Source organism: Phoca vitulina, unplaced genomic scaffold (genome assembly GCF_004348235.1).
Source record: "Phoca vitulina isolate PV1807 unplaced genomic scaffold, GSC_HSeal_1.0 scaffold5, whole genome shotgun sequence".
Taxonomy (NCBI): domain Eukaryota; kingdom Metazoa; phylum Chordata; class Mammalia; order Carnivora; family Phocidae; genus Phoca; species Phoca vitulina.
In genome coordinates, this window is record NW_022589708.1 from 58,162,499 (window position 1) to 58,705,008 (window position 542,510).

At 38.3% G+C, this 542,510-nt stretch overlaps 5 protein-coding genes, 2 long non-coding RNA genes and 1 other non-coding gene across 19 annotated transcripts; 6 read left to right on the forward strand and 2 right to left on the reverse strand.

Annotated features, from left to right (window-relative positions):
• Positions 1-2,816: 2,816 nt before the first annotated feature.
• Positions 2,817-2,920, forward strand: LOC116631866. Its single transcript, XR_004299304.1, has one exon. It is a non-coding gene; the product is annotated as a U6 spliceosomal RNA (small nuclear RNA).
• Positions 2,921-5,985: 3,065 nt separating this feature from the next.
• On the forward strand, positions 5,986-44,747 carry LOC116631656. Its single transcript, XR_004299230.1, has 3 exons — positions 5,986-6,055; positions 33,137-33,311; positions 44,548-44,747. It is a non-coding gene; the product is annotated as an uncharacterized LOC116631656 (long non-coding RNA).
• A 30,796-nt stretch (positions 44,748-75,543) lies between these two features.
• FNDC3A (fibronectin type III domain containing 3A) lies at positions 75,544-229,052 on the forward strand. 3 transcript variants are annotated; one of them, XM_032403045.1, is made up of 26 exons: positions 75,544-75,806; positions 96,514-96,651; positions 116,820-116,895; positions 155,439-155,515; positions 166,022-166,262; positions 170,561-170,830; positions 172,388-172,446; positions 181,277-181,434; positions 190,223-190,282; positions 191,512-191,650; positions 195,241-195,294; positions 198,432-198,556; positions 198,919-199,093; positions 200,648-200,734; positions 207,795-207,933; positions 208,582-208,650; positions 209,696-209,814; positions 211,597-211,702; positions 211,790-211,965; positions 214,311-214,424; positions 215,133-215,282; positions 215,384-215,667; positions 215,766-215,978; positions 218,428-218,594; positions 219,803-219,930; positions 227,144-229,052. In XM_032403045.1, the coding sequence occupies exons 2-26, from the start codon at positions 96,553-96,555 to the stop codon at positions 227,456-227,458; spliced, it is 3,600 nt and encodes a 1,199-aa protein (XP_032258936.1). In that variant the 5' UTR covers positions 75,544-75,806; positions 96,514-96,552; the 3' UTR covers positions 227,459-229,052. The 3 variants fall into 3 exon arrangements, with proteins under 3 accessions (XP_032258936.1, XP_032258937.1, XP_032258938.1); XM_032403046.1 differs by lacking the exon at positions 75,544-75,806 and adding an exon at positions 76,295-76,499; XM_032403047.1 differs by lacking the exons at positions 75,544-75,806; positions 96,514-96,651; positions 116,820-116,895 and adding an exon at positions 150,985-151,094.
• A 14,225-nt stretch (positions 229,053-243,277) lies between these two features.
• MLNR (motilin receptor) lies at positions 243,278-245,373 on the forward strand. Its single transcript, XM_032402491.1, has 2 exons — positions 243,278-244,151; positions 244,921-245,373. The coding sequence occupies exons 1-2, from the start codon at positions 243,278-243,280 to the stop codon at positions 245,307-245,309; spliced, it is 1,263 nt and encodes a 420-aa protein (XP_032258382.1). The 3' UTR covers positions 245,310-245,373.
• A 9,617-nt stretch (positions 245,374-254,990) lies between these two features.
• Positions 254,991-266,560, reverse strand: LOC116631659. 2 transcript variants are annotated; one of them, XR_004299232.1, is made up of 3 exons: positions 266,467-266,549; positions 257,763-258,445; positions 254,991-257,310 (listed from the first exon to the last, which is right to left on the reverse strand). It is a non-coding gene; the product is annotated as an uncharacterized LOC116631659 (long non-coding RNA). The 2 variants fall into 2 exon arrangements; XR_004299231.1 differs by having other exon boundaries at positions 254,992-257,310; positions 257,763-258,398; positions 266,467-266,560.
• Positions 266,561-266,589: 29 nt separating this feature from the next.
• CDADC1 (cytidine and dCMP deaminase domain containing 1) lies at positions 266,590-310,427 on the forward strand. The gene is made up of 10 exons (XM_032403048.1): positions 266,590-266,775; positions 267,514-267,611; positions 274,397-274,471; positions 285,440-285,617; positions 291,727-292,296; positions 297,605-297,654; positions 300,916-301,085; positions 302,879-303,068; positions 306,792-306,852; positions 308,522-310,427. The coding sequence occupies exons 1-10, from the start codon at positions 266,694-266,696 to the stop codon at positions 308,593-308,595; spliced, it is 1,548 nt and encodes a 515-aa protein (XP_032258939.1). The 5' UTR covers positions 266,590-266,693; the 3' UTR covers positions 308,596-310,427.
• Positions 310,428-334,544: 24,117 nt separating this feature from the next.
• Positions 334,545-445,088, reverse strand: CAB39L (calcium binding protein 39 like). 7 transcript variants are annotated; one of them, XM_032403055.1, is made up of 14 exons: positions 443,449-445,009; positions 436,672-436,824; positions 435,963-436,038; positions 414,309-414,446; positions 411,433-411,548; positions 407,007-407,203; positions 394,950-395,091; positions 391,269-391,433; positions 376,048-376,166; positions 364,916-365,084; positions 358,047-358,106; positions 355,578-355,643; positions 346,774-346,917; positions 334,545-336,622 (listed from the first exon to the last, which is right to left on the reverse strand). In XM_032403055.1, exons 7-14 carry the CDS (start codon positions 395,058-395,060, stop codon positions 336,443-336,445), a joined length of 1,014 nt encoding a protein of 337 aa, XP_032258946.1. In that variant the 5' UTR covers positions 395,061-395,091; positions 407,007-407,203; positions 411,433-411,548; positions 414,309-414,446; positions 435,963-436,038; positions 436,672-436,824; positions 443,449-445,009; the 3' UTR covers positions 334,545-336,442. The 7 variants fall into 7 exon arrangements, with proteins under 7 accessions (XP_032258946.1, XP_032258943.1, XP_032258947.1 ...); XM_032403052.1 differs by having other exon boundaries at positions 414,309-414,494; XM_032403056.1 differs by lacking the exon at positions 414,309-414,446.
• A 75-nt stretch (positions 445,089-445,163) lies between these two features.
• Positions 445,164-532,320, forward strand: LOC116631660 (histone-lysine N-methyltransferase SETDB2-like). Of its 3 annotated transcripts, XM_032403051.1 has the most exons (22): positions 445,164-445,835; positions 447,127-447,222; positions 450,691-451,066; positions 457,748-457,873; positions 459,124-459,189; positions 462,239-462,335; positions 476,658-477,221; positions 487,614-487,730; positions 488,475-488,644; positions 490,734-490,950; positions 491,454-491,553; positions 492,988-493,081; positions 510,291-510,412; positions 514,951-515,058; positions 521,668-521,801; positions 525,045-525,088; positions 525,282-525,353; positions 527,058-527,113; positions 527,773-527,839; positions 528,470-528,601; positions 529,627-529,698; positions 531,247-532,316. In XM_032403051.1, the coding sequence occupies exons 3-22, from the start codon at positions 451,051-451,053 to the stop codon at positions 531,423-531,425; spliced, it is 2,553 nt and encodes an 850-aa protein (XP_032258942.1). In that variant the 5' UTR covers positions 445,164-445,835; positions 447,127-447,222; positions 450,691-451,050; the 3' UTR covers positions 531,426-532,316. The 3 variants fall into 3 exon arrangements, with proteins under 3 accessions (XP_032258942.1, XP_032258940.1, XP_032258941.1); XM_032403049.1 differs by lacking the exons at positions 447,127-447,222; positions 510,291-510,412; positions 514,951-515,058; ... (6 more) ...; positions 529,627-529,698; positions 531,247-532,316 and adding exons at positions 495,795-496,135; positions 498,380-498,468; positions 499,062-501,332; XM_032403050.1 differs by lacking the exons at positions 445,164-445,835; positions 447,127-447,222; positions 450,691-451,066; ... (7 more) ...; positions 491,454-491,553; positions 492,988-493,081 and adding an exon at positions 502,559-502,784 and having other exon boundaries at positions 531,247-532,320.
• Positions 532,321-542,510: the final 10,190 nt, after the last annotated feature.

Consider the following 542,510-nt stretch of genomic DNA (forward strand, 5'->3'; position numbering starts at 1 on the left):
AAGACATGGGGATGGAATGTACAGCATAGGGAACATTGTCCATAATATTGTACATCTTTGTATGGTGACAGATTTTGTACTGTATATAAATATCAAATCACTATGTTGTACACCTGAAATGAATACAATATTGTATATCAGTTATTCTTCAATTTTTTAAAAAAAAAGTGATAATGAAGAATTCAGTTGAATGAGAAAATTTGATTCAGATATGACTTGAAGAAATGTAAACCCGTAAGAATCATGAGAGATATTTCAAGGCTGCTAGGACACCACCCACCCATAAGTAGGATAGGAACTTGAACCATTTTCATTTAAAAATTATAGAGGAACAGATGAACCAATAACATTGAAGGACTTGAGAAATCACAAAGGGTTGACATCTACTCAAAGGACCCCTAATGTGATGCAGCAGCGCCCTCTCCGTCCCCCATCTTGCATTCCCCCTGCAGGAGCAATATTCACAATGGCAAGAGGAGGGACATTTCCAACTTCTTGTGGTAGGAACAACCATTGCTTTGTAAGAATGTGAGCTGGAAACAAAACATTGGTGCAAGACCAAGGATGCCCTTTCACTGCCTAAACGTTACCATTGGACGTGCTGCTGTCCGCAGAAGATCAGGAGCAGCTCACATGTTCAGAATCCATTGTTCAGTTTCCACAGACCCAGCAATCATCATCCAAGTTGGACACCGTCAGATTGGTGAGAAGCCCTTCTGGGAGCAGTGGAAAGGAGGTCCTGTAACTTGGACTGGAAAGTCCATGCGAGACATCTTAAAACTTTCCCCACACTTTCATCTCAAGTAATGGACAATGCCAATGTGAATCTATTGCTCTCCTCTGACTTGGTGGGTCAAGCTCTGTCTTAACAAGGCCTGTTTTAACCATACCCCGTACTATATCAGACTCCTCTTTCCTAAGACTCTCATTGCATTTTCTGAGCAGTGACCCTGCATGATCCCATACTAAAACAAAAACAAAAACAAAAACAAAAACAAAACAAAACTCAGATCCGGATAACAAAATCATAGAACCTGTCTCTGAATAATTGCAAACATGCACAAAGTGGACTCAACAGTATACTTCATAAGGGCAGAAACTTTGGGGTGTGTCTGATTCACCATTGTCTCCCAGGATCTAGCACAGTGCCTGACAAATAGTAGGTCCTCCGTGACTCGGTCTCTTTACTGTTTCTAGATGTCAGGTTTCATTTGTGTGGTCTGGTCTCCAGTCTTCAAGCACCACACTTTAATCCATCCAGGCAGCTGGCCGCCTCTGTCTCACTGAAGACTTCCAGGACAAGAGGCTCTACAGCTTCCCCAGGCTGCTGAGTCACCTTCCTATCAGGAAATTGTTTCTGCCTTAGCTAAATAGGTAAGCAATTTTCTTTCTATTTCAGACAGAGAACCTAAGTTTAAAAAAAGATTAAGTGAATAGCTCAAGGTTATACACAAACTCTGGCCCAGTTAGGAATAGAACCCAAGTGGTTCCTGACATTCAATCCTATAGTTTCAATCCTGTTCCTTTTGCCATAGAACCTATCTTTATAATTTATAGATATTGTTCCCAAATTGCTCACTGGAAATTCTGCCTAAATGTTGAAGGTAAAATGGCTTCATGCATCCAATATAGAGAGAATATATATAAGAAGAAATTTTTCCCACGTGAGGAATGAATCACTGTAAAGAACATTTGTTCAGTTGTTTCATTATAAAATAAGAGCATTCCTCCCGGCTGCCACAAAATTCAAATGCTCCATTTTGTTACTAAACAATCCTTTTAACACCAAGCCAAAAATAAGTCACAATGTTCAGGCAAACATCTTGCAAGCCAAATAAGAGAACTTGTGCCAAATTTATCAGAGTTAGAGGGAAATTGTGTTGGATCTGTCTGCCTCTGAGAAACTTTCTATTAGATCACCAGTCAATAGGGTACCAGCATCTGCTGATGCCGAGTGAAAGACATGAGTAATAACAGACAGCTTTAGAAAATACATTTTTCTTCCATAGTTAGCAATGCATGACTCACTAGAACTCTCCAGACACTATACTGCATGAATGACTCAAAATTCTACCAAGGACAGAGCACAATCAGTTCTCTCTTCCTACACTAGGATTTCTTGTCTCAATTATCACTCATTTGTTAGCTTACTTTAAAGGCAGAGAGTCTTGGTTCACTCTCCTTCCTTTTTTAAAAACAGTGGTACATATAAAAATAAATATTGAAGTGCTGCTGGAAAACAGAGACTAAACATCAGAATGAATACTGAAAGCAAACTTCAACTGACCTAACTCCCACCATTTGCAAGGCCACATTGGAAAATGACCATGGTTAATTTCCTTCTTGAACATTGACCAATGACTAGAGATTATTGCAATAGGGGAAGTGCCTTATGGTTACAGACAAATGACCTGCCCATCCAGATCTTCAGTAGCCCATGGTAGTATCAAAGATATTTTGAAAAATAGTTTAGTAGTTAGTCTCTGTGGCAGAAGTCTTGATTTCCCTCAAACAACTATTCTCTTTGGCTCTTTCCTTTCCGTTCCATCTGGCATTCCAACTCCAGATTGATTTTCCTAAAAGTTTTTTCGGATTATGACAATAGCTTAGCATGATGACAAAGACCACAGATCTTGGAATTAGACATTTGACTTCAAATCCTGGATTCATCAATTAATTTTTAACTTACCTATGCCTCAGTTTCTCATCTGTGACATGGAGTTCATAAGATACTTGCATAATTTTGTTTTAACTTTGTGTTAAAATGAGTATATAAGTATATATAAAAAATTTTTTAAAAATTAAAAAATAAATGAGTATATAAGAGCAGCACATATATTAAAATTGGAATGATAAGAGAAGATTAGCATGGCCCCTGCACAAGGATGACATGCAAATTCATGAAGCATTCCATATTTTTAAAAAAATGAGTATGTAAGAAAATAGAGCATCCGTGGCAAAGAGCATAGACTCTAGAGTCAGACCTGGAATCAAAATCCTGATTCTGCCATTGAACTGCCTATAAATTATACTAGTTATCCAACACTGTGTAATAAGTCACCCCAAAACTTTCTGGATTATGACAGCAATAATTATTTTTTATCTTCCACAGTTTCTGTAAGTCAGAAATTTGGGAGTTGTTTGGCTAGGTCTCTGAAGAGGTTGCAGTCAGATGTTGGCTAAGGTCACAGCTGGCTAAAGACTAGACTGGGGCTGGGAAATCTACTTCCAAGACAGCTCCCTCACATGGAAAGTTGGTGCAGGCTTTTGGCAGGAATCTTCAGTTTCCTTCCATGTGGGCTCCATAAGATCCTTGAGTGTCCTGATGACATTGCAACTGGCTTACTCCAGAATGAGTGATCCAAGAGGGAAAAGCCGAGGCTGTAAAGCTTTTATGACCTTGCCTTGGAAGTTACATACCATCACCTCTGCTGTATTCCATTGGTCACATGGCCAGCCCTGACTCAATATGAGAAGGGACTGCACAAGGGCACAAACATCAGGAGGTAAGAATTGCTGGCAGTTACCTTGGAAAATAACCACCACAAAGAACTCAGACAAAGCTTTTTAAGCCTTAGTCTCCAATTTGCCTCCTATAGACAATATACTTCTCTCATAAGGTTGCATATAAGAATTGGATGAGATGATGCATGTAAAATACTTGTTATGAGCACTGAGTAACATATAGAACCGTTGAATCACTATATTATACATCTAAAACTAAGATAACACTGTATGATAAGTACACTTGAATTAAAAATAAATTTAAACAATTTTTAAGTAAAAAATACATATTTAAAGTACGTGGTACAACATCAGTATTCAAAAACATTACTTAGTATTACTATAAGCCAGTAGTAGTTAAATTATTCCAGGGACAGTCCTGAGGAAGAAAATGTTATTCTGGGGAGTAGCTAGAGCTATAAACTCCCTCCTTCCTCCCCCCATTCTTACTTTTGGTGGACTTCATTTTCTCTCATATATATTAGGCCTCCTCATAAGATTTTCACTTGAGGAAAGGATTCCCCAGCTTAAAAAAAAAGTAAACCACTGCTGTAAGTCATATTTATTTCAAATATTAGGAATTTTATGATAGATAAATATGTATATATGTATGAATATACACACATATATGTATATATGTATATACAATAGACAAATACATATATAAATATGTGTATATCTATATATATAGAGAGAAATTTAGATAAAGAGAGAGATGAAATTTCCATATAGATAGCATTACCTAGCTAATAGAGCTATAATGTGCCTGGAAAGCAGAGAATATCAGATTGAAAAGCCCATAAGAGACCACCTTACTCTAATGTTAAAAACCTTAAGACTGTTAAGCCACTCATTTTCCACAGCAATCACATGGAAGTGTTGATTTGAGGCTCCCAGATGAACAGATTGAGTAAATTCCTGCATATTCTGAAGGTTCATCCATTCACCATTACATTTATTCAAGCATCTATTTTGGGCATGCTCTGTTCTAACTGCCGGGTATAAGCAGTGAACAAGATAGATAGAGTCCCACCTTCTCCTATTGTGAAGGAGAAACATGGACAAAACAAATAAATGAACACCACAATTTCAGGCACTGGTAAGTGCTATGATAATAACAAAACACAGCAATGTGGTAAAGTGAAGAGTAAGGGGGCTGATTTAAGAAGGGTGGTCAAGAGAGTCTTCTACAAGGAGATGATATTTGAACTGAGACAGGAGCAATGAGAAGGAACCAGCTGTATCAGGAACTGAGAGAGGAATCTGTAGAAACATGGCACCTTGGGAAGATGGAGCCATCAGGCAGCCTCATTCCAACGGAATTCATTAAACTCACTCACTATTCGTTAAAGTCTTTGACATTTTGTTTGAAGACCTGTGTGCCTTTGATGCTTCATCTGCATAAGGACATTTGGCTAAAGTTGCTGAACAGAGCCAGTATTTCTGGCAAAAAAAATCAATGGAACTGCCAATAGATGGTGTGGCTGAAACTGATGCCTCCAAGTTAAAAACTAGGCCTGAATTGGGGCCATTCTAAAAATATTCTAGACTATCTGTAAGATCAAATAAAACCTATGAAAATAGAAACAGTAGAATGAAGACCAAATTATTCAAAAGATAACCTATATATTCTTGTCTACTTTTCCCCAAACTTTCAACCTTATTTTTCACCACCAGCTGATACACTCAGAATGTTGGGGTTGGGGGAGACAAAGGGAAGAAAGAAAGAAATGGGATGCATAAGTCTGCAGGAGAAAAGGAGTAGATTACAAGGTAAAATCAAACTATGTTAGAGTTGAAAGAGACCCTAGACATGGTCCTATCTAATCCCCTCACGTTATACATGACCAAACTAAGCCTCAAAGAAATTAAGCAACTTCCCCAAAGTACACAGTCAATGGCTTTTGGAGCTCCCCACATGCCAATGGAGGTGGCAGGAGTGTGTGTGTGGGGGGAGCAATCCCTTACTTTCCATACAGGCTCATCTTCATATAGGGTGAGGAAGAACCTCTCCATCCTGAATTCAGGGAGTGCTCCACCCACACCCCCTTCCCAGCAGGTAAGATGCCTTAATTTCCAAGAATCTCCTTCTGGAACCTCTTGTGCCTGGAATAGCAATAATGATAGATTCCTTTTACCAAGCACCTTTCTTATACTATTTTTAGTCAATTCTTGCCTTGCTCATTTCTTTTCTATCTTCCTTTCTTCTTTCCACAGATATCTATTGAGTGCCAGGGATATACTAATAAACAAGATGGGTACAGGCCCTGTTTTATGGAGCTAAGAGCGTAGGAGGAAAATAAACCATCAAACAAGGCTCCAAAACAAGCGCTATACAGTAGTCCCCCCTTATCTGCTGCTTTGCTCTCTGTGGTTTCAGTTCCCCGCAGTTTCAGTTCCTGGCAGTCAACCTCAGTTAGGAAGCGGAAGATCCTCCTGACATACTGTCTGGTCAAGAATAGCCTAACACCATCACAATGCCAACATCATTCTCCTCACTTCATCTCCTCACGTAGGCATTTGATTGTCTTGCAGCATCACAAGAAGAAGGGTGAGTACAGCACACTAAGATATTTTGAGAGAAAGAGCCCATATTTACTAGCTTTTATTATAGTATACTGTTATAATTGTTGTATTTTATTGTTAGTTATTGCTGTTAATTTCTTACTATGTCTAATTTATAAATTAAACTTCAGCATAAGTGTGTGTGTATAGGGGAAAAATAGCATATATAGGGTTCAGTACTATCTGTGGTTTCAGGCATCCACTGGGGGTCTCGACACATATCCCCCATGAAGGGGGTCAGGGAGAATCCTGTACTTGGAGAAGTATGGGGCATTATGGAAATGCTGAGCAGGAGCAACTAGCCTGGTTCAGAGGAGGGTGGCAAGGAGGGAAGGTTCCCAGTAGAAATGGCATTTAAGCAAAAGACAGTAAAGGATGGGATAAGGGAACTGCGCTTTCGAAGGCCGAGTGGAAAGCACACCCATGGCACATCTCAACCACTTAAAGCAGCTCAGTGAGGTTGTGATATAAGACACAAGAGGGCACGTGGCAGGAGGTGAGAGCCCTAGACAGAACGGTATCAGTAGTGTGGTAACAGCAAGGATGGAGAGACAGTTAAAGGATGGCATTCCCAGGACACGGTGATGAACTGAAAATGGAGGGGGGCAGAAGCTAAAGTCACGATACTGCCCCAGCTTCCAGCTTATGGCGTAGCCAAAAGGGATGCCTATTATCCAGGAAAACTGCAGGAAGAGTAATGTTTTGTTTAATTGGAGGCAGGGGTGGAGATGAGTTTGGTTTTGGACAAAATGAATTTGAGTTGTCCCTAAAACACCTCCATAGTGTCCAAGGGCAGTTGAACATAAGGATAGGGACCTCAGGAGAGAGTTCTGGGCTGAAAGGTGGATTCATGAGTCATCAACATATTACTTCCTGCTTTTAGATGATGAATCTGAGACCCAGAGAAGTGAAGAAACATGCCCAGGGTCATACTAGCAGGTGCAGAGCAGAGATTTCAACCCTCGTCTTCCCAATCCCCGTAGCTGTGTCCTTCCCAGGGAGACTCGCAGCTGTAGTTATATGCTTGATGAGGAGTGGTAGAAAGGTGTTGCAGCAGAACCATGCTCTTTAATTTCCATTTCTAGACTATTTAGGGACATACAAATATATCTCATGTGTGTGGCCATAGACATTCTTCAGCTGGTGCAGCCACCAAATTGCCTACTGACGAGCAACCAGCTACTCATGCTTGTCCTTTGGATAAATTTCCAAGAAATCTCTGTTAAACTGAGAGAAATCAAATCACGTCCCCTGAAAATTCCCTTCCTTGCTCCCGTAAGCTACCCAAGAGTATAATGTGTCAGGCGTGTCCCTCTTTGACAGCTACCTTGGGCCCCCTGCCTGTTTTCTGCGCTACCCAAGGAGTCTGTGTGGGATTCCTTTGACCCTTCTCTCTTGCATCTAGAACTCATCTCCAATATCCATCCTTCATAAAAGCTTTCCCTGACTGCCTTCCCCCAGTTATCAGTGGTACTGTGCATGGACTTTCCCTTCGTGGTGCTTCTCCCAGTTCATTATTTTACTATACAGTTCTATTATTTGGTTCACGCCTGCCTCCTCAGCTAAATACTCACCATTTTATCTAAGTGTTTATCCCAAGTTGCCAAGAGTGCCTGGACATAGTAGGAGGTACTCAATAGATAATTGTACATTGGATGGGTGGATTGCTATTCTCTGCCCCCAGATTTCCTACTTTATGCCTCTTTCTCTCTCATATTGACTGTGGCCTTTTGAAAATGAAGGGGAGAAATTTTAAGCTTGTTGAACAGGCCCTGTGTGTCTAACAACGGCCGTTATTCCATGTTCCAGTTTTTAAAAAAATAATTAATGGGTACAAGAACTGGCAACGAGAGGGGAAATAAAGGTGGATGTGAAAGAGGTTAAGGGAGGCACTTGTTTTGGCTTCACGGTAGACAAAAGTAATTTATATGTCTTTTCTTCATCCACACACCATTCGGTTTCAGAAATCGGAGTCAAACTAAGCACTAATAAGTGTGATGTTCACAGGTAGTAATGAAATTTTTAAAAGCGCTTCTCCCCCCCGCACCCCGTCAACTAATTTATTTTAAAGCTCTTATTGAAAATGACTTACCCTAGGTTTTAAAACTCCAAAGTTCCCAAATCTTTTTACCTCTGGCATTTCTGTGAAAACCAAAGATGAGAATGAGAGCGATTCTGAGCCGGGAAAAACATCCAAAGCAAATACAAATGGGCTGTCTGTCCTTACATGTGGTTCTACGAGGGACATGCTCAAAAAGGGCTTGTCGACATTTCTGCTCAGCTGTGTTGAATTCCACTGACAGGAACTGAGGACAAGAGGCGGTATAGAGATCCAGAGATGGAAAGAACATTCAAGTAGGTGACAGAAAAATAGAATTCCAGTTTTCAGCTCCACCATGTAATAGTCATTTGACAAAGGGTTCACTTCTTCTGTGTCCAAGATTCAGGAACTATAAAATGGCAATGATGGATCTTTGGCTCAGGAAGGCAGACTGGGCACATGTCCTTACCTCACTCTATTCCCAGACATCCCATTGATCAACAATAAAGATGTATGAGAGGGGACACATCCGTACCAGCACTCACAATTGTAGGCTTTGAAATGGCTTGTGTTGAGAAAGGAAGTCACAGTCCAGGACCCACACAGAAGATTGCAACAGTGGGTGTGGATACCAGAGGAGAATAAATTTTTCTTTTTAATTTTGTAACCATTGGTATGGTTGGAGTGTTTTCTGTCCTCCACGTGTATCGCTTTTCTTTCGTAATACTAATAAAAATGGCAATAAGAATACTTTCTGGCCCATTCCATCAAGTAATTAAGAGGATTAATTAAAATAATTAAAATGATGTATAGGAACACTTTGAAAATCTTTAAGCGCTAAGATAAATGTGGAGTATTGTTAAGTGGGCAGTCTTAGGCAGTTGAAGATTGGGGAAGGAACGTAGCGCTTTCCTTGATCAAGCTCTATTTTTAAGGTGCCAAGATCCAAATTAAAAAGGAAGGTGTCTCTAAAACGCCGACTGTAAAGTATCTAAGGGAATAAATGTGCTGAGAGAAAGTATTTGGAAGAATGACAAGAAGAAAATTTAAATAATAAGTGTCGCAATAGAACTATTGGTTTCCACCAAATTCTTTTTCTAGACCAAAAACTCTGTGAAGAACTGAACAGCAACAGAGGTGCTATCATCTTAGAAAATTCCACAGCAAAATCATTTCTTGTTAAAATAGAGCCTTATCGTGTCCTTATGTCTGAAACCATTTCCAAATGCTTTTGTAAACAGTCTCATAATTAGCATCCCAAACATTTTAGAGTACTGTGTTTTCGTAACTTCTTAATTAGACAGATAGATGTGAACAATCAATAGTCCTGTTAGGGTATTGAAATAAAATTGTTGGTTCATGCATCTGTCTCCTTTGTAGGTGTAGGTGCTCAATGAAGGTTTGCTAAATGAATAAATGGTTGAAAGAACATTTTCTAAAAGCTTTTTTATTATCCAGAGTATGCCCTTGGTTTGTCCATGATAAGGAGGACATACTCTTCAGATACTCTGTCGGGTGCCTGACTTCTCAGAGATTCATCTAGAAAATGAAAATAATGGTATGTACCTAAGAGAGGTGTGATAACAATTTACTGATCTAATGTATGCAAAGCTCTGGGCACATAGTGAATTTTCATTTAATGTTTGTTGTTGTTGTTATTATCATTATTATTACTAGCAACTGCTATTACTAAGAGCCCACTATGTGCAGTCACTGCCCACAGAGCTGATCAATAAAAATAAGAAGACTAGGACCTCACAGTCCAGCAGGGGAAGTAAACAAGGTGCTGGGTCACCCTCCTGCACGTCTCTCCCTCCGTGTGCCTCGTGGACAAGCTCCTCTAAAAAACTATTCCTATTAGCTACCCTACAACCCAGCAATTGCACTACTGGGTATTTACCCCAAAGATACAAATGTAGGGATCCAAAGGGGTATGTGCACCCCAATGTTTATAGCAGCAATGTCCACAATAGCCAAACTATGAAAAGAGCCAAGATGTCCATCAACAGATGAATGGATAAAGAAGATGTGGTCCATATATACAATGGAATATTATGCAGCCATCAAAAAACAAAAATCTTGCCATTTGCAACAACGTGGATGGAACTGGAGGGTATTATGCTGAGCGAAATAAGTCAATCAGAGAAAGACATGTATCACATGACCTCACTGATATGAGGAATTCTTAATCTCAGGAAACAAACTGAGGGTTGCTGGAGTGGTGGGGGGTGGGAGGGATGGGGTGGCTGGGTGATAGACATTGGGGAGGGTAGGTGCTATGGTGAGCACTGTGAATTGTGTAAGACTGTTGAATCACAGACCTGTACCTCTGAAACAAATAATACATTATATGTTAAAAAAAAAAAAAAAGATAGTAGGAAGGGAAAAATGAAGGAGGGGAATCAGAGGGGGAGACGAACCATGAGAGACTATGGACTCTGAGAAACAAACTGAGAGTTCCAGAGGGGAGGAGGGGGGATGGATTAGCCTGGTGATGGGTATTAAAGAGGGCACATATTGAATGGAGCACTGGGTGTTATGCACAAACAATGAATCATGGAACACTACATCCAAAACTAATGATGTAATGTATGGTGATTAACATAACATAATAAAATTTAAAAAAAAAAAACTATTCCTATTGGGCAAATGTTCCCTCGTGGATACTTACTAGGCTGCTGGCCAGTAAGAGAGGATAAACATGATAAGAGGGTGAGTTACATAAGTACTTGCACTGAATTCTTTGCAAAATCCTTTTCTCCCCTTTAAATGTATTAAGGAACAAAAAAACAAAAAGCCTTATTTATCTCTGTTCCCTCTAGTTCCTAGCATGTGTGTCCCATAGAGTACTAAATGAATATTGGTTGTGTGGCCCTAAGTTAGTCACGGCAGTGGACTGAACAATGGAGAACAATCTAGTAAGTGGTGGTAAAGGAGGTTTGGGTCTCAGTAATTCACAATGAAAATAGCAATGGAAATCCCACGGGCCCGAGGGAGTCCTGGTCTTACCATTGGCTCAGAAGTTCAGATTCTACCAGCCCCAAACTGCCCCTTAACAAAGAGGCCGGGAGCAGGTCCTCACTTAAATGATCAGCATTAGTATCATGTGGCCCTTCCATCCTGGCTCCCACACACCAGACCTGAGAGTCGGTGACCAAGTCTGAGCCTATGCAAATGAGCAGGGAAGTGACCCCATGGGTTATGACCTCTAGTGAAGATACCACTTTCAGGATCTCCAGGAAAAGATGAAGAAAAGACCCACCTCCACGCCCACAGCTTGTACATTGCCTCCCGTCTGGGAGCCACAGGTTTACATTCTTTGGCATGTGTGATATGGCAGGAATAGTGACATCTTCCTACTGGCATCTCTTCAGTTCTGCCCTTCTGCTGATTGCATGGTAAATATTTTCTCTCTATTCTTCCCCCATCATTTTCTTGAACTCGAATTTTGTTTTTTAAAGTGGGAGAATAACACACACAAAAGATGGCAATAGGTTGACATTTTATACCTAGATTCAGTCTCTTACGTCACAGATGTTTCAGCTGTAGAATGCTTTTTATTTGGGAAAGAAAGATTTGAAAGACTGCATGAGAAATTGAGTGGGCAAAAATTCTGTGGCTCTGTGACATACAGAGCGTGCATCAGTATATCCTTTCTCGTGAGTTCGTTTTGCAGCTAGGCATGGGATTGAATATGATCATATTCTCCACGTTTCTGGTTGGTATACTTCGTTCAGACCCTAACACACAGCACAGTATCAACGTCTGCTGATTTTCCAGCACCCCCACTGATTAAACAGCAAGGATCATTTTTCCTGGCCCTGTAATGATTTTGCAGTAAAGGGCAGAATTGATTTCGGAGCTATGACTCAGGGCTTGGTAAAATATTGGCCAAGAAGTGGGTGTAGGCAGCCATGGCATTCTGGAGATTTCTGTACCTTGTTAGCAGCTAAAAAAACTCATGTAACCAATTATGCTAATTTAAAGAAAACGTCTATGTTATTTGACTACTTACAGCTTTCTTCTTAGGAATCTTTAAAAGATTGTGCTAATTTAGTTTGTTACAGTAGTTTACTATTTTAATACTCTTCATTCAGCCATTTTGTGAGGAAGAAAGCGGGCTGGTATAATTAATAAGGCCTTTGGTTTTGCAAGCCTACTATGTATCTGTCACTGTATAGGGACAAACAAAAGAAACATAGTAATTAACTCAGGCCTTCCAGGATGTATAGTCTACCTTGAGGGGCTGGAAGCAGCTTGTCCCTTAAGCAAAACCCTCCGAAGAATGGTCAAGGTGGCCATTGACCACCAGAGCTCAAGAATGAAGGTGACTGTGTGTCCTATGGTGTAGAAGGGGATCATGTAGTGGAGAAGAAGCTTCTCCAGCCGAACACAAGTCATGCTGGGTCACCCAGACCACTGGGGCTTCAGCCACAGGCATCTATTACTGTGACCTCCCTGGATGAGCAGGAGACTGGAGAGAGCGTTTTGCTGCAGAGCCCCTGGCCCCTGGCTCCCCCTTTCTTCAATCCTGTGGATGGAGCAAATGCTTTTCAGCTTTGGGTTGCAACACTGGATATAATTCAGGAACAATAAGTTGCTCTTTCCCCTCACCTCACTACCCACCTGTGAAGCTCCAAACATAGCATTGAAGAGCCTCAGTGACCTGGCCCCAGCCTGCCTATCCAGATATTCATCCCTCCGCATCCTTGCATGCCTCCAAACCAGCTTCTTGACACCTGTCCTGTGTCTGCTTAACCCTATGCTTTCAGACTCACTGTCCTCTCTACCCAGAAGAGCCGTCCTTACCATCTTGCCCTGTTGAAATCACACCTATCCTCAAAACCCAGCTTCAGTACTCTTTGTTCACAAAAGTTTCCCTGGGCCTCTCAGCCCCAGACTGCCTGGCTGAAAATAATCTCACTCCAACTATTCCAATAGCATTTTGCTTGTAGCATTTATTACACTCTTCACATTATACCTTGACAAATTCTCCGCGAACATCCTTCTCTCCCCACCAAACTCTTCGAGGAGCAAGGAAATGCACTTTTCATCTCTGCCTACCCCCGATTTCTTTGCATGTTTCTCCCATTGAGTACTGAGTAAGTATCTGTTGCATGGCCCATTAAATTAGTCAAGGCAAGAGCCTAAGCAATGGGAAACAATCCAGAAAGAGGTGGTAAAGGAGGCTCTGGTTTTCAGCAGCATGTTCAGAAGTGGTCATGCCAAGGCTTTAATTATTCATTCTAATTTAAGATGTGCTTGCCAGCATCTTTCCCATTAGCAATGATTCTTTTACATAAAAAAATGGTAGTTAAATGTAAACATGGCTTTGAAAATGCTTTAAATTTTCATTTGAAGCTAAACATTGAACTGTCTGGTTGAATGCGATCCTTCCTCTTGAACATGACTCTGCTCCCGGCAGCAGACTCCTGCTCAGCAATGTGCCCACCACAGCCCCAAGCTTGGAGATGGGCAGGAACAAGGCTCAGGCTTGTACCTCTCTGGGTCCTGCCAGCTAACTGCTTGGGGTAAGAAGTAAAGATGGTTAAAAAAGGTTTTAAAAAGCTATTTTTTAAAAAGGCAAAATGTAAGTAGTAATGATTTTCAGTAATATTCAATAAAACCATAAAACCTTGCAAGGAATTAATAGAGCTGGATGGCAGACTATTTGAGGTTACAACAGCACCTTTAAAAAAAAAAAAGTGTAACTACTTTAAGTAGCAATCTTTCTAAAGTTAATTATAAACTACTTTCTAAGACAGAGCACACTGAACTGAATTTACTCTCCTTTGTAAATAACCTGTCATCATCACTATAAACATCAGTGCAGTTAGTTAACTGTGTAGAGCTGACCAAGGCATGCCAACTTTTTGCATTTTCACTCACTATTCCTGGACAGCTGTGACTAGAGCTGCCGAGCCCGCAGCTGGTTTTTCTGGCTCCTTCCGTACTTCCAGCATACTAGCCCTTTCTTACTACTCCTAGTAAATCTGCCTGAAAGAGCCCCTCACTTCAGAGCCTTTCCCTACTCCCATCCCATATGACTGCCTCTGAATTGCTTTGTTATAACAATGCCCATAATACCCAGAAAGAAGCTCTGACGGAGATTCCTCAATAAACAGAGAAACTTTGTGACAAAATTTTTGGCTACTCAGATTCCTTTGTTCACTGGTTTTTGGTGTTCAGATGACTGGAATCCAAGCTAACTGGAATCTGGATAGGAAAAGCTTACATTGACATTATTAGTCAGGTTAATGTATCTCATGATAAATGAGAAACGAAATTCTTTGTTTGGTAATTCTTGATGATGTTCTTTTAGTACTCAGAAATCTTTTTTAAGAAGAAAAGTTTAGGTGCTGTTCCCTCTGCCTGAAAAGTTCTCTCTTTTTCTACCTGGCAAAATTCTACTTATCTTTTAAGACCAAAACCTAAGTGTCATCTTCTTTGGGATATCTTCCTTGATTCTCCCTGGCAAAATTAACTTTTCTACCCTTCATACTCCCAAAGAGTAGAAGTATTTGAACAAGTAGACTGTGAGCTATTTGAGATCAAGAAGTGTATTTTATTCATCTTTGGACACCCGGGACCTAATATAAGCACTGATATTCAGTGCTTAAAATATTTGTGAATGAATGTGTGTATTTTAGAATATTCCATTTCGTGGCCATTTTAAGGTGTGACAAAGATGTATAAATAGTTCAGAAGGGTACCAGGACAAATAAGTGTGAAAGGGAAATGGGCAATAAAGTCAGGAAATAAAGAAGGAAAAAGAGAATACACGAATAATGGGGAGGGATATGTTGAGGAGCACCAGATCTGACAGGTTCTAGAGCATTAGATTTCCCACTCTTAGTGACTTCCATTTGTTTAAGCCAAACATTTCTGACTCTAGTTCCTTTCTTGCCTGTCCTTTGAGATGCTAATTAGCTTCCATAAAATTGTTTATAATCTTTAATTTTTCCTAACCTTAACTCCTAAAGCTTCAAGGCTATCTATCCCTCACTTCTACTCTCGTGACTCAGAGTACCGAGTCTTTTAACCCAGTCCTTCTGGGTTATCACCAGAATAATATGGTCTGACTGCAGGAAACATTTCTGTACTTAGAATATTTCAGATGGGATGAGAGGAAGAAATTGCTTAAGGACTTGTGGCTTATCCTTGATCAGAAGAAATTTGTTGTTACCATCACCAGAGGAAATAAGTCTCACATAATTCTTTGGACTATATTCAGTGTTGAACAAGGTACCCCTTTGGGAAGCCCAGGTGGCTCAGTCCGTTAAGCATTGGACTCTTGATTTTGGCTCAGGTCATGATCTCTGGGTCGTGAGATCGAGCCCCACATCAGATTCTGCATTGGGCATGGAGCCTGCTTGAGATTCTCTCTCCTTCTCCCTCTGCCCCTCCCCCCACGCTTGCCTGCTCTCTCTCTCTTTCTCTCTCTCTCTCTAAAAAAAAAAAAAAAGAAAGCTACTAACATCTAGGAACCTTTAAAAAGAAAAGTTACCCCTTTGCTTGAGGAAAGGATAGAAAGGAAGAGGGTGGGGATGAAGTTGCAAAGAGCTTATTTCATATGATCTATAAAATCAAAAAGCAAACAGCAAGGAGTCACAGATAGCAATCTGGGATTTAAAGAAAGAAAATATCAAACTTACGAATTCCATGGTTTCAAAACTAATTTATTCACCATGAGCCAATCTTACCATTCATTAGCTTCACCCCAGAGACAAGACTGAATGTCAGCTATTTTCCTGACCTATAAATAATAGGCGCCACATGCTTGGAAATGAAACTTAGTTAGGACATAATAACAAAGTGAATCAATATGATTGTTACAAAGCTAAGAAAAAATAACAGGCTAAGTCCTGAATCTTTGGGGAGAGAAAGATTCTCATTCCCTGCTCTTTATGGAAAAAAAATTTTTGACAGGAAAATTGATAAATTATCCTTTAGCAGCACTCAGTTTGAACCAAAAAATAGTCCAAGAATGAACAATAAAAATTCATACTCAATCATGTGTTTAACCTGAATGAAGAGCTGGGAGCAATGATATTACCTCATGGGTTAATTAATGATGACGGTGTGCGGGTGGGTATGACAAGACAGTTCTTGGCTATGGGATGTGAGTAGAATGTGTGCCCTTTCCAGGCCTGACCCTAAAAAGCTTACCGTGCACATTCCTCCACGTCCTTTCTTCATTTCTACTCATGGGGATGAAGATGACTGGTGACTTGGAAGCCACTTGTTCACGATGGCATGAGCCCCTGAATGACTGCATGGAGTAGAGCCCCCACCAACCAAACTGGAATCTGCATTCTGAGCTGTTACATGAGCAGCGCCTGACCTTCTAGTTCTCTATGTCATTGCATTTTGGAGTTTTATTTGTTAGAGAAGGCTATATTGATGCGTGTGTGTGTGTATGTACTATATATATACATATATATTCCACTTTTATTTCATCTTTTAAATTTTTTCAAACAAAAATAATACAAGCTCATTAAAAAATGTAAATACAGGTAAGTCAAAACAGAGGAAATAAAAATCTGTAATTACTCAACATAATGAGATATACTAAATAAAACAAGCATCACACTTTATTGACCATTTTGTAGGATACTTTTTTCACTTAAAAATATCATGAACATCTTCCTTCTGTGTCGTTAAGCAGTATTCTGCCACATAATTTTTAATCGATGCATGATAGAAGTTACACAGATCCTTGGAAAATAACAGTCAAATGAATAGAATTATTTCTGTTCACAAACCATTGAACCTAGAATATCTCTAGGCAACAGTTGTTCTCAAGATGCCTAGATCCTGGATTAATAGGTGACACTTGGAAAGATTTTATTTGGTTCTGGTACATGACTATTGAACCATTTGATGTTATGGTAGAAATTAAGGTACTGTAACAACAACAACAAAAATCTTTGTCAGAATGCAGGAAATATTCCTGTCATCAGAATCCTTCAGATGGAGTAGGAGGGAGTAGTTGTTTAGAGACCATGACTTATCCTTGATCAGAAGAAATTTGGTAGCACAGTCTGGCAAATCCATGCCAGTTTGGCAGCTCTGCAGTCCCCCACAGGAAGAAGGGAAGTCCAGGGTAAGCAATTTTTGATAGAAGTTGCAAACATCCCTTCTGCTCATATGTCCTTGTTTAGAGTTCAGTTTCATGGCCAAATCTAGTTTCAAGGGCATCTGGAAAATGAAGTCCAAGCAGAGCAGCCTTGGATTCACTAAAAACTCCATGATATGGAAGAAGGAGAGAACAAATGGGGGTTTGGGGCGGGGGGGGCGTAGCAATCTGCCACATCCTCCAAAATTAGTTTGAGAAAAGGAGCTCCACCTCAGTGGCTTTCTAATAGCGACTCCCACCTTGGCTAATTATTAAGCTGTCTGACGTAAGACTGTTACTTAACCTCAGTTTGCAAAATGGAGACATTAAAATTCACACATTTGTTATGGGGATTAAATAATTTAGTTTATACAAAGTGCTTATAAAATGTTGCCTATAGGGGCGCCTGGGTGGCTCAGATGGTTAAGCGTCTGCCTTCGGCTCAGGTCATGATCCCAGGGTCCTGGGATCGAGCCCCACATCGGGCTCCCAACTCAGCGGGGAGTCTGCTTCTCCCTCTCCCTCTGCCTCTCCCCCTGCTTGTGCTCTCTCTGTCTCTCTCTCTCTTAAATGAATAAATAAAATCTTAAAAAAAAAAAAAATGTTGCCTATAATTAGCTTATATCCAGAACCAACAGTAAATGGATAGCACATGGCCAGAAGAGAAAAGTGAACATAACACAGCAAGGAAGCAATCCCTGAACCACACTGAATATGCTGTGGTGGTTAGAAGCCTAACTCTGGAGCCAGACTGCCCAGATGTGCCACTGTGCCTCAGTTTCACCATCTGGAAAGTGGGAATTATCATTAGTATCTACCTCACAGGGCTGTTGTGACGATTACAGAGGAGTTAATGTGGGAAGTGTGTCGCACAGAGCCTAGCACATAGTAAGCATTACATAAATGTTAGCTTCTACCCATCTTTAGTGTTGCCAAAGAAAAATGATATTCGCATATTCACCTGAGTTCTTGCAGGTGACTTACACCACCACACATGCTGACAATCACACTAAATATCACACCGTTTTCTGTTCTCATTTCCGAGTACTAAGCTCTCTGTGCTTTCCAAAATCGGTAGACTGGTATTTTACAGCATGGGATGTGGGAATACATCCATCACCCAAACGGGACAGGAATCACATCTGCACCCAACTTCATTTCCTTTAGGAGAGTCATGCGTATTCCCATACATCTTCCTTGGCTCCGTAATACAGGCTTCCGAATGAATGAAAGTGTTCTTTCAGGTAATACATTTCCCAAAGAATGTCCCTGTTGATTCTGAGACTTTGGGATTGAAAGATATTTTCAGAATCCAGAATTGAATTAGGCTTTGTCTTTCTTTTCTATTATTTTTATTCACTGCATTCTTGAATAATGCCAGATATGTGCTGGAAAAGCGCTTCAGGATGATGACTATATTTTTGCATGATGACTATATTTTTGCTGCAATTAAACTTATCCATATAAATTAATGATGATTTGTAATCAGAAAAAAAAAATCAAGATGGCAAGAACACCTCCCTGAAAGTCGGATTCTTTCAATCTATTTCGTCTCTGATAAAAGTGATTAGTTTGGTTCGCTTTTGTGGAGGATTGCTTTTCTAGAAAAGGCGCCATAAGTCAAAATTATGTAAGCTGGAAACTATTTTTCCACAGATTTAAAGTCACATTAGGGTATTAAATTCCTAATCAAATGTTCAATGTCTAACTTTTTATCAAAACAGACCTAAAAACTATATTTAGTCAATTAGGAATTATATACCTAATATATGCTACAAAATATTTAATGTCATGTACCAAATTTTATCTTCTGCATAATTTCTGCCTTCCTTCATTGCGTAAATCTAAAGGTGAAAGAATTCAGAAGGGCTCTTTCTTTTCTACATTTTATTCTGAAACAATTTTAGACTTGCAAAAAAGTTGCAAAAATATGATTTGTATCCCTTTCATTTAGTTTCTCCTGATCTTATTATTTTACATAACTACAGTACAATTGTTAAAATCAGAAAATTAACATTAACATGATAAGACTAAGTAACCTCCAGATCTTATTTTAATCTTACCTGTTGTTCTACTATTGTTGTTTTTCTGGTCCAGGATCCAATCCAAGATCCCATATTATATTTGGTTGTCCTGTTTCCTAGTCTCTTCAGTTTGGGACAGCTCCTCAGTCTTTTGTGAACAGGATAGGCCAGTTATTTTGCAGAGTATCTCTCAGTTAGAATTTGTCTAATTTTTTTTCTCATGATTAGTTGAGATTATGCATTTTTGGCAAGAACCCCACAGAAGTTCAACCATCTCAGTGCATCCCAGCAAGAAGTAGATGATATCTGTTTTATCATGGTGAGGTTGATTTTGATCCCTTGGTCACAGGGATGTCTGCCAGGTTTCTACTCTAGAAAGTTACTATTTTCCACTTATAATTAAGAATATCTTGAGGGGGATATATTTTAAAATTATACACATACCTGTTTCTCATGATAGCTGCAACCACTAATTTTGGCATCCATGGATGACACCTGTTACAACTATTATAGTGGTGTTTGAGAAAGAGTGATTTTTCTATTTCCATCATTCTTTCTACGTTTTTAAATTGGTATTCCACTGTAAGGAAGTACAGTCCTTTCTCTCTCTTATTACTCTTCAGTTATTTATTTACATTAATATAGACCCTTGGATATTTATTTTATGCTATGGGTCATTTATTATTTTGTTGGTGGTGTCATTATTTATTTTCTTGTTCAAAGTGTCTCATATTTGGCCATAGGGAGCTCCAGAAGGGCATAAGTGTTTCACAACTGTCTCTAAGGAGACTTACAGAAGAAACCTAAAGCCACCTGAGGGTTTTTGAAAAAACTGCTCAGAAGATGTGTTTTGTCATTCTCTTATTCATTGTACAAATTTCCTGTAGCAAGCACTGTATTAAAGATGAAGCTTTGGAATCTGTTCAAAGCTGCCTGAAGGACATTCACTTACGTGTTTACCACCATAGATCCAAGAAGTATTAATGTGGGTAAATATCCTTTGGAGTTTCTCCATTCTAACATACAAAATCACTTTCATCCGTTTTGGGAAGTCAAATTCTCCCGTAGATGAAGGAGTGTCCAGTAACACTTCTTGTTCCTCTCTCCAAGTTATCACTATAAGCTCCTCCCCAAAGGGAAGGAGCGCCGCCAATCTGATTAGAGACTGAATACTGATTGGGCTGTGTCTTACTACTGCGCAAGCTCGCTGTGCCTCATGAAAGACACAGCTGCACCCTGCTTCTTCCCTTGCTGCTCCTGTGGTGTGAGCTAGTCTGCAAGGCTTGCCTCTGGAGCAAGACCTCTCTCAGGTCTATTCTTTTCTATTCTAGATAACCACAGACTCTGCCTTTCTATTGTTGAGGAGAAATGAAATAAAAGCTTTGTTGGAGCTTCCCAGCCTAAGCCACATTCAAAGATACAGCTTTTTACTGGAAACCCCTGTTCTGGAGAGTATTCGGTGCTTATTCCTCTGTTAATAAGCAGTACTTTGTCTTTCTTTGGGCAATTGCCTGAGCAATGCAGGCTCTGGGGAAGAAGTGTGATGAGGGGGAAAAAGCAAGCTCCATATCCCAACATCCGTGAACAGACACATAATTACCCTGTACTGCCCCCTTTCTCGTCCCTCCAGTCCCTTGCTCAGCACAGATTACCACCCTGACAAGCCTCACTGATAGTGCACATGCATTAGCCAATCCGAACAGAGAAGGAAAACTCACTGCGTGGTCTGTGGCCCAGCCTCGTGGGAATTATCTGCTAAAAGTGCAGATTTCCGAGCCCTGCCCCAAATGGACGAATCAGGATGGTAGGTTCCAGGAGTCTACATTTTTTTTTTAAGATTTTATTTATTTATTTATTTATTTGAGAGAGAGAGAGTGCGCAAGCGAGGGGAGAGGCAGAGAGAGAACTTCTGAGCCCGATACGGGGCTCAATCCCAGGACCCTGGGATCATGACCTGAGCCGAAATCAAGAGCCAGCCGTTTAAACAACTAAGCCACCCAGGCGCCCCCAGAAGTCTATATTTTTTAAAAGCAGATGCCCAAAAGACTTCCATGTATGTTAACTTTGAGAATCATAGTTCTGTTGGTAGGGCTTAAATTTAAATCATCTTTTTGAGAACAGGTGGTCCGGTCAGTACTGGTCTCCCCTGCCTGTCTTCCTTCTTGCTAACCAGTCTGGGCTCATCCCTGTTCTTTATGTAGCTTCCCAATGTGTAGTATTCCCTACCTCCAGTGTAAATTTGTCTAAAAGACTAGATTTCCTAACCAAACCCCTCCCCTTTTTACTACCCTTTCTTGCCCTGCCTCATACTCTACCTGATTCTAGGTTGAAGGCATGACATTAAAACACAAATCTCTTGGGCACCAGATCCTACCCCTCAGTCTGACATGCTGCAGTCTATAAGCAAATCTTCCTGAATCATACCATGCAGACTGCCTGACTCTCAAGCAGTCCACCACTTCATGAATTTCTCCTGTGCATACCCGTAACTCAGTATTTCAGGACACTACCTTCAGATCTGGAATTAGATCCCCTAAACCTTCCTCAATGTACCTGGACAATTCAGGTGCTCCCCCTTCTAAAGGCAACCTCCCTGACATTTCTGTTGCCCCAAACTTTTTTGTCCCTGTTTCAACCTGCTCCCCACCAGATCCATTTGAATGAGATCTCAATCTACTCTTTGTCCTCCCCCCAAGTCTACATAGAAGAAAAAGACCAAACTCTGACATGTGGGATTACTTTCAACCAAGCTTGTTTAAAGCAGGGACCAAGTTACATTATATATTTTTAAATAATCCCATGGTATAATCCCTATAATACCATAGTATAATCCCTTTAATCCCCTTGCCTTTTTCCTACTTCTAGAGGCTCTTTGCATCCCTTGGCTGTGGCCCCTTTCTCTATCCCCAAAATCAGTAGCATCGCACCTTCCAATCTCTCTCTCTCTCTCTCTCTCTCTGACTGATCCTCCTGCCTCTCTCTAATAAAATCTTGGTAATTACATTGATCCACCTGGATAATCCAGGATAATCTCCCCAGCCCAGGATCCTTGACTTACTCACATCTATCTGTAAAGTCTCACTTATCATATAAGGTAACATTCACAGGTTTCAGGGATTAGGACAGGACCTCTTTGAGGGGCTATTTTTTTTTCCTGCCTACCGCAAAGACTTTCAGGACAAACAGCACTGACCCGGCAGCTTTTCTCCACTCAGGTCTGCTCCTAATTTCTCTTGCAATTGAGTGAAAGCAGAACTGACGTGGCACGGTGCCGTCATGCCTTTATGCAGAAGTGTGCTCAGCACAAGCAATGGTCAGAGGAAAAATAAACAAAACACTTTGGGACCTGAAATAAACCCTAAATAAAAGAGTGGATCACATTATCCAGGTCTAACCACCAAAATAAATGAAAACTTAAGCCTTTCTTTAAAAAAAAAAAAATGGTGATGTTAACATTTTATTTTTCTCAGCAAAAATCTCTGCTCTGACATTTTGCTGACATCTGAAGACATCAGTTTTCAGGGAAGCAGATATTAAGACAGAATTGGAGATGCAAATATTTATTGAAGGAGATGCTTGTGAAGGCTTGGGGGACAAGGGAGCAAGGGGAGGCTGGGAGATACTCCAAAAGGAGAGGAGGGAGTATTGTGTAGACAGAGCATTAGCTTCAGTACAGCTTTGGGAAAGTCTCAGCCAGGCCAGCCAACAGGGAGCTCCAGAGAAAAGACTACTCAATGACCAGATTCTAATTCCCCAACTGTGCTTGGTTATTGGCTGGGAGCGACCCAGGGAGAACCTGGCCTTGGTGGGAATGCTGCAGCAGATCCCCAAGGGGTGGCAAAGCTGCAGGCTCTCCGCTAATTACTTCCTTCCTAACAGGGTCTCTCTTGAAGGTAGATTTCAGCGGCCCACCTCCACAACCGCCATAATACCTCACAACCACACGGCTACAATAACCGTGAGAGAAATGTTCCTATTGTCCACTCTATATAGACTCACTGTGTAGTATATAACCCTAATGATATTGTAGCTTCTCTCCTTTAAATAGTTGGATTTTTAAAAATTCAATAAGCTGGTTCTTTTAGAACCTTCCTTGTGAGTTTCTTTGTAAGAGAATTTATTTCCTTCTTAAATGGTTTTGTCTCAGAATATTCCTTTGACATTTGTTATGGTAATGAAGAGGGGTGGGGTGGGAAAAGAAACCAAGAGGAAAATATGAAAATATTGCAATAGAAGAAGGAAATTTTCACTTATTTGAGCTGGGCTGCTTACAGTGTTGCTCCCATGATGGCATCTGAACCATGAGGCCAATGTGCACCCCTACAGATCTATGAGCCTCACAGACTGTCATCCTGACTTCATTGCAGGACTCCGCAAGGCAGCAGGTCCATAGGGATTCCTGGTGAATATGTATTTATGCCCCAGTTTTTTCTAAGGAGGATTTGAGGAAAGGACAAGATTTCAGGATATGAATAACTTTTAAACTGAAATTTGTCTGCGAATGTAAGGTTTTACTGACAATCAGTTTTAAATGGTGCACTTACCTAATGACCAATTTGGAAAGGTGGTTGGACAGAAGCACAGTTTGGGGGAAGCAGGAGGAGTGGTCCCTCCCACCTCCGGCATGTTCCCTGAATTATGACACAGTCCTCCTTTTACAACCTCACTTTGAGCTTGGCAGATTGCCTTGTAGCGGCAGGTGCTCAATACCCATTCACCAAGTTGAGTTCTGTAGGCAAGCTCCTTTTTAAAAATGCTAACCTTAAGATTATGGAAAAACATCAGACAACAGAGTAAAGCACACAGTGAAACATCTAAAGAAAGATCAGGAAACAGAAAAGGGGTCAAAGGATGGGTCTTTTCTGGGGACTTCTCCGTCGGTCCCCAGTGCAGCCTTGTCCCCTTCCCCTACCTTCCAGGTTCCGGGGGTTACTTTGGAAAATGAGACAGGCCAGAGTCAGGGGAGAGCGGCGACTGCAGTGAGAGAGGTGAATGCACAGAGACAAGTCCAGGTGGTCCGAGTAATTGGGAAAGAGGATAATGAGGAAAGATGTAGAAAAAGATGGGGGAAAGAAGGACAAAAGCAACTGCTGACTTGGCAGTTTTGCCTTTGTTTCTATTTGCAACAATCTCCTCTCCCGTTTTGACATACCCCTTTAAATGTCGTTCTTGACTCACCTGGGCAGTACCACCTGGACGCTTAATCCATATTGGTAAAACCAGAAAAGAGAGAGAAGAATAAAACATTGTCGGTCAGAGTCTAGCCAGGAAACAGAATTTAAAACAGAGGGACTTTAATGGATTAAATTGGTTAACAGGTGACGAAGGAGGCTGGGAATTCAACCAGGGAACAGTGAAGCAACCAGTGATTAACAGCAACGGGAAGCTGCCACCACCCCTAGCCTGGAGGGACAAGAGGAGGGGATAGTGTTCCCAGAGACTGGAGCCAGTGGGAACTGCGACCACTCCAGGCCTGTCCTGTGGAGGCTGGAGAGATGCAGCCACTTGTGGAGACACTGTCAGGATAGAGAAGGGAGAAATATCTTGGGTTCTCCTTCCTCCTGTTCTTCTGTCTCCCACCATTGCCTCCCATTGGCCAAATCCAACCAGAACCCCGCTGACGAGAAAGCCTGGGATCAGCCTCTATGATACAGAGCAGGACAGAGAAAGAGAAGGGCAAGCCTGTCTAGGACACACTCAAGCCATGTGTCCTGGTCAGCTCCTATGAGCCACCTAAATAGCTTGTAAGGGAAGAGATTGTCCTGAAGACAGACAAGGACACACAGATTGGAAGTTTCTCATATGATATAGCATCATTTTTCAATAAACTGGCCTCAGATGGAATTGCAAACCTATGAGAGGACTTTTATAAACAATTCGTCTTCTCTAAGTGTACAGATTGTCTTTAGCATGCTTCTTTGAAAGTCTGGTTGTTGATGATTTCATATTATATAATGGTTCATTTGCCAAATAAATATACAAAAGCTCTTTGAAACTATAAATTACAATAACCATATTTTCCAAAGCATGGGGTCTTTCTTTTTTTTTTTTTTTAAGATTTTATCTATTTATTTGAGAGAGATATTGAGAGAACAAGTGGGAAGGGGGACAGAAGGAGAAACAGACTCCCTGCAGAGCAGGGACCCCAACACAGGACTCGATTCCAGGGTCCTGGGATCATGACCTGAGCCAAAGGCAGACGCTTAACCAACTGGGTCACCCAGGTACCCTGCATGGAATTTCAAAGGAATTTTGTGCCTCTTCAGGATTTAAAATAATCTAGAATATTCAAAATATTAGAATTCTCAAGGACAATGAAACAAAATATTTGAAATCATACAGTTCTTGAAAGTTTTAAATTTAAGATCCTTGCTCCAATATTACATTTGCTCCCAACTTCTAAACAGAACACACGATTATAGGAAAATGCATTGCAATCCAGCTCAAACACCAAAACACATCTCTTTCCCCTACAAAACTTGCAGTGGGATTACTCCATCAGTTTACAGATTACTTTTGGAACTGAAGATTCAGGTAGATAAGGAAATATTTACCTTAAACAAACACTATCTTCATCAATGTATGAGGAAATGGGTTAAAAATAGTACCATCATGTGAGTAGCCTTGTCTTACAGTATTGAGTAACACAAGGTCCTTAAAAGGATACTCAAAAACCAGGTCAAAGGACTAACGCTGGTCAAGTCAAGTCATAACTTGGAGTACTGTTAGAAGGATTCACTTTTGTGTCAACAGCCACAGATTCTTGGACTTCTGTCTGAATGGGCATTTCCCTCCTTTTCCCCTGGACCTGGATCCAACTCTGAACATTCAGGATCCCCTTAGCCATTGGAAGTTTTAAACTTCTCAGATTCCTGCTTAATTTGTTTCCTCTGGTTTGGCCCCAATCATGGCTTCATACTCTTGATTCATGGTACCAATTTCATCTCCTCCCTCTCATTCCAACGAACCTCTTTGTTCCTGAGTGAGCTTCCAGCCCCCACCCATCCTGGCTTGGCCCACCCTACCCCACTGTCCCCACAATCAGATGTCTTATATTTGCACAAGTTCAGATAACTTTCCAAGCAAGGGATGACAATGGGGGCAGTGTCATGTGACAAAGCCAACCACTTAGTAGTGACTGCTCAAAATCCACTTTTGGAAAGTATTCTGAGGCTAAACTGCAATGCTATAAATTGAGTTTTGGACCCATTTCCCCTTAATTGGTGGGGAAGGGGGTCCCTACACTTCCAATAAGCAATGCTCCAGACACCTACGATTCAACTAAATTCCGACACCATCTCCCCAGGAATGGCATTAGATCCCACAGGTTAAAGGCTCGGTCCTCCAAGACAGCCCTGCCCCTATGCACTTCAGATGACAGTTGTAAGCCCAGATTGTTACCAGTGCTTCTGACCAACCAACTACAGATTGGAGGTTCCCAAGACCCCCTCCTCAGGTCCCATTAATTTATCAGAGCAGCTCACAGTACTCAGAGAAACATTTTACTTACTAGGTTACTGGTTTATTATAAAAGGATACAACTCGGGAACAGCCTGAAGGAGCAGATGCACACGGAAGGCATGGAGAAAGAGGGAGGAGCTTCCACACTCTGGATGCATCCTCTCCCAGCACCTCCACTTACATGTTCACCAACCTGGAAGCTCTTCAAACCCTATCGTTTTGGGGATTTATGGAAACTTCACTGCATGGACTTGGTTGATGCAATCATTGGCCATTGGTGGTTGAACTCAGTCTCCAGCCCCTTTCCCCTCCCAGGAGGTTGGAGGTCAGAGAGTGGGACTAAAAGTTCCAACCCTCTAATCACATGGTTGCTTCTCCTGGGGATCAGCCCCCATCCTTAGATCACCTCATTAACATAACAAATGACATTTTTGTTGCTCTTATCACTTAGGAAATTCCAAGGATTTTAGGAGCTCCCTGCCAAAAATGGGGAGGAAGACCAAATACATATTTCTCATTATAAATCACAACATCACGGCATACCAAGATTGGCAAGATCTGCCATGCAAAAGGTAGTTTTAGGAATAATGATGATGCCAGCCAGAGCTTCTAAGGTTTGAAGGCTTGCTGTGCATAGGCCCTGGGTGCAAGCCCTTTGCATGCATTCTTATTTAATCCTCATGATAAAGAAAGTGAGGCTCTAGCTGCCTAACTAAGCAACTGCCCATGGTCACACGGTTAGTAAGGGGCAAACCTGAGACTTGAATTCAAGTCCAGAACCCTGGCTCTTAGGTCAAATATACCTTAATATTCTGAATAAGACACTGGAGGGCACCTGTTCCTATGGATGAGGTTGGGAGGAGACTTATCACTCATCCAGGGTCCAGTCATCAGTAAACCATGTGTTTGTCAATCGAAATCTACTCATTCAGAGCTATAATGAAACTGAAGGGAAAAAAAAATCACAGGTTATAATACTTAACCAATGTGGTGGGGCACTGAATAAAGGAGTTTAATGGAAAGATATGGTAAGGGGGCACCTGGGTGGCTCAGTCGGTTAAGCGTCCGACTCTTGATTTAGGCTCAGGTCATGATCTCGGGGTTGTGAGATTGAGCTCTGCATGTGGATCCACATTCAGTGCAGAGCCTGCTTCAGATTCTCTCTCTCCTTCTCCCCCTGCACCCCCACTCCACTCCTGCTCATTCTCTCTCTCTCTAAAAAAAAAAAAAAGAAGAAAGAAAGAAAAGAGAGATGTCATAAGAAAGATTAAGAGGAGAGAATAGCTGGCATCCTTATTTAAATAGAAAAGGGAAAAATGGAGAGGGAAAAAAACCATGAGAGACTTAATTATGGGAAAGAAATTGAGGATTACTGGGAGGTGAGTGGGGGGATGGGGTAACTGGGTGATGGGCATTAAGGAGGGCACATGATGTGATGAGCACTGGGTGTTACATGCAACTGATGATTTAACTGAACTCTCTATTTGAAACTAATGATGTACTATATATCGGCTAATTGACTTTAAATTGAGAAAAGATTAATGCAAGTGTTGAAAACAAAGCACTCATTTTACTCCCTCAATCACTGTACCATGTATTGGACACAGTGAGGCCCTAAAACTTGTGAAGTTTCCCCACTTCAGGTACAGCATTCTCTAAGAGAGAAGTATGGAAAAGGAGCTTCAAGTTGCAACTTACTATCTGCTTACCATCCAGAAATTTCTTTAGCGCTACTCAAACTTTCCAGCACTACATATGGTGCTCAGCCAAGGGCATCTCAACAGAACCCAGAAAGGGTATAAAAGGGTACAAAATCCAAGTCTGGTTCTACACACTAAGCTGTGTGCTCTAGTGAGGGTTCTGTCAGTCTTGGAGGAAGGGTATCTTTTCTCTAACTGGCTCACCCAGGGGGCACATGTTTTTTGAATTCAGGTGATAGCTAACTACTGCCCTGCTTCAAGACTCATTTTTTTTTCTTTGCCTCACCAGATGAGATTTTTGTCTATCCTGTAGTTCCTTAAAGATTTCTCTGGGAATGGAATGAGCTAGAGATGTGGTTTGTTTATGTTGTTACTTTGATTATTTATTAACAGCCTCAGTAAAGAAAAGACCTTGGTAGAATCTCTAGAAATCCTATTGATGTCTCTGAAAAATACATTAAATGGTTACCGATAGGTCAAAAAGATAAGTTGATAGATTCCTAACAGAATTAGGAAGAAACAAGAAAATTTTTGAGTAACTATCTATCTACTCAAGATTACAAAATCCCAGAGAAAGAACCACTCTCTGTTGCAGAGATGCACTTCAATGTCTAACAGCCTTCTTAATAGCAGGGGGTACTAAAAAAATTTCACTAATAATTATGGAGTTTCTACCATATTCAAGGCTCTATGTACCAGGAACACAAAGTCAACAGTCAGCCTTACAGAGATGTGGCCTCACAGTAGACACCCAATGACCATATGAATCAATGACCCAGGTCCTGTTTCAGTCTTTTAAAACACTTACCATACTGCTTTGTTCAAGATAACATTTATTGATTTTGATTGATTGGATCCCTCCTCTCATAATATCCAGTCGAGGTCCAATTACCCTACTCAACAAGTATTAATTGTCCTAAACTATCAAATAACAACATTCCATCATCCTAAAAGGCACCCAGATATGGTACTGAAATGTTTAAAAACAGAGACAGACGGGGCACCTGGGTGGCTCAGTCGGTTAAGCGTCATGATCCCAGATTCCCAGGATTGAGTCCCACATCGGGCTCCTTGATCAGCAGGGAGTCTGCTTCTCCCTCTGCCCTTCACCCCGCTCCTGCTCTCTCTTTTGCTCTCTCTCACATAAATAAAATCATAAGGAAAAAAAAAAAACAACAAAGACAGATGGCTCAACACATTTATTTGATAAGAAGGGACTATCCTTTTCTCTCTCCTTGCTGGTTCTTTATCCCATCATGACAGGACTATAGAAGTCCATGTATGCTTAGGACCAGCTCAACTCCATTTCACGTGCACTGTACTCCCAAGTCCACAAAAATGCTACTAGCAAGTGAAGACCCTCAGTCACAGCAGGAGCAACACTGGTTCTGCAAGAAGCAATCTCAGAAGCCACAACCAAACACGCACAGGACAGACAGGCTGGAGTGAGGTTCATCAGATTTTCACTGGGCTAGTTTAGTTTTAACCGATTTTACTAACACTTGGTCAGCCCACTAATTTTTGGCCTGATGTTCTAAGTTCTTTTTGCTGGATTCCAAATCCATGGTCATGGCTAAAAAAGCTTGTACCAGAAAGACTGGTATTTCCCTGGATACTGCAACCAGAAGGACCTCAACAGTCTTTGCAATGTTGTTTTCCTCCCTGAAGGGAATCATTTTATTCATTCAATAAATAATTGTAAAGCATCCAATTTGTACCTTGAAAAGCAAAGTCAGAGTAGAAGGGATAGACAGATAATATATAAATATAATGTGTAGGAATGCTACAAACAAATATGAAGCAACGTATGAAAGTCAAGGGAGGAAGTCTATTTTAGAAGAGGTTAAGAAGGAAGATCTCTTTGACAATGTGACATTTGAGCAGACAGCTGAAAGAGTGAGAGAGTAAGCCATAAGGCTTTTGGAGGGAAAAAAACATTCCAGGCAAAGAACAGCAGATGCAAAGACCCTGAGGCAAAAGGGGGCTGGTTATGGTCAAGGAACCATAACATCAGGAGGCCAGTAAGAACTAGAGGGGAGTAATGTAGTGAAAGAGCTGTAGGAGGTAACATCAAAGAGGTAATGGAGGGCCAGTGGCTTTTACTTTGAAGAAGAGGGGAAGCAACTGTGGGATTTTGAGAAGAGAAAAGATATAACCTGACTTAGATTTTAAAAGAATCTTTAGGTTTTAAAAGGTTTACAGTGCTGAGAACAGACTGGAACGAGGGGGTGTGGGGAGGTGGCAAGAGTAATAGTAGGACGACCAGTTAGGGAACAATTGCAATAACCCAGGAAAGGGGTCATGGGGGCTTAGACCAGAGTGACAGCAGTTGAGGTAATGAAGTGGTCAAATTCTGAACTTGTTTGGAAGAGGGCACCAGTTGGATTTGCTGATGGATTCGATCTGAGGTGTGAGATGAAGAAAGACTTAAAGATGACTTCATGTTTGGAGCTTGAGCAACTGGAAGGATGGAGAAAGACCAAGTCTGAGGATTGAAATAAGAAGTTAAGTATTGTACGCATTAAGTGTGAAATGCCCATTAGTCATTCCAGGGGAGGTGTTGAATAAGGGAACCAAGAAAGTGGTCGGCTGGAAGCCACTAAAAACCGTTTCAAGGAGAAGGGAGTATTGTTTCCAAACGTTGCTGGAAAGGTAAGTAAAATAAGAACAGAGAATTACTTGGCCTTCAGGTTTCATAATTTATGGGTGATGAATGGCTTTACAAGAACTGTTCCAATAAAGCTGGGGGACAAAAGCCTGACTGAGATGGATTCGAAAAAGAATGGAAGAGAGGGATGTAGAGACAGTGAGTGGAGACAACTCTGCCAAATAATTGCTGGAAGTGGGAGCAGAGAAATGCAGTGATAGTTGGAGGGGGTGTGAAGGTTGCAGGAGGACTATCTCGATGGAGGACACTGACTACTTCACATGCTAACGAGAATGATCTAGTGGAAAGGGGAAAATTGATGGTGCATGAGGGAAGGGGAAGATTTCTGGAGCAATATCTTGGAATAGGAGTGAAGGGATGAGGGCTTTGTGCAGCTGATAGGTTGGTCTCGATAGGAGTTCAGGCGGGGCTCTTATCTTCCCACTCTAAGAATAGATAGGAATCTCTTACTGATAGACTTTGACCCTCTTCCTTTAGCCACCCAAGGCCAACTGGTTTTTTCCTATCTGTCCACAGGAACTCAGACACGTAACCTCCTTTCCCCCCATTTTCCAGCTACTGACCTTGTTGATTTTCCTAGATTTCAACCAGTTTTCTCCATCATGAGTCCCTTGCTTCACTAGTTCATTCACTCAATGAGTATTTCATGTGCCAAGCATTGAGCTGGTTGCTAAAAATACAAGGGTAAGACTCAGTTCCCACCTTCAAAATTCTCACCACCTAGTTAGGGAAGAAAAACAGTAAAACTATAATGATGATAGAGTGTGATGTGTATTAAAATAGAGCCTGAAGCACAGTATAATGAGAGGAACATGGAATAGACCAGAGAAAGCAGCTATTAATTCTATCTTCATGGAGGAGTCAAGCAAGATCTGACAGAGGAGGTGATATTGGTAATTTGAGGGGCACAGAGGTGAATACTGGACCTCAGGGATGAAGAGATGAATTGATTGTTCCTTTCAGACTATGACTCCTTTCTTGTTTTGCTTTCTCCCCTTTATTCCCATTAATTACTCCCATATTCTTCTCCCTCATGAGTATTCACTTTGAGGTATTTGATATTTGTCCTTGAATACATATGCATCCTTGTAAAATTGAGAGTATAATTTTGTGTGTGTACATGTTTATAATTTACATAAATAGCATTATGCCATTGATCTATCCTGTTTTGTACTTTTTTCACTCAACTATGTCTTTTTAAGACCTATCAGTACATCGAAGTCATTGCTTCTAATTGTTGCATGATATTCAGCCACTTATCTTTCATTTCCCTGTAGGACACCATTTGCTTCCAACTCTTCACTACCTCAAACAGTAGTGCCATAAATAGTCCCATACCTGTCCCTCACAGACTTCTACACAGATTTCTCTGGACTACGCACCAAGAAGTGAACTGCAGTGTCAGAAGATCTATGCATCCTTAATTTCACTAAAAACTATCAAGTTTCTCTCCAGAATAGCTGTCACAGTTCAACCCACCAAGAGCACTTAATGGTTCCCATTTCTCCACATCTTTGTCAACACTTGCTATTACCCGTGTTTTTAATTTTCACTGTTGTTTCAATTCGTATTTTTGGGATTATTAATGAGATTGAGCCTCTCTTCGTATACTTGTCATCCAGTTGCCTTTCTACTTCTGTTCATATTCCTTGTCCATTTTTCAATTGTCTTTCTTATTGATTAGCAAATAATAATTCATTGATGGTTTTTGACATTGCAATTGCCTTCTCTTGGTTTGGCATTGGTCTATTAAATCTATCAAAGTGGTCCTATGTTAAATAGATAGTTTTTACATAGTCAAATCTGTCAGATTTTTGCCTCGTGGTTTAGGTGTGTTTGTATCACAAAGATATTCTCTTACATGTTCTTTTATTAAGTTAGTAGATTTATCTTTTACGTCTTTAATCTACCTGGAGGGCACCTTGTCTGTTGAGTAAACTCGGGGTCCAAGAAGGTGACAGCTGAGCTTGAAGAATATCTACCACTTGCATTTGTAGCTCTCCAATTCCCACTGTCCTTAAGTCACTGAACATAACTACCATCCTGGAATTGCAGACCTACCCAGTGAAATTATCTATCAAGAAGGAAGTCAAAGTGAAGACATCTTCCTATGAACAAGAACAGAGAGAATTTGCCACCAGTCAGCCATCATGGAAAGGAATCCTAAAGGATATACTTCAGACCAAAAGAAAGTGATTGCAAATGGAAAAAATGAAGAGCACTGAAAATGGTATATGGTATATATGTGGGTAAATATACATGAGAATCATATAAAACAATAATAATATTATCATGTAATGTTTAAAACAAAGCAAGAATTAAAATATTTAACAATTATATCACACGCCATCCCATGGAGAAGTTTGGATTTTAATCTGAAAGCAGTGGGAAGCCAATGAGTAATATTTCTTTGAAAAATAGCATTTATTCAACAAATATTGGAGCAGCTACTATATACTGAGGCCCACTCTGTGGCTACCTTAGAACAAGACAGACACAAACCTCACCTTCCTATTATGAATAATACTGCTATGAACATTCATGTACAAGTTTTCATGTGGAAGTTTGTTTCCAGTTCCCTTGGGTATACACCTAGGGTCGTGTGGTAACTATGTTTAACCTTTTTGAAGAACTGCTAAAGTGTTCTCCAAAGTATCTGTACCACTTTGCATTCCTACCAGCAGTATATGAGGGTTCAAATTTCTCTACACTTGTACCAACACTTGTTATTTTCCTTCCTTTTCATGACTTGGTATGAAGTATTATCTTGTTATGGTTTGGGGTTTACATTTCCCCAGTGACCAGGGACATTGAGCACCATTTCATGTGCATCTTTTCAACCCACTTATCACCTCAACCATCACCTTGGAATCAAAAGAAATGAGGGAACTAGAGCATCTCCTCTTCAATAATGTAGGAGACTCTGGGCATACCTGTCCCATGTCTCTCCTACACCCAGGAGGAACTTAACTTCTCTTAACAGAAGGAGCTCAGAATTTATGCATTTTGCCAATATGAAACCAAGCATTTTCAGGTTTGGGTCATAGGCTCTGGCTTACATCAAAATCAACCAGTAATATCATTTACTTTATCAGGATTTCTTTGAAAACAGCTTATCCAGAAAGACCCTTAGAAAGGATGCCTCTTTTAACCTCCTTATTTGGCATAGCGAAACCACCTTGTGTTCACAAGAAGGCTTCAGACACAGGAGAATAAACTCAGGCTTTTGTTTTTGTTTTCCTGGGTTGAGCTTAAATGTCAAATATTCTCCATGCAGCAAAAACACTTGCCAGACTATCAGGCTAGCACAGCTAAACTTAAATGTTCACATGTGATTTATTTGGTAGTAGAGTAAATTACACAACTTGTTTATATCAGCCTTGTCAACAGCAAAATGAAGCCATTTACCCAAAAGCCACATTGATAGAGGATGCTTCTGTGGCATAGGACTGAATTCTGACTCAAAGATATCAAGAAACACCATCTGTGTTATGGTTTATGACAATGCTAAAGAAAAAGGCTGTTAGTCTACTTTGGAAATACTAAGCACATTAAGGCCTAAATTTGCTACTGCATTTGATTATTTGAATGCATTTTAAGCATGTCTGCCTTCAAAATGCATTGCAGTTTCAGGGAAAAAAAATATTTTTTTAGGTCTGATTTGTTTTGAATGAGGACAATCATGGGAAAGTTAGACATCAGCCTATTAAAACTTAAGCCAACATTTAGAACAATTTAATTACAGAGAATCCCTGCAATTAGACCCTGTAGGAAAACTTATCCCAACTAAAATGTTTCCATATTTTGTTCCTTATTTTTAAGGCCAACTTCATCAGCCACAAATCTATTATGAATCACTGAATTGGAACAAATGTATGTTAAGTTAAAATGAGAAAGAGCTTCTTTTAACCAGTGAAATATCAATTAGATTTGAATTTTGCCTTTTAAAAAAGTGTTCTCACAAGAAGAGTCAAGATTTTATAAGGAATCAATAGAATGCCAAATGCCTACAAAGCATAGAATAAGGACACAAGTAAATTTTCTGTTTCAACTAAATTCCAAATTACATTTTTCTTTATTATTTTCCCTTACAGTTAAGCCATTCAATCTTACCTTTTTCTGGCTTTCAACGTTTCCATCACTGGGATATGAATTCCAATTCTTTTTTTTATTATTATTATGTTATGTTAATCACCATACATTACATCATTAGTTTTGGACGTAGTGTTCCATGATTCATTGTTTGCGCTCCATTCAATAGGTGCCCTCCTTAATACCCATCACCAGGCTAACCCATCCCCCCACGCCCCTCCCCTCTAAAATCCTCAGTTTGTTTTTCAGAGTCCATCATCTCTCCCTCCGATTTCCCCCCCTCATTTCTCCCTTCCTACTATCTTTTCTTTTCTTTTTTTTTTAACATATAATGTATTATTTGTTTCAGAGGTACAGGTCTATGATTCAACAGTCTTACACAATTCACAGCGTGAATTCCAATTCTTAACAAACAATAGACACAACCTTTTAAAGGCTCTTGTTGTTTTTTTATGATGGATTTCAGAGTAAATAGCTACCCTTACCAAAGTAGTAATTGTTTCTAATGGTTTGTAAATAAATGTTTCTTTAATTCTTTCGTTGCTTTGTTTTCTCATAGACTCAGAGTATTAAGAAAATTGGAGGAAAGAGAGTCAATCATGGGTCAAGTTATGGGACTGTCCCATAACTCCATACCCACCCTTCCATTCTCTGCTTTGCAGTGCCGAGGCCAGGACCCTGCAAACCACATTTCTGCTTTGTTAGCTGCCTCCATGTGAGACTTTGCTAGGAGGCAGCACTAGAGGGAGAGTACAAGGCTGGAGGTTGAAGAAGGGACTTCCACTTCTTGTTTGCCTCCTCGGCTTCTTGCCGGCTTCTGTTCCTGTATCACCCTACACCTTGACGGCTACCGTCCCTGCCGGCAGCAGCACGAGGAGCCGGTTTGCGATCTTGCCAACCCTTGCAGGGGGAACATAATCACACCTCCTCAGACGCACTAGCACCAACTGGCTATGTCCCCACCTCGGAGATCTGGGCGCCAGCCCCACAGGGCTTCCCCTTCCAGTTCAGAGATGACAGAGACAGTCAAGCTGTGCCCCGTTCCCAGAGGTCTTGAGTTCCAGTTCTGGGGGGGTCTCTTCTCCAAACTTTTAAGTTTTGATAAATCCATCTAATTTCTTCTCTTTGATCTCCCAGCCATAGGAATGGTAGCAGTTCCCACAGTTGCTATCTTCGTGATATATTAGTGTTCTCTTTCTGCCTCTTCAGTTACCTAATCAGCAATTTAATACTCCATTAATAATTCTTCATGTTAAATTATCTCTGTGAAAATAACTGGAGGATTTCTGCCTCCTGAGTGGATACCAACTACGCATGAATTAATACCAGGAATAATTCTAAGGGAGAAAAATATGTTTAAAAAATATGATTTGGGGGACTGATTTGGTTGTGTCCTTGGGCTTGAATGCAGTGCTGAACTCCTTGACAATGGAATATGGGATACTAGTCATCCATGTATTGGCATTACAATTAATCACATTATACCTGGGATTGATTATGATGACGTTCTTAACGAATTAAGGACTTTGGAGAAACACATGATTGCTTCACTTTACTGCTCATGGAGTAATGATGACTATAAGGATTGTGACATTGAATGGATTCTTCTGAGTGCACTGGAGCACTTACAGGAAGAAAAGTACAAACTCGGGTCTTTACACACTCACCTTAAATTACAAATTACCAGAGCATTTCTATTACATATCTAAAATAATCTCTTTTTTCTTGTATCCACAGGGCAGATATTATTGAAAACCAAACACAAAATTTAACGCTACAGGTTGCACAATTACAATATAAATTGTTTTCATAACCTCCCTAAGTCTCTCAGATAAACGTTAAGGTATTGATTGGGTGGGAGTGGGACTTGAAACTTGGAATAGGGACATCCACTTGGGTTCAGAGATATTAAGAATCTTAATAACCCCCACATTCAGCCACCACCACCACCAAATCACTCTGAGATTCTCTCGCCAATGGAAAGAGGCTGCCCTGCATGTCTAAGGAGACTATATATTCCTTGCTTGGATACCCTGTAATAACCTCATCTGAGGCAGTTGCCTTACAAGGAGGCACTCATTCTGCTGAAGACTTAGCTTGAATGTTCCTTGCTGCCACCAGGTTCATAATGAAGATCTGTTCTCATCATGCTCAAAGAGGGAAAGTACATAATCTGATTTGGGAGGAAAATGGCTTATAAACTAGAAGAAATGCAAGGGTTGCCAATTATATTGATATAGACCCAGAGAAAATGTGTGAGAATGCAAATGAGAAGGTGGCAGATAAATTCCCTGAAACTTCAGGGACCCACCATCTCAGAAAAGTTTCTGGATTCCAATGACCTAGAATATGCCAAGATATTCTTCCCCTCTAAGAAGAAAAACATCAATTCGTTTACAAAATACACATCAGACTGTCAGTTTTGAATGCAGACCCTGGCAAAAAAGCTCTAAATCCAATCCAGGCTGACGTGCGGGCTACTCTCCCAACTGGGCTTTATAACACAGCATATATAATATTTTTCAACCACACAGACAAGAGAAATATAAGGAAGTGAAATTACAGGCCAATTTTATTCAAAAGCATAGATGCAGAACTTATAAACAAAATTTAGCAAACTCAATCCAGCTGTGTGTAAAGTACTAGCACATAAGCTCCATGAAGGTAATCATCTCTGATTGCTTATTTCCCCATTACTGTATCCCAACACCTTGAACATCACCTAGAGCACAAATGGGCATCAATATATTTTTTAAATGAATGAATGACCAAAATAGGTGTACCCCAGGAACACAAGGGTTGTTTAACACAAGGTAAATCTGCAAATGTATTTCACCACATTAACTGATTATGGAAGAATACACATGTAATCACCTTAATAGATGCAGTAAAAGAATTTGATAAAATCCATTATCCATTCATTTAAAAAAAAAAAACTTCTTAGCAAACTAGAAAACATAATTTAAAAATAGATGCAAGCTATAATAACAAGGAATAAGAAACTTAGGAATAAATCTAATGCAAATCTACAAGAACTTTATGGAGAAATTTTAACATGTTGTTAAGATGATTAAAAAATACTTACGTAAATGAAGAAGTAGTTCCCCAAGCACAATTTTGAGACTAAATATGTTGAAAGTTATTTGTCTTTTTTTTCTCCTGCATATCTTTGCCCTGGAGGACTGTTGGAATTCCCATAAACTTGGAGAGACATAAATGACCCAATTCGATAAAAGTGCGTTAGCGTCTATAAACAATATTTACAAGTTCTACTGTTTTTACCAAGTCTTCGACAGCCCCTCAAAGAATGTATACCACACTCTTGTCCTAGGGGCAGAGGTTCTGGGCTTCATATTATTTCCGCAACCACCAATAGCAGCAGGGGCAATTTATCTGCATGATATTCCTTCTCTTTCCTTCTTCTTCCCCTTTTAAATGTAAAAAGATCTCTCAAGCAAAAAAGGCAAGGGAGGTTATTATGCAAGTAATCACAATAGGGAAAAATTAGAAACTCAACCTGAACCAGAAGTACCTTAATAATAATTGCTAACACTTACTGAGCTCTTATTGTATGCCAGATTTTGCGCTAAGCACTTTACATATATTATCTTATTGAATCTTCACAATAACTCTATGAGTAGGTAATGTTATCCTCCTCATTTTATAGAGACAGAAACTAAGATATAGAAGATTAGTTAACCCAATGTCACACAGCTAATACATTAGTTTCCTAGGGCTATCATAACAACTTATCTCAAACTTGGTGGCTTAAAACACAAATTTATTCTTCTACAATTCTGGAGGCTAGCAGTCCAAAATCCAGTTGCTGGTAGAGGTGGTTCCCTCTGGAGGCTCTGAAGGAGGATCCATTCCATGCCTCTCCTAGCTTCTTGTGGCTGCCTGCAATCCTGGATGTTCTTTGGCTTGGGCTACATAACTCCAATCTCTGCCTCTACCTTCACACACCCTTCTTGTACATCTGTGTCTTCTTCTTTTCTGTCTCTTGTAAGAACACTAGTCGTTAGATTTAGAGTTCACCCTAAGGCAGATAATCTCATCTCAAGAGGCTCACCTTAATTATATCTGCAAAGACTTACTCCAAATAAGGTCACATTCTGAAGTTTCCAATGGACATATCTTTTGGAGGCCACAATTCAACCCACTACAGTTAGTAAATGGTAGAACCAGGGATTCAAACACAGTTCTATTTGACTTTAAGCATTCAATATCTCATCCATTATTCTATACTTCTCTTTTTACTGAGTCTTACATATAATAGATGCTCAGTAAAAGGTAAATGGCCAAACAAGAATTAGAGAATAAATAAGATACTTGGCCAGTCTTGGACTTTGTTGTACTGGAATTTATTCTGTAGTCACTTCTCAGAAGACCACTTCTAAAGAATCACACTGTGCATAGGTACTACTCCTTCTACAAAGATGTCACTAACTTGCCAACTTCCTCCTTGTCATTATCCAGTTTCTCTTTGATCCCTCACAATCTGTTGTTTTAAAAGCAGAAACCAAAAGCAAATTACAAATTCACTCAGGAAAGAATTAAAGGCAGAGGTGTGGTCAGAGAGCGGCACTAATGAGGTGAAATGGTCAGTACTAGGCTTCACTCCCACTGATCAAAAGGCAAAATGAGTGGTCACAGGCCTTTTTCAGTGTCTCTGGTTTTAACTCTCAAGTAAACCTTGGACTGTAACACAAATTCACTTCTCATGTTTTCCAAGAAGTCTCTAGCAGAATTCCTAGAATAAAAAGGTAGCAGGGTCATGGGCTTTTCTTGGTCATTACTGTGATTTGAGCCACAGGATGTTTCTGAGATAGTTAATCTTTCAAGTCTATGTCCCAGAAGTATAGGACATGGAAATAGAAGGATGATGAAAAACAAGATTTCCATCCTAAGTATTTTTTGGATTGAAAGATGTGGTCATATGTATGATGAATAAAACGTATGAGATAAGATTTGCAGTGAATGCTATCAACTCTTTTAAAAATTATTTCTAAAAATTTATGTTAAAAAAGGATTTATATTCAAAACCATTAATCATGTGAGATTACTTTAGTGTTTATATGTTGAGGATGAATGGTGTATTTCCATAGTCAAAAAAATAAAAACCTTTAGAAGTAAATTCAGTGAATGTGTGTTATTATAATCTATAATAAGCCGAGTGCAATCATGTTCTTAAACAATGACAACAGGAAAGGATTTTTTAGATGTACTGCATAAAATTAAATTCTTCTCAAATAGTCTGATTGCCCTCTCACCCCTACAAAAGCAGGGACGTAACAATCACTTTGGCACTTACGACTCCAAACCTAGTTATTGCACCTAGCTCAATGAGAGACCAGGAAAAAGCAAAGAGCAAAGCCTGCCAGTGTGCAGGGCCAAGGTCAAAAATCAATGAGCAGGCAGTGAGTTCAGTCCATGACCTCAATAAAAAGCAAGGCTGAGGGTAAGCAACAAATGTCTGCACAAGGATGCCACTTGGAGTCACCCAGAAGACGCTCGGGGTTCTTTTTGACCCCTCAGTGGTGGATAATCCTTACTTGAGGAAGGGAATACAGGTGGAGAAACAGTTGTAACAGGCATGAAAAGTGGCAAGAGAATGGCTGTGACTTGGGGATCTTTTCAATTGTGTACCAGTAGGACAGCGAGTTTCTGTCCAGAAAAGAGTCGAGCACACAAGACTGAAACTCAAGAGAGAAGCATGGGGGTGCAGATTTCAGAGTTGGCACTGTTTACATGGGACCTGAGTCCTAAACTAGGAATATTGACCAGCAGGCATGTGTAAAGTGGTCTTTGGCAGCTCCAGGTAAAGGAGGCCAAGGTAAGCTAATATCTTCTTCAGTGTGACACTAACTCCCTAATTTGGTAAATGCTGATACTGCTTAAGAAAGCAGATAAGTTAATCCACAGGAGACAACAGAACTGTGCCCTGCATGCTCAGTGCCAGGAATCAAATGCTAAGACCTTTGTTGCTTCAGTAGCTGTTGTTGCTTTAGCCAACCAACCTTGTAACTTCAGATAGTTTGGTAGAAAGATAAGCAATTCCCCCGTAAATGGAATCCAAGTCAACCACCAGTTTAGATAAATCTCAACATTCATTTTCAGGAACAAATTCTTTTATCTGAATTTCAAGAATAGCCATTCCGACACCCACTAAATTTTTTCACTAAATATTTTTTGTTGTTTTGGCAGGTACAGTTATATTTCAATTAAATGTATTATTTATGTTTTCACATAATGGATTTATTTCTTAAGTGAACTTTTTAATTTTGAAATAATTTTGTGCATTCAGAAAAGTTACAAAGATAGTACAGAATTCCCATATACCCCTCTCTCAGTGAACCCTAATGTTAATATTTTACATGAGAGCAGTGCCTTTGTCAAAACTAACCAGCCTTGGTACATTACTAATAACTACACTCCTCGACTTAATTTGGATGTCACCAGTTTTCCTACTAATGTCCTTTTTCTGGTCCAGAATCCCAAGCAAGACACCATGCTGCCTTCAGTCACCTCGTTCTGTGACAGTTTCTAGTCTTACCTTATCTTTCATAACCTTAACAGTTTTGAAGAGTATTGATCAGGCATTTTGTAGAATGTCCTTCAATTTGCATTTATATGACGTTTTCTCATGATTAAGTTAGGATTGTGGATCTTGGGGAAGAATATCACAGAGGTGAAGTGCCCTTCTCATCACATCATATCACGGGGCACACGATCTAAACATGACTTACTGCTGGTGATGTCAACCTTAATCATTTGGTTAAGGTAGCATGGCCAGATTGCTCTGTAAAGTTATTATTTTCCTCCTTCCCACACTCTGTTCTTTGGCAGCGAGTCACCATCCAGTCCACACACAAGGGAAGTAAGTTCCACCTCTTTGAGGGGCAGTAGCTACTTATTTGGAAATCTATAAGGAAGATTAGTCTCTTCTCCCCCATTCATTTGTTTATTCAATCATCTATTTATATCAGTGTGGACTACTGCATATTTATTTTATATTTGGGTTTAATCCAATACGATGTTGTTCTCTTTGTTCTTCAGATTGTTCCAGGTTTGGTCCTAGGTAGCTACTTTAGCATTGGCTCCTGTGCGCCCTTATCTTTTATGTTCTTAGCACTTCATTGCTTTCTTGCACTACAGATGCCCCAAGCTCATCTTATGTTTTCTCTGCTAGAATCACCCACTTTTTAGCCATTTCGTATAAAGGAAACAGTTTGGCAGTTGCTTCAAGTGTTAAACGTATGCTTATCACATGACCTAGGAATTTCCTTCCTGAGAGAATCAAAAATATATTTCTATACAAAAACTTTTACACAAATGCTCATAGCAGCATTACTCATGATAGCTAACAAGTGGAAACAATCCAAATGTCCATCAGCTGACAAATGGATAAACCAAAATGTGGTATACCTATACAATGGAACATTATGCAGTCATGAAAAGGAATGAAGTACTGATACATGCCATAACATGTATAAACTTTGAAAACGTTATACTAAGTGAAAAAAATCAGTCACCAAAGGCCACATATTGTCTGATGCTATTTATATGAAATTTCCAGAATAGGCAAATCCACAAACACAGGAAGTGGGTAAGTAGTTGCAAGGAGCTAGGGGAAGGAGGAACAGGGAGTGACTGCTAGTAGTTATGGGGTTTCTTTGCGGTGATGAGAATTTCTAAAATCAGATAGTGGTGCTAAGTGGCATAATTTTGTGAATATGCTAAAAACTACTGAATTGTACACTTTAAAATGATCAGTTTTAGGGGTGTCTGGGTGGTTCAGTTGGTTAAGCGTCTGACTCTTGATTTCAGTGCAGGCCATGATCTCAGGGTCATGGGATTGAGCCCCACATTAGTCTCCGCACTGGGTGTGGAGCCTGCTTGAGATTCTCTCCCTCTGCCTTTCCCCCTCACATTCTCTCTCTTTCCTTCTCTCATAAATAAATAAACCTTTAAAAAATAATAAAATAAAATTATCAGTTTTATGAAATGTGAATTACATCTCAAAAAAGCTATTACTGAAAAAAAGAAAGAATAGAGTACTTTTTATGATTGTCCTTTGGACACCTAAAGGCCTTCATCAATATATAAATATTCTAACATTTTCAAGCAAATAAATCATTAAAATATTGATTGAACACAACAATAATAATGGCTACTTTTAATTGAGCATGCACTATATACCAATCTGTACCACATAAAATTGCTGACATTTGGCTGTCTTTGAGATACAAAAATGGCAATCTCACATGAGTGAAACTAACTCAAGACTAAGCCCCTGAATGTTTATCATTTGCAACACCAGAAATGTCCTTACCAGCTAGGAAACAGGCCCAGTAAGATTAATTGAGTTGCCTAAGGTCAATGAGTACCTGGTAAAGCCAGAATTCAAATCCAAATCTGCCTATTGCAATGCTGAGCTCATTCTGTTGGCCCAGTGGGATCTCATAGTAAATGGGGCTCTTGAATTTTACACATAATGATTCTATTATCTTCTTTAAAAATTAGCCATTCACATTATACTTGTTTTTAAAGGGGGCAGGGAGAATTGGACCACTCATTTTCAACTTGGAGTAGACTCCTGGTAGAGCTCAAATTAGAGCCCAATTCCTTCTGGGTTAGACTTTTCCATTAAGGTGTTTCTGTAGCTCTCCTATTGCAAATAGTCCTGACATCTCCAGGTCGGCAGGACTCCCACTTTTAAGTCTGTAACTGTTTTCTAGGACAAGAGAGTGAAAGAGAGAACCCAGGAACTTTATGCAAAACAGAGACAGCCAATGATACACAAGTTGGCTAAGACAGTCCAATCTGAAACAACAAACTGCTTTTAATCTTACTCGATTTCTTTCTAATTTCATCTCAGGATTTCTCTACCCTAATCTGGTCTGGCCAAAAATTCCCAATTTGATGTATGAGTGCAAACTTTTAATGACTAGAAGTTTTTCTCCTCTGTCTCCTGCCAGTTAGTTTCCTCTTTATTTGATATTTCTTATCTCTGTATTTCCTCCAATTTTCTCTATTTAAGAATTAGCCTCAAGCCTTCTGTTAGTGTTGGTTGTATAAATGCTGTGAAAATGTTTAGACCATATTATTAAATGTTTATTTATGGGTTGGGTTTTTGTTTGTTTGTTTGTTTGTTTTGGTGGGAGGTGGGGAATTGGCATTTTTCAAGGGGAAGAATACATGGTCTTACAGAGTACAGAGTAAGAACACGTGTGCAGCTGGGAAAAGATAGAAAATAATAGCTCCCCCACCCAACCCCACATTTCCAACCCACACCCTGTTTTATTTGTCTCCTTAGAACTTAACACCATCCGACATAATATTTGTTTATGTTTTTCTCTCCCCACCTTCAGATGAAAACCCCAGGAGGACAGGGTTCTTTGTTCCCTTCTATGGCCCGACTTCTAGAATGGACCTTGGACTATCGGAGCCTCTCAATAAGGATTTGTCAGATCAACAAATGAATTAACAACATAGCCAAAGTAAACACGAAGGAAACAATTGTGTCAAGGAGAATGATAAGCCCTTTCTCTAAGATTTTCTTTAACGTTATTATAATATGGTACTTAACAACAAATAAAAATGAAAGAAAAGAATGCTTCTTATTATATTATATTATTATAATGCGAAGTTCAGATGCTTACAGCCTTTCTGAGACTAGCTGACTGGTTTGAAACATGAAAGGCAGGTAGAGATTAAATGATTTATCTTGGGGAGAGGAGCAAGCATGGGGGTCCCCCCGGGGAAGGATGGCTGGTAAAGAAACAGTGAAAGAAAGAGAAGCTCATCTGACGAGAGTATGGAATCAAGTTTTCCTCCTCCCTCTCTTTCCTTGAAGCATAGCTGATGTCTTTGTCTTAAAATTAATTGCGATAGTTAGAAAAGACACTAATTAAAAACAAATTCTGTTTCAAGCCGTGTGAGTAGATTACAACCCTATTTGAAGGAACCTGTGGCCTTTGGTTGGGGGAAGAAGTGATTCTGAATGGCTGAGGGTGTCAGGCCACATGCTCAGAGCCAATTAGATTTGCTGAATGTCCAAAATTTAGCTACCTATCGTTAAATAATAAGCTTTTTTTTTTCACTAAATAGCCTTACCACCATTTAAAGACAAACTCATTATTATGAAGATTTTTTTTAGTAACTATAACCTGTCATTCACCAAAATGACACCTTAAAAAGTCAATTTCAAGAATCACCTTGGCTGTCATTCAATTTCATAAATCTTTCCAAATCCCTTTAGAGCCAGCCTGACAGCGCAGCCTCACACAATTTAAGATATAAGCCAGCTACACCTGTTGCCTATAAAATGTGGTTTATTATGACAAATACAATTGTAAACCTATATAGCCCAATGCTGCTTTTATAACAAAAAGCAAGCAGTCTTGACTCTTGTATCTGATTCTTAATGGTCGTCTAGAACAACACACAATGTTCAATAACTCTCAATGTGGCTGTTCTTGATTCTGATGGATGGTAAACTGCACTTTTATGAATTGTGGCTTCCCTAAGATAAACTATATCGCCTATAAAATGATTAAAAAGTAAACAAATCTGTCATATGATCTCTTAAAAAGCCTTGCATTTTTCTCAAATAAGAATACAGCATCTCTCTGATACAAGTTTCCTGACCAGATTACAAACATAGTAATTATATCCTGACTCTATAAATCTACCCCCTCTCATTTCAAAAGAATTATATTCATCTCATCTTAAATGCGAGGAAGATCTGCTCTGCACAGTTAAATTGCTGCCATCCTTCTCCCCAGATAGTAATAGTAATTTGCATTTGTTTAACTCCTCACAATTTGCAAATTCCTTACTCATAAAATGGTTTCTTTTACGCTGTGATGGAATACCTATTATTAGCCCCAGTTTTACAGATGAGGGAAATGAGTCTAAGAAGAGTCAAGTAATTTGCAAGAAGTCAGACAATGACCATGCTCCTATCTATTTCAGCCTCTGGAGCTGTCACCAGTTCTCAGCCCTGTCTGGTTTCTGACCAAGGCAGAGAGCAGACATTACATGCATTAGCAACCCCAGGCACTAGCTCGAAGGACCTTGCAGTTGATCTTACTGCGGATCTGAGTCAGTTAGTTCTGAGCCCACCAATGCCCTTGGACCTGCTGCTCATCCCTAACCTTGCCTTAGCGCCATCCCAAAAAGTAGCTTATGTCTCAGTTCTCTTACTGGCACTGGACCTCTAGTGAAAGCCCATTTCTGCTTATCTTGGCTTAAGACCTGAAAACACACCTAGCCTGTGCCAGCTTCATACCTTTAGGAATTGGACCCAAAGCTCTCCTTTAGCTGTTGGCTGGAAACTTGCCCTAATCCATAGAATCCCTCTAAAACTATGACATGATAAGGCTAATGCTCACCTGTACAGAACAAGACATTCTCTGGAGAATCCCACCAAAGTGTTCCAGATACCTGATGAGACCTGGTCCAGGAGAAGCCTGGGGAAAAAGACTAACTACATGAATAGCTCCTGGAAAACAAGTTTCTACCACCAGATACTACTACTATTCTACACCAGAAACAAGTTTCTACTACCAGATAAATATTGAACATATTTATCTTGTTTAAGAGTTGATTACGAAAACCAAAACTTGCTCTCAGTTGTTTCTTGGCAAATAATAGAACCCCATGTTCTTGAGAGATTGCCATCTCTTACTGAGATCCTTCAGACATACATATATAGAGCAGGAAAATCTCTGTATCTGTTAGGATTAGGTGCTGCTATAATATTAGAAAACTCAAATTAGTAGTAGTCAAACTATTAAAAGTTCAGAATTGACACTATAGAGTTGGTATGGAATCCATAAAGTTCTAAGAAACCTAAGTTCCTCCAGCTTTCTGTTCTACCATCCCTAATGTATGGTCTTTGTCCACCTGGATCAAAATGGCTGCTTAAGCTCCAGCCAACACTTCCATATTCCAGCCACTAGCTAGAAGGAAAAGATCAAGAAGGGTGTATTTCAACTTTAAAGACTTCCCAGAAGTCACATATATGACACTTCCACTTATATCCCACTGGCTAATAAGGCAGGCATCCACATCTAGCTGCAAGGGAGACCAAGAGTTAGTCTATATTGCAGGTCACTATGTGTCTTGCTGAAAATTAGGATTCTGTTACTAATCAGAAAAGGTATATGAATACCGGGAGACGAATGGAAGTGTTTTTTTTGCCTTAGTTCCTTCCTCAAACAACTATTAGAACTCCTCCCCAAACAGGTGTATACCTTACTCTTCCTTCCTCCAGGACTCCATGTCTTACCCTAAGATCTCTCTCCTACCCAATTCCTGCATCCTGGGAGCCACAGAGTCGTTCACAAACCAGTGAACTGGAACTCAGTCCCCAGCTGGCTTCAAAAGAATCTCCTGAGGAATCTATTTAAAATATAGATCCTGGGGCCTCAAAATTTGAGATTCTGATTCAGCGCATCTGGAAAAGTGTCCTGAAAGCTGTATCTTAAAAGCAAAAACCAAAAACTATCCAAATGATGCTGGTTAATGCGTGTGTTCAGTTTGCACAAATTAATCAAGTATATAGCTATAATATATGCATTTTTCGCAATTTAAAAAAAGGGGGGTGGTTCATGTTAAAAAATATTTCCAGATGATTCTCTTGCACATCAAGCTCTGGGAGCAGAAGAAAGAGGTTTAACCAGAGCTTGATTCTACCCAGTTCCTGGAGTCAGAAACTTTCCATACATTATTTGCCCTGGCTAGACTGCCATAATTTTTTACACCAACTTGGGGCGACTGGGTGGCTCAGTCGTTAAGCATCTGCCTTCGGCTCAGGTCATGATCCCAGGGTCCTGGGATCGAGCCCCGCATCGGGCTCTCTGCTTGGCCGGGAGCCTGCTTCTCCCTCTCCCACTCCCCCTGCTTGTGTTCCCTCTCTAGCTGTCTCCCTCTCTCTCTGTCAAATAAATAAAATAAAATCTTTTAAAAAAAGATAATTTTTTACACCAACTTTACCGAAGGAAGCATTCATTTGTTCACCTATTAACAACTGAATCTAGGTTTGGGACAGATGAGAGGAGGATATGAGATGAAATATTATCCTATAATTTTTTGGGAAAACCTGAATTTATCCTACTACTTTTCAGCATCTCAGAAGCATTCCAGGCTATGTTTTGTTTATATTTTCCTCTGGTTTCCGATCATTTCCTTGCTTCTCTACTGGCTTCTCCTCTCTGTCTCTGGGTCCACTTATCACTGGGAGAGAAACCAGCAGTCATCACAAAAAGTGGTATAAGTAAGGGAAAGGTCAAATGGACAGGAAAATTAGAGCTGTGGAAAAAAAAACCCCTTCCAACTAACCCAGTCTAGCTCTGCCTGGGTGAGAGATTAATGCAGCTCTTCTTGCCACGTGAAATAACAGGAAAATTGCCAGGGCAAGGCATTACATCAGGGATTCTGAGCTCCACTCCAACTTGAAATGGTAAAGAAGGCACCGTGAGAAGATACAACACAACATAGTGCTGTCTTGGAGGAAAAAATATGCATTAGAAAATCCCCTATAACAGCCAGTATCCTGAGCAAAGATAAAATTATCTCATATTCCACCAAGCCTTGCTTTTCCCATTAAAAATTATGGGTGGAGATGTTTTGAAATACTTGCCTATCTTATCAACCACAAATAAAACATTCACTGCAGTCATAACAGTTTTTACCTTAGATCCATTTTGAAATGTTTGCTGATGGTGCAAACGTTCCTCTCAAAAATGTGCTTGCTTTTAAAACAATGCCAAATGAAACAATTTTCTGTGCATATAGAACATTTTATTTTGAAAATCCTTGCTGATGTATGCAGGGTCTGTGCAATGTCAAGAAACATATTTAATCAAACATCCCTGGGAGAACAGCTTAGTACCATTAGCCTCATTATACAGATAAGAACACTGAGATCTAAATAGGTTAACTAGAGGTTGCAGAATGCTTCGTAACAGCAGAGTGCTCTAAAAATATTATGTGTACAAGGAAGAAAAATGTGATCGCTTGTAGGAAAGGGACCAGAGAAAACAGGTTGGAGGAAGGAGAATTTATATTTCTGTTTTGAAAGCTTTCATGGCTAATGTCAAAAAATACATTGTTCTCCTGAGCCACATACAATTTTCTCATGCAGTATTTTGGGGAATTATGCTACCTCAAGTCCAGAATTCTAGCAAATTAGATGTATATCCATGGCTGTCCTCTGTGAAGTACAAAGTAGTAAGAAAATTCTGGTTATATCATTGCTATCAATATCATGCACAATCAGCACATTGCTGATGATGCCCATGCCACGCAAACCTAATAAATAAGTTGCAGGTACATATCAACTCTTGTTTTCATTCACCAAACATTTATTGAGTAGCAATTCTGGATCAGTCAGTGTGCTAAGCCTGGAGACTTAATGATAAGTAAGATAGCCCCTACCTCCGGTAGCTTAGAATGTAGAAGGAAAAGAACCAAATGTAATCAAATAAGAAGAGGATAAAAAAGAAATATATACAAAGTACCCTGGAAGAACAGAGAAAAGTACAACCTGCTCTGCCTGGAAAAAAACAGCAAAAGAATTAGAGGATGTGATACCGAATAGTGTCTTAAAACAAGGCAAACAAGGTGAAAAACATTCTATGCAGATAGAGTCATACGTGGAAGGGCAAAGAAAGACAAAGGGCATATTACGTGACCTGGGTGTACAAAGTCCAGATGGGAAATGAAGATGGAAGATAAAATGGAGGGCTATATCATCAGTGAGGAGCCAATGAAGGCTCATAAAACAGGGAAGGGACATGATCACACTTGTGTTTTGAAAGATTAGCCTGTGCAGAGAACAGACTGGGGAGGGAGGCACTGGAGGTAAATGGGGCCAGTTAGGAAATCGGAATCTGTGCGGTGGTCCAGGACAAAGATAATGAAGACCCGGAGCCTCTGCAACGGCCGTGAAGCAGCATAGAGGTTGAAAAGTTGTTTGGTGATGGGATCAACATGATTTGGGAACCAGTACTAATGCGGTGACTTGGGTACCACATGGTCCTGGTGTCATTACCTGAGAATTATGGAGCAAAGAGCAGGTGTGGGAGAAGATAACAAGTCAGGATTTTATGTGTGTATGATTTGCTTCCTGAGTAGACAGTGTACAGGAAATATAACTGAATCCTTTATTGATTATCTTGCAATACCTTTACAGTCATTGACTTGAAATGAAGAGCTCTCCAATTCCATCAGTACACGGTAAGTACAGGAGTTCAGTGGCACTTGTTTTGAAGTTTCCTTTTGCTTGCCTTGAGAAAGAGGCTTCCCTCCTTAGGCCCAAACATAAGCCTTGCAGACCTATCTCTTCATTTTATAAAGCCTGTTGGGAAGTCAGGAGAGCAAAGGGGCGTGCAAAATGGGAATTGAAAGAAACAACTCAAGACATGCCTTTCCATCTTTGGGTGCCCAGCTTCTTGTGGAAGATATGGCACATGGGACATGCTCATATATAATAAATGAATAAAGTTGAAATCTCATTATCTTCTGCAAAGATCTGTAGCAAGTCAGTGTGGGAGGTCCCGGTTCTGACCACTGAAAGGAATTGATTAACCAGATTTCGAGATATGGCTTCAAGAGGAAAGGTTCTAACATACTAACTTTGTGACTGACATTGGCCATGGAAGAGTTTAAGCATAAACGTCCCTGGGTAATCACAATCGTGTTTAATAATCTGACCCAGAAGTTACTGTGGCACCCTTGTTTCTGCCTAATGGAAGAGCTGTTTTTAGTTCAGACCCCAATTAAGAAATGATTCTACCCATCCCCACAATGCAGCAAACCACAGCAGCTAGCCAGAACAATTAAAGACAGAAGAGATAGAGAGCCACACAGAGAAGATAACTATTCCCAGGTAATGACTAATAAGTAGTGGAAGGCATTTCATAGATCATAGTGAAGGGAAGTAATTTCATTTGCTTATCATCAAAATAACATACTTAAACTCAGAGGACTCACACAAGCAAGAATTGAGGATTTCTGGCAAATAATAAGTTCGGTTTTTAAATAGAGCTATTTTAATTGCTCATTTGATTAAAGTTTTGAAATTAAACAGCACACCTAGCTGAAGACTTCTGTCTCTCAAAATTATTCAAACCTGCTCTAATTAATGCACTGTCATACTTATCTGTTTCCCTCACTTATGTTCACAAATATAATTTTATATATAAACATGCAAATGTGTTCTTCAAAAGGGAAATTCTCTATTCCCCTCAAATTCCAATTTCTCAGTTTGTTGGACATTCTGTCAAAAACCTAGACCAGCTTCCCTTCTCAAACTGCAGATCTGTGTTTCTCAGTTCACTCTTTTGTTCTTGTTTAAGGAGAAAAAGGATTCATGTACAATTAGACCTTTATTGATTATTGTCATATTACTTACCTCATGGAGAACTCTGTCAAGAATAATATAAATCTATAAACTTCTTCTTGACTTCATCTTGCTTTGGTTTGAGAAAACAAGAGCTGGTTAAGGACAATGCAACATGAACACAATTCCAGTTATTGATCCTTATATGTAGTCTGCATTTTAATATTACTAGTGAAATGGAAAATCCCCTTAGAGTTTGCACAAAAGAATTCAACTTATATTTCAATTATTTGAATGCATGGCTTCTGCTGTCCGCCAATAATGCCTCTGATATTTTTATTTTGTTTTGCTTTATTCTACTTGTTTACTTACTTATTTTACTTAAATATTTCTAGTGCCTGATTATCTTCAGAAAAAAAGACTTCACAGAAGTCTTTGAAACTAAAAGTATCCTTAAAATACATCCTCCAAAAGGTAATTGACTTATATGTCCCGATTTCAAATGAAACGTTAATCCATTTAGTAACTTGAATTACACGGTGAGTTCACCGGAAAGCTATTTTTTTTAAAAAAAGAAATATTCCATGGGAGCGTTATTGAGATTTTTCTTAGCCAAAATTACTTCTGTCATGCTCAGTGGGTTAAAACTTCAGAATTCAGTCCTATATTTGTTCATGGGCCAAAGAGGACACACTCTTTCTTGAAGAAAACATTTTCTCTGGAAGTTGCTTTTGATGCTAAGTCACTCTCACCCCCAACTTTTTCTGTAACTTGTCCGTCTCTCCCAACTACAGAGTGCAACACATGCACTTGAGGTTAACTGATGTTTCTAGACAAGCTCACATAAATGACAAATAATTTTTTGACATAGATTCCATTTATCAAATGTGACTTTAAATATGCCCTTTTAAAAATAGCTTGGCCCATTTCAAATGAATAATGTCATTGCAGACCACCTCCAGAGCTGTGGCTACAAACTCAAGAGAGGAGCTACACACGTAAATGCTTTAGCCTTTTAGAAAGAGATCGTTATTTGGTTCACTGCTACATTCACTTCCATTTATATCTGTTGTAGGCAGGGATTTAGCCCACCAGTTTTACTTTATGAATACACGCAAAATGGTTTTATATTTTTAGTTAGATATTTGATTTGGAAAGAAGTAACTGTGGGGAGGTCTTCATAAGCATCAGTTAAAGAAGAAAGTATCTTTCCTGGAAAAGTGGAGTGTGGTGAAAGGAAATGGTTATCATCCTCACTTCAACCTATTCCTAGAAATGTTTTACCTGAGTATTCTGGCTAGTGGGTTTAAGGAGAAAAAAAGGACTGTTTTAAACTTTGTCCGGGAGAAATAGGAGCCTGGTCATTTCGTCTGGAAATGGAGTCGTTTTACAGCCATTTAGACCTCTAGACACAGAAGTGCTCTGCGGTCCACATCTTTGTTCTCTGTCACAAGGCAGGACCTTGTGCTCAACCAGAGGAGGGAGTGTCTGGATCTCTGTGAACAAAAAGAAGTCATTTATGGCTCAGAGTTTACATAATGCATGTAACCTTCCAGTAGGTCTCTTTGGTCTCACTGAACTGTGACATGTACTGAAATTACATGAAGTCTATCCTCTTGTATGACAAGATGTTTATATCATTAGCAATTTGAGATTAAAAGTACCATCTCGAAAAAATCACTTAGATTCAGTCAACATAAAATAGTATCTATCCATTGCTTCCTATCAGAAAACATTGTGTTAAATCCCACATTTTAAAGGTTTCTGAAACCATAGATTTAGGACCTTTGGATCACTAATTTTTTTCTTTTCTAACTGAGTAATCTTTCCTGTTTATGTTTATCCGGTCATTTACTCATTCATTCAGCAGGTACTTATGGAACCTCTATTATGTGCATAGTTCTGTGTTAGTACTATGTCGTGTTCAAAAGAAGAATGAGAAAAAGCATACTCTATTAAATATTTTAAATGGAATAATACAAAATAAGATTTAGCAGAATGAGTAGGAAAAGGAGTTCAAAAGAGAAAACTATCTGTGTGGGCAGTAATGGTGGAGAGTAGCTTCATTTTTGAGTCATCTTAAAGCAAAAATTGTCAAGTAGCTCCCTTCCACTTCCTTCCTTTCAGCATCCCTGACTCTGGGTCCTCACTGTCCTCCCTTGACCTTCCTCATTCCTCCCTCAGATACGTATCAGCACTACTCCAGTTGGCCCAGGGAACCACACTATGGACTTTTCCTACCAAGCAGGCCACATAAGATCTTTTCCCCTTTCTCCTTTTCCCATAGCTCCTCCGATCTTACCTATCCAGTAGACTGTCTTCTCCTTGGGGTCTTGTTTTCTGCTAGGAAACTCATATATTAATGAAAGGTGTACACTTTCCTAATATCATATGCTTTCGGGGCTAATTCAAGGAAATGGTGGGATAAGGAAATGGTTTGAGCACCAGCTTAGGCAGGATGGTGATAGTAATGTCTTTGACCAGAAGGTCAATCTGTATAGCCATGCGTTCTGCCAAGGCATAGCCCACCGTGACGATCTCTGTGGCAAATTGGCTTCCCTGAAAATAGGGATAGATGAGATGTGGATTGCAACGGATGAGGTATTGATTGCAAAGACTTTACTTGGAGAGTGCTCTCAAGAGATATACCTATAGGGCAGTGAAGAGCCAGTTGAGGGCAAAGGAGCTGACTTGCAGAGCTGTTGCAGTTTGGTAGAAGGTTACCAAAAGGTCAGCCAATCCTTTGAGGAGCCCTGGGGCTGACCCTCAGTGTTGTCCCAAATTGAGGCATGGAAGCTGGACCTTTTATCCTCATATCATCCAGTCATTGGCCGCAAGCTGCCCCTTAGAAGTGGGGGTTCCTGCCCTGCAGCAGAGGGCAATTTCTAGGAAGAAATACAGTGTGAGCTGAGAGCAGCCAATATGCCCAGCAGTTGGGAGATGGAAGTGTTATTCCTGAAGAATCTCACAGGGGACCAAAGTATGAGGGCAAGATTGGGGGAGTATATGTTAGTATTAGGTTTCCCTTAATGCCCAAGTTATTTTTTTTTAAAGATTTTATTTATTTATTTGACAGAGAGAGACACAGCGAGAGAGGGAACACAAGCAGGGGGAGTGGGAGAGGGAGAAGCAGGCTTTCCCGCAGAGCAGGGAGCCCGACGCGGGGCTCGATCCCAGGACCCTGGGATCATGACCTGAGCTGAAGGCAGACGCTTAACGCCTGAGCCACCCAGGCGCCCCAATGCCCAAGTTATTTTTAAAGCCAGATTGCTATACTAACAGTATGGACATTTATATTATTCCTTATACCTACCATCTATTCCTCAAATGATTAGCAGTTAAACATGTATATATATATATATATATATGTTTATATACATATTATGTATATTCTGTATATATAGAGATAGATACATATATTCTGTGATCAATGTACTAAGTTTGATGACTCAATATAGTTGTCTTGATCACCTTAATAGAGCCCCTAGGTGATAGGAACATAGCCTACTCCCTACTAGCCTAAAGGATGCCATCAGGTTCTTGATGACCTTCTTGAGGGATGCAGTGAACTCTTAATTTGAGACTGCTGTTACAGCTGCAAAAATACTAGCATTCAATGAGTTCAGGTTTTTAAACTATGCATTCAGAAGGAAATTATATTTTTATTACCCTTGTAATGAAATAAGAAGCCCAGTCTTTATGGAATCTATACATTTACACACATGGAAGCAAAACAGCCTTCTGAATAACAATGATTTTGCAAACCCTTGCTTCCTCAAGTAATTAAAGATGGAATTTCATGCTTTCAACTTAGTACACGGTCTAAATTTTAATTTATCACAATGTAATCCTAAAAGTGAATCTCACAAAGAGAATAAAGGTCTTCATTTTAGAACAGGTAATTTAACATGATGGCATTTCATTTGAAATATTCAGACTCAACCTTCTACCAAAAATAACCGGTGTTAAATTCAAAACACATCCCACTGGGCCAAAAATTATATCCTCTAATTATACAGTCTAAATTTATGATGGTCTTAGTTGAGTCTCTAATCTGTTTAGACATACTCTTTTTCGAATCATTGTACTTGTGACAGATATTCAAAATTGTTGTTTGGGACTCTTTAACATCATTTTGAAATTTGACTTGTACCCCTCAAAATATCAATCATATCAACTCACAAGCTCTTTGGCCAGTTTAAAGCTGGATGAGTTTGGAATTCTTACTCAGGAGGTTGAAAACTATGGAACATGGCTGGATAAGCATCAAGCATACAATTCATAAAAATTGACTTCATGCACAGGGTCTGATAATTCAATTAATTCAACTGACAATTGTATTAAGACTGCTACTAATTCCCTGAAAAAGAGTCAAAACTTCCCAGTAACTAATCTCTAAAGGTATATTTGATGACTCTTCCAGGAATGGTTATTATACTCAGAGAAATTTACACCACCATATCACAGTTAAAGGACTTGGCACAATGCTTTATGAGACACCAAACTGAACAGCCACATGTTCTTGTATTATCCGCTCAATTTGGGGGAAAGGGCAAGTAGTGCTGCTTATGAGAATATTGTTAAACCCCATTAGCAGAAGCAAACTGGTTCCCCTAAGATTATGTGTACAAACAAACATGCAGGAAAACCCTGTAATAAACGTGTTTATCAGAGCTAAAAGGAAAATTAGAGGTTGGATTCCTGTCTCTCTCCACATGTAGATTTGACTGAAATGTAGTGGTGGGGGCGGTGGGGACATGTAGGAAAGATTAGATGGTTTGGAAATAATTTATCCTTCCCAGTTTAATTGGAAATACTAATAAGGACAGGTCCTTTTGTCTTTCCCTTTGAGCTTTTAAAAGGCAGGATGTTCATAATAATGCTTAATACTTAAATAATACCTTTCTTCTTCAAAGAGTTTTAAATACAGTAACTACCTGCTAGATTCTGTTCCCAGCAGGCCAGGAGAGCCTCTTACCTCAAACCCAACTAAATTGTTGAATGGCCCATGTTAAAGTACAGAACTAGTGGAAAATAGAAAGAAAATAACTGATCCACAATCACCCCATACCATAAGATCATAGAGTGACAGGTTAAAATCCTGAGCCCTCTTATGTCTTTTAAGATCTCCCACATTTTTGAATAAAATTTAATATTCTTTCTTTCCTTCCTACAAAAGAAATTTTTGTTCATTGCAAAAGGCCTAGAAAATATGAGCAAGGGGGAAAAAAAACAGTTTAGTGAATTGCTAATTCACTTCATAGGCTGTGATGGTGGCCCCCTAACCTTTATCAGTTCTTTGTTTTTACAGAGTGCAATGAGTCACAGTGAAATATTGGAAGTTTAAACCTGAAAGCAGTGCTAGCATAACTAGAGAACACAATGAATCTGCAAAGAAATGAATAATAGCAAGGTACTTTTAAATCCAGCAACTTGATTTTTTTTTGTAATTTTAAGTCATCTATTCTTTTTTTATTAACATATCATGTATTATTTGTTTCAGGGGTACAGGTCTGTGATTCATCAGTCCTACAGTAAGTCATCTGTTCTTAAGATGGTTTGGTTTCAATTCTAACAGCCAAAATATTTACTAAAATGTGTTAGTCCAGTCAGAATGGCTAAAATTAACAAGTCAGGAAACAACAGATGTTGGCGGGAATGCAGAGAAAGGGGAACCCTCCTACACTGTTGGTGGGAATGCAAGCTGGTGCAGCCACTTTGGAAAACAGTATGGAGGTTCCTCAGAAAGTTGAAAATAGAGCTACCATACAACCCAGCCATTGCACTACTGGGTATTTACTCCAAAAATACAAATGTAGGGATCCGAAGGGGTACGTGCACCCCGTTGTTTATAGCAGCAATGTCCACAATAGCCAAATTGTGGAAAGAGCCAAGATGTCCATCAACAGATGAATGGATAAAGATGTGGTATATATATACAATGGAATATTATGCAGCCATCAAAGGAATGAAATCTTGCCATTTGCAATGACGTGGATGGAACTGGAGGGTATTATTGCTGAACGAAATAAGTCAATCAGAGAAAGACATGTATCATATGACCTCACTGATATGAGGAATTCTTAACGACTGAGCCACCCAGGCGCCCGCATGATATGAGGAATTCTTAATCTCAGGAAACAAACTGAGGGGCGCTGGAGTAGAGGGGGGTGGGAGGAATGGGGTGGCTGGGTGATAAACATTGGGGAGGGTATGTGCTATGGTGAAGGCTGTGAATTATGTAAGACTGTTTAATCACAGACCTGTACCTCTAAAACAAATAATACATTATATGTTAAAAAAAGAAAAAAAGAAGAAGAAGAAGAAGATAACAGGAGGGTAAGAATGAAGGGGGGGAAATAGGAGGGGAAGACGAACCATGAGAGACTATGGACTCTGAGAAACAAACTGAGGGTTCTAGAGGGGAAGGGGGTGGGGGGATGGGTTAGCCTGGTGATGGGTATTAAAGAGGGCATGTTCTGCATGGAGCACTGGGTGTTATACACAAACAATGAATCATGGAACACTACATCAAAAACTAATGATGTAATGTATGGTGATTAACATAACATAATAATAAAATAAAATAAAATGAAATAAAGTAGGGGTGCCTGGGTGGCTCGGTCATTAAGCGTCTGCCTTTGGCTCAGGTCATGATCCCAGAGTCCTGGGATCGAGCCCCGCGTCGGGCTCCCTGCTCTGCGGGAAAGCCTGCTTCTCCCTCTCCCACTCCCCCTGCTTGTGTTCCCTCTCTCGCTGTGTCTCTCTCTGTCAAATAAATAAATAAAATCTTAAAAAAATAAATAAATAAAATAAAATAAAATAAAATAAATAAAATAAAATAAAATGTGTTAGTCAGGCTTTGCTTATGTTTTTCTTTTGAAACATCATTATTCTTTATTCATATATTTATTCATTCTGCAATTAAGTATTGAGAATATGATGTGTGAACAGTTTTGCACTAGGAGCTGAAGAAAGTATTTAATCAGAGAAAAGCCTGAGAAGCTCGCTTCTTGTTTTCTGAGTTGGATTCATCTGATTTCTTTTTTTTTTTTTTAAGATTTTATTTATTTATTTGAGAGAGAGAGAGTGAGAGAGACAGCACATGAGAGGGGGGAGGGTCAGAGGGAGAAGCAGACTCCCTGCCCAGCAGGGAGCCCGACACGGGACTCGATCCAGGGACTCCAGGATCATGACCTGAGCCGAAGGCAGTCGCTTAACCAACTGAGCCACCCAGGCGCCCCGGATTCATCTGATTTCTAACAGTATATGTAACTAATACCAATATTTGAAAGACAGATTTGAACATGTACTTAGAAAATAAAACCCTTTAAAGATCTCAGATTTCTCTTATTTCATTTATAAATGTAATATTTCACAACAGATTCTGGATCAAGCTAATTTAAAGGTCTATTTTTCATACCACTTAAGCCTTATCTGAACTACACAGAACTGCTTTCTCCCTTGAGAAGCTATTTACAGTACCTCATATTTAATACCTCATGTAATGTAAATTTTACCATGAAGAGAAACACTATATAAATTTGGGGGATAGGAAAAAATGTTGTGCTTATTCCAGATAGAAAGGTGAAGATCGAAGGGAAAAGGGTAAACATGTTCTAACCAGCTAAGTCTGTCCTCCTTTTAAGGCTTTTCCTGGAGATCCCAGCCAATAATTTCTGTTCACATTTCAGAATTGGGACAGGATTGCCCTTTTCCGCAAGGACAACTGGCAAACATAGGTTTTCATTTTGTTTTGTTTTTGTGGCATGTATGTAGGAAGAGGAGAATTCGCGTTAGGTAGGTAACTATCTCTGCCAGAATAACTAATATGGGGCATTTTTTATATATGCAGGTGTACGTATGTGTACACATTCCCAAGAAGCTTGATCTAAGAGAGGAAAAGATAAAATGAGCAAGACTTTTTTTTAAGATTTTATTTATTTATTTGTAAGACAGAGAGCGCACAAGCAGGGGGAGCCAGAGAGGGAGAAGCTGGCTCTCCGTTGAGCAAGGAGCCCCATGTGGGGCTCCATCCCAGGACCCTGAGATCATGACCAGGTGCCCCAAGTAAAATTTTTATGCAGCTAGCGAGGTTTGCATCTACAAGAGATTGGCCTTAGAATTAAGGCTATGAGGGGCGCTTAATTGGCTCAGTTGGTTAAGCGTCTGCCTCAGGTCATGATCCCAGGGTCCCAGGATCAAGCCCCATATCCAGCTCCCTGCTCAGTAGGGAGCCTGCTCTTCCTCTTCCTCTGCCTGCCGCTCTGCCTACTTGTGCTCCTTCTCTCTCTCTCTCTTTGTCAAATAAATAAATAAAACTTAAAAAAAAATTAACGCTATGAGAATTCTCAATGAAAAGAGAACTTATTCATTTTCAATTCAAGTTAACAAGATTGGGGTGGAACCCATGATGGATAGAAATAGTCCCTGCCCTAGAAATCCAAATCAAAACCTCAATGAGATACCACCTCACACCAGTCAGAATGGCTAAAATTAACAAGTCAGGAAATGACAGATGTTGGCGAGGATGCAGAGAAAGGGGAACCCTCTTACACTGTTGGTGGGAATGCAAGCTGGTGCAGCCACTCTGGAGAACAGTATGGAGGTTCCTCAAAAAGTTGAAAATAGAGCTACCATATGACCCAGCAATTGCACTACTGGGTATTTAGCCCAAAGATTCAAATGCAGTGATCCAAAGGGGTATGTGCACCCCAGCGTTTACAGCAGCCATGTCCACAATAGCCAAACTATGGAAAGAACCAAGATGTCCATCAACAGATGAATGGATAAAGAAGTGGTATACACATATATACACAATAGAATATTATGCTGCCATCAAAAAACCGAAATCTTGCCATGTGCAACGACATGGATGGAACTAGAGGGTATTATGCTAAGAGAAATAAGTCAATCAGAGAAAGACATGTATCATATGATCTCACTGATATGAGGAATTCCTAATCTCAGGAAACAAACTGAGGGTTGCTGGAGTGGTGGGAGGGATGGGGTGGCTGGGTGATAGACATTGGGGAGGGTATGTGCTATGGTGAGCGCTGTGAATTGTGTAAGACTGATGAATCACAGACCTGTACCTCTGAAACAAATAATACATCATATGTTTAAAAAAAAGAAGAAGAAGAAGATAGTAGGAAGGGAAAAATGAAGGAGGGGAAATCGGAGGAGGAGACGAACCATGAGAGACTATGGACTCTGAGAAACAAACTGAGGGTTCTAGAGGGGAGGGGGATGGGGGATGGGTTAGCCCGGTGATGGGTATTAAAGAGGGCACGTATTGAATGGAGCACTGGGTGTTATGCGCCAACAATGAATCATGGAACACTACATCAAAAGAAATTAATTAAAAAGAAAAAGAAATAGTCCCTGCCCTCAAGGAATTCAGCCTAGTGATGCAGACGTTTAAATAAATAATTTTAATAGAACATAAATCCCGGTTGCTCTGAGAAAGTATAAAGGAGTATGGGAGGGGTGGGAGAGCTTTGGGAAGGCGTAAAAGTAGAGGAGTCTACATGTGTTCTAGGCTTAACGGATAAGTAAATGTACACTAGGGGAATGAAACAAGGGAAGGACTTTTCAGAGCAATGGAGAAGTAAAATACAATGTGTGTCAGGTGCTGACTGGTGAGAGGCGCATGTATAGCTCAGGTTGCTCGGAGTTTGGTCTATGAATCATATGCATCCCAAATAAGATACCCCTACTAATTCTGATTCATGCTCTTTGGAATTCTGCAGGCCGAAGTTTGAGGACCCCATATCTAGCTTGATGAGAAACTATGTCAAAGAGACTGTCCAGAACCCTATCAATAACTTCTCGCATCCCTATCTTGTACCAGTCCAACTATATTTCTGTAGAAATATAGTTAGCTGTATTTCTGAGTTATGTTGATTTTTTACTCTTTCTCAGACACTTCTCTTGGCCACACCCTCACTGAAGTTCTGGCTCTTTACCTATCCCACCAAGTCAACTTAGTCGGAACAACACAAAGATGTTGAAGCCCTGGGTCTGAGATTTTTATCCGTTACTTGTGTGAAAGACCTCTTTGGTAATCTAGTGAAGCTATGGACCTCCCTTCTAAAAATAATGTTTTTAAATGCATAAAATAATATACATAAAACAAAGCAAACCAACTATATTGAAACACATTTATCAACATTGAAAAAAAATGAAAATAAATTTGCACTACTACTATGCGCTTCTTTCTTAATGCACTAAATAACAAGCAAATATATATATATATAGGCAGAGGTATATTAATATGAAGGTTACTCTTGCTTAGCTTTATTTTTTTTTAAGATTTATTTATTTATTTGAGAGAGCGAGAATGAGAGAGAGAGTACATGAGAGGGGGGAGGGTTAGAGGGAGAAGCAGGCTCCTCGCTGAGCAGGGAGCCCGATGCGGGACTCGATCCAAGGACTCCAGGATCATGACCTGAGCCGAAGGCAGTCGCTTAACCAACTGAGCCACCCAGGCGCCCCATTGCTTAGCTTTAATAAGAGCATTAATGGTGGTCTTTGACAAAGCAACATGTATGTCATATTAAACATAGAAGCATATGTTATTTTTTTTTCCGTCCACATTCATGGACCTCCCCTCTTGAAGTCATATGGGTTTCTGTGGACCCCACATTAAGAACCCCTATCAAGGAGATTATCCTCAAATGGAGCAGTTGTCCTTAAATGGAACAATACTGTGCATCTGGAGGCAATTTGAGTTATCACAATAACTGGGGGGATGCTACTGGCCATTAGAGAGGAGGAGGACCCGGAAAGCTGATAGCCTGCAACGTGCTGAGGAACTCCCATAAAACAAAACATTGTTCTGTCCTACATGACTCTCCAGTGTCTTGCCGTATATACACATAGGTGAAAATCTCCGTAATCAGTCATCTGAACCTAAAGTCTGTCTCCGTTTTACATAGGAACACAAAAATAATACAAGCTGAATTATCCAGGAATGCAACTATGATGCAAATGGAGAGACAATTAAAATCTGTTTTGTTTAAAACTTTAGTAAGGATTGTTCACCACTTTATTTTTTTAAGGTTTTATTTTATTATTTCTTTTAGAGAAAGAGTGTGCGTGGGAAGAAGGGGCAGAGGGAGAGGGTGAGGGAGAGAGAGTCTGAAGCAGACTGCGTTGAGTGCAGAGCCTGACACAGAGCCCAACACAGGGCTCGATCTCAGGACCCTGAGATCAGGACCTGAAGCTAAGAGTCAGACATTTAACCAACTGCACCACCCAGACAGCCCTGTTCACCATTTTAGAAAATTACATCACCAACAGCAAGGCCATGCAAGGAATTTGAGTCTCAAATAACAACACACCTGTACCTTGTATCTATTGTATTCGTGGTGATTCTAGGTAAGGATATGCATATATGGGTACGTGTACACATACTTAGCCTCTTTATTAAGATGTCAAATATAAAGTAAAAGATAAAATAAGTAGTAAGTTAGATAAATAATAAAATGTAAAGTAAAAATACTGATAATATTGAATATGGCTTTACTTCTCCTAAATCCAAACTTCGACGTTATAAGTAGATATACACGTGACACAGCTTCACTATGTCTTCTAGCGTGGTCACGTTCAAACATTTATTTACACATCAAAATGTGCATTATTTTTGATAACTTAATTTCCTTTTACCAATACATTATATAGCAGCTATAGCATTGTATTGATTGCTTAGAAATTTTATATACTGTTACTTCATATATACATAACATACACATACTTCAGGATACAAAGAGGGCATTACAAAATGTTTACCACAGAAAGATGTATCTGGGTCCAATATGGTTAGGAACCATTTAATCCAATCTAAAATCTTCACAAACCTTCCCTAAAAAAGCTACTGGAGTACATGTTTCATTTCACAAGAAGAAAAGTGAACCTAGAAGGAAAGTCTAGGATATGAGAAGTAACAAGGAGCACAGAAATAGCTAAAAAGTATGTTAGTAAATATAAATGAGTATATATTCATATACAAGTATGTTTTTTATGCTTATTTGAACATGTTATTTAAACATACATTAAACCTTTAGATATAACAAAACCAGTAACACAATGCATTTGAGGAAACAAAGGAGTTGTATACACGACATAATAAAGTATACCAAACTGATATTGTGTTCAGCAGGAGGATAGAAATAGAAATAAATAAATAAATAAATCCATTAAAAGAAGAGAACAATAATATATAGTTTCCAAGCCAGCAGAGAAAATTATAGTGCACATGGAACTCTTTATTTAACCATTAGGAAGCAGAAGAGAGGGAGAACACAAAGAAGACGCATGAAAAAGAAAATACAACTAAGAGTGTAGAAGTATGTCTAAATGGATGAGGAATCACAATAAATATAGACAATAGCTATAAAACTATAATAGAGATTATCAGAATGCATAGAAAACAAAGTCTAACTCTATCCTGCTTATATATGACCCACCTAAAATATAACTGTACAGAAAGACTAAAAATAAAGGGAGGAAAAATGATATACGCTAAATCAGACAGAAAAAAACTGTAATTGCAAAAATAAAATGAACCAAAATAGAATTTAAGGTAAAAAGCATTAACAAGATAAAGAGAAACACTGAATAATACTAAGAAAGAATGATTCAGCAAGAAAATATGCCCATCTTTGACATATATACTTAAAAACATAGCCCCCCACAACATAGAAAGCATTACCTTACTGAGTAACTAGGAGAAATGGACAAACTGACAATCTCAGTGGGAGATTTTAGACTGAGAGCTCAAAAAATAAAAATAAAATAAAATAAACTGAAAGCTCAAATTCAAAATGATTAATAAGAATATTAAAGAGTAGAACAACAAAATTAATCAGCTTGATCCAATAAATAGGAATAGACTTGTGTACCAAATAGAAAACATACATTCTGTTCACTACACATTCAATATACATTCTTTTAAAAGCTGACCACATATTATATCACCAAAGAGAGTTCAACAACTTAAAAGAACAGCTATTTTATAAAACATCTTCTCTGCCCATGATAAAAAAAAAAAAAAAAGATTGAAATTTAAGAATAAAATGTAACTTTAGAATGTTTGGAAAGAAAAATCTATATACTCATAAATAACTCTATGGATAATAAAGAAAAGCATAATAGAAATTAAAACACTTGTATAGAACCAAATGGCAATAAATGCATTACACATAAGGCTCTCAGGAAGTACTTGTTGAATGAGTAAATTAGCATCCAGAGCTTTTGACACCCAGGCTGATGGCTTTCCATTGTCATTATGAAGACTACCAAACTGAAGTACATGAAAAACAATCTATAAAAATAAAAGACCAGATAAACTCTAAATAAAAATAGTAATTTTCAACCTGTCAGGCTAAAACTTCAAAAGATACTTAGGAAATCTAATAGAAGAAATGTTTTTAAGGCCTCACTGTAAATGGTATTATTCCTACTACCTATGTGATAAATGGGCCAGGAAGAAATCTTGTTTATAAAATAAGAAAACAAACACAAATTCCAGGAGTAAAATAATAAGAGACCCTTTATTAAGAACACCAGCATTCATTAGCTTACCTAGCTGACAGAAAACCAGACCTTTACATAATACACAGAGTGCCTCCCAAACCTATCAGCTATGAATTTAATGAGCTTAGCTAAAGTCTTCAATAAAGTATGAGCTGATGGAAGAGAGAGATATTTCTTATTTTGTTGTATCTATTTTAATTATTCTCTTGTTAAAGAGGAAAAAAGAAATTACTTGAAAGTATAAAATTGACTGAAAATCCAATCAAACGTTTTATATCCTTTTCCTGAGCAGCAAGCATTTTGTCCTTGTGAAAAGAGACAATTTTCAACACCAGGTATCATTTAAAGGTCTTTGCCAGCATCTTTTTGTTTACTGCCAATGGAAAATTACTGCAATAATCTTTACAGTTCTAGTCTAGAAAAATTTCACCTACGGTATACAAATGTCATTATTAAGGGAAGTTTAAGTGGGCATCTTAAGGATGTCGACTCAGTTCTTTACTTTGTGTTACTTTTGCATTATAGAGACAAACTGTATGCAAAAGGAACAACAAATACCGTCTTCTATTATATAAATACTCACATATTTTCTAATTCATCATTTTACTCTTTCCTCTTATAGACAAAATGTTTGCTTCCTCATAATCAGGCCTTTCATGGAAAAAGTTATCGGATTTGCCTTTTCTTCACATGAGGTGGGTTACTGTTTTTTTAAATCCCCGTTTCCCAAATAAGGTATTGGATTTGAAAGAAAGATAACTAATTTGAACCCCTCTAACTAATTTAAAATCCTTCGCGATTCAGTGGAGTTAAAGCCCTGGTTATAATAGACAATCTACATTCAAAGCACAGGCAGTCCCCAAGTTGCAAATGGGTTATATTCCAAAAGTTAATTTGAAAGTCGGCTGTTTAGAACTTGCAAAGGCATTTTGCCATGGAAACAAAGTTATAAATGACAGTTGAATTTCCAGGCTAGCCCAGGAAAGCCTATCTAACCCATAATGTGTTTAAATCCAATTGCTTCAAGGAGAGGTTTGTAACAGAACATAATAGTCCACTGACAGGCTGATTGGTGGTCCACTTTGCCGAATCTCTCAATTTAGTGTTGTTGGCTTGTCATTTTAATATTTCTTCATTTTATTCCCTAAAGATGTATTAGCCAAATAATAATAATACCTTTCTATAAAAAGTACTTAATTCATTTCTCATGGCCATGTCGATTACTTTAAGACTTTGATTTATCTTAAAGCAAGGAATAAATAAGTATTTTTTTCTCTGTGATAAAAATCCCAGTTTCTTTCTTTAAAAGGTTTTTTTTTTTTTTTTGCTTGATGTGTTTTTTGCTTATCATGAAATTTATGCAAAGTCAAAATTCCTTTCTAATCACTTGGTTTGATGGCAGTAATCCATAAAGGTTTTTCTCTTGTTTTGTTTTAATTTGCTGGTTATTTTAAAAAGCCTTTGATAACAACAGTTATCAAACAACAGTGGCTTGACAAATATCAGTGATGAACTCCATTAATCAACAATACCAAACAGCATTTCACTTTTGCTATTTCACATCTCTGACCCCTGATTGAAGATAAGTGGTTCCTGGGGCGCCTGGGTGGCTCAGTCAGTTAAGCATCTGACTTTCGATTTCAGTTCAGGTCTTGATGTCAGGGTCGTGAGTTCAAGCCCCACATCGAGCTCCAAGCACAACACAGAGCCTACCAAAAAAAAAAACAAAAAAAAAGTGTTTCCTAAATTCCTCACATGTCAACCAAGGTCCTTCTTAATCTGGCCCCAACCCATATTTTCTGCCCTGTATCTTGGTACCTTCCAACTCAAACTTCTGCACAGGCTTATTTCTAACCCCCAGGCACACTTGGCATTTTCCCAATCTCATGCCTTTGTTAGCTATCATTCCCATTAAAGTGCTCTGACCATTCTATTTGAAGCCTATTCTTCAAGGTTCACCTCCAATTTCACCCCTCCTGAACTAACTGGAATAATGGAAAGACTGTGTTGGAGACAAGCTATGAATCTCAGCTCTGCTGCTTTCTTAGCTGTATGTATGTGAACATATGTTTAGCCTCTCAGAACCAAAGCTTCTCATCTATAAAATGAGAGTAGTAGTACTTTGATCACAGTGTTAAAGATTAAATAAAAGAAGTGGAATTTAAAAATCTATAATGCCTGTGTTTGATCATCCCATAACAACTGATTGCTTGCCTTTTTGAACCCCTGTAGCAAATTTTATCTGAGCTATTCATTTCAAATGTTGTATCTCTGGATGTCTTTTTGCATGAGTATAGTGTATCTCCCTCACCAGGTATTTTAAATCTATCTGGTTAAAATCTGTCAATCAAAATCCAGGCAGGATATCAGAAACCATGCAGGTATTTCAAACAGAGGGATTTAATTTAAGGAATTAGTCACACAGATATTGAAAAACGAAGGGGCAAATGGGGGATTCTGGAGGAAGTAGTTAACACCTGCTGGGCTTCAGAGAGCAGAGAACTAAATGAGAAAAACCTAGTTGCTTGGAGGAAGGGGGTCCTCATATAGTTAGTGCTCAGGTCTCTGAAGGAGGTGTTGCATGGCTAGTGATTATGCTAATAAGGGGGCACAGTTGGGTAGCACAGGTAGCCATGAAGGGATGCGGCCCAACCACTGTTAAATATGCCAAAAGACACTGAGGCTATTTTGTAGCTCTTACCTCTTGACAAGAATTACAAATAGGAAGCAGGTCCTGTCTCTCCTTCACCTGCTTTCCAGTCTCTCTCTAGTTACCCCAGCTTCCATTGGCAGATTCTGACTGGAGGGCAGCTGATGAGGGAGTCTGGGGAATGTAGTCTCCAGACCTAGCCCTAGGATCCCAGAACACAGTATAAAAGGATGGACTTGGAGCTGAGAGCAAAAGAGAAATAATCAGCACAAAAAGTAAATTTGTTAAGGTCAGGTCATTTGTTCTTTGTACAGAGCCCTCAATATAAAAGGTAGTCTATAAATGTTTCTTGATTTATTCTCTCCTTTGCTATGTACCCCTCTCTGAAGCATATTTGGATTATCACTTTAGATTCTTACAAGAAAGGAGTTTGCTCTTATTCTATGTTGAGTGTAGTATCAATGTTCAGTAGTACTAAGAAAATTAATATAGTAAATCATTGCATTAAAATCCAAGTCCCTCATCTGAAGTGCTTGGTTGTTTTTGTAGCTGGGGTCACAGCTTGAGCTCAAACCATTTCATTGCCCTAGGATTTGAGCATGTTTAGGCATGTCTACAGAGCTGGTAGAGCAGGCCTATTTAGAGATGAAGGAAAAAAATCTCATCCTAAGTGAAGAGATATATGAAAAGTTTGCTTCAAATTCAATTGCCCAGTGTTAGAGGAAAAAGCTTAGTGGGACATGCTGCCTATTCCATGAATTCATGCCTGAGTCCTAGAGCTGCAAACAAATGCTATATTTATCTGGTTCACTCTGATATACATGGGAATTTGAGAGCTGAAGGCAAAAGCAACAGGAGATAGTGTCCATGGAAAACTGTATCTTGGTACAGGCAGGGATGCCCTTCAAGTCAGGCATTAGTGGTCTTTGCAGAGAGCACTGCCATCAGGGAATTTTGTTGGCTTTGGAAACAATAGAAGAAAACACCTCAATAAGCCAGAGGAGGACAGAAGAAAGACAGTGAATGTCATGGAATTGCTCAGAGGACTAATTCTTGGAGTGCACCTTTACAGATCCCTGGGGATTCTTAGAATCATCTGGAAGAAATTTGACTATGGATGTGAGAAGAGTGTGAGGCTATTCTTTGAGAGTTCTACCACAACACTATTTTTATTCTTAGTCTGCTGTAGCTTGGGAAAATAAACTACATTTAAATTTCCCGTGTTTTAAGTCGTGAGTTTCTACAATTTAAAGCTGAGTATTTGATAAAGGTCATCTTCTGTTATTTTTAAATGAGTTTCTTTATTTTACTTTCTTTTAGCAATGGTAATCACTATTAGTATTTAATTTTAGCTTTTGTCTTTTCAATAGTGCTGGGTTTATATCTTATATGTACAGTATAAAGAAAAAAATAAGATCAAAGTTCAGAAGTGCCTTGGTTTTCAAAAACTTTATACATAAAAATTTGAAATAAATAAAATTAGTATTTTATTTACTTCACTAAAAGTATTCAATTTATAAACAATTTCTCTAGTTTTTCTCATTACTCTAAGTCATTTTCCTTATCTAAAAGATGCTTGCTTTATTTATATACTATGTGTAAAAATTAAAGGCAACTTATCATATAAAAATATTCACATAACAGAGACAGTTAATTTGTCTACTAGTTTTAAAATGCAATTTGGTTTAAATATTTAGTTCTGAAATTTGAGGAATAGCTTTAAGTTCGGTGACAATTTAGATATCTGATTTTTCATTACCTACTTCATTTAAATTTTATTTTTTCCAGATTAAAATCTCATTGTTATGTTACTAATATATTGCTCTGGTTTTGAAATTTGGTTTTTTGAAGAAAAAAAAAAGAAAAAGACATGTAGTTTGGGAATAGTTTTTTCAAATCCCAAGTCATCTTCGGCCTCATTATCCTTATAGATGCCTATCTCCTTCTTCTGTCTTTAAAATTGATTCATATGTCATCTGGTTATGCTGGATAATGATCCTGGTGTGTTCAACCCCAGGGCTGCTATCAGAGCCTCCTAAAGCTGTACAAAACATCAAAGAGCTGTTGACAGTCTAAAAGACAGATATAGAAACCTTATTTTTTCAACCTAGAGAAAATCCTTATAATCTGTCTATTCTTGTAGAGCCCCTCCAGGTCAGGAACCTATTCAATGAGTCCTGGTCAGTAACCAGAGAAGACTTTCCCCTCTGTGGAAGTAAGACTGTCTCTAGGAGCATTACTTTGAAACCATATCATTAACATTGACAAATTTGGACTATTAGGATTATCATTTTGTGATTAAAGAATTCCTTGGTCTTTCCTAATTGGTTTCTCTATAAAGAACAAACAATATAAAAGACTTGAACCACAGAGAAGCAGTTTTTTTGAAAAATTGAGTCAATCCTAATTTAACTCCATGTCACAGAGAAAGAAACCATCTTATTTGTGAAAGGTGATGCTGTTTGAGCTGCTCTAAGATGCTCAAAGTATGGCCCACAGAATACCCTCATCAGAATCTCTTGGAGTTCTTATAAACTAGATTCCTAAATCCAAATCTTGGTGTGGGGGATACATAGTAGAACCACTATATCTTAATTAAGCACCCTGGTTGATTTTTATTCAAGCCAAAGTTTAAGAACTACTTCTCTGGAACAGAGTTCTTCCTTAGTGTGGCAAGTCACTCAAATGGATCTTTTTTATTTTGAAAAGAAAGCTAAAGCTTCCAAGGCTATTCTGGATAAAAATGAGGACAGAAAACAAAGAGCCAAATTGCCCTGAATAATAATAAATTAACAAGAATTTGGGAATTGTCTTCAGGTAGCTTTAAAGGGAGCTTTAAAGGGAGGTGGCTTTAAAGCGTCCCAGAAATTTAGAAAAATGTGGAGAAGATTCTTGTTAGAGGGAAGATCCATAGCAACATAGTAACAGGGTGGGGTCTGAGGAGAATGATGGCCAGTGAGAAATTCCCTCTAGTGGGAATGGCCAATGATCAATGTCAAGTGGCTTCCTATTTTGTGCCATGTTTCCTTTGCTCTTAGGGAAGGAACTGTTCCATCCATGGAGTAAAGCATGGCTGGAAAGGAAAGTGAGGAACGGAGACTGCAACAGAATCAAGAATTTGGTGCAAGACTGACTGTGGCCAAGTTCCTTCCCGTTTATCTTAGGAAATATTGAGGAAGGTTCTGGACTTCCCTTACCTCACCAGGTCACAATTAGCCAGGACAACTAATGATATAGCTATCATTTATTTACTGCGCATCAGACATATACCAGGCATTTTCCATGCATTATGCCATTTAATCCTGCAAAGTAGGCATTTTATCCTCATTTTACAGGTGAAGACATGACTCAGAGAATAATGTGCCCAAGATTAATCAACCAGTCAGTAGTAGAGCTGAGATTTGAGCCCAGATTTACCTGACTGCCCCCACAACACACACATTTTATACCACACTCCTTCTCAGAGACAAAGGGTGAAAAAGCTTCTGACTGCTTTAACTGGTCTACCTCCCGATCAATCGTTTTCACCTCCCTCTCCTCTAATGGATGTATACCACTTCTCCATCTGAAAAGAAGAGCAGTGGCAGTAGTGTTTTCTCTGGCTCTGGCCAGAGTTAGAACCCCCAATGTTGCTCAGAGAATTCAGTCAGCGCAACCCTTCCACCTGGATCTGCTCTCCCATCTCTCTTCCTCACCAAACTTTTTCCCCAAACTTCTTAAAAGACAAGTTTCCACTTGCTCTTTGACTTCTCTATCTCCTTCTTTCTCTTCAACCCACTGTATCTTGTCAAGTGCAGTGACGGGTCTGAGATTTTATGCTCCTTACAAGCTAATAATTTAGCCTGCTACAGTTTCTTGATGCTAGCAGAAGACCTGTGTCTTCTGGGTCAGAAGACTGTATTACATACCACACAGCAAGTAGCACCAGCTTCACGTTCATGGTATCTCCTTTGTCTCCCAGCTTTCACCTCGGGGCAACGTGGTGTGGCCCAGGGGATGCTATATATGCAATGGGTCTGCATCACAGCTGAGGAACACCAAGTTTAGAACTCCCCCAATCTTTTATAATGGGCTGCAAACAAAGCTGTTCAAACTTCACCACAAAAGGAGACATTAACATGCTGGATGGTATAAAAAAAAAAAAAAGTGCCCTCTATTGCAGTAGGAGACACTATTTCTACCTTCCAAGGCTGTCTGTTATACAAACATCCTGGAAAAGACAGATAATCTAGAACAAAAGTTGCTAGTGCCTCTGCTCATGAGACATACAGAAATATGACAGTTCTATGGAGAACTGTCTCCCAACATATTCTTGAATCTCTTCCCATTAATCATACAGAAGATTGCTGTCTTAAAAGTGCTCAGTAATCTCCTTCCTAATTGTATGATTCAACAACCTTCTAGAATCCTAGAAGGGACTTCCAAGAACAAATTCAATCATTTAAGAAGTATTTAGGGGGACCTACTACATGCCAGGCACTGTGTAAGCAAAAATAGGCACAGTCCTCTTCTTTGAGAGAACAATGGAAATATACCTAGTATTCACATATACCAAAATGTTGCAAGTTATGGTGTCATAGAGGGAAAGGTATACCCATTGTAGGAGAGCTGACATCAAGGGGTCTTGAACTCCTCTGGGAAGTCAGAAATGTTTTTCCTTACTCCCATGAGTAAGAGATAAGATGGTTACAAGGGAGAAGACAGGAATGTGCAGAGAGCCTGTGGCTGCTGGAATCACAGCACATTTGAGAAACTAAAAGGAGGTCAGGAAATTTTCTATACAGGAAGCAAGGGGAGAGTGGTAGGAGATGACACTGGAAAAGGCAAGACCCCACGGAGTCTGGTAGGCCACCTTAAGAATTCTAGTCATATCTTACAATAATAAGCTGTTTAAGAGTTTTATATGGAAGTGCCATAGTATTACTTGTTTTTAGAAAGATCATTTTGGCTGCAGGGGCACCTGGGTAGCTCATCGGTTAAGTGTCCAACTCTGGTCTGGATTTTGGCTCAGGTCATGATCTCAGGGTTGTGGAATTGAGCCCGTCAGGCTCTGTGCTGGGTGTGAAGCCCGCTTAGGATTCTCTCTCTCCCTCTCCCTCTGCCCCTCCCCCATTCTCTCTCTCTCTCTCTCTGCCTAAGAAAATAATAATAAAATAACAAATAAAGATCATTTGGGCTGTAAAGAGGAAAATGAATGAAAGGGCTTAGATTTATGCAGTGAGGCCAGATTGGATTGGTGGCAATTGGTAAAAAGTGGACCAGTTTGAGAGCTTTGGAAGATAAAATTGCCAGGACTTGATGCTACAATGAATATGGAAAATAACAGTGAAGGAGATATCAGGGATGACTATTACATGTTTGATTTGAACAACTGGATAGATGAGGAGAAAGGAAAATAAGAAGAGTTTATGAACTCAGTTGGACTAAACTTTGTAGCTGTGAGACATTAAGTAAACATGTTGGTATCAGATTTGAAATTTAGGGGAAGGGTCTGGGCTAGAGACACCTATGTGGAAATTATCAACATATAGATAACTAAAGCCATTGGTGTGGATAATGATGTTTAGGCCAAGAGATTATAATGAAAACAAAAAAGAACCTAAGCTGAATTGTGAGGCAGTCCTATATTTAATAGCTAAGGAGAGGAGAAGGAAACTGCAAAGGAATTAGAGACACAGTACTCAGAAGTGTAGGAAAAAAAGCCAAGAGCATAGGGCCAAACAAGAAGTAATATTCAAATAAATAATTGGTCAAAGTGCTGAGTATTGTTGAGAGTTTAAGAAAGATGATTGAAAATGACCCTTATTTTATTGAGAAGAAAAATGAAGTACTGAGAAGTGACTTGTTCAAAGCTGACGTAAATTCTTGTCCCTTTCTGAATTCCCAGAGATACTGGTGCTTGTGTTAGGGTTATTTATGTGTATGATTCATTCTCTCCACAGGACATAAATTCCCCAGTCCTCACTTGACTCAACCTTCCAGCATTGCATATTGTTGACTACAATCTTTACATCTACTTCAGTGATATTCTGGAATTATGTCTTAGTCTCCTTTGAAATAGCTGTTCCTCTTTGTTGTGCCTATACATGTAGGAATGCCCAGGATACTTTTTAAAAATACAGTTTTTAAAAAATGCCATTTCCTGCTCCCTCTCCCCCACTCAGGCAAAATCTTGAGGGGTAGATTACAAGATTCTAGCTTTTTAAAAAACTCCCAAGTAGGAAGCTTTGGAAATTACTAGCTTAGAGTTAGGTTTGGAAACCACTAGCTTAGTCTCAGACCAACAGAGCTAGGGTAGCAATATGGAGAAGCCACCCAACTTGCCCACACTCTGATAAATACTCATATTTTAAAACAATATACAGTTATGCTTCAGTTATTCAGAGATCAGCTTTCCAGCAATTTTGTCTGGAAGAGGACCAAAACTGGAAGTTAAGGAAAGAAAACACCTCTCATAGGGAAAGAACTTTTGATAGTGAACAGCAAAAAAAAAATCGCAAAATATCACTTGATATAGAGTCACTGTCCTATTTACTGATGGGAAGAAAAGGATTCTCTCGTTAGCTGGCTGTGGCTATAAACATCTGATCAATCATCACCTGGAGCCAGAGAAATGCCATCAAGAAAAAAGAGTAAAAAATAAACAGTAGAGTAGAAAGGATAAGAGGAAGGCTCAGAGTGGATAAAGAGACAGATGAGGAGATGAGAAGCAGTGACAGATTATTAGAAAAGGTGATGAGAACATTCCAAAGAGAAAAAAAGAGATCACCAAAGTAGGGATTCTATATACCTCAGCAATCCCCTGGGACTTCAGCATATGGCCAAGGTATCACGTTTGATGGTCAATCATGGACAAAGACTTTCATTAACCATTGTACTCTTTAAGAATGTAGGAGTAAGTAGATTTTAAGAGGATTTCTGTAGAAGGGTTAAAATAAAAATACTGCTATTTTAAAACGCAGCACAATTAATAAAGTGAAATAAAGCCAGAACAGGGAGCCTGGTTACATTCATCACTGTTTTTGAAGGGACAGTTACTGGGGTCGGACTCTCCGTCCCAAGGACTACCCCCTTCCCAAGACCTTCAGTGGAATCTGCAAAAGTAAGCAGCCCTGGCCAGCCCTCGGGAATTATTGCAGCGCCCCCAATTGCTGGAGGTTTAAAGGAATCTCTGCTCCGTTCACTTGTAAGCTTCGTGCTGTTTGTTGTACAAATTAAGGTAATGGGTTTTCATGCGATTTGGCTGGGAAACAGACCAGGAAACTAACCCCCACGTTTTCAACTGAAGTAATTATCTAAATATTTTTGCTTGCCGTAGAGATCCGGGGCTCTAAGTGTTTAGGATGGAAAATATCCAACCCACTTCGCTTGGCTTCCTATTCCTTGGGGGAGTGTCTTTAAAAGCACCTGCCGGCGTTAAGTTCTTGTGCTTTCAGAAAGAGGCTGACCCCGGCGCGTCTCAGAGGGAGCCTTTTACAATTTGGACTGAGAATTGCGTGAGTGGCTCTAGGAACGTCAATTAACTCCACATTTCCCTAGTGTCGCTCGCAGGCTGGCCGCGCCAGATGCTCAGTCGAAGCTGGCGCAGCCAGGCCTCAGGACAGAGCCTGCAGCCCCGGGAGGGCGGTGGGCGCCCTGGGAGCGGTAAGGGGGCGCTCGGACGCCCAGCGCCAAGGACTCGGCGGGCGACTCGCGCTCCCGGGGAAGACCCGCGGGGCAGCAGGCTCGGGCGCGGGGCGGGAACGCGGGGTCCGGGCCGGCCGGGGGCGCCGTCGGCGAGGCTCGCGCAGCCGCACTGGGCGCGCTGACTCCGGGCTCCTCCTCCCGGCTCCGTAGTAAGCATGGCGGCGGCGGCGTTCGTGGTCCCTCGGGTGAAACAGAAAGCGGGAGCTACGCGGAGAGGGAGTGAAGAGCGGGGCTGAGGCAGCGCCGTCACTGCCGGAAAACCACCCCACCAGTCAGTGCGCCGGCGGCCGCAGCGGCCCCGAGAGCTGGCTCTGCCGTTGAGGTAGAGCGAGAACGATCAGGAACCCGAAGAAGAGGCGCCAGGGTAGCCGCCTTCCTCCGCCTCAGAGCGGCGTGACTCGGAGGTGAGAGCGCGGGCGCTCCCTTCGGGAAAGGCGGGGGAGACCGAGCTGTCCCACTCCCGTCCCGGAGCAGGCGCCACGGAAACCGTTAGGCTGGGTCTGAGGGGCCGGGGCGCCGAGCGGGGCTCGGGCCCGTCGAGGGGCCCGGCCCACCCCGTTCTGTGGGCGCGCTGTGGGCAAGGAAGGGGGGGAGTGGGGCCGGGCACAGGACCCGTCAACTTGTCGGCCACCTGCCGGGCCCGAGTCTCGCCCGGAGGCGCTTGTGGGGGCGCGACCGCGGCCCCGCCACCAGCCCGAGGAGGCGGCGCGGGGGGCGCGGGCGGCCTTCCCTCCGCCCCCCGGCCGGCGGTGAGCGGCGCGGCTCGCGGAGGCTTGGGGGTCGAGTGCGGAGCCCGCCGGAGAAGATCGCCGAGCGGCCGCCGCCGCGCCTTGGGCTTCGGCCGCCGGGCAGCCGCCGAACTTGAACGCTTTTTCTGAAGAGAGTTTCCCCCGTTCATCTTGGGGTTAAAACCTCGAAAACCCGCCCTTGTGTGTTTGATCCTGTTTGGCTGGTGTCAGTACCTGGCCGTTCCTCTACCCGGCTGAGTTAACCACCTGTTCAGTCAGGAGGTTGACTCGAGGCTGCAGTCCTCGCCCTGTTAAACAACCTGGATCTTTGAACTTTTGACACGGCTGTGGAGGGACGCCATGCGTTAGGTAAAGGAAAATGAACAAATAATTTTGTCATACAGTCTGGAGCACAACGGTGGCTGTTGTAATTAAAGTAGTCGTTGATCGTTCCTTTATCAAACTGTTAGCGTTTAAAGCCTTGGGATATTTTTGCGGGGGGGAGGGGGTGTGTAATGGTTACTGGGGTGCTAGGGATCGTGAATTAGAGATTTTCTTTTGTGAAATTTTATGTAAGTTTCTTTGCACACCTTTGTGTCTGAGCATCTTCCAACTAAGAATAATAAGCTTATAAGGTTTTTTTTCTTTTTGCAGTATAATCCTCATATGTGTTCAGTATGAACTTTTAAAACCGAGCAACATAATTATTTCTTACTGTGCTCTCTGTTTTTAGTTCCTGAAACCAAAGTTGGAGTGTTTTTCTGTATTATAAGAATGAAATAACTAAAGTTGAACTGTTACTATACTATTTTACCACCGTGCTATTACCAGCACCAGTGCTAAACATATGCCACTCAGGGGTTGGAGCCATATGTTAGGCAGCAACTAATTGAGATTTGTGGCTAAGGTCTTGTATTTGGATAAATATTTAGTTTTTGTGTATTTGCTAAATCTGTAATTCTTGCCATCGTGTAAGTTTTGTTTAAATCACCTAAAAATATCCCAGAGGAATGACTCCTCTGCCTTTTTGGTGTTTTCTTGGTTGAACTGATTTATCTCAAGTAATGAGATAAAGTGCCTATTGGGACAGATGGTGGGCTTAACAGAAAACAGTGATAAAAAGGATTTTTAACACATCTTTTATAACATAGAACCTAAAATTTGCTTTCAGCTTTTTGGCTCACTGGTAATTCTTGTCATCACTAATAATACTAGTTAGTGGGAAGAAAGGATGATTTAACAGGAAGAAAACTCATTAAAATTTTTGTAAATAACATTCGATTTAAAAATTTTAGCACTGTCCCGGTAAGTTTTACTGTTTTTTTCTTTTTCTTCATAGATCATCTCTCAGTTTTCTTATGTAGGTTGACAGAAATTTTTTTATCCCAGGCTGGTTGACTTTAGCCACCTGTATGCTTTGGAATTAACTCCCTCTTTTTCCTTTTTGTCTCTCCTTTCAAAACCTCAAAATCATTGAATGTTTAGGGAATATAAACATTCTGGTTAACTCTGGCCTCAGTCAGATGTAATTATAAAGGCAGTTTGCTTCTCCCAAATTAATGATATGCATTTAAAAAAACTGATGTTAGGATTATCATTTGGTGTCATCTGTGTCATCACTTCCCCTCATTACCAGGTGAATAGTGGTACCTCAGGTTATGGTTGCATGAATGAATTGGCTAGGGTTACTCTGTCATCAAGAGTAATGACATCGGGGCGCCTGAGTGGCTCAGTTGGTTAAGCGTCTGCCTTCGGCTCAGGTCATGATCCCGGGGTCCTGGGATCGAGCCCCGCGTTGGGCTGCCTGCTCAGCGGAGAGCCTGCTTCTCCCTCTCCCTCTGCCTGCCACTTTGCTTATCTGTGCTCTCTCTCTCTCTGTCAAATAAATAAATAAAATCTTTTTTAAAAAAATTAAAGAGTAATGACATCATTTTGTCATCAGGAGAGCAAGAATATGGCACAACATTTTTTGATTTGAAGGCATTAGTAAATACATTCTGTATATGAAGGATAGTATTAAGTGCTGGAAAAAGTAAAAATGAATAAGATGGAGAGCTGCCTAGATAACATCAGTGTGGTTTTTTTCCCCTTTTAAAAACATTAAAACCAACCAAACAAAACTTAAGCTAATTTTTGTAATTTATTTATATTAATATTTTTCATACTTTGTAAATGTATATACTGTCTTACACTGTAAGACTTTTGAACTAAATTTCAGCCACCGTGAATTGCTACCTAATAAAAATTTGGCTTTTTAAATTTTGCTTTAAAGAGAAATTAACAGTTTACTCTCCGACCTCCCTTTTGCCAGTGCATGAAACAGCTGGATCATTCCAGCTGTTTTGTTTTTTAGGAGATTAAGTTCCATGGATCTTAGTTCCAACTTTACCCTTATTAGCCATATGATCTCAGATTAGTTTTTTTCCATCTTAAATTCCCAGTCATTAAAATTGAGAATAATACCTATCCTGTTTTCCCCACAGAAATATTGTGAGTACCCAAAGAGATGTTGGAAACCATGAAAACAAAGTACCAAATAAGAGCTTACATTAATACTGCTATAATTGGAAGCAATTGGAAGTTTGGGTTTTTGGGGGGTTTTTTGTTTGTTTTTGTTTGTTTGTTTGTTTTAGTAAGACCAGAAATCATGAATTCAAGTTTTATCCTTCAAAGTTCTGCAAATGTGCTTCCAATAAACATTTAGTTTACTCAAAAGTTTTAACTGCTTTTTGGCAAACAATGCATGTAAAATTTTTCTTTCTGTTCTTATTAATCTTTCATTGTGGTCATATCCAATGCCTCTGTTCTTTTTGCAAGGGAATACTGATCTTATATTCCAAGCATCTTCAGCTAGTCTTTTCCAGAGTGGGATAAAAATATGCAAAAGTGAATTCCTTAAGGTTTTCTTTTTTTTCAAGTGGAAGACTATCCCTGTATGTATAGTAATAAGATCCACTTGTTGAACTCTCATTGGTGTTTAGTCCCTGTACTTGGTAATTTTTTAAATCCTATGCAGACATGCCAGATATGTGGTAGTACTTTTATTTTACAGATGAAACTGTTACTTCTGATTGACTTTCATATCTCTCTTCCTTTCTCACTTTTTGAGATCTCTTATGTGCTTAGTTAGAAATAAAAAGTAAATTTGATGTGTACTTTGAAATAAACCCTGATATAAAAGTTACCTAAGTTTAATAAATTAAATTTTATTAATCAGCCTCTATCACAAATATCTGATAGATATTTTCTGTTTTCCTTCTTCAGAATCCACATCTCAATATATATTTGAACAGAATAAGTTAGAAAATTTAGGTGATTTATTATTCAGTTCCCCAGTGAGAAAAAAAATCTTCCTACTTTGGGGGTTCTAAACAGGTGTTCAAGTGCATTTTAAAGTACAGTTAAGACTTCTCTTTAAAAAGTAATGATGTGCTTTCTTTTGCAGAAATAGATGTTATATAAAACAACTACTTTTAAGATTGAACTTGAAGGAGTCGTCATTTACGTCAGAATCAGTTTTTCTTAAGATTTGCTTACATGTTTAAAATGAAAATATTTATAATATGTGATTTCATTATGTTTTCATTTTCTGGATTTTTTTGGTTTGCTTAAGACAGGCATTCTCAGTTTGCAATTTTGTTCTTAAGGCTTGATTTTTTTTCCATGTCATATTTTCATTTGCAATATATACTCTTTTCTTACACTTTAGTTAATAGTTTTTTGCATGTTGGGACCAGCTATTTCCAGTACTTGAGATCAGTAAGTGCATCATTATTCCTCAAATGCCACTGTATGCTAGCAATTATATTTTTTATAAAGACTTATTTATTTATTTTAGGGGGGCGGGACAGAGGGAGAGGATCCAAGCAGACTCCACACTGAGTGCTGAACCTGACATGGGACTCCATCTCAGGATCCTGAGACCATGACCTGAGCCGAAGCCAAGAGTCAGACGCTTAACTGACTATGCTACCCAGGCGCCCCTGCAATTGTATTTTTTTAATCTATTACTTGAACCTTGCTAAAATTGGCCTAATGTGTGTGGTAGAGTAGCCTTTGGAGAAAATGTAGGGGCAGTTTCCCTCTAAGCCATCTTTCAGGCTGCTTCCAGGCTAATATTTTCAAAAACATGAGTTTTATTCATATCATTGCTCAATTTTAGATATTAAAATCATACCACAATTCTGCTGCATCAGTTATAATGTCTTTGGTCTCTGTTTCAAAGTATATAGTCTGTTGATATCCTGTGACTATATCTATTCCCAATTTTGTAGTAGAAAGCATATGTTTTACATTAGGTAGATAGAGGTTTATTTGTTGGCTTCCTCCCTTATTGGTTGTGTATAAACATGCACATATTGCTTTACCTCTATGGGCCTTTGTTTCTTCACTTAAAGAGGGGTAATAATAGGATCTATCTTTTAGAATTGGCTGTTATAAGGATTAAGAGAGCCCATTTAACATGGCAAGTAAACTGCTTGCCATAGAATATTTATATCTAGAACTTTGACAGGTCTAATCACTGTCACCTAGATAACCTATTCTTCTTTCCACCATTCACCATTTTCACCATTTATTCATCTATCATTTGTTAATTCTTTAAACGTCCTACATACTTAAAATATGAACGTCACAAAGATGAATGTTGTACTCCCTTCCCTCTAGTAATTCACAAACTAGGATGAGAGGTAAAGACATATAAACAAATGCATATTTAAAGATAATTAAGGGTAAATAAAATAACCTCTTCTCTTGCCTTTTTTTCGCTTGTGTGAATCCTTCCTGTCATTTAGTACTGAACTGCCATGTTTCTGTAATACCCTCAATATCATGATTGTGTACATATACCATAGCATATATATTTCTTGTCTGTCTCAACTATTAGATTATAAAATTCTTGAGTTGGAACAGTACTGCTGTAGTTGGAAATTTTTTTTTTCTATAAAGGAGCAGATAGTAAATATTTTAAGATATGTGGCTGTATGAACTGTTACAACTACTTAGCTGTGTTGTAGGAGCATTAAAACAGCCATAGATAAGTTATAAACATTGCGTATGACTGTGTTCCAATAAAACTTTACAAAAACAGGCAGGAGGCCGGATTTGGCTCACAGGCCTTAGTTTGGTGCCCCCTGCCATGCTTCATACCCTATGCCTGGCAAATATAAGGCACTTAGTAAATAATAAATTAACATATATTAAATACTTTCTATGTTCTGACTGCTGTTAAAACAACTTTATGTGTATCAGTTTACTTAATCCTTAAAACAACCCTCTGAGGTAGATAATATTGTCATCATTTTAAAAATGAGGAAACTGGAGTAGAAAGAAGTTAAATAACATACCACACAACTAGTTAGTGATTTGGGGGTTTGAACCCAGGCACCTGACTCCAGAGCCTCAGCTTTTAATCATACCACTTCCAATGTTTTGAATCCCAGGAGTATAATATTGATTCAGTATTAGGAAACATATTGACATAATTCACTATATTTACAGATGAAAGAATAAAACTGTATGATTATCTCTTTGATGCTAAAAATATTATTTTCTATAATTCAGTTGTCCCTAATAACTATTAACAAGAAATAACCTAGTAAAGGGTCTCTATCAGAAGGCTGTATTAAATGTCATAGTGAAATATTAGAAGCACTTCCGTAAAAAGATAGGAACAGAACATTTGCCCTAAAGTATCAGCCAATGCATTAAGAAGCAAGAAAAATAACCTCTAAATAAGGGGTGTGTGGGGGATGAGGTGAGATATATCACTGTTAGTATTTGTAGTTGATATGATTACCTACTTAGAAAATACAAGATAGTCAACACAAAATGATTTGAGTCACAAAGAGATTTCAGTAAACCAGCTGGCTATAACTTAGAATATTCATTAGCTTTCTTATACACCAGCAGTAGCCAACTATGAAAAATGAAAAAGTAGAAGCTAAAATTATAAAATACTTAAGAACCTTCTGAAATATGCAACAGCTATATAAAGAAAACTATAAGAAGATCTGAATGGATGGAGAGCATACTATATTCCTGAGTGTGACAACTTAATACCATAAAAATGGCAGTTCTCACCAAATGAGAAAATAGTGTAATCCTAATTAGATTATGGTAGGATTTTAAAATGGAATTTGACAAACTGATATTTCAAGTTTTGAGAAGGTGAAATATATAAGAATGGCCAAGTAAATTTCAAAAAGAAGCTTAACAGTGAGCATACCTATCAAAAATCAAAACATACTATAAAATTACAGTTATTTAAAAAATAAGAATTTGGAGTAGGAATGAGCATGTTGATCATAGGAACAGAATACAGAATTCAGGAGGAACTCCATGGATACAGGAGAATTTCTTGTGTGATAAACTGGTAATGGAAGAGCTACTCTATAAATGGTGTGGGACAATTGGCTATCCAGTTGAGGTAAAGATAATTAGGTACCCACTTCATGGCACTATCAAAACTAAAATCTAGATGGACTAAATATAAGTAAATAAAGTGGCAAAAGTTTTAGAAGTGAATTTTTAAAAACATTTTGGAGTAGAGCAAGCCTTTCTCCTGTCAAGGAGACATCAAACTTAGATGCCATTAAAAAAGGCAAGCAACTGAATTGCCAAATAACAGATTTGACATGTAATAGACAAAGCTAATATTCAAAGTATACAAGGTGTGCTCTCAAATCAGTATGAAAAAAAAAAAAAAAACCTGGTAGAAAATAAAGAATTTAAGTAGGAAATTCATAGAATTAGAAATACAGATAGCCTATAAAGTTTTGAAGAGTTACTCAACCATGCCAGTATTTTGAGAAATTCAAATGAAAACATCAATATGATTTTTTAAAAAACCTTTGTAATAAAATTAACAAAACTGGACAACCTTAATATTACAAGTAAAATTGGAAAGTATACATTTATAAACCATTGAACAAAGTATAAATAGCCTCATCTTTTTGAGGAGAAAAGTTCAGCAGTATCTATCAACTTTAGAAGTGCATACTTCTGAAGAGAAGTATTTCTTTTTTTTTTTTTTTTTTTTTTTTAAAGATTTTTTTTTTTATTTATTTATTTGACAGAGAGAGACACAGCGAGAGAGGGAATACAAGCAGGGGGAGTGGGAGAGGGAGAAGCAGGCTTCCCGCGGAACAGGGAGCCCGATGCGGGGCTCGATCCCAGGACCCCGGGATCATGACCTGAGCCGAAGGCAGACGCTTAACGACTGAGCCACCCAGGCGCCCCGAAGAGAAGTATTTCTGTATAGAGATACTATCATAAGTTCATATAGAATATTACATGGTTATTTCTTGCAGAGGGGGAAATGTATGGAGAAAAATGGAAGCAGTTTCATTGTTGAGCATTAGAATAGTTCAGTTATGGAATGCCCTTGCAGTAGAATATTAGGCAGCCTGGAAAAGAATGAAATAGATAACAAATATACTTCTTTAAGAAAATATTACGGTATTTCACATGAAAAAGAAAGATACTGACTAATACATGTCATTTGCTTTATGTAACAACCAAAAAACGTAGAAAACCTTATATATACCTGGGTAAGTGCAGAGAACAAGTCTGAAAGGGTACCTTCCACAGCGGATAGCTGTAGAAATGGAAGTTGGATTTAGGGACAGGAGGAAGAATTAAAAATGATGACTATACATATGTTCTTAAGTATAAAATGTATAACTTTTGTGATGTAACAAAAATAATAAAACATAAGAGGGTTTGGATTTGGCAATTATGATTAGTCCTTGTTAGAGCCATATCTTCTTGATTATGTCTCTTTCTTCTGTGTAATTTTTAATAACACCTCCCTTCACTCACAAGCTTCCCATTTGGTGTCTAAAGTCATTGGTGCAGGTGGTGCCTGGGTGGCTCAGTCGTTAAGCGTCTGCCTTCGGCTCCCAGGGTCCTGGGATCGAGCCCCGCATCGGGCTCCCCGCTCCGCGGGAAGCCTGCTTCTCCCTCTCCCACTCCCCCTGCTTGTGTTCTCTCTCTTGCTGTGTCTCTCTCTGTCAAAATAAATAAACAAAATCTTTAAAAAATAAATAAATAAAAAAAATAAAGTCATTGGTGCATTTAAAACTAGCACTTTCAGTATAGCATTGGGTCAGAAACTGTTACCATAGGTTAAAGAAGCAAGAATTGGAGATTAGTGATTCTCAACCTTTATAACCATACCTGCAAAACAAGACAATTTTAGTGTACTTTATTTTCTGAATATCTATTATAAAAGCAATTTTTTCAAATGTAAAATTACAGTTTTCAAGTCTCATTTGTCTAGATATTTTTATTTCTCACCCCGTTTCAATATTAGAACCTAATATCTTAAGAAAGTTATTGGTAAATTCTAGGATTGATGTCATCAGCTTGAGCTAAATAAAGGTAGACTAAAAAGAAGGAAAATTTTTGTAAAAAATAAGATGAAGGAAGATGAGCGTGTTTAGAGGCAGTAATATTTAACTCAGGCTTAATAGTAGATTTATAAACAAAGAATCTGGTTATCTCAGAAAGGGCAGTGTTAAAACACTGGGTTCTACAGACAGATCTTTCTTATAGGAAATACAGAAATGTTTCTTGATTTTCTTGTGATGTCTTATGATAAAATTTTCTATTTAGAAGGAAACACGTTAAATATGGTGAAGTTATGGTGAAGCTACTTCAGTAGCTTTTACAGGGGAATGCAAACCCTTCTGTTGTGAACCTAGATGCCAAGGTGTTAATTTTGGTCAGAAAATATTCAGAAACTACAGGTTTTAGTCTTCAAAGTCATTCTGATACCTGTAACCAAGAATTTGAAATTCTAAAAAAGCAAAGTGACTATAATATATAAGCTAGCACATTTTAAAAGGGCAATAAAGTATTTGTAGATGAAAATAGAATTGTCGCAGATGTAATTACCTTGGGCTCTAAAGGTAACCCAAGTGCTCTGAAAACATCAGCTAGAACTGTAAAATAGGATTTAAGACAATGGCACTTAAAAAAAAATTGTTGGCCTTAATTATGTGTACACTCTCTGTCCTTTAACAGATTGGGGTTGATTTCTTAGGAGCAACTCCTGCTCTCAGTTCCCATAGTTTCCTGACTGGATATATCTTTTTGATGTCTTTTTCATCAGGATTGCCTTTGAAGTCTGTTTTAACCAGATTTTCATGTTAGTATTAAGGTGTGATTTCATAGTGGAAGGATGGGGGCTATATCTCCTGACTGCCTAATTAAATTAAGTTATACTTAGTGTGTCTGGCATTGGTGAGTGATGATAATGGCTCTCAACTCCTTCTTTTTTTAAACCTCTGTTCATTTATGTGGGATAAAAGACTGAGACCCACCCATCCTACCCATTCTACTTCTTCTACCTTTCCAGTGGACAAGGAATTAGAAAATAAGATAAGTTATAGTAAATTTATTGCTAATGATCTGTATAGTCACTTACCTTATAAGGAAATATATTTTATATATAAGATATGTATTTGCTTTTATTAGGTTAAACCATATGAAATCATATTATTTTAATATTTTTTACCTTAGAAATGACAATTTCATATGGTTTAACATATTATTGAATTATGCCATATAAACACTGCCCTATGTATAAAAATAAGTTATTGCACTTAGCATGAAAAATATGTTGTAAGTTACTTAGATAACATAAATTCATAAATAGCAGGTCAGTGGTAAAATGTTAATATATAAGCCAAATTGGAAGGTTTATAAATACACCTACTTAAAGAACAAGGTTAAAGTTATAAGCCGAAAATATCATTAATGTATATATGCATCATTGTACACTATTGGGTTAATCAACCTTCAACAAAAACTAAATTGAGTATGGGAATAATAAAGCTAAACATATAGTAATTTATAAATAAAATCTGTTGGACTTGAGAACCATGACCGATTGAAGACACTGCAAAAACGAGGGCAATTGAAAAGAGCACTGATGATAGATAAACAGATAATGAAGTATCCTTCTGCAAATTGTGGGAATCCTAACTGTATTGCATGGCAGCTGAATGTCTTAGTAGTGAATTAGAGGCCCAAGTAATCTTTTGAAATGTATTAATTTTACTTTATACATTCTATTAACAAATTTTATTAACAAATAAGAGCTAACTCTGGAGGTTGCTAGTAAGTAACACTTAGTCTTACACAGAAATAAAAGCTAAAAAATTGTGTCATTTGCCCAAAATATCTGTAAAAAGAATATTGATTTTTCTTTTAGTTCAGGACGTATCAAGAGCACACTGCCATTGGTGAACCCTGGACCATACTTTTAAAAAATCATGCTTTTAAAGCATGGTCATTTGGTTTCTATTTGTAATAAATTCATTCACCTTTCTAGTGTCCATTGGGTACATTAAAAATTAAGAGTGGTGTGGAGCACCTGGGTGGTTCAGTCAGTTAAGCGTCCAACTCTTGGTTTCGGCTCAGGTCATGATCGCAGGGTTGTGAGATGGAGCCCCACGTCAGGCCCTGAGCTGGATGTGGAGCCTGCTTGGAATCTTGGAATCTTCTCTCTGCCTCTCCCTTTGCCCCTCTCCCTCCCTCAAGTGCATGCGTGAGCTCTCTCAAAAAAAAAAATTGAAGAGTAGTGAATTTGTAATGATGTACTATATGTTGGCTAATTGGATTTAAATTTAAAAAAAAAAGTAGTGAATTTAGTTCCCTGTCAAAAGTGAAAGGGACTGGAGGCGCCTGGGTGGCTCATAAACTTCTGCCTTTGGCTCAGGTCATGATCCCAGAGTCCTGGGGCTGCATCAGGCTCTCTGCTCCCCAGGAAGGCTGCTTCTCCCTCTTCCACTCCCCCTGCTTGTGTTCCCTGTCTCGCTGTCTCTCTCTCTCTCAAATAAATAAATAAAATCTTAAAAAAAAAAAAAAATGAAAGGTACTGAGTTTACTCTTCTGCCTGAAACAACTTAAAAAACTAGAAAAAAAATGAAAGAGTGGCACTGAAGATGTTAGATATCGGGCAGTGTAAGGGGGAAAACAACTGTCCTTTATGTCTTAATGAAAGTTCACATTAAGACATAGAAATTTAGGTGAACCAAAGTTAAATTTAACTAATAACCTATTTTTAAGAGTCATTTTTCTGGAGTACAGTTAACATCAGTGTGGTTGAAAGAATTAGTCTTGGGAAAAATACAAAATAATCTAATATCTCATTGTTAAATAAAATCTGTGAAATATTTGTTTTAAGTTTCAGATAAGAAATGACAGGATGATTTCACAGAGTGATTCCCATGATTTTCATCTTAGGAAATTCCACTGCAGGTGACTTAAAGTGCTTTTTTTTAAATCTAAGGTAGTCAAGTTTAAAAAATTTTTTTAAAATCCAAAAATTAAAAAGAAATGAAAGAGGTCTAATTTGGAAAAATACATGAATACATGTTAGGATATTAGTTCGTTAGATGAATATTAATTTGGATAAAGTCCAAGTTCAAGCAAAATTTATTGAAATTTCCTAAAAGGTCATTGAGATGGTCGATAAGCCAAATATGACTGTAGTTGCCTAGGGCTTTTCAAGCTGTTTATTTTTAAATTGAAATTTTGATGAAAGTGGTGTAACCATATTCATATTACAAAAATATTGGGGAAATAGAGGAAAAAATTACTGTAATTACGTCATCTTAATACAGTTACTACTATAATATTTTTACTTAATGTTTTTTCATATGTATACTTTTTTTTCCCAAAGGGTTCTTTTTTAAAAAATATTTTATTTGTCAGAGAAAGAGAGAGAGAGCATAAGCAGGGGGAATGGCAGGGAGAGGGAGAAGCAGGCTCCCCGCCAAGTGGGGAGCCCGATGCAGGACTCAATCCCAGGTTCCCTGGGATCATGACCTGAGCTGAAGGCAGATGCTTAACCTACTGAGCCACCCAGGCATCCCATCATATGTATACTTTCAAGTACTCCCAAATTCTGGATTTAAATATGATACTAAAACTCTTTGGAGTGTATAATAGATTTTAGATATGGACTTAGAATCCTATAATTTAAAGTTTCATTGATTTAGACAAAAGACCAGAAAAATACATTGGATTTTTTTTTTAATCTAAATGTACATATTTTTCCTGTGGATCCCTCACTTACACTATGGCTATAATCCAAGTATGATCCTGCTGTGCATTTTCCCATATGCTTTTTAAACAATTAGAGCTGAAGTTTTAAACCCTAGATGTAGCTCATTATGTCTAGGCTATTGCCTAACAGCAACATCCTTAGAATAAAACAAATTTAAATAGAATGGGTGGATGTGAATGAGGAGTTTGAGTAAGAAAACCTGGCAGAATATTTGAGTAAAGAAACTAATATAGATTCAGAATTATGGTAGTGACTGAGTAAGAAAGTACAGTACTGTATCTAAATCTAATAGTGTTATGGACTGAAGACTGAAGCCCTAATCCCCAATGTGATCATGTTTGGAGGTGGGCCTTTGGGAGTTGTTGAGGTTTATGAAGTCATGAGGGTAGAGCCCCCATTATGGATTAGTGCACTTATAAGAAGAGGAAGAGACCGGAACTTTCTCTGTCTTGGCCATGTGGAGATACAGCAAGAAGGTAGCCATCTGCTGGCCAGGAAGAGGGCCTTCACCAAGAACCCGGTCATGCTGGCACCCCGGTCTTGGACTTACCAGCCTCCAGAACTGTGAAGAATAAATGTATATTGTTTGTTCTAGCAGTCCAAACTGATGGAGGCTGTATTAATAAGTGAGGTCCTACTGTAGTATCTAAAAATGTGGAAGTAGCTTTGGAACTGGGTAATGGGTAGAGGCTGGAAAAGTGTTGAAGTGCATGCTGGAAAAAGCCAAGATTACTTTTAAGGGATTGCTAATGGCAACAGGTGAGAGCTCAGAAAGAAATGAAGAGAACTGGAGAGAAAACGTCCATCTTCTTAAAGAATACATAAATAATCATGAACAGAAAATTGGTAGAAATATGGATGATAAAGGCCATTCTGATGAGGTCTCAGATGGGAGGAACATTGTTATTGGACAGTGGAAAAAAGGTGATCCTTTTTATAAAAGAGCAAAAAAATTGGCTGAGTTGTGTTCATGTTTTAATGTTTTATGGAAGGTAAAACTTGAAAGTGATAAAAGTGAATATTTAGCTGAGGATGTTTCTAAAGCAAAGTGTTGAAGGAGTAGCTTGGTTCCTTCTCACTGCTTATAATAAAATGTGAGAGGAGAGAAATGAAATGAAGGATTTGTTAAGCAAAAAGGGACCAGAATTTAAAGACTTGGAAAATGTTCAGTCTATCCAGACTGTAAAAAATGAGAAAGCATACTCTGAAGAGAATACCAAGAGTATGTTTGACTAGCCAGTTGATAAGGCTTTTAGTGTGGGTGTGAACCATGTACCTAATCAGCATCTCAACAGAAGCCAGGAAGAGAGATGGAATTATACCAGTGAAACAATGCTAGCTGGGACTAAATGAAACAAAATGGAAGGGAATGAAGGCAGGCTGTGAACATGTGTTCTCCCTTCAGGAAAAGGGAAGAAGGACCCCAAAGGTGACTCCTGTCATCAGGACTGCTACTCCCAACACAGGTCCAGAGTGTAGAGGGCAGAGGGTCAGGGCTGCCTCACCTCAGTTTCAAAGGATGGGACCTCTGTTCAGTAGAGCCACATGGGCAGGGCTCCACCAAGCTGGAGGAATGTCTGTCTGTGGGCATGATGCCACCGCCTCATTGGGTCTGGAGGGCAGAGCATGAAACCAAAGAGATTGTTAAGATTGCCTTAAGAAATTCGCCTTGCTAGGTTTTGGACTTGCTTGGGATATGTTACCCCTTTCTTCCTTTTGGAATGGAATATACTGTGCCTGTCTCACCATTGTATTTTGGAAACACACTGTATTTTGGAAGCATGTAACTTACCTGGTTCTACAGGTTTGCAGCTGGAGAGGAATTTGCTTCGGATGAATCTTATTTGGATGAGATTTTAAAGTTTATGTTGAAACCAGTTAAGACTTTTGTGACTGTTGGGTTGGAATGAATGTATTTTGCATGCAAGAAAGACATGGATTTTGGTGGGCCAGGGGCAGAATGTTTGGACTCAGTGTTTGTATCCTTCCAAAATTCATGTTGAAGCCCTACCCCCCCAAATGTGATGGCATTAAGAGGTGGGGCCTTTGGGGAGTAATTAGGCTTAGATGAGGTCATGAGGGAAGAACCCCCATGATGGGGTTAGTGCCCTTATAATTTAAGAAGAATAAGAGAGACGCAAACTCCCTCTGTCTTGGCCATGAGAAGATACAGCAAGAAGGCAGCTCTTGGCACCCAGATCTTGGGCTTCCCAGCCTCAAGAACTGTGAGAAATAAATGTCTGTTGGTTAAGGCACCCAGTGTATGATATTTTGTAGCAGTCAGAGCTAAGTTTGCAAATATTTTTTCCCATTCCATAGGTTGCAGTTTCACTCCATTGAATGTGTACTCTGATGCACTGAAGTTTTCAAGTTTGATGTAGTGCCATATGTCTATTTTTGCTTTTGTGGTCTTTAAAGGCTTTAGGTGTCATATCTAAGAAATCATTGCCAAGTCCAATCTTTTCCCCTGTTTTCTTGGAGCGTTATAGTTTTGGGTCTTATACTTAGTGTTTAATCCATTTTGAGTTAATTTTTGTATATGGTAAAAGAATCCAAGTTCATTCTTTTGCATGTGGATATGCAGTTTTCCTATTCACCATTTGTTAAACAGACTGTCCTTTCTTCATTAAATGGTGTTGGCACCCTTGTTGAAGATCATTTGACTAGACATGTGAAAGTTTATTTCTGGGCTCTCTATTCTTTTCCATTGGTGTATCTGTCTGTTGTTATGCCAATACCACAGTTTTGATTACTGTTGCTTTGTAATATGTTTTAAAATCAGGAAGTTTGAGTCTTCTAACTTTGTTCTTTTTCAAAATTGTTTTAGCTATTTGGAATCCCTTGAGATTCAGTAGGAATTTTAGAATGAATTTTTCTATTTCTGCAAAAAAAAAAAAAAGCCATTGAGATTTTTATAGGGATTGCTTTGGGAAGTCTCAAATTCTTTTTTTTTTTTTTAAAGATTTTATTTATTTTGACAGAGGGAGAACACAGTGAGAGAGGGAGCACAAGCAGAGGGAGTGGGAGAGGGAGAAGCAGGCTCTCTGCTGAGCAGGGAGCCCAATATGGGACTCGATCCCAGGACCCTGGGATCATAACCTGAGCCAAAGGCAGAAGCTTAACGACTGAGCCACCCAGGCGCCCCGGGAAGTCTTGAATTCTTAACAGTATTAAATCTTCTAATCTATGAACACAGGATCTTTCCATTTATTTGTATCTTTTTAAAGTTCTATTAGCAAATTTTTATAGTTTTCAGTATACGAATCTTCCACTTTGGGGGTTAAATTTATTCCTTAGTATTTTATTCTTTTTGATGCTACTTTAAATGGAATTATTTTCTTAATTTCTTTTTTTAGATTGTTCATTGTTAATATATAGAAATGCAACTGATTTTTCTGTGTTCATTTCCTACCATGCACTTTTACTGAATTTACTAGTTCTAACAGCTTTTTAATGGACTCTTTAGGTTTTTCTACATACGAGATCATGTCATGTGTGAACAGAGATGGTTTTACTTCTTCCTTTCCGATTTGGATACCTTTTATTTGTTTTTCATGCCTAATGGCTCTGACTAGGATTTTCAGTACTATGTCCAGTACTGTGAATGGATATGGTTAGAGTCAGCATCCTTGCTTTGTTCCCAGTCTTAGAGGAAAAGCTGATAGTCTTTTACCACAGAGCACGATGTTATTAGCTGTGGGCTTTTCATCTATGGCCTTTATTATGTTGAGGTAGTTTCCTTCTGTTCCTAGTTTGAGTGTTTTCATCATCAAAGGATGTTGGATCTTGTCAAATGTTTTTTTGCATCAATTGAGATGACCATGTGGTCGTGTTAACTTTTAAAAATAATTTTCTTTTTTTTTTTTTTATTTAAAGATTTTTATTTATTTATTTGAGAGAGAGAATGAGACAGAGAGAGCATGAGAGGGTCAGAGGGAGAAGCAGACTCCCTGCCGAGCAGGGAGCCCGATGCGGGACTCGATCCCGGGACTCCAGGATCATGACCTGAGCCGAAGGCGGTCGCTTAACCAACTGAGCCACCCAGGCGCCCCTTAAAAATAATTTTCTTGAAGTAGACACAGAGAAGTATGTATATATCAATATACAGCTCAATTCATAATGGTATTTTCACATAATTATGTGGTAAGAGTGGTAATTATCACGTAACAGCCCCCCAAGTCAAGACATAGAACTGTACCAGCACCCCAGAAACTGCCTTCATGCCTGTCCAAGTTCCCATCCTTCAAAGACAATCACCTATCCTGACTTTTAACACCATAGATTGGTTTTTATTCTGTTTTGAACTTTCTATAAATAAAGTTGTGCTGTATGTATTTTGTCTGTTTTTCACTCACATTGTATTTGTGAAATTTATTTGTGTTGTTTCATGTTCACTAGGTCATTAATTTTCATTGCTGTATAGTAGTCCAGTGGATGAATTAGATAAAATTTACCATTTACTGTCCAGGGACATTTAAGTTGTTTACAGTTTAGGGGCTAGTAAAGAGTAGTGCTGCTATATACACCTTCATGTACTTTTTTTGGTGCATATGTGCATGCATTTTTTTTTTGGTAGACTAGGAGTCTAATAACTGAATCATAACTGGGTCATGGAATATTTATATGTTCAACTTTGGTAAATAATATCAAAGTAGTTTCCAAAGTGATTTTATGAATTTCCACTCTCATTCCATTTGAGTGTGCCAGTTGCCCATAGCCTCCTTGATACTTAATATTGTCAGTCTTTTTTATTTTTATACTCCTAAGGAGTATATGAAGACATTTCATTATGATTTTTAAGTAGCTTTTTCCTAGTAGTTAATGAATTTGAGAATCTTTTCATATGTTTATTGATCTCTTGAATTTCCACTTTTGTGAAGAGCTTATTCAAGTCTCTTGGCATTTTTCTGTTGTTTTTTTTTTAAAATCAATTTGTAGGAGGCCTGTATAAATGTGAACTATGTGCTGTTTTTCAGTTATGTATTTTGAAAATAGCTTCTTTCAGTCTATGGCTTGCCTTTTCATTTTTCTTAAAGATATTAATGAATAGTAGTTCTTAATTTTAATGAAGTTCAGTATTCATTTTTCTTTATGACTTAAGAAATATAATCTGTACCCTGTCTAAAAACTCTTTCTCTCATGGTTATGAAGATATTCTTGTGTATTATCTTTTAGAAACTTTTTTGTTTTACCTTTTACATTCAGATCTGCATTCTACCTGGTGTTAATTTTTTGTAATATTGTCTAATTTGACACTAATTAAAATTTCAGACTTAAAAGTTACAAGAGTAGTATAGAGATATTTAGCTTTTCTTCACCCAGATTTCCCAAATGTTATTAAAATGTTATTTTGTTATATTATTGCTATACAAATAATTAAATATTGATATGTAGATTTTAGATATAAATAGTGATATGATGGAACCATCTTGTATACAAAAGTTGATTGTTAAAAATCAGGAATTTGGGGGCACCTGGGTGGCTCAGTCGTTAAGCTTCTGCCTTTGGCTCAGGTCATGATCCCAGGGATCAAGCCCTGCAGTGGGCTCCCTGTTCCACAGGAAGCCTGCTTCTCCCTCTCCCACTCCCCCTGCTTGTGCTCCCTCTCTCGCTATGTCTCTGTCAAATAAGTAAATAAAATCTTTAAAAAAAAAAAATCAGGAATTTTCAGGTCAGTTTTTAAACCATGATAGCTTGAAATGAGCCATGGGGGGGTATTATTATTCCATGAAAATTTGCAAATCCCCTCTTTTGCATATATATCAAATATTACAGTATTAAAAACAAAATAGATGCATAACTTAAAACAAGTGGGTGTTTGTAGTCACAAGATGAGAATGTAGGAAGTAGAAATAACAGAATTAGAAGAAATTGGTTGAAAGGAAAAGCTGACAGTGTTCTCTACACAGGAGTAGAGGAATTTTTAGGTTTCTAAATGCATCATTTCAGTTGCATGGCTGTAGTTTCTAATTTGCAAGCTTAAATAAAACCTTTGCATATAGTGTGATGGATATATCCATGCAAGAAAGCAATTCATAAATAAACTTCTGATGTGTTAGAGCTTTGAAAAGAATAAAATTAGAGGTAATGCCTTAAGTGGGATGATAATGTTAAAGCATAGCATGTGGCTTCAGATCCAGTTTATAATAATACTGTTCTTAGAATTAACTAGAGGTTCAGAAGAAATTTGTGTTTGTATTTGTAAGCTTCCAGTTCACCTCTTGAAACCAAATTATGGTTGTATCTTCATTACTTTCTAAAATTCAAGTAATAATGGTGGTTGCAGTTTTAGCTAAAGACCTTATGTAAAATATTACAAACAATATAATGACAAAATAAGAAGTACTCAATGGTTGTTATTTTTTTTTTAATTTACTAATTTTACAAAGTGAATTATCTGTAAACGTTCTCTGGTTACTCCTCTTAGCTTCCCTAAATGTTTCTTTGATATGCAAGAGGGAAAATAATGCGTTGACTCTTTCCTGTCTTACAACTTTTTACATATTCACAGAGTGAAATTATTTACTCACTGATTTTTTTTTACTTTTTTTCCTCACTGATTTTATCAGACTTTAATACAGCAATACAGATTAAGCCAGAAGTTAGATTTGCCCCTTTATATATGTTTGTATATATCATGTGTTTATATATATGTATGTATATGTTAAAAACAGTATAAATATATGTATATTATATGTGCATGTAATTATAACATATAATGTGTTTAATGACATGCATTGTTATGAAGTAGTTAAATATAAAATATTATATACCGTGGTCTTCAGTTTAAAATCTCGAGGTAGATAACTGTATTGAATATTTTTTAAAAATCTTACAGCAATTTTTATATATCTAATAGAAATTTGTTTTTAGGTTAAATCAACCTGTATGAGAGTTTCTGCAAAGATTCAAGACTTTAAAATAAATAACATGAATTTAATATCTTACAAAAGTTAAATATCTTGACGCTGCTGAATTTCAGAATCCTACAAGCATCCAAAAATGTTTATAATTTTGCTTTTTAGTATTAACTTGGTAAAATTTATGATTGAGCTCAGTTATGTTCAGCTTTTCTTGTAATTAGCTGACATTTTATTGGTTGATGTTATATATGGTAGATACACCATAATTTGCTTACACCAAGTCTTTTACTTTTTACATGACACTGTGTCAAAGATTTCTAAATGTATATGCTTTTAATCACTGTAATGATTTGGTTTATTTTGAAATAGGTGTCACTTAGAAAAGAATAGTAAAACCAGGACTACAGAAGACCAGTGTCAGAGCTTAAAACTTAAAATTTGAAGGTTTTTATTCTAGTCCTGAGCAAATTTTTCTACCATATTGTCTTGTCTGAGGAATCAATGACAAATCATAATTCATGTGTAGTTTCTAGAGACTGATAAAGGTGATAGAGGAGGGGATTGGGTCTTCGTAATCACCTTCTCTGCTCATAGAAAAAAAATTAGTGGTAGATTTGCTCACTTAGTCATTGCATTTTACTCCCTGTCCCATACTAAATATTATCTAGTATTTAGCTAGAGTTGTGGTAGTTAAATAAATACTGCATAGAGGTGGAAGGGATAAAGAGACAGACATGGAATTTAAATGGAAGCTGCTCATATATTGGTTTTTTTTTTTAATATTTTATTTATTTAGAGAAAGTGTGAGCAGGTAGGGAGGAGCAGTGGGGGAGAAGCAGAGAGGGAAGGAGAAGGAGGGGGAAAGAATCTCAAGCAGACTCCTTGCTGAGCGCAGAGCCTAACACAGGGCAGGATCTCATGACCCTGAGATCCTGACCTGAGCTGAAACCAAGTCAGACACTTAACTGACTGAGCGACCCAGGCACCCAATATATTGGTTTTAATATATCTTAGTTTCCTGTCTACACTGACATACAGTTGGCTAAGCTGTAAGAAAGGTATTTCCTTAAATGGTCTGTTGACAGAAAAAAAGTAGTCAACTAAGTATTGTAAAATTTTCTTTCACAAGAATATCATTTTAGGTTAAAGAATGAGACAATTTTTTTTTTTTTAAAGATTTTATTTATTTGAGAGAGAGAATGAGATAGAGAGAGAGCATGAGAGGGGGGAGGGTCAGAAGGAGAAGCAGACTCCCTGCTGAGCAGGGAGCCCGATGCGGGACTCGATCCCGGGACTCCAGGATCATGACCTGAGCCGAAGGCAGTCGCTTAACCAACTGAGCCACCCAGGCGCCCAAGACTGAGACAAATTTTGAATGTATTATATTTTAATACATTTTTAAGGATGTACACACAGATGGCTATGTATTTTTGTTTTTCAGAATTGGAAGGTTATCCGGTATATTAATGTCTTATTGATAATGGCAGAACACCCACCACTACTGGATACAGCTCAGATTTTAAGTAGTGATATTTCTCTTCTATCTGCCCCTATTGTAAGTGCAGATGGAACACAACAGGTAAGGAAAATGAAATGTTTATTTCTTTATGTCTTGTACACATGTATTTCTTTCAGAAGAGTGCAAAATTTAAAACAGAATGAAACTTCACAATAGTAGGTTCCTGTTAATTCATCTTTTAAACTCCAGTTCAAAATGTTGTTTTGGTTTCATAAAACAATGAAATAATGAGACTTTTTGAAGTTTCTTCTAAAATTTCTCACTAATTAATGTTTAAATATCTTGTATGTATCTTTAGTTGCCACTAAAGTTGTTTTCGTTTTACTTTAGACAATGTATTAGTCCCTGATTGGTTTTTAACTAAGTTTAACCTTGCACTTTAATGATTATTATAAATCATTACTTCAAATCATTATAAAAAAAATATAAATCATTATAAAAAAAATACCATTATAATTCAGTCATGACTGATTTATGTGATTAAATGACTGTCTACATTATACAATAATAAAACTGTGTCTTCTTTTTCTTCCTACTTTTCTCTCCTCACAGACTCCCCCTCCCAAAAGCAAACATGTAATTCCTGAGAGCTGGTATATTTTTTTCTCCAGCCCAGGGCTTTATAAATGTAGTTTTGTAGTTTTTTGACTCCTGATTCCCCCAGTAATGCTGACAGGATGGGAATGATGGGCTTTCATAAATATCTATGATGTACCAAGCAATGTGTTTAATTCTCACAACTGCCCTGTAGAGATTTTAATATTACAGGTGAGGAAGCAAAGACTAAGGACATAATAATAATGAGAAGAAGGAACATTTTGAGTGCTCACTGTGTAAAAAACGTTGTGCTAGGAATTTCATGATCTTATTCTTTCAATAATCCTATGAGGTAGATATACCTGTCCTTGTTTTGCAGATGAAACAAAATGAGTTTTAGACAGTCTCAAGATCACACTCAAAGGTTTTGATCCTAACCAATTATTCCTACCTCCTTGGGAAACTAAGGAAAAAAATATTTTGTTAATTTACAAACTTAGCATCTGTAGTGGACAATTATCATTTGCTTACAAGATTAAAAGGCTACTTTGTTAACTTTGCTATTGAAAAATCAAGAGCAGATGGCTTGGGTTCTGAATTTTGCTGGTTTGTATGAGCATGGCATGAAAAGTATATCTTGGTTTTAATTTTCACATGTGCTCAAATAGCTTTTAGCAGCAAGTTCATTTCACTAAACTTGCTTTTTATGGTCAGAGTTAAGTTTGTTAAGATATATTTTTTTCCTGCAAAAATAATGGATGTGGCAGATATCCGTTTACTTTGAGGCTCTGAGAGTGTCTTGAGTTACCAGTATTTCCTCAGGGCAGTCACTGGTTTCCAGTTTTTTATAACTTAATACATGAAAGAATCTATTAAGCAATTAATTACAGTTCATTGATATAGTTGCTATAGCTGATAGTCTATAAAGGGGAAGACAACAGGCTGAAACAAGACCACGATGCTCCTGACTTACTTCTCTCCTTTCCCAGAAAAGAAGATTCTATTGGTAGAATTTTTCTTGAAACCTTGAGGCCACCAGAGTTAGCATGTTATAGTAGTGGTGTAGATGGATATAGAGAAAGGAGCTGGGAATAGAAGAAGCCACTAGAGCAGGATTTGGAGGATCGGGGTGGGGGGGGCTTATCAGTGGATCTAGGGGATACGTTTTTAGGTAGGGTTTGAAAAACAGGTCAGGAAGTGGAGTGAAGCCTTAGATTCTAACTAGCAGAGTGTGTTGTAATTTGATAGAGAGATAAAGATGAGTAGAAGGAGCGCTGGACTTGACTGATAGATTTAGATTTGATTTGGGTGACCTAACTTGTCTGAATATGTTTGCTTCTCTATAAAATGGAGGTAATAACAGTTTCTTAGAGTGGCTGTAGCTATAAGGGTGAAATGAACCTGAAGGAACTCAATAAATGTTTGCTGAATCTGAATTGAAACACTCAATAAATGTTTAAAAGATTGAGAAACTCTATAGATATGCCAGTCAGAAGTCAGGTCTTAAATCAACAGAGATAGTTATAATGAGCAGTGGGTCAAAAAACTAAGAGATTGTTATGAAGGATACATACTAAAGAGAGTGGACTGATAGCTCTGGTTGAATGTAAGAAACTGAACAAAAATAGGTAACAGAGGTGAGAGGTTAATAAACTTGACAACAGGCAGTTCTTTGTCTTAACTCAGGAACTTACTGGTGTGCCAAGCATGGCCAAGTTAGAGCTTGCCTGTGGATATGTGATACCACCTGGTTGGTGCCTACATGTAGTAGAGAAACAAACTAAAAGTTCTTGACAGAGGGAAGTGTCATGTACATGCATGATACTAAAAATTCAGGATAACAGAGTGTCCCATGTCTTGACTTTTTGGGGAATATTATAGTATTTCTTGGGAATATATTATGGGATGATTTCTGTTCCATCTCTTGAGATCAAATTAATTTTCCTTACATTATCACTTCATCAATATTTTCTGGTTCTATATTTGGTAGTATGTCATATTATATACATGGGCCTTTTGGCTCATAAATTATATAAGAAGAATCCCACCTGACATCATTGCTACTGGTATTGCCTTTAGGGAAGTTGTAATAGACATTTATCATTCATTCTGAGTAGCAACATCTGAACCGTTTTTTGTGTTTGTAGAATCGCCATTCCTCCACCCTTTTTAATTAATAGAATTTATTTTTATAGCAGTTTTAGATTTACAGAAAAATTGAGCAAAGAATTTCTTTCATACCACATCTTCCACACAATTTTCCCTATTAACGTTTTATATTGGTGTGGTACATTTGTTACAATTAACGAGCCAATATTGATAAAAGTTCCACAGTTTACATTAAGGTTCACTCTTGGTATTATACAGTTCTGTGGGTTTTGACAAATGTATAATGTCTTTTATCACCAGTACATTATCATAATGAATAGTTTCACTGCCCTAAAAATCCTCCTGTACTCTACCCATTCCTTTCTCCATCCCCTTTTCCCCAACTGCCTCCCCCACTTGGCAACCACTAACACTTTTACTGTTCCTATACGTTTATCTTTTCCAGAATGTCATTTAGTTGGGTTCATACAGTATGTAGCCTTTTCAGACCAACTTATTTTCACTTAGCAATATGGTCTAGACAGTTTCTTTTTATGGCTTAATATCTCCTTTTTATTACTGGATAATACTTCATTGATGAATATACCAGTTTGTTGATCCATTCACCTATTGAAGGACAGCTTGATTCTTTCCAGTTTTTAGCAATTATAAATAAAGCTGCTTTAAACATTCATATGCAGTTTTTTGGATGGACATAAGTTTTCAACTCAACTGGGTAAATACCTAAGAGCATGACTGCTGGATTGTATGGTAAGGCTATGTTTAACTTTGTTAGAAATTGCCAGACAGTTTTCCAAAATGGCTGTACCATTTCACCTTCTCAAGCATGTGCTTAATTTGAGATTATATCCTTTCCTGATAGAGAAGTTAAAGCATGTGTAAGTGCTTGTGCAGCTCTGTTAGAACCTCCACATCTGTGTTAGGGAATTTGAGCTTCAAGCACCATGAAATTTTCCCAGCTCTCTTCAGTGTTGCCACCATCAAAAGAAAAGTTCAGGTATTTTGGTTTCTTACGTGGTTCAGCAGTTTCCTAATTTAAGTTTACCTTCTCTAATTTCTATTTATTTATCATCCAAAAGGATTGAATGCATTTAAAGTTTGGGTTAAGATCTGTCAAAACTTAGCCTATCGGGCTTTTTTTTTTTCCCCCAGAATCTTCTTCATTTCATTAATCTTTTTGTTACTTTATTTTGTAATTTTCTCCCTTGTATCTGCAGGCTTTTAATTTATGAAGGTGACTGGGTAATAACATGGAGAGGCTAATGCCATTGAACGAATTTTTTTACTTATATTTCCTAAAAGAAGGGGGCACAATATGCTATACCAGACCACGGGGAAAGCTTCAGGTTTTGGTCAGGAGGCAGAGCAAGAGAAAAGCCTAGCCCAAAAACCATTATTGGTGTTATCTGCAGGAAAGGCAAAGCAGGGTAGAGTGACAGCTTAGGATTGGCTAGTTTTAGTAACTGTGGCAGACAAGAAATAACAAGTGTTGGTGAGGATACAGAGTAAAGGGAACTCTTATGCACTGTTGGTAGGAATGTAAATTGGTCCAGCCACTCTGGAAAATAGTCTGGGGGTTCCTCAAAAAATTAAAACTAGAACTACCATATGATCAGCAATTCTACTTCTAGGTATTCATCTGAAAGAAATGAAATAACTAACTCAGAAAGTTATCTGCATCCTCATGTTCATTGCAGCATCATTTACAGTAGCCAAGACATGGAAACAATCTAAGTGTCCATCAGTGGATGAATGGGTAAAGAAGTTATGGTATGTGTGTTTGTACACACACACACACACGTACATACAGTAGAATATTACGCAGTCCTAAAAAAGAAGGAAATCCTGCCATTTGCCGCAAGATGGATGGACCTTGAAGGCATTATGCTAAGTGAACTAAGTCAGAGAAAGACAAATACTGTATAATCTCATTTATATGTAGAATCTTAAAAAAAAAAAAAACTCAGATACCTTCCTTGAATATGTGGTAGAACTTATTCAGTGAAGCCTTTTGGGCCTAGAGTTTTCTCTGACTTAAGTATAGAAATGGTGAAGTAAATCAAACTCATGCTTATTAATACTTTTGTGTTAAGTTTGGAGATGAGTGTTGATATTACTGAGATGGTCTGTATATATTTATTTAAGCAGTATTAAGGTGTTTAAGAAAATTTGAGTTTTATCACATTTATAAGGTTTTTTTAATTATTTTTATTTTTTTTAAGATTTTATTTATTTATTTGAGAGAGAGAGTGAGTGAGAGAGACAGAGCGAGCATGAGCAGAAAAAGAGGCAGAGGGAGGGAGAAGCAGACTCCCCGCCAAGCAGGGAGCCCGATGCGGGGCCCGATCCCAGGACTCCAGGATCATGACCTGAGCTGAAGGCAGATGCTTAACCAACTGAGCCACCCATGCACCCCCACTTATAAGTTTAGTAAGAACTGTTTAAGCACTTAAAATTGTGATAGGCAGTTGAAGTATTTAAAAGAAAATAAATACATTAATCTTACTAATGCAGATTAAAATGTTTAAGGGGAGCAAACCTGGAGAAAGAAAATATTGTAGTAGTAGATAAAATAGAAAACTTGGATTAAGGTCCTATTACTGATGCACAATTTGAGAAATATTAGGGAGGTAGAATTGACCGGAATTGATGAACAACTGGCTGTAGAACAAAACCAAAAGAGGGTAAGAATTTTCCCAGACTCTTTCTTCGAATATTTAGGTGGGTGACAAGGCTATGTCACAAAGGTAAATCTTATCGATCAGGATAGGCAAAGTTATTTCATGGTTACAAATGCCTGTAAACCTCAATAGTTTACCAAAAGGCTTATTGCTCATACTACCTGTCCTTAACAGGCTATCTGTAGCTATACTCCACATAATTTTCACTTGAGACCCAGCCTCTATGTAGAGTGTTGCTGGTATCATGGCAGAGATGATGGTGAACTGCATGCTGACCTCCACCCATGTTTCATTATTCATTGCAAGTCACATGGCCAAACATGCCATCAGAAAGGTGGGGAAGGATAATCTTGCCCTAGGGAGAAGCTGCAAATATTTGGAAAAATAATAAAATCTTCTAGAATAAGGAAAACAGAAGTAGTAGGTTTGGGATTTGAGAGAGTTTGAAAGATCTTCAACTGAATTTGAACTTTGGGGGATATTTAATAGAAATAATAAAAATAATAGCAGCTACCATTTGAGCCCTGGCATTGTGTCAGATACTGAGTCAAGTCCTTTACTGACCAAATGATAAACATTTAGTAAATCTTAGGGGTGAGATTACTGAGACTCTAAAATACTAGCTCACACCTTTGTGACAGTAATTTGGGACCTCAGAATTCTAATCAGACCTTTAATCCAAAAAATTTCATGGCCCAAATTAGTCTTCTGATTGCTCTGTAGCTCTACCTGGCAAACAAAATAGCTGTTTGCTAAATCCTCATTGTTGGAGGTTTTTGGAAAGGTTAGAATTTAAACATTAAACCAATCTCTTCTTTCCCATTAGAATTTGTTTCTGCTGAATGTCTATACCATGCCACTTTCTATGAAGTTACAATAGAAAGTCAAATAAATACTTTTTTAAAATTTCAGTATTAACTATTAACTTTTCCCTAGAGATATAAAAAGCCTTACACACTAGGTATAGATCTGAAAACCTGCTTATATTATCACATTTTTATAAGCACATATTTTTAAAAACTATGATACTAAGCTATGCTGCACTAAAAAAAACAAATCACTTATTCATGTAGTATCTATGTGCAAAATATTGTACTGGTTCTTGTAAGATATAATAAAATCAGACTTATAAATTGGATGTAAATTTTAAGGTAGTCCATTTAAAGAAAAAAAAGTTTCATAAAATATCAAAAAGAGTTCCACAGTATGTAAATAAACTAAAATTTATTTTTATATTTGGCACAAAACAATAAAATAATATTACTGACTAGTACCAATATCATTTCATTTGCTCATTTTTAAAGTATATATCTCTTCCTGTTTTCAAGAAAATAAAAATTGGTGGGGCGCCTGGGTGGCTCAGTCAGTTAAGCATCTGCCTTTGGCTCAGGTCATAATTGCAGGGTCTTGGGATCGAGGCCCTACATCGGGCTCCCTGCTCAGCAGGGGAGTCTGCTTCTCCCTCTGCCCCTGCTCATGCTGTCTCTCTCATTCACTTACTCTCTCATTCTCTCTCTCAAATAAATAAATAAATACAATCTTTAAAAAAAAAAGAGAGAAAAATCGGCAGATTATTTCATCTGAAAAGTAAATAGCAACATGTTTTCATATAATTAAAACTAATATGAGACAATTAGAAATCAAAATATTAAATATTTTGTATTTTAATGAACTGTATATATTTAATTATGTTGTGAAAATTAGGTCCTCAAATTCTAAACGGAACAATATCTTAAATAAAATATAATAGTCATGGAATTTTGGTGGATTCTGTTCTAAAAATAATTGATATTCTGTTAAATTAACTCCTAGATATTCTACAGTTAGAATAATTCCTAACCCTCTCCCTCTAGTTAAGTGACTATAGCTAGTCAACCCCTGTGCCTTAGAATCCTGTAGAAAATGTTGGCTTTTTTTTCTTCTTTTTTTTTTTGAGAGAGAGCGCACATGCGGGGGTTGGGGGGTAGCAGACTCCCTGCTGAACAGGGAGCCCAGAATGGGGCTCCCAGGACCCTGAGAGCATGACCTGAGCCGAAGGCAGATGCTTAGAAAATGTTGACTTTTAAGAAATATAATTTGGGCTGAGGTGAGGAGGAAATAAAGAATAGCTTATAAGCAACATTGAGTAAATTAGGGACATTCAAATGAAAATTATCTACAGAATTCTGAAAATTCTTTAAAATGAATCTGACTATAAACTTCTGTAAGAGATATTAAATGAAAAGTCTTCTTACAAAGACAATTTTTCTCATGATCTTATATTAGCTTAATATAAAGCAAGATTTTTTTAAAGGAAGATTTTTTGTCCAAACTTACAAATATGTACAAATAAAAGTTGTAGTCTACATTTTCAACTCATAACATTTCCCTTTCATTAATAAACTATAGTGATTATATATTCAGAGTACTGTGATATAATCTTATCACCAGATAGAATGCTCAAGATTCATATTCCTGAAATGCTGCATTTGTATGGTTTTTCAAAAAATAATATTTGAAAATGGGAGAAATATACACACACATATAAACATATGACAGAGAAAATATACAAAATATTATAAACAGGGACTGACCCCAGAAGGAAGAGTTTACATTTTACCATATACCCTTTTGTATTGTTTGAATATTTTTTTAATGTTGTGAATTTATTATTTTTTCAATTAAAAAACTCTAACAATTGAAAAAAAAGAAAACATGCAATTTAAAATGTACATATATTTATATTATTTATATATATATTGTATATAAATACATTTATTTATATATATATATCTCACAGGAAAAAAAGCTCTGAACAGATACATACCCCTCTGTTAACAGTGGTTCTTTTCAGGAGAAAGGGATTAGTTGAAAGGTGGAAAGAACAAATTTTGCTTTATCTGAACTGTTTAAAGTTCTAAGAATGCTTTTATTTAAGGCCAACATATATTGGAAGAGTGTATAAATCATTTCTGTGTAGCCTGATTAAAAAAATGAAAATATAGTCACTATAACCACCCGCAGGTCGAGAAACAGAGCTTTACCAGCACCCCCAAGAGACTGCTCCCTGTACCCCTTCCCAAGAAGTACTCCCTCTCTCTCCAGCAATATCCCCATTTTCCTCCTCAAACCAAAGATTGTTTTACCTATTTTTGAATTGCATATAAATAGAATTACACAATATGATTATTTTGTCTCTGGTTTCTTTTGCTCAACAATTGATGTATGAGATTCATCCATGTTACCACCTATAGCATAGGTATTTGCTACATGATAGTTCCATTATATAAATATACATTAATTGCTTCACTGTAGTATTAATGGAAACTTCGATTGTTTTCAGTTTTGCTATCACAAATAATTCTTTATGGACATTCTTGAGCACTTCCTAAGTTTGGGGTTTTTTGGTTTTGATTTTGTTTTTTTGGTGAGGGACATGGGGAGAGTCATCTTTCTGACACAATTTTGAAAATAATTTATTTTAATGAGTTCAGAATTAACCAACTCACACTGTTGTTTTGTTGTTTAGTAATTATTTTAGTAATGGTTCATATTGCCCTCATTTTCTACCTTCCTGAAAATGTAATCAGAAAAAAATATTTTGTTGTCACCATTGATATTTTCTTCCATATTTTAAATTGTCTCTTAAATATCTTCCTCTTGCTTGCTTCACATGGATAGGTAGGAATCATGGTTGTATGACAAATTATAAATCTTTAGATTTAAAATTGATTGGATATGATGGTTAGTTCACAAATCCTGCATGTTGAGGAACTGAAATACAATTCAATTTCACAAGCATTTACTAAGGGAACCACAACTGGATTAAGTCGTATAAGAAATACTAAGTACAAGATATAATTTCTGGCCCTAATGACTTACAATTTGTGTATTACCTCTTGCCCTCCCATTTATATACAGTATTATAACCCAGTATATGGTAAGGGCTGAAAGTGATGTAAAAAGCTTTTCTCATCACTATTGTCTAGGAAATACTAAATTACACTTGAGGGAAGTATTTTCTTTTTCTATTTCAGCATGGCTCTAAATTATCCATTATGCCTTCTTTTTAGGAAATGTGTGAATAAAATACTTATCATTTAACTAGTAAGCATCAATCCCAATGTCTCATTTGTGTCTATAAAACATATTATTGGCCACTTAATAGTCTTCATACCTATGTAATATTGAAACTGGCATTTTAAAGTTAAAAACAGGTGGCTAACTTAACTGGCATGGTAATGACTACTTATTGCATAAAGAAAAGAATTTCACGTTAACTGCGAAGTTGGCCACACACTACCTATATACAGACAAAGTACCCTATCTTCTTGGGGGTAATTCATGAGAGTAAGGCTTTAGGGGAAGAAAGGAGGTTGGAGCTATGTTTTGAAGGAGGGAAATGCAAATTAAAACCTCAGGTTGTAAAATATTAAGAAATCTGATAGTATAGAAAGGCTTGTAGATCAGTGTAATCCCTTACACACTGCTGGCACAACCTTTTTGGAGGAACGATCTGGCAATATTTAATAAAGCTGAAAAAGTGCATATCTAAAATCTAACATATATACTTCTAGATATTTATCCTACAGAAAATCTTACATGTGTATAAGGGCACATTTGCAAGACTGTTTATTGTGTTTTGTAATAATAAAAGATCTGGACATAATATAAATATCCATTAGTAGAGAAATGAATGGAATTTGGAGGATTCATACAATGGGATATTATATACCAATATTCCTTTGCATGGATTATACTATGGATGAATCTCAAAAGTATAATATTGAGTAAAATAGCAAATTAGAAAGGTATATGTAAAACATGATGCCACCAATATAAACTAAAAAACTCACAAAAATGATGGTATATACTAATACTGGATTCAGGCATGCATATTAAGAATATTAAAACAAGGATAAGGGGCACCCGGGTGGCTCAGTCAGTTAAGCATCAGCCTTCAGCTCAGGTCATGATCCCAGGACTTGTCATGATCCCAGAGTCCTGGGATCGAGTCCCATGTCGGGCTCCCTGCTCTGCAGGGAGTCTACTTCTCCCTCTGCCCCTCCCCCCAACTCATTCTCTCCATCTCTCTGTCTCTCTTGCTCACTCTCTAATAAATAAATAAAATCTTAAAAAAAAAAAACGATAAGAAAGATGTATCACAAGTTCAGAAAAAAAAAAAAAGTCTGTAAAACTTAACATGTCTTTCCAAAGGGCATTTGAGGCACTTTGGCAGCATGGTAAATCTGGTTGATTCCAGAAACTGACATAATACTCTCTACTTTTCTGTATGTTTGAAATGAAAGATATAAGCTTAGACATTACAGATAAGATAGTTGATAAAGAGTTTTAAATGCTCTAAGTTTTGGATTTGAGATAATAAGCAATAGGTAATCAGTAAAGTTTACAAGTAGATCAATGGGATGATTTTCCTTGGGGAAAATTTTTCTACTTAACTACACAATTAAGTAGAATGGGGTGGGGAAATACTAAAAAAAAAAACATTGATTGACTTATCTCGCCACCCCACCAGGCACAAAGTAATGAGGATTTAGAGAATACCAACTGTGGAAGTGGAAATAATGGGGAAAACTTGATAATTTTGTTTTTTAGAAAAATAATATGATGAGATTATGGAATTTCCAAACTGAGAGTATAGGAAAAATAGTCCAATTCACATTTTTACACGTGGAAAAACTAAATAAAGTTCACCATTAACTAACTTATCCAAGGTTACACACTTAGTGGCAGAGTTGACCCTAGAATGTGTCTTCTGATCCCTAGAGTAAGTCACTTTGGGTTAAGAAAGGAAGTTGAGTTTAAATTCAAAAATTGAAAACACTTGGTTCTGGGTAAATAGTGATTCAGTTGCTACTAATAAAGCAATTCAGAAATGGTTAGGAATGGCTTATAGGAATGGTTAGTGAATGCTTTTTCAACACTCTTTGCTTGCATTCAGTAAGACTATTCACAAGACAGTAAATGAATCCATATGAAGTAAAGAGCACCAGTAAAAGTAACTACATAGGTGTGCTCAAAAGATAGGGAAGTGTATTTTATTTTTAATTCTTCTGTCTGATTCAAAAGACATACGCAATAAATAATTATATACTATGTTGATTGGCTTATAATGTATAAGGATGTAAATAGTATTAAAGTAATAGCACAAAGGAGGGGGCAAAAAACTGAACTATAGAAGAGCAAAGTTTTTATATATAATTGAAACTGGAATTAATCTCAATTCGATTGTTATAAATTAAGAAGTTAATTGTAATCCCCAGGGCATCTGCTAAGAAAATAAAAAAGAAAGAAATGTAGTAAAAGAAACAGTAAGAGAATTAAAGTGGAGCATGAGAAATGTTTGACACCCCCAAAAAAAAAAAGAAAGAAAAGCAGTATAGAAGAATTGGAGAACAAAAAAGACATTATTACATAGAAGAAAAAGAGCAGAATGGCAGATGTAAACTATACTTAATCAGAAATTCCATTAAATCTAAATGAAGTAAACATGGCAATGAAAAGACAGATTGACATAATGGATAAAAACCCATGATCTGTGTGCTGGATCTATAAGGGACACTCTTTAAATCAAAGACAAAAATAGGTTGAAATTTAAAAGATGGAAGAAGACATACAGTATAAACTCTAGCAAGGTGAATGGTTGTACTTGTATCAGACAAATAGACTTTTTTTTTAAGATTTTATTTGTTTGACAGAGAGAGCGCATGAGCACAGGGGAGGAGCCAGGGGAGAGGGAGAAACAGGCTTCCTGCTGGGAGCCCAGTGCGGAACTCGATCCCAGGACCCTGGGATCATGACCTGAGCTGAAGGCAGACGCTTAACCGACTGAGACACCCAGGCGTCCCAAATAGACTTTTTAAGACAAAAAAATGTTACTAGAGACAAGGACATTTTATAATGGTAAAAGGTTCACTCTGTACCTAACAACTGAGCCCTAAAATACCTGAATTAAAAATTGGCAGAATCGAAGAGAGAAATAGACAATTGAACAATAGTAATTGGAGACTTCAGACTTTCAATGATGAATAGAACAACTAGGCAGAAGATAAGTAAATAGAAGACTGGAACAACACTGTAAAACCTACCAGCTCTAACAGACATCTGTAGAACACTCCATCCAACAGCAGAATCTATAATCTTCTCAAGTGCACATGGATTGCTGTTCACAATAGATTATATGCTAGGCCATAAAACAAGTATCAGTAAATCTTAAAAGACAGAAATAATACAAAGTATATTCTCTAACCAAAATGGAATAAAATTAGAACTCAATAACAGAATAGAATTGGGGAAATTAACAAATATATGGAAATTAAACAGTACATTCCTAAATAACCACTGAAAGAAATCACGAGGAAAATTAGAAAATACTTTTGGATGAATGAAAACAAAAGAGCAACCTACCAAAATTTATGGGATATAGCTAAAGCAGTGCTAAGATGGAAACTTACAGCTTTGAAAGCCTATGTTAACAAAAAAGAAAGATTTCAAATCAATAACCCAACCTTAAGAAACTAGAAAAAAAGGCAAACTAAACCCAAAGCAAGCAAAAGGAAGTAAAGGTTAGAGTGGGAATAAATGAAATAGAGACTAGAAAAATAGAGAAAAATCAACAAAACCAAAAGTTAACTCTTTGATAAGATCACAAAATTGACAACCCTTTAGACAGACTGGAAAGAAGACTCACTTTACTAAAATCAAGAATGAAAGCAGAGACATTACTACAGATCTTATAGATGCAAAAAGGATTATTAGGGAATACTGTGAACAATTATGCAAACAGATAACCTATCTGAACTAGACAAATACCTAGAAAGACACAACTACCAAATTGACTTAAGAAAAATTCTAAAAATCTGAATAGAGCTATAGCAAGTAAAGAGATTGAATTTATAACCAAAAGAATTTCCACGAAGGAAAGCCCAGACCCAGATGCCTCATTGATGAATACCACTAAATGTTTAAAGGAGAATTAGCACCAACCTAAACCAGACAGAGACATAAGAAAACTACAGATCAGTATTCCTTATGAATATAGACACAAGATCTTCAAGATACTAGCAACCCAAACCCAGAAATGTATAGAATGGATTATATACCACAACTAAATGGGTTTTAGTCCAGGAATGCAAAATGGGTTTAGCATACATAAAGCAGTCAGTCTAATACGTGAGTAATAGAAAAGGGGCAAAAACTACATGATCATCTATTTGATAGACTCAGAAAAAGAATTTGGCAAAATTCAAACCCTTTTATGATAAAAATACTCAGTAAACTAGAAACAGAAAGGAATTTCCTCAATCTCATAAAGGGCATCTATTAAAAAAAAAAAAACAACAGCTAACATATTTAATGGTGAAAGACTGAATGCTTTTTCCCTAAGATTGAGAATAAGACATGGATGTCCTGCTCTCAATACTTTTCAACATTATGCTAGAAATTCCAGCTAAGGCAAATAAGCAAGTAAAGGAATTAAAGGCATCCAGATTAGAAAAAGAATAAAACTTTCTTTATTCTCAGGTGACATGATCTTGTAAAAAGAAAATCCTAAAATCCACTTAAAAATTATTAGAATTAATGAGTTCAGCAAGGTTGTAGGATACAAGTTCATTGTAGAAGAATCAGTTGTATTTCTAAACTAGCAATGACTAATCTGAAAATGAAATTAAGAAAACATTTCCATTTATAATAGTATCAAAAAGAATAAAATACGTAGGAAGAAATTTAACAAAAGGTGTATAAGACTTGTACACTGAAAATTGCAAAGCACCATTGAAAGGGGGACTTAAATGGAAAGAAAACTCATGATCATAGAATATTGTTAAGATTGTTAAGGTGGCAGTTAATATTGATAAGATGGCAGCACCATCTAAATTGTCCAGATTCAACACATTACCTGGCAAAATCCCAGCTGAGTATTTGTAGAAATTGACAAGTACATCAGAAATTCATATGGAAATACAAAGGACCCAGAATATCCAACCAGTCTTTAAAAAGAAGAACAAAGTTGCAGGACTCAACATTTTCTAATTTTAAAACTTGCTATAAAGCCACAGTAATCGAGACAGTGTGGTACTGGCATAATGATAGATTTATAGAGAGATCAATGGAGTAGAATTAAGAATTCTGAAATGGGGGCGCCTGCATGGCTCAGTATTAAGCGTCTGCCTTCGGCTCAGGTCATGATCCCAGGGTCCTGGGATCGAGCCCCACATCAGGCTCCCTGCTCCGTGGAGAGCCTGCTTCTCCCTCTCCCACTCCCCCTGCTTGTGTTCCCTCTCTCGCTGTGTCTCTCTCTGTCAAATAAATAAAATCTTTAAAAAAAAAAAAAAAAGTCCTGAGACAAACCCTTATATTTATGGTTAGTTGACTTTCACAAGGATGCCTGATGATGATTCAATGGGGAAAAAATAGTCTTTTTAACAAATGGTTCTGAGATAACTGGATACCCACATGCAAAAGCATGAAGGTGGATGTGTACCTCATACTGTATACAAAAATTAAATCAAGCATCTAAAATAAGCACTGAACTTTAAAACTGTTAAACATAGGGGCAGATCTTCATGAATTAGGCAGTAGTTTCCTAGATAGGATACTAACAACACAAAAGAAAAAGTGAAATATAGTATATTTCATCAAAATTGAAAAATGTTGTATTTCAAGAGGCACTATCAAGAAACTGAAAAGACAGCCCATAAATATTTACAAATCCTATACCTATCTGAAAAGGGGCTCATTCAGAATACATACAGAACTCTTAGAACAGTAAAATGACAACCCAATTAAAAAGTGGGCAAATGTTTTAAATGGTAATTTCTTCAGAAAAATTATAAACATGGCCATTAAGCATATGAAGAGTTGCTCCACATCATTAATCATTAGAGAAATGCAAATCAAAAGCACAATGAGATGCCCAATAGAATGGCTAGAATCAAAAAGTCAGATAATAACAAGTGTTGTCAAGATGTGGAAAAATTGGAATCCTCATACACTGTTGGTGGGAATGTAAACTGGGAATCCACTTTGGAGAATAGTCTGGCAGTTAACTCAATTATTCTTAGTTACTATATGACCAGCAGTTCTGTTCGTAGGTATATACTCAAGAGAAATGAAAACATATGTCCATGTAAAAACTTATACACCACTATTCATCATAGCCAAAAGGTGGAAACAATCCAGATGTCCATCAACAGATGAATGGATAAATGTGATATATTCATACAATGGAATGTTATTGGCATTAGACGTCTAATGCCTGGCAATGTTACCAGGCATTAGACGTGCCTAGCATTTCACTAAAGGATGATAAAGGAAAACTGGCTGGCTGATATATCCTATCAGTAGAGTCTTGTACATGGCATCAAATCTATTATTAGGCATGTAATAAGAGGTGAAAGAAACTGATTAGGGAAGAGAAACATGTTTGAGTATATTTTATAAAGAGTATAGTGAAACTGTCAAGACTGAACTTGATTTCTTAAAGGGGTTAGGGATTGAAGGACCGGCAGTGCATTTGAGATAAGTATAAACCTAAGAGCACAAATCATTAGTTTCTGTGAAATTTGAAGATATTGAAGAATTTCATTGTTAAAGTCCAATAAAGTACTAAGTAATCAATTTATGATACTGTATTTGTAAAATTTGCTCTCTAATATATCCCTTTGCAAATAGAGGCATCAATGATATGAATCACAAAATGATGGATAATTTACCAGGGTTCCTCACCTGTCACACTTCTGAGAGTTACTTTGTAAGATTTCTCTGGTCACTAAATTAGATAATCTATGTTAAGAAGCTGTGCTATTATGATTATGCAGCTTTGTGGCAATATTTTACCTCAGGTAGAATAACTATCATTCATAGTTCTTCTTTTCCTTATCACATTGTACTATTTATAATAAGGTTATGGAAAATTTACACTGTTTGTGCAGATGAATATAAAATGATGTAGGAATCTAGGTAATTTGAAGATACGTGAATTCTGCATTTTGAAGCTGTACAAAATCTTCCTGATTAGTTGCCAGAAATCTGAGTGTGCTTAGAATTCAGGCATGCACCTTTATTACAAAGAGTAGCTCTGGTTTGATGTGTGATGTTGGCAAGTGAAGTGATTTTCAACGGGGTGTGTGTATGAATTTCTCCTAATCAGCCCACATTTTTTTTAGACTTAAAAATAATTTTCTTTATTGGTATAACTCAGTGGCATAACTTGAATCCTATAACTTTCTTTCTCTGCAGTAACAAGAAGGCAGATATTTTTGTCCATTTTGTTTACTACTTTATACCCATTACCTAGAATAGAGTCTCACCTGTAATAAGACCTCAATAAATATTTGTCAAATGAATGAATGACTCCCGGTCCTCACTGTTTATCTATTTAATGCATTAAACAGAAGTTTATTGAAAACCTATTATGAGCCAAACTCCAGGGTATAGCATTTTGTAAGACAAGTCAAGATGTTGGCTTTCAGGGGGTTTTTGTTCCAGTGGAATAGAAACTGCTCAGTAAGCCACTAACCAAATAACTGCACAGAATAATTTCAGTTAGTGGTAAGTGCTAGGTAAAAAATAAAATAGATCGACATGGTAGAAAGTATGTGAGCATACCCTGGAATTTGATGGTCAGGGAAGATTTTTCTAAAAAGATGACATTTGAGATAATAGAGTAATAAGGAGCTAGCCCCCTAAATAAAACCTATGTAGAGAGATAAGTTCCTAGATTTTATAAAATGCATTTTAAAGCCATCTACTTACATAAAGTCTCCCAGGGTTCAAGAATCTTCTTGGGGAAAATAAAAATTCCCTAGCCGGAAAAGGTGACTGACTACTTTTTTCTCTTGAATTTTTTTCTCTTGTTTATCCTTTACTGTGATTTCTATTAAAGCTATTTTCTCATCTTCCAGCGTTTCTTGTGTTGAGTCATTATTTCTGTTCTTATTTTGTTTCCTTTTTTTTTTTTCTTTGAGTTAACTCTGCCTTTTTGCACTTACTTGGACGCTTATTAATTTTCAGTCTTTTCTGTTGTAAGTATTTAAAGGTCTATGTTTTTTGATAAATAAAATTTTGCCTATATTCCAGGTTTTAACGTACAATGTTTTGGTTACATTTCACTGCTATTTTCTGTTTTTTTGTTATGATTTCTTCCTTAACCCACAAATTACTGAAGCTTTTTAAAATTTGCAAATATATTTTTAAATTAGTAATTCTAATTTAACTGTAAATAGAGGACATGCAATATTGATTCTCTCAAGTTTGTAAGACTTGATTTATGATGTTCTTGATAGTCCATTCTTTTCATTTTCATGTCAATTCCATATGTGCTTAAAAAGAATATATATTTTCTAATTGTTAGGTGCAATATTCTTTACATGGCCATTAAATCAAGATTATTGGTGGTGTTGTTAAGATCTTCCATATCCTTGATGATTGTTATGTACTTGTTCTGTTAATCACTGAGAAAGATATTAAAATAGACCACCAAGGGCACCTGGGTGGCTCAGTTGGTTAAGCGACTGCCTTCAGCTCAGGTCATGATCCTGGAGTTCCGGGATCGAGTCCCATATTGGGCTCCCTGCTTGGCAGGGAGTCTGCTTCTCCCTCTGACCGTACCCTCTCTTGTCTTCTCTCTCTCTCTCAAATAAATAAATAAAATAAAATCTTAAAAAAAAAAAATAGACCACCAAAATAGTGGGTTTGGCATTTTCTCTCTGTAGCTTTTTTTTTTTTAAGATTTTATTCATTTGAGAGAGAGAGAGAGAAACCATGAGCGGGGGGAGGGACAGAGGGAGAGGGAGAAGCAGAATCCCCACTAAGTGGGTAGCCGGATATGAGGCTCGATTCCAGGACCCCAAGATCATGACTTGAGCCACCCAGGCACCCCTCTCTGTAACATTTTTAAATCTAATTTTATTTTCTCTCTTTTTAATATGCAAGCTTAGTTCATTTATATTTATTTTATTAATATATTTGGAGTATTTCTAACAATTTATTTTGTGTTTTCCATTAACCCTACTTCTTACCTACTTCTCTTGAAGTGAGGGTCTTTTTTTTTTTTTAAGATCTTATTTATTTATTTATTTATTTGAGAGAGAGAGCACAAGAGGGGGTAGAGTCAGAGGGAGAAGCAGACCCCCCGCTGAGCAGGGAGCCTGACGTGGGACTCGATCCCCAGACTCCGGGATCATGACCTGAGCCGAAGGCAGTCGCTCAACTGACTGAGCCACCCAGGCGCCCGAAGTGAGGGTCTTTCAATCTTTGCCTGAAATATTAACCAAGGAGATGAAAGATCTCTACCCTGAAAACTACAAAACATTGAAAGAAATTGAAGAAGACACAAATAAATGGAAAGGTAGCCCATGTTCGTGGATTGGAAGAATTAGTGTTGTTAAAATAGCCATACTACCTAAAGCCATCTTAAGAATCATTGCAGTCCCTATCAAAATTCCAATGACAATTTTTACAGAGGTAGAAAAAACACTCCGAAAATGTATATGGAACCGCATAAGACCCCAAATGAATATCCAAAGCAACCCTGAAAAAGAATAACAAAGTGAGAGGCATCACACTTCCTGATTTCAAGCTATATTATTAAGCTATAGTAAATCAAAACAGTATGGTTCTGGCACAAAAACAGAAACATAGACCAATGGAAGAGAATTGAGAGCCCAGAAATAAACCCATGCATGTATGGTCAGCTAACATTTGACAAGGGAGGCAAGAACACTCGATGCAGAAAAGACAATCTCTTCAATAAATGGTGCTGGGAAAATTGGATATTCACATGTAAAAGAATGAAACTAGACCCCACACACACACCTTAAACACCACTCAAAATTAACTGGAAATGGATTAAAGAGGAGAAAACTGCATACAAATTGTTCACTTTGGCGTTGTTTATAATAATGGAAAAATTGAAAGCTACCTAAATTCCTTATATGAGAGAATGGATAAGGAGTTTATGGTATGGTCATTTGATGAAGTACTTTGAGTGATTAATAGCATGGAAAAGTCTTTTTTAAAATATTAAACTTCAAAAGATACCAAATTGGAGATCTTATATGTATATTTAAGGGGGAAAATTAAGCCTACGCATAAGGAACAAGACTAAGAAATTTATCAAAATATTAACAGTGTTTATTGTAGGATAGAAGGACTTCAGATTTTTTTTCCAGTTTGCTGTTTTTCAGATGTCATAAAATTAGAATGTATAATCTATATAATGAAAACTACTTAAAAAGGTGGGATTAATTTAACATATTCCCAGATATAATTTGAAATGTCCTACTAATTCAGGTATGCTCATCTCAAGCTCTACTTATCTTTAAAGAATATGAAATACTTAGGGGTGCCTGGGTGCCTCAGTCGTTAATCGTCTGCCTTAAGCTCAGGTCATGAACCTAGGGTCCTGGGATCGAGCCCCACATCGGGCTCCCTGCTCAACAGGAAGCCTGCTTCTCCCTCTCCCACTCCCACTGCTTGTGTTCCCTCTCTCGCTGTCTCTCTCTCTCTGTCAAATAAATAAATAAAATCTTAAATAAATACATAAATACATAAATAAATAAAATGAAATACTTAGCAATAATGAACTAAGCATAGATCTGCCAAATATTCTGTTTGACTCCATCTTTGTTTCAAAGTGAAGTTTATTAACTTTCCAATAAAAGTGTGCCACCGTATTTTTTTATTCCCTTACTTTTGGTTTAAGTCTGACCTCCAGAAAAGTGAAGTAATACTTTTCTAACAAATGTGTAAAATGTGTAATCCCATTTTCATAAGGTTAAATAGCTCACATATATTCTAGCAACATTTAGTATTTTGTTACACTGATTTGCCCTATTTTGATTGTTGTTATTTGCTCTATTATTTTTTTATTTTAATATTTCTTTCTCTCATTTTAAGGTCATTCTGGTACAAGTTAACCCAGGGGAAGCATTTACAATAAGAAGAGAAGATGGACAGTTTCAGTGCATTACAGGTAAGAATGGTAATTTGTTATCCTTTGAGATGACAAAAATTTATGGTACATAAAAGTTTACATGCTTGTGGTTTCTTCCTTTCTTTCTCACTACCACCGCCACACCAACGCACAAACTCTAAATACCTTAGGACTTAATTATTCCAGTATCATCCTCTTTATTCTCTTTTCCCTGGTTTCTTGATTAATCTTACATTCCCCTTCTCAAAAATCTTCAGTGAATCCAGTTCAGGTTCCTTAATCTTTAAAAAAAAATTTATTGCATCTTCCTAGTCTTGCTTTCACTTTCCCTTTAATATTGTGTTCCTTTGTCTTGCTAAGTTGGCTTATTCACTATCTTCTTGAACCTGTCTTGTACTTTCTGTACTATTCTTATCTATAATCTGCCGTTACCTCTACCATCCCTAGCCTATTCAAATCCTACCAATGCTTCAATACTGAGTTCAGATCTTATCTGTAAAAAAAATTTTTGTAAAGTCACTAGCCACCCCCCACCACATTTATGACAAACAAAAATGTTTCCAGAGATTACCGTATGTCCCTGGGGGGTGGTGGGGGCAAAAGCACCCACAGTTTAGAACCACCACCCTCTATGTAGAGAGAAGAGCAAAAAAAGATCACTGACTTTGGTATTAGAGAACCAGAGTTTAAATCCCAACTCTGCTAACTTACTAGTTAGATAGAACTTTTGCATGTTATTTAACCTCTATCAGGTACATTTCTCATCAGTAAAATTCCCTTCCTTATGAATAATATTACACCTCTTAGGATGATTGTGAGGGTTAACTAATATGCATGTAAAGCACTCTAAACCTCACCTAGCATATACAAGGCACTCAGTAAATGGTGGTGAAGGATGTAGTGGTGGTGTTTAATAGAAAGTGACCATTATGTCTCGGGAAACGCCTAACTAATTATTGTGCCATTCATTTAACAAGTAACTACATATTTTCTTGTAATATTTGTTCTAGTTATATTTTTTAAGCCATTTAAATTTTGTATGTTCAACTTGAAATGTTTATTCAGTCTCTCCAACTAAGTCCTAAGCACTTTGAGGGCAAATACCATTTCTTACATTTCTTTGTATCCCCTTCAGTTCTTGGCCTTCCACATATTGGGTACCTAACTAACAGTTGTTGCTTTAATTTGAAAAGAGCATGTTAAGTAGGGTGACCATATGCTTTCTCATCCAAACTGATACTTGTGAGAGTGAAAGAGGACCATAGCAACTACTCCAAGACAACTATTATCAGTCAAGATTGTCCCAGGTAAACCAGGATTTATGGTACCCCTCCATCTTACTGGGACAATCTAATCTATTTAATCAAAGAAGAAATAGAACTTACTCCTTCCAGAGAAGTAATTAGCTCAGTAATTAAAATTAAAACTTTTAGCCTGCCATCCGAATCTTATATGCCTTCTGTTCTCTAAGTCAGTTTAAATCTGTGTATCAATTAAGGTAACTTCACACACAAACACAAATAGGAAGAGTCCACATATTATGAGCTTAAAAGAAACCAGGTAGTAGAATTTATAAGCAGTATAGTAAACTTTGCCTGTCTTTACTTGCCAATTAGGTTTTTATAAAATAATTCCATTTTTATACTGGATAGCTCTTAGAATGTAAGTTTCTAATAGAGCACACATCTTAGGTTTATTTGTACATTTCTTCAAATTGTTCTCAGTAAATATTGTTTATGATGGAAGCATTTTAACTAGTGTAACATTGGCCTTTTCAAACAAATCAGCAAGTGAGGATCCTCATTACTGTTATAGTGTGACTTAAAATACAAAAACCATTAATTGCAGTTGGATAACCAGACTGAATTTTAAATAACTTCTATTTTAAAAGTTAATTTGTAACTGTAATTTGTGAATCTCCTCCCTTATAAAATCAATTAAACTGATTTTTATGTGGTAATTACCCCTTCAGTCAGGATCAAAAAAAAAAAAAAAGGACTAATTTTTAATGTGCCTGTAGTACTAACAGTCTCTTAATAGTAGGAATTGACTACCATGTGAAGGTATTTTTAGGCAGGGACACATTCCTCTGCTTCTGTAGGAAAGGGAGACTCCTCTCTGAATGACAGAGTAGAAGAGTGGAGACTTTATTTTAAAATTACTGGGCAGAGTTTTTAAAAACACAGGATAGGATAAGGGGAACCTGAAAGAAAGTAAAAAGCTCTCTCCTTCTTATGTTTTTGTTTTTTTAAATTAAAAGATAGGATGAAGGTGGAAGGAGTAGTAGTGAACAAGAGACTGGGGTGAAGTTTTTGTAAAGACCAGTGTGCCCCCACTCCAAGCAAGAGAAGACAGGATGAGAAAAGACTAATGACTCCTGGAGCTCATCTTCTCCTTTTCTTCCCCTTTGCTATCACTAGTTTCTGTTATGTGGCAGACATCTTCCTGAACTAGTTCTAGAACTAGGTAAAAGTTAAGAGTAGAAATAGAAGCAGAGGCAACAGATAACAAAGTCTTAAGGGAGGAAAATCATATGCCAGTGAGGCTCAGAGTAAAATAGGATCCTTGGCTCTAAGGCTATCAAGTTAGGAAAACTTTTCCCTTCATAGCCACTGTGACCAGTAAAGAAAACCTCAGTAGCAAAAACCTGAAAACTGAGATAAATCCAGTGTAAATTAGTAAACATTTGAAATAAAGACTATTCTTTTTAAAGGAGTTTTATTATCTGTCAAGAATTTATAAAACAAAAACTAGGTTGACAAATCACAGGGAACTTTAGAGATCTAGATGATCCCCTTATTTAATTGAAGTTCATAATTTGTGAGTTATACCTAGTTATGGGCAGAGCTCAATATAATACTTTTTTTACTATAGCATACTTCTTGGAAAGACAAATTGTTAATTTTTTTTTCTTGAATTTACTGTCTCCTGAGGTATACTCTGCCAGCTATTGGGGATTCAAAGAAAACTAAGACACCGTTCCTGTCATTCAAGAACACAGAGTAGTAGGGAAGAAAGGGGGGAAATTAACAGTTGTATTACAGTATAAAAAGAACTACTACAGATATGCACAGGGTGTTGTGGAAGCATAGGAGGGTTACCGTGATGCAGAGTGTATGTCAGGAAGAAAATCTGTCAAGGAGAAAGTATGTGTGACCTATCTTTAAGGACACTAGCAAATGACAAAAGGATCTCAAGGAAGCATTTTAGACAAAGGAAACAGTGTACAAAAGCAACAGAAGGAAAGAATAGCTTAACTTTTTTGAATAACTGCAAAGAGATCAGAATTGCTAAAAAAAAAAAATTGTATAAAGGGGATATAGATGGAGATGAATCTGAAAATGTAGACAGATCTTGAAATGGCTTGACGGCCATACTAAAACTTTCACTTTATTGCAAAGGTAAGGAAGAGCCATTGAAGGAGATTATGCTGGAGAGTTAACATCTAGTTTACAGTTTGGAAAGATTGGCAATGTCTTTATGATGTACTATATGCTGGCTAACTGAACATAATTTTAAAAATTAATTAAGAAATAAAAATAAAAAGATTGGCGATGTTTTCCTTCCAGTAAAATGGAACAAATATTCTTCTAAATGCAGTGCTGAGCTTCTCTCTCTTCCTTCCACCCCTAAAAAAGAAAAAAGAAGGAAATAAATGGTTAGGAGCCAAAAACAAGACTTTTCAATATTTATTTTTCAAAATATGTTTCATATGTATAATGAAAAGAATATACTTTGTTCATTGGATTTGATCATTTTTTTATTGTTCCATGGCATTTTTTCTGAGTCTTATCCAGGATCTAATGTCTGTCTTCCTTTACTCCTTACCTTATTTCATGTCCTTTTAGATCCTACACCACTCTTAAATATCTAAAAGTATAGTTCCCTGCCTTTTACAACTTTCCAGTTGCCATTCTCCTCATTGGTTAGGTTTATTTATACTGCATGATTCTAACCCATACCTCATTTTTGCCATCCTAAGCCATTACTGCTTTCAGCACAAACACATGATTTCTTTTGAAATCAAAGTATGATCTTGAATCTTTTTTCTGTTAAAAGGTATTTTGACACTGATCTAGCAATTTTTTGTTCTTATGTTTTCTTCGTGAAGTGCTTTAATGGCATTTCAACAGATTGTTTTGTATGTTGATAGATATTATGAAAATTCATCCTTGCCTGGTAATTGTATGTAGGAAAGTAAAAATATATTGAATGAGTAAATCTTCAGGTTTAGTATTAATCTTTGTAATATATGCTAAAGACTGCCCTTCTTAGTTTTGTTTTGTGGGGCAGTATGAAGAATAGAGAATGAGGCAAGTTTTCTGAATTTCGGTTACTAGGAAGGTCCTGGAAGCATATTTCATAGAGTGTATGTGGTAAACTCTTTAAGATCCCTGTTGTAGAGCTGGCTTTTAATGGCGATAAATTGGTACCTATCCATCAGACATCATCTGTTCTGTAAAGTGTTTGCAGAAAAGGTCCTTTTTTCAGTTTTTCTCCTCACCTACTTCTGGATGCCCATACAGAAATAAATGAGGGCAGAAATTACGTTTTACATATGTTTTACATAGAGAGTGTTTAATTAAGTTGAATGAGGAAGAGAAAAAACTAATGTTTCTTGACCACTTTCTACATGCCAAGCAAATGAAATATATGTAGGCAAAAAGTTTTCTCTAAAAACACTCCTTCCTGAAAGGCAGGTATGGCTCACTATTTTTTTTCTTTTATGACTCCTCAAAAAGAATAAGTAGGACTAAAGAATAAGAATTTAATAATTAAATATCTAGTGGCTTTGCATTGTTAGGGAACTTCTACTTTGGTGTGATTCCATGCTACTCTATGCAAAAGAAAGTTATAAAAAAGCGAGAAGAATATACAGACCAGAAGTACCTAAATAATTTTTATATGCTCTGGTCCCTTCAAATTACATATTTTAGGAAGATAAGCAACAATATTGATGATTGTTTAATTTTATTAACCTAATAGGAGAGTAGTTAAGCACATGGTACCTGGCTTTGAGTTCCAGCTCTATCATGTACTATTATATAAATCAGGTATAGTAAGCAATTTAGTGATTATTTTTACATCCTGTCTTACACTTGTTTGTGTAAATAGGGTGTGTGTGTGTGTGTGTCCATCATATAGAATTTGGAACAGAATTAATCATAGAGATTATTATTATACTATGCCTTTTTGGACATACCATTTATATCTGTGCAATCATAGAACCCAAGACCTGCATCAGACATATAACTCCTAATTATGCTGATCATGTATTAACCAGATCTACATTTTAATGATATATTTTGCAACATTGCTTTCACAATTACATTTCAACAACAGTGAAGACCTTATATTCTTCATCCATTCATTCATTCAGTATTCAGTAAAAGACAGAAGTGTGTAAGCTGGCACTCTTTATTTCCTCAAACTTATTTGACAGACTTTCTTATATATCTTTATATATCCTATGTATCTTTAAGATGAAATGAAATTTGGTTACCGGCCCATTGCCAGTAAAGCTTTGTCTTATGTTGTATTATCCAGGACTTTGTCTTCTAGGGCTCTCTTTGACTGACTTTCTTTCTTTTTTCTTTCTTTTAGAAGTCTTTTTTTTAAAGATTTTATTTATTTGAGAGAGACAGAGAGAGAGACAGAGAGAGCACGAGCAAGGGGAGGGGCAGAGGGAGAGGGAGAAGCAGATTCTCCACCGAGCAGGGAGCCTGACTCAGGGCTCTACCCCAGGACCCTGGAATCATGACCTGAACTGAAGATAGATGCTTAACTGACTGAGCCACCCAGGTACCCCTGTCTTTCTTTAGTCAATAGCTTTCACACAAATGGCATGTTTATAAGATTTTCAGGTGTCAGAAAGTTACCAAGGACAATTAATAACAATAAATATCAAGCTCAAGAGATCAGAATATATTGAAAGGATAGGTCAAAACCAAATGGATAAAATGTAATAGGAATAAATACAAAGTTTTACATTTTGGTTTGAAATTTAGCTGCCCCGGCAATGTACAGATGTGTATTAGTCAGAGTTCCTTTTTGAAACGGACTCTTATCTATTAAACACAAAAGGAATTTCTTAAGATGATATTGAGACTCTTCCTCCTCTTTCCTGCATGATAGTTCAGTCCTAAAGCCATTAGGTGGTACAGAACAATATAGACACCTGTCATAGTTCATAGGGTTGCCATAACAGTATACCAGGAACTGGCTGACTTATAAACAACAGAAATTTATTTTTCACTCTTCTGGAGCCTGGAAGTTCAAGATCACAGTGCCAGCATGGTTGGGTTCTGGTGAGAGCCCTCTTTCAGGTTGTAGACTACTGACTTCTTGCTGTATCCTGGAGGAAGGGGCGAGGGAGCTCTCTGGGTTTTCTTTTATAAGAGCACTAATCCCATTTATGAGGGCTCCACTCTCATGATTTCATCATCTCCCAATGGCCCTACCTCCTAATAACATCACATTGGGATTAGGATTTCAACGTATGAGTTTGGGGGGAATACATTTAGTCTATAGCAACACTGCATTGATAGGAGTGGGGGAGATGAGCTGCAGTGCTCCAGAGTGCAATGTCAGAGTGTAAATTGGGTAAGGAGTTCATCACATAGGAGAAGAGCCTAATTCAGAGAGTCAGAACCCAGAGTGAGGAGAGAATTCACACAGCAAGGTGTCCTGGTATAGGGACTCAGAGTCTAAGCAAGCTAATGATTGAGTATCATCAAGAAGGGGTGGCCTGGTGTAAGGTGTAAGAATCTCAGCAGGATAAAGAAGTCACCAATACAGTTGGGCAGCCCAGTGTAGGGAATCAGTGCTAGAATAAGGTGAGAGTACCAACATGTGAAGGCATCCTGATGTAAGGAGTCAGAGCTCAAACAAAGTGAGAGGTCATCTCTGGGGAGGGGTAGGCTGACATGTGTTGTTAGAGCCCCAGTAGGGTCAGACCATTCACATGCTGGAGGTGGTCCTTAGGAGATAGTCAAAGCCTGAGTCAGGTAAAAAAGACATCGATACAGAGAACAGCCTGCTGCTGAGTGTGGAGGACCTCCACAGTGACAGCCTGGCATGGGGTGTCATAGCCCCAGCAAGGTGATGAAAGTGACCATACAGTGGAGGCAATCATCAAGAAAAGTCAGAACCCAAGCAGTGTGAGGGCATTTATGGGATAGGAGGTAACTTGGTTTAAGGTGTCAGAGCTCAAATTGAGGCAAGGAGGATATCTACATGGGAGGTAGGGGGTGGGGTCCAGCAAGGAGAATCAGATCCTGAGCATGGTGAGGAGGGTATCCCTCTGGCATAGTAGGAGATGCAGAGCCGGAGGAAGTCCCCATCCACACGTGGCAGATAGCCTAACATAGGAAATGAGAACCTGAGTGGGGTGAGGAGGGCATCCCCATAGAGGAATAGCCTGGTGTGGATTATCAGAACCCAAGCAGGGTAAGGAGGTAGTCCACATGGTGGACTGAGGGGTAGAATGGCCTGGTATGGGGAGTCAGAGCCCAAATGCGGTAAAAAAAAAGAACATACACAAAAGTGGAGTGGGTAGTCCAGCACAGGGTGTTAGAGCTTGTATGTGATGACATGGAGCCAAGGAGAGAAGGACATCTATGTAGAGGGTGCTGGTGGCGGGGGGGGAGGTGGAGCAGGCTCAACAGGGGGAGTTGGAGCCTGAGTAGGATATGGCCATCTGTGCTGGGAGACAGAGTAGAGTTAGGACAACTTCGCCAGGACAGGAATAGTGGCAGAGATGGAAGATTGATTACATATACAGGGGACTAATTAAAGAAACAGTTATATTAAAAATCATGAGAGCTGGGTTTCTTACTATCTGAGGAGTTTTAGATGTGCAGAAGGAAGAAACTAGAATGAATCCTGGTGGCAACTGAATCAGAAAAATCAGACATTCCTGACTCTGGGTCTGGGGCAGAGAAAGTACAAGAAGAGACTGTGGAACATACTGTTATCCCAAAAAGAAGGAAGTGCTCAAAATGGATGAAGACATGTCAAAAGGACATAGTAACCAACTTGAAGGAGCTTCTGCTAGCATAATTAGGCATATTTGAGCATCAAAATAATGACAAATTGATTAAAGCCCATTGAATAATCTAGGAAACTGTGAGTCCACACAAATAAAAATAAATAAATCAAAAATCTGATGAAAGACTACTTATATAGTTTCAGAGTACCCACAAAATACTTATTGATTGAAGACAAATATATATATATAGAGAGAGAGAGAAACTTTACAGTGGAGAAGCCTGGCAAACACCATCTTAATCAAGTGATCAAATTGTATGTCATCCATAACGGCAGAAATCAATATTGTGTGCTACATAATAATGATGATTTAAGAGGAACATGATGTCCCTTTTGTGATATTTCTGCCACAAATGCATTATCTGAATCTAAACACAAGGAAATAATAGACAAACCCAAATCAAGAGACATTCTACAAAATAGCCCTTAATCTTTGAAAGTGAAGATCATAAAAGTCAAGGAAAGACCGAGAAACTATTCAGCCTGATAGACTAAAGGGACATGCCAACTAAATGCAACATGCGATTCCAAACTAGATGCTTTTGCATCTTATTAAGACAGGTGGTGAATCTTGAATGGGATTTGGAAATTAGGTGGTTTATTAGTTTCCTAGGGCTGCCGTAAGAAACTGGGTGGCTTAAAACAACAGACATTGAATGTCCCAAAGTTCTAGAGGCTAGAAGTCCAAAATGAGGTGTCAGCAGGATTGATTCCTTCTGAGGGAGAATTCATGCCTCTCTCCGACTTGCTGGTGATGACCAGCAATCCTTGTAATTTCTTTGCTCATAAAGGCATTGCTTTAATCTGTTTCCATCGTCACATAGCATTCTCCCTGTCTCTCTGTACCTTCACATGGCCATCTTCACATAAGGATACCATATTGGATTAAGGGGCTATTCTACTCCAACATAACTTCATCTTTCATCTTAACTAATTTTATTTGCAGTGACGCCATTCCCAAATAAAGTATTCTGAGGTACTGGTACTTAAGCATATCTTTTTTAGGAGATACAATTCAATCCATAACAGATAGTAATAAGGTATCAGTGTTAATTTCTTGGTTTTGATGGTTGTGTTGTTATATCAGAGAATGTCCTGGTTTATAGGAAATGCATATACTAAAGTATTCCATAATTTGACGGGTCATCATGTCAGTATCTTTCTTTCAAATGGTTTGGGAAGAAAGTTCTTTGTGCCAGCTGGACATGGAACTTTTTCTTTTGTAAACCTGTAATTGATTCACATTTTTTGAGAATGATTCAGAAAATGATATTCTGTGTCTCATAGAATCTTTGGGAGGACTAGAGAACTAGACTCAAGGCTAAGCTTCAGAAACAATGCCCCCAAACCATGCTGTAAAACTTGTCTGATTAGGAAGGCATCATCAATGCCAAGATTGTACCTGTGCCCTTTCTTCACTAAGAACTCTGTATTACCTGCTTACAGCACAGATGCCACTTCTGCAACAAGAATCTTGTGCTACCCACCTTCTAAGTTATCAGCACCCATAGGACCAGTGGTCTTTACCCTTGCACCAAGGTGACTCCTCCAGCATAAAAAGAGGTTTCATATTCTGTGCACCAAAACAAACAACAGTATCCACTACAGTGCAAGAAAGGAAGACTTAACTTTATGAATAGAACTTGTTTATTTTAGTAGAACTAGAGCTAAATATGAGTCACATATTGAATCTTGTTTGCAAAAGTGAAAACAAATGAAATCTTAGACTGCAAAAACAAAAATATAAGTTCAAAATAGATGGCATATTACTCTGGTTAGATGGTATCCTTTTAACATATTTGAAAGAAGTATTGACAGAGATTGAACCTGGGAGGGTAACAGGAGAGCATAGAGTCAAGAAATTATTCATGTAAAAGACTATAAAAATACTTGAAAGATGTTTAACCTGGAAGAGAGCTATGACTTAAAGATACTGTTCTCTGCACCTTTAGAGGGCAAAATTTAGACTAACAGATGAGAGTTGCAGGGAAGCAAATTTTGACAGGGAAGAACTGTCGAACATTTATGACTCCATAAAAATGGAGTCATTGCTTTATTGTACCTGAGTCCCGTCACTGTATGTGCTCATGCACTGGTTGAGTGGTACTATGAAAGTAATTCTCGCATAGAAAAGAAGATTGATTAGGTAAACTCCAATATGTATTCTAACTAAAGATTCTTTGATTCCAAAATTACTTGTTAATTAAACTGAGATCTCTTTAGTTAATTCTGGGAATGAGTACACCAGCTGAGAGTCTTCAGTTTAACAACTATATCTGTGCATGGGCATATTTCATAGAGTAGTTGAGCTAATGAATGGTTATTCCTCAAAACAGACCTATGAACAGGATGCCAATTAGTTAATTTATTAATCTTCATTCCTAATGAAATAAACACTTGAAAGGGACACTTGCACCAACCTTCTGAATTTTATAAGGGCAGGAACAATGATGCTGTCTTTGTCTCGGTACATAAAACCTTACTTAAGTCAAGGGTTCAGGGATTATTAGCTTCCTTCTATTTGGTTTCCTTAATGATAGGAATTGTCTCTTTTCCATCTCTGATTCTCTGTGCTAAAATAATGCCTTTAAGTTAGTAGGCGTGCTGTCAATATTTATTGAAATTAACTGCTAAAATATTTTTAAGTATATTGGTATACTCGTTTGCCTTGCTAACTACTATATACTAAAAATATACTTTCATACTTAGGGGTATTTAGTGCATCAGAGTCTTCAATATGAACACCAGTTAAGATTGTAGAGTAACAGACATGGTAACTTAAATATGTAAATAGTGAATCAAAGATAATGCCGGGAATCTGATGATTTGACCATCCTGGATTTCTGCTTATTTTCTTACGATCTGATTCCTATGTGTAGAAAAAGTGTCAAGGTGAATTCAAGTTTGTTGAGAAGTATTAACCTTTGCTTTCTCGTATCTCACCTTACTTACATAGGGAAGCCAATAACAGAACAGTCTCAGTGTGTTGACTCTGAGCCCCTTCACCCACTAGAGTTAGTATGTGACATCAAGCTCCCCCTCCCAAGTCCTGCTGTTTTCCTTTTTGCTTCCAAGTGGCTGTGAGCAGCTTCTCAGCAGTTACTGTTATTTTCTCACCATTGTTGCTGCTGATGTTGCTTTCCATTCTGCATGGGAAACCCCAGTGGGGATTATTTGACTCTTGTTTCTTTTACTGTCAACTCATTCAGGAAGTGATTAGCACTGTTTCTCCTGGGGCAGTTATTATTGACACTTCTGTTCCCTTTTTTCTTCTCTTCATGTTGCTGCTGTTCATCACTGCTTTTCTGTTTTTACCTTGTCTCCTCATGCCCTCATCTGACTCTTCCTCCCATTATAGGGTTTTTGAAGTTAAGGGAAGGTTAGTCCCAACCAGTAAGTACCACTCTCCTTTTCTTTGTGTTCTGAGATCATGGTGAGTATGACCAAGTGTCTATCTTCGTTGCAGTTAGTGCGCTCTTTCATATTTGTGATCTCCTTTGCAGAGCATTTTTTAGCAAGTCTCCTACTGATCCAGATGATTTTTGAGGTCTTTAATAAATACAGTGTTTTATTAAATACGTATAAGCCCTGTATCCCATTAATCCCAACTCTTTTACCTAAGAGTTAGTTCTCTGCCCCCTAAAAGTTGGAGTGCCTGGCCTTGTTCTTCTTTGTGCTCTTGTCTGAATCCCTTATGCCCATCAGATCTAATCAAAGCCCAAAGCCCATCTCTCAGGATGTATTTGTGGGGGAGGAAAGAGGAAGATGGAGTTGTCATGCAAGTAGGACTCCTATTTGATTTGCTGTGATATCCTGGAATCCCCAAGACATGTATACAAGCTATACCTCAGCCCCCATGACTCTTGTTAGATATGTCAGGCATTTGATATTAAAAATACCTCTGAAATTTGTTAGAAGTTAAATGTCTATTGTTTTCAATATCCTGGTACAGTTACTATAATTAGCATCATGAAATACTGGACCTATAACTTTTCTTCCTAAATTCACAACATTAGAACTTCAAAGAAATAACAAGGTATGTGAATGAATTAATGGTGCATTATAAAAGGCACAGGTCTGGGAGTAAATCAGCCTGGGTTTTAGGCACATTGGGGTGGAAGTTATAGGAAAACAGATTTAGCTCAGTATGAGGAAGAACTTTGTAATAAACAGAACTGTCAGAAAGGCTCAGGAGTGATCAGTTCTTATCCATCTTTGTAGGTAGTAATGCATATGCTGGCTCTTCACTTGATGGTGCTATTAGAGAGGAGGTTTAATTTGAGTGGATGGTTGGAATTGATGCCTTTTAAGGTTCTACCCAAGTCTAAAATTTTATGATTCTGTAGGTTTGGTCATTATTTTGCACATATGGGAAATGAGGATGGGCAAGTGCAAATTTGATTCAATAAGTTTCCATCAGCTCTCAAGTTTTTAGGTATTTTTAACTCTGCTAATATGCTATATTTTAAATATATTTTAATAATAGATCAATCTTCCAAGAGTTTTTTTATAAGACCACTTACTGTCTTTGGCCCACTGACTTTCCATCACTACAAATCTGACTGAACTTAACCAAGTTCTTTAGGTTCTACGTAAATTATAAATAACTCAAGTAGAAACCATATGTAGTAGATGCTTTCTTTTTTAAGGTTTTATTTATTTATTTATGAAAGAGAGCTCACAGAGGGAGAGGGGGAGGGAGAAGCAGACTCCCTGCTGAGCAGGGAGCCCGATGTGGGTCTCCATCCCAGGACCCTGAGACCACGGGGACTACGGAGACTATGAAGGTAGACGCTTAACCAACTGAGCCACTCAGGCACTCCCCATATGTAGTAGATTCTTATTCCCATATGAGTAGGCATTATTTTACAGTTCAGCAAATTAAACCATGGAAAGTTAGGTCCTTTATGTATTACTTAGAAAATCTTAACCACCCTTAGAAAATGCTCTAAAGCATAGGTGACCATTTTTCCTACTGGTGGAAAATCACATTATTATATTAAAGACTTTGCCCTTTATAATTCCTCCCCCAGGATGAAAAAAACATCAGTTCTAGTAGAGAGGCTTAAAATACTAGTTTTGAAACATTCATGAGTCTTGTTTGTGAAAATGAATCATGGCAGGTCATCCATTCATTAATTCAGCACATTTTAGGTTCAGTGAATGACTATGACTCATCGTGAGTACATTGTGTAATAGTCCCAGGTTGTCCCTAAAACCTATTTAGTGCTACTTTTTGAGAGAAACTTTATTATATATGACTTAGTTAAGAGAAAATTGCAACATTTATGCGAAAAAGGAAAATATCGGCAAATTCAGTTGTCCTCAATTGTTTATGTTCCTAATGAATAAAATATCACTCTTACAGTTATTCTTCTGGAAGTAGAAAATCTAAACCAGTTTAGTGAGTTCTGTTAAAATACGTGACAAAATCTTGATTAAAAATGTTTTAAAAGGTAATGACAAAAGGAAATTAAGACCCAGAAATACAAATAGCTTGTATTAACTTTTCAGTGTTTATAAACATGTTGCATTCTGATACTTTTTATATTGGTTAGTGACTGAAATGGACCTATCAGGATCTATGCCTTCTCTGAACTGGTCTCACAAAATGGTATTTTATTAAATACACAAAAATATGGATGTAAGATGTTTATTTTGGGTACAGTTCTCTCTCCTTCAAGTGACCCTGGTTTTCCTTTTAGGAAAGAAGCCACTTATTAAAAGTAGATTATGAGGTGGAAAATGAGGAAGATAGGAAAACCAGATTGGCTTATGATGGAAAGATTAGGCAATTTTAAAGGCAAGAATGAAAATGAATTTGGATGCTTTAAATAATTAGAGTCAGAAATAGAAGAAGAGCTAAAGAATCATTAAGCAGATTTTAAACTCTTCAGAACGACATCTAGAACAGTTTCAGTTTAGTTTGATTTTTAAAGCTACCTTTTAATATATAAATGGTTGTACAATCAGTATGTCTAAGTAAAAGAAAATGGTAACATGCTTTCATGAGGGAGAGGTAGGTTGGTTTTTAAAAATTAAATGACCATTTAATTTTTTGTTTAAAAATATTTACTACATTCTAGGTAATAGAAAATTAGAAATAATGTGCTTTCTGTAGAAGAAAAATTTTGCTGTCTGGTCTTAATTTCTCAAATACTTGCTTTTCTCTAGATTATAATATGATTGGATTTTTATTAGAATCAAATTTTCATTGACCTTCAGTTAGAATTAGCATCATTACTTATTTGCTTAGGTTAAAGTTAGCCTAACAGACATACTGTCTTTACTGAACATTCAAATTTCTTTAATATCGTAACATTTTTAACCTTTAATATCTGAAACAGTTATGGAAATATGTAATTATAATGAAGTCTATTCCTGGCACTATGTAGGCACTCAGTAAATATTTGTTAATTGAATAAATGACCTCAGTAGATAATTATGTGCATAATTATTATTTTTTTGTACTACCCATATTTTTCCCTGAAATACTTTTTTAAAATCCCATTTCATCATGAAATGACTTGAAAACTGAGGCCAAAGGAATTGTGTTTGGGCTGTATTGATTTTATTTAGCTTTGTACATCTTTGCTTGACTTCAGAATTCTCATAGCATGGGAAAATAATCCACAACGGGTAGTAACCATGGTGATTCATAAAATACCTCTAGAGAATTACTATGTCACACTTTTGTGAAGGTCACCAACAACCTCTGATCTGTATTGCTGATATGAGTGGGCTTGGTTCTCATCAAACTTAACCTCTCCCTCAGGATTTGACAACAGTATATTATTCCCTCCTCCTTGGAACACTCTTCTCTTGACTTTTTCTTTTATAGTTTACATATTCTCCTGATTTTTTTCCTATTTCCCTGGCAACTCCTCCTCAGTCTTTTTTGATATATATTAAGATATGAGTTCGGGGCGCCTGGGTGGCTCAGTCGTTAAGCGTCTGCCTTTGGCTCAGGTCATGATCCCAGGGTCCTGGGATCGAGCTCCGCATCGGGCTCCCTGCTCAGCGGGAAGCCTGCTTCTCCCTCTCCCACTCCCCCTGCTTGTGTTCCCTCTCTCACTGTGTCTCTCTCTGTCAAATAAATAAAATCTTAAAAAAAAAAAAGATAAGAGTTCAAAAGAATGTAGCATATAAGTGAAATAAGCCAGTCACAAGAGGACAAATGCTGTATAATTTCTCTTAGTCAGATTCATAGAGACAGAAAGTAGAATGGTGATTGCTAGGGGACCAGGGGGGAAATGAGGAGTTACTGTTTAATGAGTACAGAGTTTCAGTTTTGTAAGATAACAAAAGTTCTAGAGATGGATGGTGGTAATTATTTTTTTTTTCCCAATGGTGGTAACTATTGCACAACAGTATTCTTAATGCTCTTAAGCTGTGCACTTGAAAATAGTTTAAATAGTTAATTTTATCTATATTCTTGGAATATTATGCAGCCATTAAAAAAAAAAAGCGAAATCTTGCCATTTGCAATGACGTGGATGGAACTAGAGGGTATTATCTAAGGGAAATAAGTCAATCAGAGAAAGACAAGTATCATATGATCTCACTGATATGAGGAATTCTTAATCTCAGGAGACAAACCGAGGGTTGCTGAAGTGGTGGGGGGTGGGAGGGATGGGGTGGCAGGGTGATGGACATTGGGGAGGGTATGTGCTATGGTGAGCGCTATGAATTATGTAAGACTGATGAATCACAGACCTGTACCTCTGAAACAATACATTTATATGTTTAAAAAAAAAAAAAAAAAAGGAAGATAGTAGGAAGGGAAAAATGAAGGGGGGGAGTCGGAGGGGGAGACGAACCATGAGAGACTATGGACTCTAAGAAACAAACTGAGGGTTTTAGAGGGGAGGGGGTAAGGGGATGGGTTAGCCCGGTGATGGGTATTAAGGAGGGCACGTATTGCATGGAGCACTGGGTGTTGTACGCAAACAATGAATCATGGAACACTACATCAAAAACTAATGATGTAATGTATGGTGACTAACATAACATAATAAAATAAAATTTTTAAAAATTTAAAAAAAAAAACAAATACAGAACAATGAAAAAATTTATCTATATTTTAGCCACAAATCTCAAAAAATAAATATTAAAAATTTATTTTCATTTTTACAAAAAAGAAAAAAAGTGTAGAAGATACCTGAAGGCAGAGTTTAAATGATATGGTAGGCAGAATTCTAAGATGGCCCTTAAGGTCAGTGCCCCCTGTTGTACACACCAAATGTAATCCCTGGGACCATGAATATGATGAATTTTACTTCCATAATTAGGTTATATTATACAGTGCAGTTGACTTTCAAGAAAAGAGAGATGATCTGGGCTGAACCTCACCTAATCAGATGAGCCCTTAAAAAGGGACTGGGCTCTTCTAGAAGTAAGAGATTTGGGAAAGGGCCATGTAGCAAGGAATATGGGTGGCCTCAACCTGAGAGTGGCTTCCAGCTGGCAGCCAGCAATGAAATGAGGGTCTTAGTCCTACAGCCATAAGAATCTAATTCTGCCACAACTACATGAGTTTGGAAGACGACTCCAACCTCCAGATGAGAACACACCCTAGCCAACATTTTGATTTTTACTTTGTGAATCCTAAGCAGAGAACCCAGTCACACTATGCCCAGATTTCTGAACTATAGGACTGTGAACTAATAAATGGGTGTTTTTTAAAACCACTAAATTTGTGCTAATGTTTCACAGCAGTTGAAAACTAAGGAAAATAATATGAACTTTTTTTCTCCCATGAATTATAGTTCACAGGTAGGCAGTTCATGCTTTTATGGAGTTCTCTGCCCCAAAGGTAATACAGGGACCCAAGTTACTTCTTTCTTGGTCTGCCATCCCTAGGATATTGTGCTCATCTGCATGAATCAAAATGGCTCACCACCATGTCTACGTCCCAGACAAAGTGGAAAAGGGGAAGAGGAGAGACTTGAGGTATACCCTCTTTCTTTAAAGACACACCCTGGAGATTGTACAGATCACATTCTCATTGGCCATAGCTTATTTGAAAACAATACTGGAAGGTAATGAATAAATGTCACAGAGTACAAAAAATAATAATAAATCTTGAAGGATCTTCCAAAAGTAATTATAATGTTTATTTAAGGGGTGGTAGTGCATGAAATGGGGAACAAGGATGGAATGAAAGTTTCCTCTCTATACTTTTTTAGATTTTTCATTTTTTGAATCTTGTAAATGTACTTCCTATTAAAAATAACATTTTTTTTTTTTAAAGATTTTATTTATTTATTTGAGAGAGAGAGCACAAGAGGGGGGAGCGGGAGAGGGAGAAGCAGACTCCCCGCCGAGCAGGGAGCCCGATGCGGGACTCGATCCCGGGACTCCAGGATCATGACCTGAGCCGAAGGCAGTTGCTTAACCAACTGAGCCACCCAGGCGCCCTAAAAATAACATTTTAAATAAATAAAACAAGGCTGTATATAAGAAACTTCTACCTCCCTTCTTTCTTTTTACTCAAAAAACATTTATTTACCTTTGCTCAGCAACATTTCACCTGTCCCTTTGGGACTGATGTCTCTCTATTCTTATTCTTTGTCCCTCAACAAGATTAGATTTTTGAACTTTTTCACAAGATTTTGGCCCAAAGGAAGCCATGTCAGATATATATATACATGTGTGTGTGTGTGTGTGTGTGTGTGTGTGTGTGTGTGTGTGTGTATGGGATTAAATTACATTAGGTATTTTTAAATGTTTGATATATTCAAATATATATATTTTTTAAGATTTTATTTATTCATGAGAGACAGAGAGAGGGGCAGAGGCAGAGGGAGAAGCAGGCTCCCCGCAGAGCAGGGAGCCCGATGTGGGACTCGATCCCAGGACCCTGGGATCATGACCTGAGCCGAAGGCAGACGCTTAACCGACTGAGCCACCCAGGCATCCCCATTCAAATATATTTTATAGTAATTAATAGTAAAAGGTCATTCCACTTTTCTTGTCATTGCATGTGCACAGTATTGTAACTACATTTTAGGCCATATCAGTTTTTATTGGTGACTATTTATAGCAGAACCTTACAACCATTCAGAAGTTGAGAGCAATTAGTACATTCTGGATTTGAAATATCTATCTTGACAGTTCACTTGCTAATAAGTTGAGAACTAGCTATATGAAGCAGTTACCTCTTAAGTGAGATGGAGATAATGTGATTTGATAAAATCTGCCTAACTAGACGTGTGAACTGGGGAAATTGTAGCCATGTTAGAGAACCGAGCTTCCTAACCAGATTTGATTAAAAATTGTCATGAAAGGGGTGCCTGGGTGGCTCAGTCAGTTAAACGTCTGCCTTCGGCTTAGGTCATGATCCCAGGGTCCTGGGATCGAGCCCCACATCGGGCTCCCTTGCTCAGCGGGAAGCCTGCTTCTCCCTCTCCCACTCCCCCTGCTTGTGTTCCCTGTCTCACTGTGCCTCTCTCTGTCAAATAAATAAATAAATAATCCTTAAAATAAAATAAAAAAATGGTCATGAAAATCCATTTAGGCATGTATTACACCTAACTGAGTAGTTTTATGGTCTTTTAAGAACATTAGTCCCACATTGATTAGGACCCAAATTTATTTACAGAAAGGTCTGTGTCACTTTTGCATGTTTATTTCTACAACTGGCCTTTTTTTCATTACTATGCTAAAAACCAGAAAACCTTGCCTTCTCCCATTTTCTGTAGTATAGAACCCTTAGCCTAAATTTCTAGGCACTCCATCCCTGGTTCCAACCTTTACTTCCAGCTTTACATACAGAAATCGCCCACTCCAAATATTCCAGGATTCATAGATACCTTAGTCTCTACATATTTCTTGCCAATACCCCCTTCATATCTTTGTTCTCGTTGTTTCCTCTTAGAAAAATCACACAGGAGCATGTACACACATATCTATCTTCTCATCTTTTGGAGAAGAAATCTTCATCAATTGGCTTTAATATATTTTTGCTGAACATGATATTAGAGTGAATAACTGTAGGCATAAAAGTGTGTTTTAAACTTGAACCTAGCACAGGGTGTTCTTTAAAAATACCTTTCTGATTGACTGAAAAGCAGAAAGCTTTTTTCCAAGTCATTTTACTGAAAATGTTTACACATTTAACCTTGGTAAACAGATACAGAAAACAATTCAGAATCATTATAAACATTAATACTGATTGTACTGGAGTGTGGATTATTTAGAAAATTGAGTTGATAAATTGCTTACCCTAGATTATAGTTTGGAGGTTCTTTTTAAACTCATTCTTTTATTTAGCAAATTACTGTGAATTTAGTATGTACAGTCACTATTGCAAAACTGAATATTTAGTGATGAGTAAGATAGACCTTATCCCCGCCCCTCGCAAAGTTTACAGTCTCCTAGGGAAGACGAACAGTTAAGGAATTCAGTATAATGAGAGAAGTGCTGTGATGGAAAAGAACAGGAAGGGTGTTACGGAAGCTCATAACAGGAGCACCCAAATCAGTCCTGGGGGTTAGGACACTCAAAGGATGCATTCCATTCTTTACTTTTTACCTCCCCAAGTGGAACATTAAAAATTCTTCTTAATTAGTGGCTTTATTTAATTAAGACTTGAATCTTGAAGGCCATTTATTTGATTATACATTAAGGATATGAACAGAATTAGCTTTTTTTGTAATTAGGAAAAATATTACTTTTAATGAATACATATGCATCAAAAAAATTTTTGGCACATTTCCTTCAAGTGCCTGTCTCCCTGTATGGTAGGATTACAGGAGTTTTTCTTCCTTATACATTCTATATAATTTGGTAATTTTGACTATCAAAATTATCAATTATAATATTGATTATAATATTAATTGCTTAAATAATCATATAAGTGATGTTTTGGCCTCTTTTAAATTATTTAGTCCAACTTTCATTTTTAAAAATTTATAGATTATTTTCTTTAGAGCTGAGGCCTTATGCTCATTAAGGAAAATGGTGAACCATATAATGTATATTGGTGCAGATAAGTGGATGTTTTAATTAGTAAAAACTAAAACATGGGACTACCAAGCTTGTAAGTACATAATAGTCTGACAATTTTTGAAAGTTAAGGGGGTAGAAGAAATGTATAAATTTTATATAATATGGAACTGACTTAAAGAATACTGACATTCAGAAGGACATATAAGAAACCTAGGGCAAAAAAAACTTTAGATGTTGAGGATTTTGTCGACCCCAAAAATGTATCAGTATAAGCCAGACTGTATTTATGGAGGAAGATATATTTGTTTGGATCCTCTCTATTTAGCCAAACCATTCTGTGAAGGGCTGCTAGGGAAAGAAACCAGTATTACTGCAGACCTGCTTTGTGTTCTGCATACATTTTCCTAACCCTATGAAAGAATGTCTTAGAAAGATGCCCTTCCTTATTAAATAAAAACCAGACTAAGTTAGCTTCAGTAGAAAGATATCCTGGTGAGAAGGGCAACTGAATTACAAATACAGAGATTTACCTTAGTTTAACCTTGTAGTAGCTACAACCACAATTTTGGACTCAAGAGAAGTGTTAATTAAGCATTCTAACAAAGGCATAAACCTTTCTAATTTTTGCCCAAAACACAGCTGAGATAAGGCGAGGCTAGGATGTTCAGAGAACATTTATATATAAAGTTATAGAGACTACCATGAATTTACATAACCCTTGTACCATCTGCAGAGAGTAACCCAGGAAACAAAAACATCCTTTTCTTATATGACAACATGTTGAATGTAATTTTTACTATTTCCCTAGATACAGAGAGATGGAAAAATCATTCTCTCTTCCAGCTTATCTAGGACTCATCCTCACAATTCTCATTTCCTCTGTTATTGCAATCAATACAATTTCATTTCTTAGAAAGCCCCTTCCTATGTCTACAGAAGTTTGGCTTGTGCCCTGACTGTGACTGTGGTATTATATGAAGGCACATCCAGACATGTCGCCATTAACCATAAGAGTCATGCAGTAACATAATAATGGTGGTGGTAGATGATTTTCTTGCAGGTATGTATTAATTGCTCTAAGGCTCCAGAGGTTTGCCAGTCATAATTTAAATATAGAATTCTGATCCCAAAACCTGTACACTAACATTTGAAAATGTTGATTGACTTTTAGAGATTAAATTTTAATCAAATCCTGTTTTTATTCTCTATGGATCAACAAAGTTCTCTGTATTCATCATCCCCTCCTGCTTCATTTTATCATATAATCTCTTACCATTTTTGGAAAATCCCTTCATCATTACAATGAAAGATCATCATTTCGATATTGTCACATTTTTAAGCATCTTAGTATATTGGAATTCCTTACCCTTTTGTACTCAGTCTCCCATACCTAGTCACTTGCCAGAACACAAAAGAGAATAACTAAATGCATGTTCTTTTCCTGGAAAGAGAATTTGCCCTAAATCTCTTTTGCTGTCCTGAAGGACAACTCAATTCTTGACAGCCATTTGAGAAACTTAGACCCTGCCTCACAGCTGACTAAGGGAAACGGGCAAGTAATCCACAGTTAAAACAGAGCAAAATATGTACTATGATGGAATTAGGTATGCCCAAATATATGTGGGAGGCCAGAGAAGGAATACCTAACACAGCTTGGAATAGTCGTTGAGTGCTTCCAGGAAAAGTTGATGCATAAAGAAATAGAAAATTTAGCGGGGCGCCTGGGTGGCTCAGTCGTTAAGCGTCTGCCTTCGGCTCAGGTCATGGTCCCAGGGTCCTGGGATCGAGCCCCACATCGGGCTCCCCGCTCAGCGGGAAGCCTGCTTCTCTCTCCCACTCCCCCTGATTGTGTTCCCTCTCTCGCTGTGTCTCTATCAAATAAATAAATAAAATCTTTAAAAAAAAAAAGAAATAGAAAATTTAGCCATGAGGAAAAAAATAGAGAAATATCTTAGAGGCAGAAGGAATCACCTGTGCAAAGGCATAGTGCACAGACATTAGAGGAGACCAAAAAGGTATGATGAGAAAGAGAGATTAGAGAACATTATACATACAGGGGTGTCTGGAAATGAGACTAAAAATGGAAACATAGGCTTTGTTACAAATACCTTCATATGTCATGCCAAAAATTTTAGATTTTGGGATGCCTGGGTGGCTCAGTCAGTTAAGCGTCTGCCTTCGGCTCAGATCATAATCCCAGGGTCCTGGGATCAAGTCCCATATCGGGCACCTTGCTCAGCGGGGAGCCTGTTTCTCCTTCTGCCTCTGCCTGCCACTCCCCTTGCTTGTGCTCTCTCTCTCTCTCTCTGACAAATCAATCAATCAATCAATCAATCTTTAAAAAAATTTTTTTAGGTTTTATCCTGAAAGGAACAGGGAGCCACTGAGGATTTTAAGCAGGGAAGTAACCAAAAAGAATAGTAATGATAATGAGATATGAGGGCTCAATGTAGGGGGTGAGAAGAGACTAGGATCTGTAGATCATTTGGAGGAAGATATACATAGGATATATAAGGAGAGATTTCTTATAGCAGTTAGCTTACATGTTTATGAAGGCCAAGAACTTTTCATGATCTGCCTTCTGCAAGCTAGAGAACCAGAAAAGTTGGTGGTAAAACTCAGTTCAAACCAAAGGCCTGAGAATCAGTGGGCTGATGGTAGTCCCAGATGTCAGAAAAGGAAAAATAAATGGTCTTCTTAAATGTTTAATATGGTTGGGGCGCCTGGGTGGCTCAGTTGATTAAGCCACTGCCTTCGGCTCAGGTCATGATCCCAGCGTCCTGGGATCGAGCCCCACGTCTGGCTCCCTGCTCAGGGGAGAGCCTGCTTCTCCCTCTCTGTCTGCCTGCCGCTCTGCCTACTTGTGCTTTCTCTCTGTCTCTCTGTCAAATAAATAAATAAAATCTTAAAAAAAAAAAAAAAAAAAAATGTTTAATATGGATATTCAACCTAACTCATAAGAAAATGCAAACTAAACTATATTGAGACGCTGTTTTCACCTTTCACTTTGGCAAATATCAAAAGTTTGATAACTACTGATAAGGATGTGTTGAGGACAACATATATTAGTACAAACTCAGATTTGGTAATGTCGAAAATGTAAATTCTCTGATATGGCAGTTCCACTGCTAATAATTTATACTACAGATAATACTAACACATTTATGAAATGATGTTTATACAAAGATACTCAGCATTGTTTGTAATAGTAAAAGGTTGAAAATAACTTGAATGCCTATCAATAGGGGAATAGTTCAATAAATTATGGTACGTTGTTACAGTGAAATACGATGCAGCTATTAAGAAGTGAAGCAGCCCTACATGTGTACCAATATGGAAAGATCTCTAAGCTATATTATTAAGGTGCAGAACAGTGTATATAGTATACTATCATTTGTATTTTTTAAATAAAGATTTCATTTATTTGAGAGAGAGAGAGGGCGCATGAGCAGGGGGAAGTGGCAAGGGGAGAGGGAGAAGCATACTCCCCGCTGAGCAAGAAGCCTGATGCTGGGCTTGATCCCAGGACCCTGAGATCATGACCTAAGCCGAAGGCAGATGTTTAACCAACTGAGCCACCCAGGTACCCCTATCATTTGTATTTTTAAAAGAATATACATATAGTTGCTTTCATATGCATAGACTATCTCCGAAAGGATTTATAAGAAGCAAAGAATGGTTGCTTTGGGGGAGAAACTGTACAGTTGAGAGACAAGGTTGAAAAGGAAGGTCCCAAACCTGCAATCTAAATATCTCCAAAATGTTTTATGACCACAAGCTAAGAGCCTGGGAAAAGCCCCGTCTCCTACCTTTCTCGGCTTAACCTCATCATAAATGATCTACATAAGTAAGACTCTTTACTTCCCAGTCTGGTAATGCTTGAATCTGAAGAGAATGAAAGGGACATGAGGCCTCTATTTCTGTCTTTGCTCTTGTGGGTGTTTTATCCTCTCTTCATAGTCTTTAGCAAGCCATCAACACAGTGAGTTTTTAATCTCCTTTTTCCCATTTAAGATCATGTTATCTGGTGGGGACTTGCCCTGAGAAGGTTGGAATGAGTAGGGTAAAATAGTGGCCAACAGCAAATGATCAAAATTATATAAATCATGACAGAAAAATAAGACCTTATAGTCCAGGTCTTCTCCTGATGAAAGTTGATGTATAGTGAAAAAGCACAGCAGTGTCTTCAGTTATGAAACAGCATTTGGCTTCTGCTATGAAAAATCTAGATTTAAAGATTACCCTCCAAAAAGAATCACAAAGACAACTATTTCAGTAATTTTTATGTCTTCAAATATTTCTTTCAGATGATTAATAGTTTCTAAAAAACAAACCAACCTAAGAATAAGGGAGAACCTGTGCTTTTCTTTTAAAAAAAAAAAAAACAAAACAAAACCAACTTCTCATAGGAAACAACATGAAAGCAAGTGCCCGAGAGCATGGGAAAGGATCCTTGGCATGTTTTCAAGTTAGTCTGATTATGTCAGATTAATGATGATAGAACAAAAGGTTATTAAACTTACCTCCAGCTCTCATCTCCCTTCAGCTTTCCAGTTCTCCTGGAAAGCGATAGTCTTTGAGGAGAAAGAATGTTAGTGTTTAAGCGTAGAGGCTTAATTTCTTCCCAGAAGACCGTACAGGAGGATGTGAACATTCTGTGGCAAGCCTCCAGAGATAAGTTCTGTTCCTGTTAGGGGACAGGAGATCTCTAATTCAAGGTGGGCTAATGCAGGGAGAAGATATTTTGAAACCTCATATATAGTTACTCTAATAAACCATCTTTTCCAATCCGTCTGTAAAAAAAAAAAAATCTATTCAAAAAAATCAATTATTTTGATGTCAGTAAAACTAAAAATAGTGAAAGCCCAAAGAAGATGACAGTGTAAAAGAGACTCTGAGGTAGCAGTAAATTGTGAGGCCACAGAATGTAGTAGTTCTTTGTAGCTCCAAATCTAAATGTAAATGTTATTTGTCAGGCACAACATGTTATATAAAAAGCTTAATAAATGGTGGCATATTCTGCAGAAGATCGGTCTAAAGATTGGCTACAGAGGCCATTTTCCAGATAACTCATGTGGCTGGTAGAACCTTAAGACGTGTTTTAAAAGGTCCAGACCTTAAATTACAGAAGCTGTGAGGAAACTTAAATATAGAATCGATGATGTGGGAAATCTATAATTAAAATTAAAAAGCTTAGCAATTATGTGAAAAGAACCTATCACAACCCTTTTTAACATCAGCAATTCTGATTTAATGCAGTCTGTGCATGTTGGATGACTGGTCTGCTCTGTCATGTGGGCATTTTTTTTTTTCAACCGCTGTGGCCTTAATGTTTGATCCTGACAGGATTTGCGTCATTGATCCATATCACTGCCAGTGTGATGTCAGCATGTGGGTGTGCAGTTATTGAGAGATAGTTAATCTAATGTGCTGCAGTAAAACGCAAGCACTATTTCCTACTAGAATAACAAAGAATGATTCATCATTGTTCACATTAGACTGATACTAAAAATAGTGTTCACAGCCTGCTGCATCTATGTACATTAATGTCACAGCCTTTGTAGCTTTCTAAACAAGAACACTGAAAATAACTTCTTTAGAAATAGGTACTTGATAAATACATCTACTGCAAGTTTTTTATCTGTATACAGTTCAGTTTAGTGCTAAAGATAAACTCTAACCATGATACGTCATTCTACAAACTCTTTCTACTTGGTGTGCTTATCACTAATCTAAATGCTTAGCAAATCTAATTATAGAAATTTTCAATTAGCTGTACACAGATAAATGAAATTACCCATAATTCTGAATCCTACTTAGGCCCCTAATTTAAGCAGTCTACTTTATCCAACCTTAAAAAAGAATAATATATTTTCATGGAAAAAGCCCTTAAACATCTAAGCGGTGAATAATGACCTTGATCTTTTCTCTTTCTTCTGTAGCTCTCTGCCTCATTCTGTTCCCAAATTATGATCACCAACTTGTTAAATTTCTAGACTCAAGTCCTGTGCTAATTGCCTGCCTCAAGTGAACAAATGTTACCAGGTGTTTTGTAGACTTATCAAATAGGCATCTACTATTAATAGGGTGACTTTATTGGTCCCAGTTTGTCTAGGACAGTCCCAGTTTTACATTTGTGTAACCAGTTTAACATTTGTTCCAGACTTTTCATTGTTTAACAGAGTATAATTAGTGGTTCCATTAATATAAGCTGTGATGCATCTAGTCGACTGTCTGCCATTTTGTATTTCCAGCTTCTGCCATGATTTCCTCTAGTAAGCAGTATATCCATCTCTTGTTTTCACTTTAACCTGTGATTAAATCTTATTACACTAACCAAAATATTAAATCTTAAAGGCAACCAGAGTAAATGGCTTCTTTTTTCTGACCCTTACCAGAAGCAAGTCCAAGGATAGCAGTTAAGGTAGTTAGAAGTAAAATAAAGTGTTCTTAGATATAGAGGGCTAGGGTCTGCTAACACCTTCCAGTCTCCTGGTGGTGGTGGCTACTGAAGAAGTATGTGATGCTGCTGCCCCTGCTGGCCACTTGGCATTACGAGGCCACTGGTTGGAGGTGACCAGTGGGAAGCATACAGGTTAGATGAATGTAAAATACATGCAGGAAATAAAATCTAAATATCGCTGCCACAGAATATATGGGGAAAAAAGATCTGAATGGTTTTGTCATTTATTGTATAAATCTATAACTGCTTAATATTGGTAGTGCTTTTTTTTATTTTGCAATAAACCCTTTTGGCAACAGTGAACTAAAAAAAAAATCTAGGGGTGCCTGGGTGGCTTAGTTGCTAAGCGTCTGCCTTAGGCTCAGGTCATGATCCCAGGATCCTGGGATTGAGCCCCGCATCGGGCTCCCTGCTCCACGGGAAGCCTGCTTCTCCCTCTCCCACTCCCCCTGCTTGTGTTCCCTCTCTCGCTGTGTCTCTCTCTGTCAAATAAATAAATAAAATCTTTTTTAAAAATCTAAATTTGGTAAAATATTCAAAAAAAGCATAGAGACAATTCAGTGAGTTTTGTTTGTTAGAATTTTGAAGGTATTATAGTTCCAGTGAAAATATTTGGAGTGAAATATTTACACATTTCAATAAGAAAAAAAAATAGTATTAAAAATATCCTCTACTTAGCAGAATTGGCTCCCAGCTTACCAGATGGCACCTAAGAATCATAGTATTCTCTGAATATAAATATTGTAGTGTTAAAATATTACAGAAAAGAGTCAATTGAAGGTATCAATAGTTTCAAAGTTATTAACCATAAAATATAACGGTTGCAGGCAGTTTTATGAAAAAATTAAAAATGAGACTATATTGAAAAAAAATTTTCGGTCATACACCAGAGATACGGAATTAAGAGACGGATACAGCTAACAGATTGACTAAAATACATGGATGTGTACTAAGAATAATTGTTCCATTAACACTACTTTAATATCCAAATACTCAATATAAAGTAGTCCATAAAATATTCTTTAATATACTTGCATATGTTTTTTAATAAAGCATTTTATTTTTTAACATTTTTAATAGAACTTTTCATGTCCTTCAGTGTAATAAAAGCAATTTGTCAATCAATAAAGAATTATTCCAAATTACGTAATTCTAATGATTTTTAGGCTGTTCTTTCACTTTTAGGCGTGTTCTAGATTGGATGATTAGATAATATGGTTATCCTGCCTCTACTCTATTTTCTCTCTCTTGCATCACCAGAGCTTAACCAGCCTCAAAAACAAATCCTTATTTCTCTTACTACTAAGAGTTATTCCCAAATCCTTGTCTGTAGATTTAGGGACACTTCACCAGTCTAAGAAATGGGAAAAATTAGGATAATGTAGCGGTTTTTCATTAGGCTAAATTTATTTAATTTAAAGACTTTTTTTTAAACTCTGAAGTCCCTTCTGTTTTGAGGTTAAAATACTCTTTATGAATGATGCGATAATATATTAGACTTCCTTCTGTTCTTAATTTCTTCCTTCTTTCCCTTTAATGTCATAATGTAGCCTTATAAAAAGCTCATTACCTTAATGAGTCCCCAGAATTTGTTTAAAATTTTACTGGCACATAAATCAAAACACTTGGGAAATACTGCATCAGAACACAGATATCTCTGTTCTGTTGACCAATCTCTAGCTAATATCTAGCCTCTTCATCCAGCTGCTCTCAACCCCAGTCAATCCAAAAACATACCTGGTTTTAGGATGATCCTCACATTTGCTTTGTATTGGCATGAGCCATGTGAAGTAAAACTTTTATTAAATTGATACCTTAGTTTAATATTCTAAAGAGGGAAATTATAGAAAAAGAAAATGCTATGTGGCCAGATCTGCAAGGTGACTAAGGCCCCTAAAAGGGAAAGAGGAAAAATGTGGGCAAGCAAATCAGAGAGATTTAAAAGAAACAAAGTTTGACTTGTGCCCACAAAGTTATAGGTTCTAATTCTTTGGTCCCCTTATCTTCCTGAGATTATTTGTATATGTCATTGTCAGTTACTCCCCAGCAAGGGAGTCTTCCCATAAAGAACTTGATTAGTTGCAGATGTCATTGACCTTTCCTAGGTCCCTTGACTACATGGACATGCATCAGTTACAGTCTAAGCCGCATGAGCTTAACACATGTTATTTAGATGTTAATCCAGAACCTGTACCCCTAATACTGCCGCAAGAGTCAGGATCACAGTCATAGTCTTTTGAAGAATTGGATATATATTTGTAGAGGAGTAGAATGAGATATATTTCACATCCCCACTCTTAAATTCATGTCTTAATGATTTGAAACCACTGAGCTGAATGAGTCTGCTTCTTAAATTTTCTAATATGCAAATGACCCAGACTGATTACAGTCTAAGAGCAGCCTTAATAAACACTGTTCTTGTTTATTTATTGCCAGAAAGAAGTTTATGAAATGAAAGTCAACTCTTCCAACTTTAATTTGCCTCATAGCTGACAATCCCTTTCTGCAAGTCAGCTGATTCAGCTGTCTTACTATGTTAGCTGTTTATTTTGCAACTGTTTTTGAGGGTATATTGCTTAGAGTTAGACATTTATTGATGCATTACTGAATTTTATATATGACAGAAGTCAGCATTGGGTTATACCTGCTTTAGTTTTTTTCAAGCCAAATAATTGGGGCTATGCTCTATGGCAATTTGAGACACTTGATCTACAGAAGACAAGGACTAACTTGACAGTGTGGTCCTTGATGTCTTAATTTTAATCTTATTTCAGTTCATACAAACCAGAGAGGTTTTATGGCCCAACTGGAGGGCTTAAGACCAGCCTTATTCCTTATTTATATTTTCTATATTAATTTTCCCTTTTCTTCAGTTTGTCAACTATTTTGTTTTGGGTTTTGTTTTGTTACGTTATTTTGAGGGGTTTTTTTTAGCTTTTTTTGTTGCTGTGTGTATCTCTTAAATCTCCTCAAGTTACTTTTGGAACAGGTTTAGGTATTAAGTAACTCACTGTTTTCCATGTGATATCCCTCACTTACTAAAAACTTTGAGAGTCTTCACAAGAGTTTCAGTGAGATACATTTAGGTGCATTTTGCTTTGTTATCATTTTATGTAACTAGCAGATATTTGAGGTGTATTGTATGCGGTCTTCCATCCAAATGTTTGGTGCTTTTCTATTTGTAGTTTATCTTCAAGTGAATTTTGGTATTATTATGCTGCAGTTTTCTCATTCGTTTTAATACAATTTGTAATATTTGTTATATCCTAAACAAGAGAGGCAGCATAATGTAGTGGTGAAGTGAAGAACACAGATTTCAAAGCTAGACCACCCAATTCTTTTGACAGCTTACTAGCTGTGAGACCTTGAAAGTTACTTAATGTCTTTGTATCTTAGTTTTCTTACCTAGAAAATGGAAATAATATCCCACTTCAGAGGGATATTATGCAGATTAAATGAGCTAATACCTGTAAAGCACTTACACCAGTGCCTGGTACCCAATAAGTGCATATAAACAATGTCACCCAAGTGTCACCTAGCGCTTGTATTTACAAATCTACCTGAAAATCAGTAGTTCAAGAATGCTAATAGTTAATCTGTTAAAATGTTACCAGGAAATCCAAACAATTGCTGTGACATGTCAGGCTATTGATTTAAGAGAACCCTCTGCAAAATGTTTGAGACAGTATTGTGAAAATAAAAAGCAGGTGCATTTTAAGTTTGCTAGAATTCTCATATAATCAGGTAAGAAAGGGAAAATGAAGAATATGCTCTTTACTGCATAATGCATTCCTGTAATTGTAACGCTCTTGATGCATCCTTTCTCTTTGTTTATTCCTCTGGGAGAATTGTTTGATGCACATTGTTGAATTAACAAGGTCTTTAGGAAACATGAAATATGTCTATTTTACATTGTCCTTATTATAACTGAAGAATTCTTGAAAGTGTGGACCACATCACTAATCCTGGGCATTAGAACTCTACGGCAACTGTGAGGATAATGAGGGTGGAGAGCTAAATCTTGTTAGAAGAGTTGAAAATAGAGAATGGGACAGAAATAACCAGTAGAGCAAAGAGCTAGTGGAAGACGAAATGGAAATCAGATCAAGAATAGAAGCAACAAGATAGCTTTGACTTAGTGAAGGGACAGTGATTCTTCTGAAGATAGAAGAAAGAGGTGAGAAAAGTTTGCAAATAATATTGAAATAGTTCAATGGGGCGCCCGGGTGGCTCAGTTGTTAAGCGTCTGCCTTCGGCTCAGGTCATGATCCCAGGGTCCTGGGATCAAGCCCCTCATCGGGCTCCCTGCTCAGCGGGAAGCCTGCTTCTCCCTCTCCCACTCCCCCTGCTTGTGTTCCCTCTCTCGCTGTCTCTCTCTGTCAAATAAATAAAATTAAAAAAAAAAAAATACTGAAATAGTTCAAAGTCATGCAGACATATGTGATCGAGGTCAGGTTGGGGGAAGTCTTTAAAGGGTGGTGGAGATCTCTGATAATCACTCAAGAAAACAGGATGGGCTATTAACCAGGAATAAATTTCTGAAAGGATTCCTGAGCAATGCTGATGGCTGAGGTTGGAGGTTGGAGATTGGAGATAACTAAATTTACAAACATGACAGTCTGAGTACCATTTGATTTCTACAGTTCAGATTTAAGAGAAGTTAATTATCTGGTTAAAATTGGGGACTTTGTGGGGAGGGGATGTAAAAGGAAGACTTCCATGGGAAAGGAAATCAGGCAATGAAGGCAGTGTTCAATCAAGAGGAAAGGGAAATCATTATGAGAAAAAACATGTTATAGAAGAAAGAGAAATGGAAGAGATGAAAGATAGATGTGGTGGCCAGAGACTGAAACATGAAAGTCTGAGATTTCAAAGGTGAAGATAGTGGAATTCTAAGTGAGTTCCAGGATGTGTCTTTGAACATGGGTTACTAAAAACAGAATGGAAGAGTTCAAGAAAGTTTGAGGCTAAATTTTTTGAACATTGAAGTCATTGTGCTTATGGACAAGAGTGGGATAGAGGGGAAAAAACTGTGAACATGGTGCCATAGTTCTCAATAAATGAGAACTGAGCATGGCAGCAATGAAAAGGGGTAGAGGGTGATCTACTCATATGACATGATCTCAAGGAAAAAGAAACTTGAGTGTGATACAGGAACAGCAGTGGTAATGGGAAGCAGCCTTGGGGTATCTGGAAACTGCCTCAGGAGAGAATGGGAATCCTCTGCTCCCAGGGGCTGCTAGAAGAATTATCCTGGGGGGAGCCAGATTTCATTTAAAGGAGATATATCAACAGGTCTTCTGTGAAAAGGTTGAGGATATAAGGGAATTTATTTATAATAAGGGAAAAGGTTCTAGTGAGCACAGTGGACAGAATTGAGAAGGCAATCATCAAATTAAAGAAAGAGTTAAGAAATGGAAACATAGCTGTGTGAGAACATGAGCGAAAATGAAGAAGCGGGCTGCTGGGGCTTGCTTTTTGTTTAAGGACTGAAGATCAGAGGCATGGTTAGATTTGCTGAGAGGCTGAGTTCAGCATTTACAAGCAGATTCTATTGTGACCAGGACACACTTTACTCTCAGGCCTTGTTCTTCAGGAGCCTTGCCTTTCTGTAGGAACTTTGAAATTAACAATTACCCTTTGCCACTTTTGAGAATGGTCCTTTAGTGTCTTACTGATGTAGGAAAGAGGTTATTAGGGTTCGAAGCCCACGGCCAAGAAAGAATTCTTGAGACGTCTTTGGTGCAAAAAGGTGATTTTATTAAAGCATGGGGACAGGACCCATGGGCAGAAAGAGCTGCAGTGGGGTCATGAGGAGTGGCCCATTATATACTTTCAAGTTGGGAGGGGGTTAGGGATAGTGTAAGTCTCTAAGGAATTTTGGAAGCAAGGTGTCCAGGACCTTGAGCGGGCTAGCTATTGTTGGGAAAAGGTCATTTATTACTGTCTAATAAAACCTTAGTCATGAGACTCTTCAGGTGTATATCAGTGGGCCACATGCTTGGGAGATGATTGCCAACACGTATCTTGGAGGGTTTAGAGATAAAGGAAGTTTCCAAAGGAATTCTTATACATTAAAGTAGACTTACAGGATGAGGGGGGTCAGATTAGAATTGCCTTTTGCTCTTAGCAAAGTATTAACATCAAGGCAGTTGAGTCCCTAGAGGAATGTCACTATGCCTGTTTCAAGGACTTGTCAGTGGGCTCTAGGTAGTAAGGAAATTTAATAATTTTTCTTCTGCCTTTGTTTCCCACATCATTATCTCCTCTGGGGTGTCTGACGTGTATTTATTGAAACCTGCTGCTCCAGGTTATCTCTCTTGCTAGTTCTTTTCCATATTCTTGGGAGAGTGGGGCTTTGAATATGGTTTACATATTTTTTTTTAAACTATAGCCTTATCATTAGATAATCCTGGCTTTGCCTCATTGTGTGCCGTTGGCAAGTTACTTAACTGCATGCATTCTTCTTCAGTTTCCCTACCTCTAAATGATGCCTACTCACTTATTGTGAGGACTGAGTTAACACATGAAAATCACTCCGAATGGTGCCTGGGACATACTCTGTGATATATAATTATTATTTTTGGAAACAGAGCAATCACACTTCTATTTATAATAATAGCTATCATTTATTGAGTGTGCCAACCAGTATACTCAGTACTTTAAATATATCTAATCTGATTCTCACAACAATGCTGTGACGTTGCCTATTTTAACCTTTTTACATAAGGAAACAGCCTCAGGGATGCCTGGGTGGCTCAGTCAGTTAAGCGGCTGCCTTCCGCCTGGGTCATGATCCCAGAGTCCTGGGATCGAGTCCCACATCGGGCTCCTTGCTCAGCAGGGAACCTGCTTCTCTCTCTCTTCCTCTGCTTGTGCTTTCTCTGTCAAATAAATAAAATCTTTAAAAAAAAAAAAAAAAAGGAAACAGCCTCAAAGAAGAGTAGTAAATTGCCTTGCTAAAAAATATTGAAGCTTTTATTAAAAAATCTTTTGGTGCCAAAATTTATTTTTTTCCACTGTGCAACTTGTAAATATATCACAATCATTATCATTACCTATACATTTGTATTAGCTATTAATAAATTTCCTTAGCTTACATAGCACCATAAAGTAATGAAAAGAGCTTCAAAAGTTCTTACAGTCTTCTTCCCCTCACTTGTAACATCTTTGGTCTCTTTCCTGATCTCCAGGGGAGCTTGGGTAGAGTGCTCTGATCCTGCACTATGGCATGTCTTTTAAGATTTTATGGACATGAGCAAGAATGCCATCCATCAAGCGAATCCTCTAAATTAATAAATGTTATATATATCTTAAACTTTATAAATGAAGTAGCAGGCTGCAAAAACTGAATTAGAAGATAATGCCTATCGTTATATAGGAGGGAAAATGAAAACAAAAATACAGTTTTACATCAAATATGTATTTCTGTGCGTGTATTTTGATGAGCTTTTGGGTTAGTTCACGAGGAAGTCTGAAAGATCGCAAAATTCAAGGCAGCAGCAGTAGAAACCATTTAATCATTTACTATATCCCAAACGCTGGCAGCCTGGCAGCGGGGAATGTTTGCTTGCTTCCCCTTCCCTTTCCGCGGGTCACTGCACGTCACGTGATAAGCATCACGTGACTCGGTCAAAGGATCTTTTCCTCTCACTGCTTTGCAAAAAAAAAAAAAAAAAGCGGAACCGTTCTCCAATTAAAGCTGTTAACGTGTACTACGCTGTTTCCTTGTTGGATTTTGTTCTCTGCTGCTACTGTAAAAACAAAATGAGTGGTAAGATTTGCTGACTGTTTTTGAACATTCTTTTATTTTAAAACATAGAAAGCATTGTATTAATCTAAAGTCATGCCGTGTGTATTTTTTCAATAGATGCCAAATCTATGGCAGTAAAAATATTTTTAAATTGTGGCCATGTAGTTATAAGATTAGACTCTATTTGGAGATGGGCTGATTTTATATTCCATAGACTATTCCTTTCGAGCGCCTTTATTTTACTAGGTTTTTCTTTTTACCACTAAAATCAGAATATTGGCGTCAGATTATTTGGAAGCCATTGTGAAAGCTTGCTTATAAAGAGAATGTGTAGCACGTCAGCGGCCCATTGCATTTTAAGAATTTAAACTCAAATTTGCATTTCATAAAAAAAAACCCTCTTTAAATGTGAACGTGTGCTAATAAAGAAAAAATAAAGAATTTAACTTAGAGTAGATGAAATATCGTCTTTATTAAGTTACTGATGGCCCTTTTTAAGGAATGGAGGTGAGGGGCTTCTCAAATTTCTTAAGACAATTGGTGAATAAGAATTGTTTGCTCTTCTGCAAGGTTTTAGAATAAGAAATATGCCCTTAAAAATGATTTTAATAGCTTTATGTTTTGGGGTAGATTTTGCTTAGATCATGTAGATTATTAAGGAGCTACTGGGTGTACTTACAGTTGTTCAGATAGAGCTACTCCTGTGCCAGATGTGCATTTAATGGTACAATCTGTAACAGATTTGGCTTCTTTACTGGGACAGAATACCCCCCCTCCTTCACTGCATTTACAGGGTTTGTAGTTAATCTTTTAGTATTTTCAATATTTTATTCCAACAATAAAAGTATTGGTGAAACTAAGGGGGTAAACAAACATTTGCATCATTAAGCATGCAGGGTTTTAGGGGTTTCCTGCTGTAGACAGAAATAGCAACTGAAGTGGTGCTGTAAACATTGTAGTTTTCTGAATTGTATTTACTATGTTTATATAATGGGACTTTTATGTGTTCAGTGTTGGATGTTATTTCATACCAGTATTTTACATATTAAATATGGTATCCATGAATTGTCTTTAAAAAAATTAACCATGTACCATTTCTGCCTCAGGATAAGAAAATTTATTTGCTAGAGTGAAATGATTAGTTCCTAGGGAAATGAGTTAATAATTATTCCTGGACTGCAACTAGTAATGTATTTACTGCTAGTTTATTTTAGGTTGGGTTTGTTCTGTTGTTTTCAGTATCACACTTAAGTATAATTAAAGAATACAGTAGAATTTTGTTCTACTAAAATATAAACTATAAAGCAGCTTTCAAAGTATATGGTTTGAATTATAATTATGTAGTATTTATGTATTTATATTTTTAGTAAAAGAAGGGCAATCCAGAGCAGCTGTGTAGTTTTGCAATTTTAAATGTAATCAGCAATAACTTATTTTTAACTCTGGTGGCTGAAAAACAACAAAAACCTATTCTGATGACTTGATGTAAGAATTAAATTTGACAACATGTGAAAGGAACCATGGTCCCTGGCACATTTAGTAGAAGCTCAAAAATATTAATTTCCTTTACTAAGATTACAAATAGGATTTTCGATGAATTCTCATTCTGGTTCCCAGCTAAATTTCACATGTTATGAATAATATCTAAGCCAGTTTCAGGATTCATAAAGCTAGTTTGGTATAGGTTTATATAAACTAGCTAATAGATGTAAACCAGGATTTTCTTAAAACTGTTCTCATTTTCTATTGAGTCCAGCATAGAGAAGTTAAAAGGTAAGTTTTGGATAAATCCTCTCTTGCCTAAAGATATAAAACACCTCACAAGTTTTATTTTGTAATTAATAGGCTAATGTTGGCTTAAATGTAGGAAAATTTTGTTCTTCCTTTCTCTCTTGTTTTTTAAAGATAATGAAGGCTTTAATTTTCCTTAGAATTTAGAGCCTCAAATTACATCAGTTGCCAGTAATGCATAGTATTTTAATGTTTACTAAATATGTTGTAAAGCTCTATCCTTAAATGAAACTGCCTGGTTTTGAATTCTTTTTCTACTAGGGCAAACTTAACTTCTCTAACTTAATTTCCACGTGTGGAAAATGGGGAGTAATAATAATAATACTTACCTACTTGTAGAATGATTAGGAGGAGAAAAAACACAAAAGCCCTAGCATATAGTAAGTTAGTATTAGCTATATATAATTAGCTATTTTAAGAAAATATTCGGAACAACTTCATGTATTTGGTGGGCTTGTCTGGGATGGGAAGAATATTTTGTTGAGAAGTTATTTTTAGGGGCGCCTGGATGGCTCAGTCAGTTAAGTGTCTGCCTTTAGCTCAGGTCATGATCCCAGGGTCCTGGGATGAGTCCCGCATCAGGCTTCCTGCTTAGTGAGGAGTCTGCTTCTTCCTCTCCCTCTGCCTGCACTGCCCCGCTCCCGCTCCCGCTCCCGCTCATGCTCTCGCTCTCTCTGTCAAATAAATAAATAAAATCTTTTTTAAAAAAGAAAAGTTATTTTTATGGTCATATAGCATAATTTGGTAGTCTGCCCCAGCACAGACACACACACATAAGCTCCTTACTTCCTCATACCACTTGAGTCTTTAACCTCTTCTCTCTCTTCCGCTCCGTATCTCTTCTTTCTTTCCTCACTCCCATCACTTTTCTCTCTTCCCCTCCCCTTCTCTTCCTCTGTTCCAGCCCTATTCACTCTCTCTTATCCTTCACCCTTCCCTTTCTCCAGTTGTCTGTCCTCTGTCCCCTCCCCTCCTTTCTTGCCTGTATTTTCTTCTCTTTCTCTTTTCTTCGCTCCCGTCTTCCTTTACCACTGTTTAGCATTTACCCTCCTGCACCCACCTTTTCCTACATTCTCTTTTCTCTTTCCTTCCCTGTGTCTCACCATCTTTCCCCTGCACCCACCACCAACCACTTTTTTGCTTGCTTGTCACTCCTCTCCTTCCTTGAAAAGCGGGTGGCTGTAATCTGGATTTGCTGTAACCTCCATGCTCTTCATTCTGTTTCCTGAAGTATGTACAATGTTACCAGTGAAATTTATTTCTTTTCTGCTCTATGATTAAGCTTTTCCTCTTTTTTTTCTTTTATAACTGATATCCATTATGTGTACTCTGCAGGTTGAAATTCCACATATAAAAGGAACTCTTCCCCCCTTACATTCTTCATTAGACTCTTGGGTACATTTATTCCTAAGAAATGAGTGAGGATCCTTGAGAAGGTTTAATTTCAAGTTATTAAAAACTAATGGGTGAGGGGACAGTGTAGTCTAAAGTTACAAGGAAAAAAGGATTTGAAGGTGAGATGCTTTTTTTAAAAAAAGTTACATAAAGCGAGTAAGATTTTAGTTACTAGAAAAAATAAAACACACCTTCCCAAAATACCTATTTTATCCCACAAACGTTACGAGAGAAGATAAATGAGATAATATTTATAAAAGCTATCTGGAAGGGACGCCTGGGTGGCTCAGTCGGTTAAGCGTCTGCCTTTGGCTCAGGTCGTGATCCCAGGGTCCTGGGATCGAGTTCCGCATCGGGCTCCCTGCTCCGTGGGGAACCTGCTTCTCCCTCTGCCTCTGTCTCTCTCTCTCTCTCTGTCTCTCATGAATAAATAAATAAAATCTTTTAAAAAAAAAAAAAAGCTATCTGGAAAGGATAACAGTAAAAATGAAAAAAAACCTGGAATAAGACAAGGTGAATTTTCCTTTATTTTTTTTCCGGAACTTTTTGGTTTAAGAACCAAAAATTGTTCCTTAGCTAAATATGCATGTATAGTATTTTTCTAACTTTGTTCTCAAGCCCCCACAGACATGACTTACATATTACACGAGAGGCTTTGAACACTAACAAAACAAGTCCCAAATTTCTAACTCTTCTTCTTATTGCTCTTCCCTCTTGACTTTTTTTTCTATTGTTTTTCAGAATTTTGCTTTTTATATCTTTCATTGATTTTATATGCAAAGTTTAGGTTGATTCTCCTCTAGGTCAGTGTTTCTTAATTTGCATAATCATAAGATTCACCAGATATTCTGTAAAGTAAATATACTGACTCAAGACCCCACGGTAAGCATAATAAAGAATCTCTAGGAGAGTTTTAAAAGAGCTCCCCAGGTGACTATTATGATCATCAGATAGGTTAAAAAACACAACTGCAGGTAAAGAACAATCAGTGTACTTTATAAGATAAATTTTTATGTTCTATAACAGATGAATCATCTGAATTTCTTTTCATAGTAATATAGTTACTGTTAATTTGAGCATTTAGTTTAGATGAAGTATTCAAAGTGGAATTCAAATTGTTTTCAACATTAGCTTGCTAACTAATCCTGGATTAACACATCATTTCTGTGATCCATTCAGGTCCTGCTCAGGTTCCAATGATGTCCCCAAATGGTTCTGTGCCTCCTATTTATGTGCCTCCTGGATATGCCCCACAGGTATGTGTTTGTGTTATTTTTCTTTTTATATCTGTATAATAGGGATCATATTATTACTGTTTAATTCAGAAAAAAAATACCATTTCAGTACTGAAGCTTACCCTGTACAGTATATCTTTGGTGTCTGTTTCATGTATTCTAGTACATTCAGTATATTTGGAAAGGAGGAAAAATTAAATTGACAGCATTATCATTTGGCCGTGGCTTTGGGTGTTGAATTATTATAGAAAATTAATCCTAGAGCTTTATTTCCCTGAATATGTGAATAATGTAAGTAATATCTTAAGGTTTAAAGGTGCCTACACTAACATTTTTTAAGTTAATCATTTGCTTGGAAGTAACCCTAGACAATGTTCCATCCATATTCATAAAATGTCTCACAAACACCCATAATAATTATCTGGCACATTGTGGTACATAGAAGAAAATTTAGACTTGTAGACCTGCAGCCCTAAAGGTTGTATCAGTATCTTCTGCTACTGAGATTCTGTGTAGTTTGCACTCATTGCCTCAGATCCTTTTTAGAAATAATTCAGTTTCTTTTTTTAGCACTGAAGTTACACTTGAAATTTTCTTCAGGCCCTCTCTTACTTCCTCCCTGATTATGTCAGAATATTGGTGGGATAGATTCACTGCCCATACTGTGAAGCCCACCACTATGAATGACAGCAAAAGAAAACCATGTTGGTGAGGAGAATAGAAGTAGTGTGAGAATTAGAGTCAGAAAAGCTGGGGGCGCACCTGGGTGGGTCAATCGTTAAGTGTCTGCCTTCGGCTCAGGTCGTGATCCCAGGGTTCTGGGATCGAGCCCTCATCAGGCTCCCTGCTCAGCAGGAAGCCTGCTTCTCCCACTCCCACTCCCCCTGCTTGTGTTCCCTCTCTCGCTGTGTCTCACTCTGTCAAATAAATAATAAAATATTTTAAAAATTAAAATTTAAAAAAATCGTCAGAAAAGCTGAATTCATATCTTATTTCAAGCCCTTGCTGGCTGCATGGCCTTGGACAGATCAACTTCCTTAAGTCTCTGTGTCCTAACCATAAGATGGGATGATAACATGTAAGATAACATTTGAAAGTATTTGTAAGCTTTTCAGAAGCTATCTCTACTTTTGTTTGACATACTGACAGTCTGCATTCTATATTATCCTACTAAATCTGCTCTCTGATATGGACCAAACTCAAAGGCCTTTTTTCCAGCCTTATCCTTTTTGTGACCCCTTAAACATTTGACCCCACTGATAATGATTTACCCAAAATTTCCTTGACATAATGCTGTCCTGATTCTTTCTATTTTTCTTGGTTGCTCCTTCAGACCTTTCTCCACTTACATAAAGACCATATCTGGTCTTTTCTGTAGTGTAGTTCAGTTCAGCAAACATGTACTGAATGTACCATGTACTAAGCTCTGTATTTGGTGCTACTGACAGTTTATTTCAGTGTAACTAAAGAGTATCCTGCTGTTCTCAAATCTAGCAGTACCTTTTATTTTTATGGCAAATTCCTACCCTTCTCATTTCATTCAATCATGACCTTCTGGAAGTAGCTTTCCTTGAATGTTTCCAGGGCCTCTCCTTTGGGTTCTCACGGCACACTATGTATATCCTTCTTTTAATGAATTTCTCACACTGTTTAGTAATTTTTCTCACCTGAGAAGATTATGAACTCTTAACAGTTCTGTACTCAGCAGTGTTCAGCAAATATGTACTGAGCGCTCATATATGTCAGGCAGTCTTCTAGATGATTGTGATATATTTGCGAATGAAAGGCAAAGACATCTGTCTCTCTGTAGTTAACATTCTTGTGGGGAGAAGAAAACAATAAGCATATAATACATGGATAAATTATGTAGTATGTTAGGTGGTAAGCAGTGGGGGTGGAAAAGGAAAGAAAATAGACCTTGGTTACATTTTAAAATAGGGTAGTCAAAATAGGCCTCATTGGAAAAGTGACATTTGAACCAAGTCTTGAAAGATAAGTAGGAGTCTACATGGCCTAATTTCAGTATTGTTGTGTCTCGGGAAATAGACCTGAGGAGATGGAGACAGATGGGGGAATAGACATTTGATGGAGCAGTCAGAACACACACAACACTTATTAGTTAAGCCACCATCTTTTATGGGTGCAGTTCATGGCGCCCAAAACAATACAGTAATAACATCACAGATCACCTTAACCAAATATAATAATAATGCAAATGTATGAGGGACGCCAGGCTGGCTCAGTTGGTAGAACATGGGATTCAGTCTCAAGGTTGTGAGTTCAAGCCCCACATTGGGTATGGAGCCTACTCAAAAAAAAAAAAGAGAGAGAGAGAAGAAAGAAAGAGTTTGAAGTATTGTGAGGATTACCAAAATGTGGACACACAAACAAATGAGCAAATGCTGTTGGAAAATGGCACCAATAGACTTGCTCAACACAAGGTTGCCACAAACTTTCAATTTTTAAAAAATGCAGTATTTGCAAAGCTCAATTAAGCAAAGCACAGTAAAACAAGGTATGCCTATATTCACATGCTCACTTGATGTTTACCTTTTTCCATGGTTTTGTTAATGCTGTTATCTGGGGAATGTTACTCATTTGCTCATTGCTGCCTTTTAAAAATCTACCCATCCTTGAGGACCTAGATCAAGTTATTTGTACCATCTCTTGGTTATATATTATATGCCACCTAGTATTATAATTGTGGGATTTTATGGGATTTTAAGTTCCTTGAGGATAGGAGCTGCCTTTTAATTATTTTTATTCTATGGTAACTCAAATACAGTAGATATTTCATAAATATTTGTCAAATAAGTGAATGAACTTTAGTAGTAATCTCACTAGAAGGATTATGTGAGGCTAGTGGGCTACTATTATCTACCTTAATTTAAGATTAAGACTGTCTCTAAGAAATGTATCATTTTCAAATACACAGGAGTAATCAAGAGACAAAAATGTATAGTCTCATCATTATTGAAATAATTTAAATACCCACTGTGTAAGACTGGATTCTAGCATTTTGACATCACTATTGAAATAACCCCCTATTTCCTAGCATACACAATTTCTCATGTTAGAAAATACTTAAGAATCAGGTTCTGGGGGCGCCTGGGTGGCTCAGTTGTTAAATGTCTGCCTTCGGCTCAGGTCATGATCCCAGGGTCCTGGGATCGAGCCCCGCATCGAGCTCCCTGCTCAGTGGGAAGCCTCCTTCTCCCTCTCCCACTCCCCCTGCTTGTGTTCCCTCTCTCACTGTGTCTCTCTCTGTCAAATAAATAAATAAAATCTTAAAAAAAAAAAGAATCAGGTTCTGGGCATAGCTAAGCACTTAATAATTGTCCAAAACTTGACACATAAGGAAATATAATTATCTTAGCAAATCTAAAAGCTGGGAGTTGAGCCAAATGTTAAGACACGTAGATGGCTATAATAAAGTATAGGTTGTATTTCGCTCAACAGGAACCAAATAGCACAAATACTAAACGTATGAATAGCTATTATCTATGGTCTTCTTTTAGACTTTTATATACTTATCTCACCTTGTGGCAACAGGTTTCCTCACGTCTATCCCTTGCCATATGTATGTGTATCTTTTGGTGAAAGGCAGTGATTTCCCTGTAGCCTTTTAACTACAAAATTACAAACATAATTTTAGACATAACCTTAATGAGTTTTATTTTTGTAGTTTAATAAGAAAAGGAGGTTTGTGAGAGATCGATGTGCCTCAATAGAAGCAGGAATATGTGCCAACTGAACTAAGATATCAAATGGAAAAACAAAAACTATAAAACACAGAAAGCAAATGGTGATAGGAGAAGGAACTTAATTTACTGGCAAATAATACTAACTTATCGTCCCTAAGAACATTGCAGCATAGAATAACATTTCATATTTTAGTGATGAAATTAATGACTTATCAAGAAAAGATTATAGATTGCCTGAATAGTGGGACACCTAAAAAGCAGCATCAAAAGTTCTCTCCTTCTGCCTCTCTTTAAAGGCTCCCCATTTTTTTATGGAATGTGGGTTGTTATGGTGATGAGAGGATACCTAACAGGAAGGGGATTGTAGATCTCATAATGTGGGGAAGGGAGCTATGTCAACTTCAGGAAAAGTCTGAGATTACTCCTTTGAGCTGGACTTGATATTTCACTTTGCCTTTATGTCAGCACACAGCAATGAAGTCAGTACTTTTTTCAAAGATTCTGCATACCAGTCTGATCTGTCTTTTCTGTCAAATGTTTTGGCAGCAATAATGCTGCCCAAAAACATGGGCAGCATTATTGTGTATGTATGTATAGTTAGATATATAAAATAAATATCTGTTGAATGAATGACCAGAAATACCTATATTATTATTTAGTAGCTTAAAGTGGGAATAGTTTTGGGTTCAGGGTGAGGCTATAGAAGTAGGTTGCTAAAAGTTAGGCAGAAGCAAAGGTTGTAAGAATTGAGGAAATCACAGAATTCTAATAGCATGGTGTTGTTAAGAAGGGGGAAAATAATGTGGCATTCCAGTAGAACTAAGGGAATACATTTATTTCTGGTCATATCATTGATTCAGCAGTTTTCTTTGAGCATCTGCCCTATGCTAGGAGTTGTTCCAGGTGTTGGGAAGAAAATGGTAAGCAGAACAGATTTGTCATGGAATGTATATTCTCGTGGAGAACACACACACAACAGAAAATGTAAACACAAACCCCTCTTTCTGTAAGCCCTTTTAATTATGTCTCTGTTCAGTAAAGGAGAAAACAGGGCTTTGCCTAATTAGAAATTGTGTGGCATATGTGGTTAGGTAGACCTATGCTGATAGCCCTATTTAATTCTATTTTACGGTCTTATCTTTGCTTTAATTTTTTTTAACATAACATAAACTAATTTGGATTATATTTTATCTTTTTTTTTCTTTTCACAACTTACTGATTTTATTTTAATCATCACCATTGGTGTACCCTGTTAGTATAAAATTCATTGTCTACACGATTAGCCATTTGTCAGCAGCTGGACTTAGTGGATAGTTTTGAGGCCCCCAGCCTCACTCCTGAAGTTACTGGCTGCTCAGATGGTTACTTGAAGTGGTACAGGTCTGGCTCCTTTTTTTCTTTTTTCTGTTTCCTAGCTTTGTTTTTTTTAATTGTGGTAAAATATACATGACAAAAAATTTACCATTGTAACTTTAAATGTACAGTTCAGTGGCATTAAATATATTCACTGTTGGACTCCCTTCGCTACCATCCATCTACAGAACTCTTCATTTTGCAAAACTGAAACTCTATACAATGACTTCCCATTCTTCCTTCCCCCAGCTTATCTTTGTATTTTAAATGTTCTTTTTCAGTAGAAAAGTGGTTTTAATTTCATAAGTAATTTAGCTGTTTCTTTTTAACCGTTGAGATCTCGCTTGTGTTGTGACATTTAAAAAGATGCTAGAGAAACCGGTACCTGTGGGTTCTATGCCCACAAAGTGGACAGACATGAAATTAAAGCCAAAGTGCAAGAGTTCAAATACTGGCCCCTCCACTTACTGTCTATGTGACCTTAGCAATTTACTTAACATCTGTATGCCTCAGTTTCCCCATCTGAAAAATGTTGATAATAATGCTACCTATTTGTTAGGAGGATTAAATAGTTAATACATGTCTGTTGAGGAACTTACAGTTAAGTTATAGGGTAAGACATATGCATTTGGAAAGTTAACAAATACTACAGTGTTATAAATACCTAACAAGTGATACAGAATAAATGTAATAGAAATGATAGGAAGGAGAGGTCATTAAGATTGTGGTGCCCAGGATAGGGTTCAGTGGAAAGCAATCAAAAGAAACCTTCCACAGACCCGTAGCCCTGGAATCTCTACCAGCATCTGGGGTGACATGCTCTGCAGTCTCATGTCAGCTCACACTTCCTTTTCATCTAGAACGGAGACAGACTTTCCTGCTTCTGTCTAGAGCCAGTGCCCCCAGTGGAGTCTTGGATCCCATTCCCTTTTGCCTGCATTTTTCTGTCTTCTACATCATCAATTTCTTACTGTCTGATGGGTCATTCTCATTATTGTATCAGCATGTTGTCATTGCTCTCACTAAAAAAAACACATTTTTTTTTAAAGAATGTATACACTTTTTTTTTTTAAGATTTTTATGTATTTATTCATGAGAGATGGGGGTGGGGGGGCAGAAAGAGAAGCAGACTCCCAAGGAGCAGGGAGCCCGATGCGGGACTTGATCCCAGGACCCTGGGATCATAACCTGAGCCAAAGGCAGATGCTTAACCATCTGAGCCACCCAGGTGCCCTAAAAACAACACATTTTTAGTTTCTTGACTCCATTACTACCAGTCACCACCTTATTTCCGTATTCCCCTCTGCAGGAATACTTGCTGAAATTGGGCTATTAGCTCTCTAATTCTGCTCCCCACTTTCCTCTCTTAAACGCAGTTAGGGTTTGCCCCTATGTTTACACCAAAACTGTTGTCCTCAAAGTTGCAGTGACTTCCACATTGCTAAATCCAGTGGTCATTTCTTAGTCTTCATCTTACTTGACCTTTCAGTAGTATTTGACAGAGTTGATCCTTCCTCCTTGATACACTTCACCAAACTTCCAGACTCCACACTCTTAGTCTTCTTCCTACCTTACTTGGTTGCCCTTTTCCAGTCTTTTCAGAACTTCAGACTAGTATGTCTAACTGCCTACTCATGTTTCCACTTAGATGTTTTATAGACTTAACCAAATTCACATTCCAGAACCTAAAACTCCAAATCTTTCCCCCCAAAATAACTTACTCTGCCTTATAGCCTTCCCCTTTTACAGTTGGTAGAACACCATCCTTCCATAACTTCTTTTTCTCACTTCTCCAGTGGCAGCATCAGCTAATCTTGTTCTACCTTTAAATATATGCAGAATGTGGACCTCTTTTTACCACGCTGGTCCAAGCCACCACCATTTCTTGCCTAGATACTGCAGTAGCTTCCTGGTTTCCCTGTTTGTTTGTTTGTTTTTTCCCTTGTCCTACAGTCTATTCTCAACTCAACAGTCAGAATAATCCTGTTAAATATAAGGTTATGTCAGGATTTCTCAATCTCAGCACTACAGATATTTTAGGCCCAGTAATTTTTGTTGTAGGGAATTGTCCTCTGTGTTGTAGGGTATTTAGCAGCATCTCTGATCTCTCTACCCACTAGATGCTGGTAGTACCCACCCCCAGTTGTGACAACCAAAAATGTCCCTAGATACTGCCAAATGTCTCGTAGGGGGCAAAATCACCCCTGGCTGGGCACCAGTGACTTATATCACTTTTCTGCCCAAAACCCTGTGATGGTTCCTCCTTTCACTAATGTAAATGCTGAAGTCCAGGTGCTTATTAATAGCTCATATGGTCCTACCTGACCCCACCACTCCCTCTGTCTATTTGACCTTATCTGCTTCTACCTTCTTCTTCCTTATGCTGAACCAGGCACAATGGTTTCCTTCTAAAACTACTTTTATCCGTTAGGGGCTTTATTCTGTTTTCTCTGCCCAGAACACTCTTCCAGAGTTTTACATGGCTAATTCGTTCAGTTACTTCAAGTCTGCTCAAATTTCATTTTGCCAGTAAGGCCTATCCTGGTCATTCTATTTTATACTGCAACCTGTCCCACTCCCACAATACTTCTGATCCCCCTTACCTGTTTTTTTTTCCATGATACTTATCGCCTTGCAACATGCTAAATAATTTACTCTTGTTTTTGTGTTCATTGCCCCTATTAGTATGTTTGTTCCACAAAGACATCACTAACATTTTTTTCTCGCCTAAATTACCAATGTTTCTGTCATTTTTTAAATGAGCAGAGAAGGTAAAGTTAGAGCTAGATATGGAAGGATAGATGAGATTTGCATAGTTGTAGATTAAGGGGAGGCAAAGTGAAAAGAAAGATGTCATAAACTAAAGTCCCAGATACAGAAATGCATAGGTTTGTGTGAAGATAGGTTTTTAGTATACCGGCCTGGCTGGAGTTAAGAGTTCAGAATTTGGTGTAGGAAAAAAATACATGTAGGAAGACAGGTTGGAATAAGACTGAAGGCCAGGTCAGAGAGTATGGACTATAATCCTATCAGAAATGGGAGTCATTTAAGATTTGTGAGTTGGAGAGTTGATAAAGGTGAAAGTAGTATATTGTGACAGACACTGTGGTTTGGCTTACTAAAAATCCATTCCAAACTCCTTCTGATGTCCCTTCCTGTGGGTTAGAGGCTAAAAGCTATAAATAGTTAACAGATTCTCTCTAGCTAGGACTCCAGATATTTCATTTCTGCCAATTATATGCACTTGTTTGAGGCTTGAATTCAGAACTGAGTTTAATGGGGAGAAAGGCAGAATATGAGGCATTTATTTTGCTGGAAGCAAGGCATTATAGTTCTAGAGCTAGTATATAAAAAACTGAATTCATTTGGTCTTCTAGTACAGACAAGTCATCTCATACTCCAGCAGGTAAGGATAGTTGAATAGGGTGTTCAATAGTAACTATAATCTTTCTAAAGCAATAATCATTTAGTTGTAATTTAGGCTTATCTGTACCTAAATAAGTATGTTTTCTGATATACTTACCAAGCATGTATATGTTTATATACAAAATCTGCTATTCCATTTTTTTAAGTTTATTTATTTATGTAATCACTATCCCCAACATGGGGCTTGAACTCACAACCGTGAGATCCAGAGTTGCATGTTTTTCCAACTGAGCCAGCCAGGCACCCCCAAAATTTGCTGTCCTTAAGAATAGTAAAATTTGTTTTTCCTGAAAATAACATGATTTGCCTTTAAGTTAGCACTTAACATTTTAATAATTTTCTGTTTCCTTAAGAGAAGGGTATTATTAGCCATTTGTTAAACCTCAATAGTAATCTTTTAAGTCTAAAAGGTTAAGGGCTCTATTTTAATAGAGGGATTCCTAATTTTGAGTTAAAATCCTATATCCTATTGGGCTTTCCTGTATGTCCTTGCAGCTCCAGTGAGGTTCAAAGGGAATAAATCTGTCATTTTAGGAATTCCTTTCCTGCAGTGTAACCCCTATTTAAAAATGTATAATATCTAGGATTAGGGTTCAGTTTAGGGCTAGAATAATGGTTAAGATTAGGGACCGTGTGGGGGTATGTGCCTGTTATCCTGCAGTTCAGAGACCTCTCCAGAGGAATAATTTTAGGGTTAGGGGTTAGGGTTAAGCATATACCCTCACACTATCCCTAACCCTAACCATTATTCTGTCCCTAAACTGAACCCTAATCCTAGATCTGAGGGACAAAAAGGTTTGGTATATGTATACAATGGAATATTACTCAGCCGTAAAAGTGAATGAAATCTTGCCATGTGCAACACCATGGGTGGAGCTAGAGAGTATTGTGCTAAGTCAAGTAAGTAGAGAAGGACAAATGCCATATGCCTTCACTCATACGTGGAATTTAAGAAACAAAACAAATGAGCGAATGGAAAAAAGGAACAGAGAGGCAAACCAAGAAACGGATAATTATAGAGAACACACTGATGGTTACCAGAGGGGAGGTGGATGGGGGGATGGGTTAAATAGGTGATGGGGATTAGGAGTACACATGTTGTAATGAGCACCGGATGTTGTATGGAAGTGTTGAATCACTATATTTTACACCAGAATCTAATATTACACTGTATGTTAACCAACTGGAATTAAAATAAAAACTTTAAAAAACGTGTAATTTCTAAAACTGAAAGCCACAGATACTTTCCTTAACTGGGACTTAATATATTAGGTGTTTGTCTCCCTTGAAAAGATCTTCAGCTATTAAAATTGTCCTGGTCATGTTCGCAAGAATTTTGTACCTAAACGCAATATATGGTTGATCTTCGGAATCTGGATCCAGTTTTTTCCCCCTTTCTACTTCACAGTTTGTGTTCTTTCTACAGCTTATTTCCCCCCACCCCTATCCATAATATGGAAAAGGGAATTAATTCCTGACCCCATTGTGTTTATTTTTTTTTTTTTTTAAGATTTTATTTATTTATTTGAGAGACCGTGAGAGCATGCGCGCACAAGCAGGGCAAGGGGCAGAGGGAGAGGGAGAAGCAGACTTCCCCTGAGCAGGGAGCCAGACGCATTGTGAGGCTCGATCCCAGGACCCTGAGATCATGACCTGAGCGGAAGGCAGACACTTAATTGACTGAGTCACCTAGGCGCCCCCCTCCCATTGTGTTTAAACCAAAAATTCCTTTGAGTCTCCCTTCTTTTTTAAGGCATCAGCAAATGCACATTAACACAAAGAAATAAATACCTAATATTGTGGCTCATTGTTTATATTATTATTTAGCTAATCTCATCATTGATTTAAGATTTATATTGCATTGTATAACAAAAACTACTTCATGTTGTTCTATACTAATTCATATGTACTTAGTGTATTTAATAAATTCATATTCTGTAAAATTTCTTAATTAACTTCTTATGGTATAAAAATTCTTACTCTAACCTGTATCAAAAGAATTGCTTACATCTTATAGAAAAAATGTTCAATGTTCATTTTGTAGGTTATTGAAGACAATGGTGTTCGAAGAGTTGTTGTGGTTCCTCAGGCACCAGAGTTTCATCCGGGCAGTCACACAGTCATACACCGTTCCCCACATCCTCCTCCTCTGCCTGGTTTCATTCCTGTCCCAACCATGATGCCCCCTCCACCACGCCATATGTACTCACCAGTGACTGGAGCTGGAGACATGACAACACAGTATTTGCCACAGTATCAGTCTTCACAAGTATATGGAGATGTAGGTAAGACATCTAAAAATATTCCTGTCTTACGGAGTTAGTTCTTCTTTACTTGGATATAATAGATGCTTTCCTCCTATTATATAAAAGAAATAACCAAACAATAACAATATCACCATCATGTTCTCTTACCCAAGCGTTATGTTAAGTATTTCATCCTCATGATTACCCCTCAAGGCAAAAAAGTAAACAGAAAATCAAAGAGGGAAAATAACTTATATCATGCAGCAATATTTAGTGGGGACGTGTTCAAACAAGAACTTTTCTTCTCTGTTCTGCCAACTAGACTCTGAGGAAAATTTTCAGCCAGGAATAATCATACTGTTGTTAAATCCTTAAGGTTGTGATGCCAATTACCAAAGTTGCTAGGTTCTGTAAAGGACTGAGTTGGGAGGTGGGGGAGGAAACAAGATATAACCTTGACCCCCAGGGAGTTAATAAATTGTTGGGAAGAAAAGACAACCACACGCACACAAAATAGTAATCTTATTCTTTCCTATGTATTTAAATACCATCTCTATACTGACAGCTCTCAGATTTGTGTCTCCAGCCAAAACCTCACCTCTGAGCTTCAGACTTACATTTCTTTTATTTATTTATTTATTTATTTATTTATTTATTTATTTATTTGACAGAGACAGCGAGAGCAGGAACACAAGCAGGGGGAGTGGGAGAGGGAGAAGCAGGCTTCCCGCTGAGCAGGGAGCCCGATGTGGGACTCGATCCCAGGACTCTGGGATCATGACCTGAGCTGAAGGCAGCCGCTTAACGACTGAGCCACCCAGGCGCCCCCAGACTTACATTTCTAACTGCCTTCTTGATAACCACTTAAATGCCTCGTGCATATCAGTTACTTTGTTTCTAAAACATAAATCTCAATTATGTAACCTGCTTTTCTCTGTCATCTTCATCTTGATAGATGGTACCACTGTCTACTCAGTTTGCTCAAGTGAAAACCACATGATCAAATTTATTCTTCCTTCTTTAACCCCCACATGAGTTGATATCATTTTTATGTTCAGAAGTTTCCAAATTTTATCTACTTTTTTCCACTGCTATTCAAATCTCGTCCCCTGTCAGCTCTTGTCAGGATAACTACAGCAGGAGCTGCCTTCCAGTTGGTTTTCTACTGTCATTCTTGCCCCAGCCATCCAGGCTTAGCCTGAGTAATCATTTAAAATATAAATTTAAAAGATTTAAAAGATTTCAGTAACTTTCATTACATTTAGAATAAAATCCTGAACCTTCTACTAGACCACGTCTGCACTCTTGATATTTGGGAATGGATGAGTGTTTGTGCATTGTAGGATATTCAGGAGAAGCCATGCCCTACCAGATGCCAGTAGCATACAACTCCTACCCACCCTCCCCTATCCTCACCCAGTTGTGACAACTAAAAATATCTCCAGACATTGCCAAATGACCCGTAGGGGCCCAAATTGACCCTGCTTGCAACCCACTGGCCTTGACAAGGCCCTCCCCTGTGGCCTCTGACTGCTTTGTCCCACTTGTCCCACCCCACCCCCCTTCAGTTTTTCAAAACCTCCAAGTTCTTTTTGCCTCAGTGCTCTGCACATGATGTTCTCTCTGCCAGGAATGCTTTTCCCTTTTCCGTGGAAGGCTTCTTTTTTTTTCCTTTAGATTTCAGCTTTCAGAGAGACCCTCTGTGACCTTACCTTATTAGTCTCTCACACCGAAACCGGTTTCTTTCACAGAACTTAACACAATTTGATTTTTTTTAATTCGTATGTCTTTCTCCCTTATTTGACTGTACACCCCCGACAACTAAATCTGTCTTACCTATCACTTGCGCTTAGCAGTACCTATCATTAATGTTTAGTAAACTTACAGAATAACTCTAAATACAGAATTTTAATTATACAGCACAGCCTATAAGTAGTAAATATATATTATGTCATATATCATATATATTTTTCAAATTTACTTCTCTTGGCCAAGTAACACATTGATTCTGTAGGTCTGGGTGGGGTTTGGGTTTCTGCATCTCTGACACTCCCAGGTGAGGCTCATGCAGTGGTCCAGTGAAAACTTGAGTAGCAAGAGTTTATACTACAAATCAGTCTCATCCTTCCATTTTCTTTACTGCTAATTATGACTTATTTTTAAAAAGGTGTTTGAGAAAATTATAAGAAAAAACTTGATGTTATAACTATTGTTATTTCAGGTTGTTAAAACCCATTGTTATTCAGAGGGGATATTAGAATACATGCATATGATTCACAATGTTGTGAAGGAAAGTGAAAAATACAAATCCACAAGAGGTATAAATCTAAAAACTAGCTATCCAGTGATGGAAGACAAGAGTCATCATACTGTGTTTGAGTTTATAAGCCGAAGTGTCTACCACTAGATCCTAATAATTGGCAGTAGTTTTATAACTAGTAGCAGCCTTCATGAAAAGGAAATTCTAGCTTTTTCATATAAATATATGCACAATATGTATATTTGATATAAATGTTCATACAATATGTTGTCTTTTATGTCTAGCTTTTTTTTCATTTGGGCTATTTTTTTAAGGCTTAGTTCAAAAATGTAGCATGATCAGTACTCCATTCCTTCTTATGGCTGAAAAATATTACATTATATGGATATAACTTTGTTTATCCATTTATTAATTGATGGACATTTGAGTTGTTTCCACTTTTTATCCATTATGAATAATGAATAATGTTGCTTTGACAGTTGTAAACAAGTTTTTATGTAGACATGTTTTCACTTCTCCTGAGATATACCTGAGAGTAGAATTGCTGGCTTATATAATAATTCCATGTTTAACTTCTTGAGAAGGTGTAAAAACTGTTTACCCTAGTGACTGCACCATTTTACATTCCCACCAGCAATGTGTGAGGGTTCTAATTTCTCCATATCCTTGCTAAAACTTGTTATTGTCTTTTGATTCTAGCCATCCTGGTGAATGTGAACATGTGTCTCATTGTGGTTTTGATTTGCTTGTTTCTCATTACCGATGTTGAACACCTATTCATTTGCTTTATTAGCTATTTGTATATCTTCTTTGCAGAGATGTCTATTCAGATCCTGTACCCGTTTTTTTAGTTGGGTTATTTGTCTTTTTATTGTTGAGTTGTAAGAGCTCTGATAAATTATGGATTCAAGTCCCATAGCAGATATATGATATACAGATATTTTCTCTTACATTGTCTTTTTATTTTCTCAGTGGTATCCTTTAATGCAAAAAAGAAAAATTTTGGTGAAATCTGATTTTTCTTTGATAGCTTATGCTTTTGGTATCCTAAGAAACTATTATCTAAACCAAAGTTATATATATTTACACCTGTGTTTCCTTCTATGTACTTAATAGTTTTACCTTCTACATTTAGGTCTTTGATTTATTTTAATTTTTGTATATGATGTGAGGTAGGTGTCCAAACTCATTCTTTTATATGTAGATACCCAAATTCCTCTGTTTTTTATTCTAATGTTATTGTACATATCCTTATTATACTAATTTCAAGAATATTGTACTAATTTTCTTAAAACACTGATAAGTTAAAACTTTACTGAGATTTTTGAGCCTTTTTAAAAAATATTTCTCATTACAGATTTTAAATTTAAAATAAAAATAAACTCTGGAACAGGTAATGATATTTATGAAGTTGATTTTATTAAGTGCTGTGTGACTTTTAGTAGAATAAATGCATTCTTCTAAATCACAGCCTTGAGTTTGTGATAACCAGAGATGCAGTGTTTTGTGCCTAGACTCTGTTCTTAGTAAGCAATCCTAATTTCTTTGTATTAACTCCTATAACTTTATTTTTCAGTGATTATTTGGTTTGTTTTTTGTTTTTGTTTTTTGTGGGGGTTTTTTTTGTTTTTTTTTTTGAGTCATAAGGGAATTTAGGCAGGTGGTGGTTTTCTGTTTGCCTACTTTATATGGTTTGAAGTTGAAAGAGATGCTAAAAGTGATGATTACAAAAGAATAAAAGAAAAAGAACTGTACACAGTTCAATTCAGTTCTTACCCTACCTCTGATTATTGTAACATACCACCAAGCTGCTTCTGTGGAGGTTAATAGTTAATTGAAAAAAGATGAAGAAAAGAAATGTCTCTGTAAATTTATTTGATCTATATAATTATAATCAAAAAGCTTGGTTCTGTCAGTAGATGCAGAAACAAATAGCTTTGTTGTGCAGAATTATTTTTTGAAATATTTTGTAATAGTTTTTATACAATATAATGATAGATTTATTTCCTATTCCTTTCTCATGTTATAAATGTATTTGGAGTAAATGACGTTTTAAAATGTTTTTGTTTCTTCCTAGATGCTCACTCTACACATGGAAGGTCCAACTTTAGAGATGAAAGATCTAGTAAAACATATGAACGTTTGCAGAAAAAATTAAAGGATCGCCAAGGAACACAGAAAGATAAAATGAGCAGTCCACCATCATCACCCCAGAAATGCCCTTCTCCCATAAATGAACATAATGGGCTTATAAAAGGGCAGAATGCTAGTGGTGTAAACGTAGGATCAGCAAAGAACAAGTCAGGGAAAGGGAAAGGTGGTGCACAAATTGATACAGAAATAGAAGGTAACTATTTAAAATCCTCAACTATTCCTGTTAGTACGTTTCATTGTTACTTAATCAACTATAAGTATATATTCTTTCAGTTATTTCACCATACCCAGATAAACTGTTTTTTTTTTTTTTAAGATTTTATTTATTTATTTGAGAGAGAGAGAATGAGAGACAGAGAGCATGAGAGGGAGGAGGGTCAGAGGGAGAAGCAGACTCCCTGCCGAGCAGGGAGCCCGATGCGGGACTCGATCCCGGGACTCCAGGATCATGACCTGAGCCGAAGGCAGTCGCTTAACCAACTGAGCCACCCAGGCGCCCCCAGATAAACTGTTTTTAATAACTTTCTAAATGTGAGAAGTTTTAGAACCTAAATTGTTACTAGGGTACTTTTTACAATTTGGGAAAGCTCAATTAGTACTTTCACCTAAATTGCAGATTTTATTAGCTGAGAGAAATTTCTGTTTGAAGGGAAAACCCTGGTAAAGTTCATCCAGATTCATTTTCCTCTCTTTCTGGGCCCTTTGACAAGGCTGTACTGGTTTTTATCGAAACTCTTTATTTCTACCAACTTCTTTATATAGGAGTCCCTGAAAGCACCTCATTATGTCATTCACCAATCTATATACTCTATAGGAATGAGTATTCTTCATTACTTTCTTCAGAAGTTCTTTTCTCTTAAAATCCCCTTATTTCCCTTGGACCTTTCCCCTGACCTGTGACTTCTACCATATGAACTCTGAGAACTGCTTCCTTTTCTCTATAATTTCCATTCCCCACCAATACATTTTAATGCTTTAACAGCCTCATGGTTTGTACATTAACATTTATGTTAACAAAAATGTTCACCCATATTTTTGAGACCTTCTGATCAATCTTTTTCAGTACTGACATTTCACAAGAATTAAGCTAAAGTTACAAATATATCAGTTCAGATATAAGTTATGGTCAAGTCAATTACATTTTTATTTTGGAAACCACAGTTAAGGCCTGCCAAGACACAAGTACTCGGATGCCTGGGTGACTCAGTCAGTTGAACATCCGACTCTCGGTTTTAGCTCAAGTCGTGACCTTGGGGTCGTGGGATCAGGTCCCATGTCAGGCTCCACACTCAGCGAGGAGTCTGCTTGAGATTCCCTCTGCCCCTTCTCCCCTACCCCGTGCGTGCACTGTCTCTCTCTCCCTTTCTCAAATAAATAAGTAAATCTTAAAAAAAAAAAAAAGAATACTCAGTTAACTTGTTCACTGTTAAGAGGTATGAGATTGGGAAATGAGAATTCTGGAGAGTGTTTTTTACAGCTATGAATAAAAATATACTTTCTATAAGAAAAACTTAGTGACTGGTTCAGATATATATAGTGGCATTATAATTAGGGATCACAGTTGAAACAGAAATAGAAACTGAAGCAGAAGAATCCTGAAGAGCTACAAACTGCTGGATATGAACTAAAGTAAAAACTAGGAAATAAAAATCTCAGATTACCAACATAGTTTCAGAAGATATATTGTGGAGAGAGAGGGATGATTATATTTAAGTTCATTTTTAAAATACTTTTTTTTTTTTTTTTGAAGAAAAAGACGAAGAAACTAAAGCTTTTGAAGCACTTCTTTCCAACATTGGCAAACCAGTGGTAAGTATTGCATGTATTTTCTTGACATTTTTTTTTTTTTTGAAAAATTTTTTATTTGTTTGACAGAGACACAGCGAGAGAGGGAACACAGCAGGGGGAGTGGAAGAGGGAGAAGCAGACTCCCCACTGAGCAGGGAGCCCGATGCGGGGCTCCATCCCAGGACCCTTGGATCATGACCTGAGCCGAAGGCAGATGCTTAACAGCTGAGCCACCCAAGCGCCCCTTTCTTGACATTTATATTAAGTATTATTCATTAGGATTTTGGTATATTTTAATTCATGCCATGCTTAAAATTTAACTATATTAGGGGCACCGGGCTGGCTCAGTCAGAAGAGCACGTGACTCTTGATCTTGTGGTCGTGAATTCAAGCCCCACACTGGGTGTAGAGATTACTTAAATTAAAAAAAAAAAAAAAAAACTATAAGAATGTGATAACAATAATGGATCAATGTAGATCTGACAGAAAGATTTGTTAATTGATGAAGCAAAATATTCAATCAAGAATTCATTTTTTAAACTAGGATTTAATGTATACTAAATGACATTGAAAATCATTGGAAGAGACAAAGATATAGTAAATAATGTGCGTATGACTGATTATCAGTTTTTTAAAAATCCATCTGTATGATTTCCATAAAAAATACATTCAGTTAACTCCAGATGCAGCAAGAGTTAAAATACAGAAGAGGTCTATATTCCCCAACCCTTTATCATGCAATAGAAGAAATAAGATCAGCAAAAGGTGAGGCAGCAAACCTGGCTACATAAAATTTTCTGCTTATTTTTTAAATAGCCTAAATGCTATCATCTTAATAGGAAAAATATATGCATCAGACTTGACAAAAGATTGATTTTAAGCGCTCATACAAATTGAACTTTTTAAACCCATTAAGACCCCAAAGTCTTTTTTACTAGTAGTCAGAATTAAACTTCTCTGAAACCATGAGGTCCCATTTCTTAATAAAAAGCTACACAAAAATGTTTTTTGCAGCACTGATATTAATAAAAATAAAACAAAAGAATTCATAAATTGGGATATTTTTACTGGACAGAATATTTTAACCACTTAAAAATATGATTTTGAACACCAAAAACATGCAAAGATGCTTTTGTAGGGAAAAATGCTAGTGATCAAACTATTTAGACATTGTGATTACAGTCTTATAAAGGAAAGACTTTAGAAAAAGGAAAAAACTAGAAGGAAAAACCAAAATGTCACAATTGTTCAGATTAGTCATTTCTCTTTCTCTGCTTTAAGAGCTATAACTTCACTCCATTTTAAAAGTAAGCTAATAGGGCGCCTGGGTGGCTCAGTTGGTTAAGTGACTGCCTTCGGCTCAGGTCATGATCCTGGAGTCCCAGAATCGAATCCTACATTGGGCTCCCTGCTCAGCGGGGAATCTGCTTCTCCCTCTGACCCTCCCCCCTCTCGTGCTCTCTCTCTCTCATTCTTTCTCTCTCAAATAAAATAAAATCTTTAAAAAAATAAAATAAATAAAAATAAAAGTAAACAGATGTGCCAGTGATTAAGATTGAATTTTTATTTTATTATATGTGAACTGTTTTATGGTGAAATATGTAAGTAATACATGAATATAGTGAGTAGAAATAAATTCCTTTTACCCACTCCTCTGATTTGGTCATACCTAACAGTTTAGGTTTCCAGTTTCACTTCATTTGTATGAGTTTGTCCATCAAAGTATATTTTTTCTATTGTCTTTTTATGAAAAAGGGATCATACATACCCTGTTGTTCTGTGGCAGGGTTTTTTTCACTGTGCTGTGCCTTAGCGATCTATGTCATTACATTGTTCTTTCAAGAGCCTCATAGTTATTCATTCAGTCAGTCAAAGTATTGCCATCATGACAACCAATCAAAATATTTATTGAGATCCTATTATATACCAATAAATAGAAAGCAAATATACAAACAAAATCAGGTGTGATAGTATAAAGAGCTTTTACAGAAATAGGGTAATGTGATGCATTCCTGAAGAGAGGGGAATTACATTAAATAGAGCAATTAGGAAAACCTTCTCTGAGCCTCTGAAGAGTTAGAGAAGTTGGAAGGAATGAGACAGGGAAACCAGGAGTAATCCGGGCAAGTTCGCCAGATAGAAAGAACCATCCTCGCGCGCCTGGGTGGCTCAGTCATTAAGCATCTGCCTTCGGCTCAGATCATGATCCCAGTGTCCTGGGATTGAGCCCCGCATTGGGCTCCCTGCTCAGTGGAGAGCCTGCTTCTCCCTCTCCCACTCCCCCTGCTTGTGTTCCCTCTCTCACTGTCTCTCTCTCTGTCAAATAAATGGAAAAAATCTTAAAAAAAAAAAAAAGAAAGAACCATCCTCATTGGAACGTAGTGCAGTGGAGGAAAGAGAAGTACAAGATGTGGTGGAAGCAGACTACAGAACTTCCTTAGGCAGGATAAGCCCATTTATTAAACATTGATAAGCTTATTTGTGGAACATAAGGAATAGCATGGAGGACTTTAGGAGAAGGAAGGGGAAAATGAAGGGGGGGAAATCGGAGGGGGAGATGAACCATGAGGGACTATGGATGCCGAGAAACTGAAGGATTTAGAGGGGCAGGGGGGTGGGGGGATGGGTTAGCCCAGTGATGGGTATTAAGGAGGGCATGTATTGCATGGAGCACTGGGTGTTATACGCAAACAATGAATCATGGAACACTACATCAGAAACTAATGATGTACTGTATGGTGACTAACATAACATAATAAAATTAAATTTAAAAAATGATAAAAATATTTCTTGATTTACAATACAAAACAAAACCTTCTCTCTCTTCTCCACAAAAAAAAAATCCATGGTACAATATCTTGTGCTAAGTTACCCAAAAGATACTTTGCTCTATTTTTGTATGGAAACAGATTAGAAAAGTTGTTACTTTCTTAATACCCTCTCCACAAAAGTTTTAATTTTACCCCATCTTAGGAAGTTTGAGTAAGTCAGTCACTTATCTAATAAACTACTGTGGTCCTACTTCTGACAACCCTAAATAATAGATTTGGAGCTCTGGTTTTCTTTCATTCTAATTTGGGTTCTCTGAAAAAATTGAGCTTATGCATGTAAATTAATGTAAACATACACAGAATTATTTTATAATAGCTAATACAAGTTGACTAGTGTCAGACTGTTCAGAGTACTTTGAAAACATGCATTATTTAATTCCTAGAACAACTTTCTATGTACTCTTTTCCCTATCTTACAGATGACTAAACTGAAGCAAGAGCCTGTTTAATAAGAAATTCAGTCAACATCTTTCCAAGATCTATGTATATCACTAGATTAATAAAAAGAATTTGCAAGCCTTAATAGAACTGATATTTAAATGAAATAATAGTTAATACTAGCAGCATTTACTTGTTACAGTCTATAATATCAAAAGCATAATTTTTCAGGCCATAAATCTTGAAACAGTTCTTTTAAAGAATTTCTTGCCCAGTATTATGAGGAAGATGTAATTTTGTAAAATAAGTCCTGTGTCATAAAAGAAAGTCATGCTGATGGTTTTGTTTTGCTTTGTTTTGTTTCAGTTTGTTTTTATAGTTTGGGTAGCTATAGCTCTTTTACTAAATTGTGAGCTGTGAAGTATAGGTCAGGGTGTCTGTGTGTGTGTGTGTAGTTGTTTTGCATGCTGTAGTTCATTTAGAGCACCAAACTAAATGTATTCACTTACTCCATAAATATTTGACCACTAATAAAATGCCACATGCTGTGCTGAAAGCTGGAGATAGAATGAAAAACAAAGGATAGGCATGGCCCCTGCCCTCAGAACTTAGGTTAGTAGATTAAGTCATGCAATAAATACAAGATTATATCTGTGGAGTGCCAGAACAGAGATATAGTGCTGTAAGAATATATAATAATAGGGGAACTAGGCCTTGACAGGGATGTCAAAAGAAATTTCACTAAGGAAGGATGATGAACTGAAATTTAAAGAAAAAGTAGTAGTTGGGCACTGTGGACCATGGGGGTTAGTGTGGGGACGGTATTGCAGAGACCAACATTTGAAAAGTACTGAACAGGACACATTTGAGGAACCAAAAAAAAAAAGAAGAAAAGCTCACTCATGTAACTCAGGTTGCAGGGTATAGGGGAGAACATGGGCTAGACTTAGCCTCAGCTGCACACTGGGGAGTTGAGTGACCTGGGACAAGTCACTTAACCTTTCTGAATCTGTTTCTTTTTCCATAAAAGAGAGTATAATGGTATTGTATTTCCTAACATACTAGAAATAATTGTATTAGATGGAAGTGTTTATCTTACTATTGCGCTTCTTTGAAAGGCTTCTTTGAAATTGTTTTCAGTCCCATTCTGTCAAAATATATTGACATCTTTATTTTAATAATGCTTAAAATTAAACATGTCTTGCCATTTACTCATTACCTTTTTACTTTCAGAATTTTTATCCCTTTCCTTTTTCTTTTTATGGTCGCTGGAACATCTGACTCTAGGCTTCCTTAGACTCAGCCTACTCTCCCACTTCCTAATCTCCATATCCATACAAGGGGATTGTCATTTCAATAGCTTCCTAGCTAGACTTCATTTAACCTGACAGCTTTACTTCAAGAGTGGTTTTGATCGCTGCCTAACAAAGACCACAGCCTGCCTGAAAAATTAAAATATACTGTATTTTATATATATATGTATAATATAATGCAACCACTTCTTTTTTCATTTTTGCTTACTACCATTTAGTCTTTGTCAGTACTCAGACATATTTTTACATGGTCATGTCTATTTTCAGCTACTGACTAGAAGTGAATTGAGGATGGAAGCGTTGTGTAATGGAAAAGGAACTGAATTATTCAGGTCCTAGTCACTGATGTGAAATGTTGGGGTTCGTGAGCGAACCGTCAAGAAAGAATTCTTGAGACATCTTTGGTGCAAAAAAAGTGGTTTTATTAAAGCACAGGGACAGGACTCCTAGGCAGAAAGAACTGTACTGGGATTGTGAGGAGTGACTGATTATATACTCTCGAGTTGGGAGAGGGTTAGGGATAGCTTAAGTCTCTAAGGAATTTGGAAGTAAGGTTTCCAGACCTGGAGGGGCTAGCTGCTGTTAGGGTAAGGTCATTTACTAATACCTAGTAAAACCATAGTCTTGAGACCTTTCAGATGTTTATCAGTGGGCCATATGTTTGGAGGATGATTGCTAACATATATCTTGGGGAGAGTAGAGATAAAGGTAGTTTCCAAAGGGATTTTCAGATGTTAAAGACTGGATGGAGGTCAGCAGGCTAATGTCAAGCTAAGGTTGCCTTTTGCCTTTAGCAAAGTATTAACATTGAGGCAATTGAGTTCCTGGAGGAAGGTCACTATGGGTGTCCCAAGTACTTATCAAATGGGTTGTCAGTTATAAGGAAGTTTAATTTTTTTTTTTTTTTACTATATTTCTTTTACCTTTGTTCTCCACATCAGTCACTACTAGTTCAGTGACTTCAGAAGTTATTCAAACTTTCTGAATATATTTCTTCTGTAAAATGAAGATAGTTATATCTTTTTGGTCTACTTCAGAGGGTAATTTTAAGAATCAAATGAGATGCATATAAAAGCAGATTTTAGGGGCGCCTGGGTGGCTCAGATGGTTAAGCGTCTGCCTTCGGCTCAGGTCATGATCCCAGGGTCCCGGGATCGAGCCCCACATCGGGCTCCTGGCTAAGCGGGGAGCCTGCTTCTCCCTCTGCCTCTGCCTCTCCCCCTGCTCATGCTCTCTCTCTGTCTCTGTGTCTCAAATGAATAAGTAAAATTTTTTTAAAAAAATAAAAAATAAAAGCAGATTTTACTTCTTAAAGTAGTGTACAAATAGAAGACTCATTTCAGATGATTTCCAAACTATATTTTTTACCCTCATTATTCACCACTTTCTCTAGAACCATATCTCCTAAGACATCCTAAAGAATGTCCAAGTTTGGGGGCGCCTGGATGGCTCAGTCAGTAGAGCGTGCAACTCTTAATCTTAGGGTCGTGAGCACAAGCCCACATTGGCCATAGAGCTTACTTAAAAAAAAATTGGGAAAAAAAAAGAATATCCAAATTTGTATGTTTTGCTAACAACTAGAACTTCATCTAGAAAATCAGTTTCTTTCTTTTTTTTTTTTTTTAAGATTTTATTTAGTCATTTGACAGAGACACAGTGAGAGAGGGAACACAAGCAGAGGGAGTGGGAGAAGGAGAAGCAGGCTTCCCGCAGAGCAGGGAGCGCGATGCGGGGCTCGATCCAGGACCCTGGGATCATGACCTGAGCCGAAGACAGACGCTTAACGACTGAGCCACCCAGGCGCCACCTAGAAAATCAGTTTTCTTAATCTTTTCTAAATTATTTTCTCCATTGTTTCTCTGAAATGAAGAAGGGATTGGATTAAATAGATCCCTTTTGTTTTGTTTCCTTTTAGTATATCCATCAGTTATCAAGTACTCCTCCAGGTTTTCCTGATCATGATATCAATATCATCTTACATTTCCTCTTTACCTTTAATTCTTTAATGCCAAACTGAACTCCAAGCTTTATCAGTTCTTTTACTTCGAATTTCTAGGATCCACTCTTCCCCCGGCTTCCCACATACACAGATAGTTACTACCTCATCTTTACACGAGAGTTTCACAAGTAGGTTTATGGAAATCCACCTCCCTTTTCTTTACAACCCTTTGATAATTCTTTGAAACCAGCACCAGATAACAGCATTTTTAGGCATTATTCAGATTGCATCGATTCTCCATGGCCTCCCTGTCAACTGTTTCATACTGTTGACCGCTTACTATCTCAAAACCATTACCCTTATCTTTCAAGACTTGACGGTCTTCCTCTTTCCTCTGTGATCCTCTTAATGGTCCTTTATGTTTCTCTTTTCCCTTAATCTGTGGTTCTCATGGGAGTGAAATTACTAGAGCGCTTTTCAAAATACACAATCATACATGTTCCTTAGACAACCAGCTTATAAGCATAAGCTTAGGAAAAGAAACTTCTCGTTTCTATAATAATTACCCATTTATTTTCTACCAAATTATATCCCATCCCAAATCCTTTAAAATTTTATTTAAAATTCACATCTCATAAAGTTTTCCACAGCAACCCCAGTGTAATTACTCCTTTTTTGTGCCTTAACATTTATGTGCAAGTAATAAAATACCTTTTTAATAGACTGAGTTGGGATCAAGACTTTTTCTGTAACAGATTTCTAGAAAAGTTGAAATTAGCAGTGTGTCTTAATTTTTTTAACTACGTTTTCTAAATTCAACATTGTATCCTGGAAGTCTAGTTAAATGTTAAAAGTATAGATTAGTTAAAAATTTAGTTAGTAGTATTCTACCATTGTTGGGGCGCCTGGGTGGCTCAGTCGTTAAGCATCTGCCTTCAGCTCAGGTCATGATCTCAGGGTCCTGGGATCGAGCCCCACATCGGGCTCCCTGCTCCACGGGAAGCCTGCTTCTCCCTCTCCCGCTCCCCCTGCTTGTATTCCTTCTCTCGCTGTGTCTCTCTCTGTCAAATAAATAAAATCTTTAAAAAAAAAAAAAAGGTAGTATTCTACCATTGTTAATTTTTTAGTTTTGACAAAAATACATTATTATGTAAGATGTTAACAATAGAGGAAGCTGGGCAACAGGTATACAAGCACTCTGTATACTTACTATCTTCCCAACTTTTCTGTAAATTTAGATTTATTCCAAAATAAAAGCCTTTTTAAAATATTATATTTGGTTAGTTATGGTAAATAAATCATCTCACTCAGCCACTCACTTTTGTAGGTGAGACCTGGGACCCTAAAGGTTTGAGAGTTCAGTATCACCGAGCAAATTAGTGGCAGGTATTTTGCCTTCCTACTTAAGGTCATCTCTACCACCTATACTTTTCATGATGTAGTCAGTACCCACAAAGCCTGATAAAGTAAGCTTCAAAAAGTAGATGCCAGTTAATGCTTTTGGCTGACCTACCTTCAGAGTATTGTTTACTTACTTATTCTCACAGTTTAACACAGTTAGGATAATCTCATAAAATCAAGATACTCGAAAAGTTGTACATATATGTATGTTAACAGTATGTTTGTTTTAAAAAAGAAAAAAACTTGCACAGTTACAGGTTAATAGCCAGATGGACACTGATTAAAACAATCATTTTTAAGCCCATTGTAAATGAAACATAGTACTAAGACTTTTTTAAGGTAGTATGACAGTAAGTAAAATATATTTCTGTGATTTAACAGAAGCAGAATATATACAATAATAGCCTTCTAAATTTATCCAGGCTTTGAGAACTTTGAAAAGGGGAAAATGTCATGCTTGTGTGGAGATCACTTACTCTGCCTAATTCAAGATAGATATTACTAGCTTTTTAATCTTCCAGTCTGTTGGATGAAAAGTGATACCTTGTTTTAATTTATATTTTTTAATTATGAATGCATTTATACATCATTTCTTGCATTATCCATTTATATTTATATTTCTTTGGTCAGTCCATGACCTTTGTTCATCTTTATCTTTTTCTTATTGTAAGACACTTTCTAAATTGAGGCAATGAACCTTTTCAATACGGTACAAGTGGACTTTTTTCCATTCTTTTTTGACTGTACGTGGTGTTTGCACTAACAGTTTTGAATGGCCCATAATGGTCTTTAGATTTTTTATTGAACCCATCTGCCCTTTTATAACAGATTATATCTTGTCTACAAATGGACAGGTTTCTATTTGTAAGCCATTTTTTGTAAGTAGATACAGATATATTTTATTTAATCTTAAAACCTCATTAGATTTTCACTGTTCATTATACACATTACAGTTGTTTCAAAGAGTTTTAAATATTATGTTTTTGCAGGCCTCAGACATCCAGGCAAGGACAGTAGTACTTACCTGGGCACCTCCTTCCAGCTTCATTAATGGCGAAACAAATGAGACTACTGTACCAGAGCTCTATAGTTATGAAATTCTAGTCTCAAGTACTGGAAAAGATGGGAAATACAAAAGTGTTTATGCGTAAGTATTTGTTAGGTTTTACTCCTCCCATTATGTAAGTCAGTGGTTTATCATAAAGAGTTTAATACTAATTTTGTTCTGTTTTTCCCTCTTACTGCTTTTATTTTGAACCTATAAATTGACAAGTGATACTGATTTCAATCTATGTAGTCCACATGCCAGCTGGTACATGTCTGTCTACACTCCCTTGGAATAATTGCTTTCATTGGCCACATTCAGCTTTAGTATTTTTCAGTAGGCTCCCTAGCAGATGTTTCACTCTTCACATATTCCTGAGACATAAATACGAATTGTTGTATGTAGAAGCCCAGAACAGAAGTAGAGAACTGTTAGATTGTAAACTCATGAAATGTAACGCTCCTCTAAGGAGTTGGATTTAATTCTTAATATGTCAGTTGTATTGAATTTGTAAAATGTAATTATATTATATTTGTAAAATGCAATTGTAAATATTGTAAAATGAATTTAGTACCATTGTTTCTCATTTTTATGTTGGTATGTTAATAATCATATTTTGAAAACCTATCATAATTCTCTTTCCTTGGTTCAAAAGTGTTGTTATACACCAAAAGCCTTAGAAAGAGTCAGTGGCTAAAATTGTGACATTTATGACTGACAGTTGTAAAATAATTTTTTATCCTTACTCATGTAGAAGAAGTTGCTTATCTAATGAAAAGTAAAGAGTAAAGTCAATTATTAATAATAATTTAAACACTGGGAAGATTGTAAAGGAAGTGGTTAGTCACTGGAATGATCATAATTAACGTAGAACACTGGACACATCAGTTCTTGGTATCTTTTCAAAAAATAGCTAATAATAAGGAAGAAAGGAAAGTGAAAGTGCTCCAGTATTTATTATCTAGTTACATAAGGTTAGAAAAATATCCTGTCTCCTCCTCTCTATTGAGATTTCCTTGTATTTATTCTATTCATATTTCTTAAAAGAGACAAAGCTACCTACGGGGTAAATAGGTGATAAAGGACCATCAACATAAGGTTTCTTTTTGTGGTAACGGCTGTTTCTAGTTAGATATGGCTGCTTGCTAAGAGGAAGCATTTGTCTCCATTTGCAGCCTGATCAGAGAGCACAAGAGGGACATTAGTCACCTTCTTTACACCAATTAAGGTCTTTCTCTGAGGATGCTACTGCAACTGCCCAGTTCATTAAAGTGTACTTTCCTCAGTGGGACGTGTTTTCTTTCTTATATTTAGTGGTTTTGATTTGAGAAGTGGCGGTGGGGGGGTCCATAAAGTGGAGAGGAGAGAAACTTGGCTGAAGGAAAAGGAACAGAGAATAGTGGTTCTTAAAAAAAGAAGTAGAAAATGGGCTGGGTTTTTTAGCCACATATATAAGTAATAGTTGTATCAATGATTATTTTAAGAAAATGTGTGCTATTATATTTGAAAATGTGAAAATGTAATAGTGCCCATGAATGAAATGCTTTACTTCAAATTATTCACTTTTTTTATGATCTACTCATTAAACTCTTACTATTTTAAGATTCCATTTTATATTCTAACAAAATGCAGAAGTGGCATACTCCTTGCAAAAATTTGGTGGTTTTGCTTTCAGTAATACACAGGTTATTTATCATTTTAATTGTGCAAGATGAATTTTTAAATAATTGAAACTGGTTTCATTTCTTTAATAAGCTAAATATCTTCCCTGACTACACTAAAAAACAAAAAAAAACAAGTCTGGCTTATACCATAATTTGCTTGGGACACCTCATGTTTTTGCTTTTTTGGGTTTTTTTTAATTTAGTGATTCATCACTTATATACAGCACCCAGGTGCTGATCAAAAAAAGTCACCTCCTTAATTCCCATCACCCATTTAGCCCATCCCCCCACCTCCCTCCATCAACCCTCAGTTTGTTCTCTATCCTTAACTCTTATGGTTTGCTTCCCTCTCTCTTTTTCTTTTTTTTTTTCCTTCCCAAATGTTCATCTGTTTTGTTTCTTAAATTCTACATATGAGTGAAATCATATGGTATATGTCTTTCTCTGACTGATTTATTTCACTTAGCATAATACCCTCTATACCTTCTGTTCCATTGATTTATGTGTCTGTTTTTCTACCAGTACCATACTGTCTTAATGACAACAGCTTTGTAGTAGAATTTAAAGTCCAAGGCAAATGGCAAGGTTTCATACTTTTTGATGGCTGAGTAATATGCCATTGTGTGTGTGTGGATGTGGATGTGTGTGTGTGTGTGTGTCTGTCTCTGTCTGTTTGTTGGTCTAACATCTTCTTTATCCATCCATCAGTCGATGGGTATCTGGGCTCTTTCCATAATTTGGCTATTGTTGATAGTGCTGCTATAAACACTAGGTTGCATGTGCCCCTTCGAATCAGTATTTTTGTATCCTTTGGATAAATACCTAGTAGTGCAATTGCTGGGTCATAGGGTTAGTTCTATTTTAACTTTTTTAAGAACCTCCATACTGTTCTCCAGAGTGGCTGCACTAGTTTGCATTGCCACCAACAGTGTAAGAGGGTTCCCCTTTCTCCACATCTTCGACAACATCTGTTGTTTCCTTTGTTGTCAATTTTAGCCATTCTGACAGGTGTGAGGTGGTATCTCATTGTGGTTTTGATTTGTTTCCCTGATGATGAGTGATGTTAAGCATCTTTTCATGTGTCCATTAGCCATCTGGATGTCTTCTTTGGAAAAGTGTATATTCACATCTGCCCATTTGTTAACTGGATTATTTGTTTTGGGGATGTTGAGTTTGATAAGTTCTTTATAGATTTTGGATACTAATCCTTTATCAAATATATCATTTGCAAATATCTTGTCCCATTCCGTAGGCTACCTTTTCGTTTTGTTGATTGTTTCGTTCACTGTGCAGAAGCTTTTTATCTTGATGGAAGTCCCAATAGTTGATGTTTGCTTTTGTTTCCCTTGCCTCCAGTGACGTGTCTAGTAAGAAATTGAGGTCAGAGAGGTTGCTGCCTGTTTTCTCCTAGGATTTTGTTGGTTTCCTATCTCACATTGATGTCTTTCATGCATTTTGAATTTAATTTTGTGTATGGTATAAGAAAGTGATGCAATTTCATTCTTATGCATGTGGCTCTCCAGTTTTTCCAATACCATTTGTTGAAGAGATTCTTTTTTCCATTGAATATTCTTCCCTGCTTTGTGGAAGATGAGTTGAGCATGTAGTCGTTGGGTCCATTTCTGGGTTTCCTCTTCTGTTCCATTGATCTATGTGTCTGTTTTTCTACCAGTACCATACTGTCTTAATGACAATAGCTTTGTGGTAGAATTTAAAGTCCAGAATTGTGATGCCTCTAGCTTTGCTTTTCTTTTTCGGGATTGCTTTAGCTATTTGAGGTCTTTTGTGGTTCCATACAAATTTTAGGATTGTTTGTTCTAGCTCTGTGAAAAATGCTGGAGGTATTTTGATAGGAGTTGAATTAAATGTATAGGTTGCTTTGGACAGTATAGACATTTTAACAGTCTTCTTCCAATCTATGAGCATGGAATGTTTTTTCCATTTCTTTGTGTCCTCTTCAATTTCTTTCATAGTTTTCAGAGTACAGATCTTTTACCTCTTGGGTTAGGTTTATTCCTAGGTATCTTACATTTTTTGGTGCAGTTGTAAATGGGATCAATCCCTTGATTTCTTTTTCTCCTGCTTCATTATTGGTGAATAGAAATGCAAAAACTTTCTGTACATTGATTTTATATTCTGCAGCTTCGCTGAATTCATTTTCAATTTTTTGGTGGAGTCTTTTGGGTTTTCTACATAGAGTATCGTGTCAGATGCAAATAGTGAAAGTTTGACTTCTTCCGATTTGGATGCCTTTTCTTTCTTTTTGTCTGATTGCTGGGGCTAAGACTTCCAGTACCATGTTAAATAGTAATGGAGAGAGTGGACATCCCTGTCTTGTTCAGGACTATAGAGGAAAAGCTCTCAGTTTTTCCCCGTTGAGGATATTAGCTGTGGGTCTTTCATATATGGCCTTTATGATGTTGAGATATGTTCCATCTATACCTACTTTGTTAAGGGTTTTTATCAAGAATGGATGCTGTATTTTGTCACATGCTTTTTCTGCATCTATTGCGAGAATCATATGATTCTTATCCTTCCTTTTATTAACGTGGTGTATCACCTTGATTGGTTTTTTAATATTGAACCACTCCCTGCAGCCCAGGAATAAATCCCACTTGATCATGGATTTCAGTTTTTTCAATGTTGAATTTCTCTTGTTGGGATTTTTTTGCATCCATGTTCATGAGGGGTATTGGCCTGTAATTCTCCTTTTCAGTGGGGCCTTTGGTTTGGGAATCAAGGTAATGCTAGACTCATAGAATGAGTTTGGAAGTTTTCCTTCCATTTCTTTTTTTTTGGAACAGAAATTTGTGAGAATTGGGTATTAACTCTTCTTTAAATGTCTGGTAGAATTCCCTTGGGAAGCCATCTGGCCCTGGGCTTTTGTTTGTTGGGAGATTTTTGGTTACTGATTCAATTTCCTTGCTGGTTATGGGTCTGTTCAAATTCTCTATTTCCTCCTCTTTTAGTTTTGGTAGTTTGTATGTTTCTAGGAATTTGTCCTTTTCTTTGATTGCCTTGTTTGATGGCATATAATTTTTCATAATATTCTCTTATAATTGTATGTGCTGTCAGTTGTGATCTCTCCTGTTTCATTTGTGATTTTATTATTTGGGTCCTTTTCTCTTTTCTTTTTGTAAGTCTGGCCTAGCAGTTTATCAATTTTATTAATTCTTTCAAAGAACCAGCTCTTAGTTTCGTTGATCTGTTCTACTGGGTTTTTTTGTTTGCTTGTTTTTGTATTGTTTATTTCTGCTCTAATTTTTATTATTTTCCTTCTGCTGGCTTTAGGCTTTATCTGCTGTTCCTTTTCTGGCTCTTTTAGGTATAAGGTTAGGTTGTGTATCTGAGACTTTTCTTGCTTTTTGAGGTAGGCCTATATTGCAAGGACCCTCTTAGGTCCTCTTTGGATCACCTTTGCTGCATCCTAAAGGTTTTGGACTGTCATGTTTTCATTTTCATTTCATTTCATTGAAGTTTTTTAATTTCTTCTTTAATTTTCTAGTTAACCCATTTATTCTTTCGTTGGATATTCTTCAACCTCCATGTATTTGTGATCTTTCCAAATTTTTTCTTGTGTTTGACCTCAAGTTTCATAGCACTGTGGTCTGAAAATATGCATGGTATGATCCCAGTCTTTTTGTAACAGCTGAGGCCTGATTTGTGACCCAGTATGTGATGTTTTCTGAAGAATGTTCCATGTGCACTTCAATGTGTATTCTACTGCTTTAGGATGAAATGCTCTGAATGTGTCTGTTAAGTCCATCTGGTCCAGTATGTCATTCAAAGCCCTTGTTTCCTTGTTGATCTTCTGCTTAGATGATCTGTCCCTTTGTAAGTGGGGTGTTAAAGTCCCCTACTATTATTGTAATATCAATGAGTTTCTTTAAGTTTGTTATTGATTTATATATTTGGGTGTTCCCAAGTTGGGGGCAGAAATATTTACAATGTTAGATCTTCTTGATGAATAGACCCCTTAATTATGATATAATGCCCTTCATCTCTTATTACAGTCTTTGGTTCAAAATATTGTTGTTTTGCCATTTTTTTTTTTTTTTTTTTTTTTTTTTTTTTTTTGGTGTCCATTAGCATGATAGATGGTTCTCCATCCCCTCACTTTCAATCTGCAGCTGTCTTAGGTCTAAAATGAGTGTCTTGTAGGCAGCATATAGATGGATCTTACTTTTTTATCCATTCTGGTACCCTATGTCTTTTGATTGGAGCATTTAGTCCATTTACATTCAGAGTGATTATTGATAGATAGGAATTTAGGTGCCATTGGGTTACCTGTAAAGTTGGTGTTCTGGTGATGTTCTCTGTTCCTTTGTAGACTTTGTTGTTTTTGGTCTTTTATTCCCCATTCAAAGAGTCCTCTTTAATATCTCTTGCAGGATTGGTTTAGTGGTCACGAACTCTTTTCGTTTTTGTCTGGCAAATTCTTTATCTCTCCTTCTATTGTGAATGACAGCCTTGCTGGATCAAGTATTCTTGACTGCATTTTTTCCCATTCAGCATGTTGAATATATCCTGCCATTCTCTTCTGGCCTGCTAAATTTCTGTGGACAGGTCACTGCAAACCTGATCTGCTGCAACCCTGTCTGTCTTCCCTTGTAGGTTAAGGACTTTTTTTCCCTTGCTGCTTTTAGGATTCTTTCCTTGTCTGTGTTTTTTGTGAATTTGACTATGATATGCCTTAGTAATGGCTGGCTTTTGTTGAATTTAATGGGAGTTCTCTGTGCTTCTTGGATTTCAATGTCTGTTTCCTTCCCCCAGATTAAGGAAGTTTTCAGCTGTAATTTGCTCAAATAAAACCTTCTGCCCCTTTTTCTTTCTTCTTCTGGGACTCCTGTGATCAAATGTTAGTATGTTTTAAGGGGCCACTGAGTACCCTAACTCTACATTTGTGATCCTATACCTTTATTTCCCTCTTCAGCTTCATTATTTTCCATAATTTTGTCTTCTATGTCTGTATCCTCTGCTTCGTCCATCCTTGTTATCATTGCATCCAGTCGGTTTTGCCTCTTGGTTATAGCATTTTTTATTTTGGCCTGACAAGTTTTTAGTTCTTTTATCTCTGCAGTAAGGGATTCTCTAGTATCTTCTATGCTTTTCTCAAGCCCAGCTAGTGTCCTTATAATTGTTGTTTTAAATTGGTGTTGTTGTTGTTGTTGTTGTTTTAAATTCTTATTCAGGCATCTTATTTATATCTCTATTGATTAAGTCACTGGCTGTTAACTTCTTCCTGTTCTTTCTTTTGGGATGAATTCCTCTGTCTTGTCATTTTGTCTAGGTCACTGTTTTTTGGGGGTGATTTAGTTATACTCCTGCTCCTGAGAGTAATGGCTGTATTAAGAAGAGGTTAAAAAAAAAAGAGGTCCTATACTGTCTTGGGCCTGGTGATTTAGGAGGTGTTTCAGAGTGTGCACTCTGCTGTTTTGTTTTGGCTGCTCCTTCCCTCAGGTCAGTCGTCTGCAGAGTTTCTCCTTGCCTGCAGTGGGTGGTGTTTGGACCTTGTCCACTATATGGCAGGTTTTAACTAGGTGTGTCTTGGTCTGCTTGTTAAAAGAAGCTAGATCCAAGAGGAAGGAAGGGAGGGAGGAGAGAGAGAGAGAGAGAGAAGGAAGGAATGAAGGAAAGAAAGAAAGAAAGGAAAGAGAGAGAGAGAAAGAAAGAAAGGAAAGAGAGAAAGAAAGAAAGAAAGGAAAGAGAGAGAAAGAAAGAAAGGAAAGAGAGAGAAAGAAAGAAAGAAAGGAAAGAGAGAGAGAGAAAGAAAGAAAAAGAAAGAAAGAATAAATAAATAAATAAATAAATAAATAAGATCCTAGATCCTACTTCCCCTAGAGCTGAAGCTTTGCAGCACTCTATGATCAGGACACTTGGTGCGTGTGAGGGGTTTGTTCTGGTCTTCTGGAGGGATGCACCTGCAGGGTACCGGCGGGGCGGGCAGGCGGGAGGGGTTGGTGTAAACAGCTCCAGCCTCCATTATGGGGGCAGGGAGGTGCTGTGTTGCTCAGTGCTGATGGGTGTGGGGGAAATGGTGTTGCCCTGCTCTCCTCCCCGGACTGGGGAGTTCGTGCCTGCCAATCTTCAGGAAGCCCTCTCAGAAGAGTAAACAATCACCCCTCTTGTGTCCCCAGCTTCTGTCAGGTCTCTGCCAGGTGGCACAGTACTCCTGTGTTTTATCTCAGGCACGAGGCTGGGTTTCAAAACTCCCAATTTTATGTACTCTTGCTGATCCTCTAGGGGAGAGTCTCGCCACACTGTGGTCAGTGCCAGTTTGTCCCAGAAACGCAGTCGCACAACTGCACAGTGGTTCAGAGTTTATGGTAAAGTGCAGCAAAAAGCAGCACCAAGGTTTGCTGCCCTCAGCCAGTGTCTGTATTCCCATGCTAGTGAACAGGGATGCACATTGGTGCTGCCAGTTCTTTTGTCCCCGAGAGCAGCCATCCACCATTCCCAAATGTACTCCAAAAAGGGGAACTGTTTTTCCCTGTGTGACCCAGGGGATCCTCAGACCACACTGCCTGCTCCCGGGTCTCTGCATTCCTTCCCCACCAGAGCACCGCTAAGCCTGCCAGGCACAACCCCGACAATGGCACGGACTTGTAAAACTTAAGACTTTGAGCTCTGCTGCTTATAAAAATTTGCCATAGTCAGCCCCTCTCTGAAGATTTTTTTCTTGTGCAGTCCCCTGCCTGCTGCTTCACTTTCTCTCTCTCTCTTTCTCTCTCTCTCTCTCTCACTCCCCTCTCCATGATCAGGTCTTCTGCCCCTCCACAGCACCCACATCTGTTCTCTCCCCAAATCAACTCTCCACAGCTCCTACCTTCCACAAGGTGGCCGTTTTTCTACCCGTAGACATGCAGCTTTGTTCTCTCAGTCCTCAGATTGATTTCTTGGGTGTTTAGAATGATTTGATACTTATCTAGCTGTATTGGAGGGACGAGGCAAGCTTAGGGCCCCCTACTTTCCACCATCTTAATTCCTCTCTGCACCCACTGTGTGGACACCTTTCTGTTTTAAAGTGGTATGCAGGTACATAACTTAAGTTTGGCACATAACCTTATTACACAAATTCCATATTGGTGGAATCTGAATATGGTTACAATTGGTAAAGTAAAAAGCAGTATAATTTCATAAACTGCCACAAACTGAAGTGTACATAATGTAAATCCTCCGGAAATGCTTGTTTATCAGACCGTGAAATGTTCCTTTTTTTACCCCAGAGGAGAAGAAACAAGTGTCACTTTAAATGATCTCAAACCAGCTACAGATTACCATGCAAGGTAAGGAGTTCCTACATGTTGCCGTAATATGATCGAGTAGAGCATAGGTGGTTTTTTTTAATAATTTCATTAAAAGCCTGGAATATAATTTTAAAAACATGAATTTGTGGACTTTGGTTTTGCTTTTGGTACAATTACCAACACAGTCCCAAAAAAAAACCAAAAACATTTAACTAAAATGTTATGTTGAAGGGTCAATCATCCTGTTTGTAGGACCTTGGGATTGGAATGAATATACAGATAATAAGTATAATATGTCTGCATATCTAATTTAACATATGGAAAACTCCCTGCTCTTGAAATTTTCCCAAAACAGAAGCATTAATAATAGTTGGTTTGTACTTAATGTATTTTTACTACATCATGTTCTAGAAAGAGTTTGGGATATTAAATTAAAAATTTCACAGCACTTAGGGGTGCCTGGCTGGCTCAGTCAGTAGAGCATGCAACTCTTGATCTTGGGGTTATGAGTTTAAGCCCCACATTGGGTGTAGAGATTACTTAAAAATAAAATCTTAAAAAAAATTCACAACATTTAACTGAGAAGTAACTTAGATACTGTTTTATTCTGCATAGTTCTATTATAATTTACCTACATTTTACATACTAAAGCCTCCCCAGCTGGGACTCATTAATCTATATTTGGTGAGTCACCTCGATCTGTGGTTGGGATTAATCCTATTAAACTATTAAGTCTTCAATTACACTTTCTGTGGATGAAGCCGAAGTATTGTCCAACTTAGCACTATTCAAACTGTGGACTACAACCATTATTAAATCATGAAATTTTATGAGTTATATTCAGCATTTTTTTAATTAAATAATCAAATGGTATAGAAGGTATCTGTATATTACCCTTAGGGATATTGTTTCAGGACACTTTTCTTTCTTGTGTGTGTGTGTGTGTGTGTGAGCAAGTACATATCACACAGACAGTTGTCACAACTTAAGATGTATTTCTTACTTTGTGTTATAGTCAAAAAAAAAAAAAAGGATGAAAGCCACTGGTCTAGCCTATATTTCTTTTTTTAAGAGCCATCCTTTACTTTGATGCGCATATTTTTTTTTCTTTTAAAGACTTTATTTTTAAGTAATCTCTACACGCAACATGGGGCTTGAAATCCCAACCTAGAGATCAAGAGTCACATATTCTACCAACTGAGTTAGCCAACTAACTGAGTTAGTTACAACAATTCTGCTGATTAAAACTATTTATTTTATCGCCATAGAGTCCAGGCAGAATACAATTCCATGAGGGGCACTCCTTCAGAAGCTGAAAGCTTTACCACCTTAAGCTGTGAACCTGACATACCTAATCCACCCAGGATAGCCAATAGGACCAAAAATTCACTCACTTTGCAATGGAAGGTAAGAATATTCTTTAGAGTATTTTCCAACTGGACATTTACTCCCTCCTCCCCCCACTAGTATTAAATTTCAGTTGTTCTTGTTTGGAGACAAAAAAGAACTTTAAGCTAACTTGTTCTTCTTCTTTATATATATTAAATCTTGAAATAATACTCTTAGTGATTTTTCTTACTATATGTAAATATAGCAGAGAAGACTGATACATAATTAGCAGTCCTTATTATACTGGACATGGGATAACAGAGTCTCAGCAGTGCTTCTCAAGTTCATTACAATGCCTTTATATCCTGAATTTTATCATAAAATGGGGTTCATAATAACTAGACTCATAGTTTTAGAAATATAAATATGATATCTTAAAGCAATATTCCATTACTCTTTTAATAGAATAATATGTATGCTAATATGTAAATGTTTGTGCCCCAGCTGCACAAGAAGATACAATAAAATGGACAGACACCACAGATAGAATTGATAATTCAGATAGCACAGACAGCATTGTCATTGGAGACATGAATTACTGAAATGATACATGAATCTTGGTAAATTTCTGAACAAATTAAGTACAGTCTTTCTCAAATTGCAGAGTAGTTACATTTTGGAAAAATCCAGTAACTTAAAACTATAGAAAAAATACCTTGTAAAATGGAATTAGGTTTTAGGCTCTGATAATTATAAACAGATATTTCACCTACATGAATGTCCAGGAGGACATTCAAAAGTCCTAGAGAAAGAGAAAAATTCTTCTTTGTATTGATTGTCCCACACTGTGCAAAATTGTTAGCATCTTTGATCCCCACCCATAAAAGTCAGCTTTTCCTCCCCCTGCCATTATTGTGATGGTCAGAAACACCCCCAACAAAATTTCTAAACAGCCCCTAGAAGGGAGTACTACCCCTCCTAGCAACCGTTAATTTTTAGTAAGAAAATAACTACTAGTCTTGATTTAATTATCTACTCTTAGGCCAAGAGCAAAACTCAGGGCCTAGCTTTCTTTCTGGAAGCTGGTTTGGGGCTTATTAGTCCCTAGTTCTTCTGAGGATAATTAGATGCTTTATGCAGTTAAAAAGTACTGTTAGCACATGTAAATCAGACAAGTATGTACATACATACATTTTTGTATGTGATAAGTATGACTAATATTATTTCATGTCGCTTAGAGTAGCATTTTATTGGTAGGGCAGTTAAGGTAGCAGCTTAGTGCCCTTCATTTAGTTTGAGATTTCAACAGGGTGTACTGCTCTTTACTCTGAAGATAAAATAACATTGAATTTTGAAATTTGTCTTTAACAATATCCCAACAAGTCTGTAAGATACAAACAGTGCCCTTAGGCCCTAGGTCTCTTAGTTGCCTACACAGGTTACCCAGGCTTATGCTCTTCTAGAAATGGTCCTGTATATGCAGAGTAATAGCATGGTTGGGGAAAGAGATAATCATTTTTACTGTTACTGGGGATAGTATTATATATCTCAGAGTTGTGGGGAGGATTATCAGATAATATCTGTATAGCCCATAGCACAATGCCTGGAACATAATAAGCATGATAACTGTTGTTGCTATTTAATGTTAAAATTGAAGAAAACTGGCTTAATGTAGTTTATGACTTAAATATCAGATCCTTTGACCCTACTGCCTCATATAATCTGAAAGTATTACTTGGGGGTTAACATGGCATGAGAATCATAGCATGGGTGGCAAGTGGGGTAGCAGTTGAGAGAAGTATTTTATCAGCTGACATTGTTTAGAGTTGCCAGTGCACGGTGATGATAAAAAGCTAACTGAAGTTGGTCTTTTACCCTCTTATAATTACTAGTATCCACCAGACCTCTTGTTGCTCAGCTTCTGGAATACTGCTGGGTAGGAACACTGGTTTTGTGTCAGAGCAAATTCAGCTCTGCTCCACTCTTAATGACTGATGTGGGGCAACTTATTTGGGTTCCTTAAAGCCTCCATTTCCTCTTTTGTATAGTTTGGATAATAGTACTACAAAGAGTTGATTTGAGGATTAAATGAGATAAGGTGAAGAACACTTTACACATAATAGTTTCCCCTCTAACTTGGAGAAATGGTCACAGGTTGTTGAAGGTGTCACCATAGCCATGCTTCTTCCAGGGAGTTGAGGAGAATCCATTTCCTTGACTTGAAAAGCCTCACAAAATAAAGTAGAAAAAATTAAGCAAAATAAATGTGCGACCTTAGCAACTAGACTAGAGCAATCTGGAGGCATTAATTATGGGGAAATGTATTTTTATACCACACACTTCTTGCTGAGATTTGCAATCTTCTCCACCTTGGGATTCTCTTCCTTTGCTGTTTGAGTTGAATTTCCCAAGGTTTCTTTTTCTGCCCCATCCATACTGTCATCACTTTTAACTGCCACGCCTGTAACTTACAGAGCAAATTCTGGTCATGTTCACCAGTTAAAAATTACAATTTTTAAGTACATCTGTGTTAATGTTCAACAAATCATTTGGACCTCCATGGTATAAAAGATTCTTTATTAAAAACTTGACCATTCTTGAGTGCTCTTAACATGGTTGGCAGTAGGGGCGCCTGGGTGGCTCAGTCGGTTAAGTGTCTGCTTCGGCTCAGGTCATGATCCTGGAGTCTGGGAATTGAGTCCCCGCATCAGGCTCCCTGCTCAGCGGGGAGTCTGCTTCTCCCTCTCCTCTGCCCCTCCCCCCACTCATGCTCGCTCACTCTCTCTCTTTCACTCCCTCTCTCAAATAAATAAATAAATCTTAAAAAAAAAAAAAAAAACCATGGTTGGCAATATTATATAAAAACCAGATAGAGTCCAGAGAATTATAGGAATTCTCTGGAGAATAATTTTAAAAGTTAAGATTATTTAATTTTGATAAAAGGAGTCTTAGAGTCAGTTGTCTTCAAATGGATGAAGCTATTATAAGGGGAGTAGAGATCCATTGTTCTGCATCTGAAGTGAGGACTAAAGAGGAAACAAGTTGAAATGGTAGAAAATTCAAGTAGAAATAAGGTTGAAATTCTTGACTTCTGGAGTGATTAAATACTAGAATAAAATGCTAAGGGAGACTGAAATTTTCACCACTGAAGATTAACAGATTGTTGAATGAGCAATCTTAGGTAATGGGCACATTGTGTCTAGAAGCAAAGATCCAGACAGTGTGACCTCTTGAAGTTCTTCTAAGCATCCTGGTTCTTTCATTCTCTAGTGTATCACACAGTATTACTTTTAGATTATAAGGTGAATTTTAATGAAAATGACAGGATCGATCCTAGGAACTTAAAGCTGATAAAACCTTCCGACAAAAGGCAAAGTGATTTTTTTAATGGATTATAAAAGTTAAGATCGTTCTTGCTACAAGAGATTGTTCAGTGTTCAGAACAACTTGAACAGACTCTTGCTTTGTTTTCTTTCCTTGCATTTAAAAGGATTGTGGGGTTATATAATATATATATATATATCTGTATTCTCTGTGCAGTTTTTCCAGAGTTAAGCCACAGAGAACATCTGCAACACAATTGATTCCTCAGATTCGATCCTCACACAGTATCTCTTACAAAAGTACTAATTGGTACTTTTTTTTTTTTTTTTGGGTATTTCTTTTAGGCACCTAGTGACAATGGTTCTAAAATCCAAAGCTTTATTTTAGAATGGGATGAGGTAAGTAAATTGAATCTTTTAAATTAGGAGAAAATTACGTGTATATATCCTCAAGCAGAAATAATTTGTTTTAATAGTATTTTCCTCTTTAAAAACATTATGAATGATTTGGTGGTGCATGAGTGAATTAATGGTGTTCTTAGAAAACATTACAGACTGGACCTCCCTATGTTTTGTTTTGTTTTTTGTTTTTGACTTAAACCCCTCAAAGTTTTCACTTGGGTAATTACCTTGATGAAGGAATTTTTTTTTCACATCAGCCTTAAAAGCAAGTGTAACTTTTTACTATGGCTACTTTAACAAATTGCCACAAACCTAATGGTTTAAAACAACACACACTCTCCTATAATTCCGGAAGCCAGAAATCCAATATGGCTCTCACTGGGCCAAAATCAGGGTGTCATTATAGCCATGCTGCTTCCAGGGACTCTAGAGGAGAATCCATTCTCCTGACTTTTCCAGCTTCTGGAGGCTCTTGTCATTACCAGGTCATTACCATGAATCCATGGCTGCATCAGATGGCCTTTTCTACCCCTGCTGCCGTTATCACGTGGCCTTTTTCCCCTTGTCTTCACGTCTTTTTCCCTCTAAAAAGGACACTTGTAATTCCATTTAAGGTCCACTTAGATAATCCAGGATAATCTCTCCATCTAAAGAGCTTTAACTTAATAACATCTGTACAGTCCCTGAATAGAGTAACATTCATAGGTTCCAGGGTTTAGGACTTGGATATCTTTGGGGGCCATTATTCAGCCTACCACAGCAAGCATACTGAGCTTTATTATTTAGTATTTTGTTTTCTGTCATTTATTATGTTCTCTCTTGCCGTACTGCTTATACCACAGCTAAGAGGAGTGGCCAGAGGGAGTAGAAGAAATTCCATTGATAATTTGGGAATTCAGCAGTATATACGCATACCTTGGAGATATTGCAAGTTCAGTTCCAGGCAACCACAATAAAGCAAATATCTCAAAGCAAGTCATAGGAATTTTTTGGTTTCCCAGTGCACATAAAAGTTATATATCACACTGTATTTGTAGTCTATTAAAAGTACAATGGCATTGTTTTAAAAAAAAAAAAAATGTACATACCGTAATTTAAAAATACTTTATTGCTAAAAAATGCTAACCATCATCTGAGCTTTCAGTGAGTCATAATCTTTTTGCTGGTGGAGGGTCTTACCTTGATGATGATGGCTGCAGGCTGATCAGGGTAGTACTTGCTGAAGGTTGGGGTGACTTTGTCAGTTTCTTAAAAAAAAAAAAAAGACAGTGATGAAGTTTGCTGCATCAATTGACTCTTCCTTTCATGAACCATTTCTCTGTAACATGAGATGCTGTTTGATAGCATTTTACCAACACTAAAACTTCTATCACAACTGGAGTCAATCCCCTCAAACCCTGCTGCTGCTTTATCAATTAAGTTTATATAAAATTCTAAATCCTTTGTTGTCATTTCAACAATCTTCACATCATCTTCACCAGGAGTAGATTCTATATCAAGAAACCACTTTCTTTGCTCATCCATAAGAAGCAACTCTTCCTTCATCCACTTAAGTTTTATCATGAGATTGCAGCAATTCAGTCACATCTTCAGGCTCTACTTCTAATTCTAGTTCTCTTGCTGTTTCCACCGCATCTGCTGTTACTCCCTCTACTGAAGTCTTGGAACCCTTGAAGTCATCCACGAGGGTTGGAATCAACTTCTGCCAAACTCCTCTTAATGTCGATATTTTGGCCTCTTCCATGAATCACCGTAACAATATAATAATAATGAAAAAGTTTGAAATATTATGAGAACTACCAAAACGTGACACAGAGTCACAAAGTGAGCAGATGCTATTGGAGAAATGGCACCAGCAGACCTGCTTGATGCAGGTTGCCACAAGCCAGACTTTGTAAAAACACTATCTTTGAAGCACAGTAGATTGAAGTGCAATAAAACAAGGTATGCCTATATTAAAAGAGTAATGAGGCACAAACAAGTAGGTTTATGCCAGAAGTTTTAAGAGAATTTAGAACTAGGAAATCTGTCATAGTAATTTAGACGAAAAAACATGTTGATAAATTATGAAAAGATATTTGATAAAATTTAGCACTTAGTTAAAACTCAAATTAGGGATAGGAAGATAATTCCTTATCTGATAGTTATTTTTGTATTAAGTGAAGTACCATCACTAAACAATAAAAGCATTTCTAGTCAAAGCAGAAACAAGTCAAGGTTGTCAGTTATTCCCACCTTTATTTAACATTAATGCAGTATGATTTGGAACTAAAACAAGAGGTACAGCCAAATAGTGGCTGAGCTGGGGGGCAAAATTATCATTATTTAGAGATGATACAACTTTCTATTTAGAGAACTCAGTAGAATCAACTGTGAACACCATTAAAACAGGAAAGTGTAGTAAAGCAGCCAGATACAGACTGAAGGTTTTCTTTGAAGCAGAAGTCACCCTAAAACCATAATTTACCTCTACGAACACAATAAAGAAAAGTTTGGATGGAGAATAAGAAACTTGTCCATTTTATGTAGCATCCTAAATTTCTAAAACTCTTTAGTTGTCCTGAGCTGCACACTTTTCTCTCTCCCTTTCTTTTGCCTGCAATTGGGTTTTTCTCTCTGCTTATTTTCCTTCATTGTTAAACATAGGCAGTTGTGGTTCCAAAATCTTTATTTTATAGGTAAGCAGCTGTTAAGGTGGAGGTTTGGGGATCAGTTAGGGACCTTTTCTTAAAACTGTTTGTGTAGAACTTTTCATAGATTGAGAAACACTGCCAGTTGTGTATATCAAAGATCACCCTATTTCCACTACTACCACTCTCCCCCCCATAGAGATTGTGGGGTCCATACCTGGAAAGAGTTTATTTTACTAAAGCCAGAGATTTACCAACAGGGTACTTAGTTTAAGAAGGTATACAAAAACACCTACTTTGTAAATTCTGCATTTAATGAACAGTAAGTATCATTTAAAAGATGTGTGTTGTCTCTACTTTCTCTTGAGATCCATGATTCATGTAACAAAGATGACTTTTAATGTACACTAGCTAATATGTTATTATTCATCAAGCAGGAATTAATGTGGATTTATCTTTTTACAATAATGTACGTGATATATAATAATCAGCCATTTTTTTTAGGGAAAAGGAAATGGAGAATTTTGTCAGTGTTATATGGGCTTACAGAAGCAATTTAAAATTACTAAACTGTCACCAGCAATGGGTTGTAAATTTAGACTGTCAGCCAAAAATGAGTATGGCACAAGGTAAGATACATTTTAATGTAAATAATATTTAGTCAGCTTCACTTATATAAATTATGCAGAGTCCAAATTATCCACTAAAAATTCTGCTTTAGTTTATGTTGATATAGTAAAGATGTGTTACTAGCCCAGCAAAAGCTATAAGAGATGTTAGTTACATAAATTGCAGTTTTAAAAGAATACTAATTCACTTTTAGGTTTCTGATCTGGTTATCATAAAAATATTAACTCCAGGATATATTATTTGGATTATAATTAGTTATCAAAAATTGTCACTTTCAAAAAATGTCATTTATCAAATTGAGTTCTTTAGCTATAAAACCAACTCTTTTTCATTCGTTCTTAAAAACCATTTGTTTCAACAGTGGTTTTAGTGAAGAAGTCTTATATTACACTTCAGGCTGTGCCCCTTCTATGCCAGCAAGTCCTGTATTAACTAAGGCTGGTGTTACTTGGTTATCCTTACAATGGAGTAAGCCCTCAGGAACACCATCAGATGAAGGAATTTCTTACATTTTAGAGATGGAGGAAGAAACCTCAGTAAGTATGAATATGTATTTTAAGTAGAGTGTTTAAAACCTATTTCAGGTAACATCAATCCTTATAAGTAAATAGTGCCGCAATAGTTAGATCCTTCCCCAGATCCTTTGAGTCCTTGGTTGGTTATCATTTAGGAGGAATTGGGAGTGAGGAAGAATTCAGTCTTTTATTTTCTTGATGTGTAGGAGGGGGTTTTGTTTTTTATGTGTGTTTGTATACATTTGTGCCTAGAAATAGCATAGACTGCATTTTAAATATATATGTTTTAGAGAAAATAGAGGGGAAGATCACCACAGCCTTTTAGCCTAAGCAGCTCGAAAAAATAAGGAAATAATATGTCCATCTTTTCCAGCTTTGTTCATACACTGCTTTTCCAAGCACCACAGAAGGTATGAAGAGCTTCACATGACACTATATAGTGCTGCCAGAATCAGGTTTTCAGTAGCTTGTCTCCTGTGAGCTAGAACAGAACTAACATGAATTAGAGTGTCTTCTGTTAGTTCTATATAGTTTCATAGCTTTTCAGAGCTACTTTAAAGCCATTTGAGTTAAAAATAGTATTGGTCTACTCCCAGCTATATATCCAGGAGAATTGAAAACACATGTTCATACAGAAATTTGTACATGAATGTTCATAGCATTATTCATAATAGCCAAAAAGTGGAAACAACCCAAATGTCCATTAATTGATGAATGGATAAACAAAGCGTGGTATATCCATACAGTGGAATATCATTGAGCCATATAAAGGAATGGAGTATTGACACATGTAACGACATGAATGTACCTTGAAAACATTATGCTAAGTAAAAGAACCCAGTCACAAAAGACCACATATTATGTAATTCCATTTCTTATGGATATAGGCAAATCCATAGAGACAGAAAGTATATTAGTGGATGAGAAAAGAGGGGAAGTGACTGCTAACCAAAAAATAAAGTACAGGCTTCATTGTCGAATTAGGAATTCAATGATGGTTGCACAACCTTGTGAATACACTATAAATGACTGAATTTCATACTTTAAAATGGGAATTTTACAGTATGTGAATTATATATCAACTTTTAAAAAAAAATTGGTAAAGTAGTGAGGCATTGTCCCTGGAGCTATAAATAGCAATCCAATATCTAAGTGGCATGCCTACCTGCCAGCACAGCCAACCATTTATTTATTTACTTAAGCACAGGGCAAGTTAAATATGTTAAATGGTTATAGTTCTGTTTAGCTCTTGCAACATCTGTCTAGGAAATTCTGTTAGAGATATGCTTACTGATGGTGAAGTTACCATTGACTGACTTTACCGTCAACACAAATATCTTCTCTTCGTTACTGTATTTATGGAGGATGAGTTCTCCATCCCCCTACAAACATTCATTAGCATTTCTGGATCTGTCCATTCAAGATAGAAGTATCAAGGTGAGGATTACACTTAACGGAGCATTAATCACCTTGTACACAGTAGAAGATGAAAAAGACCTGGGTCTTTTTACATGTTTGTTATTCCCCATATTTCTGCTGTTAGACATCTAAGAAAGGCTTATTTTCCCTTTCCAGGGATACGGTTTTAAGCCTAAATATGATGGAGAAGACCTTGCTTACACAGTAAAGAATCTCAGACGTAGTACAAAGTATAAATTTAAGGTAAGCTTTGAAAGCCCTTAAAAGATTTATATGTTGTTCTTGTTGTTGTTCCAGTTGTTTTAAAGCTAAGTACAAACCTTACTCCTTGGTTTTAAATCTAAAATAGTTTTGGCCTTGGGGCGCCTGGGTGGTTCAGTCAGTTGGGCATCCAAATCTTGATTTCGGCTCAGGTTATGATAACAGGATTGTGAGACTGAGCCCTGCATCACGCTCCTCGCACTGGGTGTGGAGCCTGCTTAGGATTCTCTCTCTCCCTCTGCCTCTCTCCACTCATGGTCAGTTGCTCACTCTCTCGCTCGCTCTCAAAAATACATAAAAATTTTAAAAATTAAATTAAAATAGTTTTGGCCTTTCAGTGAGGATTACTGCTTTACTTTCTTACTATGTAACATTGTCAAACTGTATATATATTTAAATTCAAATCAATTTTAATGTTTTATGGGACTTTTATTTGTATAATGTGAACAAACATCTTCTAAAATGTGGATGTTGTTAAACACATTCAGAATATGCTTTTTCGTCCGCGATATCTGAAAAAGTAATGCTTTTATTTTCTAAGTACATTATATCAAATGGTGCACAATTTCAGTTTGTCTCATTACTGGTAGTCACTTGATGAAGATTATTTCTACCATGTTTCTTCACTGTAAGGTTTTCTTTTTCCCTTTGTAATAAGTATTTTGTAAATACTATGTAAACATCTTGGTTTTTGTCAAACTTTCACCTGTTAGTTTTAACACCCGTTGATAATTCTTGCCTGAGTCAATTATTATTGATTAAAGTTGCCAAGTGGTGATTTTTTTAATATTGTCATTCCTTCTACATTTATTAGTTGGCATTATACTATAAAGAAAAGCTTTCTTTTCTCATTTATGTTAGTATGAACTCATGGATTCCTATTTACTGAGTGGGTTATTTTTGTTACTATGATTATCAGTTGTGAGACTCAGATTGTTTCAGATTTAGGAGCCCCTTCAGGCTGGCTTTCAGATCCTTTTGAAATGTGCCCCCCCATCATTCTTTGAGCCTTTCCTTTCTGGCACATGATATTCCAGTCTCATCGTGTACTTTCCCTTCTTCAGCCTTGGGATTGGTTTATTTCTCAAAGCACTTGGGTCCTTTTAGTGGACAATGGTATTTAGAAGCCAAAATCTGGGAATTAAGTATACTTTAATTGCTGTAACAGTTTTGCTACTCCTGGACACCCTCTCAGTGGACAGAGCTATGAACTATATGTATGTATGTATGTTATTTATGTGTGCGTACACACACACAAAATTTATATGCACAAATACATTTACATCTGTATTTCTATGTATATATTTTTTTAAACCATGAGTTTACACCACGTACCTCCAATTTTAATCCAATACCACAGGTTAATTCTAGTTTTCTCCTTTTTCTCATTTCTAGCTCCCTTCGTCATCAGCAAGAAACTTTGCCCCAGTTATGTTCATTATATTTAGTTTGTGGAACAAATTCCTCCCCTCCCATAAAGTTCTATTCAGGGTGTTTGAGTTCCTACTAGGCAAATGCTGCCTGCCTCCAGCCAACCCACCTATCCCCTAGCACAGATACTTGCCTTGTTTTACCCACCTCTTGGCCTTTACACTGAATTATTTCAGGTGTAAAGCAGAGAGACTCTACATGTCATTTATTGCTTGCTTGAGGCATGGAGACTATACATATCATTCTTACTCACTTGAAGCAGTAAGTAGCAAGCTTTGAAAATTCATCTACTATGGAGATTCCTGAAATTCTGTATCTTTCATAGTATAGCCTCCATTCTCAGAGTATTTTAACTCTGACTTGATCAGGGATATACATTGCTAGTTCTTGGAGACAGGGTTTGAATTAGTTAATATACCAGTTAATATAAGCCAGCCTACATTTTTGTGCAGAAGTTTTTCTAAAAATACAACAAAATGCTTATTAGTTGATAAATTCAACATTTGAATTTTCCTGTTAGTGTTTGTTTAATCAAATCATTTCAAATAAATGATAGAAGCCACTGTAAATTGTTTTCACTATTAAAAAGCAAAGATAAATTTTATTCCTTGAGAACCTTAGAAAATTTTTAATAATGAGAAATTTGATTATGGAGAGCATAATAATTATATTTATTATGCTTTGTCTTATATATTAGCTTCATTTTTAAAACTCACGATAACACTGAGTGATTTTAATTTCCAAATAGAGTTTTCATATTTACAAGATTTATAAAATACCTAAGAGTAAGTACATTCATTCGGTTTTCCTCTTATGATGATGTTGGATTATATTTTGCTTCAGTAATGATTATTGTTATGATTATTCAGTAATGATTAGAAAATGATTAACATTTTCTAAGGGGAAAATGTTAAGATCTTTATAATTTGGTAAGTTTATTAAAATTCTTAGAATTCTTCTATCATGTAACACCATGGTGTTATTGCCACATAGAGACAAAAATCTTGTTTACACATATGGGAGTTAAATTTCTCATGATCCACTATTTTAAAAAATTACAAATTTTTATTTAACATTGTTTCACTGTGGCAGTCACATTCAAATTGCAGGGTATATAATCAGAATCTCCAAGGAGACAATAGGTTTTTACAAAAAGTACCCCCAAGTAACTAGAGAGGGGATAGGAAAATAGTGTCTCTAAACAACCTTGTAACAAATCACTGGCTTATAAGAAGGGATTATATAAAGGCTTATTAAATAATAATTTTTTTTAAAGATTTTATTTATTTATTTGACAGAGACACAGCAAAAGAGGGAACACAAGCAGGGGGAATGGGAGAGGGAGAAGCAGGCTTCCTGCTGAGCAGGGAGCCCGATGCGGGACTCGATTCCCAAGACCCTGAGATCATGACCTGAGCCGAAGGCAGATGCTTAACGACTGAGCCACCCAGGTGCCCCTAAATAATAAATTTAAATAGTCATAAGAACCCCCAAGTTCTTATCACCAGTAGTTCCCCAAGTGTGATCACCAGACCATTCTATCAGCATTACCTGGGAACTTGTTAGAAATGTAAATTTTCGCGGGGCGCCTGGGTGGCTCAGTCGTTGAGCTTCTGCGTTCGGCTCAGATCATGATTCCAGGGTCCTGGGATGGAGCCCCGCATCTTGTTGAGCATCTGCCTTCGGCTCAGGTCATGATCCCGGGGTCCTGGAATCGAGCCCCACATCGAGCTCCCTGCTCCGCGGGGGGCCTGCTTCTCCCTCTTGCATTCCCCCTGCTTGTATTCCCTCTCTCGCTGTGTCTCTTTCTGTCAAATACGTAAATAAAATCTTTAAAAAAAAAAAAAAAAGAAATGTAAATTTTCTGGGCCCCTCAGTTCTACTGAATCAAAAATTCCGGGATAAGACCTAGCAATCTGTGTTTCAGCAGACTCTCCAAGTGAGTCTGAGCCTTGCTGAAATTTGAGAACCACTGATCTAGAGGAGGAAAAAAATATTAGGAAATAGAAAATGATGAGTGTGTGAAGTCTTCTAGAGGCTCAGACATTTTGAATCTGACTTATGCGGGGTGCCAGGTGAGAGGCTTTTGAATTAAATCCTATTGCTGTCTCAGTCTTTCTTTTCTAGTTTGACATTGCAGACTCCTCTTTCAAGCAAACCATATCAAAATAAAGTCTTAACACTAAAGAAATATTAGAATACTAAGAAAAAGCAGCAAAATATTATAACCCAGAAAGCAGTGACTAGATAGTGTATTACTGTTTGTAAAGAAACAATAAGGATATGATTAACATAAAATTCTAATATGACCAAGTTTACCAAATGCCAAAGTTCTAGTTTCTACACTACAGACAATCCTAGGACACTCAAAATACTAAAAAGTTGGAACAATGAAAAAATTTAAAGGATAAAAGAAAAAGAAAAGCATAAGAAAGCAGCCAAAATTCTTAAAATCGTTTAAAATTCAGAGTGGTGTTAACAAGCATACAATGCTGATTCCATCAAATGGTTCATTGGAAGCTGGGCTAAGACCTGTTGTCCAAATTTAAAATTATAATTATTATTAATTATAATATTTCTTATTATTAAAGGCTTCAGAGGCTAGTGGCCAGTCCCTATGACTCTGGGCCACTAGGAGGTTGATGTCTTATTTCCTAAAGTTCCTAAAAAGTGTTTTTTCAAGCAGCAAGGCTTCTAAAGATCAAGTTCTGAGTACCTTGAGCTGAGAACCCTTAAATACTTTCACTGCGGCTTGTTACTTATTTTTGAGGTCTTTTTACAGGTGGAGAGAAATCAATCAGTTAGTATCTGGATCCATCAACTTCTCTTATCTTCCATCTTTGAAATTCACTTATACACTTATATGTCAGGATCAATGAAAAAGTACATAAACATGTTCCCTTCCTCCTCCTCATCTTGTCCAGTGTCATTTTATGATGTCTTCCTTTTTCCTTTGCCCTAATCTAAGTGTGCCCAAGTTAGTCCTAAGTTCTTATTATGTCCCTTTCTCCTTTGGATACATCATCTCTTTGCCTTCTATCAGGTATCATTTTTGTTTTGAAGAATACTAAATGTCCAAATCTGTTCTGTGCTGTTATCAGTCTGTTCTCTTACCTTCTAATTAGCTTCTAAGTTCTATTTTATACCTAGATTAATCTTTCTGAAATACAGCTTTCCCTCTAAAAAATTTCCTTAGTTTCACATAAGATTTTTTATATTCTGACGCATTTAGTTTTAAAACTTTTAAACTTAAACCTTACTTGAATTGGCTATCTCACCAGGTTGATTATTTTTCCCTGAGCAGAGCTCACTATTTACTATTCGTTTCTGCTCTATACCCAGGGCTTTCTGTTCTCTCTCTTACCCAAGCTTGCCCTTTTACTGCTCTTGCCCATGAAGACCCCGTAACACTTCCAATCGCCTTTTCAAAAAAGGACCATTTTATGCCTTAGTAATCTTTCTTCTATTGCCTAAATCTTTTGATTAGTATCTTGCCTGTTTTCTGCATAAAGATTCTAAACTTGTTGAAGATAAAGAGTGCACCACATCTGGAGTTCCTAGCACAGTGCTCCCTCTGTGGTGGGGAACTGAATGAATGTTTTTTATTATTTATAAAATTGTGGGGGTGGGGAGATAACCATATGGCTTTATAACCTTTATGGCTAACTGAAGTAAAAGGAGGCAGTGCCAAAATATATAGTCTTAAAAATATAGTTAGTGGATCTTTCTGGCTTTTAGGGAGTCTGTTCTTACTTTAATAGTTTCTTCTAGTTTTAGGTTTAAGTAAACACTGTGTACCACATTGAGAAGTGTTTTGACCCTCTTTGTAGTCAATTTGTAAAGCAGCAAATAAAATCCATTTTAGTGCATGGGAGGACTGAGGAAGCCTGAGCAAAACTGAACAATTGAACCGAATTTTACTGAGTTTCTCATGGGCTGCATGAGTTATTTGGGGGTAGATTTACTTAGATCCTTGTGTATATTATCATGTCATATCATAATGGGCCTTGTCTATGAATCATCCATTCATCCTATAATTATTGAGCATCTATTCTATAATAAAGCACGGTTCTAAACACTAAGAATACAACAGTAATCAAAATAACTAATATTCTAGTTGGGGGAATAGATAGTAAACAAGCAAATAGCAGATGGTAATAAGTGCTATGTGGATTAATCAAATTAGGGTGAGGTGACAGAATGTCTGGGTAGTCAAGAAGTATTTTTGGAAATGACACTTATATCTGAATAACAAGAAGGAGTTAGCATGTCAAGAGCAGAAAGAACATTTTAGGCAGGGGAAATAACTGCTAATGCAAAAGACCGTAAAGTGGAGGTAGTCAGGGGTGAAATCACATAGGGTATTATAGGCCATAATTTAGATGTTATTTTGAGTAAAATAAGAAGCTGTTGGAAGATTCTAAGATAAGAAGTAATAAAGTCCCTTTGGCAGTTGTGTAGAAAATGGATAGGGTTGAGAGAAGGAGTGGAAGCTAGGAAACTAGTTAGTAGTATATTGTAGTCATTCAGAAAAGATAGAATAAAAGAAGCCTTGACTAACGTGGTAGTAGTAGCAGAAAACAGAAAAGTGGAGGTAGAGTTGACAGGATTTGCTAATAGATTTAAGTTGTAGGTTTAGAGAAGGAAGAATTAAGGATGTTTCTTAGATTTTTGACTTGAGCAACTAGGTAGATGATGGTACTTTTTGCTGATGAGGAAGAGCAAAGGTGGAGCAGGTTTAGAAAAGAGAAAATCATATCAAGTTGGATATTTGACTTTAGGAGCTTTAAGTTCAGTAGAAGACATAAGGTAAAATATATATATTGAATTTCTAAAGTCAAATATAAAAATACTTAGATATGAATTATGTTTATTGCTGTGCAACTTAATAGTTTGAAAAAACAAGCATTAAGTTTCTCACAGGGTCTGTGGGTCAGGAATTCAGGACTGGCTTAGCTGGGTGATTCTCATGCAGGGTTTATGTGAGGTTGCAGTCAAGATGCCAGCTAGGGCTATAGTCATCTGAAGGCTTGACTGGGGCTGGAGGATTTGCTTCCAGATTCACTCAAGTGGTTGTCAGCCCTCAGTTCTCTCTCTTGGTCAGAAGCTTCAGTTCCTCACCAAATGAGTTTCTCTGGAGGGAAGCTACACACTCTCATTTCTGTTACATTGTATTGGAAGCAAGTTATTAAGAACAATTCAAAGGGAAGAGGAATTTGCCTTTATCTGAATAAAGGAAGTTCAAAGAATTTGTAGACGTCTTTTTAAAACCCAAAGAATGGTAAAAGAATAAATAAATCAAGCCCAAAGCCTATCAAGTATCATCGGGTTATAGCTTACTCCTGTGATGACTCTTGGTTAGTATCAAAATGTTAGACTTAAACTTGTATTCCCAGAACTGACTCTAACGGGATTATACCTAAATATTCTTCATATATGCACAGTCCTTGTTGAAGACAAGCAATTCTCACATAAACAAGCCATCACAATCTGAAAACTTACTTTATCATTTGATTGAGCTTATTTATCTCTCATCACTTTGTTCATTAAGCCATTATCATTAGGTATCAAATATTAATTGTTTTATGTCTTTGGTTATTTTATGCCACAGGTTATTGCTTACAACTCAGAAGGTAAAAGTAATCCAAGTGAAGTAGTAGAATTTACTACATGCCCTGATAAACCAGGAGTACCTGTGAAGCCTTCAGTTAAAGGAAAGATACATTCACACAGTTTTAAAATAACTTGGGGTAAGATATGCATATTTGTACATCATTACTTTTGTATTTGATTAAAATGATTTGAATATTAAGATAATTCTTAGGATAGTTGGGTACATTTGTTAGCTCAAGCAAGTTCAATAGGAAATGTGAGAATCATTCATTGTTTGAGGATCTTTTTTGTGGAAAACTGCACTCACACAAATACAGAGTTCATAATTTGATACAGGAAGAACTTGGGATCTGCAGTAAGACTATGAGCAGAGGTAGCACTGTGTGAAATGAATGATTACTGAAATTATAGCTAAAGTCACCTGGGTTATCCTAGCTCTCATGAGAAATGAAAATCACTTATTCACTTAAAACAAACATTTGTTGAGGTGCCTGGCCAGCTTAGTCAGAAGAGCATGCAACTCTTGATCTCTCGGGTCGTGAATTTGAGCCCCACAATTGAGTGTGGAGATTGCTTAAATAAATAAAACTTGAAAAAAATAAAACACACTTATTGAACACCTGTTTATACACCACTTGAAATGCTAGTATTAATTAAAAAAACATTGCAGGCGATTCTTTTTATTTTTTAAACAATCTTAGGTTTGGTAATCTGTTTATTAGGATTTCTGTCACTGTTTAATTGTATGTATGTTGCCTAATACCAACTTTTACTTCTTTGGATAGACCCACCAAAAGACAATGGAGGTGCAGCCATCAATAAGTATGTAGTGGAGATGGCAGAAGGTTCTAATGGTAAGAATAACTATTAAAAATTAATAGATTTAGGGATGCCTGGGTGGCTCAGTCGGTTAAGCGTCTGCCTTCAGCTCAGGTCATGATCCCAGGGTCCTGGGATCAAGCCCCACATCAGGCTCCTTGCTCAGCAGGGAACCTGCTTCTCCCTCTCCCTCTGCCTGCTGCTCCCCCTGCTTGTGCTCTCTCTCTCTCTCTCTGACAAATAAATAAAATCTTTAAAAAAAGAAAGAAATTAATAGATTTATACCAGTCTGCCTCTCTTCTTCATGACTTTACATTTTATATGATCTCTTTTCTTTCACTTTTCATTTTTTCCTTTGTTTATAGCAGTTAGTATTTTGCCTGTTACGATCCACTTTAAGTTATAATCTCTAGAAATATAGTGAATCAAATGTAAGACTGCTGTAAACCTATATTGTTAAATTTACATTTACATTTTATTTCCTTTCTCATTTGTTTGCATTGCTCAGTTCCAGTATATCTAAAGTCTTCTGAAGGTTTATTCAGTTAGATTTATAACCAGATGTATCAGAGAAAAAATATCTTGTAAAATTTAACTTACATTGTACTAGTTTTATTAATATCCTCTGTGCCTCGTGAACTTTATTTTTGAATCACACATTTAACAGTCTTTATTTCTATGCAATGACCTGTTTCCTGCAAAATAATAAGAATGTCTTCTAATTAAGGCTAAACTTCCTATGGTATTGGTTCTTTCTACTCTTTGTGTGTTATAATGTTATTACTGGACCAGTAAACACATTTAAAATGCTTAATTAAAAGCAAATTATGAACGTAAGCCAAAGTTTGTACAGAGTTACAGAGATATTTCATTTCAACAAAACCATGCAGATTTGTCTAGGAAGCTGTAACATAAAGAAAATTAGATCATCTCCAGGAAACTCGAAGCAAGCTTAAATTGTTTCTGACAAATTACATAACCACTTAGTGAAGCTAGGATACCTGCCGTGTCCGTGATACCAGAACGTTAAACATTACCTTGTAACTGATTGAACATGAACATAATTCTTCACCTTAACAGGAAACAAATGGGATATGATATACAGTGGAGCTGCTAGAGAACATCTTTGTGATCGACTGAATCCAGGTTGTTTCTACCGTTTACGAGTTTACTGCATCAGTGATGGAGGACAGAGTGCGGTAATACTTACATGTAGATTTTTTTTTTCAAGTTTGGGTCTATTAAGATGGGATCACCAGATGCCACCTCAAAATTTGAAATGTATCCAAAGTAATTTCTGTAACCCAGGTGATTAATTTTATAGTGACCAGAATTTTTAAAATAGTACTTGGCTGAAAGTCCGTATTCAGAGAATATGTATCGTCTGGTTGGTGTTTAGCTTTGGAAAAGCAAATACACAAAAATGTTGTGGGAAAATTTATAAAGATAAATTTTACGATGATGTTCAATAACCATACCTAACAGAAATAGAAATAATTGTAGACTGATTGATTGCTTCATAAATTATGTGTATCAGGACAATCCATAAAATATCGTTTACTGTTAAACACAGATTCTAATATTTACTTATTGCAGAAAAGTTGGTAGTTACTATTAGATATCCACTAACCAAAATGGACTTAGTGTGCCATTGATTATATATGAAATATATGTAATGTTCTGGAGAGGTATATTTTTTAATAGGAGTGATTTTTTTTTTTAATGAATTTAACCAAGAATGGGTTCATGGAGCATTAAGAACTGTTACTATTTTTCAAATGGAATTTAATGCAATAGAGGTACCTTCGTTTTTTTGAAGGTACCTTTTTAAAAATGAATTTATAAGTATTGTGTTGAAAATTTGAATATTATGAAACTGAGTGCATGTCCTGCCCGCAGGCTTGGGATCCAATTGCTTCATTTTATTTAATAAAATCTTCCCGGATTAAAAAAAGCATCCACTGAAAAATGAAGGGGGGGCAATCAGAGTGGGAGACGAACCATGAGAGACTACAGACTCTTGAGAAACAAACTGAGGGTTCTAGAGGGGAGGGGTGTGGGGGGATGGGTTAGCCTGGTGATGGGTATTAAAGAGGGCATGTACTGAATGGAGTACTGGGTGTTATATGCAAACAATGAATCATGGAACACTATATCAAAAACTAATGATATAATGTATGGTGATTAACATAACATAATAAAAAAAAAGCATCCACTGCCCCCAGAAAAGCCTCTAATTTTCTAATTCAGCATTATAGCATTCTGTATAGGATACCTTTCTGAATAAGGTGATCAAATATTTTATTTATACTTGGAAAGAAAATTAATACAGTGCAGATAAGGAATATGGCACTGTGTGTCAGTATTTTTAAGAGAAGTCTTTTAAAATAAAACTTAATATATATTTTTTAAATAGCATAGAAACTAAAATAATACCAAATACTTGGAAAAGCTTACCTGATTTTTGAATTATTTTTAGGAGGAAAGGAAAGATTATATATACATATTAGTATTTAGGTTAAAAATACAGTATACAGTAAAGTAACTAAAATAATCTAAACCTCCTGAAAACATGGCAAACAGTGTTTACAGAATGTTAAAACATCCTTCCTTAGAAGAGATTTGTGGACCCATTTGGAAAGGATCAAAAATAATGTCCATTAGGTTGTCTTGAAGTTTGTTTTGTTGTTGTTGTTGTTAACTATAGAAAGAAAAAAGGAAGAGTTTTGGGGGTTTTTTTTCTGGTAACTTTCTTCGTGTATAATAGTCACATAGTATGTGTCTTTGTTTCTATAAAATTAGAGTTTTAATTTAATTGGGCTTTTTATTTTATTTAGAACTTTATTTCTTTTCAGTTGAAAGTCAAGTAGAATTTCAAATTATTGGTGCAGTCTTTGTGTTCATTTTATTTTCCTTTAACAAAAACAGTCTGATTATTTGGTTGGGGCATTTTTGTTTTGTTACTGCTTTTGTTTTGGCAGGTATCTGAATCTTTACTTGTGCAGACTCCAGCTGTGCCTCCTGGCCCATGCCTCCCTCCCAGATTACAGGGTAGACCCAAAGCAAAAGAAATACAGTTACGATGGGGTAATTTCCATTTTGGTAATAAATTTTAATTAAGTTAGTACTAAATATATTCCTTTTGTTAAACTACATAAATCTTTCCACCTTTAGGACCCCCTCTGGTCGATGGTGGATCACCCATTTTCTGTTATGGTGTGGAAATGTCTCCTGTAGAAAAAGATGAACCGAGAGAAGTTTACCAAGGTTCTGAAGTAGAATGTACAGTGAGCAGCCTTCTTCCTGGAAAGACTTACAGCTTCAGACTGCACGCAGCTAACAAAATGGGGGTAGGAAGACTCTGCTGACTGAGTTATAATCACAGTGGTATTTCATAAGTTAGCCATTTTACTTTCAACATGTGATTCCAAAGTTTACAGTTGTTTTTTGTTTTGGTTTTTTTGAGTGTGTTAAGATTTATTTATTTTAGAGAGAGAGAGAGCGTGCGTGGGGGAAGGGGCAGAGGGAGAGAGAGAGAGAGCGGGGGAGGGCAGAGGGAGAAGGACAAGCAGAGCATGCTGAGCACGGAGCTCAATCCCAGGACACTGAGATCATGACCTGAGCTGAAATCAACTGAGCCACCCAGGTGCCCCCAAATTTTACAGTTTTCAGGAAGCCTGTATCAGTAAGAGAGAGGTCAGTGTATACGATAACTTAATTGTTCTAGAATCTCAATATTTTCAAGTGCCACTTATAATTTGTGACACTCTGGACTTCAGCTGGGCTGAAGTTTGCCTTTCAGGTGGTGCTAGTAGGTTATACTTAGTAAGTTTAAGAGTAGAAATAAGACTATAAGATGAAATACTTAGACTAATCAAGTTTTTTTAAGACTGGTTATATGCAGCATTTACTTTCAGTTGGCTACTAATTGTAATTCGTTACTTCCTAAGGAAAAAAACTTATTATTTTAAGCATTTCTGGCTTTATGAGACTTTTTAAAAAGTATCATCTGTGGGGGTGCCTGGGTGGCTCAGTCGTTAAGCATCTGCCTTTGGCTCAGGTCATGATCTCAGGGTCCTGGGATTGGGTCCCACATCGGGCTCCCTGCTCGGCGGGAAGCCTGCTTCTCCCTCTCCCACTCCCTCTGCTTGTGTTCCCTCTCTCACTGTGTCTCTCTTTGTCAAATAAATAGATAAAATCTTTTAAAAAAAACAAAAAATAAACAAAAAAAACTAAAAAGTATTATCTATGTATCTGTACAAGTCCATAAAATAGACAAAATAGGTGATATCTCCATTTTACAGCTGAGGAGGCTAGGGCTCAGAAAAGCTAAATATCTTGCCCACAGTCACACAAGTAAGAAGTGACAGAGATAAGCTACAGACTCAGGGCTGTCAGACTCCAGAGCCAAAGCCCTTTCCACTCAACCAGGACATATCTCATCTCTGCATTAAAGCAGGTTCTCTAAGGACAAAGCAGTAGTTTCTTGCCTCAATTGAGTAACATTCTGTTTCCTTATTCTATAATTACAGTTTCACAAAATTAAACTGACAAGTCTCTCCTCTCCCATTATTTCATATTTTAGTGAACTGTACTATATTTTAGTCCCATTCTCCAACTGAGTTCAGTATCTGTATCTGTAAACTTATTTTAAAATTTCTTATGTCAATACTTTGTTGGCATTTCTAACATAAGTCATTGTTTCCTGTCTGAAGTCATTATCTTGTCAGCCTCACAAGGCTTCAGTACACTGGGATAGCATCTTTATTTTTTTTTTTTTAAGATTTTTTATTTTATTTATTTATTTGAGAGAGAGAGCACAAGAGCGGATAGGGTCAGAGGGAGAAGCACACTCCCCACCGAGCAGGGAGCCCGATGGAGGACTCGATCCCGGGATGACAGGATCATGACCTGAGCCAAAGGCAGTTTCCCAACCAACTCAGCCACCCAGGCACCCTGGGATAGCATCTTTAATGCTAGTGTTCTTAATTTGTATTTTCAGGATTCTGATAGTTTGTCAAAATCATCTTAAGTAAATATTTGGTTTCTGCATTTCCAGAGAATATACATTTTAGACTCTTTTTAAAACCATTCTAAATTTTGGGGCACCTGGGTAGTTCAGTTGGTTAAGCATCTGCCTTCAGCTCAGGTCATGATCCTGGGATTGAGTCCCGCATCAGGCTCCCTGCCCAGCAGAGAGCCTGCTTCCTCCTCTCCCTCTGCTGTTCCCCCTCCTGTGCTCAGTCATGCACACGCGCACGCTCTCTCTCAAATAAATAAATAAAATCTTAAAAAAAAAAAGTTACTCTAAATTTTAAGATATAATTTATGCTACCATCTCCCATACCTTTAGTTGGCATCCTTGTCTTCACTCCTTATATAATTTCTTCTGACTTACTCCACATACCTAATTCCCTAATACCCTGCCCTTCTTACAGGAACAGTTCATGAAGGAAAAAGGTGCAGGAGAAGAAAACACAGTAAATAATTAAAACTTAAAAATAACCCACAGTGACTTCCATGACCATTAAATCTTTTTACTTTCTGTGAATGATTTTAGAATTATATTATGACCAGTTAGTCTTGAAGGAGAGTGATAATACACTTATTTATTATGTGAATTTATGAATATTTATGGAGAGCTGTGCAATCAGTGGGTGAAAAATGAAAATACTGGCTATATTTGTTTTTCTAGTTTGGACCATTTTCAGAAAAATGTGATATTACTACAGCCCCTGGACCACCAGATCAGTGCAAGCCTCCTCAAGTTACATGCAGATCTGCAACTTGCGCACAAGTAAATTGGGAGGTATTGTAATTCCCATTGACTTACTTTAAATGATTAGAATAGTTCATATAAAATAATAGAGATACTCTTCATTTCACTTCCTAAATTATGCAAACAGTAAGTCCTAGTGAAATTCATGTGGTAAAAAGTGAATTTTTTTCTCTTCAAAGCATTTAAGTAAGGCATATTTGCATCACAAGTGTATAGTTTCTTGTTCATGATGTGCTTTGTATTTTTTTCAAAGGCTTTGTCTCATTACTGAGATATTTAGCCCCTGGTGAGTTTAATGTTCAGAATAAACATTCGTAGAAATCAGTATAATACTATTTCTATTTATTATCTCCTCTGTGTTTATTGTGTCTAGTAATGATCAGTAATGATAATTACATTTTCAATTTCCTTTGAAATTTAACAAAGAAAATGTCCTTACATGATTTAACATTTATATTACTTAATAGAATTATTTTGAAGTATATTTACCTCAAAATTCTCTTTCTGAAGTGATTCAGTCATATTTTTATTGAAAACAAAGTATTTTTTGACCAATCTTACATTCAGGTGACCTTAATGAATAAAAATATAATATTGAACAGTTTTAATTCTACTTAAACATTTTAAAGAAATTCAAAAGCAGTTCAGTTTTTGATATGCTCAGGTAAAGAAAGATTTTGCCCAAAAACCATCTATCAGTGTCAAGACTGAAGACCTTTTCCCTTTCTTAATTTAAAGGTCCCATTGAGTAATGGAACTGATGTCACTGAATATCGATTGGAGTGGGGAGGCGTGGAAGGAAGTATGCAGATGTGTTACTGTGGGCCTGGTCTCAGTTATGAATTAAAAGGACTTTCACCAGCAACTACCTATTATTGCAGAGTCCAGGTAAAGGTGGTCAGGGCCTTGCTACTCTAGCCAGAGTTTTGTGTTCTATGAGCATTTTGTTGGTCATGTTTTTGTTAACTTATGGGCTCTGTTAATTGTAGGCTCTGAGTATTGTGGGCGCAGGTCCTTTCAGTGAAGTAGTAGCCTGTGTGACTCCACCATCAGTTCCTGCTATTGTGACTTGTCTTCAAGAACTAAATGATGATGAGATAGAAAATCCCCTTTATTCACCTTGTACATGCCTTGCAATAACCTGGGAAAAGCCTTGTGACCATGGTTCGGAAATCCTTGCCTACAGCATAGACTTGGGAGATAAACAGCCCTTGGCAGTGGGAAAGGTTACAAGCTATATTATAGACAATTTGCAACCAGATACAACATACAGGTACACTCTATAAACTATGTTAATTTTTGCCTAAACCAGAGAGAAACTTTAAGTAGAATAATCATAACTGGATTTTTTTTTCTTAATGTGGCACTTAGAATACGAATTCAAGCCTTGAATAGCCTTGGAGCTGGTCCTTTCAGCCACATGATAAAATTAAAAACTAAGCCCCTCCCTCCTGATCCACCTCGTCTGGAATGTGTTGCCTTCAGCCACCAGAACCTTAAGCTGAAATGGGGAGAAGGAACCCCAAAAACACTGTCAACAGATTCTATTCAGTACCACCTTCAGATGGAGGATAAGAACGGAAGGTAGGTGTTCTTAATTGCTTCTTTATATAGTTTCTTAGATCTTAAGTATATAAATTTTAATAAACAGAAGTAAATAAGCTTTCAAAAACAAGGTTAGAATTCTGATAAGAAATAATTTTAAATGTGCTATTTTCAAAACACCAGAAGATATAGTGACGATTTCCTGTTTATAACTTGTGAGTGGGATGCCAAGAGAAAAATTAAGTGGGCTATTCTTTGGCTCTCTTCTCTTAACCCATTTACTCTCTTCATGCTTATAGTAAAAAAACAGTCTTTGCTACAACAAAGTTCTTCAACCCTTACTTCCAGCAGAGGCAGTTTTGTCAGTAAATGATTAATTGGCTTAAGGCCTCTGAGATCCTTGAGGGTAGGGATTATGTCTCACTTTCCTCCGCACCCCTGTCACAGGGCTTGGGCGCTAAGTAAAATACAGTTCAGTTCCTCACTGTCAGATCTTGGTTAGTCTCTGATTATTAGCCAGTCCCCTTGCTATTCAGGTTCTTGTCTTTGCTGCCATCTTTTACATTTTCATTACATCCATGCCATATATTATCCCACTAAATCATTTTTAATTATAAATCAAAATATGTGTAATATAAATTATTCAAATGCAAATCTGACGCTGTTTATTGACATTATATCCCATGTAAACAATGCCATATACCCTCCACAGGTGTTACTCTTCTAATATTTTAAGAATCTGAATTTTACTTTTCTACTTTCATTCAGCTTGTAAGAAACAGTTTGTATATCTCATGGATTCAGAATGCTAGTAGCAGTTTTTCCTAAGGTTTTCCGACTTTGTTTTTTGTGTTGTGTTTGCATCTTAGCCAATTATTCAATAATGGAATATTCATGGTACTTGTACATAAGTACTCTCAGAAATACACATTTATAATAACATATGGAATTAAACATACTGTATCACCAGTAAAAGCATTATGCAGAGCAAACAATATTGATCATTTTCTGAAATCTGTGCCTTTATGAGTATTAGGCTTTATTTTTGGCAGAATTTTATGTTCACTTTGTAAAGCCTTATCTTTAGAAGGAGGTTCTTTGCCTTGCTACAGGTTTTTGGTATAGCCATTTATCTTTAATACATGTTATCTTTGAGTGAATTAATTCTATAAGTTATTTTCATCCCCTTTGTAGCATTTACATTTGGGGTAATGCAAGAAGGTTTACTGGAAATGGGTCTAATTCATGTTTGATTGAAATGTAATAGAATAAAGATTCCATTTAATATAGATTATATTAGTAGGCTAGAACATTAAGCTTAATTAATATTTAGCTATCATCTAGAGAATTGTAAGGTACTGGCTGTGGAAAATAAAGAAATTAAAACTTTCTATGATATTGTAAGTTTACTGTCTATTTAATAAATCAGTGTAATAATACCTTTAGTTATACTCTTTCCCTTTGATTTTTCACAACTGTTTTCATTTGCTGTGGGATAGTGTCTGAATGCTATTTCAGGTCTTTGCTGACTGCAGATTTTGTCATTGTTCAGCTTTTTCAATAGTGGTTGAAACTCTTTTGTTCCCTATCCTTTAAAAAAAAAAAAATGGGGAGATTAAAAAGGCAAGGCTTATCTAATTACTGCTTCTTGGAACTACTGTTACTTCAGGTCATTAACTATTTTTTCATTTTTAACCTTAGTACAGTTTTCAGACTATTAGAACTATGTGAGCATTCATTCCATTATTCACTCCCCAATTTCCAAAAAATTTAAAATAGCCAATCAAAAGTATTGGGGAACATTGAACTAACTTATGGATGACATATATGATATCAAACTTTCATCGAACAGTTCAGGTGGATAATTTATGGCAAATTACACATTCTTTCATACTGCTGTGTAAATCTCTAGGAGACATCACCAAATCAGCTAAAATTATGCCTGGAAATTGAGGGTTCTCTTTTTTTTATATAATAAATTGTATGCCTAAGACGCTGATGAAAATTACGGTATTCTGAGTATCTTTAAAAATGTATGGAGTGGAGGGGGATGGGAGGGATGGGGTAGCCGGGTGATGGACATTGGGGCAGGGTATGTGCTATGGTGAGCACTGTGAATTTTTTAAGTCTGATGAATCTCACAGACCTGTACCCCTGAAACAAATACATTATATGTTAATAAAAAAAAATGTATGGACATTAAATGATAGCAGTCAGAAACAAAGCTGTACCAGAAGCCTGAAAAGTTACTATGATTGGACACAAAATTTAGCAATAATTTTTCAGGAAACCATGTCAAATTAGGAAATTTACCAATCCTGTGATTTTCATCATCTGATGAAAAAAATAAAGACTTATTTGGAGTAACAAAGCATTCCTGGCATTAAATTCTAAGAGTAATGTCCCAACTGTACTTTTTTAATAGTTTTTAAATATTTTTCATAAAGTAGTCAAGGTTTATTTTTAATAAGGATCATTTCCATTTTAGGTTTGTATCCTTATACAGAGGTCCATGTCATACATACAAAGTACAAAGACTTAATGAGTCAACATCCTATAAATTCTGTATTCAAGCTTGTAATGAATCAGGGGAAGGTCCTCTTTCCCAAGAATATATTTTTACTACTCCAAAATCGGTCCCAGCTGCCTTGAAAGGTAAGTTATACATCCTTAAGTTATTTTCTTTAATAATAAATTTTAAATGCATCTTCACAAATAGCTTTATGTGCTGTTATTACAATTTATCATCCAGTATGTGTCCAGTATTTAAGTTATAAAAAAGAAATTATATAGACAAGCCCACCTATTGAGAGTTTCACTCAATAATAAAAGCTGTTTTATCTAGCACATTGATACTCAGACAAGTACTGGATTTTGTCACTAACCTTTTTAATAATCTAACATAAAAGTACTAAATTGAATAGATAATGCTGGTTTTCTTATAGGGTCATTTGCTGTTTCTGCTATTGTTACTTAAAGAAAAAAAATCACAAACTTGAATTGTTTTGAGTTGTTAATATGTCATTCATTTGGATTTCAGGGAGAACGCCAGGTTGCCTGTTAAGGAAAACATAAATACATTCTTAGTTAACTTGAATTTTTTAATCAAATTTGTATACACATTCACACATTTCTATATACAAATATCTTTAAAATTAATTTTAGAGGGGTTCTTATTTTAAAATGACCCTGGCAAGGATTGCACTTTGTATATTTAGCCAAAATCACTAACATTCCTCACACTGAGGACAAATCACAGAGACTTCTAGTACAATGTCCTGGATCGTGTACTAGAATGTGTCATTTGTTAAGCAGATCCACAGTTAGCAGGACTGTTCTTGAATATCTTTCTAATAATGTTGATGGAGTTTTACTGAGTCCTTTTTCTGTTCTGTCATCCAGTTTAATGTTTCTTAGCCTTATGAATATTGCTGATTTTAACCCTTTGTTCCCTACCATTGAGTGAAGCAGTTTTATATCAAGCAACGAGGGGTATTTTTCAACTTATTTTTCAATTTAGGAGATTTCTTAAATTACAAATTTTCATATTCTAGGTATGCTCTTAGAAGCACCATTAATGTTGTTTTAGAACTGACATAACCCCTCTTCTGGCTTTTTAACTCAATGAAAACAGTGCTTACCTTGACAGATCTTTTAGTCTATCTGGCCATTGTAGCACCTATAGATTATATGGCCTGGAGATAATAAGAGTGAACCATTAACCATGTCTCTCCAAATTTCAAAAATTCAGGTATATAACTGAGTTTTAAAGGTTTGTTGATTTTGATTAAAACAAGTGTCTGTGTGATGTGCCAAGTTAAAAATCAAGTAGAGCAGATTTTATTTGTATTTGTTCTCTACAGCCCCCAAAATAGAGAAAATAAATGATCACATTTGTGAAATTACATGGGAATGTTTACAGCCAATGAAAGGTGATCCAGTTATTTACAGTCTTCAAGTTATGTTGGGAAAAGATTCAGAATTTAAACAGGTATGTGCAAAGATGTAATTCTGTGGATACTTATCTTTATCTTTCTCATTTTTATGTACTTGTAATGCAAGATTTGACTATCTTTATATTCCTAATTCAAAAACATTTATTTAGTACTTACCGTGTTCCAAAGATTAGTAACTACACAGTATCTCAGGATTTAAAATCTTTTAAGTACGAACTGTATATTTAACAGATTATTCATTCATTTGACAAGAATTTATTAAACTATGTGCTAGGCACTCAGGATATATAACACTGAACAAAAAGTTCTTGCCTCTATGGCACTTATATTCAGTAGAAAAAGACACTAAAAGCAAATACATTTGTATATCATATGATAGTGATAAGTATAAGTGGAGAATAAATAAAACTGGGTAAAAGGAATAGGCAGTCTTGGGAGGAGAGACAGCTAGTGCTATTTCATACAGGGCAGTCGGGTAACAATCAGAGAATCAAAGGAGGTGAATATGGGGAGAACAGTGTTCCAGGAAGAGGAAGCAGTAGGTGCAGAGGCCCTGAGGTAGGAGCATGAGTGTTAAATTTAATGAACAACAAGGATGCCAATATGGAGTTATGTGAGCAATGGGAAAAATAGTAGATAAAGTCAAGTAGTTAATGGTAAAGAGGATCTATGAGTGGTATGAAGGTCATGTAGGGCATTATAGGCCACACTGTGACTTTTTTACTCCACGTAAAATGAGAAACCAGTAGCGGATTTTGACCAGAGTAGTCACAAGATCAGACACAAGGTCATTTTGGCTAGAATGGGACACAGGTAGAAGCAGAGAACATTAAGGAGGCTTTCACAATAACAGTAATGATCATAATTATAATGTAGTGTTGTAAATATGATAATAGTTCTTATGGAAGCCTAGCAGAAGTGTCACCTACCTGGCTGAAGAATTTCAGAGATGGCTTTCTGGTGGAGGGTGAATAGCAGTGAGATCAAGTGGGGAGCTACCAGTGTTCACTGAATCTTTTATAAAGTTGTTTTTATGCAACTCAGAAGCCTAATTTCTATAAGCATTTCATCTGATTCTCCCTTCTTGATTTTGAATGCTTTTAAGCTTGGGTTGTTTTCATTTGTGCATCTTGTATTTTCTTTTCCCACTAGGAACTCAGTCATTCATCTGTTTTATTTCAGTCTCATGCTATTATAGCTATTAATAATAGATTTTTCAATATCGATATAATTTTTTCTTTCAAGTTTTGTTAAGTATGGAAGTGTTATTTCTTTTTTCTTTTTTTTCTTTTTTTTTTAAGATTTTATTTATTTGCCAGAGAGAGAGAGCACAAGCAGGGGGAGCGGCAGGCAGAGGGAGAGGCAGGCTCCCTGCCGAGCAAGGAGCCCGATGTGGAACTTGATCCCAGGACCCTGGGATCATGACCTGAGCCAAAGGCAAACACTTAACCAACTGAGCCACCCAGGCGTCCCTGGAAGTGTTATTTCTTAAGTGAAATTACAAAAGGCTCCAAAGAGTCAGATTAAATTTGGCATGTGATTGTTTTTCTTTATTAAGCCATCTGCAAATTGACATGATAATCAGATTTGAATATAATTTACAGATAAGCAGGTTTCCTTCCAAGGAGGAAGCAAAATTAATATTTAAAAAAATGTAATTGCATTACATGTTTAAAGGAAATAGGGGCCCCACATTTGAGTAGTGTATGAATTTTAATAAACATATCACTACATGAAACAGCAATGCTAATTCTAATTTATAAAACCTAAAAGCTAAATTAACCCTGTCATCACTTTCACTTACCTAAGATTGTAAGCATGCCGTAAAACTGAAAATACTAATTTCCTTAGAACCTCGTAGTATATTTGCTCATCTAAATCTCTTAAATGTTTATAAAATTTTACAATTTATTGGCAAGTTATACTCCAAAAGTTTGAAGGTTGTTTTTTTAAGAGTTCAGTTTCATTCATGAAATTTAATATTTTACTTAAGATTTATTTAATACTCAGCACACATGTATTAAATACCATGTATAAAGAATTATGGGGGGGCTACAATATTAATAGGTTACTGTTCTGATTTCAAAAAGTTGTTGAGAATTTAACAAGCAGAAATTTTATAATCGTGACATTTTATGTAGCCAAACAAAAGATCATAATAAAGATAAAACCGTACTTTATAAAAAAGAATGATTTATTCCAGCTGGACTTTGGAATGTTTTCTAAAAGGAGTGCCATTTAAGTGAGGGCGGGAGGAGGGGGACATGGTGGCACTGGTGAGCTGAGAAGGAGCCATGAACTCTGAAGTGTGACTGGAGTAAGACTCAAGAATGAAGTGTGTAGTTAAGGAAGCCGGGTCCTGTAGGTCTGTATTCCATAGCAGTAGGAATGGCTGATGTTTTTAAGAAGGGATTATTACTTATAAGTTGGTGGTTGAATTTCTAAACTAGCCTATAAAAACCTGTTTAACCTATAATGTTGCTGGGATTAGCGATCTGGAAAGAAATTCCCCTGGCAGCAACAAGTACTCATGACCCTGGGCCAAACTTAGAGGGACATAGAAGGGAAAAGTAGAAACAAATTGATTTCTTTGTATTCTTCCCTTTCTTCGTCCCTTTTTGATCAGCTTTGAGAAAATTCTTAGCTGCCTTCTCACTGCCCCGTGCCCCGTTCTGTAGCACCTCACCTAAAATTGCCTGCATTCTCTAAAATCACACTCTCCCTCTGACTCTTGCCTCCCTGTCTGACACATCGTAGCTCCCATATACAAAGTATAGCTGACCTTATTGGCATTAGGAGAAAGACTAATTTGCATGGGAAAATTCATACCAAAGGTAAGTGTCTTCTGGTTCTGTAATCCCCTCGGGGAAGTGTATACATTTTTAAAAGCAAGTGCTTTTTTACCAAAATGGCATTTCAAGTAGTATAACAAGGTAAAATAAAAATATTGGGGGACAGTAAAGCCATTTTCAAAGCTGATCCCATCTGGGAGTCTGTACCTAAGGCACTTCTGTGTCACAGCTCATTATGTTGCAAGTACCATAAAAACCAACGCAGACTAGCACAATTAAGTGTAAATCCTCTTAGGGAGAAGCCTGAAGGTAGGCAGGCTTCAGGAGGCTTGATTCAGAAGCTCAGTGAAGTCATCAGGGGCATGGTTTTTCTCAACAGTCTTCAGTGACTGCCCTTAGCTGTGAGGAACTTACTTTCACTCATTCACATTCAGGGAAGACAAAGCACTTAGATTGCAAAGCCATCCCTGAACCAATGACTATTTCAGGATTTAGAGGCCTCCTCTGCAGTTAATAATGAGGCAAGCTTCTCCAAGTACAAGGATTGGGTAAGGGAGAGTTTGATACCCCATCAAAAATCAGTACTGTTGGCAGTGTCAGAGAATGGGTACTAGGACAGTGGCTTGGTGGATTCTATACAACTTTTTTTTTTTTTCTTAAAACTTCTGAACTTAGATTCCCAAAAGCAGTGCCCCTCTGAGTGGCCTGCAGACCTAGTGAACCTGAATGTCTTAAGAACAGGACCCATGATTGTTTTTTTTTTTTTTAAGTTCTAAGTGGTGCTTATGCACAATAAACCTAAGAACTGCTCTAAAATTCCAAGTTCACTTATAACTCCCTCAACAATAATAGAGGAGAGGAATGGTATAGACAAGAGCCATGTGGCTATTTGTCTACATTCCGTTGTTTTCAGGGTTTTTTACTGTTCTCTTCATGTATTGATCACTATGAAGTAAGTATTTGCAATAATATATCCATAAATTACAGAAGGATGATATATGACCATATGTGCCATATTATATGCACATATATGACCATATGTGCCATATTATATATATTATATTATATGACAAGATAATGCCTTTTATCACATGTCATAATGAATAATTACTTTTAAATGTAATCAAATGCAAAATAAACCTTAAAAATACAAACAAGTCTGCACGTAACATACTGTTAAAATCATTCTTATACTAACTGCTGTAAATAATATATATAGTGCATATTACTCAGTGTAAAATCAGATTGTGGATGTGAAACATGCAGAAAGTAGAAATAGTTAAACAGAATTTGTTCCTTTGTAATGACAACTTCAAAAGTGGTTATCTTTGATAGTAAACATGTTCACTTATCCTTGAAAGATAAAAAAAGGACTATTTTGCATTTTTGTATGAGTACTTGGTAAATTAATCTAGCCAACCAAATAGGTTTCTAGAATGTGTGGATATGGAGAGAGATAAACAGGTAAGATACTGGTTTCATTTTTATTGGCCCCTGTTCTATAGTTGTTATTTTCTTCATGCTATGACATATTCACAAAGCTAAAATAAGGACAAGGCGCCTGGGAGGCTCAGTCGGTTAAGCGTCTGCCTTCTGCTCAGGTCATGATCCCAGGGTACTGGGATTGAGTTCCACATAGGGCTCCCTGCTCAGCGGGAAGCCTGCTTCTCCCTCTCCCTCTGCCCCTCCCCCTGCTCGTGGTCTCTTTCTCTCTCTCTCATAAATACAATCTTTAAAAAAAAAAACTAAAAGAGAAATACCAATTTATAAAAATCTAAACTTTCTTTAAAAGTTTTCCTATAAAATTCTGTTGCAGCTGGTGTACTATTTCAAAGTTCTTTAGCCAGCTAAACATGCACAAACTTCACAAGCTTAAGTTTAGTTTGCATTTCTCCATTAAGATGAAAAATGAAAAAAATAAAATGCAAAATGAAAACCGTACTCTCTTATCTGCCATTTTCTTAATTGTAAATCTGCATTAATTGATATTTGCCATACTCTGCCTATAAATGGATAGTTGATTGATAGCAAATATAAAGAGCTGTTTTTTCATTTTGTTTTAATTTTATGTAATTTATCTAAGTAATCTGTGAGCAATAGCTATAAGCCAAAAAATTATGAATTTATTAGAGTTTTACTTGCCTTTTTCTGTTTACTAAGATCGCAACAATTTTATCTTGTCAGTATGAAATGGAGGAGTGGAAATGGTGTTATTTCTCAGTCTCAGACTTAACCACCTTATCTCAAGCTTGAGGCTTATTTTGAATAGCTTCACTTAGCTATATGAACATTTCTATAAATAGGCTTTAGCAAGTTTATCTGTTTTCTTCAGTCCTAGATCTACAATTATCTAAGATGTCTCCCTGTTTAGATATCCTTCTAACATCTGAAACAAAACTGAAAACTTGACCTCATTATCTTCCCTCCCAATCTCTCCTCTCCAAACTCTTCACTTCATCAGTGTCATAAATACTAACATCTTTTTGGTCCCCAAGCTTTGAACTCTTGAAGGAATTTTTTTTTTTTTTGCCTGCCTACTCAACTAAAAATCATTTCTAGAAATGATACATAAAAACTATACCAAAGCCTCATAGCCTTGTGCTTTCATACAGCAGGAGCCCCTGTCGTGCCCAACTCCCTCAATCCCTCATTCAGCTTTATGATCAGGATTCCTTAAACACTGTTGTAAATATCACACACCTAAAGTGGCCCCAGTGGAATTAGACCTAAATTTCCAACTAGTGTTATGAAGATATTCCTACCCTCTGTCAGATCTCGTCACCTATCACCCTCATACCATTTGTTGAGGTTACCATGCCCATTTGAAGACAAATGGAAAGTAAAGAAAATTGTAAAGACAAATACCACCTATTACATCTATATGACAAATACGTATTTTTTTTATTTTTACTATTTTGGGTTCATTGTGTACTCTTTCACACTGCTTTCTAATACAGTCTTCTAATTTACTGATATCACTGCTTTTACCATGGTCCAGATGTGAACATTACTACATTCCCACTCCCTGTATTGCTTGTGTGCATCCTCAGAACTAATGCATATTTACCATTTTCTTTGTTTCATCATAAGTCTTATTTCCTTCAATAAAAGCTCCTTTATAGATTTTCAGCATCCACTGACACACATTTTGACCTCTACTTAGTCAGTGTAATTCACTAATTTAGGGGTGCCTGGGTGGCTCAGTCGTTAAACGTCTGCCTTCGGCTCAGGTCATGATCCCAGAGTCCTGAGATCGAGCCTCACATCGGGCTCCCTGCTCGGCGGGAGGCCTCTTTCTCCCTCTCCCACTCCCCCTGCTTGTGTTCTCTGTCTCTCTCTGTCTCTCTCTGTCAAATAAAATCTAAAAAAATTTTTTTAAATGCTAAAAAAAATAATTCACTAATTTAGTTGCCTTAAGTATCAGTTATATACTGGGTTCTGAAGAGACAAAGTGAGACAAAGCTCTTGACCTTGCTCCTTCAGGAGCAAACCAGTATGTAAAAATTTAGATTTACAACACAGATAGAGTTGAAGCAGCTAAAATTGCTTGAAAGAAGGCTAGCCCAGGTTTGGGTTGATCTCACTTAGAGCCCACCAACTAGCTGGAAGAACTCAATTGAGCAGTCACTATGAGCCTTAGTTTTCTCATTTATAGAATGAGGGGAGGGACTCATTAACAGAAATCATAGCTTCCATATATTGAACACTTGCCATGTGCTGGACACTGTGTTAAGTCCTTTAACAAATATTAGTTTATTTCACTCTCATAATTACCATACAACATAACTATTCTCATTGTACTAAGGTAATTGGTCTAAGATAACATGAAGTGTGAACGGCAGAGCAGTGCTTGGACCAGGAGTGACCAGTCCCAATACATTTCCTCTTAATCACTAGCACTCTTGAAAATCCATGGAATTCCATTCTTGTTATTTCCTTTCTAAGGGATGGGCAGAGGAGTTGGGTTTTAAGATCCAACTCTCTGATTCTAAGTGGTTTCTTTAAAGTTTATAAAATAATTTGCCATAGACAACTGTAGAAAGCGCCCCTTATTCATTCATTGTTTCAGCAGATGTTTGAAATTGTACAGAAACCAGTTTTACAAAGATTTATATATAATGAAGAAGCATGATTAGACGTAGTTTCTCTTTTCATGGAATGGTTTCACAAAAGTTTGACTTTACATTTGAGAAAACCAAGGAAATGCCTGTGGGCTGATTTTGCTTGTTCTGTGAGGATAGATCTCACATCCTCACTTTTCCACTTTCTCCTGCCCTTATACAGCAGATAAGCTCTTTAATGTAAAGGTAGGTATTTTTAAAATGCCATTTAAAAGACAAAAGCAGTGGCACTCACAAGCTTCCATGTCAAAAATAATTCTAAAACTAGCCAGTTGTAAAACAGATTTTCTGCCTATCCTTCATACATAATTCTTTTTCCACTATCTTATTAACAGATTTACAAGGGTCCTGACTCTTCATTCCGGTATTCAAGCCTTCAGCTGAACTGTGAATATCGTTTCCGTGTGTGTGCCATTCGCCAGTGCCAAGACCCTGTCGGGCATCAGGACCTGGTAGGTCCCTACAGCACAACAGTGCTCTTCATCTCTCAGAGGACTGACCCACCAGCCAGCACTAACAGAGACACTGTGGAAAGCACAAGGACCCGGCGGGCACTGAGTGACGAGCAGTGTGCCGCCGTCATCCTCGTGCTGTTTGCTTTCTTTTCCATTTTGATTGCCTTTATCATTCAGTACTTTGTAATCAAGTGAAAATATAACTTTATTTTTAATACTGTATTACATTTTATTTTGTCATGTACTAAAATTATTTCTGTATTGCTTTTACAAAAACAGTGGCATTTAGCACTGGCATTGAGACTATAATACATCATTTTTGCCATTTTCAATGCTTATATCGTTAGGTAGAGGCTGCACCTTATTAGAATGCAAGCCACAGAAATAGCAATTTTTGGTTTTTTGTTTGGTTGGACTTTTTTCTTTCCTTTTCTTTTTTTTTTTTTTATATGCCTTCTTGTAAAACAAACTTTCTAAGAGGCAACAATATATAATTGATATTTTGACCAGTCAGCATGAGTGTAACAGTGACAACCTGATCTGTTTGTTCTAAAGATATTACCTAGTGAAAAATTCAGAATGACTAAAATTTACACTAACATGCTATAAAAAAAAAAAATGTTAAAGTCTGATGCTGTGAAAGCAATCTAGTGCTATATTTCTACCTCCTCATTTGTCTTAATTATTTGGTAAATGGGATTATGATGAATAACTGGAGGGGCTTAGCAGACAAAAACTGGATGAAAGAATATGCATGAAAAAAGAAACTTCTTATTTGATAAATGTGGAGTTCTTCATTACAAGTATATATTCATGAATTTACAGATAAATCACTTAAAGAAAGCACAGACAGTTTACTTGGCCTAAAAATATTTTAATGTTTACTCAAAAAGCACCTCTTCAGGTCTTCAGAACATGGAAAAGAATAGAGGGCTTTATACTTTTTAAAAGTAATCATACTCAGCTCTGAATTTCAAACCTATTTAATTTGGTTTTTATGAGCCTCTGAACTATATGTATGTGTATGAGGACATGCATATACATATATGGCATATATATAAACTATACATACCAAGTGTAGAAATATATATATATATACACACACACACACACACACACACTCACTCCATCTATCTGGAATAGCCTAATTTTGAAGAACTCCCATAAGTTTTGCTGCTTCTCCCATAACTACTGCCATCACCATCAGAATTCATAATCAAACCTAACCTTTTTGTTTGGGGCACCAAATCTGAAGACAAAATTAATTTGCACCAGTAAACTTCAAGCTGCTTTCTTTCTTGAAAAACTAATGTTTAATGTAATGTCTGTCTGGATACTGTTCCAAATTGTTGATTGCATGTGGTTAATGTTGCATTAGAGCACTTTGCAATTGCATAATTCATTAATGTTTTGTGAGCTTGCATTTGTGAGTTATTGGATGATCAGATTGAATTTTGTCAAGTATCACATTGTACATCTTGCATAGATGTCGATGACTGCCAGTAATAATACAGTTTGTAATGAAACTATCTAAAATTCTTGTTTTATCACATCTGTTGTTATCTGTAAAACACTTGTAACTAGCCTTTTTAATTTATTATTTGAATTTTAGGATAGTGAATCACTAATTTTTAGTTGCTGAGGTTAGCATTTTAGTGATTACTAAGCACTTCTGTCAGTCTTTGAAAAAAGGACATATGTTTTGTGCTTTGAAGATCTCTGAAGAATTTCTCTTATATTAGAATGGGCATGTATTGTAATTGTTTTATGTCAAATGATCTGTGCTGTAGAAAAAACATTAACCTTTGTTCAAAAAAGAAACGGATAAACTTGGCCTTTCCAAGTGGTAAGAATGATCTGTCACTATAATATACTGTATGTTTACATTTTATTTAAATTTAATCTCATGTATAGGCTAACTTTCCCCCCAAAACAACAGTGATTGCGATTATTTTCTAGAAACTTCTTAAAAGTGCCACATTTGGCAGTACAAATGAGTTTGAGTGTAATAGCCCAGAGATTTCTATATAGTTGAATGTCTAAAATGGTAAAATATGCCACTGTGGCGGTTACAGTGGCTTATGTTTTTCATAGTAACTCAAATGAACTCCTATTTTTGATAGTAAATGTCATTTAATAGTGTGCTTGCCATTTGAGCCTCACTGCAAAATCAGTGCAGAGGAGAAAACAATTTTTAATGTAATCTTGATTTTACCTCATATACTGTACATTCCAAAAACTCTAAACTTTTTAAAGATTATACACTACCAAACATATCACCTTAAAATTGTATAAGGTTGAACTTCATACAAATGAAAAAATATAATCTCATAAAAATACATAACTATGTAGCAAAAGTATCTTTAAAATCCATGGAAAATAAAAGTTGTATCATTCTTTTTTGAGATATGTTTATTGTATTCCTATACACTCATTATTTGCTGCCTCTTTTAGAGAATGAAATGTTAAGGTCTCCCTTCTTGCAGTGGGTTTACAATAGTTTTTTTTATCAGTATTCAAATCTTCAGTGTGAGAGGACCCATATTCAAGAAGGTAACATCCAGTAGATTAAAGAATGAAGTAAGAAGTTTTATCCTAGTGACTTGATTTTATGCAGTTCTCTAGACATCTTGCTTCTTTTACATGTATAAAGAATAAGGATGGCTCTGAGGTAAAGTTCTCATCGGAAAGGAAATCTGACCTTCATACCTTTTCTGCATTCTTCTATTTCCTAGTTAGTACCTTCTTTTTCCCAGCTTTCAGGGACCTAGAACCTTCCTATTACTGGCACTGCTATCTGCCCCTATGTCTGCCCTCCACCAGGAAGTTCAGCATGTCCACCTACAATACCATGCCAGAAAGTTCAGCCCATGCCTGAAAATTTTCACGTACCAGAAAATTCAGTGTTCCCTCTCACTTACCCCTGTTAACATTTCCATCCACAGATCTCAAAGGGGTACATTGCCCTTTTTTTTTTTAAGTTTTTTTTTAAGATTTTATTTGAGAGAGAAAGAGAGCATGAGAGGGGGGAGGGTCAGAGGGAGAAGCAGACTCCCCACTGAGCAAGGAGACTGATGCGGGACTCGATCCTGGGACTCCAGGATCATGACCTGAGCCAAAGGCAGTCGCTTAACCAACTGAGCCACCCAGGCGCCCTTTTTTTAAGTTTGTATTTAAATTCCAGTTAATGTACAGTGTAATACTAGTTTTAGGTGTACAACATAGTGATTCAACACTTCCATACATCACCCACTGCTAATCATAACAAGTGCACTTCTTAATCCCCATCACCTATTTAACCCATCCTCCCACCACCTCCCCTCTGGTAACCATCAGTTGTTCTCTATAGTTGAGAGTCTGTTTCTTGGTTTGCTTCTCTTCTTTTTTTTCCCCTTTGCTCGTTTGTTTCTTAAATTCCCCATATGAGTGAAACTGTACGCTATTTGTCTTTTTCTTACTGATTCTGCTCAGCATAATCTCTAGGTCTATCCGTGTTGCAAATGGCAAGATTTCATTCTTTTTATGGCTGAGTAATATTCCATCATATATATATATTTATATTTGTTTTTCTTTCGTATTTTTTAGATAAATACCTAGTAGTGTGATTGCTGAAGTGTAGGGTAGTTCTATTTTTAACTTTGTGAGGAACCTCCATACTGTTTTCCGGAGTAGCCGCACCGGTTTGCATTCCCATCAACAGTGCAAAAGGGTTCCTTTTTCTCCACATCCTTGCCAACACCTTTTGTTGCTTGTGTTGTTGATTTTAGCCATTCTGACTGGTGTGGAGTGGTATCTCAGTGTAGCTTTGATTTGCATTTCCCTGATGATCAGTGATGTTGAGCAACTTTTCATGTTTTTATTGGCCATCTATATGCCTTCTTTGGAAAAATGTCTGTTCATATCTTCTGCCTGTTTTTTAATTGGATTATTAACTTTTTGGGTGTTGAGTTTTATAAGTTCTTTGTGTATTTTAGGTGCTAACTCTTTATCAGATATGTCATTTGCAAATACCTTATCCCATTCGGTAAGTTGCCTTGAAGTTTTGTTGATTGTTTCCTTCTCTATGCAGAAGCTTTTTATTTTGATGTAATCCCAATAGTTTATTTTTGCTTTTGTTTCCCTTGCCTCAGGAGACATATCTAGAAAGCAGTTGCTATGAAGTTACTGCCTGTATTCTAGGATTTTTATGGTTTCAGGTCTCACATTTAGGTCTTTAATCCATTTTGAATTTATTTTTTTGTATGGTGTAAGAAAGTGGTCCAGTTTCATTCTTTTGCATGTTGCTCTCCAGTTTTCCCAACACTATGGATACATTGCTTTTTAAAATCCAGGTACAGGGGCGCCTGGGTGGCTCAGTCGTTAAGTGTCTGCCTTCGGCTCAGGTCATGATCCCAGGGTCCTGGGATCAAGCCCCGCATCAGGCTCCCTGCTCAGCAGGAAGCTTGCTTCTCCCACTCCCACTCCCCCTGCTTGTGTCCCCTCTCTCGCTGTGTCTCTCTCTGTCAAACAAAATCTTTAAAAAAAAAATTTAAAAATCCAGGTACATCCCTAAGTGTCACGACTGTAGGTACCACAATAAAGCTTAAAATGTTAGGTTGGGGAAGAGGAGATATTTTGAATATAGGGGCATCACTTCACAGAAGCAACAAAGTATGAATCCAGCCTTGAGAAGAATATGATACTCAGTGTTGCATGTCACTTCTTTTTTCTGTAGTTTGGAAAAGAAATTTATATGTCCTGTTTGAACTCCATGGATTGCATGATGGTCCTTACCATCATGAACATTCTCTATAGAAGGATCCCGTGTGGGTGGTGGCTTAATCAGGCAGACAGATTACAAAAGAAAATGATTCTCCAAAACCTAAAACCAGGCATACTGTAACCTAGCCACCTACCATCAATATTGGTGATGATAATTAATGCCTTATATTTTTAAAGAACTTTTTAAAAATTCTATTTTCAGGGCGCCTGGGTGGCTCAGTTGGTTGAGCGACTGCCTTCGGCTCAGGTCATGATCCTGGAGTCCCTGGATCGAGTCCCGCATCGGGCTCCCTGCTCGGCGGGGAGTCTGCTTCTCCCTCTGACCCTCCCCCTTCTCGTGTGCTCTCTCTCTTTCTCTCTCTCTCAAATAGATAAAATCTTTTAAAAAAATTTTTTTAAATTCTATTTTCATATATACTTTTTAAGATAGTGTATATACCCTCAATAGTATCCCTTAAATTACTCATTCATTATTCTCTCCCTGACACTCTTAAAAGAGAGAAAATACAAAAAAGAAAGTTGACAGAACTAAGATTTTAATAGTTATGGTCATCAAATCTTCCATGTACAGAGTGGAGCCTTCAAACGTTTAGATGCTATAATGACTGTTTTTCATCTTATATAATAAAAAGGATACTTGCTATGGGAAATTTGCCAAGGAAAAGATCTTTGAAGCAATAGATTTTGAAGCCACATGATTTATTCAAATCATAATGGTTTGCATCTGTTCACCACTCAATGCATGCTAGGCATTATGTTCAGTGCTTTACCTTAGTTATATAATCCTCTTAATTGCTGTATTAAATATCAACTGAAGCATGGAGGAGTTAAGCATCTGCCAAAAGTCACATGGCTAACAAATGATGGAGCTGAGATTTGAACCCAGGTGACTGGTCTAGTGCCTCCCCACACTATCCTCTGCTGTCTCTCTCACAAATCCCTGAATTCAATAGGGAAATCAAATTAATAATATTGCATTTATAATAGTATTTATTGAGTACTTTCTGCAAGCCAGGCATTGTACTAAACACTTCCCCCTATCCAAAACAATCCACAGCCCTCTAAGGATTGAACAGAAATCAGACAAGGACAATCTGATACAAGGAACAAACTAAATGAGCAGCTCTAATTTCTTTCCTCTACAGTTTCATCTTTTGATACTTTGACTTCCATTTTGAGCTTACACTCAGCCCCAGAAATAACCCTGTCTTAAATACTCATCCATCCAAGGATGAAAGTACCTTTATTGCCCCTTGCACGAATGAGACAAGCTAACATGTTCAAAAAGGGAATACAGCTACAATGTGGATGAACCTGGAAAACATTATGCTAAATGAAAGAAACCAGACACAAAAGATCACATGTTGTATGATTCTATTCATATGAATTACCTAGAATAGATAAATCCGCAAAGACTAAAGATTAGTGGTTGCCAGGGGCTGGAGGGCGGAGGAAATGGAGAGTAATTGCTTAATGGGTATGGGGTTTTATTTTGGAAATGTTTTGGAACTCTACAGAGGTCATGGTTGCACAACATTGTGAACATACTAAATACCATTGAATTGTTCTCTTTAAAATGGTTAATTTTATGTAAATTTCACCTCAATTTTTTGAAAAGGGAATATAAGATAAACCTAAAGACTAATATACAGACAGCACAGGACTAGAGAATCCTGGACATCATCAAATCAATAAACTGACCTAATCATTAAATCCATTTTGCTAAGGACACAGACCAACTTCTCACTTCCTGATTTTCAAACTTCCCAGACCCCCTTGGATGTCCCTACTACTTTCAGTGGGTGGGCTGAATTTTTTATGGATGTCCATGATAATTACTAAATGATTTGGCCTGCCCAGGCCAAAGTTACCAGCTCTGACACTCTTCATTATTTCTAGGATGATTCAGTGGTCTTAGAGAAAATACGTTTTGCAGTTACACACTTTACCAATGACAACTGCTGTGCAGTAGGAATGGCCATATATAGTAGTATAAGGCCTTGTTTCTCACAGCCTATGTTCTGAAAAGTAACCTAGAAAACCACGTTTGAGGAAAATTCATGTATTGGGTGCTCCAGTAATACTAATAATTAATGTCTCTAACTTTTATACCAGCATGAAATCTAGTGTCTAATCATGCTGTGGAAAATTTGGTGTCCAGTCCCTGCGAATCTGGCTCAGAATGACCTCCAAAGGGTGAAGAGGGTAAAACTGCAAAAAGCCCCAGGAGTACACACATTTCCAGAAAGAGTGTACACAGTTTATGACAATATAGTTAAGAATTTTTTTAAAGGGACACCAAGTTTTATTTTTTAAGATTTTATTTATTTGACAGAGACACAGCGAGAGAGGGAACACAAGCAGGGGGAATGGGAGAGGGAGAAGCAGGCTTCCCGTGGAGCAGGGAGCCCGATGCGGGGCTCGATCCCAGGACCCTGGGAACATGACCTGAGCCGAAGGCAGACGCCTAAGGACTGAGCCACCCAGGTGCCGCAAAGGGACACCAAGTTTTAAAAGATACTATAAACCCACTGTAAATAAAAGAGTATGGCACCGCCATTCATTTGGAAAAATAAAAATAGAAAAACTCTGAAAAAGAGCAATGAGAGGAGACTAGCCCCACTAAATTATAATGCCTCAATAACTTATATGAGTACTGAAAAAAAAAAACCTAAAGGAACAGAACAGAAAGTCCATAGTCTCAAGAACACGTAGGAATTTAGTATTTGACAAAGCTGGCACCTCAAGTCAGTGAAGTAAAAATGAGCAATTCAATAGATGATGTTGGGACAACCGGATAGCCACCTAGAAATTAAAAGTTGGATCCATATCACCCACACCTTACACCAGAATGAATTCCAAATGAATCAAACATTTAAATGGAAACAATGAAACTAAATAAAAGATGTGAAAGAATTCCTATATAATCCTGGCATGGGAATGGCCTTTCAAATCATGCCTCAAGATACAGAATCCACAAAAGGAAAGATTGATCATTTCAATGTCCTATAAATAAAAACTTGTGCATAGCAATTAAAAAAAAAAAAGTTGAAGGAAATAGCAAACGTGGGGAAAAAATAGTTGCAATTCATATTCCAGAAAGGGCTAATCTATCTAATCTCTCTAATATAGAAAAACGTAATAAATTCTTAAATATGTGAAGATGAAATAACCAATAACCCAATATAAAAACAGGCAAAGGATTCAAGCAGTTCACAGAAAAGGAAATACAAAGAACTCAAACATACGACAAGATGCTCAATCTTACTCATAACAAGAGAAATGCAAAATAAAACACAAAAAACCATGTGTCACTATCATTGGCAAAACTGCAAAATTTTGGGGCGCCTGGGTGGCTCAGTCATTAAGCGTCTGCCTTCGGCTCAGGTCATGATCCCAGGGTCCTGGGATCCAGCCCCGCATCGGGCTCCCTGCTCGGCAGGAAGCCTGCTTCTCGCTCTCCCACTCCCCCTGCTTGTGTTCCTGCTCTCGCTGTCTCTCTCTCTGTCAAATAAATAAATAAAATCTTAAAAAAAAAAAAAAAAAAACTGCAAAATTTTGGTTACACTGCCAGTAACACAGTAGACAAACAAGACATTGCTGGCGGAGTTTAAGCTGTACAATTCCTGTGAAGGGATATTACACATTGCACATACTCTTTGATCAGGCAGGTCCACCGACAAATATTTAACCTACCCATTTAATCACCCATTTGTGACACACTGGACACTATTCATTGCAGACCTGTTTGTAACAGCAAAAGACTGGGGAAATACCTAAATGAGCAATGATGGGAAAATGATTAAATAAATTGTACACTGAACGTAATGGAATGCTCTGCAGCTATAGCAAAAAGAATACAGCAGCCTTCTGTTTACTGATCTGGAAAGAACACCAAGGCATGTTATGAAGTTAAAAAGCAAAGTGCAGAATAATGCAAGCACTCCAGTCAGGCGTCCCACTCTTCGAGTCTCCTGGGTCCAGGCACCAGACAGGTGAGTGAATGAGACTTCAGGGGCTGGCCCCTAGCTGTCGAGCCACTCCCAGCTTTTGGATCTTTGCAGCTGAGGTCCCAGATAACAGGAAGCAAAGACAAGCCATTCCTGTATTCCTAACCCACAGAATTGGCACAATCAAAGGGTTGTCTTAAGCTGCCGAGTGGTCAGAAATTTTGCTATCCGGCACTAGTTACTGGAACACATGGTTTGAATTCCAAAATACAAGGTTCCTGGCCAAATACTGGTTCTCCTCCTTCAGGGCACTCCCCACCTACCTGAGGTTGGAAGAGGCCAGGTGACTTCTGGCTAATGAAAGGTAAGCAGAAAAGGCATTCATCCCTCTATTCATTAGGGTTCAGCCAGGAAAACAGATGCCACACTAGATACTTAATAAGGCTCATTTAACATTGGACCTTGGCATAACAAGTGTTGGAAGGCCGTGAAAGCAAACAGGTGACACAGACGTAATATACCTGGGAAAAGCTGCCACTCTTTGGGCTGGAAGCCAAAGGAAGATGTTGCAGGTATCAGAACCCAGGAGGTTCGAGGAGGAGCCCCGGGAACTGGGAACCAGACCTCTGAGGAGGGGAGGCTGCCTGCCTGCTGCTGGTGGGGCTTCTGTTTGTGCCCAGAGGAGCTGGAGGCTGAAGCCAGTGCTGCTGGGAGGGCACGGGGCCCTCGCGGGACGGCGGTGAAAGGGGCATGAACAGGAAGGCGCAAGTGTCTTCTTCGCTGCCCTGCCCTCCAGCACTCCTGCTGACAAGCCCAACAGGGAGTGGGTGGGCCAAGGAGATGAGTATGTGCAGAGTCCCAGTAGGGGGGCTTTGGAGCCCAGAGACTCGCAGCTTGAAGCTGGCACAGTCACTTCCAGGCAGGAGCATTTAATTTTCTCTCTTCCCCTGCCTTAGAGATGAAGGGGGCACCTGTTCTTATGGAGAGGTCATATGCCTAGAACAGTGAGCCACCAAATGGAGATAAGCCCCCTAGAGTGTCCCCCACACTCGAGGCAGGCTCTAGGGGAACAAGAAACAAATGTGTGAGGTGTTAGGGGGCACTGGTCTTTGGAGGCTGTTGGCTCAGGCAGCAGCCCCTGCCCTGCGCTGCCCACGCGCTCCACCTGCACACCTGGCTTGTTTGCAACGGGCCCGGCCCCAGCTACCTGCACAGATGCAAGAGGCTGGAACGGGGGCGGCGGGGGGGAACAGTTCTCCAGGGAGGTGAAGATGAGAGGCAACAGTCAGCTCACCCATGCCTCAACCCGATCTGTCAGGGGTACCAGGGAGCTAACGAGAACTCTGAGGGCATCAGAGACAACACTCGCATCACACTGAGGGCCTTGGGAAACTTGACCTAGAAACTAACATTCTGAGTGCTCTTGAAAGGCAAGTGGATTGGGCTTTCGACAGAGAGCAATGGAAAGAGAGCTAACAGCAGGGGCACAGGTATGGGGGCCAGAAGGCATAAGATTTGACCAAAGAAAGAAGTAGATAGGGGGCTCGTTTGGACCCAAAGATAGCCTCTTTTTTATGTTATTATCATGATTAAGAAGAACTAACAGAGAGGGCTCACTGCATGCCAGGCACCCAGCTAAGGACTTTATGTTGACTCACGGGAACAACCCAGTGAGGTGGTCCCTATACACAGATGAGAGTCGCAGGCTCAGAGACATCAGGTCACTTGCCCAAGTCCACATACTAAGTGGTGGGCTCTGCCCCACACTCTTCATCACTCTGTGCAGGGTTCCCTGAAGAAAGCCTCCACACTGACCCCCGCACGAAAGATGGAGGGATTCCCCAAAGACGGAGTCCTTCTACCTCCCTCCATTCCACTCCGCAGAAAGAGTTAAGAACATTCATGCCTAATACCTAAGACAGAAAGTTATACCTAGCCAGCCCCCTTAAGAGGTAGAAACGGCCAACAACAGCTCTGTCCCCTTAGAAGATGAATATAGGGGTGAGGGTGCCCACAAATTTTTCCTTATTACTTTAGACACGTCTTCCTCACTGTATGGACATGGCCATTGTGGGGCATTCTGACTGGACAGACAGTGTGCTGAAAAACTTGGAAGAAGGGAAGGCAGGAGCAGAGTACTCTAAGGTAGCCTTTGCAGGTCTTCCCAGATGTTGCAATTCAGACCAGCTACATCATAAACAACATTCATAGTTTTCCCTTTTTATTTTCATCGTCATGAACATGCTGAGATTTTTGCTATTACAGGAGCCCGGAGAAGTGTGGCTTACGTCTCAGCCCCTCCTTAGCTTCGAGGGTGGTACGACACTTCAGGCAGGGGGGCTTAGCTCTCCAAGTGCGCTCCTGTGGCTGATGGCGCAGAAGACGCATAGCAGAGAGAGCATGGCCGGGGGAGCCCAACTGGGCCCAGGGTGACCATGGGAGCCGGGACGCTCATTCTTGACCAGGGACTATCCACTGGGGCTGGGAAAGGGGTACTGGAATCTCCAGGAGGGTTTTCCCCAGGTCCTACACCCTTTTCCCGGCCACCCTTCCCAGGAACTTGCTCTCTCTCCACCACCACCCTTGATAATCATTGCCAGGGGGAGCCTGTCTCTCTTAGGAGAAACTAGGACCAAGAGAAAATTGCTTCGGCAACAATCACAGCGTATCTGGGATCTCTGCAGCCCACAGAGTCTTGCCTGAATGTGCCCTGCCATGTCCCTGCTGTGCAGAGGGAAATCTGGGAAAGCCTGAGGCCCGGGGTCAAGGTAGTGGTCAGGTTCTGGAGATGAGGGCCAGCCAGAGCCAGCCCTTGGCCTTTTCTGCCAGGGGTTCGTACCCCTTCCAGGGCGGAGCTCTGCCATCTCTGTATTTTATTAAATAAGGTGCCATTTCCTGGCACCTGGGGTCTATAGGAGCCAGCAGGTCTTTAAGTGAAGAAGGCGCTGGGTGTGGGGCCCACAGAGCCACCGTGTGAGGGATGAAGGCTGTGGAGTGCCCACTGAGTGGGTGTCTGTCTAAACACAGCAGCCCCTGCTCAGCCTGGATTGCCACCACCTTTGGGGAATGTGGGCCCAGAGCTGCCAGATCTTACCATGTTGCAAGACAAGCTGAAAAGCTGGAACGTCATGGGAAATTTCCCAACTGTATAATGTTGACGCAAAACGTTATGAAACGTGGGTCAATTGCTGTGTGCATTCAGCTTTCAACCTCTGCCTCCCATCCCGCTCTTCTGTGGAGAAGCGAGTATTAAACCTGTGGAGTTTCTACAAATGTCAACAGGTAAATTGCAAGTTATGGATGTATCCTAATGCTCCTTAAAACTTTCTGTATCCTTCCATTTGTCCAGCTCATATCTGGAATATGAGCTAAAAGACACTTTCCTAGCAGAATCCAGAACATGCCAACCACTCCCAAGGCTGGTAGTGCTGTGGTGTGTATAGGGCACAGTGGTCGTGGCCCCTGGACGTGAGAAACAGACAGTAACTCCGCTTACAGAGATAGCTTCTCTGTGCTTTGTTTTCCTCCCCTGGAAAAGGGACATACTGAGGGGCGCATGGCGGGCTCAGTTGGTGGAGCATGAGACTCTTGATCTCGGGGCTGTAAGTACACCACGTTGGGTGTAGAGATTACCTAAAGATAAAATCTTTTAAAAATAAAATAAAATGGGGCGCCTGGGTGGACTCAGTCGGTTAAGCGACTGCCTTCGGCTCAGGTCATGATCCTGGAGTCGTGGGATCGAGTCCCACATCAGGCTCCCTACTCAGCGGGGAGTCTGCTTCTCCCTCTGACCCTCTTCCCTCTCGTGCTCTCTGTCTCTCATTCTCTCTCTCTCAAATAAATAAATAAAATCTTTTAAAAAAATAAAAATAAAATAAAATGGGTGTACGGAAAGGACCCACCTCATAATGCAGTTATTGAAGAGTAAATGAGTTAAAATATGCAAATACTTGGAACAGCACCTTGCACACTACCAGCGTTCACTTTATTTTTAGTCAGGACATCCCAGCCCGCCAAAAAGCCAACCTATGAGGCCTCCAGCCAAGGGCCAAGGGCCTATTGATGATACTAATCTCTTGCTTCCAGGGACACAGAGCCATAGCAGGGCCAGACCTGGCCTCGCTCTCACCCCACACAAGTACCAGGCGCAGACACATCCATAAGGGAGAGGGGAGAGGTGTCCACACCCCTGATGACGTCCTCTTCCTCCCATCAGATGAAGTATGAAGTCAGTAAGCTGGTGGATAACCTTAGAAATACAAAGGAGAAAGCAGATTTAGTCATTCTCCAGATAGCTCATCCCATTTCTTCCTAAAACACGGACCGCCAAGCCATTATAATAAGGATTCAGATCTGCCTGACAGACCAAGTCCTGCTTGAGTTGCAGCATCATGATGTGGAAAAAGCCTGGGGTGAACCCATCTCCCCATATCAGTATCCTATCTGGAACCTGAATATCAACAAACACTTGCTGAACGCCCACTATAATCAAAGTACTGTTCTCAGTCACTGGGAATTGTAAAGAAAATAATGGTACCTGGTTCTGCAGAAGCTTATCCGTTCCCTGAGTTAACAAATATTTATTAAATTCTCACTTTGTACCAGGTACTGATCCAGACACTAGGGAAAGAGCACAGCACACAATAGATCACAGCCCAGCCTTCTGGACCACAGGATGTCTCGAGCGGAAGGGGCAGGGCAGATAACAAACAAAGAGTTAAGTAGATTAAATAGTAGAGCAGTTGGTAACAAGCAGTGTAGAGAGAATACAACAAAGAAGAGGAGTGTGTGAATGGAGGACGAGTATACAGAATAGTAGGAGACGGTGTAGTAGCCCTTGTGAGCCTGCATGGCGCGGGCCGCCATGGTGGGTGGGGAAAGGAGCAAGGAGCCTTCAGCAGACGTTGGGTAGACCAAGCTCTGGGGCAGAATGGAGAAAAGGGAAGAACCTCAGGGACTGCAGCCGTGAGAGCCAAGGGGAAGGTGTCAGGTACTCCAGCGAGCATCCCTTGAGTCAAAAAAAGGGACCACAAATTCACTAACCACAGACCTCTCCTCTGGGATTAGCAGAGCACCTGGTGGCCAGGCAAGCAGGGGGCACCGAACTGGAATGTGGCAAATGCGAACCCTGGGCACCCCAAGATCCCACACGAAGCTAGGTGACCCCCTCCGTTTTATTTCATAAGGACCTTCAAGCTCCTTGACCTCCCCTCCCAAACACCTGGACTACCCTAGGGAAAAGCGGGGAAGGAAGAGGAGGTTGTGGGATAAGATAAGCATGCTATCCAGAACGGAACACCACACAGAGGCACGGTTCCGTTCTTCCAACTGGACTAGGCTTTATTCAGGCTAATTTTCTCTTGCTCCCCAGCCAGTGAACGCTCAAGGGAAAATCAGATCAACAATAGATGACGAAATTGCATTTTCTTTGTTTGGGGGTAGAGGGAGGGAGAGAGAAAAAGTGGAGACGCTGAATATACACACTCTTTTAAGGAGTTTTGCTGGATACATGAGAATGATCCAGAAGAGGAAGAAATTCTGAAGATGCAAGAGAGAATTGCTAGAGTGAGGTCCTTGAGGAGGTGAAGGAAGAAGGGGCAGAGCTGACTTCAGGTACAAGTCCCACCTACTCATTCATCTGCACCTGGGGGGCGGGGGAATGAGAGGAGGCGGGTGGGAGAGAAGAAGATGCACAAAAGAGTGGTCTGGAGGGTGGGAGAGTGGATGGAATAGGTAAGTATGAGGATAGCCAAGGAAAAATGAAGAGCCACGCCAGAGGTGGTGAATTTCAGGTGAAACAACGCAACAGCTATTTGGGAGGGTGCACGGAGTAGGCAGAAGATTCGACTTAACCAGGGGTGTGGTTACGTCCTTGTCAAGGGGACCGTATGACAACAGAGAAAAGAGCACAGGATTGAGGGTGTTTGCCTGGGAGTGATTAGGATTGCTTATTGGGAGTGTAAATTGGGTCAAGTAGGGAGGTGAGGACTTGAGGCAGGTGAGGGACAAGGAAAAGGTAGGAGGAGCAACCTATCTGAGGTCCCAGGGTGGGTGGAGGATTGCAGGAGTTGAGGCATTAGAGAAAGTGAGCTAGAAAGCCAGGGGTGGAGGTCAGAAAGGGGATGACTGATGCTGAGATGCAGGAGGGCTGGCAGGTCCTGGCAATGATACCGTGTGACGGACGCCGGCAGGAGTCGATGCCTGAGATGCCCTGGAGGACCAGCTCATCCACAGCGAGACCGAGGCATTGCAAGACTCCTGTGTGTGTGGTGTGTATTTTATCAGGAGGCAAAATCACAAGCGAGTCCCACTTTGCTCAGGGGTAAAATGAGCTCCCAAGGACATGAGTATTAAATGGAAAGCAAAGGGCCAAACACGCCCTAAGCACTCAGTAAGGGTCATCTATTGTCATTAAGACCGCAATGAACTGACTCATAAATCAGTTTTAGTCTTTTCCCCAGAATTTTAGTTCTTCCTAGTGTTGGCAAATACTCTGCTTTTTTGTTCATAAAATATTTTGTACATAGGAACAATGCAACACACGTAAGCCCGCAAATACACACGTGCATACTTCACCCTTGTTCTTTAAAACCAGTAGACATGGTCATGCCCACCGATTTCAGGGTTTTAAGGATGGCTGAAATTATCTGCTCAAGTCCCTCCACTCCTACCTGAAAACTTACAGAAGAGGAGACCCGGGCTGGGCGAGGCTGGGACTGGTCTAAGATCACTTGGTTGTAGAGTCATAACTAGAACCCGGGGTCTGAACTCCTCTCATGTTACTACGGAGGCAGTCTTTCCTAAGCGCCTGGACACAGCCACCAGCCGAGGTCCCCCTCTGTACTCGAGTGGCCGGAGCGCCCGCGCTCCACTGGGGTCAGCAACCCACCTCACCGGGGTTCGGCAACCGCTTCCCTGGACGGGGCAGGACTCGTGCGCCGCGGCCGCCTTCCGTGTTCCAGTTAGCGGGGAGGGAAGCTCCCTGGCACGCGACGGGCCGAGGAGAGGGCGCGGGAGTGGCGCGGAGTGGGGCGGGCCTGTGGCGGGCGGAGGCCGGGGGCGGAGACTGCGCGCCGCCCGCGTGGGAGGTCCTCAAAGCGGACCCTGCAGACTCCGACCTCGCGCGCGGCGCCGCAGAGCTCGGGCGGTGCGGCCGGGGGCCGGTGAGCCGCTGCGCGCGGGCTGCCCGAGGAAGCGCGTCGCCAGCCGGGCCCTGCGCTCGGCCCCCGGGGCCAGCCGGGGGTGCGGCGGCGCGGACGGGCGCCGAGCGTGTGTCCTCGCGTCCGCCCGGCGCGGCGCGTCCATGGGCAGCCCCTGGAACCGCAGCGACGGCGCGGAGGGCGCCCCGCTGCCCTGTGACGAGCGCCTCTGCTCGCCCTTCCCCCTGGGGGCGCTGGTGCCGGTGACCGCCGTGTGCCTCGGTCTGTTCGCCGTCGGGGTGAGCGGCAACGTGGTGACGGTGCTGCTGATCGGGCGCTACCGGGACATGCGGACCACCACCAACCTGTACCTGGGCAGCATGGCCGTGTCCGACCTGCTCATCCTGCTCGGGCTCCCCTTCGACCTGTACCGCCTCTGGCGTTCGCGGCCCTGGGTGTTCGGGCAGCTGCTCTGCCGCCTCTCGCTCTACGTGGGCGAGGGCTGCACCTACGCCACGCTGCTGCACATGACGGCGCTCAGCGTCGAGCGCTACCTCGCCATCTGCCGCCCGCTCCGCGCCCGCGTCCTGGTCACCCGGCGCCGCGTCCGCGCACTCATCGCGGCGCTCTGGGCCGTGGCGCTGCTCTCCGCAGGGCCCTTCTTCTTTCTGGTGGGCGTCGAGCAGGACCCCGGCATCGACGCGGTCCCGGACCTTAACGGCAGCGCACCGTTCACCCCCTCGCCCCGCACCTGGCCGCCGCCGTCGCCGTCGCCGTCCCCGCCGTCGGGGCCCGAGGCCGCGGAGGCCGCGGCCGCCGCGGCGCTGTTCAGTCGCGAGTGCCGGCCGAGCCCGTCTCAGATGGGCGCGCTGCGCGTCATGCTGTGGGTCACCACCGCCTACTTCTTCCTGCCCTTTCTGTGCCTCAGCGTCCTCTACGGGCTCATCGGGCGGGAGCTGTGGAGGAGCCGGGGCCCGCTGCGAGGCCCGGCCGCCTCCGGGCGCGAGAAGGGCCACCGGCAGACGGTCCGCGTCCTGCGTAAGTGGCGCCCCCTCTGTTCCAAACACGCCAGCCCGCGGTCCAGGCAGCGTCCCCTTCCCCTCGTCTCCCAACGCCTCTTCTAGCTACAATTCCTTGTGTCATTTTGCTCCAGCCTCCACCTGCCGGCCCTGCCCGTCTCCAGAGAAAACCATCTCCAGTCCTCTGATAGTTCTGGGTAACCCCAGGGCGCCCCCGAGGAGTGTGGTATTTGGTGGGATGCCTGGGTCCGCTAAGCCGCTGGATCCGTGAGCCGGGCTGATCCAGGATGGGGAAACCAACCGCCTGTCTCTGTTAGATGCCACGGATGTGAATTACTCATAGTACTTTTGAGAACATGGGGTAGAGCGCATTAAGCTAAATTCTTTTTTAAAAAAAAAACTTAATGTTAAGTTATCCTGCAGGCTGAAGTGAACCATGCCCATATCAAAACAAAAAATTGTGCAGACCTGTTGCAGAATTCTTTTCAGTGCAATACAGAGAACGTGTCTCTGAAATAGGTTTGTGGAAGGAAGCCGCCAGAACAGTTTGTTAGTAGAAATTTCTCTTTCTGGTTTATGTCCAGCCGTGATAACGCATATATGCAGTTTTAAAGCAAATGTCGATGCTGTTTGCAGCCTGGTAGTTGTCCTGGGGTGGGAATCGGCTAGGTAAAAGTTTATTTAATTTGTTTGCTGTTACTTATTATTTCGGATGGTTTCTCGGCCGGGGGGGCTTATTTGTTTTCGGATGCTTTAGCTAACTCTGGTGCCTGTGTCTTGTTTTACAGTGGTGGTGGTTCTGGCATTTGTAGTTTGCTGGTTGCCTTTTCACGTAGGCAGGATCATTTACATAAATACAGAAGATTCTCGGATGATGAACTTCTCTCAGTACTTTAACATTGTTGCTTTGCAACTTTTCTATCTGAGTGCGTCCATCAACCCGATCCTCTACAACCTCATTTCAAAGAAGTACAGAACAGCAGCCTGGAACCTGCTGCTGGCCAGGCAGTCCAGACAGAGAAGTTTCTGCAGAAGCAGGGACATGGAGGGGGACGCAGGAGGAGACACCGCTGGCTACACAGAGCAGAGCACCAAAGTACAGACGTCGTCGACCAGCATGGCCAAGCAAGTGGCTGCCTCCCACAACGCGGGGACTTCAGGGAAAACAGGTCTATAGGGAAAGAAGGACTGCAAGTGGGCAACTGATGCCATTAGGAAGAATTGGGAAGAGTGGCCAGCATTTTGCAAATTGATCAGCAACTTTGTCAGCATGATTGTTTTTTCCTTTTTTAAACCAAGCTACGCAATTTAACCACCTCCCGGCATACCCCTCAAGGACGTTGATTTCAGCCTCGGGAAATCCCACAACACAAAATGTGCTCTGGGGAGGTTTTCTAAGTTTTCGTTCTCCTAGACTTTGGAAATATGATTGCTCATTTTCTGGTTAATAAGTCATACAGAGAGATGCTGTCATGAGACTTGTCTCCTCTGAGATCAGGGGTGTATTTGTATTTTCATGTTCTGGATATACATGTAATGGTGCATATACAAGGAGCCCAGGATAATTAGAGCTTTTATTCAAGAAATTATTTAATGCCTACATAAGGTAGCAGAATTTTTTAGAAGCAAATGAAAGGAATTGTGGGTAAAGGCCAACGTTCAGGGGTCCCACCTCACTCCTGGCTGAGAACAAATCATAGAGTTGAGGGACAATACCGTCTTTTGGAACTGCTGTGCATCAGCAAGTGTGTTGCCGCCCACTTGTCTCCGAGACTGCCCCCCAGGCTTGCCCAGTGCCGTGGCTTCAATGCAGCGCCCCGGGCACCGAAGCCTGAGGGCAGGGAGCAACTGCAGGGCTTGGCTTCCCTGCAAAGTGACTGCTAATGACATTTATAAAGATCGTTATTGTGCCTTATTTGCCTCAGCTTGGTGGGATACGTATTACCATCATTCCTGTTTTACTGGTGACGGAATCGAGTCTTCGACGTCCCAGGGTGGGTGTGAGTCTGAGCGCCAGTCTTTAGATCTTACCCATTCCCGCCATGAGACGCTGCTCTTACTGCAAAACACGGGAGTCAATGGATGTAATCAGGGCTGAAAGAGAATGTGTCCGACTTTCTGACCAACTCTGTCCCTGTTTTGTGTTTTGCAGTTTAAAACACAGACCTGTTTTCAGAGGGCTGCTGCCCGCCCCCCCAAAGGGCCTCATTGACTCCACCGTCTGTAAGAATGGCGCCCCCTGCAGGCGGGCAGGGCACAGAGTCTCTTGTAAACTACAGACGGTGAATCCATAGAGTCCGCTCAGCGTGCTGACAAAGGTCTGTCACTTTTACACTGACCAACCAAATACAGTGATGCCTTCAGGTCCCCGTGAAGGGTCCTGACACCCTGGTCCTGCCCTCAACTGGGACAGCAGAGAAGTCTTTCGTCTGCATTGTGTCTCTGCCAAGTGGAGGGACAAGCAGATAGTGGCCGCTTGGGGCAGCCGTCCCCAGACTGTACATGGCAGGTATTTGGTGATTACTCGCAAAAAGGACTCTGTGGAGTCACCACAGCACGTATCACATCAGAGGCCCCAAGTTGTCGCATCTAGCTTTCCTTGACTTCTTTTGTCCCAGAACAATCTCCCCATCCTCCCTCCTCAAGAACTCTTTGAAACCTGGTGGACTGAGGAACACTGTTGGAGCCAGCAGGGTTCGCACAGGGGGGACGTGCCAGCCTTGTGCCCCGGCCACTCCTCGGCTTGGTGGCCCTTCGTAGGGGTGTGCTGGAGCTGATGCCGCACACAGTGTCTCTGCTCGTGGGGGTTCGTCTGTGGGGCAGTCAGATGAGGCCTGTCCCCTATGGAAGGTCATGGTTAAGAACCTTACTGATATCTTAAGTGTAATAGAGCTATAGAAGCAAAGACCTCTCCTTTGAGCTTTTTCGGTGAGATTCCAGAAGAGAGGGATTTATATCCCACTTCCCTGTGACCTAAGTGTGTTCCCAGGTGTGTGGGAGTGGGGAGGATCCCCCTTCCTTCACCACTGGGTGCCTGAGGCGGAGGGTCTGAAGCCCATCCCTCCTGCAGGTCACTGTGCAGTTGTTTCTGAAGTGCTGGCCTCACTCATTAATGGACTGTGAAATCAGTGGACTCTGTCACTTTTTTTTTTTTTTTTTGTAACGGGAAGGAGTGGGGCAAGAACAGAATAGAGAAACCAGGCCTTCACGTGTGGTAAGGGGAACTGTTATGTTGTAAAACTTGTTTCAACTATATATTAGCCCGTGTCTTTCCTGGTTCACAAAATAAAATGTGTTCTTACTGTGGGTCGTGGTCAAGAATATTTGAAAAATTGTTCTCAGATCTAAAATTGTTCTCTACCCCAGCAGAGAGTGTCCTTCTGTAACAAGAGGGGGGTTCCTCAGAAGACCCAGGGTGGCTGGTCAGGGATCATTGGAGAGTGTGGTTTTCGGTCCTGGGCGCCCCCCCTCCCCAGGGGTGGTGTCATCAAGGCTGTTCCCCAGGGCCACTCCCCACACCCTCCACATGCTGGCGTCCCTGCAAGGTTCTCTTGAACCCTCTCTGCTGTCTGCAGACCAAAATGCTTTTGTTAGGTGAGGCATCAGCCTTGGGGAAGGGTTTGTGTTTCATTCATTCACATGGCAAATATTTACCAAGCGAAGGCTAAGTGTATGACCGAACACGCTAGAAAGATAAGTCCATGTCATGGCATCCAAGTCAATCTCCTTTCTAATGGCACTATCTTGTTTGAAATGTGTGATCGTGTCATCCAGACTAACCCAGATTTCGCTCACAGGGTAATAAAATCACCTACATCAGATGGGCGTGCAGAATATCACGGTGGTGTTACTCACAGAGACATACATTCCTCCCTTTTCCATATGTGACATTTCCACTTCTGAGGAAATGTTCAAAGAAGCTATTGCACAACACCTCCTGGGAACCTAGAGTCCCCTGCACAAGCCCTCAATGGGACATGAGAGGGCAACATGTTTAATGTTTGAACACGTCCCCTCCTGACCATTTCTACTCCTGTAACAGTAACGCTCACCAGCATGTGAAAGCGTTGGGGACATAAGTGTTCATGGTTGTGCAGGTCGAGTGTTTTAAGGGGAGCTTTGAAAAGACTTTTCTTAAACATAGACACGAGGCAGTTTTTCATTGTGAGCCAACTTTTTTTAAAAAATGTATTTATTTGACACAGAGAGAGAGAGAGCACAAGCAGGGGGAGCAGAAGAGGGAGAGGGAGAAGCAGGCTCCCTGTTGAGCAGGGAGCCCGATGCGGGGCTCGATCCCAGGACCCTGAGATCATGACCTGAGCTGAAGTCAGATGCCCAACCGACTGAACCACCCAGGCGCCCCGTGAGCCAACTTGCCGAAGATTCTGAATTCTTAAATATTACGTAGATGGGATCGGCTCTGAGCCGCCTTCCGAAGTCAGCATCCTGTCCTGGGAGCGCAGGAGCATCTGTCCATGCTTTGTAGCCTGGCGCTCAGCGTGTCCCCTGCTCTGCGTAAGCTATAAGGAAGTGACAGAGACACACTCTACCTGTCCCCTTCTTAGGGAAACAACCCACACTTTTTAAGGAATAACGGACGCCTGTGTAAATAAGGGCTAAAAAGTGCCAGGCGGACCAGGAGAGCCGAGTGTGCACGGGCAGCGGCGCGAGGCTTTGTGTGAATCTCTCTCACAGCACCCAGCATGTTCCCTGGCAGGCGGCTGGTTCCCAGGGTTTGAAGACAAACCGTGTCTTATTCCCCTTGGCATCTCCTGCCCAGGGAGACAACGTGTGTTGAACACCGGCCGCAAGGGAGGGGACAGGGATCCGCACCCCGGTGAGGGACAGAGATGGACAGATGGCTGCGATGTGTGATCTGAGCTACCAGACAACACAAGGGAAGATGCAAAACAGCAGCGCAAGGGCTGAAGGGAGTCGAGGAGGGGCCTCCGAGGGACGGGGGGGGGGGGGGGGGGGGGGGGACGGCGGGCACTCCCGGGGGGGGGGGGTGGAGCCCGCAGAACAGACCGGGCACGGATGGGGGAGGCTGAGCCTGGGAGGCCAGTTGGGAGCAGTTACTGACTGTCACCCAGGCGTAGCGCACTTGTGGGGCAGAGCGTGACACCGGAGCAGTGACATTACCAGGGGCAGCACCTCTGGTGGCCAGGAGCCCCAGCAGCATCGTGGCCTCGGAGCGGCCAGCATCCCTTCGCCCCTTCTCAAGCCCCAGACCAGGCGCTGCCGCCTGAGCTTCCGGCGCCCGTACCAGCTCCGCCCCGCGGGCAGCCCGGAAAGCCACGGTTTGACGTTTCCTTTCTCCCGTCTTTGCAGGGAGTGTGCTCGTCTCGAAAATGTCCCTAAGAATTTCTACTACTTGTGATGATATGGGGATTAAAAAAAAAAGAGAGAGAGAGATTATTTTATTATAATGGTTATACTTGTTCGTAACTGTAACGTAAGTAGAATAAAACCTGATCTTTGTTTCTGTCTTACCTGAACGATAATTCATTACTTTGTCCTTAGAGCGAATATCAGCTCCGTTCCCATTGGCCGGTCAGATTCTCTACAAGAGTGGTTCTCAAACTTCAGCCTGCGTCAGAATCACCAGAGGTGTGTTCGAGCACAGGGGACTGGGCTCCACCCCCAGTTTCCGATTCAGTGGGTCTGGGGTGGGGCCCGAGAACTTGCATGTCTCTCAAGTTCCCAGGCGATACTGATTCTGGTGGTCTAGGGACCACCCTCAGAGCAGCTCTGCTCTAGATTGTGCTACAGAAAATGTGATCCACAGACCGGTGGTATCAGCATCACTTGGGATCTTGTTGAAATGCCGATTTTCAGGCCCCACACCAAACCTTCTAAATCAGACTCTCCATTTTAACAAGATCCTCAGGTGATTCCAATGCACATTAAAATTCGAGTGGCATTGATCCGGAGATTTGAACCGTAGCATCAGGATCTCTGAGGATTGGACGCAGATGTAGCTCTGAAAGCTTTCCAGGTGGTTCTGATGTGCAGACAAGACTGTGAATCATCGATAAGATCTCCCTTACAGCAGTCTTTTCCATTCTCACCCTATCCCACTTCCCCTTCCCGCCCTTTTCCATCCTTTTCCTGTATTTACCCCAGGATAAAGGAAGAGAAAGATAAGTGATAGTGAATAAAAGATAGTGAATAAAGATACTAAAGTTGGGTTTGGTGATGGACTCATATGGAAGTCTTTTATGTTCTGGCAGAAACTCACGACTGTGGTCCAGTAGCGACTCCCTGGTACCTGAGCCCTTCAGTCCCCTGAGCCTCTCCCTGTGGGTGTGGCCCAGCCACCATCAATGCTGACATCCTCCTCGCTGCAGGCCAGGCTGGCCCCAGCCTCTCCATGGCTACTCATCTCAGTAACCCCGCCTCCACCAGGTCTTCAGCTCTTCAAAGCATGTTGTTTTCCTTTGACCTCAATACCTGGTTTGGTTCCTTGCCCTCTTCCTCAGTTCCTCCAGGACAGGCCTTCTCAGCTCTTCATGGCCCTCTTGGGGTCTTGAGTTCTTTTTTTTTTTTTTTTTTTTTTAAGATTTTATTTATTTATTTATTTATTTATTTGAAAGAGAGAAAGAGAGAGAGAGCATGCACAAGTGGGGGGGAGTGGCAGAGGGACAGGGACAAGCAGACTCCCCGCTGAGCAGAGGACCCAATGCAGGGCTTGATCCCAGGATGCTGGGATCATGACCTGAACCAAAGGCAGACACTTAACTGACTGAGCCACCCAGGTGCCCCTGGGGTCTTGGGTTCTATCCCTAATTCCTTGACCTCATGTCACTGTGGCTCTGTGGGTAGCCCTGGAGCTGTCTACCTGTCGCCTCGGATTTCTGCTGGGTGCTTGGTGTTGAGATCAGCCAGAATTGCCTTTGGGGTGGATGGGCTGTTCTCCAGGTCCCAGTGAAGAGGTGCCTCCTGAGCCTTGATTCTGATAAGCCACAACAACAGCTTGTTTGACCCTTGAGAGTCACTCTTGGTCTCCTACCTTCCAACACTATCATGACTGAGTCCCTAAAACTCAGAGGCTGATTGGATACAAGAAGGGTCTTACCTCCAATATTTTAAGCCTACTTAACTAGGAGAACATTGGGGCTCTGTGAAAGAAACAGGTTGTCAGAGGTAGAGGTGATTTAGCAGGGGACGATAATGAAGTCCATTTTGATTGCTCTGTTTGCACTGAAGCCATCCATCTGTTGTTTTTCCACAACCTCCTGGAAGGAAGTCCCGATAGTCAAATACCTTTAAGATATGCTGCAATACCATGTAAACCCCATTTGACCAGCTTATTTTTGCCTTTTCTTTCATATATTAACATTCCACAGAACACTCCAATTTGAAATGCTAGAGGGAAGTTTGGGTGTGAAATCAAGGCCAATAATAAAGATTTGGGAGTCCAGAGCATAGAAGTCATCACTTATATCAATGGTTCCCAAACCTTAGCTTGCATCAGAAACAACTGAAGGGCTTATTAAAATACAGATTGCTGGGCCCCACTCCAGAAGACCTGATTCTGTAGATCTGGATTGGAGCCTAAGAGTGTGCAATTCTGTCCATTTTCCAGGGGCTGGTGCTGGTGCTGCCGCTCATCTGGCAACAAACTTTGGGAACCACTGATCTAAGTGATAGGAATCGATGCCCACACCAAAGAGAAAGCTTGCAGAGATCAAAGGAGAGGCCTAGGGTTACTACTGATGGTCCCAGCGCAGGCTCCAGAAGTCCCTGAAGCAGTCAGAAGCAGCAGAAAAAGGAAAAGCGACAAATATGAGACAACCCAAATTTGAGGAGGATTGGAGGCCATAGGGTCACACACCACAGAGGACACAAAGAGAATAAAGTAAGGTTGTCAGATGAGATGCAGGACTCCCAGTTCAACTGGAATTTTGGATGAACAACGATGATTTTTTTTTTAGTATAACTTTAATATATTAAAAGTATCATTCATTATTTATCTGAAATTCAAATTTAACTGGACACTGTGTTTTGATTTGTTAAATCTGGTAATCCTAGAATGAGGGCAATGGAAAGGCCACAGGATATGGCAAAAGGAAAGAACCCGGAGAGCCTTTCAACAGAGCGTTGGGGCAGGATCCAGACAATGGTAAGTTACACAGGAAACGGTTGCTGAGCAACAGGGTTTAGGCTGGTCCAGCCTCGGGGCTGCCGTGTGCAGGGTGTCCAGAAGCCAGCCCATCTTGCTGTGTCTTGTGCACAACCTCCCTGCGGCGGCTGCTGGGTAATTGTAACCCACACTGATGTTTTTTAAATCACAAAACTGAAGAAATAAGCATCTGATTCCAAACCTCCTGGAACATGGTGTGTAATAAAAATGTGTTGGATCGAGTAAGTTAATTTATATATAACCTGCTCCTGGGTGTTTATGCATAGACAATTTTGTAAGGCTTTATTGGTTTGGGGTTTTTTTCTGCAAAAAGGACTGAATGAAATAAAATAGTCAAATGACTGATTAATTCACAATAAGGGGGATTCTCCTGAAAAACTGTAACTCTGTATGACAACTGAGACCATGGAGGATAATGAACTCATATTTTAATGTATGCAAATCACCTAGCACACTGCCTGGCATGTCCTGGGACTTGATCAAAGTTCCTATGTGCTTATGGAGGATACTATACATTTTGGGCAAGGAGAGAGACTGATTTCTTTTTTTTTTTGTAAGATTTCATTTATTTATTTGATAGAGAGAGACAGATAGTGACAGAGATAGCGAGAGAGAGCACAAGCAGAGGCAAAGGGAGAGGGAGAAGCAGGCTCCCCGTGGAGCAGGGAGCCCGACGTGGGGCTCGATCCCAGGACCCTGGGATCACGACCTGAGCCGAAGGCAGACGCTTAACCGACTGAGCCACCCAGGCGCCCCGAGAGACTGATTTCTTAAAAACTTAGTGCATTGCCGTTATTACAATAGAATGTTCAATTATATACTCATTGCAACATATATATAATATATAATAATACAATGTACTTGGTTCGCACCGTCGGGCATGCAGTAATCCTGTCAATGTAAACTAGCATATTGTCCTCAGTTCATATCCTACTCCCTTTCACTTGTTAGGATCAGTCTTTCTCTCTGTCCAGAATGTGTGGTGGCCGCCATATGCACACACGGCGGGGCTGCTTATGGAGCAGCGATGCGGTCAGGTACAGTGAGTTTCCTCTCAAAATCAAAGCCCTGTGCACCAGGCTTTTAGAGAATATTCCCAAGGTATCAACACACTCGGCTCTTCTTGGAAAGTCAGGGCTTATTGTCTGTGGCATTGAGAACAACTGGGGAAGACTGTTCTTTTTTCTCCAACAGTCACTGCCACTGCTTTTCGGATTTGACAATGTAGTGTCTGCCTTTTTTCAGAGAAGCGAAAAAAGGTAGAGTAACAGAAGGAAATGGGCCTTCCTCAATAGGCAGGCAGATAGGATGCTTTCAAAATTTAAGTGGAGCTCTTGCAAGCATTTGTTTTATATAGAGACAGTATGAAGAATGACACATATGCTGGATGGAGTAGCTTTATGGAAGGTCAAGCATTTGGCTCTCTGGTACATTAACAGATTTCTATTGCATTGGTTTCATTTGTCATTCTTAAAAATGTCCTATCTTAACAAGAGCCTTGGCGGGGGGGGGGGGGAACCCAGCAGCAAATGTCTGGCATCTTCACAGCAGCTTGACTACGGCATCACATTTACGAGTGAACTGATGGAAAATAGTGAATTTTATTATGATTTTTGGTTTGAGGATGCCACAAATTTGGCCACGAAACATGGAATTCAAGTGAAACTTTCTGGGAAGTTCTACAGGACTTGCTAAGTTAACCTTTGAGGTTACTGTTCTAAGGTGGAAGAGGTTGGTGTTCTCATGGTGGAAGACATTATTCTGTAACTACAAGAGAGTTCCCAGGTCAGCATCTCAAAGCCTTCACATGAAGACATGGGATCTCAAAGAAACACCATGCCAACATGTAGAAAGTGACTTACTCTCTGTGGAGCTTCATTGTCAGAGGTTCAAGTGCAAACAGAGGGAAAGAAAAAGAGCTTCTGTCCACAATTTATGATGCTCTATATCTACCTGTTACTTATGTATTTTTTCCTAATGTTTCTGTTCTGCTTAAGGTCCTGTGGTTTCTTCCCAGGATGAAGACTGAGGAGCATGGATGTAAGCATCACAAAACATAGCCCAAACATGGAATGAACAGAGGTGAAGTCTTGCGGCCTTGTGGCTATAACTCAATACAGAACATGACCTGGATTTCATGATAGACACATATATAAATGTGTCAGAGCATTCTAAAGCTAATTCAGAAATCACTGAAGATGTCTAAGAGAATGTTTTAGGATGCCTTTTGTCAGTTATTAGCAGGTAAAGCTGTAGGATACACCCAGGCCACTTAGTCATTGAAGGCAAATTTGCCTACAGGCCTCCCACTAACCTGTTGTCACTGACCACTCACCTGTAAATGGCCATGGTCTGAACTCACACATGTCCTGTGTTCTCCAAGAAGACAGTATTAAAAATGCAGAGTTTCATTTCTATGTGATTCCTTCAGGAGGCACAGTGGAGGGGATGAAGTCATCTGGGGCATGACATTTATGATCATTGATCTAATGACAAGGATTTGAGTCATCAGTTCTTGGAAGAAAAAAATGTTGAGGACGGAGGGGGTAAGAGGGGAGGAAAATAATTTATAAAATGTAATGAAGTGTCTGACTTCAATGCAAGTACAGTGTGTTTTAAATATATTGTTAAAAATCTGTAATGGTTGTTTATATAGTGTAAGAAACCGTGTCCTCACCTAAAGAGGATTTCGGTATAGATTTTGTCTTCATCAATGAGATGTAAATACATAAATTACTTTTACTGTTAAATGGAAGAACGGGCCATTGTTGCCTCCCGCACGTTGCTGCTGCACGTGTCCCTTTGTTGCGCCCATACCCTAACTGCGCCATCAGCTTTTTAGCAGATGTATGGTAAGCACTAATTTCCAGGCATGACAGAACCTGAGTCCACAGACACTGATAACTGATTTGTCTGGTTTTCCCTATTTTCTTTTTTTTTCATGACCAACATCTATCGTGTCATCTTGATTTATACACACAGCCAGGAAAATGGGTCTTATTGCAAAAATAAGTTCTGTGGTTTTCCTAGGAATAATACAGAAAATATTGCTTTTAGGTGAGGACATTTTTCACAGTTTATTTCAATCTAATAAAATGTGAATTTTGTTTGAAAAACAAACCAAAAGAGAAATACTGCAGATTAACTGTCTAGATCATTTAGATACCTTTAGGTGAGGTACGTGTGGTACACATGCCAACTAAGAACAGACAACTTTTGTCATAGAGTGGATGACGTAAATGTGAGTATATTACATTTAGCCTGTTGTCAAGGACATCATATGTATTGTTTTTGGAGTATGCAAATATCATCTTCATTTCCTCTTCCTTCTCAAGGCACATTAAACTAAAGAATCCTCCAATCCGAACATACTCTTTATTTAAATAAATTTGTATTCCAAAAAGAACATAAGGCAATTTAAAAAAATGCCCAAAATAAGATAAAAATTAAGTTAATGGAGAAAGTAGGAAATAAATACAAATGAGGGTAGATAAAATAAGATTATACCAGGGATAAAGTGAGGACACAAAACTCATTCCCGGTATCTGGTTAGGAAGGTTACATGATTCACAGCAGAAAGGAGAATTTATCCCGTGGGTACTCCAAGATGACATCCTGTAAGTTAGAAAACTATGTCTTCAACAAAAATCTTTACAGCAAACAGTACTCAACTTCACGGGGCTTTTTCTTATAATGACAAAAATTACTCCACACCTGGAAAATGATAAAATGGGGATTACTTGTCACCATTTTTTTTTTTTAATTAATAGCACATACTTGATAGAAAGTGTCAATTTGTAGCCCGGCAGGTGAGAAGTTACCTTGCAGAAACTGATAAAGGATCAGGATTTTATAGCCCAGTGGAAAAGGTGTTACAATTCAGCCTGAAGAAAGTTAACCGGGAATACTGTGTTGAGGGGGTTCAGAATAAGCCACCCCAGAATGTGCTAATTTGGCATGTGGATTATTTTGAGCTGAAGATAATCAAGGCCCAGCAGTCTCAGGAAAAGCTTTTTACTACTTCTTAACTACCTAAAAAAATTAGAAAGGGGGCCTATACCAGGAAGACAGCTATTACCAGAGAAAGCTTTTTCATCTGAGCGACTTACCTGCATGGCAGGGCAAACATTTGCTTCCCAAACATTTGCTCCTCTCATCTTCCTGTGAATTGTCTTCCTCCCCTTTAAAGCCCCAGACCTCTATCCTTTTCCTTAGCTCAGGATGGTACATAAGTCTCAACTGCCTGGCTGGCTTTGAGTCTCATATCTTTGTGGGGCTCCCTTACATACATAATTAAAATTGTTTTTCTCTCGTTAATCTGTCTTTTATTACAGGGGTGGGAGGGTTCTCAGCCAAGAACCTAGAAGAGTAGAGGAAAATTGTTTCTCTTCCCCTACAGTATTAGCTATTTTACTTAAGAGTCCCTTCCTCTCCAAGTATTTAAATCTCCACTCTTCAAATACATGCCAAACTAGGTCTCAATGAGATCACGAGAGGTTCTCTGCTATGAGCCAAATGAAGGGGAGAGTTAACTGAGCTGTATCAGTCAATCATTCATATTGCCTGTGGCTGCTTTCATGACATACGGCAGAGACTGAATGGTCCCCAAAGCCTAAAATATTTACTCTCTGGGCCTTTAAAAAAGTATGTCAACCCCAAGTCAAATAAAACTTTGATACTTATGCCTTAACCAGTATGGAAATTTTGCTTTTTAACATCAGCTAATGTTGGTAGATAATGTGATACCCAAAACTACTTGGCAGAAGCTATTCTACAGAGGGCCAAAATACTACTGCTAAACACCAGAGACAGAATCTCTAGCAGCCGGCCCGTGGAATCGGGGTTTTAACATAGTCTCTGGTGACATTTACTCATGTGCAAGTTTGAGACCTGCTGGAGCCCTCTGGTCCTGGCCAGTGGTTCTGTCCAGCTTCTGGTTCCATAGGTCTGAAGTGGGGCCCACGATTCTGCATTTCTAATAAGCTCCTGAGGGACACTGATGTTGATGGTCCGAGGGTCTTCATTCCCTCACCTGTAAAGCAGAGAGGACAAAAGTCTGAATCATAGCCTTGTTGGGAGTATTAAATGAAGTAGTGTACACTTATATCCTGCTCCCACATCTTTCAAGTGATACCGTTTGGGCAAGTTACTCCATGTCTTGGTTCCTCTAAGTAGCGATAATAATAATGATACCCACTTCATAAGGCTGCTGGAAGGTGTAAATAATATGTGTAAAGTACCTAGAACAGAATATAGTAAAAAGTAGGATACTATTGTTACTGTTACCATTACTGATACTCCATCAACTCCCTCTCTACTCTCTCCCGTTCGGTCCCTCTAGTGTCTTCTGTTGATTTCTAACATGTCTAATTGCAGAACCTCTTCAGGGGTGCTGATAGAGAAATACTCAAACCAGTCCAGAGGGCGCCACACAAATGGGGACCCAAGAGTGGCGAGGATATGGCCTGTGGTGGCCGGGCCCACCTCTGTTGGGTGGCCTTGCGGCAGAGCGCCTCAGGACAGAGCGGGCAGCGGGCTTGCCAGTCCTTCCCACCTCGTGGGAGCACAGACATTCCCAAGGTTCCTGGGCATTCTGACTTTGTAGCACACCATCTATGTGGCACCAACTTTTCTCTTCTGAGGACACCATTTGGGACAATATACGGTAAGCCTGAGAAGTCACTTCTCTTCGGCAGCACTGCTCTCCGTAACAAAGCGAATGTTCTGTGAAGGGTGTCTGGATTTTGTTTCAGGCTTCTCTTTGCTTCCTTGGGGCTTAAGTGCTGCCAGGAACTGCTTGCTGAGAATTGTTTGGGAAACCTTAATTTCTGGATTCACTTGAAATGACCAAATTAGGGCCAATCCTGTCCACAAGGGTGTACCAACCACCAGCAGTCCCTAGCGGTCCTGCAGCCACCTTCTCTCCAGGCCTGCAGGACACAGTCACTGGTCATGATGTGCCTTCCATGTCGGAGAGCAAGACTGAGCGTGAGGTACATTTTCTTCTGCAAGTCGCGTATGTGGTCTCTGCCAACAGCAACAGTATCCACAAATCCAGTAGAGATACCATGTCTTTATGATCAGCTCCATGGAACCGCAGCTTGTTCTGCTGAGAAGATTCTGTACAAATAAACACACTGCTAGGACTAATATTCCCAACATAGGACCTAGGATAAAATAAGTTTCAGGTTTTCTATAGAGAATAAGCAAATGAAAGACAAAGAAGGGAAGGACAATAATTAATGATATTGAGCACCTATTCTTTGCCAAGCACTGTGCTACTTGGGATCATTTAGTCTTTAAGAAAATTTTTTAAAAATTTTATTTATTTATTTGTCAGAGAGAAAGTAAATAAGAAGGGGGAGCGGCAGAGGGAGAAGCAGGCTCCCTGCCGAGCCCAATGCAGGACTCGATCCCAGGACCCTGGGATCGTGACCTGAGCCAAAGGCAGACACTTAACTGACTGAGCCACCCAGGCATCCCTAGTCTTCAGGAAAATTTGTGATAAACCTATTACCACTGTACTTCCCTTCCTCCCTCCTTCCCTTCCTGTCTTCTTTCCTCCCTCTCTGAATAATTCAGTCAAAAAGCCATTTTACAGCTCCCCTCTCCTCCCTTCCCTTCCCTTGGAGGCCAAAGGGGCTGTGGAGGCAGCAGCAACAGGGGTGGGGCAGCCAAGGAGGCAACCAATGTGCTAGAGAAATTAGATTAGGGGAATTGGGTGCGTGGGAGAAGGAAAGGAAAAGAGAAAAGAAAAAAGAAAAAAAATGGGAACCAGGTTTCTTGCTGTTTGAGAAGAGATTTACAAATACAACAAAGGTAGAGGCTAGGAATAACCCTGATGTGCTGGACTCTGGAATTGAAGGTATCAATGGGAACTCTTAGACAGATAGCTACTGAAAGAGATACATGAGTATGTGTGTATATGGATATAGATATTCATATATTTTCTAGATCTAGCTTCTCAGAAGGTTTAGTAGAAATGACATAGCACACTTACTGCCTAGATCTTAGTTTTTAAACACTAAGAGGAACCAGGGCTCCTTGGAGAAACGGTCGGCTCTACATCTGGTGCAGGGAATGTAGAAAACGAGTCTGGAGCATCTCGTTGCACTAGAATGTAAGGAAGTGCTCAAAGACTTATGGGGGTGTGTCAAAAGGATAAAAGAGACAACTTGAGGATTTCATCAAATATGGGACAATTTGAGCACTAAAATAAATGATAACAGATTACAGCTCACTGAATAAAACAGGAAAGACAAGTCCATACACATATGAATGAATGAGGAAGAGGGAAAAACTCTTATTTTAGAATGACAACTGTATGTAGGAGGAATGATGGAAATAACAAATCACCACTGGACAGCCGTCACAATGGTGGTTAATTCATATGGGAATCACCAACAGATGCTAAAGTTGGTACGTGGAGGTTTAATGGGTATAGGACATTGGCATAATTGGGGGAATTTCTCGCCACAAAATACTGACCAATTACAGAGGGAAAAATACTGACTTTACTAGTGACTTTAGAAACCTGACAGGCGCTAACTTGCCAGGTGAACAAGGCTGGTGTCACCATGGCTGGGATGTGTGAACACTGAGCTGCCCCCTGATGGGATCCGTGGAAAAGAGCACAGTATCACTTCTGTAGCATTCCTACCAAGAATGGATGGCCTGAGTCTGGTTGTGAGGAAACATCAGAATCATCCTCGTGGAGAAGAATCTTACAGAATGAAAAGCCTAGATCCTTTAAAACTTTTAATGTTGTGAGACAGAGGGAAGAGCCAAGGAAATGTTCCAGGTTGAAGGAAAATAGCGAGGGTCAAAACTCAGTGAATCTGGATGGGATGCTGAATCAGAACAGAAATGACACATGTTGAAACACTTTTCAAAATGTGAATGGCGTCTGTGGATTGCCTTGTAGTGACCAATCAACACTGATCTCCTGTTTTGGACTGTCGGATTAGCATGTGTTAGAATGTCCTTGTTTTGGAGAAATAAATACTGGAGTTTTTAGGGGGGATTGGGCACAGTGTCTGTCACCTGCTCTCAAATGACTCAGAAAAAGAATGGGATGGGGAGGTATGCAAATGTAACAGAAAGAATAATAAAAATGGTACAAATGTGGTAAAATGTTGAAAACTGCAGATTCTGGAAAAGGGGATATGGAGTTCTTTGTTCTGACAAGACATGAAGTAACAGGCAAAGGATCCATGATTAGTAAAGCCAATTTACTAATATTGCATTATTATCGGGATATTTGCTGTACCCCCCTTTTCGGCATCCCTGAAACAGGATTATGCATCCAATCTCATGGGTGTCTGGCTTGACATGAGACTTGCCCTAAGAGTCATCATGTAATTCTGCCATCTCTTTTCCTTCTGCCAGGAGAAAAGAATATCCAAAGGCTGCTCCTTTAGCCTGGATCCCAGAGCCAATCCACAGGAACAGTGCCGTAGCATGTAATGTTGAGCCAGAAGGAAAGATTTGTTGTGGCAAGCCGCTGAGATTTGGTGGGTATTTGTTACCCACAGCTAACATTGTCTCAGCTAACTCATAGTTAACTAGTAAATAGCTTGGGTGGTTAGAGATGTCAGTTTATCTATCTGACATCAAAGTCCATGTTCTTTCCATCAATTATTTATTGATTTTAAAACCATTTTATTGACTAAGCTAGGCTTTTTTGTGTTCACCTGAACTGAGGTTTGTCCATTTCTTAGCACTTAGGTAGCATTTGTCTTATACTCCTTTTTAGTCCTTATTCTTTGTAGCAGAACTGTTATTTCCAGTAATATTGTAGATAAGATAGCCCAAACAAATTTGTTACAAAGCACCCAAAAATGCTAGATCAAATATGGCTGAACCAGCAAGAAAGTAAAGGAAATAGAGCATTTAAACAACTCTGAAATACTACAGGACTGAAAATGGAATGAAAACAGCAATCTAAAAAGAAGAAAGTGAGCAAAAAAGCTAATGGTTGTTCTAAGGGTAGATTTTACTCACAGAGATGAAAGATAATATATTGTATATATTAAATATATAATCACATACATATGCATATATATAAGATAGATACTGATATCTTTTTATTTTTAAAGAATTTAAAACTCAAACAAGTTGCAAAAATAATAGAGAGCTCCTATGTACCTTTCTCCAAGTTTCTGCAATGATAATATCTTACATTATCATAGTATATTGGGAAAACCAGGAAACACATGGTACAATACTATTAATTCAGGTATAGACCTTATTTGGAGTTCAGTAATCGTTAATGCACTATTTTTTATTTTAGGTGTATGTTTATGAAATTTTATCACATGTGTAGATGAGTAACTATCAACACAAAGAAACTCTCTTGTGTTACCTCTTTTTTTTTTTTCTTCTTTTTTTTTGTAAGTAATCTCTACTGCCCAAGGTGGGGCTTGAACTCACCACCCGAGATCAAGAGTCGCAGGCTCTGCCCACTGAGCTAGCCAGAGCCCCTCCTTGTGTTACCTCTTAATAGTGGTACCTTTTTCCCAACCATAACACTTGGAAACCACTGATCTGTTCTCCATCACTAATATTTTCACTTTGAGAATGGTATATAAATACAATCATACAGTGCATAACCCTTTAAGATTGTTTTCCCACTCTACACAATGTCTTGGAGATTCATCCAAGTTGACACATGTATCCTTCCTGTTTATTGAGTAGTATTCCATTGCAAGGATGTTCCTAGTTTGTCATCTATTCACTCACTGAAGGTTGTCTGGTTTATTTCCAGTTTTTGACTATTACAAATAAAGCTCCCATGAACACTCATGTATAGAATTTTGTGTAAACCTAAGTTTTCATTTTTCTAGTATAAATACTCAGGAGTGTGATTGCTGGGTCATACGATAAGCATACGTTTGTAAGAAACCGTCAAGCTGTTCCAGAGTGGCTGTGCCATTTTATATTCCCCCCAGCAATGTAAGAGATCCGGCAGTCTGCATGCTTGCCAACATCTGGTTCTGTCGGTACCTTTTATTTGAGCCATTTTAATATGTATGCAGCCGTATCTCATTATGTTTTTTTTTTTATGATGGTTTTAATTTGTACTTCTATAATGGCTAATGATGGTGAACATCTTTTCATGTGCTTATTTGTCATTTTATACCTTCTTTGATGAAGGGACTATTCAAGTCTTTTGCCCATTTTCTAACTGGATTGTTTACTTATTCTTCAGTTTAGAAAGTTCTTTTTTTTTTTTTTAAGATTTTATTTATCTGACAGAGAGATAGAGAGAGAGCACAAGTAGGCAGAGCAGCAGGCAGAGGGAGAGGGAGAAGCAGACTCCCCACTGAGCAGGGAGCCCAACGTGGGGCTCGATCCCATCCTGGGATCATGACCCGAGCCAAAGGCAGCCGCTTAACTGACTGAGCCACCCAGGCGTCCCTAGAAGTTCTTGAAATTAAGATAGTGAGAGAACATTTCATAAATTTGTATATTTAGAAAATTTTATTATAAAGTTTATAAATTTATGCCAATTAATTTTAAAACATATAAAATGAACAAAATTCAAGAAAAATATAGCTTACCAAAAACTGACTGAGAAAAAATAGTTTGAATAGTCTCTTAACCCATAAAGGAATTGAATTAGTGAAATGTCTTTCCACCTTACAAAGCACTAGGCTCAAATGGCATTTCCAGGTAAGTTTTAATAAACATTCAAGGAACAAGTAATTTCAGTCTTACACAAACTCTTCCTGACAAAAGAAAAATAGGAAACCGTACCTAACTCATTTATGAGGGTAGCCTAATCAAGACATCAAAACCAAACAAAAAGACCATGATAAATTATACACCAAACTCACTCATGAACATAGATTAAAAAATCTTAAATTAAAATATTAGCAAATTTAATCCTGCAGTGAATAAGAAAGTAGCACACAATGACCACGATGGGTCTACCAAAGGAAGACAAGGTTGATTTAATATCAAGCAATCTGTTAGTATAATTCACCACATTAACTGACTAAGGGAGGAAAACTATAGGATCATCTTAACAGACATAAGATATGTTTGATAAAACTCAACATACATTCATGATAATAATTCTCAGCAAGCCAGTAGAGAAAGAACTTTCTTAAGCTGATAAAAGGCACCTAACATGAGCATTTAATAAAGTTCAACATCTGATTAAAAAAAACAACAGAAATAGAAGGGAATTTGCATAATCTGATAAAGGACAGCTACCAAAAGCCTACAGCAAAACCATACTTTAAAGTTTAACATTAAAATCATTTCCTGGGGCGCCTGGGTGGCTCAGTCAGTTAAGTGACTGCCTTCCGCTCAGGTCACACATGATCCCAGGGTTCTGGGATTGAGTCCCGCATCAGGCTCCTTGCTCAGAAGGGAGCCTGCTTCTCCCTCTGCCTGATACTCCCCTGCTTGTGTGCTCTCTCTCTCTCTCTCTGAGAAATAAATAAATAAAATTCTTTAAAAAAATAAAAAAAAATCATTTCCTTTTAAATCAGGAACAAGAAAGGATGTCTGTTACCATAACTTCTATTCAATATTTCTCTGACATCCTAGACTGCAGTAGGATAATAAAATATTAAAGGTTTGAATATTAGAAAACTATAAGTAAAACTGTCATTACCTGTAGATGATATCTTTCCACCTAGACAAAAAAGAAACTAAAAATAAATAGTATTAAAATTAATAAGAAATTTTAGCAAGATGGCTCAATATAAAATATATAAAAATTACTTGCATTTCTATATATTAGCCACAAATACTTACAAATATAATTTTTTTTAAAGATTTCATTTACAGGGTGCTTGGTTGTCTGTTGGTAGAGCATGCGACTCTTGATCTTGGGGTTGTGAGCTCAGGCCCCATGTTGCAGGTAGCGTTTATTTAAAAAAATTTTTTCATTTGGGGCACCTGGGTGGCTCAGTTGGTTAGGCGACTGCCTTCGGCTCAGGTCATGATCCCAGGGTCCTGGGATCGAGCCCCGCATCGGGCTCCCTGCTCAGCGGGAAGCCTGCTTCTCCCTCTCCCACCCTCCCGCTTGTGTTCCCTCTCTCACTGTCTCTCTCTCTCTCAATTAAGTAAATAAATAATCTTAAAAAAAATTTTTTTTATTTACAATACCGACAAAAAACCTAGAATTAAATCATAAAATATATGTAAAATCTTTGTGGGAAAAAATCATAGATCCTTTTGAAACTTTCTGAAAACCCAGTATACCATGTTCACACACATGTACTATGTTCAGGGACAGGAAGCCTATATATCTCAAATTGATCTATAAATTCAATGCACTTCCAATCAATATTCCAGTGGGATATTTGAGGAATGTCACAATATGATTCAAAATTTACACAGATTCTAAAAGGCCAAGAATAGCCAAGATATTCCTGAAGAAAATAAGATCCTTTTTGGGGGGAGGGAGGTAAATAAACAAACGATATGCAATACAAAGCCCAAAAACAGTCTCATGTGTGTATGGAAATTTGATATATGACACAGGTGACATTGCATATCAATGGGGAAATGGTGTTGGTGTTAATTGACTATCAAATGGAAAATAAAATTGGATCCCTTCCTCAGACCATGCACAAAAATGAATTCTACATGCATGCATATGTAAATGTCAAAGGAAAAACTTATTTAGAGGAAATACAAAAGAATATTTTTATAACCTTGGGTAGGAAAGACATTTTATAAAGATACTAAAATATAAAACCCATTACAGAGAATTATTGGCATGTTTGGCACTTTAAAATAAAACACTGTGCACTGAAAGACATAATAAAGTAAGTGAAAAAGCAAGTGGCAAATGGGAGAAGATATTTATCATACGCACTCCCAACTGAGAATGAATATCCAAAATATATAAAGAACGCTTACAAATGAATAAGAAATAAGAAACAACCAAAGAGAAAAGTGGTTAATAGGTATTTCATAGAGGACACACATATGGCCAACCAACATACAAGATGTTCAACCAAAGTAGAAATCAGGGAAAATCAAAACCACAGGATATCATTTTATGCCAACCCAATTGTCAAACATTATAAGTTTGACAATACCAAGAGTTAGTGGTGACGTAGAGCTATATAAACTGGTCCAATTCCTTTATAAAAATTTTCAGCATTATCTGGTAAACTTGACAATAACAACCCAACAATTCTACTCCTAAGTATAGTCCCTAAACATAAGGAGACATACAAAAATGTTTACAGCAGTGTTATTTGCAATAGCAAAGAACTGGAGATGGTCCAAATGTTTCTTGGCTCAAACATGGATAAATAAATTGTGGTATATAGCTACAGTTAAATACTATACAGAAGTGAAAATTAAGGAACTATAAGCCATACCATTATCACCGAAGATTACCACTTCAGTCCTTTACAAAATGATGCCTTTTTAATAACGTTCAACTTTTGCTTTCAAAAAGCTGTTTTCATGTCTTGATATTTGTCAGTATTTCAAGTTGTGAGAACAGAATGGGTTGGTGAGGGAAACTGGGCTCTGAGTCACTGGGGAGGAGCTTCATTTTGAGTCATGACTGGAACACTTACAAATAATCAAGTACAATGCACTGGGCACAAACCTACAATGTCAATATGGCACTCCCCATATTTTCCAGGGGCCACTTGCTACTTCCTCCTACCCCCACCTTTCTCATAATCACAGTTGGCCTTTTTTTTTTTTTTTTTAAGACTTTATTTATTTATTTATTTATTTGAGAGAGAGAGAGAATCTGAAACAGACTCCACGCTGAGTGCAGAGTCCGACAGGGGGCTCGATCCCCCGACTATGAGATCATGACCTGAGCTGAAACCAAGAGTCCGACTGAGCCACCCAGGTGCCCCTACAGTTGGACTTCTTGAGGTGATACGTTTGATGAGAAGCAGAATGTCCCTATGGTAGTCCCTGGCACTGAGTTCCTAAGGGCTGGCCAATCTCTGATGGTAACAACCACCTGGACCGCCCAGGTCCTACCTTCCCAACCCCACCTCCCCCTTCTCTAAGATCTCCACCGTGACAGATGGGGCAGCATTCCATTCCAATTCCCCTTCACTGTCTCACCAAAACTCTCAAGTCTGCGCAGGCCTCATCACTCTATCAGAGTCCGCACAACCTGGGACTTCCAGGCCAAAAACATAGACAGTTAAAGTCAGGCCTCATATGATTTACTGCAGTTTCTTACCTCTGCAGCCGCCCCTGGAGGGGCTGCCCTGCGCCGCCGCGTCCACGCCTCGCTAATACGACACACGAGGCGCCCGGAAGTAGCGGCCGGGCTCCTACGTCACTGGCTGCGCCCAGTCGGCGGTTGCCGTATAGTTGCTGGGAGGAGGCGGGAGGTGGAGCCGCTGGGGCTAAGATCATGCCAGACAGCGAGAGGTATTCTGGGCAGCAGAGGCCGCTAGGCTTGGGATGAAAGAAGCAGGGCAGATGCAAAATCTGGAGAGCGCGGGGGCCGGGCGGTCAGTCAGCACCCAGACTGGCAGCATGACTGGTGAGTGCCTCGGACCCTGCTGCTGCCATCCCAGCCTTTCGCTCTGCCCTGAGCCTCTGCCTCCATGTAACTCCGCTTTCCCTGCCTATCCCTCTTCGCCCGCGCTGCTGCCCCGGGATGTCTCATTCCCGCCCTAGGCGCGTTCTCGCCTCGGTCACCAGGAACCCCTGGCCTGGCAACACCTGCTTTTGAAGTCGCGCTCATTCCCTCTTACCCCCACCCCCACGCCCCCGCCCTTTACTTTTCCTCCCAGGACCTAGAGCTGGGATCTCAGGTACTGAGCCTGAAAATTCTGTGCTTTTGACTTGATTTCCGAATTAACCACACATGACGCTTTCCTGTATTTCAACTGCCTTCCCCGCGAAGGTCACCGCACTGCCCTTCTTGCAACACCACAATTTAAAGAAAAGCTTGCTTCACGATAACATCAGACGCAAGGACTTTTCATAACTTCCTTTGGATTGTTCCCATAGTTAAATGTATCAGTTGTACCATGTTTTTTTCCTTGTCATGTGATGGCTGGAGAAAGGGCCCAAGTTTGAAAAGTGCCAGAGGAGGTCGCCGAAAGTGAGGTTGTAGCCAGGCTCCTGCCCTTTGATTCTTTTGTCCTCTTACCCTTTTTCTCTGCCTCCTACTAAAGCAGCTGAGTTCAGGCTGCAGCACCCAAATGGCATTGAGGATGAGTTCCTATTTTCATCATTAGTAAAAATTTTAAAGTGTCTACCCTCTCTTTTGTAGGTCAAATACCAAGGCTTTCTAAAGTCAACCTTTTCACTCTGCTCAGTCTCTGGATGGAGCTCTTCCCAGCAGTAAAAGCCCAAAGACAAAAATCTCAGGTATATTTTGTTTCCTTAGTTTTTCCCACTTAGTCGTGGTTTAAATTTGGTTTTTCCAGTTTCTGTCACACTTAAAAGCAAACTCAAAAACCTTAAAATTTGCAAAATACTTCTGTGGTTTAGTGTGATATTTGTAACTCATAGCTGTAATAGCTCATCTTTCTAATCTAAAAATAGAATTGTTACTCTCTCAGACTTTGCCATGTTTATCAGGTATTAATGGTATTTTATGTTGGTTTGGACGATTAGATTGCATAATTTATCACCCAGTTGCATGCTATTGATGTTTCATGTGAGTAGTTTTCCCCTTCTCCCACTGAACTGTAAATTACATGAAGATGGAGATCATGTCTTATTTCACCTTATTTTTATTACTGTGTCTTATTTTACCATGTCTTATTTATACCCCTTTAGCATCTACTCTTGGAATAGGTAATCTGTGAATGCTAATTGGTTTCTTGTTCCATGTAAATAGTCTCTTTTTTGGATCTGAAAGAGGTGATCAAAACAGGTTAGGGATATATAGAAAGAATAATCATGAAAGCTTACATCTTTACTTTCTCCAGCCCTTGGGCAGCAAGGTGCTTACCTTCTCATCTTTTTCCTCCATGCTTGGAGTGGCATGGTGTTAGGTTCTCACCAGTTGGTTTGGTAGATTAGTAAGTTTAGAATGTTTTAGGGGGCCAAGGCCATATAGGGAGAACAGTATTAAGTTGTTTAAGCATTTAAGACATTTTTTGAAAAAGGGAAAGGGGGAAAAATTACCCATGGCTTTTCACCATTCTAACAACATCACTTTTAACATTTTGGTACTTCCCTTCAGTCTTTTTTTAAGCACAGGATTTTTGCTTGTTTTTCTCTTACAAAATTGCACCTGTATTCTGCATATGCTTATGGAAGTTTCCAACTTGCCAATAATTGTGCTGAAAGATTGCTTCACATTTTCCACAAAATGACTTTTTGTAAATCCTTAAACACAATTGTACTCTTATGAGGTCATTCATAACCATTCTCTTTCTTTTTTTTCTTTTTGGCGTCTTTGTTACGGTGGATAAGGTTGTGTGCTTGGCATTGGAGATACGAAAAGAAAGATTTGGTTCTTATTTTCTAAATGGAGACAAAAGTTAGGTATTTAAACAAGATGCAATAAGCAGAGATGCTACCAAGACTGAAGACTGCAAACCAGGCTCTGCATGGGGAAGTGAGGGAAGGATGCACAGGGGAGGCTCTGTTTGCACTGAGACATGAAGAATGAGTAGATATTTACCAAGCCAAGGGACTCCATATGGAAAAGCTTGAAGGAGTGAGAGAACTTGTGGTCCTCATGGGGGAGGGTGAAGTTGGGTGAAGGGAAGAGACTGAAGATGAGCTTGGAAAGGTATACAGGAATCAGAAAATAAAAAATATTGTATGCCTTGCAAGAGAGTTTAGATTTTATAAGTAGGGACTACACTGACGAATTTTAAGAGGGAATTAAGGAATTAACTTTTTAATAATTAGAACTTTATCTTTTTAAAGCACTTATAGGTTCACAGCAAAATTTCCGGGAAAGTACACAGATTTCCTGTATACTCCCTGCTCCCCCCTACATGAATAGCCTCCGCCATTAACCACATCCTCTCCAGAGTGGTACATTTGCTACCGTTGATGAACCTACATTGACACATCATGATCGCCCAAAGACTATAGTTTACATTATAGTTCAGTCTTGGTACTGTACATCCTGTGTACCTCAAAGGTATAATGTCATGTATCCATCATCATGGTATCATACAGAATATTTTCATTGCCCTAAAAGTTCTCTGTGATGTTTATTTTTCCCCCACCACCCCCAACCATGGCAACCACTGATTTTTTTTTTAACTGTCTCCATAATTTTGCCTTTCCCCAGAACATCATATAGTTGGAATCATACAGTAGTATGTAGCCTTTTAGGGTTGGTTTCTCTCACTTAGCAATATGCATTTAAAGTTCTTCCATGTCCTTTCATGGCTTGATCACTCACTTCTTTTCAGTGCTGAGTAAGATCCCTTGCCTGGATATACCACACATAATTTATCCATTCACCTGCTGAAGGGTATCTTGGTTGCTTCCAAATTACTGCAATTATGAATGAAGCTGCTATAAATATCTGTATGCAGATTTTTGTGTGGACGTGAGTTTTCAACTCCTTTGGGTAAATACCAAGGAGCATGATTGCTGGATTGTATGATGAAGAGTATATTTAGTTCTGCCAGAAACTACCAAACTGTCTGTACCATTTTGCATTCCCACCAGCAATGAATGGAGTTCCTGTTGCTTCACACCGTCTCCAGTATTTGGTGTTGTCAGTGTTCTGGATTTGGGGCATTCTTACAGGCATGTAGTGGTATCTCGTTTTAATTTGCATTTCTCTCATGACATGTGATGTGCAGCATTTTTTCATATGCTAATTTGTCAACCATATATCTTCTTTGGTGAGGTTTCTGTTAAGCTCTTTGGCCCATATTTTAGTCAGGTTATTTTCTTATTGTTAGGTTTTAAGAGTTCTTTGTATATTTTGGATAACAGTCTTATATCAGATGTGTCTTTGCAAACATTTTCTCCCAGTCTGTTGCTTGTCTTCTCATTCTCTTGACAGTGTCTTACACAGAGGAGAAATTTTCAATTTTAATAAAGTCCAGTTTATCACTGATTTCTTTCATGGATCGTTCCTTTGTGTATCTAAAATGCCATCGCCATACCCAGTGTTATCTAGGTTTTCTCCTATGTAATTTTTTGTGGAGTTTTTTAGTTTCACGTTTTACATTTGGGTCTATGATCCATTTTGAGTTGATTTTTGTGAAGGGTGTAAAGTCTTTGTATATAGAGAATTCACTTTCCCTGATAAAATGATATCTCTTGGAGTAGTTTTCTTCTCCAACTACTATGTGAAATACTTAATAAATAGTAAAACATTATTTAAAATGTTTTGCATTTTTATGCCCTATTAATCACTCCCTCAACCCCCACCCTGGCTCCATATATTATTAATGGCTTTGAGAAAGTCTTCATTTCCTTCATGATTTTGAAGTCTTTTATTCTTTCTGCCTCTTAGTAGCTTAATATTATTTTATGAAAGTGGAAGATTTTCAAACTGTTTGGGTTTTTTGGTTTGTTTTTGTTTTTTTGCAGATAAAATTGTCTTGAAGAGACAGATTAGAAGCAAATGCTTAGAAATTTAAGACTTTTATTTTTTTAGAAGATTTTATTTATTTATTAGAGAGAGAGAATACATGCATGTGACAGTGGGGGGCGGTGCATAGGGAGAGGGAGAGAGAGAATCTCAAGCAGACTCCCCACTGAGCATGGAGCGGTCACATGGCTCTACACAGGGTGGATGTGAGGCTCGATCTCACCTGAGATCATGATCCTGAGATCATGACCTGAGCCGAAATCAAGAGTCAGTTGCTTAACTGACTGAGCCACCCAGGTACCCCGAGATTTAAGACTTTTTAAAAGCACATTTAAAAAGCTGGGCTTCTTAGAGATTGAGTACTAATTTTGAAGACACTTTTTTTTTTAATATGAAGATTTGATCTCATTTTAATTCACATATATATATACACACACTTATATATTTAGATATTTATATATATGTGTGTGTGTATATATGTGTGTGTGTGTGTATATATATATATATATATCAAGAATAAATCCTCTGCTGAAATTAACTTCTTTTTCAACAGGGATGTGTATTAAATTAAATAAATTCAGTATTAATTACACATTATGTTCACAGGGTTGACTAAGATCTTTTTCCTTTTAAGAGAAGAAAAATGTTCTTTAAGCTAAAATATTAAGTTTGTTTCACTTAAATTCTTTATTCTGCTTTTGCTATACAAAGTAAGTCATAGAAACTCTTAAGATGCAATTTGACATGTAATTATATTGGAAATACTGCCTTTGATGCTTTACCAACCTTTTGTCTTCTTAAAACATTTTTATTTGTTACCAAACTAATGTGTGTCTATTATTTATAAAATGGACTGAAGAAAAAAATTTTTTTCACAATTTCACTATCTAGTGACTACTGACATTGTTGTACTGTTTCTCAATCTTTCCTCTCTCTCTCTGTCTCTCTTTGAGTTATTTGAGATCATTTACTTCTGGATCTAGCCTTTTTCACTTAACATAGGAAAATGCTTATGCTGTAATATTATTATACACATTGGAGCAGCAACGTAGTCTAATGGTTTAACAGTAGTCAGTGGTTTTGGAGTTAGCCTGCCTGGGTTCAAATCTGGACTCCACCTCTTACTGTTGTGTAATCTTGAGTAAGTGACTTTCCCTCTCTCAACTTCCTCATCCATAAAATGGAGTGTTACTGGTACATACTACAGGAGGCTTTTATGAAAAGTGGATGAGTTAGTATTTGTAAAGTTCTCAGATAGTGCCTGGCACAAACTATGTACTATATGTGTTTGTTCTTATCATTTTAATGTTGGCATAACAGTCCATTGTATTGATGTACCATGTGTATTCCCTTAGCACTGGACATTTAGATTGTCATTCATTTTACCAGCCTCAGTGTATTTTATTTTATTTTATTTTATTTTTTAAGATTTTATTTATTCACTTGAGACACCGAGATACAGAGAGAGAGAGAGAGCATGAGCAGGGAGAGAGGCAGAGGGAGAGGGAGAAGCAGGCTCCCCGCTGAGCCAGGAGCCTGATATGGGGCTCGATCCCAGGACCCTGGGATCATGACCTGAGCCGAAGGCAGATGCTTAACCACCTAAGCCACCTAGGCGCCCCCTCAGTGTATTTTAACTTACAACCACTTCTAAATATGACTGATATCTGAGATTTTCTGTGTTGTCAAATATTTACACTGTATGGATGCTCTTTGAAGATTGTTCAGCAAAGTTTACATTAAGTATAAAATCCAAGCATTTTTAAGAATCCAGCCCAAAACTAGATAAATGAGTGGGAGAGAAACTGTTTATGAGACTTGGGAAAAGCACAGTTAACTAAAAGTTTCAGAAGTCGGCACTACTAAAAATGGCCATCGTTTTAAAATAATCTCTCCTATTGGTTCATAGTTTTTAGTTAAGTTAAACATATCGAAATTGCCTGAATGGTACTGTAGTATAAGAATTAGAGTAAGTGTATTGTTGCCTCGTTTTTTACACATCATGTACTGTCCCTCTCTCCTAATTCTTCCCACTGTGTACTCACTGTACTTTTCCAGAACAGTAACAGGGTAGCATAATGGTTAAGACGATGGACTTGGGGCTCAGGTCCTGGCTTTCCCATTGACTAGCTATGCAGTTATTTGATCTCTCTCAACCACAATGTCTTCATGTCTAAAATGGAAACGATAGGGGCTACTTTGTAAAGTTCTGAGGATTAAATGAGATAGTTTCGAGCCTGGTGCTTGGCAAACACTGTTAGGTACTTTATTATTATCACTCATACCGTCCTCACCACCACTACTACCATCTCATTCCCACCATTCCACTACCAGCATCATCACTTCTTCCACTTCCTGTTCTGCTGGAATAGAAATGTGATTCCCAGGACATGGCTTTTCTTGTAAACGTTTTAGAGGTTATTCCTTTTCTAGCATCCAGCATTTGTTTCATAAGACTGAGAGTTCAACATTCACCAAGTTTACCATTCCCACTTTGAAACTTTCTCCGATTTCTTATGTATCCCACCTGCCTTAGGGCTCCCAGAAGCCTGCTCTATCATTCTGTCGTAATCATCTGCTCACTTCATAGTCATTTTCCTGTGTCATAAGCTCAATAAGGGCTGCATCCTGAGCAACTAGGTCTCTGGCTGGCACATGGCAAGCATTCAGTAAATATTTGTGGAATTAATAAATGAAGGAATCTTGCCCTGGCTCAAAACTTTCTACTTCAGGTTTTACTTTTAGAAGAGACTCGTGGACTTCCATGCGTTAGTGTCCTCTTGCTTCTGTAACAAATTACCGTGAAGTCGATGGCTTAAAGCACATATTATATGTAGTTATTGTCCTACAGTTCTGGAAGTCAGAACCCTGAAATGGGTCTCACTGGACTAAACTCAGAGTGTCAGCAGGGCTGTTTTCCTTCTGGAGGCTCGGGGCAGATTCCATTTCCTCGCCTTTTGCAGTTTCTCGAGGCTGCCCACTTGCCTTGGACAAGGCTCTTCCTCCATCTTTGGAGCCAGCAGTGGCAGACTGAGTCTCGTGTTGCATCACGCTGGCACTGATTTGCCTCTCTTTCACTTATAAGGACCTTTGTAATTACATTGGGTCCATCTCAAGGTCAGATGATTAGCAGCCTTAATTCCATCTACGATCTTGCCACAGTAACATAGTAACGTAACAGTCTCCAGGGAGTGGGACAGGCAAGTCTTTGGGGGACCACTATTCTGCCTACCACAATCCATATCTACAGATAGTTCCTTATCTTCCCAATTCCAGTTAATTTACCCCTACCCCCCTTTAGCCCTTTTTAGCTATGGCCACACTCTGGACTGCTCCTTAAAACTGCCCAACTCCAAAATCTTAAACTACAGAATTTTATTTTCTGACCACAACTTTCAGTCCTTCTGTATTTTGCAAAAGTATGTAGGGGCCTGATTGTAAAGGCCTTATTTACTAGGTTAAGTAGTCTGAACTTGAACCTGAACAAAGCGTGAAGTCAATGCAGATTTTCATCAGGAAAAAAAAAATGAATGATCCAAAACCAAGAAAACCAGCCTTCAAATAGGAAATATTGAGTTAATTCTATGTTTTGTGCACTAATCTTTTTTTCCCCTAATCCGCTTTTAATTAGGAAAAGGAAGAGGGAAAGCATGGACCCTTAGGAGATAATGAAGAGATGGCCAGGATATCTACTGACAAAAAACAGGTGAATTTTTATGACTTTTAAAAAGACGTGTTTGTAATAACAAAGCAAAAACAATGGTATAAAGTAGACTAAAAGTCCTTCTTATACTCAAGTTTCCCATTTCCACTTACAAGGCAGGTTCTTATATACCCTTCATATCCTTCTAAAAGTTTTCAGTGCATTTACAAGACTATACATGTCTCTCCTCTAAAAAACAAAACAAACCCAGATTATTTTATAATATGCTCCCACATCTTTTTTTTTTAACTTTCAAAGTTAACTCTTGATACATTTCCATATTAGTTTGCATAAATGTGTTGAGAAACACTCTTACACGGTTCTCTCGTACTCCAGCACATCTTGCTGGTTTAAAGAATGCAAGGCCCTAACTGTTCTTTACCTAGGCCATTTCTCAGAGTTGTGTTTGCAGCAAGCAACCTTGAGGGTTGAGCTAATGTCTCCCTCTGGGACAGAAAGGAGGTTTGCTTACTGTCTATGATAAAACAGCAATCCCCAGGCTTGGTGTTCCTTTCCTATAACACAACCCACTTCCTGTCCAGGAATCCATCTGGGCCATCTGCATGACACCCATGGGACTTGTGGGCAAGGGAAACATCACAAACATGGTGCTCATACTGCTTGCTGGGCTGTGAATGATCAAGTAGTCTCTGAGCCCGGAGGTTCATGTGTTTTGTCAGCATCAGTGGAACCGTAGCAGGCTAATTTACTAGCTTGTAAGAAGGGTAAAATCAAACCCAGGCCCGAGAAGATGAACTTTGTTCTTTTTACTATTGCACAGTATTTCCTTGTTATTTTAATCTTTTGAGTTTTCCAGAGAGATTCTGATTTATTGGGTGTCTAATGGAGACAAAACACGTATATTTTGAAAAAAGTTACCTTCGTGATTCTGATGTGCATTCCTGGAGATCTCCTGATAAGTTCTGAGAGTGAGTCTCTAAAATGCCCAACAAGAATATAGAAATAATTTGTCTCCGAATATTTAGATGTTTTTCATTTTAAGAAAGGCGAAGGCAAAAAAATAGTGACTCACCACTTAACATACTAATTTGTTTACCAAAACGCAGACTGTCCTCTTTTGCTTACATTTTACTGTAAATCCCTGTGACTAAGATAATACAGAGGGCTTTCCAAGATGTTAGTGAAGTGAAGCAGTCAGGATCCAGAACAGTGATTCACTAAAAAGTTTTAGTCTCCTGGGAGTTGCAGTCAGTGGAAGTGCAAAATGGAATGCAACTTAGGCTTTTATTTGCTTTGTTTTGTTTTAAGTTTGGGATGGAAAAATCTTTGTCTCAAACTTGACATTTTGGCCTTAGCTAAAAACAAATGAAAGATAAAAGATATTTTCTGAGGTGAAGAGGACTCTAGACAAAAAAGTGATAAATTAAACTTAGCCTAAAAGGTTGTTCGTTTTTTGTTGTTGTTTGTTTGTTTGTTTTGTCTCTGCGCCTATGCTGAGGGGCAAGGGAGGGATAAAAGATTGTTCTAATAATAAATCGATGAGTACGCTTCCCGCTTATTAGGAATAGTTTTGGGTCTTGAGAGGTTTTTTTAGGAATAGTTTTTGTTTTTTTTTTAAGATTTTATTTATTTATTTGACAGAGAGAGGGCACAGCAGGGGAAGCTGCAGAGGGAGAGAGAGAAGCAGACTCACCCGAGTGGGGAGTCCAAGGCGGGACTCGATCCCAGGACCCCCGGGATCATGACCTCAGCCAAAGACAGATGCTTAACCCACTGAGCCACCAGGTGCCCTAGGAATAGTTTTTTTAAGTCTTTTGTGGCAGGCACCTGGGTGGCTCAGATGGTTAGGCGTCTGCCTTTGGCTCAGGTCATGATCCCAGGGTCCTGGGATCGAGTCCCACATCGGTCTCCCTCTCCTTCTACTGCTCCCCCTGCTTGTGCTCTCTCTCTCTCTCTGTCAAATAAATAAATAAAATCTTAAAAAAAAAATTAAAAAAAAAAAGTCTTTTGTCGCCACAGTTTCTGGCTTTATTTCTGTCTGCTTAACTATTGAGAAAATCTAAAGCTAAAATCATTTAATTGCAGCCATTTCCGTTTGTCACAATTGGTTCATTTTATTTTATTATTTTATTTTACTTTATTTTTAAACATTTTATTTTTTTAAAGTAATGTCTGTACCCAACGTGGGGCTTGAATCCACAACCCCAAGATCAAGAGTTGCATGCTCCACCAAATGAGCCAGCCAGGTGCCCCACAATTGGTTCATTTTAATAAAGTGAGCTCTAGCATGCTGGGATCTCTTGATAAGGCATGATCAGTTCTTTTCCAAAGTTATAATTTAAAAAGAAAAACTCACTGGAACTACTCAGAAGTAGATACTAACATACACTTTGTATTTGGGGAACATAAAACTCTTAAGAAATTTTGGGATGGGAAGGGGAAAGGGCTTATAAATTCACGGTAAATTTAAAGCTTGTTTTAAAAGCCAATATAGATCTTTCATGTTTTAGATATATTTTTGGAAGTATAGTTTGTAAAGGAAAGATTTTTTGTTCCTTTTAAATGTCCTTCTAGTTTAGGAAATGGTTGGTTAACTCAGAAAAGGAATTCTATAAAATTTTCTCTATTCTTTCTTTTTAGGCATTTTACAAAATATCATTCTCCATAGTTGCAGACATTTATACTCATAACTGAAACTGAAACTTGACTGTTTTAGTTAATAAAGCTCTGGTCTGAGCTTTATTTAAAATAAATAAATAATTTCAAGATGTGTCCTATTGGGGATAACTATAGAATAAAATCCCTTTGAAAGGGAGTAGGGAATAACAGGTACCCTATGCTCAGCCCAAGTTCCCCACATACTGTAACAATGAGTCCCAAACCCAAAGATTGGGTTTACATTCCTTACCTCAGAGCCCTTTCCTGTGAAAACGGCATAGACTACGTTGTGCCTTACATAGAACTGATTTTTAACTTAGTCTATTTTATCTGATATTAATATTGTCACACCAACTTTTTCGATTAGTATCTGTGTAAGTTAGGACACTTTAGGTTGAAAGTAACACCTCTTTAGAATCCCAGCCCGCCCCCGGCCTCCAGGGCTTGGAAGCACAGTCAGCCCGGTCCCCTACCTGTGGGTGGGATACTGCTGAGGTAGCTCAGGCTTACTGCTCTGGCTTTGAGTTCTCTTCATTTTTAACACCTGAGCAGGTGTCTTCTTTTGAGCTTGACTATGCATTTAAAACTTTTTTTTTTTTTTGTAAATCTATATATTTGTGGGAGGTGGGACCTACCCACGTTAGTCTAGACTGCCATAGTGCGAAAAATTGGGAGAGCCAGTTTTTAGAAAGAAGTTGACAATTATCTTTATTTAGTCAGTATTTAAAATATTTTAAGATTTAAGATGACTTCTGCTTTAGTTCTGCCTTTTACCATTTGTGGGGTCTTTCAGAAGGTCACATGATCTCTTTGGGCTTCACTTATCCATGTGTAAAACCACAGGGTTTTCTACCTTTTTCATTATACCATGTAGAAGCTTAATACTAAATAGTTACAGACTGGATGCTGTAAGAAACAAATCAAATCAACTTGGTTCTCGCCCTTTCCTAGGTTAAAGTGTATTTATTTTTCAGTCAGACATATTAATGGATAATTAAATGCTTCACTGTTCAGTTAAGAATGCCTAGATTTAGAAAATTTCTGGTATAAAACCAACATTAAATTTTCAGAAAAGTTTTTGGACTTAATGAGAAATGTGCTTTTGTTCAAACTATGTTCAGGTAAAGAACTAAATAAAAATTTTCATTTTATTAATAAATCAAGTATAATCTATGATATAATCATTAGATATGTTAAAAAACAAAGTTCAACTGAGTAAATTTAAAGATCTGATTGCGTTATTCAACGATTCATGAATCAGGCAGCATCCCTCTGAATCACTGCAAAAAAGGGAGACTTCTACAGGCAGAAGGGGTGGGAAAAGGAAGTGTCTAGCAAAAAGTGGATTGTTTCAGACAAGGTTACCTTCCTCTGTGGGACTGCAGGAGTTTATCAGGTGGGTTGCCTCGCTAGCTGACTAGGAAATTCCAGTCTGACTGGTTAAGATTATATTCCTGGGAGAGGCCAAAACCTCAGTTAGGTTAGGCATTAAGTCTCAGTCTGATGATGTGGGCTTAACATGAGTGACTCCATATGGGGCCCGTTGTCAGTTGCTCAGACCCCTACGCCTGAGAGATGTGATCAAAACTTAAGGCATTAGCCCCACCCCTGGCTGTTGCTCTGAAAATTCTTACAGTTTTGCTGATCCTCTGTGGTGGTATTCACAGGTCATGAGTTTTGGTTTTGTTTTTGGTGTTTTTTTCTTGAATCTTTGTGGTATTCACAGACCGTGACTTCAGGTTCACATTTTTAAAGCCAGTCATTCTCTTCATTCCTTTTCTGATGTTCCAGTCTTAGGGAGATGATTTGTTCGGTGGTTAGTGGCTGCGAACACACATTTCAAGCTGTATTTGAGAGAATACAGCATGCCGGAGAGACCACTGGATTATTACAAGCAGGGTAATCCCCAATATCTAGAGTGCGTTTGGAGCTGTGGTCCCAACACCCAAACCAATCAAAATTAAATAAGTTAAAGGAAGACCCCGCTGAAGGAGTCACTTTCTTGAGCCAAGTTGCTCGCTCAGTGGTTTTATAGCTGAGTTTCAACTTTCCCACAAGCGTTAATCCATGTGCAGCAAGTGGTGTTGGTCACGGCACAGACACCTCCTTGTTCAGCCAAAAAATAATCAAGGGCCATCCTGTTACCAAGAACAACTTTGGTTAGGGGGTCTAAGGATTTTGTTGGGCAGCTGTTTTTTTTTAAGCAGCAGATTCTGTAGTATTTTAAAGAATTAAGGAGAGTTTCCTGATCATAGCCTCATTCATACTCACTCCAGGGGAAGGGAGCTAATTTTCTGAGTCTGTGGCTCAGAACTGGAAAGGTGACAGCCATGGAAGCTAGTACAGTTTCAGAGTCTGTAGACTGTGCATGCAGTTTTTATTCTGGTTACTCTTGCCTCATGTCCCTCTCTTTGTGCAGAGCTTGGATGCAAGTTTCCGTGGGTTTGGGGTTAAGGAGACAGGGTTTGTTCCAGAGAAACTGAGGCATTGGAAATCAGGGAGAAGTTTGGGATAGGCAGACTGCAGAATCACCGCATCAAGGCAAGTCCAACAGTCGTTTGGAAGTTGGATTTCACCCCTTTTTTTTTTTTTTTTTTTTTTTAAGATTTTATTTATTTATTTGACAGAGAGAGAGACAGCAAGAGAGGGAACACAAGCAGGGGGAGTGGGAGAGGGAGAAGCAGGCCTCCCGCTGAGCAGGGAGCCCGACACGGGGCTCGATCCCAGGACCCTGAGATCATGACCTGAGCCGAAGGCAGACGCTTAACGACTGAGCCACCCAGGCGCCCCGATTTCACCCCTTTGTAATGGCCTCAGATACCACTATCTTTCAAGGCCAGAGCAAGGCAAAATGTGGACCAAATCATAAAGACCTTCATGCTGTAAGAATTAGGAAAAAGGATGGTCAGAGAGGGAAGAAGGAATGGAAAGAAATGTTCTTGATCCCACATCTTGGGAGAGAAAGCAGTGTACCTCAATGTTGGCTCCTCTTCCTGGTGAATTTGATTTTGAGGCCTCCAGCTTTGTCAAAAATATTGAAAATTTTTAAAACACTTGGTCATCGCTTCTCGGCCTTTTGGCTAAGATCAAGTGTAAAACACTTGGTCAAATAGGATCATGGGTCACTGTGAAACAATACTTAGTTATCTACTTTAACCATAGTGACAAAGACTTCAAAGGCAAATACAGAAAGTTAAATCATTGTAAAAAAAAATTAGCTCTTTTAATAGTGAAGAATCCGGTTTTTTAAGTAATCAAAGACCTGATGAAGACAACATGAAACACATAAGATTATTTTGAGAAGACACAAAATCTTTGTTTTATGAGCAGATTACTTAAAAGGTAAAGAAAAACCTTTTACAATCTCTTATCAAGAACAGACCAGTAGTCCAAGAAAACTTTATCCTTTTAACAGAGAGAAAACTAAATTTTAATTTTGTGCCAGCTTACTTTTGATATTAAAATACATTCATTTAAAAAAACCCTTAATTTAATTTATTTTAATCTTAGCCAGCTTGATCACACACAGTATTCCTTTCCAAAGACTCCTTTTCCACAAATCTTCTACAACCCTTTTAGTAACCCTTCAGATTTTGTCCTATGTCTTTCCTCTTTCCCATTCTGAAATAACCAATCTCACTTTAGGACAAAATTACTTTCTTTTTCCTCAACAAAAAAATGCATTCCTAATTCCTAATGCCTTCTTTTACTGAAATACACATCCTACTCTCCTTGCATATGGAGGTTTTTTTTTTTTAGTAGCTTTAATTCAATATATTACAATGTTTAACCCTTAAAAACCTTAATTTCTAATAAAAATAAAGAAGTAAACATTGTGGGGCGCCTGGGTGGCTCAGTCGTTAAGCGTCTGCCTTTGGCTCAGGTCATGGTCCCAGGGTCCTGGGATCGAGCCCCGCATCGGGCTCCCTGCTCCACGGGAAGCCTGCTTCTCCCTCTCCCACTCCCTCTGCTTGTGTTCCCTCTCTCGCTGTGTCTCTCTCTCTGTCAAATAAATAAAATCTTTAAAAAAAAAAAAAAAAAGAAGTAAACATTGTGAATTACCTTTTACATTAGCTTTCTGTGACTTGGCAAATTTATAAATACTTCTCATAATTTCTAGAAATATATGCCTTCTCATAGTAAATTTTTCAGGGTAGCACAAAACATGTTTAATAACAAACCCTAAAATTTTTAGTTCCTCTGTAAAAGGAAGCCAAAAAGTAGATAAACCTATGTTCAGTAATTACTGTTTCAGTCTTTTATGTTATTGGAAATAATCTAGATATTCAGTGACTATCCATCATTTAATTTAACTTAGCAAAACTTTAAGGTTTCAGGTTCCCAATAAGATTTGGGGAAATTGTTTAAAAAGTTTGCCTAAAAACTTTTATCTCACGTTTATTTAGTTCACTTATTTTGAACAATTATATTTAGATTGCTTATGAAATTTCATCATTCCAAGTTATTTTTCTACCTGTCAGATTTTGTAACAGAGATAACGAACTTTTTTGACTAGTAAAGCCAGGTAGAATAAAATTGTATGACTGCATTACATTCAGTGTTGATAACTCTAAAGGCATGTCTATTTTAATTAAACCAACAAGCTTAAATTAGCCTTAATACTGAATATTTTTCCAGATTATGTGAACCTGAAACGCATTTGGGTTAGTTTCTATTATATTTTGGAGAATTTTATGAATAATCCATTTAAGTGCTTAATTTTCTTTAAGCCAATTAAATGGAACTTTTTTACAAATTAATTTTGGCAGTACTATCCAGAGGTAGAAAATACCACACATCTACAACACATTTACATAGATGCACATAAACATATAGGAGATGCAAACGGAGACCTTAGAGCTTTCATTTGAAGATTTTAGCCATGAAAAGAAATCAATTAATAAAAATAAAAATAAAATTTTAGCCATGAGACAGGTATGATAATGCAAAACTCACTGGTTTATAAAAGAACAGTTGGAATAAGTTAAATTTACCTGTTCAGATGGTTAAGGCTTTTTCTATAATATTTGTGGAGAAGACATTTAAGATTTGTATTTGTCCTTGACAAGCATTTTATGAAAGCTGTGAACTAAATTTTGGGCAAGGGAGCTTCTGTAGCAGTTTGTATTCATAAAAAGCACCCCCCACCCCAACCCTGCCACACACAGTTTTTTTTCTTCAGTCTTAGGAATTGGGGATGGTTTAGATTAGAGTTCCAGGGGAAGACCTGGTAAAACATGTACATCTCAAAGGCACAGGGAAAGAACATTAAGTTCCTGCAAAACTACTTATAAGCCTTTTGAGATAAATATGAGAGGTTTGGGGATTGGTAAAAAGAATAGGTGGACTTTGAATTGTTTCTAGAGCTGCATTTCTGGTTTTGCAAAGATATGTAAGAGAAGAACAGTTGCTTTTAATTTCTCAAGGAATTGGATTGTAACTTAAATGACATCATAGGTTGGTCCCCCCCATCTAACCACATTATCTTCAATTTGCTTTTTTGTATCAAGGAAAATATTTCCAACTAAGATGGAAATCAAAAGACTTCTGTGTTCTGGATTTAGAGCTACTTATCGTTATAATGTTTTAGTAAATCCTTCCACAAAAGTGTGAGAAGGTTTTTTTCTTTCCATCTAGGTTCATAGTTTTTATTTTAGCTTAGGGGAGAATGCCTAAGAAAAACTCCCATCAGGCTTTAATATCAGCTTTTAATCTGGCCAACTTCTGACCACAGGACCAGCTACTTAAAAAAAAATCCTTTTAAATATCGTGTCAATTCTCAGCTGAGACAAACAGTAAATATTCCTGGCAGTATTAAATAACTCCTTGGACTTAAAGGCATCCCCAAAGAGGGTTCAAAAGATTTTTTCTCTCTCTCTGTCTCTACCAGTTACTGTAGACAGAGATCCAGAGAGCTGACTCTGATAAGAGTTCTCTCCCTTAGCCAGCTTCAACCAGTTTTTCCTAGGATCCCATCTGCAGACTCCTAGTGAGGTGTAAAATAGGGTATAGCTTTGGTATCTACCAAAAGTTGGCAAGGATTTCCATTCATTTTAATTTTAGTTTCCCTTGGCTGTTTAAGGGACTAAGGTAGCAATTTACCTGACACTCCCTCGGAGCCCTGTCAGCCCCCCTTCAAGGCTAGATATGGGGTGTCTATAAGGCCCCTAACTGGGTGGACTTTTGTTTGTGGTCTTGTAGTCTCCTCAGAGTGGAAAGAAGATTCAGACAGAGGATTACTAGAATGAATACTTAATTAAAGGAGGATAGAGGGTAATGGTAGGAGTTACCTCAGTTTTATAGTCCTGTTTTATGTGCCTCTTGTGTCTTTAATTTTTCATGAGTGATTTGCAACAAATCTTTCAATGAAGGTATTTTGGAATTTTGAAGCCTTTTGGAGGCTTCTACATGCCAGTTAAAACAGGTATATGCCATTCTGTTTGTTTGATTTGGGAACCCTTGCTTTTTTTTCTTTTTTTTTTTTTTTTAAGATTTTATTTATTTATCTGACAGAGTGAGAGAGCACAAGCAGGGGGAGTGGCAGGCAGAGGGGAGAGGGAGAAGCAGGCTCCCCGCTCCCTGGGACTCCAGGATCATGACCTGAGCTGAAGGCTTAACCAACTGAGCCACCCAGGCACCCTGGGGACCCTTGCTTTTTGAATGATCTTATCTAACTGGACCATTCCTCCTAATGTCCATCGCATTCTAGGCTGTTATTTACTTGAGGGCTTATAGCAGTTTGGTAGGGCCCTAGCCAGAAAGGGAGTTTAACCCATATTTTCTATCCAGCCGTAGCTAGTGGGAAAGGAGGTGCAACCCACATTTCTGTCTGGCCATATTTTGGGGCCCCCAGCCTGATGATTGTTACCAAGGCAACTTCTTAGGACACAAAAAGGCTTAGTAAGATTTTGTCATTTTGTAGATATTTATAGCTCCCAGGATTATAATTTTTAGACTTACATAAGTATGCCAGAAGGTGGTATGTTTTGGAATTTAAAGCTATCTCTCTCTCTCTCTTTTTTTTAAAGATTTTATTTATTTATGAGAGAGAGAGCAGAGGGAGAGGGACAAGCAGACTACACACTCAGCGTGGACCCCGATGCAAGGCTTGATCTCACGACCCTGAGATCATGACCTGAGCTGAAACCAAGAGTTGGATGCTTAACCAACTGAGTCACGCCCCTCTTTTTTTTTTTTTTTTTTTTTAAGCCAAGTGGGTTTCTCAGAGCCAAACTAATACCCAAGAGGGACATGCTGCTGGGTTGGGGTTGGGAGTTGTGTGGTGTTTTACCCTGTACCTAGTTGCATCAAAATTTTCTTGAGGTTGGTGGGTGTCCTAGTGTCAGTCTAACCCATTCTATGACCAACTTATCCTAACACAGGAGTTAGGTGGCGATCGCTGTAATAGCTTTTAAGTGCTCAACCTGTGTCCACCAATTTTGTGGCTTTTGGTCTCCCACGATTCCAATTAGCAATAGCCTTTACCTACACAAAATAGAGACATGTTCACCTTAACACACCAGCAGTAATCAAGAGATGGTACCTTAGCCTGGCCAAGAGAAAGCCCTGTGCACACCACTACCAATTCTCAACATGGAATCTGGGACTGGGGAGAGGACTGAACCAGCAGACCTCAAGAAATGGGGACCATAGCCTGAGATTCCGCAATGTGGAATCTGGGGGCTAAATCAAGGAATGGGAGTTCCAATCAAATGGGGAATTTTGGACTGGAAAGCCAATCAGATGAGGAGCTCAGTGCAAAGACAGCAGAGCTCAGAACCAAAAGGAACTTACCTATGGCCCTTAGATATGGCAAGAAGGACAGAGAGCTCAAAGGGTTCACAGGTACCATGCTTGTGTTTCTTGTTGTCCCCGACGCCATCAGTTTTCCTTTGGATCCAAATGCTGCCACCAAATCAGTTAAAAAACAAAACTAAACAAAATTCAGCTGAGTAAACTTAAAGATCTAATTGCTTTATTCAATGATTCATGAGTCATATAGCTTCCCATCTAGTAAATAGAGAGGGGCTCTGAAGAGCTGCAAAAAGGGGAGGCTTCTATAGGCAGAAGGGGCAGGAAAAGGAAGTTGCTAGCAAAAAGTGGATTGTTTCAGGCAAGGTCACTTTCTTTTTGGGGACTACAGGAGTTTATCAGGTGGATTTCCTCACTAGCTCAGCAGGAAATTACAGTCTGACTGGTTAAGGTTATATTCCTGGGAGAGGCCAAAACTGCAATTAGGTATTAAGTCTCAGTCTGATAATGTAGACTTAGCACAAGTGACTCCATTTGGGGCCTGTTTCTTTTTTAACAGATGTTATAACTAATACATTATTATTTTGTATTTTAATGTAGGTGAAGAGAACTGGTCTTGTGGTGGTGAAAAACACGAAAATTGTTGGTCTCCACTGTTCTAGTGAAGATTTACATGCTGGAAAAATTGCTCTTATAAAACATGGGTCAAGGCTGAAAAACTGTGATCTCTATTTTTCCAGAAAACCATGTTCTGCTTGTTTGAAAATGATTGTAAATGGTAAGTGTAGATAAGGTTTGGTTGGGGATTAATAGTATTTATCTGAGAATAACCAAGATAAATTGCCTATACACCACTGCGATCATTTAGAAATATAAATACATATCAGAATATAGTTTGATACACTGTAAGAAGAGTCAAAAAACATGGATTCTGGTCTCAGCCCTGTCACTAACTAATTAGATGACCCTTCGTGTATTAATAGACTAATGCTAGCTGCTATAACAAACATTAAAATTTCAGTGGCTTAATATACTAGACCTTTATCACCCATGTAATAGTCCAACATAGGTGTTGCTGAACAGCAGGTGGTTTTTCTCCATGTGGCTGTTTCATGGGTGTAGGCATCTTCTGTCATGTTGCTACTGTCCTCTTCTAGAGCCTTGAGTCCTCTGCATCCAGAGGCAGACTGAGACAGAGAATAGAGAAGGCACACTGTTCCTAAAAATGCTGGCCTGGAAGTCACATGCATCATTTCTGTTCACATCCACTGTGGGCTTGTAGCTCCTGGCTGAACGGCTGTCTCCCAGGGCCTGCTCTGTACTTGGGAAGAAGAAGCACAGATTATTAATGTTTAACTATCCATCTCTGCTACACCAGGCTACTCACCAAAGCTCTTTATGGTTATGATTCTATTTTGTACCCAGGTAAAACCCTTTTTTTTTCCATTCTCCCATTTTAAAAATATTGCATCTTTTATATAGGCACTGTGGTATTGTGACTTAGAATATGAGTTGTATATTTGGTCTTCATCCCATTCCTGGTACAAAGCAACTAAAACCCTTGGAATTTCCTGAGTGATGAGAGTGATAGAGGTGTCTTTTGTTATTCTTAACAAGCCCCCTTCAGTCACACCTGAGTGTGTTAGTGAAGTGACTTCTGGGAAACCCCGTAGATGGAGGCCTGCTTGCCAGCAGAACCACCCAGGTGATTAGAGGGTTGGAGTTTTCAGTCTCACTCCTGAGACATCTGGGGAAGAGAGAGAGACTGGGGTTTGAGTTCAGTTACCAGTGGCCAATAATTTAATCGATCATGCCTATGTAATGAGACCTCCTTAAAAACCCAAGATGGGGTTTGGAGAGCTTCTGGGGAAAAAAAGGGCTTATATGGTTGTTGTTGTTGTTTTAAGATTTTATTTATTTGACAGAGAGAGAGAGAGCACAAGCAGGGGGAACAGCAGGCAAAGGGAGAGGGAGAAGCAGGCTTCCCACTGAGCAAGGAGCCTGATGTGGGGCTCAATCCCAGAACCCTGGGACTATGACCTGAGTCGAAGGCAGACGCTTAACCGACTGAGCCACCCAAGCATCCCAGAAAAGGCTTATGCAGTTTTAATCTCTTCCCTCAATTTGCTACTTGGGTTACTTGTGTTACAACTTAATGTAACACATCATCTAGTACCAAAATGAGTGATAAAGGCTCTTAAGTGATATATGAATTCAGAGGCGAACTAGTGTCTATGCAGGTTGGCATGTAATGAAAGGCTGGGGCTTAAGCTGGATCTTGATGGGTCAGATGGAGAGGAGGAAGAACACATTCCTAGGTCATGGGGACAGCACATGTGTGGTCATCTGTTTGTGAGAAGCAAGGTTCTGAGGGTCAGTGTTCAAAATGGAGAATTACTCTTGGAAAGAATAGTGGCAGATGGATGATAATGATCGTTGGGACTGAAGTGGAGAACTTTGAAAAACTGTATGGCCTTCGAGCTTTATCTTATAGACCAGAGTTCCTAAACTTATTTTGAGGAAGGGCGATTTTTATTTACATGAAAGTTTGTTTGTTTGTTTGTTTTTATTCATTTGAGACACAGAGATACAGAGAGAGAGCATGAGCAGGGAGAGAGGCAGAGGGAGAGGGAGAAGCAGGCTCCTCGCTGAGCCAGGAGCCGATCCTGAGCGGAAGGCAGACCCTTAACCATCTGAGCCACCCAGGCGCCCCCTATTTACATGAAAGTTTTAAGAGCAGTGATCAGATCCATAGTAAAGACAGTGCCCTTGAGCTACAAGTGAAGCACTTCCATGAGAAATGGTCATGTGGCTAGAGCCTCCTGCCTGCAACAGGTATTTCAAGCAGGTAGAGCCCAGATACTGCTGGATTCTATAGTCTTTCCCCTGTCATTATGAATAGAGAAGATAGGTATGAGAGTGGTGGGGACATTTTTTTCTTTCTTTTTTTTTTTTTTACCAATTAATTGTGCGGATTGGATATTCATTTATCACTTGTGTTAATTGACCTATAAATCCCATTATAGATAATATGGAGCCACTGAAGCTTTTTGAGCAGATTGTAACATGATTAAATTTATTATTATTACTTTTTAAGTTTTTGTTATTGAATTGGAACATGGAAAGATAAGAGGTTAGAGCTTGATGAGCAGACTCTTGCATTAGGCAGGGTGTAAAATAGGGTTGAGATGGTGGCATTGATAATAGAAAAAGAATGTGAAAGGACCAAAACACTGTTGATTGATCTCTTCTAGAGCAAGGGAGACGAATGAATAAAACATAGTTGTGTTTCTGCTGAGCTGACTATGAGGCTATGCTATAGCCTCAGACCTATTAGAGAATCAGAATTAGAAAGAATTAGAAAAATAGGGGAGTACAAGTAACTCAGCACTGCTTGATGTCTTTAAGACATTTGAACTTCGCAAAGCAAATAATGAAGTGTGGAAAATCAGGAAGGACCTACAATAGAAATGCTTTTATGTTAATATTAGGCCCATGTATAAATACAACTGCTGTTATATTAGGCTTATAAATTTGATCTTGTTAAGGGTCATGGTTTAACCTCATGCAACAATTACTATTAGGTCAGTTACAAGGGAAGCATTTCTAAAGCACAGTGGTTCTCAAAAAGTGTGGTCTGTGGATTCCTGATGGTCCACAAGGTCATACTATTTTCATAATAACACTACATTTATACTAATAGTACCAAACAATGGTGAGTAAAAACTACCTGTATTGTGAATCAAGACAGTAGTAGTCCTTGTACTCTTTATGGCCATAAACTTGGAGTTAAAAAGAGGGTTTCATATAAGAATGCCCTTGATGAAACAGTAAAAATTAATTTTAATAAATCCCAACCCTTGAGTACACATCTTTTTAATATTCTGTGTGAAAAAATAGTAGGAGGTGGACCTAAAGCACTTTTGCTACAAATCTAAGTATGAAGGTTGCCTTAAGGAAAACCATTTACGTGTGCAGTTGTTTGAGTTATTGTAACCAAACTAACATGGGTTCATGTTGGCTCCTTGGTGAGTTACAGATAGGAGCTGCACCAGGTGGAGTTGTCACTCCAAAAGGAAGGAAACTTTATTTGCAGCAAATAAGGAGATCATGGGGAATAACTTCCAAATCCATGACTCCCTGAGCTGGGTGAATGGGTTCCTTTTATTTAGGGTTAGGATGAATATTCAGAAAGGGGGGTTTTGTCATCATATACAAAGGCGGGCATAAGGTTGTGCACTGGTTTTAAGGAAACAAGCCTTACGTTATACGTTATGTTAATGAGGGTTGTACTCCTCCTCGGGCAGAGATTTTAACATAATGAGGCAGAGGTAACCGTCAGACAAGGTGAAGGGCCTACGGGCATGCACCTAGAGCTGATATAAACAGGATGGGTTCTTGGGCTCCTTATCTCTGCTAAGGAATGCAGGGCCTTGTTTACTTTTGACACAGCACAAGGAGTTTTTACCAACTGATTTTTTGTGACTGATATGATTAGGCTATTTTCAGGCCTGGTAGAGACTGTTGCGCAATAAACCAATGGACTTAAAACATAATTATACAAAAAGTTTGTTGATATATTTCAGATTCCACATTGTAACTAACTTTTAAGAAATTATCCCTTGTCAAATTTTTACGTAGTGTCAAAGAAGAATATTCAGTTATCTGAAATGTCTGTTAAAATACTCCTTTTTTAACCATACATGGGTGTGAGGCCTGATACTTTTCATATACTTCAGTAAAAACAACATATCACAACAGACTGAAAGCAGGAGCAGAATTGAGAATCCAGCTGTCTTCTATTAAGCCAGATAATAAAGAGATTTGTAAACATTTAAAACAATGCCATTCTTTTGAACTAGTTTTCATTGCTGTTTTGGAAAATACAGTTATTTTTTATTAAACCATGTTATTTGTATTAATGTATAGTAGATTCTCTATTGTTATTTTTAATTAATAAATATTTTTTGAAATTTGTTTTAAGTTTCTAATACAGTAAATATCAGTAGGTATAATCTACATAAACAGAGATCTTTGGGGTTCTTACGAATTTTTAAGAGTGTAACAGAGTCTGAAACCAAAAAATTTGAAAACGCCTGCTGTAGCCTTTGCCACTGCTACATGAACATTTGTTCAAAGACTAGTCATCCCCTCTTCTCCTTAAATCAGGATTGCTAGAAGCAAGCCAGATGCTTAGATGAAAGATGGACTATCACCACTGAGTAGGAAATGGATTGTGAGAACTCCAACAGAGGGAAGGTGAAATGCAGCCAGAAGAAACATTCTGATACTAGCTTTAAGGTCTTCAAAACTGATTTATACCCCAAGCTACAGTAAGAGTCAGGAGGAGCAGGGAGTAGATAGAAATGTGGGTTTATTCAACTAAGACTTTTTAATTTATCTGTTACTTTGAATGCAGGACACCCTGTGGGCCATCTGTCTTTTCCCTTCTGGACACAATCATAAAAATGTCTCCTAGCTGAAACTGCAGGAGATACTAGCAAATGGGTCTCTTTGTAAAATACTAATTAATTGATGAACATTTGGGTGCTTAAGCCTGTAAAAGGCATCTCATTGTTCCCTCTCGAATACAAAATATTTTTTTCATCTGTTTGTTATCTAGTTTTGTTTTCTCTTTTGCAAATTGTCTGATCATATTGTTTTGTCTGTCTTGAGGCCGTATTGTTCTTGTCAATTCATATGTGTTGTTAATAAATTAAAATCTTTTCTGTATATTAAAGATTACTAACCTGTCACATTAATTGAAAATTCTAGTTTATCATTTTGTCTTTAATTTTGTGGGCTTAAAAAATTGATATTGCTCTCCACCCCCAAACACACACACATAAACTGCTGCCCTCACATTATTTTGGCCATTTAGGTTTTTTTCCTATGTTTACTGTTTATTTATTTATTTATTTGCAAGAGAGGGACGAGCAAGGGGGAGGAGCAGAGGGAGAAGGAGACTGCCTGCTGAGCAGGGAGCCCAACACGAGGGCTTGATCCCCGGACCCCAGGATTATGACCTGAGCCAAAGGTAGACACTTAACTGACTGAGCCACCCAGACACCCCTATGTTTTTACTGTTTTAGACAGTGCTGCACTAGATATATGCATGCATGATTTTTTTGTTTGTTTCTATTTAGGATTTTTTTTTTTTAGAATAGCTTCCCAGAGGAAGAATTCAGAGCATAGGTTCATTTTTAATGTATGGGTGAATTGTTTATTTCAGATACAAAACTCTCAGCAATATCAGTTGACGGCTATGATATTTCTAAAAGCAGCCATTTGATTACTTGTAAGATTCCGGCACTGGGAATTCCAGTCGTGGCACTGGGCTTTGGGACCACACTGAGCAATGCCCGTGATTTGATTCCACAAATACCTTCCATGAGCTTTGTTAGGGGTCAGCCATCTTTTCCCATAAAGGGCTAGATAGCAAATCTTTTAGGCTTTGCAGGCCATATAGTGTCTGTATAGGTACTCAACTCTGCTACTCCATTGTAAGGCAAAAGCAACCAGAGACTATGTCAATGAATGGGTGAGTCTGTGTTCCAGTAAAACTTTATTTATAGACACTGAAATTTGAATTTCATAAAATTTTCATGTGTCACAAAATACTATTCTTTTGATTTTTCCAACTATTTAAAACTATAAAATCCATTCTTAACCTGCAAGCTGGGAAGAAAAAAAAAAACAGGTGATGGGACAGATTTGGCCTGTGGGCCATAGTTTGCCAACCCTTGGGCTGTATTATAGTTGACTTCATAATAGACATTTATCAGATTGGGACCTCTGGATCTACCACAATGATATGGTGGACTTATCAAGAAAACCCTTAATTTCAACATGTGTCTGATAACTGCCTTTCATATTTTATATTTCAGCTGGAGTTAACCGAATTTCATACTGGCCTGCTGATCCAGAAATAAGTTTGCTTACTGAGGCTTCTAGTTCTGAAGATGCCAAGTTAGATGCCAAAGCAGTGGAAAGATTGAAGTCAAACAGTCGGGCCCATGTGTGTGTCTTACTTCAGCCTTTGGTGTGTTATATGGTGCAGTTTGTAGAGGAGACCTCTTACAAATGTGACTTTATTCAAAAAATTGCAAAAACATTGCCGGATGCTAACGTTGACTTTTATTCTGAATGTAAACAAGAAAGAATAAAGGAATATGAAATGTTATTTTTGGTTTCAAATGAAGAAATGCATAAGCAAATACTGATGACTATAGGCTTGGAGAACCTATGTGAAAATCCATACTTTAGCAATCTAAGGCAAAACATGAAAGACCTTATCCTACTCTTGGCCACAGTAGCTTCCAGTGTGCCCAACTTTAAGCACTACGGATTTTATTGTGGTAATACCGAACAGATTAATGAAATTCACAATCAAAGTTTGCCACAAGAAATTGCAAGGCACTGCATGGTTCAGGCCAGGTTATTGGCATATCGAACTGGTGAGTTATATGCTTAGTGCATAAATTGGGGCTGACTGGGTTGTATTTGTCTCAGAAGTAAAATGGTATTCATCTCATCTATCGTAGAGTTCATTTACTCTTAGATAGTAGAGTTTTGCTGGTCATTATATGTGTAGAAGTTAGTGAGATCCTTGAGTAGACACCTCTTAGAGCAGTATTTGGGTTCCTGTGGCCTTATATTCAGTGCTACATTTATAAATCAGGGCCTGATTATCTAGACCCTTCTGCTTCCTGCTTTTGTCATCTCGTTGATCACTGAGCCCTCCACTAGAGATGGGACAAAAAGAAAGGAGAGAGAAGCAAAATCATTAATTTTTAGTTAACTCTTCAATATTTTCTTTGTATTCAGTATTTCATAAAAACTTTAAAAATCTTTACAATAAAAATGTGAATTCAAAATAACAGCATTAAAGTAAAGGAATATTGACAAATTCTTCCAATTGCTGGTATGTCTTTAATCAGCAAGTTGAGAAATCAGACGTTTTTACTTTATTAAGTTGAGCATGAGGGTATATGTGAAAAAGGAAAATGTTACTTGGGAATTTTCTTTTTTGTGTTGAAAGATGACATCTGTATTTCCAATTATAGAATAATGTTTTCACATCTTACCAGAGGTAAGATTTTTCAAAGTAGAATCTTGATCACTTTTTTAAATGCAGCTTTGAAGTACGGGGGGAAAATATAGGCAGGAGGAGCAGTAGAGTAAAATTTGGTGAATGGAGGATTTTTTTTTTAGCTTTTCCCAAGAAAGAAGGAGAAGAAAGAAAATCTTAAGAAGAGATCCATACAAATGCCACTAGTCTGCATTCTAAACAAAGACCACAATCAAAGTACTTTCAGTAGAATGGAGATTCTCAACTGACAGCATATCAGAATCACCATTAAAACTTTTCTTGAAAGTACAAAGGCTTAAATTCCAACCCAGACCTACTGAACTGAGTCCGTAAGGATGTGGCCTAGCTAATGAATTTTTAAAGTTCTGCAAGGGATTCTGATGTTCAGCAGGGTTAATAATCACTCAATTCTTATTAAAGAATTTGGTTCTACTACAGGCGCAAACTATATGACTCCAAACAACTCGTGTAAGAGTCTGATTTAGTGTCATTATGTTGTATCGTGGGCTATGCATTAGTGTCTTGGCCAAAACCAGCTTTATAAAGAATTTTTCTCTAAACCATTCTGGAAGGACAGAAACATAAATGGGTATAGCTGTTACAGCTATAATTCACTAATTCCCCTTTGCTAATAAGAATTCAGCTGATTCCAGAGTGAGATAGGAATGTGCTGTTCTTTTACTTGATCTCAGGACCTCCTGCTTCTCATAGGAGGATCATACCATGTATGATTCCAGTGTTTAAAGATGTGGTAATGTATAGATACAAATATGCATCTATGTTCTTTATAATATACTCTAATTATAAAGTTATCCACTATTTCTGTGCAGAGTTTTGTACATAAAGGTGTGCTTCTGCACTTGATGGATAACTTAAAAGATTTTTCAAGGTTAATTTTTTTATTGTGTATGACTTTTTGCCTGGAACCCAAATCTTGAATGGGATGCAACTCTCTGGCATGCACTCCACTCCACTGTCCACTCTTCCAGGGAAGAGAACCATGTGTTCATCATCGTTTTTTCCTTAGCACTAAGCACAGTGTGTTGAATGGATAAAGGAAATCTTTTTACATCCAAAGGTAGATGGTCCACAATCCCTTATCCAAAATTCTTGGAGCCAGATGAAAAGGAGTCCAGAATTTGTCAGATTTTAGAAAGGTGATATGGTTACATATATTGCATATTACACAGCACTCCAGGGGGGGCCTGAGGCAGTACATTGTCATCAAGCACGTACATATGGAGTAAAATGTATGAGTATTTGCACTAAATATTTGGTCAGGTGTGGCCACAAAATAAGTACATCAGGCTGTCCCAAAAAACACTTGATATAAGGGATTGGTAAGGAATTCTGGACCTGTATTCTTCATTGATGATAAGTTATAACAATGACAATTTATTGAGCACCTAGAATGTGTCAGGCACAGAGCCAGGCAATTTATATATGTATCTCATTTAACACTGAGGATAATCCGGCAAGGTAGATATCCTCATGATTGAGTGTGCTCCTAATAACTCAGACTTTTAATTTCACGCTGTTCAGTTTCTTTGAAGACTTTATTTCACTCTAGAGGTAAAGACACCATTTCATTAATCCATTTTATTTAAAAATATACATATGAGTAAAATGAATTCCAAAACCTCTAACAACAGAATTCTAAAAGTAACTAAGAAGTAGGTGCTTATTAATTGCTTTTTGAATGACGAGTAAATAGGATCCACAGAGATGTCATTAAAGGACATTTTGAAGTAGCAAAAAAGTGACAATGTTCATTTAGACTCTAGAGGGGAAGAAAGAGGAGGGCACTGCATCTTATCTATCTGGTTCAAGTGTGATATTTTATTTTTTGGGGGGTCCTCTTTTCCCTTAGACTATGTGTTTTCCAAAGCCGAGGATTATGCCTTCCTCCTAAACCACGACATTGATGATGAATGTAGGGTGGAGTAGCCACAAAAGTTAACTGTTTCAAATCATAACTTGGTGATTCTCAACTTGTAGTGTGCCTATGAATCAGAGGGGATGCTTATGAAAAATGCGGGTTCCTGGGCCCTGCCTGACTCCTTTGGAGAGATTGCTTCAGGAGATTTCCATGGGAGCCTGGAGGCCTCCCTTTTAGCAAGCATCCAGTGATTCTGATGAAGTGGGCTGTGGACCACACTCGGACAAATGACCACAGAATCAGGAGCTAAATAACCACACCTATGTTCCAGAACCATGGGGTAAAGAGTTCTCTGACTTTCAGTGATCAGAGTCTCAGGAGTTTGGCTCAGTGATTATAAGTTGACCTTTCCTTCAAAGGTATACAGAGAAAACCTTGTGAATGAGCAGATCATGGGGAGCAATTTCTGTAAAAATTACAGACATGAAAAGATTCTTGAGAAATTACCTCATCTGTCATCCAGCCTTGGAGCTGTGTGAAATCTACTCCATCTAACATGGATGAAATTTTATTCTGATTTTAAAAGACAGAGTAAAGAATATTCTGTTGGTGTAACTAAACTTAGCTAGGCAGTAGAGCTACATACTGATGGAAAATTACATTTTCCCCCTCCTGACAAGGTTTTAGTCTGTCCCCAGACTGAAACAGGAAAAGTGGCTCCTGAGACTAAAAAAACATAACATGAAAACCACTTGTGTCGATGGTAGGAAAAATAGGCCCTTAACATGAAGAATTTCTATTTCAGTCTCTCATTTTTTTGTTTCAGGTTTATACATGTATTAAGGATAATTTTACTTAAAGGTTTTGGTTTTTCAGGCAAATATAATCTTATGTTTATAACTTCTGCCACTTGCCTTAGAAATGAGCGTAAAGCCATAATTGTATTCTTTTCCCCTCATGTTGTGTTCTGAAGGTCTTGGAAGGAACAAAATTTTGTTTACACCAAAATCTCTTTCATGAATCTCCACTCTAGAAGAAGGCTTCCCATACCCTCCATTCCTCATTTCCTTCCTAGCGCAGCACAGCACACAGGTGCTTCTGTGTTTGCTTCTTCCTGTCTCCCTCCCACATCGGACTATACATTTCATGAATACAGGGACTTCCCTCACGCTGTCTACTTGCACATTCAGTAGAGGGAAATCTTTGTTACGAAATTCTTAACATCAAAGGGAGGGGTAGGTTTTGTCTGGAGGGCTAAATTTTAGTCACTTGATTTCTTTGCCTGTTTTCTCATCTAGAAAAGGAAATAGCTGCTTTACCTTTAGGGTAAAAATGAGATGACGGGGTAAAAAATGCTTCAAATAAATTACACAGATGCTTTGTGATATAATTTTGAAAACTCGAGCTTACTTGAACTGAAGATGGGGGATTTCATTATGTTATCATAACTTCTAAAACTTATTTATAAGGCAAACTTGTTTTTAATGCCTAGGTAGGGTAAAGTTATCCTTGGGGGGGGGATTAACTTTTAGGAAATTGTAGGGTGAAACTACAGTTTCATTTAATCCTTACCAATATGAAAATGCCCTAGAGTAAGTTCACAGATGATTGGTACTGTCTCTGTGTAAGTGTACCTACTTAATTAACTACATCAGTCCCTTACTAAGATTTTGATAAATACTGTTTTCATAGTTTTCATCATTAGTGTATAATTATCTTAGAAATTTGAAACTTACCTTTGTATTAGTAGAAAGAAAAAGTCAATCCTTGATATGCAGAATTTCTATTTTGTTTTTTTAAAGCTTTCTGTTTCATAATGGTTTTAAGAAATACAGCTTTATTTGTTGCAGAGGTTTTGGTTCTGCAGGGAAATTATAATCTCATGTTTATAACTTCTGCCACTTGATTCAGAAATGAGCATCATTCACTAAGTTGTCATGCTTTTCCCCTTCAGGTAAACTCTGAAGGTCAGGGAAAGGACTTTCATATATATATATATATATATGTATATATATATGAAAGCCCATAAAAACTTGTTTTTTGTATTATAAGTTTGAACTTTTTTCTTAGCAAGAACATTTCCACGAAATGTATTTTCTATGATTATACTGTTAAAAAAATGGTAGAAGACAGATTTGAGTGTTGTGAATTATTGTTACATTAAATCCATTAGTATGGAAATTTCTTTTTAAATCAATTTTATCATCTGTTAGAAATAATCTTTTAGAAGCTGACTTAGTGGAGAATCTATAAAATTACACTCTGTTCTAGTTACAGCTTTGAAGTGATCTGACTGTGGGTACTGCCATTTTAATGAGCTCTGCATATAGATCATGTGTGACTGGGTTGATAGTGACACTGCCTAGTTATTTAGCACCTAGTTGCATATTCCATGCTTAAAATATTTATTTTAGTGGTAAATTTTTACTAAATAATTTATTTAGTAGTAAAAATGTATTTATTTATTTCTTTTTTTTTAAGATTTTTTTTTTTTTATTTTTTCATGAGAGACAGAGAGAGAGAGAGAGGCAGAGGGAGAAGCAGGCTCCCAAGGAGCAGGGAGCCCAATGCAGGACTCGATCCCAGGACTCTGGGACCATGACCTGAGCCGAAGGCAGACGCTTAACCATCTGAGCCACCCAGGCGCCCAAAAATTCTATAAATTAGTTAAGATGTCAAGGATTGTTGCCACATTATGAATTATGTTTCAATAATATGTATTATTTTTGGAAACGTATTTCTGAAACTAACAAATTTTTGATCTTCACTGAGTTAAATGACATTTATCTTTCAGAGGATCATAAAACTGGAGTTGGAGCAGTCATTTGGGCAGAAGGAAAATCTGTAAGTATGAAAAGAATTCCTTTTTTTTGTAAAGTTTTCATTTGCTTAAGAAATCTCTACACCCAACGAGGGGCTCGAACTCATGACCCAAAGATTGAGAGTTGTGTGCTCTTCTGATTGAGGCAGGCAGGCACCCCTGAAAACAATTCTCTAAACGTTTAATCTTGATTTTGTTTAAACATTGTTTGATCTTAAGTGCATTACATTTTTTTGACCCATTGGGGCTAATATTTTGTATTGGGGCATTTACTAAATTTTATAAACATTTGATCATTCCCTCAACAATTGTCTAGATAGATTCATTCATTTAGCAAACATTTATATTAAACATCTTCCACAGCGTAGGCACTGTGCCACAGTGGACAGTGGGGAGTTAAGGTCCACATTTTCTGCCCTTGCTGGCCTTAGTCTATTAATGGAGACAGTGGAACAAAAAAGAGACTAGCATATAATGATAACTGTAACATGACACTGGGAGAGCATGGAGGAAGAATCTCTATGCTGCTTGGAGAAATGAATAAAATATTCTTGGAGAAGGTAAGGTGCTATTTATTAGTCTTGAAGAATGCATAGGAAGGCATCAGGCAGAGTAAACTAGTATGACTGGGATGATAATATTCAGAGGTAGGGGGTATGAGAGAGAATGTGGGAAAATTCAAGTGATTTAGTGTATAGTATGTACTCTATGTACTATACTATACTCTATAGTAGAGTAGCAAAAAATTAGACTGGGCCATGAAGAAATTTGTATACCATGTAAAGAGTTTGAACTTTATCTTTTCAACAGTGGGATACTCTAGTGCTAACCAGTAGAAGTAAAATGCAAGTCACATACATAATTGTAAATTTTCTAGGAGCCACATTGAAAAAATAAAAAGAAACAGGTGAATTAATTTTAAGAATATATTTTATTTAATCAAATGCCCAGAAATATTATTTCAACATGTAATCAATATGAAAACTATTAATAAAATATTCTGCCTTTTGGGGGAGTATTAACTCTCCATAATCCTGTGTGTAGTTTACACTTACAGCACCTCTCAATTCAGAATAACCACATGTGGCTAGTGGCTACTGTATTGGACAGTGCAATCCAAGAATATTTTAAGTGGGAAAATGATTTGATCAGATTTACATTATAAGGGGAATGAAGTGGGGCTACACAGCAAATAGGGAGTTAATAAAAAGGAGGTGATGAGGATTGGAGTTGCGGGGGTGGGTTGGAAGGGCATGGAATCAAGAGACACTTAGTAACTGTAAGGCTGACTCAAAGATGAGTAGGGAGCCTAGGTTTTGCCTCACTAGACTTTATAGCAAGTAATTTGACTATTTTCCTGGATGTATCATAGCCCCTCAAGTTCAACCTGGCCAACAATCTAGTATCTTCCCTGCTAACCTATTCCTTCATCAGTGGTCACCATCCCGTTCCCTGTTACTACACACATATAATCAACCACCAAGTGCTATGGATTCCACCTTCAAAAGATCTCCTGACTCTACTTATCTCTACCCCAACTATTACTACCTACCAGAATAGGTTCCTCCACCAAAAACTCCCATAGCATTCTGTGCAACTTTTTTGTGACACTCATCACAGTTGAAATTATATGCACAATTTCTTAGCTCCAGATTATAAGGTTCATGAGGGCCAGGATTCTCTGTTTTATTTATAGCTATATTCCTGGCACCTAGCACAGTGCCTGGCCTATGGCTGGAACTCTCATTTGTGTTTATATGAATGCCCAGCAGCCTTTGACTTAACCTCTGGTTCTCAAGTGCTTGTAAGAATTTAAGTTTCCAGTCAAGCTAACGATAGTGGGCAGCATGGTAAAGTAGAAAGACATGGGTTTGGAGTCCAGCAACCTGGGCTTGAATTCTGGCTATGTTGCTAGCATTGTGACCCTAGATAAGTTTCATCTTTCTGGGCCTCAGTTTCCTTATCTGTAAAATGGAAAAACTAATAGTACTACTGTCAAGGTTGTTGTGAGGAGTGATTAAATGAAATAATACATATAAAACTCAGCATGATGTTTGACATGTAGTAAATGCTTAAGAATAATTTATTATTATTACCAGTGAGATAACATTTTATTTGTAAGCTTTTGTTTGCTCATCATAACAATGATTTTTATCGAGTTGCCATACTAATGAGTCTTTTGAAACTATCACATGAATAGATATAATATATTGAAATTTACTGAGGTTTACGGCATATTCTAAATTACTATAAACACTTATGATTTATAAAATAGTTCACTCTAGTAACTGATAAAGCATTCATATTATATGTAATATGCCATTGACTATGAGACTTAAAAAAGAGCCACTTAAGTAAAAAGTTCCATTATAAATATATATATATTATATGCATATAATATATATATATATAAATGTACAAGAGAGGCTCAATAAATATGAAGATTAAAGGAAAGTACATTTTGTGGGGGGGGCACCTGGGTGGCTCAGTCAGTTGGGTGTCAGCTCGGGTCATGATCCCAGGGTCCTGGGATCTAGGCCAGAGTCTGTCTCCTTGCTCAGCAGGGAATCTGTTTCCTCCCTCTCCCACTGCCCCTCCCCCTGCTTGTGTTCTCTCTCTCTCTCTCTCTCATTCTTGCTCTGTCTCTCTCAAATAAATAAGTAAAATTCTTTTAAAAAATTTTAAAAAGGAAAGCACATTTTTTATTTTTCAACTATCACAATAGCATATTTTTAGTTCAATAGTAGAAATTGTCTGTTCAAAATATTTTTTATTATTATGTCAATCACCATACATTACGTCATTAGTTTTTGATGTTCAAAATATTTTTACAATTTCTGACTTGTTAACTAGTAGAAAACAGCATATACAAAATTAACAATTATTTATTGAGGACCTATTATGTATGGGACACTCTAACAGGTGTACTTTAAGGCATAGAAAAGAGGCATAAAACATGTTTCTGTTCTCTAGGATCTTATAACCCATTTGGGGAGAGATGTCTGAATCAAGTGAAGTAATTTGTGAATTAAACAAGCTAATGTTTAATTAACAGCCAAAACCAAGGACTGCCTTGAGATTGTATATTAGAAATGATCAGTCTTCTTGGAATTTAGCTTTGACAAGACCATACTGCAGTAAGAGGATATAAGATTGTATTTTTTTTGGTCATAGAAAATGGAATTAGTTATATACAGTATGATACGAGCCTTTAAAATACACTGCCAGGTGCCTTTTTTTAGAATGTTGGCAACTCACCTTTGTTGGTTTGCTCACTATCACAGAGAAGTTGTGATGGAACAGGCGCGATGTACTTCATAGGATGCGGTTATAATGCTTTTCCTGTTGGATCTGAGTATGCTGACTTCCCACACATGGATGACAAACAGAAAGACAGAGAAATAAGGAAATTCAGATACATTGTACATGCGGAACAGAATGCCTTGACATTTAGGTATGAAATTCGTTTGCATGTCTTTCTTGAAAACGTAGCAAGGCTTTAAAAAAAAAAATGTAGCAAGGGTTAGTTGAAATTAGTTTTCTTTTACCTTAATTTATTCCTTTTTTTTTAATTCTAAGAAATATTCTTTTCAGAAGTATAATTTTGGTTATACCTGGAGTTTGCTGCTGGACCTGAGGCCATTGTCAGATATCCTCCAGGCCCTCAAATTTGCTCAGCGAGCCTATTTTTTTTCTTGTCTTCCTTGTCTCCAATATAAAATTGCTTGAAGTTTGAGGTTAGGGTCTTGTAACAACATCTTGTGAGATGTCCTTTATTTTCTAAATCTAGAGCACATGTATCTATGAATATATAGATTTTATTATGAACCAAATTGCTTTAATGTGGTTTTTGTTGGAGATTATAACTGGCATTACTACCTCCCTTCTGATGTTACTCTAGATCATTTCCACAAACATTTCTCAGCATTTACCGTTAAAGGAGTGATCTTAGGGGATTCAAAACTGAGTTAGGTATGGCTTTTGTCCTTGGGGAGCTTATAGTACTCCTCAATGTAAGACTGCATTCAAGCTAAGCTGATGGGTTCTCTGGGCAAGGCCAACACAAAGTCCTGTGGAAATTCAGGGATGGCTACAGATGGAGGGGCAGTGAGAGGGGAAAGCCATAAGGAGAAACTGGTATTTGAGCTGAGGTTTGAAGGTCTGGTGGGATTGTGGCAATTGGAGTTGCTTACTGGAAGGGAAGCCATTCTTGCGTCAGATAGCACCAGATGCTTCAAGACCATCTTGAAGTAGGAGAATGCTTGTGTGTTTAGGAACATGAGTGTTCCAATTAGTCTGGACCATGGAGCACATGCGAGTAGGCTGGGGCTGGACGGGGGAGGACTTTGAGTTTATACTCCATTTGATAGGCAGTAGGAAGATGGCTACCCTACTGATCACTTAGGTTGCAGGTATATTGTTTAAATAGACCAGATGCATAAAATTCTGTTGCCCGGGTCTAGGCAAACAGAATGAGTCTGAACTAGGGAGATGGATCTGAAAGGCTGGAGGTGGTGTAAGACAGCTGACTGAGAGCAGTGGAAACCATAGAACCAGCAAATGCAACCCTTGTAGCCTCAGATGAGAGCCATTCCTTAGTCCTAAACTACCCCAGCAAACAATTCCTCTGTTCTTGTCCTTGTGCTCTTCATTACAGATTTACTTGCTTCATTTGTATGGAGGCAAATATTTGTTAAAGTATCCTGTCTCAGGGAGGAGCTAAAGGAACTGTAACTCAAAGCAGAATTTTATTATTATCAATTTAACAAGCATTTATTAAATATCCAGTAGGTACTAGATAAGGGTCAGATCTTTTGGCTCCTGTGATGAGCTGATGTCTAATCTCTCACGGTAAACGCATAAGGAAGATGTTAGTTCTAGCCCCTAGCTGTGGCATTATGAAGTTCTTCATGTAGAGAGCATTGTTCTTGCTCTCCTTCCCTCCCTCTCTCTTTCAGTGTCTGTCTTTTCCCGTTTTTATTTATAATCTAATACCGAGCATCTTACTGATTGCTTAGAATAAATAAATGAATTTTAATTATAATAATTGTCATGTTCAGATTGTATATTAACATTTTATGAGTTTATATATTTTGTATATTCACTAATTCGGCAAGAATAAAGTTTATTATTGTTTATAATGTAAATCTGTTTTAAAATCAGCTCAATTTTAGTGTTTAAGGATTTCTCTAAAATATAACTCCCCTTTTGGAAGCTACCTTTCTAATATTTATAAATTTTTTGTAGGTGTCAAGAAATAAAACCAGAAGAAAGAACTATGATTTTTGTCACAAAGTGCCCATGTGATGAGTGTGTACCTTTAATTAAAGGTGCAGGCATAAAACAGATCTATGCTGGGGATGTAGATGTTGGAAAAAAGAAGGCAGACATCTCTTACATGAGATTTGGGGAACTTGAGGGTGTTAGCAAATTTACAGTAAGTAGATACACATTTTATTCAAGTATACTTTCTATTATATTGTTAGGTACCCTGCTGAATATTTTAAATTAGTGATTCCCACACTTTAAACTATTATCACTGAGTTTGTTTTTATGTGCAAGCACTCACCTAATTACAAATGTTCAGCTTAAAATCTCTGTCTTAATGAATTTATATGTCTCTAGAGAGTTGACCTTACAGATCTTGAATTAATCGTCCCTTTGGTGCCCTCTGGTGGCTAACAAAAGAAAATCCTTGACCCACCTCTTCCCTCGCTCTTCTGGTTCGGGTGGTAGAGGTGAAAATAGTTTAGGATTACCCAAAAGACAGGGACACACACACACACACACACGCACGCACACGTGCACTCATGACACATTTCTCATGGAAAAAATCAGAAAAAGAAGGGATTTAATATTTGATATTTCAAAAAAAGTACTGAGATAGTTCATGGGAAACTTGGAACTTTAACTATTTCAGCATGTAGGTTTTTAAAAACTTCTTTTTAGAAACAATCGCAAACATACAGAAAAGTTACAAAAATGCTACAAAGAACTTTTTTTTCCCCAGAAACCTTTGAGAGTAGCTTGTTGACCTGATAACCAGATCACTCTCAAATAGTTTGTTATATATTTCCTCAAACAGTAGATTTTCCTACAAAACCATAATACAACAACAAAACTCAGGAAATTATCATTGATACATTACTGCTGTTTCATCCACAGGTTCCAAAGTTCACCAGTTGTCCCAGTGTTCTATAGAGCAAAAGGATCCTGCCCAGAATCATATGCTACTTTTTAATAATAATTCTGGCATTTAATGTAACACTTACATACAAGAACTTGCAGTAGGTATAAAAGGCATATAACTGTTTATAAATTTCAAGTTTACTGGGGCACCTGGGTGGCTCAGTTGGTTAAGCAACCGACTCTTGATTTCGGCTCAGGTCATGATCTCAGGGTCATGAGATTGAGCCCCACGCTGGACTTTGCCGTCAGCAGGGAGTCTGCTTGAGATTCTCTCCCTCTATCCCTCTCCCCCCACTCACTCTCTCTCTCTAAAATAAATAAATAAATCTTAAAAAAAATTTCCAGTCTACATTCCTGTTTTGAGTCCACAGTGCCTGGAACATATAAGGCACCAAAAAGATATTTTTTAAACTGTCTATATATATGTATACGTACACTTATATATTTATATTTTTAATTTATATTTAGAAGTTTAAAACTATAAAACATATTGTCTAGTTTCTGTGTGTGTGTGAAGTATCATAAATGTTTATCCTTTTTATTTTTGTCATTTATTTTTGGTTTTTTATTTCCAGTTTTATTTAAAGTTTATCATGATTTTTAAAAGAAAAAGAGGGCCCTGAAAGAAAGGAGAGATGGGAGAGGTGCCTCTTTTGTAAAAGTAAACAGAAGCTTACATCCAGCTAGTCAAAGGGAAATCTCCAGTTCTTTGTTTTTGTTTTCTGTGTCTTCATTCCTCCTGAGGAGTGGGAAGAAATAGGTTTTTCACAACTTCTCCATAAAGATGAAATGATCTAGCTCTTCAGGACTGTGACTGACAGATTAAGTGAATTCTGAAATATGTTGCTTACTGGTGGATTTGAGTAGCTTTGCCACTGTAAAGAGCATGAAGAGACCGGAAGAAAGGAAGATACAGTGACAGAAACAGAGGGAATGAGTCCCCTGGGCAGAGATGAGCCGAGACCGCCAGGAGTACCCCGCTCAGGTGCACACGGTTCTTCTCTGTGCTCCTTCCAGTGACAGCTCTCTCCACCTTCCCATCCTGTCCCTCCTCTGGCCTGGTTTGCAGGATTATGTAAATGATGTCAACGACCTGCTTCGCTAAATGCCTAGTTTTGTAAATACCAGTGACTAACATGAACTAATATTCATTCTAAATTTGAATGTCAGTAATGATTATACTTATTTTTAGATTGTCAAGAGTGGTATAGGAGTGTCCAAAAAATGATATTTTTTTGAATATTTTATTTATTTATTTGTCAGAGAGAGAGAGAACACAAGCCGGGGAAGCGACAGGCAGAGGATAGAAGCAGGCTCCCCGCTGAGCAGGGAGCCCGAGGCAGGACTCGATCCCAGGCCCCTGGGACCATGACCTGAGCCGAAGGCAGACGCTTAACCGGCTGAGCCACCCAGGCACGCCCCAAAAATGATATTTTTAAGATTAAAGCAAATTGAAATTAATTTTGTTTGAAAAGTTTTGCTTTTCTCTTTGAGGTGTTGCCACATACCTTGTGATAATTGGTTCTGTTCTGTGGGACTGTTGCAGACTAGGTTAGGACTGAGCAACAGTATTTTCAGGAATAGATTTTACCAGTGTAGGCCCATGTCCATTTATTCAGAAACTTTTTTTTCTATTTAATACATGTGGATTTTTCTCTATTAGGTTGTATTACTTTTTTCTTATTATGAAAGCAATATATGCTCAATGTAGAGGACTAGGAACATAAAAAAGAACAAATATTCCTCTGATAACTCATAGATACTAATGTTAACATGTTGCTATATTTTCTGTGTCATTGATAATTCTTCAAAAATAATGTTTAATGATTCAACAATATTCTAACATATAAATATAACTTATTTACCCATTCCCCTGTTATGAGTTACCTAAATGGCTTCTAAGTTTCTTACAGTTAGAAATAGTCTTTTTATGATTATCCTTAAATATACATTCAGGGTTATTAGTTCTTACTTTGCCCAAATTAATAGATTTTAGTGGTTTGACATGTTTTGAAAGATGTCTTTTTTTTTTAAGTTTATATATAATTTCCCACCCCTTATAAATCCTCTTTTTCCTGGTGCTCCCATTTCTATAGGCGACCAACCAGTTCTAGATGTCCTTCCTTTCCAAAGACTTTTTTACACCTGGCAAAATGTTTGTCTGGTATCTCATTCCACCCCCAAGGATCATGATATTAGCTGGTTGATCTGTTGAACTCACTGGTGCTTATGGAAGAGACTCCAGGGACTGCACACTGAATTGTGCTTCTCTAGAGAGAGTGCCTAATGAGGCCTTTTTGGTCAAGTCATTAGTGATTCTGATGATGGGGACTTCTAGCCAAGTGAGAAAGGAAGGGCTGTGCCATGAGGTACTGATTACACATAGTTTTTCTTCTCAGCTGCTCCAGGCTTCTCGGTACTCTCTGAGAACCCTCAAGCTTCCCTATTTCCTTCTGAATGGTCGAGGTGGAAAACTGAAATCAGAGGAGATATGATATGATCTATGGTGTGATATGACTATATTAAAAGGCAAGATAATCTGGGTCATATTTTCATTCTTTAATATCTAGGCCTTCTGTAGCTATCATAAGATGCTGTAGGACCTGGAGATGGAATGTGGAATGGTGGAAATTCTATAGTGTTGAGCCCAGGCTGACTCAGGTTTTAATTCTATTGCTGCTCTCAGAGTGTAACCCTGGGCAAGTCACTACACTTCGCTGGTCTTCCACGTCCATACTTCTAAAATGAAGGTAAAGGATTTTAAAGTTCCTTCCTTCTCTGAGAATATTGATTCTGATCCCAGAAGTCATATCATTCAGGGTCATTTTTAGGGCTTGGTTGGTATGAACATGCTAACTCTTTATTCTTACATGTAAAAAAAAAAGTTTTAATATTTGACAGCAGGGTGCTAAGATGCTATTTATTAAATCCTTCTTAAACATACATATAAAAGGTTTGTGCCCTTTTACAGTGGCAGCTGAATCCATCAGGAACTTGTGTTCGTGAACAAAATGAGCCTGAAAGCAAAGAGAGTAAGTATTTAAAAGTCTTTTATTAAGCTTAACTTCGTTGAGAAGAAAGGATACATAGCGAGTTTTAGTGATCAGGTGTTAGAAATTGTTGTGGTCGTAGATAAACATGTTCTTTTTGCAGGTTAGATTTTTGCCATTCAATTTGTTCACAAACATTTGTGTATCTACTATATGCTAGGTTCGATGGAAAGTGCTGGTTTATAATCAGTCCTATAGAATCTGCAGTTTAATACAAATGATCATGTACACATTGAATATATAAATTAAATGTATATGAAACAGTAAACAACAATGCTCTTCTATACCAAACTAAAACTTGTTGGAACAGTTAGAAAGGAAAAATGTGTATAATTAATACAGATGGCTATAGGGCCAAATTAGAGGATGTTTAATTTGTGTAAAGGCACATTTGTAGAGATTTGTAGGGTCAGAGAATGGAAATCCTCGGGTTATTTGAATAATCTAACTAGAGAGAGAGAGTCTTAAGCAGACTCTGTGCTGAGTGCAGAGCCCTGCACGGGGCTCAGTCTCATGACCCTGTGATCACGACTTGAGCAGAAACCTGTGGCTCAACCAACTGTGCCCTCCAGACACCCCCACAGTATTATATTTAAATATGAGCTGTGAAGTTTAGTATAATAAGTAAAAAGTTTTTGATAATAACAATGATTTGATTACCCTGAAAAATCAGGAAATGAAGAGGTCTTTACGAAAATAATTTCTATTCTATAGTTTCCATATAGATACCTTGATTTTTTGTGTTCTGAATTTAGCTTTATTTATTCAAGTAGTATGTTTTTTTATATGCCATCTGGAAAAAAATAAATACCTACCTACTCCATCTTTTGAAAAAATTAATCAGGGAAAAAAAGTGAAAAAATAGAAAGAAAAATATATATGGATCTGATTAAAGAATGTGCTTTCAGTAACAGTGTTTGAGGGGGTCAGTTAATAATTCCCTGCTCCCAGGGAAAGGACACAATGAGCACTAACCATACAGGGATGAATTAATTTATCTATGTTAAAATTAAGAACATCTGGTCATCAAAAGATATCATTGAAAGAGTACAAAGGCGAGCCGTAGAACAGGAGATATTTGCCACTTACAATCAATAAAGGATGCGTATCCAGGGCTTATTGTTCCTAGATCACTAAGGAAAGGAAGACATGCTGTCCTTAGCAGTCCTGAGATTGGAAGGAGAAGTTGTGATAGGGAGAGGGCAAGAGGAAGGCTTCTGCTTTGCTGGCGATGTTTTCATTATTGGCCTGGGTGATGGTCAAATGTAGGTTTGCTTTGTGACTGTTCACTGAACTGCAAGGTCATGTTTTGTATATATTTTTGAACAAATGTTTTATATCAACAAAAAATCTTCCTATCTCTTTCAATTTTGTAACAACTTTGTTGCAATAGAATTCATATATCATTAATTTGCCCTTTTAAAGTATAGATTACAGAGTTGAGTGAATCCACTTTTTAATAGGGCAGACACTGCACTGCCTGGGTGGGTTATCTAGAATCTGTTCTTCAACAGTTGAGAATTTGAAGATAAAATAAAATGAATGTTCCTTTTTAACTTAAGCATTATTTTGATCTTACAACCGCTATGACTTTAATACCTGTGTGTTTGAAGTGAAGTTTTCCTAATATTAAGTTATTCTTGAACACTAGATGGTGTGTTGAGACCCTTACCTTCGGGTGAAGAACAGCACCAAAACAAAAAGCTGTGTCTTGGAAACCACTAAGAAGTCCTGTCTAAACTGGAGTGAGGCCTCGAGAATTTGCATTGCACATTTTAAAATTCATCCTTGTTAACTCAGAAAATAAGGGTGGATTTTGTGAATAACTGAGAAAAATTGTAAGGAAGATAAGTTATTACTACCATATGGATGACGTTAATGAGAATATTTTTAGTTTAGATTCGTGTGTTTTCCAGAATAGGGTGGTGTGTTCTTTTATTACCTTAAATGAGGTAGCAATGATTTAATGAGACAAATTTAATCACCTGTAGAGGTTAATTTCTCCCTGTCTTATCTTTATATTAGCCAGTTTTTTGAAAGGGGCTGGTTCACTGGAGGTCACATCTCAGCAGAAACTTATACACCTTTTAAAAAATATTAATTCCTTCAGATTATGAAAGTGATAATTAGTAAACTGCTCCAGGGAAATAAATGATAACCTGGCCATTTTTCAGTCAGTGTATAGCTCACCAAAAGCTCACATTTACATCTAAAGCTTTTTAATAATCAGAATTTAATTAGGATTGAATCATAAAAAATGAAGGTGGCATACCTGATCCCCATTATAAAAGTATATTCCTAACAGCGTTATTAATTTGTTAAAAAATCTTTCGATATATAGAAATAACAGTGATTTGTTGGACTAGGGTGTTAAATCACTGATTTGGGGTAGGAGTAGAAAGAGAATATTATTCTGAGGCAGTACTGCTATTTGATATCACTGACTCTTGAAATCACTAACAACACCAAATTTGCTTATGATGTTAACGGTGAGGAAATATTTTAGTCTAGAATATTGAAACTACCCTTTGTCAAATTCCATTTATAAATGCTGCCCATTTTTCCCTTCATACGGTTAACAGAGTGTCTCATGGCTTGGAAGATCTTTAAAAATATTCGTAAACCTTAAGAATACTGAAAATCTCAAGTAAACATTATGATCAATTCCTTTACATTCCCAATTGCTATTTGTGAGACCTCTCATTTTTATTTCCTGAGAAACTTTCAGAGAATTAGTCCAAAGATGAAGGCACGTGCTTTGCACTTTCCTGGAGTTAGGGAGGGAGTGCATAGCCCATGGCCCGCCGGCCTGGGTGGGACATCCTGTGGAGCACCTGCCTTGACAATGTAGAGATAATCAGATTTGCCTCTGCTGTTATTCCCAGCCCTTCCACAGCACCACATGGCCTCACAAGGCCTCCTACCAGTTTCTCAGAATTGTTCACAGGACAATCCAAATGTTGGCTGATGTCCCTGTTTGTACAGCAGCCCACTTAGGTCCACTGGGAGTTCAAAGTCCTCATACCAGGCAGTCGAGAACTGCCATAAATATTGAGAGGGGAGGAAAGATATCCTTAGAGATAACTAAGGCTAATTCGAAAACTAGTAGTTAAGTATTCTAAAATATTTATCAATATGAAAATACTGAGATTTGCTTACATCCTCCCAGTTGCTTCCATATATAATTTATACAAGCTTAAATTCATGTTAGAATTGTTTTTTTAACTGATATGTCATCCACATCAAATATTTTATAAATCAATCAGCAAATATTTCTTAAGACCCCACAGCCTGGTATAATGTCAGGTTTATGGATTTATGTGTTGGATGTTGAGGGGGATATCAGAAGGGGGAAACATAAAATGAGGAAAACTAGGATTGGGAAATGGGAAAATTGATATTTCCAAGCACTATGAAAATTTTCATGATAATGCCATATTTCCTTCTTTACAACTGATCAGTTTTCAACATTTATTGAGAATTCCTGTGTAGTACCAGAAGAAAGCTCTATGAGGGCAGGAATACACACACACACACACACACACACACATATATACATGCACACATTCATATGTATATACATATATTATATACATATAAATTATATGTGTATAAATTTTATATATATATATATATATATATAAATATATAAATTTTTTAAGCTGTAAATCCAGTGCCTATGATAGTGCCTGGCACATAATAGGCATTCAATAAGTATTTGTTGATTGATTAAATGACTGCTGGACACATTCTAGACCCTGGAGATGAGATGTGTAAGAAGAAGCTCACAGTCAGTGGAAGAGAGAAGCATGTAACCAAGTAATAGAGACTGATTCTCAGAGTGGGGCCCCTGGACCAGCAACATTAGCATCACCTGGGGACTTGTTAGAGATGCAAATTCTTAAGGTCCATTGAGACCTGTTGAATCAGAAACTGGGCGCGGGGCCCAGCAATCTGTTTCACAGCTCTCCAGGTGCTTGTGATAACCTTGGAAGTTGAGAACCACCCTGTGAATGCAGCTATAGGAAGCTTCTAATATATGTAAATTAAAGCTACTAGAAATAATAAGAACAACTCTGTATTGCAAGGAAACTAGGATGTGTTTTTAGCTAAGAAAAGGTATGAGGTATGGAGATGTATTTTAGCTAAGGGAAAAGAATAAATTTTGTCCTAAAGTAAAGCTGGTTATTTCAGAATGGTCATTACAGAATGGAAAAGAGAAAAATAAAGGACAAACTAAGGACATAGAAGTTTGGGAAAAGAAAAAGAGACAGAGAGGAAGGAAAGGAAGGAAGGAAGGAAGGAAGGAAGGGAGGGAGGGAGGGAGGGAAGGAAAGAAGGGAGGGAGGGAAGGAAGGAGAGAAGGGAGGGAGGAAAGGAAGGAAGGAAGGAAGGAAGGAAGGAAGGAAAAAATTTTTGAGAAAGAAAGAAAAGAGAGAGAGAGAAAGAAGAAAGAAAGAAAATTTTACCTTTTGTAGTCACATTGGCTAAAAATTGAATTGTTATAAGGGTTTTTAAAAATAATAAACTTGCTTTTTTGTTTTAATAGCCTGCTAATGTAATTTTCTTTCATTTGCTAAAAGGACAAAGTTTTCTTGGACTATTAGTCTGCTCTTGATAAGATATTATGAATGGTTTTCTTTACCTTTTAAGTAATCTGCCTGGAAAGCAAAGATGTTATGTTTTACTAAAGTAATTTCCTGTGCTTCATGTTGTCTTTATCAGATCTTTGATTACTTAACTGAGTCTTAACATTAAGAGCTGAATTTTTCTTAAAACGATGTAACCTTTTGTATTTGCCTTTAAAATCTTTTGTCACTTGGTTAAATAGATAATTATTATTTCAAATTATCTGTGATCCTATTTAGTCAAATGTCCCAACCTTTTGATATTTTTGACAAACTTTTCAAAATCAATTTCTAAATAAACTTTTTTGACCAAGAAAGTAAGTTGGAATTTTCCAGAGGGTCCCTGAAACATCTCAAAAGATTTGTTTTCTTTCTTTATAAAAAGAGATCCTAAATGAATTGGTTTATGTGATACGCTAAATTACATGGGAAGTGTTGTCAAATAAGAAATATCAAGCTTTCTTTATGTTGTGTTTGTACAGGTATCCAAGTGTTCCAGAAATTATATGAAATTCCTAGAAATCAGATGTCCAGGATAATGTTATCACTGTAATCCTAGTTATTATCTTAAAATGTTGTATGTCCCAGGTATAATCCGATTTTCTTGTCAATTGCATTGTAATGAACTCTATCAGATCTTTATGGCCATTTTTAAGTCTTTTATCATTTACAGACGGTTATTGTTTCACTTGGATGCTTTTGTAAAAGTTTTCCTTCAAAAGTGCTTCATCTTCAAGGGAATTCATGAATGGACTCTAACAAGTACTGTAGGATACAGGTTTCTAATAACTTTAACAGCATCCAACTGATCTGGGTAAGAATTTCCAGAACTAACAAAAAAACTGGATTCAAACAGAACAAATATTAATTACGTGGGACTGAATCAACTGAGGAAGATGATCATAATTTATGACTTTTTTGTTTGGACATTGCTGTTGTTTTTTTTTTAATGTTTGGTTTTTCCAGATTTCAGGAAAACTTCTCTTTTCTCTTAAGTTATCTATGATTTACAGCAATTTGTTTAATTATTCCTTTATAAGCAAAATTGAAACAATTACTTTTTCTCCCTACCTCATGCCTCCATAATTTAAAAACTGTTAGTGAGTATTCTTATTTTTATGGAAATACCGTTATTTGCATAAGTTCAATAAGAATCTATTCTTATAATGAGCATGAGTGGAAACATTGGTTACATTACTGAGGCTTTGACTGGAATGTCATATATGAGAGCTATACATAGACTCAGATATGACCACACAAGTTTAAGAAACTAGGGTTGACTTTATGGAGCCAATAAACAACAAAGCCCTTTGGAAAAGGAGTTCTAGTACCTTGCTTACAGGGTTCCTAGCACCCTTACTAGGTGAGTGAGGAAGGTTACTTCCTGGCAGACTCAGGAACCTCAGGATATTTTGGGGACCTTGAGAAGAGAGGAATTCACCCAGATTTATAGGTATTGCAGGTGAAGTCTGATGGCAAGTCCTTGGCTTGGCTTCCTAGCTTTGAGAAGCTTTTAAGAGTTCCATCTGAGATTCCTTATGAAAAATTTCAGCAAAGCAGATTTAGAAGAGCCTATCTCATTAAAATTGTTATTCTTGCTATACTTACGTAAATGGGCCAAATGTATTGAAATTAGATTTAATTTGCAAACAAATTAGTCTTACCATGATTATCTTTGATAGACAGAAAAATTATGTTTCAGTAATACACTGTAGAAATATCAGATTCTAGTGCTGTTAATTAGTTTGAGGTTTTGTTTTCCACTTGTAAGATGGAAATATCCACTGGATCCTGAATTCTAGTTTCCTCCGATATTTGGCTATAGCTGTCAAAACGAACCTTTCCAATTTTCTCCCACTTTTGACTTAGAATCGTGAAAAACAAAAACTGCCCTTTCCCCAAAGCCTGGCAAACTGAAGGTGACCAGCTTGATATAAACTTCAGAGAAATGGCCACAATAACTCATGTTTCGGCAGTCTTCATGCCTGCTTTTGGGTGATGAGGGTCCTTGTGCCGCTCCGAAAGTTCACCTGAATACCTGGTGATGTTATCAGAGACATTCCAATTGCAAAAGATGCTTTGACCCTAACTTCTAGAAATTTTCTTGACTGGCTGCCCCTGCGCTCAGAAGCTGGTTTATAATTTGTTCTAATCATTAACCTTTGGGGTTTTTTGTTTGTTTGTTTGTTTCCATAGAAATGCCTTATTCAACACCTAATTTCTCACACAGTGTAGGCCTAATGTGGGGAGGCTAGTTACATCAACACCTCCTAAAACGAGACACAACTGTTTAACTGAACTGAGCTATTTTCAAGACTTAGAGATTAATTCAATGAAATCGTAAAAGAATCTACCAACTTAGCTTCTGGATTATGATCTTCTTGCAGTTTCAAAGGTGGGTCTGAAGGGGAGCAAAATATGCCACTTTGGCATATGGATTATGTTGAATTAAAATTATTTAAGAAATAGCCATTACAAGAAGGACACTCCTTGGTCCCCCTGAAATAAATTCCCTATGTGAAGGGGCCCCTCCCTGCACCCAGAGGGTAAAAGGACCCTCATCACCCAAAAGGGGAACTCAGGCCTGAGAAGGCTATATACACCGCTTTGTCACTTCTTCATTAATTTGCTACCCCAACCCCAAGCCCCTTTGTCAGTTCTTCACAAGTGATTGTTTCTTTGTTTTTCAAAAGGTATAAAAGCTGCCTGCTTGGTCACTTCTTTGAGTCTCATATTTCTATGCACTCCTGTTTGTACAGAATTAAATTTGTTTTTCTCCTCTTAATTTGTCTTAAGTCAGTTTAATCCTTAGGCCAGCCAAAGAACCTAGAAGGGAAGAAGGGAGAATTTTTCTTTCCTTACACATCTTTTCTACATTTGCTTTCAAGGGCACATCGTGGGTTCCTGAAAGAATATTCATGCTTCCTGCCAGAGCAGCACTGTTTTAAAGGCCAACCAGAGAGCCTCCCAGGACCATTACCCAGAGAGCTATGATTATGCCTGCTTCTAAGAAAGACTTAGAGCCAGCCTGTTTCATTTACTTTATTATCCTTTGTCAAATTTCTTCATTCTCCTTAGCCTGTGATACTTTTCCTATTGGGAAAAGGTAACTAGGGGCACTAACCTGGGTAACCTAGTTCTGGTTTGCAGAGAAGGCTTATTGGGCCCGAATCTTTGTGGGTTTTCTAACTTCTTTATAGTTGAGCAGACTGGTCTACCAGTTATACTGTGGCCGTTGTGCTAACACAGTGAAGGGAGTGTCCTAACTTGGATTATGGACGGCTGCCTCCTCCTCCACCCTAAGAAGGGACTCCTAGTTGCAGCTCAGGCCACCTTACAACTTACTGACTCTGGAACTTAGGCCTCTGTTATCTCAGGCCAACATGTAGATGTATACCATTTATTCATCTCCTGAGCACCTACATGCCAAACGCTGTGCGAGTTTCTCCACCCCCAATGGGAGCAGTGTAATTTGCTTTGGACACTTTTTAAAATAGAAGAAATTAAGTTTTCACTGTCAAAAATCATAACATTAAATTTTGAGAAGTTTAAGGAATCTATTCAGCAGCAGACTGAATGCATAATCTTTATTTTCCAGAGTTGACCTTGTACGTTACCTCTAAGCACAAGTTTAAAGCCGGGCGTTATATTCAAAATTCTACCTGAATGATGCACCAGAAAACCCTTTACTAATATTTTAGAATGGTGGCACTAGATTTGCTAGATTTTTGTCTTTCATTTTTTGAACACCAGAAAATTAGCGTGGACAAGGGTTTCCCAAACCTTGGTGCTATTAGCATTTTGAGCCAGGTGATTCTTTGCTGTGAGGGCTTGTCCCCTGCATTGTAGAACATTTAGCTGTAGCCCTGGTCTCCACCCACTAGATGTCAGTAACAACTCCCCATCCAGAAGACAATCAAAGGTGTTCCTTAGGGGATAAAGTCACCCCCAGCTGCAAACCACTGACATAAACCATCAAGTAAGTGAAAGTGTGTATTTCACTACACATGTCTTACTGTATCAGATGGAAGGACCATTTCATCTAGTATAACCTTGACACCTGAGGCCATTTTTATGACCAGGTACCAAATTTAAAGATGACAAATCCCCCTGTATCATCTTCAGATCTTTTAAAGAACTTAGCTGTAGGGTGAATAAATCAAAAGCAGTTTGCAATCTTACTTCTCCAGTTTTAATTTAGAGGGGAAAATATTATAACCTATAGCTTCTGCTTGGTTTTGTTCGTTCGTTCTTCAGATTACTGATCCATATGAATCAGCCAGACCATTTTGTAAACCTTCAACCTGCAATAATTTTTTCCACCTGTTATCCAAAAGGTAATGGAATATCTACAGAGTTACACCTAGCTGGGCTAGTCATCAGTCAATCAAAAGTTCACTTGTGGGATGGGATTTGGTCATAGCTGGATCTATTCAATACTGTACGGAACTTTTCTATCATTTAGGCTGATCTTTTGAATATCTTGTCCCCGAGTAAAACAAGCCCCATTAGTAAGTACCTGTTGAAAATGAGGCCCATTTAAAATGGAATATTTTACATTAAAATATGTAGAAGCTGGTCCATAAATGTATTTACTGTGTTCAATGAACTGCATTTAAATAGACTCAAATTTCAAAGGAACTCAGATCTCATCTATGTAGCACACTCTCTCCAAATCTGGAAATAGGAGAGTCTGGGAAGTGAAATGATTTCTTAAATACTAGTTAAGAATGTCTCAAGGGCTGGGGCACCTGGGTGGCTCAGTTGTTAAGTGTCTCCTTTCGGCCTGGGTCAGGATCTCAGGGTCCTGGGATCAAGCCCCGCATCGGCTTCCTGCTCTGTGGGAAGCCTCCTTCTCCCTCTCCCACTCCTCCCTGCTTGTGTTCCGTCTCTCGCTGTCTCTCTCTGTCAAGAAAAAATAAAATCTTAAAAAAAAAAAAAGAATGCCTCAAGGGCCTAATCAAACAGTGTCTGGACTTTCCCCCCCCCCATTTTTTCAGTTTTGTTTCTAATGTAAGCACACATTTGACATGTTGGTTGATTTTACAGTAATAAATTCAAGGACTCCCATTATTATCAATTTAGTCATTTTTTAGTAAAATTATACCTACAATTTTAAATGATAAATAGCTCTAAAAGCCTTACTTCAAAACAATAGATTCCCCCTACCCTATACATCACCCCTCCACAAAGGCAACCAGGCTTAAGTATTTTAACTGATTCTTTTGCATTTATCTCTATATGTCCCAGTAACATGCCTGTGTTGTCCCTTATTAGTTTTCAGTTTTAGGCATTGTCTTTTGAATTTCCATTATGGAAGAGCTTTCTTTCTCCTCACTCCCCTCTCCACACACTTCCCTTTCTCCATCTTCGATACTGTTACATTTTTGTTTTGGTTGCATCAGTATTAGCTGTAATTATGACTATGTAAATGCTAATCACAGTTCGTCCTGTTGTGCCCTAGGATTCCTTTTCCTCTCCTTATTGAATTTTTCTGAATTTAAAGATTGCCTTTTGGGGCGCCTAGGTGGCTCAGTCGGTTAAGCAACTGACTCTTGATTTTGGTTCAGATCATGATCTCAGGGTTGTGGGATGGAGCCCAATAACCCGCACTGGGCTTCCACACAGGGTGTGGAATCTGCTTAAGATTCTCTCTCTCCCTCTCCCTTTGCCCCTCCCCGCCCCACTCACACACTCTCTCTCTCTTTAAAAAAAAAAAAAAATGCCTTTTTTTTTTGGCTTGTTTTCTATTTTACTACTAATCTGTAGCCAAACTTGTCCTGAAGTTGTGTAACCTTCTCTCAATACACTCAAGCACATTGGGTATCTTAAAAAAATTCTTCTTATTGAAGAAATCCCTCTTAGAGCTTCTGTCCACCTCCAGTCTGGACCAGTTGCTCACTAGACATGCTGCACAGGTACATCTTCTGGGACCTACCCTTCACAACTATCCCCGGAGATTCCCTGTTTCTAGGAACCCATGTCCTTCTCTATTTAGTGGGACGTAGTTTTCAGAAGATTCCTGAGAGAGGGTACATGGTAGCAGGATGACTGTCAGATAAGACTGTTGATGAGGAGCAGTTTTGATACCATGAGTGGGTATCTGCCAGTGTCTTTATTCTACCTTCACATTTAATTGATAGTTTGGTTAGGTATAGAATTGTAAATTGGGAATAATTTTCCCTTAGAAATTGGGAGGCACTGTTTCATGATCCTCATTACACTACTAGAGTGAGTTTCGAGGTTTGGGTTGGAACCCTATAAACTAGGGTTACTCAGCACCAGATATTCTGGAACAGTGTAGAACAGAGAGCACAGCATCATGCAGAGCGGCAGGCTCCTGGGCCTCACCTTCACAGGCACAGCTTCCAAAATGTTGCTGTTTATTCCTCCATTCTCTTTGTCCTGCAAGCTTATGTTTAAAATAAAACAAAAATCCTTTACTTTCATTTCAGTGATTTTGGTGAAGAAAAATAGAGGTAAATTCATATGTTCCCATCTCCATTTTTGTCTTTTCTGTAACATTTTTGGCTTTAAGCATCAAATTCCTTTCCCACAGTCATTTTAAATATTTTTCACTAATATATTTAGTACCAGTAGCCACCCCATAACATCATTCTACATCTTTTCCTTGGGGATGAACCCCAAAGATATTGTGTTAGAGCAGTGTGTGTTCTTCCACCAAGGGCTAGTTTTAAGACTTGACGGAGATGAGGAGTACCTGAGAAAGATTTCCTAAAAGCAGCCTTTGGGGATAAAGAGTCCAATCTTATTCGCCATCCCTGTAGCATCTGGACGTATTTCCATTTGTCATTTCTGATTTGTCATTTTGGTTCTAGTGTTGAACTCCGATCTGTGCTGGAATTGGTCCTCTAGGTGGCTTCAGGCTCCAATTTGATTCAGACTCTGGCTGGCTCACCCTGCACCTCCCAACCATCCACCCTGGGTACCAAACTTCCCCTGAAGCCTGAGCATTTACTTTATGAACACTTTAGACGACAACTCACAATACGAAAAGGAAAATATTGGCAAGGGAGTGCTACAGTATTTCAAAAAATGTTTCTGAGACATTCGAGTGAAGTTTCAGTATGCAACAAATTCATGGAATTTCAGTGATTTGTAATGATTACGCACAGTGGAAAAGCAGTGAAATGTTGTTTGTTTTTACAATGATACCATCAAGCTTGAGTTTCCTATGTGGTGGTAGAAGTAACTCAAAAGACTAGCAAGTATACATATCTACCGATATGTAGCTGTTTTTAATTTTAATTTACCACGTAGAGTCATTTCTATAAGAATGACTATAACCCAGCAAGTTACTGTTCCTGCAAACCTCTCCTGCCTTCGTCTGCCAGATCTTTTCAGTTTGGTCAGCTTTATTTCTGTGCCAACACTTTTCGTTATAAACATGAATTCTATCATTAGTGACACTAAGATACATGAGCATTGCTTCTCATTTTCCTAAATGTTATTTCTAAACCCATATAGCTTTTGGAGGAGGAGAAAGAAATAAGGGGAGTCCATGTTGGTACAGAAGCTCTTTGGTGATATAGCACAAAGTAATTTGTTAGGGAAAGCGCATGTCTTTCAGAAGGACATGAGCCAGGACTTTTCTGGAATAACTCTCCCCCTTGCTCCCAGCTACTCTAGATGTTAAGGCAATTGTGTTTCTGCGAGCTTCTACATTCAGAAATTGGGGTCCAGGCCAAGTTGAACCAGGAGAAGCTATGATCCCTCCCAATGCTGACACCCACACCTAAAGATGCTCAGCCTGGGGGTGGAGGGGGCACCTGGGTGGCTCAGTCGGTTGGGCAGCCAAATTTTGGTTTTGCTGGGGTCATGGTCTTGAGTTCCTGGGATTGAGCCCCCCCATCAGGCTCCCTGCTTGCCAGGGAGCCTGCTTCAGGATTCTCTCTCTCCCTCTGCCCCTCCCCCTGCTTTCATGCGCTCTCTCTCTCGCAAATAAATAAATACATCTTTAAAAAAAAGATGCTCAGCTTGGGATGTATCCCCAGGGCACAAAGTGGAGTAAGGAGACTGTTTGCCTGTAGAGAACATGGAATCAGAGCTGGCTCTTCCTAATAAATGGAGACAGTGGCGTGGTTTGAGCAGTTTGAAGTACCTTGTACGGTCTGATGGGCCAATCTCCAGAGTTTCAAAAAAAGAAAGCAAGAGCTAAACCAGAAGACACAAAGATACTGTGGGTACCTAATGCCATGAAATCTCAAGAATGTTAAGCTCATAAGCAGCGAGGCTCCTGTGTAGCATGCCACCACCTCTGGCCAAACTGGTTTCATCTGTGATGATGACCGGTGGCAGTTCTCTGGACTCTCCATCCGAACATCCCAGTGACTCATCATCCCACTGACAAGTATTTCTGAGAGCTTACTGTGTGCCTGGCACTCTGGTGAGCAAACCCAGAGACACACCCTGCCCTCGTGGAGCTTAGAGTCTAGTTGGGAGACAGACATAAATACCCATGAAGAGAAAGGAAAGAAAGGTCCATTTAGAAGCACTAGTGTCCTGACAAAAACAGGCACATACCACTCCCTTTGTCCACTTCTTACAGATTTCTGGTACTAGGTTTATGAGGGCGCCTTCAGGTGTACGTCGCGGATCCAGAAACCGGTATTGGTTTAGGTTTTTGGAAAATACTACATGCGTAACCAGGAAATATTTGGGGAAGCATCTAGAAGGACAGAAGAACAATATTAAAAATGCAAAGAACTATTTCTCAGATACAAGCATTTCTGTTGACAAGAAATTCTGCCATTCCTGGTTCGTTTTGACTCTGAAGCGGCCTTACTAAAGGACCCCGTGTCTGCTGAAATTACACACTCGAGTGTCATCTATGGAGAGCTCAGATGCTTGTGGGGGTATGAGGTGGAAAGAAGTGTTTTCTTTTACAAAAAGCAGAAGTCTGCTGTAGGCCAGGAGTCTGGGCGACACACAGCTGGTCAGCTGTGCTCCCCGCGGGCCTGGCTGAAGTCACTCGCGGCCGCGCACAGCTGGTGGGTCGGCTGTGAGCAAGGCACAGCCGGACACTGGGACGCGGACGCTGGAGCAGCTTCATTCAGACTTCGGCGTCTCAGCTTAGATGGCTGACACGGCTGGGGGCTTGCAGGCATCTGTCCGCGTGGTCTCTCCAGCAGGGCAGTCGGGCCGCGCGACTTGGTGGCCAGGGCTCTGAACGGGAATGCTCCCAGAGGACAGGCCCCGTGTGCGCATGCTCTGCCAGCCTCCCCTCGCGTCAGGCTTGCCCGGGGCTCGCCGGCCAATGCCAATGCCTCGGCCAGGCCCAGGGTCCCCGTGAGAGGGGTCGGCACAGGGCATGAGGACCAGGAGGCGTGGCTCACTGGGGCCCTGAAAGTAACGGTCCACCCCAGGCACTGAGCAGGTCACATAAGTTGATGTTAGTTGAGACTTGAGCCACACGTCCCGGGCTCTGGGCAGAGTTCTGTCCCCAAGACCACTACTTGGAATGGAACTTTTTACCTCCCTCAAGCTTTTACAGCAATGGTAACAGAACTAAGTATCTTAAAATTGAAGGTTTTTTTAAATTTTTTTTTTTTTGGCAGTTGAGAGACCTTTATTTTTTTAAAGATTTATTTGTTTCAGGGGCGTCTGGGTGGCTCAGTCGTTAAGCGTCTGTCTTGGGCTCAGGTCATGGTCCCAGGGTCCTGGGATCGAGCCCCGCATCGGGCTCCCTGCTCAGCGGGAAGCCTGCTTCTCCCTCTCCCACTCCCCCTGCTTGTGTTCCCTCTCTCGCTGTGTCTCTCTCTATCAAATAAATAAATAAAATCTTAAAAAAAATAAAGATTTATTTATTTGAGAGAGAGTGCATGGGGGGAGGGGCAGAGGGAGAGGGAGAGAGAATCTCAGACAGACACCTAGGAAGACAATAGTCCAAATCTAAAACCCAAATTCTAGTTGGTAAATCTGAGAGAAGGTTCTGGATAACACTCGTGCTTTGTTGCACACATGTGTGTTTCTGAAAATTTGTTTAAAATTTTATCTTAAACATGCTGGGGAAGGCCACCATTCATGCTACTATAATGATGCCCAAAGTATGCCCTAATTGATGGATATACATTAAGACGAATACAGGGCAGGGAAGCTCCACCTTTCTTGGCTAAGGCTGCTACCAAAGTGACAGACAAACCTGAGTTCTTCCTGCCTACTTAATCCCTGGGGATTGGCCAGAATCAGATGCCTTCGGGAACTCTGCAGACTCTTTGTTCTGGGAACTCCTCTTCTGAAGTCCTTGTGAATGACACCTGCAGGGAGGGTAAGACGCTCCTCAGGCCATCCTCTGGCCAACCGCCCCCTGCCTTTCGGTGACACAGGCTCTGAATGAGCTGAGGGGAGAGGAGGGTGACACAGAGAATGCAGGGTCAGACCTTCCTTTACAAATGCGTCAGTGAGAGAAACACCATCAACAGCAGAAGCAAATATTTACTGAATCTACTGCTTTGATCCAAGCCCCCAAACTGAGAAAATGTGAATGCTGGAAGAAAGAAGAGGAAGGAGAAGGAGAAGGAAAAGGAGGGGGAGGGGGAGTTCAAACTACCTAGACTTTTTTTTTTTTTTTTAAGAAAACAGACACCTCCAAAGAGACTTTTGTGTTCTAAGTGGCAAGCAAAATGATAGTAAATTAAATGTGTACTGTTTACTTCGGCTAGCACATTAACTTTATAGCTCATGTGGTGTCTCGAAGCAGGGTAGCTGGCTCTCTTTACATGCTAGAATAATCAGTGATTCATGTACCTGACATTAATCTTTTCAGGGCCCTCCACACAATCCGGTGTACTGATAGCTGTTTTAGAAAACTTTCTCTTGAAAGGGATTATAATGTGTTGCTGTTGTGACGGTGCTCGTTTAATCATATCTAAAATTCTTCTGAAGTCCAGTACTTTTTCAGGGCAGTGAGGCATGGTGGCAACACCATGGGTTACACCCGCTAAAAATGGACGTGCGTTTATTGGGCGCCTCAAGACTGGCACTCAGAAGCCACCTCCTCCAGTGTGTACCGACAGGGGCACCAACAGTGTCTGGAGTGTGGTCATTTCCCATCGTTTAGGACCGTCTTGAGCATTGTCTGAGATTTAGTGCCCCTGGCCCCTACCCACCAAATGCCACCTGAATCATCCAGAAATCTGGACAACAGACATCCCCTGGGGCTGTGTGGTGGGGGGCCGCCCTTGGCTGAGAACGATGATCGATCCAACGACCCACGAATGGCCGCATATCCCCTTCAACTGTCCTCTAAAGATAACAGGTCGGCCGGGCTCTGCTCCCAGGCCCCACACCCCCTAGTGCGGAAGAAATCAGCACCTCCTAAAGCCACACTGGAACTCTACTCATTACTAAAATGTTATTTTTTTATGACCTCACTCCCCCTCCCCATTTCTATCATTAGCCCTTGGTCTGTAACACAGGCCTCTTTGTGTCTCATCTCCCTCACACGAATGCCCTTCAGTCTGTGAAAGTAGCCATTGTGTTCCTGCCGTCCCATGACCGCCTCCCACCTCTCCCGGAAACTTACTGTGTCACTGTACGTGGGTTGGTGCTTCGCGGTAAAGCACTTTTTATAGTACCTCATTTAATTTTCACACCGAGATGTAGGGGTGATCACTTGCTCTTAACAGGAATGACATGGAGTCTCAGACCCAGTGACCGACCCAAAGCTGCTCCTCTGGTCATTGGTAGAGCCACAACATGAATCTAGTTCTTTGGCAAATTTAGTGCCGGTCACACTTCTCCCAGAGTTCACTGAATCTTGTCCAGTCTGTCCCTTTCGGATGCCTTCTTTCTTTCCATCTCTGCTTGTCTCCCAGGTAGAAGGCATCACGGCCCCGATTTTTTACCCTTTTCTGTATTCACATACATTACCATACCTTTTGTATTCACATACCTTTACCATATGGTTTTGCCTTTCCTCCCAGCAACAGGTGGAGTATATTTCTCAGCTCTTGATTTTGGGTGAAAATGCCATTATGCCAGTGCTGATACTAGGGCTTCAAGAAGCCTTGTGTTCCCACTTGCTCTTTTGCATTCCTGCCTTCACCAGACACAAGGAGCAGAGCTGCCTCAGCCAGCCCTACCTAGATGAGGTGACCCCCAGCCAACCCAAGGACTCACAAGAAAAAAATAATTGGTTTCACTTAACTTACTGAGTTTGGAAGGATTTGTCACGCAGCAGTGGCTAGCTGATACATTTCTCCAACCTTCAGAAACAAAGGCTTCCCTTACGCCATTGTTTTTCTTTCCCTCATTATGTGGAAGCCTGTACTAGCTTTCTCAACATCTTCATCTTTTGTTTATTCCACAAACCACTGCTACCTTTCTACCCTACTCTCCCGGTGGGAAGGGGCTCCCAACTCCTAATGGCCAAACACTACAGGTCCCTGCAGCCTTTAGAGCCTTGAATCCTCCTGCCCTTTTGAAAATCCTTCCTTGGCTTTCATGACATGTCTCCTGTTTCTCATCTCCCTCCTCTCCTCTCAGGGGTCTCCTCTCTGCCCTCTTTGCCTCTGGCTTTGCTTTCCTCCCTCTGGGCACCCTAGCCTCTCACATGACTTCAAGGACCACAGAAGAGTTGACAGCTGTTTGCAACCCCATGGCTCTTCGAGGTTCCAGCCGTGTGCGTGTGTGTGTGTGTGTGTGTGTGCGCGCACTTGGCAGCTCCCCCAGGAGGTCCTCGGGGTTTGACACAGGGGAATGACTGCAGGCCGAGTGGAAGATGGACAGGCATGGGGAGAGATCCATGCCCAGGACTCCAGACAGGGAGGTCCTGCAAGAATCCAGGCAAGAGGTGATGTAGCCAGACTCGCGGTGTCAGGGTCACCAGAAACCCTTGATTGAGCACCTGTGCTTCCTCCTGCAGAGCCCGAGTTTTGTTTCTGGCCCCGGGGGGTAGGACTTCACATTTATCCTTCTTAAATCTAATCATCGTTAGATTTAGCCCATTACTGCAACCTGTCACATCCCTCGTTAATTTCATCATACCTACTTAATTAGGCATCCCTCCCAGACCCGTGTCGATCCAGTCTTTTGGTCAATGTGTTACTTCTATCCTACCCAAGGCGCAGATCACACTGACAAGAAAGGGCCTGGCGGAAGATCACAGCAAGGCCTGTTACTCGTTTTAGCCGCCAGGTGGCTGCATGGCCCAGAAACTGATGCAGGTGCGGCTTGTAAGTGAAACTAGAATTTGAGCATTATTGGATGCTTGGGGATTTGGAATTGGGGGATGGGGGAGCACGGAGGGGACATGGAGAGTACGGCTCACTGGAGTTCCCCTTGGACGTGCGCGGAGCCGGGAGGGCCCGCGGGAAAGCGGTCAGCGGCGGGCCGGGCCCCCGGAGGTAGAAGCGCGCCGGAATGGCTGGGGTGAGAGCGCAGGAGAGCACCCCCTCACGACCCGTGCGCGGCTGGTGGGAACGACCGGGGCGGCGACGGGGCGCTCAGGACGTCCCCAGCTCTGCCTCGGGCTCCTTACGTTTGCGAGCCAGCGCGAATGCTTCGCCAGCTTGGAGGTGAGAACAGGGGTCTGGGGCCACAGCGGTGGGGTCGCCGGCTTGCACGCGGTGGTGGAGGTAGACGAGCGCCGGGGGAGGGGGGGCGGTCAGGAGGGGCCGGAGCTGAGAAGGCCAGTGAGGGTTAAACCCGGAGAAGGAGGTGCCGGGCAGGAGAGGACGCGGCCTTGAGAAGAGGCCGCCTGTCCGCTGCAGCCCCGAGGGTGAGTTAGAGGGGGACGGGCAGTCGGCCCCTGCAGCCGGCGGCGGCACTGACGTCTCGGTTGGCCCTGGGAAGAGTGTTTTCAGGGACGGTGGGGGCAAGCGGGGTGCGGCGGGGGGCCGGGCCGGGGCAGGCGACGAGCTGGCGCAGAGACTCGAGAAGTTTAGCCCGGAGACCGGCACGTGGGAGCCGGAGCCCGCGGCCTGAGGGACGCGGGAAGGCGTTTTTGTCCCGGGTGACGGTGGCGATGTGGAGACAGCCGAGGCCAGGTGGCCCCCGGGGACGGGGGGGGTGGGGGGGGCTGTGGACACCTGTGTGACCGAGGTCCCCTGGGGTCGGGGCTGCTCACTCAAGGCAGGTCATGGCCAGTTGGTTCTCTCGGGTGGCGCCTGGGGGAGTCAAACAGGCCTCCGGGATTTATCTGATGGAGGCGGAAGAAAGGGAAGCATTAAAGATCGCATCAGTGTTGGTGATGTGAAGACAGAGAAGATCTTGGCAGCGCCAGCAACAGAAGTTGGGGGGTCAGTTTTTGGTGAATCCATCTGGTTTCAGTTATGATGATTTTGGGGTTTATGGTTAGGTCTAAAAAAGTGAAGGTCAAGAGGCAGGTGAAAATGGAGAGAGAAGTGGAATGTTATGGCTGGAAACACACGCTTTCTGCAGAACTACCTGAAAACTTGGTGATGGGAAGAGCCGAGACCCGAGCAGAGAGGTGGAGGTTCTCCTAAGTAGACAGTGGGAGAAGCAAGGGAACAGGAGATCTGGAAACAAAGCAGTTCTTCAGTGGTGGTGGCGATGGCGTTGGTAATAGTAAACTCGGAAAGGTGCATGACCCTTTGACTTCAGGAATTTCTTACAATTACTAGGAAATAATCATGGATGGGTGCAAAATTAGTTACAGTGATATTCACTGTGGCAGGGTTTGTAAAAATGATATTCTGGAACCAAGTGGAGATTGGTCTGGTAAATTACACGTGGAATACTACACAGCCACTAAAAATGCAGAACATTATGAAATAATGTATGCGTTCATGAGCTATTAAGTAACAGAAACAGGTTATGAAACTGTTATCCATCATGATTCTGTTTTTAAACTTAATAGCTTTGTTGAAGTATAATTCACATACCATGCAATTCACTCTTTAAAAGGTACAGTTCAGTGATTTTTAGATATATGAAAGATATGGGCAACCATCACTAGAGTCTATTTTAGAACATTTTCATCACCTCAGAAAGAAATGCTGTGCCTTTAGCTATTGACCCGTCTGTCCCTATAACCCTCCCCCTGCCCTCCTCAGCTTATGTAACCATGAATCTTTCTGTCTCTAGATTTAATGAATGGAATCATATAGTGTGATCTTTTATGTCTGACTTCTTTTGGTTAGCATGGTGTTTTCAAGGTTCGTCTGTGTTGTAGCAGATACCAGTCCTTTATTTGTTTTTGTGGTTGAATAATGCTTTATCGTGGGGTATACCACATTTTGTTTATTCATTTATCAGCTGATGGACATTTGGGTTGTTTTGAACTTTTGGCTGTTATAGACGAGTGAAATTGCTGGGTCATATGAAAGCTGTGCTTAATCACTTGAGAAACTGTCAGGTTCTTTCCCACAATAGCGACACCATTTTACATTTCCACCAGCAATGTGGGAGGGTTCCGGTTTCTCCACATCCTAGCTAACACCTGTTATTATTGGACTTTTTACTTCTAGCCATTCTAGTGGATGTAAAGTGGTATCTCATTATGGTTTTGATTTACATTTCCCTGATGATGAATGATGTTGACAATCTTTGCACGTGCTTACTAGCCAGTTGTCTATCTTCTTTGGAGAAATATTTATTCAAGTCCTTTGCCTGTTTTTTTTTTTTTAGTTTGTCTCTTTATTAAGTTGTATATCATGATTCTATTTTTGTAAACAAGTCTGAAAAGGTGAAATGATAGTGTGGTTGACAACTGTTGCCTCTGTATAGTGAATTACATGTTGATTTAATTATTTACTTTTTGCTTCCTTGTATCTCCTAAATGTTTTATAATGAACATAGGGGTAATAAGATAAACTTTATGAAGAATAGGAAAAGGGCCAATGAAAGCTACAGGTGCACTCAGAGGGGCCAGAGAGCCAGGCTGCTGCAATGGCAGGCAGCAGGGACTGGAAACCTTATCACAGCAGGAATCATTTCACCAGACATCCTCCTGGACTCTTCTGCAGTCTTGAAACATCCCGGAGAGGGGAAGGTTGGCGACAGAAACAGCAGGTGCGATTCTATGTGAAGAAAGAGGAATGGGGTCAGCAATGTAGAGAGTCCTAAACATTCAGATCAGTGGGAGACAGTGTTCACCCCAGTTAAGAAAAATGACCTCAGTCTTCTGTCAGTATCCCTTCCTTGGGGTACCCATTCTGCCCCCACTCAAGGCAGTGTCAATGGGGCTGTTAACGGCAGTGCCCTGTTCCTCCGTTCCCCAACATCGTCTCCCTCTCCCCAGCCCGGGAGGGTGGGCATGTGACCAAGCATATCTAGAAATAGACATAGAAATAAAACATTTCCAGGGATGAACATGAGACACAATCAGAGATTGTCAGAGTGCTGTTAGGAGATGTGACAAATGGACACTGGGGATAGAGGAGTGTTTCTCTCTTCCTTCTAAATCATATGCCATAAGCATGTTGGTTTGGGAACACCAGTGGCTACTTTCTCACCATGTGGACACATCCTGTCTGAGAATCATACACAAGACAGCAGTGGAAAGACAGAGCCCTGATGATGTGATTTGTGTTCCTGGATCCAACCATGCCTGACACTGGTTTATACTTTGGAGTTCCCAGTTATGTGAACTAATTAATTAATTAATTAATTAATTAATTTTGCTTAAGCTTATTAAAGGTGTATTTCTTACTTGCAATGGAAAAGGTCCTAACTAACCCAGGTCCCTTCCAGTCCTATGATTTGGTCATCCTGAGCCAAGAGAAGAGATTGCTCTGAAATGAGTTAGGGTATAAGCCACTTGTAGACTGTAAAAGATTGGAGGAGAAAAGACCATGGCTAGAAAGTAACATGGTCAAATGATAGATTTTTTTCAGGTAGGGCGATCTATCCGGGTTGGATGGCAGAGCAGGAAAAAAGATGGTGGAGAAAGAACAACGAACATGGTGGACTGTGATAGGCTGGAGAACACTCTGTCTGAGGAAGAAATGAAGGCAAGACATTCAAGGTAAATACACATGGGTTAATCCTGGAAATGTCAGGATGTCCCCTCCCCCAGCCTGAGGAGAATAAAGCACCTGAGCCTGTAGGGAGGGAAAAGGGAGAAGAGGCTGTGAACTCAGGATAATGGGCTGGGGGTTCCCTCGTGGTCTACAGCCTTTTGGACCCTCACAAGCAGCCCCCGGACGGGGTCAGACCAAAGACTCCTTGCTGGCCCCGTGTTTAGGCAGTGGTCACAGTCTCACCTGTCTCTGACCCCCTTTCCTGGAGCGTGGAGGGAGAGAAGAGCTGACAGTGAGGTGGGTTTTGCCTGGCGGGGCGGGCACTCTGTGCCTGTGTGCATTCTCGAACTGCACAGCCCCAGCCGCAGGGCATCCTGGAAGACCTTTCTACGGTGAACTGACTCACACAGACTCCTCCCTGATGCCCGGGGCAGGAGCTGCAGGGCCGCCAGGAGATGGGCTCCAGTGAGGCGGCCCACCAGCTCTTCACTGCCTCCCCACCACAAGGCCAGGGCCAGATACTGAGCCTTTCCTGACAGCGACAGTGTGACAGGTGCCCTCCTTTCCCGGCCCCTCCTCTAGCTGCCAGTTTCCTGGCTGCTTAGGCTGCGTGCTATGGTGGGATGTGGGCAGGCCCAGCAAACTGACAACTGAAAACCACTACTCTGCTGGGCAATGTCCCCGGTCAAGGTGAAGGGCAGCCTGGTGCTGCTAGATGCTGCCAGGCGGCCGCAGGCACACCCTCCTCCCTCCTCCCACACCCTGGGCGCCACAGAGTCTCGTTCATGCCGGCGGGCCAGGTGGCAGCCAGGTGAATGTCATGCTCAGCGCCCGGAAAACGGCAGAGGCTTCTTTGGCCCAGCAGGAACAGCAGTCTGCAGTTAGGGCCTTGCCTCTGTTCCTGAAGCTGGGGTCCTGGCCGGGGCCTCTCCAGGGCTGGGGGCTGGGCAAATGGTGAGGCCTGGCCGGGAGGTCAACCACTTTCTGTCCCAGTGGTACTTTCTCAAAGGTATGTCAGCCTGGTCTTTAGGGTACCGGGAATACCACGCCTCTTAGCGACCAGCTCTGGCCAGCGGAGCTTACTGCATGAGACAGACTTGGATGGATGCTGCCCTGTGTGGGTCTGGCGGACGGCTAGAAAGAACGTGAGGCCATCTGGGAGGAAGGACCAGGGGCCGTGGTGCAGCCCCAGCAGCCCTCCCCTGTCACTGAACAGAAGGAGGAGGCTGCCGGGGAGGAACATGGTGGTTTCCTCCTGAGCCTCTGCCAGGAGGAGAAAGCCGTCAAGTAGGAGACAGAGAACGTAAGAACACACACGACAACTGGGCGAAGGACTGGGTGCCTTCTGAGGCCCGAACTACAGCAAGGAGTGGATGGCTTCCTCCTCACTCAGACTTCGGGACCCCCCAGATCAGAGTGACTGGCCCACATATGGAGGCGGGAGAGCGAGGTTCTTGTCTCACATGGACAAAGGGGAGTGAGGAAAGCGATGGAGTTTTATGAAGCAAGGATACAGAAAAAGCTCTCAGGAGTGAGAGGGGTCCTGACAGCCAACGTGGGCCTCCACCGACAAGTCTTTTATTTAGAGCTGACCAGGGAGCTTGTGGCCTTAACATTCTTGTGACGTCTTGGTTTGAGTAAGGACTGGTGATAACATCTGTAATGGCTTCTTTCTTCTTTGGGGTCTGGTTATTCTTTGTTGGTCACAGGTGACTGTCATGAAACAAGACCCCCCTTCTGACGCCTGAGGCAGGGTGGTCTGGTTTGTTCCCTTATCTCTGGTTCCCTTACACCTCTGCATTTGGGGGATTTCTGTGAGCCTGATCATGTACGTAGCCCCCTATCTCTCTCTCCCTACCTAGCCCCACCTGTCCCTTACTCAGTACCTTTCTTGAGCTCCAGACACATTTGTCCACCTGCTGCCCGGACATCTCCACACGAGACTGTCCAGAGCGGCCCTCACCATCTTTCATGCAACTCTGCCCCTCAGTTGGGCACGTCGCCGCAGCCACGAGCCTGTGAGGCACCCTCTTCCTCATCCTTATCTTCTAGAAATGGTGCAGCACTAGGAGTGGTCAATATTAAGTCCTGAATGCCTCACAAGTTCTGCAGCTCCTCGCTCTAGGTTCTGGGTTTGAATCCAGCTCGGCCATGTGCTTGCGGTACGATCTTGGGCAAGTGACTCTCTCGTGTCTCTGTTTCTGCATCTGCAAAATCAGGATAATGAGCACACGCCTCCTACCCGGCTTCTGAGGACTGAGTTTAGTACTCACGTAGCATCTAGAGCAGGGCCAGTCCAAAGCAGGCGCTAAGTGAGCGGTAGCTGCCTTGATGATGGTATTAAGCCCTCAGGATGGCTTTCAAAACTCCCCTCCCGGCCCCCTCCGCGTGTCCACACACTGACGCACGGGGCCCGCACCTCGTCATTCTCTGAGCACGCCAAGCTCCGAGCCCCTGGGGCTCCTTCTGCCTGGATGGCCTACAGCGAATTCCCTCTCCCGCCGGCAGGGGGCGCCTGGGGTGGCGGAGGGAGCCAACAGGGGTGCACCTCCCGAGGGGCCGTCGCGTCCGTGAGTGCCTCACTTCCAGAGCCACCCTGTGAGGCTGGTCTTCTCTTTGCCTCACTTTTTGGGCAGGAAGCTGAAGCTCAGTGATTCTCAGAATCAAACAGCTAGTAGTGGAGCTGGACTTAAGTCCGGGGGTGGCCACCCCAACCCTGTGTAGTTCCACTGTGTGCAAATCTCTCCTGTCATTTAAGAGGGAAAAATAGAGGTCTTTGAGAGAGAAAGGACAGTAAGAGGATGTGGAAACAGTTCCCCCAGTGGTGGCTTTGCAATGTGTGGATTAGTGAAGCCGAAACATGTTTCCAGGACTAATGAATTTGAGTTGTTCTCAAGGGAAAGTGGTCAGAGTTGCAAGGGGCAGTGAAGTGGCAGCCGTGTTTACACCAGGAAGGTCAGCACAGGGGCTGTTGCAGCTCACCTTGCTGTGGGGGGTGGGGGACATCCCCCTGCACCGCCCTCTTCAGCTTCTCAGTGTCTGGGTTCAGCCTGGAGGGCTCCACCGTGAACTGTGCGCGCCTGTCCTGAGGTCAGCCGCCTTGTGGAAGATGGAGGATTCCACCGTTTCCTCCTGGGCTCCCGCTTTGTCTGCTTTCCCTTCCCTGCTGACTCAGGGACAGTGTGCAAGGTCGTATCCCTCTGGCAATCTGGGTGTGTCACTCTGTGGTCCTTCCCTGATTGACCCCTAAAGGTATGGAGAGTTAGTTCAATGGATGTTGGGTTAAAGGAGTAAACAAGTGATTGAATAAATATTTTAGTTGCTTCGGGCTTTATTTATTTATTTTTTTAAGATTTTATTTGTCAGAGAGAGAGAGCACAAACAGGGGGAGCGGCAGGCTGAGGGAGAAGCAGATTCCCCACGGGGCAGGGAGCCCGATGCAGGACTCGATCCCTGGACTCTGGGATCATGACCAGAGCCAAAGGCAGACACTTCACGACTGAGCCACCAGGCGTCCTTGCTTTGGGCTTTCAATTTCGGAACTAAAATTGAGCGGACTCATGTTTTCCAACCTTCCCTAAAGGACAGATTAATGTGTATTACAACATGTTCCCTGAAAGATCCCCCATGATCACAGTTTTTTAAAGTAACATAGATGGCTCACAGTGCAGTGATTAATCTACAATCAATATTAATTGATGGTAATGGGGTTGTGAATTTTTATGTGGCTTTGTGACTTTGTTTTACAATGTTGGCCGTCATACACCCCCCTCCTTGGGAGGGACTAGGAGATCCTGACAGGAATCAGATGTGCGGCCATCAGACTGCTGCCTCGTGGGGGCCCTGTGGCACTGGGACACGGACGAATGTGAGATGGAAGAATGGCTGGCTGGGCAGCAACCACTCCTATCAGGAAATCTAAGCCAACGTTATGTCCAACTGAAAAAGCTAGCCAAGAAAACAAAAGCAGGTGCAGTATTACAGTCTGAAATGAATACTGGTGTAGAGTCAAGGGATTGCTCAAAATGGCGGAGAAATTCAAGCTTGAGTTCCCTATCCTATAGGTCTAATTTGATCTTCCAAACATGAGACAACCAAGAGGAACAAATTTGACCTCCTTCAATGAATGTAGCTTTTGAAGTCTTTCCACTGAGTTATCCTTGAGCCCTGGAATTCAGAATTCTTGCTTTTCTTTGGAGGCCATGATGAGGGAAGGGTCTGCCCATTCTGGGGTGGAAAGCTGAAGAGCAGGTATGCCGGGAGGGAGGCTGCCTGGATATGCATCCTGGTTTCCAAAGATACAGTCTTTGGAGTCAGACCTCTCCCTAAATCCTGGCTTTGCGGCTGGCTGGCTGATCTGGAGCAAGTTCCTTACCCTTTCTGTAATTCAGTGTTCTCCTCCATGAAGTGGACACAGAGGCCTAGTGGCAGCCAGGCTGATCATGCTGTTTTCCTTTGCTTCATTATGGTAGTGACATACAAGCACTTTCCGTATTCCCAAAACAAAACTAGGTCCTTGTTCACATCCATCTTCAATCTTTTCAGTCTTCTTAGGAAGACCACAATCTAGCTTTATAGGTTTCAGACCTTTGTTCAACTGCAGGCCTCACTACGGTATCCAAAATCTTCCTGAAAGAACATGAACGAAAAGTTGGCTATTTCATGCCAAACATAACGTAATGTTTTGGAGAAAACAAACAAGCAAAAAAAGTAAAAGATATAAAATCTTAATTTCCTTTAATATAAGTAGACTAGAAAGATCTGTGAATCTACTTTGAAACATTTATCTTTTCATGTTAAAAAACTGTAGCGACTTTCCAATTTCATTTTCTATTACATTATTGCAATCTCTTCCAGGTCTTGTGTAATTTCCAGACTGCACTATGGCTCCAGGCAGCTTTGTATGACACAAACCAGTGTGGCCAGTCACAGAGGCTTTCCAAAAGCTCACCCGCTCTTCCCCAGTGTATATGCTGCCCCAGAGCCACCAAGATGAGAACCCATGGAGGCTGGCAGTTGAGAAAGGTTGCCCAAGGGCCGTGTGCCCCTCGGCCTTTTCTCCAGGGGTGATACTAACATTTGGGCAGATGCCTGGCTTTAGCCAAGAGCCTCATCCAAGAACATCATGATCTCAATGCCTGCCGGCTCACTCTGGGACTGACCCCGCAGGAGCCTCCCGGGCCGCAGTGGGGACGGGCACAGAGTACTTCCTGACACCCTGGACCTTCCCTCTTTCCCAGTCCTGAGGATGGACGAGGGAGGAGGAGCAGAGTTGGGCCTCAGGCCACCCTGGGTTTGTATCCCAGGTGTAGTCCATGCTGTCTGGGTGAGTTAAACTGCTCAGAGCCTCAGTTTCCTCAGATATAAAATGGGAGTGCCTCTGACTTTGATGTGTGTATTGGGTGCCAGGCAGGCGGGGCTCCAGCAGTGACAGCCTCACTTGGATGAGGGGACAGCAACCAGGGCGTGGAGTTAGCCAAGTGCCGGGGGAAGATGGTATGGGGCCTCTGGGGGGCCCCTAGCGCCCCCCAGAGGCCAACCCCCCCCCCCCCCCCCCGGGGCGCTCCCTGTTTGGAGTGGGGACAGGAGCACGGACTAGCTACATGGCAGAGGAACGAAACTGACCGCGGAGTGTGTGGCACCTTTTTATTCAGTCTTTATTTAAATGTGTGTTTTGAAATAGCTTATTAAATAGGACCTTCTCAAATTTCGACTCACAATATTTACAGTGAATTTTGTGCAAACATATTTTGACTGTGAGCGTCTGGCTCCCCCCCTTTCCTGTTAATAATTTACAAATTTGTATCACACAAAACCCCAGCTACTTCATTTATTGCCTTTTAGGCTCCCGTTCTCTGTTTGACAGGTACTGAACTAGAATAAGGACTTGCTAGCAAAGAACTAATTCAAGGACTGCCTGGGTGGCTCAGACGGTTAAGCATCTACCTTCAGCTCAGGTCATGATCCCGGGGTCCTGGGATCAAGTCCCCTGTTGGGCTCCCTGTTCAGTGGGGAGCCTGCATCTCTCTCTTCCTCTGCCTGCCACTCCCCCTGCTTGTGTTCTCTCTCTCTCTGTCAAATAAGTAAATAAAATATTTTTTTAAAAAAAGAACTAATTCAAGCCCAGAGGAAATAAAATGCTTTATTTATCAAAAAAGAATTACAACAAGGCCTTGCTTTCCAAATGGAAACATGTGTCCTAGGATGTTGTGGAACAGTGTTAGCAACCAAATAAACGTCCAATGGTTATTGAGCCTTTTCTCTCTCTCTTTAAATATTTACAGTCTTCTCTTCTAGTCAAATAAGCAAAACCAGAAAAGCCAAATTCTAAGAGACTCTGGGCTGTCAGGAAACGTTATTAAAAATAATCTGACTTCAGTGAGTAAAGAATGAAGGTCATCAGTGGGCTGTGGGCTGACCCTCCACACTGGCATTGGCCAGAACTGCTATAAGGGGTTCCACGGGGCCCACTCCATCCGCCTCAGGAGTCCACGCTGGGCCCCTGCCGAGAGGGGTGAAGGCCTGTCAGCTAATTCTTCAGATACAAAATCTACAGAGGGACTGATCCTGGAGAAGGACCCCTGGAGAGGCATCCTTCCCTCTCTGGTGGAGAAATACCTGGTTGAAGAACACAGCACACAATACTGTATAAAGTGAGGGTCCTTACAGAGGCCACAACTCACGATTTGGAAACAGAATTCTGAAAAAATACAGATTAATCGTTACACCCTTAATGGCTTATAAATATAACTTTAAAATTTCATTTTATACATTTGATGTCTGAGAACCAACCATAACCTTTTTTGTTGTTTTTGGTTCATGCCTTTTTTTAAGAACACAATTAAGTCCTTAATGCAAGAGAATACTTGAGACCACATTTTTGTAGCTTTTCTACCTTTTCGCTGAAAGCTTTGATGGGAAGTTAGAGTGGCAGCTAATTAGAAAATAAACTGAAAAGATAACTTCGAGTCCTTTGAGAAGTTTTTCACACATTTAATCATTTGCCCTTCCAATGGCAATGTTCCCTTATTTATAAAAGCGGGCTAACCCTCTGGACCCACGATTTTGTACATGCGAGGCATCCCAATGCAATGATTCCTACCCTAAAACACACTTTCACCACAAAAGAATTTTCCCATGATGACAGTTAGGAATGAAATATTCCAATCATTCCCTGACGCTTCAGGAGTCAGAGCGAAACAGCAGTGTTTACTGCTAGAGCTGTGGTCCTTCACCATCTGTTCCAAGTTCTCAAGTGAGCAGGTCATACCCGCGGGTCCCCTCTGTCCCCGTGACCCCTGCTGACCTGTCCTACTTTGGCCGAGCCAGTTCCCGGCTACCCGGGCCGCAGGGGGTGCGCCAGGAGTGGGGTGCGGAGGAGAGCCGCTGGGATGGAGCGCGGGACGGTGCGCGGGATGGTGCGTGGAGAGAGGGTTGCGCTTCCCTAGGAACTTAGTTATGGTCAAAACAGATGGGCCGGGAACAAGGACATGTGACGACTGAAAACATGGGCCTTGTTTCGCCAGAGCTTTCAGCGCCGTGAGAAATCCGTTATGTCCAGGCGCAGACAGATGGAATGGTTTTGCACCTCTTGCCCCGACCCCCAGTTCTCCTCGGAGAACTTAACCTTGAGGGCTCAGGGACGCCTGTCATTTGGGCTTCTGCTTGGGGGGCCTGTGGTGACCCAGGGCTCGGGTCTGCAAGCCCACGGCCCTGCTGCCTTGGTCAACCAAGGGTTAAAACTGTTTTTATCCATGTCTAGTACAGTGGCTCTGATTTCACATAAATCATCACAGACTTGATTCAAACGAATGCATTATTCTAGGTTAATCATTTTTCATTCAAATGTTTATATTCTGTCTACCCTGAACAATGAATTGAGAAAAACCGGGCACCTCCTCCAAAGCCTTCCCAAGGACAATGACTTTCTGAAATGACACTTTCTGTACAAACTGAACAAATGAGACGGTGACTGTGGCGGGAGGGTGGCTGAGACCATCAGGGGGCGGCTTTCTTCAAGTCCCGGATCTGCTTGATCAGGTAGTTCTTCTCATCGCTGAACTGCTCATCGTCCGTCCTCTCCTTTTGGAAGCTGCTCAGAAACTCAATGAGTTTGGGTTGATTTTTTAGTAGAATCTCCACAATAGGCTGCGTTTTGTGAGGACTGGCCACAAACACCTGAAACGTAAAGAAACAAATACGTCAGACAGGGAACGCACACCAGGAATGACACAGACCCTTCTCGGGGTCCCTGTGCTACTCGCGTTGGTAAAATGCAGAAGCCCCACGTTATGCTTCCCTAATTGAGGGAAATCCGTAATTCCCCATCCAGAGCCGTGTTCTGGAGAGCTAGCCGGGAGCTCGTCAGAGCTATCTGGGAACAGTTTTTACTTTGTTTTGATTTTAAATGTCTTAAATGTTTGTATGTTCTTAACTATACAGTCTTTCCAACAGAAAAGAACGTAACAGATACCAATATACCCACCAACAACTTGAGCAGATTTTGCCATTTTACTTCAAATCTCTTTTTAAAGGAATAAAACACTACAAATAGATGCAAACTCACTTTCCATCTGTCCCCACCCCCTTGAGCAGTGTGCTTCCATCCCCAAGCGTGTTTTTATCCTTTTCCTCCTATGACATAGATATGCACATAAACATAAACAACATGTAGTATTCGAGTGTGCTTTTTTTTTTTTATAATTTAGTTTTTGAACAGGTAATATATTCATCTGGCTACAAAATTCAAAAAAAACAAAGGTGAAGAGTTCCCCTCTCATCTTCCCTCCCTGGAGGTCATCAATGATATTCTTTCCTTATGTATGTGGAGCTTTAAAATTTACAATTTCCCAGGCTCCAGCTCCCAGAGATTCCAGCTCAGCAGATCTGGGGTAGAGGTCTGGCATTCTGTATTTTTATAAAGTTCCACAAAGAGTCTTATGTGCACTCCTGTTGAAACTACAATCCTAGACTAGTGACTCAGCTGTTCTATAAAAGACAGCAATGACTATCATAATAGGACACAATAACTCAAAACTATAATACTGATTGCTGTAATATTTCTCAATGGACACACTTCCCAGTTAGATGATACATATATGACGACGTGAGAATACCCATAAAAGTGTGTGACTCCCATACAGCGCTATGGTTTCACGTTCTGGGCGCCTCACTCCTCCAAAGGGCTGAGTGCTTTACCACCAGGCCCCCTGCCCCATCCCATACTTGCAACATTGCATCCTCTAAACACACTATGGACAAGGATCGGTTATGGGGATAAGTGGAGGCTATAAGGTTGAGCCCTCAAGGTTTCTCCAGCCCAGCAATCATGAAGAAAGAAAAAAATACACAAAGATGTTAAGGCCCTATGAGAGGGGAAGGAAAGGCTGTGGAGGTTCAAAAGAAGTGAACATGACATTAGATTTCTGGGTTTATCGTGTGACAGGCGAGCTCGTCCATGAATCAGATTTTTCTATTTCTTCTTGAGTCAGTTTGGTAGTTTGTCCATTTCATTTACATTATCTGATTTATTGGTTAGATTACACTACAATTATTCATAGTATTCTCTTAATGATTTTTTAAAATTTCTATGAGGGGATTGAATTGGTCATCAAAAACCTCCCAACAAAGGAAAGCCCAGGAAAATGACTTCACTGGTAAATTCTACAAACTTTTAAAGAAGAATTAACACCAGTCCACTTCAAATTCTTCCCAAAAAATAAAAGAGAAGGGAACACTTCCGAATTCACTCTATGAGGCTGGCCTTACCCTGATGCCAAAGCCAGACAAAGACATGACAAGAGAACTACAGACCAATATCCTTTAGGAATAAAGATGTAAAAATCCTCCATAAGATACAAGCAACCTGAGTCTAGCATCCTATTAAAACAATTATATGCCATCAACAAGTGGAATTTATGCTAGAAATATAAAGGAGGTTCAACATAATAAAATCAATCAATGTCATACACCACATGCATGGGGTTGAACTGTGTCCCCTCAAAATATGAATGTTTAATTCCTAACCCTCAGTACTTATAAATGTGACATTACAGACATAATCAAATCCAGATGAGGTCATACTGGATTAGGGTGGGTCCTAATCCTATGACTAGTATCCTTATAAGAAGAAGAAAATTAGGACAAAAAGACACATAGGGATCCACAGAGGAAAATACCATGTAAAGATGATGACAGATATTGCAGTTATGCATCTATAAGCCAAGGAATGCCAAGGATCACTGGCAATCACCAGAAGCTAGGAGACAAGCATAGGACAGATTATCCGGGTGAACCTCTCCGAAAGGACCCACCCCTGCTGACACCTTGACTGTGGATTTCTAGTCTCCAGAACTGTGAGACAATAAACTTCTGTTGTCTTAAGTCATTCAGTCTATGGTACTTTGTTATGGCAGCTCTCGGCAACTAATATACCACATTAATACAATGAAGAAAAGCCACATAATCACTTCAATTGAAGCAGAAAAAGTATTTGACAAGAGAATGAAGTTGGGCCCCTATCTCACACTGTAAACAAAAATTCACTCAAAATCAATCAAAGACCTTAATATAAGAGCTAATAAAACTTTTAAAGGAAAATATAGGGATCTATATTCGTGACCTTGGATTTGGCGATGGTTTCTTAGCTATGACACCAAAAGCATGAGCAACAAAAGAAAAAACAGATAAACTGAACATCAAAATGTAAAACTTTTGTGTATCAAAGGACATTATCAAGAGAGTGAAAAGACAACACACAGCATGGGAGAAAATATTTGTGAATCATATGTATGATCAATATCTAGTATCCAGAATATATAGAGACCTCTTACAATTCAACAACGAAAAAACAAGGTTTTTTTAAAAGGGGCAAAGGACTTGAACAGACATTTCTCCAAAGAAGATATATATATGGCCAATAAGCACGTGAAAAAATGCTCAACATCATTAGTCATTAGGGAAATGCAAATCAAAACCATAATGGAATATCACTTCACACGCACTAGGATGGCTCTAATAAAAAACCCTGAAAACAACACGTGTTGGTAAGGAAGGGGAGAAACTGAACCCTGTACAATGCTGGTGGGCATGTAAAATGGTGCACCCTCTGTGGTAAACAGTTTGGCAGTAACTCAATAAGTTACACATTTAATTACCGTAAAACTGAAAATTCCATTCTGAAGTATATATCAAAAGAATTGAAAAACTCTGTTCAAATAAGAACTTGTACACAAATGTTCCTAGCAGCACTGTTCACGATAGCCAAAAGTCCATCAACTGATGAACAATTGTGGCATATCCATACAATGGAATACTATTCAGCCATAAAACTGAACGCAATATTGATCATACTACAACATGGATGAACCTTAAAAACATATTAATGAAAGAAAGCAGACTCAAAAGGCCATACAGTATAATTCTATTTATATGAAATATCCAGAAGAGGCAAATCCATTGAGACCAAAAGCAGATTAGGAGATGCCAAGGGCCTGGAGTATGGGAAAATGCCTAATGGGTACAGGGATTCCTTTTGGGGTGAGGAAGATGTTCCAGAACTAGATAGTGATAATAGTCGTGCAACACTGTAAATACGCTGAATGCCATTGAACTGTACACTTTAAAATGGTTAGAATGGTGAGGTTTAGGTTACTACAATAAAGTAAAATTGTTACTTACATATATTTTAAAAAGGACCCCTGACTGGTTTACACTGTTAGAATGCCTGACCTTTATATCATACCTATTAGTAGTATGTCAGAAAATCATATGCTGAAGCCAAATTCGTGGCTCCCGTGGTTACCATTTGTTTACAAGGGAGCTGCTGTGAAGTTTTAGGTGGAAATTGTGTGGAATTTTGTGGTAACTCCATAAATAACTCATAACAGTCTTTCTAAAAAAAAAAAAAAAAAAATATATATATATATATATATTGGACAAACGAAGCTTCTCTATTTCAATCCAAAATAAATGTGAAATGTAGAAGAGTTTGCAGTCAGGCATCACTGGATTAACTACACTGACTCCACACACTGTACACCTAAAAAATGTTAAATTTGTTTTCCAGTTTTGAAATGTTCCCTATTTTAATTCTCCATGGTTCCTGAACTCTGCCACCTCTAAAGGGAGCGACTGGTCAGAAGCAGCCAACACACCAGCATGGCTCCTTCTGGGGCTGACGGCCCCAGTGACGGCTGGAGACGAACCAGTGCCGTTAGGAACGCACTTCTGGATCAAGGTACGCTGAGCCAAATCTTCTGAATATCACGTCCAGTATAGGGAGTTTCTTGGTCCTGTCTCTGCTGGACCCATTTTTTTTTTTTTTAAATGCTATTTTCAAACCATCCCCAACAAGTTAAACAAATGGAACTGCCTGTGGCTTCTCTTTTTACAGTGTGGTCTTATTGGCTGTATCCCTTAATTTACACATGTTGCAGAAGTGTGATTTATGGTGTTCTCAAGCATGGTTAGAGAAAGGCAAATATCATGACCACAACTCAAATATTTTTAACTTAGAAAACTAAGAATACTTTGCTCTCTATTTTAAACCTGAATGCTTTTTATGAAAGATTAAAAAAATGCAGGTCTTACACACACATTCATTCATTTCATTCAAATTCTATTCTGTCAAGAGAGATTTGCACTAGACAAGGCATTGGAAGGCTCGTTTTCTGCTTTGCTACCCTTACTGTCTGTGAGGCGTGCTGTAAGCCTAGAATGCTTTGTACGTGGATTTGAAACTGGGACTCCCGTGACAGTTACATGGAAGTAACTCAAAGCAAAGTTTCATTCCACTGAAGTGTAAATAAAATAAGGTCTTTTCATTCTAAAGGCTCACCCTCTCAAATGGACACAGACCTGAGCAATATAATGGTTAGAATATTTTGACACAGTTCTTGCTGGTACTGATCAGAGACAGTAACTTTTTTCCTGTTTAAGAAAGAAGGACCTGATCCCTGCTTCCGCAAGCTGGCTGATGTCTGTGAGCACCAACGAGCCCACAACAGGACCAGACCGGGCCCCACCACCTGGGCAGGAAGAACAAAAACCCTGGGGAGGAAGTGAGGACGGAGAAGGAGAGCAGGCTGGAGGTTCAGGATGCTCTAAACATCTCCTGAGATCCTCTTCCTCACTGCCACCATCCTTATAATCATCCTGATTAGGAAAGTGACACATGTGGAAAACTAGGAAAACAGAAAAAGAGACACAAAAAAGAAAGAAAAATATCTCTTAAATAATTCCTCCACCCAAAAATAACCACTGTGAACACTTGGTGTATATCCTTTTTTTCCTTGCATATAGCTATATGTAAATATATTTTAGACAAAACTGGGCTTGCATTCTGTACATGGTTTGTAAACTGCTTTTTTTCCTTTTTTTTAAATTTAATTTTATTATGTTATGTTAATCACCATACATTACATCATTAGTTTTGGATGTAGTGTTCCATGATTCATTGTTTGCGTATAACACCCGGTGCTCCATTCAGTATGTGCTCTCTTTAATACCCATCACCAGGCTAACCCATCCCCCCACCCCCCTCCCCTCTAGAACCCTCAGTTTGTTTCTGAGTCCTTAGTCTCTCATGGTTCGTCTCCCCCTCTGATTCCCCCCCTTCATTTTTCCCTTCCTACTATCTTCTTCTTCTTCTTTTTTTTTTTAAACATATATTACTTGTTTCAAAGGTACAGGTCTGTGTAAACTGCTTTTCACTGGATACATTCTTAATATTTACAGCTTCTTCTTACATTAAGGGAGCCAATCACCACTTAAAGTATAGTCAGGGCTATAATAATAGACATTGTTGTTCTAACAACTGCTTTGGCATTTTGGAATCCAAGTCTTTGGGATCTACAAATTGCACACAACTGTGGAAATTATGTAGGAAACTACAAATTTATTCCAAAATTACATGGAAAAGCCACTTTTAAAAATGTCTTATTCTAATAGTATTCACAGTCTTAATTTTCCTAAATTTTTAAAACTAGGCAATAATATCATAAATATTCAGCACCAGGATTAACAAACTGAGTCATGAGTCATATATTTATATACTTTTTGGTGATGTTGATAAAGTTGGTCACTAAAACCCATTACAAACCTTTCTATAAACAAACATAGACTTGATTATTTGATGAATTTTTAAAGAAATTATTTTAAAAAGTAGAAACGAGAGGTTAAGTCTTAATTACAGCTTTTCACTTGTTCTCTACCACTTGGTGAAATAAGCCAAATGGGCACAAATGAGTTCAGATGAAGGCACGATACCGTTGAGCACTCTGCACTATTTAGAGTAGCTGATGAAACATTAAGTTGCTATAAACACTTTTTTGCTATACGGTTAACATTTTTAGAAAAATTATTAATATTACATCAGCTCATAGTGGATTCCTAAATTTACCTGGCTCAACTGTTTTCTCCATCAGTAGATTTAGATTTGGTATGTCGAGACCAGAGTGGTTGGCCTGCTAAAAAAACAGGTCCTTAAGGAAGTGGGTAATTGATGGTTAGGCTTTCACCAAATTAATCTGTAATTCTGTATTCTTTTCAGTAAGACCACACGGAAATGATTCTCAACTAGGACTTTTCTTGTTCTGTATCCTTTTTTTTGGTGAACTGTCAAACTGGCTGTTGTATTTTGGACAGGGTGAGGGTGGAGCTTCTTGTTTTCATGGAAATAGCTACAGCAGCCAACTGCTAGGATCTGAGTGGCGAGTAGTCCACTTGGGAACATTTTTGTCCCTGGCCAGGCCTGAGTTCCAGTATTCCTAAGAGGTGAGCCAAATGGCACAGACCACCCCATTCCCGACACAGTTTGGTGGGATGGCATCATGGTCTTTGTTATGAAGGAAGTTAACAGGGAGAGGAAAGGGAGCTCGGCTCATTGCTGATACCTACGTTCATATCGGGCACATCTCTGGGAAGGGCAGGATCACAGAGACAAAGGTCTCCAGAACCTAGTATCTTAGAACTAGACTACTGACTTGAATGTAACTCTTGCATTTTACAAGTGAGGAAACAGATCCAGATGGATTTGCCCAAACTCACTGGTGGCAACTAAGCCAGAAAGAAGACCCAGGTCTCTTGGCTTCCATCCAACACTTTCCCACCACGCCATCCTGCTTGTCCACAGCAGAAAAAAACGTGAAATGGTATCTCATTCAATTCCTTGAATTTACCAGCAAGCTAATGAAAATAATCTGGCAAAGACATTTTTAGCAGTGTGTTCCACATTTTCTGCACCTTATGGAAGGTGCTTTTTTGGGGGAAAAAAACTATTAATACAGAACTGTGAAAAAAACCTCTAGGACTCAACTGTTACTTTTTCTAAATAACAAAATATTGTATTTGGCAAGTGAACAATTCAGTTCATACTTTGGTGGTGGAAACACAGTTAGGGTACAGGATAGGCCAAGTTCATACACATACAAGTAAACAAGTGGTTAGCTATTTTTAAATGCACCTACTCTGTCCAATGATTAGATGATCCAAATTCTGAGGACAGAAGTAGGTTATTTCCATTTGGCCACCCACTGAATACTTCCATAATACTGCATTTTTGAACAAAATTATATGAAGCTTGTTCTCATCTAGGATGATATATTAGAATTCCATGGGAGCTGAAGGACATGACACACAGACTTCTACAATGTCTTGGGTCAGAGGGGTCTTGAGAGGGTCTATCATTTCTACTGAGTAGGCATCTTCCAGTACCACAGCAATTCTGACATAGAGCAGAGTACAACAAAACATATCAGACTCATTCCCACTATGTGCTCTACCAAAATCTAAAACTTTTGCCATACTTGCCTTCAGATTTTTAATAAAATAAAACACTACAGATATAATTGGAGGCTGTTGGTCACCTCTTCATGACACCATCCTCCCTACCCCTCCCGCTGAGGTGACTGCTATCCTGAATTGGGTATTTACCATCCCCATACAGGTTATTAGATTATAACTGTGTAAGTCTGAATCCATATATAGTGCTGTTTTGCAGGTTTTCAAACTTTAAATAAATAACATCTTTTTAACGTTTGTTTATTCCACTCAATGTTTGGGATTTACCCACACTGATCTATATAACCCAATTAATTTTAACCCATTACTGTATGCTACTGTACGAATATAACACAATTTATTTTCCCCATCTCCTGTTGATGCCCATTTGTGTTTTTTTCTCATTTTACACCATTCTTAACAATGTTGTGATAAACATTTTTGTACATGATTCCTTATGCACATGTACAAGAGTGTCTCTAAACACTGAGGGCACGCCTGGATGGTTCAGTCGGTTAAGGGTCCAACTCTTGATCTCAGCTCAGGTCTTTTTTTTTCTTTGAAGATTTTATTTATTTATTTGACAGAGAGAGACACAGTGAGAGAGGGAACACAAGCAGGGGGAGTGGGAGAGGGAGAAGCAGGCCTCCCACTGAGCAGGGAGCCCTATGCGGGGCTGGATCCCAGGACCCTGGGATCATGACCTGAGCTGAAGACAGATGCTTAACGACTAAACCACCCAGGCACCCCTCAGCTCAGGTCTTTATCTCAGGGTCACGAGTTCAAGCCCTGCATTGGGCTCCATGCTGGGTGTGGAGCCTACTTAAAAAAAAAATTGCTGAGAAATGAGATGTCATGATTGAAGGATATGTGTACATTCAGTTCTTTATTTCACTAAATTGCTCTTCAAAAGTGGTTGTATCAACTTACAGTGTATAGACAGCTTCCATTGCCCTCCAACCTTACCAATGTTTGATTTGTCAGACTTAAACATTTTACTGTTATGAAGAATGTAAAATGATACTTCATTGATATTTCATGGCCATTTCCAATGTTACCTAGTAAGATGATCATGTTCACCTATTTATTGACCAGTCAGGTTCCCTCATCTGTAAATGACCAACTTGTATCCTTTGCCCATTTTTCTATTGAATTCTTTCTCTAAATGATTTGTCAGTTATATGTATCACATTCTATCCTGTCTTTTCACTTTGCTTATTCGATCTTTTCGAACAGAAGTTCTAAATTTTGATGTAGTTAACTAAATACTTTCAATTATGCTTTGTGGCCACAGCTAATTTTAGGCCATTGTTCTACCACAGAAATTTTAGAATCAGCTTGTCAAGTTCCAGGAGAAGTCCTGTTGGGATTTTGAACATCACTGAATGGAATTTATAAATTAGTTTGGTATTTGAATTGCTCTAGTGGCTCTTTGGACAATAAAGACCTGGTGGCTGAAAGATGGACTAAATTTTTTTGTTTTTATTAACCTCTCAAAGCAACAATTATATACCTTATAAACTGCCATGTCTCTCCCATTTACAGATTTATAAACTCAGTCACTCAACAGACATTATAAAGACCCCCCAAAAGCTTGGAACTCTCCTGACTCTTAATTCTATTCCAGATATCTATCCTAAGAAAATAACCCTAAATATGGGGGAAAAAAAAAAACAAAACCTAGCTGGATATAGAAAATGCTCATAGCAGCATTCCTCACAGTAGGAAAAAATGGAAATAACCTAAATATAAAAAACAGAGAAGTGTTTAAGTAAACTAGAGTAAACAAACCCAATGATGAACTATGCCAATAAAATTCCTGGCTCTAAAATCCATATATAACAACAATGAATTAGTGTTCACTTCTGGCAAAGCATTAAGTGATAAAATTAAGATATCAATTTTGTGTACCATGTGAATACAGCTGCAGAAAAAAACCTTCAAATATGTGCACGGGAAAATAAAATTTACTAAAACCTTTACAACAGTTTGGTTAGAAGTAGGGATTACAGATGATTTCTCCTACCCTGCTTAAAAAGATATACTGTCTAAAGTTACTAGGAGGTGATTTTGTTACTCTTACATCAAAGAAAAAAATATGAGAAAGAGCCCAGTGTTACGGGGAGCTAGTTTCCATTTATAGCAAAATGCATTTAAGAAATATTTCTAACAAGTAATAAAAGTGAGCAGTACCCCAGTATTTCTTCAGTGCTTCATTTAAGGCTCAAAGAAACACTTAAGGCAGAAAGCAAAGCATTCAAATTCCGACAGTCGGGATTTGGATTCTGGCTCTATCGCTGATTATTGTAGTAACTTTTGGGAAACAGTATCCACCTATTTTCTCAGTGGAAAAAAATGAAAATATTTAGAGATAGGGATTAGAAACAAATGGGCATTCATTAAAATACCTCTAAAATTTCATCCAAGTCATGCAAAACGGAAAGACTGCCTATTTCATTTTCTCTCAAGTATAAAGGAGAGTAAACAGCAGGGAGTTTGCCATTGGAAAGTGAAAAACAAATGCCCATATTACTTCTGTTGCACTTTACCTTAAAGACATGGAAGGCTTCAAACTGAATGTTGGGACTTTTATCCCGAAGGAGGTTCATCATCAGTTTGAGGTTCTCTGGCTTGCTGATGTACTTTGTCATAATGGCAAAGTTGTGTCGGTCCAGGATCAGTTCACCTAGGAGCTACAAAAACAAAAAACAAAAAAACAAAAACCCAAATCAGAGAGATAATCTCTCTGAGAGTCATCTGATTCAAAATATATTGCACTTCTCCCTGAAAAACAAACTATAAATGTGGTTAGGAATGCTGATGTGAAAAAAAATCGAGAGTCCTTAAGTGCATCTTATGTTTAGCACAGGCATGAAAGGAGTAGTTATTACTGTTATTTTAAGCTTTTCACACAGTTTTGCTAAAGTCGGTGATTAATACATTTCTGAATCTTTTTTTTTTTAAAGCCAGTCGTTGCTGCAGCTTAAAAAAGCTCTCTTTGTAGCTCTCACCCAGAGCTAGCCAGAAACGAATTTATTATTTTCATCACTCACTTTAATCTTGCTTCCCAGTACTGCATTGTTTCTTAGGCGTTATGGTAGAATAAGAATAAAAAATTGACTCTACAGTTATACCTCCCTTCCTTGAATAAATGTACTCTAGTAGCTTACTGGGAAAATAGGTTATGCCAAGTGAGTGTTACCTTCCCCCTAACTTTTTTTTTTAATTTAATTTTATTATGTTACGTTAATCACCACACATTACATCATTAGTTTTGGATGTAGTGTTCCATGATTCATTGTTTGTGTATAACACCCAGTGCTCCATTCAGTATGTGCCCTCTTTAATACCCATCACCAGGCTAACCCATCCCCCCACCCCCCTCCCCTCTAGAACCCTCAGTTTGTTTCTCAGAGTCCATAGTCTCTCATGGTTCGTCTCCCCCTCCGATTCCCCCCCCTTCATTTTTCCCTTCCTGCTATCTTCTTCTTCTTCTTTTTTTTAAATTAACATATAATGTATTATTTGTTTCAGAGGTACAGGTCTGTGATTCATCAGTCTTACACAATTCACAGTGCTCACCATAGCACATACCCTCCCCATCCCCTAACTTTTATTACAAAACCAGCTAGACAGCCCGGGGGGGAGGCGATGAGGAGAATCACTGACCCTGCATCCATATTAAGTTTAATATGTACAGCAAGTTTTTATAAAAGAGTAAAACAAAACATTTTCTGGTGACAAATTAATAGCTCCCCCCAAATGCAGCAGTATTCCATGTTATGAACTACAGGTCTGTGCCTCCCTAAAATCTACATGTGGAAATCCTAACCTCAAATGTGAAGTATTAGGAGGTAGGACCTTTGGGAAGGTAGGATCGCAGGAATGGGACAGCTGCTCTTATCAAAGAAACCCCAGAGAGCTCTCTGCTGGCACCTTGATCTTGGACTGCCCAGCCTCCAAAACTATGAGAAACAAATGTTGCTTAGGCCACCCGGTCTGGGGCATTTTTGTTATAGCAGCACAAACAGACCAAGACACTTCAAAACAAAATAAAAATACTCAAAGTGAGAATAGTTGAAGGCCCACTAGCAGCACAGTTGACCGTTCTTTACCTCATAAACTTTTATTGTCATATAGGAGTAGGAATTCCTAAAACTTCAGCAACCAGGCAGCTGAAATGTACCCTTCACATAGTTTTATATATAATCTACTTAGTTTTCGAATTCTCCTATTCACCAGACTTTTTCTGGATGCCTCATTGTACTGATGGTTACAGAAATCCTGGATGGGAGGAGAAAGCACACGGAACTATGGGCTGGCTGTCTATCACAATACGGTCCAGCCACAGAACCCCAGAGGTGTGTATGTAGTGGCGTGTGCTGTGAGTGTATGAGTGTGTGTTTGTGTGTGTCTGGCTGCCAGTAAACAACCACCTTGCCTTTGATGCATCTTGTGTCTATTTAACAAATAAGAACTACATACCTTAAAGTTAGTTTAGTGCACAAAAATAATGGTTGTTAAGCATAAGACATGATGACCACTGTTGGATGTTCTGGTTAGTCTCAAACATGGGACAATAGTCATGTAAACTGTTCATCTTCATTTTCCTTAATCTCTCCAGCATCTAAAGCTAACTGAACACTCTTCTGGAAACTTCTTCTTTGCTTTTGGTTTCAAGGCGACTGCATTCTTCTGGTTTCTTATCTCTTGCAGCTTGTTCCTTTGCTCCTGTGTTCCTGCTCCCCTTCCTTTTGCTCTACTTTTGCTCTACACATGTAGGAATTTTCCAAGTGGTATATGTGAATTTCTGATCTTTTTTCTCTCTCCAGTCTCATCTATGCCCATGGCTTCAACTGTAACATCTAGGAAGATGTCTCCCAAACCTACATTTGGAGTCTCAGTTTCTTTCCCGAGCTCTATACCAACGTTTCTAACTGCCCACCTGGTGGCCCCAGTGGACCACTTTGCTGGCCAATCACACTGGTGTCTCTAAAACCAGTTCCTTTTCCTCTTTGTTAATGACACCACGCCAGCCAGGCTCCTCAGAAGAGTTGAAATCTTCCTTGGCTCCTTCTTTCCCTTGCCACTCCCATCAAATCTACATCCAAGGTCTGCCAATTTTCTGTTTGGAAATGTCTCCAACATTCTTCGTTCCACTTTTACTGCCTCTATCCTCTTTCCAGCCCTCACGATGTCTTGCCTGGGCTCTGGTGGCAGCGGGCAGAATGGTCCCTTCTTCAGGCTAGACCCAAGTCAATCCAGCCTGCTCCTTGTGCCAAATGCACCTTCCTGAAGATCAGCCCTATTCATGCTACTAATTCCACTGAGAGACTGCATGAATAAACAAACGAATCCCTGGATGCCCATGGATGAAGGGGAGAAAATTAAACTCCTGAGGATGGCATTCAAAGGCTTCTGTGCTCTGGAGTCGCTTCTGCTTCCTTTCCTTGGAGCCCCACTTACTCCTCATTGTTCTGCCTCTGCGGCTTCACTCTCCTTGCTCCCAATGTTTCCCCCAGCTTTATTTAGACATAATTGACAGAGTGGCCTATATTTGAAGTGCACATCATGATGATTTGAAATATATTTACATTATGAAACATTCACCGCGATCAAGTTAATTAACACATCCATCACCTCACAGTTACCCTTTGGTTTGGTGTGTGATGAGAGTGCTTAAGATCTACTCTCAGCAAATTTCAAGTACTCAGCACAGTACTGTTAACTATAGTCACCAGGCTATATACATCGGATCCTCAGGACTTAGTCTGCTCATAACTGAAAGTGTGTACCCCCTGACCAACACCTTCCATCCCCCTGCCTCCCAGGCCCTGGGGAAGCACCATTCTACCTGCTGCTCTGTGCTCTGTTTCTCCCCAGCTGTACTCACTTTGCCTCGCAGTACAGATTTACTTGCCTTTTTAGAACATAAGCTCCATGTGGGCATGTATCAAATCTTGCTTGCGTTTGTCCCCTTTACAACTTAACTGTGTGATGTGTGTGGATGCTGCTGGGGAAATAAAGTCCACAAAATGCGGAAAAGAAAGCAAGCAGTTCGATTATTGAATAAGTGTATCCACAGCACAATATTATAGGTAATCTGTGAAAAAGATATTAGGAAGACAGATAAAATTCCACGGGGTTTATACAGCCATGCAGCTACGATCCATTGCATACGTGTCTTCTCAAGATGAAAGGCAATGCATTCCCTGTAAGAGGACCTGACGGCGCCTTTCCCTATGCACCCTTCACAGTTCACTCTGAACCCACCTGGCCACTAAGGAAACTACTTGTTTTAGCTAACTGCCTTTATTCAGCTAATAAAGAGGATAATAAAACTCATGTCTCTGACAAGCAAATGGTTACAGCTCGGAGAGAAGCACTGAGGTTAACTTCCCCGATGACGGGGAGACAGTGTGCTATCTTCCTACATGTTTACATGTCAGCGGGAGGACTCCCGGACTCTCAAAAAAACCCAACCACTTTTGGTTGTAAAGCTGACAAGATATATATATATGTCTATGTATATAAGACATACCCACTTAAGATATACATGGGCATATATAGATACAGATATGCCTCATTACAGATATAGATCTGTATCTATATCTACAGATTCTATATTGATAAAAAGATATATTTATATAAAACATAAAAATCATTATATAATACATATCATGTATATACAAATACATATAGTACACACATACACATATTAAAAGGTCTTTCAACAAATTTCATTAAAAAAATTTACCCTTAAAATTTGCACGCACACACACTCAAGAATTTGCTGAAGTGACATTTATAAGTTAAATCCAGATTAAGTCACTTTAATTTTTATTACGGGGGGATGCCTACATATAAATTTTATCCATTCGATCCTCTGCTAATATAATTTCACTACTTTTCTGAAACAATCGTGTTAAATCATTTGACCAACAGCACTGACTCTTTTAGCCATTAAATGTTAATCTATTTTAATTAATACTGACAATGACAAAATGCTGCACTTCATCATAATACAAAGCATTTAACATGATAAAATGGAAAAAAATTGTTTTTAGTTCTCTGTATTAGATTTTATAGGCTTCAATATAGAATAAAGCCAAGCACAGCAAGTAGAAATGATGAGTTTTTTTTAAAACTTAGGGTTTTAATGAAATTGACCAGAGCCAAAAACAACCCCCAAAATTCTGCCAAGCTTCTTTTGAATTATAATCTTTCTTGCTAGTAATTAAATGGCTCTGAAGAAGATAAGAAATAAATTCCAAAGCTCCGTCATGTGAGGGGAAGGAATTTCTCTGTTAATTATTTTTTATTGACACCAGGAATCTAAGCACCTCAAGGAGTTCAGAAAAATTTAGAATATGATTACCAAAAGATGGCAGCCAGTACTTCGGAGTCAGAAAATTGCCTAGCTTTAAGACAGTTTATCACTTACAGAATACTGTAAGTATGTAAGTTTGCTCCCCACCAAATTTCTCTTACATATTGTACTGTAAGTATTTTCTGAAATGATGAAACATATATGTACAAAATAGTACAGAATTCGGAGATATAAACATGGCTGTGTCAAAACAGAACATATTGCTACCACAGACCTAATTCTCAAAAGGAAAAACCAACAGTGCACCAGCAGAGCTCTCCAAAACAACATTTTTCTATTAAAGATAAGGATACACAGCTCTCTCCTTGAATACGGTGAAATTAGACTATTTTAGTGATGTCTCTGCCTATAATCTAGCATTCAAAAAAGCCAAATCTTTAGTACTCATTTTAACAATTTCTGCATTCTTGGATATGCTTTATCTGTCTTTTACTGGTTTTCTTCAGTGTCCAACCAGTGCTCAGTTTTACCATAGTGCAAATAAAATATTTGTGAGACACGCCACTATAAAAGATTTTAGGCAAGAGTAGCAGCCAACATAGTATGTCTGGGTGGATTAATAAAGAACAGGAAAGAGGCCTTCTGAGTGGGCTTGGGCATCTGTAAATAAGGAGGAAGCACAATCAAGTGGGCAAGGGAGAGTTTCAATACCACATCCCGACTCGGTTGCTCCTTGCCTGTGCCGCTGGGAACAGTGCAGAGGTGTCTGGCCCCAGAGCCATGTGAAAAGGGGGCTGGATAGTGGAGAGCCAGGTGGCAGCAGACAGCAGTGAAGAATGAACCTTCTTACTCCCCTATGCTCCCCACCAAATTTCGATTACATACTGTACCAATCACACATGCGTTGAATTAACAGGCTTCTATATCCAATGTAAATGCATCCTGCTAGGGAGCAGGACAAGGTGGGGTTGATGACATCTTGAGAACAGAATGAGGGCAATGGGCACATGAGTAGGAAGGGATGACAGGGTAACAAGAAGGAAAAAGCAGGAAGGAGGCCCAGAAGGGAGACGTTTAGGGGAACAACTGTTAGCTTTATAACTTTACCTAAAGCCCTAGAGACAGTCAATTGCAGAAAAATTTCTATCACCAATTCCTGTCACTGCTGAAAATGGTACAAGGGTAAATTCTAAAGTCTGTGACTCTCAGCTTTCTTGATCCCAATTTAGTTCAATCACCTTAGTTTATACCAATGTTGCTACTTTGGTTCAGGATCTTATGAATTCCCACTAAAAAGAGGAAGGATTTAGAAAATGTATGAGAGATTTCTTATACACTGGTGTCTCGGAGCATTGTCAGCTCTGTTTACTGTTCAATTTCTCCTTCCCACTGAGGGCGATGATCTCTTATAATACAGACCAGCTCCCCTGTTTTGGGCTGTGCTTGTGGAACCCTTTACAAATAAGGAATTCTATTCTTTAGGTACACAGCTGTGGCAACAGGATGCGGCCTTATTTTCAAATGCTTTAACAAGCTTTCTGGATGTGGGCGAGCACGGCAGCATGTCACCTGCCTTTGTCTGAAGCTTGATCTCATCAATCCAGGCTCCAGCAGTAAGAACAGTGAACCCAAGGTATATTTTCTATATGGATCACCTCATGTGGGTTTCCACACAAGGGGAAACTCAATAAAGAGTGCTGAATGACTGACTGAAAATAGCACACTGACCCCCGCAACAATGGGTAATGCTGGAGCAGCAAGGGCACAAATTCAGGGGCAGGCGGGTCCTGGCTAAGGCAAAATCACAGGTAAAGTGAACTGACAAAAATGTCATACAAAATACACTTAGTTTATCATTTCACTTAAAAGTGTATTCAATATTTAGAAACAAACACATTGTTCTATGAATGTCACTATCCCAACATGTAAAAATAATACAAGTGATGTTTAGTAAGCCCAAACATCATATAAAGTGCCTGACAAAGCCAGCCGATTATTATCTGCCAGTAACTTTCTTTGGAATATCTGAATGGGATCTGAAGGGTAGAGATGCAGCTCTAACTGACGTCCCACTCCCATAGGACCAGTCCTACCTCCTCTTGACCAAATGGCTGCTTCCAGGCACTTTTTTAGAAAATTAATTTATTTATTTGAGGCTGGGGCAGGGGAAGGGGGCAGAAGGAGAGGGAGAGTCCCAAGCAGACTCTGTGCTGAGTGCGGAGCCCTATGTGGGGCTTGATCTCAGGACCCCCAGATCACGACCTGAGCCGAAACCAAGAGTGGGACGCTCAACCGACTATGCCACCCAGGCGCCCCCAGGCACATTTTCACTGAAGGAGGGGAGGCTACTCACTGACTATGTGGCCCTACTCTGCTGGGCTGCCTGGGCTGGGGGAGAGCGAACTTCCACAGGCATTTCATAGGTGATATAATCTCCAAGAGCAAATGCCACTTGGTTACACACAGACACCCCTACCACCCCTGTCATCACTTCCTGTCCCTGTGCCCTCCTTAACTGTTCTAAAATCACCTGAAAATTATATATTTATCTTTTTCTTTATCTATTGTCTGTTCTCCTCCAACAGAATGTAAGGTCCATTCAGGTGCCACTTCATTTTGTTCTTGGCTGTCACCGTAATGTTAGGAATAGGAGCACATAAATATTTGTTGACCAAATGGAATGCCCTATTACCCTCCTCACCACCCCCAATAATTGGTCCAATTAAACTATTTGCAGATAATTGAGCACTGACTTTATTTTCTTTTCCAGCTGGTGATATCATCTTTTAACCTCTTTCCAGAGTCTGTTTCAGTGTAATACTAGCATTTTTAGAGAAGCACAGTTTTGGGTCCATGATCAAGTATCCAAATTTATTAAAGATTATTAAAGATTATTATTTTAACTCTTAAAGAGTGACTATTTTCATATTTCAGAATCTTCGCTGGAAATACAATTTGAACATGTCATGTTAAATGGTGGAGGAATTAAAAATGACCTGCAGTAGAACACTAACATGAATGCTCAGAATATGGAACCCAGAAATGCAAAAAAAGAAAAAATTCTTTAGAAAAATATGTTACAAATCTGGGGGTAAGTGCTCAGATGGGGGTGAGCCCCGTCACATAACCTTTTCCTCTCCCCTTCTCTGCAAAATAGCCCACAAAGTCTAGTTTACAGAGAGATGTATAAGAGAAATAGGGTCATTTTTTCCTGTTTCAGATACACTGGAAGAGAACTACAGGAGGACCTTGCTGATTCTTTTTTTTTTTTTTTTTTTTAAAGATTTTATTTATTTGACAGAGAAAGCACAAGCAGAGGAAGAGAGAGGGAGAAGCAGGCTCCCTGTCGAGCAAGGAGCCTGATGTGGGACTCGATCCCAGGACCCTGGGATCACGACCCGGGCCGAAGGCAGCCGCTTAACCGACTGAGCCACCCAGGCGTCCCGGACCTTGCTGATTCTTATAAACAGTGATTCAGATCTTAATTTCAAGCTAAGAGTGATTTCTTTTCATCTCCACAAAATACGCCCTAGGGGAGAACCGTGGTTGTATTTAAATTAACTTAAGCTTGATTTTCTTTCGGAGCTGAAATATACTAAATTCTACTTTATCATGTACGTATTATTTATATTGTTACTTCCAGAAAGTCTTTGAGGCAGGACACTTACATTGTTTTGCTACAAAATACAGTCATAACATGAAACATATTTCCCAAGTTACAAAAAAAGGGACACCTTAATTTTTCTCTATGTACTTGTTCACTCAGAGCCATCATTTACTAGTATGATATCAACTGGGACTCTTAAAGAAATTTGATATTACCTTTACTTTATTTTTTTTAGGATTCCATTTATTTATTCATGAGAGACAGAGAGAGAGGTAGAGACAGAGGGAGAAGCAGGCTCCCTGCTGAGCAGGGAGCCCAACGCGGGGCTCGATCCCAGGACCCCGGGATCATGACCTGAGCTGAAGGCAGACGCTTAACCATCTGAGCCACCCAGGCGCCCTGTAATTTGATATTACCTTTAAAGATTGTCTCTTAGTCACATAATTCTCAGACTGAAGCAATTTCTCATAGTCTTCAAAAATCTAATGAAAAGAAAATAAATATTAGAGTGTAAAACCAGCAGTGGTTTCTCTGCATTAGGTATGCTTGCTCTCTTGCTTCAAAAGTAAATCCCCAACCCACCAGGCCAGTGCAGCCCAGCTGCTGTGCTTTGCATCTCTCTCTGTGCGTAATAACTCTATGCTGATCACACTGTCCACAGGGAGCTTTCCCCCATTTCATCATCCTCATTTACACATAAAGACACTGGGGGGTAGGAAGGTCAAGTGATACAACAGATGTACTTGTCCATTTTATTTTAGTTCTGCAAATTAAAAATTGAGTAGAAAAATGGAGTATTTGAGTCTTCTCAATACACTCTTTTGAACATCTATTAACTCATCTATTAACTGAGTAGCAAAATAACACCTTTCATGCCATTTTAGAGAAGTTGGTAGCTGGTAGCTATTAGTGCATGAATAATTTAGGAAAAGATTCAACACACTTAGGGCTTCACATGATACCCCATGAAGAATCAAACTGTCAAGTTCATAGTGTGGATAGGTAGAGGAATGGGGCAACTTTTGCCACAAAATGGCCATGCTAATCCCAGCTGGTCTCTCTGGAGGACTTCCACACTCCCCAAAAGCTGGGGGATGCTGGTGTTTGGGGCTCCTGTTTCCCACTGTGGCTGTCAACCATTGCCTGGGGCCTTCAGTTTCACAGAGTGCCAGACGCTGGGGAAGCTAAGTGTCCACCTCCTACCACGCAAGGACACGCCTCAGAGACGACGGAGGTGGGAGGAGCGAGCCCAACGGAGAACTGAAGGCAGGAGAGTCCAGGGGCTAAGGGGGGAGGAAAACAGTCCTGGGTCCTCAGAGGGCCAAGTGTGAGGTGTGTGTGCACGGATGTGATAAGGGCAAGCAGTGCACACAGAGGATAACTTCCGACAAGGAATTAAGAAAGTGAAAAGTAAAAACAAAACCAGGTAGCGCACATTAAAGTCATAATAATTATATGAAGGACTTACTGTTTATTCTGACAGGATCTTGTGGGACATGAAATTTATCAAATTTTGTGGTAAGTTTTGTAAAATTTTAATTCCGGTATAGTTAACATACCGTGTTATATTAGTTTCAGGTGTATAATATAATGATTCAACACTTCCATACATCACCTGGTGCTCATAATGACAAGTGCACCCTCAATCCCCATCACCTATGCCCCCATCCCCCCTCACCTACCTCCCCTCTGGTAACCATCAGTGTGTTCTCTATAGTTAAGAGTTTGTTTCTTGGTTTCTCTCTCTCTCTTCTTTTTCCTTTGCTCGTTTGTTTCTTAAATTCCACATGAGTGAAATCATATGTAACCAGAAACTTCAAATACATGTATAAGGTATGCCTGACTCCCCAGGACACCAGTTTCACATGCTCCCATTTCATAGTTTACTGCTAAAGAAATATGAAACTCAGAAAGTATGAAATGTCTGAGGGAGCATGAGGTCTCGGAGCTGGTGTTCAGGTCAGTGCAGCAGGCTCAGTGTCTGTGAAGCTACCAAATTACACAAGACGTGACTATAGGTACAAAGACAAAATCAGGTAAATAAGGGATCAAAGAGAAGAGTTTACCATCTTACAAATTATTGCGTACTCTTTCCTGAATGCAAAGCATTCCTGCACAACACATTTACATCACTCATTCTACAGAAAAAATTAGTAGCTGATGCCGTGGGTTTTGTCATAAACTATCTTAACTCTCTTATTTTCACTTATTATAAATGGACATCTAATGAGTCTTTAACATTCCATCTAGCATCTACAGTTTCTGATCAGGTTCCTGCCTCTCAGGGAGCTCAAGAACCAGCCAGGAAGGTACAGACGCACCATAATACAATGTGGAAAATGGCGGCAGCCAGAGTGGGGAGGGAGCATGCATGCATGTATGTGGATGGGTGGGATTAGGGAAAGCTTCCTAGAAGAGTCACGGTTCAGTGGAATCTCAAAAGGATGGGTTAGATTCACCATTTGAGAAGGGACTTGGAAGACAAATATTTTGGCATTTCTACAAGTAAGTAAAACTAATTATCAAGCAAGTAAAATGATTTCTTTTAGTGAGGGTGGAGTGCCCTTCTCTGGTTACCTACTGCCTCTTAAGGGCAATATGGATGCTCTTAAATCAGGATCAAAGTAAGCAGGTGCCAGTCATTTTCTGGAGCTCTGGATACAACAACAGAAACAGGTGTGAAAAATGAGAAAGCCCTAATCTCCTGCCATCCTCAATTTTCCACAAAGTTTCCTGATGACTTGGCTTCCAGGTAAATGGACAAACTGGGTGCATGGTAGACATGGTTGGTGTCTGTTGTGAATCATAAATAGGAGCAAGTGTCCACAGATCTAAGTGGGGGGAAGAGGAAATGAGGTAAAATCTTAAAAAGGACTTCTACTTACAGTGTCATAATTTTGTTCTAAGAAGTCTGCGACCAACACTTTATGTCTGGTTAGTAAGTCCTAGAAAAAGAACAGTTAAGTGAAATAAAATTATTATAGCTGATAAATTTTATAAATCTGGCTTTTCTAAGAATTTTATAAGTCCATTCATTGAAACATAAAAGTTTCTGAAGAATATTTTCTTTACATCCACAAAATTATTTCCATTCTTAGTTTAAGATGTGAAATACAAGCTTGTTTCATGTCAACAACAAAAAGTTTTAATTCATATCATTATTAAATTTATGATAGGAATAATTTAACTAGTGAAACAAATAGCGCCTAAGAGATGGGGTTTACAGTATATTTCTTCAAGCCATGACTACATTGTGATTATGACCTAATAAATATCCAAATAAAGTTTATGATCTATTTGAAATGTCATAAGTAGCTATTTTTCTTTTTTTTTTAAGATTTTATTTATTTATTTGACAGAGAGAGACACAACGAGAGAGGGAACACAAGCAGGGGGGCGTAGGAGAGGGAGAAGCAGGCTTCCCGCGGGGCAGGGAGCCCAACTCGGGGCTTGATCCCAGGACCCTGGGATCATGACCTGAGCTGAAGGCAGATGCTTAATGACTGAGCCACCCAGGCACCCCTATTTTTCTTTTCTTTTTTTTTTTTTAAAGAATGCCTAATGGCTTAAAACCGTATCTCATAAGTTAACTTAAAAGATTTTTAGGCGGGGCGCCTGGGTGGCTCAGTCGTTGAGCATCTGCCTTCGGCTTGGGTCATGGTCCCAGGATCCTGGGATGGAGCCCCGCATCGGGCTCCCTGCTCAGCGGGAAGCCTGCTTCTCCCTCTCCCACTCCCCCTGCTTGTGTTCTCTCTCTCACTGTGTCTCTCTCTGTCAAATAAATAAAATCTTTAAAAAAAAAAAAGATTTTTAGGGATTTCAACCTTTAGTTTTTTTACTTAACCGCGTTTAAAATAGAGGTGCCAGTTTAAAACAGAGATGCCTAGAACGCTGGGAAGCTCAAAAATGACACTTAACTGAGCCATCGCAGGCTCATCCTGCTTGCAGGTTAATGGACTGTGTGGTGGTGTGCAGTGACTGACTCATACAGTGCACCCTTTCAGAGCTAAAGACAAGTAGACGGATCTTATTACAGGCATGACTCTCAGAAAACTGAACAAAAGCATAAAGGAACATTTGACTGTCTTCAGCTCACACCTAAATTATATCCTTAATTCACCTTACTGTTGAAAGAAAACAAGCCTCACCTAATCCCTTTTATACGCTTAGAGGCTAAATACTCTGGGTAGAATGTAGAATTTCATTAAAAACATAACAAGAATTTTAAAGTTTTCCAAAATAAGTTCTTATACTTTAATACACATTTAATTAAAACTTCCTAAAAGCATACAGAAGATCCACAACATAAATTCACAGAGAACAAGAAGGCAGCAGCAATGGCAAAACTCACCTATTTCTATTTTACTAAGTAAAATATTGAATGCATTCTTGCGCTATTAATTTTCAAGTTCAAGAACAATGATATCATTTCATTACTTATCATCACATCTTGATTGACCACTGCGCCTATTAGTGGAAACCGGTACTTTTTTTTTCCCAGTAGAACATCCAGTATTCTGGAACTGGAATTTTAAAATGGGAAAACCCTCTATAGGAATTCATTCCTGGTCTGTCTGAGGTCAAAATTCAAACTAGCTCCTCTCTCAGGGGACCCCCCCCAAAAAAGAATAAGGTAGTTCCACAGTATTCTTTGCGGTGTGTAGTTTTCAGACACCCCCTTCCCTAATGTCCTGAGCAGGATCAGTGATTTTTCTGAGCTGACCCTAGTTAGAAAGAGTTTTTTCTAAAGGCTGCAGCAGACCTTGGCTCCACCTGTTACAACAGTCAGCAGGCGTGAGTATGGGGACCGTGCCCTCTCATGGCCCCAGGCCTGCGCACACAGTGATGGAGGCAGCCGACAGAGCACCATGCAGATGAGGGCTGCCTGGGAAGGTTTCCATTCATTATACATTAGTGCTACTCCAAAGAAAGAGGAATTGGGAGGGAGTCCTGTTAGTAGCACCTCTGCCAAATTCCAAGGGAAAAAACTTGAAATAACTTACATACCCAATAATAGAAAAATAAAATATGATGGGGTAGAATTCCTCCAGCATGTGTAGATGGTGGGTGCAGCCAATAAATGATTCTCTCTCTCTTTCTCTCTCTCACACACACACACACTCACACTCATGTGTATATATTCATAGCTATACCCTCAAATTTCTGTACGTAGTAGATGCATGTACAAAGCTGGAGGAATTGACCATATATATACACATACACCCACGCATATATATACACACATAGTACAAAGACAAATATAATTGCTGCATCATTATAGATCATACAAGAGTGGAAAAAATTAGCTAAAATCCTACCCAAAAAGGAAAAAGCAGAAAGTTGCAAAGAAAAATAAAGTTCAAATTTTAAAAAATTTAAAATTTTAAAAATTATTTGAAACAGTGTACTCTTTCATTGCACCTCCCCACAATTCTGTTTTGACAAGACTAAATTTTGCATAGTGTATGTATCATGCTAAAAAAAAATGTGATATTGCTAAGTGAGTGACTTCCGCACACCTTGGGAGACCCAGGGCGGAGTGACAGAGACACACTCAATGGCAGGGATGTGACAGTAGATGGGCCAAAGAGCAGCTGCCATTCATGGAGGATTTACTCTGTGTCGCGGAGCGTGCAGAGCGCTTTACACATGCTATTTCTAATCTTCACAACTCTGCAAAGCAGGGATTATGTTCTTCATCTCACAGATGAGGAAAACGAAACTCCAAGGTTAACTACCTGCTCAAGGACACAGAGCCAGTTAGGTGGCAGAAGGAGTTGAAACTCAAACCCCTCCTATCATGTCAATTCTTGGAAGGAGGGATGAAAAAAATTCTGATTGTCAGGAATGCTTTTTGGGAAAGGACAATTTGTAGACAACACTGTGACAAAAAATATAAACAATGTTAAAACATTAATGAATAAACTGGGCAACAGCCATCTTGGAGTTCAAAACAAAAAAGGCTAGTCTAAGAGGTTAAAAACAAAAGACAAAACCAAACGAAAATCAAACTAAAACCAAGCCAATCAAACAACTAAAACCCCTCGAAGCCATCTACTTAAAAAGAAACAGTGATTTATGGTCACTGTTCTATTGTATTAACCACAGCATTTTGGAAAAATATAGAAATTGTCATTTCCAATATTGTTGGCATACTGGAAAACTTTTTTTTTCAAAGATTTATTTGGGGGGAGAGAGAGAGAGAAAGTGAGCATGGGGGAAGGGCAGAGGGAGAGGGAGAGAGAATAATAAGTAGACTCTGAGCACGGAGCCTGATGCGGAGCTCAAGATCTCAGGATCTGGAGATCATGACCTGAGCTGAAATCAAGAGTTGGATGCTTTTTTTTTTTTTTAAAGATTTTATTTATTTATTTATTTGACAGAGAGAAAGAGAGATAGCGAGAGCAGGAACATAAGTAGGGGGAATGGGAGAGGGAGAAGCAGGCTCCCCGCTGAGCAGGGATCCCAATTCAGGGCTCGATCCCAGGACCCTGGGATCATGAACTGAGCCAAAGGCTGACGCTTAACGACTGAGCCACCCAGGTGACCCCCCACTTTTTTTTTTTAGCATACTAGAAAACTTTTTATGAGTTTATTTAGATTTAGATTTTAATTTAGATTTTCAGAGACTTAAGTTTGATGGAAAATATGCTGAGGTATAAATTAACATCAATTTACTTTTGATATTTAATATTGTGCTGCAAATTAAATTGGGTTGAACATATGATAGCAAGACATTATTATCAAGTATAGTTTATTTTATTAAATGTTGAAAAATCTTTGAGGAAATTTTGAAAAATACATATTCGTTTCTATTTGCTTTTTGCCTCCATTAGAGTTTTTTCTTTGTTTATAATTATTTGTGAAGCTTTACTTACAGTCTTTAAAAAACAGAACCAACTTTGTTTCCATGACAGCAGAGTCATCAGATAGAAAAGGGAAAAAAATGGGACTCTGCTATCTATTAATAGAAAACATCTCCTCAGCTGTTTAGGCACAGACAGTTCGCTAGAAAGAAATGGAAACATTTTTGTGTTAAGTGTCATTCTTCAGACTTGACGCATCAAGGCCGCTCTGGCCGTGTGCTCTAGATGGACTCTGGCGGGGTTCGTGTGCAGCCACTGTACAGCCTCTGCTTTGCCGGGGAGACTGAGTGGCCCGTGGAACGGAGCGGGCCCGCGAGTGACACAGCACTCTGAGCACACACCCCGGCTTGTTGCCCTTGCTCCCCTTCCCTCCGCCCACCAGGCAGCTCTCCTTACTGCTGTTCCCAGCCTTCTCCTCCCTCTCTTTTCTTCTTTCCCCTCACTCTTTGCTGTTCTCTTCTTCTCTTCTTCTCTTTGTCTTCTTCATCCCCCCCTAAGGTCCCCGTTCTTCCTTCTTCTTTCCCTTGCCCTTTGCCTTCTATCCCAGACTTGCAGGCTCAGCTCTTCCTCCGCCCATCTTGTCAGGGAGAATCTAGGGGGCAGGCAGGACTGGAGGGAGACATGTGGAAAACCCCAGCAGGCTGGTGACCGCTCTCCCTTCAAACCCAGATTCTAGATTGGTTCCGTACTTACTTTGGGCTTGGCTGAGGCTTTTAGGGAACAATGGCACTATGGCTCCTTTCCTCTCCTGTATCAGGCAATTCAGCCCTGGTTCCAAACCTGCACTCCCCACCCCCCATTTGTTAAAACAAAAGTGCCACAGTAAATTGTCCTCCTCAAACAGGATTGTGACATGAGTTCTTATCAATTCAATTTTCCTCATTTCATGACGTTTCCAGAGAGATTGTGGAAATGTCAGGATAGACTATGTCGCAGGCAGCAGCTGCCCAGACTTGTCTACCCCTTCACCAGGCTATCTTTAGGGCGGGGTCCACTCACCAGTGCTCCCTCTTCTTGGTCACAGAAAGCCCCTCTCACTGCACTGCCACAGGCCCCATCCCTTCCCTTTGCTAGAGTTTCTTCCCCCCAAGGTCCCCCTTCCTCCTGCTCTCCCCAGTCCCTGCTGTTTCTTGTCTCTGCTCCCTGACGCTCTCTCACACTTCCTGCCACCATGTGAGCCTATGTATCTCCTAATGGATTCAGCGCACCTTCTCAGAACAGGCTGAGTAAATCCCTAGGCTATAAATAATACATGGTTTTCAGTATAATGAACTACCGCTTTCACCTTTCTTGACCTCTGGAGAGCTGTTAAAAGGAACTATTTCTCATTTGGGTCATAGGCAACTTTGAAGTCATTTACATAAAGTAATAAGATTAAAGTATTTACTAATACTGGTATATGGACTATGTCAATATTATTAAAGTATGTATTTAAGATAATATATAAAAAATAAAAAGTCATGCATGGATTACAATTAGGTAACAATATATATTTCTATCCTAAAAAAAGTAGAAGTAAATTTGGAATGACATAAATGGAGCAAGTAAATTGCTGAAATGCTGTTAAAGAAATGAATCTGAATATATACACTTAAACGAGTCTTGTCTATTTTGTAATTGACTTGTTTGTCAATGATGCCATTACATCATCAGCTTAAAATATTTTCAGAATTCCTCTTCTAAAATTGTCTTCAGAGCCATGTGGTATACACTGAAGAAAATCAGACTCTATTTTAGTCATTTTAAAATTCATTTTTATTATCATTACCATTATTATTACCAAAACCAAAAATAGTTCTAGCTACCACGATCACCCACTTTACCCACTAATCTGAATGTCAAAAGTTTTGCGCTGTTTCCAAAACTTTTATCTGCCCTCAAAGGATAAAGCTTGGCCATTACTGAAAAATAACATGTCATAGACAATGATACCAGTTTCAAAATATATTAAATAATGGCAGGAACATAAGAATAAGTAAATGATTTTCTAAGACAGAAACCTTTAAGGTGACATCATTCATTGGAGGTAGAAGTTCTAGTATTTTAGTTTGCAAATTAGCTACATTATTTTCTAATATGCTTTCTGAACAGCTTTTTGATGGTCCAACTCAGAAACAGGAAGTAGAATGGTGGTTGCCAGGGGCTGAGGGGAAGGGAGAAATGGAGCATTGATGTTTAACACCTATTAGTTGAACAACAGTGTGAATATATTTAACACTATTGAACTGTACACTAAAAAATGGTTAAGATGGTAATTTTATGTTATTTTACAACAATTAAAAAATGTTTAATATAAAACTAAGATTAAATTCATTTCCTATTTAGTAACAGAGTAGATAATAAGTTTATAAGACTATAGATGATTATGAAAAAACCACAATTCATTTATTAGTAATTTGTTTCACTGGATGGGACTTTACAATTACACTGAGAAAGTACTGTGATGTCCTTCATATGCAAAGATGTCATTCTCCAGCTCCCTTCACTACCCACTTCCTTCCCCCCCCCCCCCAGCAGGTAAACTCTGATCCTCCTTCCCTGATAACCTTCCAGAGGTATTCAGTGCATATGCACCTTATACCCTTTGTTTTTAACATAAATGAAAGCATGCTTTGCAGAGACTACTACATGTTCCTTTTTTCACTTATATATTGCAATTCATTCTGTATGAGTTTGTGACAAGTATTTTGAGTTGTTTTTTCCAACTAACAGGCCTGAAAGAATGCATTACTGATGCTCTTATGATTTGCATCATAGTTGGTTACGTTCAGGCCTAAGGAATAGCCTTTTCTGCTTTTTAAAATTAAACTGCCTCCTCAGAGGCCAACAGACTTTAACTAAATGCTAAAACTAAATGACCTAGCTGATTCAGAAAAAAAAAAAATTACCTTAAAAGTAGCAAAGGCATCTGAAGCAATATCAAATGTTGACAACTCCACATACTTAAAGAAGTCTCGGAACTGATTAGAAAAGAGGATGGTTTTGGCAAGTGGTTCATGTCGAATACATTCTCTCAGCATAATCCCACAACGTAAGGCGATCTGTGGGGCTTCATATCTAAAGCATAAACAAGAGAGAAATAGAGAACACTGTTATCCTATTAACAAAATAATATTAATGGCATCAAAAGAACCATTTCAATACTGCTATTAAAGGAAGCATACATACCATTTGTCACAGTTCATTCAAACACCATTCATTCAATACCTACTGAATATCTAAGATGTGCCTGGCACTATTCCAGACGCTGAGGACATAATAGTAAGCACAACAGGTCACTGCCTTCCTGGAGTTCATATTTTTTAGTGGGAATACTATTTAATGGGGTAAGAGACAAATTATAAACAATGAAAAGAAATTTCATATTCTGAGAAGTGCTATTAAACTAAAGACATTAAAATATTTATACTACAGAGTGTGACTACTTAATTTACTTTCATTTAGACCGAGGGGTCAGGGAAGGAGCAAAGCATTCCAGGCAAAGGGAACTAACTGCAAAGGCTCCAAGGCAAGAACCAGCTTGGTGAGTGAGAGAGAAGTAAGGCCAGTGTGGCTAGAACGCAGGGGAAGAGTAATGAACGGTGTGAAATGAGGCAACGGTGGAGACAGCAGGGGCCAGATCACATACAGCTCCATAAGCTCAGCTGAGTGTGATTTTAAAGTGTGGTAGGAGGGGCGCCTGGGTGGCTCAGTTGGTTAAGCGACTGCCTTCGGCTCAGGTCATGATCCTGGAGTCCCTGGATCGAGTCCCGCATCAGGCTCCCTGCTTGGCAGGGAGTCTGCTTCTCCCTCTGACCCTCCCCACTCTCATGTGCTCTCTCTCATTCTCTCTCTCTCAAATAAATAAATAAAATCTTAAAAAAAATAAAATAAATAAAGTGTGGTAGGAAGACTTTGGAGAGTTTAAAGCAAGAAATTAACATGGCCTAACATATGCTTTAAAAAGATCACTCTGGGCATCTGTGGAGAATCTATTATAAAACAAGGGAAAAAATGGGGACACCTGGGTGGCTCGGTTGGTTAAGGATCTGACTTGATTTTGGCTCAGATCTCAGGGTTGTGAGATGGAGCCCTCATGGGGCTCCATGCTGGGCATGGAGCCTGCTTAAGATTCTCTCTCTCCCTCTCCCTCTGCCCCTCCCCCCCTCTCCTGTGCACTCTCTCTCTCTTAAAAAAAACAAAAACAAAACCCAGAAAAATGAGCTGGAAAGTTAGAATGAGAGCAGGAGGACCAGGTAGGAGGAGTAGAAGCCCAGCTAGAGATGATGGTGGCCTGACTGAGGTGGTAGTAGTACATTAGCGGACTGTGGGCAGATAGTGCATATTGTCTGGAGAAAGAGTCAACAGGCCTTGCTAACGACATAGCTGGGGTAGGGTGGGGAACAAATCTGGGGTGAGGGAAATTGAGGACTCAAGGATTCCCATATTTTTGGCCTGAATAATTGGGTAGATAGTGGTGCCAATTTTTAAGATGAGTAAAACTAGTAGATGAACAGATCAGTGAAGAAATTAAAAGTTTGTTTCTGACCATGTTAACTTTGAGATGCCTAATATCTAAGTAGAGATGTCTCCTTGAAAGTAGAATATATCTATCTGGGGTTCAGGAAAAAGATAAGGATAAGGATAGATATGACATGCACATATATACAATTTGTATATAATAGATGACGAATAATAAATAGCTGCGTATTGAATGACTCACTGAAATCATGAATTACAGCTCGAAACAAAAACTGCACTAGAAGAATACAATGTTTACTATAGGAAACAATTCAGGACTGGCACATTACATCTGTTCCATTCCTAATTTAATAACAATGCCTCAAGTGTCAAATTCAACACTGAGGGGCGCCTGGGTGGCTCAGTAGTTAAGCGTCTGCCTTCGGCTCAGGTCATGATCCCAGGGTCCTGGGATCGAGCCCTGCATCGTGCTCCCTGCTCGGTGGGGTGCCTGCTTCTCCCTCTCCCACTCTCCCTGCTTATGTCCCCTCTCTCGCTGTGTCTCTCTCTGTCAAATAAATAAATAAAATCTTTAACAACAACAACAACAAAAAAATTCAACACTGAAATAAATCTAGTTTGCGTTACATTCCAGTGTATGATAAGGTTTCAAGAAAGTGAACAAAACTTAGCTCAAGTAAAACAAGCTCAGTATTAAAATGATACAGTTGGCAGCTGCGTAGTAAATAGTAGAAAAGAACAAAGGAAGATATAGTGGTAAAAGACTGGGAAGTACATATAGGATAAAAAAAAATCTTATTTCATTTCATTTCAGTTAAATACAATATTAATTTTTATGGTTCTAATACAAATCCCACTGGGAAAAAACTCAATTATTTCAATTCTTGAAAAAGCACTTTCCTATAATGTTGAGGACAGAAGAAAAATGATATCCATAAAGGGCCTACATAACCTTTCAAATTTACCATGAATTTTGCAGATTAGAAAAATTCCAGCAAAAAATATTTTTAAAAGCAAAAAAGACCACTGAACAGATGAGAACTAAAATGAACAGATAAGAAAACTGAAAATCAAAACAAAACCACTCTTACACAAAACTTCATGATATAACTCACCAAATATAAGTGATAATATTTTGTTGAGCAATAAAAAATAATGCATTATTCTTTAAAAGACAACATCTACATGACATTTGATTCAAGAATAGAATCTCTCTCCTACAACTTAGGAAACCGGCTACTTTGCAAAATCAAATCTACAAATACAGTAGGGGAAATGGTAAACAAGTATATTTGAGAGGATTCACGAAACTAGGGTAGTATTTGTCATTTTTGTCCTGTTTTATGCCAAATACTATCTCTAACTCTCCTTTGAGTATTCCCTGAATAAGTCATATTAACATTAAATGCTAATATATTCAGATAGGCATGATTACTTGCAGAATATTCAAAAATGCCTATTTACAGTGTTAATAATTTCTCTGACCGGAAGAACTTGAAAATCAGCCTGCTGGTACACATGGAAGAGTTATAGATGGAAAATATTAAAATGTTATAAAGAGAGGTGTATTTTCTAAAGTGTGAAGGAGAAAAACATTGCTGTTTACTGGTAGAGTACTTTAGAAATATGAAATAAAGACTGCTGGCCTAGAGACAGAACCTATGACCATTAAAATCTAGACTTACTAGTGAAATATTTATGGACTTTTGTAACTTGGCCCTAAACTTAACATTTCAATTTCATTTTTCATCCCATTCCCTACAATTTTGGGGTATGTCATTCTCTCAACCTAGAATGTCCTTCTCCTTACATCTCTACCTCTAAGATTCTCTCTCATCTTTCAAGGCTTAGTTTAAATACCACCTCCTCCTTGAAGTCTTTCCCAATAACCCCCCACTCAGGATTATTCTCTCTCTCCTTCATATTCTTACAACAGTTTGTAATTCCAGTTTAGCACTTTTTTCAATCTATACTACGTTATATCGCCAATAAGTAGTTATAAATCTGTTTTCTTCACTTCATTTCAAACAACTTCATTGATGGGGATAGGTTTTACTTGTTACCGTCTTGCTCTCTTGTTACCTTCTCCTTTCCTCCTCTGCTCCCATCTCCATGTGCTGTCTGTATCTTATTTGTTACTCTCCCCTATCCCCACCTCAATTTCCAGAGTGCTTAGCATAATGTTTTGCACAAAGTAGGCATATAATGAAATGAATTCTTCTTTCTTCTCCTCCCCCCCCTCCCCCCCCCGCTTTTAGAGAGAGAGAGTGTGTGTGTGTGTGAGTGGGTGGCGGGGGGAGGAAAGGGAGAGGAAGAGAGAGAATCTTAAGCAGGCTCCACGCCAAGTATGGAGCCCTATGCAGGGCTCAATCTCACAACCCTGAGATCATGACCTGAGCCAAAATCAAGAGCTGGACACTTAACCAACTGAGCCACTCAGGCGCCCCTGAAGTTAATGAATTTCAAACGCTGACTGAAATTCTTAATACTAGAACTTTAATGAAACTCAAACTCTGGCTTAAACAAAAAGCTGTATGATCTGTAGCCAACATTTTTCTCATTTCTTGATTTAATTTCCAAACTGAGATCTATAAAAAGTTTATATTCCAAACTCTTGTGTATAATTAGTTCACTTTTTCCTTTCATTTGGTAAAGTTTATTGGAACCATCTGTGATACACTATTTATTCTTGAGAACTAAAAAAAATATTTTAAAAAATATTCCTCTGGGTCAGAACACTTGTTGCATCCCACTAGTTTGTGCCTAAGAGTAGAAATGTCATTCTCTGAGATGAAAGCTTCTTAAAGTTAGGAATACATTGGGATATACCGAGAAATTCTTGATTTTTGTCAGTAGCCTTTAAGGGATCTATAATTCACATATATCATTTCAACCTTACTACCCTCTAGGATATGGGATTCTGATAGTTTACTGCTCCACAAATTAAGCCTATCTTAAGTTTCAAATCCCAATAACATAAATATCCTTACTCTTGGTACAGAATAAATATCTATTCTGTTCCACTTATGAAAAAGGTTCCCAAGGGCAGGGACCAAGATGAATCACTGTGCCTCTACGATGACTAATTTATGTCAGGTTGCTAATAAAGATTAATCCAATACATGTTGTATCATTATTTTATAGAACTGAATTATATCTTCCTTTTTGATTTGTATTTTGGATCATATAGTCTGGCCTCTAACTATGTTAGTATAAAGAAGGCACACTACTATACATGCATGTTTATTCAAATAATCACAGCATAGAAGATCCCTTTCAAGTTTAAGAAAAGCTAAAATGTAAGAGCAATTGTCTCCTCTAGTAGTGAACTACAGTAAACATTATACAAAAACTCGTCAGAAGATCTCATGAAAGAATATCTCAAGTTAAGAACACATATAAGGGGGGGAAATGACTTGTGTTGTTGCTGGAAGCAAACAATGTCAGGCAGTAGTTGGAAAAGTTCTGTAAAATGTCACTTAACAAACACTTGGCCTCCTCAATATAGGCAAGAAGTTTTGCTTTTAATCTAGATATATTTGCTTACTTTAAAAATAGGGAGAAAACTCTGTCCACTAAAAAGGCTTAGAAGCAATAACAATCCAATGACAAGCCTAAGCATCCAGATTATAGTCTCTAAGAACCATTCCTCACTAAAAAGAACATGAGGCCTTGGTGTAAATGGCTGATTCCAAGTCTGTGTTAGGAAATATACAAGATGGGCCTGGTATATCTTGTGCCAGAAAGCAAGGAATCTCACTTGCTAATGTGAGTAATATCAAAAGGACATGAAGTAACTTGAAGGATAGACAACTGAGCACCAGCAAGAAAAATAAAACATATGAAAAAAAATTAAACCCACAAGTTTATAATGATAATAAAGGGATGGGGGAGGGGAGAGAGAGAGAGAGAGAGAGAGAGAGAAAAGAAACTCATTAGATGCCAATGGAAGTTCCTGGGGTAACAACTTATTTCTCTCTAAATTGATAATGGAAAGAAAAGAATTAGGCATTCATTCTACCTCTCTGGTATGAATTGTATTTTAAAGTAGTTAAGTTGTTGTGGTAGATGATGGAAAGTTATTCTCTATAAAACTACTCTAGTCAATAAATGCATGAGAGGGGCGCCTAGGTGGCTCAGTCGGTTAAGCATCTGCCTTCGGCTCAGTTCCTGATCTCAGGGTCCTGGGATCAAGCCCTGCATTGGGCTCCCGGCTTGGCAGGAGGCCTGCTTCTCCCTCTCCCACTCCCCCTGCTTGTGTTCCCTCTCCTGCTGTCTCTCTCTGTCAAATAAATAAATAAAATCTTTAAAAAAAAATAAATGCATGAGAAATGACAGGATTAGGAAATCATCTTTTTTTAACTGCTAATGAAATAACTGAATCATACAGTGTTAATCAGTGATTGGTAAAACAATCAAGTGTAAGATTGATGAAGAAGTTTACAATGGATTAAGCTGTCTCCACCTGAACCCACTGCTCAATCTTAGCATTATAAAATGTATGTCTCCTGATGAGATGAAATATGAACTACACAGCACCACCTATAAAATACGATTGCCAAAATAAAACTGAATCTGAATCTAATCAAGTCTTTAAATATAACCGCCAGGACAGAAATACAGGGAACAGTGGAACAAGTTAAGTGACACCATTAGGAAGCAATATGACAAATCCAGAATGGAGGAAATTCTGTAGCATAATGAACTCAGTTTTTCATAAAAAGGGGAGCAGGCACTGTTCTCAATGAAAAGAGACTTTAAAAAGACTTATGTGGCATTACAACCAAATACAGTAAGTGGAACTTGTTAGGATCCTTAACTGAACAAACCAACTATGGAAATTTGGGGGAGGGACAATCAAGGAAATTTGAGTATGGAGTAGGTATTAGTTACTAAAGAATTATTGTTACTTTTCAAGTATAATGATTACATTGTGGTTATGTAAAATTTATCTTTTTTATTTTTGCAATGCATATCAAAGTAAATTATTTAGGGTTGATAAAGCAAGATTACATGAGGTTTGGGATTTGCTTTAAAATACTCCAGCCAAAAAAGTAGGGGGAGGCGTTGGGGAGATAGATGAAACAAACACAGCGGAATATTGATGGTTGTTAAGATTGGGTGATGGGTACATAGGGTTTCTTCGTACTTTCTACTTTTGTATATGGTTGAAATTTTTGGATAAAAATTTTTTAAGTATTATTAGGATAAATTTATGATTTCAGTATTAGACTTCTGGAACATCTTCCATTGGCTATGATTTTTTATGGATCACTGAGAGGGGTTTAAGTTCTCTCAGTAACTTGGAATGTCACTTGCCTGGTCCAAGAGAAAAGTTCATTTAGAGAAAGTCTTTATTTATAATCTTTTCATAAAATTTGGGTTCCAAATCCTTCATATCATGTTTCATATCCTATATCCAGATGATTATCTTTGATGGGCAAATATAAATTTTTTCTTTCTCCCTTCCTTCCTTCCTTCCTTGTTAGAATTAGGTTCAACACAGAATGATACTATCATTTTCCTAAATAACCTCAGTTTGATTTGTAAATGCACCAATCAAGTTTTGTCTTCAGTTTTTAAGCAATTTACAAGAGATAATTCAGTAAAAATGCTGATCTTTAACAAAGGATTTAACATTTCACACTAAACTAAACAATGGTGATGGGTAAAGTTGATTCTGGCGAAACTGTTCTACTTAGGACTTCTTGTCTACCCTGTACTCAGGATCTTCTATAATTTTCTTTTCCTTCACACCTGAATGGCCCACAAATCTTATTAAAGATACAGTAATGGTAAAGAACATGGAATTTAGAAACAGATCTGGATTGAAAACTTGGTTCTGTCATTTATTAGCTGTATAACCTTGAGCAGTAGCCTTACTCTAAGTTTCAATGTCCTCATCTATAAAATGGTAAGAGTAATAACCCAGTCCTCACAGTATTATTAAAATAATTAGATGAAATAACATAAGTAAAGATACTGAATGCAATACTTGGCACATAGCATGTGCTCAGTAAATGGAATCTACAACAGGATGTGACGGAATGGATTTAAAGTCTGGATTAAAAAATAAAAGAATCATTATAACAGAGAATAAAGCACAGGGGTATCATCACCAAATTGTTGATAATGGTTTTCTTTGGGAGAATTTTGGTTTGTACTCCCTCTATATTATACATTTCTTTTTTTTTTTTTTAAGATTTTATTTATTTGTTTGCCAGAGAGAGAGAGAGAGCACAAGCAGGGGGAGCAGCAGAGGGAGAAGCAAGCTCCCCACTGGGCAAGGAGCCTGATGCAGGGCTCGATTCCAGGACCCTGGGATCACGACCTGACCTGAATGCAGACACTTAACCGACTGAGCCACCCAGGTGTCCCTATAGTTTAAAATAATAAGTATGTGCTGCTATGAATCAGAAAAAAATTAAAATATTTTAAAAATATTTGCTTTCTTCATTCCCAATATCACCAGTAAAGTTTTGGCCCTAATTATCTCTTGCTTGGACTCTTCCAAGCTGCAGTCTCAGCACCTCCACACTCCAAGCCATTTTCCACACTGCAACCAGAACTCATCACATCTAGTCCCTGGGGAGTTCCATGTTACCTACAGAATGACATTCAGATTCCTTAGTGGGACACAGAAGGCTCTTCATAATCTCTTCTCAGCCTTTCCAGCTTTATCCCCCAACTTTTCCTCCCATTCACGCTGGACTCCAGCTATACCACAAGTCCTGTCAACTTCCAAACACATTACGCATTTTGATGCCTCCATGCCTTTGCACAGGAGGCACTCAATCCTTCTACTCTTTGTGCCTATTTGGCAATTTTCTACTTTAAGACCTGCTCCATTTTTGATGTCCCATAAAGTAACAACAATGAGTTGTAATGAGTTGTCTCTTCTCATTGTAGACTATGACTGCTTGAGGAATGGAAAGCTGGGTAGTAATCTGAGAGCACAGACTCTGGAGCCCGACTACTTGGGTTTAAATCATACTAGCTATGTGACTTTGGATAAGTTAGTTAACCTCTCTGGCTGCAGTGTCCTCATGCATAAAATAGGTTATAACAATAACAATAACAGCAATAATAACTACCTACAAGACTATTACATAAATACAAAGCAAGTCCTGGCTTTTAGTAAATATGATCTAAACTTCTACCATGACTATTACTATCATTAGTGTTATTACTACTAGTACTGTTACTATTGTAGGCCCTTCATAAATGAACTAATAAGCAGTTTTAGCCTTATGAACTAAACTAAATATTAACTTTTCAGAAGGAATGGAAAGATATTTTATAAAACTTTCCTAATGAATCAAAATTGAGGAAGCTATTCTTAAAGTAAATAATTCTTATTTTTTGGGGCACCTGGGTGGCTCAGTCATTAGGCATCTGCCTTTGGCTCGGGTCATGATCCCAGGGTCCTGGGATCGAGCCCCGCGTCAGGCTCCCTGCTCTGTGGGAAGCCTGCTTCTCCCTCTCTCACTCCCTCTGCTTGTGTTCCCTCTCTCGCTGTGTCTCTCTCTGTCAAATAAATAAATAAAATCTTTAAAAAATAATAATTCTTATTTTTCTATTGTGTGCTATAAATACAAGAAAATTGAGTCTTAGAATAAAAATCTGTATATTAACAAAGTGGCCTTTTATTAATTAAAAGCAGGGGAGAGGGGCAGAGGGAGAAGCAGGCTCCCTGATGAGCTGGGAGCCCGAGGCAGAACTTGATCCCAGGACCCTGGGATCACGACCTGAGCCGAAGGCAGACACTTAACCGACTGAGCCACCCAGGTGCCCTACCAACTTAATTTTCTAAATAAATATCTAATTATGCTAAATTTTTTTATATCTTCCATAAAGCATCTATAATATGCAAATGTATCAAATGTATATACATTTTACCACATCAAAAAGGAATGAAGTTAATTTTATTTAATTAATCAATTAATTTATTTACTTTTAGAGAGAGCAACAGAGAGCCTGAGCGAGAGGGAGGGGCAGAAAGAGAGTGAGAGAGAGAATCTCAAGCAGGCCCCATTCAGTGCAGAGCCCGATGCAAGGCTTGAATTCATGGCCCAGACATCATGACCTGAGCTGAAATCAAGAGTCAGGCACTTAACCAACTGAGACACCCAGGCACCCTGTGGAAGATACTGTTTTAGATCATCCACACCACTGCTCTTCTCCATCAGTCAACACAATCTCCAGGACAACACATTTCAGCATTCTCAAGGGATCGTTTATTTACAAGCTCATTTTTAAAAACTACTATTAATTTATCCTCATTTCCTGAAACATAAATCTGATATTTTTCCTCTCTCCAAAACTCTTCAGTGGCTCCCCATTTCCTTGAGGATAATGTCAAATGTTTTAGAGCTTAACATTTTAGAATCTCCAGAAGTGGGTATAAATTGATCACCTTGGCCTTATTCACCAATGACCAGCTGTGCAAATCATATCCTTGTGGGTCCATTAAGATTTGCAGATCCACATGAGCTGCAAATGAGCACTTTACTTTATAATGTTATTCTGGCACTTATATATGACCTTCATTGTATTTGTTTAAAATTGCTCATATGTTTCTATGGAAGTTGCAGCTCTTAAAAGGAATACAGATAATAATTTCTTAGACTAGTAGTTACTGAATACTGTGTGCTAGATGCTGTGCTTTATAAAGCATTATCTCATTGAAGACTCCTAACAACCTACTGATGTAGGTATTATTATTGACTCCTTATTGCAATGAGGAAACCAAGACATAAGGAAGTTAGGTAACTTGCCCAAGATCTTATAGTAAGTGGCAGAACCCTGGATGAAAACACAAATCTTTCTGATGGTGCAGAGTCAATGGCATATAATACAATATTATTTTAGTGTGAAGGTAATATTATAAATTTTACTTTTATTTTACAGATAAGAAAACTGAGGTTTGGAAAGGTGCAGTGTCTTGCCTAAGGTCACAGAACCAGGAAGTGCCAAGAGACAAGAAAAAGGAATAATCAGAGAACAAAAATGAGTTCTTATAAATTAAAAATAGAGTAGCTGAAATGAAAATTCAATAGGGTTTATCTTCAATTAAATGTAAAAATAACATCTTCCAACACATAAAAAGATAAGAGATGAAAAACAGAACTAAGAAATCAATCCTGGAGATTCAACTCTGACTAACAGGAAATCTAGAAAGTGAGAATACAGAAAATGGAAGGGAAGAAATTTTCAAAAGAAACAATATGTAACAGAGAATGTTAGCAATCACCGAAATCCATTGTCCTCTTCTTCCTGGACACCTAGACAACATTTCTCAGATTTCCATAAGAAGTAAGGGGCCGAATGACTAAGTGCTCTCAAATGGAATGTGAATGGGAGTAAAGTAAGCCCTTTCCAGGCATGGCTGATAATTTCTCCCATGTATTTTCGCCTTCCTATGAGCTGAAATGACAAAGCTGAACAAAGTGATCGTAGGAACCATTTACCCAACTGAGCCACCCAGGCACCCCAATGCTGTATACTTTTAACAACTATTCTATACTCAAACCTACTTTAAAGGAAACCATGTACCTACCCTTTGAGGAGCATAAACAGAATATGAGGATGAGCACTAATGTACTCCACAGTAGGACTCCGAGTACCTATCTGTCTTCTCAGGATGTTGTTAAATATCTGGGTCACATCTTTTTTTCCCTGTTAAAGAAACAAACAACCATTAAATTGCACAATTGAAATAGGTGAATTATATGGAGTGTAAGTTGTATTTCAAAAGCTGTTTACACATACACACACAAAGAGAAATAGCACTGTTCTTTGTAATATCCAAAAACATTAATTTATTCTTTTTTTTAGTGATTCAACATTTATATACAGTATAAAATGATCACCATAAGTCTAGTTACCATCTCTTACCATAAAAAGTTAATACAATATCATTATCTATATGCCATGTGCTATACAGTACATCCCCAGGACCTATTTATTTTATTTATTTTTTAAATTTATTCTTGTCATATATCTTTAGTCAGCTGTGCTTTCATTTTTTTTTTTTTTTTTTTTTAAAGATTTTATTTATTTATTTGAGAGAAAGAATGAGATAGAGAGAGCATGAGAGCCAGAGGGAGAAGCAGACTCCCCGCTGAACAGGGAGCCCGATGCGGGACTCGATCCCGAGACTGCAGGATCATGACCTGAGCCGAAGGCAGTCGCTTAACCAACTGAGCCACCCAGGCGCCCAGTCAGTCAGCTGTGCTTTCAAACATTCAAACAGAGTCTACAAAATGATGCGGCTCTTTTCACAGGATTTGCACTGTGGTTAATTTGAACAATTAGAAGTCTATTTCTCACAGTTGAAATGGCACAGAAGAATTTAAAATAGTAGTGAATATGATACAATTGAATTCCTTGTGCTTTTTTACCTTTTAGCTTTATATAAGAATAAAATTATGATTAACATTTTTTTTTTTTTTAAAGATTTTATGTATTCATTTGACAGAGAGAGACACAGCGAGAGAGTGAACAGAAGCAGGGGGAGTGGGAGAGGGAGAAGCAGGCTTCCCGCTGAGCAGGGAGCCCGATGTGGGGCTCGATCCCAGGACCCTGGGACCATGACCTGAGCCGAAGGCAGACGCTTAACGACTGAGCCACCCAGGCGCCCTATTAACATTTTTAAACCATCTTAAAGAAGGAGGGAAAATAGATGAAGAAAATAAAGATTTTAGCAAATACAGGTTGGAATCAAATTCCTTTTTCTTAAATGTACTTTTTAGTAATTTTTTCCTTCCACTTTATCAATTCCCACTCCAAGTTGGTGCATTAAAAAAAAAAGAATGTGAGTTTTCTATTAGGTGGATACATATTTTAGGTGATCGTAAGAAATCATATCTAACCTAGAGAAGTAGAGAGGACCACTCAATCTTAGTAGCCTGAGGCAGAGGAACTATAGCCAGTCTTGGATAAGACTTTTTAGAGCCCTCATTTACAAGACTTCCACTCTCACACACCCTACAACCTGAGGCTCATCTCCTTCTCCAACTGAAGCTCTGAATTGCAAACAGAAGTTTTTTGTTTTGTTTTGTCTTTTTAAAGATTTTGTTTATTTATTTGGGAGAGAGAGAGAGAGACAGTGAGAGAGAGCACGAGCAGGGAGGAGAGGGAGAAGCGGGCTCCCTGTGCGGGGCTCCCTGGGCGGGGCTCGATCCCAGCACTCTGGGATCATGACCTGAGCCGAAGGCAGCCGCTTAACTGACTGAGTCCCCCAGGCACCCTGAGTTTTTGTTTTTTAAGATTTTATTTTTAAGTAATCTCCACACCCAATGTGGGGCTTGAACTCACAACCCTGAGATCGAGAGTTGCACGTGCTTCTGACTAAACCAGCCAGGCACCCTGAACAGGAGTTTTTTTTATATGAAAAAAAGGACAAGAAGACATTCCATTGTCAGTTACTATGGCCCTGATTCTGGCCTTCGTCTCTCAGCTGAACTGTACCTTTCAGAGTACCTTTCACAGTTACATCCTCTACTTTAAAGCAGTCTTCACTCTGCGGAGTGAGCTGAGTGGAAATGCAAATCTGATTATGCCAGTCTCTTAAGCTCTTCAATGCCTTCCTTTTGCTTAGAAAGGAATCCAACGCCCTCCATGACCTGGTCCTTGCCTACCTCTCCAGCCACATCTCACTTTCCAATTCCTACTTCAAGTTCTATTAATAACAAATGGCTGAACTACATGAACGTATACACAATCTTTCTATACCTTTGTTCCTGTTCTTCTCTTTCTCCTGAATGCTTTTCCTTCCTTTCTTTTTGTAGCTAAATCTTAGTCACTCTGTAACCCGGGCTCAGGGGTGCCAAGAGCACCTGGCTCCAGGATTCCCAAACAGACCAGGTTCAGCCACTCACCGCTGACAAAATCTAAAGGCAGAGAGATGAGTGGTGGTGAAACAAGAAAGGAATTTATTTCAGTGAGGCCAACACCAGGAAGACAGCAAACTAGTGTCTGAAAGACTATCTCCAAAGTGCTGAAAATACTTCTGGGTTTATATAAGGAAAATGTGGGACAAAGTTTGGTGGGTATATGTAGGTAAGCAGTAAAGATCATTGTCTTGGGGTCAATCATGTGCGGTCTTGCTGACGTCAGGGCAGACCTTTTTGCTTGAGGGGTAGTTTCAGTTGCCTGCAGGGGTCTTTTGCCTGAGTTAAGAGATAAGCTGGAAAAAAGAACTTAATTTGAAGGGTGCAGACAGGTCAAAATGGAGGTCATTGAAGTCCTCTTTCAATCCTGCAGATTTAGTTAAGAAGTATTCACCTCTAAGATAACTGCCCCTCTCTGTGTGACAACAACATCTTTGCCTACATAGACCAGTACCTCCTCTTCCCTTTCTACCCCTACCTTCATCTCCACCACGGTCATAGCAGCTAACATTAAGTGCTTACTCTGTGCCTGGCACTTATAGTAAGAACTTTACATGTATTTTCCAATCCTCATAACAACCTTATAATGTACATTCTATATAAGGACGAGTGAGGTTACCTTATGCAGGTGGGATGTGGGAGAGCCAGGACTCCATCCAAAACTGATGGAATCGAGTCTGGGTTCTTAGCCATCATACTAAACTGATTCCAACACTGAACACAGTATACCGAAATGAATTTTGTCTCTAACTCCCTCATCACACTGATAGCTCCAAAGGATAAGCCATATTTCAATGCCCGTAGCAGGGCCCGATATATAGTAGGCATTCAGTATTTATTGACTGACTTATTACTTTAGAGGCGTAGTCATCCATAAACCCTTTATCACAAATCTAGACCACTGAGTCTCATGTACCTATTAATGTGGCACTTTTTTAATACCAAAAGAAGTAGGACCCAAAATGAAAAGAAAACACTAAGATTATTCAATTAATTATTCAATCTTAAAGCTACTAGCCATATAAAATATGGACTAAGTACTGATTAAGAATATTAATTAATATATATAAATATATAATAAATATTTATTATATAATATAATAAATAATTAATATATAGAGAAATATTCTTAAAGGATTCACTTTATCAACAACTGGCTTGAAATGGATCACAGACTTAAATGTAAAACATAAAACTATAAAACTTCCAGAAAAAAATAGAGGAAAATCCTCAGGATCTAGATTTAGGCATATAATTCTTAAACTTGACACTAAAAGCACAATCTAGAAAACAAAAACTAATAAATTGGACTTCAACAAAATTCAACACTTTTGTAAAAGATCTTGTTAATAGGATGAAAAGACAAGTTACAGATGGGGAGAAAATACTTCAAGCCATATATATGACAAAAAACTAGTGCTAGAATATATAAAGAAGCCTCTGAACTTGGTAGTATAAAATACAAACGCATTAGAAAATGGGCAAAAGACACGAAGAGACATTTCACCAAAGAGGATCTACAGACGGCTACAAGCACATAAAATATGTTCAACATAATTAGCCATTAGGGAAATGCAAATTAAGATCACTGGGAGATATTATTACATATGCCTATCAAAACGACTAAAATAAATGATACCAAATGCTGACAAAAATTCAAAGAAACTACACTTGTACTTTGTTGGTGGAGATCTAACATATATAGTTAATCTGGAAAACAATTTGGCAATTTCTTAAAAACCTTAACATGTAGGGTGCCTGGGTGGCTCAGTTGTTTGAGTGTCTGACTCTTGTTTTTGGCTTAGGTCATGACCTCAGAGTCCTGGGATCAGGCCCCGTGTCAGACTGTGTTGGGTGTAGAGCCTGCTTGAGTGTTTTCTCTCTCTGCCCCTCCCCTTGCTCTCTCTCTCTCTGAAGTAAATAAATAAATCTTTAAAAAAATAAAATAAAGGGCGCCTGGGGTGGCTCAGTCGGTTAAGCGGCTGCCATCGGCTCAGGTCATGATTTCAGGGTTCTGAGATGGAGCCCCACGTCGGGCTCCCTGCTCAGTGGGGAGCCTGCCTCTCCCTCTCCCTCTGCCTGCCACTCCCCCTGCTTGTGCTCATCCTCTCTCTAATAAATAAATAAAATCTTTAAAAAAAATAAATAAAAATAAAATAAAATAAAAACTTAACATGCAACTACTATACTAGCAGTTGCACTCCTGGTATTTATCACAGGGAAATGAAACCTGGCCATGAATGTTCATAGTGGCTTTATTCGTAATAATCAAAAGCAGGAAACAACCTAGAAATCCTTCCACAGGTAAATGGTTAAACAAACTGGGCTAAATACCCATACCAGGGACTCAGCAATAAAAAGGAATGAACTTTGAAACATGCAACAACCTGGATTCACGATTCTTAAGGAATTACGCTGAGTGAAAAATGCCAGTAACAAAAGGTTACATAACCTAAGTGTCCATCAACAGACAAATGGATAAGGAAGATGTGGTATATTTATACAATGGAATGCTACACAGATGTAAAAAAGGGTAAGACTGTGCCATTTGAGACATGGATGAGCATAAGGAGTATTATGCTTAGTGAAATAAGTCAGACCGTGAAAGACAAATACCACATGATTTTACTCATATGTGGAATCTAAAAAAAAAAAAAAAAAAAACCCACAAATGAATAAGCAAATAAAATGCCAAATTAGACCTATACATATAGAGAACAAACTGATAGTTGCCAGAGGGGAGAAAAGTGGGGGTTGGGTAAAATGGGTGAAGGGGAGTAGGAGATCTAGGCTTCCAGTTATGGAATAAATAAGTCAAGACAGCATCATGAATATAGTCAATGATACCGTAATAGTGATGTATGGGAACAGATGGTAGCTACATTTGCAGTGAGCACAGCATAATGAATGAACTTAAGGAATCACTATGTTGTACACTTGAAACTGATGTAACATTGTGTGTCAACTCAAATAAAAAATTTTAAAAGATTACACATGATATGGTTCCATTTATATTCAGATTGCAGAAAGGAGAACCAATTTGTGGTTGCTAGAGGCTGAGGATGGGGTAAGACAGGCAAGCGGCTATAAAAGGGCAAGAGGAGGCATCTTTGTGGTGACGGAAATTTCCATATCTTGACTTTATCAATATCAGTATCCTGGTCATGTCACTGCGCTACGGTTTTGCAAGATATTGCCATCAGGGAAACTGGGCAAGGTACATGAGATCTCTCTGTATTATTTATTATTGGTTTTCTTGTTGGAGGCAGTTGGAGGAAGCTGGAGGAAGAAAGCAGGGGAAGTGCCCCCTAGCTCTTTCGGGGAGACTGTAGCCAGCAACTAGATGCAATGCTAATGAAAAGCCAGAACCTCAGACAGTAGCTTGTAAAGTACGCATCAAACCCCTTCCAGGGCAAGACTGGGAGATGGGTGTTTTTGTCGCGCTTCCTCTGTGCTAGCCTGGGGGAGGTGGGGATAGTTGCAACAAGTGCACTTGCACCCATGAACAACTGCTCCTTTGTTTGCTATAGTCCTGTGGGACTCATGAATGCAAGCCCTGTTAGCTTTCATACGTAGGTGATTTGGGGGACCATCCCTTAGTTGGCAGCCTTAAAACTTGGGGCACCAGATATGTGGTCCAAACCCTTTGCTCCTCAAAGAGAAGCTGGGCAGTGGGGTTCCCCCCCAACTGAATGGTGCTATGCCAGGGGGTTGGGTTTATGGCCAGTGTGTCTCAGCCTTTCCTACCCATTTTGATGCAGATATTTTCTCAGTTGCTCAATGAATAGGAGTCACTCAGCTAATTTCTAGATTTCTCTCAGAGGGAATTCCTGCATGTGTAACTGTACATTCTGTTTATCCATAGGAGGAGGGAAATTCAGGAGCCTCCTATGGTGCTATCTAAGTCCAGAGTCCCAGAATTTTTTTAAATGATAAAATTCAATGCTGGTTCTCATATATTTCTGGTGAGGATATAAAGCAATTTAATAATACCTGACTGATGTCCTAGAATCTCAAATTGGGAAATCTAGCTGAGAAAATAATCCCAAATGACAATCTTAAATACGGAAGAAAAGTTTCAGACACAGAGACTTTTTTTCAAAGAGAATGAGCACGCGTGTGTGAGCAGAGGAGGGACAGAGGGAGAAGGAGATTGAGAATGCTAAGCAGGCTCCAGGCCCAGCACAGAGCCTGATGTGGGTCTTGATCTCATGACCTTGAGACCATGATCTCAGCCAAAATCAAGAGTCAGATGCTTAACCGGCACAGAAATCTTTATCATAGTGGTGATAATACAGAGTTAGAAATAATCAGTATGTCCAGAATTAGGCATGGTTACATAAATTATAGTATATGTAACTGGCAGAAATAAGAACATCAAAATGTTGGCAAGGATTAAATACAAGAAAAATCTATGGCTAGCCATTGCTTTCATTTTATTTATTCCATGGAGAGAAACAGAGAAGGGTAGAAATAAGGGAGAAAAAGAGAGAAGAACTCAGAAGAAAGGAAGGAAAGGGAGCCAGGGAGGAAGAAGAATTTTAAAAAAGGGGAGAGAGAGAGATTAAAACAAAACAAAACAAAACAAAACAGACACAAGGGAAAGCAAATTTTATCTTCCTTTAAGAAAAACACACTATATAAAATCCAAATTTTAACAGAAAATTAGGACCTGAGTCTTCGGTTTAAAAGGATGCTTTAGGATCAGGTGCTCTCATAATTTTAAAACACAAAAAATGTTCATACTATTTCATACTAAATGAATTTCATTTACACATATGTTAAACAATATACTTGTATAAGAGGTATAACTGTAAATATAAATAAAATTTAAAATGAAGGAAGTCATCTGTTCTGTTCAAACCTTTCTAGACTCTGCAGTAATCCTGCACAATACCAATCCTCTTTGAAAAGTCATAAGAGCATGTTTTTCATACTTCCCAGTGAAATGCCACAAGAACATTTCCATACAGCATTCCAGTGAACAGTAGAAATGAAGCTCCACAGAACTCTATCCAACTTTTACACAGAGGAAAACATTCTTCTGGTTCATTAGCAAATAATGTGCAAAGGCAAAGGAAGCCCCCTGTGGATAACAAAAACAAGCTCTGATACCAGGAATAGCTTCTCAAATCAGAGGAAAGGATCAGAATGGAAAGGATTAGAGAAAACTTAAACAGGTACCAGATGATTAATGATGGTCCTTCCATAATACAGAACTTTTGCAGATATCCATTCATCACACTATACCTAACTGGAGTAAAACCTTAACTATTTCAAAATCAGTCTTCAGCAACCCTCAGAGTGCTAGATTTCAAGTTCTGGATCTAGAAGTGGCCAGAAAACAAAAGAAAAAAAAAGTGTTTGATGGTAAGGAAGCAACCTCTAGAAATGACCCAAAATGCCTAATATTAGCCAGTAATTCTAAGATTACATATAATGTAACTGAACAGATGCCAAACTTGAAGAAGCACTTGCATTAAGCTGACAAATTCAAAAAGGTCAGCCCTAACATGAGATAGTCAACGATCATCTGCAGAATGAATGATACATACGGAGGTATCAACTGGAATGAAATAAGAGAAAAAGACAGAAGAAAGAAGCAATGAACAGCAGACACAGCAAGTAGAAGGAACTACTGAAAAAGAGCATCCTTCACTGATAACAGAAGTGAGAGAAGGCAGGGACGCCTGGTGGCTCAGTTGGTTAAGTGTCTGCCTTCGGCTCAGGCCCTGGGATTGAGTCCCGCATTGAGTTCAGCATCAGGCTCCTTGCTCACAGGGAGCCTGCTTCTCCCTCTGTCTGCCGCTCCCCCTGCTTGTGCTCTCATTCTCTCTCTCTCTCTGACAAATACGTAAATAAAATCTTAAAAAAAAAAAAAAAAAAAGAAGTGAGAGAAGGCAAATAAGGGAGTAAAAGAGAGCAGCATTGCAAAAGAAGACACCCATTTTAAAATTGCAGCCATTGACTTGTATATAGGATATATAAAGAATTCTCAAAATTCAACAACCAAATAAAAAGAGGGCAAAAGATCTATATAGACAATTCACAAAAGAACAGATATGGTGGCAAATAAACACACGAAAAGATGCTCAACATCATTAGTCATTAAGGGAATGCAAATTAAAACCACAATATACCACTGACACTTAAGTGGCTAAAATTAAAAAAAAAAAAAAACAAAGCTAAAAGCAAACAAACAAAAACCCCAACACTACCCAACTATCCTACTTCTAGGTATTTACACAAGTGAAATGAAAACCTACATCTGCACACACAAACTGTGCATAAATTGTTATAGAGGTTCTATTTGTAACTGCTCAAAACTGGAAATTCCCCAAATATCCCCCAACTGGGGAATAGATAAATGGTCTGTGGTACATCCATGCAGTGGAATACTACTCAGCAATAAAAAGGAATAAACTCCTGATACACAGCAACAACACAGATGAATCCTAATGCATTATGCTAAGTGGAAGAAGCCAGACTCAAAAGGCTACATTTTGCATGATTCCATTTCCACATTTGTTAAGGCAAATTATACAAGGACAGAAGATAGATCAGTGGTTGCCAGAGGCTGAGGGTAGGAAAAAGAGCTGATTACAATGGGGCATGGGAAAACGTTGGGGGTGATGCAATTAATGTTACTGTTTGTAAATTACACCTTAATTTTTTAAAAAATGAAACATAATTGTAGCCATTGAAGTCATGGACTTCTCTCCTCTGCTCTCTTCCCTCTCTTCTGCTCCTGTATGTGTTGGCTTGTGGAAGAGGGGTGGGGAGAGCTGAGGTGGGTAGGGCAAATGTTTGTGCTGAATTTCAGTAGCAGAACTAGATATGCAGAGCCGTCTGCAAGGGGTTGGGGGTGAGGAGTGTTCACTGCGTGGCTGAGTGCTTTGCAGGGGACCAAAATTCAAACTGAACTAATTTACAGATACTGGGAAAGTTTCAGAGAACCCAAGCACAGGCTAGCTCAGAATTAGTTGCTCTCAAATTTTTTCAGTATAATTATATTTACACATTGCAAGAATTCCAACGCAGAGCTCCTTCCAAACCCCCTGGCCCTCTCTATCTCTCTCCCCATCTTCATTCTTCTTTCTGTCTTTTCTGCAGGCTGGTTTCCTCTACTTTTTTAGTTTACATGGTAGGAAATCTGACCACTGGTGCAGAAATTATGGAATATCGTTAGCTCCTAATTAGAGACTGAGGTTCTATCTCAGTTTTAGCCAGAATCCTGCAGAATACTCGGGCCCTGCTTTGATGAGATGTCTATTACTAGGCCAATCAGCTGTGTGGTGGGCAGGGTGTCATGCTGCACAGAAAGGTTGCTCCCACTGTAACTACGTGGGTGGGGAAGGAGGTACCATTCCCCAGAAAGCAGAGGGGATAAAACATGTTGTACATTATACAATGGCGTGAGCAGTCTTTATCTTTATGGCAGGTTACATTCCTTAAAAAGTATGGTAAGGTCAAACTAAAATGGTCATTGTCTTAATTTTTATAGGGGGAATACGACCAATTAACATGTTACACTGCTGATTAAGGGCCTGATGCCAAATACCATTTTATATCACCTATAAATTATGTACCTTTATAGGATACATGTTTCTAAAGTTTATATTCATTAGTTTAAGAGGACAAGAGGGTAATGATAACATAAAATTCCATTTAATATGATACAGTATTTCCTCACCTGTAACTGTAAATTCTGTAACTTAATTTGTCTAATGACGGGTGCAAAATATATAAACAACCAACCAGACTCAAGACCAACTAGAATCAATGCCCTACACACATAGTAAGCATTTCAAATTGTTAAATGCATGAAGCAGTAATACAGTAATAAAACCAAAGGTGAAGGACCACTTTAAAGAGGGCCAAGGAACAGAAAAGGATTTTTAAAAAGGGACAGAAATTTTCAAAAATTTAGGACCATAAAATGGGTAAATGAGAAGCTGATACTGGAGTGCTTACTTTGCTGACTTTTTAAAAATGTAGCAAGAAATAATAATCAGAGATTAAATTATCACAGCAGAAAGTTCTCTGCTTCTTTGGATTGCTTTCGAATTCAGCCTGACCAGATGACTTTGCATCCACCCTAGTTTTGCAAAGCACACCTGCCCTTAAAATGAATGCATCAATAAATTCATCCTTTGATCTCTTATCACATGGTGTTTCAAAACATCAGAGTCTGAAGCTGTGTCTTGAATAGTGGCCAAACCTCAAAAAACACAACTCTTGAGTTTGATCCTGAGCCCATAAAATCTGAAGACTTGCAATCTCAGCCACAAGTCTTTTTTTTTTTTTTAACTTCATAAAAATATGTAGAAGTGGTTCCTTTCTGTCAGCAATTTTAAGGTTTAAAGGATTAGATTAAAAATTTATGGCTATTAAGTAATAAGATTTCCTTTTTAAACAATTTTAACTCAAAGGTCTGCCTCCTAACTAGCCCTTATTCACATAATAGTAGGATCCTCTAGTACTTTCCCCACCCTGATGGGCCACTTTGCTCTGGATTCCTGAAGGAGAAATGGATTGGTCACACAGACTCCCAAGGCAGTTTCTGCTACCCAGTCTAAGCCACTGCCATGGCCACCATAACTGCTGTCAGCTCTGGATCCTAAACCCCTGATCCAAGCTCCTCTCAAGCCTGTTCATGGTCTTGCCTCCTGCAACCAGTTATTTCCTCAACATTCTGTTTATCCCAAGTGTAGAAAACTGCCCCTTCTCCTTCACTAACATATACTATTAGTACATAGTTCTTTTATCAAAGGTTTAAGGGTAACAAAGAGTAATTATAGTACAGTGCAGAAACAATCTCAAATTGAATTCTACGTATTATTATTAAAGGCTTATCAGTATTCCTCTTTTTTAAAAAGATTTATTTATTCATTTAAGAGAGAGAGCTTGAGTAGGGGGAGGGGCAGAGGGAGAGCGAGATAAGCAGACTCCCTGCTGAGCAAGGAGCCAGACTCAGGGCTCCATCCCAGGACCCTGAGATCATGACCTGAGCCAAAATCAAGAGTCTGAAGCTCAACCGACTAAGCCACCTAAGCGCCCCGGTTCGTCAGCATTCCTGATCATCTTTCTCCTTAAGCCCCTTCCTCTGTCATGGTTCTGGAGTCTCTTTCCCTCACTCCAAAACTTTCTCCTATTTTTCTTCTATTTCCTACTCCTACTGATCTTAGCCAGAGAGAGGGCATTTCTCAAATTTCTGTTACTTTGTTCTGCAAAGGGAATCTAAGCTCTTCTCTTTCAGTCTTTCCCTTCCAGACACTGCTTAGAGACCTAACCTCTATGACTAACAAAAAAAGCCCATCTAGGCATCTTCTAAACAAAAATTCATTTTTCTCTGCAAGGAATACTCCATCCTTTTAGGTTATCTGGCAAAAGCCACAGCCCAACCCTAAATAATAATTTTTTCTTCCTGTAATAAACATATACCAGAAATTTTAGTCAAATAACTGTTGTACTCTCCAACAAACCCCCAGGAGTGGCTATTCACTTACTAGAATGATTATCATCACTACTGAATTATCTTCTAAACAATTTACTAATTCCTCAAGAAAAGTGGCTTATTGCTGTGTTCAGAACATCTTCCTTTGGTCTAATTTCCTTACCTCTGCTTCAATCTCTCATTCTCATGCCTACATTCATTCATTCATTCATTCAACCAACCAACCAGTGTACATGGCACTAGGTGTGGGAAACGGGATCCCTAGTACTCAAGATACTTTCAATTCAGAAGGGGCTGTACCAGTTCTACCTATGAACCAAGACATGAGGAGGGCAGAGTTCTGTGTGATTAGACTGAACTCTAAAGTTAGGACAAATTTTATCAAGTTGTCACTATCTTATATGGATACTCTAGGCTTGAGATGGAAAGTTGCTGCTTGCAGGCTAAACATTAGGACCTCCAGTCCATAGAGATATATAGCACATTTCTGCAAGTAGGCTAATAATGCTAATAATGCTGCCTCTTTTCTGAAAATATTGTATATAGCCAATGCAATTGAAGTTTCCTCAATTTTAACTGCTTTCCATTTATTCATTCAACTAAGAAGTATTTATAAGTGTCTATTTTTTATGGGCTTGAGAAGGACAGCTGCATCTACGCATATCACGTCCATTTATAACTATGTTCTAGGCATCATGTTATTATCAATCCAATGAACAAAGTCAAGAACTGTCTGGTCAATTATACTTCAATAAAGTTGAAGAAAAAAAAAAGAACTGTCTGTTCTTTTATTACCACAATAACAGATCTTCATAATGATAGTTGTGAGTCAACAGTAAAAAATTATATCTAGAATATTATTTTGGAGAGGGGCAAGTATATAATGTATTTTATAGAGAAAATGTAAAGTAATCCACAAAAGTAATGTATTTGTCTTTCTGCATTTGAAGAATTAATCTTTAGTTACATAGAAAATGAAAATATTCAGAAAGATACTTCTTTCCCCAAGGATTCTAGAGAGTAGAAGTTCACTCTACTTTATAACACGTAAGTCAACTTTTAGGCAATTGAATGTCTTAATTCAAAAATAATCTTTAAAGTGAATTTCCTCTCTAAATTTATTTATTTTCAGGATCCATGTAAAATAAGGGAAACTTGCATAAGTATTTCTTATTGTTCCTCTTTTGTTATTTAAGCCAATGCTAAGCAAAGTTGTAAGGTACCCAAAGTCTGTCTTGATATACTCCTATCTCCCTAATTCTTGGATAGCACCTTGGACCTACACTACTCTGTGGCTGCTCAAGACTTCCCTAGTTCACTGGACCCGATGACATCTCATGCTTGACTCATTCTTCAAAATATAACCATCCTTGGTCATATTCCTTCCAGCATCCAACTGCAAATTGGGCTAATCTCATAAACCAACTCAAGCTAACATATTAATTAATGATTATAATAGCTTAATACATTTCTGCTTTCAGGGAAATGTGCAAAACAATAGGAGATTTATAGAAATTTAATACCATAATCCAACAATAGGGAGTATTTTTCCCATTTATGGTCACCGACCAACTAAATCTAAAATTAAAGTAATAACAAAAAAAGTCAAGGGTTATAACAAAAATAAACCAGTTTACATTTAACTTTAGTTTGAGAAAGGGAGGAAAATGAGAATATACTACCTGACATTTGTGTATAGTCTACACATGTATTTACTGTTCTTATATAACATGTATTTTTTTATTCAGTTTAATATTTAAAACAGTGCTGTAAGTTCATACTTTTCCTATTTTAGAGATGACAAAAGTTAGTCTCAAAGAGGTTACATTACTGACTATCAAAGAGCACAGCAGGGACTCTAAACAATTCTAATCCCAAGTATTTTTCCACCATGCACAACTCCTTTAAGTGTTCATATCTCATTTGAAACTGAATAAAAGAAACACGAAAATACACAGATGCAATGATAAAACTACACTTCATTCCACATATGGCCAGTTTAAAAAGTAAGGAATAAGACGGGGAGGGAGGGGCGCCTGGGTGGCTCAGTCGTTAGGCGTCTGCCTTCGGCTCAGGTCATGATCCCAGGGTCCTGGGATCGAGTCCCGCATCGGGCTCCCTGCTCAGCGGGAAGCCTGCTTCTCCCTCTCCCACTCCCCCTGCTTGTGTTCCCTCTCTCGCTGTCTCTCTATCTGTCAGATAAATAAATAAAATCTTTAAAAAAAAAAAAAAAAGACGGGGAGGGAGAGTGAGCGAGCCAGGTAAGAGGAAAAGTACGCAAAGAGATTACTGAGTAGAAATGTCAAAGATGGAAAAACAGGTCAAGGAGGGAAAGAAAGAAAGAAAAAGACGGGTGTGTCTGAAAGGAACGATGAGTTGAAGTCTGGACCCTCTGGGGTCCTCCACTCGGTGTTTGTGTCCAGCCAACACACCTGGCTTCACATCTCCAGAGCAGTCTTGCTCTTCATTCCTCCTCCTTGGCTCCAGTCAGCCAAAAATCTTCCCCCATTTAAGCCGTCCAGAGAACTGTGGGCTAGTATTTCCACAGATCCCCAGAGCCCTGACCTTATCTTGGTCCAATCGCTGTAATCACCATAATTAGTATTCCTTTCACTTCCCCGGTGATAAAACTAAAAGCTATTTCAGAAATCTGCATTTTCTTCCATCTCTGAGAATCAATGGAAACCCGAGCACTTAGTATGCCCGTAGTAACAAAACAACAAACAAATCAAAACCAAGACTTCTATCACCGAAACAGCCAATGATCAAACGTGCCTTACATACACGCTGTTTACTGAAAAACCACTGTTCTCAGATATACCATAAATAATAAAACGCCTATACCTCTTCACCGCTCATATTTCTAAGTTTTTGTTTTATTTAGTTCACTTATTATTCAGGTAAATTAGGTACAACTGCTTTCAAAATGAGATAATAATCTTATATTGCTAGCATTCAACAAACTTCCGAAATCATTAGTAAATGAACAGGCCTGAGAGACACTGAGACACTGAGTTTGAATCCCAGCTTAGGCTCTTAGTATCTGAGTGACTGCACAAATTACTTAATAGCTTTGACCTTTGGGTTCTTCATCTATAAAATGAGGCTAATCATATAGTACCAATCACATAGGTAGTTTTAAGAAGGAAAGGAGATGAGTGCTTGGCACTGTAGGACATGTAGTAAGCACTCAATGTTATTTCTTATTATTACCATTATTATTATTAGCCACTAACCTTGCCACCTGAATGCAGGAAACTTAACCATGAGATACCTTTTTACTTTGTTAGAGAAGTTTGAGAAGTTTTAGAAAAATACTGGGTTTATATATAATAGATGAGCAGTAATATTAGAAACAAAGTCAAATATTTATGATCGTATACACTAAACTTGCAAAGCAGCAGTGTCATCCTTTTACAGAGGGTTTACCTCGAAGTCTATGAGCTGAAGGTCAGCAATCAGGGTCACCAGCAGCCCACTATTATAGAGCTCTTGTGCAAGCTGGGCCACAGCTTCTGTGGGGGGCTCCTTGTCATTTGTGCCGCACAGAATCTCTTTCATTGCTTGCAGTGATTTCGACACTTCCTCTGAAGCCTGGTGACCAAAAAATATGCTCACAGTGAAGAGGAATGAAAATTTTCAAGCCATAAACAAACAAAAAACCCCACTTCTTGGATTCTGTTAATTTATGGTCAAAGAACCCTGTACAGTTACAAGCAAACAAAAAACTGTTTCACAGACATTACTTTGTTTATTTTGGAAAATGTTGCAAAAATATATTTATAGAAAAAAATCTCTAGTATTTCTATTTGGTCAATATAATTGAAACACTCTTCCTTTATTTTTTTTTTCATTTTTTTAAAAATTATTATGTTACATTAATCACTATCCATTACATCATTAGTTTTTGATGTAGTGTTCCATGATTCATTGTTTGTGTATAACACCCAGTGCTCCATGCAGAACGTGCCCTCTTTAATACCCACCACCAGGCTAACCCATCCCCCCACCCCCCTCCCCTCTAGAACCCTCAGTTTGTTTTTCAGAGTCCATCATTTCTCATGGTTCATCTGAAACACTCTTCCTTTAAAACATACTCAGACATAGTCTAACCAATCTAGTCATTAACTATAAATTTTACTCTTTTTTTTTTTTTACTCTTAAAAATTAAAATGACTGTTTTAAAAGACTTGTCAGTAGCTACGGGTCTTTATTAAAAGCATTTGTTAAGGTTTTTCAACAAATTCCTATTACTCTGATTTTTTAATGGACTATTAATAAAACTGAATTGTCAAAACACACAATCGAATCATCAAAACCCATTAAACTTTGTTAATCCACTTGTCTCTCCCACATAGTCATCACCTTTTTTTGCTCTCTATGAAACTTAAAAACAACGACAAAAAACTTCTCTATATTGTAAAGAGTAATAGGGAAATCCACAGAAGTAGAAAGTAGATGAGTGGGTGCTCAGGCCTGGGGAGGGGACAATGAGGAATGACTGCTAACCAGTACAGGGTTTCTTTTGGGGGTGATGAAACTATTCTTGAATTAAATATTGGTGATGGTTGTAGAACCCTGTGAGAATACTAAAAATCAGTGAATTGTACACTTTATTTTTTAAATTTTTTCTTAACATATAATGCATTATTTGCTTCAGGGGTACGGGTGTGTGAATTGTACACTTTAAAGAGGCGAATTATATGGGATGGAATTTACTCAATAGATCTTTTTAAAATTAATACAGGAGAGCAAAAGAGAACAGGCCAAAAAGTTAACAATGTAATCTGCTGAATATTTTTAAAGAAATATAGTTTTATTACTTTCAAGTATAGTTCTATAATCATTATAACTGAAGAAGGGAATAAAGAGAATAAGGCAAATTAAATACAAATAATTCATAGTAGCATGACACTACTTTAAAAAAATAATTTCCAGATACATTTATGATCTGACTGAAAAAATCCTTTATTAAAGGTTGGAAGTTTCTTCAAGGGTGAGATTTATCCACAGAAGAGTACTTTAAATTATATGTAGTTAACAACAATTATAAAGCAAACATCTGTGTGACCATAACACAGGTCAAGAACAGAATATTTTCAGGGTGCCTGGGTGGCTCAGTCTTTAAGCGTCTGCCTTCGGCTCAGGTCATGATCCCAGGGTCCTGGGATCGAGCCCTGCATCAGGCTCCCTGCTCTGCGGGAAGCCTGCTTCTCCCTCTCCTGCTCCCCCTGCTTGTGTTCCCTCTCTCGCTGTGTCTCTCTCTGTCAAATAAATAAATAAAATCTTGAAAAAAAAATACTTTCAGAAACCCTGAAGTCGCCTGAATGCAACCTTTTCAACCTAGAAGTAAATATTTTTATGTTTTTGATGACAGTCATTTTTTTCACTTTTCTTTATAGTTTTCTTACCTGTGTTTGCATCCCCAAACAATATAGTGTAGCTCTGCCAATTTTGAACTTTTTGGAATAGTACCTGTGACCTTTTATGAGGTGCTTCCTTTTTTTTTTTAATTTTATTTTATTATGTGTTAGTCACCATACAGTACATCATTAGTTTTTGATGTAGTGTTCCATGATTCATTGTTTGTGTATAACACCCAGTGCTCCACGCAGTACGTGCCCTGCTTAACACCCATCACCGGGCTAACCCATTCCCCCACTCCCCTCCCCTCTAAAACCCTCAGTTTGTTTCTCTGAGTCCATAGTCTCTCATGGTTCGTCTCCCCCTCCGATTTCCCCCCCTTCATTTTTCCCTTCCTACTATCTTCTTCTTCTTCTTCTTCTTCTTCTTCTTTCTTTCTTCTCCTTCTCCTTCTTCTTTTTAACATATGCTGTATTATTTGTTTCAGAGGTACAGGTTTGTGATTCATCAGTCTTACACGATCAGCGCTCACCATAGCACATACCCTATGAGGTGCTTTCACTCAGTATTATATATATGAGATCCATCCATGCAGCTGCATGGAAGCAACAGTGTTTTAATTTTCATTGCTCTCAAGTATTCCATTGATGGCTGGACCACAGTTCATCAGTTCTACCTTTGATGGACATTTGGGTTGTTTCCATTGAGGGGTTATTATGAACAGTAACATATGAACACTCTTATACATGCATCCTGGTACACAAGTGCAAGATTATCTCTAGAGTTTATATCTATGAGTAGAACTGCGGGGTTTTAGCACATGTACATCCTCATCTTTGACAGATGATACTAGCTGGTTTCCAAAGCAGTGACACCATTTATACTTTATCCCTCACAGTGGAGGAAAGTTCTCATTGCTCTCCATTCTCGCCAACACTTAGTTTCATCCGACCTTTTTCATTTTTGCCAAGATAGTGGGTGTGTAATATGAATGTATATGGCTTTAATTGGCCTTTTCCTAACTACTCATGAAAATGAGTATCTTTTTATGTTTTTTTTCTGTCTTTTGCCATTTAGATTTACTCTCTTATGAAGGTCATTTCTTCTTTCTAATTGAGCCAATATTTGGTTCAATATTACAAGTACACAAGAATTAAAAATACACTTCTACATCCCTTACATGATGCAGGATAAAAAATAATATTTCTACATCCCTACAAGAATCCAAGATTGTTTATACACTGGGATAGAAAGATACTGTGAACTGAAGGATATTTATTTTATAGATCTCTTAAGAGAGAAACTGAATATATAAGATACAACATCCTATGGAAGGAATAAAATACTAAAAAAAACCTTACCTATGAGGAAATCCTGCTTAGTAGGACCTTTAAAAAATGTTAAAATGAGGTTGCACTGTCGTAGAAACTATCAGGTGATCTTTAAATAAAAATGTTCTATCCTTCATATCAGTTTAACGTTTATACCAGTGTAACCCCTTAGATTTTTAAGCTCTGTAGTCTATAGAGGGATCCAAGTTTGGTTAGAGGCTCAAGATAGTGAACCAAGGGTTTAAGGCAAAAGATTCAACAATTGCATAAAATCTGAAATCCATTTACATGTATTTATAGAGACCTTATGTGCACATCACAGATCATATTTGGGATTCTTCATCAAGTTTTTACATTGGTTTTTGGTTTTGGAATATACGCATTTGAATAATAACATTAACATTTTAGTTCATACCTTGTCGGTTTTTTTGTCTTGCTTTTCCAAAATGGCCAAGTTGTCTTTTAGACCTTTCACAATTTCTGCTGGATTTTTGTGTGATTTACTAAACAAAGGCATTTTTTTCATCTATAGAAATCTCTTCTTCCGATACAGAATGCTAAAAACAAACAAACAAGAATCATAAATTTAACTTTTTAAAATTTTTTCTGAAGTTTTTATTTACATTCCAGTTAGTTAAAGTAAGTGTAATGTTAGTTTCCAGTGTATAATATAGTGATTCAACACTTCCATACAACACCCAGTGCTCATCACAAGTGCACTCCTTAATCCCCATCACCTATTTCCCCCATCCCCCCACCCACCTCCCCTCTGGTAACCATCAGTTTGTTCTCCATAGTTAAGAATCTGTTTCTTGGTTTGCCTCTCTCTCTCTCTCTTCTTTCCCCCTTTGCTCATTTGTTTTCTTTCTTAAATTCCACATATGAGTGAAATCATATGGTATTTGTCTTTCTCTGACTGACTTATTTCACTTAGTATAATACTCTCTAGCTCCAACCATGTTGCAGATGGCAAGATTTTCATTCTTTTTATGGCTGAATAATACTCCATTGTGTATATATACCACATCTTTATCCATTCATCAATTGATGGACACTTGGGCTGCTTCCATAATTTGGCTATTGTTGATAATGCTGCCATAAACATCGGGCTGCATGTATCCCTTTGAATCAGTCTTTTTGTATTCTTCGGGTAAATACCTAGTAGTGTGATTGCTGGATTGTAGAGTAGTTCTATTTTCAACTTTGTGAGGAACCTCCGACCTGTTTTCCAGTGTGGCTATACCAGTTTGCAATGAATTTAACTCTTAACGTGATTAAACTGTTATACCAAAATGTCTTATATGTTTTCAATAACCTTAATTCAGTAATTTGAAACATTAATAGTGATCAAACTAAAATGAGTTTCATCACGTTTTACACCAAATTTAAATATATATAAATATTTTAAGACATATTTTAAAAACTTTGCCTAAAAGTTTTTACTCAAAGTTTAAAATTTTTTCTACAATACAAATACAAGGATTAGAGAAAGAATCCCAATGGGAAAGGAGTACTTTTAGAGAATAAGCTTACATTTAAAACTGGAATTTTTAACCAATGAGAGTGATGCTGCTGGTGCTGACAGCCTGACAATAACGATGGTGTTAGATAAACATGTAAGACAAAAGTGAGATTAGGACCCACATGCTGTGGTAAGGCAATATTTAATGCTACAATCACAAAATCGCAATGTAAAATTATTTAAAATCTCATCTGTTCTTTATTTACTCTTCAAACATTCAGCTGGCCATACTCACTGAGGAAATAAAGACTATCATGGCAGAGGGTGAGGAGAGTGAGGAAAAGGAGTGTTAATTCTTGTTTCTGAGAACATCTATTTACATAGAGCAGAGAAAGCTGAATGTGGCTGTCATTGCCCTACTGTAATGGAAGTATTTAGGGAGAAAATCATAATTGAAGTCTCTAGTTAGGAGAGTACTTTACAGTTATTGGCAAAAATATTTCAAACACTACAGAAACATGATATAATAAATCAAAGTCTTCCATTAACCAACTGCTCAGAGATAACAAATATATCAGTTTGGTATATGTTCCTCCTGAATTTTTTCACACATATAAAATTAGATATATTTTAAAAGAAAAATAGAATAATAGTAAACATAGTATTTTGTAACTTTTTCCCACTTTTTATATCTTGAATACCATTCTATGAGTATATGTTTAGATCTACTACAATAACTGTATACAATATAGTATTCTATTATACAGATACATCATATAATCATTATGTGGCAATTTCTTATTAAATTACTATATAATTTATTTTACCAATACCCTATTGATGGACATTTGGGTTAACTCCATTTTTTCTAATATTTTTCTGATTAACAATGATGCAATTAGTCAATGGAGGATATTTTACAAATGTGTATACACAAATGTGCACACTAGTGGATAGCAGCACTCTACCTAGCTATTCCTGTGGTATAACTATGGCTGTGGTTCTAAATCCCTAATCCCCCTAGATTCCTATTTCCCAAACCTGGTTCCCTAGAACTTCTGTCATTCTGTGAGCTACCTTATATCCTTCCAATAAATTCCTTCAGTATTTGTTGTTTGTAATCAAGAATTCCAATAGGACATATATATGTTATGAAGTAGAAATCAAAATGGTTAGTGTGAATTTTGATGATAAAACAAAAGACTCAAATTCTTGTTTTCAGAAGAAATGCTGTTTTCGATAGAGGTCCCTCAACTCCCCAGTGTGGGGAGACTAAGTGGGAGGGGAACTTGTCCACTCTCGCGGCAAGGATAAGTTTGAAAAACAAGTTAAGAGACTCCAGTCAGCCTCTAAAGTGGATACTAAAAGTTGACAGAGCATTCAAAGATAAAGCATGTGAAGATCACAATGATTCTCAGTGGGTAGTGTCAGGTGCAAAAAAAGAGAGTCGGAAGAACATTGTATCATGTACTGTTATAAAATTCAAGAATAAAATTATAAAGACACACTAGATTTTTCTTTAGTAGTCAGCCCTACACATAAATAAATGAAGGTAGAGTATATTTAAAAGCATATGTAATGTGGAAGCTAGGGTGGGTGCTGAAACAATCATTAGATAGTTGGGCAGAGCAAGCAAACTGTTGCTTCTTACCTAAGTGATCTTGGGCACAGGATGTGATCCCCTAAAGGCTCTGTGATCCCATCTGTAAATGGAGACGATAACATCTCCCTCTCAGGGTTGTGAGGATTAAAGGTAAGTGGAGCACCTTGCACAGGGCCTTGTATAAGTAAAGTACTCTATAATGTTTAGCTGCTATTATTACAAAAAGTTCTATGATATAATGAATGAATTATTTCACAAAAGAGAAAGTCAGAGTAATTGAGACAGGATATTGTCTTAATTAAGTGTCCTAGACACATCTGGTCCTTGAATCACTTACACATTTTTTCTTTAAATAATATACATTTATTCTTTGAAGGTTAAATATTTAATGTTCAAGTACTTAGCATTAAAAGTTTTTTTTAAAGGCTAAATGCATTTGTGTAATTGTTCTATTTCTTCACGTAGTTCTACTGCACTAAGGAAAAGATAATCGACTGAGAATTTCAACTAAATGCTCCCTGACATCAAAATAGAGTGCAAATAAGAATATGGTATCATATATATGATATGACATGATTTTTGTCCATTACCTATTGCTCTGCTCAGTTCTCACTGTATCAAGCTAATTCTAATGTTAATTCTGGTAATATCACAAATGTTTTCAGGACTCCCATGTTAACATGGTAGTTAGCCACCATTTCCCAGATTGCTGTCTTCCAACTTTTTATTTGCCTGTTGATTTGTTCATTTATTCATTCACTTATTCATTGAACAAACAATCTGAGTAAGCACTAAGCACGGGCACCTTGCTAAATACTTGGGATAGAGCCATGAACAAGAAAAATACAATCCTTGCTCTTTGGAGCTTATTATTAAACAGAGAAAGTAAACATTTTGGGGGCAATGGGATTATATGACAGAGGGAAAAACACACAGTATAATGCCTCTCAATATAGTACTCCTTTTTTGAAATTGTTATTTTCATATTTTAAGTGTATCTATTTACTATAATAACTATAATATAAAATTAGTTTAATAATTTTTAAAATTTCATAGATCGGGGCGCTGGGTGGCTCAGTCGTTGGGTCGGGTCATGATCCCAGGGTCCTGGGATCGAGCCCCGCATCAGGCTCCCTGCTCTGCGGGAAGCCTGCTTCTCCCTCTTCTACTCCCCCTGCTTGTGTTCCCTCTCTCGCTGTGTCTCTCTCTGTCAAATAAATAAATAAAATCTTTAAAAAAATAAATAAATAAAATAAAATTTCATAGATCATTATTCTTCAATTCTGGGATCCATATTATGAGGGAAATCAAGACCTATATTTCAAAGTATGCAGTTCCAGCCCCTGATCCCCTATAAATTAAGGTGAAACTCTAACTGCTCTGTTCTCCTCAGACCATAACCAGCCCCACCCCACCCCCAGACCGAAAACATTCCTGCATTACCCTCAAACCCGGGGCTGCCCTTCCTACTTCCCTGGGCAACCATGCAGGACACTTGCATGTGCATCCACCCCAATCACATCATTTACTCCATTAGTCATTTAAAAAATGAGCCAACTGGCACTCAGTACTACCTACTAAACAAATACAAGGTACTTAAACCCCCATCTGGTTCTGAGTTGGTAATTGACCACTGTGATTCAGAAATTATCACCCTTGTCTGGGTGTCATTTGTTCTATCTATAAATTGAGGGGATTCTTTTTTAAAAAAATATAACTAACTGTGAAGTCACCTAGTCATATCATTTAACCCATTTTTCCATTTCATTTATGAAGATATCAAAACAAATCTGTCAAATATTTTGAGAAAGTCCAGATACATTATATTTACGTTAATACTAGTTATCTTATTTTATTTATTGCATCCCCATGAACTTATTCTTTTATAACTGGAACTTTGTACTTTTTGACCCCCCTCACCCATTTCACCCACCCCCAACCCCTACCTCTGGCAACCACCAATCTGTTCTCTATATCTATGAGCTTTTTTTTTTTTTAATTCCACTTATACGTGAGCTCATACAATATTTTTCTTTCTCTGTCTGACTTATTTCATTTAGCATAATGTCCTCAAGGTCCATCCATATTGACAAATGGCAAGATTTCATTCTTTTTTTATGGGTGAATTAGTATTTATCAGAGAATTATACATATAAAGCACATTTTCTTTATCCATTCATCTATTCTTTTTTTTTTTTTAAGATTTTATTTATTTATTTGAGAGACAGAATGAGAGAGGGAGAGAGAGAGCATGAGAGAGGGGAGGATCAGAGGGAGAAGCAGATTCCCTGCTGAGCGGGGAGCCTGATGTGGGAGTCGATCCCAGGACTCCAGGATCATGACCGGAGCTGAAGGCAGTCGCTCAACCAACTGAGCCACCCAGGTGCCCCTATCCATTCATCTATTGATTGGCATTTAGGTTCTTTCCATTTCTTGGTAAATAATACTGCAATGAACGTGGGGGTGCATATATCTTTTCACATTAAAATTTTTGTCTTCTTCTGATAAATATCCAGAAGTAGAACTGCTGGATCATATGACAGTTCTATTATTAATTTTTCTGAGGAACCTCCATACTGTAAGGGTGGGTTCTTAAAGAAAGAGCATCACCCTTTGATATTAGCTAGGTTATATACAGTGAGCTCCAAGTGAGTCATCACTGGTCCATATCCATTCTAAATCTTTAACTCCTACTATCATGGCCAAAGATAAAGTGCTTAAGGTAGAGACAAAAGGAATGGCAGAGTCCTGAAAATGGTGCCTTCTGGGGATAAAAGGGTAGTAGGAATTTTTCCATAAAGTCTACTTCAGATTTTTTAGAATATACGTTATATTCAGCAAAGCAGGAAGCAGGGACAGGAGAAGATGGCATATTAAGTTCAATAGACTGACACTAGAGGAATGCCTCTTAGAGACTGAAAACTATGTAGGCTGTGCACACCAACATGCCCTCTAGCGTAGCGCGGACAGTGGGCCACGCAGCAAACAAATGCCCAAGGCTGACACTACCCTGTTGTACTTTTCCATTTTCAAGCATGAGTAAACAGAAAAAAAACAAATAATGTAGGTTCTATTTAAAAAGAGAGAGAGAGAGTAGCCCAGGAAAGAGGAGAAATGCCCTGTGGACTTAGACAGGAAAGGTTGCTTTCAAAATTAGTTCTCTGTAAGAGACAGAACAGACATAACTGACAAAAAAAGAAAAGGACTTAAACTAAAAGCTGGCCCAGATAAAAGGTCAAAAACCAATACTTATACACACATACACAGATAACACCCCAAATACAGCATGGTAATCCAAATCTTCATAGAGCAGAAATGACCCCATGGAAAATTGACTAAGGATAACTGAAAGGTAAAAAAATGAATCAGGCTACATTTATTCATTCAAAAAATATTTACTGAGCACCTATAAATATTTATATTACAGAGATATGGAAAAGATGAAGTTATCCTATAAAAACAGGTATCACAACAATGGGAGGAGGTGGAGGAAGCCAACAACAAGAATGAAAAATCTAAAAAATGAAGCAGAAGCAACAAAGATGTAACAGCTTAAGCAGAAAAAAGATCTAAATCTAGTCACTTAAAGAGCTCTTCTAGTTGAGATTAATGGTGATCCCCCCAAATTCAGTGTCTTGTGGCTTTTAAAAGAAACAAACATTATACTGTCAAAGCTCATTCCTTCAAAATGACCTTAACAACAACAAAGGATAAAAATCAAGTTGCCTTTGAACTTCCATAAAACTAAATGTCATCAGAACAAAGAGAAAACCTACAGAGTTCTGAAAGAGAGTCTATAGCCTCATAATTGAATCTCTAGCCAACATATTTATGTGTGAACAGATTATGTATGCTTACTAAAAATTTTATAAAAAGATGAGGTGGAATCAAGCCCACAAGAGTTCAAAAAATAAATCCTAAAAATCAGAAATAATTCTTGAAAGGAAGCCTTGATATTGTTGGTAGGACATGTGGGAGGGTGAGAATCTACAATTATCATTAATTCATAGGTGAATAAAAATAAGTAAAAATTCAAGTTAAGAAGGAAACCACCCCAAAAGTCTCCAAGAAAAGAAGGATGGAAATAATAGCAATAGAAGCAGAAATTAACTGAATCAGAAAAGTAAAAGAAAAAGAACATCTCTGGTAGCTATTTGGTCCCTGTTTCTCATGGTGATAGACCTGTCTGCTCTACTTCCCATCCCACCCGACCCAAAGGGTGGGAACATGACCCAGGCATAGCCAGAGTATTCCTTCCACTGCCCTGGCTACAGCAGTTGGCTCACAAGTGGATTGTGACACCATCAAGCTAATCAAAATGCTTCAATAGGACTTTTCCCTTAGGTATTTTAATTTAATTAAAATATATGGGGCATATAGAAGAAGAAATAGAGAACAGCATAACAAGTTCCTGTGTATTTACCACGCAGGCCAAAACACAAAAAACAACCGAAGCAACCCCCTTGGTACATCTCCCTGATTCCATTCCCTCTGGCTCATACTGGTGGGAATATTACTTGGACATTAATTTAGAATATGGATCCAGAACCCTTAAATATTCACAACCTCTGATTTAGTAGTAATTCTTGTTTCTGGCAATCTGTCTTAACAAAATAAACTAAAATAAGGGTTATCTTTGTAACATTTTTAAAAACATTTTACCATCTCTGAAATTTAGGTGTTTCTTACAACTGAGGGGATTTTACCCTAGTTAGCAAGTTTTTTCTTTCTTTCTTAGTGCTATACAAAGTATATGACTTAGAGCCAATGGCTTCTTAGATTTGATGAAATGCAGTCTTTGGCTATGAAAATGTTTGCAAAGAATGTGAAATAAAATGGAAATGTTGTTAAAAACAGTACCCCATACTTATAGAACTATTTAAAAGCAAACAAAACACAAGTACACAAAACCTATGCATAGAAAAAATAATTTACAAAAGTTAATGGTGATTATCTCTGGGTAATTGGCTTATGGATGTTAAATTTTCTTTTTCCTTCAAATTTTCTGTTTTTTTTTTCTGAACTTTGTTTAATAGGCCATGCAAATGCTTTTATAATGGAAACACCTTCTCATAAATATTTTTAATGACTAAACAACTGTGTTTTAAAGTTCAAACTGTGGAATATCTGATCACCATGTCTTTTCAAAGCATTAGTCAAACAAATATGATTTCTGTTACTTTGGCTATGAAATTTCATAAAGAGTAGAACTTGGCTCAGAATCTGGAGAGAAAGCCAAAAAAAAAATTATTCAGCTCTGCTCCCAGGGAACTCAGGCCCTGTAGACTTTGTAGTAGATTTTGGCAGCATTCCCTTTTCTAATACACAGTAAAATATTTCATATTCCTAACTTATGTGTGAGCGTCATTAAAGATGGCCCAAATTCAATCATTCGAGTGAGTCATCTGAATATGTTCAGTGACATAAGTGCAGAGGAGTGTTTAAAGGGGAAGAGGAAAGGGGAAGCTAGGAGAAATGGTCATTTGGGACATTCAATGCCCTTGTTTTTATTCCTTAAAATATTTAAAGGAAAATAAATGTCTATCTCTAAATGGCTAATGAGTATTTCCAGGCCTTTATGTTTAACCTCCAATTGTACTGTTCAAAAATAGTTCTAATTTCAAAGGTTTCCCACAAAAGTTTAAGAGAGTGAGCAATTTATCTCTGAAGCCAAGAAAAATATCAAGATTTCCATAGGTAAAACTATAAAAAGTAACCAAACTAGGGGTGCCTGGTTGGCTCAGTAGTTAAGCATCTGCCTTCGGCTCAGGTCATGATCCCAGGGTCCTGGGATCAAGCCCTGCATCAGGCTCCCTGCTTGGCAGGAAGCCTGCTTCTCCCTCCCCCACTCCCCCTGCTTGTGTTCCCTCTCTCGCTGTGTCTCTATCTGTCAAATAAATAAATAAAATCTTAAAAAAAAAAAAAAAGTAACCAAACTTCTAACTCACTGTAACAAAGCCAACTCAAAAATGAGCCTTCTTTCCTTCCACATAAGTTTATTTTACAATCAACAATGAGTGAGAGAGGAACATTTCCAAAATTTTCTTAGAGCTTGCTAATTTAAACTTAAGGCTTAAGTACATTCTCTTAAACTAAAAAAATTAAAATAAACTTAGCACTACATTAAAAAAAATCACAAAAGTTCAGGAACCACCATTCTTTTATCTGCATTCCAAATAGAACTCACAGATAGAAATGATATAATCAAAGTGCATCTGTGGCAGATAACTGGGCCTGTAAGATTCATTTTTAAAAAACTAATGAAATGCAGGTTACATTAGTGTATACATTTGTCAATATTCATTAAACTATTCTCTTTAAATGGGTGGATTTGATTTAAGGTATATTTTAAAACTGAAAAAGTATACCTACAGGTTCTACTGTATTTGTGATATCCAAGTAGTTACCTCTCCCCCCACTGACAATGTCATAATTTAGAAATGCCTTCACAGAGATAATAAATTACAAAGCACATCATTCTAGTTATACATGTTATGACACCAAATCCATTATAGAGCATATATGTCAAAGTATCATCCAATCAATGTCTTCTATCCTTTAATGATTCTATTTTTTTTAAAGATTTTATTCATTTATTTGAGAGAGAGTGTGAGCGAGAGAGCAGCAGAGAGAGAAGCAGACTCACCACTGAGTAGGGAGCCAGATATGGGGCTCGATTCCAGGACCCTGAGACCATGACCTGAGCTGAAGGCAGCCATTTAACAACTGAGCCACCCAGGCATCTCAATGTTCTATTTTTAAATACATATGCTAAATGTAATTAGAAGGCACCATAATTAAATATTTCACTAGAAAACCTATAGAAATGAGTGAAAATCTGTAGACAATATAGTATAAATAAGGACTTTCACTGATCATTCTTTTTCTTAGTTCAAAATGACTAAGAATGATTTTGTTTTTATAAGTTTTATTAATATAGTGTGAAAGAGATCTTTACTAAAAATGGACAATTTACATAGAAATAGAAAACTCATGAGAAGTTTTAATGCATCCTCATTCATCTGGAAGCCTCAGTCAGACTTACATCGGAATAAAAACTCTTTTATAAGAAGAGAAACCCATGTCCTTGGGAACTACTCCTGAATTCTAATGTATTGTAACTAGTGAAATAATTTAAAAATAGAATTAGTACATGAAGTTAGGAAGACATACAACTGCTAATTTATTTGTTGTTATAAATAATACTAGACATAAATAATTATATAATTATAATTATAAATAATACTAGACTACTATTCCAGGAGAAATCACCAGTGATTTCATTCATTAGGTTCATAGTGATTCTGCTGACAGCTCCAGTCACTTGTCAGAGCTAAAATTTTCTACATCTACTAACTATTAGTGATTGTCAATGAGTGATAATTCTAGATTAGAATTTCACAATCTCAATTTATAGCAGAGGTCTGAAGCTAGGTCAGTGTTTGCAAAAACTAGTACTGTAATCAAAGACTTCAGAAATGGGTGATAAACATAAAAGCAATGGCTAGAAATAAGCCTAGAGCAAGGAAAATAAAAATCGCGAATTGTAACATGAGATTAGATCTCATACAGGGTGTGCAATCAACCTTGGAAGCTCTTTAAAGTACCTAGAAATCCTGTTTATAAGCATCCTTCCAAAAACCCAGCCATCTCATTAAATTTGCTTTTCTTCAAGCATTAATATCTAGGATAAATAAAAATGTTGTATTCAACATAATTGTTTTTACATTTGGTTTCGTTACTAGAATTGATTTCCTACTATTTTTCAGGGTGGGAATGGTTTTTCTATAGTGTGACTAAAATAATTCTTTGGCTATAATAAAAGTCAAACAATCATTTGTTAAATTATTTTCCAGGGAAGATGGGTCCCAAATTCCCAACAACCCACTCACAATAAACTTCTGAAGTACAAAACATTTGTAAACTGGGAATGACTTATTCTTTACTGTCATATTTACATTCCTATGGGCTTAAGAAATGATGCCACCACTAAGGTAATACCAATGACTTAATACTTTAAAATAAAAAAATTATTCAGACAATTGTGAAGCTGTGTGCAAATCTTCCATTGGTCTAAGACTGAGTACGGGAACTTCTGCAAAGAAGAAAAGTTGGTTTGTGATATTATCTTTATTTTATTTACTTTTGATTTTAAGTGCAAGATATTGGTCTGGAAAAGGTTTCCCAAGACCAGCTGAGTTTCTTCTTATACATAGGTGAAAGGCATTTAAAAAAAAAAAAAACCCACAAAGCAAAACCTGTTCTACAGGCTTCTGTACACATAGAGGAAATACAGCCATTTTATAGATTATGTCTAGTGTAAAACGCTTTCGATACGTTTACTGACACTCTCTTGAAGTTTTCATTTCAGTTAAGTTGTTCTGCCTTAAAGGATTCACTTGAATCACTAAGTACGTATTTTTTGATGCTGGCAGGGAGTAAATTAGAAACTTTGCTTAGAATGGTACATCTCTATGCAGTGACTCAGTTTAGCAGCTAACAATACATATTTCCCTCCTCCCACAGAGGAATGATTACGTGTCTTCCACTGATGCCTTTTTTTAAAAAGACATAAAAAATTAGTATACAAAATGTCCTATGTTAATACTACAAATAAAGTTTCTCTTGGAATGTGAATATATATTTTACAAGTTTATTTTTCTTTTCTCTGCTGTATTGCTTGCATACATATATGCATCTGGCTATAACAGTTCTTTAGCCGAAAAACAAGGTTATATGAGAGCCTGGTATCAGCTATAACAACAAAATAACTGTTTGAATCCTTAATTTGAAACCCATGTACATTCATTTTGTATCAAATGGTAAATTTGATATGTAAATTATCTAATTTTTATATTCATTACAGAACTTTGAAAAAATCATGTGTCACTTATTGGATCTAACAGAAGCATTCAATGTTTAAACCATATGTCCTTTTAATTAATGGTATCATTAACACTTCTATTTGAATTATGAGAGAATGGTGTAACTTATAATAATTGAGAATACCAAACGTCACAACGATAATTTTAAATCTGACAATAGACAGAAAGAGGTAACTTTTGAATTTCCATGCAGTTGAAAAGGAAACACGAAAAATAGTATACTGCCACTATTTTATTTTTGGAAACTCTTTGTAAATAAAAACCCATTTCCAAAATAAGATATTCCATGGACACAGAATAGTTGGTAATGGTTCAAGTGCCTTAGGCAACAGAGAAGTATTGTTGTTGTTGTTTTTTAAACCTCTCCTAGTAACAGCAGTTCATCATGCACAAAGAAACAAGGTAACAACATGATTTAAAATGAATATATAAGCAATAACTATAAAACCTCAATGAAAACTGAAGTTTACCATATTAATTCCATTTCTATGAACGGGGATAGATAACCTGGCTGATACTCACCGAATGTTATAGAAATGTCCAGGCTTGTTTAAGCAACAAAAAGTAGACACATGGTGAGGTGCTGAAGACAGCTCTCTCTTGGGCTCAAAGCACTTTACATGAAGTAGCTTTATCTTCCATTTAACAGAGGGTGCCTCCTGTTACCAAAAGTGCTGCAGAGAGGAGTTTCCACAATCCCGCCTCGACTTTCTCTCTCTCTTTAAAGAGTAACAGTTACCACCGGAAAACGTTAGCAGAAAATGATCACTTGAACACTCGCACAGGGCAGCTGTAAATTTCCACTCTCTTTGCTTGCTCTCAGATTCCAAGCCTTGCTTGTCTCTTAATCTGTCACAGGCAGTTCTGTTTCTGGTCAGACCAGCTTGCTTCTCTGCTTTCTCCTCTCCCTCTTAAACACACTCTTTTAGATACATACCACACAGTAACAGCTCCCTCTTTTTCTTCCTCCCTCCCAATTGTGCGTCACAAGAATGTGTGTAAAGCAATTACGCTGAGGCAAATTGGAAATCTTGCTCCCTCCCCCCCAAAACATCTAGGGATAAACAAAATATTTTTCTCACCGCATTTTCCCCTCTCAGTCCTATAGTTGCTCATGTATGGAGTTTTGTCCACAGATTAAAATGGCCTGACAATGCTTTTTTAAAATGTAAATAAAAGTTTCTAACAAAGGTGTGTTGATAGTGATAATAATGGCTTCATTTGCTAATATGTTAGTTTCTCAGAGAAGATGCTGATTCCCAATCATAATAAAAGTGTAGCAAGGAAATACTCAAGTACCATGAATTTAATCTTCAGATTTCAAAAAGCAAGATTTTAAAATTATTTATAACTTAAGTGTGTGAAAGTTTAATGTATTTTAAAATATGGCATATTTTGACACTTAGATCCAACATTTGCAGTTATAAAAGGGAAAATTACAAAGAACATAGAAAAATACTGACACCAAAAATATCAAGTAGAGCAGCTTATACTATTTATGTGCAAACCAAATATGATTACTTTGTTTAGAAGTCCTCCTCCCTCCACATACACACACACAAACATTGGTCAGGATGCATAATATCTCTTCAGTGAGAATTTAAAAGGCTTAGGAGTATTAAAAAAACTTTTTCCATTATTACACATGTATAATTAATTATAAAGTAAAATATCTTAAAATTATGGATCTCTGAAAAATTTGAGAATGAGGAATTAGGTAGAAAACTGAGTGGGATGGTTGGTGATGACAGGCTTAGATGGCATTTGTAGAATTCTCTGGAATTAGGAGGCAGTGTACTCAGCTTGGAATACATGCTGACCCTGTGAGAATGCTGGTCAGAGCCTGCTTTAGAGTTTTCTGTTCCAGTCCCATAGCCCCAAAGACTTTCAGGTTCTCAGTCTCCCACTATCTGTTTCCAATCAAAATTCTCAGGCTCTTCTTCTGATGACAGATCTCTCAATTACAGAACTGAAAGAAGTTAGTAGACCTATTATGTTTTAATCTTATTCTCTGCAGAACTAAAGCATCCCTAAGAATATGAGCTTAAATAATGTGCAAGGCAAAAATCTATAAATAATTGGTTATTACCCTTAAGAAAAACAAGCAAATAAATAAAGCTTGGCTTTATTTCTTAATCTATATATCATGTGTTTAATATATATTCCCTAATATACACATATATTTATTTAAAAATATGGACTTCTTAAGGTGGTTCATTTAAAGTGAGTTTTATTTATTTATTTTTAAAGATTTTATTTATTTACTGAGAGAGAGAGGGAGAGAGATCATGAGGTAGGGAGAGAGGGGCAGAGGGAATCTCAAGTGGAATCTCAAGCAGACTCCACACCGCGCTGGAGTCCAGAGCTGGGAGCCAGATGAGGGGCCATCTCACAATCCGAGATCATGACCTGAGCCTAAATCATGAGTCAGGTGCTTAACTGACTAAGCCACCCAGGTGCCCCTAAAGTAGATTTTTAAAACTTAAATATATTATAAGGTAATTTGGTTCTTAACACCTAAGAAATAGGCACCAAAGAAGACTAGAAATTAATCTGCCAATTATTCCTTTAATTTGTAGTTCTGTAAAACTTAGAGTTTTATTTCCTACTTAAAAAGATATTAAACAGATATTATCTTAAATCACCAGGGGGTGATTAGTAGTAAGTGCCTTGTATCTTCCTGAGTCCAAGATTACATTCAAAGTGTTCTGGTATACCTGAAGAAATTCAGAATTAGTAAGGATGGTGCTTAGAATAACCACGAGGTTAATTTTTTTAAGTCACTTTAACACTGGGAGACGTTATTATCAATCTATGATTCTAAGGCACAAAATAAAGACAAGGTATTCAAAATATACACTAAGACTGACGAACATGATTGTATGTGTTTATATTTGATTTCTACCAAACACCATTTTTTAAAATGCATGCAAATAAATCACAAAAAGTGACCATATATTAACCCACAAAAAAAAAAATCAATAAATTTCCAAAGGGGAATGGTACAAGCTTCATCCTCTGAAAGCAAGATGAGAAAACTAAGTTATTTTAAAAATATTTAACATATAAGCAAATATGCTTTAACCAACCCTATTAATACTTGAAAATTTAAAAGTACATTCTTCTAAAAATTATTTGAAAAGAGAAATTAAGAAGTACAATTATAGTGGACTGTAGTCTGTTTCAGGATATGATGAAGTAATAGGGACTGAATTTACTCTTCTGCCTTACATAACTTAAAAACTGGGCAAAATACATAAAACAATGGTTTTTAGACACTGGACACCAGGCAGCTCAGCCCAGTAATACCTGAGAAAAGGGAAAAAAGGTGATTATTGCCCCAGGCTGCAGAGCAGGAAGGGGAGCCCAAACAGAGCGTAGTAGTCTTCCTGAGTTAAAGAGACAAGGTTGAGAATTCAAGAAGGCCAATGTGACTGAAATTCACAGGGAGGAATACCAGAGGGGAGAGTTGCAAAGAGTCCCAGAGATCGGCAGAGGATTCTCTTCAAATCTTCATCTGAGAACTGATTAGCACATCTGTGAGAAAACTCCGAAGACAGGAAAAGAACCAATGGAAAGAATCAGGCTGAAGAATTCTCAGTATTCACACAGGACTGGAAATAGTTCTTGTTCCCAACAGCCAGAGTGAAGAAATCTCATAATATATGGGAAATTGGGTTGAATACTCTGAAAGATATTGCCTTGGCAGTGGGACCAAATTAGCCCTAGATTAAAAGTTGTTCTGGTCCTTCCTTATAGACCTTACAAGTTAAGTCCAGAAAGGATAAAATTCTTTCCAAATAAATTAACTGCCTCCTAGAGTAGAATTCAAAAATATCTAAAGGCATTTTTAGAAATCTAGCACACAGCATAAAACTCATAATGTCTGGCATCCAGTCAAAAATTACTAGGCATGCAAAAAACCAGGAAAATACAATAAGCCTTTAAAATAATAAATAATAGGGTGCCTGGGTGGCTCAGTCGTTAAGCGTCTGCCTTCGGCTCAGGTCATGATCCCAGTGTCCTGGGATCGAGTCCCACATCGGGCTCCCTGCTTGGCAGGAAGCCTGCTTCTCCCTCTCCCACTCCCCCTGCTTGTGTTCCTGCTCTAGCTATCTCTCTCTCTGTCAAATAAATAAATAAAATCTTTTAAAAAAATAAAATAAAATAAAATAAAATAAAATAATAAATAATAAATAAGCTACTTCTATGAGTTAAGGTAATAATAGCAAATTTATTTATTGAAAAGACTTGTTTTCCTTTTTGACTAGCTAGTAAGGTATAGAGTGATCATTTGTAACATGCAAATATGCAGTTTTCCACCAATGCTTCCTCCAAGAATTTTAGTCTTCACTGATGATCCTTGCCTAAATCAATCATTTCATCAGGGGTTAAAAACTGGTCATTTAAAAAATTCTGTTCTTCTTTCTGCTATATTGGCTGACTTGTTTTGTAGAGAAGAGCTTCTCCTCAACTAGACTTCTAATTGAAAAAGAATGATAATGGCTTCCTTTAATTACCAATTTTGAGAGTAACAGCTGGTAACATTCTCTTCCAATGGTGGCAAATAAAAGATTATTTTTGGTAAGTCTTTCTCTTCTTTTGAATATCATTCAAAATGGTTCATAAATTTTTATATATTCAATGTTTCAATAAATTACAGGCATTATTCTTTTTGATGCCATCCTTCTAGCTTGGGTTCCCCAAGAAAGTTGGATCTGAAGCAAAAGCCTTATGGAATATTATTTTTAAAAGTAATCCAATTACAATGAGCAGGAGTGAGGGACAAGGGGAATAAAGCAAAGGAGGGAGAGCCAATATGACAATGCATTACCAAGCTGTCCACCTGTTTAATCTGTCAGATTGAACCTCTTAGAAGCCATTTAAGCTGCATTTCAGGACCACCACTAAGGTGGGAGGAGAAAAGGGAGGAGAAAAATTTACTCACTGGCTTCATTTTCCATTGATCAAAGGCTTTCCCAAAGGGTCATTAATTCCCCTAACACTTGAGTTTAACTCCTCTGTACTTCCAGGTTGCACATGTGTGGGTCTTCTCTATGGACACTGCAAAAAGCAAGCGGCTTATAGAACACGAGGAAGTGAGGCAGTGTATGGTTATTATACATACACAAGAGTTTGCACACAGCTGAAATGAGAAAAGTGAATCCTAGAGGATATGCAATGATATATAAGAGGTATCTGTAATAATTGTGCAAATGTTCCCAGATTTGGACAGTGGAAGTCCTTTAAAGATACTTCCTGCTTCCTTTTGATACAATTCCATTAATCTTTGAATTTTTATTGCTTTCTAGTTCAACAGAATGTCCCAGCCTCACTTTGTATTTACTCTGTCCCAGATCTGGAATGAGTCATTTCTCCAGGGAGCCCTAGTGCTTTTTAGTGAGGTTTGGGTACCAGGCATACTCACTGCTACTGACATGTCACTGCTTCCAGACCTTTCAGTGATCAAAGGTAGCAAATAAGTTTTAAAAAGTCATTAGTTTATACTGATATTTCAATTCTAATTTATCATTACAGAGTTTCAACTCTACTTTTTTAAAATTTTATATTCATCTTCTCTTACATAACAATTTTGGTTCTAGTAACACATTAACACAATGATGTGTTTGTCTTTCAATATATCTAATATAGATTCAAAATAACAATGCCATAATTTCTAACAATAAAACTAATAAATGAAGTTTAAATAATTCTTGGCAGTTAACTGCTAATTTAACTTGTAAGGTACTGGTAAGCATATATGACTACCATTACATTAGAGAGTCCTAATGTCAAAATGTTAAATTAGTTTACCTGTTGTGAAATCAAAACTTCTATTTTACATTGTTAATTCACAATTGAAAAATTTCCATAGAATGAGATTTTAATGTTTTATTATTAGATGGAGACTTTAACAACCCATAAATAATGTAGTTCCACGGAGGTGTCTCAGTTATTGAGAAAGCAGAGAAGAAAGTTAAAAATGTAAATGATACATATAGATCAAGCTGTGGCCAAATGACATCATGGTACACTAATAAGCAACGATTCTACAGTAATTCAAATACAAAAATGTGGTGGAAAAAATTATTTACCACTATGTGTGATAGTATAACTATGCAGAATTCCAAATTACCTCCTCCACCTTAGCAGTCATATTCACATTATTGAGTACCCTAACACTTAGATTCCATCTTGAAATGTATCTACTGCATCACTTCACTAGTTCTAAGTATTGTAACTAGTTACAGAATTTTTTAAGGCACATTATTAAATTGACTAGTCCATCAAGGGGCGCCTGGGTGGCTCAGTTGGTTAAGTGTCTGCCTTCGGCTCAGGTCATGATCCTGGGGCCCTGGGATCCTGGGATCAAGACCCAGTAGAGCTCCTTGCTCAGCAGGGAGTCTGCTTCTCTCTCTCCCTCTGCCCCTCCCCCATGCTCTCTCTCTGTGTCAAATAAATAAATAAAATCTTTTAAAAATAAAGATTTAATAAAAATAAAGATTTTATTTATTTATTTGGCACACACACAGAGAGAAAGCACAAGTAGGGGGAGCGACAAAGGGAGAGGGAGAAACAGACTCCCCGCTGAGCAGAGAGCCCAATGCAGGGCTTGATCCCAGGACCCTGAGACCATGACCTGAGCCTAAGGCAGATGCTTAACTGACTGAGCCACCCAGGCACCCCAATAAATAAAATCTTTTTAAAAAATTGATTAGTCCGTCAAAATAACACATTGGTGGTTTAAAAAGTTTACTGTCAACAGTAACAATAATTGCCACAAAAACTGGTTTATCATGTTCAAAAATATCAAGATCCTAACATGTAAAATACTAAACACAAATATATGTTTTTATGCTTTATTGGCAATTTAGTGGTATCTATTGGACTAAATTATTGTTAATTTTACTTTATTGGTTTTATAGAGTTGTTTATGTTTAATGAATGTTTGTTTTTATTTACATAGAGAAGCCATAGGAGAAAGTTAACTAAAACAATTGGACTGCAAGTGACAGACCCAATGCACATAAGTTTAGCAAAAAGGGAACTTAAGAATCATGTAACCAAAAAGCCTAGGATTAGATCAGGGGTTATCACCTGGGGAAGCATCTAGTGGGGAGAGGCCAGAGATGCTACTGAACATCCTAAAATCAGAGAACATCCTCTCTCCTAACAACGAATTATCCAGCCCAAAGTGTCAACAATGCCAAGGCTGAGAGACCCTGGATCAAAGCTAACTTCAGCCCACGCTTAAACAATGTCATTGGAGCCCCTTGCATTGCTTTCTTTGGTGCTTCCTTCATTCATAGTTGGGCTCTTCCTATATGGCGGCACAGATTACATGCCCTTGGTTCCCATGATCTCAAAAGAAGTGAAGCCCTTGGGCCTCTCTTTCAATAGCTACATCAAACCTGAAAAATGACTTTGGTGCTGCTAGTTCAGGTAACCAACTGTTAATAACCATATGCATAAGAATGGGGTACACTTATTAACCAGCTTGGCTTCTGAGTGTGTTAGCATTAGTGCAAAGAGATTGACAGGCCTGTAAAGCAAAGTGAGAATCTCACTATGAAAGAGCAACTTCAAGTCAAGAGTCATTAAGTGAAATGTTGGGTGAGATTATTTTGTACTATGATTGAACTTCAAAGCATACGTAGTTGGATTCACTCAGTTACATTTGTGTATTATATAAAACCATTCCATAAAAAAGTTCAACCTGGTTGCTCAGCATCCACATCTACCCTTTTCCTACATCTATACTTTCAACAATAGCCCTGTCTAACATTGGGCAAGGTTTCCAAATGTAACTAACAGTGCACTCACCCTTGCTCAAACTTGTTCACCGCCTCCAGCTCCAATATCTCTGTTGAGTATATGCTTCTCAATCAAGTCTGAAGCAGCTCCTTAAGGTCTATCATCCTATGGCTCAATTATAAATTTAATCCTCCCACACCAAGACATCTAATAAACAAGGCAAAGTAGAAAAATAGATACCGGCAATAAAAACTCCTGCATGAAAAAAGGGAGGTAAAGAAACATGAATTCATAATATGTATGATACTTTGCTGGACAGGAAGAGTAAGCTTCCCTGTCTGGGAAGGGAAATGAGTTCTTTAGTTACTAAATTGATTGCCCGATTCTAATCTCTAATCTCTGGATGAATCTCCCCTATCAACCCCAAAATCATACTGAGAAGGTCATTGCGGATGGTTCCTGACTGGGAGCTTTCCTGCTGAAGCAGTCCACTTGTTTTGGAATCACATGCAGGAGAACAGGAGTTTCCAGGGAATGGGAAATCACAAGCCTTTATTTCTTAGACTTCAATATTTTTGACAATACAACTGTCTTAGATTTCCTTTGGCTTTAATCATTTTGCTTCTTGTTTTCTACTAACCAAAGTCAGAAATTGGTGAATCTGGACTTGTTATTGTGATTTTTTCTCTAACTGGCTTCAGTGCTCTGTCCATTACTCAAGCCCCCAGGTCAAACTGCTTCTTCCAAACAAATGAAGGTAAACCTGCCCCCTTAAAACTAGGATGCATCCCAACAGACTGCTTTGCATTCTTGGGTTGGCCGTTACCTTTGCCAAGGGAGAAGTAAAAGATGCTTGGCTCTTCAGGCTTCTCCTAGGTTCCGATCATATCTTTTCTTTCTAATCATATCTTTCATACCTTCTTATTTTATCTTCTCCTAGGTTCTTTCATATCTTTCTCAACTTTCTGTCTCCCTGCTTTTACTCATAATAATTTAGCTTAGGCCTGTGATCACACTAGAGAGATAAAAAGCAAGGAACAGTGGGTTTGGAACTCAATATTCAAAAATTTCATCAGAGACTTTTTTTTTTAGAAAAGGTAGGAACCTAATAAAAACCGTTTTATGGGGCGCCTCGGTGGCTCAGTCGTTAAGCGTCTGCCTTCAGCTCAGGTCATGATCCCAGGGTCATGGGATCGAGCCCCGCATCGAGCCCCGCATCGGGCTCCCTGTTCAGCGGGAAGCCTGCTTCTCCCTCTCCTGCTGCTTGTGTTCCCTCTCTCATTGTCTCTCTGTCAAAATAAATAAATAAAATCTTTAAAAAAAAAAACAGTAGTTTTACATATGTTAAATGGTTAAAAAGTACATAAATGCTACAATAAATATGACACTGTACCTTGAAAAAGACCGGGCACTTGCTAATAAAGGTGGGTGTTAGAAGAATTGCAGCTTGTGAGTTATTTTGAAATACTGAAAATAGGGTTATCTGAAATCAGCTGGAAAGTTTTAATACCAAATGTGGATGGACAGGACTCATAACATGTGGTACACTGAGATTGCTGGTAGGTGTTTGAAGTGTGTGCATGTGTACATTGTGTGTATTCCTATGTGGCTTGGTTTAGCAGGGTGGTTTTTGCATAAAGCAAACAAGAAATGTGTATTAATCTCAAATTGCTCCCTAATATATCAATCATGTTGGAACACATTTGTTTCAAAACAAGTGTTATAGAGGAAATGACTATTACTTTTATCATTATAAAATGAATGTATATGTATATGCATATAGGTATGTATGTGTTAGAGTATGCTAAAACGTACTGTATACCTATTGTTGCAATTTTGCTAATTTGAGTAACTACAGATCTTTGTTTTTTTTAGTGGCATTTACCTCTGTCTTATCCTCACTTCTTTTCTTCACTTCTCATTCACACTTTTGTTTCTCTGTTTTTCTCTATTCCTAAAGACCACAATATAAATACAAAGTACCACAGCTACACCTTCAGGTAGCCCAGAAATTACATTTATTCTTTTTTTTTTTTTTAAAGATTTTATTTATTTATTTGTCAGAGAGATAGAGAGCACATCGGGGGAGTGGCAGGCAGAGGGAGAGGGAGAAGCAGGCTCCCCGCTGAGCGGCGAGCCCAACATGGGACTCGATCCCAGGACCCTGGGGCCATGACCCGAGCCGAAGGCAGTCGCTTAACCGACTGAGCCACCCAGGCCTTTGGCCTTTGATAACCAATAAAGGAGCCTCAAAGCAAAGAACCTGTTTAAAGTCTTTAGTAGCTTGTCATGCTACCCATACACCATAGATATCTCTAGTTCTTCCTTCTCATAATTTCCATTTCAAACATTATTTACATTGTGGCCTTGCAAGTTGTTTAAAGATATTCAAATTGCTTTCATAAAAGCAGAACATAGAAGAAATGCTGTAAGAGAAACGCTTTAGAGGTTGCACAGAAATGAAGTTTAATTGATAGAATGGAAAACACATTTCCTGTTGTGCACTTGAAACTAATATAACACTGTTATGTCAACTATACTTCAATAATAAAGATTTTTTAAAAACCACACCCACATTTTTAATTGTACACTAACTGCTAATCCTTGGCCAAATTTGGAAATCTTTAAAAGGTCTTCTAATTAACTTCAACAAGATAACAAACTCAATTATTCTGGTTTCTCTTTCACTAGTGTGCTGCCCATCTCCTGTTCTTTTTTTTTTTTTTTTTTAGGAAGGAGGAAGCTGAATAACAAAAATTAGGAGACATCCTTACTCCTACTGGCTATACTTCCAAAACACCAGAGTAGTCTCTTGAAGCTGAGAATGTCATGGCCTTTCTCACTTTTCCAGCACCACTCTGGCCCCCTGCTGGTACTGAGCTGCAGTAGCACCTGCAATATTTAGCCCCAGCATTAAGATCTCCTATGTCAGTTCAAGGAAGGACTGCTTTGTTTCCCCAATGCTAAGATAGTATAATCTACAGCTCTATCTATTTAGCAATAAATAGACATAGATTTATAGCCTCCGAAGGCCTTTATGTGATAAGCTATTCTGAATATTCTTCAGATATCAAGCAGCTAGTTTCAAAGCTATTGTCTCTTTAGTATTAGGCAGTCTCTTTGGTATTAGGCAGACCTAGATTTGAATGAAAACTTAATGTATAAGTATTTTATATTTAAATTGGAGATAACAATATACAGTTCCAGGACTGGTTGTGAGGGTCAAGTGAAGTAATATGCATATGTGGCTGGCATTTAGTTAAGCACTAAATGTTAGACATTTCTCTACTCATATAATAAAAACTCTAGCACATAGTAAAAATATATCAGTCCACTTGTGGTTGCCCTGTCACTACTCTGGAATGAGACAGATCCACTGCAGGACTCACAAGCAGTGTGTCATCAACCTTATTTATTAAACACTTAGTAGATACAAAGTGCAATACTAGGTGCTCAGATACACATACCCACATACCAATAAGCCGTTAACTATGTGTTTAAGGACTTTTTAATTTGCCTTATATACGAACCACACCAAAATAATTCCACTAAAACAATTCTGGATGCAGCATTTTAGAAAAGCATGGGATAGGGATAATACAGAAATCCTAGATTTTAGCCTAGCTTCATCATTTGCTTGCCTTGTGCCCAAGTCAATTAACATCTCTAAGCTTTGTTCTATATATTTAGGTAGGAATACTCCATCTATCTCTCACAGGTTTATGGAAATTTTATATTACAAAGACACATTAAGTAAATAACTAGACGAATTAGTAAACTAGAAAAGTAGTAAAATAGAATGGGTTTAAAAAATAAACTCTTTTTTGTCTATGACTTAACCCTCAAATCAAACTACAAAAACTTCCAGAAGCCACTATCATTGGCTCTACCACAACAGCGCTAAAGGAACAAGGCAAAAAAAATGTCTACCTCATATCAGATTATCCTAACCAAAAGATATAGTTGAAGTGGTGACAAGGGAAATGGGACTATTAGCCAACTGACCTCAGTAAACAATTACAAGCAATCTCAAATGTTCTAGAAGGGTAAATTTGAAATTAATAGTAAATTACCAAGGAGATGCTCTATAATAATGCTTTATTTCACATTCGATTAATCCATAACTTTTATTTCAACAAATAATTTTTGGTTAGTTTCTACATGACACAAAGTAGTTTCCATAATGAACCTCAATTAATACTGTCAGTACTTTCAGGGTTACTTTTAGCTTATATGATGCTTTGGTAAGAGTCAGAAAAAGGGACAGCTGCAGTCAAGCAGATGCATAGATTAACCAGCAGATAGAACCTTCGTGTAAAGAACAAGTAACCCACCCTCCAGGCAGATGCAGCCCTGCACCAGCCTGGCACATATTTTGGTATGGGGAAGGGGGAATGTGAGCTGGATTTCAGGCCCTACTCACTCCCTTGGCAGGAGTCTTTGGACAGTACACAAACCATACAACTAAATGTAATAGCCTTAGACACTTTATAATGGCAAGGCTCTGTTACATCTTTCTATCATTTAAAGGTTCAGGGAACCTGGCTGGCTCAGTGGGTAGAGCACGTGACTCTTGTTCTTAGGGTTTTGAGTTCAAGCCCCATGCTGGGTGTACAGACTACTTAAAAATAAAATCTTTAAAACAAAATGTACGGGATTCATTCATCCAACCATCTGAGGGCAATACGGTCTATGAGGATATAGGTCAGAAAAAGGAATTTATATTCTAATAGGGGATATAAGACATGTACCAAAAATAACTATAGTGTAAGACAAAAAGTTATGAATCACAAAGGAAAAGACCAATGAAATACCATAAAAATTCAGATGAACCAAAAAATATGTATATCTTAAAGAATCAGAGAATGTTTCATAGAGAAGGTGGCACTGGAACTCAGTTGTGAATGATGTGTATGATTTGGTCATGTGGAAATAGGAACAGAGAGGATTAGGAAGTGCAAGATGTAAATAACAAACAGTTTAGTTTATCAGATGCAAATGCTATGTGAATGGTAGTAGTAAAAAAAAAAAAAGGAAAAACAGGTTGGAGTCAAATTATGGAGAGCCTTTAATAGTAGGCTAATGACTTCTAACTGTTAATTTGTGGGCAAAGGGGAGCCATGATGAAATCAAAACTCCATCTCATGACCATGAATTTGGTGGTCCTTAAGAAGAATCAAAAGAGCAGAGAAACAGCAGGTGATGAAATCAAAGGGAACTGTAGTAGTCCAGGATGACAGTGAAGGTAACTTAGCAGGGGAATGAGAGGAATATGTGAGTATCAGAGACAATAGGTTTGGTAACTGATTAAATGTAAATGGTAATTAAGAAAAGAGTTAAGATGACAGTGAGTTTCCTTGTTTTCCATATGAAAGAGTAGACTGGTAATATCTTAAAAGAAATACGGACCACAGGAGGAAAAAAAAATTTATAAAATAACCAGTTGCTTGATATGTAACGAGTTTGAAGTGCCAGCAAGACTTCTGGATATAGATGCCTATAGGCACTTGAACATACAGAACTAGAACTTGGAGAGAAAACAGAACCAGAGCAATATACCTGGGGGTCACCCATTCGGCCAATGGAATACAAAAGAGACCAAAAGAGAATCAAGGAGAAAACTTTAGGGAGCACCCACAGGGAGAGATAGAAAAAGTAGTGACTAAAGAAACGGTGGTTAGAGAGGGCAAGAAGAACCAGAAAAATATGCTATCCCTATGACCAAAAGAAGAGAACTTCAAAAATGTGGAGTGTTCAACAATACCAAATGCAGCAGAGTAGGGATGAACCTCCTGCCTAAACCTATCATCTAATTTCTAAGACCCTCTTTCAATTCTTAAAAAGCAAAAGTATTAGGGGGAAAAATGATCTTCAGAAAACCACTAAAAACAAGGAAAGGGATCTCTTAAGAATTCATATTACCCTAAAATTCTAAAGACACAGGCTGATAGAGAGACCAAAGCCAGGCTGGGACCACCAGAGCATACTGCAGTACAGTAAGCATAGAGCAGGCAGAGCACTCCAAGGCAGTCTTCCTTGGGAAACTGGTAATATGGGCTCTGATCCAGGTAGCATGGCTCAACTACCATGCCTAGAAGACTGGATGAGAGGTTGGAGTCTTAGTAGTGCCAAGACACACAAAAGTCAAGGACACAATTAGGAGTGTAAGAGGTTAAGGATTGGAGGCACAAGTGTGTAATACTGTTTCCAAGTGTCTGATAAGGAATGGAAGGAGAACTTGAAGGGCTAAAGAAAGGGGGTTTTGTTTGCTTTTTCTTTTTTTTTTAAACTTTGAATTCTCAGTAGATTGAGTGGGACAGATACGAGGGAGATGCAAGATGAGAAGGGGATAATCGATGGGGTGAGATTCTTGAGCTCATGATAGAAGAAAGGATCAAGAATGTAAGCGAAAAGTTTTGGGCGCCTGGGTGGCTCAGTCGTTAAGCGTCTGCCTTCAGCTCAGGTCATGATCCCAGGGTCCTGGGATCGAGCCTCACATCAGGCTTCCTGCTCCGCGGGAAGCCTGCTTCTTCCTCTCCCGCTCCCCCTGCTTGTGTTCCCTCTCTCGCTGTGTCTCTCTCTGTCAAATAAATAAAATCTTTAGGGGCGCCTGGGTGGCTCAGTCGTTAAGCGTCTGCCTTTGGCTCAGGTCATGAACCCAGGGTCCTGGGATCGAGCCCCGCATCGGGCTCCCTGCTCAGCAGGAAGCCTGCTTCTCCCTCTCCCACTCCCCCTGCTTGTGTTCCCTCTTGCTGTCTCTCTCTGTCAAATAAATAAATAAAATCTTTAAAAAAAAAAATAAAATCTTTAAAAAAAAAAAAAGAATGTAAGCGAAAAGTTTAACATCCAAGAAGAATGATACATGTTTTTCTAAAATAAGAAGGAAAGATAAAGTTTGAATAAAGAAACTGTCAAAGTAAAGATGAATGGCATTAGGGAGCACAAATTTGCTTTGATCTTCTCAGAAAAGAAGGACTCAAGGTCATTTGAAGAGAATGAGGGTAGAGTAATACAACGTGTCTTTGAGCAGAGTAAAAATTGATCTTATAAAAAAACATAAATATAGTAAGAGTAAAAGCTAAAGGCTATAATTCATGTATACCAAATTCTAAGTTTAATAGTTATAATTCCACATCTTTCCAAAAAATATAACCACACTAAGTAAAATGCAGGCTATGATTTTCTTCCAACTTCTCAATTTAAGAAATAACAAAGGATGAGGTAAGAAAGAATTAATGGAATCCTAAGATGCAATATATAACCAGCATCATAACCAACAAAAATGGGCTTAGTGCTATAACCACTGTTAGATGGTAATAATTCTCATATTTCTCTGCCCTTCTTTGCTGGATCTGATTTCTGTTTTCTCCATAGTTGATACTTCTGTGAAAAGTTCTTGCTTGAATGAGGTAAGAACATAATATATCTTTTAATAAAAGAACAACCCCCACCCTATTGAGAGCTAATACACATTTCCCCTTATAAGGTATGTCATCTTCCAATTTTCCAAGTTTTTACAAACTCTCACTTTTCTACAAATTATCGAAATCAGAGCTAACAAAAATGTTATGTTGGAAAATCACATGATAAACCTGTTATAAGTCTTCAAAAGTACAATTTGTGAGCTGGTGCTCTGGAGCCAAGAAGAAAAACAGGATCTAAAAAGAACACAGAAAGGACAAAGAAAGAAGTAAACTGAGTAAAGGGACAGAAAACCTTGAGTTATAAATTACTCAGTTTAAAATGTCAAGGGACCAGCCATCAAAAAAAAAAAAAAAAGAAATCTTGCCATTTGCAATGACGTGGATGGAACTAGAGGGTATTATGCTAAGTGAAATAAGTCAATCAAAGAAAGACAATTATCATATGATCTCACTGATATGTGGAATTTAAGAAACAAAACAGAGGATCATGGGGGAAGAGAGGAAAAAATAAAACAAGATGAAACCAGAGAGGGAGACAAACCATGAGAGACTCTTAATCATAGGAACCAAACTGAGGGTTGCTAGAGGGGAGGGGGGTGGAGGGATGGGGCAACTGGGTGATGGACATTAAGGAAGGTATGTGATATAATGAGCCCTGGTATAAGACTGATGAATCACAGGCCTGTACCTCTGAAACCAATAATACATTATATATTAATTAATTGAATTTAAATAAAAAATGTAAAAAAAATAAATAAAATGTCAAGGGAAACTAGTCTCAAAGTATCTCTTTCTACGTGCTTATGAAGCATGTTAATAACGGAAAGTACTTTTAGACAAGATATTTAATTTTCATATTCAAACACGGCCATTTATGGCAAATAAACACATAGCATTTATAGTAAAACATATTCAGGTAATTTATCGAATGGAAAAATATCTATAAAATTAGTTCAGTAATTATAGTTGGATTCCATTACCATAACTCTGAAGACATACAAAACATGATCTGGAGTAGGAAAAATAATTACAATCTATTAATGACTATTAATCAAAGAAAAATATCTTTAATAAATGCAAACACAAAATTGCATCTTGTTTTACAAAACAAGCGTTTACTTTTCTTGCTTTACTGATTCTTTTAAAATGTATCTTTTTGCATTTTGATTTCAAAATAAATGCTCATTGTAGAAAAAAAAATCTATTTTACATGCTTCTCTACTGCTTGAAAAATCTCCTGCCTTCCTCTTCTCTAATTCCACTCCCCAAAGTTAACCACTGTTAATAGTTTAGTTCTGTTCTTTCATTTTTTCCAGACATACACAGACATGATTTATTTGTTTAAATAATACATGGTTTTAAAAGCTGGTTTCATACCATACATTCTGCTTTATAAGTTATTTTTGTTTCTTAATAGTAGATCCTGGTTTCCTTACATGCCAGATTTAGCAGACCGACTTCATTCTTCTCAAGAAGCTGCATGGTGTTTCCCTAATACTGGTGCACCACAATTTATTTAACCATTTCTCTATATGCAGACAGTCAAGTTGATGCTGCTTCATTTTTTTCTTTCCTATTTTATAATCTTTTCAAAACTTATTCAGGGATAATGTAAAGCATAAAATAGGATCTAAAAATCACGATGCTAGTTCTCCTTTGAAAGAAGCTATAAAATGATCATCTAATAGTAATAAACTTTTTCATTTTAAAGAAAGATCTTGGCTTTTCATAGCTGATAAACATATACAAAAGTTGTCACTGTTTTCAGTACAATGTTATATCAATAATTCTGAAGACTTAGACACGCAACTGGTTTTCAAACTAACTACACATTATAGCCTAATTCTCCACTATGCAATTACATTTAACAATTTTTTATTGGTATTTTTACAAGCCTACTGTAGTACCAACCTCTCACAAACAATGAATCATGGAACACTACATCAAAAACTAATGATGTAATGTATGGTGATTAACATAAAAATTAAAAAAGTAAAAAAAAAAAAAAAGAATTCAAAAGCAGTCTGTGACAAAGGACCTGCCTTCAAGAAGCTTACAACTCTTGGGAGAAAAAAACACAACAACATAGTTATCTGTACGAACTAATTACACGAGAATATAAAGACTGAAGAAAATGTAAAAGGAAGAGGAAATAATCAAGGGACCAAGTATCATAAGCTAGAATATAGATATTACCTAGTGAGGAGAGAAAAGGTAAAGGGTTAATGGAAGAAATGGGAATTTAGATGCATTTTGAAAAAGTATTAGGATTTGGATAGTAAGATTCTATCTTACAAGAGGGGGAAGATATTTCCAGCAAGGGGAAATGTTTTAGCAAAAACATGAAGACTGGAATGAGAGAAGAAGAAAGAAAAGGAAATGGGAAAGAGAGCTAGGAAAAAGGGAGAAAAAGAATCATGGTTAAGAGGAAAACATATAGGAAACATTGTTCAGGAAATCCTCCAATAAACTTCTACATCTCACTGGCCTGAGAGGCTAAAATGGCTCCCCCCAAGTGCAAAGGAGCCTAGAAAAAATAATATCTGGCATTTTTCAGCCTCAATCATGAGAAGAAGTCATGAAAGTGGGAGGTTTGGTATGACTTTTGCATAGACAATCAATAGTCTGCCACAAAAGTTAACTAAAAAACATAGCAAAGATATATAAATTAGTGATCACAACTATGCTTTTTGAATATATATTCCTAAATTTCAGAAATTAAATGGCTTCCTTGGATGTTTGCAAAGTTGTTTTTAAGTTGATACAAATTTAAACAAAAACCTTGAAATTAATATCCATCGTTATATAGCATTTTATAATATCGAAGAATGTTCATATATATGTTCTTTACAAAAGCCTTGAAAAGAACATGAAGGAAATATTATCATAGTAGCTCCACTTTACAGATAAGAAATATAAAACAAATGTTATTACTATAGCAGATTCAGATAAAAAAATTGAAACTGAAAGGTTAAAATGCTTGACTTGGATGCCAGCTTGTCGGTGGTAGCACCAGGGTTCAAATCCTATGGCATTTCTACTAATATCAGCTATTTGGTTTTGTACAGCATTACATTTGAAATAACATTTGGTTAATTGTGACCTTTTGTAATTTTGATCTTTTATATTTAAAAACATCTCCTTACTAGAAGAGATTATTTTGTGAAGATATGTGCACCACAAGATATTTTCTGAATAGATGAGTTTATGAATAGTTTTAATTCATTTTTGGTCAACTCCCACAATCAAGAATTATCAAGAATTTTGGCATAAATATTGCTTTAAAAGTTATTTTTAATAACCATTTCTCTGACAATAAAAAGGAATTCTTTCCCTCCCACAAATCAAAGTTCTTTATTTAGACTTCTTTTATTTTCATTGTTATTCATTAATTCTATGTTCATATCTGCTCAATTGTGCACTGTTATAAAATGATATCCTCACAATTCTTCATATTTTGGATATATTTTCTCCTTTTTTTTCTTTTTTGACAGCATGTACATGGGATTTATTCTGAGATATCACACAACTGCCTAGTGGGCTGAATGTTTTTGCTGGGTGACTGGCTGGACGAAATGGTGATAATTGTCTAACAAATACTTTTTTTTTCATTTTCCATTTATAATAGTTATCACTTAGTAATTCTCTTAGTTATAGCTGCCTCTTTTAGAAAGTTACTTGATCTTAGCCTGCACTGGTTCCACACCCTACTATCATATTATCTCATGACTCTCCCAGGACACCACAAGTCATTTGGCATTTCCAGCAACAAATGTTAGTAGAAATCTAACGTTTTGGACTCTTCTGGGTTTCTAGATGAGAAGCCTGTGAGAATTCTTCGTAGGTGAGGAATGACTGAAGGACAGTCAGGTTCCGTAGTAAGAGAGAGGAAAAAGAACTGAAATGCCAATCATTTTCCTCATTTCTCTGATACACTTTTCTTTCTTCATAGCACCTGGGTCTGTTCTTGTGGACACATCTCCTCTCTCTTCCTTTTGTCTTTTCCTGTGTTGAGCTAGGAAGAGTATACACGTATTCCTGTTATTCCTGACTAGGGCTGCTATATTTTACTCTGTTGATGCCACACCTGAGTTTCAAAGGTTCCATTTCACAATGAGAGATGGGTGAAGTTTCGGGGAGTGCTGGTGCGCCACCACCAGTGTCTGCTGGGGAGGAGGGAGAGAAAAGTCCTGTGGCCACAAGGCCTGGCCCAGCCCCTACCCCCCTCCCCTGGAGCCAAGACCTGCTGGGCTCACGCAGCCCAACACCTATTTTCTCTTATTTCTTAAAATTTATTTTCTTTCTTAGCTACTTAGTAAATTAGGTGCAAATGGTATTTCTATAAGATAGCAACATCTTTGATTCAGTTAAGGGGAAAAGAGAGCCTTGGATATTTCATGGAAAAAATCATTTTTCACAAATTTTTCCTCCCCAAAGTATTTCTGCTTCTATTGATAAATACAGGGATGAAAATAATATTTTAAAATATTCCTTGTAACTTTTCAGATATAAGCAGTTGATAATATTAAATAAGCCATAAATTATTAAATGCCAAATAAATATAGTTAAAAAATAAACCCAAATAACAATACTTTAAACAGTTTTTGATATTCATGTAATGAAATACACACAGTGTCATGAATATAACCATTTTATACAACCAACAGAAGATTTTGCAAATTCTCTTAAATTGCAAAATACATGCACTATGTTGATATTTGGATATACCAGCATCCATACACAGCATCAAGGGTAATGTGTAAAATTTAATGTTCAGTTATCTTTCTTCTTTCCTCATACTTCCTCTGTGACCCCTCCCCTCCAACTTGCTAAAATATAAAGGGCCTCCATTTATCTTAAGTAGCCAGGGTTATGTGTGCCTATCCACTTAGTCCAAGACTGAGGCTGCCTAGGCTTCCCACCATTCTCCAAGTCTTTTCCTTTTTTAAGTTCCTTGAGACACACTTGACAATAAATCCAGTTCTTGAGTTCTTACCAAAAATCCCAAAGTAACTAACATTTCCCAAGTGTTTTCTATGTCCCAGGTACCATGCTGGTACTTTCAATTACATTATCAATTCTTCTGAATGCTGCAAGACACAATTCTACCCAGAAAACAGTCCTGTTAAAATAAATCTCCCCATTACTTCATTCTGCCTCTCATTATGAAGTCTGCATCTTAAGGGATGCACACCATTCCACTAAAGAAATGTACCATATTTAATAAAGCTACTATTATAGGTGGTTTAGATTGTTTCCTTTTTCTCTGTCATTAATAATGCCATACATATCCTTTAAGTAAGTCTCTGTGCCCATTTCTCATAATTTTCTTAATATAAATTACATGGTCATTTGGCCTTAAAGACCACTCTTCTGCCCAACTATTTATTCATTCTCTTCCTCCCATGTCTTTAAGGTGAGGCATTACTGGTCATTTGCCACACACCATCACACACTTTGTTCTGGACACCAGTTCCCAGTTCAGTTTTCAGTATTTCTCTTCATCTAAACTGCAGTGTCTTGCTATCGTTCCTTTGGCCAACAATCCATAGCTTCTTGCCTCAGTTTCTCCTACCTTAAGCCTCTGACAGTCAGAATACCTAGAAAGGCAGCATGGTATAAATTAAAGATGGGAGTAATTACTATTAAATTAAGTCATAGATTTATTGCAATTCCAGTATCACAAGAAAGCCAATTTTGAGTTAAGAATGTGATCTGTAGCTCTGGTTCTAAATTACTTAGCAGAGGGTAAAAATGATAGGAGGAAAAAATTATGAAGAAATAGAGTTACAGATATAATTACAACTAAACTCATAACACTTTCAGATTTTTTATTTCAAAAGCCTAATTCAGAAATTTGCAATATACTTTTACTGAAAAATAGAGTGGTGGTATGTTAAGGCAAGAATAAAGGTCATTTAGGGTCATCATTTAATTCTTTCATTAAATATTCAGTGTTCTCAAAGAGATATGTTTCTCCATTAAAAAGTTCTATTTTTTTGGGTGCCTGGGTGGCTCAGTCAGTTAAGCATCTGCCTTCAGCTCAGGTCATGATCCAGGGTCCTGGGATCAAGTCCCGTGTCGGGCTCCTTGCTCAGCAGGGAGCCTGCTTCTCCCTCTCCCCTGCTTGTTCTCTCTCTCTGGCTCTCTCTCAAATACATAAAATCTTAAAAAAAAAAAAAAGGTTCTGTTTTTTCTTTGAATGTCCTAAGCCCCTCTTAGCTATAATTTTAAAAACTTTTATATCTGACAAGGGGTTAAATCCAAAATATATAAAGAACTCATTCAACTCAATAGCAAAAAAACAAACAAGCCAATTAAAAAATGAACAGGGGCGCCTGGATGGCTCAGTTAGTTAAGCATCAAACTCTTGCTCTCAGCTCAGGTCTTGATCTTGGGGCTGTGAGTTCAAGCCCCATGTTGGGCTCCAGTTTGGTTGTGGAGCCTACTTAAAAAAAAATGGAGAGAGCATCTGAATAGATATTTTTCAAAAGAAGACATTCAGAGGAATCTGGGTGGCTCAGGTGGTTATGCATCCAACTCTTGATTTCGGCTCAGGTCATGATCGTGGGATCGAGCTCTATGTCAGGCTCCACACTCAGCATGGAGTCTGTTTGTCCCTCTCCCTCTGCTCCTTCCCCTGTTCTCTCTCTCTTTCTCTCTCAAATAAATAATTAAATCTTAAAAAAAAAAAAAAGACATACAGATAGCCAACAGACACATAGGAAGATACTCCACATCATTAATCATCTGGAAAATGCAAATCAAAACCACAATGAGATATCACCTCACATCTTTTAGAACGGCTATCATCAAAAAGACAAGAAATAACCATTGGCAAGAATGTAGAGAAATGGAAACCTTTATGCACTGTCAGTAGAAATGTAAATTGATGCAGCCACTATGGAAAACAGTATGGACATTTCTTTAAAAAATTATAAATAGAACTACTATATGATACAGCAATTCCACTTGGGTATTTATCCAAGGGAATGAAAACACCAATTTGAAAAAAAAAAAATGCAACCTCATGGTCATTGTGGCATTATTTACAATAGCCAAGATACAGAAACAACCTAAGTGCCTACTGATGGAAGAATGAATAAAGAAGATGTGATCTATATCTATATCTACATATCTATCTATATATCATAATGGGATACTATTCATAAAAAAGAATAAAATGTTGCCATTTGCAACAACATGGGTGGAACTTGAGGGCATTAGGCTAAGTGACATAAGTCAGGCAGAGAAAGACAAATACCATATAATCACTTATATGTGGATTTAAAAAAATAAAACAAAACCAAGCTCACAGATAAGAGAACAGATTGGTGGTTGCCAGAGGCAGGGGATGGGGGAAACACAAAATGGGTGAAGGGGATCAAAAGTACAAGCGTCTAGTTATAATATAAGTCATGAGGATGCAATATACAGCATGGCAACTATAGTTAATACTGTATTGCATATTTGAAAGTTGTTAAAAGAGTAAATCTTAAAAGGCATCACAAGAAAAAAATTTTTTGTTAACTATCTGTGGTGCTGGATGTTAACTAGAATTACTGTGGTGATGATTTTGTAATATATACAAACATCAAATCATTATATTATATACCTAAAACTAATAATGTTATATGTCAATTTAAAAAAAACAAAGCTTTTTTAGAATCCGAGCCCCTAAAGATAACTTGTCAAACTTCCCTTTGAAACGTTCTGTATTACAACTAACAGAACAATTTGTGTGGTTAAACTGTCTATACACATAAGTTTCATTCTGTTTCACAGCCCTTTCAACTATAGCTCACATACATATTCAATTCTCTGGGCCCAAGTTATCTATTTGGAAAATGATAGATTCATGTCTGAATCAACCCCAACCTCCCATAAGAAGAACTAAGTTACAATCTGCATTACATTAACATGGTTTCTGTGATATGAAAACATGAAAAACATTTACAACACAGAATTTAGTTCTAATTACTGAGATAAAAATAATTCAAAAACCCTGAAGAGAGGACTTTTAGCTCTCTAACTAGACACACACTTAACCAAATTAAGGTAAATATCTCATGTGGCTTGATGATAACTCAAAAAAACAAGCGCCTTGATTTAAATACAATTTGCTCAGCAAATTAACAAAATAAAGCACCTTTCCCAATCAAATCAATGACATTCCTATATACTAGTGATAGAAAACTAGAAGTTTTCTAGTAGAGTGTGATTTCATTTTAAAACTCTTAAATATCTGAAAATTAATTTAACTCAGGACTTCAATTAATTCTAAGAAAATTATATAACCCATAGTTCTAAGTCAGTAAGTATTCATTTACTTAATTCTTTTAAGTTGTATTTTTTTCCCACTGAAAATTCATTTTTAAAAATTTAGGGACAGGGACGCCTGGGTGGCTCAGTCAATTAAGCCTCTGCCTTCGGCTCAGGTCATGATCTCAGGGTCCCGAGATCGAGTCCCACATCAGGCTCCCTGCTCAGCGGGGAGCCTGCTTCTCCCTCTGCCTCTGCCTCTCCTCCCCGCTCATGCTCTCTCTCTCTCTGACAACTAAATAAGTAAATAAATAAATCTTTAAAAAATAAAATAAAATAAAAATATAAAAATAAAAATTTAGGGACAATAACACACACAAAATCTCAACCTGTTAACACAAAAGCTATTTTTATTTCAGAATATTTCCTAAAACTTTGTTATCGTATATATACATACATTTCACATAACTGTAGTAACAGTATAAAATTTTGCCAACTTGTTTTGCTAACGATATAAAACATTAACCATGTTTCTACACAGATATTCTGGGAAAAGTTATCCTTTTTAACACCACAGTATTAACCTATCGTAATTTACTTAACCACCAATGCTGACATTTAGGCTCTTATCAACAATACTGTCAAAAATTTTCCTTGCATTTTTCCCCTCATTTGGGTTATTTTTTCAGGACAAAGTCCCACATACAGTTCTACTCAGTCAAAATATACAAATTTGAGGACCTTGGTATATATAAGTGATTTCTGAAAGTATTATGCTAATTAAAAATGCTGCTAGCATGAGTATACCATGAAATTCACACAAACCTCACCATCTCCAACTACCTTTCTGAATCCTCCCTCATTTAGAGAGATATAAAATGTTCTCTCATAGTTTTAATTTGCATTTGTTTGATCACTTGTGAGATTAAACATTCCCCTTTGTGTTTGTTTTTGAATTTCTTTTTTTTTTTAATTTTATTATATTAATCACCATACATGAATTTCTTCTTATGAGGACTTTAAGTTCACACTGGTATTTCATTTATCTACCAGGATACTGAGATTTCAGTTATAAAATTTAATAAGTTCTTTAAATTTCTTATAAATATTAATCTTTGTTACTTAGCTCAAATATTTCTCCTAATCTTTTTGTTTCTTTCATTTTGGTTTTACTAACATTCGTTTGTACAAAAAATCTTATACAATTATTAAACTCTATAAAACACCCACAAGGTTGATAAATATGCTACTGGCTGTAATGCTTATTTTCTTTTTAATCGGCCCGCAGTTTATTTACATCTATGATATTAATGTTTTTTAAATAGGCTCCACACCCAGCATGGAGGCCAACATGGGGCTTGAACTCACGACCCCGAGATCAAGACCCGAGCTAAGATCAAGAGTCAGACACTTAACTGACTGAGCCACCCAGGTGCCCCTATGATATGAATTTAAATTTAGTTACAGAATTAGAAATTTGTACTAAACTAGACATGCCCTGTCTCATGCTGCTAACTGATGTGAAATAAGATAGGTTTCTTTCATGGTCCAAAGAGATAGGGGGAGAAGAGAGTAAGGTAACTCAAATAATGTGGAAATACTATAAATAATCTGAATACTACAAATTTAACTGTAACATTTACCACAGAAAATCAGTAGAAATGTATAACATTACCTAAAGAGACAAAATGGCTTCCGGGCCTGCATAACTTGGTTATAGCCTAACTGAAACTGTTAACATATCTATTTTAAAAGATGAATGCGTCGGGCGCCTGGGTGGCTCAGTCGTTAAGCGTCTGCCTTCGGCTCAGGTCATGATCCCAGGGTCCTGGGATCGAGCCCCACATCGGGCTCCCTGCTCGGCGGGAAGCCTGCTTCTCCCTCTCCCACTCCCCCTGCTTGTGTTCCTGCTCTTGCTCTCTCTCTCTCTGTCAAATAAATAAATAAAATCTTTAAAAAAATAAAATAAAAAAATAAAAGATGAATGCGTCATTCAGAAGAGACACTGGTTAGCCACTCGAACATATGGTGAGAGGAAAAGGTTAAATTTGGCAAGGCCAATTCAAGTACACTCTAGGAGAGTTGTCTGGTACCAGGGGGCCAGTGTATTTCTGCTATATAGAAGGAGGTTAGTATAGAGATAGCTGCCTGAGGCTATCTTCGCCTAATGTCATTACATAGTTTAGTCCTAATTAATAAATCCTGTTGTTCAATATTTAGAATGTCATATCTGTTCCCTTTGTTTTCATAGGATCCTTTGCTGCATCCACCACATTTGATATGCGTTCTACCACTATAAGTTAGTTACATTTTCTAGAATTTTTAATAAGTGGAATCAAATAATGTGTATTCTTTTTTGTCTTGCTTCTTTTATGTATTGTAATTGTTCTGAGATTCATCCACTTTGTTAGGAGTACAGCTCAGTAGTAGTCCACTATATAGATATACCATAACTTGGTATTCATCTTCCTGTTGATAACCACTCAGGAAAAACCTGGCAGCTTCTTAAAATGTAAAATACCCACCTACCATATGATGCAACTGTTCCACTCCTAGGTATTTATCAAGAAAAAAGAAAGCATATGTCCATATAAAGACTTGTACATGAATATACATGGTATCTTTATCTGCAGTAGCTTAAAATTGGAAACAGTCCATTTTTACCCATACGTGAATGAATAAATAAATGAATTGTGGTATATCCATAAAATGACATATTACTCAACAATACAAAGGAATAAACTACTGATACACTCAACAACATAGATGAATCTCAAAATAACTAAGCTGAGTAAAAGAAGACAAAAAATGAGTACTTATTTCTTGTCTTCTGTTCTTTTGTTTTTTGTTTTTTCCTTTTCCCTCATTTCATTGTTTTCCTTCTCTAGTTTAAAAAAGAAACACTCTAGGGGTGTTCTGTCAGTACAGCCTGTGACCCTTGATCTTGGGATTGTAAATTCAAGCCCCATGTTTGGTGTAGAGATTACTTAAAAATAAATCTTAAAAAAAAAAAAAAAGAAACACTCTTATTTGTCTTCTTTCATTGGTTACATTTGAAAAGTTTTTACTTTGGTTCACACAGCACATGAACCTTAGAATACTGAAATTCCAACCAATCCCTCCTGACTTACATGCCACTGTAGGCCAGTACAATACTGTAGTTCTGCCTTGCTTGTTAACCACAAATTAGACATTACAGTAATGTCCAGTTATCTGTGGGGGATATGTTCCAAGACCCCCAGTAGATGCATGAAACCAAAGACAGTACTGGACCCTGTATATATGTACCATATATTATAATATATGTAAACATATATTATATGTAGTGTTCATATTATATATATATGTTGTTCACACCCTTGAACAACATGAGGCTTGGAGAATGCAATTGAAAAATCCATGTATAACTTTCGACTTGCCAAAAACTTACCTACGAATAGCCTATTGTTGACTGGAAGTCTTACTGATAACATACAGTTGATTAACACATATTTGATGTATTATAGGTGTTATATACTGTATTCTTATAATAAAGTGAGCTAGAAAAAAATGTTACTAAGAAAATCATAAGTTAGAGAAAATACATTTACTGTACTGTACAAAATCCACATATGAGTGAACCTACACAGTTTAAATCCATGCTGTTCAGGGGTCAACATACTATATTTTTTCTATACATACATACCTACCTATGATAAAGTTTAATTAATAAATTAGGCATAGTAAGAGATTAATAAGAATAATAAAATAGAACAATTATAACAATATATTAAAAGTTATGTGAATGTGATGTCTTTCTCAAAATATCTTATTGTACCGTACTCACTTCTCTTCTTGCAATGATGTGAGATAAAAAAATGCCTACATGATCAGATGAAGTGAAGTGAATGATGTAGGTATTGTGACGTAGTTATTACGCCACTAATGACCTTCTGATGCTGCATCAGGAGAAGGACCATTTGCTTTTGGACTGTGGCTGACCACGGGTAACTGAAACCACGGAAGTGAAACCACAGATAAGAGGGAACTACTGTGGGGGTGCCTGACTGGCTCAGTCAGTGGAGTGCGTGCTACTCTTGATCTTGGTGTTGTGAGTTTGAGCCCCATGCTGGGTATAGAGAGTATAAAAATAAAAATCTTAAAAAAAGGGTGGGGGGAGAACTACTATATTATTATTACTGTTTCCTTCCACCAATGTTGGCTTAGATTTACTCATGTTTTCTTTATTCCCTTTTCTTCTTTTATTTCATACCTTCCTTTTAGGAGCATTTTCCTTCTTGAAGTATACCATTTAGAACAGTATTTATTAAAGTGTGGATAGTGACCTACTGGTTTCTCTATGCTTGGCATTCTACAGCTGGACAACAGTAAGATGTATTTCTTTTTATTTACCCTGATTGAGATTCTAGTGAATCTGGACAATCTCAATTTGTCAGACAAATCTGACAATTGTGTCTTTCATCAGTTCTGGCAAAATTTTAAAGGCAAGTACGAATATTGCCTCATTCTTATTCCATGTTTTCTTTTTGGAACTCTTGATTAGATCATCTCATGATCTTTTATTTTCAGTAACTTTTTTCTCTATGGATGGTCTTCTGTGTAGTCTCTTTTTAACTGTGCCTCATATGCTGGTTTAACACACCATTTAATCTTTAAGTTCTGTTATAATTTTCATTTCTGATATTCTAATTGGTTCTTATTTTAATGTGCCTGGTTACTTTTAAGTGCTATTACTCTTTATATTTTAGAATCCCTCTTTTATTTATTAAACATTAAGTACTTATTTTATGTATTAGATATTTCTAACAGCAGAAATCTCTGTAGATCTGTTTTAGTTGTTTATGGTTCTGCTCTTCGTTCATAACATTTTTTTTCCCTTGTTATGTTCTGTGATTTTTTATTTTTATTTTTTTGTTATCTTCATTGCCTTTTTTTTATTATGTTCAATTAGCCAGCATATAGTACATCATAAGTTTATGATGTAGTGTTCAATGATTCATTAGTTGCGTATAATACCCAGTGCTCACCACCACACATGCCCTCGTTAATACCCATCATCTGGTTACCCCACCCCCACCCTCACCCCCCTCCCTTCGCTGAACGGGAAGAAATCAGGGAAATCAGAGAGGGAGACAAACCATGTTCTGTGATTTTTAAAAAATGAGTAAGAGCTTATTTGTTAGAATTTTAATGATGATACTTTGACAACTGAGTTGTTAACTCCCTCCACGGAGGATTTTTAATTGTTTCTGCCAGGTACTGAAAAGTGTTAGAGATCCAGGTCCACTTTAAATTAAAATTCTCTATTTGTGGGAGACCGTGAAAATAGGCCTTTAGGGACCAGGAAAATAGTATAAATTAAGGCCTCAAATCCAAGTGAATGTGATCTGGTAACCAGGTATTAGTAGGAAAGATTTTATTTTATTTTTGTTTACTTAATTTTTTTAGCAATCTCTACACCCAACGTGGGGCTTGAACTCACCACCCTAAGATTAAGAGTTACATGCTCTTCTGACCGAGCCAGCCATGTACCCCAGTAAGAGAGATTTTAACTCCACCCAGAGCTGTCTTCCTCTCCAAGATGGTCTCTGATGAGGCTCCCTACCCTTTGCAGAACCCAAGGAATTTTCCCAGTCCCCATCCCTTTCCCTGCACAAGTTTCTAATGCCAACAGAAAGCCATGTATACCCCCAAAGTATTTAGTGACTTCAGCACTTGCTTACCCCACAGGATGTATTTGTTCTGTTTCAAGCCCCCAAAAGCTTCCTTTATCTTCTTATAGGTTCATCCATTCATAATAAAGCGTTTTTAAATACTGAATCTAGTGTTTAAATACTTGGTGGAGGGAGGGATTCAAGAACTCTTGTCTATCATACTGTTGGAAATGGAAGTCTATTTAATATTTCTGCCATTGCTTTGTGAAATTTAAATCAGGATATTATATTTATTCCTGATAATTTTATTTTAGTGTGTTACTGTAATCTATGAATCTGTCAAGAACATTTATATTCTTGATTGAGTTGTTATATTAGCTTACCTTAGAAGTTGTATATCATCAGCAAATTTGTTTCAACTTTCTTAGCCTTCACCAAAGTCACTGATCAACACAGCTTCTGACAAAAAGAAAAGCTTCAAAATTAATTTTTAAATTCTTATAGCAAATCCAATATATTTTCTTACTGTTATCAGGTACACAGAATTATAAATTAAATTTCCATCATTATCATATATAGATAAACCAAATTAAAACAGGAAAATCCCTCTACCCCCATTACTTCAAGCACCAGAACTTTTAGGAAAGATTTTAGTGTTGAACTGAATGAAAATATTTTATCACTGGGGAAACCAGTAGTAGTGTGAAGGGGTGGCTTGGGTGAGGGGAGCCCTGGCACCCCCAAAATCTCCATCAGCACTCATCTTCCACAGGAGGAAACATAACTTATTAAAATAGTATCTTAAAGGCCAATTTTTATAAAAAGGCTGTGCAAAGCTTAGAAGAGCTTTTAAGTATCATAAAAGGAAGCTTTGAAGGGTTTTGTTTTGTTTTGTTTTGCTTTTCACAGCATCATTAAAACCCATGACTACCAGATTTTTTTTCTTTTCTGCTTTGAAATACTTTTAGTTTGGGTCTTTTACTAATTTCAGTCATCAATGGCAACTTTTGTAAAATTTTTATCTCCAACATCAATATAAGGATATGTGTATGTGTGTTTACATTTCCCCATCAGAAATAAGACAAAACTTACACTTCTCTCCTTTAGTGCATTGCTCTTGCATGAAGAAAATATAAACCACTGACTTAGGGTCTGCATATTTATGTATTTTCTGAGCAGCAACTACTGGTTTAAATAGAACATTTAGCTCCTGATGTTCTTTCTTCTCAATATTTGGTGTATATCCTGCAATAATGTAGTAGAAAAAGCACACGCTCTGGAATCACATAGATCTGGGTTTAAAGGTCAACCTCCCACTCAGTAACTGTCTAATCTGAAGCAAATTACTTAACCTCTCTGAACCTCTTAAGAATAAAATATCAGAGATCAGAGTCTCAGTGGGTATCTGCAAGAGTCAAATGATAGATATATATATACATAGTGCCTGACCCAGTGCCGTATAACAGGTACTGTTATGTAGCTGTCCTGGGTATTTTTGTACTTCACTTCCACTTTGCTCAATCTGTCAAAGAACTTTCCAGACTACATTTTCTTAATTTACAGCCTTGATGAACTTCTGTGGTTTGTTCAACAATTATTGACATTTTGCAACATCTATTTTGCACAACAATATACATAAAATACTTTAAAGATAGCAATATAACAATAATAATGTTGAATACACCCTGCTAAGAAAATACAGTCCCAAGTCTAGGTTCTAGAATTACTAGAAATTGTTCCTTTTCTTGTATGGTTATGACAACAAAATGCTATATAGTTATGTACATTTGTTTCCATTCCTTTTTAGATTTTTCTTTTTGTTCTACTTTTTAAATTTAACTTTTGAATATGTAAACATACATGATTCAAAGATCAAACTATATAAATAAATTATGAGAAATACCTCTTCCATTGTTGGCACCTTTCCCATTCCCTCCTTCTACCTATAGATTACTGTATATATTATTCCACGGGCTTTTGGTTTTTTCCCACTTCATAATACATTCTGCAGATCATTCAATGTTGTTGGTACATGCAGACTTCCTACATTTTCTTTTATGATTTCTGGGGGCAAGAGTGACTTGGAAGGGGAATGGAGATTATTCCATTGTTGGATGAACTTTAGTTACCTAGTCCCCTATTAATGAGCATTTAGGTTGTTGCCAATCTTTTGCTAATACAAGTATTGCCGCTATGAGTAACTTTTTAGAAATGCCAGTTTATATTTTATGTCAATGTGTCTTTAGAACAGATTCCTAGAAGTTAGGTGCCTGGATCAAAAAGTAAATGCATATCTAATTTTGTTGGATACTACCAAATTCTCTCTCAAGCTCTGTGCTTTCGTATCCCTACAAGCAATGCATCAAAATGCGTTTCCCCATAGCCCACAGAGCATTATTACGTAATTTTGGATTTTGGTGAGAAAGGCTTGAGTGTAGCTGTAATTTTTAATATAGCTTTAATTTGTATTTCTCTTTGTATGACTTAAGTTAAACATCTTTCATATGCCTGTCATCTGCATTTCTTTTTCTGTGAACTCTCATATCTTTGGCCCATTTTCTATTGGGTTGCTGGTCATTTGCTTTGACTTCTAGGTTAGTTTCGTTAAGGAGATTAGCTCTTTGTGAGAGAAGTTCAAATATTTCTTCCTACCTTGTCTTGGCCTTTTTGCTTTGCTCATGGCACTTTTCATCATGTAAATTTTTTTTTTAGTATATTGAAATTTATCAAGGTTTTAATTTTTTTCTGGGATGGGGTCATAGTGCTAAAATCCTTGACTTATAATTTCATAGACTTTAAATATGTTGTTCCATGGTTGTTTTGTTTTGTATGTTGCTGTTGAGAAATTTGTTCCTAATGTCTTCTCTCCACCTGGAAGCCCAGAGGAATTTTTCATTATCTTCAATGTCCAATAGTTTTATGACTTGTATTGGACCATTCTAGAACAATTTTTACAGTACACAATGAGCCTTTTCAAAATAGATTTGAGTCTTCTGTTACTTCCAGAATGTTTTCATGGATTGAAGTTTAAATATTAGCTCTGCTATTGTTTTTCTCTTCTTAGGAACTCTAATTTTTACATATTGTCTGTATCATTCGATTTTCTCCCTTTTTACCTTTCTTTGTTTAATTTCCATTCTTTTGGCTATCTGCAAGTCTTTCCTCAATATCTCTTACATTCAGTAAATCTATTCTCCCTCAGGTATCTTGGATGTTAGCTTCATTTTGAAAGATTTTTTTTCATTTTACTTCCTGAGTTCAGTAAATTTACTTTTCATATCTTCCTCTTTTTTTCCATTTATTTTGGGGTTCTGAATTTGTATTTGAGACCTTATTTCTGCAAATGCTTGTTCAGGTAGGAGTATTATGCTGTGGTTTTCTTTAGCTCTGTAGTTGAATTACCGTTTTCATCTGCTTTACAGTCACATTTTTTCTGGTGCGTTTCCATTATATAATGTAATGCTGTATGGCTCATTTTTATTTTTTTCCTTACAACTTAGTATGTAGTTATAACATAGTCCATTTCCCCATGTATTTATGCCACCCTACTAGGAAGAGATTTGTTTTGTTTTACATTGCATGGATGTACTGCAGTTTTTAAAAACCCATTCTCCAATTAAGAGACAGCTAGGTTGTTTCCAGTTTTTTGTGATTACAAATACAACTGCTATAAATACCTGCAGAGAAGTGATTATAGGTTTCATTTCACTTTTCATGAGAAAAGCATGTAACAGTCTTTGGGGATATGCAAACTAAAATCATAATGAGATGCCATTACATATCCCATATGATGGCTAAAACTAAACAAACAAACACAATCACTGGTGCCAATTGCTGGCAATAAAGAGAAGCTAATGGAGCTCTCTTAGCTTGCTAGTAAACTTCAACCTAGGAGTGGGATTGCTAGGTCACATAATAAAGGTATGTTTAATTTTATAAAAAAACTGTCAAACTGTCTTCCAAATGGCTGTGGTATTTGCATTCCCACCAGCAAGATCTGAATCCTGTTGCTATGCATCCTGGCCAGCACTTGATATTTTTTTCTTTCTTCCTCCCTTCCTTTTTCGGGGGGGGGGGGCGGAGGTGAGGGGGCATTCTAAGAGGTTGCATAGTGGTATCTCATTTCATTTCCTCAATTACTATTCTATACTTTTCTCATTTAACACAAAATGGTGACCTTTTTCCAACGTCATTAAATAGCCTATATCACTAAACAGCTTTTGAAAATATTCCTTTTAATAGGCTGAAATATATCTATCATGATGGATGTGTAATAATTTATAAAATTATAAATATAAAAACCATTCTTCTACCATTGGTTATTTTTTTATTTCCAATTATTCCCAAGTATAAAATTACACTGTGACTATAAAGCTTTGACTCCATCTCCATTTCCATACAAGTTTCCTTACAAAAGGGTCAAAGAGTATACATAGTTTTGTCTTGAAGCATTATGACAAATTGCTTGTTTAAATGTTTATTTCTTTAATTACAAGTTAAATATTTTTCATGTAAACAATTTGTGCTTGTTCTTTTGTGATCATGAGTTCATGACCTTTGCATTTTCTGTCTTATTTGTTGATTTGTAAGAGATGAATACACTCTCCAAAGGTACAGATATTGCTTTACATGTAAAGCAAGCTAGGCCCACCACTGACCTCCCCATCCAATTCTTTATCCTTTTTGAAATATGAAATATACTTCAAATGAGCAAACATGCATGCAATACCAACTGCATGCAAACTTGTTGGTGACTCAGGAAGGAGTCTTGCCTTCCATAGAATTATTTTGTTTGTCACAGCCTGAGAGAAACAAAGTAATATAAGATACGCTTAAATGAAGAATTTGAGTATATGGCAAGAAGAGGTTGTGATTAAACCTGTCTATACTCCAAAAAGGAAGTTGAGCTATGCATCAATTACTTTCAAAGGTAACTGTGGGCAGTGAGAACCATTACAGAGAGAAAAGGAAAGTACAAAGTAGTCCCTAGGTCTGCAAATGATACAGGCCACAATCATAGTATTTCAGTGTCACAAGCTATGCACCTTACTCCTCCCAAATCTAACTGTGGGAACCTAACAGAATCATCAAAAGTTCATGACAATCTCACAGAAATGAAATTGTTACTTGAAGATTTTTTGGGATAATAGAACTTTAACACTGATACGAGGAATTCTTAATCTCAGGAAACAAACTGAGGGTTGCTGGAGTGGTGGGGGGTGGGAGGGATGGGGTGGCTGGGTGATAGACATTGGGGAGGGTATGTGCTATGGTGAGCACTGTGAAGTGTGCAAGACTGTTGAATCACAGATCTGTACCTCTGAAGCAAATAATACATTATATGTTAAAAAAAAAAAGAAGAAGAAGAAGATAGCAGGAGGGGAAGAATGAAGGGGGGGAAATCGGAGGGGGAGATGAACCATGAGAGACTATGGACTCTGAAAAACAAACTGAGGGTTCTAGAGGGGAGAGGGGTGGGAGGACGGGTTAGCCTGGTGATGGGTATTAAAGAGGGCACGTTCTGCATGGAGCACTGGGTGTTATATGCAAACAATGAATCATGGAACACTACATCAAAAACTAATGATGTATGGTGATTAACATAACATAATAATAAAAATAAATAAATAAAATAAAAAAATTAAGGTAGAGAATAAAATCCTACTCCTACCACCACTTGCAAAGATTCTGTGCTTCCTACCTTGATACATTTTAGCCTTTAACTTAAGCATGTGGCATAAAATGGCAGGAAGTGAAGCAGCCATGTTGGTCCACAACATGGAGCTGCATAATGAGGTGGCACAGTAACACGTTAGTAAGAGCTTGGGGGCCTCTGACAAATTTTTGCAGCAAAGCTACCTGATCAGCTCATATTTTTACTTGGTTTGGAAATTTTTTATTAAAAAACTGGGTTGGGGCATGGAGCGCCTGGTTGGCGCAGTCGGTTAAGAGTCCCACTGTTGGTTTTAGCTCGGGTTGTAATCTTGGGGTCTTGAGATCAAGCCCTGTATCTGGCTCCATGCTCAGCATGGAATCCGCCTGGGATTCTTTCTCCTTCTCCCTCTAACCCTCCCGCTTGTGTTCTCTCTCTCTAAAAATAAATAAATAAATCTAGAAAAAGATGGGGGGGGCACAATTATTTTTTAAGTTGTCACAGTAGCCAAACCTGTAACTTAACTAAACAAATTCCAGCTTGAGAAGTGGGGGCTTTGTCAATAATACAGTGGCATATAAAATGTTAAGAAAAAGACAGCCTAAGTTAGTGTCAATGTAGAAAAATGAAAAGCAAAGCCATTTTGGAGGTTTAAGCTACAGATTATACAGTTAGGAAACAGGGAAAGGTAAGAATTTGAAGTTTTAAATCTGTGCCACTCAGAAGACACCTATACCATTAATCAAGATAGGAAACATAAAAGATGGAGAGTTGTATACAAATTGAGTAGATCGAACTGTCCAAAAAGCTGTGAGAAATGAGTGTTAAGTGCTTAAAAGAGCAGAACTTCACAGAGAATTAGGGCTTATTTGCACAAAAATTATAGTTTAAGTGGCAAGAACAAATGAGATTATTACAAAGGGAGAAGTCATAGTAAAGAGAAAATTATAGTGTTTCAATTCTGTCTTTTAAAAAAAGCTACATGCATAATACTTCAAACATTTTCTCTTTAAGGGAAATAATCTGAATGTTCCATGTGTTAATCTCAGAAGCATTTTCTGTAGATAACAGACATCCTCATGACTCAGGCAATCAATTTCATTGATTAACGCAACACCACAAACTGCAATGGTAATTTTCATCCTCATACAGTTTTAGATCTTTTTTTATTTTTAGTCACATTGTTTAATTTATCCCCATAACAAACCATATTTGTTAAAGACTGGAAAAGTGATGGCAAAATGCACTAATTAATGAGGAATATAGAAATATTTCTGAAAATTAATCTCAAAGTGTTGTCCAAAAGTAACATTTATATGATCAAAATTATTACAAAACACAGCAAGGTATTCCTAGTACTTCAAAAATAATTTTAAAAAGAGAAATGATTATATGCAAATTTGGTTTTTCAGTTAATGAGGTGGGGAAAACCTATCAACTTTTAAATGTGTTCTTTTTATTAAAAAGTGCTTATACCCTAAAATCTTCACTAATAAAATCATTTAGATCTTTAAAATATCAAATACAGGAACTGGAGAGCATTTTTGAGAGAGAGAGCAGCAGACTCCCCGCAGAGCAGGGAGCCTGATGTGGGGCTCATCCCAGGACTCCAGGATCATGACCTGAGCTGAAGGCAGATGCTTAACCAACTGAGCTACCGAGGTGCCCCTGGAGAGCATTTTTATTGATTTTTTTTATGAAGATTAAGTAGATTTTAATCTACATTCAGCCACAAAATACCACATTCATTTCAAAGGTGTTACCAAATTTTTTTCTAATTAAACAGCATGCATCAATTGATAATGGGAAAAAAATCTAAACTTGTATATATTATGAGACTGCAATGAAATACAATCCTGAACATACCAATATAAGTTAAATCATTTTTACTTAAAGTCACTTAACATTGTTCATGCAAAAGTAATATTTAAAAATATCTGTAAGGATCTTCACATTATACATTATGAAATCTAGATACTAGTATTCTTCAAAGAAAAATCTCATACTTACCTAGCTTATTATTTTAAAATTACTTAAAATTACAGAACATATTTATGCAATATAGTAAACTTGCAGTATTTTGACTTTAAGCAGTGTTAAAAAGAAACTAGAAAAACAATACATTTTTTCTTCAGGAGAGATCTAAGGCACTGACAAGTTTGGTACTCATTTACTGAAACTGTATGCTTTCAAGAAAAAATAACTTGAGGGCTCACCTTCATTATCTAAATTTCTCTGTATTCCAATTTCATAAAAAGACTTCACAAAAAAGGATTATGAGCCTATCCATAATATTTGTATGTATAAATTGGAAGCAATAAATTTAGTTCAAGAAAATGAAAGTCAAGTTTTCTAGAAAGCAGGTTAAATAAATGTTTTCAGTTAGTCGAAAAAGAAATGTGTATCCACATCTTCCAATTACTGCATTATTTATTCATTCAACAATTATACTTCTGAACATATGCCAGGCATTATCACATGAGAACGCTATGCAAAAGTTTCAGCGAACATTTACTGAGCTGCTATTATGTTCTCTTTATTTCTAGCCACTGATCTCTTACTTTATGATAGCCACATGTACCTTAGCCATCAACTAAACACTAAATTATTGATACTTGAACTCTTGCAACTTAGGTCTTATAAGACTCATGATTTAAGAAGCCAATTTTAAAAGGAAAATTAAATTTTAATCATTCGATTACTGCTGTTTCTTTGACATTCCTGCCACAAAACACATGGTACTCTTGACTAGGTTGAGTCATCATTAGATAACTAACTGAAAACTAAACTCAAAACAAGTATTTTTGCTTTCGTCTAATGCGTGTCAAAACCGCCAATCACAAAATATTAGCCTTTTATCGTCTAGGTTTTCAGATACGATAAATTTTCCTCCCAAATGAAAGAATGCGTGCAGTCTACTTCCAGTCAAAACAAAAACCGAGAAGGAAAAGGAGATAATTCCTTTCTTTCTCCCACCTCAAAAAGAGCTCAGAAGATACTTTCCCTTACAAACGCCTCCCCCTGCCCCTGACGAAGCAACCAGGCAAGTCAAGGCAGACCTAGAAATTCCGAAATCTTAACAGATCGTAACCAGGGAAACAAAATTTGCCAAAATTCTTCCTTCACTTCCACTGTTTCTGCAAAGACCACCACTTACTAGATTTTTTAAAAACCCCTGCAGGAATGCTGGCTGCATATTAATAAATAAAACTGCCCAAACGCAGAACAAGATGCCCACAATTATCAAAGGATGGCCTTAGAAGGTTAACTACCGGGAATAGCCAACACTTTGTCACTCCCTCGCAAACGACATAAAATGAAGACGTCTCTTTCTAACCTGAGGATAGTGGTGAGGCATCTCCCTCTCCCCTTCTAGTAATGACCAGCCTTATTCCTTTCTGAATCAGGCAGGCCATCAGACAACCTCATTAGGAGGGGTGATGTCAATCTTCCGAGACAAAGATTATGGGGGTAGCTCTCTGGAACCAAAGGAATCAGCGTTAAAGCATCAGAGCCCCCAGCAAACCCTCCACAATGACGAACAAACCAAAGCCTGGGATCCCCCCACCACCCCATTCATCACTCTCTCTAGCCAGGGCTGATTCAGACCAAGAAAACCTCTCCAATTCAGGTAAGTGAGAAGGCACCAGGTGTCTGCCCTCAGATCCCTTTTCTCCTCCACTGCTCTCTCAGGACCCCTCCACACCTGGAGCCACTAATTAAGCTTTCAACCGCCAAGAAGCCCAGTCCTGGCCACACACAAGATGGCAGCGGAACACCTACCAGAGGAAACAGCTGCGCCACCACTCCTGCGATGCCGGCCTCTCGATTGCGAGTATCCCCATTGGCCCCGCCAGAGAGCGCGAGACAAGCCGAGAGCTCTGATAGCCAATCGGGAGGCGGCGCGATTGGGCGCCGCCGCGCTGCCGGCGATACGCGCGCGGAGCCTCTGAGGCGTGGACCCAGTGGGTGTCCAACCAATGGGCTCCCGGCCAAGTAGTGGGAGCTCTGGGTGTCCAACTCCTCCTATTTAGGATTAGCGTTAGGTAGGCCTGGGTGTTAGGGATTGGGCGGTCCTCCCTCCCCGCCTGAAGTGAGGCGGGACAGTTGTTGCTGAGGTGAGGTCTAGTAAATGGTGAAGTATTTCCTGGCCTGGGGGCATCTGGGACCGTGGGGTCTCGGTGGCGTGGAGTCGGAGAGGAGCCCGACCCGCGGGGAAACCCAGCCTCGCCAACGGAGCGGGCCCGGCGCAGCCCTCAGGTCTGTGGTGCTAGTGGAGCCGAGGCACGGCCTTGGGTGGCCCGCTGACAGCTCCTTCGGCCCAGGACCTGGGAACGCGGCGGAGCCCTCGGCTGCGTGGACTCCAGCCCTTGCAACCTCCCTTTTCCTTCTATCCACCTGCAGTCCCAGGCTGTAGAAGGGACCGCGGGCGTTCTGAGTTCTCAACCCCTATTTCATTTTCTATCTCCGGGTGCATACCTTAATGTGAGGTGATTCCTAAGCAGCTGGGAACCTGAGGCTGTAAAAGGGGCTGCAGGAAATGGACTGCAGTGTAAAATCCAGAAGCAGAACTGGAAGGTTTAACCACTGACCCATTTCACAGGTAAGACTTAACACGAGTCCTAAATGAGTAAAATCATTTGTCCAAGACCACGGAATTGAGATTAGATCCTAAAGGCACCTGACTCTCATTAACCACAACCCAATAAGTAATTAAAATAAGGAACAGTGTGTAATGAACTGTGCTCTTCAGCATGTGGAAACCTGCAGTGAGTTCTGTATGAGGCAAAAAGGTAACTTTGAAAAGGTAGAGTGGAATAATCAAAAAGCGGACTCTGAAATCATCCTGCCTGGTTCCTTCCTTATTTTTTGTCACTGCCACTTACAGTGTGACGCGCCTTAGCTTCCTCATTAGAAAAACAGGCATGCTAATTTTCTCTCATTGTTCCGCAGATCAGTAAGAATAAGTGAAGTATTGAGAAGTGTGCCTGACACATGGTTTATACTCAATAAATGTTCATTACTCTCATTGTAATTAAAACATGAGAAATAGAGAAGAAATGGTCAGTTTCATAAAGAGCCTGTTTTTAAAAACAAAGCAACCATAAATTGAGGCGAAACAGACCGATTGCTTTTCTCCAAAATGAAAAAGTGAGAAGGAAAATAAGAACAAATTTAAAAATCCCTGTTTCACTCCAAAATATTAAACTGGTTGTCTCTGGATGATATTATGAGTGATTTAACTTTTCTTCTTTATGCTTTACTGTATTTTGCAAATTTTCTTCAGTAAACATGTTTTACTGTTATTAGATTTCAGAAGATATGAACAACATTGGTGAGAGTTTTCTTCAAAAAGCTATTAGTATGCTTGTGTGCTGTAGGTGGAAATAGGAATTGATAGAACCTTTCTAGAAAGGAGTTTGGCGGTCTGCTCCAAAAGCCTTTAAAATGGACAGTCCTTTTTTGAAAATTATATACTTAAATTTTAAATTAAGTACACTATTACGTTCTCTTTTTACAAAATTAGAACCTTACGGATAGCACAATCCACAGTCCCTGAACTCCCCCTTGCTCCTCCAACCCCACGCTAAAGACTTTGGTGCAGAACCTTTAAGTCTTTTTTTATACTTACATATTCTCAATGGGTTCATATATGCATTTGTAATTTTAAAAAAATGTTGATAGTATCATACTATATCATTTTCTAACTTTATTCATTTGACAGTGTTTTTGAAGTGTATACCTGTTGTTTATAGCTTATTATGTATTTATGGCTCATTTTTTATACCTGCTGGATAGTGTTCCAGTGTATGGCTGAGTTGTTCTGTTAATGTAAAATATTTATTTTTGTCTCTTTTATTGGTTTTTATATTAAATTCTATTTTGTTTGATAGGTACTGTATAGCACATTTTATTTGCCATTCTCTTTTTGATGGACATTGGTTGTTCCCAGTTTTTCAACTTATAGACAATGCCGCAGGGAAATCCTGGTATGTATTTTCTTGTGCGCATGTGCTATTTCTCAAGGATATATAGATATAGATATATATCTATATATCTATCTAAAAGTGGGATTGCTTGGTTTTAAGTTATGAACATTATTTTTTTTTTTAAGATTTATTTATTTACTTAGATAGCACTAGCGGGAGAGGCAGAGGGAGAGAGAGAAACTCAAGAGGACTCCCTGCTGAGCGGGGAGCCTGACAAGGAGCTTGAACTCACAACCCTAAGATCATGACTGGAGCTGAAATCAAGAGTCAGTTGCTTAACTGACTGAGCCACCCAGGCGCCCCAAAGTTATGAACATTCTTAATTTTAATTGGTCTTGCCAAATTTGCCTCCAAAATACTCCTACTAATTTAAACATCCCAAACAAAACATCCCAATTTTCCTACAGTCTAGACTAACACGAGATACTGTCTTCTTTTTGTCCATCTGATGGATGAAATTAATACTCATTTTTAAAAAAATTTTCATTCTCTGATTACTAGTAAGGTTGCAGTATCTATTCATATGTTTATTAACTTATAATTTATGTAAATTTCTATAATTCCTTCAAAAAATTACCCATTTTTCTATTGGGTCATCTTTTTTTAATGGTTTAGAGTTTTATGGGCCCTGGATACTGCGTATCCTATATAATTTTTATAAAAAATTTTTCAGCGTCAGGGTGCCTGGGTGGCTCAGTCAGTTAAGCATCTGACTCTTGATTTCAGCTCAGGTCATGATCTCAGGGTCATGAGATCGAGCCCCACTTCCAACTCTGCACTGAGTTTTGAGCCTGCCCCACCCCCTCCCCAACCAAAGTTCACAAGCTCTATTTTCTCTCAGCTCTTTGCTTGGCTTTTAACTTTATTTAATGTTTTTGTTTGTTTATTCTACAGATAGATCTTGCTTTTTTTTTTTTTAAGTCCTTAGGTGTTTTTTTATTTCACTGCGTTTCTCAAAGACTTCCAGTATAATACCGAATAAGAGTGGTGGCAAGTCTCCTAATCTCTGTGCCTGACTTTAATGAAAATGCTTCTAATGTGTCATCATTGGGTATGATGTTTGCTGCTAAGTTTTAGTAGAGAGTTTATCAGGTTAAAGAAGTTCTCTTCCTAGTTTGTTAAGGGTCCCTCATCTTCCAGCCTCCAGAAAAGTTGCTGACTTTTATTTATTTATTTTTTTCTGCATCTGAAATGTTGGTTTTCCATGTAGGAATTTACATTGATAAACTTTCCAATATCAATTTTTGGGGTATTCCCAGGATAAATCTTATTTTAGTAATATACTTTTACTCTATGGCATATTTTACTTACTATTTTTGCACAGAAGTGCTTTTGGCCTTGAGTTTCTTTTCTTACATGTCATAGTTATACTAATCTAAAAAAAAAAAAAAAAAAAGTTGAGTGGCTCCCAAATTTTTCCTGACCTGGAACAGTTCATATATGATAGAATTTATCCGTTCCTTGAAAGTTCTGTAGAATTCATCTATAAAACTGAATAGACCTGTATAATAGGAGTGAGGTGGGGATATGGGGCATGTGGCTCTCCTAAGATCTTTAACTGTTGTTTAAACTTTTTATTTTTATAGTTTTGCCTCTAATTGGAATTTCTACTTCTTGAGCCTATTTGATATTAAGTCAGTAATTTCAATTAGATATTTGTGTGAATTATTCTGTCATTGTAAAATATTTCTCTTTGTCTCTTCTATTGGTTTTCATATGAAATTCTATTTCGTTTGATATGAACATTTCTTGTATTTGCTGGTATGTCTTTTTTCACATACTGTTATTTCAACCTTTTGATGACATTTTGTGTGATTTAAGTGGGTCTCTTATTTTAAAATATCATAGCTAGGTTTTGCTTACAATCCATTTTGAGAGCCCTTTAATAAGTTAGATTAACACATTCACCTTTTTTGTGATTATTAAGTTTGGCCTTTTTCTTGTCATCTTATTTTCCATGCTTTTCTTTGTATCTTTTATATCCTATTTTTCCATTTCTCTTTTTAATTGAGGTGGGCCCCAAGTTTTCTTTGTTCTACATGTCTTTTAAAATATACTACCTTTGCATTTGCAACATAGTTCTTAAATATGTTTCCTAACAAGATCTAAATTTAATTAGTATTGATACCCTCCCTATGAAGAACTTGACGGTACTTCTGCTTTACTTTCTCTTATCTTGGCAATAATCCCCTTCCATCCCCTTCTATAAAAGAACATAATTTCCCCTGGTTTGTTTTTTTTTTTTAAGATTTTATTTATTCATTTGAGACACAGAGACACAGAGATACACAGAAAGAGAGAGAGCATGAGCAGGGGGAGAGGCAGAGGGAGAGGGAGAAGCAGGCTCCCGGATGAGCCAGGAGCCTGATGTGGGGCTCGATCCCAGGACCCTGGGATCATGACCCGAGCCGAAGGCAGACTCCCAACCATCTGGTTCTTTCTATCATTTTCTTTCATTTGTTATTAAAACCTATTTTTAATCTATCTTTAGCATTAATGTGTTTTAGTCATTTGCTCATTATTGCTTCTTACCTCAGTACTTCTGTGTATGTTAGTTTTTTTCATGAAGTTTGGGTACTTTCTTTCAGAGAATCCCTAAGTGGCTTTTTGAATGTCTATGAAAGTCTCTTTTTTTAACCTTCACTATTGAAAGATAGCTTGGCTGAAAGGCATTCTGGGGTCAGACTTACTTTGCCTTAACTTATTGCATCTGGCATTTCTGATGAGAAGTCTGATTGCCAGTCTGATATGTGTTTCTTTTAGATAATCTAGATTTTCTGGAAACTTCTAAGACTTTGTCTTTATTTTTGATATTCTAAAGTTTATTCACAGTTTGTCTAGTAGTGTGTATTTTATCTTGCTTGGTACCCAATGAACCCTTAGTTGGCTTATGTGTTTTCCAGTTTTGAGAAATTCTTGGTCATTATTGCCTCTTCTTCATTCATTTGAGGTAGTTAGCATTACTATCCCCATTATAAAAGTTTTTATAAAGTATTTATAAAAAATAAAACTTAAAAAATATTTATAAAATGGGGATATTTTATGTGAATTAACAATATTTTAGGGGCACCTGGGTGGCTCAGTCGTTGGGCATCTGCCTTTGGCTCAGGTCATGATCCCCAGGGTCCTGGGATAGAGCCCTGCATCCGGCTCCCTGCTCCATGGGAGCCCTGCTTCTCCCTCTCCCACTCCCCCTGCTTGTGTTCCCTCTCTCGCTGTGTCTCTCTCTGTCAAATAAATAAATAAAATCTTTAAAAAAAAAGACAACAATATTTTAAATATGGGTGATTCTTAACTTCTCTGTAATTTCCTAATTTTGATATTTTACATATTTTTCCATTTAATATGTATTCTTGTTTCTGTAATAGTCTATGCTATTTTAAAAGAGCTATTGTTAGAACAGTCTTCTTTTTCTTACATGTTTTATTCTTTGTAAATATGTACCAGTCTTTATTGTTTTTTTTACAGAATGTCTCATGCATCCATGGACCAAAAGATGGAGTTGGTTTTTATTTTTAAAAAGATATTATCAATGATCTGATATAACTATAAATATTCACTTGATGAAGTTGCATGGACTCATCATCAGGTTGGACTAGTGGTTATTTTTGAAAGTTTCTTCAACTCAAGTTACTATTTGAAAATTCAAGCATCCAAGAACATTGGGTTTGGAATGGCATAATGATGTATTTTCTCTGAGGACTGCAAATTTCATAGAGACCACACTGAATTCCAGTTGGATTCCAGTTATATTCTTCAATCAAAGTGATTCAGTCCTTTGATAAAGTTAATTTTGAATAGTTTTATGTTTATGAGCGACGCCAAAAGATGGGAGAAAAAAATGGTAGGTTTGGAAACCATTGTTAAACATTATATTTAAAAGTGTATAGACTACTTAATGAAGCTGAATTGTGGAATTTTCAAAGTTTTTCACTACAAGTGACTATTCTACATTTGAAGGAATTTAGGATTTATTCTCATGTAGCCAACAATTTTGACAGTCTTTATAATTAATTGTGTGTCTGTAAAACTAAATCATTTCTTTAATGTACTTTTAAAAAAATACACTTTATTTTTTAGAAAACTTTTAGATTTACTTTTTAAAGAAAAATTGAAAGGATAGTACAGCAAGTTCCCATATCTTCTACGTCCAGTTTTACTTATGATTAACATCTTATATTTGGCTGGTACATTTGTTACAGTTAATGAAACATTATTATTAACTAAAGTCCATAGTTTATTCATATTTCTGTAGTTCTTACCTGATGTCTTTTTCTGTTCCAGGATCCCACATTATATTTATTTATCATGTCTCCATAGGGTCCTCTTGGATGTCCAGTTTCTCAGACTTAACTTGTGTTTTATTTTGTAGTATTTTGTATCCCAAGTATTTTGTAGGATGCCCCTCTATTGGAATTATTGATTGATTTTTTTTCTCATGATTAAACCAGGGTTATGGGTTTTGGGGAAGAAGACCATAGGGGTAAAGTGCCATTTTTACCACATTATATCAAAGGTACGTGTTATCAATGTGGTTTCTCTCTTATTGATATTGAACTTGATCATCTGGCTGACATAGTGTTATGTGGTTTCTACACTGTCAATTACATTTTTTTTCTCCTTTCCCTATTGTACTCTTTGATAGGAAATCACTATATGCAGCTCATATTCAAGGAGTGGGGATTATGCTCCCCCTCTTTGAGAATGGAATATCTACATTAATTATTTGGAATTCTTCTACAAGGGAGATTTATCTCCTTTCTCCCATTTATATATCTCCTTTCTCCCACTTATGTATATATTCAATCATTTATTTATTTCAGTATGGAGTCATGGGTACTTATTTTACCCTATCCGGTTTTCTGTCCAGTACTGTTTTATTTTGTTACTCAAATTGTCCCAGGATTGGCTGTTGGGAGCCCTCTTTCAGTTGGGTCTGTGTTCCTTTGACATACCTGTATCAACGTAGCTGGGTTTTTGTTTTGTTTTGTTTTGTTTTTTTAGCACTTCCTTATTTTCTGGTACTGTAAGATGCTGCAGGCTTATCTTGTATATTTCCTGCCCCAGTTCTAGAGTCAGTCATTTCTTGAATGAGCCCTGGTCCCTTTTAATGGAGGATGATGTCAGAAACCCATATCTGGGTGATAGTTGTTACTGGGCTGTCCTTGCTTATAGGCCCTTTTAGCTAACAGAGCAAGGGATATATGTGTATGCTAAGCTGTATATAGGCATATCTATAAATATCTCTATATGTAACCATCTGTATCTATATTAAGCTAAACATGAGTTTATTCTGATGTTCCCAACTCTAATCCATTACCACATCTCTCCAACAGTGAGAAGCATGGCTCCCACCATCTGTTATCCATTTATTTAGTCACTCAATTCCTGTGTGTGTGTGTGTGTGTGTGTGTGTGTAGCTGTATCAGAAATGTAAATTTATTCCCAGGTAGGAAGCTACAGTTCTTGTACACAGTTCCTTTTGCCTTTAGTCTTGCAGACTCTACTTATTTCCAAAGTTATTTAGCTTAGCACCTTTCTACCCAGCCCTTCAGTGAGGTTGTGTATACAATTGTAATACAGTTAGATGTTCCTGTCATGGTCAGTGTTCTTTCTTGGGATCCTGGACCTCTTAAATGATATTTTGAAATTTCACTACCCTTTAACATACTTGTAATATATGGATTGTTATACAGATCATACTGTTGATTTAGTGGTCTCTGGACTGTTCATGTAGGGCAGTAGTTCTCAAACTTTCTTTTGGTCTCAGGACTACTTTATACTCTTAGAACTATTTAAAATCCCTAACAGTTTCGGTTTATATGGATAATATCTCTTCATATTTACTGTATTAGAAATTGAAACTGAGAAGCTTCAAAAAATAATAAACCCAACGTGTTAACATAATTTACATTTTTGTGAGCAATAATTATTTTCTAAAACAAAAAAATTAGAATAATATTGTTTTAAATCTTTACAGATCTCTTTAATAGTTGGTTTACTAGAAGAGGGAGTCTCATATCTGCTTCTGCATTCAATCTGGTGTGAAATGTTGCTTTGGTTGAAATGTATAAAGAAAATGAAGCTTCACATAGACAAAAAGTTGGAAAAAGAAGATTTTAATAGCCTTTTAGACAATTGTGTACTTTTTTTTGATACAACTACAAAACTCAACAAGTAGTTATTCCTTCAAGGTCAGTTGTAGCATGAAATCTGAATGCATATCTGTGAGTTTTTTTACGTTCTGTTACATTAAAATCCATTGGTCTGTCTTGCACATTGAATGGATCTTTTATGATTTTATAATATCATGCATTGGCCACTTGGAAAATATTGGCTCAATGAATTATGCAGATTTTCCAGATGTTGACACATTTCATCGTACAGTATTTAAATATCACATTTGTTAATATTGCTACCAATCTCATCAAAGAGTGATTAATTACTGAGAAGCTGTCAGGCTTACTGTGGCACATACAAGGCTTACAAATTTCCAGTTTTAACTTGGTAATGTGAATTTTATCATTAAACAAATGCTGTCAATATTGAACTTCCGGGGGTAGTAGGCTCACTTTGTTTTTTCAAGAAAATGTGTGCCAAACACCCAAGTCTAAGAAACTATAATTTTTATTAGTAGTTCTTTTAAGTAAAAATAGTTTTCCATGAAAAAAAAAAAGCTGGTTTAGCCTACAACTCGAACAATCTCACTAGTGCTTTTGCTTGAGACAGCCATTATCCTGTAGTAATCATTTTATTGCTTTATCATGGATATTCTTTAGTGAAATTGATGATGAAGAATATACTGGTAGTATACTGGAAGACTTAAAACTGGTAGTTTGGTGCCACTCCCTTGATTCATGTTAAGACATAAGTACTTTTACTCAGCAATGCTTTTATACCATCAGTCAATGTCATTATAGAAAAGGAGCAAATAATGTCTTAGTATTACTATTAAAATGGTTTGACCTAGCGTATTATCTGAAGGGATCTGAGGACCCCAGGGGTTCATAGACCACACTTTGCTGATCACAGACTCAAAGAGATCATAGAGATTCTCTAGACCAATGCCCTGAAGCTCTTTAAGGGGTGTGTGTGTGTGTGTGTGTGTGTGTGTGTATCTTATTATCAATGTATTTGATAAGTACTCCAAAAATAGTTGGCTAATAAATAACTCCTATAGCTGTGATTCTTGAGTATTGCCTCTTTACAAAGACAGTGTATATCAAGGGAGATTGGGAGACATACAGTGTAACTATATAATTTTGTCTTTCTTCTTTTACAAAGCTGCTATACTTCCCACTTCGTGATTATGTTCTTGCAGTAGTCATATCGAGCTAAGTAAGGGAGCAAGTTGGGACAAACAGTAGAGTTATAAGATGGTATTCTTCATTTCTAGAGGCAGGTAGCAATATTAGTATACTGATTTGGTTTTCAATTCAAGGACCTATTCCTGTACTTACCGATGTTTTCTAGTGAAATATCCTGAAATATTTACTGTTTCAGATTATAACCCTGAACATACATAGAGTACAAAGTAAAGGAGCAGGAAACTGAAATTGTTTACATTGTAATAACCATCAAATGGTCTACAGTTGAAATGAAAATGACTCAATTGTTTCTTTGTGATATTCATTTAACCTCTTTGTTCAAAAAAGTTATTAACTGGATCTGTTAATCTCATTTTTCAGATAAATTGGTTACCTTTTTTCTTAATATTACTGTGGTTCAAAATTTCTGTAGCAAAAAGACAGTGAAAAATGAGGGAAGACATGAGGAAAAAGAACCATTTAAATGAAAATTAAACCTGCAGTATGAAATAATGATACCATGAAGAACAATATTAAAAACTCAGAACAAATAAATATGAATTGCTTAAATACATTCATTTATTGTACAAGCAGATAGTTTCAGTATTTTCTGATTGGCTTTATTTTCTTAAATTATATTCCCAGTGTCCTCTTCATTAATCCATTCCAAAACTAATAATTTACCCTGTTCAGTTGTCAAATAAGTTGTCTTAAGTATTTCCTGTCAGAATAATTTGGTATCATGTGTTGACATTTCAAACACAGTTTAAAATGTAACCACTGAGAAACAAAAATTCAGTTAAACCCTGATTGTGGTTTTTCAGCATCACTGCTTGTTTTCTCAGGCCATGTGAGAGTTGTATATGGTCCCAGATTATAATGCTATCAGAAGCTATTTCTAAGTACCTTTCAAAATCCTTCCCATCTAGGTATCCACCTCAAATAAAGATAAATCCCTGGTATGGAGTATTGATTCATATCCATGAAAAGAAACATGATAACAAATTAAGTGCCTTCACAAATAGTTTTGTCTAAAAGCAATGATTTTTTCGGTTATCTGTCAGTGAAAAACTTAATGATTTTAAGGATTCTGGGAAGGTCCTTCAAAAAATACTTGCCCACTTAGCTGAATAATATCTAAAATTCCACAGTTAGAGATTTCTTTTGTTTAAGACTATATTCCCTGTTAAATTATATATATAGTAATTTTATTAAAAATATATATTTACTATATATACACCATATATATATATATATATATATATTTACTCTTTATGTATAGTAATTTCTTGCTAAAGGCCACATGCTTATCTGTGCATCAATTCCATGAGGTAGATGCTATTATTCCCATTTCATACATACGGTCATACAGCTTAAAGGCAGTGTGGGATTCAAATACAAATGCATCTGAATTCTAAAGTCCAGATTGTTAATCACCACTTCTGTTTTTCCATTGACCCCTGATATGCTATTCTCCTGGGTTTTCCTTCCATCTGTTTGCTCCTTCTTGGTCTCCATGATTCTCTTTTCTTACACTCATCCTTTATGTACAGAAGACCCTCTTCTCATTGGACACATTCTCCCTGATCACATCTACTCTGTGACTTCAAGCATTTGCATGCCGTTGACTCCAAAATTTGTGTAATTGGACCAGATCTTACTCTGGAGCCTGTGTACCCAGTGTACTTGCCCTACTTAAATTTCTCACTTGTTCCCTATCTTTATTTCTTATCTCAATGAATACCATTACTATGCATGTGGTTGCCCAAGTCAGAAAATTAGAAATCATTCTTGACTCCCCCCTCTTCCACTACCACCTGAGTGACCTTTCTAAGAAACTAATCACGTCATAAGAATGCTTAAACTTTTTGAATGGCTCCCATGTTCTTTCATATAAAAATGGAGTTGCTTAGCATGGCATGAAAGGCTCTCCATGTCATGGTCCTTCCACCTCTAAAGCATTGTTCCTCATCACTTTTGTCCTGTCACATTGCATTTATTTCAAATCTTGAAACCTCGTCTGAGCTATGCTATGGGAGTTAACAGTGGGCTTGGTCTTATGTTCTAGGCATTGGGCCAGAGTGTTAACAGGGAAGCAACACCCCTTTTGAGGCTACTGTGGTGGCAGAATCCCTAATTAGCCAGAGATCCCCTTTGGGTAAGGTGACTTTGCCAGGGAGATATGGGACTAGGAGGCCTAAGCCTTTTGTGAAGATTTTCACCCCACTGCCAAACTTAGAGGTTCTGGGTTTAACTTTTATTAAGGAAAATGTATTTTTTGTAAACTTACTAGGCTCTCTGCTTATTAATCCTCTTAATGGCTTCTCAAGTGATCTTTCTAAAGTACAATAATTACTATGTCCCTCTTTTGTTTAAGGCCCTCTTAATTAATTTTGAACATTTTATATATTTTAACATTTAATAGTTTAACATAAATAAATTTAACATTTTAGGTATTTTTGTTACTTTTAAACATGGTATAGAGATTTGCTTTTGCCAGTTTATTTTAATTGTCTTTTTCATATTTCTGTTTTCAGCTTTGAAAGAATTATTTCTTCTAGGAAATTTTTTTAAGTAAACTCTACCCCCAGCATGTGGCTCAAACTCATGACCCCAAGATCAAGAGTTGCATTCTCTACCAAGCCGGGCACCTATCTTTGGAATTTTTGTTTAAGGTGTTCACTTGCTGGACATCTGAAATATTGGCTCATCTATATAGCTACCTATAAAAAGTTTAAACATTATTTTGCTTCATATAATTATTTTAAAAATATAGAAGACATTTTAAAAAATATTGTTGGACATTTAGTTATTTTAGCAATTGTTGAGATGTTTCATTCTAAAACCATCCACTTCCATATTCAGTGGAGGTTATATCCCTGAAACTTTTAAAATGTTTATGTGTCTATACATAGATCTACCACTGCCCTAGAATGAAGCCATTCCTTCTGTCTGACAGGGACACCAGAAGTAGTGTCACTAAAGTTGTCAACGTATTTTTATGTTAGCAGAAATAAGCGAAATACTTAGGTCATATTCTTTGTTTCTAGTTCTTAATAAAGAAACAATGACCAAAATCTTTTTCTCAAGGTAAATGATAGACCAATTAAATCTTGATGTTATTTAGAAACCAAGTGGATTCTCTGTAACATGTGCCTTGGGGAGCTTACAGTCTGTTTCTGTTGAGCTCTTAAGCTATTCACTTATTTTTATTTTAGGTGATGCAAAAACTTTCTGGATGGAGCTGGAAGATGATGGAAAAGTGGACTTCATATTTGAACAAGTGCAAAATGTGCTTCAATCACTGAAACAAAAGATCAAAGATGGGTCTGCCACAAATAAAGGTATAAAGCACAAAAGACTTTCAAGACATTTAATGCTAAATATTACCCACTGACAATACAGTATAGTTCTATTTTCAGTATTCTTCGTTTTAAAAGTCAGATAGTTTCTTTTGTTTTCTAAGAGCCTACCATGCATTCTGTTTCCTTTGTGTTTGTGCTCTGCTTCTATAAAAACTTGCTTTTACCATATACTATAGACACTTTGTAAAGGTGAGTGAAGATGATTACTTTGACTAACAGCTACTGAATTTATGTCTTTTTCTCTCAGGCTACTTTATTTGCCCCCCATTTTATCTTTTCTTTCTCTTTGTAACCCTTTTTGAAAGGTGATGGGTATTTCAAAAGTAATATCTGCTCATTGTACAACATTTAGTGCGTATAGAAAAATATAACAAAAATTATCCATCATCCCATCACTCAGAGACACCTAATGTCTTTTAAAATATGAAAGTACATATAACTATATTTGGCCTGCTTTAAACAGAACTTGCCCTACTAGTCTTCTGAAAGCAGAACTTGCATTCTACATCAAGCAGTCAGTTTAGTCAGCCAAGTTTTCATTTTTTCTATTTCTTTGTTTTCAACCCTGGTTGGTTGTAGAACATAAGATTCGATTTTTATGTAGAAACCTCCTTCTTTCCTTCAGGACATAAGATTTTCAAGCAAATTTTCTTTTGGACCATTCTTAATACGTTTTGGATGTTCATATGACATTAATCTTTTGTTTGCTTGTCCAAAAAATGGTATTGTTTTTCATTTTAATATTCCTTCTCATTCGTTTCATGAGTCAGATATATCTAGTTTTGAATCCAGTTCTACCACCTCCTTGCTGAATGACCTGGAATAAATAGTGTTTTTTGAGGTGTGTGTGTGTGTGTTGTTTTGTTTTGAGAGGAAAAGAGAGGGGCAGGGAGGGGTAGAGGGAGAGGGAGGGAGAGAATCTTAAGCAGGCTCCATGCCCAACGCAGAGCCCAACACATGGCTTGATCTCACAGCCCTGAGATTATGACCTGAACTGAAATCAAGAGTCAGATGTTTAACCAGCTTAAACACCTAGGTGCTCTTGGAATAGTCAAACCTCTAAGCCTCAATTTCTGTTTCTAATTATGGTAATCATAAGAACCTCTCAGAGGAGTTAATGAAGATTAAATAAGATACAGTATGTAAATTGTTTAGCACAGTAGCTGGCACCATAAATGAAAGTGATGCTGCTAATAATTGTTTTCATGCTTTTTTCCTTTCCTTAACAGAATACATCCAAGCAATGATTCTAGTGAATGAAGCAACCATAAGTAACAATTCAACATTGATAAAGGGTATGTGCATTTCTAATCCCAATCTTGAATATTCTTTTCTTTTCTTTTTTTTTTTTTTTTAAAGATTTTATTTATTCATTTGGGACACAGAGATACAGAGAGAGAGAGAGCATGAGCAGGGGGAGAGGCAGAGGGAGAGGGAGAAGCGGGCTTCCTGCTGAGCCAGGAGCCCAATGTGGGGCTCCATCCCAGGACCCTGGGATCATGACCTGAGCCGAAGGCAGACGCTTAACCATCTGAGCCACCCAGGCACCCCCTATTCTGTTATTTTCTTGACTTGAAGCAGGCTTAATTGACTTAAGTATGTCAGATTACCTAAAGATAATGTAAAATAAAATGTAAGATCTATACTGGTAAATTACATAAATGAGTTTCCTTATTAAATAAAAAGTCCTACCCATCCAGAGGTAGGAAATGCACATTCTTCTGACTCTCCTATGGAAAGAATGAACAAATGTATCTCTTCTTCAAGAAATTCTAAGACTCCAAACTACTACAAACCCACTTTGTGAGAAAAACAATACTAGAAAAGTATATTGGGGCATAGATAAGTTGGTGTAAAAGTTTTTTATTTCTAGATTATTATTAGACCATCAATCTTGCAACTGTAAACAAATTCATTTTAGAAGGAATTGATCAAAGATAATGTACCAGAACTAAGAAGAAAAAAATTAAAAAGTTGTTTTATCAGAGTCACTCTCCTATAAATCTTAGTCTATCTCCAGTTTCCTAAAATGTTGAGGAAGTACTTTACTGGATTTTAATTAATACTGCTAAATATTGTTAACAAATTATAATAATTTTAAGTGTCATATTTGGAGCCTTAAGGTTTTAAATCTCTGAAAATACAGCCCACCATCATCAGTCTGTTTTAAAGAAACCTTTTGTTTATCAAAAGTATTCTCAATTTCAGTAGCTAATGTATAGTTTTTAGAAGAGTAGATTCTTTAAGAAAACAGCCTTTCTCAGTATCTTTCAATAGCACTTGGAATCAACACACTCAAGAGATTATACTAGTTTTACAAGAAAGAGGCTTTTAAATTCAGGAGGTGGTAAGAGGAACTAATTCTAAATGTTGTTTTTTTTTTTTTTCCTTAAACAATTTATTTCTCAGTAATAGAAAGTAAATTGGGTTTTGGGTTTTTTTGGTAATAATTTCATCAATAGAAATATTGAATATTATAATTTCGTATTTTTATATAGTTCATTTGAAATGTAATGAATTTATCAAAATAAAAGTATATGTTTGCCAGTGGTGAGCAATATTTGTAACTAAGTAATTGGGGAGTTCTATAACTGACATTGTTGGCAAATGCAAAGGATTAAAAGCTTCCTAGTAATAAGTTTCATGTTAGTATTGATTTTAAAAAGAATATTGAGACTGGGAGAAACAAAAGGACTTGGTGTTGAAATCAAAACAAGCTATCCCAGATCCAACCTGGACTGCCCAAACCACTAATTACTTTCATTTTCCTTGCTTGTATATAACTGTAAATATGTGCTGTGTCCTCAAACAAAAGATTGGATACTGTTTTCTTAAGAGGGGTTATTTCCCCTTTCCTCCCTTATCTAATGATTAATTTTAAAATCTCTATGTTTTTTCAGTAAGTCGTATTTCTAATTATGCTTATATACACTTATTTTATTCATATTTGTTAGTATGGATTTATATGCCTCATACAAAGAAATTAGCTAGGAAAAAATCAGAAATTCTTAATTTGTAAAACTTAATTTTTAATCTGGAATTATAGCTCTTATCAACTATCAGCTTTTAAACCTTTCTTTACCTTGATAATTAAAGAGGGATAATTATTTTCCAATTAGCCAGGTAGTAGCCTTGTATTATAACTTAAACTATTATTTTATTAAACTTTTTTTTCTACACCTTTTTTTTCTGCACTAGAGGACCAATGCAAGTTAATACTAAGGCAGGATGAGAATCACTTTTTTTCTTAAAGTCCATCAGTGCATAGGAAAAAACACATTAAAAAAATATCTTTAGGAGCGCCTGAGTGGCTCAGTTGTTAAGCATCTGCCTTCGGCTCAGGTCATGATCCTGGGTCCTGGGATTGAGCCCCACATCGGCCTCCCTGCTAAGTATGAAGCCTGCTTCTCCCTCTCCCACTCCCCCTGCTTGTGTTCCTTCTCTCACTGTGTCTCTCTCTGTCAAATAAATAAAATCTTAAAAAAAAAAATATCTTTAGGGGTGCCTGAGTGGTTCAGTCAGTTAAGCATATGACTCTTGATTTCAGCTCAGGTCATGATCTCAGGGTCATGAGATCAAGCCCCATGTCAGACTCCACACTGGGTGTTGAGTCTGCTTAAGATTCTCTCTCTCCCTCTCCCCCTTCCCCTCCACCTTGCACTCATGCTCTCTATAAAAAAAAGGAAAAAAAATATGTGTGTGTGTGTGTGTGTGTGTGTATCTTTAAACCAAACATAGAATATTCCACATATCCATTTTTCAGAATAACAGGAAATCCGTAACTTTTCTCATTAAATACACAGCTTATTTCTGTATTGTAGTCATGTTAGAGAGTAAGAATAGATGAAGTAGAAAAAGAGAAGACAAGACATGGGATGAAATTAAGCACAGAAACATAGACTAAGTAATATGAAAAGTCAAATGGAAATATAAAAAGAGGTATCCAAATACCCTACCCTCCAAAAATGAAGGTGGCAGTTGAACAATGAGAAAGCAAAAGTTACATAAACTTTCCATTTTGTGACCTTTGTAATCATTGTTATTTTTTACCCAATGTTCACCTTAAAGGTTGATTAAAATTCAGATAAAGTTCAGGCCAAACTAGATTTTCTCCGGTAGAAGTTTCTTCTATCCTAAGTCTTTTACTTTATCCTCTCTTACTTTCTTAATGTTTTTGGAAATATTGACACGTAATTTTTTGACTTAATTTTGAAATCTTACTATGTTTGCAGATTTAAGGGCTCCATATATCTCTAATCAATAAAGATATTATTTAGATATTACAGTAAATGATTTTGAACTTGGTGTGTACCTGTTACTCATGTTTGTATTTTCTTCATGTAGATCATACATCTGTGACCCAGAATGAATGGGAAAACAAATCAGGTTCATTGCCCTCTACATCATATGGAGATTCCTTTCCAGAAGACTGTACATTTCTGTATGTATATAAGTTAAATTTATTTGTGTTGTTAATACTTTCGCTCCCAGAAGGAGATTTGCTCTTTCTGATCATTTGACATAAGAGTAGATAGAATATATAAAAAAGACTTTTTCCCATCAAAAGCTTTAAAAGTTGTAAATTTTAGTATTTTATGTAGGATAAAGGTTCATGAGTCCCTTAAAAAGTTGTTTATTTGCTAATATCCCTAGTAATCAAGTCTTTCAATAAAATTTAGTGTAAGATTTCTTTGTGTAGGGGTGCCTGGGTGGCTCAGTCAGTTAAGTGTCCAACTCTTGATTTCACCTCAGATCATGGTCTCATGGGTTGTGGTATTGAGCCCCGTGTTGGGCTCTATGCTCAGCAGGGAGTCTGCCTGAGATTCTCTCTCTCCTCTCCCTCTGCCCCTCCCTCCAGTTTCTCTCTCTCTCAAATAAATAATTAAAAAAAAAAAATACTTCTTTGTGTAAATTATTAATATACTGAAATCTACCAAGTTAGCAATTTTTTAACTAAAAAAATACTTTTCCTGGATTATTTATTTATTTTTATTTTATTTTTTTTTAATTTTATTTTTAAGTAATCTCTACACCCTATGTAGAGCTTGAACTCACAACCCTGAGCTTAAGAGTCACATGCTCTACCGACTGAGCCAGCCCGATGCCCCTGGATTATTTCTTCTAAAAGAGTATTGGAAAAGGGTAAACAGTATTTCTTTCAGTATCAGTTCAGCTTTTCAAATACTTTAACAGCTCTAAATTAGTATCAGAAAGCTTATGAGAATAGGCTAAATTTTTCTGACCTTTTCTTTCTCCTTTTAGCGTTTCAGTAAAGATTCCTTAGGATAAAGTAAAATTGTATAAGAGGAAATCTGACGCTCTCACACATAGTCTTTATTTTTAGTAGGTAATGCCAGTACTAAAACTTTCAAGAACTAGTTTAAGGGAAGTTTCTGAAAGTATTTTGTGCTAGTCCAAGGAACAGAATTTCAAAAAACAAAATGTCTTTATAGAGAAAGATTTTAAATTAATTGCCTTATTTTGTTTGTCCTTTCATATTAAATTGACAAAAACATTGTCAATGTAGAATTCTTTATTGTTTTAGGATTTATGAGAGTTGTAGATTGACACTATTTTACATATGATTTGCATTTGCGAATATTAGAGATGTCATTACAATTTGAGTCTAAAAGACTCATAAAACTTATTTTACAATACTTTTAGAGAAACCTAGAAATTCTGGTCTTCTGTTATATAGCATAAAATTTCATTACCTTTTAAAAACAAGTTCAATCACTTTAAATCACTAAAATATAAGATTCTTTTTCATATAAATTACCACCAGTCTCCCATCTTCTATTTATTTTATTTTATTAAAAATTTTATTTTAAATCTAAATGCAGGAGTTGGTTTATTCCTAAGTGTCTCTTTTTGGTTTTAAGTTCATTTTCCTAGCTTATCAGAATCCTTTTGAATTTTGAATCACCTTTTATATTGTATTTCCCTTCTAGCTTTTCTTCTACAAATTTATTAAATGAGTTTCTAGTCTTTGTTATAGTCATGAAAACAATATTGGATAAGACAGGACCAAAGATAAAACCTTTCTGGCCCACTGCTCCTTCATTACTCTTCAGAAAGAACTGTTGGACCAACTGTGAATTTACTTACCTCTACCACTATTCCACCTACATTTCTCTATCTTACTGACAAGGCTATCAAGATTCACTGCAGTAGCATTCTGTATCATTGCCAGACATTATCAAACCTTGTCAAAAAGGAAAATTAGTTTAATTTGTACTTTTCTTACCTAGTCCATGTTGGCTTTTCAAATTCTGAGTACTTAAAAGTCACATCCTTGATTCTCTCTTCTAGAAGTGTTTAGAGATGAATATTAAACTAATCATTCTTTGCTTTCTGGAATGTTCCCTTTTTACCTATTTTTAAAAAATCAGGGCAGCATTTTCTCATTTTTCATTCATATTTGAAATTTTTTCAAGACCGTGAGATATGATTTGTTTGGGCCCAGAATTTTAAATATGTTTAAATTAGCTTTGTAGGACTCCTTTTAAATTATCACAGACTTTAATTTCTTCTTTTAATTTTTGTCTGGTCTTTCCAACTTGAGGGCAGAACTTATGGATGGAAAAGATGAAGACACAATTGTTTTTGAGCTCTTCTTTCTGTTATCAGCCTTGTGCTTTCTTTCCCCCAACAAATTGTCTACTTGTCCAAACATAGCTTTAAAGTTTTTGTTGCTGTTTTATTAGAATTTTGGGGAACCTCAGTTCTTAGTAGGCTTGAACCTTTGTGAGACTTTTCTTATATGTTCACATCAAGATTTTGTATTCATAATTGGTCTTTTTTTCGTTTGTACATGTTCTTTTAAAAATCTGAGCTTCCCAAAGAAATTAGTTTCTCTAATTGTTTTCTCATCTCATTAGGATTATTTGTGATTACATAATCAGAACTTCATTTCCTTAGAACCTGCAACTCTCCTTGTGCTGTATTCCCACTCAGAGGTTTTGTCCATGAGATCATACCTAACTTTGAACTTTCTGAGATCTTTTCAAATAAAGAGATATTTCTAATTAGACTCAGGGTTTTCTTCCTTTGCTGTTAAGAATTCCAAGGCCATGTTTCATTCTTGATCAAAATTATGTTTAAATAATTCCTTTTGTGGGCATCTGGGTGGCATCTGCTTTTGGCTCAGGTCATGATCCCAGGGTCATGGGATCAAGTGTCGCTTCAGGCTCTGTGCTCAGTGGGGAGTCTGCTTCTCCCTCTCCCTCTGCTGTTGTCTCACTCTCTGTCAAACAAATAAAATCTAAATAATTCCTTTTGTATTTCCTCTGTAGATTATGAGCTTATTACTTATTTTGCTTTTAGTAATTAAACATCTAGCAAGCCATTAGTTACATAGGCAGACTGGCAAACTAAATGAGGAATAATTTAAGCCAAGGGTTCTCAATCCCAGCTGAATTGTTCACGGTCATACAGTTTGTCAATGGCAAAACCAGAGTGAAAATCTTAGAACTGATAAAAAACAAAAAACTCGCCTTCTGTATTTTATTCTATAGTTGATTTAAATTTCTTCTCCTTATAATTGAGCTATGACATAGGTAAATGTAAAAAAAATTTTATTCCAATAATAATTCAAAGGTATCTACTTTTGTGATGTTAGGAAACCTGGCTTAATTCTTTTTCTTAGGTACTTTGTCAGGAACACATACCTACTCAAGCCAGCTTAAGTAGTGGAATTTATTAGAGATATACCAGACATGCAGCTTTGGCTAACATACATGGTGGATATAGGCTTGCCCCACTGTGAAAAGACGGAGATGTGAATTTAAGCCATTTGGCTTTTCACATGACATGCATACAAACACCCAAAAGAGGTTTTTTAAATGGGTGCATACACACACATACACACCTAACCTAAATATAAACACGTAAATAAAATGAGGTGTCTTAAGAACAGGAAATGTAACACAGCAGGCTATATAGGGACTAGAATTGGAACTGGAGAGTCAGTACCTGAGGTCAGGGTCAGCATTTTTTAGCTCTGCTTCTCTCCATCTGTTATCAGTTGGTTCTTCTGTTCCCACATAGTCTAACATAGCTGTCCCAGCTAAGCACTATATGATCTGCTAGTGCTAGTGTCACCTCATGGTATATTTTTTTTTATGTATTGATACAAATTCTTGAGATTATAAATAGCACAGTGTGAATACATGACCCAACAGCTTTGAGTACACTGAAATTAAAATGGCCACCTTTCAGGTGCCTGGGTGGCTCAGTTGGTTAAGCATCTGCCTTCGGCTCAGGTCATGATCCCAGAGTCCTGGGATCGAGTCCCACATGGGGCTCTCTGCTCAGCAGGGAGTCTGCTTCTCCCTCTCACTCTCCCTCTCTCTCAAATAAATAAATAAAATCTTTAAAAAAAATAAAATAAATGGCCACCTTTCAGAAGAGGATGACCAAAGAAAGGATTGAGCAGAAAACAAATATATCTACTACAGTTTTTAAGATAACTATAGTTTATATAGGTTTTTTAAAAAAAATATGCCCCTTCAGTGGACATCAAGGATAGAATGACTTTTTACCTCAGACTTGCCAAAAGCTAGGACATTTGTTGACAAGTCTCTGAAGCCTTGCAGGTCAAGGTGTCTAAGAACAAAACAATTCTCAAGCCACATCCAAACTGAGCAGCCCCTATCCGGAAGCTAGCGAACAGATACAGACAATACCATGTTTACCTACTTATCCTTTGTTTACCTCCAGCATTTTTATATTTTGGGGGGCTCAGTAACTAGGTTTATAACACTATGCATAGGATTGGGGTTTTTGTTTGTTTGTTTGTTTTACTATGTTAGTCACCATACAGGACATCATTAATTTTTGATGTAGTGTTCCATGATTCATTGTTTGCGTATAACACCCAGTGCTCCATGCAGTACGTACCCTCCTTAATACCCATCATCAGGCTAACCTATCCCCTCACTCCCCTCCCCTCTAAAACCCTCAGTTTGTTTCTCAGAGTCCATAGTCTCTCATGGTTCATCTCCCCCTCTGATTTCCCCCCCTTCATTTTTCCCTTCCTTCTCCTATTGTCCTCTATGCTATTCCTTATATTCCACAAATAAGTGAAACCATATGATAATTGACTTTCTCTGCTTGACTTATTTCACTTAGCATAATCTCCTCCAGTCCTATCCATGTTGATGTAAAATTTGGGTATTCATCCTTTCTGATGGCTGAGTAATAGTCCATTGTATATATGGACCACATCTTCTTGATCCATTCATCTGTTGAAGGGCGTCTCGCCTCTTTCCACAGTTTGGCTATTGCGGACATTGCTGCTTTGAACATTGGGGTGCATATGGCCCTTCTTTTCACTACATCTTTGTCTTTGGGGTAAATACCCAGGAGTGCAATTGCTGGGTCATAGGGTAGCTCTATTTTTAATTTTTTGAGGAACTTCCACACTGTTTTCCAAAGTGGCTGTACCAACTTGCATTCCCACCAACAGTGTAAGAGCCCCTTAGGTCTCCACAACCTCTCCAACATTTGTTGTTTCTTGCCCTGTCCATTTTTGCCATTCTAACTGGTGTAAGGTGGTATCTCAATGTGGTTTTGATTTGAATTTCCCTGATGGCTAATGATGATGAACACCTTTTCATGTGTCTGTTAGCCATTTGTATGTCTTCTTTGGAGAAGTGTCATGTCTTCTGCCCATTTTTTGACTTGATTATTTGTTTTTTTGGGTGTTGAGTTTGAGAAGTTCTTTATAGATCTTGGATATCAGCCCTTTATCTGTAGTCATTTGCAAATATCTTCTCCCATTCTGTGGGTTGCCTCTTTGTTTTGTTGATTGTTACCTTTGCTGTGCAGAAGCTTTTTATCTTGATGAAGTTCCAAAAGTTCATTTTCGCTTTTGTTTCCCTTGCCTTTGGAGACGTGTCTTGTGAAAGAAGTTGCTGTGGCCGATGTCGAAGAGGTTACTGCCTATGTTCTCCTCTGGGATTGTTTTTTTTTGTTTTGTTTTGTTTTGTTTTTTCTAGTAATGTATCTTCATTTGTATAAGAAAGTTAACCTTTCTCCCCATAAAATGGGATTGAAACTAGGTTACTTTACTTCTGGAGCTTGTAATAAGTTGGTTTTCTTTGACTTTATGAAATGAGGCACAGTTTAGAAAAGAGTCATTTCTAAGGTTCATATCAGTGTTTCATTTCCATGTTTTTCTGCTTCTTGTTTTCTAACTCTGCTTCAGTATAAAAGGTACTTCTCCCTTTGTTAATTGCCTAATAACTCAAGCCTTCTATCTCTTAATTTTAATTAATTTAGTCACCAGAAGAGTACACTTAAGCCAGGTTGGCTAACATTTTTGAAATCTTAAATTCCAAATTACCAGTTTTACCAGCATGTTTACCATTACAAATTTTAGTCCTGAGTAGGTCTAATTGTGTATTGTTCCAATAATGACTAACTTGGAGCTGTACTTATTGTCACATGAGGAGATAATGTAAAAGTACATTGTAAACTATAAACTGTGGTACAAACATTAGTTATTATTTAAGAACTAAGGATAACCCAGATACTTTCTCTCTCACATGTACCCTAAGTTAATCTTTTCATATTCAGAGAAGAACTTTTCGAGTCATCAAACTAGTATTCCATATTTCCCTTTCCCAAAAAGAGCAAAACAGGAACAAAAGAGCATAGTTGAAATAGGGACAATCAAATAAAAAGATTTGGAGAAAAGGATGCCACAGAAGCCAGTCTGAAACATAATTTATTTGGTTAAGGCAAGTTGAAAAGGAAAATGAAACATTTGGTTTGCTGGTTATACAACCCTGTAGGTGTATAAATAAAATCACATGAGAGTGAGTAACCTATATCAAAACAAAGAACAAAGCTGTGAGAGCCTAAGAGAATTTATTACAGTGAATATTGAATGAAACAAGACAGAGGGGAGGTTATTTCTTAGGTAGACAAATAAATGGAAGTGCTCAGAGTTTGGAGTGTACTATGCTTTATAAGAAAAAGTGGTAGGAAGGAAAGTAGCACTTAAGAGAAAAGCAATTCCAGGCACATGCTTTAAAAAATAAGGAAATATTGGATACCAAAATAAATAAATGAATAAAAGCAATACTAAAGTGGACAAGGCTAAAGCAGACACAAATTAAATGGAAGAGTAAAGCAAAAGGTGCATTATAGAATATATTTCTTACTATGGAATATATACCCCCAACATTATTCAAAAATACTAAAACAGATTGAAATTATTTAAGGGAAATAAAACCTTTCCTCATGATTCTTCTGGTTTTTCCCCCCATTGGATTTGCCTTAATCTTTTAGCTACATTCTCATCTAGTATTTTTTTACTGTCTTTTCAAGAAATTTAAAAGATTAAAAACCTATAAAGGAATACAGCAAAACCCAAACACAATCTAGAATTAACAGCTATTAACATTTCGTTGTACTTGCTTCCACTTTCTTTAAAAATATATATATAGAGAGAGAGAGAGAGAGAGAGAGACTCTTTGATCCATACCTAACTTCTTACTATGACAAGTTCCATTTCCCTGTCTGCCTTCCCAAGAGCATCACTATCATCAATTATTTCTCTAGTTAATTTTTTAATATTTATATAGTCACCAACAATATATAGTATTATTGTAGTTTTAAAATTTCATGGAAATATTCATACATGTATCATCTTGTTTTTCTTAGTATTATTTTGAGATCTAGTCATATTGCTGTGTATAGATCTGTTTCATTCCCTTTAACACTTGTTTGGTTTTTCATAATGTGAAATACTACATTTTACTTATCCATTCCTTTAAGGATGGGTAATTAGGTTGGTTTTAAATATTTCCTATTTGTAAATAGTAGTGCAGTGATCAGTTTTATCCTAGTCTTTCGTTTAAGAAAGTGTTCATTGTGAAAGTCACCTATTAAGGAGATTAAAGATGTAATCTGGGATCTATAAGATTATCCAAAATGTAGAAGAAAAGGACAAGTGGATGAGAAAAAAAAGAGAATGATGAATAATTACCATCCTAAAAAAGAAGCTACTAACAGAAAACCAGTAACTCTAGTGAATGCTACAGAAATGCTTTCAGGATCATCCCTATGTTATAATGTTCTTTAGAAAATGTAAGCATTTCAAGCAAAAGTGGTAGGATTAGGGTCAGTGTGCTGCTGTTCATGGTGAAGGAGATCACAATGTCTAAACTAGGATTCAGAATTGCTCTGACAACTCAGAAAATAAAAATACATATCTTTTCCATTTATAAATTTGGTACTTATAAAAATATGAAATGTAGATATTTTCAGTATATTTTAAAAATAATGTAAACCTGCCCTACAAAAGCATTGCTTATGGAAAAATCTGCCATATTTTATTCTGAACTGAAACAAAAACACTAGAAGCTAGAATAAGGGAAACAGAAACAATAAAAAAGATAACTTCTGAGTGTAAGAAAATATCAAGTCTGGAGGTAAAAGGCTTCACCAAGTACCATAGTAATGAAAATTGCTATTAGATAAACACTCGTTAAAAAAAGTTTTAGTATCAAAGTATAAGTATGTTAGAAGTATTTAGACAAAAGCAAAAAAATAAAACCCAAAAAAACAAAACAAAAAAAATCCAGGTTAGCACCAGACTTAACCCCTGCAGATGCTCGGAAAACATACCATCCATGTGCCCCTCTGGAAAACTTTCTCATACATCCTCTTGCTGACCAAAATATGAATCAGAATGTGGAAATTAGGATTGAGGAGGACATAGTATTTAAGATATGGGAGTGGCATAGAAACCATCAAAATAAGAAGTTAACTATAATAAATTCATGAGTCCTTAGGGCTATGGAGTCCCTTAATGGTATGCAAAATTTTATGTTAACGCTATATTTCTAGGGAGAGAGTCATAATTTTCATCAGATTGTGGAACGGGTTCGTGACCCTAAAAGTTTAAGTATCACTATTATGGATATAAGGGTCTTAAATAAAATTTTAGCAATTCTAATCCAGAGAAATATTAAAAGAGTGAGATGACCAAGTGGAATCTACTCTAGTCAAGCAAGAATGATTTAGTATTAGAAAATCCATTATTTTACCAATGTAAACCATAGGAAGAAAAACTTAACAGATGCCAAAAGACTTTAAAAATTCAATACCGACAATTAGAAATAGAAGCATTATCTTTAATGGGATAGACCATGTATTTCTCTAACATCTATATCCTATGTATTGATGAATCTCTAGATGCATTTTCCTTAAAATAAGACAGGAATGCCTGCTATCATAATTGTTATTCAATATTTTCCTAGAAATTCTAGGCAGTACAACAGAATGTCAAAGAAAATATGATTATTGAAACGTACACGGTGAAATTATTTGTAGATGATCTTATCTACCCTGAAAATTTAAGAGTCAATTGTAAAATTATTAAGCTAAGAAAAGGGTTTAGTAACAGTCACATAAAATAAAAATCTGAAAGTGTATACCAATAGAAAATATGGAATAAAGTCCCCATTCACAATACCAAAAAAGTAAATAAATGGGACTAATTACAGGAAATGTATACATGAGGAAAATTAAAGCTAAAGATTTTAATAAATGGATAAACTTACTGTGTTCCTGGATGGGAAAGCTATATATTACAAAAATGTAAATTCTTTCCAAATAAATTTGTAGATTTAATTTAACATGAAATCCAGGCAGTTGGATTTTTTTAAGTTGGCAAATACTATAAATTTAATGTCAAAAGGCAAAAAATCAGAAAACAGAACATGTTCAAAAGGAAAAATAGTGACAGAGGGCTTGCTCTGATAAATCTCAAAACGTTCCATCAACCTATGGAAAAAAACCACATTGGTATTGGTTTGCGTCAATTGGTAACAGTTGCATCAAGAGACAGAATAAGCCTAGAAAATAATAGAACATTTTATATATTTATAAGAATGTGGGATAGGATTAAGTTAGTAAGTCAAAAGTTACACAGTAAAAGAAAGACTTATTCAGTAAATGACTCTGGAACAATTGGATATCATTTGGAAAATTTAAGTTAGATCTTCATGGTACATCAGAATAAATTATGAAATTAGACTCCCACCTCATGGAAAAATTAATTATAAAATTAGAGCCCTAATAAAAAAAAAATAATAAAGATGTCTTCTCCTGACATTATGTATCATGGCTTTATTCATAACATTATTTACACTTTATTGTAGATACTTAGTTGTCTGCCTAGAATGTAAGCTCCTTGAGATCATGGAGCTTTCATCATTGTTTCCATAGCAGCTGGTGTATAGCAGGCACTCAGGAAATCTGTTGGGAGAATGAATGAGTGAATGAACAAACAAACCTCCAATAGGAAATTGGACAAAGCATATGAACAGTTAACCAAAGGAAAAAAAAAAAAAAGACCAGTAAACATGAAATTATGTTCAAACTCTCTATTACTTAGAGAAAAACATTAAGGAGCTAATAAGGTTTTTTTCATTAATCAAATTGGTTAAAAATTTAAAAATAATAATTATATCAACATTCATACAGTGTAAATTGGTCCAGCTTTTTTGGAAAGCAGTTTGGTAGTCTGTATTGGTTAAAATGTGTGTACCTCCTAGCACCATGATTGTGATCTCTAAATGTTATTTCTCATTAAGTGGAACCATAGTCCTTTGGAGGAATGGCTGATTCTAGACCTGGGACTTTTTGGGACAGAAAGCAAGAAAGCCATCAAAGCCTACCAAGTGTGTTAGAAAGATATAGGAGCAAACTTGGAGGAGCTCCCACTGGCTAAAAATGGCACAATTTGAACATCTAAAGGAATAATCACTGTGATTGATTTAAACACATTAAATCTATAAATGGGTTCATGATAACATTTTAAAAATCAGTCACTTTGGTAGTTGCTAGGATACAACTCACCATTCTGAATTCTAGTAAATAAAGAGAATCAAGCATTTATCCTGCTTTTCCTATATTAACTGTATTTCAGATAACCCAAGAGTTGATGAGGAAAATTTCTTCTTTATCAAAGAATTCCAGCCAGAAAATGCAATAGAAATGGTAGAATTGGAAGATTGTTATTTTTACAACTTCCCCCATTCCCAAAGAAACTGTGGCCTTAGGCCAGTGCTGTCAAACTAATGGTGGTAAGAACAGGTGTTTTGTTTTGTTTGAAACTTCAAATTTATTGAGGAATACACTTATAAAATGCAATGAGATGTTGCAACAATGTTAAATTGCTGTAAAAGTTTCTAAACTTTTTCATCTTTATATTTTTGTACTTATTATGAATTGGTAGCAAACCACTGGGGACTGACACCACCACACCTTGAGTAGCACTGGCCTAGCCAATAATCATGAGTGAATCACAAAACTATTAAGTGAAAGAAAGATAGAGAACAACCCCCACCCCCCAGCCTAAGAACTTAAATCTAATCGAGCTTCTAGAACTGACTACTGATTTACCAAATAGAGGGACAGAAGGATGAGTTAAATGATACCACCACAAGGAAAGCATCAACCAAATACCGGAATGTGGGAAATGCTATAGGACAAATGACACAGTTTATTCAACTTCAACAAATAAATGTCATAAAATGAAGAGGGAGGGGACACTGCTAAAAGATTAGAGGCAAAAAGACATCTGAATCAAATACAATGTGTGGGACTTTCTGAATTCTGATTCAAACAAATTTAACAATCACCAAAATGTGAAGATAGGTCATTGAGATTGTATGTTTTTTAAAAAGCCTTGTTTGTTAGATATACATACTGAATTGTTTCAGGTAATGTCTAGAATTTGCTTTAAAATACTCTAGCATATTCTAGTGTGGGGCAAGAGGTGGAAGAATAGAAGTAAAACAGGCAACATGTTGATAATTGAAGTTTGGTAACAAGTGTCAAAGATAAATAAAACCAGACATTAAAGTGATGAAAACTGATTTTACTCAGTAACTACTGACAGTAGGGGAAAAAGCTGAGCTCCATTCCAACTTGTGCTGGGGTGGCTGGTGTTTTACAGGTGAATGAGGGAGTAGAGATAGAGGAAGAAGGGAACCCAGGTGAAAAATTACGAAGAGTTAGTGTGAATGCCTCTGAGGCCAGCTATGTGTGCTAGCTGGAAACCATCAAAATTAGGATTTATCCTCCCACAGAGACTGGAAGACAAAGGCCCTATCCTTCCTGACGATTAACTTCCAAGAGAAGGGCCTTCAGGACCTGGAGAAAGGTACTCCTGAGTTGTAGGAATTAAATACACATCTTTGGGGAATGGAGGAAAGATTCACAATTGCAAGCCCTTTTTAGTAAATGCTCTAAGAAAGAAAGGTTGAGGGGCTTATCTTCAGGTGTTGGCTAGAAGAAACCTTAAACTCTTCTGATAGCCTTGAGCTTTCTCAGGCAACACTTTATTGGGGGACTTGGGTCTTCCCAGAGACATGGCCTTATGCTGCTAGAAGCCTTACTAGAGAGTTTGGTTGTCTTAGTGCACAGGTTTGGATGGAGTCATCATGTGCTGAGAGTTCTACAGTTCTTACAAGTACGTGGGGGTCCAATATAACAGTTTTGTTTTTTTTTTAGTGAGAAAAATACACAGTTATGTATAAGTTTGCAAGTTTTATTAATAAGAGGTTATTTTAAAATGTGTATTCTTGTTACCCACTAATTCGTCTTAAAGGAATGTATCCTAAGGTAATAATCAGGAAAAATAATCAGGAATTTGGTCAAGGATTTATGTATGAGGATGTTCATCAAAGTAGTAACCAATAGGAAAATTGGAAACAAATGTTTTCAACATTAAAAGATTTATAAATATAGTAGGACATTCCAAAACATCAAAAGCCATTGATTGATGAGGCTCTGCAAAAGCAAGCACTCTCATAAATTGCTGGAAGGGCTGACCCCATGGAGAACAGTTTGGCAATCTTAACAAAATTACTAATTCATTTACCCTGTGACCTAGTACTCCCACTTCTGGAAATGTATTCTGAAGTAATATCTCTACATGTTTGAAATTGTTATGCACCAGGTTATTCATCACATCATGATTTGTGATAGCAAAAGATTGGAAACAGTAGAAGACTAGTTAAATTGTGGAATTTATGCAGAGGAGTGCTATATAGCTGGAAAAGGGATGGAGAACCTCGTATCTGTGCGTTCAGTATAGTAGCCACTAGCTACATGTGACTATTTCAATTTGAATTATTTGAATTAAAATTAAATTTGAATTGATCAAAATTAAATTTAAAATTCAGTTTTTTGGTCACATTAGCCACATTTAAAGTGTTCAATAGCCACATGTGGCTAGTGGGGCTACCAAATTGAACAGCACAGACATGGAACATTTCTATCAATGCAGAAAGTCTTATTGATAGTGCTGCTTTATATAGTGAGCATAAAAATATCTCCAAAATACCTATGTAACTTTTATAATAAATAACAGATACCTAAAGATAGATAGAAAATATTAGGTAAAACAAAACTTAGGTACTTTATGAAAGATTAAAACTTGAGTTCTATACACATGGAATCTTTTCACAGATTTTTTTTTTTTCCTTAAAATCAGTAACCTCTCCATTTTCTTGTATCAGCTGATCATTTTCATATTTGTCAATATGATGCCAGGTGGAATACACATTACAGAAGAAATCCAGTTGGTTTAATTATTGCAGGAGTCTTGATGAATTAGTTATTTTTTTTTTTAGCTAGCCTTTCCTGTTTTTTACAAGCAAGAATTTTGAACCAAGCATGCTTGAAGAAGTAACATTCCTCAAAGTGCATGCTCTAAATGGTAGGTGCTGTGTAGCACAGAATTACAGCTATAATCACAGCTTTCTGGGATATTCTGAAATTAGGTTGTGGTATAATAGGAAGAATATTTGGTCTTTGTTCTGGTCCCTCATTTAGCTTCTAATACCTTTGGAATTTCCTGAAGAATGAGTGTCTTTGGCATGCTAATGAAATGACTTGGTGATGGGCTCCCAGTTAGCTTCAGAGTGGAGGCTGGTCACCAAAGATTAAACCTCCATTAGAAGCTTGAAACTTTCAGTCCTACCTCCCAGCCTCCAGTGAGGGGAGAAGGGCTAGAGATTCAGATAATCTCCAGTGGCAAATGATTTAATCAGTGGTGCTCACGTAGTGAAGTCTCCTTAAAAACCTCTAAGTGGACAGGATTCTGTAAGCTTCCTGGTTGGTAAAGGCTTTGAGGTGCTGGGAGGGTGGCACACATGGAGAGGATAGGCCAACTCCATGCCCCTTCCCACTTCCCTTGCTCTATGTACGTCTTACATTTGGCTGCCCCTGAGCTGTATCTTTTATTATAAACTGGTAATAGTAATTAAAACATAGTAATATTACTGTAATAGTAATTAAAGTGAATCTTTTAGCAAATTATCAAACCTGAGGAGGTCATGTGGAAACCCCTGGGTTGGTCAGTTTAGGTGGCCTGGAACTTGTGTTTGGCATCTGAAGTGGAGACAATCTTGTGGGACTGAGGCCTTCAACTTCTGGTAACTGATGCTGACTCCAGGTAGACAGTGTCAGAACTGAACTGAATTATTGGACACCCAGTTGAAGAGGTGGAGCTGGAAAAAAACACCATGTATTTGGTGTCCAGAGGAAAAAAACCCTTAAGGTATAACTTTTATATGGTTACAGAACATGATAAGTAAAATGTTTATTTCAGAGTCTGGCTTGTTTTAGTGATGTCTAAAAAGATAATAGGAACTAACTCCTTAGTGTGCATTGTTTTTTAAAAATGGGGAATTGTATAAATTTGAGATACTAATTAATAATTAATTTTAAACAGATCTACAAAAAATAAGGAAGTTCCTCCTTTGGAAAATAAAGTTGCATACATCAGAGAAAAGAAATCATCTTTGAATCTATCTTACCGAAGTCATGACTGCTCTCGAACTTGTCTGATGAAAATACCACTTACCTTCAAGGGAGAAAACCCTCTGCAGCTACCAATCAAATGCCACTTCCAAAGACGACATGCAAAGACAAACTCTCATTCTTCAGCACTCCATGTGAGTTATAAAACCCCTTGTGGAAGGAGTCTACGAAATGTGGAAGAAGTTTTCCGTTACCTGCTTGAGACAGAGTGTAACTTTTTATTTACAGATAACTTTTCTTTCAATACCTATGTTCAGTTGACTCGGAATTACCCAAAACAAGAAGAAATTGTTTCTGATGTGGATATTAGCAATGGAGTGGAATCGGTACCCATTTCTTTCTGTAATGAAATTGACAATAGAAAGCTTCCACAGTTTAAGTACAGAAGGACTATGTGGCCACGAGCATATTATCTAAACAGCTTTACCAACATGTTTACTGATTCGTGTGACTGTTCTGAGGGCTGCATAGACATGTGAGTAGAAAAACATGGCATTTCAAAAAGTCTTCTGAATGTAGGGGTACTTGTCAGGAAGTCCTGCATTGTATCAGTTTGTCTGTCTCTGTAAACTCTGTTCACCAAGAATCAAAAATGGAAAGATACACTGTCTCACTAGCAATAGAAAAGAAAACTCTTTGCCAAATATTATAGTAATTTGAAAGTTATTTCTTCCAAGGATGAGTATTTCCTTTAGTACTATAATTATAATAGCAACAAGTCCAGCTAAAGGCATGTAACAGTGCCAGACACTGTAACAAGTGCTTTACATATACTTTTTTACTTAATCCTCACAAAACCCCATGAGGTAGGTAATATTACTTCTGTGTTACAAATGAGGAAGTTGAGAAACCAATTTTAAGGTCGTAGGGCAAACAAATTGAAGAGTCAGTGTTTGAACCCATGCTCTTTACCATTATGTTATATGTCTTGTTTTACTTTTACAAATATTTCCTTGCTACTACTTTATAAAGTGAAAGGTGCTTATAATTCATAATCCCATAACATTGGCATTCCACTAAAAAAAACATGTTCTACTATAGTAAGAATTTGAAAATTTTATTTTAAGGGTATGTAAGATACATGTAGGATGTAGGCATATATAGAGTGGAGTTGCATTATATACATTTAATTTAATGCAAATTTAGCTACCTGTACTGGGCAAAAGAAAAAGGAGAGAAAGAATTTAAATAGTATAGGCAGTAGTTTCACCATCTCAGTTAGTGGAAGTGTGAGAGGACATATATAAATCTGCTGTTACCTCTGTTTGGCTCATTCCTTTAGGCCTGTCATAGAGGAAATCTCTCACAGTGTCAGGTTTTATTCTGTTTTAAAATAAGGGTTTTGTTTTTTGCTTTTTGTTTTTGTTTTTAACGTTGCATCTAAACATAATTGACATGTGGCCAAGCCCAGTCTCTCACTGCTGGAGAAAAAAACTGTTAGACAATGTTTACTTAATGGTCAGTTTATAAGATTTTTTTTTTTTTAAAGAATCTTGACTGTATATGATTTTTTTTTTAAGATTTATTTGAGAGGGAGAGAAAGAGAGGGAGAGCAGGGAGAGGGGCAGAGGGAAAGGGAGAGAGAGAATCTCAAGCAGGCTCTAAACCCTGCATGGAGCCCAATGCAGGGCTCAATCTCGTGACCCTAAGATCATAACCTGAGCCAAAATCGAGAGTCAGACCTTAACCCACCCAGGCACCCCAACTGTATATGATTTTTGCTTTAACACTGTAGACACTAACCTTTATATAACATGTACCACCAGTATACATATTTTCTTCTATAGGTCAGAAATTATAAGAGAAATCACAAAAGCAAAGGCTGAAACCTGCTGGGATATGGAAATGGACACAAGCACTGTGGCTAGGGATTTTAACTCTTATAGGAATGGGAATTAAACATGTCCCATCTATGGCAGAGAGTGGGCACTGAGTTTTCCAGGGGATAGAAACAGGGACCTCTACAGGGGCTGGGAAGTAGGTTAATTATCTCACATAGCCTGGAATGGGATTAAAAACAACTGGTTTTAGAGCAGTGAAACCCATAGTCACAGCCAGAGCAATGAGGAGAGAAGTCAACATAAAGGAGCACCCAGGAGTAAACCCCACAGAAAGGTAGGATTTCAGTCAAAGCACACAGAGATGTTTAGGACCATGAAGGCAGCATGAATCCCAACAAATGGGAGAATTCACACCTGAAGAATTAGAGATAAATACAGAATCTGATTAAAAGAGACTATTTTTTTTAAAAAGATTTTATTTATTTTGAGAGAGAGAAAGCAAAAGATGAGGGAAAGGGACAAGCAGACTCTGCACTAAGTGGGGCTTGATATCACAACCCTGAGATCATGACCCAAGCTGAATTCAAGAGTCAGTTGCTCAACCAACTGAGCCACCTAGGTGCCCCAAAAAGAGACTTTAAAATATATATGTTTAAAATGTTCAGAGAGATTAAAATAGTAACATCCATGAAATAAGACAAGGATATGGGGGGGGGGGGTAAAGGTGTATATATGAAAAAAACAATTTGGAAATGTGGGAAATAAAACATGTGGTCATAGAAATAAAAAACTAAATAGATGGACTCAGTGGTAGAGGTTATATAACTGGAGAAAGCATTAGTGAATTGCAAGGCAAAATGAAAGAGATCTTCCAGAATAAAAAGAGATAAAGACTTGAAGAAGATAATTTACAGATAGATTAAAAAGTGTGGAGGATAAAATAAACTCCAGAATATATCTGAGAGAAGAAAAGAACAACATTCAAAGAGCTAATAGCTGAAAATTTAAAAAGTATCTATGGTAAAGAATATATCTCAAACACTATCAGAAAAAAATTGATTAACAATACAGTTCTCGTCAGAAATAAAGAAGACAAAAACAGAGGCATATTAGCTTAAAATGACAAAGGAAAATAAATGTAAAACTAGAATTCCGTACCAAGCCAGACCAGTCATTTGACAGGGGGATGTTCAAACAATTACATAGTAATTGAGGACATGCATACATACTTTCGGCAGTAGTACTTATAAGTATATCTAGAGCATTGTTTTCCAAGCTACAGATTTAGTGGGATATAAAATCATTAAAGTGGTTGTAACTAGCATTTTTTAAATTAAATAGTAGAGAAGATACCCAAGGGGCACCTGACTGGCTCAGTCAGTAGATCATGCTACTCTTGATTTTAGGGTTAAGTTTGAGCCCGATTCTGGGTGTAGAAATTACTTAAAAATAAAATCATGGGGCGCCTGTGTGGCTCAGTCGGTTAAGCATCTGCCTTCAGCTTAGGTCATGATCCCAGGGTCCTGGGATCGAGCCCCGAGTCCCACTCCCTGCTCAGTGGACAGCCTGCTTCTCCCTCTCCCTCTGCTGCTTCCCCTGCTTCTGCTTGCTCTCTCTCTCTGTCAAATAAAATCTTAAAAAAAAAAGTCTTTAGGGGCACCTGGGTGTCTCAGTCAGTTAAGCATCTGACTCTGTTTCGGCCTCACGTCTTGATCTTGGGGTTGTGGGATCGAGCCCCACTTTGGGCTCCATGCTTGGCACTGGGTTTGCTTGAGATTCCCTCTCCCGCTCATGCTCTCTCTCTCTCTCTCTCTAAAATAAATAAATCTTTAAAAAATAAATAAGTAAAAACAATAAAATCTTTAAAAAAAGGAAATACCCAAGTGTATCATACATAAGGGTAAAATTTCATGCCACTGTTTCAGTTTATACACATATGTAGAGAAATATATTTGTATGCCTATATAGGATCATGAAGAAAATGTATTTCTTACTGTGGGTCAGAAATATCTGAGAGACCCCACTCTAGAGATGCTTACATATATGCATAAGAATAAGCTGTTCATTGCAGTATTGTTTGTAATATTTAAAAACTAGAAGCAACTTAACTGTATACCAAGCAACTTCATTAAGCAACTTAATTGCTTATCTAAATGCTATCAAAAAGTTAAAAGGAATTAACTAAATTTGTATATAGCACAGATGAGTCTCAAAAACATTATTTCAAATGAAAAAGACAAATTGTAGTGAATTTTTAAAAACAATACAATATATTGTTTATAGGTGCATACACATGTAAAAGTATAAAGGATGCAGCACCAGACCTCTTGAAAGTTTAATCTGTAATGTTTTATTTTTAGAGATGATATCTACAGCATATGTATAGTGTTTCTCTCCACATCCTCACCAACACTTGTTATTTCTTTGGGGTACTAGACATTCTGATAGGTGTGAGGTGATATCTCATTGTGGTTTTGATTTGCATTTCCCTGATGATGAGTGATGTTGAGCATCTTCTTCATGTGTTTGTTGGCCATCTGGCTATCTTTGGGAAAATGTCTGTTCATGTCTTCTGCCCATTTCTTAATTGGATTATTTGTTTTTTAGGTGTTGAGTTGTATAAGTTTTTTATATATTTTGGATAGTAACCCTTTATTGGATATGTCATTTGCAAATATCTTTCTTCTCTCATTTAGTAGGTTGTCTTTTAGTTTTGTTGATGGTTTCCTTTGCTGTACAGAAGCTTTTTATTTTGATGTAGTCCCGAAAGTTTATTTTTTCTTTTATTTCCCTTGCCTCCGGAGACATATCTAGAAAAATGTTGCTTCAGCCAATGTCAGAGAAATTGCTGCCTGTGCTCTCTTTTAGGAGTTTTTTTGGTTTCAGGTCTCACATTTAGGTCCTTAATCCATTTTAAGTTTATTTTTTATGTATTGTGTGAGAAAGTGGTCCAGTTTCATTCTTTTGCATGTAGCTGTCATGTGTTCCCAGCACCATTGCATAGTCTTGCCTCTTTTTTCAAAGGTTAGTTGACCATATAATCATGGGTTTGTTTCTGGGCTTTCTATCCTGTTCTTTTGATCTATGTGTCTGTTTGTAGTATAACTTGAAATCTGGAATTGTGATCTTTTTCAAGATTGTTTTGGCTATTTGGAGTTTTTTTGTGGTTCCACACAAATTTTAGGATTATTTCTTCTAGCCCTGTGAAGAATGCTGTTGGTGTTTTAATATGGATTGCATTGAATCTGTAGATTGCTTTAGGTAATATAAACATTTTAACAATATTTGTTCCTCCAAGCCATGAGCATGGAATATCTTTCCATTTGTTTGTGTCTTCTTCAATTTCTTTCATCGATAGTTTTCAGGGTACAGGTCTTTCATCTTGGTTTAGTTTGTTCTTAGGTATTTTACTATCTTGGTACAATTGTAAATGAGATTGCTTTCTCAGTTTCTCTTTCTATTGCTTCATGTAGAAAAATGCAATGGATTTCTCTACGTTGATTTTGTATCCTGTAACCTTACTAAATTCATTTATCAGTTCTAGTAGTTTTTTGGTGGAGTCTTTAGGATTTTCTGTATATAGTATCATGTCATCTGCAAATAGTGACAGTTTTACTTCTTTCTTACCAATTTGGATGCCTCTTATTTCTTTTTCTTATCTGATTGCTGTGGGTAGGACTTCCAGTATCATGTTGAATAAAAGTGGTGAGAATGGACATTCTTGTCTTATCCCTGATCTCAGAGGAAAAGCTCTCAGTTTTTCACCACTGAGTATGATGTTAGCTGTGGGTTTGTCATTTATGGCCTTTATTATGTTGAAGTATGACCCCTCTAACCCCACTGTGTTGAGAGGTTTGTTTGTTTGTTTTATCACGAATGATGTTGAATTTTGTCAAATGCCTTTGGTGAATATATTGAAATGATCCAATGATTTTTATCCTTCCGTTTGTTAATGTGGAGTATCATGTTGATTTATTTGCATATATTGAGCCATCTTTGCTTCCAGGAATAAATCCCACTTGACCATGGTGAATGATCTTCAATGTATTGTTGAATTTGGTTTGCTAATCTTTTGTTGAGGATTTTTGTATCTATGTTCATTAGGGATATTGCTCTGTAGTTTTCTTTTTTTCTAATGTCCTTATCTGGTTTTGATATCTGGGTAATGCTGGCCTCATAGAATGTATTTGATGTTTTCCTTCCTCTTCTGTTCTTAGGAATAGTTTGAGAATAGGTATTAACCCTTCTTTAAATGGAGTTTTTTGATTGCCCATTCAGTTTTGTTACTAGTAATCACCTTTTCTATTTCTTCTTGATATACTTTTGGAAAATTATGTTTCTTTGAATTTATCCATTTCTTCTATGTTGTCTAATTTGTTGGCATGTAATTTTTCATATCCTTTGTATTTCTGTGGTGTCAGTTGTTACTTAACCCCTTTCATTTCTGATTTTATTTATTTGGATCCTCTCTCTTTTTTTCTTGATGAATCTGACTAAAGGTTTATCAGTTTTGTTTTTCTATCTTTCTTTTTTTTTTTTTTTTCCTTTCCAAAGATCTGGCTCTTGGTTTCATTGATCTTTTCTATTTTTTTCTTGTCTCTGTTACATTTATTTCTGCTCTGATCATTATTATTTCCTTTCCTCTACTAATTTTGGGTCTTGTTCTTTCTACTTCCTTTAGGAATAAGTTTAGATTGTTTGAGATTTTTCTTGTTTTTTGAGGTCACTATACATTTCCTTCTTAGATCTGCTTTTGCTGTATCCCAAAGATTTTAGACCATTAGGTTTCATTTGTTTAGGGTATTTTTTAATTTTCTCTTTGATTTCTTCATTGACCCATTGGTTGTTTATAACATGTTGTGTAGCCTCCACATGCTTATGGTTTTTCCGCTTTTTTTCTTGTAAGTGATTTCTAATTTCATTCCATTTTGGTTAGAAAAGACACTTGATATGATTTCAGTCTTAAGTTTATTGAGACTTGTTTATTGAGATATATGATCTATCATGTAGAATGTTCCATGTGCACTTCAAAAGAATGTGTATTTTGTTTTGGCTGGAATGTTTATATATATATATATATATATATATATATATATATGTATGTATGTATGTATGTATGTCAAGTCCATCCAGTCTAATGTATTGTTCAAAGAAACTTTCGTTATTGATTTTATGCCTAGATAATCTATCCATTCATGTAAGTAGGATGTTAAAATCCCTACTATTAGTGTATTACTGTTAGTTTCTCCCCTTGTGTCTGTTAAAATCTGCTTTATACATTTAGGTGCTCTAGTATTGGGTGCTTAGATATTTACAGTGCTATATCCTGTTGTCGGATTCATCCCTTTATCGTTATATAGTGCATTTCTTTGTCTCTTAATACAGCCTTTGTTTTGAAGTCTATTTTGTCTGATATAAGTATTGCTGCTGCAGGCTTTTTTTTCACTTCCATTTGTATGGAATATCTTTTTCCATCTCTTCACTTTCAGTCTGTATGTCTTTAGGTCTGTAGTAAGTCTCTTATAGGCAGCATATAGATGAGTCTTGTTTTTTTTGTTTTGTTTTGTTTTTGTTTTTTTAGAGAGGGAGGGGAGGGGTAGAGGGAGAGGGAGAGAATCTTAAGCAGGCTCCATGCCCAGCACAGAGCCTGACTTGGGGCTCAGTCTCACAACCCTGAGATCATGACGTGAGCCAAAATCAAGAGTCAGATGCTTAACTGACTGAGCCACCCAGGCACCCCTGTCACCCTATGTCTTTTGATTGAAGCATTTAGTCCATTTACATTTAACATAATTATTAATAGGTATGTACTTATTGCCATTTTGTTAATTGTTTTCTGGATGTTTTTGTAGTTGTTCTCCATTCCTTTCTTCTCTTGTTCTCTTTCCTTAAGGTTGATTACTTTCTTTAGTGTTAGGCTTGGCTTTCTTTCTCTTTATCTTTTGTGTCTCTATTACAGGTTTTTGGTTTGTGGTTACCACGAAATTTATATATAACATCCTTAGGGGCACCTGGGTGGCTCAGTCGGTTAAGCATCTGCCTTCAGCTCAGGTCATGATCTTGGGGTCCTGGGAACGAGCCTGTGTCAGTCTCCCTGCTCAGCGGGGAGTCTGCTCCTCCAGTCCCTCTGCCCCTCCCCCAACACATACACTCATGTGCTCACTCTCTCAAATAAATAAAATCTTTATATATAACATCCTAAGTATTAGCAGTTAAGTGACCATTAAGCTGATGGTCACTGAAGTTTGAACACATTCTAAATGAGCTTCATTTTTACTTCCCCCTCCCTCATTTTATATCTGTCTTGTCATATTTTATATCTTTTAATTTTTGTGAGTCCCCTTTCATAATTTTCTTTTAGTTGTGTCCTTTCTTTTCGACTTAAGTCATTTTAACATTTCTTGTAAGGCCAGTTCGATAGTGATGAACCCTTTAACTTCTTTGTCTGGGAAAGTCTTTATCTCTCCTTCAGTTCTGAATAATAATCTTGCTAGATAGAGTATTCTTGGTTGTAGATTTTATTCTTTCAGCACTTTGAATATTTCATGCCACTCCCTTCTGGCCTGCAAGGTTTTTGCTGAAAACCAGCTGATGGCTTTATTAGGTTTCCCTTGTATGTTACTAATTGCTTCTCTCTTGTTGCTTTTAAAATTCTCTCTTTATCTTTAATCTTTGACATTTTAATTATTATATGTCATGGTGTGTATCTCTATGGGTTCATCTTGTTTGGAACTTTCTGTGCTTTCTGAAACTGGATGTCTGTTTCCTTCTCTAGGTTAGGGAAGTATTCAGCTGTTACTTCTTCAAATAAGTTTTCTACCCTTCCTCTCTATCTTCTACTTCCAGGACCTCTGTAATCCAAATGTTTGTTCACTTGATACTGTCCAAGAGATCCCTTAACCTATCCTCCTTTTTAAAAATTCTGTTATCTTCTCATTATTCAGCTGGGGTAGTTTGCATTACCCTATCCTCCGGATTGCTTATGTGTTCTTCTGCATCCTCTAATTCCCTCTAGTGTGTTTTTCATTTCCGTTATATTCTTCAACTCTGATTGATTATTTTTCATATTTTCTATCACTTTGTTGAAGTTTTCACTGAGTTCATCCAGTCTTCTCTGCAGTCTGGTGAACATCTTCATGATCATTACTTTGAACTCTCTATTAGGCATATTGCTTATCTCCATTTCATTTAGTTTATTTTCTGAGGTTTTCTGTAGTTCTTTGTTTGGAGCATATTCCTGTCTCCTCATTTTGCTTGACTTTCTGTCTTTGTTTCTATGAATTAGACAGAATGGCTGCTTCTCCTAAACTAGAAGGAATGATCTTGTGCATGGTTGTGTCTATGGAGACTGTGGGCTTGGTGACTTTGGCTGGCTGACTGGAGCTGTGGCTGGCTATTGTGGACTGGAGGCCCCAGGAGACTCTGCTGGGGCTGTCTTAGTGGGATGCCTGGAGCTGAAGTTGGTGCAGGATGGGCAATCTGAGGGCTCTCAGTGCAGATGGCACATTGGCCAGACAGCTGAAGCTGAAGTGGGTATGGGCTGGGGTGGTCCCAGGGCTCTTTACAGAGAGGGCACCCTGGGAGTACAGCAGAAGGTTAAGTGGGTATGAGGCCAGGGGTCCCCATGGTTCTTTATTCAGGGGGGCTCTAGTAGCGTGGCCAGGGCTGAGGCAGGGCATGGGTCAGGACATTCTAGGATGCTATGCACCAGGGTTGTGCAGTCACCATCTGGAGCCAAAGTGGTATGGGCCTGGACTGTTCTAGGATACTTTGCACCTGTGTCACCTTGACGAGATGGCTGGAGCTGTAGTGAGTGCTGACCAGAGGTGTGCAATGTGTGCTGCACTGGGGCTGCTTTGATGGGATGGCTAGGGCTGGTGTGGGTTAGGGCCCCAGAGTTCACTGCAGCGGTAGACCCACTAGGGTACCTGGACCCTTTCCCTGTCTGCAGTATCAAGAGGGAGGGGGATTATCAACCATGGTGTTCACCAGCTCCCCTGACTTGGAGTTTCAGCAGCTCCTCTGACATTTTGCATAGTTCTAGGGTTGAGTCCTTTATATCCTAGTAGCTCTCTTAAACTGAGGCTTTTTTCTGTGCCCCAGGGTGTCCAAGGCTTGCTGAGGTCGCAGGCTGGCTAGGACATCCAGACCCTACTCTCATCTGTGCTAGCAGGGTAGAGAGGAAATGTAAACCGTAGCGTTTGCCAGCCCTTCTAACCCAGAGAGAGTTCCAGCAGCTCCCCTGCCAAATGGCAGGGGTCTAGGGCTAGTTCCTTTATATTCTAGTTGTCATTTTAAGCCACAGCTTTTTTTTTTTTTTTTTTCTGTGCCCCAGGGCAGACAGATCTGCTCACCAGTCCCTCCTCATTGCAGTTCGAAGTGTCAGAGGTGGTGGGGGTTCCCTTTGTTACTGTGTCTCTGTCTCTCTCTCTGTGTGGTCTCTCTTTTTCTGTGCAGAAGCTGTTCAGTCAGCCCTCAGTTTTTCTTCAGGAGGCATTGCTCTATAATTAGGTAGATACAGTGTGTCCATGGAGGAGGTGAGTTCAGGGTCTTCCTACATTGCCATCTTGAACGAGAAAAATCTATGGTTGCATGTCTTCTGTTTAGCAACATTATGAAAAACAGATTGTAGTAGCCAGATGGCCAGCATCAATCTCCCCAGTCTGTTTTCATGTCATTGGAGGGAGAGATACTTTAAGATCTCTGCAAAACTACCTATGCCCTTTCAAGTGTGACATACATAAGTTTATCCATTATAGGAGAGAGGACCTAGGAGAATTTTCACAAATTAGCTTCTGCTGAATAGGAAATGAAAGGAATTCATTTTAAAAAATTAAAACTCATATATTTAAGTATTTCATGTGTAAATAGAGGTATAGGGCAGTTTATAATTGTTGACAAATTTTTGGTAGATTTTGTCTTTTAAAGAGACCTATTCTGTTAGGGAAGAAGTCCAACTGTCCATGAGCTAAGTGACTGTTCTAAATACAATTGCATCCTTTACTATATCATTTACATTTTTATCAAGACTCTCTTAAGTTGGTACTTTTTTATTCTAACTTCTCCATCCATTGCTTTCCTTTTAGAACAAAATGTGCATGTCTTCAGCTGACAGCGAGGAATGCCAAGACTTGCCCCTTGTCAAGTAATAAAATAACCACTGGATATAAATATAAAAGACTACAGAGACAAATACCTACTGGGTAAGATACCTTGAGGATTTGTTGCAGGGTGTTTGTATTTTTGAAGGTGGGTACTTTATTGTTGTGGTCTGTAGTCTTATAGATATCATTAAATATTAATTTTTATACCAGAAATCTGTGTTAAGGAATAAAAAACCAAACTTATATATTGTTCTTGGAAATGGAAGTCAGAAAAAAAAAAGAAATGTAAGTCAGCACACACGTAGCATGCAGAGTGTACTTAAACACCTATCTGCTTTGAGTCTGCCTCTTACCCACTAGGGTTAGACTTTGGGCAGCTAGGAGATATAATTTCCCCATTAGGAAATATAATTTGCAAAGCTCATCTAAGAATTGGGAATTTTCAAACTTTCAAAATTGTTACTAAAAGATACATAGAAACAGAAAAGCTTTCTTCCTAGACATTCCTTTCCTAGACATTACTAGACATTTTTTAAAAGCTAACATATATTATGTGCCAGGCATAGTCTTAAGCACCTTGTAAATACTGACTCATTTAATCATGAAACAACCCTACAAGATAGGTACAATTATATATCCCCACATTAAAAAATGGAAAATTGATAACTCATCCAACATCACACAGTTAGTAAATGGCTGGAGCTATGATGAGAATCCAGGGAGTCTAGGAGCCTTCACACTTAGTCGGCCTCCTGTGGTAATTATTAGGTAGCAGTATAAACTGCTTTTGCTTTTAGTTTAGGATATCTGATTGGTTTTTTTTCTTGCATATTTTATTGACAGCATTTATGAATGCAGCCTGTTGTGCAAGTGTAATCGACGAATGTGTCAAAACCGAGTTGTCCAGCATGGACCTCAAGTGAGGCTACAGGTCTTCAAAACTGAGAAGAAGGGATGGGGAGTACGCTGCCTAGATGACATTGACAGAGGGACATTTGTTTGCATTTATTCAGGTAAAGCAAAGGTTCATTGTTCAGATTACTATAGTAAGATCTGCATTCCTGAATCTCCATCTTACTAGATTTATAGTAAGGACAGGAGCAACAATATAGAGGAGGAGCATCAGAGGGGGCACGTGACTGGGAAATTGAGCACTGAAGGGATGAGGAGACACCGGATATTCCAGAAAAGAAAGTCTTAATGATAAAACTTGGGTTATTGTGTGAGGCATATTTTTTTCTTGTCTCCATGGCTACAGATGCTTTAGGATAAGTTAAGAAGACTTTTTGAATAAGAAAACTAAATGACTGACTTGCTAGGGTAAAGATTATCAATCAAAGACTATCTTGTTCAATAATTTGAACTCTCAGAATTTAACAAGTTAAGTCTGTAATAAATACCTGTACAGGATGATTCAGGCAGTGATCTTTAAGCAGCTTCCTCCATTTCAGGGACTCGAGAGAGTTGCCCATGCTCTAAGCAAAACTTCCCAACCAGTGTTTTATAGTTGTGCCATTACTGATTTTTTCTGGTCACAACCCGTAGGCCAGACACATCAGTCTTAGTAGTCTCAGCCATTTACCCCGGAGTATCAGGTAAAAATCCTCACTTCCTGTGTGCATCATGAAATGAGAAAGGTTGAGGAAGCATGGCTCTGGAGCCAGTCTAAAGGAATTGTGCTGGACCAAGTCTTGGCAGCAAGGCAGCAGAACCAGAGCAACTATCCTTATCTGAAATTCCAGGTTCACTTCAGTGAGAACAAGAATTCATATAATTCATAACAGCCGAACTTGGATCCCTGTCACATACTACACAATTTGCCTACACATTCATCTCTCCTATTTCTCAAAATCACTCTTTGATGAAAGTCACCTGCCTTATATAAGGAGCCACATGGTGTCCAGGAAGTCTCATTGGCTTTGTCTGCATTACTAGAAAATGTACCTAAGTTATCTCTCTGATTCAGCTGCTAATTTTGACTTGGTCACTATAGTTTTGGGTCCCTTAAAAGAAAATGCATAAACTTTAAGATTTAATATTACACTAGAACTTAATATGAGAACAATAGGCACATATTACCTCAGATTTAAATAAGTCACTTTATAAAAAAATGTGTTTTTTTTTTTTTAAAGATTTTATTTGAGAGAGAGCAGGAGTGGGGGTGGGGGGAGGGGAAGCAGCAGAGGGAGAGAGAGAAGCAGACTCCACACTGAGCAGGGAGCCCAACATGGGGCTCGATCCCAGGACCCCGGGATCAGGACTTGAGCCGAAGGCAGATGCTTAACTGACTGAGCCACCCAGGCACCCCTAAAAAATATATAAGTTTTAACTGATAAAGCATTTTAACTAGACACAAAAGCTGCAGTCTTAAGAGTGGAGTTCACCACGGGGTGCCTAGGTGGCTCAGTCTGTTAAGCGTCTGCCTTCTGCTCAGGTCATGATCCCAGGGTACTGGGATTGAGCCCCACATTAGACTCCCTTCTCAGTAGGGTGTCTTCTTCTCCCTCTCTCCCTCCCCCTGCTTGTGCTCACTTTCTCTGTCTCTCAAATAAATAATTTTTTTTTTTTTTTTAATTTGACAGAGTACAAGCAGGGGGAGCATCAGGCAGAGGGGGGAGGGAGAAGCAGGCTCCCCACCGAGTAGAGAGCCCAACACAGGACCCAATCCCAGGACCCTGGGATCGTGACCTAAGCTAAAGGCAGACACTTAACCAACTGAGCCATCCAAGCGCCCCAATAAATAAAATCTTTAAAAAATAAAAAGAGTGGAGTTCACCTCTCTAATTTTCTAGAATCCATTCTGATTTTATTTTTATTATTGTAGCTAAATCTGTTCTCTTTCATTTTATACCAGAACAGACAAATGCTTTTTTTAGATGGTCAGTGTTTTTTCTCATATACTGGAAGATATGAAATCTCTTACTGGTCTTTTGTTTATTGTTTCTTACAAGAGTTTCCTAGGGTGAGTTATTGTGTTTATTTTCGTTATAGAAATATGGTACATTTCATAGAGTTCTTTAGTAATGGAGCAGAATAGAGGTGTTCTTCTGTTGCTTAGCAATTATATTTTGTCTTATTAAACTCTTACTTTTTTTCTTTTAGGAAGATTACTAAGCAGATCTAACACTGAGAAACCTGATGCTATTGATGAAAATGGAAAAGAAGAGAATATTATGAAAAATATGTTTTCAAAAAAGAGGAAAATAGAAGTTGCAGATTGTGAGGTTGAAGTTATCCCATTAGAACTGGAAACACATAGAAGTGCTGAGACTGAGGAGTGTCTCCCTACGTTCAATAATAATTTAAAAGAGCCTGTTATGTAAGTAAGATATTAGGAACCCAATCAAGATTGATCTGTATTATTGATTAAGAATGGTTCTCTTTGTTTCTTACTCACCCTCCCCTGAACTCCTATGTATCTCCTATGTATCGGCTTGCTTCACGGTTGTAAGTTTAACTCTGAGAAATCTAGAATGCTTATATTTTAAAAGCTAGCCAACATACTTTATTTCCTGTGTTCCATTCCTGGAGTTTTACCTTTAAAAGACTTATGCCTTTAATCAGAGTCTTTATGGATGTCATAACTTTTGCTGTCCTTTTTATTTTCTAGCGTCTTATTTACAAACCTTTTCACAGATTATTTTCTAAACGTACTTCAAAAATGATTGACTTTAAAATATATTTCCTTCTTTAGTGGGGGATAAGCGTAGGTGTATTAGATTAATTTCTAATGGATACTTACGTAACAGTGATATCTATATTTCAAGGTCCAGTAAAGAGAATTTTTAGTAATATATAGAATAACTTTTTTTTCCTTTTCAGAGAAATGAAATGTAACAATATTTCAAGAATTCAATATCATTCAGTCATTAGAAGTCCTAAAGTGAAGACAGCCATTATTCAACGCAATGGGAAAAGGATGGTAAAAACTGCAAAATGTAGATGGGGCCCTTCTGAGAACATTAACTGTGATCTTAACTTTCTGTCTTTTACTTAGTTCCAATTGTTTGTGTAACTTAATAATGTGTAGGGTTTCTTTCATTATTTTGGAATGGGCGTACTCTTGAAGTGTTAGGACCATGTTTTATTTACTTAGTGTCCTCCATGGTCATTGGCATGTTCCCAACTTAGATACATAAGGAGAGTGTTGGTCATGATCTGACAATGTGTTCCACTGAAACTGAGAGCTATCCAGTTCTGAGAATTTATAGAAAAGCTAAAGTGTTCCAGAGTTGATAGTGATACATAATAAGAAAAAAGATGGAGTAATTCACGTTAAGGAGATAAGGTTGAGAGATGTAAGAGAAAGAAGAGACACAGCCTAAGGAAAGAATCATCCAGAAAACACCATTTTACATGATAGCCTCTGAAGGCATATTTTTCAGTCTGTACTGAGAAAAATAACTAGTCAGAGACTATAACTTGGAAGCAAAGAAAGATGCAGGAAAAAGAACAGAGGAAGACAAAAAGATAGTTCACAGTAGGGCTTGTAGATGAGAAATAAAAACTCTGCCCTAGGTGATGTGCAAATATTTGCCCTCTGCCTAGTAATGTACATACAGTAAGTATCTCCTCAGGATCACATAATTATGAAAAGGTTAGGCCATCAGACCACATAGAACTGGGTTTGACCTCCAGCTCTGGGCTTTCCACCTGGGTGACATCTCCATGTCTACATTCTTTTATCTGTAAAATGAGGATAATAGTATCTATCTCAGAGTTAAGAGGATTAAATGAGATAAGCTTCAGAAACTTTGTGTAGCACAATGCTTGACACCCAAGTGCTCAATAAATGTTGACCATTTAAGTAACTTGAATAATAATAATGATAATAATAATAATGGTCAACACTAGTTGAACAGTTAGTTGAGTGCCAAGTGTGGTGTTAAGCTTATCACCTTTTTAAAAGTTATTAACATATAAAGTGATTGCCGTGTATACAACTCATAAAGACAGGCAACTCCTTTAACCTTCTCTTTGAAGTAAAAACTAGCTAAAGTGTGCTTTTATCTTTGCACATCTTATAGTTGAAGCCAAATTCATAATATGGTATCAAAATTGAGGGATACAGACAGATGTCTTTGAATTTTATTTTAAATTTTAATGCCTAAAGAATGTCTTGACAGTCTTGATAAATAAAGTCTTTAATATGTGGCTTACTAAAGTGCCTAGAAGTAGAACACAGCCAGAAGGGCTCCATCGCTCCAGAGATTCCTTATGGTATCCGCTTTGAGGCTTCCAAAACTAATGTGGTAGCTACAGCCAGATTGACACTTGACGAAAGAGGTCTAACTGCTACATTAAATTATTTTTCCTGACCTAGAAAATAAAGACATCTTACCTGTTCTCTTTTAAGGGATTTGCTTCCTCAGAGTCTGTCACCTCAGAAGATAATGATGGATTTAAACCAGCCCAAGTACATCTGAACTCCAAAGCCAAGGAAATGAAAAGTAGGCTTTGTTTCACTCTGTGATAGCCTCCCTCTTCTGCCTTTTTGTCTGTCTCGTTCAATACCTGTGGCTTATTTTCTCAGACTTAGAACAAACAAGCTGCATTCATTATAAAAGTTATTACTTGTGTAGATCAGAGGTTGACAAACTACAATTTGTGGACCAAATCTGGCCCACCATCTGTTTATGTATGGCCCATGAGCTAAGATAATTTTTACATTTTTAAATAACTTAAAAAAATGAGAAGATGAATAATATTTTGTGACACTTAAAAATTATATGAAATTATATTTTGGTGTCCATAAACAAAATTTTATTGGAGCATAGCCACACTCATTAATTTACATATTATCTCTGATGACTTTCACATTATGTCAGCAGAGCTGAATAGTCACAACAGAGACTATATGGCCCACAAAGCCTAAAATACTATTTGGCCCCTTGCAGAAGTAGTTTGCCAACCCTTGGTCTATACGCCAACAGTGACCCTGAGGCATTGCAGGAAGGAGTAGGGTAGACAACTCTGAGTCTACATGGTCCACAGTGTTACCTGTGGCTTTGGAAGCATTGTCCAAAGCAGCCATTTCCTAACTCTTTGTTAGGGGCTCCTTTAAAATTAAGATACATCATTCTGTAGTACTCCAGCCAACAGTGCTGTAGGGATGCTCAACAAAAAGCAAAAATATTGCTATTCTGAGTGCTTGTCTTTCAGTGTTACCAGTCTTACAGTAGTTCATGTTACAACTTGACAAACCTGGATTTTGGTACTTTTGCATTTCATAATATCCCTCACTGGGGAGATACTGCTGAGAGATGACCCTTTTTGAATAATTGAGCCATTGCCTCTTCTCCTTTAGAGTTTCTTTGCATCTGTATCCCCAGCTCCTCACCTGGTCTTAAAGGATGGAGATTGAGGCTGGGGAGCAAGGCAGCTGCTTGACAGAAAAGGTCTATCAGAAAGGGCATTTATGTATTATAATTATTTCATCATCAAAGGGAAGGAAAAATCTCTTCTTCTACCCATCTTAGGTTATCCAACTGGGGCCTTGTAAATTAGACTGACAGATTGACAAGAGAAAAACAAGCAGAAATTTATTACCATGTATCACCATTACCATGTATATCACGTATGTAACACATGGGAGTACTCAGAGATGAAAATATAAATATAAATATAAAGTAGCTTAGAGGGGTGCCTGGCTGGCTCAGTCAGTGGGGCATGTGACTCTTGATCTTTGGGGTTGTGAGTTCGAGGCCAGTTGGGTTTGGAGATTACTCAAAAGTAAAATCTTAAAAAAAAAAAAAAAGAAGTAGCTTAGAACTCTGACTTATCTAGCATCTTTGCCAAAGAACAATAAATTTTTAGAGGAGTGACAAGACAAAGGAAAAGGACCTTGAGTCTCCAGGGGCAGCATATTGTGGGAAGGTAAAATATGGGAAACCAATAGTGGATAAAGGCTAGTTAGTAAAGTTTGTTATGTAGATTCCTCTGGTTTGATTTCCGGGCTGATCAAGGTCTAAACCTGTCGCTGGTTGTAACTTTTGTCCTTCCTGGTAGGAGGAGGGAGGACACCTTTGTAAATTTATGTACTGCTTTTAAACAGATGGGGGAAAGCAAAGAACTTTTCCTGCATAGGCTACTTAATCACTCTTAGCTTAAAATAATTCTTATGTCAAGGAAGGATATTTTGGCATGACATACTGATTTCCTTCACCATTTAATGCATATGAGCCATAATGAGTACTCTTGCTTTTGGTTCTTTTGTTATTTTCATTAACTGCTACAGTGTGTGTGTGTGTGTGTGTGTGTGTGTATATATATATATATATGTATATATATCAGACACTACAAAAATCAGTTATGTACTATTATGGTTCACAAGTAACCCATAATTAAAATATGAGAACATGTAGGAACAGCAGGCAGTAACAGTAATGATTAGATCAAGAACATTAAGAGAAATACAATTTCTTTGTGCCACTAAGTTAGGTGGCACAAGTGACTTTTTAAAAATAAATGATTTTACTTATTCCATTTGACAAGCATTTACACTTCTGAATATTCTAAAAAAATATTTCCATTATTGGATAAGAAAAATGATTAAGGCAGTTCATCTTATTCTAAAGTATTATTGTTTGTAAAAGTATAAATATTGAATGGTCATCTAGCAAAACCTTCAAACACTAATGTGTGCAAAACCCATAGCAATACAGTTATTACTCTTGGGACTTGTTGAGGGTGACGCCAAGAGGGTCTTCTCAGGCCGTTCATTGGTGTCCTAAAGGCCTAGAGTACTCCCTAAATACCTACTCTGTTACAAGTGTTTAGAATATACTTAAATGCAGATTCCAGAGTTGAAGAGAGGTAAGTCAGTTTATGAGGAGTAGAGATTAAATATAGTAGTGACAGGAGGCAATAGGTACATTCGTAAAAAGGTAGTAGAAAGAGGGCAGACCTGGAGCCAGATTTTTCTCAAACATTTGAGATTCTTCTGGGTTTCTTACCGCACTTCTCATTATATTACAGGTCAGGTGAATCTCTTACCCTCTCAGAGGCTCAGTTTTCATTTGTAAAATTGGAGTACTATCTACCTTCATACATTGTAAGGATTAGCAATAATTAAAGCAACTAGCATTTAATTAGTATGTTAATCACAGGACTATTGATCAGCTAAGTATATTTGCTGACACTTCCTTCCAAAATATTTATTAGAGGATTCAAGCTCCTACCAAGTTAAAGACTCTGAAGACAATCTGCAGATTGAATCAGATGTGATAGATATAACTAAATGTAGAGAAGAAACTCCATCAGGGGGCGGATGTAACCAAGCAGCCACATTGGATAAACAGAATATTACAAAGGAGTTCAAGGCTCAAATGCAAAAGCCCCAAGAGGAAAGATCTCCAGCATATCAAAACCATCAAGTCTTTTGTGAAAAAGAGTTCCCAAGTGAAACCAAGAATATTTCACCTGATTCTCTAAAGAAGTTTAATAAAGGGAACGTGTTTTTATTGGATGCCACAAAAGAAGGGAATGTGGGCCGCTTCCTTAATGTGAGTATATGGGCTGAGATTCACATTTCTAAACTTTTTTTCTGTGCTGCTTTGAATGGTTTGAAATTTATGTGCAGTCATGTAATTCACCTGCTATCAGAAGAGAAAAAGATTCTGAAGTCAGAAAATCTTTTTTCTCTTTTTCAAATTTTTATTTAAATTCCAGTTAACATACAGTGCAATATTAGTCTCAGATGTAGAATTTAGGATTCATCACTTAACATACAAAACCTAGTGCACATCACAAGTGCCCTCCTTAATATCCATCACCCCCCCCCCCCACCTGAAGTCAGCAAATCTTTAAAAACAAAGAACTTTTTCCTTGCTAGGTGATCTGTTTATTTGGTTTGTTTCTTTTTCTCCTAGTTGGGAGGATACCTGGTTAACAAGAAATAGAATCCTTTCCTTCCTTCTTCTGTCCCCCAGCTGCTATTCTTTATTCCACTTTGACTACTTCTACACTATTGCCAAACATGTCAAGAGCCATTAAACATGTCTGGAGAGCCATTAAAGCAGGATCCCCAGCAAAGGACTGTCATGGCTTTATTTCCTGTCAGTTATGTTGAAAGTGGCTGCACCAGAACAGTATGGTTGATTTTACTCTCCCAATCAGCACACCACCTGGGCTCCTCTCTTGTTTAGAGGAGGAAAAAATAGAAATTTTTTCTTTTTCTTTCTTTCTTTCTTTTTCTTTCTTTCTTTCTCCCCTTCTTTCTTTTTTTTCCTTCTTTCCTTCCATTTTTTTTTTACATAGAAAATACATTCATGATTTAAAAATAAAAATAAAATGAATACATGAAATAAAAAGCCATACAGAATACATACATACAGCTGAACAAAATTCTGTTTCAAGGTAGCTCCAAGCCTGCCTCTACTCATGGTAGATGAGTAAAGGTTACCAGCCCAACTGAAAAAAATGTATGGACAGGAAGTTATCATTGAAATTGAATGGTGGCAGGCATGTTCAAGGAGTATTGCTGGGATTTGGTCCCTTTATGAATCTGGCATATATGAATGTGTGGAGATGGGTGCTAGTGGCCAATAGACAACAATATTGGAATGGTGGTAATTGGATAAAATAGTATCATGTTAAAAGCCTTGAATAAGGATAACTAATGGTTATGTTCAGCAGAGACATCAATTGCTTACATATGTCCCCTTTCTGGAGGGTCTGTTTGACGATGGTGTAAAACTCAGTCACATACATTCTTCATATTAATCTTTTCTGTTAAAAAAAAAATACCCTAAAAAATAACTATGCCTCTATTCACCTTGTCCCCACTCCACTCTCTATATAGTAAAATCATTTTTATTACTTTTTGTGTATTCTTATAGTGTTTCTTTATAAGTGTTTAAGTATAGTGTATAAGTATAATGTTTCTATATAAGTGAATATATATACTTATTTCCCCCCTTTCTTACATAAAAGCATATTATATTCACTGTTCTGTGCCTTGCTTTTTAAATTAACAATACACTCTGGAGATCTTTCCATATCAGTACACAGAGAGAGCACCTCATTTTGTGTTTGTTTTTGTTTACAGCTGCATAGAGATATACCAGAGTTTATTTAACCAGTCTTCTTTGGATAGACATTTGGGTTGTTTATAAACAATGTTTAGAACAGTAATGTTTTACTATTAAAAACAGTGCTTGCGGCGCCTGGGTGGTTCAGTCGTTAAGCATCTACCTTCAGCTCAGGTCATGATCCCCGGGTCCTGGGATCAAGCCCCACATCGGGCTCCATGCTCGGCGAGAGGCCTGCTTCTCCCTCTCCCACTCCCCCTGCTTGTGTTCCTGCTCTCACTATCTCTCTCTGTCAAATAAATAAAATCTTTAAAAAAAATTAAAATTAAAAAAAACCAGTGCTTAATGAATAATCAAACACATAGATACATGTACATATATATCCGTGGAATACATTCCCAGATATAAGATTGCTGAATCAAAGGATAAATGCATTTATAATAATGATAAAATTGACAAATTATCTTCTATAGAAGTTGTACCATTTTGCATTTCTACCAGCAAGATAAGAATGTCAGAAGAGGGCTTTTCTGATTGAGTTCCTACTATTAAAAAATTACACTTTATGATATTTTACAATATAGGTCAGCAAAAAAGGGAAAGAAACAAAAATAAGTGAGACGTGTTAGAAACAGAATGGTATTTTAATGTTTCAAAAACAAAGTATCAAACTCTTTTCTATATCTAACCTCTGTGTTTATGTATTTGTTTTAACAGCATAGTTGTTGCCCAAATCTTTTGGTACAGAATGTTTTTGTAGAAACACGTGACAGGAATTTTCCATTGATGGCGTTCTTCACCAACAGGTTTGAAATTTCTTTTATGTGATTTAATTTTGAGATTGTGAAAAATAACAATAGAAAAATATTTTTAAAATATGTGTGATAAAAAAAAATATGTGATAGCCCCTAATATCTGCTACCCTAGAATATTCATTTATCCCAAACTGTTCCTAGTCAATAAAATTTTAAACAGCTAAAATTTCAGTCCTTATTTCCTGTGAGAATTCCTGAAAGGACTAAGGATGGTAGTTCTGACCCAGTTCAGTTCAGGGAATAAATGACGTAGAATGCTACATCTCCTGTAAGTCAGAACTGCCTCCAGCTATCACACCACAGGCCTCATACCACAGATGTCATCGCATCGCTTCGTTCCACTGTTGGCAAAACACTTCCTTTCTCCTGGATATTGACAAGTTTCTTACTTAGGATTTTGGTAGATTTGAAATAAAACTCAAATGATTATTCTTAATAAAAGAGCATTCCTAACTGGGGGGTGTTAGAATAAACCAGATTTTTGAAGATTTGTAGTGATGTTAATAAACTGATATAATCAAGTTTGGTTCATTTGGTAGTTACTCAGAGTAATTTATGTTTGCTTTTTAATTTCTACTTTCTAGGTATGTGAAAGCAAGAACAGAACTAACATGGGATTATGGGTATGAAGCTGGGACTATGCCTGAGAAAGAAATCCTCTGCCAATGTGGGGTTAATAAGTGTAGGAAGAAAATATTATAAATCTTTAGCTAATGCCTATTGATGAGATTAGCTTATCGCGCTGCAATTAGAGCCATGCAGGAGAACCTTCAGTCATCAGTGGAATTAACCTGGGCTGTGATCCATCAAGAGAATTCTTCTCAGTTTACCCTTGTCAGGGAATTCGTTTGTATGACTTAGAAATGCTAGGAACAAAATAAGGACATTTTCATATGCATAGGCTATCTCTTTATTCTTTCTGCTGTTCAACTTTACACAAGTGGGATGAAATGTATATTTTATATGAAATACCATTATACAGTTTGTAACTTATTTGTAAATTATATATTAAGAGAAACAAATGTTACAATAGAATTCAATTGTTCTTATTTACTTTTGTGATTATTATCTTTGAGTTCATGCCCCCAAAGGGCCAAATTTCACATCTTTACCTACAAAATTTATGCTTAATTCTTGGCAAATAATTTACCATTATGAGCCATAGGTGGGCAACACAGCCTGAAGAATATGTAAGAACTAACTTTACGCATATTACTTCCAAGTATTTTAACACTAGTTGGAGAAGCTCTGGCTGCATGCAACTCTGTCTCATCAAACCATTTGACTGCTAAGAGGGAGAAGCTCTCCTATTGGGAGGGTTTTGGCAAATTCTTTGAGATGGAACTTCTTTTCCACAGATTCTCCTTACTACTCCAGTACAAACATAGACAAGAAAAGAGGGAATAGAAACCCAGAGGAATTGGAGTATCTTTGTTCTAGGTAGAGGAGAGCCATAAGAAAACTTAGAAACTAGTCAGACTTGGCTTATTTAGGCCCTCCAGAAGGGATTGTGCTGGGCAAGAATTTCACTTAATAAAAACAAAACAAAGCAATTCCACTGAGTTTGTAAAGTCTGGAACAGCTTCTTGGATTCTCCTGGGTATGATGTGCAGATTGCGTTTGTGGAGAGAAAGGGAGTAATACTCTGCTATAGGTTACCCAGCCCTGATCATGGAGTGGAAAAGGGACTAGGAATCTCCAGGTGTCAAAACTAATTTTATCCATAACAAAGTTTTACTTTGGCTGCCAGGAACTTCCCCCTTGGAACCAGAAGAGGAATACTAGCTCAAAAAGAAGTAATTAAAAGTAGTTCTGGCTTTTGAGAAGTTTTATGTCTTTTTTCTTTCTTTTTTTCTATACTCGATTCTGGTTTAGTTTGGTTACTGTTCAAATAAAACTGTGTTCTAAGTTTGGACCCAATTTAATTGCTTAAAAATATTGAACTAGATGAAAATTTAACTTGAAATTGTTTTAGAGAAAGGGAAACTGATGAACTAGGAAAAGGAGCAAAAAGTTATAACCTAATAGCCTGTTAAGATGAGGAAAGTTAAGTCCATTTATTTGCAGTAAAGATGTAGGAATTTTAGGCAGTACACTGAAAGTGAAGGTACTTGATAAGTATGGGAAATATTTTTGTACATAAATCCTGACATCTTGATCTGTTTCACAGCTGTCACCCTCCATCAATGTCCTAGAGATTCCCTTTGTCTCTCTTATGTCAGATCTGTTTCCAGTTAAATTCCATTATTTCCCTTTTCCTTGGTTTTCTCCCACATATTGGTGAAGGACATCTTCCAGTTGTTTTTGAAAAGGAAGATTGAGAGGTAAATATTTTGAGACCTTGCATGTTTGAACATGTTATTTTACCCTTACACTTACTTGGTTGCTATTTTTTCAGGGTATAGAATTCTTGAGTAACCTCCATACACAATTTTGAAGGCTTCTGCTAGCTTCCAGTGCTGCTGCTATGAAATCTGAAAATGGTCTCCTTTCTGGCTTCCATGGTGACTACTAAAGTCAGATGTCATTCTGTTCCTTATCTTTGTATATATGACCAGTTTTTATCTCTCTTGAAGCTGACAGAATTATCTTTGTCCAGTGTTCTGTTTCTGGTAAGGTCCATTTTCATCCTTCATCCTGGGTGTTTGGTGGGATCTTTCAATCTGAAATCTTTGTCCTTCAGGGAAATTATCTTGAACCATTTCTTTAGTGATTCTTCATGTGTTCATTCTTTCTTTCATTATAGAACTATTGTTACTCAGATGTTAGACTTCCAGGATTGGCTCTCTAAATTTCTTTTCTCTCTCTTTTTTTTAAGAGTTGTGATTTTTTTTTTTTCAAGTTTACTTATTTAATCTCTACACCCAATGTGAGGCTCAAACTTACAACCCTGAGATCAAAAGTTGCATGCTGTTCCAACTGAGCCAGCCACGTGCCCCAAATTTTCTCTTTATTTTCAGCTTTTTGCTGTACTTTCTGGGAGATTTTCTCAATTTAAATCTTCCCATATGTCAGTTGTGCTTTATTTTTTCTGGTCTCATATTCTTCATTTCTAGAGCTCTCTTTTCTTCTCTGGATTTCTTTTAACAGCATCCTGTTTTGGGTTCATGTCTGTAGTATCTTATCTCTTTGAAAATACTATGATGTGTACACACGCATTCATATCTATATTCTTCCTGCATATTTTGTGACTTCGAAGGTTTATTTCTTGTTTTCCCTGTATGTATCCTTTGGTCTTTGTTTTTCATGTTATAGGCTTTCCTCAGTTTGTGATCTTGGCAGTCTACACATAAGAGTAGAACACTATAAAAGGCTGAGATTGAAAGCTGAGCGTGGGAGATGGGTCTCTTCAAGTGCCACATCATAACCGAGCTGAGCGATCAGTCTCTAATTGTCTCTTTTAGTGCTTTGTTTGGCTGATGAAGGGCAAAAACGTGGCTGCCAGAGTGTGTTCTTATTTCCCCTTTGAGCTCCATTCTTCTGTAATCCATTTCTATATTTGTCAAGACTATCCAAGCTATCTTTTTACATATTCTCTTTTCTACTATCCCCAGTTTGCCTCTCTTCCCTTTAAAACCTCAAAATGCAAAAAATAATAATAATAAAACCTCAAAATGCAAGGTTTTCCTTTATTTCCTCAGCAAACCACCAACTATTATATGCTTCTTTTCCAAAACTTTTTTTTATCTGTAATTATATGCATTTGTGTTCTCTACATGTATATTTTGTTACATGCACTGAAAACCTCGTCTTGTATGGTGCTGTGTACCCCATGGGTGCTAAATAAAGATTTGCGACTCGCAACTGGAATTACAGTTGGTTAATTCTACCTACGTTTATGACATACCTATTTAGGCCAAATTTGGTGTTATACAATTTTTAGAAGAAACGAGTAATCCCTCAGAAGAGCAATCACTTCTCCAGCTGATCCCAGGGGTTTGGGCCACCTTTCCTCCCCATCTGGAGAGGAAAAGTGGGGATCGCCTGCAAATTAAAAAAAAAAAAAAATCAGACTCAGATCTGTAGAAGATGCGAGCTCCTATCTGAATGAAAACTCCGTCTGCAAACCTTACGTGTCTCTTGCTCAGAACTTCCCCTAGGCAGGGGAAATCGGTCATCGTAGCTTTTACGAAAACGAAACTGCAGCTGCCCGTGAACTTCCGGGAGTGCAGGCGCTGCGCGCAGCCACCGAGCACCCGCTGAGGTTGCAGCCATGGACCAAGTGTCGTCTTCCATGGCCAAGTCGGCCCACGGAGCCAGCCGGTCCGAGGCCCAGGACGCCCAGCACCAGCTCCCCCACCCCACTGGTGAGTACCGCCCGAGCGCATCGCGCGCGTGCGCTGTGGCAGGGGTGCAGTGTCCTGGCAACCGCAGGGCGGGTCCCGGGCCTGCTCGCTGGCTGCCGCCCTCCACCCCCACCCGCCTTCTGAGCCCCTGAGGCAGCGCTGGCGAGCGAGCGGGGTTAGTGTGCCTTCACCTCCAGCGGCGCGGGGGCAATTCCACGGGGGCTCTGCCCAGACTGCTACCCAGAGCTTCCCGTGCGATGGTGTGTCTTCCGCTTACCTCTCCCACTGCTGATGGACCGCCCGTTGCTACTTCCTACACCACTGGGAATAGAGGCATCAGGGGAAGTCGACAGCAACTCGGGTGGGTTTACTCTCCGCGTGCAGTCCACCCACTCCTAAAACTGTTGCCAGAGAAATGGCATGGGAGAAGTAGGAAGGGAGGTGGACCCCTTCCTGAAAAGAAGTGGGTCTCAGGAAGCAGTTGGCGAAGTTCTCGCAGAGAACGTGACTCTTAGGGAACCATCCACTCCTTTCCATTTAGTAGTTCAAATCCTCAGTGGCCCTCTCTGTGAATAAGGCAACAGTCTTGTGAGTCTGCACCTTCCCTTCACTCAAATAGGTGTAGAGCTCCCTACTGTGTGGCAGGCTCAGGACCAGATACTGGGGATACAGAGATGAGTTAGGAAGACCCCGCCTTAGAGAATTGAAAAGGCAGCTTGCATATGACCTGGTAAGAACCACAAAGGCTCAACTGAGGGGTTCCTAACTCAGCCTGGTGTTTAGGGAAAGCTTTATGGAGGCAAAGATGCCCTAAGTTTTAAAGGACAAGAGTCAACCAGAGGTAGAAAGGGTGAAAGGGTGTTGGCATACAGAGGTGAGGACACAAAAAGGCACCAGCCACAAAATGTCACTTGGCAACCACAAGTCAAGCAGTTGCATGTTTTCATTCAGCTAGTGTTATCCATAGAATGTTATTGGAGATGAGGTTCTATCCTGACCTTTTCCCCAAACTCCAGACTGGTATAACCAACTCCATAAATGCCTAGAATGATCTCAAACTGCATATGTCCCAAAGAGAATTCTCATTTCCCTGCATATACCCACAGGTTCCAAACCTGTTCAACCACCAGCCTTCCCCCTTCCATTCATCCAGTTGCTCAGGCCAATACCTTTAGCACAGCCCTCAGTGCCTCTCGTTCTTCTTCACTTCCCATCTAATGCAGTCAGACCAGTCAGTTCTGTTTTTAGAATATATCTTGAGCCTGACCACTTCTCGCCTGCACTACCATGCAATGCACCATCATCTCCTGCCTAGAGTATTAGTCTGGTTCCTACTCTAACGTCTCATACAGACAAGCCTGCACAGCAGCCAAAATGATCTGTAAAAAACAAAAAGCAAATGTGATTCTCCTACTCAGAGCCCTTCAATAGTCTCTCATTACCTTCAGAATAATCTCTTACTGTGGCCTACAGTGCACCCTGTGTCCTGATCTGATCCTGTCCCTGCCCATCTTGATGACTCTGCTGCCCCTCACTGACCCTTGCTGACCCTTGTGGGTCAGCCAAGCCCCCAAACCTGTCCCTGCCTCGGGGTCTTTCTTTTTGCCTCCCATTTCTCACTTCCCCACCATAATTCAAGTCTCTCTCAAATGTATCCTCCACAGCTTTGCATGCCCATCCTATTTAAGAGAGCACCCCACCACCCTCATGACTCTCTACCTCCTTTCCCTGCTCTAATTTTTTTCATAGCACTTACTGCTAGCAGGAGAAATACTTGTCTGTTTCTACTACTAGAATGTAAGTTCCTTAAGAGGTGAAACTCTCATCCCATTCTCTGTTTTATTTGTAGTGCCTAAAACAGTGCATAATAGGTTCTTACTAAGAATTTGTTGAAGGGATGGATGGGCTGGTATGTACCACCAAGGAGCTTGGCTTCTATTCTCTTGGTGATGGAGAAGGTCTTTTACAGGAGGGAAACCAGCCCAATCTGAACTAAAATCTTCTATTCTGAATTATGTATATCTGAGAGTTGGGCAGGTACATCCTATGGGACTGTCAGCTGTGCCTAGGGAAATGAAGTCCCATAGTACAAACATGTCTGCTGAGGATCATCCCTGTGTGTGACTGTAAGTTAGGTAATTCTAAAGAAGTCCACTGAACGTCCTACTCCTTGGCTATCTGCCACTCCTCTCCTGCAACACACACATCCTTATCCCTGTTTATACATTCTAAAGCTGTCCCCAGTAATGTTCTCTGGCTCTCCCAAATACATACTCACACACTTCTCCCAAAGTTATATCCAGTCACAACATCCAGGGACAATCTGATGAAGCCATTTATTTTCCAAGTTCATTACCAAGCCTCTAGGTTATGTCTACTACTCTTCTGTTTTGGTCTTTATCCATTTCAGGTGTGCAGTCACTGGACTCAGTGAAAGAACTGACTTCTCCCACTTATCTGATATCTAATGGAAGAACTAAAATAGTAAGCTGCAATAAAAATTAAGTTGAGCAAAGAAGAAAAGAGAAAGAAATTTCCAAGCCAGCATCATAAATTGATTGCCAGTCCAGAACATAAATCATACCCTATCAGAAGGGGATTGTAAATGGAATTATAGGATTAGTGACTCTCATTCCATCATCCACTCATTTAATGGTGAAATGTATTTCTTGGCTGTCCTATCTGGCTACTCCAGATTCTGTCCTCTGACTGGATTGCCCTTGTCTCGTGGGCTTTAGGACCATATCTGGGAAGAGGAACATTTGGAAGATACCCCTGATACCTCTGCAGAGGCTGTGGCCTTAGCAATCCCTTACCTGGTGGAGGTGGACCTGGAGAGACCCAAGATTCACTGTGTTGGTTGAGTTAGTCATAGTTCATGTGTTCCTGGGCTGTCATTTTTCTGCAGCTTCATTCTGTAGAACTTTTCTTGGCTACCAGTTTCATTTTTTGAGAATTCTTGTTAGATCAGTCTCTGAGTCCTTAGGTCTACTGGACACAGTAGAAGGACCATGGGGAGCCCTACTGTTCTTCATTATTTTTGGTGTCAGCTGCTGATAGAGACCAATGGACTCTTCCCTAAAATGTTCCAGCCCCCATAATACACCTGTCCTTCACTGTCTGAATCTATACAATTCCTGAATTCTGAAGGTGAGGAATATCAGTTATCCAAATGTATATGGTCCAGGAGTTTCAGATAATGAGTAGCAAGAGTTTAGATAAGTGGGGGATGTTTGTCTATGTAAAAGCCTCTAATGTGATTCCCCCAACTGCAGAGAGTTCTGTGCATCCTCCAGTCTGGAAGAATGAGTAAGTTAGAAGAGCCAAGATCTTTTAGGAAACTATGATGAGGAGATGTTTTACCAAGGAAAAGCCATTAAGGGGAGCCTGTGTGTCTCACTTTGGGTTTCTGTCCATCAGCAGGGGAAAAAACACTCTAGGTCAGAAGGCAGCAGTGTTGCTACCACCACGTTATTCCCAGGTGCCAAAACCCTAGAAGCCTGTGAACTTGGGAGTGCAACTCAGAAGGGCAGAGTCCCCAGAACAAACACAGGGGGCCATACTCAGGTATCTGCAGCCTGACAGCTCAGCCAGATACAGTATACCTGTCTGAACACCCTGCTTTGCACAAGGAAAGGGTAACACCGTGCAAAAATGTCTAGCTCTTATACAACAAGAAGCATTGCATGCCTATCAAATGTTATCATATTATTTTATTAGGGATTTTTATTCCATCCTCTTGTCTGGTGCTTTTTTTTTTTTTTTTTTTGCCTCTGCTTTACAAATTTTCTTTTATCTTTTTTCTTTTTTTTTTTTAAAGATTTTATTTATTTATTTGAGAGAGAGAGAAAGTACATGAGAGGGGGGAGGGTCAGAGGGAGAAGCAGACTCCCTGCCGAGCAGGGAGCCCGACGCGGGACTCGATCCCGGGACTCCAGGATCATGACCTGAGCCGAAGGCAGTTGCTTAACCAACTGAGCCACCCAGGCGCCCTGCTTTACAAATTTTCATGTCCAGTTTGTGTGTTCTTTAAAATAAGAATACAGTATTTTATCAAAATAGATTTTGGCCCTGAGGTGAATAAAATATTGGGATTTTTTTCCCATTTTCATCTAGGATGGGGTATTATGTTGTCAAATATTAATATATATTCTAAAGCTTTGAAAATTATAAAGTGTGGTATTGGAGGAGGAAGTGATCAATGGAACAAAATAGATGTACAAAAACAAACCCAAACATATGTAATAATTAACTATATGAAAAGGAGATTTAAATCTATGGCTAACCACTATGAAAATAAGTTAGATCCTCATCACATACTTTATAATAAAATAAATTTCACATTAATATTTAATATAAAAAAATAACATTTTAGAAGAAAATAGAGGTGTTTTCTAAGTTACGTCTCCTTCACCCAAGAGTAGAAACCATAAAATGAAAGATTGATATTTCATCAAATAAAACATTTAAACATTCTGTATATCATAGAACATTATAAATAAAGTTAAAAGACCTCTGTATAACTAATAAAGGGTCATCCTGAATACATAACAAGCTCATAAATCAAGAAGAAAATAGTGAATAACCTAATAGAAAATGGGCTGAGGACATTAGTGCCAGAGAAGAAATGCAAATGCCACCTTATGGTATGTTAAACTCATAATTATAGATTATGTTCTACGTCTCTCTGCACTTTGTTGTCCTTTCTTTTGATGTAGTCATCTACTCTTCTGTCCTATTTTATCTTTATAATATGGTTTTAAATCAGGTAGGCAGATACCCAGGTATTTTTTTTTTCAAAGTTTTCTTCACAGTCCATACCCATTTATTCCTCCAAATAATCTCCCCCGCCCCCAAGTTCTTTAACCTTCTTGGGATTTAAATTGAAATGATATTAAACCTAAAACTTGTTTGGGGAAGAACTGACAGTATTATAATGTTCAGTCTTCCTACTCAGGAGCATTGTATTTCTCTCCATGTATTGAAATCGAACTTGAAACAACTCTTTTCTTTCCCCCATAATTTGAATTATTTATTTAGACCAAGAAAAGCATACACATTGATTGTCTCTTTGTTTGACAGCTTTGTAATATCCTTTTTTACTCCATGCTGTGTTTTTATTTTTCATTTTTTATTGAAGTTTAGTTGATTAAAACAACACTTTCATCATGTTATTCCCCTGCTCCAAAATCCTTCCTGACAGTCTTTCACCATCTGTTTCTCAAATTCTTTTCCAGCTTCCTCTGCACAGACTCTCCCCTTCAGCCTGGCTGGTTTTCTGCCTCCTAGTCAAACCTCTTGGCCTTTTCCCACATCGCTGCTTATGTCTTCAGTCCCTCCCAACCACCCTCCCCTTTCTCTCTGTCTCCAGGTTGTAGCAGCTCAAGGCCCATGTCCTTGACAACACTCACTCCCACAGGGAGCGCTTCCTCCCCTGGATCCACAGCATGTATGGTATTTTCCACCCAGCAGTTATGTTACTTTATGGCATTTATTCTGTTATTTTATTTTGTTAGCTTCTTGTAGGCAACAGTTCTGTCTCCTATTTCTTTAGATCCTCTGCTGTGCTGTTCCCTACAGTAGCCACTCCCTACACATGGCTGTGGAGCACTTAAAAATGTGGTTTATTTCATAAGGAATAGCATGGAGGACATTAGGAGAAAGAAGGGAAAAACGAATGGGGGGAAATCAGAGGGGGAGATGAACCATGAGAGACTATGGCCTCTGAGAAACAAACTGAGGGTCTTAGAGGGGAGGGGGGAGGGGGGATGGGTTAGCCTGGTGATGGGTATTCAGGAGGGCACGTACTGCATGGAGCACTGGGTGTTATACGCAAACAATGAATCATGGAACACTACATCAAAAACTAATGATGTAATGTATGGTGACTAACATAATAAAATAAAATGTGGTTTATTCAGTTAAGACACACTATAGGTGCAAAGTGCACTGGGTTTCAAAGACTCCATACTGAAGAATGAATTAATTTTTATGTTGATTAAATGGTGAAAGCATCATATTGTGGATATATTTGGTTAAATAAAGCATGTTATTAAAATTAATTTCACCTGTTTCTTTTTGCTTTTTTTCATGAGGCCCCTAGAAATTTTTCAGCTGTGGCTCACATTTGTGGCTCACATTACAGTTTCCGTTGGACAGCACTGGTCTAGAGTGCCCAGCAAAATTACTCTCCTACAGGAGGTGCTCCCAAATTTGTGCTGGTTTGAAATGAATGAAAAGAAGCAGCTGGCCTGTCTCATTTCATCTGAGGGTTTTTCTCTCAGTCTCTCCCCTTTTTCGTGGTTGGTGGGGAGCAGAGGGACTACGAATTTGTATCCCTACTAGGCAGGACCCAAATCCTGGAATCAGAAATTAATTAATTTCTGAATGTGAGATAAATGCTGCTCCAAAGTGCAGTCTTCTGCTCCGAGTGCAGATCTAATTTCAGAGACACCAAGAGATCTTATACTTTTGGATAACAAAAAGAACTTTTAGGAACCCTTTAAGTGGTTAAACTCATCTAAATTTAAAACTCTCACCATTAAATGGTAAAATAAATCTTTGCTTCAAAACTAAAAGTTGAAGATTAAAAGCAGAATTGTGTTCTACAGAAAACCAGATCAATAAGAGGATAAGCATTGGAAAGGGCAAACAAGTTGTTAAATGGATACTTATGGCTAAATTAATAGCAAACTAGTAAGTTAGAGAAGGTTACCCCTCACTGACATGCCCAGTGAGGTTGTGGGAACAGATGGCTTCTTTTTCCCTCTCTTTCCTTTTCTTCCTAGCTCTCCTTCTCTTAGGTTCCTTTCCTTTCTTCTATTCATTTCTTTAAAAAAAAAGAAAATTGATTTTCTGTCTTTATGTATCTTTCTCTCCTAACTTAAAATGCTAGATTAAAGTTCATTTAAATTAAAGCACCTTGCTCATTTACTTCTTTAATTCACTCAAAATTTATTTTTGAATATAGTATGACATAGTGATCTAAAACTTTTTTTTACAGTTAACCAGAGCACTATTTCTTGAGCACATCATTGTTTTCTTGTTGATTTGAATTGACAATAATAATAATTATTGAGAGCTTAGTATTGCCAAGGCAGTGTTTTGAGAGCTTTGTATTTAAATTCCTGGTTGTGTTTCTTTCCCTTTTTTTTAAGTGTATTTATTTATTTAAGTAATCTCTATACCCAACATGGGGTTCAAACTCAGGACTCCCAAATCAAGAGTCTCATGCTCTTGTGACTGAGCCAGCCAGGTGCCCCCTGGTTGTGTTTCTTGAATAAAGTTCTCCTCATGTTTAGACATTTTAAATAAATTCATTAATTCTTGTCCCTCCTTGTATTAAACCATTTAAGAAATACACAGTAAGTTGCTTTTCCACTTGGGTACCAATTTTCTTTTCCTCTCTGGGAGTTGAGAATCTCTCGTATGAACAAGTGCCCTGCCTTCTACTTTAAGACTGGTGGAGGAGTTATGGAGACCAAGAAGTTTCACTTTTCCATTTCTCATAAGGGATGTTACTTATAGGTGTCTTTCAGGTTGCAGAAAAGATGGAAAAAAGGACATGTGCACTCTGCCCCAAAGACATCGAGTATAGTGTCCTATACTTTGCACAATCAGAGAATATAGCTGCTCATGAAAATTGTTTGGTAAGTTACTTGAAAACACTGAGTCCTTTTAGGGAAGGACATACCAAAATAGGTAAATGTACTTTGGAGACAGAATGACGAGTTGTCCATGATTTGGGCTTCTAAGTGGGGATTTGGGGAGCATATTTTTCTTTTTAAACTGTTTCAGATCTTATGATTACATTTTAGCTTTATAACTGATCAAATACCATTATGATGAAGAAGCTTCTTTGAAGATATTGAGATATTTCAAATATAACCAATACCCATAGACATTGCATCCAGATTTGTAGAATCATACTATATTTGGTTTACTTTGACTTTCTTTTTTAAAGGAAATAAAACACAGATAGTTAAGGGCTCTCTAATTCTCTCTGTTCCCCTCCCACCATCCCTCGAGATATAATTGCCCTCACGGATTTGGTGTTTCTTATTATCTTGTGTTTTTGATTTTATGTTCCCACTGTGTGTATTTAAGTGCTTATAACAAGATATGATATTGTTTTACATGTTCTTGGACTTTGTAGAATTTCAATCAAATTCTGTGGCTATTGAAATTTATCCATGTGATAAATTTAACTCTTAAGTCCTTAATTTTAAATGTTATAGAATTCCATTTTGTGACCATCACTACTAAACTATTCTCGTGTGAATGAACTCTTAGGTTTTTCCACTTTTTTTCATGTAACTAACCAGCTGTCATGAACAGCTTTGTATAGGTCTCCTAATTCATGGGAGGATTTCTCGGGTGGAGGGCACAGAGCTAAATTGCTGGGCACAGAGGGAGCGTTTTGCACCTCACTGTATGTGCCACATTGCTCTCCAAAAGGATTGTACCAAGTTTGACTTTCACATTGTTTCAGAATTCGTTCCTCTTTTTCCTTGCCACATGTGATATTATGAAATTTTAATTTTTTCCTCTCAGATGGATGTGAAATGGTGTCTTGTTTGCATTCCTAGATTATTAGTGCGATTGTGCCTCATTTGGCTGGGCTTATGCACAGTTCTGTTTCTCGCTTCTGTGACTTGTGTTCATCGTCTGCGTTTTGTCTTTAAGATATTGATTTTCCTTACATGTATTTATATATGTATATAAATAGATTCTTTGCTTTAATATATGTGTTGGCTTTTAACTTGTGGTGTTTCCTGTCAGAGGTTTATAATGTAGTTAAATTCATCGTTACTTTCCTTTATAATTTGTAGGATTTTTCCCCTAAGAAGTTCTTTCCTTTACTAAGGTTCTATCTTTTTTCCCCCAAATTTTAAAATTTGGCTTTTCTCATTTAGTTTCTTAATCCAACCAGAATTTATTTGGACTACTCTGTAAAGTAGGCATCTCCTTTTTTTTTTTTTTTATATGATTAACCACTTTTCCCAGCATTATTTATTGACTAATCTGTTCTTTTCTCATTGATTTGTAGTGATAATGATAACTATAATTATTATTCAGTATTCACCAGGTGTAAGGTATTGTTCTGGGAGCTTAAGCTGTATTAAACTATTAATCCTTACAACAACCCTAAAAGGTAGGTATCATTATTATGCCCAAACTAAAGATGAAACAACTGAGGTACAGAGAAGTTAAGACACTTGCCCAAGGTCACACAGCTGTAAGTGCCTGAGCCAGGATTCTTACCCAAACTGCCTACTTCTAGAACCCTCACTCTTAATCCAATGTGCTAACAATATAATATTTGTGCACAGATCTGTTTCTGGCTCTATTCTGTTCCATTGGTCACTTTGTCTCTCCCTGCGCTGGTACGACATTGTCTTAATTACTATGATTTTATGATAAGCCATGGCTATTTTTCGGTGCTTTGAATTTTGGGATCAGCTTACAAGGTTTTATACAAATTCCTATTGGAATTTTAACTGGAATTCCATTGAATTTATAGATGAATTTGGGAAAAAATGATATGAGTATTTCTGTCCATTGACGGAGTCTGTCTTCAATGATTCATGTCTTCTTTTATGAATTTCAGAAATGTTCAATAATTTTTTTCCTGTAGAGGTGTAAAACTTTGGGTTAAGCTATTTCCTGGGTCTTTTTTTTTTTTTTTCATTACCTTTTCCTAATACCTTAAAAAAATAACTGAAGTATAAAAAAAATTGAAGTATGGTTGACACACAATGTTACATGTTTCAGGTGTAAACATATTGAGTAATTCTACTCTATACATCATGCTGTGCTCACCGCAGTCTGTCTCCATGTAGTGCTGTTACAGTACCATTGGCTATATTCCCTATGATGTGCCTTTCATCCCTGTGACTTACTCATTCCATGACTGGAAGCCTATACCCCCCCATTTCCTTTCACCCTTTTTGCCCATGCCCTCCCACCCTCCTCTCTGACAACCACCAGTTTATTTTCTGTTTATGGGTCTGTTTCTGCTTTTTTTGTTTGTTCACTTATTTTTAGTTTCCATATATAAGTGAAATCATATGGTATTTGTCTTTCTCTGACATTTCACATAGCATGATACCCTCCAGGTCCATCCATGTTGTTGCAAATGGCAAGATACCATTCTTTTTTATGACTGAGTAATATTCCTGTGTGTGTGTGTGTGTGTGTGTGTGTGTGTGTGTGTGTGTGTGTGTACACCACATCTTCTGTATCTGTTCATCTACCAATGGATGCTTAGGTTGCTTCCATATCTTGGCTCTTATAAATAATGCTGCAATAAACATAGGGGTGAGCATATCTTTTTGAATCAGTGTTTTCATTTTCTTTGGGTAAATACCCAGTAGTGGAATTACTAGATCGTATGGTATTTCTATTTTTAGTTGTTTAAGGAAACTTTATACTGTTTTCCATAGTGGCTCCGTAATTTACATTCCCACCAACAGTACACGAGAGTTCCTTTTTCTCCACATCCTCACCAACACTTGTTATTTCTTGTCTTTTGGACACTAGCCATTCTCACAACTGTGAGGTGATATCTCATTGTGGTTATTTTTTTTTTAAGATTTTATTTATTTATTTGACAGAGACACAGCGAGAGAGGGAACACGAGCAGGGGGAGTGGGAAGGGAGAAGCAGGCTTCCCGCCGAGTAGGGAGCCCGATGCGGGGCTCGATCCCAGGACCCTGGGATCATGACCTGAGCCGAAGGCAGACGCTTAATGACTGAGCCACCCAGGCGCCCCCTCATTGTGGTTTTGATTTACTTTTCCCTAATGTTGAGTGATATTGAGAATCTTTTCATGTCTGTTGGCCATCTGTACATCTTCTTTGGAAAAATGTTATTTCAGGTCTTCTGCCCACTTTTAATCAGATCATTTGGTTTTTTATGGTTGAGTCGTAGTTCTTTATTTGGGATATTAACTCCTTATCAGAGATGTCATTTGCAAATATCTTGTCCCATTTAGTAGGTTGCCTTTTCATTTTGTTGATGGTTTCCTTTGCTGTGCAAAAGGTTTTTATTTTGGTGTGGTCCCAATAGTTTATTTTTGCTTTTATTTCCCTTCCTTAAGGAGACAGATCTAGAAAAATGTTGTTATGGCTGATATCTAAGAGATTACTGCCTATGTTTTCTTCTGGAAATTTATGGCTTCAGGTCTCACATTTAGGTCTTTAATCCATTTTGAGTTCATTTTTGTATATGGTATAAGAAAGTGGTCCAGTTTCATCCTTTTGCATGTGTGTGTCCAGTTTTCCCAGCACCATTTATTGAAGAGACTGTCTTTTCCCCATTGTATATTCTTGTCTCCTTTGTTGAAGATTAGTTGGCCATAAAATCATGGGTTTATTTCAGGGGGTTCTGTTCTGTTCCGTTGATCTATTTTTATGCTGTACTAGATTGTTTTGATTATTATTAGCTTTGTAGTGTATCTTTAAATCAGAGATTGTGCTACTTCCAGTTTTGTTCTTCTTTCTCAAAGACTGCTTTTGCTATTTGGGGTCTTTTATGGTTCCATACAAATTTCAGCTTTATTTGTTCTAGTTCTGTGAAGAATGCTATTGGTATTTTGGTAGAGATTGCATTGAATCTGTAGGTTGCTTTGTGATTGCATTGTGTAATGTTGATCTTCAATTCAGAGATAAATTGGATTCAGGTAACACACGGAAACTTGAGCCAACCTAAACATAAAAGTGGGTTTTTAATCAGACTGCAGGGGATTTCATGGTTTCTGAAGGCTGACATGCGGGCAGGTCTAAGAACAGTAGCTAGGAAACCATCAGGAACCCATCTTGTTCTCTCTAGCCCTCGTTTCTATATTCCTCTCTTTGCAGACTGGCTTGCTTTCTACCATGTGGCTCAGAGTCTATTTCACTCTCTCAGGATAGGGAATCTGGTTGGCTCAGTTTCGGGTCAGGGCCCCAACCGGGTCCAGTTAACCACTGGGGGTCAGGGTTATGCAGTATAAAACATGCCTGGGGATCAGGGCCACTTCCAAAGAAAAGCAGGGTGGCTTGTAATCTGTTTACATACCCCAAAAGGTGGTCACTGTTATACCCCCAATTCATCTTCCACTCCTGGTGAGTACTTTGTGATACCATTTTCTGATTTGCAGCTTTCAATGGTACTTTGTCCATTTTTTTCTTTTCCCAATTTGAAGCTGTATTCTTCAGCACTTGTGGAATGTGAGGATCATGATCCACGTAATCAAGACAGAAATTTTGATGTGGAATCAGTAAAGAAAGAAATCCACAGAGGACGGAAGTTGGTAAGTATAAATGATTTTATTACTCATAAAAGATGAACAGATCTTGAAGGGGATGTTTCCAAGAGAAAGTCTACTTGATTGGTAAACCACGGACAGAGACACATCTTGGAGAGCTGAAAGACATAGGACCTGTTTTGGAAACTTAAATTCAACTGAACATTTAATATTTTAAAACAAACTACAACACGCTTCATCAGCAAAGTAGATATGAGTTAGATTGCTTTTGGCTGTAAGTAGAAGGAACCCTCAACTCAAACTGGCTTTAACAAAAAGGATGCTCATTTTCTCACTTTGCCAGAGGGAAAACTGGCCTCAGAGTTGGTTGATTTAGTGGCCATCATCAAGAGCCCATCATCCTTTCTGTCATCCTGTCCGCAACATCAGTTGGTCCTCTTGTGGTCATAGGGTGGTCACAGACAACAACTGAAGTGTCAGTCTTTCTTATCCCTCTCTGGTAAAAGAAAAAGTTCATCCCGGGCGCTTGGGTGGCTCAGTCGGTTAAGCGTCTGCCTTTGGCTCAGGTCATGATCCCAGGGTCCTGGGATCAAGCCCTGCATGGGGCTCCTTGCTCAGTGGGGGGTCTGTTTCTCCCTCTGCCCCTCACCCCACTCTTGTGCTCTCTCACTCTGTTAAATAAATAAAATCTTTAAAAAAAGGAAAAAAGAAAAGAAAGAATTCATCCCCAAGCATTGAATAAGAGCCCTTCTGAAAATTAAATTAGGCCACACCCATCTTCCTGCTCTAGTTGCTAAAGGTGGCCATAACTAATCAGGATCAACCCCCTTGTACCTGGGTTAGCTCCCCTTGGGAAGACAATAGATACCCTATTGGTTTGGTTACAGTAGACTTCCTCTAGGAAAGGCCCTTCAAGGCTTAGCAAGCAGTACAGCAGGTGTGAGCACCTAATGCCCACCACCACAGTAAGGTTTATGATCTGGAACAAACATTTATTTAGTCTTTACAAGGCATACACATATATGAGGGCAGTTTCTGCACAGCCTGATGTGCTTTGAGAAGGGTCAGCACAGGTCACTCAAGCAATCAAGTACCTTAGTGCAGGTGGGGCCCAGAAGACTTCCTCGTTGGGGAGGAGTGAGGGTAATGAAGATGGGGAAGGAGGAATTCCAGGGAAAGGGAACAGGATGTGCCAAAGTTGGGAAGGCAAGAAAGACATGGCATGTTCCTAAAACTATAAGCATATGACTGTGGCATCCTCTTTACTGACTTCATGGAATTCCATGGGATCAACCAGAATGCATGAAACTATTCCCTTGTTGTTAGATAATGAGTCGACTCTGGTTTTTCACTATAACAACTAATGTCACCGTAAACATCTTTGTACACATACCCTGTGTACTTGTTTGAGCATTGCTGTAAAGCACATTCCTAGAAGTGAAATGGCTGAGTGAAAGACAACTCCCTTTAATAATTTTGAAACATGTGGGGCGCCTGGGTGACTTAGTCAGTTAAGCATCTGCCTTCACCTCAGGTCATGATTCCAGTGTCCTGGGATCGAGCCCCACATCAGGCTTCGTGCTCAGCAGGGAGCCTGCTTCTCCCTCCCCTGCTCCCCCTGCTTGTGCACCCTCTCTCACTGTCAAATAAAATCTTTAAAAGTAATAATTTTGAAACATGCCAATAAACTGTCCCCCAGAAAGGTTGTACCATTTTATACTTCTGTGGATGAAAGAACATTTTTCCCAGCCCTTGACAAAAATGAGTGTCATGAATCTTGTTACTTTTTGCGTTTGACAGGAAGTGTTACCTTGCATTTCCCTCATCACTGGAGAGAGGTTGAACGTTAGTTCTTCTTAGGCATCTGTCTCCCTCCCAGCCTACCCCGCCCCAGCAGTTCTTCCATGATCCCTCTACAGTCAGTGGCCCCATCTCATAGGCACTGTCCTGCAAACAGCCTGGACTCCCTCTCCCCACCACCCACGTGCACATTTCCTTACTCACCTAGCAAACCACCACCCCCCGCCAGTGAAATGCACCTGTCTGTTGTCTGCATATGCTGAGCAGTACTGGCACTTGAACAGCTGAACAACTGGACAAAAACCCACAAATGTGTTGACTGATCTTAGATTCATGGCCACAAACCTCAAAAGGAACCTCAACACATCACCCTCCACCCTCTACCTTTACTGTTTCATATCCTCTCATCTCTTTTTAAAACCTCTCCCACCCCAACTGCTCATCCCCAGGTTGATGACTATGCCTTATTTTTTTTTTTTATAGACTTTATTTTTTTAGAGCAGTTTTAGGTTCATAGAACACTTACGGGGAAAGTACAAAGATTTCCCATATACTTCCCACCCCCACACATACACAACCTTCTTTTTATCAACATCCCCCACCAGAGTGGTCATTGTTACAACTGATGAACCTACACTGACACATCATGAAAACACCCGAAGTCCGTAGTTTACATTAGGGTTCATCTTGGTGGTACACCTATCTTTGTCTGATTCTTATTGAGAAATGGAAGCCATTAGCCAGGAACTCCTACTGTTCAAACCACTGCCCATCCACCTCTGTCCCCAGACTCTGGGACCTCCCTCTTGTCAAAGTCAACCCTCCACTTAGACTTTGGAGTCATCACCTGCCCCTCCTTAAGGATTAGGCTCTTGCATTTCCCTTTAACATCAGTATCCCCGCTTGTTAGATTATTTCCTTCAGCATATATCCAAGATCAACTGATCATGTCATCTTAAATCCTCCTTTGTAAAATTATTAAAACCTGGTCAATTACAGTGTCACTTCTGTCTTTAGCTGACCTCTCAGCAGTATTCATCACAGTTGTCCGTGCCCTGCATCCTGAAGCAACTTCTTCCTTTGACTTCCTACACACACTCTGCTACTATGTCTCTTACCTTTCTGGCTGCTTCCTCCTAAGCACCTTGGCTGTTTTTCCTTCTCTGCTAAATCTCTAAAGTGTACAGTCCCCAAGGCTCTCCTGGGCTCCTTCCTCCATCTGAACATCTTTCCTGTGTGACCTCTTCCAGTTCCCATGGCTTCAATTCCTACTTATGCCAGGGACTCTATACCTCCAGCCATTAAAACCAACCTGACATATCTACGTGAGTATCTAATAGCATCTCATATTAAACTGGCCAATGAACACAGTTCCAGCCCCTGTACACATATACACAGACTCCATCCAAACCTGTTCACTCCTCACCTCAATGAACTGCCCACCATTCATCCATCATCATCTCCTTATCAACCTCCCAGCCCAGCATCCAGCCTATCAGCGTCACCCTGCAGACCCTCTATCCTCCCCTTTTTTTGTTTTTTTAAAGATTTTATTTATTTACTTGACAGAGACACAGCGAGAGAGGGAATACAAACAGGGGGAGTGGGAGAGGGAGAAGCAGGCCCCCCGCTGAGCAGGGAGCCCGATGCGGGGCTCAATCCCAGGACCCCATGATCACGACCTGAGCCAAAGGCAGACGCTTAACGACTGAGCCACCCAGGTGCCCCTCTATCCTCCCCTTCTCTCTGTCACTAACCCCCTGCAGTAAAGTCATGGATCTCCCTCAGACACTTGCTAATCAACATCACTGATCTTTGTTTTGCACTCTCTCCTGCCCATCCCTACCCCAGCCCATTCTCCACACAGCCACAATAATGTCTTTAAAATACTGATCACTTAGGGCCCCTGGGTGGTTCAGTCCATTCAGCATTGGATTCTTGATTTCAGCTCAGGTCATGATCTCAGGGTTGTGAGATTGAGCTCCATGGCCCAGCTCTGTGCTCTGCAGTCAGCACTGAATCTGCTTGGGATTCTTTCCTTCACCCTCCCCCTCTGCCCCTCTCTCAGCTCATGTTCTCTCTCTCAAATAAATAAATAAATAAATAAATAAATAAAATCTTTGAAAAAAAAAATACTGATCACTTTATGTTCCCATTTTACAAAGCCAAAACCCCAACTCCTTACTCTGCTTTGTAACCCCTACATGACCCAGCCCTTCCTTACCCCTTGGATCTTACCTCTGACTTCCCTTACCCTCATCTCTGCTCCAACAACATCAGCCCACCCGTCTTGTCCTTCCAATAAGCTTGCCAATAGGAGGCTCATTTTTGCCACAGGAATATAAAGCCTTCTGCCTAGAACATCCTTCCCCCTGCTTTTTTGCCTGCTCTTATTATTCAAATCTAAACTTCTGTATCACCTCCTCAGAGAGGAGAGAGTGTGTCCCAATCTGAAATAGGGACCCAGTGAAAATGTCACTTCACCTTATTTTAATTCTTACAAAGCATGTATCACTATGTTTTTTTAAGATAATTCATATATTTTTATTAGCTCATTCTTTGCACTAATTAAGCACTTGGTAAATATTGACATCGATAGTCTTATTGCTATAATTACTAGAGATGTTATTTATTTTTGTTAAAATTGAAATTTATGTTCATTAAAAGACATCATTAAAGACAGTGAAGAAACAAAACACAGACTGGGAAAAGATATTTACAACACATGTATCACTGTGTTTTTAACTTTGCCTTATGTGATCATGGTCTGTCTCTCTCCACTAGAATGTTAACTTCACAAGGGCAGGTACCTTGTCCCCTGCTGTTTCCTTCTTCCCTAGAACAGTGCCTGACACATCACAGTTTAAGTAGTCTTTAAGTGCATGAAATTTTATTAACCATTTGTATTTCTTCTGTGATTTGCCTGTTCTCATTTTTCTGAGTTTATCAGTCTTAACCCTTTATCAAATATGAAGCAAACATTTTTTTTTTATTGATACAGTTGACATACAATATTAGTTTCGGGCATACAACACAGTGATTTGACATGTATATACATTATGAAATGATCACCACAATAAGCCCAATTACCATCTGTCACCATATTCCAATATCATTGACCATATCTCTATGCTCTGCATTATATCCCTGTGATTTATATTTTTAGTAACTGAAAGGCTGTACCTTTTTTTTTTTTTTAAGATTTTATTTATTTGACAGAGAGAGACACAGCGAGAGAGGAAACACAAGCAGGGGGAGTGGGAGAGGGAGAAGCAGGCTTCCCGCAGAGCAGGGAGTGCGATGTAGGACTCGATCCCAGGACCCTGGGATCATGACCTGAGCCGAAGGCAGATGCTTAATGACTGAGCCACCCAGGCGCCCCATGAAAGCCTGTACCTCTTAATCCCCTTCACCTACTTTGCCCACAGTTTGTTCTTTGTATTAATGAGTCTGTTTCTGTTTGCAAATATTTTCATTGTTTTTTTGGTAGCTGTCACTATAAAAATGGAAGTTTACATTTTTTATGTAGTCAGATCCGTCAGTCTTTTTCTCTGTGACTTCTGAGTTTCCTTCCTGGCTTAGCCTTCCTGACCTTAACCCCATACATTTTCATTAACTTTAAAACTTTTTCTCAGAGCCTTAATCCATGTGGAACTTATTTGGGAATATGTTGTGAGGTAGGGATGTAACTTTTTTTCTACACATAAAGCCAGACGCCGCCCCCCCCCCCCCCCCCCCCAAATTAAATGATCTTTCTTTGTGCTCTGATTTGAAATTCCACCTTTAGCATAATCTAATTTCTTACCCATATTTGAATTTTATTTGTATGGTTGCTTGTGCTGACCTTAGGGTATTGTTTGAGGTATTTCCTGTTTTGCAAGGTGGTTTCTTTGTGCTTCCCCTTCATTCAGACAGAGCCTGCTATAAATCACATCAGCCTTGGGCATGGCTTGGACTCCCCTAAACCAGTGAGATTGCTATGGCCACATACTGTCCTAACCATCTCTACACCACCTTCAATATATAAAATACCAGATCAACTGACTAATATATAAAAGCAAGAGATCAAATAAATAGAACTTGGAAAAAATTTGCTACTCAGGGTTTTGTTTTTTAATTTTAAATTTTTGGCCCTACTACATAGATTCCAGAGAGGTTTCACTTACTTTATCTCACATTGTCCTCAGTAGAAACCACGAGACAGGCAGTGTTATCCACAGGGAGGGATCAAGGTCTAAGAGAGGGGAGAGACTGCTGGATCACACAGCTCTCAGTGGCACCATCAGAAGCCACCCTCACCATGGGCCCCAGTGTCCCTAACAGGACCCCTTGCCTAGTGCAGGACAAATCTCTTTTTAGAAATCTCTTGTAAAAAGAGAAAGGTTTTGTTCGTTTTAAAACAAAAAGGGTAGGGCGCCTGGGTGGCTCAGTCGGTTAAGCGACTGCTTTCGGCTCAGGTCATGATCCTGGAGTCGCGGGATCGAGTCCCACATCGGGCTCCCTGCTCGGCAGGGAGTCTGCTTCTCCCTCTGACCCTCCTCCCTCTCATGCTGTCTCTCATTCTCTCTCTCTCAAATAAATAAATAAAATCTTAAAAAAAATAAAAAATAAAAATAAAAAGGGTTTTCTGCTTTTAATCAGATCATTACAGGTCAGTGCCAACCAAGTACTTTATTTAACAGAGGTTTTGTTGAAATCTCAAAATGAGCAGCCAGATGTAAATACCTAACATTTGTGGCTGAGGACGTTAGGGCTGCTGACTTAAAAATAACATTTAATGACGTCTTTAACTTTAAATTTTAACAAAGATTATGAAAAACAGGTGCTTACTGGGTAAAATTTATTCTTCTGTAGAAATGCGCATTTTGTAATGAAAGAGGAGCCACCGTGGGATGTGATTTAAAAGCCTGTAGCAAGAGTTACCACTTTTTCTGTGCCAAGAATGACCACGCAGTTCTACAAACTGATGGATCTCGAGGAATTTATAAGTATGTATAATTAAACAGTTTTGAAGCTACATTTGGGGGAATGGAATAAGGAATGGTTAGATTAAGACAAAGAGGTTTTTTTTTTTTTTTTTTAAGATTTTACTTATTTGACAGAGAGAGAGCACAAGCAGGGGGAGCGGCAGGCAGAGGGAGAGGGAGAAGCAGGCTCCCCGCCGAGCAGAGAGCCAGATGCAGGGGCTTGATCCCATGACCCTGGGATCATGACCTGAGCAGATGCTTAACCAACTGAGCCACAACAGCACCCCAACAAAGAGATTTTTAAAGATAATTTTATGCAAATGGTTTCTAAGTAAGAACGTGGTTTGGGGGATGGGCAATTGGGAACCTGACTTCACAGTATCTTCCCTCCGTATTATAGAAAGAAAATGAGGAGAGTTCGTTTTGGTTTTAATCTTCCTACATGCCTTCTTTCCCAGTAGAAAGCACTGGTTGCCATACTGGCATGAATGACCTAATGGGTGGTCACAGGACCTAGAACCAGTTCACTATTGCTCTCCCCTGCAAACAGGAGCCTTGTTAGCCACAAGTCAATGGTTTATCCATCTTGTCTGCTGAATGAATGTTTTTTCCCACCACTCTCACCACCGTCTTACCTATAAAGAGCTTTTAAAAATGATAAACTATGCAGCAAATATAGTAATCAGTCATTAAGTTCTTAAAGAAATTGTTTGAATTGCCTTTGGCTTTTAAATCTTGCTTCCCTCTTTCAATAATTCTTTAATGTTAATTTTGACCCAGTAAGGCATATTTCAAGTCCAACAGAATTGTATTTGTTTTATCCAGGAAGAAACTTGATCTTCCTTCTGACAAAAGGTTGCAGTTCAGTTAAATAGACAATTTAGTCAGACGAAATCAGTAAGCCAGTTGTTAACTGAATTGATTCAAGTCATGTTCGGTTTTTTGGTATGTGGATGCAGTCTAAAACATGTCATATAGGGGCACCTGGGTGGCTGTCGGTTGAGCGTTTGCCTTTGGCTCAGATCATGATACTAGGGTCCTGGGAATGAGCCCAGCATGGGGCTCCCTGCTCAGTGGGGACTCTGCTTTTCCCTCTCCTTGTGCCTCGCCCCCTGCTTGTGCTGTCAAATAAATAATCTTTAATAAAATAAAATATAAAGTTAAAAAGATATCTAGAAGAAGTTTTGACCTTTTTTAAAGTTATGAAATGGAATATAAAAGAAAATGATGGTCTGAAGTTGAAGAGCTAGGCAGATACTTCTCACTTCTTTGGGGTATGTGCATACATTCTGATGGAATATTTTAAATTTCAGTGAAATAATATTTTTATTCACAATATTCTGAATGAGAGCATTATCTTTTTAATATGATTTTTGTGAGATCCTAAATATTTTAAAATTGCATTTGGAGGCTAGATTTTTACCCCCTTTGGGCACACACCCCCAGGTTCATCAAAGTGTTTCAGGCACTATGTTGTTTTATTTTATCTAAATAATCACTTACTTTGTGCCAGAAATACTTCCAACTACTTTACAAATGTTAACGCATATAATCCTCATAACAACCCAGTGAGGTAGATATTTATCCCCACTTTACAGATGCAGACACTGAGGCCCTGTAAGACTTAGTCATTTGTCCCCAGGTCAAACATCTGGTGAGTGGCAGAGCTGGGCTTTAGGGCTCTGGAGTTCTTGCTCTTCACCACCATATCCTCTTCAGGCTTAGGGGCCTATATTCTAAAACAGTATGGGCAAGCATATTATTAAAAGGAATTTGTTAAATAATTTTACATCTGATTTTGAGCAAGTTCCACAGATATTTTATTGCTTGAGACTAGAAAGGAATGTGTAAATCATACTAATTTTGTACCATACTTTTTATATTTGATTTGCTCAGAAACTCATAGATTGTATTATTATTATTTTTTACCTTCCCAAAGAGTTCATTATGGCTTCCATAATGACCTCACGCACCTACTAGACACACTGTTATTAGCAGAGCTACAAGACTGAACAAAAAGGAGTCAATTCCTGTTATATCTTAAACTGCAAAAATACTGGTCTTGTGTTAGTAGAACCAAGGAATAGAGACTCAATGAAAATAATCATTTCTGTCATTATCAAGTATCAGGTGAACTTCTATGTACTTTTTAATTGAATTTAAATATTCAGTTGTTAGAGTGCCTATCATACACAAGATATCTTGCTAGGTGCAGTAAGAATATAAAGAGTATGAATAGGACATGGGCTAAATCTCAGAGCACCTTGTTGGAAGGACCAGAGGCCAGAACAAATAGAAGCACGTGGCATGATGGGAGCAGGAGAGGATTCGCATGAAACTGGCTTGGCCTTGAGTTGATAATTGTTGAAACTGAGTGATGGGTGGGGGGCAATGGAGCTCATCATCTCTTCACTTTTAGATCTGTTCAAAATTTTCCATAATAAAAAAAATGTAAGTGCCTGGCAAACGAAGTGTTCATATACTGGAATCCAAAGGCTGAGATTAATTTTGCTTGGGGCAGGAGATGGGTTGCCAGGAAGACTGCATGTAAAAGGTAGAAATTGGTGTAAAACAGGAAGAATTCATATGTTCCCACAGGCAAGAGGGAGCCTGCCTCCTGAGGGTCAGCACCTTAAGGAAAGGAAGGGAGATGTAGCTGGGGGCTGAGGATAGAGCCTGGGGAAGATATGGGACCTGAGCAGCTCCTCAAAATTCATTCACTCCATTTCTTCTTCATAGCCTGCTGTGCTGCTTGCGTCTCTTCTAGGGCATTGATCCGTTCTAGATAAATGCAGTTCAACTCTAAAGTCTGGGGGGAGATAACTGCTGAGTTAGAAAACTACTTTCCCCAAAATTCAGGCATGCAATTTTGTGCTATTTATTGTTGAAAATCAGTAGAACTTTGTGTAGTCAGATGAAAATTTGTCTTAGATGTTGGATCTTTAGATATCTTTCTTTATACAGTAAAATCCCACTGACCACAATGTATGAGTTACTTACCATTGTTTAAAATGTTTCACACGCACTCCTTCGGAGAGCGTACCAACTTGAGGGCTGAGAGCACAAAAGACATCTGACAGAGGCTCCGTCCACATTTGATGAGGGTAACTTACACAGGTTTGGAGAGCATTTTTCTTTTACAAATATTTAGGGTAAGGCCATCATGAAAAATAGACTAGTTCCTTTTTAAATCATAAGAAAATAGGAATATTTAAGAAGTGTAAGTAAAAATATTTAACAATTCTTTGAAATTGCCTGTTTCAGAATGTTTTGCAAACAACATGCTCCATTGAACAACGCTCATAATGGTAAGTCTCTAAAATTTAGTACTGTGGGCTTAAAGAAAGGTATACATTTAGGTAAGACATGGAATATCCTGATTTACTAGCCTCACTGAATTAAATACAAATTTGTGAGTTGAATTTTTAATACTTATAAAATTGCCAGTTTCTTTGTGCAGTGTGCAGTGTAATGGACTCACTTTTCTTCTTTGCAAACTAGACCTACTCCCAGGAACGTCTCTGTCTGCTACCTTCCATCCTCACTACAATCAGAGGGCCAAACGAGGACGTGGTAAAAACCTTTGACTTTTGCAACTGCTTCTCTTCTAAAAGAATACCAGTAGTTATAAAATTGATAAATTGCTGCACATTCCCTAAAATTTCCTAAGAATGCATGTTTAGCATTTCAGTTATAATTAAGGAAAACTGGGCCCTGGTTAACTGGAGTCACGGGCTGTACATTCACTCACGAATGGCCTCTGTACGCTGCCTGAACAGCAGTGTCTCACCCGCACAAAGTCTGGAATGCTCACTGTGGACCAGAGGCAGGACCTCTTTGGAAAAAGCTTAGTTCCACGTCATGCCAACTGCATTTTTTGGTGGTAAACAACACTCTCTAAACAGTATCGTTACCCTCATTTTTCAGTCAATACCCTTTTATCAGGAATTATAAAAAATATAGCTTCAATCAGTGTTTACTGATAGGGGAAGTTAACAATGTAGTTTTAATTTTAAAAAAATTTTTTTTAAGAGAAAGTGTGCACAAGTGGCAGAGGGGGGGCAGAGGGAGAGAGAGAATCTCAAGCAGACCCCACACTCAGCATGAAACCAGACACGGGGCTCAATCTCATGACCCAAGCCAAGAGTCAGATGCTCAACCAAGCCACCCAGGCACCCCAATATTGAAAAAATTTTTTTTAATATATTAGTTGTTTTTAAAAGCAGATTATAACACAGCTATGAATCCTCTCCCCAGAAGAAATTATCCATTTCATTTGAATTCTTCTAAAAATTTCCTGTACATACTATATTTTGTTTTCACTCAGACATCCTTCCATATCTATACAAATGGATCTACCTCGTTTTTGAAAGGCTGCATAATAATATGCCATTGTGTGTATTATTATTCAGTTGTATAGCTGAATTACAACTGAACTAGTCTCTGCATGATGGACACTGAGGTTATTTCCATTTTTTTTTTCTATCACATCAAATAGTGTAGTTAACATTTTTCTCCATTCATCTTTGTGCCTTTATGCAACTATACCATTTGGAAAACTTGTGTAGATTGCTGGGTCAAAAAGTATAAACAGTGAAACTGTGATAACAACTGGCTAATTCTCTTCCAAAGAGGCTGCACCAGCAGTACACAATTACCCCAATCCTTGCAAATATTAAACACTTTCATCTTTGTCAGTCTGATAGGTGGAAAATTATTTTGCATGTCTTTACTTATGAGTAAAATTGAGTGTATGCCCCTATCTTTTGATCAATATATCTGTTTTCCTGTGACCCAGTCTGTTTTTCTATTTATTTATTTATTTTTTTTAAGATTTATTTATTTGAGAGAGAGAATGAGAGACAGCACAAGAGGGAAGAGGGTCAGAGGGAGAAGCAGACTCCCCGCTGAGCAGGGAGCCCGATGTGGGACTCGATCCCGGGACTCCAGGATCATGACCCGAGCCGAAGGCAGTCGCCCAACCAACTGAGCCACCCAGGCGCCCTGTTTTTCTATTTAATGAACTCTTCCTAGAGGGTTCCCCATTGGCCTGTTTTTCTATTCATTTGTTTTATATTTATTTATAAGATTTTTATATTTTGAAAATTGGTGCTTTATCATATGTGTTGCAAACATTCAGTGTAAGTTTGCCGTATCTTTTGACCTTGTAGTAACTTTTAGTATATAAGAGTTTTCTATTTTATGTAGTCAAGCATCAGTCTTTTCCTTTATGGATTCTGGTTTCTACATGATTTAGATTTTCAACTGATTTTTCAGGACTGAAAAGAAAAAGAGGAAGGAAGAAATGTCTCTCAACAGACATTCATGCAGAGGTAATTTGACTTCATTTTATTATAGCTTTCAGTTTCTTCACACAGTTTCTTCCTTATTTTAACCATTCACATATCCGGTGAAATGGTAACAGAACCATAATGAGCTGAATATAAAAGTTGGATGTGTTGGGTATCCCAGCACATGCCCTTCAGGAGGTGACAGTCCCATGGCTCTGGTAACACATGTCCTGGTACCACATCAGTGAAAGTATCGGAGCCCACAGTGTGCTTATGGTCTTAAAATGGGCAGAGGTGCAGTAAAGCATCCTTACCTAACCAAGTATTTCTCAGCTGCATGATCCACACTTGACCTGATTTGTGATTTTCATAATTTTCTGCATTACTATTATGTGCAAAGTGTATGAAATGTTTTGGGGATTTGAAACCGTTTTTTTACACATCCACTCATGAGCTAAATTAGTATGAGCCAGCAACCTTCACCTCTTGCTGTTTATACAAGAGGAGCTTGCCACACCTCTTGATGTTTTGTTATACAAAAATGACTTGATGTTTACATGTAAACTACCAATGAATATGGGCATGATTTTTCACCACAGGCATATCATTGAATTGTATGCAACAAAAGACTGGTTTTCATTTTACACAATATTAAATGTCAACAGTAAATCAATGTAATCTTGATTTTTCTCTCCCTCTAGCCACCTGAAACGTTGACATTAGACAGAGTCACAAAACACATGAAGGAAGAGGATGGCAGACACACAGGTTTGCTATAAATTTTGTATCAAATATGACTTACAGTACTTATAAAAATAACCCATTTACTTCAAAGTTGGATCCCACTTTATTCTTCTAGACTTATAAGTAATTGTAAGAAAAGAAAGCTTTTATCATAATTATCTACTCTATCATAGCCCCAGCTCAAAGTAATTTAGATGGGGATGGTCCATTGTTCTTTGGTATTAAGAAAGGATATACTTCCTGGTCTAGAAGCCAGGGTTACCTAAGCTCAGAATCCTGTGACCCCAGGAAGCTGAAGCCAGTCACTGTAGCTTTCTGTCCGGGAAATAAGACATTCCATAATGACACACAGTAACTGTGACAGAAAAAATGGGAGCTATTATCTCAAAGATCTGCAGCTAAATTTTAGAAAATCCTCTTGATTCAGATAATTAGTCTAAGCAGAGAAGTTTTTCTTTTCACTTTTTGTAACATTGTTTCAGTGAGGAAAACATGAGGTATGATGAAATTACAATAAAAGATAAAGGTGCTGTATTTATTATCCTACTGACTCTGCTCATCCACCACTAGGCATGGTCTGAAGAAATGACCATAAAGGAATTTATGAGAGCTGCTCTAGATCATTTCCTCCTAAAATGTTTTTCTTATTCTTAGATGCAGCTGTGAAGATTGATTTTCTTAAGAAATGTAAGGAAGCGGGGCTTCTTAATGATTTATTTGAAGAACTATTAGACAAACTTCATTTGATTCAAGAAAGACTCATGGGTGACACTGCTTCTGATTCAGGTACTGAAATAGCAACATTTCTACGTGCAGAGACTTCTCGCAAACCTACTTCTAAAACAGACCAAACCAAAAGTACATACTTTCTTTCTATGCAATTTCTTTTCCTTAATACAATTCACTGTTCCAGGTCTCTAGTCTTCTATGGATCAACAGGATGTGGGTAATTCACAAACTGATTAATTCAGTGAAAAGCAGGCTTGGTGCCCTGCAAGTTGTGATGGGTTTTGCAGACGCGCGTAGCTGAGAGTGATGGCCGACAGCACGTGGACGCTCAGAACCACAGGCAGTTACACATCTGCCCCCTCACCGGTTCTTGCTAACATCTGAGAATAGCATCATGTTACAGTTTTGATTTGACTCAAATTCTGTTCCTTATGTCTTTTTTTGGTAATGTCAACTCAAAGCTTATAGAAGAAAAATGGAATGTTTTGTTTGATGTTGCACCTAGTTAATGTGACCTTTCAGAAAGCACTCTTTGGGAAGCCAAAGTTCCCATTTGTATATGCAAGTATATAGCCACTTAGCCTTCTTAGACCCTGCACTGTGAGCTTAGAAACTTTATGATAAATGCAGTTATTTTGCAAGGAAAAGCTTGACCGTCTATACTGTAGGCACCAATGTAAAGTCTATGATTATTTGAAAGGGATTATTTTCTATAGGACAAAACCAAAAAGTGAAATTAAAAGGAAACTTCCAAAAATTCATTCATTACATTCTTTCCTTCATTTCCTCTTTACTTGAGACTAAGTACTTCTCAAGCTTTGAACATGCCTCTCAGGGTCCCTAGAGCGCTTGTGAAAACTAGTAAGCGGGACTCACCTCTGGAACTTCTGATGTGGGAGCGGAGCCACGCATTTGCATTTCCACCATGTCCCCGGGGACACTGCCGCTCCTCCGGTGTGAGACGGAAGTCGCACAGTGCTGGACTGTTCTGTGTACTTTTCCTTATTTGGGGTTAGTTTGTAAGGGGTTTCTGCCTATATCAATTATTTAAATTAGAACTGAAAATGTGTTTCTCCCTACAGACTATGAAGAAATCGGGACTTCACTTTTTGACTGTAAATTGTTTGAAGACACATTTGTAAATTTTCAAGCAGGTATGAGTTATAAGCGAGCAGCATAATTTATATATATATACACTGAAGTAATATAATACTATTCAGTAATAAAAATCATTTTAGAAGAATGTTCATCATCTTACTAAATGAAAAAACCCACCACAAAGCAGTACGAGCCCTCACACACACAGAAAAAACGTACCCAAATGGGAACAGTAGTTATCTATAGGTGTCAAGGCTGTGACATTTGATGTGTACAAATTTTAATTCTCCCAATATTAATCTTCAATCTAACTGGGGGAAGGAGGGTTGCAATTCATTGATTCTAAAGATGAGCAAGAAAAAACAGTCGAGACGTTTTTGAAAAAGAAGCAAGCCTGGTGGGGGCAGAGACTTAAATGGTTGCTATTTTATAAAAAGGTTTTGCTGAATCATTATACTGTACACCTGAAATTAATAGGACACTGTATGTTAATAATACCTCAACCACTCAGTGAGTAGGTCCTCCCACTATTAAGATGCTTTCAAAACCGGCTACACTCCCACTTACAGAAGTCAGATCAGACTCATGTGTATCAAGCTGCCACTCAGCGGGACAGGCTGTGCACTGCACATCCCAGCCAGAGTGGGTCACAGAACTGGGTGTGAACGGCTCCCCCTACAGCTGCACAACCACAGTGTCCTACTCGCCATTCAGATAATCAGCCTATCCTTTAACAGTCTCTTGAGAATGTCTGCTCACTGCTAATGCAAGTATCCACCTATTTTTTAAAAGCGGCCTTTAAAATCTTTTTCTAAAAAGCCTTATTTTGTAGGGGACTTTCATCTGTGTTACTTTTCTTTCATATAAAAGTCACGTTTCCACTACGTGCATGGGTTAGTTGGGAGGATATACATTATAGTGTAGTACTTGGGGGGGGGGGGCAGCAAGAGGAGACACTATTTGGAATTGCATTAGAACCAACTTTAAAGGCCTAACTTGACATCCCTACCGATACAGACTCTCTCTCTTGCTTAATGCTGCTCAGTTCTAATGTTCCAGAAAGTTAACTACAGGTATTCTAGAGAAAGATTTAATACTCTTCAACTTTGAAGTTTTCAAAAAACAACAATGTCACTGAGTAATACTGTTATTTATAAAGCCTAATTAAAGTATCCTCTTGCTATGTTTCCACATTAAAGGCCTTCCTTTTTCTAAATAAAACCAAAAGCTTTTATGTAACATTAAAAACTGGATGCATTTTTATGAAAGATTTGCCTTTATTCTTGATATTCAAACCACATGCTCTCTCCACTTATTATTTCAACAAATGGGTATAGTGCAGCATGAAGGTTATACAATCTCTGCTTCTGAGTTCTCAAAGATACACAAAAGGGACTCAAGCTCTAAAGATGTACTGACCGGCTTTATGTGATAAAAACTAGAATTCCATCCTGAATTAGAAGAGGAACCAGTTCCTGCTCACAAGGCCCTATTTTCTTTTCATGTGGGGCACAGCAGTGTGTATTATGCACTTGCAAGTGAAAGAGGACAGAAATAGTATGTTGTTTATAAAACTACTAACCTGAAATTTCTTTTTATCATAGCAATACAGAAGAAAATCCACCAATATGAAGAAAGGCAGCAGCAACTGAAGGAAGAGACTGAGGTACTTCAGGTCTTAAACCAAACCATGTACTTTCTTCAAGATAGAGACATGAGGTCAAGTTCTACTTCAGTCTCTTCTGTGTCTTCTAAGGATTACCATTTCCTAAACCCGGAATGAGGCTCAGTTGCAAGCAGGCTGCAAACTGAAGACCTGACCTGTGGAAGCCACACATCTTTAGAACTAGGCCTCTCCTGTCTCTCTGGACTTCAAGCTTCAATCCTCATCAACTCTTACGTGTTCTTGCTGATTGACATTTCATTTGATCCTGCCTCCCTCTTATTATCATCTCAATTCTGCTCTCCAATAAAATGTTTCTCAGATTCTACTTGAGTAAACTGGATCACACCTCCCATCTCTCCCACCCTCTGCACTGAAAATCCTCTGGTAGCTTCATGCTGGTGCATCCCCCCCCTTCCCCCACTCCAGTGATCTACATTGATTCCAGTAACATACAGGCTGCTCCTGGAAGTAAAGGCTCCCCAGGGCCTTTGCACATCTTGCTGTGAAGCCTTACCTGCTCTTTTACCTTCCTCTGCCTGTTCCTCCTGCAGATCTCACTATACCAGTTCTACCACTCATTTCATCGGAGTACTTTTCCTTCCCATCACTTCCCAGTGTAACCCACTGTATCTTAGTTAGGGTACAAGCTCTCTGAGGGCAAAAATTCACTATTCCTGTGTTTTGCTCCCAACACATTCCCAGCACCTAGCATGCTCAATAAATGTTAAATAGATGCATAAACTGTTCTTATCCTTTGAGACTAGTTCCAGCTTATAATGAGATATAATAAATTTGAATATTTTTACTCCACTTGTACCAAATTCACTGGGCATCACGAAGTCTGCTTTTTAAATTTCTTTTCAGCCGCTGTCACTACATGGGCATACATCATCTTCAAAATAAACATTTAAATTATAACAACTCTTGGAATAAGAACATCAGTGGAAATATGCAAGAATGAAAAACCAGGGGCGCCGGGGTGGCTCAGTTGGTTAAATGACTGACTCCCGGTTTCAGCTCAGGTCATGATCTCAGGGTTGTGAGATCGAGTCCCACGTCAGGCTCTGCTCTGAGCAGAGAGTCTGCTTGTCCCTCTCCCTGCTCTCTCAAATAAATAAAATCTTAAGGGAAAAAAAAGATATTTCTCAAACTAACAATATACAATTTGGATTTTTATGCACCACCATGTGTGATCCCTGAAAACCTCACATGCACATTTCTGATTTTTTACCATACTCCTCTGAGATTTGCAATAATGCTATATTTCAAAATGAGTTTCACCCAAGTCCCCAGCATGGTGTCTAGCATGTAATCGTACTCAAAAAATACCCATGGAAGGAATATGGTAGAGGTGAAAAAGAACATGCCCATTCCTGTTTTAATGGCAACCCTAGCTGAAATCATAATGACCTGCGGGACAAAATCTCAATCTAGTGGTTTTCAAATTCAGCTGCGTATCAGAATTACCTGGGCATTTAAGAAACTACAGGATGGGGGCATCTGGGTGGCTCGGTCAGTTGGGTAGCTGCCTTCGGCTCAGGTCATGATCTCAGGGTCCTGGGATCGAGGCCTGCGTCAGGCTCCCTGCTCAGCAGAGAGCCTGCTTCTCCCTCTGCCTCTGTCTGCTGTTCGGCCTACTTGTGTTCTCTGTCAAATAAATAAAAACCTTAAAAAAAAAATTTAAAAAAATAAAAAGCAACTACAGGATGGAGTCCAGGAAGATGGTGGGGTAGAAAAGATCCCAAACTCACCTCCTCCCCCGTGGTGAGGCAACAACTACACATCCTGCAACTCACTCTGAACGCCACCCGAAGCCTGGCACAACGGGCCTCACACAGCTAGACCTGGAGCAGCAGCCACGTGAGGGGGGGTACAGACACAGTTGGCAACTAAACCCCAGGGGTGACTCCCCACAAATGGTAGGGCCATCGCAGGCACAAAGGAGTGAGGGTATCAGGCCCCACACTGGGGATCCACACTGTGAAGGCAGGTTCCTAAAACATCTGGCTTTGAAAATCAGCAGGGCTTCAATCTGGGAGCTTTAAACACCAGTGGGGCTGAACTCAGGGAGAGCTGGAGAGCTATAGGAAATGGAGTCGCTGTCCTCAAATAGCCAGCACGCTAAGTAACGGCCCAAGACACAGCACAGCTGCAGGAGTCTGAAAAGCACCTGGCATATCGGTAAAGATTTACTGACTAACTTTAGGATATATGCCAGAGGGGCAGGGATCTGCAGACTTTTGTTCTCTGGGAACAAAAGTGTTGGCCGGTGCTATTCTTCTTGCCCCCACCCTGGAGAGCCAGATGCTGTCAGGAGCCAGTTCGGACACTCTCCATCTACCCTGCCAGCATCATGTGCCCTGCCCCTGCATTCCCCTGAAGAACCAGCCCATTCAACCCATGGGCCCACAGGCACCTGCACTGCCACACCCAGTGGGGTGTTCACTTACAAACTAGTAGGGAGGCTAAATTATATATACAAAAGTTAGTCAAGGGATACACAAAACAAAAACATGTAAAATATGACATATAAAACACGGAGGAGGGAATAAAAATTTAAAAAAAAAAAAAAAGAAAAAACACATTAAAGATTTTATTTATTATTTATTTGAGAGAGAGAATGAGATAGAGAGAGAACATGAGAGGGGGGAGGGTCAGAGGGAGAAGCAGACTCCCCGCTGAGCAGGGAGCCCGATGTGGGACTCGATCCAGGGACTCCAGGATCATGACCTGAGCCGAAGGCAGTCGCTTAACCAACTGAGCCACCCAGGCGCCCAAAATTTAATGTGTTTTTACAATGTGTTTGAACTTAACCCATCAACTCAATATGGACTGCTCTACACGTATGATGTCACATATGAACCCCAGGGTTACCACACACAAACCAAAAACCTATAATAAATACAGAAAAAGTAAAGAGATTGGAATCTGAGCATGACACTAAAGAAAGCCATCAAACCACAAGGGAAAAGAGCAAGAGAGGAAGAAAACAGAACTACAAAAACTAGAAAACATTAACAAATGGCACCGAGTACATACATATCAATAATTAGTTTAAATGTAAATGCACTAAATGCTCCAATCGAAAGACATAGAGTGACTGGATGGATTAAAAAATAGGACCCATCTATGTGCTGCCTACAGAAGACCCACTTCAGACCTAAAGACACAGAGGGTGAAGGGACAGGAAAATACACATGTTGCAAATGAAAGTGGAAAAAAAAAAAAAAAAGCGAGGGTAGGTATACTCGTATCAGATGAAATAGACTTTAAAACAAAGACTGTAATAAGAGACCAAAAAAGGTCATTACATAAAGGGATCACTCCTATAAGAGGATATGGTTTATGTACCTAACACAGGAGTACCTAAACATATAAAGCAAATATTAATAGACATAAAGGGAAAAGTTGATAGTAATACAATAATAGTAGGGGGCTTTAACACCCCACTTATATCAATGGATCATTGAGACAGAAAATCAGTAAGGAAACCACGGCTTTGAATGATACATGAAACCAGATGGACTTAACAGATATATATAGTACATTCCATGTAAAACCACAGAATACACATTCAAAATCACATAATAGGCCACAAAACAAGTCTTCATAAATTTAAGACTGAAATGATATCAATTGTCTTATCCAACCAAATGAAACTAGAAATCAATTACAAGAAAACTGGAAGAAACACAAACATGGCTAAATAACATGTTACTAAACAACCAATGTGTCGTCAAAAAAATCAAAGAGAAAAAATACCTGGAGACAAATGAAAATGGAAACACAACAATTCAAATCCTTGGGACACAGAAAAAGCCCTTCTAAGAGGGATGTTTATAGCTATACAGGCCTACCTCAAGAAACAAGAAAAATCTCAATTTAACTCTACATCTAATGGAGCGAGAAAAAGAACAAAGTCCAAACTTAGCAAAAGAAAGAAAATAATAAAGATCAGAGCAGAAATAAATAGAGAAAAAAAAACACAATAGAAAAAATCGATGAGGGGTGCCTAGGTGGCTCAGTCATTAAGTGTCTGCCTTCCACTCAGGTCATGATCCCAGGGTCCTGGGATCGAGCCCCCGCATCGGGCTCCCTGCTCCATGGGAAGCCTGCTTCTCCCTCTCCCCTCCCCCTGCTTGTGTTCCCTCTCTCACTCTGTCTCTCTCTGTCAAATAAATAAATAAAATCTTTAAAATAAAGATCGATGAGACTAAGAGCTGGTTCTTTGAAAAGCAAACAAAACTGATAAACCTTTAGCTGACTCATCAAGAAAAAAAGTCTCAACCAAAATCCTCAACAAAATCCTAGTTAATAGGATCCAACAATACATTAAAAGGATCATCCACCACAACCAAGTGGGATTTATCCCCTGGATGCCAGGGTGGTTCAACATTCACAAATCAATCAATGTGATAGAACACATTAATAAGAGGAGGGAGAAGAACCATATGGTCCTCTCAATTGATGCAGAAAAAGCATTTGACAAAATACAGCATCCTTTCCTGATTAAAACTCTTCAGAGTACAGGGATAGAGGGAACATTCCTCAAGTTCATAAAATCCATCTATGAAAAACCCACAGTGAATATCATCCTCAATGGGGAAAAGCTGAGAGCCTTTCCCTTAAGATCAGGAACACGTCAAGGATGCCCACTCTCGCCACTATTGTTCAACATAGTACTAGATGTCCTAGCAACAGCAATCAGACAACAAAAAGAAATAAAAGGTATTCAAATTGGCAAAGAAGAAGTCAAACTCTCTCTTTTCGCAGACGACATGATACTCTATGTGGAAAACCCAAAAGACTCCACCCCCAAATTACTAGACCTCATACAGCAATTCAGTCATGTGGCAGGATACAAAATCAATGCACAGAAATCAGTTGCTTTCTTATACACTAACAACGCAACTGTAGAAAGAGAAATTAGAGAAACGATTCCATTTACAATAGCACCAAAAAACCATAAGATACCTCGGAATAGACCTAACCAAAGAGGTAAAGGATCTATACTCTAGGAACTACAGAACACTCATGAAAGAAATGGAAGAAGACACAAAAAGATGGAAAAATATTCCATGCTCATGGATCGGAAGAATAAACATTGTTAAAATGTCTATGCTACCCAGAGCAATCTATACCTTCAATGCCATCCCGATCAAAATTCCAATGACATTTTTCAAAGTGCTGGAACAATCAATCCTAAAATTTGTATGGAATCAGAAAAGACCCCGAATTGCCAAGGAAATGTTGAAAAAGAAAAACAAAGCTGAGGGCATCACATTGTCCGATTTCAAGCTATATTACAAAGCTGTGATCACCAAGACAGCCTGGTACTGGCACAAAAACAGACATATAGACCAATGGAACAGAGTAGAGAACCCAGATACGGACCCTCAACTCTATGGTCAAATAATCTTTGACAAAGCAGGAAAAAACATGCAATGGAAAAAAGACAATCTCTTCAATAAATGGTGCTGGGAAAATTGGACAGCCACATGCAGAAGAATGAAACTCGACCATTCTCTAACACCATACACAAAGATAAACTCAAAGTGGATGAAAGGCCTCAATATGAGACAGGAATCCATCCAAATCCTAGAGGAGAACATAGGCAGTAACCTCTTTGACATCACCCACAGCAACTTCTTTCAAGATACATCTCCAAAGGCTAGTGAAACAAAAGCAAAAATGAACTTTTGGGACTTCATCAAGATAAAAAGCTTCTGCACAGCAAAGGAAACAGTCAACAAAACAAAGAGGCATCCCACAGGATGGGAGAAGATATTTGCAAATGACACTACAGATAAAGGGCTGGTATCCAAGATCTATAAAGAACTTCTCAAACTCAACACCCAAAAAACAAATAATCAAGTCAAAAAGTGGGCACAAGATATGAAAAGACACTTCTCTGAAGAAGACATACAAATGGCTAACAGACACATGAAAAAATGTTCATCATCATTAGCCATCAGGGAAATTCAAATCAAAACTACATTGAGGGGCGCCTGGGTGGCTCAGTCGTTAAGCGTCTGCCTTCGGCTCAGGTCATGATCCCAGGGTCCTGGGATCGAGCCCCGCATCGGGCTCCCTGCTCCGCAGGAAGCCTGCTTCTCCCTCTCCCACTCCCCCTGCTTGTGTTCCCTCTCTCGCTGTCTCTCTGTCAAATAAATAAATAAAAAAATCTAAAAAAAAAAAAAAAACCACATTGAGATACCACCTTACACCAGTTAGAGTGGCAAAAAATGGACAGGGAAAGAAACAACAAATGTTGGAGAGGTTGTGGAGAAAGGGGCACCCTCTTACACTGTTGGTGGGAATGCAAGTTGGTACAGCCACTTTGGAAAACAGTGTGGAAATTCCTCAAAAATTTAAAAATAGAGCTACCCTATGACCCAGCAATTGCACTCCTGGGTATTTACCCCAAAGACACAGATGTAGTGAAAAGAAGGGCCATATGCACCCCAATGTTCATAGCAGCCATGTCCGCAATAGCCAAACTGTGGAGAGAGCCGAGATGCCCTTCAACAGATGAATGGATAAAGAAGATGTGGTCCATATATACAATGGAATATTACTCAGCCATCAGAAAGGATGAATACCCAACTTTTACATCCACGTGGATGGGACTGGGGGAGATTATGCTAAGTGAAATAAGTCAAGCAGAGAAAGTCAATTATCATATGGTTTCTCTTATTTGTGGAACATAAGGAATAGCATGGAGGACACTAGAAGAAGGAAGGGGAAAATGGGGGGGGGGGGAATTGGAGGGAGAGATGAACCATGAGAGACTATGGACTCTGAGAAACAAACAGGGTTTTAGAGGGGAGGGGGGATTGGTTAGCCCAGTGATGGGTATTAAGGAGGGCACGTACTGCATGGAGCACTGGGTGTAATACGAAAACAATGGATCGTGGATCACCACATCAAAAACCAATGATGTATTGTATGGTGACTAACATAACATAATAAAATTTAAAAAAAGAAAGAAAGAAAGAAAAAAAATCCTTTATTATCAAACACCAAAAAAAAAAAAAAGACTCAAAATCATAAATGAAAGGACAAGTTACAAATGACAAATACAAAAAAACACCCACAAGATTTCTACAAAAAGTTATATGCCAACAACTTAGACAAACTAGAAGAAATGGATAAATTCCTAGACCTATAAAATCTTCCCAGACTGAATGAGGAAGAAATAGAAAATCTGAACAGACCAATTAATAGTAATGAAATTGAATCAGCAATCAACAAATTACCAACAAAGTTCAGAACCAAGCTGACTCACAGGTAAATTCTACCAAACATTTAAAAAAGAGATAATGACAATCTTTAAACTATTCAAAAAAAAAAAAAAAGAGGAAGGAATGCTTCCAAACTCATTTTATGAGGCCAGCATTACCCTAATACCAAAATCAGACAAAAATGCCACAAGAAAAGTACAAGCCAGTATCTGATAAATGTACATGCAAACAAAATATTAGCCAACCAAATTAAAAAATACATTAAAAGGATCATTCACCACAACCAGTGGGATTTATTCCAGGGACGCAAGGATGGTTCAATATATGCAAATTAATCAGCATGGTACACATTAACAAAATGAAGGATAAAAGTCACATGATCATTTCAACAGCTGCAGAAAAAGCATCTGACAAAATTCAACATCCATTCATGATAAACATTTTTAACAAAGTGGGTACAGAGGTAATATACCTCAACATTATAAAGGTCATATATGACAAACCCACAGCTAATATCCTACTCCAGTGAAAAACTAAAAGCTTTTCCCCTAAGATCAGGAACAAGACAAGGATGTCCACTCTCACGACCATTATTCAACATAGTACTAGAAGTCCTTGCCATAGCAATCCGATATTTTAAAAATTTTTTAAAAGTCTAAATTGGTGAGGAGGAAGTAAAACTGTCACTATTTGCAGATGACATGGCACTTTGTACAGAAAACCCTAAAGACCCCACCAAAAAAATATTAGAGTAAATGAATTCAGTAAAGTTGTGGGATGCAAAATCAGTATACAGAAATCTGTTGCATTTCTATATACTTAGTAATAAAAGAGCAGAAAGGGAAATTAAAAAAACAGTAACATTTATAATTGCATAATAAAGAATAAAATACTTAGGACTAAATTTAACCAAGAGGTTGAAGACCTATACTCTAAAAACTATTAAGACACTGATAAAGAAATCAAAGACAACACAAATAAATGGCAAGATATACCATGCTCATGCACTGGAAAAATTAATATTGTTAAAATATCCATACTACCCAAAGCAATCCACAGATTTAATGCAATCCCAATCAAAATACTAATAGTATTTTTCACAGAAGTAGAACAAACAATCCTAAAATGTGTATGGAACCACAGAAGACCTCAAGCAGTCAAAGCAGTCTTGAGGAAGAAGAACAAAGCTGGAGGTAGCAATCCCAGATTTCACACTACACTACAGAGTTACAGTAATCAAAACAGTACTGGCACAAAAACAGACATATAGATCAACGGAATGGAACTGACAGCCCAGAAATAAACCCATGCTTATACGGTCTGCCAATCTACAACAAAGGAGACAAAAATATACAATGGGGAAAAGACAGGCTCTTCAATAAATGGTGTTGGGAAAACCCTACATATAGAGAATAAAACTGGACCACTTTCTCACCACATACATAAAAATAAAACTCAAAATGGATTAAAGACCTAAATGTGAAACCAGGAACCATAAAACTAGAAGAGAACATAGGCAGTAATCTCTGGGACATTATTTTTCTGGCTGTGTCTCCTCAGGCAAGGGAAACAAAAGCAAAATAAACTAATGGGACTATATCAAACTAAGAAGCTTTTGTACTGCAAAGGAAATCATCAGCAAAATGAAAAGGCAACCTACTGAATGGAAGAAGGTATTTGCAAATGATATCTCTGATAAGGGGTTAATACCCAAAATAACACCATCTAAAAGACAAATAATCTGATGAAAAAATGGGCAGAGGACCTGCATAGACACTTTTCCAAAGAAGACATACAAATGGCTAACAGACACATGAAAAACTGTTCAACATCATTAGCCATCAGGGAAATTCAAATCAAAACCACAATGAGATACCACCTTACACCAGTTAGAATGGCTAGTATCCAAAAGACAAGAAATATCAAGTGCTGGCAAGGATGCGGAAAAAAAAGGAACCCTCACGAACTGTTGGTGGGAATGTAAATTGGTGCAGCCACTATGCAGAACAATATGGTGGTCCCTCCAACAGCTAAAAATAAAAGTACCATATGATCCAGTAATTCCACTACTGGGTATTTACTCAAGGAGAACTAAAACACTAATTTCAAAAGATATATGCACCCCTGTGCTTATTGCAGCATTATTTACAACAGCTGAGCTATGAAAGTAACCTAAGTATCCATCAATAGATGAATGGATAAAGAAGATATAATACATACATGTGTGCACACGCACACACACACACACAGGAATATTACTCAGCCATAAAAAAGAATGAAATCTTGTCATTTGGAACAACATGGATGGACCTAGAAGGAATTATGCTAGGTGGAATAAGTCAGAGAAAGAGAAATACCATATGATTTCACTTATATGTAGAAACTAAGAAAAAAAAAAAATGAACAAACAACAATAACAGAAAAGAGAAACAGACTCATGGAGAACAAATTAGTGGTTGCCAGAGGGGAGGGGAGTGGGAGACAGGCAAAACAGGTGATAAGGATTAAGAGGTATAAACTTCCAGTTATAAGTTATAGGGATAACGAGTACAGCAGAGGGAATATAGTAATAGTATTGTAATAACCGTGTGATAATAGATGGTAACCACACTTACCATGGTGAGCATTTCATAATGCACACAATTGTCGAATTACCTGTTGCAAACCTGATTTATGTCAACTATACTTCAATTTTTAAAAAAACACTGAACTGTACACTTAAAAATGGTTAAAATGGTAAATTTATGTATGTTTTACCACAGTAAATAATTCTGGAAGTAAAAAAAAAAACCCAAAACTACAGAAGCCCAGAGTCCATCCCAGATGTACTGAATGTCCTCCTGGTCTAGCTGATTACTGGAACTTCAACTTCCTCCCGATAGTAACCCCTTAGGGCAAAGCTTATCTGAGTTTTAACGTCACTTAAAAGAAACCCTGTGTCCCTCACTTTACCTTCAAATTGAATCTGTCATTCCTACCCTGGTAGGTAACTTGGCACCATGGAGCAGCATGTGTCTGCTGGTCATAAAGTAGGCCAGTATCAGGCAAACTATCGCAACAGAGCCAGGTTTGTACTTGCTAGGTCGCCTCCTACTGAAACACTTCCATCACGTTATTTAATCCACCTGCCTACCTTGTGGGCACTGAAGAAGAAATGATGCAAAGCACAGGGCACAATGTCTGGCACCATGGGAAATAAATGTACACACACGTACACGTACGTACACACACACACACACACAAACACACACACCCCCTCCTTGCCCATGTTTCCTTCTAATGGGCCGTGGCTTATATTCTCCCTTCTAACCAAACTAGCTTAGGGTAAGTTCTGGAAGGCTCATCAGCCCATACCTCTAAGCTTTTGCTTGTGCCACTTACCCGCCCTTTTGGAATGAGCTATAAGGACACTTTATCTTTCCCTACCCTGCACAAACATTACCTGCGGAGCATCTGCTTTTCATATTAACCTATTAAGTTTTCTCTCACTGCCTATTATGAAAAGTTGTTTATAAATATGTTTTTGTGTTAATTCCTAAACTTCTCTCTCCTCTCTCCTAATAACTTGTATGTTCTTTGAGGACAGGGATTATGTCCTTCCCTTCATTTATAAGTACAAGGATCAAGAAACACTTTTCTGCTACGACAGTTCAACTGTATTATCTTTCAGTAGGAATAAAAACCACAGGATTTCCCTGGGGGGAGGGGACACAATTGAGAAACAGGTGACATGTTCATTGTGGTACCTGTTTTTAGCCTGATACCTGCTAAGAATCATAGTACTAATTTGATTTGGGGCAAAAGGCACAGAACACGGAATTTACCATGCTAACCGTGTTTAAGTGCGCAGCTCAGTGGCACCAAGTACATTCACGCTGTTGTGCAGTCATCACCACCATCCAGCTCCAGAACTCTTTCCGTCTTGCAAAACAGAATCTCGGTATCCATTAAACATTAA

Bases quoted from the DNA above. Each gene is read 5' to 3' on its own strand.
- FNDC3A (XM_032403045.1), top strand. From the start codon at position 96,553: ATGGCAGAACACCCACCACTACTGGATACAGCTCAGATTTTAAGTAGT. The intron at 181,435-190,222 runs GTAAGTATTTGT...TTTTTACCCCAG, and splicing joins AAATACAAAAGTGTTTATGC to AGGAGAAGAAACAAGTGTCA. The intron at 200,735-207,794 runs GTAAGCTTTGAA...TTTATGCCACAG, and splicing joins GTACAAAGTATAAATTTAAG to GTTATTGCTTACAACTCAGA.
- MLNR (XM_032402491.1), top strand. From the start codon at position 243,278: ATGGGCAGCCCCTGGAACCGCAGCGACGGCGCGGAGGGCGCCCCGCTG. The intron at 244,152-244,920 runs GTAAGTGGCGCC...CTTGTTTTACAG, and splicing joins GCAGACGGTCCGCGTCCTGC to TGGTGGTGGTTCTGGCATTT.
- CDADC1 (XM_032403048.1), top strand. From the start codon at position 266,694: ATGAAAGAAGCAGGGCAGATGCAAAATCTGGAGAGCGCGGGGGCCGGG. The intron at 292,297-297,604 runs GTGAGTTATATG...TTTATCTTTCAG, and splicing joins GTTATTGGCATATCGAACTG to AGGATCATAAAACTGGAGTT. The intron at 301,086-302,878 runs GTATGAAATTCG...AATTTTTTGTAG, and splicing joins CAGAATGCCTTGACATTTAG to GTGTCAAGAAATAAAACCAG.
- CAB39L (XM_032403058.1), bottom strand. From the start codon at position 395,060: ATGAAAAAAATGCCTTTGTTTAGTAAATCACACAAAAATCCAGCAGAA. The intron at 391,434-394,949 runs GTATGAACTAAA...TTTGGTCACCAG, and splicing joins AAGACAAAAAAACCGACAAG to GCTTCAGAGGAAGTGTCGAA. The intron at 358,107-364,915 runs GTAATTTTTTTT...TTCTTTTTCTAG, and splicing joins ATGCCTTTGCTACTTTTAAG to GACTTACTAACCAGACATAA.
- LOC116631660 (XM_032403051.1), top strand. The intron at 457,874-459,123 runs GTATAAAGCACA...TTTCCTTAACAG, and splicing joins TGGGTCTGCCACAAATAAAG to AATACATCCAAGCAATGATT. The intron at 490,951-491,453 runs GTAAGTAAGATA...TTTCCTTTTCAG, and splicing joins AATTTAAAAGAGCCTGTTAT to AGAAATGAAATGTAACAATA.